General features: G+C 40.2%; 4 protein-coding genes, 2 long non-coding RNA genes, 2 other non-coding genes and 2 pseudogenes across 22 annotated transcripts; 5 read left to right on the forward strand and 5 right to left on the reverse strand.

Annotated features, from left to right (window-relative positions):
- Window positions 1-78,982: 78,982 nt before the first annotated feature.
- AIG1 (androgen induced 1) lies at window positions 78,983-323,796 on the forward strand. 13 transcript variants are annotated; one of them, XM_060616819.3, is made up of 7 exons: window positions 79,070-79,340; window positions 136,173-136,328; window positions 163,610-163,711; window positions 278,633-278,748; window positions 317,047-317,210; window positions 322,702-322,742; window positions 323,110-323,796. In XM_060616819.3, exons 1-6 carry the CDS (start codon window positions 79,200-79,202, stop codon window positions 322,713-322,715), a joined length of 693 nt encoding a protein of 230 aa, XP_060472802.1. In that variant the 5' UTR covers window positions 79,070-79,199; the 3' UTR covers window positions 322,716-322,742; window positions 323,110-323,796. The 13 variants fall into 13 exon arrangements, with proteins under 13 accessions (XP_060472797.1, XP_060472812.1, XP_060472803.1 ...); XM_060616821.3 differs by lacking the exon at window positions 278,633-278,748 and having other exon boundaries at window positions 79,020-79,340; XM_060616815.3 differs by lacking the exons at window positions 322,702-322,742; window positions 323,110-323,796 and adding an exon at window positions 321,206-321,374 and having other exon boundaries at window positions 79,065-79,340.
- Window positions 214,917-215,000, reverse strand: TRNAQ-UUG (transfer RNA glutamine (anticodon UUG)). The gene has a single exon. It is a non-coding gene; the product is annotated as a tRNA-Gln (tRNA).
- LOC132667719 (uncharacterized) lies at window positions 319,651-367,960 on the reverse strand. The gene is made up of 4 exons (XR_013555787.2): window positions 367,841-367,960; window positions 366,746-366,833; window positions 325,136-325,195; window positions 319,651-320,067 (listed from the first exon to the last, which is right to left on the reverse strand). It is a non-coding gene; the product is annotated as an uncharacterized LOC132667719 (long non-coding RNA).
- Window positions 367,961-421,434: 53,474 nt separating this feature from the next.
- Window positions 421,435-450,998, reverse strand: ADAT2 (adenosine deaminase tRNA specific 2). Its single transcript, XM_060616837.3, has 6 exons — window positions 450,798-450,998; window positions 432,036-432,140; window positions 428,643-428,793; window positions 427,078-427,184; window positions 422,316-422,388; window positions 421,435-422,174 (listed from the first exon to the last, which is right to left on the reverse strand). The coding sequence occupies exons 1-6, from the start codon at window positions 450,894-450,896 to the stop codon at window positions 422,131-422,133; spliced, it is 579 nt and encodes a 192-aa protein (XP_060472820.1). The 5' UTR covers window positions 450,897-450,998; the 3' UTR covers window positions 421,435-422,130.
- On the forward strand, window positions 449,230-449,534 carry LOC132666537 (small ribosomal subunit protein eS21 pseudogene; annotated as a pseudogene).
- Window positions 450,999-451,106: 108 nt separating the features above from the next.
- PEX3 (peroxisomal biogenesis factor 3) lies at window positions 451,107-485,267 on the forward strand. 3 transcript variants are annotated; one of them, XR_009605324.3, is made up of 13 exons: window positions 451,107-451,370; window positions 457,377-457,508; window positions 461,743-461,824; window positions 468,223-468,266; window positions 469,789-469,913; window positions 470,307-470,373; window positions 470,475-470,529; window positions 471,112-471,280; window positions 473,944-474,014; window positions 476,016-476,138; window positions 481,081-481,177; window positions 483,521-483,682; window positions 484,884-485,267. XR_009605324.3 is itself a non-coding variant. In XM_060616832.2 (12 exons), exons 1-12 carry the CDS (start codon window positions 451,298-451,300, stop codon window positions 483,602-483,604), a joined length of 1,122 nt encoding a protein of 373 aa, XP_060472815.1. In that variant the 5' UTR covers window positions 451,107-451,297; the 3' UTR covers window positions 483,605-484,352. The 3 variants fall into 3 exon arrangements, 1 of the variants encoding a protein (XP_060472815.1); XR_009605323.3 differs by having other exon boundaries at window positions 484,881-484,904; XM_060616832.2 differs by lacking the exon at window positions 484,884-485,267 and having other exon boundaries at window positions 483,521-484,352.
- A 3,390-nt stretch (window positions 485,268-488,657) lies between these two features.
- FUCA2 (alpha-L-fucosidase 2) lies at window positions 488,658-508,312 on the reverse strand. The gene is made up of 7 exons (XM_060616830.3): window positions 507,980-508,312; window positions 504,217-504,404; window positions 500,621-500,960; window positions 498,301-498,511; window positions 497,869-498,056; window positions 491,420-491,528; window positions 488,658-489,427 (listed from the first exon to the last, which is right to left on the reverse strand). Exons 1-7 carry the CDS (start codon window positions 508,210-508,212, stop codon window positions 489,287-489,289), a joined length of 1,410 nt encoding a protein of 469 aa, XP_060472813.2. The 5' UTR covers window positions 508,213-508,312; the 3' UTR covers window positions 488,658-489,286.
- Window positions 501,661-502,430, forward strand: LOC132666538 (ceramide glucosyltransferase pseudogene; annotated as a pseudogene).
- Window positions 504,852-504,977, reverse strand: LOC132668148 (U6atac minor spliceosomal RNA). Its single transcript, XR_009605507.2, has one exon. It is a non-coding gene; the product is annotated as a U6atac minor spliceosomal RNA (small nuclear RNA).
- A 1,069-nt stretch (window positions 508,313-509,381) lies between the features above and the next one.
- On the forward strand, window positions 509,382-519,273 carry LOC132667724 (uncharacterized). Its single transcript, XR_009605325.3, has 3 exons — window positions 509,382-513,309; window positions 513,597-517,019; window positions 519,181-519,273. It is a non-coding gene; the product is annotated as an uncharacterized LOC132667724 (long non-coding RNA).
- The last annotated feature ends 2,456 nt before the right edge of the window (window positions 519,274-521,729 follow it).

Here is a 521,729-nt window from a genome sequence, read left to right on the forward strand (position 1 = left end):
GCGCCGGGAGCGCCTCCTCCGGGTGGTCCCCCGCCCGGCCGGGACCGCGCGCGGCCCCTCCTGGGCGCCCGAGCACCCGCGCCGAGCTGAGCGGAGCCTAGTGCCCCGGGCACCGCGGGCCCGAGCGGCCTCCCCACCCCCCCGGCCGCGCCGCCGCCCTGCCCCGGGCGGAGTAAACAAGAGACGCGCAAGATTTGACCTGGCGCGACCCGGATTTCTGGCCGGGGTTCCCCCTGAGCAGGTGACTCCGTGGGAGGGGTGGAAATTAGTCTCTGGAATTCCGGGCCAAAGACATTCAGTGTGGTTCTGCTTTTAAGGCAGGTATTTCACCAACAACTGCGGAATGTTTTGCGTCTCAAGTTTCAGATTTCGCGGAAAGGGACCAAGTGTCAGGATATATCAAATACTCCCTTCCCTTTTCATTAAAAACGAATACATTAAAAGGGAGGACAGCCCCCTGAATGACTTCGACAACAGCACTGCTGGTTTCGGTTTTGGTTTGTTTTGTTTTTCATTTCGACCTATAATCAGTGTATTTCTGAGGTCCCCGTGCAGTGGCGACACTGCTTTGAAGGACAACTCTGCAGAATAAAGTGGCGATACCCTTTTTGATGGGGATTTTTTTCAAAGGAGAAAAATCTGAACGATTTGGAATAAATTTCACTGTGTCCTTTTAGGTTGATCTAATTTAAATTCAGGGCCTACTTCCACTAAAGCGGCTTCTCCTGTCATTGTATAAGTTCTTTAATATTCAGACTTTCTTGACTTGAAGCACTTAATAAAAACTCCCCAAATCATCATTTTCTCTTAAGTGTATGCCGTTGCATTTTTAAACATCCATTTTAAACGCAAAACATGATTTTCGAAATGTTTTTTCACTTCCAAACCCGCCTGCTACACACTCTGAGAGCCTATTTTATTTAATTGCTTAATAGACAAGATTAAGCAGTTTCTTTAAGAATCCAATTTCCCTTCAGCACACACAGCAGCAGCTGCCCAAACTTCCAGAAACTGAGCAGGGAAAGTAGCAGGCAGCATTTTGCTTCACTAGAATGGATGTTAGTTGAAAGCTTAAATGTCTCTTTAAAACATTAGATTAAGTGGCATAATGTGAATATTAGGTACTCAGCTAATTGAGCAGTTAAAATATTTTTTTTTTAAAAAGTCAAATATACATCAGTTTTGATGACCTGATCCCACCACTAAAGGCTAATGTTTAGTCCAACGTGGGTTCTTGTTACCTTGTTCCAAAATCGTCAGGTTCTGAAGAAGGTAGCCTGAGTTGAGTGGAAGCAGAATATGTGAATATGTGTAAAAAAAAAAAAAAAATCACTGTCTCTAAGTACATGCATCCCTATGTCCAGCTGCTAATGCAGCAACGTGTCTGTTCAGTTGCTTATAAGCAAGTGTGATGTGGTAACAGAAAAGCTTCTCTTCCCAGAAGACCTCCAGAGTCTAAATCAGCAACGGTCAACTGTGTACTTGGCCCTTCGAAGCTCTAAGGAAAGTGAGCCTCGGTGGCGTATAGGTGACCCAGACTGGGCACCCATATGCAGCATCAGCAATGAGGAAGGAACTTTCTTCTCATTATTTTTCTTACCGCTTCTCGATTTCAAAGGAAAAGAAATCCTGGCAATCTGGATTAAGAAGTATTAAGAAAGTAAAATAATGAATGTCCACATGGCACTATGGCATTTTTTGAGAGTCAGAAATCACCTTGAACTGAAAGCACTTTCACTCAAAAAATATTTATTGCTTGCCAACTGTGTGCCGAAGATACTTTGGATGCCTCAGTGAACAAATGAAAGATGCCCACTTTCCTGAAGTGGGGAGGAAGGGAGATGGAGGGGGAAGGAGATAGAAAATAAACAAGAAGTAAGTGCTGTAGAACTAGGGAAGGTAAAAAGAGTTACAGGGGAAAATTATAAAATAGGGTAAGGGATATGGGTGGGGTGAGGGGTGTTGCGTTGTTGTATTAAATAGGGAGATCAGAATTGGACAGGTCACTCCTCAAAAGTGACATTTCTGCCAGTAAGTAAAAGGAACGGTTTTGCCGTAGCTGTATCTGGAGTAAAGAGCTTTTCAGGTAGAAGGAACAGTGAAGATAAAGCTCTACGAGCAGAGCAAGTCTGGCATGTTTGTTGACCTCAAGGGAAACAGTGTGACTGGAGCAGAAGGTGACAGCCAGTGAACATAACAGCCTCCTAAGTCACTCTAAGGACTTTTCCCACTCAGGAAAAACCTGGATAAGGGACAGGTTTCTGGCCTTTGCCACCCAGTCTCACCAAACTTGAATTTTTGTGGTCCTCGGAATCTGCATTTTTAGCAGATAATGCAGTTTGTGCTTAGGCATTCTAAAACTCAACCCTTCCTTCCTGCCACAGAGCATGGAGACTGATATACCCAGGCAGGAGAACGGAGTATCAGGACACATGGTACATAAAGCTGCAGAACCAGGCATGTCCATGTTACAACTCAGTTACAAGTTTGAGTCCTCAACTCACACTAGTTTATGAATGAAAGGGACTTCATTGACTCCCACAACTAGAAAAGAAGAACCAGGCTAAATGCAATTTAGCCTGCTCCTGGGGCTTAAATGATCTCACCCTGGTCAATTCTCCCTGTCTCAGCTTTTCCTACCTCTGCTTGATTTTGCTCTTCAGACAAACATTCTGCAGGATGGTGGTAGCAGTCCCAGATTATCCTTTTCCCATTTTGCAACCCCAGTGGGAAAAGACCTTCTTCCCAGACAGTTCAAGGCAGCCTTAGTCAGGTCCTTGCCTTGGACCAATCACTGGGTTTGGGCGGTAGGGTGATCTGATTGGTCATACCTAGACCTGGAGTGGGGGGTGGTCCTCATGGAAAAGCAGTCCCCAAAAGAAAGAAGAGGGGTCCTAGTGGGAAGGGAGAGTCCACTATATCCCTTAAGTTTCTGACCTTGGTTTCTCTATTTTTAGAGTTAGGGAATTGGTCAAGATGATGTGCCTAATTCCTTCTGGCTGTAAATTCGAAAAAGGCACTGTAGTAAATCCCTCCATAAAACTGTGTAAAATGAATTAACTAGCATGCCATTCCCTCAGATAAATTTATAGTACTATAAATAAAACTCTAAAGGGGTTACCTGCTATGGAGTTCTGATGAGTAAGTGGAATACAGCCTTGGGTCTTAGTAAAGTGCAATGATTTAGAACTACCTTTTTGATGGTCCCCCTACTTTCTAGTCACCCGTTTTACTTGGTACATGGAGAAGAATTAAGCAGTTGCATGATTTGTGGTGAGAATAAAACTTAGGACTCCAAATATTAGTTGACGAAAAGAATTTTGAGGGAGAAATCTGTTTGTTGAATTGTTAAAGTAGACCAGTCTCTTTATCCCATTATAACCTCCTTTGTGGGTTGGAGGGTGGGGATGTTAACTAAGGGCCAATCAGCTGGAGCCATACTTACTGAGCCCGAAGTAGACATCTGTTAGGATTGAAGGATAAAGCGTTCATCCTCCTGCCTCTCATAGGATAGGCAGATCTCATAGACTTGCAACCAACCATGTGTCACCCCATACTCCAGAGTTTCTCTAGGTATATTCCAAAGACCACAAGAAACATTTCTTTGAAATACTTTTTTAAAAAGTCTGGGCTGCCCCCTAAATTTGTAAAATTAGAATCCTCACAATTCTGGGAAACTCCAGGGCCTGGAAAACTCCATGGTACATAAGGAGCATCTCCCCACCTGGGACTCCTATTCTCATTCAAGCTAGAGTGCTTTACACTTTGCAAAAGTGCTTTACGCTTTGCTCCTCAGATTGAAATGGGGCTAGCTGGCTGCCTGAGAACCTCCTCCTCCCCTCTTTATCACATTCCTCAAGTTTCATGTGATCCCTTATGACAAGCTGGCCCTTTTTATTTTTCAAAGATATTCTTGTGGCTCTTACTTGAACCAGATTTCATCTGTGTAAACATACGTTAGGAACCAAAAGGCCCCAGTGAATGAACCAGCCCTGGGGATGAGAAGAGTGAAGACAGGGCGAAGGTTTATTGGGCACAGAATTCGGAATGCACAGAGGAGAGAAGGGTGAGAGAGAGGTGAGGTGGTAGGGATGAGCAGAATATAAATAAACTTTGATGACTTTCTGGTTTAGTTTAGGACCAGCCATGCCCACAGTTTATGGAAGGGTTCTGCACATTTCAGCTGTCTAAGTAGCCAGTAAACTAGCTTCTTACCTTCTAGAGAGTGCTCAAGGGCTGCCCACATCAGATCTTTATCCTAAGGAAGATGAGTTCTGAGGTCTGTCATGGAAAACCAGAAGACTAGAGAACAAAAAGATTAGTAAACAGTCACCAGCAAGAATAAGACGGTCCAGGATAAGTAACGCCTGAAGTGCCTACCCGCTTAGATATAGGGGAATGTAGGCTTATGGGGCATCATTAGCAATCTAAGAGCATCACGCTAGCCCTCCCCCATCGTACTGTCTTCCATCACCCTCCCCCACTCCAAAATGGGCTGTAGTTGAAATTCTTCCACCTTAACAGTCACCGCTTGGGTTTAAGGCTTTGCATCTATAAAAATCATCCATTACAAGCCAAATACAAGTAGCAAACTCTTAATATCCTAAGCTCTTATTAAGTCATTAACTTCTTATGAGAGATTAATTTATTAGATTGCCTTTCCAGAGTGACAGCTAGCTTTGGACTCAAACTGATTTATCTCGACAAAGCATAGAATGGGGAGGTGGGGTTGGGGTTGAGACAGAGAGGCCTGAAGTTTGGGCAGGGGTGCTGTAGGGCAACAACAGAGGTCTAGGAATAGGACACGGACTGAAGGGGAAAGGGTGTGGAAGTATGAAGTGACAGAGAGGCAAAGAGGAAGCTAGGTCTTTGGTGCCCACCAAGAAAGGCTCTGCCCAGGACCTGTGGAGAGGGTGCCAAGATGACATAGGCTTCTTAGGCAAGAGCAAAGCAGTGGCCTCTGCTTCCTCATCCAGGGGTGTCCCTTATAGTCACAGATTCTAAAATCGGAACTGCTGACAACTCAGGGTGAGAAAAAAAAGGAAGAAGAGGAAGAGAGGAGAGCAGAAAGGGGAAGAATAGGGCACAGAGCTTATTGAGGACTTTCACATTCCTCCCAAGCTCTCGTGGTGGTTTCTTAGGGCAAAACATCAATTTCCAGTTCCAAAGAAATTGATGTATATGGGAGAGTGGATAAATAATGGGTAGGGATGAGGAGATAGAGATTTTGGCTTAAACTTATGCCATAGAATATAAACTTATGCCATATAGTATATAAATTTGATATAATATATGCTCAGAAACAAGAAGAGTTATTTCTCATTATCAGCTTTAAAACATTTTGGGGGAAAATGCATTTTTCTTGAATTTAGCCAATGATGTTTTTTCATTTTTTTAATGTTTTATTTATTTTTGAGAGAGAGAGAGAAAGAGAGACCGAGCACAAGCAGGGGAGGGACAGAGAGAGAGAGAGAGGCAGACACAAAATCTGAAGCAGGCTCCAGGCTCCGAGCTGTCAGCACAGAGCCCAATGCGGGGCTCAAATGCAGGAACCGTGCGTGAGATCATGACCTGAGCTGAAGTCGGATGCTCAACTGACTGTGCCACCTAGGTGCCCCTGAAGTTTATGATTGGTCCCTCAGCCCTTAAACCTTTAGGATTTCTGAGAATAGTGACTTGATCTACTTCCATTCTATCTGTTGGTGAGACCTCTGGTAGATTTGGCCCTTTTTTTAGGGTTAAACAGTTTTTAAGGTAGCTTTGAACCTTGAGTTATGAGGAGAAAAAACAAACAAACAAAAACAAAGTCCAATAGTCGTCACAAAGCTTGTGCAATGATTCAGGCCCTTACCTAGAAATTTTATGTAAAATAAGGTAGTAAAATTAAAGCATTACATTAAATGCTACTAGAGGACATTATTGCAGACCCAGTGGAGAATGTTCTCTCCCAGGAAAGAGCTACTGAAAGTACATGGATAAGCAGCGGGGTAAGTTCATCTAGTTATTACTAGGTTAACAACACATTAACTGCTGAGATAGTCCCATGCAACCATCAACATGCATGCTGAACCCAAACCATGGAGAGAGGAGTGTTTCACAAGAATACCTTTTGTGAGAAGGAAGAAATTCATGACTCTTGAGAAAGATTTCAACAATAGAAAATTCAAATCATTTCAAAAATACTTTTTACTCAAGAGGGTTAAGATTCAATTCCTTAAACAATCCGTGTACATAAACAAGACCATTCTCATTGACTTTCATGGAGTGTAACAGTATTAGAAAGTTAATTATGTGTCTTATACCTTTTTAAAGGAAGTTTCTATAAAGGAACAGCTTATTCAGTATGCCACTTCCCATTGACATCCTTGCGTATATAGAATATTGTATGGTTTTGCATATAGAACCTTCTGTCTAGCAAACTGATAAACTCCATGTCCTTGAGTATCTTCTAGTTGTATCCATCATTGTTTTATAATCATTTCTTCTGATCTAGATTGTGGAATCCTCAACTAGCAAGGACTGGGCCAATGATAAATTGTGGTGAACAAGGACTCTAAGTTCTAAAGTTAATATTTTATTCCTGCCTTCTTATCTTTTCCTAGACCCTGTGTAAAAGCCATGAGACACCCTTAGCTAAAAAAAGGCTTATATAATGACATAGGTAGGACAGATGCACATTAAAAGAACATGTGGTTTTGGAAAGACATCCTGTTGTGTTGTTGATCTTAGATCTGTCCTCTAAGGCGACAATTATTTTCCAACAATCAAAGGTCTTACTCTGGACATTTATTTTTTTGATGCATTTATTTAAATTTGATATGCTAGACATTTAGAGATGCCCGACCCAGGCTCCCGTGGTACCAAGCTTACCAACTATCATGCATATAGTCTAGTCCCTGATGGACTAACACAACAGTTTAAATACTTTCTTAATTTATGTATACAAAATTAGTCATAAATGTACAGCTATATTAATTTTTGCATATGTTTGTGCATGTGTTTGTATAACCATTATTCTGATCAAGATGGAAAATATTTTTAACCTTCCAGAATGCTCCCTTGTGCCCCTTCCCAGCTAATATACCCCTGAAGTAATCAATATTATAATTTCTATCTCCATACATTAGTTTTTGAGTGAAGACGTCTATTATCTACTTATTGATCGACTGACTGATCAATTCTATGTCTTTATTTGTTCCAAAAATAGTGTATCAACTGCCTATGTTCTGGGCACCATTTGGTCGCTAGAGATACAGGGGTGAACAAAACAGATGAGGCCTCTGGACTTTGTGGTGAAATCATGAAAAATAACATTAAAGATAAAATGAGGTAGTTGGGAGTAAGTCTGTAGGGTGGAATAATACTGATTGAGGGGATACCTGCAGCATTGACATCTGGGCTGACTGAGGAAAAGCAGGGAAAGAGTGGCCCAGGAAGAGAGAACTGAAAGTGTAAAATCCCTAAGACAACAAGCAGTTCATGCCATAAGGAAGTGAAAGGCCAGTGTGGCTAGACAGGGGAGGTGAGGCGTGGGGGAGAAAGTCGTAAGAGATGATGTAAGAGATGACACAAGGAGCCAGAGGAAAATTCCTTTATGGGGTAGGTGATTTGTAAAAAGGGGATAGACATTGGAGATTTAAAAAAAAAAAAAGCAACAACCATATACATATATATATATATATATATATATATATGTATGTGTATATATATGTGTGTGTGTATATATATATATATATATATATATATATATATACGATATATTCCTTTAATTAATTTTAAAAACTTTTCCCAAAAAGAACCTTCAGTAAATAAGTAGTGGCTGCTGGATATGGCTTGCAACTGGGTGGCAGGTCAGCAAGAAAAGAATTCCAAAGCAGAGGGCTTTCTGAAAGCATAATTATACATATTGAACATAACAAAAGGAAAAGAGTTTTTAAGGTAGCAAATCCTTAAGAGAATTTGGATAATGTGGGTGCTATTCTTCACATTTTTCTATGGCTAATTAGAGAGAACTGGGAAACACACAATGCGGCCCACAGCCCTGCCAACCCATTATGGGCACTTCTAATTTCAGATAAATGAAGCCCTTAGTTACCACCCCCAGCTTGTCTTAGAACTCGCATTGTATTATCAGAGTAGATGAGTAAAAATAATAGCCTTCTGAATATCTACAAAGGGTACCTTTCTCTTATTAGCAAATACTTAACAAGTTCAAATCACATCTCCATGTGAATGAAGCCACTCCCAAATTTACTTGGCTCTTGAAAATCTAATTTTTCAGCCTTTTCCCCTTTATACAGAAAATGTGATGTTTGGCTGGGCAGCTTAAAGCACACACAGTTTCATGAGTATGTAACTAGAAAAAATTAATGGTTATGTAAAATCTCAGATATATAGACATATACCTTCTGATTAGGAAATAAAGTGTGTGTATTTCTCATTTTAAAAAGCATTCATGAAAAAACATTCATAATAATATTTATTGATCCAAACATATATAAACTTAAATATATGCTAAAAAAAAATCACCAGTTGTCCCCTTTGTAAAACTCTTTATTAAATAAAACTATGATGTTAATTAAAAAAAAAAAAAAAGATGTACACGATGGGAAATATTAAATTTCATGATCAGTGTGAAATTTGAGGAAGGAAAAACTCAAGACCATTACATTTGAGTTTAAGATCTCATTAAGAGATTTCATCACTAGGTTTACTGCATTTATATAAATATAATGACAACGTTTGCAAAATGCCCCCAAGAAACCTAAAGGAAAGTGAAAATGGAGAAAAGTGTGATTTTAAACATCAGACCTGAAAGCATAAAGATATATTGTTACGGTTTCCATTATCACTGACATTTGATTTTCTGTCGGACAAACTTAAAGGCTCCTATTAGTTGTGATGCTTCAGAACTTAGCAAAGGAGGTGCCATTCATTTTCTCTCACTTCTTAATCACTCCAGGATTCCACGAACTGTCTCCTGCCCAGTGAGAACTACCAAGGCCAGAGATTAAAATGCAGCTGTTTATAGCCTAGGTAGGAGGCCAACCGGATCAGATGAAAGCCGGCATAGAGGAGAGAAAGGTGGTCCTATTGGAGAGGCAGCGTATTGATACTACTAAGACCTCTAGGGAGAAGGCTGGGATCCAAATCCCAGCACCGGCATTTACCGGAGGGTGATTTGCCCAAGTACCTTAACATCTCCAAGAGCCAATGTTTTTGTTTGTTTGTTTGTTTGTTTTTTATTTTTGTGGGGTTTCTTGTTGTTGTTGTTGCAAAATTGAGACAGTAGTATTTATTTCATAGTGTTATTGTAAGGGTTAATTGGCATAGAGTAAGCACTTAATGTATGCTAGTTGTTTAAATATTTGTGACTCAGCTACTAACTTTTTATGTAACTCTGAGCAAGACATGAACCTCTGGGCCTTTTATAAACTCATTTATAAACTGAGAGTTGAAAAAAGTGAGCCCTACGTTTCCCTCAAACTTGGATACTCTGTGATTCTTACTGAGTGACCTCAGTTTCATCATCTTTATAATGGGCATAATCACACTAACTTCATAAAGTTTTTGAGAGGATACAGTGAATTAAGACCAGTAGAAATTCTTAGAACAGTGCTGTTCTAAGTTCTTAATACACCTTCACCATGATGCTACTGCTGAAGAAAGATGATGAGTATTACTTCATTGGTAAATAGTGGGTAGATGTAAAACATCCAGTATCAGATTGATTATATTATCTCTCCTTTCCCAGTCAGTGCCAGAATTACCAATATTTTATCTTCTAAACATTCTTCAAGACTAAACACATTCAAGGGGAGCCTGGGTGGTTCAGTTGGTTTAGCACCTGGCTCTTGATTTCAGCTCAGGTCTTGATTTCAGGGTCGGTCGTGGGCATGAAACCTGCTTTAAAAAAAAAAAAAAAAAAAGATTAAACACATTCATTTCTCACTAAGAAATATGTAGAAACTTCCCAGCATAGATACCCCAGGGTGCAAATACCTTCGTTTTCACTTTTGGTATTAATGTTTTAAGAATTAACTGACTCATTTATGGCGACCCTCTCTCTTTGAGAGCCTGGATATGAGCACTTTTGGTGAGCGATCTCATTCTTAAAAAAAGTATAGCACTCAAATCCCACACGTGGCAAGCTCATTAAATTTACCTGGAGTGTCTTCTGCTTCAAATTATTTTAAATAAGACATAATTTCATCAAGTAACTCAAACATGCTAACATTTAATCGACACATGAAGAAAAATTTTGATTTATCCAGAACTGTGATTTGCATAGGTCATTTCCTACGTTTTTATAAAATGCTGCACAGAATTAAATAAGCCAGTCGAGTCAAATGAAGCGGTGAGTGTGTTATAAATAGCCACCAGAATTATACTTCAGATGTTAACTGGTTTGTCCTGATTTAATAATGAATTACATCATTTGACAAATGAGATAAGACCTTCACCTTTAGCTTTCTGATCCAAACTTCTAATAGTTGAAATGTATTATTACCATCTGGTGTCTGGCCTCTGAAATGCTCCGGTGATGTCTGCCTCATTTCAAGTAGTCAGGGCTTGTCTGCCAAAAAAGCACTCTCCTAAGCATCTTGATTGGCAGGCCCAGAGAGAAGGCTAAGAACCCACTGAACCATGGAGATACAGCGAGAGCTCTGTAGAAGTTTCCTCTGGTTCAAGGCAGACTCATTTTCTTAGTTTGTGCTACAAAGACCTCGTCACTACCAAAGTTGTTCTTATTTTGGATCTGAATCCTGAAGGATGCAGTTCCTACCCTTTGAACGTATGTTTGAACCTCCTTTAAGCCATTTGGTCCCCTTTACAAAACGTTACCTTTAATCTTCAGGTAAAATAATTTGAGAATGAAGCCAAGAGTGCTATGTAGCCTGGAGTTTTAACTCAGTGAAGCCACGTGAATCTGGCAATTGTTTAGCACTATTATTCTAGGTTCTGGGGAAAGTCAAGGTGAGTCCTATGGCTTTCAAGAAACTTACCGCAAGGTAGGAAGGACGGAATCAACACACACAAAACCATAGCCAATGCCAAAGATGAAGGTGAAAGTCAGTGCCAAAACAGAGTGGCACAGACTTTAGGTGCCATCAGTTTTCATGGTACATATAAAAGAAAATTTCAGAGTGAAATTTAGGAAAACAGTTAGAAATGAAATGCAAATAACAAGATGGAGAGTGATTTAGAGTAGAAAAATATCTGTGTCTTACTAGATTTGAATGACTTAGAAATGCCAAACCCAGGCAAAACAGAAGTTTCCAATAATAATGGCTGCACCAGGACAAGACCTATCCAAAAGATACTTAATATTAAGTCCCTGTTTGTCTATGGGGAGGCTGAGAGGGAGAGAATTTAAATAATCTACCTATAATCACTCAGCCAGCAAGCGGTAGAGCAGAGATTCAAGTCCAGGCTTGAGGGTTCTAGAGACTCCTCACAGCTCTACTTAGTAACCATTTCCCACTTTGGTTGACTCTACTAAGGTCATCACACATTTGAGAGTGAAAGGCAAAGCTATAAATAAGTCTACTTGGGCAATGGGCAGGAGCCAAGACAATCTAGAGCCACCTGGAATGTATGGTCACCCTCTCTCTACACATCTCCATTCTCAGCCATCTACCAGATACTCAAAGCTTCCAGCCGGTTGCTTATTTCTTGGAGCAAATTGATTAACATCTTATAATTGTCAGAAGTTCTTCTGTTTTAGAAGAGCCCACAAGGGAGGCGCCTGGGTGGCTCAGTCGGTTAAGCGTCCGACTTCAGCTCAGGTCACGATTTCGCGGTCCGTGAGTTCGAGCCCCGCGTCGGGCTCTGGGCTGACGGCTCAGAGCCTGGAGCCTGCTTCCGATTCTGTGTCTCGCTCTCTCTCTGCCCCTCCCCCGTTCATGCTCTGTCTCTCTGTCTCAAAAATAAATAAACGTTTAAAAAAAATTAAAAATAAAAGAGCCCACAAGGAAACAGGTCCAATGAAATGAATCACTAAGAGCGAAATTTCAAGTAGTCAGGTACCTGATAATGAGAACTATTTCAAAGCAGCACTATTTTCCTTACACCTGTCAGATCCCACCTCTCATAGAAGACATGGCCCGCTGAGTATTGAAGCATTAGTGATCAGCTACATAGGTGTATCGATGGATTCACAGGCAAACACTGAATTAATGAGGCAGAAATAAAACGTGTTCTGCCCAAGATGTTCAACACTACCCTAGATCTCTATTAGAATATCATATCCAATTCAGAACTCAACTTAAGGAAAAATATGGAAATTTAGAAGGCTTTCAAAAGAGACTAAAGATTAAAACAAAATTATAAGTACTTTCAAATGTTTAAAGATAACACAATATATGTTTTTCAATCAAAGAATGTATGTCTTCGGGGCGCCTGGGTGGCTCAGTCGGTTAAGTGTCCGACTTCGGCTCAGGTCATGATCTCGCGGTCCGTGAGTTCGAGCCCCACGTCGGGCTCTGTGCTGACAGCTCAGAGCCTGGAGCCTGTTTCAGATTCTGTGTCTCCCTCTCTCTGACCCTCCCCCATTCATGCTCTGTCTCTCTCTGTCTCAAAAATAAATAAACGTTAAAAAAAAAAATTAAAAAAAAAAAAGAATGTATGTCTTCAACCCACCCAAGTTCACAAATCTCTAACAGATGCAGATAGGGACAGATTATCAAATCCCTTTGTACTGTTTATTTAAAATTTAGACTCAAACTCCTTTCTACCTCATGTAGGTATGAGATGTCCACAAGCAAAATTAATGGGGAAAAAGAGGCATAAGGGTGAGAGGATAGAATTAATACTAAAATAGGAAACAGGAAGGGTGCCTGGGTGGCTCAGCCAGTTGAGCGTCTGACTTCTGATTTCAGCTCAAGTCATGATCTCATGGTTATAAGGCGGAGCCCCTCATCGGGCGTCGTGCTGAGCGTGAAGCCTGCTTAAGGTTCTCTCTCTCCCTCTGCCCCTCTCCCCAACTGGCACTCTCCCTCTCTGAAATAATTTTTAAAAAGTTAAAATAGGAAACAGGAACAAGGAAAAACACCAGGCCAGAAATATATAAAAGTACTGTAGCCAGGCTCAGAGGCCCAGCATCCCTGACAGAATTGTTAGGATCCCAACGGGTTGCTAAGAAAGGTGAGGGAATCTCCCTTCCCCAGAAGCCTTTAAAAATAGGATCACATCTGTTGGGATGGGATAACGGTGGCGCTGCCTGACAAGACAGCTGCTTGAGCAAGCTTACAGCCTGCTAATGCTACCGCTTCTATTTTCGATTGTGAAAAGAGACGGATAACTTCAGTTCACCTAGCAAACTGGGACTGACGACGCCTATCATTTTCAGCTTGTTATAAAACTATTTTCATTGGGTTTTGCTATGCAGAGCTAGGTGACTAAGTTACGGAGGATATAGGTGAATTTACAGCAGAGGCTCAAACCTCACCTACCCATTTGTAATCGCTCCCCTATTATATCATATATAGCATATATATATATATATGTGTGTGTGTGTGTGTGTGTGTGTGTGTGTGTGTATGCTATATATGATATAATATTATAAAACCAGAAAGTACTGAGTGTATGTCCTTCCTTATAAGAAAGTTACAGATAAAGCAATGTATATAATTCTACTTCTTAATTTTAACTGAGTAGTACTTGTATCCTGGGGATTGAGGTTACAGGAGAGCTGGATTGCATGAACCTTATTAAAAATTAGGCTCTGTCAGACCAGTATCCCAGAAAAAGAATATTTATCCTCTGGAGAGAATGTAGGCTTTGATTTGGTGTATCCACACTGCTCTCTCCATCACTGACATTTTGCTTTATGCTAAGCTATCAAGCTATTTGCTCCCACTCCATTTAATTGCACATATATTTGTCAAGCTCCTATTTTTTGCCAGGCACCGTGCCAGTAATACAAAGAGAAAAAGGTCACAATCTCTGACCTTGAAGAATGTGAATCTAAAAAAAGAAGCAAGCAGGTGGGTCCAGGTGTGGGGGACTTTACAATAATGTAATTTTGGAGATGCATTGTAAGAAAAAGAATACAGAATTACGAATTTGAAATTAAGAGTAGAAGTAAACATTTATTATAGAAAGAAAAGAAATCACAACAAATTATCAGTTTTAAAATTCTGACAAATTCCAGGGACATCATAAAATCTAGGGGGAAAACTATTTTTTTTATTAAGTGCCTGGTTCACATCTGTAATTTTATCTGTCCTACCTTTTGATGCATATTAGTGACCCTGGCAAGAATTTGTCATATCATTCTCTGTAGAAAGAATAAAATGATAATTCAGTCATTCCTCTGTATGCTTGATCAAAATGTATTTTCTTTCTGGTTCACAACTCATTCATACTTATAGAAGCAAATTTTCAGGATTGTTGTCAAGTACAGAAAAACCTCAATCAAAGTTCTTTCATATGTGAAGTGTAAGAGCTGTGAGATTTCAGGGCATTGCAAATTTCCTTGTGTGTGAATAATTTTAAATAGTCTTTCAATTAGTGATACTTATGAATCAGTTTGTCACTGGTGTGCTTTGTGAAGGTATATTGTGAACATGATTTTCATCTCGTCAGTGTCAGTATTATATATTCAATTTGAAAGAAATTTAAATATTTTCCCAATATGTTCTTGTGATTTACTCTTTGTTAATTAGATTATCAAAGAATAAATAGCGTACTCAGTACTTTTATTCAAAATTTGTCTCTTCCTCTTAATGAATTATTGCTCTTTGTCTTATCTGAAAACTATTTTTATTACAATTTACTGCTTGATGTTAAAATAACTTCTATTGATTTTGTCACTCAATTTTCTTTCATATTCCATTAATTTTTATCTGTCTTTAGCCTCGATGCTTTTTTTAAAATGTTTTATTACTTATTTTTGAGAGAAAGAGACACAGAACATGAGCGGGGGAGGGGCAGAGAGAGAGGGAGACACAGAATCCGAAGCAGGCTCCAGGCTCTGAGCTGTCAGCACAGAGCCTGACGTGGGGCTTGAACCCATGAACCGTGAGATCATGACCTGAGCCAAAGTCAGAGGTTTAACCAGCTGAGCCACGCAGGGGCCCCTGGTCTCAGTGCTTTAATAAATTAATTCATAGGTGTGAAAAGAAGTAATCTTTATATGTGTCCATATCAGAAGTTATTGATTTCTCAGGATATCTTCAATCTAAAATTTCTAAAGCATCTATCCAAATTGCAGTTAAAATAAAGTATTTTTGCTTTATCATCTTTTTGAATAAACTTTCCACATCTTGTTTGTGTTTATGTTTCTCTTTCACATGTTTGAAAACATATTTTAGAATCATTATACTGCCCTTCTCCCATCACCCTGACACTCAGAGCAACAGTTTTCTGATTTCTTTTACCGTAATGCATTTTTGCCTATCCTTGGACTTCATATAAATGGGTCATACAGTGTGTGATCTGTGTCTGTCTTATTTTGCTCAACCTAATGATTTTGAGGACCAACCACGTTGTTGATATTGGTAGTGTGTCTTCGTAGTTTGTTCTGCTTTGTTACTGAGTATTGTTGCATTATACACATATACAACAATTTGTTTGTTTATCCTCCCATTGATGGACATTTGGGTTCTTTCCAGTTTGGGGCTATGATGAACATGGCTGCTTTAAACATTCTTGTACAAGTCTTTGTGTGGACATTGTATGCTTTCCTTTCTCTTGGGTAAATACCTGAAAATAGGGTTGCTGGGTCACAGGGTAAAAGCACGTTTAACTTTATGGGAGACATGGCATGTGTATTTAAAATACTCCATCTGTAAGGAAAACACAAAAACAAGGCATGTAACTGTGGCACAGCACTAAAATGCCAATGGATTTGGGTTTTGTAAAGGCAACTCTTCCTCCACCTGTCCTGTTCACCTATGGCTTCTCGTCCACCTTCATTCACTGATCCAGCCATGCACAATGACTTGCTGTTCCCTGAGCATGTGACTTAGTCTCTTCCCTTATAAGTCTCCCTACAAAGTACTTCCTCTGACTGGCTGCTCTTCTACTCTCCTTTATCTGCCTTCGCTATCCTTTAAGACTCAACATAGTCACTTTTTTTTCTATTTTGGGAGGGCTTTAAAACAACTTCCTTCAACCCCTCATCACCGCGATCAAGACTGAATGAAGGATCTCTCCTCGGTGATTCCATAGAAACTCATGTTTTGTCCTAGAAATGTTTGGTTATTTGTCTGTCTTCACCACAAGACCAGAAGCTCCCTAACGGTGAAGTCCTGATCACTGTTAGAATCTAAGGCTTGCCAAAGTCTTGGCCCAAAGTAGGTGCTCAACAAATATTAGTTGAATAAATGAATAAATACTTGGATAGGCTTGATGTTGCCATTGGAAGTGGAGAGTTTTTTTTTTTTTTTATACCTGTGTGATATTAGAGTGGAAATAAGCAGTTGGAATATAGGCCTTGAGTGTGAGTACTGGGCTTATGGTATGGGCAGGTGTACAGATATAGGAACATTCCTTACTCCTGGTCATACTGTATATAGGTATGAGTTGAAAGTTTGAGATTGGATGAAATAACCTCGGAAAAGTTACCATTCTTAAAAAATAATTAAAAGTTACAGGAGGGAACCAAACTGCAGTAGATTATGGGATAAGTGGGAAGAGAAGGAAGAAAAGCAAACTGTATGGACAACTAATTCAAGAAGTATGGTGCCTTGATGTCAAGTAGGCAATTAAGATGACATCTTAGGGGCGCTTGGGTGGCTTAGTCAGTTAAGTGTCCGGCTCTTCATATTGCCTCATGTCATGATCTCATAGTCATGAGATGAAGCCCCCGTGTGAGGCTCCACGCTGGGCATGGAACCTGTTTAAGATCCTCTCTGTCCCTCTCCTTTGGCCCCTCCACCCCTCGCATGTGCGCTCTACACTATTTTCACTTTTATTTTTATTAATTCAAGAAAAAAGTTAACTGAGTCTATTCTCAAAGTGAGGGAGCAGAGTCATTGGAGAGATGATATTATTTTAAAATATGACAGCCAAATGAGACAGTCTTTGTTTATACAGAGTTTTTTATGATGTCTCACCCCATTAAATCATGATTTCTTTTTAACCACCCTTAATGACCATATTTTCATTTCAAGGCATTGATTGGGATTGGAAGTCAGAAGTATTTAGGTGGCTCAGAGAAGAAGCCTTTATCCATAATGAGCAGAACTGAGTGAAGGGCTGTCTGAGAGGCTTGGATATCCACCAGGGACTCCATGTGCTTCCTCCACTTCTTGTATTGGAGATCTAATAATACTAAGAGAGACCATCTCATAATGGATTCTAGATAATGACATTTTAGAACTGGAAATAAGCTTAGAGACCATGTTGTTCAGTATCTCCCAGACTTTATTTCGTGGTCAGGACACAGCTTAGACATCATCACTTCTGGGAATCCTTCCTCGGGAGGTGAATAAGTACATCTTTAAAAAAAAAAAAAAAGTCACAGGCAAATGTTATGTCCTCCTCTTAGAGTTTCATAATACTTACTGTTAAAATACACATGTAGGGGTGCCTGGGTGGCTCAGTCGGTTAAGCATCTGACTTCAGCTCAGGTCACGATCTCACGGTCCGTGAGTTCGAGCCCCGCGTCGGGCTCTGGGCTGATGGCTCAGAGCCTGGAGCCTGCTTCCGATTCTGTGTCTCCCTCTCTCTCTGCCCCTCCCCCGTTCATGCTCTGTCTCTGTCTCAAAAATAAATAAACGTTAAAAAAAATTTTAAAAAATAAAAGACACATGTTAAGACCTCTGAGAAGCTCCTCAGTAAATAAATCTATTTAATCTTGGTTCACAAAATGGTTTCCAACCTTGACTGAACAGAAAACGCTGATCCTCTTGTTTTATGAACATCTATCTCCATCTTACAGAACCTGCTTTGAGAGTCACAACTCTAATCCTTTCTTTCATTCAAAGGTCTCATTCAATGTTCTTATCTCCTTGTTTGAGCTATCCAAACTCAGTAGCTTAAAACAGCTTTACCATCTCTGTTGACTGGGATCATCTGGGCAGTTGTTCTATTCCACCTAATGTTAGTGGAGTCTGCAGTTATCTGTAGCTTGACTTGTCCAGAATATTCAGGACGGTCCACTCTGATGCCTCCATGGCTGAAAGGCTGAGCTTAGCTCTGGATGCTGGTATTGCTGGACTTCTCTCTGTCCATGACTTCTCTGGGACTCTAGCTCTTCACATGAATTTCCCACATGATCTCCCTTTAGGGTCTCTTCATAGAGTAAGCAGATGACTTATGTACTGGTTCAGGGCTCCCAAAAGTACAAAATCAGAGGCTTCTAATACCTTTATAAGGTGCAGGTGCAGAACTGGCACAGCATCATTTTCATGAGTTCTATTGGTTGACTCAGTCACAAGACCAGCCCAGATCCAAGGAGAAGAAAACAAACTCCATCGCTCCATGGTGAGACAAAAAATTTGCAGTCATATTCAATCCATCACACTTCTTACAGGCTTTTGGCATCTTGTGAGAGAAAAGAACCTACTTACTGACACTGGAAAAGTCCCGAGATAGCTTTAAGTACCCAGGCTTCTTGGCACCACAGAGATGGTTGAGATCCCTTGATGTCCTCCCTGGGATCAGGAATCAATGGCTTTGGCAAATGGCCAATAGGACCCAGATCCAATGTAGCAAGTAGAGGGAAGGTTGAAAGGCAGACACCAGTTCTAACAGTCTAGACCAGAGTTTGGCAAACTACATCCTATGGACTAAATCCACCCACTGTCTGTTTTTGTAAATAGAGTTTTGTCGAAGCAATGTCCCACCCATTTGTTTGTGTATTGTCTATGGCTGCTTTTGTCTATGGCCATATTGTTTATGGCTGCTTTTGTGCTACAAGGTCAGAATCGAGTATTTGTGACAGAGACCATGTGGCTGCTAAGCTTGAAATATTTACTATCTGACCCTTTACATAAAATGTTTACCAACTGTTGCTGTAGACTTCTATAAGCATTACAAGATGGCAGTCACCTTATTCTGACATGACTCTCTCCATATATGTTAGTCGGTTCAGACTGCTGTAACAAAAATACCATTGACGGGGTGGCTTACACTATAGAAATGTATTCTCACAGTTTTGGAGGCTGGGAAGCCCAAGAAAAACATGCTGCCTGATTTGGTTCCTGGCTCATCCTCTTCCTGGTTTGCAGAAGGATGCTTTTTTACCCTCTCTTTACATGATGGAGAGAGAGACATCATCTCTCTTATGTCTCTGCTTTTAAAAGTACTAATCCCATTCATGAGGGCTCTCCCTTCATAACCTAATTACTTCCCTAAGGCCCCACCTCCTAATACCATCACGTTGGGAATTAGGGCTTCAACATTTGAATTTGGGGAGGACACAAACATTTGGTTCATGGTGCCATACAATAGGAAATGTAGAATATTGGCAAGCTGTAAAGTACTTTCCACAGAGACAAAGAACTGTTTTATGCTGTTGTATGCATAAAATCTTTCATTATTTGTCATTGCTGATTATATTCCATTTTTTATCTATTCACCTGTAGATGGACATTTTAAGTTGTTTGCAGTTTTTGACCATCGCAAATAAAACTTCTATAAACATTCATGCACAGGTCTCTGAATGGATATATGCTTCTAATTTTCTTGGGTAGAGATATAAAACAATGGCTGGTTGCCGGCATGCAATATATGTTTAACTTCTTAAGGAACCGCTAAGATGTCTTCCAAACATTTTACATTCACACCAGCAGTTTACGGCTATTCTTGTTCCGCTATATCCTTGCCAAACCTTGGTATCATTAGTCCTTAAATTTCAACCATTGTAATAGTTGTTAGTGGTATCCGACTGTGGTTTTTACTTAAATTTCTCTAATGACTCATGATGTTGAGCGTCTTTTCACATGCTTATTAGCTCTGTATATCTCCTTTGGTAAACTGCTCGTTGAAAACCTTGGTCCATTTTCAAAAATTGAGGTGTTTATTCCATATTATTGAGTTTTGAGAGTTCTTTAAGTACTCTTGATAGAAGTTCTTTATCAGATATCTAATTTGCAAATATCTGCCCCCAGCCTATGGCCTGTCTTTCATTTTCTTTAGACGAAATCTAATATATCCATTTTTTTCTTTTATGGATAATGCTTCTGGTGTCATATCTAACAAATCTTAGCCTAATCTAAAGTCACAAAGGATTTCTGCATATGTGTTCTTCTAGAAATGTAACTGTTTTAGGTTTTACATTTAGATCTATAATCCATTTTGAGTTAATTTTTTAATAAGATGCAAGATGTGGCCCCGAGTTCATTTTCTTTTTTGGCATAAGGATGTTCAATTGTTCCAGCAATATTTATGAAAAAGATGATTCTTTCTCCACTAAAATGCATTTGCCCCTTTGTCAAAGATCAGTTGTCTGTATTTGTGCCAGTCTATTTCTGGACTCTCTGTTCTATTCCATTGATTGTGGCCTTCTCTCCTCACACTACTGTCATGCTCCAATATAGCTGATGAAACTGAGAGTTCAAAATTAAAACCCGAATATAAGCTAGTGTGAATATATTTGGTGAGATGGAAGGGTAGAATATATTTTATTTAACAGTCTGTGAGTTCAATTAATAACTTTTAGATATTTAGACATATAGCGAATGGGCCTTTTTCTCTGGGCCCACAAATGTGATAGGCCTGGAAGACACATAGAATGAAGAGACCAAAGACGCAGATAACTTACTTTCAATATTCTTGAATCTGTCAGTTTAACAAAAATACCATCTTGGAAGTTCAGATACTTAAGAATTATTCACAGTAATAATTCATTGGACTATAAGAGTTGGGGGAAATGGCAAGAGTTAATCCTCAGAGGGAAACAAAAGCCAGACCAGAGAGTATTGTAAGCCATACTAAGGAGTTGGGAGTATCTTAGTCATATAGAGATACTGAAGGATTTTCAGTAGGAGGCTAACACAATCAGACTGGCCTTTTCGAAAAAGATTTATCTAGGTGCAAAGTAAATTTAGGATAACGGGCAGACTGGGATAAGAACAAGTAATTTTGGTAATTACTTATCTCAGTAATCTAAGTGAAAGATGAAGATGGTTTGGACTAGATCAGTGATGATGAGAATGGAGAGGAATATGTATCAGTAAGGTCCACAGGACCTAGTAGAAGAGACATAAGAATTACGAATTCAGTTCCTCAAGCTCTGGCCTGGACAGTTGGGTAGATTGCAATGTCATTCAGTGGCATAGGGAATCAAGGTGGAGGTTTGCATGATATAAATAAAATAAAATTAAATAAATAAATAAATAAATAAATAAATAAAGGAGCCAAACTTGCTAATTGCTTTTTTCAACTATCTTCATCCTGAAGGTGAAAAACATAAGGAGAACTTCCTCTGAGGTCTAGGGAAGCCTGAATCAATTGCTGCTCTCATTAATCCATGTAGTTCTGTGTAGATTTGTCTGGAAATGAAGCAACGCTATTATTAGGGAAATTTTATTTTGTTCTAGACTTGCTTATTGTATGTGACCAGTCATAATAAACAACTGCAAAATCAGAGACTCATTACAGTAAAAGTTTACTCACTTCTCTACCGTTTCAACGTGGGTTTGGTGGTTCCCCTTTGCAGATTTCCTGCTAGCTCAGGGATTCAAGCTTCTAATATTAATGTCATCCAATATTATCTAACCTAACCCCATCCTTAAAGATGTGATTTCTGAAGGCATCACATTAGATAATAGGACTAAAAGATAACCCAAAATATTTTAAGGGCGAGTCCTAGAAGCAGCTTATGTCATCACTGCCCACATTCAATTGAGCAGGCAAAGTCACATGGTCTTAACCCAGTGTAAAGGAGCTGGCAAATCCAGACCCCACATGTGCACAGAAACAGGAACTAGGCTCGATGGCCATCTAGCCAGTCTCTACAACACTTGAAAATCAAAGAACTATTTTTCAGATAAGTATTCACATAACAAATATACATTACCAAGAGTCAAAAATTGTGTTCCCATCCAAACTTACTGTTCCAAGAATTTATCATTTGTTTTATAATGGCAAAAGAAGATCATACTATTCTCTTCTACTCACATAACACATTTTCCATTTGGATGTCAAAGGTTTAATTGCTTAATTCTTGCTTAATTCTTTTAGAGGAATTCACACCCTTATGCTGAAGATAATACTTGGTCATGGTTTTTTTTCTCTTGCAATCAGTTCTATGGGAATTTGCTAACATAACTACAGTGAAGAATTTGATAAACTAAAATGGAGACCTCCAAAAATGTATAACACAGATGCTCCAAGTTGCAAAATCTCTAACGTCATTACTGAAAAAAGTAAGGTCTTTTTTCAAGATATTTTAATTAGGGGCACCTGGGTGGCTCAGTGGGGTAAGCATCCAATTCTTCATTTCAGCTCTGGTCATGATCACATGGTTTCATGAGTTCAAGCCCCATGTCGGACTCTGTGCTGACAGTGCAGAGCCTGCTTGGGATTCTCTCTCTCTCCCTCTCTCTGCCTCTCCCCCACATGTGCTATCTCTGTTTCTCTCACAAATGAAAAAAAATTTTTTTAAGATATTCTAATTAAATAACACTGGGCATAATAATGAAATCCTTTGTTTTATGTACTATCTTATGTATACATACTACCTTATTTGATTATCACAACCACTCTATATATTCTCTCTATTTGTCATAACAGTACCCAGATTTTCTATGGGAAGCTCACCTACTCTCAAATTCCTACCATTCGAGTGGAGCCAACTCTATCTTCAATTTATGGGATGGGCATTTGGACTAACGAGGCCAATCAAACTTCACAACTGCCTGATTTCAAGGAATGATTCAGAGATAAACACAACATCCAAGTCATGCTAATTGGGAGTCATTGCCAGCCAATGATTGGACTACTGTTATAACAGTTGAGAAACAGATCTTTTTTTTGAAGTTAGCTGGGTATAGGCTGGAGTTGTTGGAGGCCATCTTCCCCAGGAGGATAGCCTGCCTAAGAGTTGGGTCTAATAGAAAAAAGCAAAGCAGAGGCACAGAAACGGACTTTTTTAGTCTGTTCAAGCTGCTATAACAAAATACCATGAACTGGGTGGCTTGTAAACAACAGAAACTGATTTCTCTCACCTCTGGAAGCTGCAAAGTCCAAGATCAAGGTACTGGCAAATGATCAAAGTGCTGGCAGATTTGGTGTCTGGTGAGGACCCATTTCCCAATTCATAGGTGCCATTTTCTCTCTGTGTTCTTCCATGGCAGAGGGATGAGGGTGCTCTCTGGGGCCTTTTCCATAAGGGCACTAATTACATTTATGAGGTTTCTACCATCATGACCCAATCACAAAGGCTCCCCCCCTCCTCCAAATACCATCACATTGGAGATTAGGTTTCAACATTGCAATTTCAGGGGAACACAAACATTCAGTCCACAGCAGCGACTACATCCTAACAATATTGTTTGAACCAGGACCCAGTGACACTGATGCAAGGTCTACTCCCGAACTTCTTACGTACAAGAGTCAATACTTTCTTTTTCGTTCCTTTTGCTATTTTAAGTTAGGTATCTCTTATTTTCAGCCAAAGGAGTTCTATGTTCTTGGTCAGGCTGTTAACATTTTCCCTGTTTTATAGGAAAACAAACTAAGGTTTAGAGTGCTTAAGCAACCCACTATAACTTAGCCCAAACTTAGTAGGGCAAACCAGAAAGAAAAACTGACTTAAAAGGCAGTCCTTTAATTATACTTTATTTAATTACTCTATTTAAGATTCTTTTTACATTTTAAAACACTATTTCTTTTCTATTAAGACTGAAGAAAAGTCTTGTCAGAATAGAATAATTACTGCACTGTATCTAGAAAGTTCAGGCTTTCCAACATTTATTGGCAGTTGTTGTGTAGATTGTATTATAATAAATATGAATGCCGAGACATTCTCAAGAAACAAATAGTAAATTTAAGCACTTTAGGAGCCTATGATGGATGCCTCTGCTTCTGTTCTGTTCCGTGCTGAAAATGAAATTTGTTCTGCAGTTGAGCTGCAGGTCTGATCTAAAATCAACAGAGAAGGTTTGAAATACTCACATATGTGCCTCCTTTGAAATCTAGTGGTTTCAGGGGGGGGGAAAAACCATGTATGTACTGTATACTTCAAAATAACTAACTAACAGTATTCTTAATGGGAAAAAAAATCCCATTTTTTTCCTGGAACTGAGAATGGAAAACTCAACTGCATACCATTCCAATTCAAGGATCTGTAATCTTAGACCATTGAAGAGTTCCTCTTTCCAAGGAATGTTTCTCTATGTGGTTTCTAAGCCTCCTGACTTTTTGCAAAAATTGAGCATACTCTGGGAAGCTTAAGAGAAATAACAATGTAGGAATATCATAAGCCTTCTTAGGTTTTCCTGTCTGACACATACTTCTTCTATTTTTATCTATCATATTTAGTCTCACTCCTTTCTTCATTTGATTTAATTTCATTGTCAGAACAAAACAAAGAGCTATAAGGTACTGATAAGGATTTCCTCTTTCACAACAAACTGAGAACAAAATCTGCTTGGACTCAGTTACAGATACTACAAAAACCTGTGGACAGCCAAGTTGTCAGAATTCCCATGTTCTTTTAAATATTAATAATTTTAGTGTTCATCAAATTCTATGGCATTCCATATGGTGTATACCTTAATAAGATTATCTACTAATTGCCTGCCTGTTCCTGATGCCCTCTGACCAACTTAAGTGAGCAAATAGCTCAAATAGTGTAGAGAAGGAAGTTGTCCTCCCCTTTCTGCAGCGTTGAGAGAATAATCTTGAAGCACAACAGAAGGATGTCCCAACACTGGTGCCCAGAATTTTGGCTCAGAGGTGAGCACTGTCCTTGCATTTAGCCAGCCTAATCACTGACCCTCTCAGAGCCTCAGTTTCTTTATCTGTAAAATAGAAATACTAATGCCTTCTTCAGGGAATATGTGGAGATTGAAATGTTAAATGTTCTCTTAAACTTAACTTCAGTAAAAAAAAAAATAGTGCTGTAAATCTCTATATGAATATAAAATATTGAAGATAATCGAGGACCAGTTTTTTAACTCCTCCCTGACATACTGATTATGGCAAAATGTATTCAAAATATATTCAAAATCCAAGAACTGAAACAAATGCAGTCATCACATGTGTAAAAATAACCTGGGACACATTAAAGTCAAGTTACCAACTGTAGAGTTCAATTGCTTCAGCTGCTATAATTATACACATATACATGCACACATATACACAATTTCAATGTAAGTTTAGCCACATGGAGAAACCAGATCTGAGGAAAAATTCTTCTCCCTTAGGTGAGGACGTTCGAAGTTATTTCCATGGCAGTAGTCTGATGATTCATCTCTCAACTACCATGGTTTCTTAATTAATTTGAGACATTTTAATTAGATTCTTCCTTATTTTCACTTCAGCCCAGCATCTCTGGGTGGGATCAACTTCCCCTCCCTCACTCTCAGCACCTCCCACTTCAGCCCTGGGAACTGCCAGCTAAATTGTCACCAGGAAAAGCACTTCATCGGCTAACCACAGGAGAGTCAAGGGGCAATAGGATGTAAATAAAATTTGTCTTTGTTGCCCACCATTTTACCTCAGTTTCTTGGTTCTCATTATCCTCGTTTTCCTAACCCTTTCCTTACCCTTACCCAGAGCCGCACCTGCCCTGCTTCCGGGAATCTGGTGTCTTCATGCTGGCACCTAGCTCAGCTTTCCTCTCTGAAGGCTCTCCAGTTCCAAAATGGTCACTACCTTTCTTCTTCAGCTTCCTCATCCTTCAAACTCACATCATCTCAAACCTGCTGATCTCAAAGAGGTATAAACAGAAAAACCAACTAATCAAGCCTAAAGGGTAAATAACTGCTTTTTCTTTTCTGGGATGTTGAATCTTAAGCATGTTAACTCCTATTCATCTACAATTAGTGGAATCCCAAAGAATTGAAATGAAATTGAAGTTACAGGGTGGAGATATCTACGGGCAACAGACTTCTCTTCATTCTGTTCATTTTCAACTTACATGAAGCCTTCCTTCCCTTTTGATTAGGGTCAATCTCTAGACACTCTGCATTTATTTCCCAAGAAGAGTTACTGCTTAGGGATTAGCAGTCACTTCTGGCTGCCATCGTGAGTTTATTATCAAGAATGCAGCTTTGTTCATGAAGCATGAAAGCAGCTTGCAGAATCCTGCTGATCGGCATAAACCCACGAGGAAATAGTTTTTCATTCATGTGCAAGCACGCGCGCACACACACACTCACACACACACTCACACAGTAGCACCTTTTCCTCATTCATAGGCAAACACAATTCCATTGCATTGGTCGCTTTTTCATCTTTCTACAAGCATAGGGAAGTACAGGTATGACGGACTTGATTAAATCCTGAATTTAATGTGACATGAGTAGATGCTACAAACTTCAAGTTTGGCCTCTGATTAACTTATTTTCTGGAGGTCACAGAGAATCTTGGGAAGAATGAGTACTTTGTGCAAGTTTTATTTATTTATTTAATCATTTTCACCAAATATGTGAATGTACAGGCATTCTTTTTAGGGCAGTGTTCACGAACTGTTGCAATGTACTATTTTTGTTAATTGCACTGTATAAACCTACATATGATTTATTGGTAGAAATAAATTGCATTTATGCTTTATTTGAGTTTTTGCACCTATTTCCTGGGGTTGAACCAGGAACCAGGAAGATCAAAGTGTTCTAAGCACATGGAACTCCGTGTTCCTCAGCCTGAGCATAGAACCATGAAGATAGCAAGACGTGTACATTGGGTTCTCAAGAGCGAAAAGTAAGAAGGAACTTACCAAACCATTTATGAAAAAAAAAAAAAAAAAAAAAAAAAAAAAAAAAAAAAAAAAAACCAAACAAACAAATAAATACGAGGCAGGCCTTAATAGAATAGCCTCAACTTTCTTCAACATGTATAATCCACCTTTTGCCTATACAATACTGCTAAAACAATTCATAGACTGATTCATCAGTTAACTTCTAGTTATTTTTAAGCCTTCATATTTTAAGCCTTCATTTTACTCCTTATATTATGCAGTTGGTACACTCTCTCATTGAACCTTAAATGTTGGGGTTCCCAGTTCCATCCATTGTCTTGTGTTCTCACTCCTCTTCAAAGTTCTCCTAGTGGAAGCCCACAAACCAGTAAAGTCCACTCATGGATACAATTTGGGCTCAACAGTATTGCAGGAAAATTTAAGAAACAAACTATCTTTTTGCTTATTAATTTGGATTTTCCAAGTTTTGAACAATGGAAAAATCTGACAATAATAGACCAATATTTATGCACGCCAGTAATTAGTTGGAAATAAATAGAAACTGCTCCATGGAGATTGAACATTTGGTCTCCGATGCCATAGTCCTGACTTCTCCTCACTGCCTTAAATCCCCGATTTACACCTTTAACTCATTCACATAGGTGAGCATTTGCAACTACTTCTCATATACTCACCCACCCTATGTAATTTCATCCTTTCTTATGGTTTAAACAGTCTGGTTTTAAAATTAGAACCCAGGACACATTTGTAAACACTAAACAGTATCTCAGTGCCCCCTAGATGTACTATAGATTCTTCATTCTCAATGTCCAAAACCAAACACATTCTTTTTCTCGTAAGCCACCATATTTGCTTCATCCTGGTTCCCTGTCAGTTAATAGTATCACCATCTGTTATGGTTAGTTTTATGTGTCAACCTGCTGAGGCTGTATTACCTAGTTATTCAAATAAACACTTTTGCCAAGAAGATATTTTGTAGATGTGATTAGCATTTGCAACCCATTGACTTTAAGTAAAAAAGATCATCTTTGATAATCTGAGTGGGCCTCGTTTGATTAATTTCAAAGCCTTCAGAGCAAAACTGAGACTTGAACTTCGGCCTCAAAACAGCAGCATCAGGTCCTGCTTAAGGGTTTCCAGCCTATTGGCCTGCCTTACATAAATCAGACTTGCCAACACCCACAGTCCCCCTGCTTCTGTTTCGCTGGAGAGCACTGACCTAAGGTTCTAGGTAGTTTTGCCAAAGACACCTTTGCCGCAAGCACTTTACTGCAAAACAAATTGGTCGTAAGGCAAATCTGCCATAAAAGATAAAATCATAAAAAAATAAAAGAGGGATTTAATGCCCTTTTTAATAAAAGACATAAAACATGAAAAATTCATACAAATAATTGCTAATTTCTTCCTGCACTAAAAAAAAAAAAAAAAAGTATCAGTTTTCCAAATACTAGGATGTATGTTCGTTACTGAGCTTTGCACTGCTCTGTGAAAGCCCTTCTACATCGTTGTTTGTTCTTGGCATGTTCTTCACATGATCGCTGATAGACATTCCAAAGTTCCATTGGAATGTGGAAGAAATACTAACACCATAATGTCTTTGTCACTGAGCTTTATCACTGTAGTTGATATGTTATCATTTTCCTGTATAGTGTGTAATCTAGCTTTACACACTTATTTCACACTTTCAGGAAGTTTCATCACCGCACTTTCTTATTAAGCTGATGTATCTAGTTGTTAACTATATTTTAAGACCATCATGTCTACTTGTCACCGTATAGGCCATTATGAGGGCTGCTAAGTTTTATATCATATAAAAAATGGGAACTTTGTCAACGGAGAAGTGAAAAACCAAACCAACAACGAGCTTCAATCCATTAAGTCTGCTGAAGATGGTTGATTCATCAATGGAGAAATGAAACCAAACTGTCAACCCATGATTTTATCTTTTACGGCAAAACTGCCTTAGGGCCAATTAGTTATGTGGTCAAAATGTTTGCAGTGAAAATGCTTGTGGCAAAGATATCTTCTGCAAAGATACTAACAGCAAAAATGCCAGACGCACCCGACTGATACCCCATCCACCTAGATAAGCGTGCTAAAAATCTAAGAGTCTTCCTCAACACTTTCTTCTCCTTAAGGCTTTCATCAGTCATACCCCTTTCAAATTATTCTTTAAAATACTGATCAGATAAGATCTTATAATTCTATAACTCAAATGTTTTCCCTATTGCTTAGAGATCAAAATCTAGACTCCTGAGTAGGGCACACATAGCTGTTCATTTTCTGGTCCCTGCCTACTTCTCTAGACTCATCTCTTCACTGAGCTATATACTTCCCTCGTCCCTACCATCTAAATGGAAATGCTTCCAGATGTTTTAAAAGTACCTTTATATTTTATTCCTCTATGCCTAAGCTGCTCCCACAACCTCAAATATCCTTCATTATAGAGCACCTGGCAAAAATCTACTCAACTTTCAAGACTTAGCTGTAATATTTTCTCCTCTGTGAAACCTCCTCATCCCCCTTTTCCCAGCAGAATTGATCAGCTCTTCCTTTGTACCCCAGCCTCCTCTTGCATACTTCACCCAAGTACAGCCATAATATAGGAATGCATTTCATTTGTCTTTTCATATGTTTGCCTTCCTGGGTTAAACTGTAAGGCCTGGTTCATTACCTAGTTTAGGAGACCCTTGTGGCAACAACTGCTAATGACCCAACAATGCCCATTCTCCTCTTCTTCTGCAATAATAGAGCTAAGAGCTAAGCACATGGCCACCTGGAGCAAAGGCTATATTCTCAGTCTTCTCTACACCTTAGTGTGGCTATGTCACTGAGTTCTAACCAATGAAATCTGACTGAAAGTGTCCCATGCCGACATCCAAGAACCGTAGAGGCAGTTGTCACCAACTCTTTGCCCCTTATTCCTTCCTTTTTCCAACCTATGCTTGGAACATGGATGTGTCATCTTGGTTCTTGGGGAAAAAAAAGTTTTTCTTGGCCTGGTCAAAGAGAAAGCTGCAGGAGGCTGGGTCCCTGAGGACTTTGTATAGCAAAGCTACTATACCAGCCCTAGATTACTCACCTCTGCACTTTACCCAGGAGAAAAACGGATTTTCACCATATTTCAGCTGTTCTTTCAGACAAAGCAGTTCTAGCACTCACAGCCAAATATAATTCTAACTAATATATGAATAGTTACAGCAATGTCTTCCATTAACATTATTTAACTTAAGCTTTTAAATTAGCTAAGATGCATAAAGATTTGTTACTGGGTCCGAGTTAGAGAGGGGTTAATCATCTCAGAAGAGAGCTGGCTGGGTTTGCATTTTAAAGGTTGGGTCCAGGTTTGGATACAGTCTTCCTGTTGTTTGCGCAGGGTATCTTCTGTATTTCAACCCGTGGACTGGACTTAGTTTGAGCTCCGCTCCCTGGGGAACCCAACCTTTGATGTCTTCTCCTCCACTCGGCCAGTATCCGCCTGACCAAGCCAGCACCATCTCCTACAAGTAAGCAAATCAAATGAGGGGGGAGGGTGGCTAGCTGAGAGCCAAGATCGAGGTGAGTTCAGAGGCTGTAAGCTGAGTGACGTGCCAGCAGCATGGCAAAGAATTTGAGCCCAGAGTTGGTGCAGGAGGAAGGAAGACCAGGAGAAAAATACACCAGACTATTGCTAGGGTGATCTGATTTACCCTTTCAAAGACCTGTTTATGCCCAGATGAATTATGATATATCCTGACCCCATTTCCAACAAAGGTGTGGGAAATAGTCTCAAATACTCTGTGGGAGTACAAATTGGAAAAAAATTTGACAAACCCCTTAAATATCTTAAATGTGCATTAACTAGGAGCCAAAAATTTTTTAAAAGAGAGGAAGGGGCTCAGAAGAAACACAGGAAACCCGTGTCTTTATAATTTAATATGGTTCGAAATGTCTTACTTACACAGTAAGACAAACAGACCCATATTCACATGTATACTCTATTCCCAACAGCAGTAACAAGAACTAAATTTAGCAAGAAATAAATAAAACCCATATGAAGAAAACTGTACAATTTAACTGGAGTTTCTATGAAGGCTAAAACTCTCTTTGATGATGCTATTATTCTGATATATAGAAAGCAAAGAGAAATAACTGAATAACACTAGAGTTCAGTAAAATGGGTAGAAGAAAAGGAAATACATAGAATTAATTACACATCAGCAATAATAATTAAAAAATATAATAGGGGAAAAGCAGAATTTAAAGCAGTGAATTACGGGTTGATTAATCAATGAAGAGTTTTGGGACATTTTGAGAGCCAAAATGGGAAAATAAGATTATATCTTTTCCTTACATAACATACAGGCAATCTAGATGATTTAAATATGCAAATAAAGAATATATAGTATAAAATATGGGAACACTAACACAAATATAGGAGACTATTTCTGGGATGAAAGGTCTTTGAGACCCTCAGTAAAAAGTTAAAAAACTAAAAAAGAAAAGCTGGACAGTTGATCAATGTGTGTTTGTTTCTTCTGCCTATAAGTATGCTCTACCCCACACCAGTGTTTCTGTTTTCTTATTTTCTGGATTTCTCTGGATACGGCAGGCAAAATCTGCCTGGCTCTTCCTGACATTTGTATGCATCTGAATTTATTGGATGAGATTACATCTGGCTTCATAGAGAAGTGGGCGGGGGGGAGGCAGAAAGAGAGATAGAGTCAGAGAGATAGATGGAGAGACAGAGAGAGTGAAGGAAAGATGGCAATGATTCAAAGGGTGGTGAGGGTTGCAGGGTAGGAGCCCCTTGGGGCAGACCTCGGACGAATCAAGTCACCAGCTCTAAGTTCACCACTCTTTAAAGATCCCCAAGTGTGGCATGGAAAGAGCAGAATCATCAGACACCAAGGGGACCACGAAGCCTTGGAAATCAAGTGTCTCTATAGCAGCTCAGTGGACAGAAGGCTGGAGCTTTCTGCTGCCCTGGGGTAGTTGAGTAAGTTTTAAGAAGCCCCAGGGACTTAGCAAGACCTTGCGTCTTGGCCTAGGAGACAAATTTTGGGGAGATCCCCAATTATGGGTGTAATTTAATCGTCTCTTCTCCATCAACAGGATGGGCCTCTGAGTCTAAATTTGTTTTAAATAAATAGGGAAAGAACCTTTCTTGCATACCCAGGTTTCAAGTGAGTCAGTTGCAACATTGTTAATCAGCATGGGGAGAAATGGGCAGCACCAGAAAATAAGCATAACTGTGCAGGAGGACTGTTTGGCAATACGTGTCAACATGTAAAATGAGCGTGCTTTTTCACTAGCAATCCTAATCCTAGGCCTTTCCACTGAAGAACTTTCCTTATTGAGTAAAGTAAATAGATATGCTGCAAAATTGCTTAGACGAGCAAAAAGATTTTGGAAAACTCTGCATGCCTTTTAGTAGGGAACTGCTTAAAGAAGTTATGAAACAGATCACGGTACATGCATACAAGGGAATATTCTGAAGCGTTAAAAGTGGTTCTATGCTCAAAATCATTAGTCATATCTCTCCTGTCTTCCAGGACATCAAAATTCCTGGCTCTCAGGCCTTTAGACTCCCGGACTCACACCAGCAGACCCAAGTTCTCAGGCATTTGGCCTCTCAGATGGGGAGATTCACCACTGGTTTTCCTGGTTCTCAGATCTTCAGATTCATATTAAATTATACCACTAGCTTCCCTAGCTCTTCAGCTTGCAGACAGAAGATTGTGGGATTCCTGGCCTCTATCATTGCACGAGCCAATGCCTATAATAAATCTGCTTTTACCGATATCTAATATATCCTATTGATTCTGTTTCTCTGGAGAAACTTGACTAATACAAGTACTGATACTGATACCTTTCTCCAAATAAGTCACAGGTTCCCAGTGGACATATCTCTTGTGTGTGTGTAGCGGGGTGGGGGGGGGGGGGCACCGATCACCACCCTACAGAAATGCAGCAAAATATTTCAGTGGAAATTCTCGAAGGCTATGATTTCAAGAGATTATTGCATTTTTCATATCCTGCACTGTATTTTAAAATAAGTAACAGGCATTTTTCCCCAAAACCAATAGAAAGAAAAAGGAATGTTTACAACTAGAGCTTGCTGGGGTGTAGACAATTGAGAGCTTCATGTACCATTGGTATAATTGAAAATTGGTAGAGCCTCTTAGAAGGCAATTTGACAATTCAATTTCCAGGAATGTATCCTGTGGGAGTATTTGTACCCTTGAGCAAAGATATATGCCCAATGACGCCCATTATAGCATTGTTTGTGATGGCAGAAATGAAAAAAATAATCACTTTCTGTGGTTTATTTCCTCTAGGCAAAGCCTCCTTATTACACAACCATTAAAACAGGGGAGAGGGATCGTTTCCTATAGGTTGACAAGGATAGCAAGTTATAATATATCGTTATTTTACAATATTAAGTTAAGGAGCACCTGTGTGGCTCAATTGGTTAGGCATCCGACTCTTGACTTCGGCTCAGGTCTTGATCCTACGGTTCTTGAGTTTGAGCCTGTGTGGGGCTCTACACTGACAGTGCGGAGCCTGCTTGGGCTTCTCTCTCTCCCTCTCTCTCTGCCTCTCTCCCACTAATGCTCTCTCTCTCTCAAAATAAATAAATAAACTTCAAAAAATAGTAGGTTACAAACAGTATGTATAGTGTGATCTCGTTTAACATTACTACAGGCATACCTCATTTTATTACACTTCCCTTTGTTGTGCTTTGCAGATGATTTGTGTTTTAGAAACCGATTCGTGGCAACCTTGCCTCAAGCAAGTCTATCAGCACCATTTTCCCGACAGCATTTACTCCATGTGTCTGTCACATTTTGGTAATTTTTACATTATTTCAAAACTTATTATTGTTATGATCCTTATGGTGATCTGTGATCAGTGATAACGACTCACTGAAAGTTAAGGTGGGATGGTTAGCAGTTTTTAAGAATAAAGTAGTTTTAAATTAAGGTATGTATATATTTTTTAGACATAATGCTATTACACACTTCATAGACTACAGTATAGTGTAAACACAACTTTTAGATGCACTGGAAAAACAAAAAAGTCATTTGACTCACTTTATTGTGCTATTCCCTTTATTGCCGTGGTCTGGAACCAAATCTTCAGTATCTCTGAGATAGCTCCATATTTTTATATGCTCAGGGGAAAAATCCCCAAGAATATATACCAATCGGTTAGCAACAATTACCTCTGATGAATGGGATTACAGAATATTCACTTCCCATTTTTTACATTTGTACATTGTAGGAACATTTTACAGTGAGCACCTATTATTCCTATTATAAGAGGGGGAAACAATGACTTAAAAAGAAGAAGAAGAAGAAGAAAAGAAAAATCCCACGGAGAGTGGCACCGTTCGAGAGCTGGGTCTTGGGCTGAGATTTAGACTCTGCTGCACAGTGGTGGGACAGGACCTCACTCAGCTGGAGCTGGGGAAATAGCTTGATTGGCAGTCTCTTCCTGGCCTGCCCTTTTATTCAGCTGGCATGGCTCAGCTGGGAACCCCCTTGAAATTTCCACGAAGGGGCTCCGTCCTGCTGTGGGTGCACTTCGGCCATTTCTTAGTTTTCTGTACATCCAGAGAGCCAAGAATGCTACCAACTATGGGATCAAGCTCTACTCAGCTCATTACTAGCTGTGTAAACTTGGGTAACTTATTTAACCTCTGATTTTGAAGATGAAGCTAAAAAGTATGTAAAATTCCCTCCCAGACATTGCAGACAGTATGTAACGCACGTCAATTCACACCCCCACTATCTCTGCCAACTTCCTCTCTGTCCACATTCCATGACAGATGGGTAGTTTAGAGCAGGGGTTCTCAATGGGGGTTCTACCATTTTCTCGGTGTCCTTTTATAAATGGGGGAGGGGTTGCATTTTTGGGTTACCACCACGATGAAGAAGCTTTGACCTGATCCAGGAATGCCAGATGCCCTAACAAGACAGGAGACAGTCCAGACAATAATAATTATCTTGCATCTAACATAACTTGTCAATGTCCCAGAAGGTATTTGTATAAGTTAAAAACCTATTTATATTACCTGGGTCTAGAAGCTAATTCCATTTTATAGAGCAACACTACATTTCCCAGGAAGAAGACTGTGTTTTGTTTTCTTTGGACTTTATCACTGTTTCTTCAAAATTACATTCTGACAGTAGTTCCACTTCTATGCTGTTTGAGTGTCCGGATAAAACACACCTCTAACTGTCTGCCTTTGTAGACAGTTATCTACAGTTATCTTCAGTATCTCTGAAGATACAAGTTGGTTTGGTCCACAGATACAACCATCAGACTACATCTGACTATTAAGTCTTCTAGAGTGCTCATTCCTAACTAAACATTTACACAATGAAATCTGTACTAGTCTCATAAATAATTTTTCTAGGGATGCCTGGGTGGCTCAGTCGGTTAAGTGTCCGACTTCAGTTCAGGTCATGATCTCACGGCCTGTGAGTTCGAGCACCTCATCGGGCTCTGTGCTGACAGCTCAGAGCCTGGAGCCTGCTTCAGTTTCTGTGTGTGTGTCCCTCTCTCTCTGCCCCTCCCCCACTTGCACTCTGTGTGTGTCTCTGTCTCTCTCTCTCTCACTCTCTTTCTCTCTCAAAAATAAACATTAAAACATTTTAAAATAATTTTTCTATTATATCTTTTATATTAGTTTGCATATTATATTGATTTTTTGAATCTATGTGTATGTAGGTGGTATTTTTTTATGACTTTTATTTTGGAATTATAAAAGTAGCATTACCAGACAGTTACTATTTTTCAAAAAGACATGACAGTGTCTAGAAGAGCGCGAGGTTTTTCAATTGCATCACAAATCTTAGGGAAGAACACCTCTCCTGAAAACTGGGGTGGGTTCAGGAACTGCATGCTTTCAAGCGTAGAATAGTGGCATTGACTAAAGTTCAAGCATCTCACCCTTCCCATTTCCACAAGGATTACACGTTCGGGATAACAACCGGCATTGGTCTCTCTGGAGCCAGATCCAAGGAGGCAACAGGACCCAGAATAAGTCTTATGTCCAGTTGGAGAAACTGAATAACCTTGCTGTCCTTTCTTGTTTGTTAACCCAGAAAGCAAGAGATATACCATGAGCCTGTAGATGAAGTGAAAGGCAAAAAGCTAGAGATGCAAGTACGTGGAGGAGGGGCAGGGATGGGACACTTGTTGGTGGAGGATGAACGAGTAAACTGGATAGGGAGTAGGACGAAGAATGTTGAGCCATTGGAGTCACAGCACGTCCTTATTATGTGGGCTAGGCTAGACTTGCATGCTTCTACTGAACATTGAATACTTGTCGCATAGTTTATCGAAGGTGTCATCCAGCATTTTGAAAGATAAGGTATTAAGACATCTGACTTCCTCAAGTTTCTAGGCTAATCGGCCAGAAGATTGATGAAAATCAGCAAAAATGGCCAATAAGTATATTGTTATTTATATTTTGGAGTACTCTGCTATTTTTATATTAGTTTATTTCTGCTGGCAACTGAATGTCTTCCTTCACAAACTCACTGAGAACCTCAACACAAGAATGACCCATGGGAACCATGGTCTAGTTTTCACACTTTTCCTAATTATGAGGAAGAAAATGAGTTCCAAGCCCTCCTATTGGGCTTCAGGCTACGGAGAGCTTGCAGGAGTGAAATTAGTAATAATAATAATATCAACAACAAGAATAGAAGGCGGAAAAATTATGTAAAGATATCAGTGTGATAGAGTAGTTTACTTGAAATCATAAAACAAATGTGAAAGCAAGATTTGCTGAGGATAGTATGTAAAATGGATGTCTTAAGTCCCAAGAAAAATACACTAATTCTGTCAAAGTGAGGAACACTATTAGGAGGAGACTAGTATGAAAAATAATTCTGAAGGCGGAAGTCAGAAGGGAGTCAGCAAGGGGCAGCTGGGTGGCTCAGTTGGTTAAGCGACTGACTTCGGCTCAGGTCATGATCTCACAGTTTGTGAGTTCGAGCCCCGTGTCGGGCTCTGTGTCAACAGCTCAGAGCCTGGAGCCTGTTTCAGATTCTGTGTCTCCCCCTCTCTCTGCCCCTCCCCTGCTCACACTCTGTGTCTCTCTGTCTCTCAATAATAAATAAGCGTTAAAAAAAAAAAAAGAAAGGAGTCAGGAAGACATTTTATGCAGATGAGAAGTGAAAGTTTATCAAGGATCCAATTTGTAAGGCAGGATATGTTAGGTGGCTTTTTGAAATATTCGGTCTGTGACATATTTTGACAATCCAGCCTGTCGCTCATCCTATCCGTCATCTTATTTTGTACATATTCACGTATATGTATATTCACACACATACTGATATATTACAAAGAGAGATACAACTGGGATACAAGCCAGGCACAGCCCTGCACTTCCACAATTAATCAAGTGAGGGATTCGCCTGATAACTTGGAAATAACACAGATCAATGCTGGAGAAGCATGGTAGCTACAAGGGAATCTCTGGAGGGCACCTGTCCTAGTCCTGAAGGGTCACAGAGAGTGTCCCAGGAAAAAAATATGTTTAAGCTGAGATCCAAGAATGAGTTGAAATTTGCTGGGAAATGAGAGCGGCTGAGGAACAGGCAGATTATGGACTACTGGTGCGTCTGGGTGCCTCAGTCAGTTAAGCGTCCAACTCTTGATTTGGGCTCAGGTAATAATCTCACAATTCATGCGTACGAGCCCCACATCAAGCTCTGCACTGACAGCACAGAGCCTGTTTGGGATTCTCTCTCTCCCCCGTCGCTGCCCCTCTCCCTCTCGCATTCTCACTCTCTCTCAAAAATAAATAAACATTAAAAAAAAAAAGATTATGTCCTACAGAGGCAATAGCATCTAGAAAGGCACAGAGAGAATAAAGACTCTTCAAAAAATAACATGAGGAGATGAGTGGAGTGGAGAAATGAGGCTACAAAGGTAAATTGGACCCAGAGCATGAAAAGAACTTTTAAGAATTTACACGTCCTAAGAGCAAAGGCAAGACTTTAAAGGCTTAAGCAGGGAAGCAGCATCAGCAAATGAAAGATCACTCTGGCTGCAGCGTGAAGAATAGAGTAAAAGGAAATAAAACACAAGTGTATCATTTTAATGTATTTATCCATTCCGTTAACATCTGTTGCTCACTTAGCATTTCCTACTTTTCTTTTTTTTAAGTTTATTTATTCATTTTTGAGAGAGAGCAAGAGAAGGGGAGAGAGACGGAGGGAGGGAGGGAGAGAGAATCTCAAGCAGGCTCCATACGGTCAGCGTGGAGCCCCACGTGGGGCTTGAACCCACGAACCATGAGAGCATGGCTTGAACCAAAACCAAGAGCTGAGCCACCTAGGCACCCCACCATTCCCTACTTTCTAACTCCCAGCTCTCAACTGGCCAACGTGAACCCAATGTACCATGGTACTTCAACCTTTTTTTTCCCCCAAAAGATATGCCTGATTAACATTTCAGGGAAGAATGAAACAAGAGCTACAGAAAATAAAGTGAGAAGATTATAATTGATGGAGTCTCTCAATGAGAGAACAATTTTAAGTGCAAGATAAAGGGCTAGCTTCGCTGGTAGATCTAGAGCCTTACAAAGTCTTGCATTTAAAACACAGATAGCAAAACATTCTACTTCAGATCAACCAATAAAATACTGGGACGGCTTCATGGAGAAGGTGGAATTTTGTCTGGATTCTTTTTCAAGGATAGATAGGGGTTCAATAAACTGAGATTGGGAAGCAGGGTAGGAGGAAAGTAGTCAAATGTTTCAAGGGGAAGGACCCTCTTGAAAAAAGAGGCAAAAGACCCAATAAGGATAAAGTGTAAGTTTTGCTTGGAACTGTGGGTGTAATGCTGGACCACTGCAGATCCCTGACTGTCCCCACTCATGATATCCTGAATAGAAAAGCACTGAAGTCTTGGAGCAGTAGGTGGAAAGACTCCAAATTCTTCTCTGGGAAATCTCATCTCGCTGTGACGGGTGGATGGATTAATGTCAGGCAGGACTGAGGGCAGGGAGACCAAGCTGCTGAACAACTGAACCAACTGAGGAGCATGGAAAGTTTCTGAACAAGAGAGCAAGAATTAAAATGGGATTTTGACGTATAATTATAGTTACTGTTATAAGGTAAACGAGGGAGGGAAAGACCAGAAAGCTCTATGGGAGCTTCCAGGAAGAAAGCCTCTGTTTTAGTCTGTTTGGCTGTTATAACAAATTACTACAAAATACCACAGTCTGAGTAGCTTATAAGCCACAGAAATTTATTGCTCACAGTTTTGGAGGCTGGAGTCCGAGGTCAGCGTGGTAGGGTGAGGGCCCTCTTCCAGGCATCAGACTTGTTGTTTCCTCATATGGCAAAAGGAGTTCATCTTTTCCTGCCTTCAGACATCCAAGCTCCTGGCTCTCCAGGACTTATACAATGACCCCCTGTTCTCAGGTCTTGGGACTCAGACTGAATTACACCACTAGATTTTCTGTTCTTCAGTTTGCAGATGGCAGATTGAGGGACTTCTTGGCCTCCATATTCACAGTAGCCAGTTTCCATCATAAATCTCCTCCTCTGAATATCTCTCTATACCCTATTGGTCCCGTTTCTCTGGAGATCCTTGACTAATACAACATTATAGCAAATCAAATGGAAAAAAGGTGGAGTTTCAGATTTTTTTTTTTTCTTTTTTAGTGCCTGGAAAAAAGGGGGAGAAAAAAAGTTTGCGAAAGATGTTTCCAATCAAGAGGTACAATAATTTACAGCTACACCGTGTATGAGATGGGAGGCGTAAGAGATGGGAAGAAACAGGTGCCAGCACAGAACAGATGAAACAGCAAGACCAGTAATGAGTGCTAATACCAGAATGGGGCAACTAAATTTAGAGATGCCAGGCCACTGCACTTAATCAGAAGAAATCACTGTTAATTGCAAATGGAGGACAGTCCAAGGGAAAAGAGGCATTCAAGGAAAGTAAAGGAATAGTGAGGCTATGAGAGATATGAGGATAGGGAAACAAAAGAAGAGAGCAACAAAATATGGCTGGAACTTACAAGACACTCAGAGTATGGAGATGTGGGGTGCCTGGGTGGCTCAGTTGGTTAAGTGTCTGACTCTTGATCTCAGCTCAGGTCATGATCTCGTGGTTTCACGGGTTCGAGCCCCACGTGGGGCTCGCGCGTGGTACTGCACAGAGCCTGCTTAGGATTCTCTGTTTCCATTTCTCTCTGCCCCTCCCCTGCTCATGGCCTCTCTGCCTCTCTCGAGATAAATAAATAAGCTTAAAAAAAAAAAAAGAACTATGTAGATGAAAGATAAATCAAATTTGTAAAGTATGAGAAAAGGCCAGAATCTCTTGCTGTTTTAGAACTCCTGCTACTTTCATTGCGCTATGAAGTATGACTTGTGGAGCCTGGGGATTGTTTTTGAACATAGCATACTAGACGGGGGGAGTGCATACCCTCAGCACACAGCACCTCTGTCCTGTCGTCAACCCATAAGAAGGACAAAGGCAGTGCCACGGATGCCGGGGAGGAGGAAAGCTGATGGATGAGAGACATCACAGGAAAGACGGATATAGTAATGGGAATAATGATTAAAGAAACAGAGGAAATAAGTGTGGGAGGGAATAAACGTTTGTTTCCTAATATGAACCAGATGCTCTAAATACATTATCTCATTCAACCTTCACCGGAGCCCTGAGGAGCACACATCACCATATCGCCTCTTTACAGTTGAAGGAACAAGAGGTTAAGTAATTTTTCCAAGACCACAGAGCTACACTGAACCTGAGACTGTATTCAGAACCAAATATCACAACATCCATCTTCTCAGTATGAGAAAATAGCATTTGTAGGATAGAAGAAACAAAAGGAAAAAAAAAAACTAAGGTGGAATTATGAAATAGAAGCAATCCTGGCAATATAATGGTAAAACATATGATAAGCCACCCACGGTCAAAGTCAAGGGTGTTATTGGACTGCTGTGGGAAAGGCCCCTGGACCACTAAGGAAATGGTAACTATTTAAGAAACCTTCATTTTCAAGGATGGAACGGTGAGAAGAGTCTTGTATTAATCAACTGAGACATAGTATGAAAATTGTAACTAATGAGGCAAATGGCATGTCTTCTCTGGCATAAAAATAGGGCCAGATTGTGGCAACAGTACAAGAATTGTATGAAGGAGACCCCCCCTGGAGAAGAGCTATCTCCCCCCTCCTCGTCCTTCTATCCGCCAGACTTTCCTCAGCAACTCTGGTTTGGGGGAATAAAAACGGCAGGAAATTCAGCATTTGCTCTTGGCAAAACTTCCTTTCTTTTGAGGCCACCCCCCCCCCACATTTCCCATTCCATCTATCTATTGTATTATGTATCCACACCCCAGATCCTCAATAGATACGTTCAAATAAAAAACTAGTAGCTATTAGTATAAAAATATCTCCCTCACAAGTGATTTTCTTAAGCACAGTCCCCAAAGAACAAATAAATCAATAAAATGTAAAATGTGTCGTCCCTGGACAAAACACTTCTGAAAACTGTTTATTTCATGAGAAATGCATGACAGATGGTATGAGTAGTGGTGAGGCATTCAAAACAGTACAAAGTTTCCTACTGTTCTGTCAGATGTTTCCACTCTCTGTTCCATCCATTAAATGCTGACTTATTTTTCCTCCATAAACTTCAGTTTGGCTTTTTAAAGATAACTAATGCTTTGGGCATTCACTTAAGATTTTCTTATACTATTACTGGAAATCTCAATCTGAAACGGAACTTTCACGTGACACAGAATAAGGGGTTGGAAGCATCTACTGTCACATAAGTGACACAACACTTGAGAGTATGGTGCTCATTGGTCAAAGAGCATTACTTAAATTACCTACGATCATTGAAATTATTAAATTCAGTGTGTCGATCGGTGCATAAGTAATAGGTAAATACATTTAGTTAAAGAAAACTACTATAAAATTCTAAATGCCCTGTTATTAATGATTTTTAAAAACAATACCCGTAGAAAATTATATTACCTCAGGGTAATTCTATTAGGCTTATCCTATTCTACTGGGTAAACAGCGAATAGCAGTCTCACTGAGGCCCAGTCCGTTTTATGGCTGCGAATTGACAAATGCATGAAATTGGGGGAGGCGCGCGCTCGGGTGCATTCGTGGGCACACATGCACAACGTTCAACAAGATATTGTTTCAATACGATCCTACATGACCCAGATGTGCCAAGCCCACTCCATACTGCTGGGCCACAGTGTGTGCTATTTCCCCTTTTTGAATCTTTCGAAGAATAATCTTCAACAGAAGAAAACTTGTAAGCATGTGGACGGTGATGTTTTCGACGGGCACTTTAGATGGCAACTGTGTCATAGGTTTCCTCTTCCTGCTGACTCTGATCATTTACAGAATTGAGTGATGTAACATGTGCTGATCTACGATAGAAACTGAGATTTATGTCACTTTATCAAAAAGATTGTAATCTCTAATAAGACACAAGAAAAAGGCAAGATATTTAAACGAAAGACCCCAACTGAAGGCCAACCACTTTTCAGCAAAACCATATCTGCAGAAAATTAGAACATTTTCAAGGTTATTCTGGAAGTAAATTGACTTTATTTGGCAACCTTCAACAAATGGAAGCTTTTTCTGCCAGTTTTCTTGTGTGCAACTGACCAATGCTAAATAAGAAACAAACCTCAAACTCCTTGGCTTTAATTTTTTTGTCTGACCAGCAAACCAACCTAATGAATTATTTTATTTTTATAGAAGAGATTTGTAAAATAGATTGCCATCTGTAATTGTTTTTTTTTAACCCAGCACTCAGTAGTGTAATTGGCTAAAATTTTGTTGTTGATGGAATCCTAATGGTAATTACAAACGGAAGAGAAAAACTGAGAGATTGAAATCTGAGTAATTTGAAGCAGCATTTTTAAAGCGGTAGTAGAATAATTCCATGATGCAGACTTGCCTTCTAGGTTCCTTTGCTCCCAGAATTCAGATTTGTGACAAGCACAGGTTGGTACTTCAGCTTTGTAGATTTAATGTTCATTATAGGATTAACGAGGAGGGAGTTTGGGAGAAGAGGGAGAGGAGAGAGAAAGAGAGGGGGGTGGGAGGGAGTTTGGGAGAAGAGGGAGAGGGAGAGAGAAAGAGAGGGGGGTGGGAGGGAGTTTGGGAGAAGAGGGAGAGGGAGAGAGAAAGAGAGGGGGGTGGGAGGGAGTTTGGGAGAAGAGGGAGAGGGAGAGAGAAAGAGAGGGGGCGGGGAGCCAGCTAGCAATTGAAGCCTGCTGCATGGGGCCACTAGCTCAGAGAAGACATCTAAGTCACGTTGTTCTGACTTCCATGGTATGCACTAAGCTCTTAGGAGAAGAAAGATAATGTGATTTCTTTTTTTTTCCTGAAACTACCTACCTACTTTCATACATCCACTTAAGAAATATGTATCAGGTATTTAATGCCAATAATTACAAAGTTATTAGCCTGAAACAGCAATTTCATTACCAGTGGTGAAGAGTGTCATTAAAGAAGGGCATTCTTAGGTTCTGACCCTTTGTTCTGATATAAGGATTAAGATAGATTTTGCTGAGACTCACTGTTGTCTTGGAGTAAGGTAGATAGGACTATCATTAATTACATTTTACCACTTACTTTGGTCACATATGCTAGTTAGCATCAAGATTTAGCTCAGCCATTCCATTCCCATCCCAACCAGATGTTCAGCTCAAGTTGCAAAATGTTGATAAATTAAGATGGAATCCTTACGTATTTTCCATTAGATTCATCTCACTCGTCTTAACTCATACTCTACTTCCCCACTATTCTCCAACCACAATGGTCTTATTAGTTTTCCCATAACATTCTAAGTTATTTTATTTTATTTTATTTCATTTTTTATTTTTTTATGTTTAAATTTTATTTCTATACTTGCTGTTCCTTCTATCTGAAATAGTCTCAATTCAATCTTCATGGCTCGGGTCCAATGTTATTTCCTCAGAAACTTTCCCCGAGAACCTTCCCTTGAGACCTTCCCTGACCTTTTTACTTACCAGTGCCTCACCCTGCTTTATTTTCTTCATAGCACTTATCTTTATTTGAAAACTCTTGCCTTTCTGGTTTACTTACTTGTTTATTGTCTATCTTCTGTTGCTAAAATGGGAAAAACATGAAAGCACGAACCTCATTTCTCTTTCCCATTGCTATGCCTCTTGTGCTTATGACAGTGCGCGGCACCTATTCGATGAATAAGAGGATATTAAGACATAATCCCTGATTGAGATCTCTGTTCATGGTTATTGGAGCATTGTACCTTTTTTTTTTTTTCCGAGAGAAAGCAAGCATGAACAGAGGAGGGGCAGAGAGAGAGAGAGAGAGAGAGAGTCCCAGGCAGGCTTTATGGCATCAGCACAGAGCCCAATGCGGGGCTCAAACTCAGGAAACCTGAGATCATGACCTGAGCTGAAACCAAGAGTCAGAAGCTTCACCGAATGAGCCACCCAGGATCCCCTGGAGCATCATATCTATTCTCTGTTTTTCATGTCCTGCCAGTTTAAGTCACTCAGTTCTTAGCTATATCTCCAGATTTGGGCATCGATCTCGCTCCAACTTCTGGTGCTTACAGTCCTCCTACCTTCGCTCATGTACTTGGCACATGTCCTGGGGCTGACTTTAGCCCTCTCTCTCCCAGATCCTCTGAGATGGACCCAAATGTACCAACTTAATTTCTTGCCATGGCTTCTAATGCCCAAGGTAGCTACAGGATGATAGACGAAGAAGAAGAAAAAAAGCCTAGATTTGAGTCTGATTCTCATGCCATTCTTTGACCTTTGGGCAAATCATTCAGAACATTAAACCTTTCTGAAGCAATGTTTCCTGAGAGGCCGGAGGTGGATGTAAGAGTGGGAAGGAGACTCCCAGGTGTTTGACCTGAGTAAATCGAGCTCTATTGACTAGAGTGGAGGTAAATGCTGGAGCAGGAGTCCTTGCTGGGGGAAAGGCTGCATTTTGGAGGCGTTGCTTTCAAAACATCAATTAGACATGCAAACCTAGAGGTCATGAAGGCAGCTGCTACGTAAGTCCAGATATTAGGAAAGAGGTCTGGGTGAGAGGTATAATTTAGAACTTTTAATATATTGGAAGTATTTAATGCCTCAAGACTGCATGAGATCTTCCTACTGTCACCTACAACATCAGAGGAAAAGAAAGGTGGTCCAAAGTCTGAGGCCTGGGCATGCAACATTTAGAAGCTGGTGCACTGAACAGCAACCAGCAGATGAAGGGCCAATGAGGGTGAAGAAAATCGCAGAGAATGCAAAGAAATGATATGTTTTCTCTACAATTTATTTTATATACAAGTTTAAAAATATTTAGGAAGTATATAATCAGTTCAAGTCACTTCAGGGTAGCAAAATGAATCAGACCTGTCAGGACTCCTACCTTCAAGGTAACAGTAGTTTGGTAGATGGATAAATGTCTACATATTATTCAAATGCAAGATAAAAAACGATAAACGAGTCACAACTAACAACGTAAGATTTAAAAGGTGTGGCTACTGGGGCGCCTGGGTGGCTCAGTCGGTTGAGCGTCCGACTTTGGCTCAGGTCACGATCTCGCGGTCCGTGAGTTCGAGCCCCGCGTCGGGCTCTGGGCTGACGGCTCAGAGCCTGGAGCCTGCTTCCGGTTCTGTGTCTCCCTCTCTCTCTGCCCCTCCCCCGTTCATGCTTTGTCTCTCTCTGTCTCAAAAATAAACAAACGTTAAAAAAAAAAAATTAAAAAAAAAAAAAAAGTGTGGCTACTAAATGCAATGTAGTATCCTGGGTTGGATTCTGAAACAGAAAAGGATGTTAGTGGAAAAACCAGTGGAAACTGAATCAAGTCTGTAATTTAGTGAATAGTATTATAACTTTGTTAATTTCTTAGTTTGGACAAATATGCCACCGTTATTTAAGAGTTAATCTTCAGGGACACTGAGAGACAGGCATGCAGGCATTCTCTATAATGTCTTTGTGACTTTTCTGAAAACTTAAAATCATTTTCTTAAAAACTTGATTACAGAGTGCAGACATTTAGGTAAGAAAGACCCGGGCAGAGGATGGCTGTATAGGGAAAACCTCATGGAGCAAGCATAATTTGTATTGAGTGGGTAGCATTAACACACAAAACTAAAGAGGAGGTATATTCTAAGCAGGGTGAAAACATTTACAAAGGCAAAGAGGTACAGTTCTGACTAACCGGAAAATACCAAACAGCAGTAGCTCTTCCACGAAATGGTTCTAAGTGTCGTTTATATCCATTTCCCTGTCAGTAATTGGGGGGACCAATTACTATATCTAGGTTTTGCATCATGTCCCAAATTTCTCGTCTATCACTCAACCCAGTTCCCGCAGAGACTGCCTGTCCTCATCTAGTGGATCTTGTTTTCTTCCTTGACCGACGATGGGGACACATAGCATATTGTGAACAGCCACTTTGACCCAGCTCTTTTGACATGGGACTATTTTGACATCATCTTACTCATATTACAATTTCAATTCAAATGCCACTTACAAAAACGAAGTCTTTCTTTCTTTCTCAGGGACTCTTGAGCATTTTGTTAGAGGAGTCTCTTAGTACTTGCCCTTTCTGCCTTGAAGTAAAGCAGTGCGTGAGAAAGGACGCAGTGCTGCTGTGCTGAGGCACTCAGGGTCTGGAGTCGCTATTCCATGACCTGCTGTTTGTGTAAGGTGTGACTATAGTCCTCCTCTTTGACTTTTCCGAATGGCTTCTGCGTCCTTGTCATGTTAGTAACTTAACCACTGTGTTGCTGTAAACATGTAAGGAAGTGAAGTGATGTAGTCCAGGGCCTGGAGTAAAAGAAGTGCCTAACGATAGGGGTCTTATGCTCCAGAAGTTTCTTTGAGAGGAGAGGCTGTGTCTTAGTCATCTTGGAACCTCCCCCTACGTAACGCAGTGCTTTATGCCTGTTGAGTTGAATACAGGCATAGATAGTTGAGATAGTTTTCAATCACACTTGAGAGTTGTACTGAATGGCTAGTCAGTGTATAGAAATTGTAACGCTTTGCATTGCAGCTATCTTAGCATGAAGGGCTCTCGTCGTATAAATTTTACATAAAGGAATTAAAGATCAAAGAGGTTAAGTGATTTGCTCAAGAGTAGACAAGCTGGCTCTTGGTCCTGTTAGTCTTATATTTCCCATTTCACAAAGGTAAGCCAACATATGTGAAGTATCTACTCCATGTCAGTCATTATCATGAATGCTTTCAGATAAAGATTTTAAATCAGCACAGACAGAGAATTCTTCAATACGATCTTGGTATTTGGATGTTACTTCCTGCATTTCACTGATTTCAGCCCTGACTACTGAATTGTACATGGATTGTGAGCAGTTATAATTGAATGCCCCGACCTTAGAATGGATAATGGCCCAGTTTAGCTTGCTGACTAATCTAATTAAGTTCCTAAGGTCATGTGACAAGTTTCAGATTACCTTTCTTACCATAATTCTCTCTTTTCCTCATACCTGCATTCTCTGCTACTCATGACCAAGAAACTCAACATAAGAACACATGGTCAATAAGGGGTGCCTGGGTGGTTCAGTCGGTTAAGCATCCAACTCTTGACTTTGGCTCTGGCCATGATCTCAAGGGGTTCATGAGATTGAGCCTCAAGTGGGGCTCTGAGCTGACAGCCCAGAGCCTGTTTGGGATTCTTTCTTTCCCCCACTCCACTTTTCTCTCTGTCCCTCCCCTCCCCCATGCACTCTCCTTCTCTTTAAAAAAATAAAGGAAAACAGGAAAAAAAAAAAAAAGAAATGGAAACAACCTAAGTGTGTATCAATGGATGAATGGATTAAAAAGCTGTGAGATACACACACACACACACACACACACACACACAGTGGAATATAAGTCCACAACAAAAAAGAAGGAAATCCTGTCATTTGTGACAACATGGATGGACCTTGAGGACATTAGGCCAAGTGAAATAAATCAGAGAAAGACAAAACCTATATGTTCTCACTTACACATGGAATCTAAAAGTGCTGAAATAATAGAAATAGAGAGTGAAATGGCAGTTGCCATGTACTGGGGTGGGTGGAGGAAGTGGGGAGTTGGTAGTCAAGGTGTACAAACTCCTTAGCCATAAGATGAATGAGTTTTGGGGATCCGGTGCCCAGCGTGGTGCCTGCAATGAACGATAGTGCATTATATATTTGAAAGTTGCTGAGAGAGTAGAACTTAAATATTATCACCACACACACACAAAACAGTAGTTATGTGAGGGGATGGAGGTTTAACTAAGCTTGCTGTGGTAATCATTTTGTAATACATACAGGTATGAAATCATGACACTGTATACCTTAAACTTACATATAGTATATGTCAGTAATCTCTCCATAAACTTGGAAAGAAAAAAGAGTAGTGTCTAGGAGAATAGAATTCAGCCAGATACTAAAATATCCCAACCGTCTTGAGGACATGGGAGGATCTTAAAAGGTTTTTAAGCATGGATTGAAATAAACGCACTTAACATCATAATTACCTCTACAGGATATATATTATTTTCTTTTTTCTGATACAGAATGTTAGTGCGTTGATTATTTAATTTGGCTACTGTTATCTTAGATATGACTTTACTGATGTTAGAAGTCTTAGTAGTCAAAAATGGTCCAGAACCATTTCTTGTTTAATTAACTCTTTCCTTCCAAATGCTTAGAGAGTACTCATAAAATTCTGCATGAGAGGAAAGAATTCCCTTTTTGGACAACAGTTTGGTTACCGGGCCATCAAGATGCAGCTCATCTTTGGGGTGCCTGGGTGGCTCAGTCAGTTAAGCACCTGACTCTTGATTTGGGCTCAGATCATGATCTCTCGATTTGTGAGTTCAAACCCTGCACTGTACCTTGCACTGACAGTGCAGAGCCTGCTTGGGATTCTCTCCCTCTCTCTCTGTCCCTCCCCTGCTCTCTCTCTCTCTCCCAAAATAAATTATAAACTAAAAACATTTTTAATAAAAAAAAAGATGCAGCCCATCTTTATGCTTATGTAATGCCACCTTGACCTTGAGAGCACTTCAATGTTTTATTCATTATTTATTTCACAAGCTTGTTTAGGTCCTACTGTAAGAAATTGAATCATAAAAGGGAAGCAGAAAGCCCTGTGCAGCCTATAAAACACAGGTCAATCTGGTGAAAAAATGGGTTTAGGAACAGTGAGTTTGTGAAACATAATTTATCAAGTCAAAAGAAATAGAGGAGACTTTAATCTATAGCCTTGATGAAAGACCAGAACTCGGATTTATACTTCCACCATAAACAGCTGGAACAATGGACAAAATACCTAAAACAACTGCGTTTCGATGTTTGACAATAGGCATTGTGTATCTGTGACCTCTGATAAATAATATTTTGGTCATACCCAGAGAAAGCCAGCAATGGGCTTTCCCACAGGCAGGAGTTTAATTCATAGCCAAGGCTGAGGGTAGCTCCTGACCCCTCTCCAGTGGGCAAGCCTATCCGGGAAACTGAGAGTGGCCTGGAGCATCTCCTCTGGCCCAGACAAGGGGGCTGAGACACAGCCCCACCTACTGTAGAGGCTTCCAGCCCCATCTAACCACAAGGGCCAATGTAAACACCTGGAAGCTGTGCAGCCCAGTGGTCCTCCAGCCAAAACAAGGGTAGACAGAACCGATAGTTTATACAGAGCAAAACTAGCGGCCCTGTTTGGCCAGGAAACTTGCGTTGTAGGCTGGATTGAGTTAACATAAGAAACCATGGAGCTTTACTGGTTTTAGAGCTGCTTCTTCTCCCACTGCACCTGAGCAGGGAATCTAATCTGTAAACCCGTTTACCACTGAATACAGCAATACGACCTTTGACCTGTCCAACCAGGGAACCTAACCAGAGCATATGGGAAGCTGGACACCCATCCAACAGCCCTATACCCAGTCGCACTTGAACGGAGAGCAGCACCCATGGCTTCCCTTGTCTGTAGATCAAAACTAGTGGCCTCACCCAACTGGGGACTTCAGCCCTGCCCTCAGGCCACCGAACAATGAGCTGTCTTAGGTCCCAGACCCGGGCCTGCTGCCCTGCCAGGGCAGGGAAGCTAATGCCTAGTCCGAGCCACTACTGACTATACTATTGATTGATTGATTGATTGCATGAATTGTCCCATATTTGGCCATTGGGATTTCCTTCAAATTGACTCCAGTATCCTTTTGACATATTCCCATCATTTTTGAGTACCTCCTTATTTTCTGGTACCACAAAATATTCCAGATCTATCGTGTACTTTTTTTTTTTTTTTTTTTTTTTTTTTGGTTTCAGTCTTGGAATCAACCATGTCTCTATGGAGCTCTGGTTTCTTTTATTAGGGATTAGTTTAATGTATAGTGAATGAAAATGAGAGCTCATATTCCACCACTTTAAGTCAATCCTAAAATATTAGTCTAGCAAACGGTATGAATAGTAGATGGTAGTAGAAAGATGAGAAAAGACATGTGGAAGTGTGGGTTTTCATCAAGTGATCGGCTTTAAAACAAAAATTGCTGTTGGCTTTCAGTTTTACCAGCTGAAACATATCTTGGTATTTTAGACACTATTAAACTTTTACTGGAGTCAGAAAGTGATGATGGGGGGGGGGGGTGGTGGTGTTAAACTGCCCTGTGGGATCTTGCTGGGCTGCACAGAGTTTCAGACATGGGTCATAAGCTGGACCACAGAGCTAATGTTTGAGTCATCATAAAATTCTGGGCTCGGAGCACGGTGCACAGAAAGTTAGAGTCAATGCATGAGACACCTTATGCCCCAAATGACTTGGTAGTGAGGGATTTGCTCATAACAATGCCCAGGTGAGCTCTGGCTGAAGTTCAACCACCTCTGAGAGGGAATCCAGAAGGGAACTTCAGAGTCTTTTGCACTGAGAAATGGGATTGAGAAACTAGACGACGTTTTCCCTCGCAATTTCTGCAAAAAGAGGAAGTTCAGTCACAATTTTAAAGAAATGAGTATCATTTGGCCCATTTCATTTGGTAAACTCAATTCTCAGAATGACTCTCCTGAATTTTTAATCAGTCTTCAAACATCATGTTGTATCTTTTCAACACAAGTGTGAAAATTGATATGATTAGCATGTAACTAGAATCATAATACTTGCCTAGTGCCCAAATCCTGAAGCTACTTGGGTAAAATGCCAGGATTTTTTTTAAAAATGAAAAAGCCCTCAGAAAGTGTGTACATTTTCCCACCCAAGTTGGCATTAAGGGGGGTGGGGGTGTGCAGAGAGAATGCACAGTCCTGACATTTTTCAGGAGTACACTGTATCCATTTCTACATTTCTATACCTTTTCTCTAGTCTGTGCTTTTCTGCAACTACTTTTAAAAAAGAGAGAGAGAGACAGAACTGGAAAGAATCTCCTCTCCTTCCATCCCAGTTAGCCTTGGATGTTAAATTCGTTGGAGCTAAAAGGCGCCTGGGTAGTTCAGTCGGTTGAGGTTCTGACTCTTGATTTAGACTCAGGTCATGATCCCAGGACTGTAGGATCAAGCCTTGTGTCAGGGTCTGTGAGGAGCATGGAGCCTGCTTGAGATTCTCTCTCTTTCCCTCTGCCCTCTCCCACTCTCACATGCACACACTCTTTTGCTCTCTAAAAAAAAAAGAAAGAAAGAAAGAAAAGAAAAGTTAGCTGGAGTTAAGTTAGACTTGCAGTGGATAAAGAACTCACCAGGCCCAAGAATTGTGCTGATGGTGACTCCTTTTTCAGTGGGAAAGCCTAGAAATCTATCAGGGGAAGAAAAAGGTGTTAATACAGGTCTCTTCTTGGGTTTTTCTCTATGTGGCATGTCATTCCTACCCTATAAAGAAGTCATGTGCGCTGCAGCCTTTCATCCCACCCTAGAAGTTGGCCTTGAATTGCCTTGAGAAGTCAGGCAGCGGAGGAGTTCCCTCTCTGGAATGTTGAGGAAGCACATTTTTACCTGATACTATAACCCTGGATTCATCCTTGCTTCTGAAAGCTTCTCCTCCCACGTGGTCTGCAAATCCACTTACCTCATCCCAATTCCCCCCTTTCGTTCTGCCGCTTCATCTGACAGCTGTTTGTAACGGTAACATCTGTTGCTTATCTGCCTTTTACGGAGTTGTGGAGGTGAGCAAGGTAATGTGTGTTCAAATGAAAGGAGAGCACTTCAGCTGTACCCTCTGCCAGGGGCATAGTGTCACCGAACACATCATCTTGCCAGACTGCCTCATGATTTAATAACACAGGGGATCCTGTTACATATGGGAAAATATAATTGCCAAAGAGCGAAGAGATTTAGTGGGAACGCAATAGACGATGTAAATAATCCAGATTTAAATCCCAATGCCCGGATTCCGAGGGCTATGCTTAAAACACCACTGTCTTGGGGCACCTGCGTGGCTCAGTCGGTTGGGCCTCTGACTTCGCTCAGGTAATGATCTCACATCTCGTTCGGGCCCCGCATGGGTCTCTGGTGCTGACAGTTCAAAGCCTGGAGCCTGCTTCGGATTCTCTCTCTCTATCTCTCTCTCTCTCTTTCCTCTCTTTCTCTCTGCCCCTCCCCTGCTAGCACTCTGTCTCTCTCTCTCTCTCTCTCAAAAATACAAAAATAAACATTAAAAAAATTTTTTAAACACCACTGTCTTTCTACTCCATGGAGTGTGCAAGAAAGTTGTATTAACATGTACAAGACCCAACTTTATAGTTACACAAAACTGCAGTTTTCTAGACTCTAAAACACAAGGAAGACTAAGTCTTCCCACAGGAGAATGCATTTAACTAACAATAAGGCTATGTCAAACTACTTAAAAATAACTTTATCCCTGTTGACTTTACATTCATATTAAAGTCTAGTTCTAAGCATGGTTTAAAAATTTTTAAACAATATTAATTTTTTTCTGGCTTAAAAAGGAATATGGGATCAATGTAAACTTCTTTGGAAATGCAGAAAAATGTAATACCAAAAAACGTGAAACATAATATAAGTGTAATATAAAAAATTAAGATTAAAGATTATAATTTGGGTTAGTAGAACCTCCAAAATTTCTGTTCCAATTAGTATAATTACATATTTTTTGCATTTTTATTTAGATATTAGTGACATATAACATGTTAGTTTCAAATATACAACACAATGACCTATATATATGTATATATTGTGAAATGATAATACAGTAAGTCAAGTCTAGTTACCATCCAACACCATGCATAGTTATACATTTTCGTATGTGATGAGCACTTTGGGATCTACTCTCTTAGCAACATTAAATACACAATACATATTGTTGACTCCAGCAGTTACTATGCTGTACATCACATTCCCGTGACTTAGACATTTCACAACTAGAAGCTGGTGTCTTTTGACCACTTTCACTCATCTCACCCACCCTCTGCTTCTGACATGACAACCAGCAATCTGTTCTCTGTATATGTGAGTCCAGCTTTTTGTTTATTGATTATAGGGCTTTTGGGGTTTTTTGGGTTTTTTTAGACTCCACGTATCAGTGAGATCATATGGTATTTGCCTTTCTCTGTCTGACTTATTTCATTTAGCATAATACCCTCAAGGTCCATCCATGATATCACAAACGGCAAGATCTCATTCTTTTTTACGGCTGAATAATATTCCATTATATACATAAACCACATCTTCTTTATGTGTTCATCCACCAATGAACACTTAGGCTGTTTCCATACTAACTATTGTAAGTAATGCAAATAATGCTGCAGTGAACATGGAGTGTAGAAATATTTTCAAGTTAGTGATTTCGTTTCCTTCAGTTAAATACCCAGTAGTGGAATCAGTGGATCATACGGTATTTCTATTCTTTATTTTTTGAGAAACCTTTATACTGGTTTCCATAGTAGCTGCACCAATTTACAGTCCCACCAGCAGTGCACAAGCGCTCCATTTTCTCTGCATCTTTACCAATATTTATTTCTTGTCTTGTATATTTTTAGATTACATAATTACATTTATAATTTATAATTACATAAGTTATGTCTGTTATATAACATAATGACATCTATTATATTAATATTTATTATGCCAGTATATTTTATATGTCTATTCATATTTATTAACATTTTATATTAATAAATCCATCATTAAAATATTAAATGGTTCCTACTTCTTTGAAAAACTTCCTTCTTACACTCATTATAAAACTTCTCCTGTGGATTTACACAACCTGAGTTTTAATGACCGTTAGGTATTCTATTAGATGATTAGTCATAATTTATGTAAATATTATATAATAATTATGTAAATAACACATTGTTGGGACATGAAGGAGTCTTTTTTTTTTTTATGTTATTAACAGTGGTCATGGGGCATCTGGGTGACTCAGTCAGTTTGAGCATCCAACTTTGGCTCCCATCATGATGTCGCAGTTCAAGCCCCACATCGGGCTCTGTGCTGACAGTGAGGAGCCTGCTTGGGATATTCTCTCTCTCTCTCTCTCTCTCTCTCTTCCCTCTCTCTGCCCCTTCCCCACTCATGCTTTCTCTTTCAAAACAAATAAATAAAATCTTTAAAATTTTTTTAAAAATATGAAAGATTTTAAAAAGTGGTCCAATTTATATTCATATTCTTGAATCTTTATGCACATCCATAACTTTTTCCTTAGAATAAATACATATAGGTGAGATATATGCATATGAAATTCAAAAGATTTTATCACATATTGCTATATTGCCTCGCCCCACATTATACTCTTCAAGCACTATCCGTTTTCTTGTCTCTTTGTTGTAATCATTAGGATTGCATCTGGCTTATAGGAAACAGAAAAAATCTGATCACAGCCATTTAAAAAAGATGTCTATTTGTCTAGGCCACAAAAACAAAACAACACAAACAAACCAACCAACCAAGGGTCAGAGCCAACCTGATACCGGTGCTCAACATCATTGGAGAGCCCGTCTTCTGATTTTCAGCTTTGCCAAGCAGCAATTGGCTTACATTCTGGGTGTTGCAAAATCCCCAGGGCACTCACCCATACGGTGTTGATATTGTGGGTCCAAAGCAGGAGAATAGCCCCCTAACTTTCTTCCTGTGAGACTTCATCATTTGTTTGGGAAGGCCCTTCCCAGGGACATATTTCACGGTCTATATTTGATGGTAGCACAGCTCTCATTACCAGGGAGCTGGGAGGGTGGTTATTTTACCCTTCCAGATTCTATAATAGGAAAAGGCAGGAAGAGGACTTTGGATGTCTTTGGGGTAGTCATCCTCAGGGCTCACAACACAGGCTATCCCTACTTGAAGGTTTTTTAAAAACATAATTCCAGAACACATGGGCCAGCTGCCCTGTGTACGGCAGCCCTATACTTTGGTGTTAATTAAAAAACTATTTTCAAATGTACCTCCTTTACCATTATTTTTTTTTTTTTTTGCCCAGTTATATTCTTTGCTCATAGTTCTAAGTGGGTATTTGTGATACATTTGGGGTTAACATTATACATACAATTTTGTATTATCTTTTTCACTCAATATATTATTTCACATGCATTTTCCCACGCCATTACACATTTTGAAAATTGACATCAAATAGCTACCTAATACTATATCATATGATTATATGATCAGTTTATTTTTATCTTCCCCCAATTTTCCCTAACTTTGTGCTCTCTTGATTAATTCTGTTTTGAACAGCTCTGTGTTTGATTTTTAGTCTGCATCTTGGATTATCAGGGTTCTATGAATGTTGACTTCTATCTACGTTGATGCCGTGATCTAATACCTTTTTAAAAGTTTTGTAAATGTTTTTAAAAACTCTTTTTCAATGCTAGTTTCATTCTGGAATCGATTCGGATTTTTAGGAATGTTGTCAAGATAGCGCAGAAGGTTCCCATAAATGCCGTACCCAATTTCTCCAATTGTTAACACCTGACATTAGTAGCATACATTTGTCACAACTAACAAGTACATACCGATATATTATTATTCCCTACAGTCTGAACTTTATTGAGACATCCTTAGATTTTACCTGTTGTCCTTTTTTCTGCTCCAGATTCCCATCTGGGATGTCAGTTAATCATCATGTCTCCTTAGGGACCTGCAGAGCATGGCAGTTTCTCGGCCTTCTGTTGTTTTTGATGACCTTGACAGTTTTGAGGAATACCGGTCAAGTATTTTGTAAAATCTTAATTCATACTTGTATGTTTTCCTCATGACTGGACAGAGGTTATGAATTTGGGAGAGGTAGAATATCATTTGCTGCCAACATGACCTACCACCGATGCTGTTAAGCTTGATCACTTGGCAGAGGGAGTGTGTGAAGGTTTCTGCTTCGTGAAGTTACTCTTCCCACTTCTTTCCATATTGTACTTTTTGGAACCAAGTCACTATGAGCAGCCCAGACATAAAGGGCGGAAGTTATTCTCTTTCCTTGAGGGGGCAGTATATTTACAAAGTATTTGGAATTGTTCTGTATGAGTTATTTATTCAATCATTTATTGATGTCACTATGAACTCATGGATATTTGTTACATACTTTGAGTAATAATTCAACACTATGTTATATTTCTTCTTGTTCAAATTGTTTCAGCTTTGTCCACTGAGAACTCTTCTATTGATTCCTGTGTCCCTTTGGCATGCTTTCATCTTTGGTTTTGTATGGTGGTGTTTGAGGGGTTTTGTTGTTGTTACTCTGGTTTTTGTTTTGTTTTTTAGCACTTTTTTTCTTTTTTTTTTTTTTTTACTTTATGATACTACAAAGTTCTCGAGGCTTATCTTGTGTATTTCTTGCCCCGGTCCTGGAATCAGCCATACGGCGATGGAGTCTGGTTCCTTTTACCGGAGAATAGCATTAGAAACCAAGATGTGGACACTGGGTTTATTTAGTATTTATACCTTGTATTCATGGACATATTTTCTACAATTTTTAATTTCTACAATTTTAATCTAGTTTTTTTTATTTATTTATTTATTTATTTTTTTTTATTTAAAAAAAATTTTTTTTTCAACGTTTTTTATTTATTTTTGGGACAGAGAGAGACAGAGCATGAACAGGGGAGGGGCAGAGAGAGAGGGAGACACAGAATCGGAAACAGGCTCCAGGCTCCGAGCCATCAGCCCAGAGCCTGACGCGGGGCTCGAACTCACAGACCGCGAGATCGTGACCTGGCTGAAGTCGGACGCTTAACCGACTGCGCCACCCAGGCGCCCCAAGTTTTAATTGCAACTATATATATATATATATATACACACACACACACAGAATATATAATTAATATATATACATATATATACACATATATTAATTATATATTCTGTGTATGATATCTTCAATTTAAACCTCTTCTTTGTGTCCTGCTCTTGATAGGAATAAAGCAAGGATGTTTTCAAGCATACATGACGTTTCTTTTAATATTAATGTGAATAAAGGTGATGCATGGGTATTTGCTTAATGGGGAGAGACCTTTCACCCTTCCTGGGGTTACCTGAAATTCGCAGCCTCGGCCACGGCCACCCTTTACAAGCTCTGTGAACCTGCACAGGAGGAACCAGAAGCCCCACGGCATCAGTTTGCATCACTTCGGCACACCCGGCCATGAAAAGAGTACTTTTTTGTAAGTTTATCTTCCTTTTTATTTCCCACTAAATAGCCCCAAGATTCTGCCTCTGAAAAATTTTACATAGCAAAGTAGTAACAGAGTAAAATATATCCTGATTTGAACCTCCATTTTATATCCTCCCATGTTAACACCATTTTTGTGAAATGAGGAAACAAAAAGAACAAATTTCAGAAATATGAAGAGCCCTGTTCATTTTTTATGCAGGCACCGTAGGCATTGGACAATGACAGAGATCATTGGCATCAGAGCTAAAATAAGAACAGAGAAGTAATGCAATGGGGAATCTATAAATCACATTAACAGCAAATGGCACACGAATCATTTATCTATTATTTATCATACAAATAAGTGCATCCTGTCTAGACTGCAGAAGTGCTTAAATACAAAGGTGTCAATAATTATGAATAGAGAATAACTTTATTAAATAATAATAAACATTAATTCTAAGTTAAAATGAATGGAATATAAGGAAAACCCCTTCTAGGTTGTATTTATCAACATAACCTATTCTAGGAAAATTGTTATAAGGATTATGGCTTATGTCGGCTACTAAATCGGATTCAGGGAACTGGGTAAAAAAAATACACGTTCAGATTTTCAAATTAAAACAAAATTCATGCTAGATAGAAAAGATCCCTAAATGAATAGAATTTTATATTTACATAACTGATGGTTTTAGTATTTCCAAATATTTTTTATTTCATTTTCCAATGTTTATTAATAAATTTCATGTCCAAGAAAAAAAGCTACAGCAAGTAGCTTCCCTCGACTACGTTTCCAATCATGACTTCTGTAGCCTTAAACAAGGAAAGATCGCTGTCAAAGACGATCGCCATTATAATTTTGGCTAAATCACAAAATGTAGTGTGGAATTCACCACCTAGTTAGATAAAGCCTGAAAGCGTCCGTGAATGTTCCTAAATTTTGTGTCATTCCAAGACCAAATTTCCCCCCTTTCGATGAGTTGTTTATTTAAAAGAGTATTTCATTAGCAGCCTGGCCAGTGACTCACAGTGACACAGGGCAGTGAGTCAGGTGCCAGGACTGGCAGAAGGGCCGTCTCCGTCCCTTGGGAAAGCTGACCCAGGTCCTAAGGCTGACAGCTGGGCTCAGGCTCACGGGCATTTACTCAGAGAAAATTGACTGAGGACACCCTCCGTGCCAGGAACCATGGGGGCCCCTGGCGATCATGATCGTCGTCTAGGGGGTCCTTGGCACACATGTCAGAGGGCTGGGGTCACAGAGGAGACCCATGACACAAAGTCAGCATCTCAGTGGGTGGTGGGTCCTACCCACGGGAGTCCCAGGTGTCCCTGGGGAAGCAAGGCCTTAACTAGTGGACCAGATTTCAGGGACAAGATTCCAATATCACAGGGATTTGCCCAGAAAATAACAAGCTGCTAGCTTCCTGAGGAGAACCAGGCAGGTTATTTAACAAATATCTTGAATTGGATTAAGGCAGAAGCCCAAATTTAGAATGACAGGCATGTAGCAAAGGGTGGGTTTGGGAACAAGACCACTTTTTGAGAATATGGCACAGAAGTGAGACTGTGATTAGGGCATGAATGCAGAAATCAAAGGTCAGCAGGAGATATTTTATTTCTAAATCAAATAAAAAGCAAAGGGATCTTGTGTCAGAAAATCTGTTTTTGGAACAGAGCACCATGGAAAGAAAACCTGTACCTCAGGACAGATTTGCTGCCTTAGCAGGACCCTTTGATATGAGCCCAACTTAATAAAGACAGGACTCAGTCAAAGGCTTCTGCCTGTAGGACTGGAGCAGCTTAAGGCAGGGACCGGACTGTGGGCAAGGGGGCAGTACAGAGGCTCAAATCAGCAGCCCTGATAGCTCACCAGAACGTGGGGCCCTGAATGGGATCCTAGGTCAGAAGAAGGTCACTGGGTAAAAACTACGGGTATCTGAATAAAGTATGGACTTCAGTGAATTAGAATGTATCATTTGTGTACTCTTTGTTACAAATGTATCATACAATGTCAGGTGATAACAATAGGAAATCAGGGTATAGGGTATCTGGCAATCCTCTGTACTACCCTTGAAACTTTTCTATAAATCTAAGACTTCAAAAGTGAAAGCTTGGGGTTCCTGGGTGGCTCAGTCGGTTGAGCATCTGATTTCGGCTTGGGTCATGATCTCCTGGTTCATGGTACGAGCCCCACGTCGGGCTCTGTGCTGACAGCTCAGAGCCTGGAGCCTGCTGTAGTTTTTGTGTCTCCCTCTCTCTCTCTGCCTCTCACCCACTCACGCTCTCTGTCTCTCTCTCAAAAATGAATAAACATGAAAAAAAAATGAAAGCTTAGTTAAAAAGAAATAGACTTCTTGCCAGTTCTCTCTTCTTTATCCTCTTTTTCTTGTAAACCCTTCCCCTGTTCAATGAGAAAACGGCAATTCTAATTCATTTGATCTGGGTGTTTCTGCTATTATACAACTCAAAATGTCTTTCCAGTAATATAACATTTCTGCATATATTTTATGTACATCATACGCAAAAACTGACCCATTTGTCTACATACTGCTCCCTTTGTATTGTTTTAAGAAGGAAGAACAACGCATACTATGACTTCAAATACAATAACTAATTTGAAAGAAATGCTTTTTATCAACTTGCAAAAGTACATTTTAAAAACAATTTCAATGATGATTAAAAAAACAGAATCAGTTTACTCTTGACAATACAGATTAGCTTTCAGATTAAAACTTGAAGTCATGCTACATTTAGGTTACTTCCTCACTTCTTTTACTTTTCTTCGTCTCTCCCTTTCCTTTCTCTCTCCCCTCATCTCCTTCTTCTGTTCTGTCTTCCCATCATTCCCATTTTCCTTATTTTACACTTTAATAGATTTGAAGTCCTTACTTAGATAGGTCTTCTTTGGATTCTTCCACATTCCAATGTCGTTTAACTCCCTGTGAATAAGTAATCTGAGTATGTATTTGTATCCAATAGTATTTTGTTGAAAATCTGCAGTTGCATTTGATAACTGTAGATATCTAGCTCAATCTCATATTTTGATAAAGACATTGAGGTTTAGGGTTTGGAAAGGCTGCCCAGGATGAGCTATGCTATTCCATGTGTTAATAAATAGCACCACTGGGCCTAAATCCAGTAGTCTACCTCAGCCAAATGCACATTTTACTGCAGTCTTGCCTTCACTCCATAAAAATTACTTTGTTTTCAGAGTTACTCTTGAAATTTCCTTTCCTATAAAAAGAAAGACAAGTTTGTGCCAATAACTATTTGCCTGAACTTTATCATCTATTGTTCCAGCAGGATGTTGTGAATCCTTTTACAGCCTGACTATATTATCTCTTTAAAAGGCGATGCTGGGGAAAAATTCACGATTCTCTTACTTACATGAAAATGCCAGCTAGTTAATAATTTATAAAATAACTTTACTACCATATGGATTTCTCTCCCATCTAATCCCATTTTGCAAGTACGTATATGCGCTAAAATTTTAATAGTGTAAACAGTGGTGTTGTTTTTTAAAATCGTCTCTCTGAAGAGTTATAAAGCCATAAAGGAAAGGAAATTTGTTAGCCTTGAAGGAGATGCTGTAAGAATATACAGTTACTTGTAGGAACAGCCATGCTCGTTCGTATGTTCTGGACTGTTCTTTATTTTGTGGCTGTGGTCTATTTGCTGCAATTTTCTCTAAGGGAATTTCTGCCTCTATCACAGGTGATCTGTGTTCCAAAAAAGCTACCCAAGTTAATTTCTAATGACTTTCCATTCCCTGTAAGTCAATGTCCTGCTACGTTAAACCTATCTTTTCACATCCTTAGAGCATCTGTTCTGCTCAACCTGGCAGCTGCCTCAGGTGGTTTTCCCTGATGGGGACTCCTATCATCTTATTTGGCTTTCAGTGATGGTTCAGGAAACAATGGAAGACTATTTAGAGATGATTGGAGATGGCTCACTAGATCAGTCTGTTGCTTTGGCAGGCATGAGTTCCTGGTTTTGTTGACTAGGGGACCCTACCCTGCAGTGTTTGGTTTGTCACTCGGTGACTCCGGCATTCTGGTCATAGGCAGAGCCCTTTGGGCTCTCCATCAGTCAGTGCAGTAGACAATCCTAGAGAAATCAGTGGAAAAGGCAAAGCAAAAATCTCGGTGAGACCTATTCCACATATTTAAGACTAGCTTGTTATTCAAAATTTCTTCTCTTCTGGCATTTAAATCAGAGCTAGACACAAGTTTAACTTCGAATTCCCGTTTATACCATATATTCTTAATTTTCATTTTTCTTTGTTTTATATTTTCTAATATAATAGCATAGGCATCATGAAAAAACCATTCAGAAGGGAATACAATAATGAAAAGATCCACCCTTTCCCTCATTTGATTGCATTTGGCGTCTATCCTTCCAGTTTTTTTGCTGTGTTTATGCAAAAACGCGTGTAAACAGACTACCAAAACTGCATCATACAATGCATGTGTGTGTCTGTGTGGGTGATATGCACCTGCTCTTTTGCTTACCTTGAACGTTCGGCATCTTTCCATATCAGTGCGTGCAGTCATGCCAGTCTCTCTCATGACTGTGTAGTAGGCCATTCCATTATATGAAGGTATCGTTACTCATTTGACCAGTCCTTCAATCACGGGCATTTGGATCATGTTTGTTTTCGCTGAAGGTAACATTATCATACATATATCTATGATTACTTGAGGCAATATTTCTGCAGAGTAAATTCCCAGAAGAAAAATTACTAGGACAAAGAATTATTTCAATTTATATTTTCCCCAGGAACGTATGAAAAATCTCTATTTCCCTACAGTCCTACATCATGTTGTCAATTTTTTATCCCTTTTAGTCTTTACCAGTGTTAAGCAAAATTTACCTTTATTTAATTATAAGTGAGATTGAGCATATTTTTAAAATCATGTTTAATGATTATCTGTAGTTCTTTTGTAAATTTTATGTTAGTATTTTTTGTGTATTTTCTGTACTGGTGTTTCCCTTTATCTCACACATTTGTTTTAGAATTTAACACATTGACTGTTAAATCTCCCTCTTTTTGTTGTTTGTCTTTTATCTGTTTATACTGTCCCTTCTATTCATCTTTTTCTTCATGGTTTCTATCATGATACTATTTAACAAGGTGTTCCCCACATAAACTTTATTTTCTCATCATACATTTATTATTTTTGCATTGTGTTCTAACAAATTACACGTCTAGACTTCACTAATCTTTTTAATATTTTTCTTTATTGATCTTATTTATTGATTTTCAAATGAAATTTAAAATTAATGTTCAGGGGCTACTGGGTGGCTCAGTTGGTTAAGTGTCTGACTCTTGGTTTCAGCTCAGGTCATGACCTCATGGTTTTATGAGTTCGAGCCTCGCATTGGGCTCTGTGCTGACAGTGCGGAGCCTGCTTGGGATCTCTCTCTCTCCCTCTCTCTACCCCTCCCCTGCTCATGTTGTCTCTGTCTCTCTCAAAATAAATAAATAAACTCAAAAAAATTTTTTTTAAATTTTTTTTAGAAAACCCATAGGGCCTAGAGCCATTTTGTCGGAGTTTTGATAAAATGTTCAGGATTTCTATGAATATTGATCTATTTAGGCTTACTAGATTTTAGTCAGTCTAATTCAGTGGTTTGTGTCTTCCAAGAAAAATACCTATTTTAAGCTTTTATTTATAAGAAAGTGTACAAACTTTATTTTAAAATTATTATTTTCTTTTTTATATCCCTTTTCTCTTTGTTAATATTATGTTTGTATTTTCTTCGGTTTTATTTTGGCTAGACTTACAGGGGTTGATTATTTGCTTTGTCCATTTTGTTTTGTTTTTACAGTTTTTAAAATAATAGCTCACTTTTTTATCAATAAACTCTAATATTTGGCTTTCTCATTTTTATTTATTTTTTATTTTTATTTATTTATTTATTTATTTATTTATTTAATGCTTATTTTTGACAGAGAGAAAGACAGAGCATGAGCGGGGGGAGGGACAGAGAGAGAGGGAGACACAGAATCCAAAGCAGGCTCCAGGCTCCAAGATGTCAGCACAGTACCCCCAACGTGGGGCTCGAACTCACGAACTGGAAGATCGTGACCTGAGCTGAAGTCAGACGCTCAACCTACTGAGCCACCCAGGCACCCCTTGGCTTTCTCATTTTTCAATCATTCTTTTCAGATTCTCCTCTTTCTTTTGATTTGGTTTACTCTTTTTAACTTTACCGAGTTACGTATTGAAAAGATTTTAAGTAAAATTTCTTCTAAGGCATAATTTAGCTACTTCTCATACAATAATATTATATTATCAGGTTTCTTTCATCTTTGTTACAGGAGTTATCTAGAAGATGGTATTTTTATTTTCACCTTATATTAAAAATTGACTGTTTTTGATGTTAAGGTTTACGTTTATTGCCTTGAGTCAAGACATATTTCTTATATGAATTATTAATTTTTGAATACATAAACTTTTAAATTACACAAGTAGCATAGGAATACATTATGATTGTGAAAGATTCATGTACTGTATGTAAAGCAATTTCCTCCAGTCCCATCTCTGGTGGCAACTTTAGTTATTGGTTTGTTGTATATTCCTTCAACCTCTCTTCTCTTCATTTGTATGCTATCGCTAGTGACTTGTATCCTACTACACGTATTGTATGTGAGCTTGTCTTCTATAGGAGCTGCATTTTCTAGGGATCCATAACCTCCTGTAGGGACTTCTCCAGGGTTGGAGATTTTAAGTGCTTGAGGGATAGAATCAAGACTCCTGGCACTAGATTTCTTGCATAAAGCAGAGAGCAGGAAACCCCTGATACATCTGTGAATAGGAACCTGAAATTCTCCACCCCTGAGCTGGAGTTTGAGAATGAATCAAGATACCTGCCTTAGGCTTAGGACAAAATACATTCACATAGCTTCAGAAACCTAGAGTCAGAAAATCAAGCACGGATTCCTTCAAAATTATTGGATCCACAGAGCCAGGGCAGAAGCAACACAAAACTGCTCAATACTAGGGCCCAAAAGTATGTGATGAACTCTTTAAAGATATTAAGTAGCTAATCATCATGGAAGATAAACTGCAGACCAGGAAATGGAAAGTTAATTTCTGAAAAAATAAAAATATTATACCCACTGGAAAGGTATTTGAATATTAATATGTTTAAATCATTCAAGTAAAGAAAGTATTTGGTCCACAAAAGGAAAGAAATGTCTGTAAATCAAGAATAAGTGAATATGGGAAAGAACCCAATTAAAATCCTAAAAATGAAAAATACGTGGTTGTTGATATAAGAAAAACAGTACAGAAGTTAATAGTAGATTAGATGCAACATAAGAATAAACAAGTAAATTGAACGACAGATTTAAGGAGATAACTGAATTCAGCTAACAAGGATAAAGAGATAGAAAATATGAAAGTGAATTTAGGGGGCTTGAAGGGTCAATGGAGGAGTTTTCCTATAGGAGCTTCTAAAGAAGAGAATAAAGAAAATGAAGGAAATAGTCAACAAGTTATGTAAATAGTACGTGAACATTTTTTAGAATTTAATAAGTGCTGAAAATGCACACATATTTAAGTATACAATCTACATCTAGATACATTCATGCAAAACATAAATTATAAAAAAGCAAAACCAAAAAAATCCTGCAAGCCACCAAAGGGAAGGTCTAGGCTGCCCATAAGGAGTGAAAAGCAGACTGACTACAGATTTTTCATTGGCTTCAATTAATTCCAGAAGACAATGGTAAAATGCATTTAAAATACTAAAGAAAATTTACCTTCAGTTTATAATTTAATCCCAATATATATTATTCAAGATTTGTCACAAAACATATTCCCTGAGACATCTAAAAATGAAGTTTATTCTCACCCTGTGCTCATTTAAAGAATTATTTTAAAATATAATTCAGCAGGAGCGCCTGGGTGGCTCAGTCAGTTAAGCGTCCAACTTCAGCTCAGGTCATGATCTCGCAGTCCGTGAGTTTCAGCCCCGCATCCGGCTCTGTGCTGAGCTCGGAGCCTGGAGCCTGCTTCGGATTCTGTGTCTCCCTCTCTTCTGCCCCTCCCATGCTCATGCTCTCTCTCTCTCTCTCAAAAATAAACATTTTTTTTAAAAAAAGAAAAGGTCGGGCACCTGGGTGGCTCAGTCGGTTGAGTGTCCAACTTTGGCTCAGGTCATGATCTCACAGTCTATGAGTTTGAGCCCACATTGGGCTCTGTGCCAACAGCTCCGACCCTGGAGCCTGGAGCCTGTTTCAGATTCTGTGTCTCCCTCTCTGCCCCTCTCACGCTCATGCTCTGTCTCTCTCTGTCTCTCAATAATAAATAAATGTTAAAAATTTTTTTTTAAATATAATTCAGCAAAAAGTATCAATACTGAAAGAAGGAATATGATGCAAGAAATAACAGAGTATACAAGAATCAGAAAAATAGATTAACAAATCTAAATCATCATTCACTAAATAATAATAGAATTAGCTTTATGTTAAAAACAAGATGGAAATAAAATGCCAATTGTGTCATGAAACATGGAAGGAAGATCAAAGGGAAGCTAAAGGCTGTTAAGGTCCTTGAGCTTCTCAAAACCAAAATGGTTTTATACTTTTATGCTTTATTTTATACTTTATGAGAAAATTAAAATAATAGATATGTATCCTATACACAGCCTAGGTGGCTCAGTTGGTTAAGTGTCCAACTCTTGATTTCAGCTCAGGTCATGATCTCACATTTCATAAGATCAAGTCCCAGGTTGGGCTCTGTGCTGATAACATGGAGCCTACTTGGGATTCTCTCTCTCCCTCTCTCTCTGCCCCTCCCTTTCTCATCCCCCCCCCACCAAAATAAATAAATAAACATTAAAAAATAGATATGTATATTAAATTTCACATGTAAACACTCAGACATTAAAAATAAAACATACATATTTGAAAATGGTCAAAAAATAAAGAGGACTATCAGGAAACAAAATCAAACGGAAAACTTGATTCATTTTTATCACATACATGCGGCAATGTGTATAAGTAACAGAATAAATAGAACTACTCACATTTACAAACAGAGACACGCATTTGATTTTTTTCAAGGTTTATGTGAACGTTGGAAAAAGCAATTAATAAGCATTATCCAATTTATTTGTATAGAATCCTTCTCTTAGATGAATAAAAAATTCTTCTCAACCATATATTGAACATTTACCAAACTTCGTATGTCACCAAAGAAATGGCATCAAATCATAAGAATCATCATTACAGAAACCATGGCAACTGCCCACCATGCATGGAAATTAGAAATCTACATACCAAATCATGTAGGATATAGCTAAAAGCAAAGAAAATTTTATTTAAAAATACAAACTATTGGAAATGAATTAGGTAAATGCAAATGCTCAACTCGAACAGTTATAAAAGAAAACAATACACGTAAGGTTGCAGAACTAAGAAAATGATAAATGTAAATATACAAAAAATAGATAAAAACTATTAGATTTTGAAAATATCAGTAAGTAAGATAAACTTCCAGTAGGGCTGATCAAGAAGAAAAAGGAAGTCATAATGACATAATATTAGAAATAATATATAAGCACAGATTTGGTAGACACTTAATAAATCATAAGCTAATATATCAATAACTTTATGGTAATGATTTTGAGAAATTAAGTGAGCAACTGTATTTGAAATGTAATTCATGAAATTGACCCAAATGGGAATACACAATATGAACAATTATTTAAAAAATTGAACGTCTAGTCACAATAATCTTTAATCACCCATTGCACAAGAGGTTCTATTCCCAGTTTTGCAAGTTTTTAACAAGCCATCAAGAAATAGATAATTTTTATTTTAGACCAAATATATAAAAAAAAGTTAGAAAACTATCCAGCTCACTTTATAATCTTAATATTAAATTTGAACAATCACAGGATTGAAAATGCAAAGTGAGGCCAGGCGCACTTATGCACATGGAAACCCAAAGTTTAAAATAAATACTAGCATATTTTGCCAGACTGTAGGTACTGTTACCAGTCTTTTTAAACTTTTCAAACAATACTATTTGGTTTTTCCTTTTTCTTTTTTTTCTTTATTACTAGGTTGAAAGTTTATTTTAAATCTTTCTTTCCTAATACATGCATTTAAGGATAAACATCTTCTTCTGAGTACTCAGAATACTCAGAGTACCTGAGAATGGGGTTTCCATATCTAAAGTACACTGGCCCATGCAGCCAGGCGCTGCTCCCAGCTGTAGGCTGCTGCCTGCTCTGGGGGTACCGGGGGCATACAGAGGGGTTGACTCACCTGGTTGCTCTTGCTGAGTTACCCCAACTAATCACCCAGTCCATTACTTTTGTTGCTTTTCTAACTACTGCATCTACATACACAGGACATGAAGAACTCTTTTCTGTATGCATTTTGACCATATATTTCTTATTCAATTGACTTTGTTTTCCACCTTTCAGTTATTCGATATAGCTTCTGATCCACTGAGGCCCCTTTTTAAATCTTCCAGGAAGGTTCTAGATTTACTCATTAATTTTATATTTTTAGGGAACTTCTAAGGATTTGGGACGGTAGGAAAAACTATAACATTAAGTATGCTTTATATTTTGTGATAAACTTTATTTGTATCTAGTGATAAGTTTTATAGTCTTGCATTTTACATTTAGGTAGATGTTCTATTTTGAGTTAATTTTTGTGAAAGGTGTAAGATCTGTGCCTAGGTTCATTTATTTTTTTTCCCCCACATGGACATCAAGGATTTCCAGCATCAGTTGTTGAAAAGACTATCCTTTCTCCATTGAATTGCTTTTACTCCTTTGTCAAGACCAGTTGACTGTATTTGTTATTTTGTTTATTTTTTAATTTTTTTATGTTTTATTTTATATTTGGGAGAGAGAGAGAGAGAGAGAGGGACAGTGCACGATCAGGGAGGGGCAGAGAGACAGAGACAGAATCCGAAGCAGGCTCCAAGCTCCAAGCTGTCAGCACAGAGCCTGATGCAGGGCTCAAATTCACAAGCAGTAAAATGATGACCCACACCCAAGTCAGATCCCCAACCTACTGAGCCACCCAGGCATCCCTGTTATTGTGTGTGTGTGTGTGTGTGTGTGTGTGTGTGTGTGTGTGTTTAAGCTTATTTATTTATTTTGAGAGGGAAATAGAATGAGCAGGAGAGGGGCAGAGAGAAAGGGAGAGAGAGAATCGCAAGCAGTTTCCCCAATGCAGGGCTTGAACTCAAGAACCTTGAAATCATGACCTGAGCCTAATTTAAGAATCAACCAATTAACTGACAGCCATGCAGTCACCCCCAGTTGACTGTATTTGTTTAGGTTTATTTTGCTCCATTGCTTTACATGTCTTTTTTTTTTTTTTAATGTTTTTATTTATTTTTGCAACAGAGAGAGACAGAGCATGAGCAGGGGAGGGGCAGAGAGAGAGGGAGACACAGAATTGGAAGCAGGCTCCAGGCTCTGAGCTGTCAGCACACAGCCCGATGCGGGGTTTGAACCCACAGACTGTGAGATCATGACCTGAGCCAAAGTCGGACGCTTAACCGACTGAGCCACCCAGGCGCCCCTACATGTCTATTCTTCCTCCAATACCACACTGATGACTATAGCTTCATAGTAAGTCTTGAAGTCAGGTGGTATCAGTCCTCCAAATTTGTTTGGTTTATGTTGGTTATTCTGGGCCTTTGGTCTTTCCATAAAAACTTTAAATTAGCTTTCCAAAATAACTTGCTGATATTTGACTGGGATTGCATTGAATAGACATATAACATAGGGAAGAATTTACATCTTAACAATATTGAGTCTTCCTACACATAAGCATGGAATACCCATTTATTTAGATAATTTTTTTATTTCTTTCATCAGAATTTTGCAATTTTTCTCATATGGATCTTGCACATATTTTGTTAGATTTATACCTAAGTATTTCATTTTTGGTACTAGTTTAAATGATATTTCTTTTTGACTTTCAAACTCCAACCTTCATTGCTGTTGTACAGAAAAAGAATAAGCTTTTGCATATTAACCTTGCATTTTGAAAATTTGTTATAATCATTTATTAGTTCCAGGAATTTTTTAATTCATTCCTTGGGATTTTCTACATAAACAATTCATATCACCTATGAACAAAGACAGCTTCATTTCTTCTTTCCTGGTCTATATACTTTTATTTCCTTTTCTTGTCTTAGTGCGTTAGCAAGGAATTTTACTACAATGTTGAATAGGATTGAAGAGAGAGAACATCCTTGTCTTGGTCTCGATCTGAAGGAGAAGGCATCTAGTTTCTTGCCATTACATATAATGCTAACTGAAGGTTGTTTTTTTTTTTAATGTTCTTTAGTATATGGAGGAAATTCCCCTATATTCCTAGTTTGCTAAGATTCTTTAGCATGAATGGGTGTTAGATTTTGTCAAATGCTTTTTCTTGCATCTGTTGACATGATGATATGATTTATGTCCTTTAGCCTATCGATATGACGGATTACATTGAGTTTTGAATGCTGAACAAAACTTGCATACTTAGCACAAATCCCACATGGTCATGTTGTATAATTTTTTATATATTATCAAATTTGATTTGCTAATATTTTGTTGAGGATTTTTACATCTGAATTAGTGAGAGATACTAGTCTGTATTTTTCCTAACCTAACTATAAACTTTAATCAGTAATAATGATTAATTTTAACAAATGTCCATGCTAATGCAAGATATTAATAATAGGGGAAACTATGTGTGGCAGGGTGAACAGAAGTGTTCAGGGACTCTCTGTACTTTCTGTTCAATTTTTCTATACACCTAAAACTGTTTAAAAAAATAACATCTATTAATTTTACAAAATAAAAAAAATGCTCTAAGAAAAGTTTTAGATCCAGTTCTGCCAGTAATTAACTTTAGGCAAGTCACTTAACTTTCTGAGCCTGTTTCACCATCTCTAAAATAAAGGACCTGGATTAGTTGATGTTAAAGTTTTCCTCCAAATAGAAGAGTCTATCATTCTGTGGCTATCAACATAAAGATGTCTGGCCTCCAATAAATATTAAGGTCGAAGAGAAGAGTATTTTGAAAGAAAATAATTCATCAATTTAAGCAAAACTTGAACATCATTACACAATTCTGGAAAATAAATTACACTGAATATAATTATTGGATGAATCTGGTAATCACATGTAGTTTATGTGAAAGGAATAGCAAAGAAATGGAGCATAGGTAGGTATTGACAAGCATTCATTTAAAGAAGATAGAGTTCAAGTTCTTAAAAGAACTTCAGATGCCTCCGGTGCTGTGAAATTAAATGACATGGTCAAATGATTAAAAAAAAAAAAAAGATTGTCAATAATGGAAGTTTCATGAAAGTTATTATAAAGTGATGTGTGGGCTTGTGGAACTCTTATCTCATATTTTCTCATCCTTATGAATCAAACAATGAAGGCTACACGATGCTGAAATACAGATGTTGTGTCTGACTGATATGTTTCTGTCAGTATCAATGTGGGTTCAGCAGGCAGCTGCTTGTGAGGGGGGTGTCAGAACTGTAAAATATGAGAAAACACAACCCAAATCATATGGCTCATCAGTAGCAGAAAGGGAATTAGAACCTGGGATGGGATATGCACAGATTGGCCTCATCAGACAGCATGATGCAATGATTAAGAACCCAAAAACCTGGTTTTGTATCCCAGCTCTGCCATTTACAGGCTGTGTGATCTTGGGAAGTTTGTCTAATTTTTTTTACGTCTCCATAAGCTCTTAGGTACAATGCAGATAATAGTGACTATCCTTCATGAGGATGGAATGAGTTAATATTTATAAAGTGCTAGGATCAGAGCCTGGCCCACAGTAAGTGTTATATGAGTGTTTATTAAATTAAAAATATATAAATTTGAACGCTGGTCTTAGGACTAGCCTACTCTCCTGTGATTCAGCACATTTTAAAGCATGCCAAGAAATAAACCCAATTACCTCTCTGTGCCATGATTTGGCTGCATGTAACGTATCACCCTCCTACATTGCTTTAAACGAATAGGGGGTTATTTTTCTCACATCACAGGAAGTCTGAAAGGAGCATGCTGCTGGCATTGGTTCAACAGGTTATGAATGTCACGGCCAATATCTCTGGTTATTTTCCTCATACAGACAAGATGACTACTAAGGCTCTAATCATCGTATACTTGGTGAAACAGGAAAAATAGGACTAGGGAAAGGCTGTGCTGGCGAAATATTTCTTAGAAGTCCTTCCAGCCGTTTCCAATTTTACTTAAAATCATGGCTTGGACTAATCAGATCATTGTACTCACAGGTAACCTTCCAAACGTCTTTATGGGTCCACTATATTCTCCTGTGGGCAGAGTCCAGCGGTCAGTGATGTGAACGATTCACCTGCTAATTCTGACACCGGAATTTTTGAGAGGAATGGAAAATGGATGCTGTGCTCCTGTGGGGGCGAGGTGTCAGAGCCGGCCTTGGCTCCAGCTGGCCTGCTTGGCTACCAAGGGTTTCCCTTAGGACAAGGGAAGTGAGAGTTCTCTTGAGTTCTCTCGGCTCTCGGTTGGCCAGCTTCACACATAATTTAATTGGCTTCTGGCACTTGGCAGGATGGCTTGATGCTACCATCTCCCGTGGCAAATCACAAGTTTTCTGAAAACAAAATGATGGTGTTTGGTTTAATTTTGTCAAACTCCTCTTTTGCACTGGATGTTTATCATACTCGTTTCTAAAATGGACTTTTAACTAGCTCTGAGGATAACTAACACAAAGGGCCAATAAATGCAGACATTTTAGCTGCCCTTAATTCTGGGGAAAAGTTGCTTTATATGGTAAGAAGTAGCAACCCATCCCACCATCCATGCATTCCACATTTCTGTAGTATTGCTTGACTGCAGAGGCTACCCGTTCCCCCAAAGTCTTGCCTTTTATGGACAAAGAGTCTGGGACCCAAGGGGATAGTTTAATTAGCTGCCTCACGTAATCTCAAATTATTGAGAAATCTGCTTTCCATCTTACAAAAGAGAGAATGTTCTCTGACAACTGCATCCCCAGTGAATTGTCTACTTCAGTGTGAAGGGCATCTCAGGGCAATCCCTTGCCAGGAGGGTGACGGTAGTTGTCCCAGCAATGCTCCTGGGCTGCCCCATCAAAAGATGCTACGGTTGCCATTTAGTATAATTAAAGAGCTTCCCAGTTGGCAAGTATTTGCAAGTCCGTGCATTAGAAAATTTCTGTCAGAGCTGGGCCTTGAGACACGACTAGAATTTTGACAGACGGAGAAAGTGATATGAATCATTGGTACCCGAGGGGCATAGAAGAGTAAAAATAAATGTTGAGTTTTAGGGGAAAATAAGTCTTCTTATGATAATAGAATACATCATATTTAAATTTTTTTTAAGCTTTTTTTATTTTTGAGAGAAAGAGCACGCATAGGAGAGGGGCAGAGAGAGAGGGAGACACAGAATCCGAAGCAGACTCCAGGCTCTGAGCCATCAGCCCAGAGCCCGACGCGGGGCTCAAACTCAGGGACTGTGAGATCATGACCTGAGCTGAAGTCGGACGCTTAACTGACTGAGCCACCCAGGCTCCCCAAATATATCATATTTTAAAAGGTACAGTAATATAAATTGTAACACTGAGTTAAGGCCAGATAAACCATGAAAGACGTTGAACACCATTATAAGAAAGTAGATCTCCTATAGGCTATGGGGAAATCACGATTTTTGATGAAAGGAGTGATATAATCTGACTTATGGTTTCAGGGAGATAATTCTAGTGGCAGCGATAAGGGTGGTGTGGAGATGCAAGGATAGAGGCAAAAGTTACAGAGTTTATCCACTAAGGGAACGGCAATAGAAATAGAAATGAAGGCTCAGGGCTCAGATTTGACAAATGTTGCAGAAAAACAAACATGACCGCAATTTCACTTTTGGTTGGATGTTGTGGTAGAAACTTAGTGGTCTCCCAATATCTGGTTGCTTCCCTGTATTCGACTCCTAGCAATGCCAGGAGCTGTGCCACACTGGATGGCTTACACAGCAGAAATGTGTCGTCCCATATTTCTGGAGGCTAGAAATCGAGCTGCCAGCCAGGTTGGTTTCTTCTAAGGCCTGTGAGGGAGAACCTGTTCCAAGCCTTGTCTAGCTTCTGGGGACAATTTGCGATCCTTGGTATGTCTTGGCTTGTCGTGACTCTAATCTCTGCCTCCATCTTCACACGGCATTCTTACTGTGTAACTCTGTCGTATTACAAGGACACTGGTTGTAATGGCTTAAGGATCTACCTTATGCCAGTATGACATCATCTTGACTGATTACATCTGCGATGATCCGATCTCCAAATGAGACAGTTTCCTGAGGTTCGGGGGATTTGGACTTCAACGTGTCTTTTTGGGGGACACAACTCAACCTATCACATCCCTCTTCTGCACAAATGGAGCCCTGATTTGGGGCTGGGAACTGGCCCCCCAGAATGCAGGCTGCTTCTCCTAGCTGTGGCCATGTGGAAGAGGGAAGGCTGACGAGGTGAAGGTAGAATTGTGTGGCAGCTTCTACAAGCCTTCCTTAAGGGACAGGGTCCGTGCGCTCTTTTCACCTATCTTCATGTTTCCTCCATCTGGCTTCAAGGAATAGAGTTGTCAAGTGCAGCCAAAGTAGTCTTTTAACTTTCATAGATGTTGAGGAGGAAGGATCGACAGAGGTTTTGTTTGTATGTTTGTTTGTTTTTGGACACCCTGGGTAAAATGTTAAATAACATGGTACTCCTTCAAAATGATAATTCAAAAGTCCCTACCTATAGCTGACTTCAGCACACAGGTGTGTGTGTGTGTGTGTGTGTGTGTGTGTGTGTGTGTGTTTTGGCTGACACAATTTTTTAATTTTATTTTGAAGGACAGAGTGGGCAGGGGAGGGTCAGAGAGAGAGGGAGAGAGAGAGGATCCCAGGCAGGCTCTACGCTGTCAGTGCAGAGCCAGACACGGGGCTCAAGCTCACAAACGGTGAGGTCATGACCTGACCTGAAATCCAGAGTTGGACGCTTAACTGACTGAGCCACCCAGGCGCCCCTCGGCTGACACAATTTTTAAGATTTTGAATTGCGATGCATTTAGACAGGCATTTACTCTAGTTTTTAGATAGACCAAATTACAAATATGACTTCACAATCAGCTTTACTTAATTATGGTACATTCCTGGACTCTGAAAGATTTGAGTTTAAGACATCTGAGATATTTTTAAATATCTGGTTAACATTTATTTAGACTAGAGGCTGAAGGTTATGAGGAAGAAAGCCCCTCTCACCTCTACAACCCAGAGCAATCGAGTTCTAGTCCCAAACTCTTACATATAGTTCATTCAGCAACCCAAAAGCTATGCAATTACCCTGACACCCACTGGGGAGAAGAAATTTAGCAATAATTCACTGTTATCCTAGAATGCCGTAAGTGTCTCTCACCTGTTCCCCTCTCTACCAAAGTTGTTTTCTGAAAATGTCTCTTCTCACAACACACAGTCCCCTCCCTGAGAATTGTGGTGAGTGAATTACCTTCAACTTGCCATCCCCCCAGAGATATGTTAGCACCATTAAGAGACTGGCATATCCTGACATTTCTGATATCGCGTGCTGGTGCTGTGTCCAGAGAATAAGAACACTGCAGACGGGGTAGGTTTTGAGAAGGAAATACTGGGTACAATTAGTACATGGAGAGTTTGAATCACCAGTACGTCATCCATGTGAATGGTTTACAGCAGGAAGACCACATCCTGTGTCCTGAGGAGGGACAAAGTGGATTCATGCCAAGTCCTGCTGGGTGTGCTGGATCTGGATATATGCACCCAAAGACACGTTCCGAGCAGGATGAACATCACTGACAAATGCACGAACAGACTTCAGGGAGCAAGGGGGATGCTTCAGATCTGTATGTGATCTAGCTGGTGACTTGTGTGTCACCTCAACACTACTTTTTCTAAAGCTTTCCATGATTTTGGAAAATAATAGAATGACACCATCCTTGGAGTTTCTCAATCTCATAATGTAGTAGGGTTCTCCGTAGCAAACACAGCCCATTTTTAAATCTTTGGAAACCGAGGCAACCAGCAATGTCAGCACAGCCGCTAATAGCTGCTGCTCATTTAATGTGTAAGTAACAACTTTTCCTGGTTAAAGGCAAAAACATCTGACCAATGAAACGCATTGGCACTGGATTTCATATCTAAGGTAATTTTAAAAATCTACAGTGAGCATCAATTGTTGGAAAAAGAGTGATTTTTTACTTACTCCTTTTACTTAGATCTTAATCTTTCCCAACTGCCCTCTAGGGCAAAAGAACGCTCCTTTGCACCTCAGTTCATATGAACATGCGTAAAGAAACATACACATTAGATTAGAAAAGGGTGGTTTCTTAAGTGGTTTTGAGCTGTAAATAATCATTAAAAAGTGACTTTCTCAATTCAAAATGCAGATGTTACACTGTATTTATAGTGACAAAAAAACCCAAAAAACTGGAAACAACGTAAATATCCAAAACCAGACAAAAGTTTTAAAAAATTTGATATGTTCCTATTATGTTATGCTATGCGAGCTTATTAAACATGATTTTACAAGGAGTTTTAAATAGTAAGAGAATATTCGTATGAAATAAAAGTCTGTGCAATGCAAATTGTTACATAGTATGTCACAAGTAGCTAAGGATGTATTGCAGAACGATTGGCAGCTATGTGCTGAAATGTTTGCAGTGTTTTCTCTGGTTGATGAGAGGAGGGGTGATTTATTTTTTAATTTTCCTCTTTCAATATCATACCTATGCTACTCTTATAATGAGGAAAAAATAAGCAACCCAAAGGTGTCTCTTCTACAAAGCCAAGGAGGTTTTTTATCCCCATGCCCAAGAAACACATCCCAACTTCTAACCTTGGGTGCAGACAAATATGAAAGGGGAAAAAGGATTTTCTCAAGTATACTGATATTGTTGGGAAATGCTTATCTAATGCAAACACGGAACCAAAGGAAATGCATAAACATTGACTATTATAAGGATATGCATGTATACAATCCTTCCTCCTGAAGTTTTAAGCAAAGACTCACAGCTACGTGAAGTTGGCTACTTGGAATACAATGTAATGGAGACACAGGGCAGGGGTCCCTGTCATTTCCAAGATTAGCAAGGATTATCATCACCAATATGTCAAACCCCTCTCCTTCCAAAAAATTTTTAAAAAAGAATGAAGAGTCTGTACCAGTTTTTACAAGTTCTTAAGGAAGAGTATCTCCAGCCCATACAGTATAGACTAAAAGTCCATTACAATAATCAAGGAACACCACTAAGGTAACTAGAAATTAACACAGGGTCTTGAAATGTTCCCTTGGGAAACATGTTTTTTGCAACTCAACTGGATAAAGCTATTCTCCTTCATCACTACTAATTGTGTGGTAAAATTAAAAGGCTAAACAAGTGACATGCAGGAATTTCTTCTATACAATGAAAAACAGTATTCTCTAATTCAAACACAGAATCACCATTTAAAACTTATCGATGAATAATGGTATTACAGTTCATAAAAAGGGATTTCCTTTATTGAGTGAACTTTTAAGAGCAATACCCCGTTGTATTATTTACACTGTAAAAACACAATCTGTGTGTAAAGTAAATTTTCCTCACAAAGAATACCTTTTTTTTTTTTTGTATTTATTTATTTCTTGGGAGACAGAGAGACAGAGTGCAAGCAGGGGAGGGGCAGAGAGAGAGGGAGACACAGAATCTGAAGCAGGTTCCAGGCTCTGAGCTGTCAGCACAGACAGGTCAAACTCAAGGACCGTGAGATCATGACCTGGGCAGAAGTCGGACGCTTAACCAATTGAGCCGCCCAAGCGCCCCACAAAGGATACCTTTAAAACATAACTAAGATTATTAAATACGGTATAAAAAAGTTAAAATAACAACCTGAATATGCTAATAGTTAATAAGAAGTTCCAAAACTTGTGCACTGACACTCTCATAAAATATTTGAGTGTTTACGCAGATGTTTCATTAAAAAAAATGAAAAACTATTTAATGATGATTAGTAAATCCAAAATAGCAAAAGCAAACCCATTAGAATAGGTTCAAAACATTTAAGTGTTATCATTACTTACTGAAAAAGAAACTGACCATAGAATTAAATCTTAAATGGCTTTATGAAAATGTTATATTTTGTAATGATGGGGATGAGAATCTTATTCATAGTTTTCTAAAATGCACAGCAGGAAGGGTATATCAAGCTTTTGGAATATCATATTAACTTGTAAAACTTTACAAAGGACTTAGTAAGATCTTCAGTGGATCCACTTTTTAATTTTTCCATCTTATGAACGTGACAACTAAAACGAAATAGACCCAACTTTTACATAGACATAAAACTACAAATTGTCCATAATGAACAGTTTTATGCTGGTAGAATCTTCCTGGAATTACCTTGATTTTTATGACATCAGTTTCTTGTTAGCATAATCATAAGGACAATTAAAAAAAAATCTACCAGGTTTCTCTATTTTGGTTTAGAGTTTGATTGGAAAAATTCAGGAAAACATTCATGAGTTGCTACTTTATCTCTAACACTCTTCTTTCCCTGCCCCCCAATTCCATGTTCTGTGACTCAGAGACTATTTGGAGAGGACACCTGTTTTAAATGGACCCACAGGAAATACCTATGTTGTCTTTTCATAATCTGACCCTGCATCTGGTTGGCTGAAATGTGATCACGATTTAAAAAAAAAAAAAAAAAAAAGGAATGCTGCCCACAGACTGAGCAACTTCACTGTGACAACATTTACTGGAAGGCAGAGGGAATCCAGTTTATAGTTATTTTCCTTCCATTAAGCCTTGCTATTGTACGGTAGGAAAAAATAAGTAAAAGGGCAATACCAGTTTAACCCTCAAAAGATTAGTATTGAATTACACACCCGGGGTTTGCTTCCCAACTCCGACCTATTTGTTTTGAAGCTGAAAGCAATCTCGAACCAGAAACCATTATCTGACACCGCTTTCTCTACAACCTTTTATTTATAAACCTCTCGTCCAAAGTTCATAGTCAGTCCTGTTGTATCATACATTGACACGCTATTTATAAACCTCCTGGGAAAAAGCACGGGGCAGGCCATCCGCTGGAACAGAATTCATAAGGGAATCTCACAGCGATTAACAGTGGTCTATCACTAAAAATCCAGTTGGGTTCAAAACTAAGTCACTCGGGAGCCACCGGCGCGCGGGCTCACACCCCACGGCCGGGCCTCCACCGGTCCCTCCGCGCTGAGCACCCGCCTTGGCCAGCAGGAACCCCCTCCGGCGCAGTCCCCTCGGCGGCGACGTCTGTCCACACTGGGGTCCCCTCCGTCAGGGCAGGTTTCCCGCCCGCCCGCCCGCTCTCTGCGGACCACGCTCCCTCTCCGGCCGGCAGAGGCCACCCGCCGCGGCCCCGGAGAGCGGCGCGCGCTTCCCGAGCCCTGGTCGCACTCGGAGGCCGCCCACCCACCCGTGGGACGCCTAGGGGGCGCCCGGGCCGGGTCTCCCGGGGCCCCTAGAACGCGGGAGCAGAATGACGGAGATGACGAAGGAGCTGACGCCACGCCGCCCGGCCGCGGCAGCAGCTAGTGTCCGCCGACGCCGCCCCGCCCGCGCAGGTCGCCGGGCGCTAGCGGTCGCCGGTCCCGCGGGGCGCGCCCGCCGCAGACCCCGCCCCGCTCCGCCCCGCCCCGCCCCGCCCCGCGGCCGGCCGCTCCAGGGTTCCCCCGGCACCCGCCCCCGCGCGCCCTGCGCTCCCGCCCTTCCTCGTCGCCGCCCAGCCTGCCAGGCCTTTTGCGAACATGGCGCTTGTCCCGTGCCAGGTGCTGCGGGTGGCGATCCTGCTGTCCTACTGTTCTATCCTGTGCAACTACAAGGCCATCGAGATGCCCTCGCATCAGACCTACGGCGGGAGCTGGAAATTCCTGACGTTCATTGATCTGGTAAGGCCTTCCGCTCCCCTCCCCCGTCCGCCCTGCACCCCGAGTCCGTGTGTGTGTGCGTGCGTGGGTGCGCCGGCACCTGCGCGCGCCTCCAGCCTCCACCCGTGTCCTCGCCTCTCCCCCAGTGATTGCGTCTAAAGGCCTGGCTGCCCCCCGCAGCAGCACCTCTGAACCACCCGTTACCTGGTAGCTGGGGCACGAATGGAGGTGGGCACAGCCAGGTGGTGGGGCTGTTTGGAGGGGAACCCAGACCAGCTTCTAAGAGGTGACACGGAAAGAGTCTCAACAAATGGATCAGACGACCTTGGTCATGAGTGGCCTCAGACCCATTCGCCCTCAGCGTGCTTCCCAGAGCACCCACCGTGGGATCAAGTTGCAGCAACAGAAGGAAACCTGGGTATTGTCGAATTACTTGGAGCTTCCTCAGAGAGAACCAAAATCCTCATTAAAGAAGAGAAAGCGCCTAATAAAGTTGTCTTCTTCGCATCTGTTTTCTTACCCATTGTCAGTAATTTACTTCTAACCTTTCTCCCAGAAACATTAGGAGAGAGGCTTTCAAAATACATTACCAGTAAGACTTTACACTCCTTATCTTTCCCCCTAAAGTCTGCAGTGGTTTGCATAAACAGTTCTGATGACACAACAGCATAACCTTGGCAGCTGCACTTGGTTTTGGGTTGTTGTTGTTGTTTTTTTTTTTTTTTTTTTTTGGTTGTTTTTATTTTTTTGAAATAAAGCTTATCCACTTCTGGCACTGAAAAGGCCAGAGCATCAGAACATGAGCATAAGGCCCAATAATGACACGGGGTGAAATCTAGGAGTTTAGGGGTGAAAGGTGACTAATTTAGGCTGTGTGGTTACACTAAACAATGACCAAATATGGGTAGAGGGTTAGAACAAATCAAGGAGTTCCAAAGACTAGAGAAAATGTAGAAGCAATTCCTAGGATGCCAGAACTGCCCATCCAAGATTATATATGAGATTGGCTGCACAAGCAAGATTATAATCTTTTATTGTTGACCCTCCATTTTGATGAAGAGAATGTGATACGTGTTCTAAGATATTTCCAAGGCTTAGGATCCCTCAAAGAAATGCAGTGGAGGGCTTTTTGTTTAGAAATACCGTTTTAAATTTGTTTCACTTTCCAAGAAGAATTTAAGTATCTTTTCGCAGCAGTTTCCAAACTATGCACATGCCCTTGGGCAACAAGACTTCTCAGGGCATAGAGTGTTTCAACGGTTTCAGTTTTCAGATCCTCAACTTCCATCTTTTTCTTGAAACTGATCTGCCTCTGAGCATGGATAATGTCTGCTAGTTCTTCTTTCTTCCTCCTCATTCATGCAAGAGATGAGCACATGACAAGGCTCTGTGCTGGTTCCTTTTAGCATTCTGAATATGGATTGTCACCAAGACTCTCTTCACATTTGATTGAAAAACGAAGTCAGACTTGTTTGGACAGAAAGTTTTATTGGGTTGATTGGCTTGTCAATGAGGATTGGCTATGCCAATTATGTTATAGAGCAGACATTTTCTGTAGATTGAATGAGTGAAATCTGCAGCCCTGAGGTTCTGATAAATATGTATCAGAGCATTCAAAATCATGTTCCTTTTTCAAGTGTTTAAACTTACGTTAAAAATGTTTAGATGTTATTTAAAAATATGTGCATAGATTTTCGGAATTCTTTTAGGGGCTGCGTGAATAAAATTCCTCTTGGATCACTACCTTATCGCATTCCTTAATCAGATCGCACTAAGAGCTGGCCCACTTGTGTGTTGCCAAGGAGCGGTGATGAGTTGAAATACTGATGGAGACCCTACCAGGGCCATGGAAACTATGAACAGTTCTCAGAAGTACCTTTGCATTAAGAACAGTTTGGGGAGGTAAGGAAGGGGGTCAGCAGGTGAGGGGGGTAAAATTTGAGAGTGTCAGCCCGTGAGAGAGGACTACTTCTCATGTTGGCATTGCTTACGTGTGTTACAAAATAAGGCTCTCAGGAAACAGTATACCTCTCACAACCTTTCTGTGACATGATACCAGAGTAGAGCCAATTTGGCTGTACTTGAACTGCCCTGCAATTTATATTTAAGCGTTTGATGATTGGACATGCCTGTTTTCAATATATAATCACCACAAACATACTCTTACCTACTAGAATTCTGGCAAGGAATTCAAATTTGATTCTGTTTGTTTCATATTTAGATTCAGTTTGTATAGTGCCTTCAAGCCAGTTGTTCAGACATTTTACTTTCTGTGACTTCTGATTGAGATAGAATAATTATCTTTAATCAAGAGTTCCTAGGGCGCCTGGGTGGTGCAGTCGGTTAAGCGTCCGACTTCAGCTCTGGTCATGATCTCACGGTTTGTGAGTTCGAGCCCCACGTCGGGCTCTGTGCTGACAGCGCAGAGCCTGGAGCCTGCTTTGGATTCTGTGTCTCCCTCTCTCTCTGTGCCCCTCCCCCACTCACACTCTGTCTCTCTCTCTCTCTCTCAAAAATAAAGATAAAAAAATTAAAAAAAAAAGAGTTCCTGTGAGGAAGTATGTCTAGAATATATTCATAAAAACATTGGTGCAAAGTATTATTTTTTTAATTATTAGAGACTTAGTGTCTTCAGAATTTAAGCACGGTATGCTGTTGAAACAGACAAACTGTCAGTCCTTAGTAATGGCATGAAGAGATCAGGCTACTCTAATTTACCCATTTGACTTTTCATTTTTTTGCATGTTTAAAACAAACTATAGGGGCACCTGGGTGGCTCAGTTGGTTGAGCGTCTGACTTCAGCCCAGGTCACGATCCCGTGCTTCGTGGGTTTGAGCCCCGTGTTGGGCTCTGTGCTGATGGCTCAGAGCCTGGAGCCTGCTTCAGATTCTTTATTTCCCTCTCTCTCTGCCCCTCCCCCACTCTCTCTGTCTCCCAAAAATAAATAATCATTAAAAAAATTTTTTTTAAAACAAACTATAAACTTTATTACCTTAGGGCCTTGGACAATTTTAATGATTCTAAACTCATTAGAGCAATTTTGGAGGCGGGATTCGCTTCTAAAACTTTAACGAGAAGGCCCTTTTTCTAACCAACTTGGATTGCAGAGCCAGGATGTTATCCTGGTGGCCACAGTCTGATTCTATGTTCCACAGCATCAGTTTACTAGAACGTAAGTCAGGAAGGACTCTCAGGCTGCGTGTATCCTGAAGCAGATAACCGGTTATGTGGTATTGGCCATTCCAGCTATATCCCTATCTTCCTTTGAGTGTTAGAGTCATCCCAGTAGAATCAGAGCTCATGCTTCAAAACAAGCACAAGTTACTGCTATCGGTAATCCTACAGTGTTCTTCCCCAAGAACTTCTTTTCCTAGCATTGAAAAACTATAAGAGAACTAGAGTGTTTCAGAAATTCAAGTCAGTAAATAGAAATGGAATACTGGCTTGGTGTGGTAGGCAGACTAACGAGTCCTCTGTGACGTCCACATCTTCATCCCTAGAACCCATGGGTATGTTCGGGTACACGGCAAAGGGAAATTAAGGTTGCTAGTTGGCTGACATCAAAATAGGGAGGCTATCCCAGATTATCCATGTGATCCAGTGTAATCACAAAGGTTCTTAAAATGGAAGGAGGCAGAAGGGAAGAATCAGTTGGAAGAAGATGTGTCTGTGGAAGAAAGTCACAGAGAGACGCAACACTGCTGGGTTGGAAGGTGGAGGAAGGGGCCAAGAGCCAAGAAATGTGGGAGGTGTCTAGAAGCTGAAGACAGCAAGGAAATAAATTCTTCTCTAGAGCCTTGAGAAGAAACACAGTCCTGCTGACACCTTGATTTTTAGTCCAGTGAGACCCACTTTTGGACTTCTGACCTCCAGAACTATAAAATAATAAATTTGTGCTGTTCATGGCACTAAAATTATGGTAATTTGTTACAGCAGCAATAGAAAACTAGTACACTTGGCTTTAAATCCTCTGACCCAGAAAAAAACTTAAATGCTATTGTACTTATACAGTGACTCAACTAGTTCTTTATGTGTATTAGGTAACTGGTTAATTTTAGCTTCAACCAAAATACAGATTTTTGCCTACTGCATCGGATATGAAACTAACAACAGGCACTATGAGAGTCTATAAAAACTGAACAAGATTGGAAAAACTAGGTCTTTTCTTCTCTGTGACGTTATGCAACATCTCATGCTAGGAGCACGAACACTCTCTGAACTGGAAATGAGCTAGAAAGAAAGAAAATTGAAATGAACCAATGTTGAAGTATTTCCTTAACCAGCATCACAGCTGATTAATTTTCTTGAAATGATGCAGATTCATTCACTTACTGGAGGATTAAAGGATAATTCTCCAAGTTATACAGGAATTGCTCCCCAAGATGGTAAAAATGAAGAATTAGAATACAACCAGAATAAATAAATTAAAAGAAAAAGGCAATTGTATGTTGAGGCTTCAAAGTAGTGGTGGAGTATAATAAACATTTGTAAATGTAAACATTTGAATAAATGGAAACTTTCCAAATATCCAATGAGTTTTCCTGTCCTATTTCCCCCTAAAACATTGAGAGTAACAGGGATTTTTGAAACATATCAACCAAAATTTTATTCAGATGTATATGGTAGAATGTATAACACGTGAGTCAGAATCAACTTCTTTGAAAAACATGAACTGGACATTTGTTATATAAAAAATTAATACTGATCTTGAATATGTGACATTTTGATTTAAAAATTTTTTTTTAATGTTTATTTTCGAGACACAGAGAGATAGAGTGCAAGGGGTGGAGGGGCAGAGAGAGGGGGAGACACAGAATCCAAAGCAGGCTCCAGGCTCTGAGCTGTCAGCACAGAACCTGACTTGGGGCTCACACTTAGGAACCACGAGGTCATGACCTGAGCCCAAGTCGGTCGCTCAACTGACTCAGCCACCCAGGTGGCCCGAGACATTTTGATTTTTAAAGACTGACACAGAAATAGGCTATTCCATTTGCTCTGATTTGTAGTGTTCACCATTTTGAGGGTTCTAGTTTCTTAGGGTTCCATTTTATTCGTTGTTTCTCTTGTGCTGACTTTTCATTCATGCATTACCAGGACATTTGTTTAGACCCGGCCTCCCCAAAGTGTGGTCTGAGGACCAGCAGGAATGATCTTACCTGGGAGCCCATTAGAAATGTGGAACTTCAGGCTCCACTCCCAACCTTCTGAATAGAATCCAACGTTTGTTTTGTTTGGTTTTGTCTTCTTTTGTTTTTTTAAGTAGGCTGAACGCCCAGCGCAGAGCCCAGTGCGGGGCTTGAGATATCAAGACCTGAGCTGAGATCAACTGTTCAGAGGCTTAACTGACTGAGCCTCTCAGGCACCCCTGAATATAAATAATCCAGACTTCTAATAAGACCATTACGTGACTCCTGTGCGTGTTCTAGCTTGATACATACTGCTCTAGGCCAAACTGTTTTTGTTTTGTGGTTTAACATGGAATAGCTTATAGGATGCAGCCTCAATATATTAGTTCTGCCTACTGTATTTAAAACATACTTAAACATAGTTCAGAACATATTTCAGGTGACTCTTATTGTGACATAATTAAAAACAGGATGTAAAAAAAATTACAACTTTAAAGTAAAAGAAAGGGACAAATGTGTATGTCTCAGACACCAGGGATGGGTTACTTATTGCAGTTGAAAACCAAATTTAGCCGATCTTCAGGGCAACCAAGGCAAAAAAGAATACAGTTTTGATCCTAGCATTGGATGAAAGAAGCGTAGCAATTTATCAGGAAAAATATAGTTCTTTCCAGGCATTGGTTTTTCAAGGGTATTTCTCTCTCAGAGTGAGAGTAATTCTTGCTACTTTGCAAATTCAAGCAATTTCATGTAAAGGACATTGTCCTGTAATGTAATGGACATGTCATGTCCGTTGTCATGTAAAGGACATTGGGTATGGGGCACCTGGGTGGATCAGTCTGTTAAAGGAAGGACTTTGGCTCAGGTCATGATATCGTGACCCGTGAATTTGGCCCATGTCCGGCTCTGTGCTGACAGCTCAGAGCCTGGAGCCTGCTTCGGATTCTGTCTTCCTCTCTCTCTGCCCCTCCTCCGCTCCTGCTCTGTCTGTCTCTCTGTCTCAAAAATAAATAAACATTAAAAAAACCAACAAATTTTAAAGGACATTGGGCAGCATAGTGGATGAATAATGCCTTTGATTTTTAGCAGAATACATAGAAATATTTTTATAATTGGTGTTTCTTATATCAAGATTTTATGAAAGCCAAAAACATGGTCTTATATTTTGACTGGGTAAAGGCATTTTTGTAGAGGTTTAAAGTAATATAATCTAGGTATTTATTTTTGTTATCTAAATCCTTATTGCAAAAGAATTTAAGAAAACCACAGAGGGAGCAGGATAAATAAGGGCTCAGATGTTGAAAAGCTTGGGGTGTTCAAAGAGCAGGAAATGGTCAAGTATACCTAGGGGATGCATTTTTTTGCGTTTAGACATGCTAAGAATTTTGGACATTAAAAAAATACTAAAAATAAATTGCATAAGTATACTAATGCATTTAAGTTTGTCTTATATTTTCTTATGTACTTATAATAAAATAGTCTTGACTCTAGTTCATGGCTTGATTTTAAATAGGAAATAAAATATCTTGAGAAGAGATTCTGTGTATCATTATGTAACTATGGTACTTAGTTTTGCCAGTCAAAACCACAAAGTGCCATGTAAAGGCCAGTAGTTCATTGAGTACTCAGTGAACAAAATTAGGTGGGGTTTTGTTTGTTTGTTTGTTGTGTTTTGTTTGGATATTACACAAAGAGGGTGAAACAGCACTTTTTTTTTTTTTTTCAGTAGAATTGGACTTGACCCTAAAATGTGCCCATAAATTTTAAGGAAATCATGCTTTTTCCTAACCTGGGGGAAGAATTGCAAGTATAATGCTTCACACAGAATCCACTTCACCCTCTTTGAAAAATGTTTCTTTTGGATTAGACATAAAATAGGGGCCTGGTTTTGTCAGAGTGGGGGAAATAGTTGATGATATAATCACCCATTCCCCTTTCTTAGTTGCAAATGTTATTGAAATTACAGAAAGTCATCTGACCACTGGTTGAGGTCACTTTTTTCCCCGTCCCCGCCATCCTTCATGTCTGGTATAACATTTAGCAAAATTGGTAGCTGCTCTTGAGGGTTTTCATTTGTTTCTCTGCGTTGCCCTGAAATGTCATATGTTTCTGTGGAAGTGTGAACAATAGTACAATTTTCCATATTGAATCAGATGTTCCTGTGATCCAAGCATATTTGGAAAAACCTTACTGCTTCAGTAACAACATAGCTTTCTTTTGTGTCTGGCAGTCTGTAGCTAGGCAGTTAAAGGGCCCATTTCTCACCTGCAGAGTAGTCCTGCCCCAGTCTGGTGAGCAGGGAGCTCTCTTTGAATGTGAAAGGCCCCTTGATCAGGTCCGTTGTGGAGTGGAATGTAGCTTTGATAAGCTTGATCAAGATATGCTAATCAAGAATAACCAGAGAAATTGTTTGAATTTGCAAAGTAGCAAGAATTACTCTCATTCTCAATCTTGAGAAAATGGAATGTGTTCATTACAGTGCTTTAGAAGCCTGGGATTCTAAAAAGTCAGACAATGATCTAGCCCCTTTGCATTGACTTAGACCTGTCAGACTGGGTTATAATTTAAAATTTTGATATCGGGGCGCCTGGGTGGCTCAGTCGGTTAAGCGTCCGACTTCGGCTCAGGTCATGATCTCGTGGTCCATGAGTTCGAGCCTCATGTCGGGCTCTGTGCTGACAGCTCAGAGCCTGGAGCCTGCTTCGGATTCTGTGTCTCCCTCTCTGACCCTCCCCCCGTTCATGCTCTGTCTCACTCTGTCTCAAAAATAAATAAACGTTAAAAAAAATATATCCCTTTAAAAAAATTTTTAAAAATAAAATTTTGATATCAAAAATAATACGTAGACGGGCACCTGGCTGGCTCAGTCGGTTAAGCATCCGACTTCTGCTCAGCTCATGATCTCGCAGTTCATGAATTTGAGCCCCAACTGGGCTCTGGCTGGCAGCTCAGAGCCTGGAACCTGCTTCAGATTCTTTGTCTCTTTCTGCCCCTCCCCCACTCACATACACTCTCTCTTTCTCTCTCTCTCTCTCAAATAAACATTAAAAAATTAAAAAAAAAATAATATGTAGAATTATCGAAAATTTGTGCAATACAGAAGGCTACAGGAAAGAGTATATTCCATCTTAATGATCCCTAATTTTCTGTACATCTTAGCATTTTAGTGCTTCAAGATGGTATTTCAGAACTTCACACACAGAAGCATTCATAGAGAATCAGACTGCAGATATATAAGTACATGTATACATGCATATAGAGTCAGATTTCACAAAAAATTACATTCTTTGTAAAAAGTTATGTTTTTGAGTTATACAGAACAATATTTATTACTCAGAGATACCAATGTTAGTATTTTGGTATTTGCCTTTTGAGCTGTTTTTATATATATATATATATATATATATATATATATATATATACATACTTGTCTTTAAAACACAAGTTCAGTGTATACATATGATTTGTGTGCATTCATTTTTAAGATTAACATACACCAGGGGGGCCTGGGTGTCTCCCTCAGTTAAGTGTCTGACTTGGGCTCAGGTCATGATCTCGCAGTTTGTGAGTTCGAGCCCCGTATCGGGTTCTGTGCTGACAGCTCAGAGCCTGGAACCTGCTTCACTTTCTGTGTCTCCCTCTCTCTCTGCCCCTCTCCTGCTTGTGCTCTGTCTGTCTCTCTCTGTCTCTCAAAAATAAATAAACATTAAAAAATTTTTTTAAATATGTAAAACTAAATAAAATTAACATACACCAAATTTCACTTTTTGGTGCACAGTTCAGTGATTTTTGACAGATGCATAGAGTCATGTAGCCATGATCACCTAAAAATATCATTTTATGCTGACTCCTTATAGTCAAATCCTTCCCTGGGACCACAGATTTGTTCTCTATTCCTATAGTTTTGCCTTTCTAGAAAAATATATAAGGCATACCATATGTAGTTTTTGAGTCTGGCTCTTTTCATTTAGCATAATGCATTTCAGATCCCTCCACGTTGTATACAATAATAGTTTGTTCCATTTTATTGCTGAGTAGTATTCCGTGGCGTTGATGTATCATTTTGTTGATTATTCATAAGTTAGAGTAGTTTGAGTTTTTTCTAGTTTGAGGTGATTATGAAAAAAGCTGCTATAAACATTTACATACAAGTTTTTATATGAACATGAGTTTTCATTTTGGAGGGTAGTGGAATTGGTTGGTTATACGGCAAATATATGTTTGACTTGATAAGAGACCACCAGCCTGTTTTCCAGAACGCAGGCGCCATGTTGCATTGCCATTAGCGACGCTTGAGAGTTCCAGTTGCTCTGTGTCCTCATCAGTGTGTGGCATTGTCAGTCTTTCTTCTAGTGTAATGATTCCTGCGGCTGTGTCGTCGTATCTCATCGTAGTTTTAATTTGAGTTTCCCTCATGCCTAATGATGTTAAGCATCTTTTACTGCGCATTGTTTGTCATACGTGTATCGTCTTTGAAATGTCCGTTCAAATCTTTTGCTCATTAAAAAAATAGATTGTTTTCTTATTGTTAGGATTTGAGAGCGTTTGTGTTTGCCAAATAACAGTTCTCTGCCAAATATGTGATTTGTAAACTTTTTTTCCTGGGGTATCTTGGCATTTTATTAGCAGTGCCTTTTGCGGAGCCGAAGTTTATCCTTTTGATGACATCCAGTTAAGTACGTTTTTTTCTTTTATGGAACATACTTTTGATGTTTATTTAAGAACTCTTTACTTAACCCAAGCTCACGAAGAGTTTCTCCTCTAATTCTGTCTAGAAGTTGTATAGTTTTAGATTCTACATTTAGGCCTATGATCTATTTTGACTTTGTTTTTTGGGTATGGTGTGAGGTAAATGTTGAATCCGCCCCCCCCCCCCCAACCCCCACCTTGTTTTTTTGCATATGGGTGTACAATTGTTCCAGGACCATTTCTTGAAAAGGCTGTCCTTTCATTTTTGTCCAAAATCAATTTGACTACATTGTAGGTCTGTTTCTGTTGTACGTGTTTGTCTGTTCACAAGAACCACACTGTGTTCATTCCTGCAGCTTTACTCTAATGAGTCTTCAAAGCAGGTAGTGGGGGTCTTCCAACTTTCTTCTTTTTCAAGATTTGTTGAGGCTAGTCTAATTACTTTGTAGAACACCCTTGTCAGTATCTATAAATAATCCTGCTGGGAGTTTTTGAGAGAGATTCATTGAATCTGTAGAACAATTTAAAGAAAATTGACGACAATATTTACTCATCCAATTCATGCACATAATATACTTCTCCATTTATTGAGATCTTCAGTTTCTTTCATCGGAGTTTAGTAGTTCTCAGCCTATGGCTCCTACAACATATTTTATTAGATTTATACCTGTGTGTTTTATTTTTATTAGTACTATTATAAACGGTACTTGAAAAATTATTCTTTTATCAAATTTTTTCAAGTATAATTAATGTACGGTGTTATATTAGTCTCAGGTGTACCATTTAATGATTCAACAATTCAATTCATTTCTTAGTGCTCATCACGGTAAGTGTACTCTTGGTCCACTTTATCTGTTTTCCCCCTCCCCCCCCTCCCCCCTGGAAACTACCAGTTCTCTATATTTAAGAGTATGTTTTTTTGTCTCTTTTTTTCTTAGTTTGTTCATCTGTTTCTCAAATTCCACATATGAGTGAAAGCATATGGTATTTGTCTTTCTCTGACTGTCTTACTTCACTTAGCATGATACTCTCTAGGCCCATCCATGTTGTTGGAAATGGCAAGTAAATCTTTTATATTTAAATGACATTTTTATTGAGACAGTTGTAGATTCGTGTCAGTTGTAAGATACAACACAGAGAGATCAGTGTAGGCTTTACTTAGTTTCCCCCTGTAGTGACGTCTTGTACAACTTTAGTATATCACAACCAGGATATTGACATTTAAACAGTCAAGATATGAAACAGTTCCCTTACCACAAGGACCCCTCATGTAACCTTTTTATGGATGCATGCACCTTCTTCCTCTACCTCATCCCTGCCCCCTGGCAACCATTAATTTATTTCCCATTTCTATGACTTTGTCATTTCAAGAATCTTATATAAATGAATTGATATACACATAACTTCTTAGAATTGGCTTTTTTCACTCAGAATAATCCTCTGGAGATTCACCCAAGTTGTTATATGTGTCAATAGTTTGTTCCTTTTTATTGCTGAGTAGTATTTCATGGTATGAATGTACCACAGTTTAGTCACCCATTAAAGGACATCTGGATTGTTCCAAATTTTGAGCTATTTGAATGAATAAAACTGCTATGAACCTTCATGCACAGGTTTTCGTGTCAACATAAGTTTTCCTTTCTGTGGCAGAAAAATTAAGAAGGCAATTGCCGGGTTGTGTGGCAGTTGCAGACTTAGTTTATTATTATTATTATTATTATTTTATTATTTCATTTGATTTTTTTTTCATTTTTAAATATTTTATGTAAATTCTTTTTTTAATTTTGCAAACTTTGTTTTAAAAGAAATTTCCCAGGACAACAGAGTGGCTGTACCATTTTTCATTTCCACCAGCAATGTGTGAGCAATGCAGTTTCTCCTCATTCTTGCCAGTTAGTTGATGTTATTTGTCATTTTAGCCATTTGATTGGGGTGTAGTGGCATCTCATTGTGGTTATAATTTGTATTTCTCAAATGGCTAATAATATTCCACATATTTTCATGTGCTTGCTTGCCATGTGTATATTCTCCTCAGTGAAACGTAGTATTGTTTTGTTTATTGTTAATATATAGTATATAGAGATGCTAAATTCACTTATTCATTCTAAGAACTTTGCCATAGATTCCATGGGATTTTCTTTTTTATATATATATAGTCATGTCATCTACTAATATAGACAGTTTTTTTTTCCCCCAATCTTCATGGCTTTTATTTCTTTTGCATGTTTTATTGCATTGGTTAAGACTTCTAGTACAATACTGGACAGAAGTTGTGAGAGTGGATATCCTTGCCTTATTTCTTTTTCAGGAGTAAAACTCTTTTTCAGTTCATTATGATGTTAGCTATAAATCGTGTTGCAAATAATCTATCAATTTGAGTATCTTCCCTTCTTTTCCTAGTTTGCTGAGAGTTACCTTTTTCAGCTCTTCTCTCTCCATGATTTCTCCCATACTTTTCAATTCTCAGATGCTCCTTTTCTTGGTTCCTCTGGCCAGAAAATGGAATGCTTTCAGAATTTTAGCCTCCCATACTGTCATGTAGTCCTACACAATTGTGGCTGCCTTCACAGGGACGCAGCAAGAGATGAAAACCCATAACCCTCCAATACTCTCTGTACACGAGGGCTTCCTTTTCCCAATTCCTCTGGCTAGAGAGATGGGTTTTCCACTGTGCTATTGCCAGTGTAGCTCTGTAGCTGAGAGGAAAATAAAAGAGGGAAAAGTAGAGGGCGGGGAAAGGTCTCCCTCATGATCTCTAAAATGTGGGAATCTTTTCCTCAGTCTTCTGGCTATTTTTCCTAGAATTTGTGCTGTCAGTGCTAGCTGCATGATCCCAAGACTCAGCTCACCCTCAGGTCAAATTTAGGGAAGAAAGGAAAAATAAAATCCACCAACCTCACCCCTTATGCATCCTTATTCAAGTTTTTACGTTAGTTCCCAATCCATCTGCTATGTGTACTTATCAACATCCTCAGGTAGTTGATTTTTGTGTTTTTTTTTTTTCAGGGTTATTAGTTGTAATTAGTGAGAATGATAGTCTATAGTCAGTTTTCTCCATCTTGGCTGGCACCAGAAGTAGCTTACATATAATGTTAATTCCTTTTTTTTCCCGCTTAGCATATTTTGTAAACATTTGCCTCTGCCATTATACATTCTTCCATAACCTCATTTTAATGACTGCATATTCCTTAATATGGATGCTCATATTGATTGTCGTGGGGAACAGATAAATCTTTACACACATTTGTGATTATTTTCTTCAGATAAATTCTTAGAGGCAGAATTATTATAATAAAGTCTTCAAAAGATTATCTTCAATCAAGAGACGATCTTAAATCAATCTAAATACACACTGTCACATATTTGGAGTACTTATGTCTCTATATTCTAGTTGACACTATGAATAGAAAACTACTTTCACTGATCACTCAAGATGCTTAAACTTAACAATTTTCTGTCCAGGAGATGCCCTGCAAATATTTCATTACGTATCTCATAAGTATGAAAGATTAGCTGTCTTTGACTCTGTGTTTACAAAAACCAGTGCTATTAAGCACATTTAGTTTGGGCTCATACGTATTTGAGCCAAACATAAGTCTTCAATTGCCTACAACATCCTAATTAGGACAGAATTGACATGGATAAAGTGAGCAAGAATAATTTGCAGTGCACGATGATCATGGGTTTTCTTGTACATTCCATTCGTCTTGCATGAAAATTATACTTTAGCTGAGTCAGGAATGATTGACTAGAGCCAATCTGAAAGGCTACATCAAGAGTCTGAAGAAGGTATGTTAGCTATAACATTACACATCATTTTCTTTGTAATTATAGTGATACGTCTTTGCTATTTTTTTAAAGAGACGTATGAACATTAAGAATGCATGTAGAGGGGCGCCTGGGTGGCTCGGTCCGTTAAGCATCCGACTTCGGCTCAGGTCATGATCTCACGGTCCATGAGTTCGAGCCCCGTGTCAGGCTCTGTGCTGACTGCTCAGAGCCTGGAGCCTGTTTCGGATTCTGTGTCTCCCTCTCTCTCTGCCCCTCCCCTGTTCACGCTCTCTCTCTGTCTCAAAAATAAATAAAAACGTTAAAAAAAAAAAATTAAAAAAAAAAAAAAAAGAATGCATGTAGAATGGGGAAATATCCCCTTCTAAAATATGAAAGCATGTGTTCTATGTGAGAACAGATCACTTCTATGATCTGTCAGAGAAGAAAGATGGCACATAAATTGGGCAATTTGAGTGAGTTTAATGAAGGAATGGTTTACAAGTGTGGACAGAGTAAATAGAGAAGTCATAAGATACAATACAAAACCTGCAGGCTAATAACAGGGGGGCAGGTTACCACTGCTAGACCTGAGCAGTGACTTTGGTGCTCATGCAGCATGCAGGGACCTTTCAGGAACTGAGTAAGTAAAACAAATACCCCAAGTTTCCTTTCCTTCCTCTGTCTGATTTCCTGACAGTATTCCTCATTGACTAAATCCTACAAAAAGTCAGAGGGTAAGAAAGCCTCTTCATGTACTGCACAAAGATCTACCAAAGTGAATATAGGAAAAATTGTTGAACTTAAATCCCTGACTACAAATACATTAAGAAGTCTTTGGTTATTTTGCAACTATTTGTATATGATGAAAGAACATTTATGTTTCACAAGGTATTTGTTTATAATTCAATAATATATAAAATGATAATGATAATGCTTAACATGTAACTTGTAGTAAAATATACTTTCAGTTTATTGGAGAATTATATACAACATGTTGTATGCCTGTTATATAGAGGCTTTATAGCATAAGACGTGAGCACTTAGGTTCAGGAATCAGACTGAATTTGAATCCCAGCCTTCCCATCTACCAGTGATCTGACTCTGGGTAAATTTATTATCTTCTCTAAGGCCTATTTTTTTTTATTTGCTAAATGGTAATAATGATAGTATCTCTCACAGAGAGGAGTGAGAATTAAATGAGGTAATTGCATAGCTTAATGCCTAGCATGTATCAGATACTTAATAGGTGTTATCTGTTATTATTATAATTGTTACATATATACCTATAATCAGGGACAAGAACCACAGTTTAAGAGAACCGTGGTCATTTTAAGATGAAAGTGATTACTTCTCTAAGTATAGTGTTCACAAAGGATAGAGTTCAGTGATTAAGTACACAGACTCTTGAGTAAAACCTCTGCTTTGTGCCGTAGTTTCTTCATCTGAATATTAGGGATCACAGAAATATATGTGTGTGTATGTATATATATAGACATATATATAGATATAGATATATGGAAAGGATGAACATTCACAATAATTTTAAAAATTTAAAATTTATAGCCAGATTTATTCTCCAGAATCTGAGAGAATAGTCCATGAAAGCCAGGGCTCATAAAGTTGTTTTCAGATATGTAATTGATAACCCCTCGTATCTGCTGTTCTAAAAGCTGAGATGATGGTTCTGTCAGGGATAAAGTATTTGGAAAGACTCATTTTTATCCATGAGGTAGATCTGGAAGGCAGTCAAAGTGTTGTCTGACTGGTTTCTATAAAACCCAGAAAACAAGAGGGCAGGAAGGAAGTTGGAAGAAGACTAATTGCATTGCACTCTGGGAGATGTCTTATACACAAAGTGTTGGCAGTTCCTGCTAATAAGAAGACACCTGTTGGTAGTAGTGTACTCTGGGATTTACAGTTTCTTTTTCATGTGCTCCCTTACTTCAGTGTGACAGAGAACCAACCTATGAGTCGGGGGAAATGCCATCTCAATAGAGCAGAGGTTATCTACATGGAAGCTTAGGAAATACTATACAGACCTAGTAAGACCAAATATTTCCTAGCAGAGATAAACATCAATGAGTACATAAGAACAACTGTATGGTAAATAATCTTTGACAAAGCAGGAAAGAATATGCAATGGAAAAAAAAGACAATCTCTTCAACAAATGGTGTTGGGAAAACTGGACCAGTTTCTTACACCATACACAAAAATAAATTCAAAATGGATTGAAGACCTAAGTGTGAGACAGGAAACCACCAACATCCTAGAGGAGAACACAAGCAGTAACCTCTTTGACCTCGGCTGCAGCAACTTCTCACTCAACGTGTCTCCAGAGGCAAGGGAAACAAAAGCAAAATTGAACCACTGGGACTTCATCAAGATAAAAGGCTTCTGCACAGTGAAGGAAACAATCAGCAAAACTAAAAGGCAACCTATGGAATGGGAGAAGGTATTTGCAAATGACATTATCTGATAAAGGGTTAGTGTCTAAGATCTATAAGGAACTTATCAAACTCAACACCCAAGAAACAAATAATCCAGTTAAGGAATGGGCAGAAGACATGAATAGATATTTATAATTAGTAAATAGACATAATAGATATTTATAATTAGTAACTGAAAGTACTAAGCTGAGCAGTGTTGCTTTTTGCTGCTTTCATTGCAATTTACATGAAAGCATATAAATTGTTGTGCCTAAACTAGGGCTAAATTATCTTTTCTAAACCATTAGTATGCTTTTATCATTGATCAGTCTAAAGGGCAATTCCAGCCAGGCCTATCTAGTATGAGAATGACTAAGATATTTTAAAGGCCTCATCCAATCAGACTGTCCCCCTCTTTGTTCTTAAATTGCAATTTCAAATAACATAGAATTTTTAAAAAGAAGAAGAACCTTGTGTTATTGTCACTGTAGCCTTGATACCTCACAATGTGAATTTCCTTGGGTTAAGATTTCACTTATGTTTATGTGCACATACTGCTATGTTGATATGGTCAATCAATGCTACATGACAGTAACTGATAAGCAATTTTCCTAGTGACTTCTCTGTCTTTGAAAAAGTAATTTCAAAAAAAGAATAAATATACCTTTCAATCAAAACATGGATCTCGTGGCGCTTGGGTGGCTCAGTCGGTTAAGCTTCTAAATTTGACTCAGGTCATGATCTCATGGCTCGTGAGTTCGAGCCCCGTATCGGATCTGACAGCTCAGAGCCTGGAGCCTGGAGCCTGGAGCCTGGAGCCTGGAGCCTGGAGCCTGGAGCCTGCTTCAGATTCTGTGTCTCCTCTCTCTTTCCCCCTCCCCTACTCATGCTCTGTCTCTCTTTCTTAAAAATAATAAACATTAAAAAAAATTTAAAAAAAAACATAGATCTCTATCAAACATAAGTTAGAAGTAAATAGGAGTGTATCATAGATACTATAATACAATTGCAATTGCTTTGTTTCTACTTTATACTTGTACTGGAGGGCATCCTAGCATTATAATTTAGAATGAATTTCTTCTCATAATATTTAAACTTTTTCCATATATTAACACCAGTTAAAGTCATAATGTGACTCTAATAAACATATCTGAGCCAATTTCTGTTTGCCACAGAAAAGCCATTATGATGTGACCTAATTTACCATTTAAAAAATTGGCATTAGTGACCTTAGGCCCAAATAGAAAGGTAGCAGCATTGTACCAGAAGATCTAAATCATAAAAGAAAAGAGATTTTTTTTCCTAGGAGAATGCCTGTCAGATGTACCCTTGCTCTTTGCTGAAACGGGGCCTGCTGTTATTTTGTAGTTGGGAGAATTTCTCAAATATTCTGCTGCAGTACCTTTCCCAGCCATTATATCCACTCGTTTTTTTTTCTTCTTGCATAACTTCTGTGGTCTGATATTATAAGCACACCCTTACAAATCATCAACTATGCTATCCCTTTTTGCCTTCAGTCTTATTTGTCTAGAATATGTGTAATTCGGGTTAAACCCAACCACTTGCCTGTTCATGCTTGTGCCTGAGCAGCTGAGCATGATTAAAAAAATTCACGGAAGCATGATGTTTGATCCTGCTTGATATTTATGACCACAAATACGTAGTGGACCCTCAGCACTGCCCAACACCGTACTACATTTCCCTAGTCATTTTAATCTCCTATTCTCACAGTGCCTCTTGTGCCTATTTTCTTTGTCCTGGAATCTTGGTCATTCCCTCCCCGATCCTCTCTCTTAGATCTCTTTCTCACTCCAAGAACAGACTTCATACTGGCTGGAGAGTGTAATGAACTTGTGGTTTGTTTCAATATGAAAGTCAAAGCAGTCAGAAGAAACTTCTACATTCTCCCGCCATCAGATTTGCCGATCTCCCTTCATCTGAATCTGAATTCCAGTCCCCTTCTGTTACAATGGATGAACTGTTAGTACTTCCCAGGGCAACTCCTCCACCTGTACCTGGACTACACAACCTCTTGCCTACTTGAGCATTCCCTTTCTGGAAGTCTGTCCTCTCTCCCCTACATTTTCCATTTTGAGTGCTTCATTTCCATCAATCTACAAACATACTGTGTTATCTCTCAACATAAGCAAAACAAAGTAAAATTTATCGTGGTCTTGACTCTTTTAGTGCCACCTTATTTCTCTTGTTCTGTTTGCAGCAAAGCTCCTTGAAAGAACTGTCTACACTTTTATTTATTTTTTTTTAATTTTTTTTTTCAACGTTTTTTTTTATTTATTTTTGGGACAGAGAGAGACAGAGCATGAATGGGGGAGGGGCAGAGAGAGAGGGAGACACAGAATCGGAAACAGGCTCCAAGCTCCGAGCCATCAGCCCAGAGCCTGACGCAGGGCTCGAACTCACGGACCGCGAGATCGTGACCTGGCTGAAGTCGGACGCTTAACCGACTGCGCCACCCAGGCGCCCCAGAACTGTCTACACTTTTAGTTTCCACTTCCTCTTTTCGCATTCTTTCTTAAACCCATCCCGCTCTGCTGAAAAGTCTCTAATTAAGGTCATCAGTGGCCACCACGTTGCCAAATGTAATGGTCAATTCTGACTCTTCATTTAACTGAAGCTCTCAGGAATGCTTGATCCAGTCCTATACCTTTCTTTCTTGAAACACTTTCTTAAAACTTGGTTTCAGGCAAACATACTCTCCTGACTTTCTTCCTACTTTTCTGGCTATTTCTTCTTAGTCTCCTTTGCTGGTTTCTCTTCCTTTTTTTAGCCTTTCAGTGTTGAATGCTCCAGAAATCAGTCCTAACCTCTCTTCACTGTACAGTCTACAGTGTAGACTTCACTTCTTTGGGCATCTTACCCACATTATGGCTTTAAATACCTCCTATGGGAGGATGATCCTCCATATTTGTATCTTGAGTCCCAATCTCTCTGAGTTCCATATTCCTATATCTAACTTCCTGCTTTCTGTCTCCGCTTAGAGGATTAATATGCATTTCAAACTTAAGCTCAGAAACAATTTTTGGTTTCACCTCCCAAAACTATTTTACGTCATTGTATTCTATCTCAGTAAATAGCACCATCATCCAGGACTATGATGTTGGACACATCCAGAGTGCATTATTTTTATGGGTTAATTGAATTTTTATTTGTATTTTCTGTGGATTTTCCCAAAGGATATCTCATTTATTCCAAATGGACCTGAAAATGTAAATGATTTGGCAACCATATCTGGCTCTTGAAATTTGCAACCTACCTGCACAGCTTCTATAGTGATTACATGATGAAAATGATCAACTAATATCCCTTTGTGTGAGAAATTGTGAAAATCAGAGAATAACTTTAATATTGGTCAAAGCACATAATGCCAAAAAAAAAAAAACAAAACCTTTCAACCAGTTTTAAATGTTGGACAGATTTTAACAAAAGGTTTTTGATTAAAAAAAATTTTTTTTATTTGGCATTTAGGGGAGTAACCACACATTTTTTTTTTATTTTGCAAAGATGGCCATATTTGTTTTTAATTAAAAAAGTGGTAACTTTATGTAGGAAATTGAAAGAATTGGCCAAAAAATACTATTGGAACTAACGATTATAGCAAGATTGCAGGATACACTTTCCTATATACTAGTAAAGAACACATAGAATTTGAAATTAAAAACACAATACCATTTACATTAGGACCCCCAACACTGAAATGCTTAGGTATAAATCTAACATAATATGTACAAAATCTATATAGGAAAACTACGAAACTCTGATGGCTAGAACCAAAGAAGAACTGAGTAAATGGAGAGATATTCTATATTTATGGATAGAAAGACTCAATATTGTCAAGATGTTAGTTCTTCCTCACTTGATCTGTAGATTCAATCTTATCCCAATCTGAATCCCAGCAAGTATTTTGTTGAGTATCAACATACTGATTCTAAAGTTTGTATGGAGAGGGAGAAGACTCAGATTAGTCAACACAATACTGAAGGAGAACAAAGTTGGAGGACTGATACTACCTGACTTCAAGACTTAATGAAAGCTATCGTACTGCAGGCAGTGTGGTATTGGAAAAAGAACAGCAAAATGGGTCAATGGAACAAAATAGGAGAGACTACAAATAGACCCATATAAATACAGACAACTGATCTTTGACAAAAAAGCAAAGATAGTCTTTGCTGGAGTTAGACATCCACATGCAAAAAATGAATCTAGACACAGACCTTGCACCCTTCACAAAAATTAACTCAAAATGGATCACAGACCTAAATGTAAAATGCCAAACTATAAAACTCCTAGAAGTTAATATAGGAGAAAACCTAGATGACTCTGGGTATGGTGATGACTTTTTAGATACTACACCAAAAGCATGATCCAGGAAAGAGATCTTTGATAAGCTGGACTTCATTAAAATAACAAACTTACGCTTTGTGAAAGATGAGAAAAGGAGAAGACAAGCCACAGACTGGGAGAAAATATTTGCAAAAGTCATGTCTAATAAAGAACTGCTGTCCAAAATGTACAAAAAACTCTTAAACTTTGGGGTGTCTGGGTGGCTCAGTCAGTTGAGCATCTAACTCTTGATTTTGGCTCAGGTCATGATCTCACAGTTCATGAGATTGAACCCTGCTTCAGGCTGTGTGCTGACAACATGGAGCCTGCTAGGGATCCTCTCTCCCTCTCTCTCTGTCCCTACCCTACTCATGCTTTCTCTCTTTTAAACTTAAATTTTTAAAATAAATAAATAATAAACAATTAAATAAGGAGGAGGAGGAGAACTCCTAAACCTCAACAGTAAGAAAACAATCTGATTAAAAAATAAGCCAATGTCCTTAAGAGACACCTCAGCAAAGAAAATATACAGATGACAAATAAACATATGAAAAGATTCTCCATATCATATATCATCAGGGAAATAAAAATCAAGACAACAGTGAACTACCACTACATACCTACTAGAATGGCTAAAATCTGGAACATTGACAACACCAAATGCTGGCAAGGACGTGAAGCAACAGGAACTCTCATTCATTACTGGAAAAGGTACAGCCATGTTGGGAGAAAGTTTGGCTATTTCTTGCAAAACTAAATATGCTCGTACCATATGATCCAGCAGTCATGCTCTTTGGTAATTTACCCAACGTAGTTGAAAACTTATATCCATGAAAGAACCTGCACATGGATGTTTATAGTGGCTTTATTTGTAATTGCCCAAACTTGGAAACAACCAAGATATTTTTAAGTCGGTGAATGAATAAACTGTGGTACATTAGACAGTGGAATATTATTCACCACTAAAAACAAAATTAACCATCTGGCCATGAAAAGACATGGAGGAATTTTATATGCATGTGAAGCCAATGTGAATTGGCTACATACAGTATGACTCCTACATATGACATTCTGGAAAAGGTAAAACTATAGCTACAATAAAAGCATCATTGGTTGCCAAGAGTTGGTGGGAGGAGGGATGAATAGGCAGAGCATAGAGGATTTTTAGGGCAGTGAAAATACTGTGTGATACTGTAATGATGGATACATGCTGTTACAAATTTGTTCAAACCAATAGAACACACAACACCAAGAGTGAACTCTGGGGTAAACTATGGACTTTGGGTGACAATGATATGTCCATGTAGGTTCATCAGTTGTAACAAATGTACTGTTCTGGCAAGGGAGTGTTGATGATGGGGGAGGCTGTGGACGAGGGGCAAGAGTGTACGTGAAATCTCTGTACCATTCCCTCGGTTTTGCTGTGGACCTAAAAGTGCTTTTAAAAAAAAAGTCTTATTTTTTTAAAAAGTAAGTATTCAATATCAAAGTAAAAGCACATCATTAGCTCTTTTTATATGTTGCTGCTACTGAAGAAAACTTCACATGCTTTTCAGCCAGAAATGTTGCAAAGATCAAAGAGCTTTCAAAGGAACTTCTAACTAACAATAAATATGGGTACTCTCTCTGCATAATCCAGGCTTGCTATGCTCTATTACATAGAGTTCTCTGTATTCTAAATAAGACAAAAACTTTTCCAAAGCCAGTCGTGGAACAAATGATAAATATAAAGCAATATAATAGACCGGCGTATAAGTTATTAAGTATAATTATAAAATTGAGCTTATTACTCCTGTTCCTTTCCATATCATGTTCCTTTCCCATCCTATATTTTTGCCTTCTGCCTAGCAGTAGGTGCCGTCCTGAATTTTGTGTGTATCATTGCCCTTTTTAAAAAAGTAGTATGTATTTCTAGGCCATCTATTGTGTTGGTTAGTTTTGCTTGGTTGGGCCTTTATAAAAATGGTATCATCATGGAAGCTTTCTTTATCCAAATAGAAATCGCATGTTTAAGGAGGGTAAACTTCTTGCTTCTCGGCCTTTTGGCAAGATCAAGTGTAGGAGGGTAAATCTGACACTACAATGAACCATTGTGATATTGTTTACATGCCTGTGTTTGACATTGCCTTGCGTACTATGTAATTCAGTCTTGCAACTGATTAGACAATTAGGAATTGGAAGGGTGATATGTAAATGTTACCATCTAACTGACAGAATGATTTATTGGAAGCATATATTTGTGGAATTCACCTGCTTTGTTGTTTGGGAGGCCCAATGCCAAACCAAAACATATGTGTTAATGGCAGACCTGTGGCCAGCTTTTTAAGAAAATTCAGCCAAAGGTGAATTCCATTCAAGTGCAGTTGTATTTGTTTGCCAGTGGTGTCAATACTGATTTTAAACTGTATTTACTTTTTCTATAGCTTTGATCGGCATTGTTGAAACTATCGACACACATGGATCAGTCTCAGGGGCCTTGGTGCCACCCACTACTAGACTAGCTTATTTTTTGCCTCTGCTTGTGCTAGTACCTTCTATTCTTCCGATGTCAGCTGCCAAGTGGATCCTCTGAACCATAAGATTTACATGAAGAGGCCTTCCCTTTGCTCTTAGAAAACTCCAAGTACTACTCATTGACCTTGGTTATTTACTTTGGTCTCAGAGATGGTTGGGGTTGGTTTTCATTAAAATCATTCTTTTGACTTCGGCATTTTGTCTCAACGTGATTTGGATAGAAAATGCTATCAATTATTTTTGTAAGGGAAACAGAAACAGAAGAAACGGACATTTGGCCGTAACTTGAATCCACAAAATAAAAAAAGCCTTCATTTACTTTAGGGAATAATAGAGGAGTTCATATTATGAAAATGTGTTTGTTAAAGCTACCTGATTGTAAAAGTGCTGTCTTAATATTCTGATCTATCTATATTCCCTTTGTTTTAAAAGACAAGTGATACATACATACCCCTCATGAAGATTTTATTAGATGCTAATGGAGAATAGAATAATATGGTCATACTTAAAGTTTATGGCCTTAAATAATTGATTTAAACTCACTGTTATAAAAGTTTGAATTTTACTTTGTATCATCTTTGTATGCATATTTGAGAAGCTTTGGTTTTCCTTATTAACTCTTTTTACTTACACTGCTGTTAAACTGCTTTGAGTAGCAGACATAGGTAAGTTAATAAAAATGAGATGTCAGACTGCTGGCTTTTATTCTTTAAATTTCTACTTTAGAGGAATAAGGTGAGAAAATGTGATAGTGAGACGGCACATGCAGAGGCATCTGGGAGATCACTAAAGCCAATGATCAAAAAATCCTGGAGAGAACTTTCCATCAATTAAAGTACAAGTAGCCTGAAAGAGTGGTACATATCAATTATTCACACCATTGTGTGAATTACTCTAATTAGGTAATCACATTGTTTTCCTTCTACCATTTTAGCCTAATTTCTTGGGAATTATTGGTTAGAAGAAAGAGGAGTCACTTGGAAGGGTTGGAGAGGAAGATCATGCTTGAGGGCATGAATTCCTTCTAGAATAGAGCTTGGAGCTGGTGCAGAGAGGCTGGAAGCTTTTGGAGGACAGCATGAAAGGTAGGGCCCTGAAAATCGGAAAGATGAGAGTCCAGAAACGTTTCTCAGATGTAATCACCATAGAAACCATCTCCTGTGACTCCTGAATTAATGTCTGGGCAAACATTTTCAGTCAGAAGAATGACTTAAAACATCCAGGAGATGTTATATGGAAATGTCATTATTTCAGGACTCCGCAGATACTTTTTAAAGACTGTGGACACAGCATCCTCAATGGGAGATTATGATAATTTCTCATTGTTGCATTCATTGTAGCCTTCTGAACCCTGAAGAGTTACAGTCCTAGATAAAATAATAGTGGCCAATAATATTTTTCATCGCCATCATACAGCTTTATTTTTTGTTCTAGTTAACAGATACCTGACTTAATAAAATGCAGAGGTGAGTTATAAGCCAAGACAGATGTAGCCATGTCAAAGTAGTCATTTAGTTTTTCATCGAAACCAAACTAAATGAAAAAAATAAAACTCCATTCATTGGATTGCTGTTTTACTTTCTTTTTTATGTTATGCCAGACTCCTGAAGATTTGTGTATACTTCAGGCACAGATATCTAACATACATCTATATGTTGGGCCATTGCCAGTGAAAGTGTTCTTGTGGGAAGTGTCACTGGATCATACGTTTAAAATCAGCATGAAGGCAATGAATATAGCCACTTTTATTAGCTGACTTGTCTACTCAGCACTTTCTGAATACCTACGATGTGCCACTCTGCTAGATTATGGTAATACAGTGGCAAGTAATATACAGGTATACGGTCCCTGCCTTCAGAACTGTTGCAATCTAAGGAAGGAGTCGGGTCCAAACACTTAGAAAACAATGGGGAAGTGTAGGGAGAGAGACATGCCAGATCTTATGAATGATTGAAAAGTCTACTCCTGACCATCATTGCTGGATTCTAAGGTAACATTGATTAGCTACATCACGTCCACCCACATACAGAACCGCACCACTTGGTAGAATGTATATATCCATTCTGCCTTTGCCTGGTGAAGTGTATGGCTGTATTTAGGAGTTCACTGTTTTAGCTCTTGGAGGTTTCATTTATAGCATTGACAGGGTAGATGTGATAAATATAGACGTTTGCTAAAATGAGCTAGTGAGTGTCCGTCTTCCTGATAAGCCCTAACCCAAAATTGTTCACTAAAGGAGAATTACTGGGGCCTTGGAAGAGGCTTGGTCACTAGCCAGGATTCTTACGAGTATCTGAGTGAAAAGTACTTGCCCATCAAAATATTTTTGCCTTTATTTTCTGCCCTAAATGGAAGGAATTGACAGTCTTTCTGATGTGCTGCAGCTGCTGCTGCGAGAGATGCTGAGGATAATGGAAAGAGATTTCTGTTTTTATTTTGATGAACCCCAGAGGTGTTCCCCAGAAGCCATGTGATAAGCAAATATAGAGCTAAGAGTTGGTCTATGCTGGTTTCTGAGAATCCTCTTTGTTACCTTTCTAGTGCCTCCTTAGGACTTTCTTTCTTTCTTTCTTTCTTTCTTTCTTAGGACTTTCTTTCTTTCTTTCTTTCTTTCTTTCTTTCTTTCTTTCTTTCTTTCCTTCCTCCCTTCCTTAAGAGTTTTATGGTTTATCATTCAATTCCATAGTAACAGACGAGGTACTGAAATAAAATATAGAAACATTGAAAAGCTGAAGTGCTTACAGCCCTGTTATATTAAGGCTTTAGCCTTATATTCCTCTAATCCCTTTACAGTAGTAAGGGGAGGACTCTGGCCTTTCTTTTCATTCTGAGAGTGGTACTTCCTCCTGGCCTCATTTTAGTGGAGGGATTCTTTTCTTCAGGAGGAACCCTCTTTCTATCCTGAGGATGCCATCTGTGCAGAAGGACAGTGGTCCTCTGTCTCAACTGGGCACTTTGTGGATCTAGAGACCCCTGAGTAGATGACATTTGGTTCACTAAAGACCTCTTGGTCTTTCCCACGTGTGAGCTCTTCTGTTTTTCTTTTTCTTTTTCAGTTCGGAAACCAAGAAACCTCAAAAGTCATAGAATATCCTGAATGGGTCCCAGGGCTATAACTATTGAGCTTGGAACTAAACCCCAGAAATGGGGATGTCTGTTTTGAGCAGAAAATGGCATATTAGCAATTGAGTTCAGTTAAGATAAGATCCTCACTGTGCATCTCAGCTCATTGCCACATTTCTATATTTTTACCAAATTCTGTTTGAAATCATAGCAACATGGCCCAGGCCAGTGAGAACATAGCAGGATACTGAGAACGTGGTCGAGCTAGGGTCACATAGTGGTTAATGAAGCCTCTCTAGCCAAGAAAGCCCAATAAACCAAAGGGAGTTTACCTAAGAGGGAAGATACAAGACAACACTAAGAACCGGGGCGGCATGTGAGGGGAAAAGGCAAAGCCGTGCATGGCATTCAGAAGGGGGAGGTGTGAGTAATTTTTAAAATGAGGCTACTGATGAACCCACTGGGGCTGAGCAAACAGAGCATTGACCTTCAGGGGAAAAAAATCAGGAAGTTCAGGAATCTGCCGTGTATTGTAATTTTAACATTACATACATCCTTAAGTTTAAAATATTTTCCTAGGAGTATGATCGCTGGAATGCTTCCTCAAGTTGACTATAAACACTGCGAAGTGTAGATTTTAGTGAGAAAAAAGTGTCAAACGATATCAATATTTTCCCACAGCTCCAGAAAAAAAAATGTGTCCACAAGCAAAATTCTATCCTTGAATTGGCAACACCAGTGAAGTGGTTCATTTTCTGTAGGGGAATGTATTAGTGAGCTGTTTGTTTTGTTTTGTTTTTTCTTGGAATTTCAGTGGTCTGAGTTCTGATGTAGGGCTTTGCTTTGGAAGTTAAGTAGAAGGCAAGGACCTTCACACAGCTCTCTGCATGCTCACTTGCAGTAGCTCCCATTCCTTGAGATTCTGGCTCTAGGGGCAGCCAACCTCCAAATGGGGCAGTTGGTAGGGTTAGAAATGGGCTGTGCAGGGGCGCCTGGGTGGCGCAGTCGGTTAAGCGTCCGACTTCAGCCAGGCCACGATCTCGCGGTCTGTGAGTTCGAGCCCCGCGTCAGGCTCTGGGCTGATGGCTCGGAGCCTGGAGCCTGTTTCCGATTCTGTGTCTCCCTCTCTCTCTGACCCTCCCCCGTTCATGCTCTGTCTCTCTCTGTCCCAAAAATAAAATTAAAAAAAAAAAAAAAAAAAAAAAAAAAAGAAATGGGCTGTGCAAAGAGGTGGTAGGATTGGAGGCCATTATGGGTATGGTGGCTTCTCTATAAGGATTCCTCAAAAGTCTGGTGAGTGAATACAGTGAGGTTGCAGGTCTTTCTTCCTATGCTGTTATGGCTTGAACTGTGTCTCCTCCAAATTCCTATGTCAAAATCCTAATTCCTGGTGCCTCAGAATGTAACTTTGTTTAGAACAGGGTGGTTTCGGGTCATAAAGGCATAGAGTGGGCCCCTAATCCAACATGACTGGTGTCCTTATCAAAAAGGGAAATTAACACGGACACACACAGGAAGAACACCATGTGAACATGAAGGCAGATATTGGAATGATGCTTCTACAAGCCAAGGAGCGCCAATAATTGCCAGGAAACCAGCAGAAGCTAGGGGAGAGGCATGGTACAGATTTCCCCTCACAGCCTTCAGAAGAAACCAATCTCTTGACAGCTTGATCTCAGACTTCTAGCTTCTAGAACTGTGAGATGATGTATTTCTGTTGTTTAAGCCATTCAGTCTGTGGTACTGGAAAACAAATATGTGCATTAGAAAACAAATATTTGTATTATCTATGTTTCTTATCTGTTTCCTGCAATTCACTCTGCACTCATTGAGGTCGAGGCTGCACCCTGGACATTTCCAAATCTTCGTCACAAAGAACATGTCTAGCACACCTTACCCCCCAATATTTATTGAATAAATAAGTAAATATTTTTGGTCTCTACCCCCCCACCCCCCAAATTCGGATCTCTCTCAAGTAGGAGCATGTATTCTATTCTCTCAGTTTTCAAACGTCTTCCAATTTACTAATTTTGACGCTGGATTAGATTCAGGATGGCTTCCCTTGATTAATTCTCCCCAGATCCTTCTACTAACCTTCACTGAGGCATGTCTGCATTCATAAAGTTAAACATAACAATTTTCATAGTATCTACAGATAAGTGAAATTTTTAATACCACTGTTCTAAAAAAGCCTTCATTTACATTAACATTCGTAGAGGTTGTATCGAACATTTGGCTCAGATTTCCTTGAGGAGGGAGAAGCAATTTTTTTATTGATGGACAAATGAAATCAAGGATTCATTTTAATGTAAAAATGCCTCCTTCTTGCAAAGCAGTGTTCCCGAGTAAATAAAGAACATAAGTGGACAATTTATTTAGACAGAGCCAAGTGATAGCTTTTCTAAAATATGTCGAGAGATGTAGACATTTACCATCTAGATTGTGGAAACCTGCTATACAGAATTGCCATTGATATGTGCGTGAACTAAGACAGGTTGGAACTGTAAGTGAAAATGTAGGTTGTTAAAAGGCAACTGGAAGACATTCCCCCATAAATGCAAGCAATGAAAATATGCCAACTGGCCATATGTGGAAGCCTAGCATCTGTTTACTTGAGTTTTAACTTTTGTACCAAGTGGTTGGAAAGCAGAGGGGAAGGAAATTTCTAGGGACTCTGAGAGGATGAGGTGACCCAGGACACAGAGAAAAGGAGAGGAATTCTGGGTCAGAGGCGGAAGGAGGAATGTGTCCTCTGTAATAGTTCTTGGAACCCCTCAGCCGTCTCGAAAGCTTGGTGATCAACTAGAATACCTTTACGCTGTGATAACCTCGAAACACTTTTAACTTAATTTATCTTTTGTGTTTCAGTTCTTGTAGTTCTTTCTGTTCATTTGGTTGTGTTTCTTCTTAAAGAGGGAAATGAAGAACAAATACTTTGATGACGTTTTTGGTGCAGTTAAGTGGATGAAGGACAGCATGGTGTTACATAAAATTTCCATCTGAAAACCCATTTGCTTGAATTATGGTTGTCTTAACTAGAGTTATAGGTTTTGCTTAAATGTTTAGATTTTGCAAAATGGCTACACCACAGCTTTTATGCTGAATTACATCTCTCAATCTGCAGTTAAGTAAAAAGTATTTACAGAGTACAGGGATGGTCATCTCCTCTGTGGTCAGTGGAGACTGAGCAATGGCTTGTCTCTATGGTGTTTGCTGTGTAAGATTTCTACAATGCTAGGGCTAATCAGGGGGACCAGACTTAAATCTGTTTTTAAAACATTCTAGATTTATTCTACTTAAAATGGTGAACTGCAATTTTTCTTTAAGATTTTTTGCTTACTACATTAGCATTTAAGAAGAAGTCCACTCAATTTAAGACAGTATCTTGAGAAACCTAAAACCAAGCAAAAAGACTTGGAAGGAAAACGTCTTATGACTGTGATGGTCAAATGTTTGTGGTGTCTATTTGGTAGTGCAACAAGAGAAACAGAACTCCTTGCTTTTCCTTTTCCCTGATCTAACCTCTGTTTCTAGGAATAAGGAACAGAAGGGCAGTTTGCAGCTCAGAGAATTCTCACTTAACAACTTCAGCTGGATGGGGCCCAAAATCTGGCTCTGGTGTATAAAATTACACTTTTAACTGTATGTGAGGACATTAACACTTGCCTTTGCCAGTTTCAAAAAGATGCATATATATAGCATACACATAGGTATTGAACTTTCTAGGGTATTTATTGTCAGAAACATTTTTTAAACCCTTGGACTATAGGTATATTAGTGTGGAATACCATAATTCCATACACTTGACTCTATCTTACTGTCTTTTATTTATTTATTTATTTATTTATTTATTTATTTATTTTTTGTTTGTTTGTTTGTTTTCTAAGCATGATACACCTATTGAGAAGCGCACAGTCTTACAGTAGTTTGAAAAACTTTTTCAAAAGGGAACATATCTGTGTAAACATCACTCAGAACAAGATATCAAATATGACAGGCACCCTAGAAACCATCCTGTGTCCCCTCTATGTTCTCATCCCCTCAGAAGTAACCATTATTCTGACCTCTATCACTGTAGGTTAGTGCTACCTGTTCTTGATTTCTTTACAAATGGAATCATGCAACGTGTACTGTTTTGTTTTTTTTTTCTATAGCTTCTTTTTGTTCAGTATTGTGTCTGTGAAGCTCGTTGCTACATATGGTTGCAAGTAGCAGTAATGTGTTCTTTCTCACTGCTGTGTAGGATTCCATTTGTATATTTTAAAATTTATTTTCCATTCTACTGATGCACTTGTGAGTTATTTCCAGTTTTTAGCTATTATGGATAATGCGTCTATGAACATGTCTATATAAATGTTTGGGACAACTATATGTGCATGTGTGTCTAGAAATAGAGTTGCTGGGTTTTAGGATAAACGTGTGTTCAGTTTCATGGACACTGCCAAACAGTTTTCCAGAATGACTTTAAAAATATACATTCTTGCCAGCGGTGTTTAAGAATTCTGGTTGTTCTGTATCCGCACCAACACTTTATAGCATCAGTGGTTTTATTTATTTATTTATTTATTTATTTATTTATTTATTTAATTTTATTTAGCTATTTGGGGGTATGTAGTAATGCTCCTTTGTGGTTTCAAGTTGTATTTCTCTGGTCACTAATAATGTTAATTTTTTAAATTTGCCTACTGGCCACTTGAGTAGCCTCTTTTATGAAGTGCCTGTTGAAGTCTTTTGCCATTTTAAAAAGTTGGGTACTCTCCCTTTTACTTTCTGATTTGCAGGAGGCTTTAAAAAAAAGAGTCCTTTTTCATATATATGTGTGTATATATATAACAAACACGTTTCCTTCTCTATAGGTTATCTTCACTCTTTATGGTATTTTTTGATCAATGGAAGTTCTTTCAGTGAGCTCAACTTATCAATCTGTTGCATTATTTTCTATTGTCCTTTTAAGAAATACTTACATAATCCAAGGTTATGAAGATGTTCTCCTATGCTGCATTCTAGAAGTTTTGTCATTTTACCTTTCACATTTTATGATCCAGCTGGCAGTGATTTTTGTGTGTGGTGTCAGGTAGGAGTGAAAGATCATTTTTTTCTCACGTGGCTATCCGTTCTTTTGCCCAAAAGATAACAGTGGCAGCTGTGCTGTAAATCAAGTGGCTGATTGTGAGTCTGTGTCTAGATTCTGTTCTGCTCATTTGGTCTATTTTTCTATCCTTACGCTGATGCCGCACTCTTTTAATTACCGTAACTGTAAATTGAATCTTTGTATCTGGTAGTGTAAGGCCTCCATTTTGTTCTTCCATACTATTTTTACTCTTCCTGGCCTTTTGCATTTTCATTTAATTTTCGAATCTGCTTGACAAATTGTATACAGAACGTTTTAGGTTATTAATTGGAATAACATTGACTCTATAATCAATTTAGGGAGAATTCACATTTTACAATATTGTGCCTTCGAGAACATAGTATTTTTCTCCATTTCTTTAGGTCTTTATTAACCTTATCTCAGTAAAGTTTTGTGGTTCTTCTTTGCTGCAATCTTGTACATCTTTTATTTAGCTTTATTATGAGGTATGTACCCTCTTTTTAGTTGAAAGCTACTTCTGGTTTGTGTAGAAGCAAAATCTTCCTTTAGACTCACACCCTTAAACAAAATATTGCAGAGAAACTCTATTTCGAAACTGAAGAGAGGAAGTGCCCTTGTGCCTTGAGGAGGAGGTGTGGGGTTTTTTTGTTGTTGTTGTTGTTGGTTTGAGGTAGGTGAGAGGTAGTATGTCTTGTCCAGATGGAATCTTTGGAATATCCTTAAAAGCAGCAGATGTGTGTGGGAAGAATAACAGAGTATATTGAGAAGCAGACTGACTTACTGCCTTGGGTAATTGCATATTGAATGAAGAAGCCAAAGCATACTTTAAGTATCTGAAGCACATTTACTGATGTGAAATGAATGCCCATTCCAAACCAATAGATTTTATCCTGGACCAACTTTCCGAAATCTTTGACTTACCTTCACCAGTCACTAGAGGTTAAAAGTTGTGAAGTTAGTGATCAAAATATTACCAAGGTGTCTGAGTAAGGAGTACGTATGTTGGACTTACCATCGAGCGTATTTCCCATTAAATTTTAAAAATCTTCAAAATTTAATAAATCATGCATGAGTCAGTGAAAGCCTACTGTTTCAGAGTTGAAGTCTCTTGGAATTCTAAGTACTCGCATTATTTTTCTTCCCTTTTTGTAGTCATGCTTTGGGAAAGATTCTTTCTTACTGACTTCGGTGTCTCAGCTCTAATTCACTTTTCACATTAGCTCATATCTCCAGAAGTCCTTTGAAATGCCCTCATCGTGAGGACAAAGACTGCCTCCTCCTCAGATTCAGTGAAAAAGTTTGCACGTCTCCAATTTCTTTTCAACATCTGAGATTACTGAAATATTCCTTCTCCATGGAACCATTCTTCCATGGCTCCCTTGATATTCGTTATCCTCTCCTGGTCTTCCTGCAACCTCTCTGACATTCTTTCTCAAGCAATTTTCAGGCTGTCTTCATCCCATAAATGTTGGCGTTGCAGGTGGTTGCCTTCAGGCTCATTGTTTTCTCATCGTGAACTCTCATCCTGGTGGAACTCATTCACTCTCATGGCTTCAGCAACAAATCAATATTCTGATGTTTTTGAAGGCTATTCATGAAATACCCTACACTAGAAACACCTGTTCTCACTGCTTATTGGACTTCTCCCTTTAAGTGCCCCTGTGACACCTTAAACTTAATATGTCAGAGGAGGAACCTTTTTAACGTGGTCTGCATCTTGGTGAATGGCACCCTTCCAAGTAGGTCTGGAACCTGGAAATGCTTGTTGACTCTTCTTTCTCCTTTCTCCACCACCCCCTGCCGTAACCAGTGGCAACATCCTAGCTATGCTCCAGTCTAGGTCTTCCTTTCTATTTCCACTGCTTTTTGGCTGTTCTCACACCTGGCTTACATAAATAGCCTCCTTCCTAGCCTCTCTGCCTTCAGTATTGTCACTCTCCAAACCATTATCGGTTCTCGGGGTGATCTCTCCAGAATGTGCTATTCCTCTGCTTCCAACGCTACAGTAGTTCTATTTTTCCTTTAACATAAAAGCAAACTTCTTAATATGGCTTTCAAAAGCTAGTCCTATCCAAGTTCCTCTGTTCATCCGGTCTCATCTCTTGATATTACCCTCTTTCACATGACATCCTACTTGCCATTCCTGCCATCACTCTGCCTTCCCTTCTGAAGTGCTGCTCCTTCTGCCTAGAACAGGTACACTGTCTTCCTTATCCATCACCCTCCTTTGGGGACTGCCTCTTACTCGTTCTCCAAAACTCAATTCAGAAAAGACACCCTAGGGGAAACTTTTTCCCATCCTTCCCCACCAATCTGAATAATATTATATCACATTACAAGTATTTTTTTTTTTATCACCCACTCTGAACTTCTTGAGGGAAAGGAACACATCTTTCATGTTTATATCTTCTCTCTGTGGCTGCTGTAATAAATGGGCACTCTGTTGGGCTCCGGGGATGCAACAATTAAGACATCATTTCTTCCCATGGGGCTCTCACAATATAGAAGGTGAAACAGAAACATGAACAGATAAGTACTGTGTAATTTGATGAATGCCACATTACAGGTATTTTTAAAACATGGAAGAAGGAGCACCTGATTCTGGGTCTGAGCAAGTTCTATTTAAATATACACAAGGGATCTCTGCAGAAATGACATGTGGAGAAATTACCTTCCAAGTAAAGATTATCTCCAGGAAAATTCCTGGAAGATTCATAGCCAGTTTTACCAGTTGCTGTCCAGAGATTGTTCACTCAAATCTCCAGATGCACAGAACTGCAGGGGAGCTAAAATATTTGCCAGTGATACCTGAACATGTAAATAAACATTAGGTGGTTTCGCTGCAGAGACATATGCATTCAGCTTAGTTGAGACTGGAAAGAATCAGCATCTTATTCTGTGTGCCTGGAGCTCTCTGACAAAAATTCTAACCCTAATTAAAAAAAAGTCCATGCTCGCTTTGTAAATGTTTGCATTTATGATGAATAGAAGAACCTAAAAGCCTGAATGGCCCAACCTACTTTTTTTTTTTTTTTTTGAGATATAATGTGAAATCCCAAAATCAATCCAACAAAGTGAGATCTTTACATTTTGGTTTTTGTCCGTCATATCCCAGAAGACACCGCATGGCCAACAGCCATTTCATAGGCAGGTTACCAGGCCTGAAGGGTAATGACCTCATGCACTTTAGGATGAGCTGACACTGTAGCAGTCAGAGAAGGAAGCCAAATTCGTGTGGCCTCAGTTATCTAGTCTTTATACAGGATTGTTTACAGTAGGGACTCCTACTGATACCTGTAGAGTTGAGGGACCAGGACTCAACTTCAGGGAGTTCGGAGAGTCCCTAAAATTCCACACAAAATTGAGCACGTGCCTATGGGGAGAAGGACCATGATCTTCATCAACTCCTTAAAGTTCTTGTAACTCAAAGAACCACTGATGTACACACTTTAGTTTATATTTATTTTATTTACTTATTGTGTAGTCATCTATTGAGGATTTAGCTATCAGTCATTTTGCTCAGTGCTTATTTACTGTTGAGATATGTGTTGTAGGGATGCATGGGATGATTCCGATTCAGTGAGTTAGTATTGAGAAGCTGCGTTCCAGGTGCTTCCACATACAGGATCTTACTTAATCTTCACAGTAAATCTGTGCAGTAATACACTTAGGACCACTTTACACAAGAGGAAACTGAAGTTCAGAGTATAAAAAGAACTCGCCTAAGGGCAACTGAGTACTCGAGTGAGTAAAGAATATAAAGACAAATAGAACATTTGGCTCCTCCTTATGAAGTTCATAGTCTTCTAGGGTAGACAGAAACAAACACCTAAATATACTGACGTGCATGCAAAGATAGAGGAATGTGCAACATAAAATCTTAGCACCAAGGCATATATGGTCACTTCAGCTGTCAGGGGGAGAGATGAGCTGGATCTCCAAGGATGAGGAATAGGAGACAAGTGGACTGGAATTGGAAAAGTGTGCCAGGAGGAGGTAAAAGCATTTGTACAACCAGGCATGTGGACTAGCCTTCTCCTTGGGAAAAAATGATAGTGGTTAGAAATGGGGAACAAATGAATGAATGAATAAATAAATAATCAATCAATCAATCAATCAGAGCACTGCAAGAGATAAGTTGGAGAACCAGGTTCTGCCCTATGTGTTTCTGAGTAGGTTAACATGATCTACACTTCCCTTCCAGAAACTAATCCAGGCTATACGGGTAGCCACAATTTAAAATAATATTTTAGATTTTTTTTCCCCAAAGCTGACTGAGTAGGTGTGCCCCTCACACTACGAGAAGTACTGGAATGAAATTTTGATTCTGTGAGTTCTCTTAGGACAGAGAAGTACTGTAAACATTTTCTTAACCTAATTTGATTACAAACAAGATCCCAAAGCTAACAACGAACCGAAACACTTAGGTAACTGCTTCAACCATATCATGGCCCCGAAGAGCAGGAAAGTTAGAAGAAAAATGTATTTTCAAGCTAAGCTATCAAAACATACCTGTTTTCAAAAATCTTATAAGGATAATAAATTTAATGTCTGAGTTTTTTTTTTCCTCCCGAAAAATAGCATAACTATTTTAAAACACTAGATAATTCCTAAGGGAAAATGCTGCAAGAACCTTTGACATAATTAGTTTATGCTTTAGTTTGCTGTTTTAGTTACACATTTGCAACAAGTTCTCGGAAATATGAATGGAAAAACTTCTCTGATTCCACTTTCAATAGTGGGAAAGAAAATGTGCAAATGTGGGAGTGATAACAAGGAGAGAGAGAATATGAGCAAATATGAGGCCAGCACTATTTTTATTTCATTAACAATTAGACATAGTGAGTTATAATTTGAGTAAAATATTCCGGTTTTAAGTGTGTATTTTTCCACTTATAGTTAAGTTTATGAAACGACAATCAAATTCTCAATGTCACCTTTACAGGTAACTCGACCACTATATGATTATCAACTCGTTTAAAGTATCTTGGCTTAAGCTTTATTTTTAGATCGTGATTTCTTTGTATAAATACTTTGCACTGAGGGCGCCTCGGTGGCTCAGTCGGTTAGGCGTCCGACTTCAGCTCAGGTCATGATCTCACCGTTTCTGTGTTCGAGCCCCACATTGGGTTCTGTGCTGACAGCTCAGAGCCTGGAACCTGTTTCAGATTCTGTGTCTCCCTCTCTCTCTGCCCCTCCCCCAGTTGCACTCTGTCTCTCTCAAAAATAAGTAAACAATAACAAAATTAAAAAAAAAATACTTTACCTAGATTTGAGATCATACTATACATAAAATGCTTTCTGTGCCTGTATTTCTTTGTATGTAAAACCAGGATTATTGGAGTCCCCAGCTCATAAAGATTAAATGAGACCAGTTAGTAAGGTACCCAGCACAGCGCCTGGCACTCACTTAGCATTCAGGTCTAATATGAGTTGTTGCTGTTGTGGTTCTGGTTACTTTTGTTATTTTTTTTGATACTTGATTATCTATCTTAAGCATCTTTTCAGGTTGTTAAACTGTTGTTCAAAGACATGGTTTCGTGGATTTGTAACATTCCACTATTCCCTCAAGATTTAAGTAATGTCATTTTGATCAATTTAGCAATTTCCAAATTGTTAACAGTATAAACTCACTGAAAGAAACTCTCATCCATAAGTCTTTGTGACGAAGATGCATTTCTAAAAGTATATTAAAGACTTTTGATTCGTATGTCCAGATTACATCTCTGAAAGTTGCTACCCATTCTGAAGTGCCCACTTGTATGACAGCATTTAAGTAAGAATTAAGTAAATGCAGAAGAATGTGGGGAAATGTACGAGAAGGCTGTAAGTTTTAGAGCCAAAATATTTGCATTTATTTATACCATAGGCGGCAAGACAAATATATTGTGATGTTTATTATTTTTCGTGTTTAAAAGAAGCATTTGTCTGATGAAATAAAAACACTGCACTGAAGTCAAGAGGCCTGATTCCTGTGCTGACTGACAGAAGATTATATATAAGCTTGAGGAAGTCACTCTACTTCTTACAGCCACACACTCACAATTTGTAACATGGTGATAAATATGTATCTTAGAAGACTTTTGCGGCAGTTAAGTAAGATTGTGCATAAAAAGCTACATGCAAGGGTCCTGGCACCTGGCAAGCACCTGGGGTTGACCACAGGTTTATTGACCAAGAGTACATTTTTTTGGTCGAAGAGCAAGATTTCATCTTCCTCAGTGTATTGCATCTGTAAATTTATACAGTAGTCGAGTTCCCATTAGATGTCCTGGCTGCTCCACGAAAGAGCAGAGGGCACAGCTCCATGGCCTTTTAGCTGTACTGTCAACATGTTTGATTATCCTGGTCAGGGTTAGCTTGATGTAGTTCCGGTCCTTGACTGAACATACATTTGGCTTCTGCCTTGTTCCCGGCACTGAGCCAAGCGTCTGGTGACACAGGAATGAATAAAATGTAACTTTGCCCTGCATAGGTTCACAATCTAGACAGAAAGTGGGGTTACCATTGTTTTCTGGGTGAAATTCTTCTTCTCCTTATATTTAGTGAACATTTTTATACCTTTCATTTGAGCCGTGTCCTAATAGGTATTTGGGGTTGAAAGTAAGCAATAATAGGGGCGCTTGGGTGGCTGTATCGGTTAAGTGTCCAACTTCGGCTCAGGTCATATCACAGTTTGTGAGTTTGAGCCCTGCGTTGGGCTCTGTGCTGACACCTCAGAGCGTGGAGTCTGCTTCAGATTCTGTGTCTCCCTCTCTCTGCCTCTCCCCTGCTTGTGCTCTGCCTCTCTCTCAAAAATAAATATTTTTAAAAAGACGAAGTAAGTAATGGTAAAACCAGGCTCAGCCTCTGAGATGGTAGGAATGTTGTATGCACATTAACTGGCATGCTTTGGTAGAAAGAGTATGGGCTTTCATTTAAAAGACCTGGGTTCACATTTAGGCTTCAAAACGTTCTTGTGGAATGACTCTGAGCAAGGCTAGCCCCTGTGTTTAGGGCGAGAAAATGAAAAGAAATAAAACTCAATTTTTCATTCATTCATTCTGCAGGTATTTATTGAGTGCTAGGGATTCAGCACTTAGTAGCATATACAGCAAGTCCCTGCCCTCAGGTTCCAGTAGGGAAGGGAGAGTGTAAAAAGTGCCCCCCTGAAGAGAGAAGTAAAGGCAGCTTGAGAGTGTCGTCATCAGTGAGGAGGGGTTGCAGTTTTACAGAGTTGCAGGGAAGGCCTCACTACCAGCTGATGTTTGAAGGAAGGAAGTGAGCGGGTGGTTTAAAGGAACAGCAGGTGCAAAGACCCCAACGGGAGACCAGCGGAACTTGGAGCAGAGTGAGTGGGGGGAGAAGTGGCAAGAGTCGGTGAAGGGCTTCATGAGACGTGTTGTTAAGGACCTTGGCTTCTACCGGACCTGAGACGGGAAACCTTTGAAAGGGCTTGAACAGAGTGACATGATCAGACTTGAAACAGCCTCATTCTCTACATTCTGGCTGCTGTAGAGAATAGAGTGGAGAAGACCAGAAAAGCAGGGTGCTCAGGTGGGAGGCTTTGCCAACAAGCTGAGGTTACTGGTGGTAACTCAGACTGTGAGACAGCAGGAGAAGCGGTGCACGGTGTCGAATTCTGGAGATGATTTTTTTAAGGTAAAGCCGACAGGATTTGCAATGAAGTGCATTCACCAGGCTTGGGGCCTATGTAACTATCAAGTCAGATTCGCCATCGATTCAGACGAGGAGGGCTTTAGAAAAAGCAGACTTGCCAGGGACATAAAGAGTTCATCTTTGGACTTGTGAAGTTTGAGTTGCCTATTTGGCATTCATTCAAATGTAGATGTCAAATAGATAGTTGGAGTTCAAGGGAGAGGTTCCAGCTAGAAATGTAAGTGTGGGAGTCATTATCAGAGAGATGGTATTCAAAGTGAGGAGACTGATTCAGATTTCTGCAGCTGGAAAAGACAAGAGGTCCAGTGACTGAGCCCTGGGGTCCACCAGAGTTTGGAGGTGGAGAGGATAAGAAGGAAAAAGCAAAGAGACAAAGGAGTGTCCACTGGAAAAGAAGAAAAGGCCACCTTGCAGAACAACCTATGTGAAAGCACATTCCATGTCATAACCTACCATAGAGGTGATCACTGGGCAGCTGTTAGACACTTTTGGGAAAATGCAGTTATCATGCTTTTTAGTGCAAGATTTGATTGGGGTATTTCTCATGAATAGCCTTTCCCTTGTTCACTGTGGTCATTGCCAAAAACCTATCTTTTATGAAACGATGCCCTGATGTCCTCATGATCTGAAAGATTGAAAGCGTTTCTATCAGGGATGGATTCAAGCCCAAGGGTGTTTGGTCCCCACTGGAGCTGGCTCCATGTGGCCCCGGGCAGCATGCTTCATGAGAATGTGCAGGCAGCAATAGTGGCCTCAGCCCTACGCCTGCTATGTAAAAACACTGGTTCAGAAAAGCACGAAAGGAATTTAGGTGCACAAAGATGAGAGTGTTACTAAAATGGAGGTGTTACATTATTTACAGCATGCTTTCAACATCAAGGGAAGACGTACTGTTGGATTTAAGACATGGGCCACGTTTTCAACACTGAAGACACATTCCAGAAAATCGATTGTGTCCACATGCGTTGTCACCTTGTGTGTGGAGAGAGCTTTTCCAAATGTCAACTATATTCATTCAGTTGACAGAAATCTGTTTGTTTATTTACTTATTTTTGAGAGAGAGAGGGAGGGAGAGAGAGAGAGAGAGAGAGAGAGAGAGAGAGAGAAAATGAACGAATGGGGGAGGGGCAGAGAGAGAGGGAGACACAGAATCCGAAGCAGGCTTCAGGCTCTGAGCTGTCAGCACAGAGCCCGATGTGGGGCTCGAACTCACAGACCGTGAGATCATGACTTGAGCTGAAGTCAGACATTTAACCGACTGAGCCACCCAGACACCCCAATAGAAATTAGTTTAGTATCAGGAGGACATTATGCTACATGAAATAAGCCAGTCACAGAAAGGTAAACACTACTACTTGATTCACTTCTGTGAGGTATCTAAAATAAACTCATAGCAACAGAGTGGATGAGTGGTTGCCACAGGCTGGGGAGAGCGAAATGAGGAGTTGCCGATCAATGGGTATAAAGTTTCGTTTGTGCAAGATGAATAAATTCTAGGGACCTGGTGCACAACTTTGTGCCTATAGTTAACAATAGTGTATGGTACACTCAAAAAATCTGTTAAGAGGGTATATCTCGGGGTGCCTGGGTAGCTGTCGGTTAAGCGTCCAAATTTGGCTCAGGTCATGATCTCACAGTTTGTGAGTTCGAGCCCCACGTAGGGCTCTGTGCTGACAGCTCAGAGCCTGGAGCCTGCTTCGGATTCTGTGTCTCCTTCTCTCTCTGCCCCTCCCCCACTTGTGCTCTGTCTCTCTCTGTCTCTCAAAAATAATTAAATGTAAAAAAAAATTTTAAGAGGGTTCATCTCATGTTAAGTATTATTACCACGATAAAAATAAAAATGAATTTAAAGAGAAATTTAGTAACAAAATCCCAAAACTTATCATTTATGGTGCCTTATGATTGATAGCATTAATAAGTAACTGAATTGTAAGATCTTATGAAGAGCTTTTTGTTTTAAAGCTTACTATTTATTGTGTGTGTGAGAGAGATAATGGGAGAAGGAGCAGAAAGAGAGGGAGAGAGAGAGAATTCCAAGCAGGCTCTGTGCTGTCAGCATGAAGCTCTATGCGGGGCTTGAACTCATGAAACCCGAGATCATGACCTGAACTGAAATCAAGAGTCGGACGCTTAACTGACTGAGCCACCCAGGCGCCCCAAAGATCCTATGAAGAGCTTTACAACAAAGAGGAATTTGAGAGACCTAAAAAACAAAACAAAACATTACCAAAGCCACTCCTATACAGAGCTTCTGGAGAATGTCCCAAAGAAAGAGTACTTTGTGGTTGTCACTTACCAACAAATTTCTAGCATGTCTGGGAAAACTATGGCTACTAGAGAGGATCCTAGCTTTTTGCCCAGGTCTGCTCAATTTAAATATCAAATATCGGGGCGCCTGGGTGGCTCAGTCGGTTAAGCATCCGACTTCAGCTCAGGTCATGATCTCACAGCTTGTGAGTTCAAGCCCCGCGTCAGGCTCTGTGCTGACTGCTCAGAGCTTGGAGCCTGTTTCAGATTCTGTGTCTCCCTCTCTCTCTGACCCTCCCCCGTTCATGCTTTGTCTCTCTCTGTCTCAAAAATAAATAAACGTTAAAAAAAATTTAAATATCAAATATCATAAACTTCGCAACACAGATCTTTAAATTAGAGGTTATGAAAGGCTAAGCAATTTGAAAGTATGTAACAATTTTCATAGGCTGCTGCCTTCTTGAGAGATGTCCATCAAACGGGCAATATTTGGGTGAATGGAGTAAAATCCATCTCCAAGTAGTGGGTAATAAACACTAGTCCAAAAGTGCGGAGGCGGCTGGTCCCGATGGCCATCAGAGCACCCTGTGGAAAGGAGTGGAGCTGAAGCCCTGGGGCTTTCTGTATTTCAAGGGGCAGGGCGAGCTTACAAAACTGTGTAAGCTAAGATGAAGAGAACTGGTATGTGTTTGCAGTGGCTCCTGAACACTTTGGGCTTAGTTATCTAAGTGACGTATCCCTCCTTTATCCATCCTTTGGAATTTGGGGCTTCTGCCTGGCCAAGGAGCCTTGGACAGAAGCATTCATCCGTACCTGCAAACCCTATTCCGTGCACTGATGGGCGTGCGTATCGAAATCACAACATAGCCAGGAAAAATAATGCCACTGAAAGAAAGATTTTTCTGATTCTACATTTGGGGAGATTTCACTCAGGATATTTTGAAGCCACGAAAGGAAAGTTGGGCTTTTGTAATGTTGATGAAATATTCTGTCCCCGGCTCAGCATCAATACTGGATTTTTAAAAAGGTAACTGAGGCAGATGTTACATATGCTCTGTGTAAGCGTCTTCACGGACAGTCTGTAAATTTGACATAATTCATTGAATACCTTTAGGTGATATTTTCAATTCAACTCTCATGTCCAGTGTCAGTTATGCTCGGAAAGATGGATAGATTAGCTCTTAATTGTCCACCAGATTCTCTAGCATTTACCAGTTTGAAACATCAACATTCCACTGCTGCATTCTGATCAAGAGAGCTATTGATTAAAGTGAACATCTTGTGTTATGTTAAGAATGAGGTATATATATTTTTCAGAGTGTCTGAGCATTTTACAACTTTATATGTGCTTTATTTTGAATGTTTGTGTACCCTCCCCCGTTCGTGGGTTGCATCCTGACTCTCAGGGTGATGGATGGTATCAGCAGGTGGGGCTTTGGGGAGGCGATTAAGTCATGAGGCTGGGTGGATGAGAGGAATCGCCCTTGTGAAAGAGGCTGCAGAGAGAGGGGAGGTTACTGTGAAAAGATGGCCATCTGGGAGTGAGATTCTCACCAGCACCTTGATCTTGGACTTCCCACCCTCCAGAACCGTGAGAAATAAATTTTTGTAGTTTCCAAGCCAAGTAGCATATGGTATTTCTATCATAGCAGCCCTAACAGACTAAGACAAAGTTACATAAAGCTTTTCCTCCAAACCTCTTCCTTTCCCTTTTCCCCGCCTCCCTCCTTTTCCTTCCAAACCCCCCTCGTTCCCCCTTCCGTCATTACCTACCGGCAATATTGCCATAAACATGTCACTGTTAGCTATTTGGAGAAATTGTGAAAACCACTTGTTAGGAGCAATTTCACTGTGGTTGTCGACTAAGACTTTATCACGGGCAAGCAGGGGAAGGCTGCTCTGTACAAGTGCGAACTCTCATGAGCCATAAGTAAGCATTTGATTTTCTACCGGTAAAACCATGTGGTAATTATTTCAAATAATATTGTTCATGGTTCTGATTTCAACAAAAAAGCCCTTCTCAGAAAAATCTTTATTCAGAACCCCTTAGAAACTTAAAAACAGTTTTTTCCTAAATTTAGTACGCCCAGAACAAGACAGTTTTCCATAAGGTTGTTTTTCTTAGCTGTCTTTAAAATTTAGTACAAATTTATACTTTCCAGTGTCTAAGAAACAGCTGATTATTTTCATTTGTTATTCTAGCGAGGAAATTATCACTCGTTTTCAAAATTAACGTACTTCATGATGCAACTATTTTCATTTGTTATTCTAGTGAGGAAATTATCACTCTTTCAAAACTAACGTACTTTATGAAGCAACATAAAATATGCATTTTCTGTGTCCTGAGTTCTTAGAGCTCTTTATTTCTTCTTGAATTTATACTTTTTAATTTCATTTGACTTCCTGATATGTGGTATTGAATTAACTTCTCTCAGGAGCAGTTTCTGGATGAATACTCTTTTTAGAAGCAATGTATATTTTTATTCACACCTGTTGGAACTTCTCCAGAGGGCTTTGGATTTTCCTGCTTTTTTCCATCTGTAACAAAAGTGATGAGACTAGCTTTATCCCCTTGTGGGGGTGTAAATCAGATTTGTTTATCAAACTGATACATACTCATCAATTTTTGTATTGTTCTATCCATGTACAGTTTTGGCTATTGATGTTTCCCTCTATTTATTACCATTTATTTTTTTTTATGTTTTTCTTTATTTTTAAAGGAGAGAGAGAGACAGAGCATGAATGGGGGAGGAGCAGAGGAGAGAGGGAGACACAGAATCAGAAAGAGGCTCCAGGCTGTAAGCTGTCAGCGCAGAGCCTGATGCGGGGCTCAAACCCACAAACTGTGAGATCATGGCCTGAGCCAAAGCCGGACGCTCAACCGACTGAGCCACCCAGGCACCCCTATTTATTAGCATTTAAACACACACTTTGTTTCTGAGAACACAAATGTGGCAAGGTCAAAAGAAAATGTGTTACTTTAATGTAATTGAAAGGAAAATGCAATTGCTTCTATTGCAAGATGCAAGACACTCAGTTACTATTCATTGTTTCATAAATGTATTTTATATTGATATACTTCATTGATAGATTTCTGAAATGTCTCTGATATTTCTTAGGATCAATTGTTTCTTTGTATTTTGACTCCAGTTTCTTTTAACTGTTGTTGGGGCGGGGTGCCATAAATTTGCAATAACATAATTGGTGCCTGAAATTCACTCCTCACACAATATATCTTGTCCTCAACTCTTCTGACTTTTGTCTCGTTCATCCTGGAGCTTGGCACCACAGCCACCCTTGGATCTCATTGTCATCAAGGACAGCTGGACCTCAAACCACAGTCTCCCATCTTTCATTTTGTTCCCTTGCACCAGACATGCGACCACCCCCACCCAGCGAAGGACTCACCCTCTCTGTCTCTCTCTTGACTTCATGTTTTTCTCTGGCCAGTCTACACCCTGGGATCTGTCTTTCATTACTCATCTCCTGATGCCCTCACTGCCCTAGTGTCTAGCTGAGCTTGCCTTGCAGACCCTCAAACCCATGAGGTCCCATTTGTATGCCCTGTAACCTGGGCACTGAGCACAATTGCAAACAGGTAACACGGCGGTGCACGACAGTGGCAATAGAGCTCTGCCGGCTCCTTTCTCACAGGAAGGTGCTCCTTCCTCAGCACCTGCTAGCCATCCTTCCACCAGTTCCAGGTCAGGCTCCCTGCCACCCTGTTTGGCTGTCTTCACCACTCTCATTAATTTGGTAATTGGCAAGTGGGTATTAATGCTACACCCCACACGTCATGCCAATCTCAAGGGATGCAATATCAAATTAAAGCCAAACCCTACCCTCATTGGCCCACCACAGAGTCAGGCATCTATAAAACAGCGACGCTATTGATGATTTCATTATACTTGAATCAGGTGGTAAAGAAACCAAGATAAGAGGTGACCTGAGCTGTTTCCTGGGAGGTGGGGAGGGAGGTCTAACTCAGCTCTGGATGGCATTTTATTATCATTGTCTTCTCCTTGTGGCTTTACTGCATGTGCATTTCTGGGCTACTATTGTGGATTTTTATTCAGTTCTTTTAGGACTTTATTTAAGTAATAACATACGTTTTCCGTCTTTTCCGGCTTACTTTTATTGTTAGATGTTATGCTTGAGCGATTCACCTATGTTGATACAGGTAAGTCTAGGTAAATTATTTTCACTGCCCTGTATTATTATTCTTTTAATACCTCTATTTATGTAAGGTTGAGTTTATGCACATTTGGGTTGTTTTCTTTTCTTTCTTTCTTTTCTTTCCTTTTTCTTTTTTTGTCACTACAAACAATTCTGAAATGAACAGGAAGATCATGACAATGATTGGGTTAAATTTCAACATATATATAAAATTTCACTTTGGCCATTCACTTCAGCCTTCTCTGTCTAACACAAGTATCAGAAATTAGTAGCAAAATAGACCACCTTGAATGTTCTACCATATTTGAAATGTTAAGATAATATATTCATTGGTTTGCCTGATTTACTCTCTATAAAAGATGACATAAAACAATTAAATGGCCCCAAGCCAGGAGATAAGACTCACATTGCCAGTCTGAATAATTAAAAGCAAATGTTCTTCCGATTCTCTTGCATTTCATTAGAATAAATGAAACAGTGTTCTCAGTGCTATTAAATATCAATGAAGTCGTGGGGAATTAAATGAGATATGTATTGTTTCTCAGCTCCCGATTCACCCTGTAATACCTGCTCTTCCATAACAGACTAAACTTTTTAAGCATTTCTCCTTCACAGTGAGGATGATGTTAATTAGCGGGTGCTGAAGAGTTATTGCAGGAGGAAGGGGCTTCGCTCACTGGTTCCAGCTGCTGCCCCATTGATCAGCCACATGGGTAGGAGGACGTCTAATATTGCTTCTCCCCAGCCACAGGCAGGGATGTGCAGGCCCTTGGTGACCATGTCCCTGCAGCCCTCCTAAGGAGGGCACCACATGCTCCAGATCTCCTGCCCCCAGTGGTTGCTTAGCTCCTTCTGTGCACCTGCTCATCAGCTCATCTGCACCTGGGAAGGCTGCTTCCTCTGTACCCAGTGACCGTGGCCAGATCTTGCCCCGGCAACCCAGAGAGCTTTTCCACCATCCAGCAGGCTGCAAACACACCTCCCGCAGTGAGGTCTGAAGCCCATCCTTGGAGAAGAGGCTTCTTCTAAGTTCTTCTTTCCTTAGATAGTATCTCTGAGGCACAGCATACCTTTTAGAGTTCTTGTTACATCTTGTAGTTACTCTCCTATGATAGCTCAAATATTCTTTATGTTAAACTTCTGCCAGTTTTTAAGAAATGAATGAATTCAATTCTAAAACCTAACATAAACTTACAGTTCCAGTTTTCACAGAGCCCGATGCAGGGCTGGATTTCATGAACCATGAGATCGTGACCTGAGCCAATATCAAGAATCCAACGTTTAACTGGCTGAGCCACCCAGGCGCCCCAAGAATAGTTCGTCTTATACACATTAGGCTCTGTACCAGTAAACTTCAAAATGATATAGTAAGCCAGTGAATAGGGTAGAACAATGGCCAAGTTGAGCAATACTGGCTGGGGAGTGAGATCTCTCAAAGCCCCTCAGAAACTTTTGTCTGGAAGATCTGTTTCTGAAGGCAGAAATCAGTATCTAGAAACAGGGATCCACCTTCATAACTACGTTAACCATTCAGTTCCCTGCCAAGTAGTTATCTACAACTGCATAGACATTGCCTTTATGTAGACTCAGTGTTAGATCAAAATCAATAGATAAATCAATATTTAAAATAGAAACTTCTAAGGACAGGGGCCATGTCTTTCTTAGGACAGGACCATGTCTTTCTAATTGGTTTAATTAACACGACTTCACCTGTGTGTATATATGTTCTAAAAATAAATCATTCATTTTATTATATACAGATTATGCACAGGTTTTGTATGATTATCTGATTCTGTATCGTCTAATCAATTAAGATCTAATTTGATCTTAATTCAGGTCAAGGTCCTTTCTAATTTAGCTTTCAAACTTATCTAGTCTTTAGTGATTATGCGTGGCACTTAAATCATCTTCTGCCGAAATGAGTTAGTGGGATAAAATACATTTTACAATGCTAGAAAATTTAATGCACTACAGAACAGATTTGTGTTAAGACACACCATTTTTAAATAATTGTTTATTGCTATTATTGTGCTTAAATCTAGATATCACGTGTTTAGCAAGTGTGGATTCCACCAAGTTAGAGGTTAGACACTAAGCACATTCTCATTTGAAGTGAGACGTACATTTGGTAGTCTGCATTTCTGCATTAGTAGTTCACTAAGTGCTTTGTACGTAGTAGTTAATCAATAAATATTTGCTAAATAAATCAATGGTGTGTTTAATTCAGGATTCAAAAGGGATTCATGCTAATATTAATAGCTTAAAAAATCTGTAAGCCTACAGAAGTTTTGCGTAGTACATGGGATCAGTGAAGCGCAATGAGAACCCCAAGGGGAATTTTCTGTCATTATTTGCAGATTAGAATAGAGTCTCTGGAAAGGTCCCTGCTGTACTTTTAACGGGTTGTCACTGGAACATGGTATGATTGTACCCATTACTTTGTGAAGCATATCCAAATGCCTTCTTCAGACGACTGTTCTCCCTGCTTCTTATATATTGAAAGCAATTATGTGATATTGTAATGCATTTTGTTGACAAGCTTTCCTTTCCGAAGCTGCTTATCTAAGTGCATTATTTCTGACTGAAAAACTTATTTTTCTTTCTTTGTGTCTGAATGGATTGCTTGCCAGTGGTGACTTATGGCCTAGTTCATCGATTTTCAGTAATGAGATAGAGCAGTATGAGGTAAATGTCTGTGTACATGGGCATGGGTTCTAAATCACATTCAGAAAACCACAGGCGTGATGATGCAGTGAGTCCGACTCCTCAAAAATGTTTGTGGTGAAGATTTCTTGAAAAACCTTGGGCTTACAGCACATCACTTAAATGGCAGATCTAGACAAATAGACTTACAGTCACCAGAGTGTGAAAGCCATGCTGGTTTGTTCAGGGCAGTAGAGGAAAACTCACCAGCCAGTGCATCTGGTGGGCAGTCTCAGTGGATGAGGGAGGCAGAGAGAGCCTGTGGGAGTTTTAAATGCATTGATTTCTCCACAGTGGAGCATCCAAACATGTAACTGAGTGCAGCCTCCGTGTAGCTGATGGACTCCCGGGGCTATAGAATTGCTACAGATATTCACATGTCTGAGGCAAGGAAAGCACTGGAAACAAATGCAAAGGAGATCCTTGCAGAATTCACTCATCTGATTTCATAGTGAGTCACAGTCTCATGGTGCTGAAATATGCTTGGCGATCCCTCTTGATCTTAATAACAAGAAGATGGAATTATAAACCATTAAAAACTAAGATATTGGGACACCTGGCTGGTTCAGTTGGTTGAGTGTCTGACTCTTGATTTTGGCTCAGGTCGTGATTTCGTGGTCATGGGATGGAGCCCCCAGCCCCAGGCTCCATGCTGGGCATGAAGCCTGCTTGAGATCTCTCTCTCTCTCTCTCTCTCTCTCTCTCTCTCCCACTCTCCCTGCCCCTGTCCCACGCACACCCCCCCTCAAAAAAAATTAAAAGTAAGATATTTGTGGAATAGAGAGGGAATCCCTTGAATGTTGTGTTTTGTAGCACTGTAATTTTATGGCCCTTATATCCTTTCCACATATCTCATATCTCCAGACAAATTCACTCTTCACTGAACACAGATATTTACAGGAATTCTTTCTTCTTTTATCTAAATCTCCCGTTGATTAGTGCTCTCATCCTCATACATGGGACTCCTCCAGACCCTCCCTTATGACACCTCTAAATCTTCCTGCCTTCTTTCCATCTGTTCTTTCTAGTTTTCTTTCATTCCATGATCCACATCACTCAGGTGTCCATTGCTACCCCTCCGAGTTCTGTTGTCTTATTTCTTCTGTAGACCAAGTCTAAATTAACCCTAACATAAGTGGAATCTTCAAACATTATTGTATTCTTTATGTTAACCTTATGAGAATATAGTACAATCAAAACGTGGTACGCGCCACATGCATGTCATTAGAAATCTTACTCCCAATGATCAAGACAGTCGTTCTGTGGTCTTTTAAAATTCATATAAACAAAGATTTGCATTTCTTACTTAAAATGCTGCTTTTCCTACTTGGGTGCATTCTTTGTTTTTGCCTGAGGTTGGCCTGTAAAAATTAGCAACTCATAGTAATGACATAACTTGATATACAGACTAAAGCTTTGGTATAATTACATATAATTGAGGACCTTGAAGATGATCTAATGAAATGAAATAAAACGTATTCTAGATAAACCATATCTACTATGTTTGGGAATAAATGGCAGAAGTATAACAAGCTTGCCCTATGCTAGAAACAGAATTGTAGTGGTTTAGTGCATTCCAGGAAAAAAAAAAAGAAAATAATATTAAGTTCATTTAATGAATACCACTCATGGGTAAGAAAAGATAAGAATAGGGGCGCCTGGGTGGCTCAGGCGGTTGAGTGGCCGACTTCGGCTCAGGTCATGATCTCACAGTCTGTGAGTTCAAGCCCCACGTCAGGCTCTGTGCTGACCGCTCAGAGCCTGGAACCTGTTTCAGATTCTGTGTCTCCCTCTTTCTCTGACTCTCCCCTGTTCATGCTCTGTCTCTCTCTGTCTCAAAAATAAATAAATGTTAAAAAAAAATTAAAAAAAAAAAAGAAGATAAGAATATGAATGGAATTGGGGTACATTTCCATACTTGTGGAAGTGAATCCTGAACCTAAAATGACTCAGTAAATAATCTATTATTTCCTGACAGGGAGAGTTGAGGGGGTGGAGAGAAGATGTAGAAGGAATTATTCAACAGTAGAGAACATTCTAGAGGAACAAATACTAGAGTGAGTTCAAAATATCCTGGGCTTTTTTTTTTTTCATTCTGATAAATCTCTATTTATATTTCTTGGAGAGATGTGGTACATTTGACCACTTCATTTCTACACGTGACACAAAATAATAAGAGCAGCCAGCCTGCTAAGAACTCAAAGCCAGATGGTGTATATGTGTGTCATGCTGAGTTGATGGTTTGGAAATGCCAGCCCTGCAGAATGGCTGGAGCCAAATAACGCTTCAAGGTAATCGTAATCCTACTTAAAATTCACTTGTGCATCTCCATACAACTTTCACATTCTTAAGTTTATTTAATGAATTTTAAGTTGCAACGGACAACGTGATATGTACAGGCAATAGAGCAAAATGTGTCTGATGTGATTTGTTGGCTGTCAGCTCCAATCAAATTCTAATAAAGTAGCAGAAATCTGAAGTGTTAGTTTAACAGTATTGTCTGACTGCTTCTTAAATGAGCAAATAACCAAAAGTCAGGCCATGCTTCTCCCTAGGGAGCGGTGAGCTGTTCTATAATCTTTAGGGATTATCTTTTAAAAATTAGTCAGTGTAAGTTGAAAACAAAACAAAACTGACAAAACCCAACAATTTCCTGTCTGTCTCCTGATGTATGGAAATGAGGAGAAAAGCATTTTGTGGTACCTCTTTTCCCTGACCTCCGCAGGCTCACTTGGGAGAAGTCTTCCATAGCAACCCAGGTGAGGCAGGGGGCATAGTGTGATCGCAAGCCGGGGAGAGCCCCTGGCAAGGTCTACAGACAGTGACAGGCTAGCAACCAGGCAGCAGTGAGGCGACTGCTGTGTTAGATGATCCCACTGGAGAAGAAGATGAATTGACTGTAGGAGGATGTAAGACTTCATAACACCACTAACTTATGAGTTTGACAAACTGTTGTTTTATTTTTACATTTATATTTGCAGAATTGCTGTTGTTTTTCTCCTGTAGAACATGAGCTTCTGTTTCTTCCCTCCTTTTTTTTTTTTTTTGCTTTTTTAAGGTTTCCCCTCACCTTTTCTTTTATATCTTCATAAAAGCATCTGTTTCCCAAGAATCATGAGTTATTTGTTATTAAAATATTATTGAACATTAATTGAGTAACTTAGCCCCATAGTAAATCAATTTTTGCTTTTTAAGATGTTATACTTTTTAAATGAATTGACCCTTTTGTCATTATGAAATGTTTCTCTTTATTTTTGGTAGCATTCTTTATCTTGAAAGCTACTTTTTTTTTAAGTGTATTTATTTATTTCGAGAGAGACATAGAGAGGGAGCGTGCATGTGAGCAGGGGAGTGGCAGAGAGAGGTAGAGAGAGAATTCCAAGCAGGCTCCATGCTGTCAGCGTGGAACCTGACTCGGGGCTCGTTGCTACAAACTGTGAGTTCATGACCTGAGCCAAAATCAAGAGTCTGACGCATAACCAACTGAACCACCCAGGTGCCCTAAAACCTACTTTTTGTATTGATATAGCTATTCCAGCTTTCTTACAATTAGAGTTTGCATCCATTTTCCTTTAACAAATCTATACATACTTATAGTGCCTTTTCTTTGTGTTTTAAATATAGTCTGTCAATCTCTGGTATTAATTGGGAGAGTTTAAACCATTTGTATTTAATGTAATTATAGGTATTATTGGGTTAAAGTCTGAGATCTTACTGTTTTTTTTTTGTCTGATCTATTCTTTGTTTCTTTTTCCTAATTTTTTACTTCTTTTGGATTACCCTAATGTACTGTTAATGTTCCATTTTATTTCTAATATGTGCTTTTTAGCTGTAATGGACAGAATTTCTAAGTTGGCCCCCAAAGATGCCCCACTCTAACCCTGAGAACCTGTGAATAAATGACATAGAACTTCTCTGATTATGATGTATGGCACAGTTGACCTTAAGAAAAGGACATTACTCATGTGGACTTAATCTTACCACATGAGCCCTTAAAGGCGAAAAGATTTTTCAGATGGACGACAGAAGAGAGAAAAAGAAGGGAAAGTCAGGGAGATCTGAAGCACAAGAAGAATCTGATATTCTGTTCCTGGACTTGAAGACTGGTGGGCAGGGGGGTGAGGGCGCGGGGTGAGAGCAGGTGCAAGGGTTGGAGAGCAGATCCAAGGAGCTGAGAGTGCCTGGCCATCAGTTAACAAGGAAGCATGAACCTCAGTCTTACAGTCAAAAGGGACTGGATTGTACCAACAACCAGAATGATCTTGAAGCTCCTTTCCTTGAGCCTCCAGATAAGAATGCTCCTTAGCCAGAACCTTGATTTTGATGGCATAGGGCCAGACTAACCCACTCGGACTTCTGACCTACAGAATGTGAACAAGTAAACTGATGTTGTTTTAAGCTGCTAAATTTGTGGTAATTTGTTACGTAGCACAGACAACTAATGCATTAGCTGAAGGTCTCCGTTTCACTGTCTTAGTGGTTCCTCTAGGGTTTACGGTAGGCATCTTTAACTTATCACCGTCTGCCACCAGATAATATGCCACTTCATATATAACTAAAAACGTAACAACCTACGCCTTCCATTTCTTCTTTCCCTTGTGCTATGTCATAATTGTATTTCTAAATATGTTTAAATCCTCACAGTTTGTTCTCATATTTCTGCTTTAACTAGTTATTTATTTTTAAAAGATTAAATAAAACAAAAAATAAATCTTTTGTATTTATCCACATATTTATAATTTTTAGCAGTTGTCATTGATTGCTTCATATAGATTTGAAGTTATATCTGGTATCACGTTTCCCATTTTGTTCACATTTCTTGTAGTGAAAGGCTATTGACGATAACTTCTCTCAGTTTCTGTTTGTCTGAAAAAGTCTTTCACCTTTGAGAGTTTTTCCTCCTTGTAGGACTTTAAGGTCCCTGTTTTCTGGCTTGTGTTGTTTTACATGAGAAACCTGTGAAATTTCTTATCTTTATTTTTCTGTATGTGATGTCTTTTCCACAGATTTTTCAGCATTTGATTACACTGTACCTTGATGTGGTTTTCTTTGTTTATACTCCATTTGTTTCATTTCTTGGATCTGCACGTTTATAGTTTTCATGAAAACTTCATGAAGTTTTGAAGAACTTCAGCCATTGTTTCTTCTAATGCTTTTTCTTTTCTTTTCTAATATTTCTTCTACATGCCTCTCTTTCCTGCTTCTTTGCAGCTCCAATACACTTATGTTAGACTGCTTAATATTTTCTCACAATTCACTGATATTCTGTTGATTTTTAAAATCTTTTTCTTTCTCAGATTCATTTTGAATGGTTTATATTGCTATGTACTCAATTTTTAAATTTTTCTTCTGCAGTGTCGAGTTTGCTATTATTTCCACCTAGTGACTTTTAAGTTTCAGGCAATGTCTTTAATTTTTAGATGTTCGGTTTGGTTCTTTTTTAATGTCTTTTTTTTTTTTTTGGCTCATTATTTCATTTAACTTCTTGAACTTATGTTCTTGTCTGCTAGTTCCAATATTTATGTCATTTCTATACCTGTTTTTTTTATGTTTATTTATTTTGAGAGAGAAAGCTTGAGCAGGGGAGGGGGAGAGACAGAAAGGGAGAGAAAGAATCCCAAGCAGGCTACTCACTGTCAGTGCAGAACCTACTGCGGGGTTTGAACACACAAACCATGAGATCATGAGCTGAGCTGAAATCAAGAGTCAGATGCTTAACCAACTGAGCCACCGAGGCATCCCATATATCTGTTTTTATCTAATTAGTTTCCTCTTGATTAAGGATTTTTTTACTTCTTGGAAAGTCCAGTGACTTTTGATTGGATGTTGATAGTGTAATGTTGGATATTGCTGAATGTCTAGATTTTGCTATATTCCTTTAAAAATTGTAGAATTTTGTTTTTGCAGGTATTTAAGATACTGTATATTGGCTTGCTTTCTTCTGTGATGATTGTTTTTAAGTACTAGTGGGTGGATATAAAGTAGCCTTTATTCCAAGGCTATTTTAACATCACTAATTAGGTAATAAACTTCTTAGGTCTCTACTGAATTCTTGTTGTAGTCAATAAGGCCTCTCTGGTCAGAACTTGAATACCTCTCCATTCTGAGTGTTCTCTAAAAATTGTTTAACCTACAGCTTGTGGCAGGTAAAATGAGAAAATGACTCTCAGTGACATTCAACATTGTATAATCTCCTTCCTTGGGTTTTTGGAAGATTCTGTGAATACAATCAATCCTGCAGTTACATTACTTTATGTGGCAAAAGGACAATTATTCAAAGTGGGCCTGACCTCATCAGGTGAGCCATTTTTTAAAAATGAGAGTTTTCTTTGGCTGATTGCAGAGGAAAAAGTTCAATATATGAAAAAGCTGATTTATATATATAGTCCAAATGTCTAGCTGTTTATGGTGGGAAGGCAGCACTGGTAGTAGTTACTTGATCATGGAATTTTAAAATTCACTTAACTCACTTAATTTGGAGATTTTAGTAAATCCTGCTATTACAAGCCAATTTTTAAAAAGAAAGGAAACTGAGTTAGAAGGAAAACAACGGAAAGAGATTCACCAGCTACAGCCCAAAAATATGAAAACCACTCTTTTATACCTTTTATTTTTAAGTTCTTTGGAAATATTTCATAATAGTGAAGTACACAGAGAATAATACAATAAACTTCTATATACCCAAATAATCAACTTAAGATATAAAATATTACTGATACAGTTGAGGTCCTTCCCCAGTCTTATCCTCCTTGGAGAGGTAGCTGAATTCCATGCTATTAATTCCATGCATTTCTTCATATTTTACTTCATATACATGCATCCTTAAAATTATCTTTGCACTTTTTTGAAATTTATTTTGATGCTGTCAAAATGTAGCATTTTTTTGGTTTCCTTTTTTTTGTTTAATGTTTTGTTGTGAGAATGAAAAATTGATATGTACTTAGAACTCCACTATATGGATATAGCACAGTTTGTTTATCCAGTCAAATTGAAACATTAAATCCAAATTTTTGAAGCAATGAATGCATAAATTAACCTTCACATGCACATGACTAGAACACACGTATGGCAGCTTCTTTAGCCAATACCCTCGATAATGAAGTCATTGGATAATAGAGAATGTACATCTTTAAATCACTAGACATTGACAAGTATTCTTCAAAGGGGTTGTTCCAGTTTGCATTCCTACCATAGGGTTTCTGATGGTTCTACATCCTTATAAACAGTAGTATTGTCAGAATTAAATTGTGAAAATTATATGGTTGAAAAATGCTATCTCATTGGGGTCTACATTTGTGTTTCCTTAGTAATTGATCATGTAGGGCCCCTTTTAATATGTCCACAGGCCAAATTGGCATGGAGATTATTATTCCCCAGCCTGGCCACTCCAATTTCTCAAAACCCCTTAGGGTCGACATAAAGATCAAACATCTCCAGCGATAAGATATGTTATGGAAAGTTTTCCTAAGTGTGAAATTATTCCCTGAGTCATTAAAATTATTTCTGGTCATCACAACATGATTCTTGCCAACATGCTCAGTTATGGCCATCTCAGCTTCTCCTCCTCTGCTTTTTCTTGTTGTAGAAAGCATAACAATAAACCTTAAGTCATTGAAGCTGAAAGGCAGGCTAAGTTATGAGAAGGAATAGAACTTTAGCTAACATTGGCAAATAATGGCAGGATTTGGTCAACTTGGAAGAACATGGTAATTGTATTATACGTGAAAATACTGCAGGGTTTTTGTTTATTTGACTAAGGTCAGCAATGGAATCTCCATTATTTGGAATTTTCAAAATGGCTTAGATAAGAATTTGAACAGAGTGATTTGACAATCCAAGTGTGTCAGCGCTATGCTAAATGGAAGCTGGTAATTTTGAGGGTCCTTCTTCCCTTTGTTTTGTGCCTCAATGAGGAACTCATCCACAGAGCTTTCACAGATCCTTTCCACTGCCAAGATGGAAATTTACCAAAAATTTTTTGCTGTTTTCTAAAGAGGTAGTGAATAAAATTGTATCTTTTGCAAATCTGTCATCAGTGAATTATTTCTGGTAGAGGACACCAGAAAACTTACCCTGAATCTACTCTTGGTGCTAAATGGGTTTGATTTTTGAGCCCAGGGAATATATTTTCTGCCCTTTCCATAATTTGAATGATCATTTGCCAAGCTATATTACAGTATGCTTCCTGCCTCCACCCACAGCTCTGGATCATCGATACTTTTGCTCCCACATTAGGAATTTCACAGATTATTGAATTGTAGTATTTCAATGTCCTCCCCTGAGATAGCCCAAGTTACACGTAGCCGATGTAAGTAATTTAATTTGTCATTTATTTGGGAATGTACAACTGAAAACTTTTTTGGGGAATATGGTATGGGTATCTATGTTTGTATTACTTTGGAAAGATTTTATTTTAGAAGAACAGAAAATCTGAGAAGGAGGTCCTGTCGTTCAGGTTTGACAACAGAAAATCATTCTGTACCAGTTTTGATTACTGCATTCAGTTGATTTCTCTGTGACTCAAGGACTAGAAGCTTTCTACCACTTCCTTTGGTGGAGAACTTTCCAAATCTAGGAGATTAGAACATTGGAAGTTTTCTTTACATTCAGACAAAAGTGTCTCATTTATTACTCAGGCTACCTTGATTCTTTTCTTTGCACTTCTTAGATGTTTGTTAAACCCTACTAGTCAATGTAATGACCCCACAGATGTGATATTTTAAAATAATAGACATGTCGCTATGATGTTTGATATTTGACACTGCTTCGTATTGGGCCTCTTTAGACATGTACGTGCATGCAGAGTTTGCATTTGTCCCAAGGTGAGCAAAAACGGAAGCAGTGTTTTTAGGATGAATTTTCTCACCTATGATAGCAAGTTGCAAATATCTTATTCTTTTTTTATTTGTAGGGCCAGCTCTGTAAATATGCTTCTGATCATCTCTTATCCTGTGTCATGTTGCAAAGTTGTAGCTTGTTTGCTGTCCTGCAGCTGGGGTCTCTTTAGATCTTATGGACTAACACCAGCTGTTGTCTCCCTCCAGGTTATCCAGGCTGTCTTTTTTGGTATTTGCGTGCTGACTGATCTTTCCAGTCTTCTGACTAGAGGAAGTGGGAACCAAGAACAAGAAAGGCAGCTCAAGAAGCTTATCTCGCTCCGGGACTGGATGTTAGCCGTACTGGCCTTTCCTGTCGGGGTTGTGAGTATGATGTACAATGCATTTAACCATAAAAGAAACTTAAAGGGTCTTATTTCAGACTTCTAAGAGAAAAAAAAGGGCTCACTTCTAAGAGAAAAAAAAAAAAGGGCTCTAGCAGGTGTCTGTATTAGTCTGCTTAGGGCTGCCATTACAAAGCACCACAGACTGGCGGGGGGGCGGGGGGAGAGGGCGGCGCTTAACCAACAGAATTTATTTTCTCACAATTCTAAAGACTAGAAGTCTGAAATCAAGGTGTTCACAGTGTTGACTTTTTTTTTTTTTCCTGAGACCTCTCTCCTTGGCTCGTACATGGCCTCCTCTCCCTGTGTCCTCACCTGTGTATCCATGTCCTAATCTCCTCTTCCTATAAGGACATCAGCCAGACCAGAGTAGAGCCCATCAATGACCTCATTTGGTCTTAATTGCCTCTCTAAAGGCCATTCCTCCAAATATAGTCACTTCTGAGGTACTAGGGGTTAGGACTTGAACATATAAATTCTAGGGAGACACAGTTCAACCCATAACAGCTTCTCTAGCAGCCCAAATTTGAAATGTATGGTCCTTGGGTCTATGACCATTCTAGTGTTTTTGAACTTGAGAGAGGAAGTCAATATTAGCTCATACTGCTTCATTCACCCAACTGTGCCATTAGCTAATATCATTTAAGTACATGCTGCTTGATGTTTGGGTCTGTTCTGGCTTCATTGATTTTCATTATTTTCAGTTAGGTGCCCTCCACTGCTTGACTTCCTTCACAGGTCTGTTAATCGTCCATTGTCTATACATAAACCATGTTTCTTTAAAAGGCCAGGGCCCCATGAGATTCTATAGATTGTAACCTGTGGAGAGGCATGAAAAGAGGGAGAAAACTCTTACAGATCGCAAATTGTGAAAATAAGGAAGAGTGTGTTACCTAATTCAAATTCAGACCTTTCATTTGACAACAACACAAGGAGATTATTATAATCTGGTCACACTCCTCTGCTCGTTCCCTCATCTTTTTCCTTTGAAAACCTAAATGGGTGCTCAGATTGAAACCATCTCACAAATCTCTCAAATTCTGTTACTTAACCCGACAGAATTAGATGCCTTACCTATTGTTTAGTATTTCCTTCTTTGGACTTGACATAGAAAATTCAAATGCTTTCTATCAGAATAGTCATCTAAGAGAAAATTTCCATTGGCACAAAGTATAAAGATTTGTACTCGGTGCATGAAAGAATTATCTGGAATATCCAAGTCTGTGAATTTTTTTGTTTCTTTTTACTGGATTGTTCCCTTGGAATTTCTCTAGGTATGTCATTACCTCTGGAAGTCTTCCTTGGCTAAGAGGAACACAGTAACACAATACAAAAGTAAATAGGAATACAGTATTAACATTTTCTCTTAGCTCTGCCTCTCTCCCTCCGTTGTGTGGTGCCCAACTGTGTTTCTGGGGCTTAAATTGTGCCTCTTGCCACTCTCATCAAAGGCACATTGCATATGCCCTTTAGACATTTTTGACATTACTTTGGCCAGAAACTTTTTTCACCTGCTTAGGACTTGAGATGTTTCTCAGCTTTCAGTGTCCTTCCTGAAGTTAGTCGCATATGCTTCATGGTTTGTGACAAGAATGGGAGACTTTGTGCTTGCTTATTTGTTTGGTTACATTTGCTGTGTTCCTCTGTTTTCACTAACTTTGTGGTTTTCTCTGTGTTTTGAAAAAGGGAAGAGAAGTAATAATACCTTAAATTTCATACCTCCTTTTAAACTGAGAAGTCATATCACATTCCGTTGCATTTGTATACACCTTCCCAGGTGGGAAGCTTCACAGAAGAATAATGAATCAGGTGAACAGCTTCACTTATTTTTTTAACTCTTATTTTTTGCTGATATTTTATAGTCCATTTTTTACATTTTTTATAATCTTCCCTGCTAATATATGAGTCACTTTCCTTTTTAGAGCCACTAGCCTTTTCTCTTAACTGAACTTTTGAAGTCCCTCTGTTATATTTCCCTCTGTCTCTCCCTCCCTTTCTCTCTCTCTCTGTGTCTCTCTGGTATTAGGAAGAGTTTTGAGCAATGTTCTCCAGAAATCTCCAGATGTTTCCCGCTGTTTCTTACTCTATCATTTGAGTTTTTGCATCCAGTTTCCTGGTTTCTCAAACTAATACACAGAAATGCATCCTGAGGAAAAAAAACAAACCAAAAAACACAAAAAGACAAACCAAACCCTGGTAACTAGCTGTTTCCCAGACTCCACTAATTTTGTAGCAAAGTCATATTTACAAAGGACATGAATTTGTCTCTTTATTTGCATTTTAATGCAAACTGGTTTTTTTTCATTAAAACAAAATTTTATGGTTTTTCACCTTTCTTTCCCCAACTTTGTTTCCCAGCTTTCCTTTCCAGTGTGCCCTTACCTTTGCTGTGGCTTCACAGGTTTTCCCTTGCCCCTTCTGTGTCTCTCCCATACCCCGTTTGCTCAGTAGGGTCTGGAATTTCAGTGTGGTTTTATCACTGAACTTTTCTCCCTTGTTAAAATGTGAACCCTCCCTGGAGCAGCGCCACTAGGAATCACTTGAAAAGGTGTCATTTTTACTCTTTCTGTGGCTTCTGGCCTGGGAGGGAGGTGCCCAGCCCAGTGGGTTCATTTCATTGGAAGGATGGGAACAGCACTAATGCCTGGAACCTGATTGACATACATGTCCTTATACCCGTAGGCATCTATAGTGTGAGAATGCTTATCATGTGTGAAAACGATTAATGATAACATTTGTAATTAAACACCTTTTGCCATATTGACTGACACAGAATCCTAAAGGGCAAAGCACCCACGCACTCACCTGTGCCTGGAGAGCCTTGGGCATGGCTCGAGCTTCTAGGCAGCAAGGTGCTCAGCCTCAGCTTAGAACCTGCATGTGGTCCCCCGAGGCCTCCAGGCTCTGGCTGCCAGGTGATTGCCAGCCTCACAGAATTCCACTCCCTCGTGGCTCCTTCGGACCCCCACCTTTTGTTTGTCAGCCAGAAGTTTGCAGAGAAAGTAAAGTTATTTTTGCTTCCCGGTGCAGGGCAGAAAGGCAAGGGGCATGATAAGGAGGCAGAGTGGCACCCTCTACTCCGATTTTCCTTAAGAGACCTCTTAGCCCCAAGCTTTTCCTGTTGCTCCCATTATCTCTCTTTCCTTCTCTCTCTCTCTCACCTCAACTGCAACTGTGGCAGCAAGAAAGACATGGGTAGGTTATCTAGGATTCGTATTGTCTCCACTAATGCTTCCTCCAATAACGAGGTTAATTGAGAGCTGACAGTAATTGCTTGATGTGGGCATGAAGCAATAAATACGATTTTTGTGACCCATGGACCTAATGCATCTACTTCATGGACTCTTTCTCTCGGATATATAAAAATAATGAAGCATTCCAATCAAAGATAGTTGGCGTAAAGTTTTGTTTGAGCATAACCTTGAAGAAATGAGGCAGTTGCTTGAGTGAGCCTAGCCTGTATCATCCTGATTTGTGCAGATTCCCATAAATGCAAAGCTGGCCTTGATTAGTAACGCTAATGGCCGGAAACCACCACCACTCCCAAAGCCTTGCAACTCATTTTGCAGGGATAACCCATGGGAGGCTCTTCTTACCATGTGCAGTTTATTTCTGAACCCTGTCACCCTTTTAAAGAAGCATTACAAATAACTCTATGACATTATGTGGTCTGGAAGCACTGAAGTTTATTAGGAGCAATCAAACCAAGAATGTCTTTTGTCTCCTGTGAGTTTGTTGACTTTCGTGCTGGCAGATACTCTTCTAGTTAAGAGGATAGGCTAAGGCTTTCAACCAACCAACCACAAACAAACAAACATACAAACAAGCAAACAAAAAGATAAAGAGGAAGAGGAGCAAGAAAATGAGTATGATGGGTATGAAATGGTTTCTCTCAAAAATTCTAAGTGTGTCTCCAACTGCTATCCAAAGCAGCCCATTTAATGGCAAAGAACCATCATACATTTCCCATTCATTCAGGTGCGTGCATCCCATTTATTTGCAGCTTCTTAGCTTCTATGGAGCATGGAATCAAATCTCACCACCTCCCCAGTACCTCTTTGTCCCTTCTGTCACTTGACAGAAGGTAGGCTGTCACTAAACTGACCTTGACTGATTGATGGGTAAAGATGAGGATGTCCCTGTCTGTATAGAGGGGGCGTGGGTCCAAGCAGGACCTAGAAATTTGGGTTGTTCTAACCAGGGATGGGCATCCAGGGTATCCCCAAGCAAACCAGCATGTGCCAAGATACGTTCTTCTAGAATTTGGGCTTTTTACCTGAGTTTAGCCTCAGTTACTTGTTCAGTAACCATTTCTGGTGTTATAAGTATATTCTTGTAAAGACTTGGTGAAGATTTTATATGTACCAACCTAGTCTAGACTCCTTTAAAACTTGTTTTTGCTTGTGATGGGGACTGTGTGGTACCTGCTCCCTTAGGAAATATGAAAAACATAATTTGAAATCTCAAATGCAAACGTAAAGAAAAAGTATCTAGCAGTTATTTTCAAAAAGTGAGTCTTTATTTATTGACATACTAGCTAACTCTGAGCCATTCTTCAGAAAAATTTTGTGAAGCATACAAATTTAGATCATCATATCCCTACAATTTAAAAAAACAGGGGCGCCTGGGTGGCTCAGTCGGTTGAGCATCCGACTTCGGCTCAGGTCATGACCTCACGGTCCGTGAGTTCGAGCCCCGCATCGGGCTCTGTGCTGACAGCTCAGAGCCTGGAGCCTGCTTCGGATTCTGTGTCTCCCTCTCTCTCTGCCCCTTCCCTGCTCATGCTCTGTCTCTCTCTGTCTCAGAAATAAAATAAAACATTAAAAAAAAAAATTAAAAAACAAAACAAAACATTATTTGCCTTTCTGATTTTCAAGTAAGAGATTGGCTTACATGGAAAGCAAACAATTAATATTAATTACTAATATTAATATCTGTTAATGTAACATATAAAGGAAGGGAATTTGATTCTATTTGAGACTGTATGAAGCCAATGCCTTTTCTTCTGTTTTGATATTAAGGGAAAAAATTTTTAAAGCGCATTATTTACTTTATTCTACAAACTCTGGATTTAATATAAAAATACACTTAATATCCGCTGATCCTCTCTTTATTAAATTTTCACACAGGTCCCTAAAACCAAACTCTTTCCTGTTTTGTTTTGTTTTTTTTTTCAAGATTTCATTGATGTTTTAAGTTTCTTCAAATGCCCTTTTCCTTTCTCCTCACCTTTGAAGTTAAAAATATAATATTTGCTAGATCATATTTTATGGTAAAACCCAGTTCATCTGGAGTTGAGGAAATCATGTGCCTTCTGCCTGCACTGAAATGAGTGTGAGTTGGGTTTCCAAAGAGGGAAGATTCACAGATGAGGATTCATTCAAGATCAATAAGCAAGATTAAGTTTTCCCTCCCCTACCAGGAGAAATACTCAGGAGACTATAATCACCTAACCTAGGTGAGTGGTCTTACCTCATGTTTTGGATTGCCTTCTCCAAAGACCAAAGACATAATGTGATTAGACAGATGTATGAGAGGGAACCAGGTTGCTTCTCAACCATCTTAGCTATATTTTTTCTCCTCAGTGGAAACCAAAGATTTTTCTGCCTAAGCGACCTATTTGATTTGTACGCATTCATGCCAACTCACAGCAGCCAGCTTTCTCAATGCTTGCAAGATAAATTTCTTCCACACAAAAAATAATCACTCTTTAACAATATTTTCTATAGGTGCCCACTTTTAATCACACTACAGTGGAAACCACACATTTATATCCAGAACATTCAAAGGACAGCAGTTCTAGTCAAGTCAATAATGATTTGTGGGTAATGGAGCTTACTAGGTAAGCAGATAGTGCTAAGAGCCAAGATAGCAGTAAGGATGGATCTTGTCCTTCAAGAGTCTCACAGCCTAGAGAAGGTGACTTTACAAGCTATATCAACAAGTAAATTAAAAGAAGGCATGGTGTGTATAAGAGTGCATGGGTCTAAGGTGCAGAAGTAGTCCAGAAGAGGAAGGGATTGATTTTAGGGAGTGGGAGGTCCTGGAAGTCTTCCCAGAAATGATGGTATCGGAGCTCTGTTTTGAAGAATGACTACAGACTTATTGGATGTATGAGTTAATGATGCTTTCAGCTGCAAGTAACGGAATACCCACGGCTCTCCACCTGGCTTACTCTTTCAATTCATTCAAGTCTCTGTTCAAATGATTACCTCTCAGAAAAGCTTCCATGAATAATCAATATAATTAGCCTTCCATTACTCTCAGTCTCTTTGCCTTGCTTTATAGTCTCCATAATGATTACCACTACCTGGCACGTTATATGTGTATCCTTTCATTTCTGTAGCATATGTCTCCTCTGACTTGGTACATACCTTATGAGGCCAGGGAGGTTGTGTGTTTGATTTACTGCTGTAACCCAACCATCAGGAGTGATGCCTAAATAATTCAGTATTTATTGAGTGAACATCCATCCATCCAGTTGTGGCTTAAGCAATAAAGATATTTAATATCTTACAAAAGTAGAAACCTGTAAGCAGGTAGTTTCGGGATGGCATTGCTCAGTGTTATCATTTGAGACTTAAGCATTTTTTATTGTTCACTTTTTTATCTCCAGAATGTTGGCTTTTTGTCCTTGGACTTGCCACCTACAGTCTCAAGAGGGTTGGCAAAGCCCCAAACATCACCTCCTTCGGAGCCATGTTCAAGGCAGGATGTGGAAGAAGCTCTTGAGGGAGCTCTCTGCATATGTTTGTCTCTTCATCAGACTAATGAATATTTCCTATAGGCCCCGTCAGCAGACCTCCCCATAGGTTTTGTTGGTTAGAACAGTCACATGGGTGGAACCAGTGGCATGGGAGGCTGGGAAAGCAGGTAGAAGAAGGGAATTCACTTACCATGAGGGCTTAAACTAATTCAGATTGATCTTTATAGGTCGGGCACATTGCTGCCCAAACAAAACCAGTAGTTTCAAGAAATACGATAAGTAACAAATATTGAGAATGACTATGAAATGTAAACTAAGTAAAAACCAACAGGATTTTAAGTAATTTGTTGTTCATCTATGTATGTTTTTATGAAAAATAGATACAGTCAAACTGATGAGACTAATCATGGACATTTTCTGTCTTAGTCAAGAAAAGCATTTTTTCCCCATTCATTCTCTGCCAGCACCATTTTTTGTACATTCTCATTAGTATTATTATAAACGACTATCAAAATCTGATATTTGAAGAAGTTGTTCTCAAAGAAAGTCCCATATGTAACACAATTGACTAAATCGTTTCTGTTCAGTTTCTGAAAGTCCATAGATATGTACGAGGTGGCCCTACATCAGACCAGCAACCCATATATGCAGAAAACCAGGTTCAATGAGTAAAATCTTCCTTTAATAGTCCCGTAGAAATTGTAGAGAATGATCATGCACTGGGTGTCATTTCACCAAGTTCCCACTCTTTCTGGGCCAAAGGGCCACAAAAGTATCTCAGGAAATGAAAATACCTTTTTTCCATATGTATATCCATAAGTAAAAAATATATTGGAAGTATATGATTGAGAAAAGGTAGAATTGATCTCTGGTAACATTAATAATGTGATGCATATAAAATAGGCATACAATTCCTATTCTCAAAAATAAGACCCCCCTGCAAATCAGACTCTTTGTAGGCCCTTGTTTCGAGAACCAGGAACAAGTTTCAATATTAGATGCTGATTTAAAAAGAAAAGGAGAAAGGGACACCATTCATTTTTCTTCTTCCTTCTCTACATATCATTCTTCCTCCTGATCTCTTTCTGTCTTACCTTTCTCCCTCATCCCTCTACCCCAAACCCATCTCCCTCTTTGTAGAAAAAGAAACAAAGATTTGCTGTGTGGGTGTTCTGAAATTACTACAGTCCCTGTGGGCGTTTTGAGGTAACTCTTACCTGTTTTAGCTGGATCAAAATGTGCTGTGTCACATCAGCCGACATCAGAAGGAACATTTCCCCCCAAGGAAGGAGCTAGTGGACTTTCCACCCACGCAAGGTTTATTAACTTTTAGTTGTGCCTGTGCGATGACCATGCTAATGATTCGCTTATCTTACCGCAAGTAGCCAGTCCTGGATAGGACTTTCATTCATCATGCCTTTTTCTAGCTCTCTTAGGAACAAGAGGTGAGGCATAATTCTGACTTCGGGGCATGTGTCGGGGGACAGGTGGGAAGGTGGGAAGGTGGGAAGACGAGGAGCTGGGGGTCAATGAGGGGAGAGCTTGTGCGGAGCCATAGCTCACAGGTAGCCCTGTGGCCCCACTCACTGTCTCCCACACTCCTCCGAAGAGCAATTCCCAAGCGGTTTCCCTCTTCAGAATGTCCCTTATTCTGTAGGTTACGTCTGTGCTCCATTCACACAAAGGAACACACACTGGGTGTTGGGCTGCACTGCCAGTTTGGTGGACGGGAGGAACATGAAGGGAGCGTGTCCCAGAAGGAACAAGAAGGAGTTCTTCCTTCCCAATCTGCTTTTGTGCACCTCTGGGTGCCCTGCCACTCTGTTCATCATTCACCAGTGGGAGACAGGGGAGGGGTGTAAAATGAGAAGATTCGGAAAATACGTGGTGGCGTGCCCACGTGGGATGGCATGAACGGAGATGAGCTTGCTGTGCCCATTTGTTTGGATCACCTCACCACTTAATCTGAAGGAGGACCCGTCCCCTCTCTTCACCTTAAAAATCTACACTGGGGGGGTGGGGTGGGGCGCCTGGGTGGCTCAGTCGGTTGAGCGTCCGACTTCGGCTCAGGTCACGATCTCGCAGTTTGTGGGTTGGAGCCCCACATCGGGCTCTGTGCTGACAGCTCAGAGCCTGGAGCCTGCCTCGGATTCTGTGTCTCCCTCTCTCTCTGCCCCTCCCCTGCTCGCGCTCTGTCTCTTTCTCTCTGAAAAATAAATTTAAAAAAATAAAAAATTTAAAAAATACAAAAGAATGACCTAGTTCACACAAGCACAAATAACTAAACAGGAAGAAGCCTCAGCACTCCCGTGCCCAGAAAATAATACAAGCACGCACATGCCGTGGGGATGCTGTCAAAATTAGCATGGAGTGAACAAAGAAAAACAGCCCCTAGATTCATTAATATAGTAACATTTTTGTCTGAATATTCAGAAATGCTACCTGTACCTCCTTCCTGCTGTGATTACCTTGGAGTTTTAAAGAAGACACATACCCAGAGGCGTTTGCTATTGCCTTTCTTTTTTGTTTCCAGCCTGTGAAAGAGCAGTTCCATTTGCACCTACTGACACTTCTCATCATCTCCCTTCCCATAGAGGCAAAACCCACAAACAACTCAAGAGGCTGGAAGAAATCTCATAATGAGCACCAACTTATGCTGCATGCTACTGGGGGACAGACTCAGTGCTAAGGGCTTTACTTTAATGTGTATTGAATCCTCATAGCCCCCAAAGGTAGAAATTACCATCATTCCTACTTCACAGAAGATGCTTGTGTTTTACAGTTTTACAGATGGGGTTTCCCGCTTTACAGTTGCTTGCCTGAGGTCCACGGTTAGTCAGTGGTGCAACCAGGACTTCAATCCCAACACTGACAAATGGGGTGCTTGCTCTTAGCAAGTGCTCTAAACTTTTTGACAAGCCAGACCTAACTTTGCTTTTCATCATTTGCCTAATAGGTATTTTTAGCTATGTACATAAGCTCCGAGCTGACCACAATTTCTAATTTAGGAGAATGCATCAGAATAAGAAAGGGAGTTATGCAGAATCTGGATCAAAAGCCACTGTTTATCATTTTCCTTGAGGCTATTGAACAAAAGCTGTTCATTTGTGCGTATTATTGTTCCCGTTTCATGTATTATTTCACACCATGGATCAATGGTTTTATATAGTTTTACAGGCCAGTTTGCAAAGTACAGATTTGGGCCCAAACAAGAACATCTTTCCTGCCTTGTCTTCTTGTTTCAGCCGCTGAGTACAGATTTAAGCTACCACACTTATCCAATGTGCTTGTTTTTAATATGTGAAAGTCAGGTTTTATCGACATAATTAGCTATGTTTTTAGAAATGGTTACCAAATGTATCCAGTGTCATCTGTAAATCATCTCTGGGCTTCCAAGAAAGCACAGTTCGTAGCTACACAATATTTTTGGCAAGAAATGATCCAGCACATTCTGTATGGGTATCCTAACAAATGAACTGTGCCTACCCAGCAAATATTCTACTAAGAATTCCTGAAAGCTGTTTTGTTCTGCTTTATCAAGAGAGGGTTTTCAGTCAAACCTGCTTTTCTTTTTAAATTTATAATTTATACCTCTACCTGCTTTCAACAAGGATTTGAGGTGGTCTAAGTCAAATCAGTTCATCAATGTGATCCAGTCTCCTGGGCCTCAGCATCGTTCAGCCGAGGCCGCCTGTTAATAATCTTGCCTTCTTGGATAAGTGTCTTCTCTATTTTGTTGCAGGATACACAGAATAACTTTTTTGTACATTTTATCTTGCAAAGCCAGGCAAGCTAGGAAAATAGGGAGAAATCTTCAAAAGGCTTTCTGGAAAATTTATTGAGTGCCATGCACCAGTCACTAGGTTAAATGCTCTCACACAATTTTACTTACTCTCAAAGGGGATCTTACAAAAACAAGAGGCAGTAGGAAGCTTACTCATCCCTGAGGCTGTGATACCAGCACAGAACGGGCTCCCTGAGGGCAGGCAAAATGTTGCCACACCCTCCGGCCGTAGGTTCTTGCTTTGTTCAGCCCTACCGGCCATAATGGACCTGGTCAGTAATGTTTGATGAATGCTTTGTGCTTGAAGAGTCTCCAGCAAAAACCGGTAATGAGGAAGGAAAAAGAAAGAAAGCACTAGGGAAAAAGAATCATCCACAGGAAGTAGATTTTCTTCAGTTCTCCTGGCTACTTTTGCAGGTCAGCATCAGAACACATGTTTCTCCCCTATTTGACACCTTCTTGAAGGGCTGATCATCAAAGTAATTAGTTTACTATAACCTCCTGGCTCTTAATTGACAAGAAGTGGTCCTCAACCAAAAAAATAAAAGTAAAAATCCATAATTGATCAGCAATTCTAGAGGGGCTTAAGCAGACGACAAAAAAATCAGGTGGATGAAATGCCAGAACAATGTGCTGTTGGTCCTGATGTGCTGTTGGTCAGACCAAGGGCTGACGCTCAGGCTGCATATATGCCTCTTGGAGCCATTTTGGTTCCAAAGATGAACTTTTGTTTGTTGACTCCTTGCACTTTATTTACACAGCATAAATCATCATAGAATAGTGTAAAGGGCAAAAACAAAAGTCCACACAGATTTTCACAATGAACATTTATTACTTTCATAATAAGAAAATCTCACATGTATTCTCATTTGCAAATGTATTATCATTTACAGATATTTATGCTCCATATTTAAAACTTAAATTGTTCATAGAGGAAGAGATAAGATTGATACCTAGTTCATCTGATGCTAAAATGCAAATGCACCAACCTTTCTAAAAGTTCTTTCTGCATTGCAAACTGCACAGAAATGTCACGTATTTTCCTACTTGGTTTGTGCGTACAATCTAAACTAAACAAAACACGGGAAACCTTAGGCATTTTCCTATCTCCATAGCAATTCAGAGAGAGGGAAGCGGCCATTTGTGGGTGTCCCAGTATGCTGGGACTGTACTCAAAGGTCACTGTAGCCCAAGACCAAAGACCCAGACACACAATTTTGTCAGTCTATTTAAGGTAATCCTTCTCTCAGAAAATGAATTCATGCTAACTAATTGATTGCAGACTAAAGTTTAGCTCAGAAAGATAATCGAGTAATTTATAATTACCAAGAAAAATTGTCAGACTAGAATCTGCATAAATTCTCTCCAAACCAGAACAATTTGCAGAAGACAAAGGGTAGCCAGATTTCTAGGTGAACTCAAATTCAAAGCAAGACACAGTAATTGGATGATATTAGTTGCAGCTGGTCAAGTTACTATAGTCTGATGTGTCCTTTTGCACCAGAGGGACTGACTTGCTGGGTAGACTGGAATGCTATCCTGGGTGGCCAGAGTTGTGCTTGTCCTCCACACAAAGCTGGAGACCCATTCTTGCTCTTTTATATCCATCAACCGAACCCACTATGATGATCACTTTACCCTTGTTCACATATGCTTCTTGGGCAGCCTGTAATTCATTTAATCAGGCTTCAAATTCCACTGTTATAATAGTATTCTGGTCAGGCCATTGTGATACTATACCCAAGGCGCTGAGTATAAGCCGTCGTTGATCCATAGCCACCTAACACAGGATGCTTCTACAAAAGGATGTTCTAATTACTTAATTAACTTCTATTAAATTAGATTTTTCTTAATTTTATTCTCAGGTGGTAACTTTAAGTTGTAGCTGGATGTCTCTCCTGTGTACTTATAGCTGCCTTGTGGATATTCATTTTAATGTAATCGCATCTAATAACAGACTACAGTTCCCTTTTATTAAAAAAGCAAGAGAGATACAGAGAGCAAGAGTTTGATTATTCAATGATTTTATGATGACAAGAGGTCTAAATAGTTCTTTGAAAAAGAAATTGCTATCAATGCTAATTGATTAGCAGTGTTTCTCTAACATAATAAAAATAGTCTTGTGCGAGGTTTATGGATATGTTTAGCTATATCGTTTGATGTCACTTGACAAAGGGAAAGGCCTCCTGCTCAGTTTATTTGGAATGGAATTCAATTTAAAATGGATAGATTTAGGGGCACCTGGGTGGCTCAGTCACTTAAGTGCCCGACTCTTGATTTCAGCTCAGCTCATGATCTCACAGCTCATGAGTTCGAACCCCACATCAGGCTCTGCGCTGACAGCATGGAGCCTACTTGGGATTCTCTTTCTCTCTGTGTCCCTCCTCTGCTCTCTCTCTCTCAACATAAATAAATCAACTTAAAAAAAATTTTTTAAATGGATCAATTTAAAACTTTGAATCGATAAAAGGAAGGTTAGTTATGAGAATGCAAAAATGACCCACCTTGTGCGGTGATCTCACCTGTGTGAGGTATAAGGTGATCAGATGTCGTCAAAAGAGCATGAGCCTTGGAGACAGACCTGGATTTTAATTCTGGATCCACCACTTTCTAATGCATATTTTGTAGGTTCCCAAAATCTTGGTTGTCTAACATGAAGAGTGGGCTCAACAACACCTAACTCACTTGGGTTATTGTGAAGGACAATGAAAGACACAGAGTATCTAGAACAGTGTCTAGCAGGATGACACATAAACAGCATCAGTTTCCTTGCATTTGCCCTAAAAATGGCCTCATATCGCAGAGAATGTCCTGTGAGATGAGAGCATCTTTTAACAAAGTAGTATGCTGCCCCATCGCAAACACTCATTCGAAAGGTTAGAGACTACAAGTTCTTGAAATTCCAAGAGTATGTTTGGAGGTGCCATCCAAAATCCCAGAAGGAGCTCTTATGGTTCATGAAGGCAGCAGAAGGTAGAGGGAAAGAGTCAAATATTGGTAAAAGGCTTCAGGGGAAAATAATGTACTGCTGGTGGGGTTTATGTCATAAGTTAGAAATGAGTCTGCTCACCCACAGTTTCCAACACAGTTCACCTGGAAATTGTGTAGGGGCTGGATACACATTTTCTGGTGAGAATCAGTAACTAGAGAATCAGTAACTACTGAACCAGAGGGTTGAAATTTGCACAAAAGAGGAAAAAATTGATCTCTTATAAGATCTTCCATGTCCTTAAAATTTTCACCAGATAAAGTTGTCTGTGTTATTATTAATGAATATTCAGTTTGTTTCCAATTTTTTAGCAGTTCTGGGCAATACTGCCCTGAACATTCTTGTACATTCTCCTGTTCCACATGTGTAAGAGATTCTCCAGGAAAAAAAAAAAAACAAAACCAAACTTCCTAAACGGGATGCTGCGATGAAATACAGGTGTGCCAAGATGCATTGATCCCCTCCACCCAGGAGAATCTGAGCATGGTCTGGGGTGCCATACTCCCTAACAAGGAGTATTCTTATTACTATTTGCTGAGAATTCTTATCAAGAATGATTGCCACATTTTATCAGGTTTTTCCCCCTGCACCTGTAAAGGTGCTTCACTGATCCTTTCTTGTATGTTTGTTTTCTATTTCATTAATCATCTGGCTATTCTTTGCTGCCTTCTGAAGATGTATACCTCACTCATTAATTTTTATGCATTTTTCTTTTCTCCTATAAGTATAGAAGCCTCCAAATTTCCCTCAGTTAACATGTTAACTACATCCCACAAGAATTGTATCTGCCATTTTTATTACTGTTTGTCTATAATATTTGCTACAGTCCATTCTGATTTTGTGTTCTATCCCTAAGTTTTTAAAGTATGTTTTCATATTTCTAAATATATACGCATTTTTATGTTTCTATTATTGATTTCAGACTCAAATGCATTTTGACCAGAAGCTATGATCAGTAAGATGCCAATACTCTGAAATTTTTTGAACTTGCTTTTTGGTTTAAATGGTGGCATATTTTGATATTCCTAATGAACTTAAAAAGAACACACGTTTCAGATCGCTACATCTTCCCGAAAGCCCATATCAGTCCACAAACCTACATGATTGCCATCTTAAGGTTCTGATGGCTATCTTATGGTTATGAATTTTCAGGGTAATTTTTCTTTCTCTTTCTTCTCAACACAGAGCTAAGATTCTAGCAGGCATGTTTTCTTTTCTTTTTTTTTTTTTTTAATGTTTATTTCTGAGGTAGAGAGAGACAGAGCATGAGTGTGGGAGGGGCAGAGAGAGAGGGAGACACAGAATCCGAAGCAGGCTCCAGACTCTGAGCTGTCAGCACAGAGCCTGACGCGGGGCTCAAACTCACAGATTGTGAGATCTTGACCTAAGCTGAAGTCGGTCACTCAACCAACTGAGCTACCCAGGCGCCCCAAGGCATGTTTTCTTATTACCCTGTTCTCTGCTGAGTTGAGGGTCACCCTTTCACTGAAGGAGTAACCCTCTGGGGTACCAGCTTTAGGCAGAGGAGTGGGTCCCCCACCTTGGGCAGTCTTTATCTCCTATCTCCTGAATTCCACAGGGCATCAAGAGATAAGCTCAGGGTCACTGTGGTTTGACAGATACTTCTGGAGGATAGCTGGCCTCTGTGCTTGCTGATCTCTTGGGATTCTCACTCACTTTATTTTGACATCTACAGTTTCATTACTTTTTGTGACATAGTGGTTTATTTTGAAAGGTGCTTCATGCTTCCTGGGTATGTTATGAAACAACAAAATCAAGGTTATATAGTATGATATGTATATTTAAGAAAGGGAGACACACATACACAAATGAACATATGGGAATTTATATGTGTGGATGTATACCTGTTGTCTGGTATTTGCAGAAAGAAACATTGAAAGGATGAAAGAGAAACAATACCTTGTCACCTGAATATGTTATGAAGCTTTTTTTTTTTTTTTTTGATGGTGGCAGTTTTCATTGGGAGAGTAAGTTCAGAGCATTTATTCCACCAGCTGGATATATAAGTAAGTTCTGATTCCCTTTTTACACATGTCTTATCTAGAGAATGGGCTCACCTGTGGCTCCTACTGAATCTCCTTTATATCAGTGTCTCAATAATGGAAGTTATCTCACCTTGAAGTTTCTTTTCAAGAAGTGGTTGTGCCAGATATCTCAGGGTTAACCGCTACCATTGTGGAGATAAAGAACATCAACTGTTTCCATGTGTTTATTAGCTCCAGATCCATTGCTATGCATTTTACTGGAGTACTTGATTGTCTTTTTCATCCCATCTGTGCAGTTGGCTATAATCTTTGGAGTTGCCCATCTGAGTCTCAACTATTCCTGATTCGTGCTTATCATATCAGTTGGACCTTAGTAGTTCTTTTCCCCTATTTCATCCATTGATGGGTGACCAGAAAGTAGAATAGACAGTTTCCCCCTTAGGGGCTCATCTTCCCTACACCCTCCCCCCTCACAGTGCATACCACCTTCCTAACCAGGCCCCCCCCTGCCAGGACACTCTCAATGCAGTATGAAAAACATTTTCAAAAGAAGGCTGCTACCACCGGAAGCCATCCCCGGGCAATTTGGGTTCACTTAATGGGAAACAGAAGTGAACGAAAAAGTGATCATTTCCATTTCCATGTTTCAGTCATTGTTGAAACAGATCAAACAGAGATGCCTGAGAACTGAAAAGAGACAGAACCAGAAGAATGTGGCCTGATTGGTGTGGTTTCAGCCTGGAGGCACAGGGATGACACAGGGCATGACCCTGGGCGAAAGAGTCTGAGGATGTCAGGTCAGAGGCACCCCGCCCCATAAGCTGGTATGCTGGGGGAAGACTCACATCCCAAAGATGACATGAGAGTAATTAGACGGGAGCTTATTAAGTAAGCTTTGAGGAAGGAAGAAGGGTGCATGGCTCCAAGGTGCAAGACAAGACCTGAATATCAGTTAGGACCAGCAAATAGTCTACTTCTCTATCCTGTGAATACGAATTTGCCAGAGGGAAGACGTACTTGGCCAAATAATTGTTGTTGAGATGCTTGAGATTCCACTAATGCATTTATTACTAGCGAAGACAAGAATGCTTCTCCTGATTTGTTCTGCATCCCATGCTACTGTCCTATGGCTTTGTATGTCATGGCTGATCCAGAAGAGCAACTTGGAGATTTTTCTCCACATGTCACCATCTTTCTTTTTCTTTTGATTTTTCTAGAATGATTAACCAAACATTTTACTCGACCAAACATTCATTGAATTCCTGCTGTATGCAGGCCTTGCTAGTGGACTTAGAAATGAAATTGTCTTTGACACTTAATCATTCATTCATTCAACTATTAATTCCTTCAAAGGAGTATGCTATTATGTGTAATAAGTATTAAGAAAGGTTAAAAGCATTGTCTCTGGGGTCTTCATTGTCTGGCCTCACATTCTGGCTTGGCCACTTTTTGACCCTGGAAAAGTTACTAAAATTCTCTGAAGCTAATTTCTTCATCCATAAAACCATAAAAATAACAGTAGCTGCCTCAGGGTAGTTGTAACTCTTAAATAATATTTTGCTTGTGAAGCCCCTGACCTATACATAGTACAAACTAAAAAAGTATAAGCCAGAATATATAATATTCTCAAAATGTTAAAATATATTGACAGAGAACAGATCCATAGGTGGCTGGGGTCAAGGTTGGGGAAGGGTGTGACTCTTAAGGGGGTAGCATTAGGGACTTTGTGGTAATGGAACTCTTCCGAATCCTGATTGCGGTAGAGGTTCCAGAAATGTGTCCATGTGGTAAAATGCATGGTACAACACACCCCTCAAAAAATGAGTGGCTGGAAAAACTGGTGAAATCTGAATAGGTCTGTAGGTCTATAGTTTCGTTAATAGTACTGTGCCAATGTCAGTTTTCTGGTTTGAAAATGGACCATACTTGTGTAAGATGTTATCCTTGGGGAAAGCTGGGTGAAGGATACACAGGAACTCTCTGTATTATTTTTCAACTTCTTGCGAGTCTTTGATTATTTCAAAATAAAGAGCCAGGAAATAAACATAGAACGCGCCAAGGGAGATGTGAGGATGCAACAGAGAGGAAATCAACTGGTCCTTGCTCTCTCATCAAGTTCACATCCCACTGGGAAGAGAAACCAGTAATTACACAGTCACTTATTTCATCACGATTATGCCTAGCTTTATGAAGGAAAAACATAACGCGCTATGAGAGCACATGCAAGAAAAAGGGACAACTCAGGGGAGGCTTCTTGGAGCTTATGCTATTTCTGATCCCTTCTACATGGTAAGGATGAGTGGGGAGGGGTGGTGGGAGGCATTCCAGGCAGACGGGGCAGTGAATGAGGGGCCTGGAGAGTAGACGGAGCCTTCGGCAGCTTAGAGGGGCCAGCAAGCGAAAGGACACATAGGAGATAGTTAAATGGGCTCATGTTATAAGCAGAGGCCTGAAGTGGGTCAGGGAAAAAAGTAATTACTTTTGACGAGAAATTGTAGGGTTTTTTTTTAGGTGGTGGGGACAGCTGCACAACTGATATCTAACATTTGATAGAGCTTGGATTTTGGAAAAAAATGTAGTGCATTTCAAGCTGCTATTACAAAAAGCAGAAAGGAATGGATACTTGGAAGTATGTGGTAAGTTTGGGAAACTATACATATTCTGTTGACTGGGTTCCTGGAAGAAGCTGGAAGGGAACTGGAAAGAGAATTTGGGACCAGATCACAAAGGGAGTTTTTATTTTATTCTGCAAGCAAGGGGGAGCCATTGGAAGTTTTAAACTGAGAAGTTCTTAAATGTTTTTAGTAAGATAACTCTGAGGCCAAGATAAAGCGTGGATAGAATTTAAAGGAAACTGATGCCAGTGGCTCTAGCCAAGGGGCTACGGCAATAGTCCAGGACAGGGACAGCGTGGCCTGGAACCGGGGTAAAGGCAGTAGGCACTGGGAGCAGGGAATGACAGAGGAGCCTTTGTGAAAGTCAGCTCAAAAGGCAATGGTGACCTCAGATCCAGGAGCTTCACTTCTAGTAACTTATTCCTCTGAGGTTCTCATGATTTGGGTGCATGAAAACACACACATCACAAAGCATTGCAACATTATTGGAAATTGTGCTATTTGTAATGAATATACATATGCATTAGTGAGTGCTTGAGTAATTATAGTGCATAATCATACAGTGTGGCACTATGAAGTGCTTAAGAAAACTGGGATATCACCTTAAAACTTTCTTAAGTTAAAAAACCGCAGAAGATAGGAGCACGAGGGTGGCTCAGCCAGTTAAGTGTCTGACTCTTGGTTTCAGCTCAGGTCATGGCCTCATGATTTGTGAGCCCCACACTGGGCTCTGTCCTGACAGAACAGGGCCTTCTTGGAATTCTCTCTCTCCCTCTCTCTTTCCTTCCCTCTCTAAATAAACTTAAAAAAAATTTCAGGAGACTAATCAAAGTATGATCTAATTTTCTAAAATAATGAATGGAATGCACTTTACATGCATAGGAAAAGACTTTTTAAGGGATTACGTATCCTTTTGACAATGACTGTCTATACAGGGCGAGATTACAAATAATTTTTACTTTTTATGCATTTCTCTATAGTGATGTATTACGAATGTTTTCATGCTTAAATATGTCTGTCTGTTGTGCTTATCCATGCATGGCCTGGTCTTAGATTGGGCTTCCTATGAACAGGCTCAGGGTTGGAGAGCACATGCAGAAGGGGGTTCTTGGGAGAAACACCTGTTCTGAAGTGAGGAAGACAGTAACGGGTAGAAGGGGAGGATGGTCCACACTGCAGTTGTAACAGGCATCCTGGGACCTTAAAGTTTCCCTGAGTGGAGACAGAGGGGCTGGGAGCTTGTTTCCTTGCATCAGTCAGTCATTGGATTCAGACTTCCCCTGGGGAAGGGGCCTGACTTCGCGCAAGGCGGTTCCCAATGAGGGGGATGCAGCTCAAGAGTGGCCAAAAACCAATATTCCCAACATCTGGGGGCTGGACGCATGGACCCTGAAGAGGGGATCAGGGAGAGGCACTACAGTATCCACCACAGTTACTTGATATGGGCATAAAAGCTGTTCTCTGACTTTGCAGTCGTTGTGAATAACCACACTCAGCTTACATGAATCAAAGATGAAGGACGAAAAATGGTGATCTCGGAGTGGCACAAAATTCAGTGAAATGAAATGTTTTTGACTTTAAAAAAAATCTTAGCAATTCGGACTAGAAAGCAATATATCCAGCCTGCTGAAGGCACTTTCTCTAGCCTGCCCTTTCACTGAAGCTCTGACCCCTCAGGGCCCGCTCCACCAATCTGCGTGGGCCCGAGGCCCGGCTCATCCATGCCCGTGGCCACCATGCAGGGAGCACTCTGATTCTAGTAGGGCCATCTGCCCCCAGGGCAGCCCCAGTTTCTGTGTTTGCTACTGTTCTGGTTTTGTCTCTGTTCTGTTCTTGTCCGTATGGGTCTTTTTCCCCCCCGACTAACTCCCAGTGACTTCCCTTCCTTTCCTGTCTGCTCAGCAATACATTTGAAGGTATATTTGTTGTAATTTATTTAGCACCTAGTGTTTCCCAGTGGGAGGGTTTTTCGGTGTATCTAGTCCACAGCACTGCAGAAAGCTGACCCCCAACCATCTTAACCAAAAGCAGGTTTTCCTTTTGCTGCTTATAATGTGACTTTCAGTTTTATGTGGCTTTATATTTTTATACTTTATTTCTTAAACTCTCCCCTCTTATCTTGTCTGTCTTCTTTATTTAATCTCAAATTTTCATCTTTGACCTCTTTTCTTTAATGGAGAATCATTTGATCATTAATTAATAACTTTTCCGGTTTGTCTTGTTCAGGTGCCTTTTGCCGGGGGAGGTCATAGTCCCCTTCTCTCTCTCTCTCTCTCTCTCTCTCTCTCTCTCTCTCTCCCTTTTGTGGTATTTATGAATACATTCCATGCTATTTCTTTTCTTATGATTACTCATCCTCAAATGGGTGTGTTCTTTCTGAGCCAGCTCTTTGTGCAAGGACAGAAGTGAGCTAGGGCAGCTTGAATTTCTGCCTACTTTCCACCACCACCTCCTCTGGAGAGTGGCTACACTCATCTCTCTCTCCTTGACTCGTTTTGATCACAACCATTTTATATGGTGACGGGAAGCTTTGTGTTGGTCAGGTGAGCGTGTGGGCTGGCCACCGCAGATCCTTTCTTGTTTACCTAACATCCCCACATCCTGCTTCTCCAGAGATGATACGCTGGCCTGTTCCCACATTTAGCATCACCACTGCTGACACCTGAAGCCACGCAGGGATTGGAACGTCTCCCTGGTGCTCCCATGCATCTCAGACCTCCTCCTGTTCCCAGCAAGGGTCATTCAGTGTCCCTTAGAGTATGCCGCCTGTAGCGATCTCTCTGTTCTGCTCGCTTGACCAGAGAACCCTTGGATCTTGTTTCTTCCATCAGAGTCTTGTCTCATCCCGGCTCAATTTTCCCAGTTCTTAGCAACCTGTCGAAAAGACTGATATTTGGATTATCAGTGTTTCCTACTGCATTGGCTTCACTTTGTTTCTCATTCTCCTTGTGTTTGGTTGATTTGGGGAACGAGAGCTTTTACTACTTCCATCGTGATCCAGAAGTCCAGAGAAGGATTATTTCAGGGTGATAGAAGATTAATACAGGTGAAGGAGGGGCCAGCAGGTAGAAAGTCTGAGAAGAGATGGGCTGGAAGAATGACCCTGGAAAGAAGGGCTTCTCTTCCACAGAGACAGGAGGACAAAAAAACATGGAGAACATAAAAAAGGAATTTTAGGTCATTAGGAAGCAAATTGAAGGCTTGAAAGGGTACTTTCCCCTATGGGAGATGTGGAGCCTGACAGACATACAGGAAGCAGCAACACATCTTTATTCATTTACTCCGGGAAGTTTCATCCCAAACATGCTATGTGCGAGGCAGTGGGGAAAAGGCTGCGAACAAGACAGACAAGTTCCTGTTTTTTGACACTTCACCTCCTCTTAAAGAGCCAGATAATGAACAAGGGAACAACAACAACAGCTTACTTTCTCTCAGGGTCTGTGATGGAAAATAACTTGCAGTGGAGTCAATGGCAAGGTCTCCCCCAAGGCCTGAAGGGACAGAGAATCCAGCCAGGTGAAAATGGGGTAAGAGAATTCCTGGCATTAAGAGTAGGAAATGCAAAGACCCTGAGGCAGGAAAGAGTTTAATGAGTTTTAGGGATGAATTGCCAGTCGGAGCCTAGGGAGCCAGAGAGAATGTGGTACAAGTGGAGGTCAGAGAGAAAGGCGGGCGTCAAATCACATGGGCACCATGAGAGCTGGGTTTTTTTATTCTCACGTTATTTACTCAGTCGGAAGAGATAATTAAGGACTTAAATGTAGGTAAATATGGATATTTTTATTTACCTTAAATGGATAGGTAAATATAGTTGAAGGCTGTGAAACAAGGCAGTGATGTGTGTTTTAGGAACACTCTAAATGCAGATTCTGGTTTTAAGGTAATATGAGCATGATGTACAGAGTGAAAAATGTAACGGTGCTCGTAGCCTCATAATTACAAGTAGAGGCATCTGGGTCACGGTTCCAGGAATGGATACTGGAGACTAACTGTACCCTGGAACAGAAGTTACTCTAACGTTCCAGAGGGGTCTGTGCTTCACTGAGCATTGCTGCATTTGAGGGTGTGGGCGGAGGGAGGTCAGCCAGGAAAGCACATAAGGACTTGGGATCTCCTAGACCTGGAGGGTGGGAAGACAGGGGCCTTGTCAAAATGAGACAGTCTCTCTCTGTGTGGGGACCATCAGAGACAAAGCCAGCTAGCACCCCGAACACACAGCTTATTCTCGCGCTTTGTGTGTTTGGAAGGAGAAATCGCAACTGGAAATACGTCTACACATTACCTCGCAGCACGTATTCCCAGAGAAAGAAGTGATGGGAAAGCAAATCATAACAAAGCAAATCTGGAGGCAAAGTAATAGAGCCCAAAACAGAATTAATTTTTTTTTTTTTTCCCAATTGGTATTTGGTCAAGTCTGAGTACTAATAGATTAGCTTTTAAAGGAAACACACTTTCATAGGATCCTTTCCTGTTGAAGCTAAAGACTTTAAAGATGTATTCGTGTATTTCCTCCTTCCTTCCTTCAACAGTGGATGTTTGAGATCATGGCCTCTATAGACCAATCTGTAGATAAGTGACTTTTCTCTTTGGCCTCCTTCATGGTAAATTTCTCTGCAACAGCCTTTGTGCTCTAATCGGTTTTACTGAATTCCCAAGAATTTCCCACTGATCAGTAAAGCTTCTTCTTAGAAGTGGACTAAAGCTGATTAACTTCGGCTTCTACTGATACCATATAAGAGACTCCTTATAGAAGGAGGTGAAGTGTGGATCGAGTTTTCTTTCGCATTCATTGCTAATTGTTCCAGGGGTTCAAACGAGGCCTCAACGACCAGCTGTAACACAAGTACTTTGTCTGGGAAGTTTGAAGGACTAGAAAGTGCCTGAGCTCCTTCCACTCTCAGTTCAAGTACAGTATTCTGGTCCTGGCAGCGGGGAAGCAGCAGGTGCACGCGGAGGAATCGCTGGCCACAACAGTGGAACGTTTCAGTAGCACTTGGCCTGTCCCAGAGAACCTATTTTTGTTTCATATTCATGCCCCGGTAGTAGAGTTCAAACTTATTTTGGGTTTGCTGATGGCCATACTGTCAAGAGGATATCAGCGCATGGAGCCAAGAAGCTGCCATCTGTGCCATGTTTCTATCTCAAGAATTATTTAGAAGGCTGATCGCTCAGTTAGCTGGGCCTCCTGACCTTCTAGTGTGACGCTAAGAAAGGTGACGCATACTTTCTTGAAAGTCACTTCACTTGTAATGATCCATGCAGTCCCCTTAATATATGGTAGGGGTTAAAGGACTGATCCGATTGCACTGGTAAGTATTGACCCCACGATGCTTTCCCCGTGGTCGGGACACCATGAATGATCATTTGTGGCGAACAGAAAGTAGCTCTCAGCAGTGGTGTGCTAGTAAGTAATTAACAACGGGCTCTCCAGGGAAAAAAATACGTGATTTGTAGCATTCGCTGATTTCCATGGCGGAATATTGAGGACACTTCATAAATTCAAAACCTTCAATGAGATGGGAAAATTCCACAAAAGGCAAAAATGACTAAAAGTAACTCAAGAGAACACAGAAAGCCTGGAAACTCTATATGTATTAAAGAAATTGAATTCATTATTAAATCTTCTCGTAAGAAAACTTAGAAGTCCAGAAAGCTCCCCTAGAGAAGCATATCAAATAAGTAAGGAAGACAGAATACTAATCTTGCAGAGTCCCTCAGAAAATAGAGGAGGGAGCTTTTCCCGCTTCGTGTTTTGAAGTCACCGTTGTCCTGGCACCAAAATTAGAAAAAGACATTATGAGGGCCACCCAGGTGGCTCAGTTGGTTAAGCATCCGACTCTCAATTTCAGCTCAGGTCACGATCTCACTGTGGTGAGATTGAGCCCCGCATCCGGCTCCATGCTGACAGTGTGGAGCCTGCTTGGGATTCCCTCTCTCCCTCTCTGCCCCTCCCCTTCTCATGCTGTCTCTCTCTCTCTCAAAAATAAATAAGTAAACTTAAAAAAAAAAGACACTGTGAGAAAATAAACCTAATTACAGATTGATACACTTAATAAAGACAAGAGAAAAATTCTTAACACAATGTCATTAAGTCAAATCCAGCAATATATAAAAATGATAATACCTGATGACCAGGTATTAAAGGTTGGTTTAACATTAAAAATCTATATAATTCATCATATCAACAAAATAAAGGAGAAGAGCTATCTGATCACCTGAGGCTTTACAGCAATATTATCTGAAAAAAATCAGTACTTGCTCATTACATACATAAATGTAGGATGGGAGAGATTTTCCTCAACATGATAAAAGGCATCTAAGAAAAACATGCAGCTAATAGCAAACGCACATGTTGAAAGGCTGAACACTTTCCTAAGATAGGGAAAAAAGCAAGGGTGTTCACTGTTCATCACTTCTAGGTAACATTGCGCTAAAGGTCATAGTGCAGTAAGAAAACAAAAAGAAGTAAAAGGCATCCAAATTGTAAAGGAAGAAGAAAAGCTATCTTTATTTGCAGATCATGTACATATAAAAATCTAGAATGATTTGTGAAAGAACTACTCAAACTATGTGAATTTAGCAAAGATAGAGGATATGGTGTCAATATACAAAAGTCATTTGTACCTTTTATATACTAGCAACAAAGAATGTAAAAACAAATTTAATAATATCTACAATAACATAAAAGCACATGAAATGTGATAGATCGATTTAGTGATAGATTAGTGATAGATTTTTTAAAAAATATGTACAAGATCCTTTTCACTGAAAACTACAAACTGAGAAACCAAAGATCTAAATAAATGGGGACGTAAATTATGTTCCTGGGACAGAAGACTCAATATTGTTAGGATATCATTTCTCCCCAAATTGAACATATTGATTCAGTATAGTTGTAATCAGAATTCTAGGAGGATATTTTTGTAGAAATTAGCAAGCTGAGATTCTGAAATTTAAATGGAAATGCAAAGGACTGAAAATAGCCAAAACAATTTGGAAAAGAAGAGTGGAAGCATACGCTAAGCAGAATTCTAAGTTGGCCCCAAGATTGCATCGCCTGTGGAGCAAGTATATAATCCCCTCCCCTTGAATGTGGGAGGGCACCTGTGACTGTGATGAAGATGTGCCCTATTGTCAGGTGACATTATATGGAAGAGGTGAAGGGATATCCACATATGGCTCTTTCCAGGATTGAAATAGCTTCATGCTTATATGTGGACTCCAGACCAAATGTAAAACTGGTTCTCACCCTTCAGAAGCAGATATGTCTTAACCACCTCTCAGGTCAGGGGCTATCCCCATTTATTGTGCGGTCAGTCCTCCAGATCAGACCCAGGAAGGAGGCCCACACAGGCCCTGAAGCACACTTTTGTCTTCTGGGGCAGGAAATTCTAGGATCATAGTTTCCCAGGTCTGGAAAAGGAGAGCAGAGGCTCTAGATAGACCAGCCACTTGGCTCTGTGACTACCTCGTTCCATGGTGGGGGGAGGAGGCTCAAGGTGGCTGGAGTAGTGTCCAAAGTATGACATCTCAGGCTTTAATGTGGATATGAATGACCCCAGGGTCTTATTAAAATGCAGAATCAGAATATATTAAGACAGGACCTGGCATTCAATGTATCTAGCAAGCTCTTGGGTAATATGGGGGCTGCTGATCCATGGGACCACATTTTGAGTAGCAGTGCTACTTAAGTAGCAATCTTGGGGCTTAGATCTGAGAGCAGGTAACACTAATATTGAGTACATTTGGAGTATACAGTGGAATGAATAAACCAAAGTTGTGAATAATTTAAAAATTACTCATTGTGCTTGGAAAGATCATAATGATAGTTAACATTAATGGCTTGAGTTTTGTTTTTTTCTTTTCCATCTTGTGCATTTATCAACTAAGTGAAAATAGTTGACCCAAAAGCAGGATAAACAACTAGGGACCCCAATCTGGTATTGAAACTATGTGTGTAATCTATGGTTGCCTATTATAATTATCTTTCAATGTGTTTTATGAAGCAAGAAATGTTCATAACATCTTAGGTTTTAAGGGTGAACTTTTTTAAAAGGCTACTATTACCCATGTTGTAACTGACATACTTGGAAAAGAATTTTGGAACCTTTCTGATGACTAGCTTGTGGTATAACCACTGGGAGTTTTACGAAAAGTGGCATTAAAATATTTACTACTTTTATTAATAAAATGTGGGGGTGGAGATGACTTATAAGAAATGAGATAAAAAGCATTTCTTTTTAATATTTATCTGCATTTTATCATACTGTAGCATTTACTTTGAGATGTAACAACTCTGCAGAGACTTTGAGCCCTCCCTCTGGGATTGTTTCCTTTTCCATGCTACATTTATTGACTGTGTACAAAAGCATTTGTGTTTTCTCTAAAATTCTAAGTTGAAGGTTAAGACCTTGGACCATTCATTTCTTCATTTAATCTGAACTTCTCTCACCATTAGTTTGAAGAAAGATAAGAGAATAAATTGAGTAGTCTACTCTCTTTTGATGTCTATGTTGCCGATGGGTCAAAATAAATCTCAGGAACCCAGATGAGCATGTAAATTATTCCAAGAGAATTAGGATTCTTGTGTTCCATACACTTTGCTCTCAGTGCAGCCAAAGCCCCTGCTTAGGCTATATAAATTAATACATTTGCAGGAAATGTGACTTTGGGACATTTTATATAGCAGTGATTTTAATGCTGTTAGTGGTGAAATGGAAACTTGAGAATGTGAAGATTAATTTAAACCACATGATGGGTTCAAGGAAAATACACTACAGTTTCTTGAATGTGTGCTGACTCTGTACAGTGGGGAAAGGGATCCAAAAAACCACCAGTGAACTTTTAAACTCTCTTGAGAGGATTCAAACCAACCCAATTAGCCCTAGAAGAGAGCTGTTCCAGATGACAGACACGATTTATCTTTCCCTCGAAAATAGATCCCTTTGCCTGAGAGAACACAATAGGGAGATCAAGGAAGGAAGAAGGACCCCACGCATTACCACTAATGGAATGAAGTTAGATCTCTCTTTCCAGTCATTAGCTGGTTTACTGATTCGCCTTTCACTGTAGACTACAGTTCTGTTGGGTTCTTTGAACAATGGATAACCAACAAATTGTATGTTGTGAATTTGAAATAAAGGATTTCTTTTCCCTTCCAGTTCGTTGTAGCGGTGTTCTGGATCATTTATGCCTATGACAGAGAGATGATTTACCCGAAGTTGCTTGATAATTTTATCCCAGGGTGGCTGAATCACGGAATGGTGAGTGGACTAAAACAAATAATTTCCTTTCATTAAAAAAAAATCTATTAGGGAGCTATTTTCTAATTTAGGCTTTCCATAGAATCTACCTAAATGGCAGTGAAATGATGGGGATTATGAGAGATTATAATTAGAGAAGAATGCTGAATGTAAATAAAAAACAACTTCCATGAAATTGAGTCACTATTAAAACTATGTAGAAGATGAACCCACAGTTTATAAGTTGTTGGTTTTGTTGGATAATACAACTAGCTTATTCCAGGATGAATTTAATTTCTGTGCCATTCAAAGACTTATCCCCTATTGGAGCCTGAGGATCTTTTCCAACCTATACAACTATCGAGGGCCATTGTTCCCCACGTGAGTGGAATTGTGTTGGAAGCAACAATTCTCCTTGGAGAATTTCCCCAGGAGGAGCAGCAAGACTATTATTTTCCCTGGGAGATCTGCCGCAGGCATGGAGGCGGCCTTAGCAGTGGGTGCTGCCATGGCAGGCTGTCCCCACTGGAGCGCGTTTGCCTGGGACTGTTGGGTCTTTTCCTTCTCCTCAGTCTGATTCTTTCTGAAGCTTTAGCCATGGTGTCGTCTTCACATGTTTCAGATCAAATCTTTTGGATGGTTTGCACATCACCTTATAAGATCTGAGGGTATGTTTTCTTCAGAGAAATTTTGTCGTTGTCTTCTCGTTCTGCCTCTGGAATTGAGCGGTTTTGTTATTAACTAAGAAGCCTGCATTTTTTTGGTTACAGCAGTTTTTAGAATATGTCACTGGGTGCTCCTGGTGAAAAGGGCAACCCATCACAGAAATTATAGGGGAAAGAGGAGCTAGAAATCACACGTCATAGGTCCAAAATAACAGTTTCCTTTCTGCCCCCAATTTTGGTATATTTTGAGAAAAGTGGTGTGTACTAACAAACATTGCTGCGGGACTTTGATTAATCCTTTCCTAAGACAACTCATCACAAGTGGCACAACTGGGAAAACTGGCATTTTCTTTGAATCCAATTAGAGCCACACTATTGAAGGATTAATGTGGCATCTCTGATTCAGTTCCAAATGAATAAGCTGGGTCTTGTCAGCTTCATGTAACCATCTAATGGACTTGATGTGGTTACTCTATGCCTCTCCACCTTTTGACTTTTCTTGAATGTGCAAAGCCTTTCGTAACCCCATGTCTTTGCAATCCTCTGCCCCAAATGCTCTTTCCATTCTTTCCTGGGGAATCCCTTCTCATCCTGCTCACTTCTATAACATCTCTCAGAAGCCTGTCCTCACCCCCATAGGCCAGATTAGCTCCCCTGTCAGTTACATTTGCAAAGGACCTTCAAGTCTCCATTAGACATGTCTGTATCCCCCCCTCACTAAGTGTTCCTTCCCAGTGTAAAGCCTCCAGCCGCAAGCACTCTGCCCACCCACCTGGCATGCAGTAGGATCAAGACATGTTTGTTGGATTGATGAGTGAATTTAGTATATAGTCGTCCTCCCCCTTATCCAAGAGGGATCTGTTCCAAGATCCCCAGTGGATGCCTGAAACCACAGATAGTACCATACTGTGTTTTTTCCTATACATACATACATACCTATGATAAAGCTTAACTTATAAGTTAGGCACAGTAAGAAATGAACAATGATCACAGAATAGAACATACAACTACACAGTAATATACAGTAATAAAACTGTGAATGCTATTTCTCTCTCTTCATAATATCCTACTGTACTGTACTCACACTTCTTGTGAAGATGTGAGGTGATAAAATGCCTACACGATGAGATGACATGGGGTAAATGAGGCAGGCATTGTGATGTAGCCTCAGGCTACTACTGATCTTCTGGCATCTGTTTCCAGGCTATGGTTTTCCTGAGTAACTGAAACTGTGAATAAGGGTACGGGGGGGCTACTGTAGCCAGTTTCCATAATTGTTCGCCAGTCAGTAATAATAGCTGTTATTTTTTTGAGAACCTACCGTGTGCTAGGTATTCTACAGTGGTTATACCATTTAATTTTCATAGTGGTGCTATGAACAAGAAATCGGTATCCCTTTCAGAAATGAAGAAACCAAGGCTCAAAGTTTCTGACACAAGGAGGGCCTTAACTGAGAACCAGTGGTTGCATCCTGTGCTATAGAAGCACAGTCCTTAACTATTAGGCCTATTGTCTACACCCCTCAAATGCACAATATTACCTTTAGGCCAGAGAATAAATCACAACCCTTGCAGATCCAAGTGCTAGTTAATGTTTCAAATGAATGGTTCTAAAGTACTGATGCAGTCATTAGAGGTATAACTGAACTCTCATCATTTCCCCTTGAGTCACTTTGATGGGTTGAATTCTCACTCTTGGAGACAAACACTACTTAGAAATTCAAGGAGAACTTGAGTGATATGAATATTTCGGAAACAGAAAAGATAAATGAATCGACATGTCAAATCCTCGAAGATAATAAGAGCTCCATAGAGTCTCTCCTCGTGAGTTTTGTACTTTAGTAGGGATGAATGACCATTTCTCTGGTTTTCTTCATGTTCCAGTTCATGGTCTCAAAATTACTAACAAAGAAGTTGCCTGTATGGGGCTGAGGAATATTTTGCAATATTAATTGACATTACTCTAACTTTGTATAGATGTAACTTTAAGCAGGATACTGATTCCTTCGATTGGCTCTTAAAATATGAACATAAACTGCTGGAATCATGAATAATTTAATTTTTATAAAAATGTGTAAAAAATTTATGAAATACCAAAAACTCAAATAGACATTTTCAACTTTATTTAAATTTTATGTAAAAGTTTAATAATAATTGTCATGTGTATTTTATTTCAAAATAGATAATTTTAAATATTTTATTTTAAAAGTATGAAAATAATTCAATTAAATTTTTTTACATCCATTTGAATGTTTACATTTTTATGAAGACATTCAAATTGTGTGTACTTGGATTATAATTACATTGTTTCTAATTAATGCATTACATTAGTAATATCAATAGAGCTTAAATTTTGTGAGTGTCCATTATAACAACGTATTCGGTGAATTTGCTGAAATGAAGGCAAGGAATGAAAATTTTAGAATATTTATATTTATATTATATTAAATAATATAATTTTTGTAATTTGCCACTCATACGTTTGTAATTTATAATTCTATAAGCCTTTATTTTTCTACTCATCCAATCACATAATTTTTATTTTGCTTTATGAAATATATATCTAACAATGTAGAAGGATAGAACATATTTTATTTAATATTTTGCTAGCTTAATTTATAACTTTTAAATATTTATGCAGATGGTGTATGGTCCTTTAGGCTTTTGGTATTGTCTACCTAGAGTTTTATAACTACAAGAATTCCAAGAGACAGTGTACCCTGTTCTTACATGTAGAATCACACTCATTGCTTGAAGAGTGTCAGCATCAGCTCTTAGGATCCAGAGCCCTGAACCGCAAAACTGAAATGCAGTTTGTAAGTCTGTCACAGCACCATTTCAGAAGACGTCACCAAGTCAGCCTTGAATTTATAACACTCAACTGCCCAGCACAAAATCAGTTAGAAAACAGACTCACAAGATCTAAAATTCAAAGGACTTTCCTTTTGATTTACACCAAAATACCCAAAAGTTTGACACAATTGGAACTAAAGGAAAGTATCCTGTCTCTTCTTTTCTATTGTCTACTTCTTTTCTCTCAGCAAGCAATCTTAGATTTTTTTTTTTTTTGAAGAGAAGAGGAAACGGATAAATAGATGAGTTGCAACAGTAATACAACCTCACTAGTGTAACCACTAGCTTATCTCAGGGCTCCATTAAAATAGCACATGCACACACACAAAATTTTAATTTATTACAATTAAAAATGTAAATCTATAAAATATAACACATTTAGCTGGAGTCACTTCAGTAGCCAAAATCAAAAACTGTTCTATCCTTGCAGCCCTATTTCTTTTTGAATTTCCAGCAATTCGAGCAGCACATGATGCCCACTAGGCATTCACTAAGTATTGGTGATAAAAAGGGTATTTGTGTGTTTGCTTTTGAAACTTGGAAGAATGTCATGCTTACATTTATATCCTCCTACCACCTTTCTTTCCCTCAGTCCACTGATGAGCAGACAACAGAAAACTAGAGGTGATTTCAGCAAAATGAATCCATTTTAAAAATGTAATTTGAACAGTCATTGACAATTGAGGTTGGGTTCTGTGTGGATACAACCTGTGGGAGCTGAGCTTTGATTTAATTCAATCTAGCAAACATTTATTGAAAACCCACGAGATGCAAAGAAGCCTGCTAGGTAATGTGTGGTTACAGGAGAAAAATATTTACACTTTTAAAGTATAGAAATGGCATGTTTGAGGTGGAAGAAGATGAGTGGGGAAACAGTTCCACCAGCCAACAGAGTGGTCCCCAGGAGGCTGTGTTCACTCTGACAAGGAGAAGCACTATTGTTATTCTGGCCTCTTCCTTGGTTGCAAAAACAGATCCCTGAACCTTTCTCTTCTGCTGATTACAAGTTTAAAGCATTGTCAATGGAGTAAATATACATTAAAGCAATAAATAAATAAATATTTAAACTCTAGAAAGATTGCAGATTCTCAGCAATGCTATAAGAGGAAGAACCAACCATGAGACAGTGTCTGTGCTTAGTGAAGACCTAATTAATGTTTATAAAATGCTTTGAGAATGCCAAGCACTGCAGAAGTTTGGGTATTATTATTGTTATTATCACGGATCTTTAAGCATACATGACCTAGATATTCTCATAATCACAGCAGTTGTTCATTCTCCGTATAATTAATAAGGAGATACGAAAATAAACCCCACCTCTCTTCATGCTTGATTTGTCAGTTTTTCTTATTGTATGTCACTGATCCTCAAGAGAACTTTAATTTAGGTAACTATTTATTCCGTTCGATATTATTTTGACATTTGGTAATTACTAAAGTTTTTGTACATCTGTCTCCGAAGAGAAGGCGTTGAATACTGCTTGGATGATCATTGGTTTTGCAGGAACTCAGATTAGATGTTATTCTTTTGTTAAATAACACAACTCTGTGCCACCCTGATATGGGATATTTCATAAAATAAGCTGTTGGTCAAAAGAAGACTATCTCCTTTTTCATATGAATAAAGCTGACCTTTCTCATTTTCCCAATATATTCTAAAGTAACTGGAAGATATTTGTAAATTTTCAAAATAAAAGTAAGACTGGAGCAGAGGTCAGAAATTTCTTGGGAACCACTTTCTAAAACTCTCAATGGACCTCCCAAAGAAAACAAATAAGACCCCAAAGACCCAGGAACAAGAAAGAGTTCCATCCACAGTGAGGCAGATGCTTTCACAGTTATTGCATACGGTTCTCATGTGTAAGCTTTTTCATGTCCAGTTTTACCAATCATAGCTTTCTCCTTGTGAATTTTCATTGGCTCAATCTCACCTTCTCAGTAAAGCCTACTCTGAGCAGCCTATTAGGTATTGCCAACTACTCCCATATCCCCAGAGTCCCCTCGCTGTCCCTGCTCTCTGTCCCCCTCCTGGCACTTACTATCCTTGACATATTATATGGCTTTACTTTTATGTTGTACTTATGGCTTATTGTCCGTCCTCTCCTGCTGGAATATAATTTTCATAAGAGCAGGGATCTTTGTTTCAGTTACTCATTTATTCCAAGCGCCTCAAACAGTGCCTCTACATAATGGAAAACAATGAGTATTTGCTGTATGAAATGAATGAATTTTATCAATATTCTATGTCCATGTTTTCTCTTGTTCTCTTCTCCCCTTCTTGGTCTTTTCCTTTTCATGGTAGTTGATGGAATACAACCTCAAACCATTCACTTCTTTCCTAGCTTGTATTTTACATCACTCTCCCATCTCAGCTGCACTGCAGCAAAATCTTAGACATGACTTGCTATCCCCCCTGGGGGTCTTGTCGGTTGGTACGTATCATATTGCTGCTACTGCCTGAGAAGGCCTGAAATGATGTCCAAAAAACACACCATGGTCCCTGGAACATCTGAGAGTTACAGACCAGGCAAATCATATCCTGGGTCACATTTACTGAAAAGTTCTTCCCTATATTATTTTGTCTGGGTATTAGTTGTTTTTTTTCTCTAGGGTAATAGACCATGGCTTTTTAAAGCAATTTTCTGACATCACAAATTCCTGTGTAAAACTAATTTTCCACGTAAGGGTAGAATTCAAGGCTAATATCATTTGGCATACACTCTGCCCTTTTTCTTGCTCCACTGAAGAGATGAGCAGGCCCAGCAGTCGTTTGAGTTCATCATAAGGTCTATAAATTATATGCAGATATTTTGGGGTCAGCAAAACCCAAAGTGTGGTTTACTCAAGCTCTTTTACCCTTAATCCTTAAATCCATAGATATTTCAAAGTAAACTTCATTCATATGTTTCCCATTCATTTGCCCTTAGTTGTTCATAGCTGGGGGAGAGGAGGGGCCAGGCCCGAAGGTGTTGTCTTAGGAACTGGCTTCCTTCTTCATTACCACAAACAGATCATTCATTAGCCACAGACCCAACTCGTTGGCAGAAGTCCATCCCTATATCCTTTCCAGTTTCCTTTTAATTGAAGCTCCAACCTTGGCAAGCATCAGCGATAGCTGCCAAAGAAAGTGAAGTAGAAGTACAAAGCTGCATTTTCTATCATAGAGGCATCATCTCTCAACTTGGGAAGTGGTTCTAAAGATCAGCGGGTCCATACGCCATGTGGCACCTAAATGACCTGAACAGTATCTTTGCAGATTCTCTTTCAGTCTCTGCTGGGCATCTCCGATGATGGGACTTCAACAGTGGACCGAGACCATGGAGTCTTCAGCTTAGGAAAGACTCTCATAAGGAACTGAGCCTTCTGTTCTTTCCTCCAGCCCAAATTGGCCCAGTCCATTCATCCATTCCACAGGATTCAAATACCAGTTGTCATTGTTTTCCTCATGTTCTCTTCCAAGAGGATCTCGCTCTTCCCCATAACTTCAGTCTCTCTTAAATGTTGGTCATTCCAAGTTGGTTCTTCCTGTTCCATCTTCTAAGGGGCATCACGCTCAGCATTTGACACAAGGACCTTGAGATGAACATACTGTAACAAATTCACTACGTTAACCCCTCACCTCATTACCTTAACCCCTTCCCTCAGTCTTGTTACTCATCCCATGTTGCCACTTGAATAATGACTGAAGCATCTAAAAGCTCCTCTTTCTACCACATCCCTCACAGTTAGTCGGCACGTCCTATTAGATGTATGTCCAAAGTAGCTGCCAAAGCTGCCCCGGCCCCCTTTTCTCCACCATCCCGGCTTTAGTTCAAGGCTTCATCATCTCTCAACTGAACAGAGGCAATAGGCTCATCTCTTATCTTCCTGCCTCCGAGCTATCTCCTCACCAGGACTTTCCCCGCACTGCTGCCTCGGTAACCTTTCTAGAAGATCTGAAGTTCTGATGGTTCCTTGCCACATTCCCTTCCCAGACACCACCTGTGAATGAAGTGGTCCCGAGTCTCCTAGGCATCTGAGTGGGTCGCTTCTCCCTGCCCTCAGAACACTGTTCTGACACCTATGATTTCACTTATCACATTATTTGATTAGTATTTATTTACTTGTTTATTCCCCTAATGGGCTATGAGGCCATAAGGGGTAGCAACTGTTGTTTTTTTTTCTCCCATCTTTTCCTCCAGAACCTAGCATATTCTCTGACATTACTGCACACACAGTAAATGTTTACTGAAAAAACGGAATACAGGTCCTTTACTGTCATGCTCAGTCTCCCCTGACTAGGCTTCAGCTTGTCTAGATTCGTTTTTATAGTTTCATATGATTTGGCAAGAGCACAGGAGAGCAATTTAGCCATCGTCTTGGCCTATTAGTGCTGTCCAAGCTCCATTAACTCTTTTTGGTAGTTTCATTATACAATACACTGAAACTTCCACATCATTTTTACCCGACCAGTGGGTAGTTTAGCTAACATTTGAAATTGTTATTTTGGTATTTTATAGACAAAATGTAGGACCTCTAGGTGTATTTGTAGTGTATTCCACCTTGTTAAACTCAACTAGAATACAGCATGAGCTCTGGGGAAGCCACAGTACTAAGGTTTTGAGGGTCATTAAATATATGTTGGAATTTAATAATATGATTGATTTCTAAAACGCTGTTTTGAATTGAGATGCCTAAGTTTATGCCACTGAATTGAAGCTCCTTTGGAGGCTACTGCTGTGAGTAAAGTCAGTAACAAAATAAGTGATTATTCAGAGCAATAAATTTTAACCATCTTGTAATTGTGCTTGGAGAAGATGGTTGATTCCTCTAGACAAGACAGGTACTTAGATAAAAACTACATATGTGGTGGCAGAAGAGATTGGCTACTGAAGATTATCACTATGTCCAGGGATAATAGAGAAACAGGAAACTAATGGAATACGTCTAGTGGAGAGAGAGTGCTCAGACAAGGGGTCTGGTGAGGAAAAGTGTTATAAGATGGTATTGGCACCAAGTGGATGGTAGACTGGGGACAAAACTCACCTTCGAAGGATAGGTGTTGATTTTTTCCAAGTTGGCTGGGAAGTCTAGATATCTAGAGATCCCAAGGGGTCATTGTGTTGGTCACATTTAGGTAAAGTGGGAAAAGAAGCCTTCCTGAGGGTCCAGAATCATTGTCCAAAATCCTTACGTTGGCACCAGATCATGAAGACAGCACAAATCCTCATCTCATCTCATGCTTCTTTATCCAAATCAGGTTGAAAAATGATCAAAGAAAAGCAAAGAAAGACTGTGACAACACACTAGAAAATGTTCAACCCAACTTTTTTTTTTCTGTTTGAATCCGAACCTAAACTACCAAATTTGTCCACAAAATGCCTGGTCTTTTAGAAATACTGGGTAACTTCCCTGAGCCTATTTATACCTCTTGTCAAGGTGAAGCTTTTCCAGGGAGTCTCCAGTGTTCCCCTCTGCTAAACTGTAGCCAATACAGAATGGCAATGAAACCTGCCCTCCAGGACATTCCAGGACTGAGTGTGCACCCAGCCCTCATCTCCCAGTCAAAACCCTCTTTTTGCTCCAAGTCCTCTCATGCATCAACTCTCCCTTATAGAGCTGATCACCCCTTCTTTATGAACCTCTACCCCACATGTGCCTCTATTATAGCATCCATTGTGCTTTACTTGTAGTATATTGTTACATTAGTCTGGAACTGGATGTTCAATAAGAGCAGGCACATGCTCTTAGCTCCCTCCCATAGCCCCATCTTCTGGATCAGTGCATGGCACATAGTGGGTCTCAGAAAATATTTTTGAAGGAATGAATGAACAGTGATGGAGGGAGTGCATTTCTATCGTATTTCCTTACTCTCCCAGACTGGTAACACTTTCTGAAAAGGAAATAAGATTATTTTCTCCAAGTGAGCTCAGGCCAGTATGTAGGATCACCATGTAATTCTCTATGTTTCATACCCTAGTCCTTCAGTGACCCATTTTACCGCATCCTTGTCAAGCTCACTGGCTTACAATTTTCGAAATCAGTCTTCCCCTTTTCCACAGAAGAACTGTCTGTATCTGCTGGCCTTCAAGCGTCCAGTATAATACCTTGCCCAGGCTCACACAGCTAGCCAGCTCCCTGGCTGGAAGGAGAATGCTGAGCTGACTGACCCATCATGCTTATTGTATCCAGGGCCTCTCTCTGTGGAGCTTTGTTAACATCTAGTGAAGAGATGCCTTTCAACGTGAAATGTCATTATATTTCGCAAACATATTTCTTCAAGACACTGATAAATATTCCTGGCATTTTAGATTATTTTCCTTTTCATCTAAGCAAGGGTGACTTTTTCCTATTTTCTTACCATATCCATATCCAGAGAATGAGCATGCCCTTAATGATCTAATTAATATATGTTTTAACCTAGTTGCAAGGATTAGCTTTGATGGGTGGAAATGTTTCCCTTAAGGCGGCCCCTTTCATCCTTATCAAATACATTAATCCGTGTGACCTGGGAATATATCAAATTGTCTTCTATGTCCAAGTGCCACTCCTCACATGCTACTATCTATATGTGTTAGGATACAAAGGTTGAAGTTAGTAAACATCCTTTTCTCTGTCTACCCTGCTACCGTGCACATCACAGAGCGTCTTTTTTGTTCGATTCTCTTTCTCTGACCGGGGTAACCCCAAAAGCCACTCCATTTCTCTCTGCAGCTCTTCTAATAGGTGCAGACACGTGACAAAGGGGAACTGAATCAAATGACCTCTCGAGTTTTCTGTTTTATTCTCATTCTGTGAAAACGGTTTAGTCTAAGTGATTTGAGAGGTTAGTCAGAATAGAATTCGCTGTTCAACGGTCTTTTTAAATTTCCCTACTGAATCCCACTAGTGGGGAGCTTACAGCCTGTTGTGGAAATTCCTGAGATTGGCGTGGAAGCAAATAGTACAATGCCGGCCACTTGATAGGCTGGATAGATGTCAGTTCCATCAAATAGGATATGACAGGAATCTTATGGAGAAGCTAAAATTTCCCTAGAGCTAATGACTCCCTTACTGTCATATACAAAGTTACAAGCTAGCGTCACACCTTGTCTAAAGCTGCAAGGAAAAATGCTCTGGTGGAAATCTTGTATTTTTAGCAACACCAAACTTGTATATACTTCTAGCATAAAAGTTAATGAAATTCCTTTAAAGTTTATATAAAAGTTCAGATATTTATCCTTGGACGTAGAATTCGCATCTCCCTTATTATTTTTAAGCATTTCCCCTCACTTGCACCTTTTGTAAAGAACTTTGCTTCAACTCAGAATTTGACTGCTGATATTCACACATATGGCAAATATGAACTAATCGGACCACAGATATTTTGCTGCATTCCACGGTGTCTCATTTATTTGTTTAATTTGCAGCCATAGCAACTAGATTCCACTACTTCAGGCTTTTACACAGACCTGCAGTCTGATCAGCCTGGTTGAAGTCTGGCACTCAGTGCTCTGCTCAATTGAAGACATATGCGCAAACTCACTTACCACGTTTTTTAACCTGGTTTTCACACTGGGCAGATATTAATATTTGCGTAAAGTATGAAAAGCCACCTTCTGCAAGGAGAGTAGGCAATTAGAAGATGTTGTGACCTTCTTTTCTGAAACATTTCAAATCTGAAAGTTTTCCTGGCATGCTTTTCAGAAGCCCATCTGACTTTGAAGCAGGCTGCCTCTCCACAGAAGGCTCACTCCAGCAATGACTAATGGATTGACCTGGTGCCATGCTAGCACTGCTCCACGCATGCTGCTCTGCACAAGACGAGCATTTGGAAATGACCTTGAAAGGGAGTCTTGCCAAGCTAATGAAATATGGGCCTTCAAGGAGTGCCATTTCACAAGCGGTTTCCAGAAGGGTATTCACAGCATTGTCGAAACTGGGCTCCTTAACTTGGTATTGGTTTACCACGAGTGTTTAACATACACAAGGAATGATGCTCCTTCTTGATTTTATGAGTTGTGCTTTGTTACAGGTTGGAAAAATTAGGTAATGGTGAAAACTGGCATCCCAGTGTTGTTCCTCTTAAGGTGTTTTTGTTTCAAACATTTGCTGGAGGAAAGGAGGATGCTCAAAGGGTCCAAGTGTAAATAAGGAGATGGGAATTTAAAATGAAGGGTAAGCTGCAAATGGGGGTCAAGGTGGTGTTCGTGGGTAAACATGGTAGGAAGAGGTACCTCTCTGTACGCAGTTTACTGCCCAGTTGATAGGATTCCAACTCACCAGATTTCGGTTCTAGGAGGACAGTGTTCCTTCATCTCAGTATGCACGCCGAGAGTGCATAGTCTGTGGTAGTTGTTTAAAAATGTTCATCGCCATTGACATCAGTTGTTGCTATATGGCTTTCCATTTTAGTGAGTGATGTATTTCTGTTGGTGCACAGAGTCTTTTTTTTGATTGCGCTTCTCATGCTGGTGAAGTTGGCTGACATTTCAGGATCTGTGAATGAAGCTGTGCTTTAACCTTATTTGGAAGTCAGAGATCAGGCTCCTGGATTCATATGATTTGGAAAGGTCCCCCTCAGGTTCTCCTCCTGTGACCTCGCTTCTATAATCATGGGTAGCAGAGACAGTCCAAGGTCAGGGCAGTCAGGTGGGATGTTAGAAGAACAATGGGGAACAAGTCATATTCTCTTAATTCGTTCTTAATTAATTATCTTCATTCTTCGTTAGTTTGCTGAAGCCAGCTCTCAGATTTTTATACAAAATTAGATTGGATACTTCTTTTAAAAAAAAATTTAGCCCCTCTAGAACTCTCTGATGAGATTGCTAAAGACCTCTGGCCCTTCTTATTTCTAAAATACTGATAAATCTCACTAAGTAATCTTGGGAAACAAACATCTATAAGATCAGGGCAGCATACTGTCAATGGCAACTTCCCAGAACATTCCTTTTTACTTCATCTGGGATTTTTCAATAAGTAATTTGATATTTCTGTAAGTTTAAACTGGAATCACTAAAATGAAGGCATTTTTCCCTTATAAGCTCAAGCCTTCCAGACTCATCATTTTGTAGAGTTACATAAGTAAGCCATGCAACTAAGCTCAAAGTCTAAATTATAGAATATAGTTGTTGTAAAACTGTTCACGTTTTATGCAGCAACTTACATTAAAACCAGTAACATATTTGCAAAACAGGTTTTGTAAGCAACAATTTATATTGAAATCCAGCTTGGTGATTTTTCATTAGAGTTTGCTGAGGGTTATATGCTATATTATTCACTTGTGAAATTTTTTCTTTCTCAGTTGCTTATGTTTGGTAAGTTTGCTTGAAAAGTCTGGCATAGGAATAGCTCAGAATGATGCCATTATCTTGCCCTGTTTTCTTTATCTGTCTGTATTTGGGTGATTTGCTTTAAATTTCAGTTCCATACCTTTTTTCACTTTTAAATATTTCTGTTGGAGAACACATTTTCCTAAATAGTCCTGATCCCTAGTTTAGAGCCTCATCATATTAATATGACATTTTTATAATATTTCCTAAAACATTTATCAACTGCTTAAATAAAGAAAATATGAAAGAGGGAGAGAGAGACCAAAGAAGGGTGAGAAAAAGAGGAAAAGGCAGCAGGGCACATCAACCAGAAAGAACATCATGACTTCTGGTACGTAATATCGTAGATCACAGCTCACAGGAACCAAGAGATGGACTAAAAACACAAGGTCCAGGCAATGAGTTTTTGATGCCCTGAGAATCCTCGTGTCCTTGTGTCCTACTGACTTGGGCACTCAGCACTGCCTTTCTCTTCCTGATAATGCTTTTTCTTTTATCTTTTCAGTAAACATTTTAGATGTGAAGAAATACGGGAGCTTATCATTATTCAATACAGAAAATACCTTCACCTTTAAACTATATTCACAGTCTCACCATCCTATGTTTTAGAATCATACGAGATGATTTGTGTGTAGGTAAATAGAATGTAAAATATTTTCTTTTTTTATCATTTATTTACTTATTTTAATATTAAATTTATTGTCAGATTGGTTTCCATACAACACCCAGTGCTCATCCAAACGGTGCCCTCCTCAATGCCCATCACCCACTTTCCCCTCCCTCCCATCCCCTATCAATCCTCAGTTTATTCTCAGTTTTTAAGAGTCTCTTATGGTTTGGTTCCCTCCCTCTCTCAAAAAATTAACAATAAAGTATTTTCTTATGAATAACTTCACTCTGCACCCATGCGCAGCTCCTCCCGATTGAACAGGAGCCTTCTTTCCAAAGCCCCAGGTAGAGACTTGCTCAACCTTTATTCTAACACTGATGGCATGTTGTCCTCTGCTTCCTTGTCTAATTGTTGTAAAAGATATCTCAAACATCGTCTGTGTACCTTATATATATTTCTACTAGTACACATAAGTGAAAGAAATATGACCCTGTATTAGTCAGGGCTCTCCAAAGAGACAGAATCAGGAGTGTGTGTGTGTGTGTGTGTGTGTGTGTGTGTACATATAGGGAACTGGCTCACATGATTATAGAGCCTGAGAAGTCCCAAGATCTACAGTCAACAAGCTGGAGACCCAGGAGAACCAATGGTACAGTTTCAGTCCAAAGGCCTAAGGAGCAGGAAAGCTGATGGCCCAGGTTCAAGTCCAAGTTTGAGTCCAAAGGCAGGAGAAGACCCATGTCCTAGATTGAAGGCGGTCAGGAAGAGAGAGCAAATTCTCCTTTCTTCATCCTGTTATTCTAATTAGACCTTCAGTGAATTACATGACTCCCACCCCCGTTGGGGAGGACAGTCTGCTTTGCCCAGCCTATTGATTCAAGTGTTCATCTCATCCAGAAACATCCGCACAGACACATCCAGAATAATGTTTAACCAAATACCTGAGGGCCCTGTGGCCCAGTCAGGTTGACACATAAAATTGACCTTTCCAGATCCCCATCAAAAACTCCTCTCTTCCTTTAAATGTCAACTCCATTTGTTAAAGGTCTGAATAATGCTGTCCTGTTTCCATGCCATTAAAGTTACACTAAAGTTGGTCAATGCTGGTCGGCCCAAGTCTCACGCTCAGAGGTTCTTAGGATTCGGTTCGGGATGGGGCCCGTGCGCCATCTATATTCTTTGTAATGTGTTCTGAAGCACAGCCAAGTTTGAGAATCCTTGAATTCGTTATTCTCTAAGCTTCCTTGGGATTTAGTGAAAGTGGTTAATGGAAGAACACAAAGAGGGAAGTCACCCTGGCAGTGCCTGGAGCTGAGCTGAATGGAGGGCATGGTAAAGAGACGGACTTCGTTAGACGTGCATAACCAGGCTGACTTAACCATTAAGGCGTTGGTTATAAGGTGGCATCTCTGCCTCTTTTTCGACTGGGATAAAATACTGGCACCATCCCAAGATTCTAGGAAAAATGAATCAATATTAACATTTCTTAAAAGATTAAAAGCATAGCACATGTGTCAATTATCATTAATCCTTGAAAATATTTATGGAGTTAAATGGTCTGTAACTAATTAGAGGTGGCAGTTAACAGGGGATATGGGTTTCCTCTGAGTTATATGAAACAAAATATAAATCTTTTTATATAACCCTATTTCCTACAGAAAGGATTTTTGCTTATCAGTGGGATTTTTAAAGTTTTATTTTATTTTCTTGGATTTCATTCCTTTTCCATAAATTCTATAAGCAGAATTACAATGAGGTGAGTCACAGTCTTAACACTTTTTTGGAGCTTCTTCTGCCAATGCAGCTTGGAATATAGGGGATTTTTTTTTAAAGTGTGTTTGGGAAACTTGGGGAGGGGAGAGGCAGGGAGGGAGGAAAGAAGGAAGGAAAAACAGAGACAAGGTATTTTACTTTAGACTAAATTTTTTTAAATTAATGACATTGTAAGTCTTCCATAGTAGTTCATCAGTGTGTTGTACAAAACCCTGAAGTCCAAATGGTTTGGGTTTTTAAAGTTCATTCATGAGCTAGTCATTTGGAACTGAGAACACATTTTACCACAAAAATTCTGTTATATAAGCGGTAATTAATTTTTGAGGCTAGCTCATAATCTGTCCTCATTCTGTTTTGAAACTGAATGGCTGTGCCTTTACAGTGATAAATAGACTATGCGATTGAAAATTTGTAGATCAAAAGAACATTAAAGCAAGAACATCAATTTTTGAGTCACTTACAGCTTTTCACTTGAATGCTGGTGCTGGAGGGAAAAGCAGATTTAATCTGAAGAGCCCACAGACGTGCAGAACGTCTAATGTCGATATTCAAGAACGCCAGCCAACCATCCTCTTCCGAGAGTCTCTGAAGCCACACGTGTGCTTCGGGCTGGTCACCAAAAAGCAACACGCTTAGACCATATTAATAAGTCCTCGCTGAAAAAATGTCTTCTTTCTTTCCTGCAACAAATACAGATGTCACATGTACCATAAGTGATATGCTCCTCATCACTTACACTGGAAGGACACAGGAAGAACATCTCTCTGTGGAGCTTATGATGTAGTGGGCGAAGTAATCAAATAATAGTGCAAGTAGATGACCTACGATTCATCCATGTTTATGAAATATTATAATATGAGCATTAAAGTAATACATCTGTACAAGGAGGAATGAAGATTTGTACAAGCTATACATGGGGATGGGAAGGCAAACCTTTGCTAAATACCTGCCAATGGCCAGCCACTTACTTACATTATCTCATTTTCTCTTCAGCGTGACCCTGAGTGGTAGGGACTATTACCACTATTTCACACATGAGCAGCTGAGACTCAGAAGTTAAAAATGTGTCCAAGATGGTCTAACACTCTGCACAGGGCCTGTGTACAAATCAAGCCTCCAGGACTCCAGGCACTTTCTGCCAGTCTGAACTGTCTGTTTTGCAAAATCACTCTGGAGATATTTCCTATTAGTTTACTCAGTATTTTTTTTATAAGTATCTATGCAGTAATCTCCTAGAATTTAAGAGTGGAAACAATGTTGTATATCCTGATGCTGACATGCTCCTTTTTGTTAATGTGAGCTGTTTCCACTTCTCTGATGCCACGTTTAATGTTCCCATGCGCTACATAGATCCTCACCAGAAGGAGGGGGCATCAATCTGAAATGCAGAAAATTTTTCTGAAGCAGCACTTCATTCGAATACACATGTAAATTTAAACCCATCTTTTTCAGACCTAAATGTGAGACCTAAAACCATAAAAATCCTAGAAGAGAACACAGGCAGTAACCTCTTCGGCATTAGCCTTAGCAACTTTTTCTAAGTATGTCTCCTGAGGCAAGGGAAACAAAAGCAAAAATAAACTATTGAGATTTCATCAAATAAAAAGCTTCTGCACAGCAAAGGAAACAATAAAAAAAAAAAAACCTAAAAGACAGCCTATGGAATGGGAGAAGATATTTGCAAATGACATATACAAGAAAGGGTTAGCATCCAAACTATATAAAGAATTTACAAAACTTAACACCTAAAAAACAAATAATCCAATAAAAGTGGGCAGAAGGCATGAACAGATATTTCTCCAAAGAAGACATCTGGATGGCCAACAGACACATGAAAAGATGTTCATCACTTACCATCAGGGAAATGCAAATCAAAACTAAATGCGATCTCACCTCACACCTGTCAGAATGGCTAAAAGTAACAGGGATGTGGTGAATAAGAAATACTCACGCATTGTTGGTGGGAATGCAAACTTGTGCAACCACTGTGGAAAACAGTATGGTGGTTTGTCAAAAAGTTAAAAATAGAGCTACCCTATGACCCAGCAATCGCATTGCTAGGTATTTATTTAAAGAATACAAAAACTAATCCAATGGGATACATGCACACTTGTGTTTTAGCAGCATTATTTGCGATAGCCAGGGTATGGAAGCAGCCTAAGTGTCCATCAATTGATGAAGAGATCAAGAAGAAGTAGTATATGTATACAATGGAATATTATTCAGCCATAAAAAAGAATGAAATCTTGCCGTTCGCAACGACATGGAAGGATCTAGAGGGTATAATGCTAAGTCAAATAAGTCAGTCAGAGGAAGACAAATACCGTATGATTTCACTCATGTGGAATTTAAGAAACAAAACAAACAAGCAAAGGAGGAAAAAAAAGAGAGAGAGAGGCAAATCAAGAAGCCAAGTCTTAATTATAGAGAACAAACTGATGAATACCAGAGGGGAAGTGGGTGAGGGATGGGTAAAATAGATGGGGATTAAAAGGACTGTGTTAAGTACTTGTGATGAGCACAGGGTGATGTATGGGAGTGTTGCATCACTATATTGTATACCTGAAACAAATAAGACAGTATATTTTAACTAACTGGAATAAAAACTTAAAAATAAACCCATCTTTTTTTTTTTTTTTTTTTTTTTTTTTTTTTTTTTTGCTTTTCAATTTTAGGAAAGGGATTCATCTCCAGGCTAGCCCATCTTCACAGGCCATCTTTCTGTTGTTAATTGTGATGTGCTTTTTCATATGTGGCTTTCTCCAGAGTGCTCAGTAAAACATTTTGGAACCTCACGCAGGCAATGTCTCCTTTCTGTGAGGTTTATACTATCACTTATTTGAAAACTCCATCTGTGGGATTTTTAGACATTTGTGGATGTCAGGATATCTATTCTCACTTGGCCAGGCCTCCCTGGACACTCCTGTTCCCTGTGTGGGGAGGGACCAAGCCAGGCTGGATGTGGTCACTCTCATGGCATGCCAGTGTTGCTGTGACAGAGTGTCTCTTGAATTGTTTGGTTAAACAGAGACTTCTGGTCTCTGCCAGAGCATAAACCCTGTCACAGCTGGATGAGGGGCAGATGTCAGCTAAGACCCAGGACAGGTCTGGGCAGCTCCCCTCTCTCCTGGAGCCAGGTACCTCTATGCTCTGTGACTGCCTGTGTGGCCCACGGCCTGCATCAGGCAGAACCAGGACCCTCCATTTCTAGGCTAAGAGACAGCCAAGGATGCTTGAGCTGAATCGAATGCTGTTCGATTCTTCGGTTCTTTGGGCATTTCTACCATAACATTGGAATTGAGCACATTGGCCGAATAAAGTTGAAATAATAAAAAAAAAGGCAGCTCATTTGCAGCTTCCAACACAGTTTTCTCTCCTTTTCGAAACACCATACTTTTTTGGTCCGATTCTTCATTTTCTCTTGATTTCCACTTACGCTGAGCATTTTACTACAAGCTGCTGTGTCCTTTTAAGGAATAGCTAGAATACACATTATAGAAGAAATAGAAAAGAAATAGATATGACTTCTAGAGTGTCAATTCCTCAAAGCTCTCTTTGTGTTCTCCACATGTCTTAGTATTGATTGATGGTTGGTTAACTTAGTTTACTGGTTCTGGTTACTTCATTTAATTAATTAATTAATTAATTAATTAATTAATTTTGAGAAAGAGAGAGAGTTGGGGGAGAGGCAGAGAGTGAGGGGGAGAGAGAGAAAATCCCAAGCAGGCTCCACATCAGCACAGAGCCCAATGCAGGGCCCGAACTCACGAACCGTGAGATCATGACCTGAGTGGAAATCAAGAGTTGGATGCTTAACTGACTGAGCTACCGAGGCACCTCCATTCTGGTTATTTTAGAGAGGACAAAGAAGTTGATGGTTCTGGCTTTATATGTTAATTGCACCATAAGACTTACCACTTTTCTTTTCCTTAATGGGGATTTATCTCTTGCATTTTCTTCTGTTTATCACTCCTAAATGGAATATAAAGGACCATGATCACAGCAGACATGCACCACGCTCCTCTCTCTTGCTGTGCTAAGCACTTTTAGATATTGTCTACTTAATTCTCACAACTCTATTATCATTCCCATCTCACAGAAGTAGAAACTGAGGGTTAGAGAATTTAAGCAGTAAAGGGAAAAGCAAGGAAATAATGTTTCTCTTGGTAAGTGGGCAAGAAATGGCAGAACAAAGTAGGGGAAGAGAAAGAATTCCGTAAGAGAAATCAATTGCTTCAAGAATGACCAGTAACATGCAGAAGAGGACTGGGAAGAATCACATTTGATTTATAAGGGAATTACGCTTCCTGCTCTTTTGACCAGGAGGGAGGAGTCACATGCAAATGGCTGTTTTTATACACTAGGTATTCTTTCATTGGACATCATAATTTTAGTGGAGGGCGGTTGGGGGGGGGGGGGTGCTGCACTTAGAAATCTCTTTAATCCACATAAATATTTGGATAATTTCAATTATACAGTTTAATATATGGACAGAAACCTAAAGGTCTTTATCCTTCTGGGCCCGCCCTTGCCCTGCCCCCACTCTACAGAAACCCCCAGACCCACGGAGGGTTGGAAATGTGCTTGACCCCTCTATGTCTTGGCAGGTGACCCCCAGCATCTCCCAGTCAATACGGCTTCCAGGAGCAGCACCCAAGGCTCTCTAGGCACATCAGAGCAGAAAGACAAAGAAACAGGGTCCTCTCTGTCCTTCAAGGTTGGCTCCATTGTGACCATACTCTTCAGCCTCCCCCCAGGGAATGAGGAAGAGTCACAGTAAGAGATTAACCCTTTCCTGGGTATTTGTTCTACAGATATTTGCTTATTCCTCTTGTGCCTGGAACCATTCTAGGCACTAATGTTGTTCCTCTAAAGAAAGAACAGTCAGTCAGGGGCGCTTGGGTGGCTCAGTCGGTTGAGCGTCCGACTTCGGCTCAGGTCATGATCCTGTGGTCCATGAGTTCGAGCCCCGCATTGGGCTCTATGCTGACAGCTCAGAGCCTGGAGCCTGCTTCAGATTCTGTGTCTCCCTCTCTCTGCCCTTCCCTGACTCATGCTCTCTCTCTTTCTCTCTCTCTCTCTGCCAAAAATAAATAAACTTTAAAAAAGAAAGAAAGAACAGCCAGTCAAAGGAGAGACATTAAAGCTCCAAGAAGGGGTTAAGAGGGAAAGAGCTCCAGGGACCACTTTTGGGGAGCTGAAATTGGAAGTTTAGAGCAGATGTGAGGATTTGGGGAAGAACTTCCATTCGTGCTGAGTTTAGGGACTCAACAGACCTGGCTTACCTGGGAGTGGAGTCATAGATGGGGCATAGCTAGAGGTGGAGTGAGAGAAGGAAGCAGGGGCTGAGATCTTGGAGAGCCCTACATACCAAAAACTAGTTTAGGCTTTCTCTTTCGGAAACAATAAAGCATGGGAAAGGTTTGCATGAGGAAGAGGATCCGATTTATATATTAGAGAGACGGGAAAAGGAAGGAAAGGCAGCCCAGGTGGAGGAACAGCAGAAGCAGAGGCGGGAAACACCACCATATGTCTGACAAACTTGCATAAAGTGTGACCCCACCACAGAAGAGGTGCCTGGAGGCAGTGACACTTGGCCATGACTCGGGGCCAAGCCAGAAGCTCTCGGTGCCCCGGCCAAGGAGACAGAAGGCGATACTGCTAGCTTTGGGGGGTTGTTGAAGGATTTTAACCAGAGGTGAAGTGGGGTCAGAGCAGCATTTTAGAAGGCTTCCTGCCTTGGGGGTGAGGGGGAAGAAATGACAGGGACAGCCTGGGTTTAAGAGGGAGGAGAAGGCTGGGAATGGAGGCTTGGTCACTGCCCACCTTGCAGGGAGAAGACTGAGAAGGACGTCATGAGTGTGGGACACTAGCCCGGGGAGAAAGCAGGTGGAGGAGCCCAGAGGAAAGCACTTTGGGAAGAAGGAACGTACTGGGCCACACGTTGGTGCCATCAGACAAGGACAGGGACTGGCACGGGTACCAAGGAGCAGCAAAGTGACTACAAGGCAACAAGCCATAGGGAAAGAAGAGCCTGCCTGAACAGCAAGAAGCACTAACAAAACCTCCTGAATGTGGCAGTTTTGAGGTGGAGGAAGATGGACCAGTTCATCTTTCCCTTGAGTCACAAACAAGGGTAGATTGAGTGTTGCAATTGAGGGGTAGGCAATTTTCCTTGTGAACCTCATTTTCTCCCAGGGACAGAGGCACTATTTCTGACATACACCCTTAGCAGGGTCAGAAGCTTCCCCAGCTACACAAGAATGGCTTCTGGTGTTCTGCCACTTAATGTACTGTCACCTGGAATAAGTTTCCTATATTGATCTGAACGTTAATCTGTACATAATATGGGCAGATCATAGGGGAATATGCAGAAAGATGGATTAAAAAAAGAAGTAACTTGTTTGTGCACTTAAAAACATTTTTTTTAATATTTATTTTTGAGAGAGAGACACACAGAGTGTGAGCAGGGGGAGGGGCAGAGAGAGAGGGAGCCACAGAATCTGAAGCAGGCTCCAGGCTCTGAGCTGTCAGCACAGAGCCCGATGCGGGACTCGAACCCACGAACCGCGAGATCATGACCTGAGCCGAAGTCAATCACTTAACCAACTGAGCCACCCAGCTGCCCCTGTGTACTTCTTGAAAGAGGAGGAAGACAACCTTTAAAATAATCCTTCCCATTCGTGACTTCTGATTTGTCAGCACAACAAAAGCAAAACAAAAACAAAAAAACATGATTAATTGAAAGCCTGCATAATTTAGATTATGTCTTTGTTTAAAATGTCCTAAGAGACACCAGCTGGCTCGGTCGGTAGAGTGTGCGACTCGTGATCTCAGGGTTGTGAGTTCAAGCCCCGTGTTGGGTGTAGAGATTACTTAAAAATAAAATCTTTAAAAAAGAAAATAGATAAAATGTTCTAAAATCTGATTGAGATATTTAGGAAGCTTTGGAAATTTCTGTAGACATGTATTAGAACCATTTGCTCTGGCGAAAATTCTACTTTAGAAAACAAATGAAATTGGACTTGACTTGGGGAACTAGTTCTCTGACCAGATATCATTCAAAGACACTGAACTGCGGGCTCCAGTCTGTGACCATCTTTCAAGATAAATGCATGTGGGAACCTGGGCGGGGGGGGGGGGGGGGGGGGGGGGGTGTTTCCAGAGGCTGCTGCGAAGTCAATATGATCATGAACCGAGCGCGCGGTGACATCTTTGCAAGTGTGAGGGTACTAGATGAGACAGTGCTTCTCAGCTCCTTCTCGGAATTTCTCTAATCTTTCTGGCAATTAAAAAAAAAAAAATGAGAAAGAGAAAAAAACTCTTGAGGTGTATAAAATGTTATTAAATTTGCAGCAGTTGTCATGGTTACCCTGAGAATTTTATTGCTTTATTAATGTGTAATTCCCTTTATTTCTGGAAATATCATTATAATGAAACACAATCGTCTGCAGCCTCTTTACAGGTTTTGCCCCGTGTCTCAGAGACTCTCACCAGGGCTGTGACCAATGTGTGGTTTCTGGGCCACCTGTGTGCTGTTAGTCCAGGAACTAGGACACCATTGTTTAGGAAAAGACAACGTGAAGTTAATGACTCTTGAGAATCCCTTAGAAGTTCAGATCCTTCCCTAATCAAAAGTGCTTTTTTTTTTTTTTCCTAGAGGAAAATGATCCAACGCTTGAGTCTTTTCCTAGCTAAAATAATTTGGGTTTTCTGCCATTAAAACATTTTTTTAAGTGATTGTTTCTACTTACTGACGTCGCTTTGGAGCATTCGGGAGATATGTGTCTGGTCAATTCTTTAAAAACTTATCTTCCCTAAATTCATTTCTTGTATCATACAAGGATTTTTGAGAGACATCGCTAATAGAGGTTTTGGCCCAGTGTTTCTAAGTCTACTCTCCCCGTACTCAAGTTGAAGCTAAATAAAATAGTTCAGTAAAGTCTTTTAGGATAACTGCTTTTGGCAGACGCTGCTAGCCAATCCCCACATTTCTTTCTCTCCTTCCTGGGTGCTCACCAGACCATATTTGCCAGCATCCCTCGCAGTTAGGTCTCAACATTAGACTCGTGGACAGTGGAATGTGAATGGAAGTTATGAAATCACTTCCTGGCCTGGCCTGTAAACACCGCCCACATAATCCTCCCATCCCATGTTTTCAGGCTGGTCAGTGACTCTGCCAGTCTGGACCCTTAGCTAACTGGATGGAGCAGAGCCTCATGCTCTAGGAACCTCTGTTGTCTGAGATGAGAGAGTAGTGTGCTCTATCGGCTAGTGTTACCCTCGCTAAGGCACCGCTTATCAACATCCTTTCTAAGCAGCCATATAATCCTTGGGAGAAGGTTTTCATTCGCCAGTGTTTTCTACGGTTTCTCTCACAACCTTTAAGAAGAGACCGGCATTATAAATCCCAGGGCTCCTACGCAGTGTCCAATAAATTTTGCTGGTTCCGACAAGTGCCGGAGACCTGAACGGCTATAGCAGTAGTAGCTTATCAGAAAATATCAGACCCTTGTGACTTACGTATACAGGGAACCAAAGGAAACGAAATTAACCTTTTCTGGATACTTCTTTGTGCCAAGTACTGTGTTCGCTCCTCTGATACACACAAACTTATTTATTCTCCCTAATTAATCTTCTAAGGAGCTCTGTTATTCCCATTTTACAGGTATTTAAAGTGTCTGTGGTTAAAGTGTCGTGTGGTTCTAGTAACTTCTTCATAGCTAGGGAGTGGCAAGGGAGGATTCAAATAAGTTTGCCTGGAACCAAATCTAGCCAGTCTTTCCACTTTGCTGCTTGCCGTGGTATACAATCAGTTAACTAAGGTCGGTTGATTATCATGCTCCAAGACAGAATGATAGCTAGTAATAACTGGAAACATATGCAGAGAACATTTGACTGTGATGTAGGAAACAGAAACTCTCATTAGATTTTTAGAAAACTTCCGTTCGATTTATAATACGGACATTGTTGAGTTTTACCTTCTAACGTAATTAAGATATCAGAACAGCTGTTGTAACAGATACCAAAATAACAGTAGTTTAAAACTGGTGGTCTGCAGGTTGGCAGGCCAACTCTTCTTGATGAGGTCAACCAGGGCCCCAGGCTCTTTCATTTGGTTGCTTCTGCATCCTCTAAGGTTGTTCATCATCTGTGGGGTGGCAGATGGCTTACCACACCACATCTGCATTTAAGCCATGACAAAGGGGGTGTAAGAGAGGAGACAACACACATCTTTCCAGTGAAAGGCATGACCCAGAAATTCCACACAATCACTTTTGCTCAAAAAGTCGCATGGTCTTGTGGCTATCTAACTGCAAGAGGGTCTAGGAAATAATCGTCTTTAGCCTTGTGCCGATACTGTATTCTTCTAGAGAAGGGAGACAAAAGATATGGGGGGACAAATAGACAGTAGCCTCTGTCACCCTTTCTTTTCCTTCTCATGTTTTCGTAAACATGAGAATGAAAAAGATCCAAAGCAGCAGTAGCTGAAGAGGAAAGGAAATGAATCAAGGAAACTAAGTAATTCAAAAATTGAGTATCTCCTTTTTCCTTAACCTCTTCCAGCACATATGCTAAAAGAATCAAGAGTTAATGCTTACCACTAAATTGCCTTAAAATGGGCTATAAGTATTAAATTAAGCATTCTCTGAATAAAATGATTGCAACAAATTGAGGACATATGAACAAAAAACTAGATATTAAATCATATTAAGTAATTAGAATTCATTTCATTAGGTCTGACATGTGGTTAAATTATAAAACAAAACTTCATCTGGTAGAGATATTTGCTGAGGGGTATGTAAGTGAAATGATATGATGTCTGGAGTTTGCTTTAAAACACTCCAGGAAAAAAAAATGGGACGGGGTTGATAAATAGACAAAATTAGATTGGGAAAATATTGTGAGTTTTTGTAACTGGCTAATAATTCATGGGGGTTCATAATGCTATTCTTTCTACTTTTAGGTATATTTGAAATATTCCATACCATAATAAAAAGTTACATAAATACTTGTTCCAGGAAAGAAAAGCGATTTTTGGCAGTGCTCTGATGTTCATATGAACTCATTTCTGTCCTCCAGTTGAGTGCATTCTTAAGTTTCCAGCATATTATTTATTCGCATGCATACAACTGGAAATAACTCATTTCATCTAAAGAATTCATTAATTTACTTTTAAGCCAGTTCAGCAAAACCTTGCTGAGTGCCTGTTGCATCTGGGGATGCAAGCAATGCAAAAATGAGTAAGATAAGGCCCCTGCTCATGAAGTTTAAAGTCTAATCAGGCAGATAAGACAATCAATCCCTCAAGTAAATCTAATTGAAGAGAGGTACACAAGAAGGCTTCACTGTCGGGAAGATCCCACCAAATTGGAAGCATCGGCAGAATTTTCTGGCTCACATATAAGCTTTAAAGGATGGGTAGGTTTTTGACAGATGGAAGTGGTGAGGAAGGTGATCTGGGCAGGTGACCACCAAGACAAAGTCTCCAAGCCAGGGAATATGAGGCAGTTTCCCGATGACTGAAAAGGAAAATAGGGTTTTGAGAGTGAGTGTCTGGATGTCCCATGAAAGGAAATAGGGGAGCAAAGAGGACCTGGCGGAGAAAATGCCCGCTCTTTACAGGAACATGTTGTTTTTGAGACACTGCTGAGATGCCACATGAGATGCCCGTGTCCGGATGTGGTGTTGGAGCACAGAGACATCAGTGTGGGTAGTCAGCTGCATAAATTCCTAGTTGAAGCGCAGATAAGATGATGAATTCACTGCTGAGGAGAATAGAGAAAACACTTTTTAAAGGCCGGTTTTATTAGAGTAGAGGATCATGACAACAACATCAGTGTGAAAATGGCAGGATGGTTTCAGGTGATGTTAAAGACGACATGAGTCCCTGATATGACAACATCCGTCTCCCTGTCCCTGCCCGTCTACTGAATTCTCGGCACTCCGTACGATCGCAGAGCTTCTTATCTCTGCTTTCTCTCTCCTCCTCCTTCAGCCTGAGCTTCTCCAGAGTTGTCTATACAGATTGTCTCCACTGCCTGACCCTTCTTCACTCTGTAACTTACTCTGAATCAGAATCCTGCCTCACCCCTCCACTGAAACTGCTTTCAGTTCAACATGAGGGTTTGCACTCACCTCCCATTGACCAAGTCCATGGCCACATTTGATTCCTCACTTTCCTCAACTCTCTGAGCAGTATTTTACCCAGCTAGCCACTTGTACTTCCTTGGCACTCTCTCTTCTTGGCCTCTGGTTTTCTCCTGGCTGCTGCTTCTCATTTTCTCCGCAGGCTCCTCCTCTCCTCAATGTTTACATATTGTGGTGTCTTGGGACCAATACTGGATTTTCTTTTCTTCCTACAATCTCTCCTGGAGGCATTTTTCCTGTTCTTTGCTTTCTCCTAACAAAAGTCAACGAAACTCCTATATTTATATCTCATTTGACTTCTAGACCTGCCTAAGGCCTCCACTCACATTTCTCCTACGTATTTTGTATGTAACACATCCAAAACTGAAATTTGGACTACTCCTACCTTCCTCCCTGTTCTCCATCTCAGTAAATGTCACAACCATCCACCTTGCTACTCCAGCCCATAAAGTGAATCATTTTATTTGCAAAAGGTCCACAGGACAATTCCACTAAGAAGCCCAAGCAAATACTGCTTCATTATGAAATGTCTTTTGGTCCTTAGACTGTTCCCTCAAGTAACTGAAGTGTGTTAGCCATAAAAATAAAGCTTTCCCACATAACTTCATTGCAATGGAGCAGTTTGATTTAGGCACCACTGCAAACCGTAAATTTAAATATGTGGTTGACTTTAAGCTATATATTATAAAGGATTTTGTGAGCCGGTTATAGTCAGGACTAGCCCCAGAGGCTCCATAAGTAGAGGGGACCCCACACATCACTTGAGAGATGCGGATGCTGCTTTTCTCTCAATCCGAATAGAAATCCATCAGCTGTGGACCTCTCCCCCACCCTCTGCTTTGCCTGGAGTGCTGAAAACCGGTAACCTTACTTCTCCTCTTTGGTGAGGAGCTGGGGACACTTTCCATCCCACTAGGTTTCAAAAGGATGTAATTAAAGAGGGTTTGCATTTTATCCATGTCTTGGGAGTCTAGGCTCTCCACGGACAGGCGTAATGATTTGGAGGAAGGGGAACATGCTTCTAGTTCCAGCTCAGGACTAACAAGTTAGTTGTAAATCTGACCAGTAGAGTTGTCTTTCCCTCTGTTCTATACCTCTCTCCACATCCAACACAGGACAGTAACTAATGCTACTTAATTATCTACTTTGTGCCAGACGCCGCCTTAATGTTCTCCACGAATGAACTCTTGTGATCCTCGTAACATCCTATGAGTTCATTGTTATTACTATCAGTATTTAACAGACGAGGGGCTGAGGTGTAGGAAGTTAGTAAATTGCTCTAGGACATCTAGGATTTAAATCTAGGTTACTCATTTCTGGCTTGTGCCCTCTTCACCACTCCATCATACCAAGTTGCATAGAAACTACCTCTGAATTACTTCCTCCCCTCACTCCTATTGTGCCACTCATGTAAGATGTACCATCGACTTAATTTAATTACAGCTTTCAGGAACAAAGTAAGCACTACCAAATCAAGTGTAGTTATCATGGGACTGACTTTTAAAATGCTATGTTTTCTCTGTCTTGGTAATTTTTTTTTTACCTCAGATCTCTGAGGTTTTTAGCTAAAGGGACAAACTAATTGCAGAAAGCAAAGAGGCAAATTTTTGGCTATTGACTGCTACACTTGGGCCACATGACTCCAAACAGCTCATCTGGAGCCACGGTTGGTTTTTATTTTCTTCTGTTCTGTTTTGTTAATTACAAGACAGAATTTTTAAAAATATAAAACTTTAAAAACTGGCTTCAAAGTTTGCTTTGCCTATCAAGAGCCAAAGCCTGATAATTTAATATAATTGAAGAGAAGGAAGGGTGAGGTCTGAGATGCATCTTGTTCCCCAAGAGAGGACATTTTAGCTTCTGGCAGGAGAAGGATCTGCAGTCGAGATGCCAAAGTACCCTGAGAAGGTATGGCGTGCCCTGGCGCCTGGAGATGGGAAGGAACAGAAACCCCAGAACCGTTTGGGGAAATCCCAGAGGACCAGGATTTGAGTCCAGTCGTCGCTCCGGTAGAAGCCACGCCTAATAGGGAAATCTTGTAGCAGCATGATGGTGGGTTGGAAAAGCAGCAATGACTGGTTGAGATATCCAGGGCACGTGGAAAACATCTTAAAATTCCCTGTGTCCCCAGAGGCTGCCCCGGGAGGGACGCCCAAAGGCCTTGGTGTCCTGCAGAAGGGACACCATCAGCATATGTGATGTGGATTCCATGTGCTGGAGGCTGTGGAAACAGAAGCAACGTCGGCAGCAAAAGCGGTGTGGGTCCCCAGGAGGGTCAGCAGGAATTGGGGCTAACAGACTAGATGGCTTTTCCTGATGCCATGACACATATGGGCCTTCTTAGAATTTAGACGGTACCCCAGGAAAAAGAGAAGGAAGGGCAGAACCCTAATTTGATTGTTTGAGTTCTGAGTTTGACTATGAAATAACTGAACATGAATGAGTTTCCCCGAAAGTGGCTGGAGTTTTCGTAGCTGAGTCACTCAAGGTCACATAGCCAGAGAATACTGCAGCCAGTCTGACCTCACAGTCCATACTCTAAGCCACCATTTATGCTTTATCATTGTGTCTCCACTGTCTCCACATTTCCCTTAACTAAATAGAAGGCAGCTCAAGACTTAAGTTAAATTACACTGTAGAAAGATAAAAGGTGACTGTAAGGTTCACCCTGTGACTTCACACATCCATTTTAAGATGCATCCAGATTTCAGTAACACTAAAATGTCTTCAGCTTGAATAAATGTCAGATACATTCTCTCCTCTCCGGGTCCACTGCCACCACCTAATCCATGTCCTACCTGGATGCTTTTAAGTGTCTCCATATTGGAGAGGTTAGGCTTTTTCTATAAAATTAGGAGCAAGAAAACTAGGACTGATGGATAGAAAATTTACAGAGACAGAATTCTGTGCAGAATCAGAGAGAACTTCCTCATAATCTCAGATATCCAAAGATAGAATGAGCATCCTTGGGTGGCACCAAGTGCTACATTCCTTGAGTTGTTAGAGCATCGTCAAGACGCCTACTACCAAGAAGGAACCTTATGGAGGGGAATTTAGGAGTGAACATATGGCTGGATGAGGCGGCCTTTCAGGTCCCTTCCAACATTGAAATCCTGCCATTTTAGAATGGAGCTTGTGAACACCAGATTGCTGTGTGTTTAAAGAGTGGGAAATGAGGACACGGAAGCAGTGGTAGAGACTAGTCTTTTGAAGATGGTTACCATTGAGGAAAGCAGAGCTTTATTGTATTACATGGTGGGATTGAGGGGAGATTTTAACACTGGGAAGAACTGAGCAGATTTTGTAGGTAGAAGATGAAGAATTGATTTTTTTTTTAAAGGAAAAATTAAAAAAGAGGGAGTTCTGTTCCAGCATCGATTGCTGCATGACATCCTGCCCCAACACTTGGTGACTTTCAAGAACAACAACTGTACCGTATCAGGATTTTGTAGATCTGAAATTGAGGCAGTGCTTAGCTGGGTGACTTTTCCACGTGGTATCAATAGAGTGGTCTTTACTCTGTGAAGTGAAGTGCTCTACTGCTCAGTGGTCTTTAGCCAACATGTCTTGTGCCTCAATAGGGATGGCTGGACAGTAGTATTGAGCTGGAGCAGTTGACCAGAGCACCTGTTTTTGGCCTCACCAATCTCTTCAGGTAGTCCAGCTTCTTATATGGCCACTCATAGCTCCCAAAGAAGTGTTCCAGGAAGTCCGGGCAAAATTGCAAGACTTCTTAAGGCCTAGCTTCAAAAACCCAGAGCGTCACTTCCCTCTGCATACTATCAGTCAATCGAGTCCATAAGGCAAGGTCAGATTCAAGGGGAAGGGACCTTGCTTCCATCTCTCAGTAAGAGGAACAACAAAGAATTTATAGCCATCTTTAATCTCCCATAGAAACAGTGGATGGAACAAGATTCTGAACAATGTGGGGAGTCCAAGTTGAGAGCAAGGGTGAAGGATTCCTTAGAATGGTGAAGAAACATGTCTGCCCTGGAGATAAGAACAAAGAAAAAGGGTTCCAGAGAGAGGAGATAGACTTTAAGGTGAAAACAAGAGAAAGCGGAAGGCGTTATTTTCAGAGAGTTCAAGTAATCCAAGGCTGTCTAGTGGAAGGAGAACCTCACATAATGAAAATTAGGCTGCCCACCCACTGTCCATATATTTTACCTCTGAGTTGCTTCCTCATTCCAACAGTGTATCTTCACTGCCTTCACGCGAGGCATGCCTCACACAGACTTTAGTCCGAAGTCACTGCAAGATCTTTGGTTCAGAGTTTCAGTGCTTTTCATGTGCCCCGTGAACCAGTGTCCTAGTCTCCAGAGCCATGGGGCAGGTAGATTGGTCTCCTTGGAAAATGAGCTCACGTGTAACTTCATTCCTGGTCCACGCTTAAAGGATTGAGCAGACCAGCCATGAACCCGAGCCTGCGTGGCAAGATGTGAAATCCGCTTGCTACAAATGATCCAGATAATCTCCTTCAAGCCTCTTGTGGATAAAAACACAGAGCCACATAAGGGTGACATTCTGGCAGGTATTCAAAGCTGTAGTGGTTGTGGCTTGGCTCCTGTTGTATGCACAGAGCTGTTGGATTGGCTTGATCGACACAGGTCTCCCTGGATTATCCTTTTGATAAGTATCTTTAGAAGCTTACTAATTAACTTTAAAGGAATGTTTTTCTTTGGCACTATGTCTCATTCTTTTTGCATTATCTATTCCGGTGATAAATGATGGATGCATAAATACCTTACCTTTGCTCAATCAGTGTTTTCTGTTGTTGACGTAAAGTGTACAAATTGGATTTATTTCAGGATGGCTGAACTCGGAATGTGACGTTTTGCCAAGTCAGAATCTCACTTGCCCAGACAACACACATGTGGATTTTGTAGTTGTCTTCTTTTTAAAATAGTATATATGTCTGTAGTGCCATTGATTAATGTAATGTTGCATTAATGTGCTGTTATAACACCCCAGGGCATGCATGCATTCTTCTGCCAGCAGCAAAAAAATTCCCCAAACTAAAGTTTTTAATAAACTACAGATTCCAGGGCAAAAAAAAAGAAAAAAAAAAACATCAACCATGAGAATTTATGGATAGCGAAAGTACTTGAAGAACCAACTTTTGATAAGCTTGCCAATGGAAATACACTGTAATTGTTCTATAATTTCATTCCTGTAAATCATTAGTCATTGTCTATATCTCTTCATTTATTGAATCTTTTCAATGACCCAGATATCTGACTGTGTTGTGCCACAACGTTGCCTTTTATTTTTGTTTCTTAACAGTCCAGTGTTGATTCAGTCAGATTGTCAGATCCAGACTTCAGGGAAAGCTGACATAGACACATATGTGACATGGCTCAAGCTGCAAAAATTAAAATTGAATTCTTCACCATCCATTGTAAATAGGACTTTCTTCAGCACGGCGCTGATGTAAGTCTGGCACAGGGTCATTCTGGACCTATTTTAAGTAACAACTATTTTTTTCCCTTTCTCAAGGTAGTTTTCAATCTTTAACTGTCATATTTTCCCTCTTACAAAAATCTGGAATCCTCTTTTGCTAAATCAATTAGCCGAGGTAAAATTTAATGGAATAAAAACAATCTTGATAGAATATATCCAACTTTGTAAATGAAGACGCGACTTCAGCCTGCTATCAGAGGGCATGAATCCTGTTCTCCTCTTCCCCAGTTTCCAGGGGAATTGTTGTTGGCAAATATCTATTTGATAAGAGAAACCCAGGCAAGTTTTTGCTTTTTAAGTGTAAACTTCTCTTAGCCTTACAGTGGATTTAAAATATAGAAAGTGACATTTCTCTTTATAACCCCCTAAAACTTTTAAGATCCAGAAGAAAGCAAAAGATATAAAGACAAAAAATAAATAAAAATTCAGTGCTCCTTAAAGGGAAGAAAATTTTTCTATAATCCAGTTTTAGGAATCAACATTTTGATGTAAGTAATTTATAGTTATAGTCATAAGATCACTAAGTTCAAGCATGCAGAAAACCATTCCATTGTCTTTGCTAATAGAGGCCAATTTAAATGAGCTGGACCGATCTTAGTAAGATGCCTTCAAATCCAACTGGTGTTGATGTTCACAGTTGAAATAAAGAAGAGGGTATTTCTTTTAGATTTCAATACTTTTAGATTTGGACATTTTTTCATGGATTCTGCAAAACCAATATCAATTAAGATTAACAATTAACGAGTTAAGGGATAGTATCTCTGCAGTAGGTGGTTATCTGCGTTAAAAAATTCTGTGCTGGGGCACCTGGGTGGCTCAGTCAGTTGAGCATCAGACTCTTGATTTCAGCTCAGGTCATGATCTCCCAGTTCATGAGATCGAGCCCCATGTCGGGCTCTACCCTGGCAGCATGGGGCCTGCTTGGGATTCTCTCTCTCCCTCTCCCTCTCTTTCTCTCTCTCTGCCCCCCCCCCCCCACTCATGCACACACACACGCACACTCTCTCTCTGAAAATAAATAAATAAACTTTAAAAACTGTATGCTAAAGGGACAAGGCGCATGAGGTCATAAGCACTATAAACTCAGGAGGTGTTAGGGTGAGCACCCCGTACCCCATAAGGGTAATACGAAGGGGCGTGTGGTGGAACAAGTTGGGGAAGCTGTCACTCCCTCCCAGACATCATCTCTTTTGTGAATGCAGATTTTTTTTTTCTTTTTTGACCAAGTTGTAATGACCTAAGACTTAGATTCCATCCCATGACTGCCCTTGCTCTAAAACTGCCAGATAGCATACCTCCCATGTCCCAATTATGCAGTCCTCTTGTGTTTTTCTGGTGTTTGTATTCCCATAGTTGCAAATAAAAAGTATATTTTTAGTTTTAGAATTTTCCTTTCCATTAAAAAAAAAAAAAATCCCTGAAGATTTGTGGCACCAGTGTTATTTCTGTTAATGTCATTGCTTCCATAGCAGCAAGCTGAGACTTTGTAAGAAACTATGTTTACAAAAAAGCAATTATCTAAGTGAACATTATAGCTACATGTAGCAAAGTTTCAATTTAGATTTCCTGTAACCATTACAACACACACACACACACACACACACACACACACAAGCACTTCCAATCTGTGTTATAAACACAGTGTAATTGGCCAAGGAGCTGTCGGTAAAGCTGAGGTGTGACCGGTTTTTTGGACTTCTCCAGCAGAATAAAAACTCACACAGTTCACCTTCTGAGCCGTAGAAGGTAGGATCTTCCCTCCTCTCAAATCCCAAAGGGAGCAGAGCATACAATCAATGAGATCGTGCTGTTATTCAATCCTTAGGATGGGTTTCATGAAAAAATAGAGAGGAAACAGAAAATAAATTTCCAGTTTTTCACAGCTCCTCTTGCTAAGCATAAATGTAACGTTTTTATTTTACCCAGAAGATTCTTCCCTCTTGGAACTGCAGTTGGTAGAGGCATGTCTTTAATTTAAGATATTTCAGATTTGCTTTAACCATCTAGGTCAGAGATTTCAGTGGCCGTTCTATAAAGAAATCAAGATGCCTGTGCGAATGGTAATTTCTAATTAGATCTAAGTCGGTATAGTGTGAGATGAGAATGACATCTGGAGAAAGCATGCTGAGGAAGACACTGCCCAGCTTTTTACCTTCATGTGAGTAGGGCTGACCTTCTCAAGTGCTCAAATGTGGCTTGGCATTAGCAATCTTCTCTGCAAATCGAATTCCCAAACCTTTCTGGTGGGCCTGGCCTATGTTGGGTTGTGCGGGTAAAAGCTAGCTAGGAAATAAAATTAATATTTTTCTGCAGCCTTTTCAAGCAACACCCTTCATGAAGATAATCAAATTCGGGAACTCTCGGCCACAGAACTTTGTAGCCATTGTGCAGAAGTACAAGCGAAATAAGAGCTGTGGGCCACGTCCCCCCTTCATGCTGAGAGCTCTCAGTTGCACGGAGAACACAGCCATGAATCCAGAGTAAAATAGATGGATACAGACAGAAGAAGCAAAGTGACACATAAGCAGCCAACTGTGTTATATAATCGGGGGTCGGAAGGGCCAGTGATGCAAGGTCTTGTTAGACTGTCAAGGCTTAATTCTTAGGACACATTTTGAGGAACAGAAGGCTGTAATTTAGTGAGGAGGAAGAACAGTGTGCTTCGGTTGCATCCAGCAAAATAGTGGCATCATAAACCCGAGCAACACTGCAGAAATTAAAAATTAAACTCTCCATATTCATACTGCATGAAAGCAGCCCCATAAAACTCTGATCTCTCATTCACCAATCAAAAAACCTTCTCAACCATTTCAGATATTTCCCCCAGCTATTCTGAAATTCAGTTTCTTTATTCTAGGGTCCTAAAACAAACAAACAAACAAACAAAACAACAACAACAACAACAACAAAAAACCCTCCATTTTATAATTCAAGAAGACTGCTGCAGCCAACAGAAATCAAGGTGGTGGAGCCCTCAGGAAGCCACGGGCAGAGGCACTGCTAAGGAGGAGGGACGGTCACCCCCATGGTCCTGCGCTAGTGATCCAGCCAAAGCCAGTCCCAAAGGAGAAGCCAGTGAAATGCAGGGAGCTTCTCCTCCAGGGCCTCGTGTGGCATGGGCCCTGAGCCTCTCCCTGCATTGAGATAACTTTGTGTTTACCTGGAAGGTTGGCTGAAACCACTCCACCCCTCACTGATTCTTCAGTAAAGAAAACACAGCTCTTGCTGTAATGATTTAATAAGAAGTAAATGTTATAATTCTGATGTGTTTCCTAAATATTGAATTTATTAAACATCTATGTAGGTAGCGAACAGGATGCTAAAATTATAGTACCTCTTAGATCATTGTGGTAGACAGGCAGATGGCTCCCAGAGAAGTCTACACCCTAATCCCTGAAACTGATGAATATGTTATGTTACACAGCAGAGGGGCGGAGTTAAGAATGTAGCTGGACTGCACATTGAGAATCCACTGATCTTCAGGTAAGGAGATTATCCAGGTGTATCCATTTAGACCCAGTGTGATCACAAGGTCCTTTAAATGTGGAAGAGGGAGGCAGAAGAGTCAATGTCAGAGCGATGAGATATAAGGAACGCTCCATAGGGAGTGCTCCTGGGTGGCTCGGTCAGTTAAGTGTCCAACTCTTGATTTTGGCTCAGGACATGATCTCACCATTTGTAGGTTTGAGCCCCGCATCAGGCTGTGTGCTGACAGTGCAGAGCCTGCTTGGGATCTGTCTCTCTCCCTCTTTCTCTGCCCCTCCCTTGCTCACACTTTCTATATCAAAATAAAGAAACTTGAAAAAAAAAGAAAAGAAAAGAAAGACTCAACAGGTCACTGCTGGCTCTGAAGATGGAGGAAAGGGCCATGAGCCAAGGAGTACAGCTTCTGTAGATTCTGGAAAAGGCAAGAAAATATATTCTTCTTTAGAGTATTAGGAAGGACTGTAGACCTGACAACATCATGATTTTAGCCCAGTGAGACCCATGGCAGACACCTGATCTCCAGAAACTGTTCAAGGAATTTGTGTTGTTTTAAGCTCCCATGTTTGTGGTAGTTTGTTATAGCAAGGACCCACAAACATATGGCCAACTAATCTTTGACAAACCAGGAAAGAATATCCAATGGAATAAAGGCAGTTTCTTCAGCAGATGGGGTTGAGAAAACTGGACAGCCACATGCCGAAAAATGAACCTGGACCACTTCCCTAGACCATACACAAAAATAAACTCAAAATGGGTGAAAGACCTAAACTTAAGACAGGAAGCCATCAAAATCCTCAAAGAGAAAGCAGGCAAAAACCTCTTTGATCTTGGCCACAGCAACTTCTTACTCAACATGTCTCCAGAGGCAAGGGAAACAAAAGCAAAAATGAACTACTGGGACCTCATCAAAATAAAAGCTTCTGCACAGCGAAGGAAACAATCAGCAAAACTAAAAGGTAACCGATGGAATGGGAGAAGACATTTGCAAATGACATATCTGATAAAGGGATAATATCCAAAATCTATAAAGAACTTACCAAACTCAACACCCAAGACAAATAATCCAGTGACAAAATGGGCAAAAGACATGAATAGACACTTTTCCAAAGAAGACATCCAGATGGCTCCAACGAACATGTGAAAAAATTCTCAACATCCCTCATCATCGGGGAAATACAAATCAAACCCATAATGAGACACCACCTTACACCTGTCGAAATCGCTAATGTTAACAACTCGGGCAACAACAGATGTTGACAAGGATGCAGAGAAAGAGGATCTCTTTTGCCTTGCTGGTGGAATGCAAACTTGTGCAGCCACTCTGGAAAACAGTACGGAGGTTCCTCAAAAAATTAAAAATAGAACTACCTTATGACCCAGCAATTGCACTGCTAGTTATTTATCCAAAGGATATAGGTGTGCTGTTTCGAAGGGGCACATGCACCCCAATGTTTATAGCAGCACTATCAACAATAGCCAAAGTATGGAAAGAGTCCAAATGTCCATCAATGGATGAATGGATAAAGAAGATACCTATATCTATATCTATATCTATATCTATATCTATATCTATATCTACACAATGCAATATTACTTGGCAATTAAAGAATGAAATCTTGCCATTTGCAACAACATGGTTGGAACTAGAGTGTATTATACTAAGCAAAATTAGTCAGAGAAAGACAAATATCACATAACTTCACTCATATGTGGACTTTAAGATACAAAACAGATTAACATAAAGGAAGGGAAGCAAAAATATTAAAACAAGGAGGGGGACAAAACATAAGAGACTCTTAAATACAGAGAACAAACTGAGGGTTGCTGGAGGGGTGTTGGGTGGGGGGATGAGCTAAATGGGAGAGGGGCATCCAGGAGGACGCTTGTTGGGATGAGCACTGGGTGTTATACATAGGGGATGAATCACTGGATTCTACTCCTGAAATCATTATTGCCCTATATGCTGACTAACTTGGATATAAATTAAAAAGACAAAGAAGGAAGGAAGGAAGGAAGGAAGGAAGGAAGGAAGGAAGGGAGGGAGGAAGGGAGGGAGGAAGGGAGGAAAGGAGGAAGGGAGGGAAGGAGGGAGGAAGGGAGGTTAAAAAAAAACCAATGGTGTGATTTCCTTCACATGTGTCAGAAATTACCTTGTTCATTTGCTTCATTTTCTTATGGTCTCCCTTTGAACTCAGGAATACCTGCTCTGGGCCGGTTGGGGGCGGGGGGGGGGGGTACCCTGCCTGTGTGTTCACTGCTCATCCTGGAAGTTGGGAGCAGAGTTTGGAATACACTGGTGCTCAATAATTACTTCTTGAATGTCAAGTGAATAATTGTGTGCGTAAGTAAATGATTAGAAATAAATCTTCTCTCTGGAGCTTCTGCAAGATATATACATAGAAAATCACCAAGGGAAGGTGGAGGGTAGTAAAGGATCAGAGACCCACAGGGAGAGTAGATCTAAAGAGTACAGTAAAGTTTCAGAATGTATCAGTTACAGAACAATTAAGATTTAAACCCTCTGTGTGTTTGAAAGAGCCTAGGAAGCAGAAGAATGTAAGACTGCAGAAAGAAGTTAACTTTGATACAGGAAGAATAGTGGGTGTTCAACCACAGAAAACTGTTAAATGCCTTTTTTAGATTGACTTACCATAGTGCTTTAAATCAGTTTTTATCGGAAGACAATAAAAAAATGAAATTAACCTATAGCAAAATATATAGTGAGAAACTGGACCTAGCAGAGAAACTGGGTAGAGCATCAATTGTGAAGCAAAATCAATATGGAAAAAAATGTGTATCCTGCTAAGGCTTTCACTGTGCCTGTAAATATTAACAGGCAGCTTTCCACATTTGTTACATCACAAAGAAGGGAAAGATTACATTTAGAAACTCCCACAAAGTAAAAGCCAGGTGTTTTATGTGTTTCTCTTTGTTCATTTTCTGCATTGCTGGTTTGCAGGCAGATGTTTAACCCTATCTTTGCTTTTTGACGCTTCACTCATCATCAAATGTTCCTTAAGCACTCTGCACATAATAACTTGTTTGATTCTACCTATGAGGCAGGTGCCATATACACCATTTTTATAGATGAGGAAACTGAGCCTTTGCAAAAGTTATGGTGACTGCCTGAGGTTGCACCGTGACTTAGTGGTAGAGTGCGAAGTTAAGCCCAGGCAGTTTGTGGACACCACAAAGTGTCCACTCTCTTAGCTGCCCCCCAGGCCCTGCATACACCAGATGCTGGGTTGGGTCCTGGGATAGATCGGACCCAGTTCCTGGCCTCATGAGGCTCACACTCTTGTAGGAGAGCCATACTGGAAATGAGAATGGCACAAATGTCTATGGTGACTGGTGCCATGAAGGAGACACACAGCATAGGATTCTGAGAAAGTGAATAAATACCAGGGTGGGATTAATTCAGTTCTGGGAACCAGAGGCCAGTCACGTTGCAGGTCTCCTACTTTTATTCTGTGCCAAGAGCAAAAGAATACTTCTATGTGAAAATGTGTATCCATATAAATGCCTCATATGCAAACATTAGGTGAGGGGAGGTTGATGAGATGTCATCTGAATGAGTTTTTAAAATTGCAACAGTAAGTTAATTTCTACTTTTTTTTTTTCTTTCTTATAGTATGACACCTGGTCTGATTATCTTTTATCTCAGTCCGGCATTTCTCATCCTCAGCAGTATTGAATATTTGGGCCAGATAATTCTTTGTTGTGGGGGAGGGGAGTCCATTGTAGAATGTTTAGCAACATTGCTGGCCTCCTCCCACTAGTAATAACCCTTCCCCACCCCAAAGTGTGACAACCAAAAATGCCTCCAGGAATTGCTGGATGTCCCCTGGAGAGCAAAATCAGCCCGGGTTGAGAAGCAGTGGTAAGCCACCAATAATTCAAATTCCACCTATGTCTGAAGTCCAATTACCTTGCCTAATGCTTCCAACCCATTCATGTCTCCAACTTTTCTTCTTGGCAACACTGAAGTCTTTGAAGCTCAGCAGTTATATTTCTTAATTCAGACACAAACACACACAACACACACATACACACAACACACAACACACACACACACCCATCTGAGGCTGGCTACCTTAGGACGGGAAGGAACATGTACAGGAAGGAAGAAAATCAGCCCTTAGCTCCCCACTGCTCTGCACAGGGTTTGATTTGAGTTTTGTACCTCACTCTGCTGCATAGGAAGAAAAGAAAGGTCAGGGTGGAAAGAACCATCTAGCACTATAGATTGGCTGAGGGCATGGAAATAAACAATTCTGAAAGATGGCAATCCTGAGCAAAGGACCTACCAGATGATGACGTTTGATCTTCTGGGGAAAATGTCTCATTACTTTATAGTTACACCTATCCCAGCCTTAAGACTGAGTCATGAAATGTAAATGTGGTACCATATGGTGTTGCACTCCTGAAGAAAGAAGGTAAGATGTGTGAGTGTAGGAGAGCTTTGAGTGGCTGTGCCTGAGACAAGAGGTCCCTTGAGGTTAGTTCCCATTCAGACAAAAACTTAGAAGGTCCCAAAGGTGAGGTAGCAGCATGAAGAACAGTCAAACAATAGAAATTAAAGTGAATTTTAAAGGCTTGCATGGCCAGCATCTGTTCTCGTAAGACAGCAACTCAACAAAACAGAAAGACTTTCTGCTTTTAAACCAAGAAAGGCAGACTTAATCTGTAAAGCCTGTGCTTTGCGTGGGAGATGTGATGGAGGGGAAAAAATGGAACCACGAAGCAGCCATCTCTGGATCAACTTCTTAAAAAGCATCGTGATCCTAAGTCTTAACAAATGTCAAAATGAAGCCTTAAATAGCCCCACTGAATTCTACATCCCTGAAGTTGTTCCTAGAGCTTTTTGATTTTTTGCAGTAAAATTATAGAAAAGGTAGATTTTTTAATGTGCTAAATATTCTTACAGTACCATTTTAAATGTAATTATGTATGTTTAGTTATATTGTTGCTGCATTTTATTAATGAATCCAGAAACAATTATCGTGGGCTATCAAATGCCGGTTAGTGGGCCTGGAGATACAAATACATACTTTGTTGCTGACTTCAAGGATCTTATTATCTGGTGGAGAAAAAAAAAGATGAGGAAACTATCACAATGCAGGCTTTCAAATGTTTTGACAGAGTATAGGATGGCATAATAAATAAGGGGCAGCCTCCCGCTCAAACATGGAGGTCATGAGAAGAGAGCAAGTATCTGGAAAGTTTTTTCTGAGAAGACAAAAATCTGTGTGAGCAATTAAAAAAATAAAAATATTACTTAATTTAGTCGATTTGAGACTTTAAACAAGTCCATTTTGAATAAGTCTATTCTTATTACTCCTCTCATAAATGATGAAACGTGGACTATAATCAAATAGAAAGTTGGAATTATAGAGAAACATAGATCTTTCGTGAGTGTTTGAATAATTGCCACAGCACTGAACAAAAGAATAATAAAATATATGGTTGATTTTTCCTATTAAGAGTATTTGCCAAAGCCTAATAAAATTCTCTTGATATCTTGCTTCATAAAGTGACTGAAGGGAAATGCCTCCGTGTTTTCCTACATTTAAAGCCACTAAGATATGTTACTGCCAAGATATGCAAATAGTGCTGCCTGGACTGGATGTAGGGGTGACAGGTTGAGTCTGGAATGCTTGTTGCTCTCAACATGCAGTTTTAAAGAGCACTGGACTTGGGATCAGAAAACCTTAACGCAAACCCTACTCTACCGTTTAGTCAGCTGTGAGATTTTAGGCAAGCCACCTCACCTTTCTCAGCCTCACTTACCTCCTGTGTAAGATGGGGTTCCACAGAATGACTGCAAAGATTAAATGAAATACAGGAAAGCCATGGGGGAGGGGAAGAAAAAAAAAGAGGTTAGAGTGGAAGAGAGCCAAAGCATAAGAGACTCTTAAAAAACTGAGAACAAACTGAGGGTTGATGGGGGGTGGGAGGGAGGGGAGGGTGGGTGATGGGTATTGAGTAGGGCACCTTTTGGGATGAGCACTGGGTGTTGTATGGAAACCAATTTGACAATAAACTTCATATATTGAAAAAAAATAATAAAAATTAAAAAAATAAATTAAAAAAATAAAAAATAAAGTAAGCTCTATGCCCAACATGGGGCTTGAACTCATAAAAAAAAAGAAAGAAAGAAAAGAAAGAAAAAAGAAAAGGAAAAGAAAAGAAATACAGGAAAGCCTTGTTTTGCAAGCATAATTCATTCCTGAAACACACTCGTAATCCAAAGCACTTGCGTATCAAAGTGATTTTCCCCTTAAGTAATAATGGAAACTCAGATGATTCATTCCACAACCCAAAAATATTCATATAAAAATGATTAAGATACTGTAATATGACACAAAATAATAAAATACAAAATATAAAGAAAAACAAATTCACCTGCACCTACCTTTGAAAACCTTCATGGCTGGTGTGAGGGAGACAAGAGAGGGGGGGGTTATTGTGTAGGACGACTTTCACTGTCACTAATGGAATCACTGCTATCTATTGGCTTAATGGAATCCTTTTCGTGCAAGTTTAACAAGGAACCTATCCAATGACACTCGTTTTTGCCTCCTTTTGAGGATTTTGCAGGAATGTGACATTGCATTGATGATCACCCACAATCCCGGAGCGAGACAGAGAGAGACAGAGACAGAGAGAGAGAGACAGAAACCATTGGCTCAGTTGTGATCATGTGACATTCAGTGTCATGTAATACTCGTATTGGAAGACATTGCTCATTTATCAAGTTAAAATTTATTAGAAATGTTTGGTCCTCTTGCAGAACACTCCCAGAAGAAGGAACTCACAATCCAAGGTTTTACTGTATAGGTTAATTTTATCCATTATATTCCCTTAGTAAGTAGCCATTGCCTGAATGGATATTCTCTTACAACAATACAAGATCATACTTTAACTTAAACATAATTGCAAAATATGTGACAAGGAGTAAATGGAAGGCTCCTGCTGTCTTCCTACTTCCTGCCCCACCCCAGTCTGTCCTCACTATGACCAGAATGATCTTTATGAAACACAGATTGATCGTGTCCCTCTCCTAAGTGGTATCCTTCAGTGCCTACTCATCACTGTCCAGAGGAAACTCAATGCCTTTTATGCAGAGGTCCCTTCTGTTCTGGGGGTGATCTGTGCCCACCTCTCCAGATAATCTCCTGTGCCTCCTGGCACACCCTGTGCTCAGCCAGGCTACATGTACCACCCTCTCTTCTCCTCATGTCTTTGCACACACTCCTTCCTCATATTGGAATGCCCTTGATCCCAGTCCTTCACCCTGCAAAATACTTCTAGCTAGTTCTTGCATGTTCAGCGCAAGTCTCAAGACCTTCCTGTGTGCTTTCCATAGTGTGCCGATATCTGCTTCCCCAGGAAACTTCTCTCCCTGAAACGCCATTGTCCATGTGCTTGCTTCTCTCCCCTGTTGACTCAGACTCCTTGAGGGCAGGAACTCGGGGTCATTGCACTTTGCCTTTGCCTCACCCTGTGCCTGGAACAGTGTCGGTCCTCAGTAAGTCTTGTTGTATGCGTCAATCAATCAATCACTGCGATGGACTGAATGTGTCCCCCCCCAAATCCATATGTTGAAATCTTAACCCAAAAGGCAATGGTGACAAGAGGTGCAATCTTTGGGAGGTGATAAGGTTATGAGAGTGGAGCCCCCATGAATGGGTTTAGTGCCCTTAAAAAAAGAGATCCAAGAGAGCTCTCTCACTCTCTTTCTACCAATGTTAGGCCCAGTGAGAAGAAAGCTGCCTATAAACCCGAAACTGGGTCCTCAACAGACACATCAATCTGCTGGCACCTTGACCTTGGACTCCAGAACTGTAAGAAATAAGTGTTTGTTGTTTAAGCCTCCCAGTGCGTGATAGTTTTGATATTTGTATTAAAAGAGCCCAAATGGACTAAGTCACTGATATTAATTGACGTACCAAGTGATTAAACATAAGACATACGCATACCAAATGATTAAGACACAAGACAAAAGAAGTATAATTTGTAATGCCAGAATACAAATTCTTCATTCTTCAGAAACTTCCATCCCCAAATGAAACAAGGTATCAGTTATCAGTAAATCTGCTATGCATGATTTCACTAAATACTCTTTGGTAGCCAAGACTGCCACCTGCTAACTCAGCATACATTGTTTCTTTTCTCCAAAGTAATACACTTATTTTGAGTGGGGCACATGGTTACCAATTTTTTTTTAATCTTTATTTCCCAGTCTGCTTTGCAGCTAGATATGGCAAATGGATAAGTTCTGGCAAATAAAATGTAAATGGAAGTGTTTTTGCGGGACTTCAGGAAAGCTACTTAATCAGGGCTCATCAGGAAGGCAATCCCCCCTCTCCAGCCTTCCTTCTTCTGCTTTTCCTCTTTCTTCTAGCTTGCTTTTTAGAAATGGTAATAAGAGTCTCAGAAGCCATTCTGGACCATGAAACCGTGGGGTCATCTTGATGAGGAAAGCCATGTGCTAGGATGTCAAAGCAGAAAGACAGAGGGAGTCCTTTCCCTGATGACGCTATTAACTCCTGTGTTGCTGGCCTCTGGACTTACTTATGAGAGGGAACTACATTGATACTCGAAGGCAGCAGTTAACAACTTACAAACTTACAAGTTACAAACCAACAAGTTACAAACTTGTTTAGTAAAGAGCCAGCTAATAAACCTTTTAGGCTCTGGAGGCCACATAGATCTCTGTCACAACTGTGCAGCTTTACTGGTGGATTACAGAGGCAGCCACAGACAACACATACACACAGGAGTGACTGTGTTCAAATAAAATTTCAATATACAAAAATAGGCAGCAGGCTGGATTGAGTCCATGGGCTGGCACCTGTTATTCCCTGCTCCAAGACACCGTGACGTCGAGTCTCTGTGGTATCTGTAGCCAAAACTAACCCTGACCAATGCATCGTATTTGGTGAGATGAGCCTTCTAAGTTGGGAGAATCGTCAAGACTCCTGTTTCATTTTTGAAAATAGTTTTTCTTTCAGTAGACTGCTTCTCCCCTACTTTGTCCTGATTGAAATTTACAAAGTCCTGACATTTCTGTTTCCAGACTCTTTTGATTATGGAGACCAAGTGAATCGGATCCAGGGCTTTTCTAGGTTTCCCTCAGTTCCATTATGTTTAGTTTGGAGGGTTCCAGCAGAATATAAATGGGACAGTCATCAGGTGTGTGGACAAGGAGAATGGAGGACAAAAAACAAGGCCTTTAAGAATGGAGTGAAGGACACCATACCGAGAGCCCCTGAAGCGTGTTTGAGTTATAAGATGAAACTTCCAGGCTGACTGGATGGTACCTTATTGTACGGTGTTACCAGGGAGATTTTACAAGCTGAACTGATGTTTAGCAGCAGGGCACAAGCTGGTCTTGAAGATTCTTTTCAGCAAAGACTTTTCCTGATGCTCTTTGGATGTCTTGGCTCTTCTGGTTTAGCTCATCCTGTGAAAACAGAACAAGTACAGAGAGAGAATGGCAAATTGATTTCCCATTCCGTGCAGATTCCAGCCGACGGCTAGTAGCTGTCTGGAGCTCTGTGTTGAGAAGGATTCTGTGGCTGCATTGGGGTTTTAACAGAAGTGGTCTGTGCTTCCCTAGCTGTGTTCTTCCCAGGGGCAGGGGCGCAGGAGAGAAGAGGTCTCAGACAGGTCCTCGCTGTTGGTATAGACTCAAGGAACATGAAAGCTAGAAGGAAGCCATAGTTTAAACAGGCTCTAAACTGGTTCTTTTTACATAGGGTGTTATTAAGGCTCAGAATGCAAAATGCAAGGTTATACAACTAGTGGTAAAATCACAATTAAAAGTCAGTGGTGGAGGGGGCATCTAGGTGGCTCAGTTGATTAAGCATCCAACTTCGGCTCAAGTCATGACCTCACAGTTTGTGAGTTCAAGCCCCGCATCCGGTTCTGTGCTGACAGCTTAGAACCTGGGGCCTGCTTCAGATTCTGTGTCTCCCTCTCTCTCTGCCCCTCCCCTGCTCACACTCTATCTCTCTCTCTCTCAAAAATGAATAAACATAAAAAAAATTTTTTTTAAGTCAATGGCAGATATTTTGATTACACATACTACACATATATAAATAAGATCTTTTTACGCCTTTTACTACTTTTTGTAATTTCTCCCTAACAGAACTGGAACCAGCTTGTAAGATCAACCAACACTTTCAGAGCTCCTGTTCCTGGCACTTTATGAACCTGATCCTTCAGACTCTGTTTAGTTCTATGAGCCCCCAGTACCCTTTCAAAAATTAGGGGTGGGGTGGGGGTGGAGTTGTTGTCAGGTTAATTATCATCAGATCAGTTTCAATTGCCTGCAATCAAGAACTATGGTTGATATGGAAATTGATCCCAGGAGTGGGTTTCAGGAAACAGACTCTCCAGGAAATATGAAGAAATTGGGAATTGATTCTCTAACCTAGATTAGGTAGATTGCAAAGTCCTATTTAATATCCAGAAGGTGATTCCAACAGCTCATGGCACCCAGTGGTCAATGACTTAATTAAATGCATCTGTGCTCATCTTGCATCAACCACTCATGGAGGGAAGGAAAGGTTTTGGATTACCACTGCCATGGAAGACGGGAAAAGATATGAGAGATCCGAGGCCCCTAAGGTGAGATGTAGAATGAGGAGCTCCAAACCACACCTGCTTGGACCAAGGTACAAGAAAAATCCAAGAACCTTCAATGGTCATGTAAAAAAAAAAAAAAAAAAAAAAAAAGTCCTTTATGTATGTGGCCTCCAAACAGAGGTATTTTAGTAAAAAATTAAATCCCACAAAGTTTAATCCCATGGGATTTTAAACCATAATGTTAGCTGAACACACAGTATCTTCCAGTGTCCTGGGAAGAGCAGGGCCCAGGGAATTGGAGCAGTTAATTTGGGGGACTCAGAATACCTAGAAATCCCTGCCGCTAAGGGCCTCCCTTGCCCTTCGATGAGGCTTCTCCTCCTTGCTGAAGAGGTTATTCTGCTGCATTACCTGCAGGAAGGTCCGTGCTAGGAAGAGCCACTTTTGGGACCCCAGAATCTTCTCTGTTCTTCAAGCCCAAACTTTTGCAGTAAATTTTTGCCTATCATTTTTAGATAGCAGCATTTCCTAAATTCCTGCTTCCAAGTAATTTATTTATGTGAGATTCTGAAGGTCTCCATGAGTGAGGTTCAATAAATCTCTGTTTTAGAACCCTCACAATTTTTCTACTAAAATAAAACAGTTTAGTAAATTGACAAGTCCTTAGTACTAATCAATTACTACAGATATACAATTAAAAGCAATTTTTAAATGAATAAAAATTCTTAAGTGTACTTGGGACTTTCCTCATTGATCTTCTTCTTTTATTCAATCACCGCTTTATTTTTCTCTGTTTCTCTACTCCATTTTATTATTGTTCTTTATTTTAAAGGTAATAAAACCATTAGAGAAAAATTAAGATAAAGAAAACATGACCCATGATTCTGTCATTGGTACCCTTTTGGTTTATTTCCTTCAGGGCTTTTTCATTTTCTTTTTTCCCTCTGAACATTATGATAAATATAATGTTTGTGCTTCTTAAACTTAATATATTGCACACATTTTAATCTCTTCGTGTCTCCATAACCTTCTTTCCAAAGGGTGCCTAATACTGAAAAGAGTATAGGCATTAAGCTGTGATTATTAATTATTGAGGAAAGGAACTCTCCTTTATTATACCCAGCTACTGGTGGGTATTCAATTACCATTCGCTGAATTGAATTGAAATTCCTTGCCCATTCTAACTTTGTAATATTTTAAACATTCTTCCAACATCTTTATGGTTATAGCTTTTCACATATTTTTATTTAAGATAGAGTCTGACAAGTGGGGTCACTGGTCATGTGGTATGACCGTGTTTATAGCTCAATATGTGTTGCCAAATTGCTTTCTTTCTGGAAGGGCTGTATCGATTTACGCCGCTCTCCGGCAATGCATGAGGTCACCAACCTCACTGCCCCCTTGTCAGCTCTCATGCAATAGGAGGGGGTACAGCATCTCATTGTGATTTTAGTGTGAATGTTTCCTCATTTGTGTATTTACTAATTGCATTTTCTCATTTGTGAATTTGCTTACTTTGCGTTAGCAATTTGAATGAAGTCTATCTAGAGCGAAGATAGTCATTTATACTTACTGCAAGTATTGGCCTCATTTGGGTCTTTTTATTTTCCATTTAGTTGTAGGAGTTTTTGGAACAGCTTTACTCTCAGTTGAAGAGAAAACTATTAGCCTTCTTCTGAGAGTCCCTTGAGCTCGGAAGATTTGCAACCTAGTGAAAATGCTCCTGTCCCTTTGCTTTAGTTGCTGGCATTAATTGACCAAAAGGGAGACAACTTATTCTTAACTGCTGTCAGCTAATCCAGGAAACACTTGAAATTACCTCGTCCTACAAGGCAGTAGTGCTTGGATGGTCAAAAACAGAATAAAGTACCAAAGGCTGCCCGTTGTTACTATCCCTTTCCAACTAGGAAATTTGCCTCCATTTGATCAAACCCTCCTGCCCAACTTCTTGTCCCTGAAGCAGGTGTTTGACATATGTCTTCACAAATATTTGCAGATTTCTCTCTTCTTCCAAACCTGCTTCTCATGGAGTAGCCATGTGGCCCCCACTTCTCCACGAGAAATTGAGTCTAAACAGAACAAAAACAGTTGCCACTATCAAAGGTAGTGATTCCTAGAATTGGGTATCCTTGTTCATTCTCAGCATCGTGCAAATCATATCTTTTGTTCTTTTCCTAAACCTCTGCCACTTTCTGACCCCCAACTCCATAGTTTATTCTAGTAAACTACACCTGTTTTTTCTAACAAAATACACCAATTGGTGTAGTTCACCAATTTTTAACTTTAGTTTTCCCTTAGGGGAGGAAAGAAAGACTAATTCAACTTCTAAAACTTTTTTTTTTTTTCAGAAATTTCTGCCTTAATCCTATTCCCTCACATTTTACTCCTAGACTCTAACTGAAACATCTTTTCTTTCTGAGGAAACCTCTGTGAACTGCAAGACACTGAAAACAGGATCTGTATTTGTCGTTTCAAAATTAATTAAATAGAAGTGATATCTTCCAAAGCATCAGAACTCAGATATACATTTGTACTAAAGGTAATTGGTTAACACAAAGTTGCACAGAAACAAATTCCATACCTATACGGGGGGTGTATGTGTTTTATTTAACAAAACATAGGGAGAAATTATTAAATCAGAGGTCAGGAGATGGGTCCTAGTTCCAGTTGGCCAATTATCAGCTAAATGGCCTTGAGTGTGTCATTTAACTTCTTTGAGGCTCAATTTCCTTACCCACAAAACTGGACTTTCAAGCTTTAGGGTTGTCTTTAGCGAAACAACTCAGTTTTCAAGTGAAAAATAAAAAAATAAAACAGACACTTGTAGAATTCTTCCGGTTGAAGTAATAGCAGGAGGCCTAGGGTCCCATCCTCTTAACCACCCCAATCTTCTGTTTCTCAGGGCTTCAGAGGCTGCTCCAAGGAACCCTAAGATTACCCATTATCATGATGTCTTAATTCATGTTTGGAACGACCAAGTTCTCCTCTAGCTCTGAAATGCTGTACTTTCCAGTGGTTAAAATTCAGATCATGCTAGGATTGGATTGGGTATTTGCAGGGTGGTGAGACCCGGGCATTTGGGGGTATCCAGGAATAGAGAAGTGATGCCTCTGTCTGCCGTCTACACAAGCGCATCGATGTGTCATGAAATTTTTTTAGTAGGAATAACACAAGTGCTTTCTGTGCACCGTGAACTGTAAGGCAGATCATCCTATATTACCTCCTTTAATCCTCTCCATCAACTTCATCTGAAACTACTCACCCCACCCCACTCCAAACACAGTAGTCCAGCTCAGGTCATAGGGCCCTTTCTCTTATTTTAGGTTCCAACGTATATGTCACATTCTAAGAGAAGTCTTCTTTGGCCATCCTAACTAAAGATATCCTGGACATCGTATCTTGTTTGATTCACAACATTTATTACTACCTGCATAAGTATTTAATCAGCTTATTAGTTTGTTATATTTATTTTTACTTGTATAGTTTCTGACTCTCTCCACATACTCTGAAATGGGGACCCCATGGAGAATAAAGATGTTGTCTATTTTGTTCATCACCAAATCCTCAACACCGAGAAAAGTGCCTTGCCCACAGTAGATGCCTTGTAAGTATCGGGTGAATGAATAAATGAACAAGAGAGGTACTTATTGTAATCTCTGTTGCACAGATGAGGAAACTGAGGCTTAGAGAGGTTTAATTACCAGCTGTAAATCATATAACTGGTAAATGATAGAACCTTCATTCAAAGTCAAGTTTGACCTAAAATCAACTGGCCTCTCTTGGTGGAACCATTTTCAACACTAATCAATGCCCATATCTGCCTGGTGGAATGCTAATAAGATAATGATTACAATGATAATGAAAATTATGATACCCATAATTGCATACCGAATGTGTGTTCCTGGGGCTTCTCCTTGATCACCTACAGAGCACGCATCACCTTAGCTAGCAGCACATTCATCACTGGGTCATCTAATTTTTGAAAAGTGTTCTCTCGAGCCAAAAATCTACCTTCATGAGTCTTCCACTCACTGATCCTACTTTATCCCTCCGTAACAAAACAGAACAAATCCTTTCTGGCTGCCAGATAGGAGAGGAGGTGAGCAGCAGCAGGGTGGACTCTGTCTGGATTTCCTGAGTTTCTTGCCGGTGTGCAAGTACCTGGTAAGCCAAACATTCCCAAGTGGTCAATTTACAAGGCAGTTTACCTGCCTTGGGTACTTTAATGAGTAGTAGTGTTGTTGTTTCATCTTAATTAACGGTGATATTCTTTTCCTTCACCAGTAGATCCGTGCATTCTTGTTAAGGAAATTGGGTCCTCACCCCCTGGCTTTGAGTGATCAGTTTTGCTTTTGCAGACTGCCTTCATATGAAAGCCATCTTCGTACAATATTCACTTTCCCCTCTAACTTGGGTGTGATGAAGGCCGACAAGAAGTCTGGTAAACCCTCTGAGCTCCTTGAAACCAAGGCCCAGTAAAAACTTGTTTAATTCAGTTCTTTTGTGGTCTCTGGCTTTAGCCTTTGGCCTTTGAGTGCATTTTCATCCAAGTTCCACTGTGGTCTCTGTGGTCTCCGCTGGTGGCAGCTGGTTCCCAAGGATATTACCTGTGTTTGAATCTAACATGGCTCATAACTTTTATCTAGATCAGTTGCTTTGGTCTGTTCCACCTGAAGAAACAGAGAAAAATGTGATAATAACAGCTAGTATGTAGTAAGCTCTGTGAGCCAAGAGCTGTTTTAAACCCTTTACTTATATTATCACATTTAACTGACAATAACATGTCCTGGGAAAATAGCACAGGCCTCATGAGTGCTTCACATTCATTACTTAATTTCATCTTTAATTTCCATGTCCTGCCTTACAGTATTCTATCTTCCTCAGTGATATGATGGATTAAATGCATAGTCCATGGAAAGAGCTTAGAACAGTGCCTAGCATAGAGTTAGCACTCACGAAATGTTAGCCATTGAGGCTCCTGGGTGGCTCAGTCAGTTAAGCATCCAACTTCAGCTCAGGTCATGACCTCACAGTTCATGGGTTTGAGCCCCGCGTCAGGCTCTGTGCTGACAGCTCAGAGCCTGGAGCCTGCTTCAGATTCTGTGTCTCCTTCTCTGCCCCTCCCCCACTCGCACTCTGTCTCAAAAATAAAATTTAAAAAAAACACAAAAAAAGAAATGTTAGCTATTATTATTACCATATTTCTTTCTTTAAAATTTTTTTAACATTTATTTATTTATTTATTTTTGAGAGACCAAGAGAGACAGAGCATGAGCAGGGGAGGGGCAAAGAGAGGGAGACACAGAATCTGAAACAGGCTCCCGACTCTGAGGTGTCAACACAGAGCCCGATGTGGGGCTCGAACCCACGAACATGAGATCATGACCTGAACCAAAGTCAGATGCTCAACCAACTGAGCCACCCAGGCACCCTTGTCATATTTCTTTCTGAAAGCTGAATAGATTCAGTATTGTTGGATCTAGACTCACAGTAGAGCATGCATTTTTCTGGCTTAAATCAACATACTGTAGTACAGTAGACAGGATGATAAGGTCCAAGTGGTAACATGCTACAGGATAAGAGACCTGTGATCAGGCATGAGCTCTGCCACTGAATAGATTGAACACCCAGCAAGTTCCTGGGCTCCTAAGACCCTCAGTTTCCTCATCCATACATGAGACGTGTGAACCTAATGATCTCTAAGACCCTTTGCCCTTCTAAGTCCTCCCCACATATTTCTTTGTCAAAATGTGGGACTTATCTTTCTTACCATGAGGTTTGTGTCTGTACCATCTCCACCCACCCATCACGTTAAAAACCCAAATCACTATAATGGAAAATGATTCGGGAAATGCCTAGCAAGGAAGACGAGAAAAGCCCCCTCCAGGACCTCTCCTGTCTGCTCCCCAGCACTGTCGCTGGTATGCAAAGCCAACCATACCCGAGTGGCTTAGGGGGGAAAGCACAGCATGAAATACACTACTGGTAGGATTTGGTTTTTTTTTTTTGTTTTTCAAATGGGTCTCTTAGTTTTCTGCTGCATGGAAGGTGGCGTGTCATGGTAAGAAAAGTGCTGACCCAGGAGCCAAGAGCTTTTGAGCTTAACTCCAGCTCCAGCTCTGCCACTGTCTGGTCCTCGGGCAAATGACTTACCTTCCTTGAGCCTTAGTTGTTTTAATTGTCACAAAGGAATTGTTCAAGATCTTCCGATTCTAAAACTCTCTGCTACTAAGTTCTTTATGTGAGAACAATGCTCTGATGAAATCCTATGGACAGAAAAGCATTTTTTTCACTTCTTTCTCTTTTCTTTGCCAAGCGTAATGAGAGTTGGTGTGGAAAAAAAAAAGTGCTGTGAAAAGGTTCATTCAGCCTTTTCTTAATAGATCGAGTGGTTGGTATTTCTGCTGGCTTCTGAAATACATTACAAATCACAATCTGGAAAAAGTTCCAAAGCAGCTCCAAGCTTTCCTGCTGAATTTGGATACATCTTTAGGTCTTACTCTGCAGCTCATCCTTAACAACTGACAAAATATTTACTTTGCTCGGTACAGAAAAGGGTAACATTTTCCAAAATATTAAACTAGGTTGGATTCAGAACACAGACAATGAGGCAAAAAGTTGGACCTCTTTTCCAAGCCATGTCGTTGAATCATTTTCCAGAGTGCCATGAGAAACAGGGCCTTAGTGGATGTTTATGCTCCACGGTAATTCTGAAAAAGACAGAAGCCAGCCAGCCCCTGTCTAGCATGCCCACTGGTGTGTAGAACACAGGTTCTCAAAGTGTGGTCCCCGGACCAGGAGCATCACCATTGCTAGGGAACTGCTTAAATATACAAACTCTCACAACCTATCCCAGAACGATGGAATCAGAACATCCTGAGAGGTGGCCCGGCAATCTGTGTTGTAATGAGTCCTCCAGTAAAGAAGTCCAAGTAAATCTCACACTGGTAAAAGTTTGAGAACCACTGGTGTAGGGCCATGAAGGCTACAGGAACTTCTTACCTTTGAATGGAAAGTGTGAAACAATGGCAAGACTAGTAGCTTTTTCTCATAAATAATTTTTTTTCTAACATAAATAAGTTGGTATGTAAGTTTGAAACTTGAGCATATTGTTTTTCAAAATGCTGTCCCCCTCCATCCCCCAGCTTCCTCTACCCTGCCCCCTAATCCCGCCCTCACCTACGTGCTCATGGCAATGGTGTCTGAGTTATTTGGCCATTGTTTAGGACAGTAAAAATGCACTGCAATTTGTTTTAACATACTTGCACATAGCTGGTGGTTCTGATCAGAACTAGTTGTACTTTTAAAAAATTTTCACTTGAGATCTCTCCTAGGGGAAAATAAGGAGACAAAAATGAATGCCTATAATTTATAATTTTGTTATATTAATTAGTCTTATCATTAACAAAATAACTATTTTTATAAATAAATTGTGATTTTTAATTTTTTTTAAGTGTATTTATTTTTTTTTTTTTTGAAAGAGAGAGAAGCAGAGAGACGGGGAGAGAGAGAATCACACTCAGGCTCCACAATCAGCACAGAGCCTGAAACAGGGTTTGATCCCATGATCTGGGATCATGACCTGAGCCAAAATTAAGAGTCGGACATTTAACCAACTGAGCCACCCAGCCGCCCCAATAAACTGTGATTTTTTTAAATACAGGAAATTACTCTAGTTGCCAGCTTTAATTAAGAAATAGACTACCATTTAAATGACTATATTGTGTCTATCCAAAATTGCAAATAATTCCTGAGAGGAATGAAGATAATCCTCACAAACACCTCCTCATGCCACTCCAAAATGTCTCACACCTGCCCACTCATGTGTGTGACCGGCCCAGCCACTGCAGGCATCTGAGCTGTGACCTTTGTCCTGCAGTCTCAAGCTTGGCCACGACATTCAGCCCCAGCGTCCCCCATCTGTCGATTTGGAAGGCTCACAAACCTGTAACTACAGTGATTTCACTCCCAGGTTCCAGCCAGTATTCCAGCTACTTCTATATCTTTCCAGCACCTTAGAGACCTGACAAGAGATCACACATGCAAACCAGAACCCGTCAACATGTACCCTAACCTGATTCTCTCTGACATTCCTTTTCTGATAATGAATGTCCCCCTCTCTGCCCTCTACCATCTGCCATAATTTGGGGACAGGAGAGCAGATATAGTAGAAATCATACCTGTTTTGGAACTCTATAGATCTGGATTCAAATCCAGGCTCTTCCACCTACTGGCCACACGCCATGAGGCGACTCCTCAGATGTTCAGCGTCTTCAGGTGCACACTGGAAGATGGCAAACGGGAGGAAGCAAAGATGAAAAGTATATAAAAACAGGATGGTGTACCGCATTGTCCGAACCAGAACACATGGAGAATGAAAGGAGCCATTGTTAATAATTATCTCACGATCAAAGAAAACAATAGAAAAGAGAAAAAAGAAAAGAAGGCATAAACAGATTGTGGCAAGAAAAGGACATTTGTTTATCCTATATATCTAGTGTTCTGAGTAACAGGTAGTATGTCCTCAATAAATACTAGTTCCCTTTGCCTTTCTTCCTGCCATTCCAATGTTTGCCTTCAGTGTTTTCTGAATCTACCTTTTGTTTTCATTCCTCCTGTCCCCAAAGCTGTCCTCAATCCCTGTCACTTGGAGGATAGTAATGTTCTCTTGGTTGAGCTCCTCGCCTTCCATTTCTCCCCTCTAATATATCCTGTGGGCTCATGTCAGTTAATCTTCCGAAACTACATCTCTTAAACCATTCTCTGCCTCAAGACCCTTTAATGACTTCCCATTGTCCACTTAATAAAGTTCGAACTCTCTAGCTTGGCATTTAAAGTCTTCTTTTTGGGGTTCAATCTATTTTTCCAGACTTAATTCCAAGCGTTGCCCTTTATCTATAGCAAGTTCTTAACAAACTCCACGATTTCCTCACTGCCATGTCTTCCCTCGTGCCTTTGCTTATACGCTCTCGCTCAACTGTTGCATCCTTCTTTTCTGTCTCCACTGTTGAAATCCACTTTTCTTTCATGCTGACATGTGACATCTTCCACAAAGCCCTCCCCAATCTGCCCGGGGAGAAGCTCTCCCTTTGCCCCTTGAATCTACTAACGATGTTGCTTGCATATCCTACAGCACAAGATGTTCTCTGTTGTGTATTATAATCAGGTTTATGTTTCACACATCCCGCAAGGAGGACATACACCTGCTTTATGCTTCTGCCTCAGATACTTCGCACATAAGAGGAGCTCAGTAAGTGTTTACTGAATGAATAAATGACTGAATGAAAGTCACTCTTGCCCTGCCAATAACTAAATACTGTTATGGCTTCCTCAATCAGCCATAAGTTCCCAAACATATATGGCAATGATTCTCATCTATTTTGCTTCTTTGCAGAAGTACGAGATTAAACCATCAAGTCAGTGATAGTAAATTTCTAAAACTATACATAACTTTCCCCTGAATCTTCACATTGATGCGATTAGCCTGATTTGCCCCAAAGGACAAGATAATTTAACAATTTTTTTTTAAAAAAATTGTTGGTCAAAGAAGCAAATTTGACACATGCCTACAGTGAAAATCAGACATCCAGAAAATACTTACAGTCCGCTGTCTTGACTGCCTCTCTCCAAACTCCAAAATGTGTGCAACAAATTTGTCTCACTTTTTCCTTGCTTCTGTCCCTATTTGAGTTGCAATTTGTGTGTATTCTAGGGTAATGTGGCTCTCCTATCTCTTTTGGTATATTTGTGTGTGTCACTGTTTTATAGTCAATGAGACATACAGATTCTTTTAAGAGAACATCTGTGGTTAAAGTGCTCAGAATGTTTTTAAGAGAAAGCTCCTTGTTTGCAAAGAGATCATTTGGAATGGTGGTAACAGAGGAACTCAGTCATAATTTTCTGACTTCTGTTTTGGTATTTATGCACTTGTTTGACTTACAAATGTGCTCTGGGACAGTGAAAAAAGTCACACCTGTGCAATCTTGCCTTAAAATGACAGTTCTCAAGCTCGTTCTCTGTAACTTTTTAATTCAGGAGATCATTTCCTTTACATTAAATAATTGCTCAAATAATTCTGCCAACTGCTGTGAATATTTTTACCTAAGACTTTTATCTCAGTGTGAGTTTTCAAAAATGAAAATATACACCGTTAACTTTCATTGAATTTGAAACACTTAGGCCTCAGAATTTGCATATGAAAATTATGTAGAAACTACTTAACTTAGGTGACCATTAAAAAATTAATGGAATTACAGAAGGGCAGTTATTTCACAAGTTCTCAAGGAACTTGGGATGTCAGGACAAGCCACCAAGCATCCTATTTCCATAAATAACCTAGCCTAAAGAAGGATAATTAACTGTCTGAATTTCTGTCACTGAGTTACAACTCTTGAGCAAAGACTTCTCAGCAGTAGGGAGGTTGTCCCAGAAGGCAAGAATCTTACCTATAGCCAGTTGGTCAGCCTGTCAATAAATGCTTACTCACTGCCTGCTGTATACTAGGCACTGAGCTAAGTGGGGCTGGGTACAGTGATGACCGCTGCAGGTGCTGTGTGTGTGGGAGGCACATTACTCCATGTCTAGTGCATTGTGGGGGGGGGGGGGGGGGGCGAGGAAATGTTGTGGATGCCGGACTGAGAGAGTATATGGAGAGGCAGAAGCATCACACAGCCATAGGCCACCAGGAAGGAGGGAACAGCTGAGGAGCAGCAAAGAGAAGCTAAGCAGCCTCTGTGGGGACCTGAACCTCCTTTACTTACATGGACTCAGGGGACTGAGGGAAGCTTAAAACCAATAAAGAAGTGATTGTCACCAAAGTGATGGGTGTGGCCTGGAGAATAGGGAAACCAAGGTAACCTTCCTCTGCCTCTTCATGTAGGTGTGGAGCTAGCTAGCTTTTGAAAAATGTGTTCTTTCCACTTTCAAGATGTCAATTGTAAAACGCCAACTCACTTTCAATTTCAGGGTTCAATCCTTATTCCTGGGAAAAGGCAAAAGTTACTTTTGTGGCCACATGAGACATTGCTTTGATGTGTGCCTGGCCAAGATGTGCTTGGCAGTGTTGGGTCTCACCAGCACCATGGTAGAAACCCAGATTGGGGGCCAATAGGAGGAACTGTGATGTTCCCAGCCAGAAGAAGCAGAGTATGGCCCTCGGTGGGTCCTGTGCCTCCAGCGGAGGGAAGGCTTGGCTCCAGGAGTGCCTTTGGACCTGGTGATAAGGCGCTATGAAGAGAGCAGCTCTGTTTCCTGCAATTTGAACAAAGCACATAAAACTTTTTGTGCTTACATTTGAAGACCTTTGCCTGCAAAAAGGAATTAGTCTGAAGAGACTCACGTTATAACTGTGGTGCTGACATCAGCTCATTGTGTAACTGAGTTCCCCTAGCTTCGCCTCCTGGCTTCTCCTTCTGTGAAAGCAGTATTCTACAGCTAATATTGCCCAAGTCAGGAGTCCCAGCAAAGCCTTCACACAACCCCGTTGTCAATTCTCTTCCATTGTCTCTGGAGCTCTCTCACAAACCAATAAATGTAGCTTGCTCAGAATTGGGGGGAAAAGAGACATTTTATCACGTAATATTCATTTTCACATTGCAATGTAATGCTTTAAAATCCACCAGAACATATAGATGATCATTAAAACTACAACTCCTGCATTACAGGGAGATCGTAGCATGTTATTGATGATGTCTCTCACATGAGTTTCGCCAGCGTGACATTGCCAACTTACCATTCTTATTTCAGCAGATAACACTGTCTCCACAAACCACCCTCCACAAAAAAATGATCAGGCCAATGCCATTTAATTGTTTTTTTCTTGATTCTAATAATTTTATGATTCGGGCGCTTCTGGTATTTGGACTTTCAGAAACATGATCTTTGACCACAGCCAAGAAAGTATTTTGCTGGTTTATATGGCACTGTTTCATGTGCAATCTGCTTCATTCAGAGGTAGGAGATGACATTACATCAGACTCCACATGACACTTCATGATCTTAGTGTCTCTTTTACTTAAAGGTAATTAAAAATGTGGTTCCAAGTTCACATGAACTTCTCTTGACTTACTATTGACTGGAGTTGCCATCTCATCACCTTCCTTCCTTTCTTTCAGATTAGGAGCTTGGCTTCTAGAAGTCTAAAATGTCAACCTCATTATGTCACTTCCAAGTTTAAAATCCTTTAATGGATTCCTAATGTCCATTGCAGTTTCCCAGTGGGTAGTATTGATATTCCTAGTGGGGGACAAAATGATTTTATGAGCATACTGGCGAATGTTCTTACTACTTATGTATTTATTTTACTATTTATTAAGAAAAATATGTATGTTGAAAGATAAACTGAATCATATTAAAATATTAAGAATTTCTGTGAGCAAAGGTCAACTTGAACTGGGCAACGCCAAACCAGAAGTGGTTAGGAGCGTTCTACAAACAGGAACTAAGGGCAGTACTTTAGCAGAGAAGACACAGAAGCAAATCAAGGAGATTATTTGATGGGCTATAGCTCAAGGAGTTGCTTTATTTGGGAAAGTCTCTTTAATTGTCTATGATTGCTTGTCTTCAGGTTTCAATTTCTTAATCTTGAGGCATTTATAGACTTGAGTTTTGGTTTGCTTCTATAAGCTGATAAGGCATTAGAACCGACTCAATCTAATGGCCTCCTTGTTTAATTAATTTAATGTATATTAAAGTAAAGCTATAATATACAACATATTCCATCTTAATTATTATATGTTAGGAATATATTACACATTAATAAGAATAGTATACTATCATGTTATTGTGTTTTAGTAATAGTATATATATATCAAACCATTGATGTTACTACTTTGGATGAAAAGTAAAGTAAGTGAGTCAATATGGAATCCATTTTAAAAATACTGAGGAAATAATAGTCCGGGTTGCTCTTGGATGTGGCAAAGCTCATAAAGATTGTAGGGACTGGCTAAAATTTGAAGAATGTTGGCCGACTGGACACAGTTTGACTCCAACACATCTCTGGCTTTGTGTCTTAACATCCTTTATTTCAGCCACTCAGAACTATTTGTTGCTTCTTGAATATGGAGTTAACTGTCAGACCTCCCATTATTGAGTTCTAATGTTGCATGACTTTGGGAAAGTCACTTAAACTCTTTGGGCCTTAGTTTCCTCATCTGAAAAAGGAATATAAATAAGTGGCCTGCCCCTGATAAAGGTTTTTGAAAAAGGAACTGGAAATGCTAGTACTTTGTAAACTGCGATGTTGTACAAATAGAAGGGATTATATTATCTTTATTTCTCTCCCAGTGCATTGCAAGTGCTCATTAAATATGTGTTAGGGGATAAATGAGTGAATCCCACTGATGTTCAAGTTTGAAGTGACCTTTATTTAATTAATCAAGCATTCATAGGATGGCAGTGCTTCCTGCAGAAATAATGGAGAAAGCATTTTCACCTTCAAGGAGTCAATCTAAGGAGACTAATACCTAAAAAGGTGACTACAATATACGTGTTATGTGAATGTTTTTATAATGGAGATATGAGGAGCATGAATTCAACTAGGCAAGCTTCTCCAGGAGATATGATGCTGCGCTGAGTCTTAATAGGATGGGGAGTAGCTATCTGGGTAGATTAAGTGAGGAAGGACCTCTTGCGGAGGGAGCTTGGGCATAACCGTGGACCAGTGCTGCCTGATGGAAACATCACGTAAACCACAAATGTGAACCATATTAAACAAAAATTCAAAGCAGCAGGTGAAATCTACTGTAATAGTATACTTTATTTAATTCAACAAATCCTATTATCATTTAAAAGGTAACCAGTATTTATGGGGCACCTGGGTGCCTCAGTCGATTAAGCATCCAACTGTTGATTTTGGCTCAGATCATGGACTCACAGTTCATGAGTTCAAGCCCTGCATTGGACTCTGAGCTGAGCAGAGCCTGGTTGGGATTTTCTTTCTTCCCCTCTCTCTGCCCCTACCCTCCCCCCTCTCAAAATCAATAAATAAACTTAAAAAAATTCACTCATAATTTTAAAAAATAATAAAAGTTAACCAATATTTTTAAATTATTAGTGAGATATTTGTGCTAAGTCTTTGAAATTTGGTGTTTATTTACACCCGTAGCATGGGTTAATTTGAACTAATCGTATTCTAAACAATCAGTAGCCATCTGTGTCTGGTGGCTAGTGTATTTGACAGCACAGGCACAAATGACAGAGGAAAAGTCTGGAACACTAAATAAACTGAGTTCTTTGATATGCCTGTAGCATAGGCTGTATGTGAATGACTGGTAGGAGATTAAAGAGATGTAGTCAGACACTAGACCACGAAGGCCTTAGATGCCAAGTTAGGGGAGTCTCAGTTTAATCATGAAGGCATTCAGGAGCCTTTGACGCCTTTGAGAGATTTTATGTAGATCACATTTGAGGTCTTGAAAGATTATGCTGACAACTGTATGAAGGATTGATTGGGGAGTCTCAGTGCAAAGAACATTGGCGATGTTTCTCAATCTGTTGTGGTTCTCTGCGATTAATGAAACTTTCATATAAACTCAATTAGTGAACAGCTGTTGTCAATTTTTAGCGTTTTATCAGTTTGTATCATTCAGGGAGCCTTTATGAAAATTTTAAAGGTACGGTGGGAGAGGAACAAAGAATATCAGTTTGCAACGGAGAAAATGTTGGGTGTGGACACCATTCGGCTTAGGCTGAGCAGCTCCTGGTGAGGAACTCTTTGGTCAAATAGACCTTGTCCTCCACCAACCCACTTTGTACAGGCATCATTCCATTGTTAAATGCATGTGTACAGGCCACCTGTCCTTCATGGCAAGGTGCACGCATACCCTGAAATTCTAGATGATGTGGATGTAGCTTTCCTTTGAGGTAAAAAGTGCTTTTCCTAGGCATCTTGTCTAAAAAGACAAAAGTCTTAAGTCAGTTACTTATTTTATCACTATAACCTGCTTATAATTGAGTGCTTTGTTTTGCTTTTCCCTTTGTGGAAGGAAACAAGCCACCTAGATTCATTTTTTTCTCAAGATTGCCATTTTATGGGGTCCTTTCTTCTTCTTCCCATCTGCTCTTCCGCCATTTTTCTCCACAGCTCCCTTTTGGTTCCATTGGTTTCTACTCAAAACGACAGCATACCGATAAATTTTTATGTATTAGGATAGAGCAAATGAACATAGAAATGTAAAATGGTGTTCTTTCAAAGTAATATGCTGTTCATGCTACCTCTTTCTTATGCTCTGGGAGCTCCCATCCTATGCTAATCCCCCTGTTAGTAACTTCAGTGTATATGGAGAGGCCGATGAGATTGGAGGCCATGAGCAGAGGGAGGTGTTGATTGATGGAGTCTCACATCTGGCCCGACTCCAGGCACCATCCCACCCACTTGTCCCCAAAGCCCAACAAGTGGTTGAAGCATGAAGTGATTTGATGATGATCATCCCCTCAGGGCATGGACGTTAGGGGTGGCTCTGCCTGGCACTGCAGCCATTTCTTAAATCTTACGTTTGAAACTAAATTTAAAATCTACAGTTTCTTTTTTTTTATTTTTTTAATGTTTATTTATTTTTGAGAGGGAAAGAGCGTGAGCGGCAGAGGGACAGAGAGAGAGGGAGACACAGAATTTGAAGCAGGTCCAAGCTCCAAGCTGTCAGCACAGACCCTGATGTGGGGCTCGAACCCACGAACTGTGAGACCATGACCTGAGCTGAAGTCGGATGCTCAACCGACTGAGCCACCTAGGCACCCCTAAAATCTACAGTTTCTTACATTTTAAAACCATGTACTCAGATTACATGACATTGGTTAATTCGTTTTGCTCTGATTATACTTTAGGAAATTCAGGAATGAGTGGTGGTTTGATGAGATAATAAAGACGAAGGGGAAATGAACCTTGTTCATGTAGTTGAGGAACCATCAAGATGTGAATAACTGCTGCTTTTTCTCTACCATGTCCATAGTTTACCAACTTAGTAAAATCATTAGGAAAGCCTATTTTTTTTACTTAAAAAAAGTATATCTGTTGTTTATTTATTTGTTTGTTTATTATTTTTCTTCAAATTTTTATTTAAATTCTAGTTTTAAAAAAGTATCTGCATTTTGAGTGAGGTACTTCTGGGAGGCTAAATCCAGTGCCTGTCTGGCATCTGTCCATGGTACTTGAGCGCCAGTGAGGATGTTCTGAAAACTACCAAATCCCCCCCAAAAAAACACACCTCTGCCCAGCCTTGTGGGAGTGGGGCCAGCGAGTGGGGAGGGAGTGTGGACCACACCACTGACAGGAGAGGAAGACCTGGACTTTAACAGTTTTTCCCACTGTGCAATTAAAACACCAGGCAATTTGCCTTTTCAAAGGTAAAAGATTTCCTTTCATGATCTCTACACACAATGTGCTCACTCATAAAAAAAGAAAAAGTAATTATGCTCTGGAAAACTGCATGAGGTCAATTCCTGTTTCTTTTGTCAATTTTCCTCTTTCAAAAGTCGATTAAAGTGATTAATAGTAAGAAGATGAGTTATCCCCATGGCAGTTTCCCAAAGAAAAGAGAAAATCCTTGCCATTGCCCCACCTGGTTGGGACCATCACATGCCTTTCAGGAGTTTTGTCTCAAAAGAGAAGAAGATTTTGATGGAGCACTGAGTAGGCTTTGTCTTTACATGGAAAAAAAAAAAATTTCTGGGGAAATAAAGTAGGAAGAAAAAAAAAATCTATCCAGCCTGTGTCACTTTGCTGGGTCCTCCTTTTCCTTAACCTAGATTTCCAAATGTTCTTTGGGCAAGGGGGTGAGTGAGGATTCCACAGACAGGCTCTGATTAGGATCCTTTTATCAGGGAAGAAGGGATACAAATTAGATTTAAGAACGTAATCTAACAGCATCGATAACAGGGTGGAACAGAAATACTTAGACTTTCATTTAGAAAGTGGCCTTTCACAATTGGTGGTAAATATTCTATGATGTGTAACATGAGGAAAAACCAACTCGGAGATGAGGATGAGATGAACTTAAACCAGATTGGCTGAGAATGTGGCAAAGGGATTATTCCATGCTGAGCTCAAATGCACTTCCTTTCCTGGAAAGAAGAAAAACAACTAATAAGTACTCCATAGCCTTGTATGCATGCATTTATTCATCCATCAGTCATTAATTGAGGGCCTACTAAATGTTAGGTAGATGGTGTCAGGGGGTTAAGAATAAATGATCTATACATAAAAGAAGGGAAGCAAAAAATATATAAAACAGGGAGGGAGACAAGCCATAAGAGACTCTTAAATACAGAGAACAAACTGAGGGTTGCTGGAGGAGTTTTGGGGGGCGGGGGGGGGATGAGCTAAATGGATGATGGGTATTAAAGAGGGCACTTGGGATGAGCACTGGGTGTTTAATGCGTAAGTGATGAAATCACTAAATTCTATTCCTGAAATCATTATTACACTATATGTTAATTAACTTGGGTATAAATTTTCAAAAATAATAACTAAACAAAAAATAATAATCTATGATGCTGACTCAGGGGACCTCAAATTCTCGTGGCAGAAGTGGGATCGGGAATGGTTACATCCAAAGTGAAAGGGTAGAATATGTGCAAGGTGCCACAGAACCCCAGAAGCCAGGCTTTTCCTCGAGTGGAATGCTATGAGGACTTTATTCCATGGGAGGCTTTTCTTTTTAATAGAATTTAGTATTTTTTTTCATTATTGCATGTGTTACATGTGATGCTTTTGCACGAGATTTTGCAAGTGGCTCTATTTTATAAAATAATGGCAGGGAAAACGTGGGAAACGTACATCATCGACAGTACTTTTCTGATTTAAAGCTAAACCTGTGTGTGAGAAAAGAAATGTATCAAATCAGCCCATGGAATGGAGAATGGTGGCCTTTTTCTGCTAAATACCTCACCCAGGCTCTGCATATTACTCCCTGCCCCCAACACATTTTCATTTTCTTGCAACCAGTAGCCCAAAAGGAAGTGTGACGTTTTCCCTGATGAGGATATTTTGGTTTATTTGATCCTGGGAAGCCTCTGTGGGCTTTAAGGGTTGTGCCAGCTCTCAGGAGTAAAGCGCGTGCGGCTGGTGCCCCTCCTGGTGACCTTCGCGGCCATCTGGGCCGGGGCCTGCTTCTGCCCGCTAGCCCAGCAGGGCAGGGCCTCTGCCGTGAGTTTGCAGATGCTTTGCTCGGACCCCGCTTCTGTGACTCACGCCATCTGTTGGTAATTTGTCGTTATTCTGGAGTAAGGGTTTTTCAAAGGCCTCAATCTCTGGAGTCCCTCCGTGAGATGCACTGTCTGACCCCAGTTTTCTGACACCAGCCTCCCATCTGGGCCAGGCCCCAGCACTGAGTCAAGCTGCCATGAATGTAATGATAATGTTCTTTGCACATTAGAGAGCTTCACACCAAGTTCCTGCCCCCTCTTGAGCGAGTTACGCTCTTTGTGGGACTTGTTTGAAGTTCAGCCAAGCTGGCAGCCATGGGGTTCCATTTTTACAAGCTCTAGCAGCAGTAGGCTGTCCTTTGTGTCACCATGCCATCTGCTTAGCTTTTTCCCTCTTCCAACTGTAAGCAAAATGAGCCACCTAAACCAAAAATGCACGCCCCCCATGAAAACACATTTGCATCAAGTCAACCTAAATGATACTGTTTTGTCTGTTCTAAACCACATTCCCTTCTCGTACCTCCTTAAGAAATCTTACTTTCTCCAAAAATGTAGACAATAATAATGAATATATATTAACTTTTTTCTACATACCAGGCACTGTGCTATATGTTTTATGCTCTCATGATTTCATGTTATCCTCACAAAAACCCAATGCAGGAGGCACTGTTCCTATTGTATATAAGGAAATTGAAACTCAGAGGAGTAAAATGACTTACCCATGACCATGCCACTGGTGAAACCAAAGTCTCAAGTCCACTGCCTGATTCCTGAGTGCAAGAGTTTAGCTTTTTGTGTGTCCTTCTCCCATCTTGATATTAATTGCCCAATGCTTTCAGTTTCAGTGCCTTTGACTAATTAATTCCTCAGGTCTCAAAAATAGCATCACACATCTATTGGTAATTCCCAGTCATTAGTCCACCCCCCAAAAAATATTTATTGAGAACCTATTTTGTGCCATGCACCACATGGAGACCTGAGTAGCCAGTTAGGAAGAAGTCTTATTTCATGGAGCTTATAGCATTATTTATTTCACAAACTTCTATCAGCAATAGTGTACTGTCACTGTGCTAGAGACTGGGGCTATAAAGTCAAAAACAGCACCATCCCTTAACTGTGTTATATTCGCGGTTAATCTTTCTAGTATGTCAGGACTCTCAGGAGTCACAGTTCCCGGATTGGGAATCAGAAGAGCTGGAGGCCAGCACCAGTATTCATTGTGTATGTTCTGGCCAAATCTTTGAACTTATCATTCATTTGGTTTCTTCATTTATTGAACATGTGAGGTTACCTCCAGCTCTGGGAAAATCATTTCTACTCTAACTGAACTAAACTTTGGAGAACGTTAGGGTTTAGAACTGTGGGGAAAGAGAAAAGCAGTAAGTCTCAATTCATAAGAAAAGCAGGAAAAACTTCAAGAATTATATTAAGCAGAAAGCTTTTGGCTTCAAATAATAGAAAACAGTGACTTAAAAAATTAGGAACTTTTTTTCTCACATAAAAAGCAGTCAGAGGATAAGTGTTTCTTCTCTAATTGCCTGGTTGACCCACTCATTCGTTAGTAGGGTGTTCTTTAACCTCCATGCTTTTGGAGGTTTTCCAGACTTTTTCCTGTGGTTGATTTCAAGCTTCATAGCATTGTGGTCTGAAAGTATGCATGGTATAATTTCAATTCTTGTAAACTTATGAAGGGCTGTTTTGTGACCCAGTATATGATCTATCTTGGAGAATGTTCCATGTGCACTCGAGAAGAAAGTATATTCTGTTGCTTTGGGATGCAGAGTTCTAAATATATCTGTCAAGTCCATCTGATCCAATGTATCATTCAGGGCCCTTGTTTCTTTATTGACTGTGTGTCTAGATGATCTATCCATTTCTGTAAGTGGGGTGTTAAAGTCCCCTGCAATGACCACATTCTTATCAATGAGGTTGCTTATGTTTATGAGTAATTGTTTTATATATCTGGGGGCTCGGGTATTTGGCGCATAGACATTTATAATAGTTAGCTCTTCCTGGTGGATAGACCCTGTGATTATTATATAATGCCCTTCTTCATCTCTTGTTACAGCCTTTAATTTAAAGTCTAGTTTGTCTGATATAAGTATGGCTACTCCAGCTTTCTTTTGGCTTCCAGGAGCATGATAAATAGTTCTCCATCCCCTCACTCTCAATCTAAAGGTGTCCTCAGATCTAAAATGAGTCTCTTGTAGACAGCAAATAGATGGGTCTTGTTTTTTTATCCATTCTGATACCCTATGTCTTTTAGTTGGCGCATTTAATCCATTTACATTCAGTGTTATTATAGAAAGATACGGGTTTAGAGTCATTGTGATGTCTGTATGTTTTATGCTTGTAGTGATGTCTCTGGTACTTTGTCTCACAGGATCCCCCTTAGGATCTCTTGTAGGGCTGGTTTCGTGGTGACAAATTCCTTCAGTTTTTGTTTGTTTGGGAAGACCTTTATCTCTCCTTCTATTCTAAATGACAGACTTGCTGGATAAAGGATTCTCGGCTGCATATTTTTTCTGTTTAGCACACTGTAGATATCGTGCCAAGCCTTTCTGGCCTGCCAAGTTTCAAAGGAGAGATCAGTCACGAGTCTTATAGGTCTCCCTTTATATGTGAGGGCACGTTTATCCCTTGCTGCTTTCAGAATTTTCTCTTTATCCTTGTATTTTGCCAGTTTCACTATGATATGTCGTGCAGAAGATCGATTCAAGTTACGTCTGAAGGGAGTTCTCTGTGCCTCTTGGATTTCAATGCCTTTTTCCTTCCCCAGTTCAGGGAAGTTCTCAGCTATAATTTGTTCAAGTACCCCTTCAGCACCCTTCCCTCTCTCTTCCTCCTCTGGGATACCAATTATGCGTATATTATTTTTTTTTAGTGTATCACTTAGTTCTCTAATTTTCCCCTCATACTCCTGGATTTTTTTATCTCTCTTTCTTTCAGCTTCCTCTTTCTCCATAACTTTATCTTCTAGTTCACCTATTCTCTCCTCTGCCTCTTCAAGCCGAGCCATCGTGGATTCCATTTTGTTTTGCAATTCGTTTAAAGCGTTTTTCAACTCCTCGTGACTGTTCCTTAGTCCCTCGATCTTTGTGGCAAGAGATTCTCTGCTGTCCTGTATACTGTTTTCAAGCCCAGCGATTAATTTTATGACTATTATTCTAAATTCACTTTCTGTTATATTATTTAAATCCTTTTTGATCAGTTCATTAGCTGTTGTTATTTCCTGGAGATTCTTCTGAGGGGAATTCTTCCGTTTGGTCATTTTGGAGAGTCCCTGGCGTGGTGAGGACCTGCAGGGCACTTCCCCTGTGCTGTGGTGTATAACTGGAGTTAGTGGGCGGGGCCGCAGTCCGACCCGATGTCTGCCCCCAGCCCACTGCTGGGGCCACAGTCAGACTGGTGTGTGCCTTCTCTTCCCCTCTCCTAGGGGCGGGATTCACTGTGGGGTGGCGTGGCCCATCTGGGCTACTTGCACACTGCCAGGCTTGTGTTGCTGGGGATCTGGCGTATTAGCTGGGGTGGGTAGGCAAGGTGCACGGGGGCTGGAGGGGCAGGCTTAGCTCGCTTCTCCTTAGGTGATCCACTTCAGGAGGGGCCCTGTGGCAGCGGGAGGGAGTCAGATCCACTGCCGGAGGTTTGGCTCCGCAGAAGCACAGAGTTGGGTGTTTGCGCGGAGCGAGCAAGTTCCCTGGCAGGAACCGGTTCCCTTTGGGATTTTGGCTGGGGGATGGGCGGGGGAGATGGCGCTGGCGCCTTTGTTCCCCGCCAAGCTGAGCTCTGCCGTCCGGGGGCTCAGCAGCTCTCCCTCCCTTTGTCCTCCAGCCTTCCCGCTTTCCGAGCAGAGCTGTTCACTTATGACCTCCCAGACGCTAAGTCGCGCTTGCTGTCGGAACACAGTCTGTCCGGCCCCTCCGCTTTTGCCAGCCAGACTCGGGCGCTCTGCTTGGCCGGAGAGCCGCCCCTCCGCCCCGGCTCCCTCCCGCCAGTCCGTGGAGCGCGCACCGCCTCGCCGCCCTTCCTACCCTCTTCCGTGGGCCTCTCGTCTGCGCTTGACTCCGGAGACTCCCTTCTGCTAATCCTCTGGCGGTTTTCTGGGTTCTTTAGGCAGGTGTAGGTGGAATCTAAGTGATCGGCAGGACGCGCTGTGAGCCCCGCGTCCTCCTACGCCGCCATCTTCCGGCACTCATCCGAGGATAAGTGTTTCTGATGTTATTTTAGTTGTTCAACAATGGACCTAGTTACTTTCTAGGTTTCCAATCTGTCACCCTTAGTATGGTGGCCTTTTATCCTCAAAGTTATCGCCTTGTGATTACAAGATGGTTCCCTTTGTTTGCAGAATTATTTTCTTGTAATGATATCCAATGCAAAAAGAAGCTTAAGAGAAAAAGCCTTTCTCCCTGCTGTGGCATCTTTGTTGTTTCTGTTGTGTGTTTTTTGCTTTTTGCTTTTCACTCTGGAAAAGGAGCCAGTCTCCAGCTGAATTTTCCTTTTTATCTCACTGGCTAGAACATTGGTAATATGTCAAGCCCTAAACCAATCGTAATCAATCCTTTGGATTTGAAGAGGGGGCTTCTGCTTTTTCTGAAGTCGTGGGATCCCCACTAGCTACAATATCTGGGTTGATTTATAAGGAAGAAAGTGATTTATAAGGGAAAAAAGGGTGTCTGTCATAGAGAGTTGGGTGGAAGCAGACACCATAGCAGTGGTCATTTAGCCCTAGAAAAGCCAGGAACATTTGAAGAAACTGCAACAACTGGGAATACTCAAGAGGTTAATGCTAAGAAGACAGATACTAAAGAAAAGCTTTTCTGTCCAAAAAGATCTTGTTACCAGAGGATATGGTCCATAAAAAACAAAGGTAGGGGACGAAATTGCTACTGAGAGATAGGAACTCCTCATGACCAGCTTGTATTTGGAATGGAGAAGGACCAGCTACAACTTCTCTTCATCTTAAATTTGGACACTGTTGAAGTAATTAACAAGGCAGACTGAGATTCAGTGGAGCAGCCTGAAAGACCCTCAGCCTTCTCAAAGTTTTTATCGAACCGGGTACCAGGATACAAAAAGAACAAAATATAGCCCACTCGCAAGCACAAAAAATTTATATTTTTATACATTTTAAATTTAAATTGTAGAACAATGAATGCTTTGCTAGAGGTATGCACAGAATACAGATGGACCACTGAGAAGGGATTGGCCAATTCTTTGAATGGGACAAATGAGGATTTGGGGAGGTAGACTGGAAATCACATTTAAGCTGTACTCTGAAGGGGGAAAAAAAAGAGGCATTCAGAGTTGAAACATAGAAGGAGACTGAAACAGAGTTGTCAGTCTCGTCCAAGGGAATCTGACAACAGAAGTTAAAGTCCTCTGAATGTTTTTTAGCAGATATTTAATAGTAACACTTTCAGGACCCAAAGAACCAACGACACTTACATCCACTACTTGGAAAACCTGTACTCTTTTTCTTTGTTGAGATACACTGCGGCTGTAGCTTCAGAATGTTGAGGTGGTGGATGTTTGACTGTGTCTGCTTGCTGATGAGCTGAGAAGCCTCCATGGCCGGTACAGTGGGCAAGGAGTCCCAAATGAATGGAGGAGATATCATGTGTTCAATTCCCCACCTCTGTCACCACAAGATCTTGTTTCCCTCACATCTTCACACTTCCACGTCCATATTTATGAGCCCATCTTACCCAGTAAACTTCACCTCCTTAACAGTGGGGTGTGTGTCATTACATCTTTGCTTTCCCTGTGCTTTTGCACAAGACTGGACACACTATCAGTGTTCAAAACATGGACGTGGAACAAATGGATGATTGAATAATGAAGTGAGAAGTGACCTTTATGTTGGCCATGTGGGCAATTGGAACTTATCAAGTAGTCTCCTGGCTTCACTCTATTAACCATATCTGGCTCAGGATGTTTTACCTGAGTAGAACTTGTAAAATGTGTCAGTAGATGGGAGAGTAAAAGCAGATCTCCCTATAATTAGATAAGTGTAACACATGGGGGTCTAGATAGAACCAGACTACCACCTAAGCCCACTTAAAATGGGCGAAGAGATGAAATAAGCAAGGAGCAAACATTTATTCAAACTGGTCATGAAAAGAATCATGATATAGGGGGTTAAATTATAGACTCCGGCCCGCCCTCATGGATTTGAATCCCAGCTTCATTGCTTCCTGGTTGTATGACTTTGGGCAAATCACTTAATCCCTCTAGGCCTCAGTTTTATCATCTACAAAATAGGAATGAAAATAGTAACTACCTCAGAGGGTCGTTGTGAGGAGTAAATGAATATATGTATGTTGTTTCATATCACCACGTGCCTGGCAAATAGTGGACACTATACAAGTGTTAACTACTTGAACTTCAAAGCAACCTTAGGAAATAAAAACTACTTTACAGCTTAGAGAAGTTAAATGAGGATCTGGATCGTCTAGATCAAGTAAGTAGCAAGTGACAGAATCAGATTCAAAATTCAGATCTGACACTTGAACCCCTGTTGTAAGAAATTTGAATGACCACAGATTACTCTGTTAGTGGCAATCTGTTGACCTTAACAAGGCTGTCTAGTAGCTGAGGCTTCCATAGGGATTTTTTTCTTTAATGAACCTGATGTTTCTACATAAAACACATAAACCACAGACACCTCTTTCTGCCTGGGATCATGAAATTATGGAATCACAAATTTGAGCCATCGGTCAATCATGGCTCCTCACCTCTGGACCAACAGCTGGTAGAAATTTCCTAACATTTAAAACTATCTGGGGTGAAGGAGCATTTTTTTAGATTTCCAATCTACTATAAAACTGAATTTTTATAAAATACAATAAAAAAATTGATTACTAGAAAGAGGAAACAGAAAACAAACAACATTGAAACTCCAAATCTTGTATTACGTTCAATGAGCAAATTGCTGCAGAAGTTTCTACATGGTTATTTTCAGTTCCTGTACTTATCTTTCCATGGATCTATACCAACCGCCAGTCACTGGTCCACAGACCACACTCTGGGTATCTGATCGAAAGGACTTTCATGAGGAGTTAGTCACTCCCGAGGCAGAAATTTTACACATTCTTATTTGCTCTTTGCTTATAAGGAAATTACTCCTACTCCTATAGATTTTCCTATTCAAACATTGACCTGATGTTTGCAAGGCGCCCTGAAGAATTTCAGTCCATCGTCAGAGGGCATTAGAAGAATGCTCTAAAGAAAATTAAAAGCAAACAAAAAATCACAGCTTTGGCAGTTGATCTTTTGCTGGACACAAGATAGATATTAAAGTCACTTTTAACAAAGGGTTGAGGGAGCTCTTGAAAGACAGAACACACTTCAGAAACACTATTTTAGCACAGAACTAGTCCAAATCCCTAAGGGGAATCCCTGGACCTCATGAATGAGATGGATCCATTTTTGAGTCATGTGGAGGTTTTTACCCCTTAGCCTATATTCCTGACTCACACCAAACTTTCCTGACAACTTTTCCCTCAAATCCAAACTCAGATTTGGACTGCCACCATCTTCCCACATCTGGGATGAGACATTGAAGGACAGGATGAAAGAAGCCAGGCAAAGAGAGTTTATTCCCATGCAACCTTGCTGTTACATTTCCTATCAAAGCTCCACTTGATATTTCGTTTCCTTTTATTTTTATTTAGCAAATATTTCCACTGTGCTTATTGTGTATTGGGTACTATTTGAACTCGCTTAATCCTCATGATGACCCTATGAGAGAGGTTCTATTATTCTCCTCATTTTATAGATGAAGAAACTAAGGTACAGAGCATCTAAGCAATATCCCAAGGTCACACAGCTGGGTTTTTATCTGTGTCAATATATCTCCTCCTCTGGGGTTAAAAGGAAAGGTAAAGGGAAGGGCTTAGAATGAGCAGGAGTAATAGAAGCCTGAGGAGAACCGAGAAATTCTCAAGATTCCCGGCATGAGAAAACATCCAATCTCAGAAATAACAAAAGGGGACTTGAGTCACAGTAAGGGAAGACAGATTTAAGTGAGTGGTAGGATTGGTACGTAATATGAGAAAAGAGAACCAAAATCACATATACATCATAACAAACACATCAAAGGACATAATAAATATATCTGTAACAACAATAATAAAATTCCTGTACTTTTTTGAATGTCTACTATATAGCAGCTTATATGTGTACCTTTGTTTAATCCTTCACAACCCAGAGAGAAAGACAGTATTATCCCCATTTTTCAGATGAAAAAGTTAAAGATACAAAGGGGTATAATAACTTGCTCAGAGTCCTATAGCTACTAATTGGCAGAGCCAAAATTTCTATCAAGTTCCATCTTGACTCCAAATCACAGGCCATTCTTACTCACCATACAATCAACTAGTGACCCTGTGCCATTGAGGAATGGGTTAAGAACATCTTAAATCTGTTTGTCAAGTCAATATGTGCCCAAGAAGTGTCAGAATTGTGGCACCTACAGATAAAACTAAACTAGTTATTTGTTGTTTTCAATTGGGAAAACCCATGAAAGATAAAACTAGCTACCCATTAACTAGATACAGAACACTTCCATTTCATGTAAGTGGTAATGTCATATGCACCTTGCAGGAAGAATATGTGACACAATGGCTGAGAATATGACCTCACTGAAACCCCTGGGGTATCTGTCTCTCTTACACCAGGTTGCATGTGGTCTGTGGAAGATGAAATGTTACTGAGCCTGACTCCTATCTGATGCCCTGGATGGATGACCCACTAGGGTTATTGGGTTCTGCCAACATTATTTCCATCCTAGATCTACATAAAGTTTGTTGCCAGATAGAGTTGGTTCCTGAGACCAGACCAGAGGGTGTTTTTATTACTCCACGGGGCTTGTATCAATTCATGCCCGCCCTTTTACAATAAGCTTTGGTCCAGCTTTTTTTTTTCAGCTCTTGGTAACAATCAGTTGATTGTGTGGGAATGTTTGCAGTTGCATATGTAGATGTTAAGCCTTAATGAGTGCAGAATTGGAATTCTATCTAGGATATTCACAGTTTATCTAAAGCATTTCAAGAAGATAATAAAAGCCAAATAAGTCCAGGATGGGTCATAAAGAGCGATACTCTTGGAATGCGAAGTGAAATTGTGAAAATAGCATTGGTCGGAGTTTAAAAAAAGGAAAAGGAAGCCCCATACATTCTTAGAATTGGCAAGTTACTTCCCCATAATTACATACTTGCTTGGAACCCTAGTCTTATCTCTCTTTGAATGACCTCCCAGTTAAAAATAACCAGATAAAGTATCTTAGATTCCAAAATGCCAGGAATCTTTTGACCAGGTGAAGTCTCATCTTTCCAGATACCTGATGTTTAGTTACCTGAGATGAACATGTACATTTTATTTGGTAAGACAGTGGTAACATGGGTGTTGTTAAAGTATTGCTGTAAGAGAGGCACCTGGGTGGCTCAGTCAGTTAAGCATCCAACTTTGGCTCAGGTCATGATCTCATGGTTCATGAGTTCGAGCCCGGCATAGGGCTCTGTGCTGACTGCTCAGAGCCTAGTATCTGCTTCTCTCTCTCTGCCCCTCCCCCACTCATGCTCGCGCGCGCTCTCTCTCTCTCTCTCAAAAATAAATAAACATTAAAACAATTTTTTTAAAGTATTGCTGTAAGATAGTAGAGGAAGGAAACTTTCTGTAACTTGCTTAAGAGGAGAAATTATTCTAAATTGCCAGCTGGCTATGGTTCAGAAGTGTTGCCCTGGACCACTGCCTTACTGTTTCTGAGGGTGCAGTAAGAAAAGAAATCACCTGTAGTGTGGAGAGAAAGCAGGATTAAATAGATGGAGATTTCATGGAGAGAGTTGAGGTTAAAGGGGGATAAAACAGCAACAAGCACTTATAATGTGTGCTTGCCTCTGTGACTAGATGTCCATTCAGTTTGGACCAGAAAGTATACTCCATGCACACAACAGGCATTATCAAGCTTCCATCGCTGTTGGAATATGCACATGTGACAGTCGTGTCTTAGCTCTCCAATTCTGCTCTCAACACAGACATAGCTAATCAATCACAGCACTCCTTTCTGCCGTACCAGGATTTGGCACCAAAATCCTTCTCACCCGAGTGCTCCAGAGATCTTCTCAAACTGTGACAATTGGCACATAAATTAAAACCTGTTTGTCTTCTCTGGCCACCACTGATAATGCAAAGATGAATAAAACAGCACCTGACCTCAAACAGTTCTCAGACTGTTGCGGGAAGCAGACCTAGCAACGGTGGCTTACAATATTGCACAATGAAATAGCAGAATTATACATTCAGTGGTGTGGGAACACAGAAGGAAGAGTAGCTGTCTATTCTTGAAGGAGTACTTCCTGGAGGAAATGAATATGAATGAGATTAGGAGGAGGAGAGAGTTCACTCCTCAGTCGATGTGGGATAGGCACGGGAGCTCTAAATAGCATGCCTGTGAAGGTGCTTTCTCAGCCTAGGCTCTGAGTCGGGAAATGGCAAGGATGAAAGGAGTGGAGGTGGGAGGCAGGACCCAGGTCAAGAGCTGCCCCTCCTTCATTGCCAGATAAGATCTTAAGGACTTTTTTTTTTTTGGTAGAAAAATTCCCAGTCTGAGGCATATAAGACCCCTTGGGAGCCATGATATTATTACAATGACTTCATGAATTCAGCACACACTGAGTAGCCCTTGATAACACGGTAAATGTCTCACATGTGTGTGTACTTCTATAATGTCACTGCTAAGAACTCACCACGCACTTGGAGCAGAAGGTTAAGCAAAAAGAAGGCTTTCCCCCTCAACAGTTTAACCTGAAGTGCCACAAACAAAACACTATGGGCTTAAAGGTACCAGATGGAGAATTTATTTAATTGTGAAAATTCCCATGCAAGCTGGGAAAAGGTGGGGAGTTTGGATGAGTTCTGGCATCTGAACATCTACTCAGGGGGCTTTTATAATTCATTGCGTATGTTACATAACCAGGTTACTTCTTTTTTTGAAAACTGTATAAATTTAGTTTGGGTTCACAAGCTCATGGCATGTGTTACCACCATAGCCTTTTCCTGACAACCCAGGGTATTTGAACTTAGGTTCCTTCTCTGAGAGGTCATGATATTTAAATAAATACTCAACAAAGGAAATATGCTCAGCCATTGATCTGACCAATAGTTCAACCTTGGAAGAAGGTCTGGAACACTGTTATCACTAAAGTAGCATCATTAAGGATCAGCGACCATTCTCACTTTTAGTTGGGGGTAGCATCGCTCAAAGCCCCCGGAATAAGCAACACTTCTGGATTTATTCTTCAAAACATTGAACATTAGCTAGTCCTCACCTCATTACCCGAGTTAATATTACAACAATCTCTTATATTTGTACAGGACAGTTGGCAAAACACTTTCTCTCAAGTACATTATCTCATTTGGTGCTCGTAATAACCATTCAGTGTAGATGGAAAGGTACTGTTAAACCTATTTTAGTGGTAAGTATTGCCATTATCCTGAATCTGGATTTATTTTTTTAACACATACCCGAAAACAACAACAACAACAACAAAAACACACGACCAAATACCTATACAAACAGAACGAAACAGAAAATTGAATCATTATCTGCAGTGAGAATTTGTGGACAATCAAGCGTTTTAGCCCTTTCCCATCCCATGCCAGTTAAGTCATAGAGAGATTACACAGGGTTTATGAGAAGCCTGTAATACTTTGCAAGGTGAGTTGACACCCCAGCGATGAATCGAGCGAACCTAATAACAAACCGGGTCCCATGGCAACCAGGCGGCATGCAATTTGAGGAATTATCCCAATTTGAAACATTGCTATTAATAGCACATGTTCATAAGTACAAAATGTACCAAAAAGCATGAAGAGTGAAGTCAAATTTGTAAGAAACTGAAGAAAAGGGAAGGAGGTTGAAATGAATAAGGCCAGGGAGGAGAAAGGAAAGAGGTGCTAGTTGCCAGGGAGAGGTGAATTAGTGGACGCGTCATTAGTCCAGTCCACCAAAAGAGAGAAATTGCAGGAATTGTTGTCAGTTCTTTTTCTAGACAACATTTTGATAGATGCAGCAGCAAAGTGTACCAAAATGACATCTATTTGTACAAAAGTAGTAAAAAATAAACCCAAAAAACAACAACAACAAAAACACAGCTTCTATAGAAGATTTTAGGTGTGTAGAGTTTCATGGTGATTTGATTTTTACCAAGGGCTCTGCACTAAATTTACTGCTTCTTTCATTTTATTGATACTATAATGGAATTTGATACACTCTAATTCAGAAACTAAAATGTTTATTCATTTCATATGCCAGTACAAAACCCAATCAAGAATAAATATTGCCCCTCCCAAAGCTACACTCATACAGAATGATAATTGCTTTGAAAAGGAATAAACAAGTTTGAAATGAGGATGCTATTCTTTGCTATCAGCCAGTGAAGCAGTTTTTGAAATGGGGCTCTTTATCCAGATTTTTCTTATAGAATTGTTTGGGTGTTTCTATCCTGCAAGGAAAAACACTGCGGACTTGGTAACTGTCGTTCCCATCTATTGATCAGTTTGCACGAGTGCTTGAAAACATCATCTGTAATCTTTATAAGGGTGTAGCAATGAATAGTTTCAACAGAGATATTTTATGGGGCAGTCTAGCTTAACAGCTAGAAGCATAGGCTTTGAAGAAATATGGGTCTGTGTTCAGGTCACAAAGAACACAGTTTAGGTCCTGGCTTCTGTTTACTAACTGAGATGATGTAGGTAAGTTATTGAACCCCTGTAAGCTTCTTCTCATTTATTCTTAGAATTTATTGGGAATTCACATGATCCATTTGAGCCATTCAGCATAGAAATGGTCATGTAGTCAGTGTTCATTTAAAAAATCATTTGTAGGGGCGCCTGTGTGCCTCAGTCAGTTAAGCATCCAACTCTCGTTCGGCTCAGGTCATGATCTTACAGTCGTGGAATCGAAGCCCACACTGGGTGTGAAGCCTGCTAAAGAGTCTCTCTCTCCCTCTCTCTTTCTCTGCCCCTCCCCCACTCTCTCTCTTTCTCTCTCTCTCAAAATAAATAAACATTTTAAAATAAATAAAAATAAAAAATTATTTGGGGTGCCTGGGTGGCTCAGTCAGCTAAACACCTGACTCTTGGTTTCACCTCAGGTCATGATCTTGTGGTTTGTGGGTTCGAGCCCTACATTGGGCTCCACGCTGGCAGTGTGGAGCCTCCTTGGGATTCTCTCTCTCCCTCTCTGTCTGTCCCTCCCTTGTTCACTCTCTCCATCTCTCTCTCTCTCTCTCTCTCTCTCGAAAATAAATAAATAAACTTAAACCAAATAAAAATAAAAAACGATTTGTACATGTTTGTGTATGACATTCATGAAGCAGTAGCCAACATTTACTGTGCAACTTATACACCATGCACTGTTCTACATGTTTTACACGTCAAAGTTCGTAATCCTCCCAACAACTACATGAGAGAATGGCAGAGTTTCGGCCACAGTGAGAGTTAACCCCACTGTTAGAGGGAATAGTATTCACACAAGACCATCCTCACTCCTGACACCGTTTATAAGTTTGGGGGCTCTCAAAACCCTCCTCTGGTTCAAAAACATGCTGAAAGTGTTCGCAAAACTCACTTAATATTGTCATATCCGTGGTTGTGGGTTTTTTTTTTTTTTTTAATTTTTTTTTTTAACGTTTATTTATTTTTGAGACAGAGAGAGACAGAGCATGAACGGGGGAGGGGCAGAGAGAGAGGGAGACACAGAATCGGAAGCAGGCTTCAGGCTCTGAGCCATCAGCCCAGAGCCCGACGCGGGGCTCGAACTCACGGACCGCGAGATCGCAACCTGAGCTGAAGTCGGACGCTTAACCGACGGAGCCACCCAGGCGCCCCGGTTTTTTTTTTTTTAACAAGAAAAGAATACAGATTAAAGTAAATCAAGGGAATAGGCATACGGACCAGCATCCAGATGGATCCAAATGTAGAGTTTCCCGGTGTCCTCTCCCCATGACTGATGGATGGCACCAATTCCTCTCTGTGAGGATGTGTGACATTGCATATGGAGTATGTTTAACCAGATGTTCACCTGAGCCTTTAGTGTCCAGAGTTTTCACTGAGGCTCAGTCACATTCTGCTGAGTGTGACCGTTAGTCTCCAGGTTTTGTGGAGGCAAAACTGCTACCATGTGGCCCAAAGCCCCCATCATAAAATCACATTGTTAGACTGTCTGGTGGCCAAAGCTCCTAGGCAAACAAGGACACTCCTGTCAAGCAGAATATTCCAGAAGCATAGAGAACAGCTCCTAATAGCTGAGAGCAAAGGCAAGATCTCTCTTTGAGGAGGTTAATTCTTTTTTTCTTTTTTTTTTCATGTTTATTTTTGAGAGGAGAGAGAGAGAGTACACACTCGCACACAAGCAGGGCAGAGGCAGAGAGAGAGAGGGAGGACCCACGCTGACAGCAGAGAGCCCCATGCGGGGCTCAAACTCACAAACTGTGAAGTCATGATCTGAGCTGTAGTCGGACGTTTAACTGACTGAACCACCCAGGCGCCCCATCTTTGAGTAGGTTAATTCTCCACTACTGGTAAGCCCATTTTATAGATGAAATAACTGAAATGCAGAGAGGTTAAGAAACTTGCCTCCGAACTCCTAGCTGGTAAACAAGAGAGCCAGGGTTCAGATCCAGGCTGTCTTCCTCTGGGATCTATAAACATCCTCCTTGCTGTCTACAGATATGTTCATTGACTCTCCTGAAATCAGACTGCTCATCTGTGGTAGGACCTGCATTTGAACTAGGGTGGATCTGATTCAAGAGTTCTTGGTCTTTCTGTGTTCCTCTGGCATTTCCTTGCAAAACCAGGAGAACCCCACGGACCACTGTCTAAAGAGCTCTTGCTTCTTCCACCCCTGAAATAAGTGAAGTTGATAATAACCCTCACAGAGCTCTCCCTCTCGCACATTTAGCCATCTGAGCATCAGTGTCTCTCAAAAGGAAAATGTTCCATGGGGCGCCTGGGTGGCGCAGTCGGTTAAGCGTCCGACTTCAGCCAGGTCACGATCTCACGGTCCATGAGTTCGAGCCCCGCGTCAGGCTCTGGGCTGATGGCTCAGAGCCTGGAGCCTGTTTCTGATTCTGTGTCTCCCTCTCTCTCTGCCCCTCCCCCGTTCATGCTATGTCTCTCTCTGTCCCAAAAATAAATAAAAAACGTTGAAAAAAAATTAAAAAAAAAAAAAAAAAAGGAAAATGTTCCTTTGTGATCTCCTGTAAGTGACTATTAAGAGTCAATGGAGTTTTTATGAGCCTTGAAAATAGTGTTATCTATGAAGCTGGTAGTTCTGTATTATTTCTTCATGGAAAAAAAAAAGTGCTACCAGGACTTAGCAATATATGCACGTAAGTGTAAAGCCAAGGAAAGGTATTGATGGTCATGTATGTGCCTTAAGTGTCTTTATGAAAGCAGTGTGAGAGCCACGTGTTTGCACACAGTACATCACAACAGCATGCGTAAGAGCAATGCGTCCTCACTTATTTTGAAGGCACAGTTTTATGTCTTGGGAGGCTGGCTCCAGTACCCTGAAATTTAAGATGTAACTACAGGCACGGGTTACAGCTTGTTCCTTTATAAACCCTATCTTTGTTGCTTGTCAGGCCTGGACGGCTGTGAGGGGGAAAGTGGCAGGAGACCCGCACCACCCCCCCACTCCACCTCATGAAGAACTTTTCTGAGTAACCACTGCAAACAGAGAAGGATCATTGATGAAAACCAAAGGGGTGGGTGGTATCTCCCACCCACAGATCAGCCATGCTGGTTTCCAGGGCCAGCTCATCACCCAGCCAGGAGTCAAGCTGTGTGAGTTTGATCAACTGAACTTGAATCAAGGCAAACAATAGGCATATCCTTCCTCCACTTCCTACAGTCTCCTTCCTCGTTATTCAGAATATCCCAAATAAGGCAAAAGCAACTATATATATTTTTTATATATATAAATATATATATTTTAAGTTCCACAGAGATTCTGAGGCACAGCAAATGTCAAGAACATAATTGATCTGAAATTATGCCACCACAGAAAAACTTAAATTTGTGGGGCTCCCAGGTGGCTCAGTCAGTTACATGGCCAACTCTTGATCTCGGCTCAGGTCATGATCTCACAGTCGTGAGTTCCAGCACCACATCGGGCTCTGTGCTGCCTGGGATTCTCTGTCTCTGTCTCTCTCTCTCAAAATAAATAAACATTTAAAAAAGTAAAATAAAATAATAAAAAATAAAACCTGTGCTAGGTTATTAAAAAAGAAAGAAAGAAAAACTTAAATTTATGAAATGTGTGGAAAGGACAACCTATCATCTCTATTCATTTTCAGCATCTAGGCCAAGCTCGTTCCCTTGAAGGAAAACGAAATGACCAATCCCCACTTTTTTATTTTTGGTTTGTAAGAGGGGCTGTTAGCGTTAATTGCAAGTTAAGCACATAATTACATGGTATGCATATTTTTAAAATTAGGGCTCATTTACCACAACATAATTTAATTATCATTTATCTAAAAGTACATTGCAGGTTTTGAAGTGTCTTTGCACTGTGTGTTAACGGCCACAACTGAGGGACATCATAAAGCCACTTCCAGGGATGGAGATGTCCTTGGACCGGTGTTTCCTCTGTGGGGACAAATGGTAGGTTTGAAGCTCTTTCACATCACGCTGGGTTTCAAGTTCTTCTCCGTCGTGAGAAGAAACAAGGGATGGGTTACTAAAGCTCACGTGGATGTTGTAGGAGGACACGTGGTGTCCTACCCTTCCAAGTAAGGGAAGACAGAAAACCAGCTGCAGCCTCACAGGCAGGCGTCACAGAGAAGGCGACAGGGGGCATTGTTACAGCCAGGACTGGGCAGAAGCTCCTTTCCTCTGACACTAGGTCTGGAAACCCGACAGCAGCTCTGATAGCCTCCCAAGTTCAATACTCAGCTCTTCTGTGTCTGCTTCTCTACCAGGTTGCACTTCCTTTTCTGTTTTTTTAATATATGTTTTAAGTTTATTTATTCTGAGAGAGAAAGGGCGAGAGAGAGGGAGAGGAAGAGAGAGAATCCCAAGCAGGCTCTGTGCTGGTGGCACAGAGCCCAACGTAGGGCTCCATCTCACGATCATGAGATCATGACCTGAACCAAAATCAAGAGTTGGGATGCTTAACTGACTGAGACACCCAAGTACCCAGGACCTTCTCTCCTACTACCAGCTCATGGTTTCTGCTGCTGTGACAGGCTACCTTTCCACTTCAGAGCTTCTGTTTACCCAGACTTTCTAGTATGTAATGGCCTCTGCTTCCTGCCTTCTTGTTGTGTCTTTTGCTTCAGCCCACCCTACTGTTTGCTGATGCTGTCTGTGTGTCTGCCATTTAAAAACTCCAAGAAAAAGACTGGGGTCAGCAGTCATGATCCCTTGTTATGCAGCTCCATTGGGCATGTATTGCAAGGAGGATCACCATAAGGGCCATAGCCTGCCTACAGAAAGCTGTCTTTGGATCAAGCACTGGTGCCTTACCCAACTGGCTTCAACCAGGAAAGTCAAGTCATGGGATATACAGCATGACAAGCCATGCATAAGAAAGCCCTTAGAGAAAGGAAACTGAGCATGGCAGGCACCGTGGGGCTTCTCCAAGAGCACCATGGCCTTTCTAGAAAAAGCACCCCATACCGGCACCCCTGCTAGCTGAACCCCAGACCCGGCCCCCTTTCTGCCCCAGCTCCCATGTGCCCTGTGCACAGAACCTGGGGTTCAGCCTCTCTTTTCCATAAATGGGATCACCTGTGTCTTCTTTCCCCATCAAGGTGGACTCTGGAATAGGAAGCAGCTCTCTATACTCTCACCTGAAATAACTCATGGGTTTTCTGTTTTAAATGTTTTCTTGCAAAATACTGTGGTTTGAGTATGGGCTAACTAGAATGTCAAACATTGGGGAGGTTCTAAATGTCCAAAGCATTCCATGAGTAACTTTATCTTGAAATGTAAGAATTTTTTGACAGAAAATATGTCCACATCTTAATCTCCAGAACCTGTGAATATTACCCATTATGGCAAAAGAATGATTATTAACTTCTGTGCTGTGATTGGTTAAGGATCTGGGAGGGAGGGGCTTATCTTGGATCCCCAGTGTCCTTGTCTGGGGAAGGCAGCAGGAGACCAGGCAGACACGCAGAGCAGACAGAGCTCAGAGCGCGACCACAGAGATGGAGATTGGAGTGAGGCAGCCCCAAGCCAAGGCCTGCGGCAGCTTCCACACACTGCAAGAGGCAGGGAAGGATGCTGTCCTGGAGCCTCTGGAGGGACTGCCTCCCTGCCTGCCTTACTTCCCGATTTCTAGCCTCCAGGACTGTGAAAGAATAAATTCTTCTTGCTTTAAACTACCCAATTTATGGTAATCTTTATAGAAGCCCTAGGAAATTAATACATACATTACCATAAATGTTCCATGGAAGTCTCCAAAATTCTTATCTTGAGAATCAGCCTATCTGATGCTTTTTTTTTGGGGGGGGGGGGCACACTAGAGTGGATTTCGGCCTGAGGCCGGTTCAGGATTGCCCTGTGGCAAGCTCTCCCCAGGAGCCCACACTGCAGGCTCCATGGGAGTGAAACTGTACTGAACATTACGATGCTTCCTACTATTTGCTGAATGGATGAATGAGTTCTCTGGCTTCCTCCTGATCGTTTTTTGTCTGGTTCTATGCACCCAAGTGACCCCTCTGGCCCCAGATCACATTCCACTTTAAAGCTGCAGCTTTTCTGCTCTCCCTCCCCACCCCCCGCCCTCCATCCTGGCCCCGTCCCCGGCCTTTTACAGCTCTTTCCACTGTTCTTCCTTCCACCACCTACATACACACTCCGGATGAGAAAGGCAGTCAGCCCTCCCTTTTGTTCCCTTTACACTAAGCAAACTGTTGTTTCTGAAATAAACCCCATCACAGCTTCTTTCCATTTTTATTCTCCATTTCTGCATCTCTAAAACTTAATCAAACTGCTTCCTGACAGAACTTTCTTCTCCTCTTTGGAACTCTCCTGCCACCTTATCCCTTTCCTGGATCATTTATTTCTCTCTTGAAAACCAGCTTTTTATGTGAATACCATCCCTTCTGCCAGACTTAAGAGTGTCCTACCATCAAGTTCATCGTTCTCTAAATGTGCACTATGGCACAGCTGACAGTGTGGGAACCCAAGAAATACCAGATCACTGAATAGGTAGAAAATGGGGGTAAATGGCGAGTTTCAACAAGAGTAGAGAAATTTTGTGATAAAATCCTTAACGTGCTAGGAAGCTAATAAGGTAAATAAAATTGTTTTGAAACAACATTGAAGGCCCAGTAGAAATGGTAGTAGGCTGGTCTGAATTTGTCTGGGAAAGGTCAGAATGTTTAGATGCATCTATACTTGATTTCTTAGTTTTGTGTTTTTTTTTTTCTATTGCTCTGTTAACAAGTTGCCAGAAACTTAGGAGCTTAAAACAACATACAATTATCATCTCACAGTTTCTATACGTCAGGAGTCCAAACATGGCTTAGCTGGGTCTTTTGCTATAGGGCCTCTTACAGGATGCAGTGACTATGTCAGCCAGGGTCGGGGCCTTATTTGAAGGGTTGAGTGGGGAAGGACCCCCTCCTAAGTTCACATGGCCATTGACAGGATTTAGATCTTCCAGGGCTGTTGGACCGAGGGCTTCAGTTTCTACATGGCTCTTGGCCAGAGGACACCCCCTCAGTTCTTGCCATGTGGGCCTCCCCAATATAACTACTTGCCTTATCAAAGCCAGCAAGGGAAGTTGGCTTCTAGCAAAACAGAAGCCCAGTCATAGAAGTGACGTCTCATCAGCTTTGCCATATATTTCAGTTAGAAGCAAGCCAGTGAGCCAGCCTATACTCAAACAAAGGTGTGAATACCAGGAAGCTGGGATCATGGAAAACACATCTTAGAATTGTCTACCACATCTGGTAACTACCATAGGCATTCTTATGTATTTCTAAGTATTTTGAATGAGTCATATTCCAAAAATTTATTTCTTGTTCAGTTGGAATATAGAATTTAATATGATTTTCTTATATAATGTAATTAGATTCCTGGACTTAAACCACTGGGTAAGGGCTATCTTACCCAGAATATACCCAGGTATCAGGCTAACCAAATTAAGCAACATTTATCTTATTTATTATAAAAAATTTTTTTAATAGATTAAGTCTACTTTAAGTATATTTATCAACATTTATTATAATAACACCCATTGTCATTCTATGAGAATATGCTTTCCAAATGTCAAGTTGAGACTCTGGGACAAATTCTCTGGTGAACAGATCTTCACCAAAGCCATGTAGGGAAGTTACGAGTTCTGGACTTTTGCCATCAGGAGCTCATTAACTATTTCACACTAAGTATATGAACAGATTATCCCCAAGCAAAATATTTATCCACAAGTTGATGTTTATCAAAGATGCATTTACTGTGCTCGGTTCGGCAGCACATATACAAAGATGCATTTACTGTGTCGTTATTCTATGAAGTCCTCGATATTTGCATTGAAAATCTAAATGTTTCAACAGGGAGAGTAAATCATTTTCAAAATCCTTCATAATGTGTGATTCCAGGAACCATTTCAAATCATTTTTAAATTCTTAAGACTAAACAAAACTTCCACTGCAGCAATACCGAATCCCCTGTGCTAAAAAGTTCCTGGTCCTGGTTTGTTTACGCTAAATCTCCTGGGTTAGTAATGACGCCACCCCCTCTCCTCTCCCTACAGCTCAATGTGGAAGAATCTCCCTGGTAGGCTAGCAGAAGAAATTCTTTTGAATTTTTAGATTCATCAAAGACAGGCCCTTTTCCTTTTTGAAGTCTTCCCTTGCTTCCTAGCCATTGGGGAGTGCTTTGAACTCAGCTCCCACTGCCCCTGTTTCCTCTTCAAAGGCTTCTTCCCTTCCGCGCAGGGAGAAACTGCCTTTTGAAAGTGGTGGGTTCCTGCCTCACATGGGTCCGTTGCAGTGAGCAGCAATAAACAACAACAATAACAAGCAGCAGTAGTAGGCCTTGGTCATTACAGAGAGATCTGGAGAAAATGTGGAAATCAAAGGAAAATTACTTTGCAATGTTACTTGGAAGAGAGGGTGTTAACTTGCCTTATTCTCAGTTGTGTGGCAGCTTCGGTAACTTACATGAAGCAGGGAGCGACACCTAAAGTGGCCCATCCGTAGGTGGAAATTTTGGACCTGGCGGACATCCTGGAGACATTATACATGGGAAAGTCCAAGCTTAAAACAGCTTATTTAAGTGGGAATCTTCCCCAGGCACCTTAACAGTTAGACCGTGTCATGAGGCAAAGTCCTAGCCATCCTGGTGATGTGCCTGTGTGTTTGTTTCATCTGTAAACACAACCTGAAGCTGAAAATTCCTGAGGATTTTTCTTTTTCTTAGATATTGACTTATAGACTCATAGACTAGTTATGGATTGATTTAGTTGAGCTTTTTTTTTTTCCCCAAATTAAGTCACTGACTTAGATATGTAGCAATTTTAGCTATAATGAAGTATATTTTTATTTTCTAAGGAAGATGCTAACAGACTTAGGATACCTATAAGGCAATTAAAAGTAGGGCCTTCCCAGTCTAGAAGTCTCTGATTCTGTGATCTCAAGTAAACTATCAGGTACAAGCATTAGCCACTGATCAGGTATAGAACAACAGTGATCTACAGTTAGCAACATCAATCAGACCACACTTTCTTTTATATATAATAATGGTTTTTTCAGTCATGAGTATATTAATTTTCTGGGGCTGCCATAACAAAATAGCACAGACTGGGTGGCTTGAACAACAAAAATTTATTACTCACAGCTCTGGAGGCTAGATGTCCAAGATCAAGGTGTCAGCAAGGTCGTTTTCTCCTGAGGCCTCTCTCCTTGGCTTGCAGATGGCCATCTTCTGACTGTGTCCTCACATGGCCTTTCTCTTTGTGAGCATGCCCTTGGTGTCTCTTCCTCTACTTGTAAAGACACTAGTCCTACTGGATTAGGACCCCACCTTATGATCTCATTTAATCTCAGCTACTTATTTCAAGGTGCTGTCTTTAAATAGTCACGTTCAACATGTGAATTTAGGGGAGAACAATTCAGTACATACCATAAGGTTACCAACAATACCCATGGATGGATTGGAGGTCACAACCCATTTGTGAAAATGTGTGTGTGTGTGTGTGTGTGTGTGTGTGTGTGTGTGTGTTTCTGGAGAGAGAGTTCATGCCTTTCATGCGAATTTCAAAGAATGCTAATATAGAGGACACACTTTTATACCAAGTTTTCTAATTTTTCGAGGTGTGATGACATATGCTAATCCTTCATACAGACTATGATTCTATGAACTCCATTGATCCATCCTCTCTACATTTTGAGATACTTTGTTTGACTACAAATCACCATTCTCTCTAAAGATTAGGGAATCATTGGAAGACACAGTTTTTTATCCTGCTAAGATGATTAACATGATAATGTTGTATTTTTCATTACCGTATAGTTTTAGAGTCCCTTGCTTTGGAAATGGTGGTTTATGTGATTAAGAAAGATACAGTTTTATAAATCAAATAAATGCCTGAGATAGGTAAGAAGAATAGCAACTAAAAAGCAATTATGAAAATAGGACATAGTAATAGTTTTGTAGAAAGAAAGAAAGAAAGAAAGAAAGAAAGAAAGTTAGTTGAGCTTCCCAATTTTAGGCAGTGTTGTTTATACCTCTATAATGTACAGAGGAATGCATTGAAAACAAATGGTGGGGAGATAGGCCCTCTGGTAAAAACTAAAGAAATTAGAATTTTTTAAATGGACAATAGAGGGGAACTGATACTCGAAAAATTACCCCTACCCTTTCTCCATGTCTTCTAGGTGTGTACCTTTATATGGGTCCTCTTATATGCTCTTCTCTGGGGCTACTATTTTTATTGCATATTTGTGCCTTTGGCTTTTTTAAACTAAACTTTAGATTTTCATTGGCCATTAATAAATTTGATTTTAGTATATTTAGACATTTTTCTTGACCAACAATTTCCAAAATGTTTGGTTTTTTTTTTAGTTATGGATCTATTAAATCCAGACAAAATCTTTCATGGATGTCGAGTGAATAAACCTGGAAGCTATAGTTGAAATAGGGTCAGAAAGCGTTCTGCTGAGAAAAACAAAACAAAACATTATCAATATGGTATTTCCCTAATCCAAAGAATATTCTCTATGGAATTCCCAGGTCTATCAGTAGTTCTTAGAATATACTGCTTTCTTTGTTTAGCACTGTCTATATATTGAGATATCAGAAGAGAAAAAGAAAATCATGTTCCAAGTTTTTTTGGTTTTTGATAAAGGTATTTTTTAAAAATATTTATTTCCTCTGACTGCAGCCTCTTGTTAACATGTCAGTAGTGGATGGGAAAATGAAGACAATGCTCACTTCCTTTTCCTCATTTTAGGACAATGATGGCAGGAGGGGACTGGAAATCTTAAATCATCTAATTGGCTTTGGAAATATTTTCAACCCTTTGGTCTCATTTGCCCCCATAGCATGCAGCTGGAGTCACAGAACCTAAATATTTAAGACAACCTATGACTTTCTGGCGAACGGCTATTTTAGAAAGAATCATTTTAAAGCCACCATGTCATTTTTGCTGGTCACTGTGTCAGTTCCAAAGACAGCTGGCAGCTCACTGCCTTGATCCAGACCTGATAGCTTTTACAGAGTGTTCCAAGATCCTGGGGTCCCAGCCATTTTGCCCCTTCTCAATAGCACTGGAGTGACTAAAATAAAGTTTGAAATGTAACTGTGTACTATTTGGAGAAAATTTGAAGAATATCTTCAGGTAGCATAACTTTGTTAAAGAAAAAAAAAACCAACACTTTATTCACTGACCTCTGCAAAGAATTGAGGAACTCCTTCAAAAACAAAATTAAACTTCTGAATTAGTACAAATGCATTACTGAGAGTCTTTGGGGTTTTCAGTGGAAACATATAACTGAGTTTCTGCATGCATGTATGGGTTAAACTATTAGAGTTAAGCATTTATATTTTTATAAAAGTTATGCCTGCTTTTTTAGTTTTTGGTTTAGTTTGGTTTGGTTCTCACAACATTTTGGCTCTAACTGGCTCCGCAAAGAACTAAAATTGCGATGTTTTGTGTAATTTGCCCCAGGTCATGCAGAGTTTGTGTCAAAGCCAAGTTGAGATTGTTTCTTTCAAGCCAGGCTTTTTTAATCTGTTGCGTTAACTAGCCAATACATCATCCTATGTTTCTTGGGTTGTCTGGTAGGTTCTCACTACTGTACTAAGGGATGTGGAGACAAACATATAAATCATGGTCCCTTTCCTCACACATATGCACTCTGTCTTGACTCTATGAGCTCAATCTGTCCAACAGGTCAGGATAGCCATTTCATGAGCTCTAAATCTTTTTTTTTTTTTAATGTTTATTTAGTTTTGAGACAGCACAAATGGGGGAGGGGCAACGAGGGGGGACAGAGGATCGGAAGCAGGCTCTGTGCTGACAGCAGAGCCCAATGTGGGGCTTGAACTCATGAGCCACGAAATCATGACCTGAGTCAAAGTCAGATGCTCAACCAACTGAGCCACCCAGGCTCCCCCACGAGCTCTAATTCTTGCTTGCGTCCAATAATGTCTGTGGAAGACAGAGACTTAGTTCCGAATGGACGTACTTTGGTGAGAGGTTGAGTTCCCCTCACCGTTCCTCACATCCTGCCAGGCCTCAAGGTGAAGCATATCCAAATGCAGCTGGTGGTACTTTTTCTTTTGGGATTTTGAAATTTTTAAAAAGGATGGAAAGGAAAAGAAACTAATACCTGTTGAATGCCTGTTTATGCCCAGCTGTGGGCTTATATAATTTGATCCTCATGACAACCCCGTGTAAATATTATTATCCCCATTTAACAGATGAGGAAACTGAGAACCAGAAAAGCCAAATAAGTGTCCTCCAACTTAATCGCTCATGTAAGCAATATTTGAATCTAGGTTTCTCCAAAGACAAAGGCCAGACGCTTCCTACTAGACAACCTTTTCTATCCAAATGCTAGAGAGCGCAAGCCCGCACTTCCCTCATCAACGAAATAAAGACAAAAGTCTTCCATGTTGTTTAATCTATCATAAAATGGGAGAGTATTGAACATGCTGAACAAATTCAAAGGAGCTTGTGCTCATTCAGCCTCTTCATGAATTGTGAACAACCAACTTGACGTTATGACTCAAATCATCAACGGAATTAATGTCTGCACTGACTCAGCAATGCTGAATTACATGTCGTCCCAGTGCAGATTTCTTCTTAATTGTTGCTAACATTAAAGAGAGTAATATTTTCTGTTCTCACCCACACCCTTTTGCAAAACTCAGAAAACTTTTGCTTAAAGATTTTTCTTCTCTCACATGCTTCTTACCCAGCAGCCTCTGCCAGCTAATGAAGGTATTTCATGGATTTAATTGGCAGAGAAAATCAGAGGGACATGTGAATCGAATGGAGAAAGAAATCAGTAGGAGGAATGGCATAGCTGAGGCAAACGGCCACTTTGGAGATTATAAATGAAAGCTTAAATTGAAAACAACTTGAGGAACAATTAAGAAAAGGTCTTAAATTCTAGGCCCAAGAGTTTAGATTGGATAATATTGGCTAGTGGGATCGACTGTGCTGTTGCCTTCTGTCTCCATCAACTACTGGTGTGGGTTTTACCAAGGCCTCTGTTGACCTACATTTGCCAGAACATCAATAGACATTTTTCAGCCTTCTCAGTAGCATTAAATGTTATTGACTGTTCTCTCCTTGTATCTTCCTTCTCTTGGTTCCTTAATACAACATTTTCTGGCTATCCTTTCATCTCTCTGACTACTCCCTCTACTGTGCATTACAGGCTCATTTTCTGCCATCCAGCACAGAACATGGAGTTCTCCAAGGCTTGTTCTTAAGCCCTCTTCTGATCTTAATATATACTTTTCTCCTAAAGTCAGATTATCTACACTCAAGGCTTCATTTACCATGTATCTGAAGATTCTTTCCAAGCTGCAGACCTACATGTACTTGATCATCACAAAGCTTCTTCATGTCTAACATGCTCATAGCCAAAGTCAGGAATGTGCCCCCCCCATGCCCCCTCCAAACAAACAAACAAACAAACAAACCCTGGTCTGTTCCCAGTGTTTTCTATCCAGTTTTACCAAACAGAAATCCAAAGGGAAGTCAGAATGATTTTCAATGTCTTATTTGAGCACTTGTTTGGATAATGGTTAGGGAATACTAGAAGAACAATAACGTGAAATGATGACTGGTGATGAATTTAGTTTTGAACTCACTGCATGTAAACTACCTAAAGCTTTCAGTACAGTAAGATTTGGATAGTAACCGGGAGGCCAACTAAACAATTTCTGTAGAGTATATGGGCCAAAGTTGTATTGGAGAAAGGGGTAAATGAAGACAGTGAGCGTCTTCTACTCTTAAAGACATCCCTCCCCACCTCACTACATCAAGTCAATATACATAGTTGTACTCAGTGTTTATTAAATAGTTGGAATTTACTTCTATCCTCTGATTGTCTTTAAAAGCCAGTAGACTTCATCCATTCATTCATTCATTCATGGTCATATTTTCCCTGCATGAGCCAGTTAAGGTCATTCTATTCCAAGTTGACTTAAAAACCTTTGGGGTACTGTGGTCACAAGGAAGAATCAAGGAGATTGCAGCTGGAATAATAAAATGATGATAACCCAAACACTTTTTGAGCATTTACTCTGTGCCATATACTATGATGAATGCTTTATATACACTGTCTGATTTATTCCTGTACACCATGAGGTAGTTACTATATGTAACCCCATTTTATGGATGTACGAACTGAGGCTTAAATCAGCTGACTGTCTTCCCCAAAGCTTGTAAGTACAAAGCTAAAATTCCACCCAAATCTAACTCGAGAGCCCTTCCCTTAACCAGCGTGCTTCTGATCTCACACGTGCAAAAGCTCCCTATTCATTATCAGTATATTTTGCATCAAGAAAGCCCACGGTTGGCCTCATTCTTCCCTTTGCTCATTAAAATTAGCAAACAAAATAAGCATGGCTTTCTCTTTATCTGCAGAGAAAGGGGAGAAACTTAAAAATGAGAGTCCCAGAGTTTCAAACACAAGCAAAGAGCCTGAGGATGACCTGGGAACCTCACTGTAATCCATGCACAGCTGATGTTCCAGAGGACTGGGGAAGGAAGAAGGAAAGCATTGGTTGCTCTTCAATGTCGGTTCCTTGCAACCCCTGCAAAGCTGGATTGGTGTGTGGCGTGTGAATATTGGTGGCCTTGACCTAAGCAGGAAGGTTTCCCCTGAAACGTATCTGTGGTTAAATGTCAGAATCTATGGGGGCAAGGGATATAAAGCTATTACAAAAACACATAGAAATTATAAGACTTACCTTGCTTCCACATAAAAGTGCTTTAAAGGCTTGAGACTGAAGTTTTTCAACACACCTAGAGAAACAGAATCACCTCTAAACTAACCTTACATTTTTTTGAGTTCATAAAAATGAAAGGTTAAAGGAAACCTCATTAACTTAGAGTTATCATTGCCTCAGGAAAAGAAAAGAAATCTAGTTAAGGACACCTCCAATGAGAGCAATGAGCTAAGCAAACACCTCTAACCTTGGAATGACTTAAGGAACTTCTTGAAGGTCTTTTCCTTCCTTGATGTTAGTGCATTAAATTTAAATTGCCTGGTAATCCTTGGACTCTGGGAAAAGCAAATGGTTAGTTTATGGTCAATTTCTCTCAATGATTATCTTTCAGCAAACATGTGAGTTATGAGAGAGAGAGAGAGAGAAAGTATCTAACCTATTCCACTGTCGAAGAAGAGAATTGGATGGCACATTCAAGGCGCTGCTGCTAAGAGGCTTTGCACAATTGCTGCAGCCCAGCCATGGATGTTGCAGTGAAATAAATAACAGGAGGCAGTCTGAGAATTTGCAAGAGGAAGTGTTTTCATAATATAGCTTAGCGAGAAACATCTCTATATTAAATCTCCTTGCAAATTTGAACTGTACCAGGGGAAGGTAAATGGGTTTATATAATCCAAGTAGCATAGGAAATATTAAATACTTCATGTTAAGACAGGGTGACATCATTGCCCAGATACTTTTTCTCTAGGAAATTGAAGGCTCCATGCACAAGTGAGAGGTAGGAAGAATTATTTACTGTGGGAAAAACTCTAACATACTCACAGGTCTGCCTGATGTTTATGGTGCCACTGAAAAACAAGAACTACCCTATTTTAACTCGTTGTATTTCAAGCTGCAAATTAAAGAGGGAAGCAGAGGTAGGGAAAATAAGGAAATTCTGGGAAGCCATGGCCTTCAACTGAAGGAAACTACCGCCAGAAATCCCACTAACTTTCTACTTGATCATATATGGATTTTACGAAGTAGAAATTCTGAAGGTTTCCAGAATGAAGGAAGGGATTTTACACAGGATTAGAAAAAGATGGAGTCAGCCAACATACATCAAACAGAACTAAAAATTGAAGACTTGTTTTTTTTTAAAAAAGGTTTATAATCTAGCAGGTGGAAGATCTTAGAAAGACATAGAACAATTATACTTTCCCCTAGAGTTCCCCAGAGGGCCAGAGACAGAAAATCATTAGGGGACCCCACACGAAAATCATACAGTTCACACATTTCTGCCTAAATTTTGTCAATTTTTCAGAAATTTTCAACGTGTATTACTATTGCAATCCTTTATCATTTTCTCCCCTTTGCATTTCTCCGCAAACAAATCTGATTAACCTGAAATATACATAAGATTACCAGTGGAGATAAGCAGAAAGTAAACCAGTTGATAGAGGAAAGTCATAAGGAATGTGTTGTTAGGGTACTTATGTCCCAAAGGACTGACTTGAAAACTTGAAACCGAAAACACCAAGATTTCTGGACATGATGGTGGACAAGGAAAATCAGATTAGTACCTTACCTCCGCTCAGGCCAACTGTCTCTGACTTTACTGTCTGTAAGTCACATGGCCGTGCCCTGGCACTACTTATGGTGACCAAGCATTTTTAAATGTCCTCGAGCAAAGCTACTGTGATCCAATATTCAGCTGTACAACTTTCACTTGATAGCACTTCCTTTTCATTTTCTACATCCAGATGTTTTACCTGGTTTTCTTCCTTTTCTCTCACTGACTTAAGTTTCTCCCTCCTCCTCTCTCCATTTTATTTGCATATCTGGAACTTACTCATTTGCCCTTTTTTCTGCTCATCTTCTCAACTTACATTATAAGCTGAGCTCTGTTACTTCATATTTCTGTGTTTTCTTGAAGACATTCGAGTATTTTCCTATACATAGACAATAGTTTCTTTAGTGCATTCTTTAAAATTGTTCTTGGGGCGCCTGGGTGGCTCAGTCGGTTAAGCGTCCGACTTCAGCTCAGGTCACGATCTCGCTGTCCGTGAGTTCGAGCGCTGCGTCGGGCTCTGGGCTGATGGCTCAGAGCCTGGAGCCTGCTTCCGATTCTGTCTCTCCCTCTCTCTCTGCCCCTCCCCCGTTCATGCTCTGTCTCTCTGTCTCAAAAATAAATAAAACGTTAAAAAAAATTTTTTTTTAAATAAAAAATAAAATTGTTCTTGAATTTACCTTGAATAATAAAGTAATACATACAAATTAAAGAGCATTTGAAAAATATAAAAATGTAGAAACAAGAAAGATGGTCACTCATGGTCCTTTAGACAAAGGAAATCATTGTTGACATTCTCATGTCTTCTTTTTAGGAACAAAAAACAAGACTTTTAAAAGTACATATGATAGAGTAAGTAGTCTTTGATGTTCTTTGATGTCTAAATATGATAATATAAATATTTTTCTTAACATCTGTTAATGGCTATGTAATATTCTGTTGAGTGGATATATCTTAGTTTAAAAACTGTTTCTTCCTTATAGATCATTAAGATAATTTTAAATTATTTTGCTGTTGTAAATAGTGTTAGGAAAAATACCCTTGTTTATTAAGCTGAGGAAGGGTATGTTTTTGTCTTGTATGTGGTTGTTTTTTAGGCTGATTATTATTTCTTTAGCATAGACCCAGAAGTTCAATTACAGTATTTGAGAAAGGGTTCAGGACCCTTGATGAGAGGCTCAACTTCCTTCCAAGACAGCAGTTGCCGTGTATTCTTTGTCCAGCATTCAGGAGTATGCAGTTTTCACCTCCTTCTTGCAATATTGAGTATTCTTATTTTAAAAGAAAGACTTGCTAAATTAACATGTGAAAATAGTTTTTCACTTGAATGTAACTGCTTATTAGTCAGGGTGCATGTAGTTCCGTGAATTTGTTGATTATTATCCCTTACTCATTTGGTCTCTCACCCCTTGTCTACCTTTCGATTACCTTGTGCCCCACACTGCCAACTTCCTGCACTTTTCTTCATTCCCTTCTGCTAGCTTTTCCTCCCCCCACCGCAAAGTTAGTTTTAAAATTCTTTTTTGTCTCATATCCAGTAACTTGAGGGGCAATGGGACCCAAATTGCATTTTAAGATCATTTTTATGAGTCGTTCTCAGCAGGCATCTTCAAGGCCCCAAGTTCTTTTTTTGTCCCCCACTGTGAAAAACTGATTGGCAGCTGGTGACAGGCAGGGCACTGGCGCTTGGCACTCACTGGAAGCCCCGCAGGAGGTGCCCAGAGCCGTGGCGGAGGAAGTGTGGCCAAGCCAGCACAAGGTGGGGGACCAGATGTCGCCCGATTATGTTCCATTGAAATCCAAACAAAGCCCCAGATTCAGGATCATTTCCTTGAGACTCCCCAGTTGGAAACTGGCGCCCATCCAGCATCTCACAACAGCTGGTCTCCCCATGCTAGGATTTATGTGTCTTGCAGAAGACTTTACCTGTGTGTTATTGATTGGTTTCTGTAAAGCATTCAAACAAGATCTTGAAGACCCAAAGCATACTGCTCTCTGCTGAACACAAAAAGAGACCATATATCACTGAAACGCCAGCCGTCTTATTACAGTCTTGGGAACTCTGAGAAGGATGCATTTTCCTTGTTATTTACGCCGCCCATGTTAACCCTGAGGCTGTATACTGACATTTGCAGCTTTGCAGGGACAATGCTCCACTCTTGTTAGGAGACTAAGCCCACCCTATGGAAATAAATTACATTACAAAATAAGCTTTTGGGGACACCAGCAGATGAGAAATCACGCTCATGTTTCTCATCATCCAGTTCATGTTGAGAAGTCAGAGAGTCTTTTCCAAAAGCTCGTTACTTGTTATCGCCCAGGTCATTTGCATTTATGCCTTCCACTTTCCTCTGAAGCGAGGTGAACTGTACGCTTGGCCGTTCCGTTTTCTGAATATCAAGGAGGAAAACAAAACAAACAAACAAAAACCAACCCCCCCCCCCCACACACACACACACAAAGGATATTGTGTTTGGTTGTGCTGAGCAGCAGAGGAAGGTTTTAATTTTAAAACAAAACAAGCACTTCTAAGAAAAACTAAATATTGTGAAAGCACATCAATTCATATCATATTTAGCTAACTATGTGTTCCTGCCCTAAATCCAGGAACTATAGTTTATGCATTGGCTTTGTAACTGGCTGCTCTTGCTGTCTCAATCACCTGATGAGGTCGCCGTGACTGCTCTCCTCGTTCTCCCTTTCTCTCTCCCTCTCTCCCTCTCCCGCTCCCTCTGGCTGCCTGGCGGTCCTCAACCCAGATTCTCAGACCTCACAGTGAGATTTTGGAGCAAACCCTCTCCATTAGAAACAAACAAAATAAATTGTTTCCATTCCCCTAAGGAATGTGCTAAAGCCCTTTTTCCTCTTTAACATGGATGCAATTTAAGTTTGGCAAGAGCTGAACACAATATACCTCACTGGAAGGAGAGAGCTTTGTGAGAGAGACCCTTATAGAAAGACTGGCTCATCCTCCCTGTGAACTTAACATGACAGAAAGGGACCCAGTCATGCCTTCAGCATCCACAGTGTTTCTGCAGAACACTCACCAATCCCTCCATTGCACAAGAATGTATAAAGCACCTACTATCTGAAGATCCTTTGTGCACGTTCCTTCCTCGCTGTCCCTGCAAGGTGTGAAGTCAGTGCATCTAACGATATGCATTTCATTTGCTTAATCTCTAGCCCTTTCCACACCAGCAGCGACCAGATATCATTCAGTGACATTTCTCTTCATTACTCACTTAGAATCCTTCTTATCTGTAATGCTCCATAGAAGATGAATTAAAAGGAATTAAGGATAAGACTGTGGCCCGTTCCCTGCAGGTATTAAATGGAAATCACCTGAGATGATCTGTCCAGAATCGATCAAAGACAGTAATGTGATCAAGGGCCAACTTAGGCAGACCCAGAGAGTGTGCACATGACTCAGAAAAGCAACCCTGGCCTTTGCCTGTCTCTCCTTCCCTTTCCTGTACCTCATCAACTTTTGTAAAAAATCTACTGCTCGTGCATCTGCCGGATTCCAACATCTTTGCTCAAATACTGGAAACCATCATGTTTCTTCTGGACTGAAACAATCAGACCCAAATCAGTGAGGCCCGGAGGAAAGGTTCTTCCGAGGCCACATTGGAGAAGGATTTATTTGAGTTTCCTTAAATGTAGGATGCTAGATATTCCTTATGCACCCTTGCTTTCCCTACTAATCTTTTATTTATTGGTCATATTCACAAATTTAGCAAAACAGTTATTGAATCAATTTACATTTTTGGTGTCTTCCACTTCCCTAACCCCTAAGGTGCCCATCCTTGTAGAGCATAGCACATAGCTTTGTTATTACCCTTAGCTCACTTTAGTCCTAGCCTCAGCATTCTGGAACTGGCTGCTATATCTAGTTCACACACCCATAATGATCCTCATTTCATACCATCGAATAGTCTTTCTCCCATCCTTTCTCTCACATCCTCTCTGCTTCTGAGAGTCAGAAGATTCTCAGGTCTTCAAGTGAACTCTGACCTCATCCTGCTTCCTTCCTTAGTGGCTCCCATAAAGCTTTGATTCATGACTATCAGAGCAAGAGGAATACTGAGCCAGGGAGATACATTGGCTGGAGCAATGGGTTGACCTAAACACAAAAGCTGATTAACAGCCCTTGGAGGTCCAAAAGCCACTAGTGAGGAGGACTCTCAGTGAAGAGACACAAATTCCATTCATCACTATTTACACTGGGGCTTTTTCTATTTACCCTAGATATCTGCACAATGGGGACCTGACTCCTAAGGGGTCAACAAAAATAGGTGTGGAGAACAATGCACGAGCTGTGTTTAAACCTACAAAAATGCATCTCTACCCTTGATTAGGCTGCAGAGGCTAATGAAAATGTTAGGTTTCTTTGATTTGGCTGAACTCTGTGAGCTGTGTAGTAATACTGTTGATCTCATACTGACCCGAATCTGGCCCAAATGTGTGTCTTTGATTAATTATATTAAAATGGGGAGGATTGAGTTGATATATATGGTTTGGGAAATAAAGTTGTTTAAAATATTGGTCTGTGGGTGCAAATAACAAAGCATAGGCCATAAGGAAAAATAAAACCAAAGGTCATTTGTTAAGATATAAATCTGGAGCCTGAAGCATATTTCTTCCTCCAGAAACCCCTCCCATATGCACTGTCTCACAAGAGAATACATTGTCTGCATGACGGGCATGTTTCCTAGAATCCCAAATCCATGATCACCAAAACTAGATGGTCTAGCCTATGCCTGATTCAGCTGAATAAATCTAGCATATGCCTTTTTCAACTGAAGAAATTGTTGAATAGCTACAAATTGATAGCAAGTTATAAAGAGCATTAGGTGCCAACTGCGCCCTAGTTAATAAGAACCCAGTTACACGTCACGGAGGCTTATTGGTCATGCCTGAGACCATTTATACAATTACAGTAGCAGACTTTATAACCCCCAAATGAAGTGGTCATGAGGAATTTTGCCATTTACTGACCAGTTTCTTGCTTCCTAAAAACACGACATTCACATAAACGGCAATGGTAGCGCATTCATAGCCTTGCAGTGCAGTTGTGAATTGTCAGGCTCTCGTCATGGTAGATATTCCCTCCATGAACTTCACAAATAGAGGTTTGCGCTAGCTGCGCTGCTGATTGTACGGCCAAGACATGGGATGTGCTGGCAAACACAGCTTGAACGAAGACCATCCGTGTTCAGTGGACGCTGTGATGTGCCACACAGGTCCCCTTTGGAACAAAGGACTTACTTCCCCAGCAGCCAGGGATGCTGCCCTCTTCAGCCCGTCCTGTAAATCGTCTCAGGGGACTATCCTGAGGAGAACTGTCTTGCTAAAAGGTCAGGTTCCTTCCCTGTTTCAGCCCGCAACCCATAACCAGTCCATGAGGACATAAAGACCAGGCCCACCTACTCCGGTTCCTGGCAGTTCCGAAGGGCATGGCTGGCTGCAGAGCTCTTGATGGGTCAGCCATGCTGAGACCGCATTGCGGGCTGGTTTCTCCCTCTGCTGCACTGCTCATCCTTCTTCTCCCCTGACAGGCGCTGATGCTCAGAAACTCCCTAAGAGACCTACTGCATGCTGGTTTCCATCTCAGAATCTGCTCCCCAGGGAACCTGACCTGCAACACTGTGGCAGCCTGGGCCCCCTAGGTCTCAAGGTGATATAAGTTAGAAATGCAACACTGTCATTTAAAGGGCAAGCATGAGAATGACTGAAATGAAACAGACACTATCAAGGCTGACAAAGATGTGGAACCAGTGGGATTCTATATGCCAATGATGGGAGTGTAAATTGGTACATTCACTCTGGAAAACTCTTTGGAGTTATCTACTACAGCTGAACACCCAGAAGTGTGCCCTGCAGCTCCTCTCCTCAGTATATAGTCAACAAAAATGCAAACACGTGTTCCCCAAAAGAAGAAATCCAGGAATACTCATAGCAGCATGGTTTCGTGATGGACCAAACTGGAAAGAGCCATGGTGTCATCAACAGGAGAATAAATGAATCAGTCGTGTTGTGTTCACACAGTGGAGTACTATACAGCTGTGATAATGGAAGCCCACAACTCTACACTTCAGCATGGATGAGTCTCACAGATGGAATATTGAGCAAAACCAGCCAGGCACCCCCCCCCCGAAAAAAAAAAAAACACATACTGCATTTCATTCACATAAATCTTAACAATGAAACAAAATTACTTTGGTGTTCAGACTCAGAGTAGTGGTGACCTTGGGGGGATTAGCTGTGACAAGAAGGGGTAGGAGGAGGATATTTTGGGGGACTTATAATGCTCAGTAGCTTGGTGTGGGTGCTGGTTACTAGAGTGAGTTCACTTTGTGAACATTCATCTCCTGGACACTTATTATTTGTGCACTTTTCTGTATATGTGTCACAGTTAAGATGAAAGTTTACACAATAAAGAAAGAAGGAAGGGCAGATAAAAACACTAGGTGCAGAAATGTATAATCAAGGATGTAGACATGAATTCTCAGGACTTGAACAGGATCCCTGCTGTCCACTGCTGCGGACTCTTACAGATGAGGGGCCTGGGATCCAGAAGGGCTCGAGGCCATGTAGCCAGCTAACAGTGAATGGCTTGCTGGCCCTGTTTTCTCTTCACACCCCTTCAGAGAGAAGAGCTTATGCAGACACTACAGTCTCCATTCTTCTGTACTCAGTGCTAGCCATACAATCATTGAGGCAGCCTAATAAGCAAGACATACAATGTGCACGGAAATATGGCTTGAAAACGGACATGGAAGGGACATTGAGCCTAACATACTATGCCCAGAAGAACAGAGATGCTATCCATTTCCTAGAGGCCTCTTTCCACCCAGGAACTACTATTGGGCCATCCACACTCCTATAACCATCAACATAACTTTGTGTAGAAAGTGTGTCCTTATCTGTTTGCAAAACCAAATTAAGAGTCTGCAGAGAAAAAGTTTTGAGGCGTGAGCTAAATTACCACTTTCTCCTTGACTTTCCCCTATAATCTTTGGGAAGAGTGAAAGTTTGACTTGCTCCTTGCCGATTTGGATGCCTTTTATTTCTTTGTGTTGTCTGATGGCTGAGGCTAGGACTTCCAACACTATGTTGAATAACAGTGGCGAGAGTGGACATCCCTGTCATGTTCCTGACCTTAGCGGGGAAAGCTCTGTTTTCCCTCAGTGGGGAGAATGGTGGGTCTTTTGTATACGGCTTTTATGACTTTGAGGTATGATCCTTCTATCACTACTTTCTTGAGGGTTTTTACCAAAAAAACGATGTATTTCATCAAATGCTTTCTCTGCATCTATTGAGAGGATCATGTGGTTCTTGCCCTTTCTTTTATTAATGTGATGTATCACATTGATTGATTTGCAGATATTGAACCAGCCCTGCATCCCATAAATAAATCCCACTTGATCATGGTGGATAATTCTTTTAATGCATTGTTGGACCCAGTTGGCTAGTATCTTGTTGGGAATTTTTGCATCCATGTTCATCAGGGAAACTGTACCCTATAGTCTTTGGGAGAATATTAGAATACTCTACTCTAAGGACTTCTTCTGACACAATTACCTTCTATCATGGAATCACTGTAGTAAAAAAGAGCTAAGTTATGACTACTTTGTATGTGTTTAAAATAATGTTTCTTTTTCATAATTTTTAACATTTCTGTATTATTTTTGAGAGACAGAAAGAGACGGAGCTCAAGCAGGGGAGGGGCGGAGAGAGAGGCAGACACAGAATGTGAAGCAGGCTCCAGGCTCTGAGCTGTCAGCACAGAGCCCGACACGGGGCTTGAACCCACAGAACTGTGAGATCATGACGTGAGCCGAAGTCATACCTTTAAATGACTGAGCCACCCAGGCACCCCAACATGTTTCTTTAAGACTCAAATTTAGTTTAATAGATAATAGAGGCAAGCTTCGATATTAAAAGTGAAATCTGCCCCATTCCTTAAGTATGCTGTGTGTGTGTGTGTATGCTTGTATGTGTATGCATGGTCATGTGCATGCGCGCTTGTATGTGCGTGCACGGGTGTGTGTTTGCATGGGTGTAACTTGTATATGTGTAGATGCACATGCACAGCCTCTATTAATATGACACTGTTTACTAGGTGCATGTCACTGTGTGGAGACTCACAGCTCTCTGCTTTCGATTACACTCAGACTAGTCCAAAACCCCTCTGAACTAACCCTAATCAACTTGGAAGCCACCAGGCTCAGGCATGAAGCTGTCAAATGTGAGTGTTTGCAGATGTCAGTGCAGGATGGCAGGCGTCCAGGAGGACGGATCAAGGCTTAGTCACTGAAACATTCATGCCAGCGCATCCCAGTCCCAGAGCACCATCGCAGCCGTAAGGAAAATGTGTCGTGACAGTAAATCAATAACCTCTTGGAGACGATTCGTTTCTGAAATATCCCTGATTAATTATGCCAGCACACGCTTGGCAACACTACTTTGCTCCAGCATTAACCTAATGCTTTTTGCATGAAGCAGGATTATAACTGTTTCTCATAAGTCAAATTTGACATTTCAAATCGGGCTTTAAAGGTTTGGGTTATAGATTTTATAATGTCTTCATGTCAAACATAATTGTTCTTATTGCTGCTGGTAGACATTTGCCGATCAATCAGCATAACATTTATCGTAAACAAGGGTAAATGAAAACCACTTGAAATCATTGTATTTGGAGACTCAGTTGAGGAAGTTTCTTTAGGATTACAGAAATCTGCTCATACACTGTGATAGAGGAGTGTGATGAAATTATAAAGGTCACTGGGAACATATTACTGTCTCTCGCTTCAAAAAATTAATAACTCTATATATTTTGTGAATATGCAGCTTTAGTTTGGTGACTTAGTCCCATGTGAATATTGTTTGAGGCAAAGTAGCCCCCTTCTTCTGTAATAGTGAATTATAGTTTTCGTGCTTTCAAGATGAATGTATTATTTAAAATTTACTTATATATTGCATCCAGGAACTTATTTTTTATTCCTCTTAAACTGCTGGGTTTTAAAATAATAAAACTAAGGAGAGAATAGGGTTTACTTAAGAGAAAGTCTTACTATCTGTCTTTGAACAAAAGTTTACTGAGACCCTACTAAGTTTTCTGTGCAGTACAGAGAGCTGAACCTACAATGGTCAGTAAGATCTGTTCCTTCTCCTTAAAGAACTGTTCCCACTGCGTTGGGGTCTCCGTCCTTCATGTTAACTGTAGCATTATGAGCTATGTTAATATACTATATATTCACTCCAGCTTGAAAATGCATTAGCCTAGAAGCTCCCACGTAACTTCTTTTAATAATAGGCCATGAGCAGAACTAGGCAGTGTGCCCTCCCCTAACTGTGGAGGTGCAGAGGAATGATTCTTTAGTAAGCAGAAAATGACCCTGTCTTATGTATATACTACAGAGAAGGTCCCAAACATCCGGGGGTTGCAGTCAGAGAAAAGAGCACGAACAAAGGCATAAACACATAAGGCCTTTTGGGGGAACAGTGACAGCTGCCCGTATAGAATGGTCTGAGGTTAATCTAGAAACATAGGTTAAAACAATGGTATGAGCCTTTGAAGGCAATGCTAAGAAATTTGGACTTTGTTCTGAAGATCATGAGAAGGCTTTAGAGAAGGAAACCAAATGGTCAGAATTGTGTTTTTAGAGGAATACCCTAACATTGGAGGATGCTGACATATATGGATAAGTGGATTTGTTGAGCTGAAAATAAGTTTTAAGAAGCACGCCAATAACATTAAAATCCTAGTTTCTTCTTTTTGAAGTTTCTTTGTTAATTTCAGAGTGCTCCTAACAGTAGGTTTTGTGTTCTATATTTGTTCCCTAAACTTGTCAGTGCATCACAATCCTTGAGAGGGCTTTAGGTTGTATCAGCTGTGGAAACCCCTGATTACGTTTTCTCTCCCCTCACCTCCCACCTGTACCATATCCCCCATGGCTCTCCCTTCTGCCATTTTTCAACCCACCTCCTAGAATGCTTTTCAAAACTTCAAAACATTTTTGGGACACCTGGGTGGCTCAGTTGGTTAATCGTCTGACTATGGCTCAGGTCATGATCTCATAGTTTGTGGGCTCGAGCGCCATGTTGGGCTCTGTGCTGACAGCTCAGAGCCTGGAGCCCACTTTGGATTCTGTGTCTCCCTCTCTCTCTCTGCCCTTCCCCAGCTCACACTCGGTCTCTCTTTCGCAGAAATAAATAAACATTAAAAAATTTAAAAAAAAACTTCAAAACATTTTTAAGGAGAGTAGAGCAAGGAAAAGACAAAAAAGGTAGCATGAATAGCATCCCAGAAAGAGAGTGTTGTTCCATGTCAGCGGATTGGGGCTATTCTCACCTCTGCCCCTTTACCAAGCTGAGGCCCTCAGTACCCATGGGATTTACCCCCAAGCATGAACAGAAAGTCTGGCCTCATGGTCTTCTTTGTAAACCTGAGCATACAGCCATTCATCCCGCAGCCCCTGGAATCTTACCGAAGTGAATGGGGGTTGAGAGGAGGCAGGTTCCTTCTCTCAGGCACAGCCATAAAACCCACCCTTCTCCAATACCTGTTCTTCCACTAGCAATTTCCCTATCGTCGGGTCTTTCCCAGATACTCCAGAGGCAACGTGGCCCCATGGCTCAAAGGGTGGCGCCGAAGCCAAACTGTCCACGCCACCTTATGGTTGGCAACCTTGAGCAACTTTCTTTACTTGTCTGTGCCTCAGTTTTTGTAAAATGATTGGCAACAATATACGCTTCAAAGGATCATTGTGAGATGTAAATGAGTTTTAGTCCATGTGAAGTACTTAGTGGGATTCCTGGCACACAGTAAATTTTAGACAGTATTATGTGGCAACATGGGAGATCTCAAGTGGGAGAGCTCACAGAATAACTTCAATTATTTCTTGCATGTACCATGCAAGCCCCTCTTACTATAGGATCTCATATAATCCTCATACAACCCTAATGAATTTGGTCTTTTCTGAGGTGAGAGACTTTAAATTTGTATGAGCCTAATTGAAATGCATTCCCAAGAACGATAACCTACGGGGATTGAAAATCTCTGCTCTGTCCTGAGATATATTTGAAGAACCTGGAATCATGAGGGACACATAGAGTGCCGTTAGTATTTGCTGAGTGAACGAACAGACATCAAGCATGGGAAACAGTGTGTCTGTCTCCATAAAAGCACGGGTTTTAGAGTCAGGTAGGTCTGAGGTCTAAGGCTGGCTGCACCATTTACTAGAGGTACATGACCTCTGACAAGTTAATCCTTCTCTTCTTCCATTTCCTCACTTATAAAATGAAGATGAAAATAGCTATTGCTTTAGAGTTGCTGTGGGAACTAAAATATGATACTGGTGGACAGTGTCCAGCATAAAACTGAGCATATGTTAGGAGCTCAGTGAATGATAGCTATTCTTGTGGCTGTGTATTCAGTATGTATGCACATAAATTAATAATGGGGGAAGTAACATAAAACACAGCAATCACGTTTATGTGTTTACTCGTCAAATACGTATTTGCCAAAATTAAAGACTAGCTTTGTTTTTGTTCTTGTCCCTCTGTTGTCTTCAGCATCACAGTACTTTAGTGCTAAAATGGAAGAGAAAACAAGAGTGGAAGGGGGGCCCATAGGCGAGGGGGCTGCAAAGAGGTAGAGGCTGAGGAAACCCTAGAAGGAAGTCAGGGAAAGAATAAAGTCCATTCCACAAGAAGAGGCAAGTCAGGTAGAAGGAAAGAAGGGCAGGGGAGCAAGTTGGTAGAGGAATCTCTCCTCTCTCCAATCCGCCCTCTCCCCTGCCGCCGGCTTGCTCTGTCTCCTGTTAATACCCCAGTATGTTTCTTCTACTTCTATATTAAACTCCATGGAAGGAGTTGGAGCGTCTGGAGGTATCTCTGCTTCCTACAGGACAGAGTCCATATAAAGCACTCCATGATTTGGTTTATGCCCACCTAACCTGTCCAAACTGACTTCTTCCTTCTCCTTCATGTCCTGCAGTGGTGACAGACATATCAGTGATGTGTGCTGTGCCTTTACACACTTCTTAGCTTTGTGAATGAACTTCCTCCTTGAAGCCCTAGACACACTTAACGACCCAGTTCAAGTGTCTCCTGCTGCATAGAGTTTCCCCGTGTCCTGCCTGAGCAGATCGGATCACCGGCCATTGTACCATCACAGGTCTGCATGCTTGCGTGTGTCTCATCATATTATGATCATTTGACTGCCTGAGGACAGTCACGAGAGGTGTTGTTCTCTGAGAACCACAAACACTAATTGTACAATGTTCATGGAAGAAGTGAATATAGGGCCCTTTAAAGTTGCTTTTACAGCACCGATCAACTCTGGGGTCACATTTACAAAAAGAATTCTTTTTGGTGGCCCACTGGCTGCTGGGTCCACAGTACAACTCCCTAACTGTGCCACAGCCCCTGTGGATGCCTTCCTTGGGAAGATTCAGCAGGAGATATTAACTGGCCTCAAGTCATGTTAAAAATGCTTTTTAAGGGGTGCCTGGGTGGCTCAGTCAGTTGAGCATCTGACTCCTGATTTTGACTCAGGTCATGGTTCCAGGGTCATGGGATCGAGCCCTGTGTCGGTCAGGTTCCACGCGGAGTATAGAGCCTGCTTAGGATTTTCTCTCTCTCTCCTTCTGCCCCTCTTCCCCACTTGCACACTCTCTCTCTCTTACTTTCTAAAAGGAAATAATTACAATAAATAAAAAATTAAAATGCTTTATAAATGCAGAGATAATAACTCAGTAAAACAGTGCCACTGTCCCACTGTAATTATTTCTGTGATGCACCGTTTGCTCTTAATTGCAAAGATCTGCATGTCTTGGTTTAACGCGTGGCACTCTTTTGTTTATTTGGCCTAATTATTAAAACCATATCCTAACGGTTGTCAGGGCTAATGTTAGGACTGGGTGAGTCCCACATTCAGTACTGACCTCATGAAGAGTTTTGGAAGTGCCTGGAACATACTGGCACTCGATAAATACTGGTTCCATCTGAATCTGAGTTTCTGACCCTGGGTCCCATTTCTAACCTGATTCTGAGATGCCTGTGTAGACCAGCCGGAACAGGTACCTGATACCACAGCAGAGAGGGGCCATCAAAACCACTCTGGCAGTTTCCAGAGAAATTCTGTGCCATTATTGTACAAGCATTGCCACACTAAATGCGGCGCCCGGGCCCTCGAGAGCGGGAGGCTCGGTCTGACATGTGGAGAAGTGGTCAAGACGGGCAGTTCCCTATCATTCCAAACACTGAAATATCTCTACTGTGAAGCAAGTGAGGGAGGATGGCACATTTTGAGCTGACCCATTAGTAAAATCAGCAAAGACCATTTCTGGCAGCAGGATAAAACTCAGCAGGTTTTCCAAGTTAAAAATTTAGGTGTTTTAGAGCCTGTATCGGCTTTGTTTCCATGGTGCCTGGGATGTCATTGCAGATCCTCCCCTCCTCCCCACCCCCACCCTCACCCTCCCACTCCCCCCCTCAGCCCCCGCTGATTCTGGATTTACAGTCGCCCCAAGGGAAGACCCACCCAGTTCTGTGCAAGTCCCCACCCAGCTCTGCTTCTCCCTGAATTCATCAAACATTTGACTTATTTGGAGAGCCCAGAAGCTTTGCAAAGTTCGGATCAGTCAGCATTTTGTGATTTTTGCCAGACTTCCCTAATGTCACCTTTTCTTATGTTTTAGATCACATTTTGCGAATACAGTGGGCTTTACTTCAAACTTGGAAATCCCTTCTTGCTTTATGGAAGAATAAGATTTCTCTCTTTTAATAGCACCTTTTATTCTATATAAGTGGGGGGGGGGTGGAAAGCAAGCAAACAAAATATTGAAGTTACAGAGGCGCCTTGGGTGGCTCAGTCAGTTAAGCGTCCGACTCTTGATTTCGACCTAGGTCATGATCTCACAGTTCGTGAGATCGAGCCCCGTGCAGGGCTGTGTGCAGTAACAGCGAGGAGGCTGCTTGGGATTCTCTCTCTCTCTCTCTCTCTCTCTCTCTCAATAAATAGATAAGTAACACATATAAAAAATATTCAAGTTACAATATGGAGTGTACAACTTCCTGTATCCTAGATCAGTTTTCTAGTTGAAGAGTTTTATTTATGATATACCTATAAATTGTTAGGACACCAAAGGGACTCTCCCTTGCCCTGTCCTGCTAGGAAAGTCTGGTCATTTCTCTAGCCCTGCCTGCAGCCTGGATCGCCCCGATAATGCAGGTGCATGATGACACCCGTGCACACACATACAACCATCCTTCAACTTTTTATTTGTGGTCAAAAGTGGTCACAGGGATATAAGAAACTCTAGATATGCTGACAAACATGAAGGCGAGAACCACCGTGAGCTCTACTCTGCATCCAATAAACCAGACACCCTGGAAGCAAGGCCCAGCAATCTCATTTCTAACAAGCTCACCAGGTGATGTGATGTACACATTACTTTGAGAACACTCCCAGAGGTCTGCCTGTGTCCTGCAGATGCACACGGGCAGACATGGGATTACCAGCTCTCTTATTACCAGCTGAGCAGGGAATGGTCTGGTACCTCACATTCAAAGGCTGATTTTGCCCCCAAGGAGGAAACAGTTTTTGTCTGATGTTCACATGGTATGGGAGCAGTACTGTCCTATTAAAAAATATTTTGGAGATGGGCGCTTGGGTGGCTCAGTCGGTTAAGCATTTGACTTTGGCTCAGGTCATGAGCTCATGGTTCATGAGTTTGAGCCCTGCATCGGGCTCTGCGCTGACAGCTCAGAGCCTGGAGCTTGCTTCGGATTCTGTGTCTCCCTCTCTCTCTGCCCCTCCCCCGCTCGTTCTCTGTCTCTGTCTCTGTCTCTCTCTCTCTCAAAAATAAACATTAAAAATTTTTAATTAAAAAAAAAATATATATATATATATATATGCATATTGGAGAGAAGGGGAAAGACCAGAGATATGACAGTTGAACATACTCTTCAGATCTTGTCTATTGTTTTTTGTATTGTATTTTGTATCGTACACTCATATGGCAATTCTAGATTCCAGAGCTCTAAAATAACCCTGAGCCGTTCCCTAATTCATTCATTCTGCTTGCCTGAATTCACGCCATCACACAGCATAGTTTACATCCTTCTATTTATTCCACAATAAAGTTTATTCTAAGACTTCCCTGGAGTTTGTAGGCTACTGATTGCCATCACAGACACTCAAAATGTCTATCCTGGTGGCACGTCCGGATACTTCTTGTGCATTGTAAGCCTATTTCCTTAATCCTGTTAAAACCCTTAGATTCCTCCATCAGTACCTCCACTTCCTACTCATCTTCTCTCCATTCTTCTGGCAAAAGAACATCTGCTCAGAAAGCAAATAAGTTAGCTCCAAAAGGGTACAGCTATGACGGATAGGTCATCTGTTCCGGTGCATCGAGAGTGTAGCTCTGATGATAGATAATTGACATGGTGCAGGGACCTGGTGTTAAGCAATATTGACTCGCATAGTGAAAAGGTAATTTCTTCTCCATTACCTTTCAATCCCTCTGATTTCCTCTAGAGAAGTCTCTGTTTCACGCTAGTGTGTCTTTAATGCCCATCCGATGCCGACTGACTTCCCTACTGAGCACATACAGAACAGGTCTCAGAATAAGAGCCATCAACCAGACCAACCTATCTAGCCAACATGTAATAATATCAATTAATTTCCATTGTTCTTGTTTTTGTAATTATCTTCTATGTATGGAAAGTGATATTCTATTCATCAGAGTTTATAAGTCTCTTAAGTTTCCCTTTAAATACATGTAGTTTTTAATGTGAATTCGATAAGAAAATAATTTTTTTATTTAAAAATTTTTTAAATTTATTTTTATTTTTTAATTTTGTTGAAGCCCAAGTTAGTTAGCATATAGTGTAATAATGGTTTCAGGAGTAGAATTTAGTGATTCATCACGTACATGTAACACCCAGTACTCATCCCACAAGTGCCCTCCTTAATGCCCATCACCCATTTTTTTCCTAATTTATTATTTTTAATTTTTTTAATTTAATTTATTTTTTAATTTACCTCCAAGTTAGTTAGCATATAGTGCAATAATGATTTCAGGAGTAGATTCCTTAATGCCCCTTACCCATTTAGCCCATTGCCCCTCCCACAACTCCTCCAGTAACCCTCTGTTTGTTCTCCATATTTAAGAGTCTCTTATGTTTTGTCCCATTCCTGTTTTTATATTAGTTTTGCTTCCCTTCCCTTATGTTCATCTGTTTTGTCTCTTAAGGTCCTCATACGAGTGAAGTCATATGATTTTTGTCTTTCTCTGACTGACTAATATCACTCAGCATAATACCCTCCAGTTCCATCCACATAGTTGCAAATGGCAAGCTTTCATTCTTTTTGATTGCTGAGTCATATTCCATTGTGTGTGTGTGTGTGTGTGTGTGTGTGTGTGTGTGTATACCACATCTTCTTTATCCATTCATCTGTTGATGGACGTTTGGGCTCTTTCCATACTTTGTCTATTGTTGATAGTGCTGCTATAAACATGGGGGTGCATGTGTCCCTTTGAAACAGCACAACCTGTATCCGTGGATAAATGCGTAGTAGTGCAATTGCTGGGTTGTAGGGTACTTCTATTTTTAGTTTCTTGAGGAACCTCCATACTGTTTTCCAGAGTGGCTGCACCAGCTTGCATTCCCAAAGAAAATATATTTTTTTAAAAAATCAGGTTGCATGTAACAGGGCTGCATTATGATTTTTTACTGTTTTATGCCCTAGGCACTTTGCATTTCTGGGTCTTTTCCAACATTTATTCAGATATATATACAGATATATATACACTTACATATTCAGATATATATACACTTACACATATAAATATATATTGTATGTTTTATATAGTGTACATATGTGTATATATGTATTTATATATTATATATATAACATTTTATGACTGTATTAGCATAAAAATGAATATAATCTTCAACTCTAAAAGTTCATTTTTTTCTTCTGATTGTAAAAGAAATTAAAACACTTCCATGGGCCTTGGACACTGTGTCTACTATGCCTAATGCCTCGGTGAGCCCTCGTATGTGATATAGCAAAGCTTAAAATGCTAGCTCATCATGACTGAAGTTTGTGGTGCACTAGTTTAATGCAACCTTCTCATTTTACCCAAAAAAATATATACATACATATACTGAGCTTCACAAATGTACAAGAACCTGCTTGAAGTCTTATAGTGTGGTAAGACACAATCAGGATCCTCTCTGCAGGCTGACCTTTACCTTGGGGGGCTGGTCAGTTCATGGTGATAATCACCGTTCCATAAAGAGAACCCATCTGAACCCCATTTGAAAAAAACACAAGGGATGCAAAAACCCAAGATAGATTTAGACTTCCCTTTCTGGACACAATTTTCTGATCACAGTCTCATCAAAATTAGCAGCAATGGAAACTTGCGCTTGGGATAGGATAACTACTTACATAATAGAGCAGTGCTTTCCAGGATAGAGTTTATAGATCAGATCAAAGGTTTATTTCTTGTGCTGTCAACTCTTCATCTTACATAGTGCTTTACAAAAGCAAAAAAAAAAAAGAAAGAAAGAAAGGAATAAAGAAAGAAGAAAAAGAAGAAAGAAAGAAAGAAAGAAAGAAAGAAAAAGAAGAAAGAAAGAAAAAGGAAGGAAGGAAGGAAGGGAGGGAGGAAGGAGTCAAATCTCAGCAACTCAGCTGCGGGCAATTGTTCTGTTGACAATGCACTATAGAAAAACAGTCCAATACAATTCTTAAGAGCCACTGCTGGCAACCAGACTTTATCTCTTTCTTTGTTTATCCAGTGTGTGTCTATACCTGAGAAAACTTTAAAAGGTATTTGTTCTTGAGAAATAGAAACAGATCATTCCTGAGAATACTCTTTTTTTTTTTTTTTTTTCAGTTGTCAAATGATCCTTTATTGAAATATTTTCCTTTGTACTTCTTAAGTAGCTGGGCATTCCACTGTACCACTGTTAGTATCATCTATGATGTCATGAAAATGATGGCCATCAGCACTGCATCCCACACACTGAGAAGTCCCCAGGTTCTCTTTACTGGCTCTAGAGAGCTCTCTGACTATAAAGATCGGTACTGCATCTGTCAGGCAATGTTGGCCATCTCATCAAAGTGATACTTCCACTGTGCTTGATGGGCTTTTGCTTCTGTCTCTGGTTCCTGGGGGCCTTTGACACTGGGGGGAGAGGCAGAAGGTACTACTTAATCTGGGTCTGTCTATTCAGTATGGTCAGTTTCACTGTCATTCTTAGACCCTTCCAGTCACCTGTTGCCTTGGGATGTCATCATCCCATCATTGCCTTTTTGGGTGACAGACCCAGGGTCCAGTCTTGGCAGCTGGGGCAGACGTGGCATCGACTTCCCGGCTCATGCACTTAAGGTCTGTGACTTTGATCCCATTGGGGTGGAGTTTCGGAGACGTGGTGGAGGCAGCAGGTACCAGATCAACCCAGAGTGGGATAACCAAGAAAGTTGCACCTTGACCTCTTCTAGGCCAAAAGACGAAAGAGCTGCCTCCGGCCATCTTTATCATCACACCACTGAAAATTCCTGACTTTATGCCAGCTGGTTTTATTATTATTATTCAGAATGCTTATATACCACAGGAAAGAATACATTTGGCAAAATATATTCCTTATAGTGAAGACCTCTTTATTTTGGGGCTCAACTAAAAAAGAGTTCTGGCCAGTTGAATTGCAACATAAGTGATCTTCAATCATGCACTCCCACAGGTTTATTGAGTCAAAGATTACGTAACTATATCTTTTAAAAATATAATTCTAATATAGAAAATGGAGCCTAGGATTTGGAGACAGGACTGGTCTTGAACCCTTTCTCCAGCTCTGTGATCTTGGGCAAGAGAATTACCTTTTCTGAGTCTTTGTTACCTCATCTGCAAAATGAAGTTAATAAAACCCATTTAAGATGTTGTGTCAAAGATTAAATTATCTCTACAAATATTTATTGAGCACCTCCTATATGTCAAGCTCTTTCCTACAAATATCGTGGTGAACAAAACATAGGATTATCATTCTTGTACAGCAAGCGGTCTTGGATGGACTTGAATATTTGAATATTTCCTTCCTAGTTCTTAAGTCATTCAAGCAGAGTACTGCATGGAATTGGATTAGAACTGGATTTCTTGTACCTGTAGTTCTAAAATAATTATCCCTCTGGCTGCCCCAGATTTGGGGTAACAATTGGGCTGCTAAAGGTTACTTAGAGATTCAGCAAGCCCATTTACAGATTTTTCCCCTTTTTTTTAGTTTATAAAACCTTACCAACCCGCAGAGCAACGTCTGTATTTGCTAAAAATATTTTGTACTACTTTTGTTAATATATACTGTTTTTGTTAATATATACTTTTGTTAATATGTACTTTTGTTAATATATACTGTTTAACAGTAAATATAATTTGCATTATAGACTTTTAGAGAGGGAGATATATATTCTTTAGTGCCTGAAAATTCTGAATAAGTTGTTACCCTGAGATTTGCCCCTGGCGCAATTGGCACAGGCACAGCTGGCCTCAAAAAGATCTTCTGTTATTGATGATGTCATTGATGGAAAAAGTAGCTCCTTTTTAGCGGTGATGATGCCATTAATGAAGTGATCTAGAAAGATCTTCACTTTTCAAAGAGATTTTCTGACTGGCATCATCAGAGTACAGCCTAACCCTTCCAGGTGTGACATCTGATAATCAGCAAGTAGGCTAGGTAAAATAATGACAACCAGATAAGTAAGAATACTCAGATTAGTTATTTGAACTTATATAATATAGAAATGTGGATGATTTTATACTCAGTTTGGAACAATGGATGAAGAGGTAGAATTTAAACACTTTTTAATATTCACAAGTCAAAAATAATATATTGTCGCCATTCTATAACCCACACAGGCCATCCGAGTCAGCAATATCTTCGGTGTAAATGTTTGATTTGCAGGGATTTTTTTTTTTTTTCTGTGTGAGATTTGACAAGACTTGGCCTTGTTATTAGCTATACATTTGAATTTTACACATGAATGCACCATAGTAAAACTAGTTTTGGTGTTTCAAATCAGTGAAACTTCAGGCCAATGTCATCTGAGGTGACTGGATTATAGTGAAAAAAAAAACAATAAAATAGATCTTTAAAATACATACTGTTTCTGTATCAACACACATGTACATTTTGCATGGTTCCCTTCAGTGCTAATTATACTGTTTTAAAACAACAATAGAGAAGCAGAGAGTAAAAAAGTATAAAGTTACCCAACTGTGGAATCACCCACCCGACATTCTAGGAATACTATTCTCTAATTACTAATATATTGTCAGAACAGTTACCTAGAGGAGGACACTTAAAGCAAAGAATTTCTACTATCAGTATTTCTTTTAAAATCCTGTATTTCTGGGGCGCCTGCTCAGTCGGTTAAGCGGCCGACTTCGGCTCAGGTCACGATCTCGCGGTCCGTGAGTTCGAGCCCCACGTCGGGCTCTGTGCTGACAGCTCAGAGCCTGGAGCCTGTTTCCGATTCTGTGTCTCCCTCTCTCTCTGCCCCTCCCCTGTTCATGCTCTGTCTCTCTCTGTCTCAAAAATAAATAAACGTTAAAAAAAAAATTAAAATCCTGTATTTCTGTTTTCTCTATAAATATAAACAATATGTTGCTTCAAAGATGTTCACTTTGATATCACCACCATGTCTTTTCCTGCCACCTGGTTCCATTTTGCCATGACACTTATTAAATTTTGAAAATTATAACATTCAATTCCCTGCATTTTCTTTGAATATGCAAACAATACAGCAAGAGAGGAGCAAAGATTCTTTCATGGCCCTTAGGAGGTACTAAACAGAATTCAAACTTACTGGTGGTTCAGTTCTCAGTTCTGCCATCTTCTTACTCGAGAAACTCCCGTTTTGAAAGGCAAATCTATACCCTAACCCAATTTTACCTAAGATCTTTGTCCCTTATACCTGGCTATCAAATTTCAATACCAAGACAAGCTGATTTTCCTTTCTTGTCACCAAATTTCATCCACATCTTGGCCCACTAAACTGAGCATCCGAGTGGCCACTGCATCCAAACAACAAATGGGAAGGTCCTACCAAGCTTCTTTGGAGTCTGACTTCAAACATCATATCTAAATACATGTACTGCTGTTACAAACCAGTACATCCTTTCTGGAAGCTAATTTGGCTTCGTTTCCTAACCTGCTGCTGGTACACACATAATTTGGCATTATGTATCAACAGTCCTAAAATCTTCATAGACTTTAACCATAAGAAAATAATTTAACATTCAGACATTCAGACAAAGAATTCTACAAAAGATATTCATCATGACATTTTTCATAAATGAAAAATTGAAGATCTTATACTACTTAATGTCCAAGAACAGGAATTGGTCAAATAAATTTTAGTATATCCACAAAATGGAGTTTTAAGCAGCTATGGTCAAGGTTGATATTCTAGGAGGATTTCTAAAGTGGCATATCAAAAATTCTCATGCTACAGTCCAAAACAAGATTGTGTGCACAGTACAATGTTAACTATGTATAAATAATATGAACAAGGAGAGGGCAAAAAAGGACATCTACCAAAATACTAAAGTAGTTATTTTTATTCCTTTCTTATGTTCTAATACATCCTTCAATATTATTGAAATTTCCTATAACAATCATAATAAAATAAAATTTTAAAAATTCAAACACAGGAGAAAAATGCCAATGGAGTGATCAATGCACCACTTGCTTTCTCGTCCCTCCTACCTCTTAGGTGAGCCATACCCAGCTGCTGTCTGCTGTGGTGCTTTTGCTAGGAATTTGCACTATCCATTCTCCTACTAGAGACAAAACAACTATTGAGGGGCGATGATACGAATCTGTGTCACCTGTTCTCTGTTCTTTTTCAGCACACAACAGTTTTGCCCTTTATATTAATCGAGATGAGGACATCACACCATGCGTATCCCAGCAGGAACAGCGGACTCGCCGCCATATGTACCTTCTCTGTTGGCTATATATTATGGTAAGGACAGTGCCTGCTGGGCTTTCGTATTGTATTAGATTTTGCACTGCTAAATTTGGGCACATATTTCATTATGGATATAATCACTAACAGATTCACACTGCGTGCCTCATTTGGTCCAGGACCTGGGCTTTGTCTCATTTCCCCAGATGCTTATATTTTTAGAAAGTATATGCCAAACCTCACACAACAGGAATTTGTTGAACAATCCCATGTAAGCAATGGTTCTTCCAAGGCTACATTTTTCAACTCTTTTTCAAACTAAATGTTTTTCTTGGACAGCGATTTTATTGCTTAAGGGCTTTTTGCTTGGGATTTTTTTTGTTGTTGCTGTTGTTGGTGAGCAAATGCAAATGAGAACAGAAGAAATGGCCTCTTTAGAGGAGTGACCTTAAACTTCAGAGGAAACGAGGGAAAATGGACATTTTCCTGAGTCAGTTTAGAACCTGTCTTGCAATTAGTGATTATACATAGCATGCATTGAAGGGTTTTTTTTTTTTTTTCAAATTGGGATAAATAAATCACAAGAAATCTCCACTTGGCCTCTGGGGCACGAATAGGTCCCAAGTGGGTGGTGCCACATTAATCTGATAACAGTACAGTTGCCTGTTAAGTTTACTTCACATTAATTTCAGTTCTTATCATGTTTTAATGTTTCAAAATTATTCCTTTTAAGACAGAGAATTTCTCACTTCTCTTTCGAATTCCAAGTCCTCTTTGATATATTAGTGTACACAGAAGAGGTCCCTCCTGCCAGCATTTCTGCCTCTTGGGACTCTCTTCCTGAGTTCTGGGTCACCATCCTCTCCTTTAAGCCTGAAGGACTGAACAAGTTCTCCCAAACACCCCAGAACTGTACTTAATCCCTCCAAAATCCCTGAGCGCTTTGGGAGGCCCAGGCAACCATGGAGCGCTTTGCTCCAGCCAACTCAGAAATACAAAATAAAGGGCAGCACAGTGCTTCACATACTTTGCATGAATGACCACATAACGCCCCAGATCTGACCAGAAGGGGAATTTGTTTCTAGGAAGTCCTACCTGGTGGCTGGATCTAAGGGGACATCCAGACAACAGACCCCAGGACAAACATGCAATAACATTCACTCCATCTGCCATTTCATTGACTAGTCAAAGACTGGGGAATGTTTGTTTTCCTAGTCACTTCCTAGATCTTTTGTTTCCACCCAAAGTGTTAAGTATTGATTTTCTCTGACAGAACAGGTCCAGATGATCAGGGCTCACAGGTGAAGTGTGACTGAAATTGTGTCTTAACACTAAATATATGTACTTTATATGTATTAACTTGATATTTAAATGACTCTTATCTTTCACAAGAGTCATGTAGGGAAGCATGAATTATTCTAAGGATACGTTCATTTAAAAATCAAAAATCATTAAGAATCAAAAACCCCCTTAGCCTTCCCAAATATGATCTCATTACAGTTTACTCATATACGCTTACCTCTGGGAAGGGAAGATTTTTATTCTGAGATCTCTGAATGTATTTCTGTGAATTCATTTGTATGCAATTAAATTATCTGAATCTGGGAGCACCTGGGTGGCTCAGTCGGTTGAGTGTCCAACTTTGGTTCAGGTCATGATCTCACAGTTTGCGGGTTCCAGCCCAACATGGGGATCTGTGCTCACAGCTCAGAACCTGGAGCCTACTTCAGGTTCTATGTCTCCCTCTCTCTCTGCCCCTCCCCCACTCATGCTCTGTCTCTCAAAAAATGAATAAATGTTAGCAAAGTTTCTTTTTAATTATCTGAATCTTATAGAGCCCCAGAGGTTTCGGGAAATATATACTTTCCAATAGCTTTTCTTCCACTGTGGGTACATTCAGTGCACGTTTCAAAGAGACACATGGGAAATACCACATACCCTTCATTATAGACCCCCAAGATCCCTCATTAAAATGAAGCATTACTCACGCTCTTCATGCCAAGTGACGCTTGCCAGCTCTGTGTACTCCCTACGTAAACCAGTACTTGTTTGGACATGTATTTGCATTAACCAGCAAATTCCCTAAGATATGTTCTGAGAGAGCTTTCAAAGTAGACTTTTTCCTTTGGTCTTCTGCCCTCGGTATTCAGAGCTATGCCAAGTGCTAAACAATGCCCCTAACATCATGTCATAGGATATAAATCCAAGGAGTTTCACTGTTATCAAAAAGGTACTGGTTTTTGCTTCCTACCAGACTATCCCACAAGCCGCCGTACCAGTGACACAATAGTAGAAGGTTCAGGATACAAAATCTTTTGATAGCATACCAGGATTGTGACTGTACATTCCAGAACCTCGTGCCAAAATGGAAGAAAGCATTCCTCTTATCATGTGCTAATTATAAAACACATAGATCTCCCCTGCAGTCGTCTGCACGGTAGAGCTGAACCTGGACCTCTGCGGCTGCTGGCCAGGCTGTCCGTGCTCTGCTCTGATTCTCGCTTGCTGTCCATTCTCACACGTCTCCCTCCCCCATGTGAACTTGTTCTATTCCTAGATTTGGATAGCCAAAGTAGAGAAAGCAAGGGATATGGGAGCTTTCCCTCAGAGACTGGAGCCCACTGAGCTGCCACCCTGAGTGGCTCCATTTCCCAGCCTCCCTCAGTCCTCCTAAGCTGAGCATCAGAAGTCATCCTGGACTCCTTCCCTGTCTTCTTCTGCCACCACCATACTTCTCTCCACTTACCCAGGTGCCTAGGACACAAGCATCTCCCTATACACTTATGGTGGGCTGTTAACTCCTTCTCTGCACACCTCCCCTCCATCATCGTCCCCCCACACATTCTCTGCACCCTAGTTGGGGGATTTCCCCTAAAAAATGAGATGACCCATATTAGCTTATGCAGAATACAACACAGAGGTCTTCTTGGTTTCTAATGCAACAGTAATTGTCAGCAAGTGTAATGACTACCATTCTTTTGACTTCGGTACCAAGTGCTTTTCAAATATTATGTTATTTAGTTCCTCAAATAACCTTTTGAGATAGGTATTCTCTGGCCTATTACACAGATAAGGAAACTAATCTTAGTTTAGAGATTATATGAGCTTAGAAAGTATATGATTTGCCCAAGGAAAAGCCACTTATTCTTATTGTTGCCAGAGCTGGAGTGTGGCTGCAGTCTGTACAGTTCACCATGCTCTCCACTGCCTTCTTCTGGATGAAGAGTGCGTCTGTGGGTGAACAGATTAAGTGCATGTTATAGTTTTGGTTTTGTCTCGAAGCAATATATCGGAATGTCTAATAGTTAGACATGTCTAATAGTTAAGGCCACTTCCTAGGTTAGAATTCTGAGCCCTTCACTTTATTTCTGAGCTCTCACTTACTCAGATATAAAATAGGGTTAAGGACCTCAAAGGGCAGTTGTGAGGACTGAGTTACATGTAGAAGCCATGGAACAATGCCTGGTACACAGTAAAAAATTTCTATATTTTCTATTGTTAGTAGTAGTAGTGGTGGTGTTAATATTAGTATTTCTATATTTGCTATTCTGAGAACAGTAAATAGTAGCAGAGCACATAGTGTTTTCTTATCAAGGGTTTGAGACTTTTAGTTACAATGCTATAAGCCCTTTCTTTTCCTTTTACTCTTTCTCGCTCACTCATACACTCTTCACTTTAAAAAACCAAAATAGCCCTAAAGTATATGAAAGTATCTTTTTTTTTTTTGCTTTTTAAGTTTAGAAGGACTATAAGGAAATCTTAACGGGGGACTGAGTAAAACAGAGAGCTTTAAGATCATGGAATATTGACTGTGGTCACCCTCTAGTTAACAAATTCTGTAAGAGAAGACATCCTTACTCCACCTGATGCAGGACTCCTGGTACCAGTCTTTTCCTTGGCTGTGGCCCCACACCACCTCACATCTTTGTCTCCCTGGAGTACTGGTGCTGCTCACTGCTGTGCTTTAAAATCTGAAGGACATAGGAAGAGGAAACTACCCAAAATCTAGGAAATGTATATCCCAACGTTTCAGCAAGGGGTCTTCTTTGGCCTGAGAAGGCTTCTTCCAGCCCCTGTCCATTCCCCCCTCCCATCGTGGTTCTCATTCAGTAGAGTCCACATGAGATCTCAGCGCCCATGCATAACACATGTTAACACTAAATTCAAGGCATAGTCAGGAGCAAGGAGGCATCACAGAAGGAGAGAAAGTAAGTCCTAGGAGTTTCTTCTTATGGGTAGACATTTCTTATCACTACGGTGAACTTATTTAAAGCAGAACAAAGATTTCTGTTGTCTCTGGGCTCTACTGGTTTTTGATAAATTTCATATTCCAAATCTCATTACCCCAGATGGGTCCATTGTGCAGTTCTCAAAACAGAAAACAAAACAAAGTAAAATCTTTCTTTTATGATATAATCTTAAGCTGCCCTAAATCAGAGTTCTATCTCCACCAAACTGATATCCCTCAGCTATGCAACTGCAGATTATTTTTTGTTTTCTTATTGAAACTTTTCTTTATTTCCTCAAGTAAGTGCTGGAGACAAATGTTTTTTACTTTTTATTGTTTGTTTGTTTGTTTATTTAGAGAGGGAGTGAGAGCACAAGCAGGGGAGAGGGACATAGGAAGAAAGAGAGAGCATCTTAAGCAGGCTCCAACTTGGCATAGAATCCAATGCAGGGCTCAATCCCATGATCCTGGGATCATGACCTGAGCCAAAATCAAGAGTTGAATGCTCAACTGACAGAGCCCCCCCGGGTACCACAACAAGCATTGTTTTTTAAAACAGAGGGAAAAAATACTAAAAATAAGAGTGTACTCAAATTGGAGGGGCGTCTGGGTGTCTCAGTTAAGCGTCTGACTTTGGCTCAGGTCATGATCTTGGGGTTTGTGGGTTCAGGCCCCACATCGGGCTCTGTGCTGACAGCTCAGAGCCTGGAGCCTGCTTGGGATTCTGGGTCTCCCTCTCTCTCTGCCCCTCCCCCACTAGTGTTTTGTCTCTCTCCCTCTCTCTCAAAAATAAACATTAAAAATTTTTTAAATAAAAAATAAGAGTCTTAAAAATAATTTTTAGACATGAATGAGTGAAATTTTATGGTTCGTGAGTTTAAGCCCCACCCTAGGCTATGCTCTGACAGTGCAGAGCCTGCTTGGCATTCTCTCTCTCTCTCTCTCTCTCTCTCTGTCCCCCCCCCCATTCTCTCTCTCCTTCTCTCTCTCTCTCTCAAAATAAATAAATAAACTTTAAAAGATAATTTCTACAAAAATAGTTAAAAATTTTTAATTTAATTTAAAAAATTTTTAAATGAAATTTTAGACCCCTACTAAAGTGAAATTTAAAGTTCCCCTACTTAATTGGATGCTTCTTCACCAATTAAGCCAATCTGGCCAACATGTAGTTGTTCTCTAACTAGCAGATGACGTTTTCCTCTGTTCAACTGGAACCTTTCGCTCCATCATAACTGCGTATCCTGATGACTTTTACATCGGTCATGGTGTGTGGAAGTTTTCCTGATTTCCTGGCAGTAGAGTATGAGGAGTAAGAAAGAGTAAGGTGCTGAAAAAATAAGGTAGCAAGTACTTGGCATTCTGAAGAGAGGTGCCTTTCTTGGATCTTATGCTCTCATAAGCCCAAGCACTTTGTTCCCTTACGCATCACCAAAGCCATCCACATTCTTTGCTGTGCTCATCTTCCCCACCTTCCTTCCTCAACCTGGCTTGGGAGAAGGAGGGTGTCTTTACAGCCTCAAGTTTGGGGTCTAGAGGAGCCACTGGGGAAAGAAGTGCCTCCCCACACTCACCAAAGCCAAGTGTAAGAGGTTCTAAGAGAATCCCTGGTAAATACCAGGTGTGAGACAGGAATCTCACTTGGAAAGCAGACTTGTTAACTTTCCTTTGTCTCCTGCCTGAGCAAGGAAGAGCATTGGAGGGATATGGCAGGGTGGAGGGAGAGACAGCTATAGAGCTGTCTCTGTATAGCATATGACCTCATAGGTCATATCATTGCATGTGGCAAAGATGGGTGAGTTTCTTGTGGATCTGGTTTGACACTGAGAGAGGGCACTGGGCCCACCCAAGAAGGCCAGACCCTGGACAAGGGTTTCCAAGCAGCAAGAAACTGGAATATACTACCATGAATAGAAGCCAGTCCATCCCCCACATACAGAACTTGTGCAGTGAAGAAGCCCTTACAAACATGCATGTGTACCCCATGCAAAAGTGAATATCTGACCATCAGCCTCACAGCATTTATGAGTAGGAAGTTGGTATTACCAGAGGGAAAAGGGAAACCACTTGCACAGCCATGAGCAGTGAAGTCAGCAGATGTTCATCCTCCTCCCACTTCCCCTCCAGATCCCCAGCTAACAAAGAAGCATCCCAGAACCAGGCTATGCCCTCCCATTCTACTTCAGGGTACTGGGGGAGGAGGCAGAGCCCCTTCTGCAAAAATGCAGAGCCCCTTCCCACTTATGGCTCCGGCAATAATCCTGGTGTGTCAGTGCAGGCAAAAGGCCAGTGTGTTGGAGCAAGGTGAGGGAAGAGTCACTGGAGACCCCTGGATTGGAGGGAGGATTATGTAGGCCTCGTAAGCCATGTAAGGACCGTGTCCTTAATTCAGACGGAAATTAAGAGTTACTGGAAGCTTTTGAACAGAAAACTGACATGATCTGAGACGCTTTTTAAAAATGTTTTTATGTTCATTCATTTTTGAAAGACAGAGAGAGACAGAGCACAAGCAGGGGTGGGGCGGAGAGAGAGGGGGACAGAGAATCCGAAGCAGGCTCCAGGCTCTGAGCTGTCAGCACAGAGCCCGATGCGGGGCTCGAACTCACGAACCGCAAGATCATGAGCTGAGCCGAAGTTGGATGCTCAACCAACTGAGCCACCCAGATGCCCTGATCTGAGACATTTTTAAAGGATCACTTTGGCTACTATGTTAAGAATGGACTGGGGGCAAGGATGGAGCAGGAGAACGATTACGAGGCTGTAGAAGTAATCCCCTCTAGTAGGCGATGGCATGGCTTGGACCAAGTTAGTAGAAATGGCAGTGGGAGAACTAGAGGATTCTGGATATATTCTGAAGATAGAGCCAGTAGGATTTCCTACTTAATTTAGACCAAATCTAAATTAAATTCTGGGCTCAGCCCTTCAATACTTTTTTAACTTGATGTGATGTGCAGAATAATGGCCCCAGAAATGTCCACATCCTAATCTCCAGAATTTGTGAATATACCACCTCAACATGAAAAAAAAGGATTTTGCAGATGTGATTACATTAAAGACCTTGAGGTGGGGAGATTATCCAAGTGGGCCCAAATCTGGTTTTCCTGCTGTGTTTAGAGAGGGGCAAGACTGTGGGAAAACAGTCAGATGGATATTATAGGAAAAAGACCCAAATAATCCTACCAGCTTTGAAGATAGAGGAAAGGGACCAGGATCCAAAGAATGTGGGCCACCTCTAGCAGCTAGAAGTCAAGGCAATGGATCCAGAAAGGGACAGAGCCCTGCCGGCGTCTTGATTATGGCCTTGTGAGACCTGTGTTAAGACTGCTAACCTACAGAATTGTAAGATAAGCATGTGTTGCTTTCGCTACAAAGTTTGTAGTAATGTGTTATAGCAGCAGTAGAAAACTCACATACCTGGGCAAATCATTTAGTCTCTATGGGCCTCAGTTTCCCCATCTGAAAAAAAAGAGGGTGATGATACGTAGGCAGGATTGCTCTGAGAGTCGGAAAAACGCCTGCCATATAATTGGCCCTTAGTACAGTAGCCATTGTTGCTGTTCTATTTATACACTAAGAATACTCGGGGTAGGTGATGGGCATTGAAGAGGGCATCTTTTGGGATGAGCACTGGGTGTTGTATGGAAACTAATTTGACAATAAATTTCATATAATAAAAAAAAAAAAAGAATACTTGGACCTAAAATAGCCTAAACCCAGCCCCTTTCTGTATGTTTCTTCCTTCATTAACCTGTGGTGCCCATTCTGGGAGCTGGAAGTCCAGCTCCTTAAAGTCAAACCGTCTTTTGTTCAGTTTCCCTCTTCCCTTGCTTTGGGCAAATCACTTATCCTCTCTTAGCCTCCTTTTACCACCTTTAAAATGGGAGTAATGCCTGCACCACAGAATTGCTATAGGGATCAACAAGTACATGGGGCCCTCGGGAAATGATCACATCTTTCCTTCCTCCCACCACAAAAATCCAGAATGTCTGAGGAGTGTATGGGAAAGTCCTATTTCTTTCTCACTCTCTTCCCCACCACCCTTTATTGTCATTGTATCCTCTGGTCTTCTTATGGAGTCTGGTCCTGCTTCATGGGTTTTGTGTCCCCTTACAACCTATTAAGAATGCTAAAGGGCTTTCTGAACATTTCTTATGGTTCGTACCATAAGTTGTTTCCCAAGCTCTGCTTTTCCCCTGAGAGTGGAGAATGTCATTGCTTTCCCATTATTCTGGTCTGCTTGTTTTTACAAACACGTTGTTGAGAGGAGTTTTTCTCTCGTCTTCTAAGGAGAAGTCTATCTGGACAATGGAGGCCTTGCCAACTGAGAGTAGGGCTTGCACTCGGCCCCTCAGAGTGCTCACTTGGGTGTTGAGTGAATCAGTTTCTTAGATCTGCATCTGGACAGAAGAGGCTTGTGTGTATAATTCATCTCCGTTCCCAGTATTTATTATTCTGAGTTTCGTCTTCTCCTACCCCCAACAGCTGGTTCTCAGACTTGCTGGGAGCACATAAAGAACTCGAATTCCCCATATGCTGTTAACCATGCCCCCTGCCCAAAAATCATTTTCTATGTGATTATGACCCTACCCATACTTCCCAGCACTGCAGCTATACCAACACAACTGTTTCTTTTCCCTGTAGTTTTCTGGAATCACCAGTTTGATGCCTCTTGTGTCCTCGATATTACTTCGCAGTTTTACTTTGCATTTCTTCTACCAGCTCTGCCCCCCTCCCTCTACCCCACCTCACATTCCCCAGTCCTCTCTCAGAAAATGGCCCAACCTTGCCTTTCACAGAGACTGAATGCAAGAAAGGCATTTCTTCCCTCAGACTTCCTTACTGTACTCACTCTCTTCTTGCCTCCTGTGACAATAGGGGAAGAATTTCTACAACTTCCAACAGGTGACCATCCCTCTGTGCTCTGGCTCCTCCCCCCTCCAGCTCTTCATCCATCCTCATTTCATTCTCCTGCAACTTCAGTCCCACTGACAGGTCCTTCCTTTTTTTTTTCTTTTTTTAATGTTTATTTTTGAGAGAGAGACAGAGCACAAGTGGGGGCGGGGGCAGAAAGAGAGGGAGCCACAGAATCTGAAGCAGGCTCTAGGCTCTGAGCTGTCAGCACAGAGCCCGACGTGGGGCTCAAACTCCCAAACTGTGAGATTATGACTTAAGCTGAAGTCGGACACTTAACCCACTGAGCCACCCAGGCGCCCCCTGACAGGTCCTTCTAATGAATACTGGAACACTCTCCATCCATGTCCTATCTTAAACATAAATTACCCTTCTGGGACCACCCCCTTTTACATCTAGCTACTGTACGGACTCCCTATTCACAGCCAAGCTTCTCTGAAGAGTTGTCTACAGTCTCTAGTCCTCTTTACACACTTAACAGCCAGGGCAGGCTAGCCACTAAGAAAATGGATTTGTGACCTGAATTGCCTGAGCTTGGATCCTGCTTCTACCATATGACTTTGGGCAAGACACTCAACCTCTCTGTGCCTTTGTTTCCTCACCTACAGAATGGTGTAATAAGAGTACCTGCCTCATAGGGCTGTTGTGGTGATTAAAGTAGGATTAATCTTTAGTGTCTGTAAAGCCAGAGGAGATTGTGTGCTTTTTATTTATTTTTCATTATTTATCACTTATCACTTATTATTTATTTATCATTATTAACCCACTCCAAAGGGAGTTAAGCTGCATTACTTTAGCAAAGCCTTGGTCGACGTCACCAGTGACTTCTATTTTGCTAAATTATTCGAGTGCTTCATAGACCTCTTCTCCGTTGATATTTCAGCAGTTCTGATACTCAGTTATGTCCCTTCTTGAGTTACTCTCTTCTCAGACTTGGACGATGTAACAGTCTCCCAGTTTTCCTTCCAGTTCTCAAAATGATCCCTCGCAGCATCGTCTGCAGGCTCCTCCCGCCGCTCCACCCAAACCCCAGTGCTGGAGTTCTTTGGAGCCCAGCGGTCGGTCTTCTTCTTTTATTTATTAACTTTCAAATTTTATTGTGATAAGAATACTCAACCTGAGATCTACCTTCTTAACCGAGGTCCTCTTCTTCTTACTCCCTACTGTCCCTAAGTAAACCCATCCACTCCGTGTTTGTGATTTCTTCCATCTAGGATCCCCAGCTCAGAACTCTCTTCTCACACCTACTCATAAGCTCCTCATGCTTGCAATTCCACACCAAGCTCATGCAGTACTCACTTTCCCAACTGCACCCCAAACCTGTGTTCCTTGGGCATTGCCCTCCACCCAAGTTTTTGTGCCAGAAATCTATGAGACACCCACAACCCAGCTTCTGAGGTCTTTTACAGATAGTCATTCAACAAGTTCTGGCTTCTAGGCCTCCAGGAAACTTCTAGAATCTTTGCACTTTGCTCCCTCTCCACTGTCAATACCATGGTCCCAGCTTCCGTCATCTCTCTCCTGAACCACTGCACAGAACTGGCATTCCCTGTCTACCCACAGGGTCCTTGGGTGATCCTTTAAAAGCATACATGACGAGGGGCACTGGGATGACTCAGTCAGTTGAGCGTCCGACTTCGGCTCAGGTCATGATCTCACAGTTCATGGATTTGAGACCCGCATCAGGCTCAGTGCTGACAATTCAGAGCCTAGAGCTTGCTTTGGATTCTGTGTCTTTCTCTCTCTCTCTCTCTCTCTCTCTCTCTCTCTTCCCCTCTCCCACTTGTGCTCTGTCTCTCTCTCTCTCAAAAATAAACATTAAAAATTTTTTTTATAAAAAAAGCACGCATGACGAGGCACCTGGGTGGCTCAGTTGGTTAAGCATCTGACCTTTTTTTTTTTTTAATTATTTTTAAGTTTTTGTAAATTTACATCCAAATTAGTTAGCATATAGTGCAATGATGATTTCAGGAGTAGATTCCTTAATGCCCCTTACCCATTTAGCCCACCCCCCTTCCACAACCCCTCCAGCAACCCTCTGTTCTCCATATTTAAGGGTCTCTTATGGTTTGTTCCCCTCCCTGCTTTAATATAGCTTTTATTTTTGCTTCCCTTCCCTTATGTTATTCTGTTCTGTGTCTTCAAGTCCTCATATGAGTGAAGTCATATGATATTTGTCTTTCTCTAATTTCACTTAGCATAATATCCTCTAGTTCCATCCAGTAGTTGTAATGGCAAGATTTTATTATTTTTTTAATTGCTGAGTAATACTCCATTGTATATATATACCATATCTTTTTTTATCCATTCATCCATCAGTGGACATTTGGGCTCTTTCCATACTTTGGCTATTGTCAATAGTGCTACCCTAAATATTGGGGTGCATGTGCCCCTTCGAAACAGCATACCTGTATCCCTTGGATAAATATCTAGTAGTGCAGTTGCTGGGTCTTAGGGTAGTTCTATTTTCAATTTTTTGAGGAACCTCCATACTGTTTTCCAGAGTGGCTGCACCAGTTTGCATTCCCACCAGCAGTGCAAAAGAGATCCTCTTTCTCTGCATCCTCGCCAAGATCTGTTGTTGCCTGAGTTGTTAATGTTAGCCATTCTGACAGGTGTGAGGTGGCATCTTATTGTGGTTTTAATTTGTATTTCTCTGATGATAAGTGATGTTGAGCATTTTTTCATGTGTTGGTTGGCCATCTGGATGTCTTCTTTGGAGAAGTGTCTATTCATTTCTTTTCCTCATTTTTCACTGGATTATTTTTTTGTGTGTTGAGTTTGGTAAGTTTTTTATAGATTTTGGATATTATCCCTTTATCGGATGTGTCATTTGCAAATATCTTCTCCCATTCCGTCGGTTGCCTTTTAGTTTTGCTAATTGTTTCCCTCGCTGTGCAGAAGCTTTTTATATTGATGAGGTCCCAGTAGTTCATTTTTGCTTTTGTTTCCCTTTCCTCTGGAGATGTGTTGAGTAAGAAGTTGCTGCGGCCAAGATCAAAGAGGTTTTTTCCTGCTTTCTCCTTGAGGATTTTGATGGCTTCCTGCCTAACATTTAGGTCTTTCATCCATTTTGAGTTTATTTTTGTGTCTGGTGTAAGAAAGTGGTCCAGGTTCATTTTTCTGCATACCACTGTCCAGTTTTCCCAGCACCACTTGCAGAAGAGACTGTCTTTATTCCACTGAATATTCTTTCCTGCTTTGTCAAAGATTAGTTGGCCATACGTTTGTGGGTCCATTTCTAGGTTCTCTATTCTGTTCCATTGATCTGAGTGTCTGTTTCTTGTGCCAGTACCATACTGTCTTGATGATTACAGCTTTGTAATACAGCTTGAAGTTCGGGATTGTGATGCCTCCTGCTTTGGTTTTCTTTTTCAAGATTGCTTTGGTTCTTCGGGGTCTTTTCTGGTTCCATAAGCATCTGACTCTTGATTTTGGCCCAGGTCATGATCTCATGGTTCATGAGATCACGCCCTGCATCAGGCTCTGCACTGACAGTGTGGAGCCTGCTTGGCATTCTCTCTCTCTCTCTCTCTCTCTCTCTCTCAAAGTAAATAAATAAACATTAAAATAAAAACACACATGACCTTGTCACTCCCTTGTTCAGAAAGTATGGATGACTTCCCATTGCTTCTAGGAATAAATCCAAAGTTCCTTTTCATGGCTTAGGGGACCTGCATTATGTGACCCCACTGACCTCTCCCACCTCTTCCTCCTCCTCTGCCCTCTTCATTTGCTAGCTCCAGCCACATTGATAGTCAAGGGCAATCTAAGTTTCTTCTAAGTTAAAACTTTCACCTTCTTCATACCTCCACTCAACCCCCACAAGTCATGTCCCCACAACTATTCATCCTAAATCCTACTCATTTTGTAGGTCTCTGCTCAACTATGTCTTAGGGAAGCCTTCTCTGATTCCCAAGACTTGGTTCAGCTTCTCCATGCTACACACTGCTTTAGCGCCCTGCTCATTTCCATCTAAGGAGTTAAAAAACAGTTGTAGTTATGAGGTTATTTGGTTAATTTTTTTCAAAGTCTGCACCCCAGATCCCCTCCCTTCACTATCTAGAGCAAGAGATAGATCTGTAGTTGAACTTGTCTTAAGGAAAATAAAGAGAGCTTCCCTGTCTACAGTTTTCTCAGGGTTAATACAAACACACTTCCTTCAGACATCACATCAATCAAAATGTCAGGAAATATTCTTAAGATAGATTGTTTAATAAGAGAAATTGTGACAGTGTCTGAGTTTTAAATGCAAGCAGATAAAGTAGGGAAAATTTAAATTATATATATATATACATACACACACACCTACCTTACACTTAGCTCAGTGGTAGCTATATAAAGTGGTTTACAATATTCCTACCACCGATTTATCTAATACTGAATTTCAGCGTGGCTTTTCTCCCATCAGCCTGATTCATGTAAATAGCCAACTGACACTGATAGACTTGTAGAAAAAACCACACAGACTGCACTCCTTGCCAGAGTGACATCCTATATGGGAGGTAACCCAGTTCAGGCAATAAAAACATTTCAAGTAGAGGAAAGATTCATTTATTAGCCAAATTATAGCCTCTTCATTTCCTGGAGGTGAACCTTCTCAGTGTCTAAGAGACTATGGGAGCATTTTGAAGGTTCAGAACATATCCTCTGGTGGCGGCAGGAGGGGATGATGTGAACATCCTCACAGTGACCCTCAGCCCTGCCCAGTGTCACCTTCAGCAGACGATTTCCACAGCCTGCAATAACCAGGAGAAAAAAGAGTTCCCAGGCATGTGTTTCCCACAACACCCAACATCGCTGCTCTCCCCAGAGGCACAGAATAAAAATTGATTGAAAATAAACACTTCAGATGAGGAGATATCTGTACTAGATTTGAGCTTATGCCGCAAGAGTGAAAAGAAATTTACAGCCAAAATGACCTTTTGTTTGAGATCTAATGGAAATGGCAAGAGAAACTTGGTCTAAAATAACCATGAGAAACTTTGACCTTATACATGTAAGTAGACCCATTTCCCTAGTAATTTTCAAAGAGAAAGAACTAGCTGGCTATTATTACCATATTTAATTCTTCCTTAATCTGAAAGGTCTACATCAATGTTGACTCAGGACAAGGTTCATTAACTCTCTCAAACAAGCGTTTATTGTGTCCCTGGCACGTGTCCAGCATTGTGCTAGGCGCAGAGGGTAAACAATATATTAAGCTTCAGCCCGACCCTCAAGGAACCAACGGTCTATTGAAGGATACAGAAAAATAAAAAAGCAATTACCCTACAGTTGATGAGGGCTGTTTATAATAGTGGAAATACAGGAGGCTCTGAAAGCTTAGAGGAACATTCCCTAACCCAGACTTACAGGGTCATGGGTTAGGCCTCTGAAAGAAGTGACATATAAGCTGGTCCTTGAGGGTAAGTGTTAGCCAGATGAAGGTCCAGTAAAAGTGGGATAAAAGTGCCCAAGGCAGAGAAAGGAGATGGTCTGGAAGCAAGAGAGGGAAAATCATCGTCAAAGAAGTCCAGTGCACTTGGAGCAGGCCACATGTTGCCCTCCTCCAATCAGGACGAGCTAAATCCTATCTTTCGTCTTCCCACCAGAACTGCTTTAATTTCACCTCTGTACGACGTACTTCTTTGACCTGTTTTGCGCATGTTTCTTTGGTTGGTTGGTTGATTGGTTGGTCTGCCCATTCCCATGATGCCAGGCTCTCTCTGGCACCCTCCTCCTCGTTCTCCTCGGCAGGCCCTGTTGGTCTTGTCCCACTCATGCTCATACCCTCTTGGCTCACTTTCTCATGCTGTCTCCCGTCCACCCTCCACCTCTTGGCCAGAGTGTTTTAAAATGCAAATCTGATCATGTCAACCCTCCTACTTTAAAACCCTTGTTTGTTTTGTCCTGTTTGGGTTTTTTTTTTTTTTTTATTTTTATTTTTGGTAGCACTTTTATTTTTCCTTATGCCATGACGTATCCTTGGGCTGTGATATTCTCACATGGAAATAGAAAAATAAGACGTGTAAGTTAGCCTTAAAAGCTGAGAAATACGTACCAAAATCTTACATAAATTAAGACAGTGCATAAATTAACAGGTACAAATACACAAATTGTTTTGCCACTATAGTGAGTAGTTTAAACCCTGTGCTTTTCTGCTGAAAAAACATTGGATGAGAAATAAAATGGAGTCCAAAGGCTTGGATTAGCTGTGTTTCCTAGCTCTGCTGGAAGACTGCAAGAAAGAAGTGACAGTTCATTCATAAAGTCTTGCCAGCCTCTAGAGATATCTAGGAATTGCCATTAGTACTCTGTTCAGATCTAATCAAGCCCCAGAGGAGTGAATAGCTCACATGAAATTGTCAGCCAGCCAAAGCCCTCACATCAGGCCAAGTCCCTTCCATAACCACATTACCCTTAGCTTCCCCATGTCACACAGAATGCCCAACCGAATGTGTAAACTTTAAACCCAACGTACATACAGAATTTCAGAAAATGTATTATAAAGAAACAGTTAATGAGGACAGTGCTGAACAGTGCTATTTGCCTTCCTGTCAGACTAGGAGAAGTGTCTTTTTAAAAAGACATACTCCAGGTAGACAAGTCTAACAGAAGATGTATACCTCTGTCAGGGCAAACCTGTACTTGTGGACGGACTCGTACAGAAAACTGTGTATCTGCCAGCAGTTCATTTAAAAGTATTTGCAATGGCAAACACACAGGCCAAACTCACTGGCACTCTACCTGCTAATCCACACCTGCTGGAAGGTTAAAGTTGTAGCCTGACACCATAATTGCACTCAAAGGAGTGGTAACCTTAATTTTCATTGTAGTTGGCTCCAGAGCTGTGACATCTGTGTCCTGAAGTGAGTACCACCGGGTTCCTTGGTAATACCACCAGCCACGCAATGCACATTGGGTTGGCATCTAGGCTCTTACCACTATAAGCTTCACATCTTATGGTTGCATTAGAGGCCTTCTCACGAATGCCATGATTTCATGCCAAAGAAGGATGGCTACAAAGAGCTTCTCAGTCTAAGAACCTCTCATTTTCAGAGAACCTCAGCTAACTTCAAGGAGCTCAGTTCTATTCTCCAGAGAGGACACTAAGCGGCGGTACCTCCTGTTTGACATCCAGAATAGGATGGCACCACTTCTCCTCCATGTCATGTACAATTTCCTTCACTTCTGTGGGGGTGAAGCTCTAACATCTTATTCTCGCAGTCTTTGGAAATATTCTTCCAAGTCTCAACAAGCTGGATTCAGAAATAAGATAACGGGACCAGGTGTAACCTTCATGAATGGGCATTGACCCAAGTCTGTACACCCAGCAGCGTCTGACCAGAGGCATGCTGGAACAGCACAGTCAGAATAGCAAAATGTATAGCTGGGCTACAGTTATAAACAAGACCCGTGACAGGTGGCCTTGAGGTTCAAGGGAGCTTCACTTAAGAAGGGAGTAGGAATAGCAATAGGAATCACTGCAGAAGGCAGAGTGTCAGATTCCCCATCCCACCCAGTAGGAGTAGAGCCACACGCGATAGCATTCTTTGATGACAGATACCCCTCTTGTTCTGGGTTCATCATCCATATGTTCTCCCTCTGCCCCATACCTACCATGACATCCTGTTGTTTGGGGCAATAAATAACAGAAGGCAACCAGGCACACTGATTGTCATCCTTAGCAGAGACATCTTTGCTCATGCTGAGGGAAAGACAAGTGACTTCTCCATTCTTCTTGATACTTTCATTTCCTGCCTACACAGATGAAAAAGAACTGCCGTGGGGCACCCGGGTGGCTCAGTTAGTTAAGCATCCAACTCTTGATTTCGGCTCAGGTCATGATCTCGTGGTTTGTGAGATCAAGCCCCACATCAGCAGGCTGTCAGCACAGTGCACAGCCTCCTTGGGATTCTCTCTCTCCCTCTTCTGCCCCTCCCCCAACTTGCTCTCTCTCTCTCTCTCTCTCTCTCTCTCTCTCTGTCTCAAAATAAACTTAAAAGAACTGCTCTTGAAGAAGTGACAGCATCTGAAGAGGCTTTGATTACTTAAACTCTTTAGTGGCCTCAAAGGCCCTGTCTGACCTCACCCCTGCCTACCTGCACCACCTCGTCTGCTTCCCTTGCCTGCTCACCCTCTATCCTTCAGTCACACTTGACTTCTTTCCATCCTCAGACACACTGGGCTCTCTCTTGCCTCAAGACATTCACACATGTCCTTCCCTCACTACTCAATCTATTGCCTGGCTTTCCTCCAGCTGGCGAAGTCCTGAGTGTGGGGGCTACGCCTCTTGTGTTCATTGCAGTATCCCCACCTCCTAGCAAAACGTTTGGCTCAAAGCGTGTGTCAAACACAGGGGTGAGTGAATAAGAAGAGGCTGTAAGCAAACATTAAGGTTTGGTGACAACAAGCTGAGTGAGTGGTTATCTCTGGGCTTCTATTTTCTTTGTGACATGACATTATCTAAATGCAAGGAGGAAGGTGAGAAACATGGAAGGGGTTTTTTGGCTTGCTTGTTTTGTTGTTTTAAGAGGGAATGATACAACAAACCCCTACTACCCATCACCTAACTGCAATAATTATCAATATGTTGCCAAACTTGTTTCATCTACACCTATTGTTGGATTTTTGTAGGCATATAATTTACATACCATCCAGTGGTTTTAAGACGATTCATGAAGTTGTTCAACCATCACTATTATTAATTCCAGAACATTTCTGTCACCCCAAAAAGAATCCCTCTACCCTTTAAGTAGTCGCTCCCCATTCTCCCCTCCTCCAGCCTCCGGAAATAACTACCCTACTTTCTGTCTCTATGGATTTGCCTATCCTGGATACTTCATATAAATGGAACCATACAATATGTGGCCTTTTGTGTCTGGCATCTTTCACTCATCATGATTTTTTTTAAGATTCATCCATGTCGTAGCATTTATTACCACTGCATTTCTTTTTATAGCCAAATAATATTCCACAGACATAGCACAATTTGTTTATCCATTCATGGACAAACATTTGGGTTGATGGACATTTTTGGATTATTTCCAGCTTTTTGGCTAAAGATGGAAGGGTAATGAATAAAGTATCCACATAGTTGGGGGGTTTTTAGCTGTTTATTTTACTCAATAAGTAGTTTAATACTTAGATACAGATCCATAATGGAATTTTTTTTCTTTTTTTCTTTTATTTAAATCCAAGTTAGTTAACATATGGTGTAGTAATGGTTTCAGGAGTAGAATTTAGCAATTCACACATATAACACCCAACGCTCATTCCAACAAGTGTCCTCCTTAATGCCCATCACCCATTTAGCCCATCCCCCCATCCAACACCCCTGCTGCAACCCTCATTTTGTTCTCTGTATTTAAGAGTCTTGTACAGTTCGCCTCCCTCTCTGTTTTTATATTATTTTTCCTTTCCTTCTCTTATGTTCATCTGTTTTGTTTCTTAAATTCCACATACGAATGAAATCATATGATATTTGTCTTTCTGTGACTGACTTATTTTGCTTAGTATAATGCATTCTAGTTCCATTCACATTGCTGCATATGGCAAGATTTCATTCTTTTTGATCTCCAAGTAATATTCCAGTGTGTGTGTGTGTGTGTGTGTGTGTGGTGAATATATATATATATATATATATATATATATATATATTCACATGTTTATCCATTCATTCAGTTGATTAAAATATCCATGTAGTTAAAGGGAGAAAGAGCGTACAGGAAAGCATATTTCAGGCCATAAGGATACCTGGTTGAATTTGAGGCCATAAAATAATGCTGCACTATCATATACTTTAATGGCACACAAAACCCTCTGAAGTGAGCTCTGCCTCTTCCCCATAACTGCATTCACCAGTTCTACTAAACTTCTTGCAGTTTCTTGAACTTTATTTCACTCAGCTCTAGTGTTGGCAATGTCTTTCTCTCTGTGGGGACCATTTTCTTCCAGGATTTACCTCCTTTTGCCATCTATCTTTGGAGTCTCAGATCAGACATCAATTCCCCCAAGACATTATCCCTGACACTCTGGTTGGTGTTAGGTGCCCCTTCAAGTGTCCCCTGGTATCCCTAATCACTCCATCACAGCACTTACAGCACTACTTTGAAACCTCACCCCTGCACTACCACTGGACTATAAGCTTGAAAGGGGAAAAAAAAAAAAAGTTAGACAGGGATGGAGGCAAACCATAAGAGACTCTTAAAAACTGAGAATAAACTGAGGGTTGATGTGGGGTGGGAGGGAGGGGAAAGTGGGTGATGGGCACTGAAGAGAGCACCTGTTTGGATGAGCACTAGGTGTTGTATGGAACCAATTTGACAATAAATTTCATATAAAAATAAATAAATAATTTACTGTTAACCCCCCAAAATAAAATAAAATAAATTTTTCAGAAATATTAGCTTATCAATTCTCCCATTGTTTTTCTTTGTCCACATTTGCTGTTCCATTCTTGAATGAGGATGTCTAGAACAAAACTGGAAAGTGACAAGAGGCTACTCTCTCAGGTGGACACATGTAGAAAAGAATAGAGTCCTAGCCAGAATTTAAAATATAATCTAGCATTAATGATAGCATCTTAATTGACATTGAAGAGGGTCAAAGTGCTTTTTCAGAAGAAAGAAAACTTAGTAATATGCTTTCCCCATTACCATCAATTTTGTTAACTTAACTTTTTATTCCTGTTTGTTAATTAAAATTTTGGCTGTGCATACTCCTCAAAATCATTAAACTACGGAATATCTGGATTTTTAATAGCATACTGCGTTAATAGGGATATTGCCTGAACTTGACCAAATAAGTCCTTCTTTAAAATAACCACACAGAAAATATAGCTACATTTAAAACACTGTATGCTCCAAGACTTTGAATGAATTTTCTTCCGAGGAAGGCACTGTGTAGAGGAAGAAATATCTGACACATACAAATTAAGTGAAGTTGATCTATTGAAATGTAGCTGGCAACAGTCCAGCTTCTTAGTTTGCTTTTAATAGTTTATTTCTAAGTGCATGCATCTTTAAACTAGTTATATAGCTTATTTTTACAAGAGACAAATAGTGAGAGATGGCCTTAAATTGGCTCTTGCTATGCAATCCAAAGTATGTCTTAATGCAAGTTCCCCTGTGCTTATCTAATAATGAGGTTGGACAAGAATAATGCTGCCTTGGATTGCAATGTTCAAGGCATTCATTAAAGTTAATAATCAGTGCTCTTGCATAGAAGCTTTATGCCTAACGTTGATCGGCTCTTTGTTGTGGGGAGTTTGCTTGCATTCAAGTAGCAAGGAGCTCACCACAAAGGCCATCAGGTAGGTTTCCATGGTAGCAGCCCTTCTTTTGTTATTCTCGTTTGTAACATAGACAGTATCCAAATACTCACTGTGTCACTGCTTAATGAAAAGAAATAGAATATTAATAATACCAGGATAGTCAGGAAGCTAGTCTTTGAGTGTGACAATAATGGAGGGAATGCTGTCTCCTCAGGTTTGCTTTACAGCAGCCATCCACCAAGTGTGACTGGTGACCCTTTGATCTCATTACCTTGTGTCCTATTAATGACCTTCAGAGGTCTCATCTTATTACTCTAGGAACAAGTAATGATGGGTAGAATCGTTTCATCAGTGCTGAACCTGATAAAATACGAGTTTGCAACTGTACACTAATAAGAGTGTTATGTAAACCTGGAAGAAATCAACTTTTTTAAGATACAATGATAACACTGAAGAATGAAAATAGCTTTGAATTTTTGTTGTGTTTGTGTATATATTCATTTTTCTTTAGTGACTCAACACCTGGATTTCTCGTTGTCTTTGTCTAAAAAAAATACATTCTGGTAAGTGTCACTTCCCTTTGGTTGTGACTCAATTATTTGAGCCCGTAGCAGCACATGGGAGCTTTATTATGCGGCCGTGTCTTGTTCTAACAGAGATCACCAGAGAAGTCACCTGGTGTGCATTCATTCAAATAAAAAGAAGAATTTACTAAGGCTTAGCATCGTCCTTCTATTTGGCTCTGCTAAAACATCATTTTTGCCACTTACTCAGGAGAGTAAAAAGTATAACTCTAATTTAATTTAATTTAATTTTCTCCTTCCCCCAGGCTAGATCTGAAAACATTTGTGAACTGGTAGGATTTTAGTGCTTCAGTTTTAGCTACTTTAATTTATGAGATTTCCACAGGGCATTGTATGGCTTTCCTGAGTTGTTGTAGCCTTCATTATAAATGACCCTAAGTAGGTGTAACATGCATGGAAGTATGTAAAAATTCTACCATATATTAAATACATTTTAAAATACTTAAAAAAAAAAAAACTTCAGTGAGATGGAGAACAGGAATAGGAAATTAGAGGGATGCCTGGGTGGCTCAGTCAGTTAAGCGCCCAACTTTGGCTCAGGTAATGATCTCACAGTTCATGAGTTTGAGCCCCGCATCAGGCTCTGTGTTGACAGCTTGGAGTCTGGAGCCTGCTTTGGATTCTTTGTCTCTCTCTCTCTCTCTCTCTCTGCCCCTCTCCCATCTCTCTCTCTCTCTCTCTCTCTCTCTCAGAAATAAGTAAACATTAAACAAAATTTTAAATAGGAAATTAGATATGAATTTGGCCAGTGATGCAGAAATGGAAAGGACCCAGGATTGACATGGAAGAAATTTAAACTGAATCAAAGTTTGAAGGTTTCCAGCTTGAAGCTGTTAAGAAGCATCCATTCACCTTTCAGGTGGGGTGGATAAGAGGGGGAATGTGGGCTTTCCCAGTGGACTGACAAAAATGAAATCAGGGCAAAGGATAGATTCAAGGTCAGCAGGCCCAGAAACTACTATTCAAGGTCAGCAGGCCCAAGAAAAAGGAGATACAGTGGGACAGGAAGTGAGCAGGAAGGAGTGGAAGCAGAGCCTCTGGAGCCAGACAGGAGGAAGGGCTAGACTGATAGAATTCTGGCAAAAATCAACATTTTTGCCTCTGTTTAATAGATATAAATTTAATGGATAAACAATTTCAAGACGTGTAATATACCAGAATTGGAATCCAGAAGGTGAAGAGTGTACAGAGTGGAAGAAATATTTAAAGTAGTAATGGCCAAGAATTTCCCAAAATTAATGACAGACACCACACCACAGATCCAGATCCAGGAAGTTCAGAGAATACCAAGCAGGATAAGTACCAAAAGCATCTACAAATACTGTATTCACACTGCAAAAAACCAAAAACAAAATCTTGAATGAAGCTGGAACAGGGTTGGAGAAGTGGAGGAGGATACCTTTTACTTATAAAATAATGAGGATAGAATTTATAGCATACTTCTCATCAGAAATCACTGCAAGCAAGAAAAGAGTGGTGTAAAATATTTAAAGCACTGAAAGAAAACAAAAACCTCAAAGTCTACACTGAAGAAAATTATTCTTTAAAAGTGAAGGAGGGATGCCTGGCTGGCTGAGTCAGTAGAGCATGTGACTCTTGATCTCAGAGTTGTGAGTTCAAGCCCCACATTGGGCGTAGAGTTTACTTAAAAAAAATAAAAAGTGAAGGAGTAATAAAGATTTTTCTGAGGCAACAAAAAACTGAGAGAATTCATTGCCCACAGACCTGCCCTAGAAGAAATGTTAAAAGATGTTTTTAAGGGGCATCTGAGTGGCTCAGTCAGTCAGCCAAGCATCCAGCTCTTGATTTCAGCTCAGATCATGATTTCACGGTTCATGAGATCAAGCTCCACATCAGACTGTGTGCTGACAGCATGGAATCTGCTTAGAATTCTCTCTCTCCCTCTCTCTCTCTGCCTCTCCCCTTCTCTTGCTCTCGCCCTGTCTCTCTCAAAATAAATAAACTTTTTTTTTTAAGATGTTCTTAAAGGAGAAGGAAAATCAGGTCAGAAACTTGGATCTACAGAAACTTGTATGGGTGATTATCGTATGTGGATAAGTGAAATGAGTTAACAATAAAGTTATAAGGGATGGAAGGGAGAAATTGAGAATACTTTATTATTAGGTATTTTTACTGTCTATGAATCGATACTTGAAAGTTGATTTACATTTGTTGTAAATGTGTATTGCAGCCCTAGGGAAATGCTAGAAAAAAAAATTGCAAAAAAAGAGGCATAATTGACATTCTAAGAGAGAAGAGAAAATGAAAGCATATAAAATTAATTAAAGCATAGAAAAACAGAAAAGAGGGAGAAGAAAAACAAGAAACAAGTACAAATAATAGAAAAACAAACAAGGCAGTTATTAATCCAACTGTATCAATAGTTATTTTAAAGGCGAATGGTGTAAATATAGGAATTTAAAGACAAAGAGTGTCAGAATAGATAAAATAACAGTACCAAATATGTGTTACCTATAAGGAACCTACTTAAAATGTAAAGGCATAGATTAGCATAAAGGGATAGAGGAATCCATAACATAATAATGCCAGTCAAAATAAAGATGGTGTAGCTGTATTTATTTCAGACAAAACACACTTCAGAACAAACAAAATTATCATGGACAAAGAGAAGCATTACATGATAAAGGGATGAATTTTCCAAGAAGACATAATAATCTTAATGTGTATGCCTCTAACAACTGGTAAAACTAATATAACTGCAAGAAGACATATACAAATCCACTAGTACAGTTAGAACTTCAACATCTCTTTCAGTAATTGATAGATTAAGCAGGCAAAAAAAAAAAAAAATTGCAAGGATATAGTTGACCTGAACAATACCATCTATCAGCTCAATCTAATTGACATGTATAGGATACTATATTCAGCAAGAGCAGAGTACACATTCTACTGAAGCTCACATACAGATACACAGGACCATAAAACACACCTGAACAAATTTAAAAGAATAGAAATCATACAAAGTATGTTCATGGTCCACAGTGGGGTTAAACTACAAATCAATAACAGAAAGATAGCTAGAGCTAGAAAATCTCAAAATATTTGGAGATTAAGTAACACATTAATAAATAACACATGTGCCAAAGAATAAATGTCAAAAGAAATTTAAGATATTGTGAACTGAAAAAAATATGAAAATGTAAGTTATCAAAATGTGTAGGATTCAGAGAAAGCAGTGCTTAGAGGTTAATTTAGAACATTGGATGCATATATTAGAAGAGAAATAGATAGGGGCACCTGGGTGGCTTGGTTGGTTAAGCATCTGACTTTGGCTCAGGTCATGATTTCGCAGTTCATGATTTCAAGACCCATGTCAGGCTCTGAGCTTTCAGCTCAGAGCCTGGAGCCTGCTTTGGATTCTGTGTCTCCTTTTCTCTCTGCCCCTCCCCAACTCATGTGTTTTTTTTCTCTCTCTCTCTCTCTCTTTCTCTCTCTTTCTCTTTCCTTCTCTCTCTCTCTCTCTCTCTCTCTCTCTTTCAAAAATAAATAAACATTTTTAAATGTTTTTAAGAAGAAAGAAAAGAAATAGGTCTAAAACCAATAATCTTAAGTTTCCACTTTAGGAGGCTAGAGAAAAAAGAGCAATTTAAGTTAAAAGCAAACAGAAGAAAGGAAATAATAAAAATCAGAGCAAAAATCAGTGAAATTTAACACAGTAAATAAACAAAACCAAAAGTAATTCTTTGTGAAGATCAGTAAAATTTATTAAGCTTTAGTTAGGCTAATTAAGAACAGAGAAGACACAAATTACTAACAGAAATTGAAGAGGAGTCTCACTGCTAATCCCAATGACATTAAAAAAATAAAGGAAAATTGTAAACAACTCTATGCCCACAAATTTGATAATCTAGATGAAATGAACCATTCTACAAAAACTCACTCAAGGGGAGATAGATCATATGAATATGCCTAAACTAGTAGAGAGATTGAATCAATTATTAATAACCTTCCAAAACAGAAAGCATCAGGCCCAGATGGTTTCACTGGTGAATTCTACCAAACATTTAGAGGAAGAAATGATACTAAGTATCCACAATCTTTTTCAGAATATAGTAGCAGAAGGAACAACTTCTAACTGATTCTATGAAGCCAGCATTATCCTAATATCAAAATTAGAAACATTGCAAGAAAGGAAACCTACAGACACGTATTTCTCATGAACATAGATACAAAAATCCTCAACAATATTAGCAAATATAATCCAACAATGTATAAAAGGAATTGTTCACAAAGATCAGGTGGAATTTATTCCAGGTATGCAAAGCCAGTCAACATTCCAAAAATCAATTAATATAATCTGCCACATTAATAGGCTAAAGAGGAAAAATAATATGATCATATTAATAGATGCAGAAAAAGAATGTGACAAAGCCCAACACCTATTCATGATTTTTAAAAAAAGAAAAACTCAGCAAAAGTATCAATTGAGGAGGACTTCCTCAAATTGGTAAAGAACCATCTATTTAAAAACCTATAGCTAACATCACACGTAACGGAAAAAAAAAAAAAAAAAAAAAACACCAAAAAATTGGATGCTTTCTCCTTAAGACTGGGAATAAGGCAAGAATATCTTCTCACCACTTCTTTTCAATAACCAGTGCAATAAGACAAGAAAGGAAAGGAAAGTTATGTAGAGATTAAGAGGAAAGAATAAAACTCTTTGTTCACAGATCACATGATTATCTATGCAGAAAATTCCAAATAATTAACAGAAGGCCTCCTGGAACTAATTAGTCACTGGATACAAGGTTCATATACTAAAATGAATTGATTTCCTATATACTAGCAATGAACAGTTAGTCTTTCAAATTGAAAACAGTATCATTTACAATAGCACCAAAAAATGAAATTCTTAGATATAAGTCGAACAAAATATGTACAAGATCTATATGCAAAAATTAGAGAACCCTGATGAGAGAAATAAATAACAGGTAAGTAAATGGAGAAAGAGTCTATATTCTTGAATTGGAAGACCCAATATTATTGAGATGTCAATTCTTATCAGCTTGATCTATAGATTCAACATAGGTCCAATCAAAATCCCAGCAAGTTATTTTGTGGATCTTGACAAACCAATTCTAAGGCTTATGTGGAATGACAAAGAACCCAAAATAGCCAACTGAATGTTGAAGAAAAAGAAAACTGGAGAACTGATACTACCTGACATCAAGACTTACTATAAAGCTACAGTAATCAACACAATGTGGCCCTAGTGAAAAAAATAGACACAAGGGTTAATATAACTGAATAAAATAGATCCACATAAGTATAGTCAACTGATACTTGACAAAGACACAAAGGCAATTCAATAGATAAAGGATATCTTTTCAACAAATAGTACTGGAACAATTGGAAGTTCATATGAAAACAAAATCTCAATCTGGATACAAACCTTAAACCTTTTATGAAACAAACTCAAAATGCATCATAAATCTAAATGTCAAGCTTAATACTGTAAACTTCCAGAAGAAAACATAAGGAATTTGGGTTTGGTGGAATTTTTAGACACAACACCAAAAGCATAAGGAAAATAATTAAATACAGAAGACTGATTTAGCCTGCCTAAATATGATAGAAATATATTTGGTGGATGAAAGATAAGAAAAAAGGAGGGAAGGAGTTATAAGATGGCTGAACCCATATCTTCCATATTAGTAATCAGAAGATACTGTCTAAAGTTGACAAATCAAGAATATGTGCAATATATGGCTATTGTTAAGAAACACAGATATAAGGGTGCCTGGGTGGATCAGTCAGTTAAGCTTCCAACTCTTGATTTCAGCTCAGCTCATGATCTCATGATTTTGGAGTTCAAGCCCTGTGTTGGGCTCTGTGCTGGCAGTGCAGAGCCTGCTTGGGATTCTCTCTCCTTCCCTCTCTCTTTGTACCTCCCTGACTTGCTCTCTCTCTCTCTCTCTCTCTCAAAATAAATAAATTTTTTTTTAAAAAAGAGATATAGACATAAACACTAAAAAAAAAAAACAGCTAACATTGTTGAATAAGGCCTTCACTGGGGATCAGGACAAGGCATAGCAAGGAGACTAAGGGCTCCAGTTGGGTATGGCAGGGACTTTGTTTTTAATATAAACTTTCTAGAGCTTTTGATGGTTTAGTTCTGATAAAATCAAAATGAAGTTGAAAAACAAACAGTACAACTCAACTTGAAAAATAATAATTGATTCTACCACCCCTGCCTTGCAGTAGCAAGGGCATAACACCATGGTGTCATCTAATGTCTATATTTCTGTTAATATTGGGAACCCCGTCATAAGAGTAGGACCACATTTACCTTACCTACTGTTCCATTTATGTGTCTGACACATTCTAGACACTGGTCCATATTTATTGAATGGAAAAAGAAACATTTAACAGTTCTAGAAGCAGCACACAGAGGACAGGTGTGACAAATAATGCAGAGTTGGCCTCACTGTGATTTGAGACTGGGCACTGGCACAAAGCAAGAGCTCAAGAAATGTCTGGAAATTTGCTGTTTATTAAAGAAAGCTGGCAATTAGAGAGAGAGGGAGAGAGAGAGATTGTTAGTTCAGGGAGGCAGCAGGTTCAGGGAAGCTGTATTCATGGCAGGGATAACCAGAACATTAGAGTCCTAAAAATAAGAATCTATGAGAGGGAGAAGCACAAAATGTGCTAGGGAGTCATTAGAGATCATTTTTGCAAAATATGGAAAATTATGATTTTCTGATGTGGGATTGAGGATGTTCCTCTTCCCCTTGCAGAGCTATAGTGGTTAAGTGCATGGACTTCTCACTATCACAGCCAATTCTGATGATTGCTCAGGCCGTAAGAGTCCCTTGCTGACCACACTCCCTACCTCCTCCTAGTAAGAACACATGTTTCCTACAATGTTCAATGTGTCAACTTGATGTTTGGCATCTGTATACTTTAAGAAGATCCAAATGATTAAAGTTAAGCAAAACCGGTCATGAAGTTTATTAAGGGAAATTCAAATTGAGTTCTCTCCGGGAAACATCACCATAAGACCAGGTAGGATGTAGAAAGCAAGACTCAAAGGAAGCAATCACTTGCAACCAGTTTAGACATGTGCCAGGACATGTGTTGGAAGAAAATATTCTGAAGTAGCTTATTGGCCTGTCTGTGCGGATAAATTACTCTGATATTTGTGATCTAGAATCAGGAAGAAAACACATTCCCTGATTACCTCATTACAGGAATTCATTCTGGGAGGCATGCACAATTTGCGTTTTTCCCCAAGGATGGGTGGAGGGACTTATAACCTTGAAAATATCTTTGTGTGTGAGAAGTACAGAAAAAAATATTATATATTTCTGCATAAGGAGAAGCAGCGGGGAGATTTTGCTGCTTTGTTCTGTTCGCTTGTTTTGTTTTGTTTTTTTTAATCTAACCTAAGTTCACTGTGCTAATAACTTCACGTTATCTGCTGAGTACCTTCCTAAGATAGTAATGTTTATACACCTTTAACAGAGGGAAACTGAGGTTCTCAAAGTGAAATAATATTCAAGGTGACCTACTATGTGGATGAGCTGGAAGTTGATCCAGAGTATAGGAGGCACAGCTACGTAGTCAGGACCAGCTGATAATTGTGGGGGCCAGTGCAAAATAAAAATATGGAGCCCCTTGTTCAACAATGATTACAAATTTTAAGATAGGGAAGCAGAGCATTAAACCAAATGTGGGGCCCTTCTGAGCCCAGGGCCACATGTGACCGCCCAGGGTGCACAGTCGTAACGTTGGCCACTGGCCGCATGTATAGATACCTCCCAAGTAGGTAAATTTGGGCTAGCTCCAATGAGAAAATTGGAAAGACGCCGATAAATGATAAATTATGATTATGCCTTAAAAGATTATCTCGAATACTCTTTTAAACCCACAGTAAATGAACAGTTACATAATTATATCTGTGACTTCTAAAATTACTTCTGTAACTGAGCTAGAGAATATTTCAACACTGCCTCAGATGGGATCCCTCTAGGTGGTAATTGCCTATGAATTGATGCATTAATTCTCTAGCACTACTGCACATATCACCACGGAGAATGTTTTGAGACCTGTTTCCAGAGCCCCGTTCCCATCTAGGCAGATATCCTTTGTCATATTCGCTGGAACCTACAGCCATTTCAGTGGGAACCCTGGCAGCCCTCTGCAACATGACCTCCTCAAGGGCACACCTTTACGTCCTTGCTGCTGCTCACCCCACCTGGCACATAGAAGGGATTCGAGAAGTGTTTGCTGAATAAATGAATGAGCACACAAACTCCAGAAAAATCCAGCAGAATTCTAGATTCTCAAAAATGTAGCAAGAACCAGGCTCCTTGCAATACTCAGGAGATGGTCCAAGCAGCCTTCAGAATTGCTCTAAATTGAGATGATTAGGTCTAAAAAAGAGGGCCAGGGGTAAAGCCAGCATTTGAATCAAAACTTACAACTTCCCTTGACAAGTCCTTCAGAAGCATCAGGTTGGAGGTACCATCTGAGACAGACCGAGACCCACTGGGCAGGAAGCTGATGCATCGCACATCCCGGATCTTGCCCCACCCTGGAGCACACACTCACTGCCAGCCAAGCAGTGTAGTAAATTCTAGTAGACTAAACGCACATATGAGGCGACTCTTTCTTAAGAGGTAAGTCAGTGCCTCTGCTCAAGGAAGTGTTTACTACTTTCTCCCTGCAGTGGTTTCCCTCCCTTCGGGAGGAGTTGTAAAACCTGACCCCCGAGTTTTATAAGAGACTCAATCTTGTGTTAAAACTTCACCAAAACTGATTTATCTTACATTTTGCAGCATTTCCATATCTCACAGATTTTCTATAACTTTTATAGTCAGTGGGGAATAAAGAAAAAAATTTACACAGAGATTTCATACTTGGATCACTTTTTGGTTCTGAGCACATTAAAAGCTGGCCAGAGCCCTGTTCCCATCCATCCATTGCTTCCTATTCCTCAGAGCACTGGAGGAGGCTGGTGTACAGGCTGAGAGCCAGACTGCTGAAATGTGTATCCTTGCTTCTCCACTTACTGAACCTCTCGGGGCCCCGGTGTCCTCATCTACAAAATGGTAATAATATGACACCTCTCCAAAGAGTTGCTCATATAAAACATTTAATGTAGTGCCTATCATGAAGAGTTCAATGTTGCTAGCCATTAGCTGTTATTGCATGAGTCTGTGTCCTGTGAGTCTTATGAGCAATAGCCCAGCTGTCAAATAGCCTAGCTCCTTATCTAAATGTGACTAATAAAAGCGGTTTTTAAATCCTTTTAAAAATAAACTAATCTTAAGAATTGGAAGGTCATCAGTGGTAAGATAGGTACATGTGTCTCTTCAGGATAAATGAGGGTGACAGAATCAGAAAAGGGGAGGGTGATATGCCTTCTTCACTACAGCTCCTCAAGGGTTCCAGTGACCACCACAAGTCATGACTGATGGGGGTAGGATGAAATTTTTCTATGTGGCATAAGAGCTACTGAGCTTAACAAGGTCAATTTTTCTTTACTTAACTATTTATCATTTATACCTGGCCAAAATCCAAAACAGATTTGAATGAGACACATACCACTTGGAACATGAAAGTTTCTTGCTTTTACTTTGTGGGAGGAAAGTCAGTTTTCTAATTAGTCTCAATTCTCAAATATATTGCGCTACTAGATGTTGTCTAGTTTTTCCTTTTCCCACTTGTCCCCTGCCTGCCAGACATTATACTTCTCTGTCTTCTTTCCCTGTCGCTAGCGCCTTTTTTTTTTTTTTTTTCCTTTTGGTCTGCTTTCTAGCTTCATTCTCCTCGAACTACCCCTTAGATCTTGATCTTTTCCAGGGCCCTCTCATGGATGCTTCATGCCTCATACTCTACCTGGGTGATCTCAATTTGTTCTGATAGCTCCAACCACCTTCTTTTGGCCAATGAACCCTCTCTCTGTATTGCCACATCAGTCCTTTCTCTACAGTCCAAACCCATGTAACTGCCTTCAGGAAATCTCCTCTTGGATCTCTTACAGACACTTCAAATTCAACATGTCCAAACTGAACTCATCATCCCCTCAAACGGGCTCCCTTATGGCATTCCCTATCTCAGGAAATGGCAGCACTCTCCACCCAGTTAATCAAGCCAGGAATCTATGATTCATCCTTAGCTCATCTCACTTCCCTCACTGCCTAAATCCAATCAATCACCAAGTTCTCTTAATTCTATTTTCTAAATCATTGTCTTTCACATTTATTTTACTGTGAGTAAAAGAAACATCTTTTGCATCATGACCCAGCCAGCATGCATTAGCCTGTGCGCACGCACACACACACACACACACACACACAAAAGTGGAACACAAGTTTCACAAAGCAATTTTTATCATCACTTTACGCAAAGTTTTCTGACGTTTCTACTATGTTTTCTTCTTTTGTTGCTTTTTAAAATGCTAGTAACTAATGGGTTACTGGCAAATGTTTAGCAACCATCTCTTCTGGAGGGAAGGGAGGGGGAACCTGATGTGTAGCATTTGAGTCTGTGGTGTAAATATACCCACCATGGATGAATCTAAGCTACCAACCAAAGAGCTTGCAAACATCCCCGAAATCCAAAAACCAGCTCTCCTGACCATCTCCAGCATGCCACTGCTTACGACCTACAGTTTGATAGACACTGGTCTAAATATTTCTTGAATCTACCTGCTAATTTTCATTCCTAATGCTACCGCTCCAATCTGGGCTACCACCATTTCTGATATCATTGGTTTCCAGGTCAACTGATATGTTTCACACTTAGTCATTACTGTTCAAAGACTTCCTGTTGTCCCCAGGAGAATACAGTCTGTAATTCTTACCAGGGCTTAAAAAGCCACCTACAGTTTGGCATCTGCCTGCCCCCTCATGCCCTCTCTCCCTTGATCTCAACAAAAATGTTTTCTTCGTGAATATCTGGGAACTTTCCCTTGTTTTCAGGTCTTTGGACACGTATTCCATCTTTGTTCAACTCTCACGCATCCTTTCTATCACAGCTTAAATGCTACAAATTCATTCATTCACTCTCCCACTATGTGACAGACATTATGATAAGTGCTGGTGATACAATAAGTAAAAATAGACACAGCCCCTCACCTCAAAGAATACTCTAGGCAGGGAGACATATTCAAATAAAGATATCATTCAAATGTAGTGCTAATAAAAGAAGAGCTTAAAAATAGATTCAGTGCTCTGTATGAGCTAATCTGACCTAATCTAATAGATTGAGGAAAATTCTGCTAAGTGATGACTGATAAATTACATTGATTGAGCTAAGATATAAAGGAGAAGTATGTCTAAGGGATGGGAAACTAACAGCATAGGCAGAAGGAGGAACTTGTAAAAATTTACATGGCACAAAGGAATATGGTAAAATCAAGGAACCAAATGAAAATACGAGCCATGTATGAGAGGGAGTATGAGACAGGTAGAAGCCACTCTATGATGACCACTCTGGACTTCGTTAAAAATTTAGGTCTTTAACCATAAAGCAGTGAGAGGCCATTGATATATTTGAAGCAGGAATATAATGCATTCAGATTTCTGGCTCAAAAAGATTACTCTGGCACTTGTGAGGATGGATCAGAAGGAGACAAAAGTAGATGTGGAGACGACTAGAAACTATTCCAGTACTCCAAACAGAGATGATCACAACACAAATTAAGATGCTGGTGATGGAGACGGAAAAAAAAATCAACACAGTGGAGAGATGTGTGTGTGAGATAACCTTGACGGGATAAGATAATGGGTTGAATATATGTGATGCAAAAGAGAGAGAAGCAGCAAAGATGACTCCCAGATGTGAGCTGCAAAACTGAATGAGTGGTAGTACCGTGTGCAGATAGAAGGAATGCCAGAGGAAGACCACATTTGAGGGAGAACAGCATGACTTTGGCTTTAGATGTATGGATTTTGAGGTATGCTTAAGGTGTTTTAAGGACCGTTTGATAGACTTCTCTGAAACAGAGGAGAGGTCTGGATTAGGACACAGTTTTGTGAAATATCTACGTATGGGGTTATAGACATGAAGCAGTGGACATAAATGAATTCATTAACTGAGAATGCACACCATGAGAAGAAGACTTCAAAACCAAACTCTAAAGAAATTCAACATTTCCTGGTTGGGTAGTGGAGGGTGAACTTACAAAGAGAACCAAGAAGAGTGACCAAAGAGACAAGAAGAAAACCAGGAGAAATTGATGTCAATGAGCTGCTTTGTTTTGGTAGAGTATCAAGACAGAAGCCAGACTGTTGTGGGAGGAATGAGTTCAAAGTACAGATATGGAGTCAACGAGTGCAGATTCCCTGGAGAAATTTGCCTTTGAAGAGATCAAGAACAGTATTTACGAATTTGATGGAAACTTTTTGGTTGTGCTGTAACGAAAGACACCTGTGTAGCACAGCACTTAGATAGGAGGCATTAATAGATGTCATTTTTTTTAATTGCACATTAAAGTGAACTAAAATGGAGGTATATTTAATAAATAGATAGTCTCAGAAGTATCCTGATACTAGAACACCGGCATATCTGCATATGCACATGTGCATACACATACACACATGCATCAAATTTTTAGGCTAAAATTAAAATTGGTGTCATTACCTTAAGAATAAGCTATTTGGGGGGCGCCTGGGTGGCTCAGTCGGTTAAGTGGCTGACTTCGGCTCAGGTCATGATCTCGCGGTCCGTGAGTTGGAGCCCCTCGTCGGGCTCTGTGCTGACAGCTCGGAGCCTGGAGCCTGTTTCAGATTCTGTGTCTCCCTCTCTCTGACCCTCCCCTGTTCATGCTCTGTCTCTCCCTGTCTCAAAAATAAATAAATGTTAAAAAAAAAAAAAAAAGAATATTTGGGCACGAAGACAGGAAGGCTTTAGAACAAGATAGAAATTGAAAGTCAACCAAGAACTGGGAACTCTCCACAGATAGATGAGCAAGGCCATGAGTCATTTTTGTGCCGGAAATTGAGCCCTGATCTTATCAAGGAAACAAATGGCGAAAGCACAACTTGTCAGAACAAGTAGGTGCATCATTCACACGGATCCAGTGAAACCCACATAACACAACTTCTGTGTCTGAGGTGCAGTGAAGACAACATTTGTTAAAAAGAAAAGCCTCACTTCATTTTGGAGACTATAGTAAAATCCTCATTTAGGGAACCAAGTCCACAAAGCAGAAAAGAAGTCAGTTCTGCATCATTCCTTTCCCAGGCTTGCTGTTTTTCCTGCACATTCTTTAGTCCAGTCTCAGCTTCTTTACCTGTAAAATGGGGATCGTACCTCATACAGTGGTTGAATAAGGTGAAGGAGATTACACACCATATCAAAGCACCACACTTAGAATGGTTTTCCACTCCCCTGCCCTGAGAATTTTACATTTCCACTGTTTTTTTTTGTTTTTTGTGGGTTTTTTTTGGAACACAACCTCACTCTTTTGTTCACATACTGTCTGTAGCTACTTTTGCACTAAATGGCAGAATTGAGAGTTGTGACAGAGACCATATGGCCTCCAAACTGAGAATATTTACTATCTAGTTCTCTACAGAAAAGCTTTGCTGATGACCAAACGCATAGAGATGGGGGAGGTGGGAGATTTTTTAAATTATTTTTTTAAAGTTATTGTCAAAGTGCCTGTCATATAGTAAAGGCTTATGTTGTTGTTGTTGGTATTTCTTTATTCAGTTATTAATTCAATAAATAAGTATTGAGTGCATCCTGTGTGCCAGACACTGTTCCAAGGGCCACAGAATCTAGCAATGAACTTAACAGATAAAAATATAAAAATGCTTATGCTCATAGGACAGATGATAAACAGATAAGTAAAAATAAATACAGTAAATTAACTGGCTGGGGAGAAAAATAAAGAGATGGAGAATAGAAAGATTGAGGACAAAGGCTGCAACTTTTAGATGCAGTGGCCTGGGAAGACCTAATTGAGAAGGTATCCTTTGAGTGAAAACCAAAGGACAAAAGGGAACATTGGACATACTGTAGGGGAGATAGGGGTAAGAAGTAATGTGCCAATCACAGGAACACATAAAATGTGCTCAATGTTCTTAAGGAAGGCCAGGGAGTCAGTGTGGCCGGAGTGGAGTGAGCAAGAAGAAGAGGAAAAGTCAGAAAAGTGCCTGGTAGTCAGAAAAGCCTAGGTAGTTCCCTGAAGAACGACCTGGGGTCTCTGGCTTTTAGTCTAAGTGAGAGGGGAAGCAAGAGTTTTGAGCAAAGTAGTGCCACAACCTGATTTGCATGTAATCTAGATCAGTCTGGCTGCTCCAATGAGAATGGCCTACTGAACAGACAATAGCAAGGGTAGAAACAAAGACATAGGAAGCTCTTGCAGTAGTTCCAGTGAGAGATGACGATGGCTTGAACCCAGATAGTAGTGGTGGCCATGGTGAGAAGTAGATGTCTTGGGTCTATTTGGAAAATAGAGCCAATGGGATCCAAGGATGGATTGGGTGTGGGTTGTGAGAAAAAGAAAATTCAGAAATGACTCCACATTTTCTGCCCCAAACTACTGCTGCAATAATGTAGTAATCACTGATGTGAGAAGTGAAAGATGTGGAAGACGCATGTTCGCTATTAGATGGCGGGGAGACACATGCAGGAATTAGGATGCAGGGATGATGAGGACATCATGGAAGTGTTGGGTTGGAGGTGCATCCTCCCATGGAGATGTGTGGTGGGCACCTGAGTATCGAACTCTGGAAATCAGGGGGAGGTCAAGACTAGAGATGTAAATGTAGGAGTCATCTACAGATAGATGGGATATGGTTGTGGTTGTTATATCTCTTCAGTAGTATGAGATGGTTCCATTCAGACCAAAAGTACACTGCAAACAGTGTCTGAGGAGCAGAGGCCTGCATAAGACACATTACCAAAAGCTGCCAGTGAAAGGTTCGTGCTACCAGAAGCAAGTAGAAAGCCAGGAACAGGTAGAAAAAATGTAACTAGCATTCATAATTTGAATTGCTCCTAATTTGCCTAATTAAGGAAACAGTTTCGCGGTGAGTCAGATTATAATTTTATAAGTTGATTTGCAAAGTCAATTATAGCTTTATAGTATTACATTTTGGGGATATTGCATATTATCTCAATGGAAATTAATAAGCCACTTGATGAGCACACAACATTCCTTACACCAGTGAAGAAAAGATTAGGAAGAGAAAACTGCCTCTAATTTATGGACAAACACAATATGATGCATCAGAATCCCATAGGGTAGTTCTAAAAATTTAATATCTGCTGATTCTCACAAATCCTTCAACCTTTTTAAGAAAGAAAACTCTTGACTTGCTTGGCTTCCTCTCTTGGTAAAAAGCCTTTAGTTTGAACAGTTATTCAAGCTGACCTGGATGCATCTAATGACCATTTCTTCCCACTAAGACCATGTTTCTCCACCTTTCTTTCCTTATTGAACACCCCACCAAGGGACCTTTCTAGGTAATTTTCGTTCCCAATCTCCAACCCATAAAAATGTTGTATTGTGGTAAAATATACACAGCGTATTTATCCTTTTAACCATTTAGAATTGTACAACTCAGTGTCATTAAATACACTCACAATGTCACGTAACCGTCACCATCATCTTTATCCAAAACATGTTCATTTTCTCCGACATAAACTCTGTACTCCTTATACTTTAACTCCCTATTCCCCACTCCCCCCAGCCCTCCCCCCTCTATTATACTTCCTGTCTCTGAATTTGCCTGTTCTAGTATCTCATATAGGTGGAATCATACACTATTTGTCCTTTTGCGTCTGGCTTCTTTCACTTAGTATGTTTTCAGGGTCCGTCATGTTGTAGCATGTATCATAGTGTCGTTCTTCTTCATGGCTGAAAAATATTACGTTGTATGGCTAGACCAGTCTTGTGTATCCATCCATCCTAGATGTACACCTGCACCGTTTCCACACCTTTTGGCTATTGTGAATGGTGCTGCTGTGAACATTGGGGTACAAATATCTGTTTATGTTCCTGCTTTCAATTCAGTTCTTTTGGATTTATACCGATGTGGACTAGCTGGGCCCATGAAATGTCAACACCACAGATGTACTGTGTACCTGTTTATGTTCTGTGTGTGTATGTGTCTGTGCTTAACACATAAAAACAGTAAGATTTCTTCACCACCCTGTCAGAACCAATTTTCACCTCTTTGAGGGGGAGTGGTATCACCCTCACTGAGACAGCAAGCTCTAAGATAAATATCCCCAGGGTTCTCGCGTCAGTGCGGTAAATATATAGGTAATAGATACACAAGGTGCTTAACAATGAGTGAAGCCGTGGGTGATAAGGAAGATGACCCCAAAACACATAAGTATCAAAAGTAATACTTATTCCTCCTGCAATAATATTATTTATATTATAATTAGTCTTCAAAATCGACAGCAGTTGATCAAGTGATGAACCCAAGAATGTTTCGGAAAATTGCTTTTTACAGTTGTGTCGAGACCAAACCAGGTGAGTAAAAATTCTAACTAAACTTTTGAAAACAGTGGAGATTAATGATGTTGTATTCCCACTGAACCCAAAATATCTCCGGAACACAAATAGAATGATTACAAGCAAGTATTACGTGCACTAGGGGAAAACAAGGAAAGAAACAAATACAGGAGCCAACGATCCAGGTGGTAGGAAGCCAAGTGCCGGTGAGGTCACAGGATGGCTCTGTCGGTATAGACACACTGCAGGTTGCGCTGAGAACACTGCTGAGTACGCACTGGTATCTGGTTGGAAGGCAGTATGGAAGACACCTGCACATACTCGCCTAGGTTGGATTACAGTGTGGCTGCCTGATGCTATAGTGTCTCAGTATGTAAGGAAGAAATGAAGATTATATAAGAGTCTTGAGAGAAACACGTTTCAAATACCTGACCAGAACCCATCAAATGTCAGGAAAGACAAGGAGAAACCAAAGAACTGCCAGATTGGAGGAGACTAAGATGGGACTAAGAGGAGACACGTGGGACCCTGGACCAGAAAAAGGGCATTCGTGGGGAAATGGGAATTCCGAAAAAAGTCTGCAGTCCAGTTAGAAATGTTGTACAAATGCGAATGGCTTCGCCTTAGTTAATTGTGCCATGGTTATACAAGTCGTTAACATTCAGGGAAGCTGAGGTGAAGGGCTTACTGGAACTCTCTGTACCATATTTGCAACTCTTCTGTGAGTCTAAAATTATTTTAGAATAAAAAGTATAAGAAAACAAACAAACAACAACAAACTTCCTGGTAACTCCTGAGTGTCAGAAGCGAAGTTGTGACACACATTGCCGAAGAGTGGTGTGAGTGGAGGGTCCATATTCACAATAACAGGAGTTTGAAATCTGACATGAGAGGAACTCCTGTCTTTGTCTCCTTTCCAATTCTATTGCAGGGTGTGCTGGGTGCATCACGTAACAGGGATGTGGGTGTATCCTTTCCTGGAACACATTGGCCCAGGAGCCAGAATCATCTTCTTTGGGTCTACAACCATCTTAATGAACTTTTTGTACCTGCTGGGAGAAGTTCTGAACAGCTATATCTGGGATACACAGAGAAGTAAGTATTGTTTAGGGGAGCATAAAGCAGGAGAACTGCTGTCTAAAAGAGTGTGTGCTGACACTGAAGGAAAATTCCATTGTAGCCAAGGATCACTTATGAAGAGTTTCATTTTTATAACTACACAGTGTTAATTTAAGAGCCGCTGGCAGTTACCTGAAAGGTTTATTACTCACTTTGTCTTATTAGCTAGTAAAACATCCAAATCTCAGAGAAAAGAAGCATGTCTATAAAATTTTATAGGGAGAAATGTAGTGTTAACAACAACAACAAAAATTTAGGAAGTTCACTCTGATCAGAAAATACTGCTTTAGCTAAAGGGACCTCCCCCAATTAAATAGATAAAATATTAAATGTAACCAAATAGTCTCATTAAAAGCCACCCAGACCTCCGCTTCTTACACCATCCCTTGTGTGGGTGCAGTAGCTTCAGAGAGGTCTCCCCCACTGTTCTGCTAGAACCCCAAGCAGCTCAGACTACCTGTGGCCACTGTGATTCACCAGTGACTGTCATATTCAAGGGCTGGAGGTGACAAAGAGGTACAAGCAGTAAAGGTAATAATACTTCATTGCTGTAGAAACTCTCTTAACCTATGACTTGATTTATCTTTTGTTTCTGTTTACGGCAGCGCCTCTATCTTGGCAAGGCACGTAATCTTACCCAAGCTGTGCAAACCCCTGTCCAAAGCGTATGTAAGATAACATAACAAATGGGAAGGTGGAAAAAGCAACAGCACCGTATGTAGTGGTTTGAGTCCTGCATGAAAGTGTTTCCAAAGGCAAAATGGCTTGGGAATTTTGGAGAGTTCTGGGCATCTCCGCCAATAGAATCACAACATTCTAGACATCCCTCGCAAATGATCTCTGTTCCACAAACACTGAGCACCCTACGTTGTGCCAGACACTGTGCCAGGAACCGGATCTTATTAGACAAATAAAACACAGTCGTTGCATGGTTACCAAATTGGACTTTTTTGTGTGTGGACCTTCTAAGATTGTGTGTCAAGGCATTGGCCAATGGTAAGTGGCCAGGAGGAATTTAAGGATTTCTTTTCTCGGCAGCTGGCTTAATTTTAATAAGTTGTCTATTAGAAAAAGTGTCAAAATGTTTCATTCAGTTCAGGCCACAGCTTGGGAAACCAGAAATTAATCTTTTAATAATTCCTTCTCTGTTTAATGGGAATAGTAATCTTTATTAGTTAACTTATGAAAGTATTTAGCTAACTTGCAGAAATATTTTGAGAACAAAATGTAAACATTTCTCAGCTTCTTGGGAGAAAGGCCATATTTAAATGTAGGCTAATATGCTTTCTATATGTTATTCAGGAAGTATTTATGACTCTTTCCCCTTGATTTAGCTTGATTCCAATGGTCATTTGGCCATTGTTCTGCTACTCCTAAGAGAAGATGGCCTGAAGACCAGGAAAGAGAAAAATCCGGTATGGATTCATAGAATACTGCTCTTTAGCAGCTCTAAGTGAGAAGTTAAAAATGAATAGTGAAACTCAGGGTTTTTTTAATGATCTGTTCAATTTAATTTGGGCCATTCTCTTAAGTAAGGTTGACTCATATTCCATAACTCATTTTAGGTATGGAGATTAATTTTATCTACATGGGACCATCTAGTTAATTCCACAAAGGCAGATGTTTCATGTCAAGTGGACACATTTTTCTCATCTATGAGAAGGATTGCAAACTGATGGCCTCCCCCCAAATTTACTTGCCAAAAGTTTTGTTAGACCTACGTGGTGGGATTTTTCTTTTTGAACCAACATTTAAAAATTGGGAGATTATACATACAGGCCAGATTCACCAGCTTATCAGATACTTTTTTAAGATCTGGCAACACCAGGCCCACCAAGCCCACTTATGGCAACAATGGATCAGTTGCCCCCTAGAGCTGGCTCCTTAAGTGTTCCTAGTTTTCACCTGGCCACTTTGCTCCACTACATTAGCTGCCTGTTTCCATACATGGTTAAATTCGAAAGTGCTGATTAAAAGCAGTATGTGCCGTATGTGTGTGTGTGTTTGCGTGTGTTGCAATGAACTGAATACAGTCAGGGAGAGTGTTAGAATCCTGAGTACATCTACTACGTCCAAAACAAAATCCCCCAAGAAGCAGGGATATCACACGGAGCCCCCTTCCGTGTATCCATAATGATTTTTAATGGCTTCACTTCCTCCACTTGGTGATGCAATGTTGACTTCAACTTCGAGACAAAATCACATTATTAGAGAATCATTGAACAGAAAAGGATATTAGAAACCCAGAAAAGCTGGCTTTTTTACTAAGAAGTAGCTGAGCCTGGAAATTCTAGGTGACCCACCAATATAGGTGGTGGCAGAGCCAACACCTTCTGCATAATGTCCGGTCCAGTGTTACTTTTACTGAGCCATCAGATTGTCACCATTGGAAATCCAGACCCATGAGAGGCTAGAAACCTCACTAAGACCCATGGACCTAGTTCATAAAATAACAAAATAGACCAACTTGATAATAACAATGAACAAAAAGCCCTTAAATAGGCTAAATTTATATGTAAGCATTTGCTGTTTTTAAAGAAAAGTAACTCTAGGTGGAGTTGTGACTCTTGTAATGGTTTGCTAGGGCTGCTACAGCAAAGTACGGGGTGACTTAAACCCAGAAAAAGCTGGGTGACTTAAACAATAGAAATGCAATGTCTCACAGCTCTGGAGGCCAGAAGACCAAAATGAAGGTATTGGCAGGAAAGGTTCCTTCTGAGAACCATGAGGGAGGGATCTCTTCCAGGCCTCTCTCCTTAGCTTGTAGATGACCATCTTCATGTTCACATGACAGTTGTCCCTGTGTGTGAGGCTGTCTCCAAATTTACCCTTTCTATAAAGACAATGGCCATATTTGATTAGGGTCCACCCCAATAACTTCATTTTTACTTGGTAAAGACCTTATCTCCAAATACAATCACATTCTGAGGTACTGGGGGTTAGGTGTGTGGAGACACAATTCCACCCACAACACTCTGCCTTCTGACCCCAAAATTCATGCCCTTCATTCATACAAAATACATTCCCAACAGCCCCAAAAGTCTTTCCAGCATCAACTCTTAGGTCTAAAATCTCATCTTAAATATCATCTAAATCAGGTCTGGTTAAGACTTGGGGTATAATTCATCTTGAAGCACAATTGCTTTTCAGTTGTGAACCTGTGAAGCCAGACAGAAAGTTATCTGCTTCCCAAACATAATAGTGAGACAGGCACAGAATATACACACCCTTTCCAAAAAGGAGAAATCACAGCGGGCAAGGGCGTCACAGATCCCAACCAAGTGTGAAATGTAACAGGGCAAATTCTATTAGATTTAAAGGCTTGAGAATGATCGTCTTTGGCTGAATACTCCATCCTCGGGCCACTTCCCCTTGCCCCTGGGTGGAAGCCTTACCCTCTGGAGAAGACTAGCCCCTGAACCACCTTAGAAGTCATTCTTCTTTCATTTCATGCTGCCTCTGTCCCTTTTAGTTCAGGCTGGCAGGGTTCCTGCTGGCACAAAATTCTCAAAAACCTTTTTGGCTTCCCATGCAATCCACAGAGGTCCACATCATCAGACAAGAAGGTCCCCCACAAGTCTCTCCTGGCTGCTGCTGAAATGGTTAATTGGATCCACGAATGGCATGCCCTCATATCTTTAGCAAATGGTCGTCCTGCCACCCCCCTTGGCCTTCTCTCTGAGGTTAGGCTCTGAGGTTAGGACTTCAACATATGAATTTGGGGGCACGGTGGTGGGAGGACACAATTCAACCTGTAACAGCTGAGATATTTCTGTACTTAAGCTAAGAATTTATTCCAATTCCAGTGTGCCTAACTGGGGTGACCAATCTTATTAAAGTAAAACTTAATACGACCAGAAATGAGTGTCCAAAAGTGAAAGGTTGGGGTGAGGAGAGAGACGAGCAAAAGAGAAAGGAGGTTGGAGCCAGATCTTTATGACAGAAACCCTCTTTCTTTTTTCCTCCCGCAGCTGCCCATCCAGCTCATGGCCCACCCAGGCCCACCCAGGCCTGCAGTGTCCCAGCACTGCCCTCTGGTTGAGCCCTTCTCCCAGCCTAGGGGAATCACATGTGACTAACTCTCTCAGGGTCAATCAGCTCTTCCTCCAGGTTCCCAAAAGCACGTCCTGCCTTAGCTTTGTGACAGGTTTCTTTCTGCTATTTGTGTGGAAATTATACCTCTGGTTCTTCCAAATATTATTTACAGCTGTCTAATTTTTTCCCTCTACCTCAAAGCTGCCAAACTAAAGTAGGTGGGGAGCCATTTTTCCTGTCTGGGTCAATGAACACCCCCTGTTCTCCACCCCCGCTTTTGAAGATTCCACTGTCGCTGCCAAGTCAACCCATCTGCAGGAGAACACTTAGGAGGAAACAGACTTTAAGGAAAAGCAAGCAGTTATTAGTTCCTGAGAGCTTCTCCACAGGAGAGGGAACATGGGACAAAGTTGGGACCCAAGTCATGTGTGCTGCTTGAAAGGAATCCCTGTTGTGTTTTTCTGCCTTTGCCTTGGTTACCAACAACTAAGGCATCTCCTGGCCTTCTCCCCCTTAACCCTATTCCTCCTCCCTTCAGATGTCCTTACTCCTCAATCTGAAGTTTTCCTTAATATGATTTCTGAGAAGCACTTTGGAAGACGTGTTACAGATCTGTGCCAGTTCCTTAGTCATGAAAACCAAACCTGAAAGACTGTCTAAGGACACCTGTTCAGAGCATGTTACCCACATTCCCACCACCACCGCCCTGGCCCCACAAAACAAATACCGGGAGCTGGGTGCTGAGGGGAAGGGGAATCCTCCCTAATGTGAGCCCTGTGAGAGTAACCCTCTGGGATGAGGCTTTACATTTTTTTATATTGTGAAGTTCCTTATTTTATTCTGCTTTCCCACTAGCATAGCCTTCTGAGGCCTTCCTCGTATTCATTGCTTATCAACTGATTCCATAATGATTAAATGAGCTCCTACTGTCAGTCAGGCACTGTGTTAGGTGCTAGGGATATTATCAGAAACAAAACAGTTAAGGGCTCTGCCTTCAGAGAGCTTACGACTTGTAAAAGAATACCAATAAAAGCTGCAAAGCAATATGTGGAGTTCTTTTGTTTCGAGCAAAAAGTCTGAGAATTTGGTTTCAGATGAATAATATTTAGCAAGAAGCAAAAGAAAGAAGCGGGGAGCATTTACCAGTTTAATTTGAATGCATGACAATGACTTCAACATTTTCATCTCCAGGAAAACGAAACATCATTAACTAACTATTCACTACAGACCACAGGCAGAGGTCTTACTGGTCCAGTACATATGAGTCTCTCAGGAGGTAAAACATAGTTCTCCCAGAAGTGGGGTGAATAGAGGGAGAACTTGAGTTTAAGTACACAAAGGTATGGAAATAAACAGTTCTTGTGCCTAACTGCCTAACAAGCTCTCGGTGAGTTAAAACAAAAATTTTTTTTCTTCACTTTTGAAAATCCAGAGTCCTTGCCTTGAGAAGAAACAGGACCAAAATCAAAATAAGTAAGGTCTGTTTGAGACTCATCAGCTGCACACCTTCCAATGTTAGAAGCTGGTTACAAAGCGGTCTGCTGGGGGTTTCTGTACAGACTCAATGAGTCAAGAATTGACTTGCATCCCTCACTCCCAGATGCCATAAGACCTGGGTGTGTCCTGATGTCAAGGTAAAGGGTGGGGACAGAGGTCACTAAAGAAGTTTCAGGAGAAAGTTGGAAAGGATTTTCCTTCTTAGCTAGGAGAAAGGGAGTGGGTACAACAGAGTGGATGGGGAGACATGTGCGGAGAGGAGAGGGGTTTTTTGAGCAGCCTTGGTGAAGCTGCTCACAGTTTAATCTGATGTTAAAATAAAGTACTTTGCCTGAATTTCTAGGTATGGAAGAAGAGAAAGAGAAGCCTAAATTGGAATGAGAGCTAAGTCTAAATGAAAGAGCTGGATTGAGCCACCATTGAGGACTCTTACCCCCTGGGCATTGGCAATACAGGAGAGGAAGCGGCAAAGAAAGCAGTGGATGGAATTCACCTTGGCCTCCCTGCCCCGGGGGGGGGGGGGGGGGGGCACCTTTATAGAGACGCTTATATAAGAATAGGATACAGTTATTTCCAAAATAACTTGCCCTCATTATGTTTTAAAGAAGACTTTCCAAAGTCATTACTGATAATAACATCTTTTTTTTTCCTCTTCTAGTTTTTAAAACTAAAATTGGTCATTGGATTTTAATTTTTGCAATTGTGATTCCATTTAATTGAGGAAGAATACAACTCGGTTGTGTTTCTTGTTGAGAAATACGTGAAAATCAAAGGGATAGATGTAAAGCAAGGCATTTGCGTATTGAGTCCTGCAGGTGGCTGGATAAGGACCCTGGACCACAGGGCAAGTCTGGAGGAAATATGCTGGATGGTCTGTATTGCAATAATGTCACCATTGCTTCAAACAGGCAATGTTAGTAATAATCACATGAAGTTAGTCAAAGCCTAAGTGTATCTGGATCTCATGACTTAATCTTGTGAAACTTTTCATATATGCAAACAAACTTTAATAAAGACCAAGTAACCCCAATCTGATGCATGGTGTATTGAACATTGGTGTCTCCTCTCTTATTTTGTTTCTATTACCTCTTGAAAATGGGTTTACTGAACATAGGTCTTAATAATTTTCTGATTTTAAAAATGTGTATCTTTTAAAAAAATTTTTTTTAATATTTATTTATTTTTGAAGGGGGCGGGAAGAGAGAGGGAGACACAGAATCCAAAGCAGGCTCCAGGCTCTGAGCTGTCAGCACAGAGCCTGACGTGGGGCTCAAACTCACGAACCATGAGATCCACAACCCGAGCTGAAGCCAGACACTTAGCCAGCTGAGACACCAGGGTACCCCCAAAATGTGTATCTTTTTGATAAACCTAAAAAGAATAATTTTTTAAATTTAATTTACAAAGTCTTTGACCATAATTATTTTAAAATAATACTAATGCAGAACATGGAGTAGAGAACACATAAAAATAAATCTTAGAGAAATGTAAGGAAAAACTAATCAAAATAAAAGCAGAAATTAAGTAAGACAGCAGGAAAATAACAGTGGAATTGATACATAAGTAAATTGATTAATAGAGTATTTCATCTATACAAATATCATTAAAATATGCACACTAGAGAGAGAAACACAAATACTTGGCAATATAAACAGTATGAAACAGATTAATTATAAAAATAAACTTTATAGCTCTATGGCAACAAATTCTTAGAACCCAATGAAATGTGCAATTTTCAAGTAAATGGATTCAATAAGAACTGGAAAGCTGTAATAGACTGATATTCATGGGAGACTTTTTTTTAAATGTTCAAATAACTATCTCCAAAAAAGGAGTTGGGTCCAGAGTGTTTTATGAGCAAGTCCTTGAAAACTTTCAAGTAACAACCCTCATGTTATTTAAACTGTTCCAAGATTACAGAATGATGAAACACTTCCCAAATTATTTATCAAAGTTAATATAATCGTCAAAATAAAGCCAATGTAGCAAAATAAAAATTTTCATTCGCTTTAACTAAGGTATCCGCAACATAAATCCAGTCCTATATAAATAATTTTTCAAAACTGAATAAGATTTACTCTTAAAATTTAAGGATGGCTTAATACTAAGATTTTTATTCAAAAACATTCTCAATAAAATCATCCCCCCTCATCTGCAGGGGCTACCTTCCAGGACCCCCAGTGGGTGCCCAAAGCTATACATAGTACCAAACTGTATATATACTATGTTTTTTCCTCCACATATATGCCTATGATAAAGTTTAAATTTATAAATTAGGCACAAGAGATTAACAGCAATAATAATAAAATAAAACAATTATAACAATATACTGACATACAAGTTACGTGAAATCTTCTTACTGTACTCACCCCTTCTCCTGATGGATGTGAGAGCATGAGGTGAGGTGAATAACACATGACTGTGGGTAACTGAAATATGGAAAGTACAACGATGAATAGTGAAAACTCAGATAAGTGGGGGACCACTCTAATGCACAAAAGAAAAAAAAAATTACATGATTCTCTCCATAGTTGCCCCAAACCATTTGGGAAATTTTAAGTTATTTCTGATAATAACATTAATAATATAAAAACATGCCATATCATGAGATATTCCCTTTTAAGGTCAGAAATAAGATAATGAGAGCTGTGGCCAATATGGTGGAGAAGTAGGGGGAATCCATACTTCCCGTGTCTCTCAAACAAAGACGTGTAGAAGCCAAAGGACTTTGAACACCAGAGCCTGGGTGGAAAAGAGACTTGAATCCACTAGGAAGAAAATGGGGAAGCTGGAAAAAAGATAGGTGGGTAACTGCCAACTGGGGGAGATAAAAAAAGGCCCTGTGGGCACGGAGGGGAGGGACCCCCTTCTGCGGAGAGACAAAGGGAAGAGAAAGAGCGGGTAGGGAAGTGCAGGACCGTAGCTGGACAGGAGAAAGACCTCGGATTGAGACTGAGAGGCATCTGATCTCTAACTGCGGGGCTTTCTCTGGACTGGGGCGGGCTCCCTATTCGCACACCTGGAGAGGAGGGGCGCCAGCCCTGGGCACCGTGGTAGGTCAGGGCTCAGTCCGCATGCTGGAGAAAGTGGTGCCCTCCCTGGAGGGCTGCGCGATAGCACAGAACCTGCCTGCGTCCGCCACCCCGGGCGCAGTGGCTGGGCCGAGGGCTCAGTCTGCAGGAGGAAAAGGTGGCCGTTTCCCTGGAGTGCCGTGGGAAAAGACAAAGCCTGCCTGCGTCCGCCCCCCGGGGGCTCCCGGGGAGGGCAGCGGCTCAGTCCACAGTAGGAGAAGGCGGTCCTCCCCGACGTGCGGGGGACACAGACAAAACCAGCCGAGACCACATATCACCACACTGAGAGGCGCTTCCCCAGCGCCAGAATGCGCAGAGCGGGACTTTGAATCCTAGCCAAGAGCAGGGTCAGGGGAGTTGGCGGAGCAAGAAAGAACCACCTCGTCTGGGCCCGCCGAGTGAAGACGACTCAAACTGAGACCACCGGGTGGACTCCGTGGAGAAGAGACTGAGGGATCACCATCCCCCTGCCCCAACCAAGGCGGGGCCTCAGGGATCACTCCCCTGCCCATAGCGGAGGTGGGTCCACATTAGCCAAACCACGCCCCCTTGTGCTGGGTAACTGCGTAGCCACCAGATCGGAACAGACCCTGCAGACAGCTACTCCTGACAAGTGATGCAGCATTGCCTGGATTAACTCTAGGTCAACTCTGGTTATACAAATATATTCTACTCCCCGTTTCTCCTCCTTATCTCTTCTCTCCCCTAGGCTGGTTACTCTGGTTATTGGTCTCTCTAAACAGATATATTTAATCCATTGTCTTGATAACATGTTCTCCACCTCCTTCTTTACACTCCTTTCTCTCTGGAATAATCAAGCCAAATAATTTCTCTGTCTGGGTAACTTTATCTTCGTTTCATTTTCCCCACCTCCTTCTTTAATTTCCCTTCTCTCTCTCCGGATTAAGCCTTTTAGTCTCTCTGCCTAAATCAATGTTTATTTTTTCTACCCCCCCTCCATGCATTTCTCTCCTTGTATGTGCTCATTCATCAGCACCGCCTCCACCCTCTTTACTTGTAGTTGGTGTTTTTGGGTTTTTCGTTTCTAGTCTTTAGTTTTTTCTTTGTGTTTATTTGTTTGTGTTATTCGTGTGTTTGCGTGTTTTTGTCTCCTGTTTGTCTACCTGTTTTCCTTTACAGGGCTACTCCAAGGAACAAATCAAAGCACACCTGGTGGAGGGTCAAAAATATCACTATGAGTAGAGTAATAAAAGAACCAAAGTCACAACAACAGAGAGCAAGTAACAATCTCTGAAAAAACACCTCCTGAAGGGCCAGGCTCTGGACAGTGTATGACCCTCTTTCAATAGAGCGGTGCTCACAGGTGCGGAGCACACAAACTTTTAAAATGCATAAGGGAAAGAAAACTAGACAAAATGACAAAACAGAAGAATTCTCAAAAGAAATTCCAGGAAGTAGCGACAGCTAACGAATTGATCAAAACCGATTTCAGCAACATAACAGAACAAGAATTTAGAATAATAGTCATAAAATTAATCGCTGGGCTTGAAAAAAGCATAGAGGACAGCAAAGAATCTATTGCTACAGAGATCAAGGGACTAAAAAATAGTCATGATGAATTTTAAAATGCTATAAATGAGGTGCAAAATAAATGGAGGTGGCCACTGCACAGATTGAAGAGACAGAGGAGAGAAAAGGTGAATTAGAAGACAACATTATGGGAAAAAAGGAAGCTGAGAAAAAGATTTTAAAAATCCAGGAGTGCGAGGGGAGATTTAGAGAACTAAGTGATGGAATCAAACAGAACAATATCTGTATCATAGGAATTCCAGAAGAAGAAGAGAGAGAGAAAGGGGCTGAAGGTGTACTTGAACAAATCATAGCTGAGAACTTCTCTGATCTGGGGAAGGAAATAGGCATTGAAATCCAAGAGGCACAGAGAACTCCCTTCAGACATAACTTGAATCGATCTTCTGCATGACATATCATAGTGAAACTGGCAAAATGCAAGGATAAAGAGAGAATTCTGAAAGCAGCTAGAAATAAATGGGCCTTAACATACAAAGGTAGACACATAAGGGTAGTAGCAGACCTATCTACTGAAACTTGGCAGGCCAGAAAGGAATGGCAGGAAATCTTCAATGTGATGAACAGAAAAAAATTATGCAGCCGAAAATCCTTTACCCAGCAAGTCTGTCATTCAGATAGAAGGAGAGATAAAGGTTTTCCAAAACAAGCAAAAACTGAAGGAATTCATCACCACTAAACCAGCCCTACAAGAGATCCTAAGGGGGAATCTGTGAGTGAAATGTTGCTGGGATCACAAAGTACCAAAGACACCAGTACAAGCATGAAACCTACAGGTAACACAATGACTCTAAACCCGTATCTTTCAATAATAACACTGAATGTAAATGGACTAAAGGCTCCAACCAAAAGACATAGGGTATCAGAATGGATAAAAAAAAAAAACCAAGACCCATCTATTTGCTGTCTACAAGAGACTCATTTTAGACCTGAGGACACCTTCAGATTGAAAGTGAGGGGATGGAGAACTATCTATCATGCTACTGGAAGTCAAAAGAAAGCTGGAGTAGCCATACTTATATCAGACAAACTAGACTTTAAATTAAAGGCTGTAACAAGAGATGAAGAAGGGCATTATATGATAATTACAGGGTCTTTCCATCAGGAAGAGCTAACAATTATAAATGTCTATGCACTGAATTCAAAAGCACCCAAATATATAAAACAAGTAATCACAACCATAAGCAACCTTATTGATAAGAATGTGGTAATTGCAGGAGACTTTAACACTCCACTTACAACAATGGACAGAATATCTAGACAGAGAATTGATAAAGAAACAAGGGCCCTGAATGATATATTGGATCAGATGGACTTGACAGATATATTTAGAACTCTGTATCCCAAAGCAACAGAATATACCTCGTTCTCGAGTGCACATGGAACATTCTCCAAGATAGATCACATACTGGGTCACAAAACAGCCCTTAATAAGTATAAAACAATTGAGCTCATACCATGCACACTTTCAGATCATAATGCTATGAAACTTGATATCAACCACAGGAAAAAGTCTGGAAAACCTCCAAAAGCATGGAGGTTAAAGAACATCCTACTAAAGAATGAATGGGTCAACCAGGCAATTAGAGAAGAAATTTAAAAATATATGGAAACGAATGAAAATTAAAATACAACAATCCAAATGCTTTGGGATGCAGTGAAGACAGTCCTGAGAGGAAAATATATTGCAATCCAGGCCTATCTCAAGAAACAAGAAAAATCCCGAATACAAAATCTAACAGCACACCTAAAGGAAACAGAAGCAAAGACACCCCAAACCCAGCAGAAGAAGAGAAATAATAAAGACCAGAGAAGAAATAAACAATATGGAATCTAAAAAAACAGTAGAGCAAATCAATGAAACCAAGAGTTGGTTTTTTGAAAAAATAAACAAAATTGATAAACCTCTAGCCAGGCTTCTCCAAAAGAAAAGGGAGATGGCCCAAATAGAAAAAATCATGAATGAAAATGGACTTATTACAACCAATCCCTCATAAATACAAGCAATTATCATGGAATACTATGAAAAACTATATGCCAACAAATTGGACAACCTGGAAGAAATGGACAAATTCCTAAACACCCACACACTCCCAAAACTCAAACAGGAAGAAATAGAAAATTTGAACAGACCCACAACCAGTGAAGAAACTGAATCGGTTATCAAAAATCTCCCAACAAATAAGAGTCCAGGACCAGATTGCTTCCCTGGGGAATTCTACCAGACATTTAAAGCAGAGATAACACCTATCCTTCTCAAACTGTTCCAAAAAGTAGAAAGGGAAGGAAAACTTCCAGACTCATTCTATGAAGCCAGCATTACTTTGATTCCTAAACCAGACAGCGACCCAGCAAAAAAAGAGAACTACAAGCCAATATCCCTGATGACTATGGATGCAAAAATTCTCAACAAGATACTAGCAAATCGAATGGAACAGCATATAAAATTATTCACCATGATCAAGTGGGATTCATTCTGGGCTGCAGGGCTAGTTCAATATTCACAAATCAATCAATGTGATACATCACATTAATAAAAGAAAAGATAAGAACCATATGATCCTGTCAATCGATGCAGAAAAAGGATTTGACAAAATTCAGCATCCTTTCTTAATAAAAGCCCTCAAGAAAGTCAGGATAGAAGGAACATACTTCAACGTCATAAAAGCCATTTATGAAAAGCCCACAGCTAATATCATCCTCAATGGGGAAAAACTGAGAGCTTTCCCCCTGAGATCAGGAGGACAACAGGGGTGTCACTCTCACCGCTGTTGTTTAACATAGTGTTGGAAGTGCTAGCATCAGCAATCAGACAACAAAATGAAGTCAAAGGCATTGAAATTGGCAAAGATGAAGTCAAGCTTTCACTTTTTGCAGATGACATGATACTATACATGGAAAACCCAATAGACTCCACCAAAAGTCTGCTAGAACTGATACATGAATTCAGCAGTCGTATGATACAAAATTAATGTACAGAAATCAGTTGCATTCTTATACACTAATAATGAAGCAACAGAAAGACAAATAAAGAAACTGATCCCATTCACAATTGCACCAAGAAGCATAAAATACCTAGGAATAAACCCAACCAAAGATGTAAAAGATATGTATGCTGAAAACTATAGAAACCTTATGAAGGAAATTGAAGAAGATACAAAGAAGTGGAAAAACATTCCGTGCTCATGGATTGCAAGAATAAATATTGTTAAAATGTCAATACTACCCAAAGCTATCTACACATTCAATGCAATCCCCATCAAAATTGCACCAGCATTCTTCTCGAAGCTAGAACAAGCAATCCTCAAATTTGTATGGAACCACAAAAGACCCTGAATAGCCAAAGTAATACTGAAGAAGAAAACCAAAGTGGGAAGCATCATAATCCTAGACTTTAGCCTCTACTACAAAGCTGTAATCATCAAGACAGCATGGTATTGGCACAAAAACAGACACATAGACCAATGGAATAGAATTGAGACTCCAGAATTGGACCCACAAATGTATGGCCAACTAATCTTTGACAAAGCAGGAAAGAATATCCAATGGAAAAAAGACAGTCTCTTTAACAAATGGTGCTGGGAGAACTGGACAGCAACATGCAGAAGAATGAAACTAGACCACTTTCTTACACCATTCACAAAAATAAACTCAAAATTGATGAAGGACCTGAATGTGAGACAGGAAACCATCAAAACCCTAGAGGAGAAAGCAGGAAAAAACCTCTCTGACCTCAGCCGCAGCAATTTCTTACTTGACACATCTCCAAAGGCAAGGGAATTAAAAGCAAAAATGAACTATTGGGACCTCATGAAGATAAAAAGCTTCTGCACTGCAAAAGAAACAACAAAACTAAAAGGCAACCGATAGAATGGGGAAAGATATTTGTAAATGACATAACGGATAAAGGGCTAGTATCCAAAATCTATAAAGAACTCACCAAACTCCACACCCGAAGAACAAATAATCCAGTGAAGAAATGGGCAGAAGACATGAGTAGACACTTCTCTAAAGAAGACATCCAGGGGGCGTCTGGGTGGCTCAGTCGGTTAAGCGTCCGACTTCAGCTCAGGTCACGATCTCACACTCCGTGAGTTCGAGCCCCGCGTCAGGCTCTGGGCCGATGGCTCAGAGCCTGGAGCCTGCTTCCGATTCTATGTCTCCCTCTCTCTCTGCCCCTCCCCCATTCATGCTCTGTCTCTCTCTGTCTCAAAAATAAATAAACATTAAAAAAAAATTAAAAAAAGAAGACATCCAGATGGCCAACAGGCACATTAAAAAGATGCTCAACATCACTCCTCATCAGGGAAATACAAATCAAAACCACACTGAGATACACCTCACGCTGATCAGAGTGGCTAAAATGAACAAATCAGGAGACTATAGATGCTGGAGAGGATGTGGAGAAACGGGAACCCTCTTGCACTGCTGGTGGGAATGCAAACTGCTGCAACCACTCTGGAAAATAGTGTGGAGGTTCCTCAAAAAATTAAAAATGGATCTACTCTATGACCCAGCAATAGCAGTGCTAGGAATTTACCCAAGGGATACAGGAGTGCTGATGCATAGGGGCACTTGTACCCCAATGTTTACAGCAACACTTTCAACAATAGCCAAATTTTTTTATGGAAAGAGCCTAAATGTCCATCAACTGATGAATGGGTAAAGAAGATGTGGTTTCTATATACAATGGAATACTACTTGGCAATGAGAAAGAATGAAATCTGGCCATTTGTAGCAACATGGATGGAACTGGAGAGTATTATGCTAAGTGAAATAAGTCAGGCAGAGAAAGACAGATACCATGTTTTCACTCATATGTGGATCCTGAGAAACTCAACAGAAGACCAGGGGGGAGCGGAAGGCGAAAAAAAAAAAGTTACAGAGAGGGAAGGAGGCAAACCATAAGAGACTCTTAAATACTGAGAACAAACTGAGGTTTGATGGGTGGTAGGGGAGAGGGGAAGGTGGGTGATGGGCATTGAGGAGGGCACCTGTTGGGATGAGCACTGGGTGTTGTATGGAAACCAACTTGACAATAAATTACATTTAAAAAAAAGAAAGAAGATAATGACATCCATGACACTGTCACTATTACTCTTCTGAGGTCTTGGAGAATGTTACGTCTGGCATCAAATAAGTTCTAATTGACCTGGAGTGAAAAAGATCTATGTTAAAGTTTTATGTAACTATAGAATTGATATTATTAATGGAAAAGAAAATTGAATGTTTTAAGAAAAAGCAGAAAATGGGGAAAGCCACCATTTTTTTAAGTGTTTATTTTGTTTTTGAGAGATTGAGACAGAGCATGAGTGAGGGAGGGGCGGAGAGAGAGGGAGACACAGAATCCGAAACAGGCTCCAGGCTCTGAGCTGTCAGCAACGAGCCCAAGGCAGGGCCCAACGAACTGTGAGATCATGACCTGAGCCGAAGTTGAATACTTAACCAACTGAGCCACCCAGGTGCCCTGAAAGCCACGTTTAAAAGGAAACTATTTCTCCAGATGACTCTCAGGAGAGTAAACCTGAAGGAGTGGAATATTTTTTAGGACTCTTTGGGACAATTCCTCTGGTGACCATGTGACTATCCCTCTGGTCTAGCAGATAACACTTTCACTTTAGTTACCAAAATGACACCCAAAGAAGTTGATGCCTGTGGTCTTCAGATATAAAGCTAATTTGACTTAAGTACCTTGCCACCGTCTTGGATTTATGCATCACTGCTATGTTTGAAATACAATTATGTGATCGTATTTGGGGTTGGGTTTGGTTTACTTGTGATGGATCATTTCTGCTTTAGGAACCCCAGCCCCTGAACCCTGGCCAAGCTTCTACAGGATGCCCAGGGCTGTCTCTGCAGATGCAAGGAACACGCTGAGACATGCCTACCCCCGGTAATGTACCCCCTGACCCATCACAGAAACTCCGTTTACCCTGGAGCAGAATCCATCGCGATGAGTCTACTGCCCGCCATGTAATCACAGAGTGATGAGAAAGAAGTTAGAGATTTCTCCCTTTGGCTTGCAACCTCCCACTTTCTCCCACCCGTTCTCAGGAGGATGCTTGTGCTTTACTCTCTTCTCTGTGTATGTCGGTGAAGACTGATCTACCATCCACCATATCAGGGGGGAATGTGCTTTGAGCTCCAATTTTGGAACAAGAAAATTAATAATTAACTAATGCAAATTAACAGAGGAACATTTTAAAAAGACAAATTGTACCAAAGAAGCAGAACAATGGAAAGCTTTTCAACTTATTTTACTTAATATACCCCTCAAAATAAAGCCAAAAGAGCACCAAATTTCACTTATGGTAGATAAAATACTGGCACCATAAATCTAATACTATAAGAAAATTACAATTTTTCATGACCAAATAATGTATACTTTTCTCTTGAGAGACTTCTTAAAAAGACAAAATGGAAAGATATACTAAATTGTGAAAAAGAAAATTCTATTCTTAAAGATGCCATTCCTTCCTCCAAATAATTAATAAGTACTATATAACTCCATTCTAAAATTGCTAACTTTTTTTTAACTTAACAGAAAAATAAATCAGTAAAAGTAACAGAAAAATCTTGAGAACACATAATTAAAGCATACTTGCATCACTAAAACATGTTATAAGGAAGCCTGGGTGGCTTAGTTGGTTAAGGGTCCAACCAAAGCTTGATCTCAGCTCATGATCTCACGGTTCATATTTTTGAGCCCCACTAGGGATTCTGCGCTGTCAGTGCAGAGCCTGCTTGGGATTCTGTCTCTGCCTCTCCCTCACTCTGCTCTCTCTCTCTCTCTCTCTCCCTCTCTCTCTCAAAATAAATAAACAAAATTTTTAAAAAAACTTTAAAAAACATATTATAAAATATTATAATTAAATAATAACTAAAATAATGTGGTATAGCTCAACAATGGAAAGAAAAATCAGCAAAATATATATATACATATATATATTTAGGAATTAATAAAATGACATTTCAAATCAGTAAGAGCATAGTAAATGATTGAATGAAAATGAATACTAGTTGGTAAAAACGAAAAAGCTGCATTTCTTCCTTAAAACTCACACACATAAAACACACACACATACAATTTCAGATAGATTAAAGGATGAAATATAAGAAAAATGTATGAAATCAAAACCACACTCAGATATCACCTCACGCCAGTCAGAGTGGCCAAAATGAACAAATCAGGAGACTATAGATGCTGGAGAGGATGTGGAGAAACGGGAACCCTCTTGCACTGTTGGTGGGAATGCAAATTGGTGCAGCCGCTCTGGAAAACAGTGTGGAGGTTCCTCAGAAAATTAAAAATAGACCTACCCTATGACCCAGCAATAGCACTGCTAGGAATTTACCCAAGGGATACAGGAGTACTGATGCATAGGGGCACTTGTACCCCAATGTTTATAGCAGCACTCTCAACAATAGCCAAATTATGGAAAGAGCCTAAATGTCCATCAACTGATGAATGGATAAAGAAATTGTGGTTTATATACACAATGGAATACTACGTGGCAATGAGAAAGAATGAAATACGGCCTTTTGTAGCAACGTGGATGGAACTGGAGAGTGTGATGCTAAGTGAAATAAGCCATACAGAGAAAGACAGATACCATATGGTTTCACTTTTATGTGGATCCTGAGAAACTTAACAGAAACCCATGGGGGAGGGGAAGGAAAAAAAAAAAAAAAAAAAAAAAAGAGGTTAGAGTGGGAGAGAGCCAAAGCATAAGAGACTGTTAAAAACTGAGAACAAACTGAGGGTTGATGGGGGGTGGGAGGGAGGGGAGGGTGGGTGATGGGTATTGAGGAGGGCACCTTTTGGGATGAGCACTGGGTGTTGTATGGAAACCAATTTGACAATAAATTTCATATATTAAAAAAAAAAAAAAGAAAGAAAGAAAAAGGTATGAGAGGGGCGCCTGGGTGGCTCAGTTGTTTAAGTGTCTGACTTCAGCTCAGGTCATAATCTTGCGGTCTGAAGTTTGAGCCCCACGTCGGGCTCTGTGCTGACAGCTCAGATCCTGGAGCCTGCTTCAGATTCTGTGTCTCCCTCTCTCTCTGCCTCTCCCCGACTCGCATTCTGTCTATCTCTCAAAAAATAGGGGCGCCTGGGTGGCTCAGTCGGTTGAGCATCCGACTTCAGCTCAGGTCATGATCTCACATTCCATGAGTTCAAGCCCCGCGTCGGGCTCTGCGCTGACAGCTCGGAGCCTGGAGCCTGCTTCAGATTCTGTGTCTTCCTCTATCTCTGCCCCTCCCCTGCTCATGCTCTGTCTCTCTCTGCCTCAAAGATAAATAAAAACATTTAAAAATTTTTTTTAAATAAATAAACGTTAAAAAAATTACAAAGAAAAAAGTATGAGAAATGAAGGAAAATACAGATGAATATCTGAGATCCTACATTAGAGACACATAGAAAAAAGTACCTACATATTATACATAAATATATATTAGGAAATTTAATATTATATACAGTTGACCCTGAACAACCCAGGTTTGAGCTGCATAGGTCCACTTAGATATGGGTTTTCTTCAGTAAATACAGTACCGTACTACAAATATATTTTCTCTTCCTTATGATTTCCTTAGAACATTTTCTCTTCTCTAGCTTACTTTATTTTAAGACTACAGTATATAATACATGCAACATATAAAATATTTTACTTGACTGTTTATATTTTCGGTAAGGCTTCCAGTCAACAGTAGGCTATTAACAGTGAAGTTTTAGGGGAGTCAAAAGTTATACATGGATTTTCTATGGTGTGAGAGGTCAGCACCCCTAACCTGACGTTGTTTAAGAGTCAATTCTATAATATATGTGAGGAAATGAAATATAAATATATATTAGGAAATTGAATATTATATATAATGTATATGAGAAAATGAAATGTAATATATATTAGGGAATTGAATCTGGTCTGGCAGCTGATATCCTGTGAAGTTATTGAGAGAAAACTATCTAAGGTGTGTTCAAGACAATGATAGCATCATTTCTTTAAATAAGAAAACTGGAGGAGAACCAGGCTGGGGTGGGGTTTGATGATGAACTTGACTTTGGATTTTTACAATGTAGATCAGGGGCTATTTCAATGAAATTGTAGGGACAGAATCTAGATTCCAGAGAATTGAGGAATTATTGGCATTAGTGGATGGTAAAGCAGTAGCGAGAGCAGTCACAGATGACTACTTGAAAAACAAAACTTACACAGTAGCACACAGGCTCCATGGGGAATGTGAACCCAATGTGGATATTGTTGGTTTGTGACTCTTCTGTGTTAGCCTTAGGAGGGAACACCTCTCCCACTGTCACAGGAAACAAACTGAAAGAGACAAATGTCCTCGGAAGTGCGTTTGCTGGACAAAAGACAAAGTTTACAGACTTCTTTTTGATGGTTTCAGTGGCTGCAATTTTCCCCTCCAAGAATTGCCTGAAGAGAGAAAGAAAGAACAGAGGATGGGGTTCGAGCTTGTAATTTACCTTGAGAAGAGCGGCAAAGACTGTGAAAACACGGAAGGTTTTCTAGCCCACACTGACGGCCCAAGAGAGGGTTGAAGATCACAAATTTACCTTGATGATAACAAGGCCCATTGTGGGATTTCCTCCAAGAAAACTCAAGAGGCCAGGCAGAGTAAAGAAGCTCAAAGTATAGGTGCCACAGGGGCACTGGGTGCCTCAGTTGGGTGAGCGTCTGACTCTTGATTTTGGCTCCAGTCATGATCTCACGTTTCGTGAGTCCATGCCCTGCATCAGGCTTGCTGCTGTCAGCACAGAGCCTGCTTCAGATCTTCTGTCCCCCTCTCTCTGCCTCTCCCCTGCTCACACTCTCTCTCTCTCAAAAATAAAAAAATAATAATAATAATAAAAATAAAGAAGTATAAGTGCCACAAAAGGACAAGCAGGTGACAGTCAGGGTATTGGCAAGAGTGGTTGGAAAGATGAATCATGGGGTCTAGAAGGAACTGAAGAGGAAAGAAGTAGGACAGACAATGGGACACAATAAAAGGGTCCAGAAATTGGCAATCTCCGTAAAGTTGGAGAAAAGATCTATCAAGGAAATGAAGGCAATAGACAGACAGGAAGTCATGATCAGAAACTAACTCTTGGTGCGCGCCTGGGTGGCTTAGTTGGAAAGCCCTCTGACTTCTGCTCAGGTCATGATCTCACTGTTCATAAGTTCAAGTCCCACATCAGGTGAGCTTGAGCCCTGCTTCAGGTGAGCCTTGTTTTTCTCTCTCTTTCTCTCTCTCTCTCTCTCTCTGCCCATCAGTCTCTTGCACCCTCTCCCTAAAAATAAATAAACAAACAAACTGTTGGAGTTTAACATTTTAGAGGTACGTGAAATTACACTATTTCTTGCTTTTTTCATTAATATAATGTGGTAGTAAGGGCCCCAAAGGATGTCCACATCCTAATCACCAGAGCCTTTGAATATGTTACCTTTCACAGCAAAAGGGACTTTAAGGTGTGATTAAGTTAAGGGTTTTGAGATGTGAGGGTTACCTTGGATTATCCAGTGTACCCAATATAATTACAAGGGCCCTTATAAGAGGGAAGCAGGAAGTCCCACTGAGAGAAAGAAACGTGACCATGGTTGCAGCAGTTGGAGTGAAGAAGGGCAAAGATTGTAGAAGCTCAAACAGGCAAGGAAATGGATTCTTCTCCTGGAGTCTCAAAGAGAATTCCACCCTACTGATACCCTGACATTAGGACTTCTGACCTCCACAGCTGTTTGGTAATAAATGTGCCACTAAATGTGTGGTGATTTTTTTTTAACAACAGCAATAGGAAACAAATACATATATTATCATTAAGCACTTTTACATATTTATATGGGCTATTTTGCATTATGCTAACACACACACACACACACACACACACACACACACACACACACACACAGGAATAGCCACAAAGTAATATCCAAAACTCCTTTTTGTGACTCTCCAATAATTGAGTGACCAACACTTATCTCACTAAGCCAAACCACTTACCCTATGCTGACAAGCCAGTCAAAGTCATTCACACTCATCTGATTTATTGATATAGAAGGGCTGAAGATGATTGAAGAAGTCCCCATGGAAACCCTCAAAGACATTTGGACACTTTCATGCCGACTCATCAGCTGGGCAATGAAATTTTTGAGACAGATGACCTTAATTTCAAGTACGATTCAAAGTATTTGGAACTAAAAACAAATGCCTACACTTGCCACAGGGAGATTTGCCAGGAGGAGAGGTGGAGAGGTGGGCATCTTATGGCCAAGCTTTATTGAAAAAACAAACAAACAAAAAAACCACAAATATATATATATATATATATATTTTTTTTTTTTTCAGTTTATTCATTTACTGTGAGAGAGTGAGAGCACAAGCAGAGGAGGACAGAGAAACAGGGACAGAGAGAATCCCAAGCCGGCTCTGCACTGTCAGTGCACAGCCTGACACGGGGCTGGAACCTACAAACTGTGAGATCATGACCTGAGCTGAAACCAGGAGTCGACACTTAACCAATTGAGCCACCCAGGTGCCCTGAAGAAATACATTTTTAAAGCCTCAGCCAAATCAATCCTTGCAGTAAAATTTTCTCAAGGGATGGGGCGCCTGGGTGGCTCAGTCGGTTGGGTAGCCAACTACAGCTCAGGTCATGATCTCATGGTCTGTGAGTTTGAGCCCCGCATTAGGCTCTGTGCTGACAGCTCAGAGCCTGGAGCCTGCTTTGGATTCTGTGTCTCCCTCTCTCTCTGCCCCTTCCCTTCTTGCTCTCTGTCTCTCTCTCTCTCAAAAATAATAAACATTAAAAAAAATTGTTTTAATAAAAAAAATTTCTCAAGGGATATTTGCAAGCTGTAAAATCAAACACAATAAAAGCTTTTTTTTTAACGCTATCTCTGGTTTTACATACATGCACAAGCATATTGATCCATCTGGTAGAGTAGTCTCAACATAGATACGTGCCAAGAAAAATTCATTTACTTTCAAGCAACTCTAAATGTTCTGGGTTCTCAAACCTACATCCTGCGTAGGCCAGACCTCTTACTTCTACATCGCATTCAGGTTTAATATTTAATCCCATGATTTTTGAAATCCAAACTGTCAAAACTCCCTCTACCTCTCTGTCTTCCTTGCGCCTGGAGAAGAGGGGGGAATGATCTATGCTTACACAGCAAATGACATCAAAGCTGGCAAGTCCCTCCTCTGCCTCCCAGCCCAACACCAAGGGGCTGGAATCAAGTATTTGAGTGGGGATGAAATTGTCAGCTCATCAGGCAGCTCCACGGGGCCCACCCTTATGCAGTTTCCCTGTCCTCTTCTCCCCTATTACCAAGGCAACACCTAATCCACCCAAAAGTCTCTGCTTCTGGCAAGGCCCAGCTACCTTTCATGGCAAGCACTCATCAACCCTTGCCAAGCCAAGGGTGGGAACACAGGCTGCCCTGGGGCAGGCTCTCTCACTGCTCCATCAGCAACACCAAATGCTCTGTCAGCTCAGCGGCACACAACCCTACCCCCACCCCCACACAGTTCTTACTGAGGGTGGAGGAAACTTGGGAAACGCTGATTTCAACACAAGAGGGTGGAACAAATAGAAACTTCCCTGCTCCCTGCTTCCCAGGCTCTCCAACAAGGAAAGGGAGGGAGAAGGTATTGTTACTACTTCAACAACCTTCCTTCAAAGGTTTAATATCCTTGCCCGCTCTGTGTCCTTTATTCTATAAAGACGGAAGGAATGAGGGTTAAGAAACTGGTTCTGCTGGATGTCTTCTGTTAGCAAATCTCACAGTGTGGGACTGGCATCCGGAAGACATTCCTCTGAACTTAAAAGGTGAGACACTTGGCAAGATTTATCCTGAAACATGGATTCTAGTTGGCAGTTTCAGGGAAGCACAAATGTCCCTCATCATCCCTTTACACTGTTTCTATATATATAAATGTTGTATTCCAGTCATCATTAATTTTGGAAATTTTTATATTACAAAGTGTTTTTCCAAAAACAGATCCCCAATGATGTGCCTCTGAGAAATGAGTTTTCCATTTAACCTGGCTCAGTTTGAAACTATAATCTTGGCACTAGTTAAGTTATAATTCAGGAGGTCAGTATATTGATTTCAACAGCCCAGTTGAAACTCGGGGCTAAACTCTGAGAACTAAGCATAGAAGAGATAAGGGGAGAAAGCCCCAGAATAAATAGAATTTGCATTTGTAATAAATAAATAGAAATAAATAGAAATCTGCAACATTTATTCTGTAGTCAGAGCAGAATAAGCAAAACTGAAAGAAAGGGTACTGTGTCTAGGGAGTTTCTGCCTCCTGTCATGAAGAAGTGATAGGGTCTGGAATTATCTCCCTCCACAACTGTAAACTAGAAATGATTGGTAAAATAAAAACACTCGTTTTCAGACTTTGGTCAACAGAAATGCTTAGGACTATGATCCCTGAAGAAAGGGAAATAAACTCTGTGTGCCCTATGATCACCCTGGCTTTCTGCCTAGAGGCAATTTCCAGATCATCACACTGGGAGGGAAGGCCCAAACAAAGCCCAGTGGCCTCACTGACTTAAGGAGCCCAAAGTTCAGGGAGACTGAGGTGACCAGAGTTTGTGGAGTAGAGCACTGGACACACACAAGGGAGTTAAGAAGCGAAGGAGCTCCAAAAGTCGGCACGGAGTCCCCTCAGTCTTCGGCTGAATATCAATCTTCACATGAATAAGGTGAAGCTTTACAGTTTGGGATAAAGAACAATTACTGAACGGCTATAATCTGAATAAATCCAAGAGCTCACATAAAACCGGGAATCATTCATATTCCCACTGGCCAAAGTGAAGAGGCCTCATTGAATAGACAGGGCGTTCAGAAGGGTCAAGGGATAGTCACAGTTTCTGAGTAAAGGCTACTCAAGACCCACTCTTTAAAAGCTTTCTGAAACGCTTCAAAATTATTAAACTGATCCTCAGGAGCTTAAGTGGTCACCAGAATAAACCACAACACTCTGTAAGGAAGAGAAAAAAAAATCTTGCACAAACACTCTATAGAGGAAGGAAGAATATACTAGGAGGCCAACATTACCCTGATATCCAGTACTGACTGCCTTTAGACTCAAGCAAGCAGGGGCCTTGCTCTGGCATGTTATGCCCCAGGGAGCCCCATACTTCAGAGTGCCCTCCCCAAGATATTCTAATTCCCCCTCTGGTGACTGGGATTGGTTGAAACTAGCAATGCCATCTGGGTAGGGTGCCTTGATCTTAGACTAGTACCTCTCCGTCATGGTCCCATAATATCCCTTCTCTGACCCTCTACCCTTCACCTAGTATCAACCATATGCCCCAATTTTCTCAGGGATTCATACCTATGGGTATTCAACCCAGTACCCCATTGTAAGGTTCTAGTTCCAGGACAGATGCCTGGCAAGCAGATTGCTGGCACAATACAGTTTTTGTGGGATCATGATAGATTGGGCCTCCAGAATGGTACTGACATGCTGATTTTGAGCCTCTCTCACTTATGACAGACATGTAGCAAGTTTAGGTTTCTGGGCTACTAAGAGTTCACTGCCAACTCTTGGGTTCAAGCTGCATATTGGGGCCTCTACCTCGACTCCTACCCATCTCCATTCTGACTGCAGTGCTGCCCATAATCACAGCACCTGAAGGCAGCAGGTGTCTGTCACCTGTAATGGTGAGAATGCTCTACCCTATGCACTTCCCACAGCCATGTTGATCACCCAATCCCCTCTGTTGGCTCTGCAGACACGTCAGCAGTCCTCGGAAGTGGTTGTACGTGTCTCCTCTGGGAGCTTTTGAGATCCTTGCTCTGCAATACCCGTTGCCCTCCAGATTGATGTTCTCTCTCGCCTCTAATTGGTGTGGTCATCCTACCACAAGATGGCTGTAGGTCACCAGATGATCGGTGGACATTTCATGTACGAATGGGACTGCCCTTCTTGCTCTACCTGTCGTTTTCTTCACATTATGCCCCCTGCCAGTGGCAGTGTGTGGAAAGCAGAAGTGTGGTCAACGTTGAGAAAGATCACGTTCTAGAAATGCACCTATTAGAGTCTAAAGACTTCTACATTTATGCTATAAAGTTCCAAACAGTAAGTTTAATATGACCAGAGAATGAAATATCATTCACATTTCCCTGCACAATTTGGGTAAGACCTGCATTTGCGGTCATCATCAACAAAGTATAGTAATAACTTTGACCGTGTCTCTTTGGAAGCTAGTATTCATGGGTGGTAGATGGACAATGTGGCATCATGAGTAATGATGTAATCAACATTAAGTAAGTGGCAGGACAGAATTTCAGAGGTAAGATGATCTATGTTGTTCCCATAGAAACAGGTTCCGGCTTTATGAGTGATAATAGCATTGCTACATTTTCTCTAGAAGGGAGATAGGAAATAAGCCAGAAGCAATACCTTTGATGATAAAGAACTGAAAGAAATGGGTTTTGGTCCTAAATAGGAAGAGGTGGACACTGCAAAGAAACTTCCTGAGCACTGATTAAACAATAAAAAAAATGCTTGAGTACCTCTTTTTATTTCTTCGTTATACCTCACAGAGTCCCATGGACTTTATGGTACATTGGTAATCAAATTGTTTATATAGACAAAGGCCTGGCCAAAAATATTGTCTGCAGCCCCACACACCCTAGCGACATTGCAGCTGATGTCAAAAGCAAACACAACAAACAGAATAGAAATCTGCAGACCAGTATCCCTCGAGATCATAAACGCAAAATGTCCTAGCAAAACATCAGTAAGTTGAATCCAGCAACATGTAAAAAGCATAATACACAACAAATAAGTGGAGTTTATCCCAGTTACACAAACTTCGTTTAATATTATAGAAAGTGACATCCGGAAGGCGGTGCCACAAAGCTTGGGGTTGAAAGGAATAACAAAACATGCTATTAATCATCATCCTCTTCCAAAGCAGCTGGATGAGATTTCTTGTACCAATGACAGTCATGAAAAAGATGCAAGTTCCCAAAGTGAGTCTGACATCACACAAAAATCATCTTTTACATCAGCTGACACTGGGAATTCAAGATCTGCTTTTCCAAGTTACACAGGCACTCAGACTTCTCCTGGGGGTATGGAACTTGATCCAAAGGCCACTGAAAAAGTCCAGGCAATGTTGACAGCCATTGACGAGCTCTTGTACGAGCAGAAGTTGAGTGTGCATACTAAGAGTCAAAGGAAGAGTGTCAACAATGGACATGTAGCTTTCCTCACCTCAGGATTCTGGGTAGGCAGATAGTCACTCCAAGGGAAGGGTATGGACTGTATCCTAGATCCCCTTCTGTTGTTTCAGTTTCACATGAGACAACACTTTCTCAAGAAAGAGATTTTACTATATTTGGTATTAGGGGAAAGAAGTTACATTTTGCATCTTCTTATGCTCATAAAGCATCTTCCATTGCCAAATCCCCTAGTGTGTATTCTATGGAAAAAGAAGACTGTATAATCTCCTCTGACGGAATAATAGAGGAACACCTAGCATTCGACCACACTAACATGGAAGAGGGGTTCCAAGGAAAGAAATTACAAGCATCTCCAGAGAAACAGAAATTAGGGTACCCTCCCATTGCTTCATTTTACTGCATGAAAGAGGACGTCCTTGCTTATGTGTTTGACTACGTGTGGAGCAAGGTTCTGAGCTGTATGGAGCAGTTGACACATAGCCATTGGGAGGGATTTGCTTCTGGGGCCACAGAAGGAGAGAGAGAGAGAGAAGATGGTAGAAAACTTATTTGAAGAAATAATAGCCAAACTTCTCGGGACCAAGACGTCCAGGCCCAGAAATCACAGAGAACCTCAAACATGATGAACTTAAGGAAGTCCACACAATAATTAAAAGGCAAAAACGAAAGCAGCAAATATGATATCATATACATAAAACATGAAGGAGTAGAAATCTAGTGCTGTTAGAATATGTTCAAACTTGGGGCGCCTGGATGGCTCAGTCGGTTGAGCGTCCGACTTCGGCTCAGGTCATGATCTCGCAGTTCCTGAGTTCAAGCCCTGCATCGGGCTCTGTGCTGACAGCTCAGAGCCTGGAGCCTGCTTCAGATTCTGTGTCTTCTTCTCTCTCTGCCCCTTCCCCGCTCATACTCTGTCTCTCTCTGTCTCTCAAAAATGAATAAACGTTAAAAAAAAATTAAAAAAAAAAAGAATGTGTTCAAACTTAGGCAACCATCAACTTTATATAGACTACTGTATATACGGGGATGTTATAGATGAACCTTATGGTAACCACACTGACAACCTATGACAGATTCACACACACAAAAGAGAAAGGAATCCAAAAATAACAATAATGGAAGTCATCAAACCACAAGGGAAGACAGAAAAAAAAGAAGGAACAGGGAAGGATGCAAACAAACATAACCAGAAAACAATTAACAAAATGGCCATAAGTACATACCTATCAATAGTTACTTTAAGTAAATGAACTAAATGAGCCAATCAAAAGAAATTTGGTGACTAGGGGTTACTGGTGGCTCAGTCGGTTAAGTGTCCAACTTCAGCTCAGGTTGTGGTCTCACAGTTCGTGAGTTTGAGCCCGGCATCAGGCTCAATGTTGTCAGCACAGAGTCTGCTTCAGATCTTCTGTCCCTCTCTGTCTCTGCCCCTCCTCTACTGGTGCTCTCTCTCAAAAATAAATACATAAATAAAAGGAAAAAAATTACAGAAATCAAACACAATTTTAGCAGGATAGAAGAGAAAAACTACACAATAATCTAAATCAATGCAGGAAAAATATCTGACAAACTTAAATATCTACACATGAAAGCCTTTGATACCTGGCAGAGGGGCCTTTCTGATCCTGGTAGTGGGCTGGTTCATGATGGCGCACTTACTATGCATCATTCCTGAACAGGCGGGTGACAGTGGCTGAGGGAAGATTGGAGACATCGTAAAGGGCCCACCAGTGGTCAGTGGCAGTGCTACAACGCAAATGTTGTCCTGTCTGTCTCTAGACAACATCTCTTTCCCCACGCCACAGTGTCTCCTATAAAGAATGGTTAACTTCACTGAAGGAAACTTACATTTAGTACTGGTAGAGAAAAATAAGGCAAAAATTAATCACAATCTTTGCTAACAACAAAATTATATTTGTTTTGTATATTGAGTGTATTTTTAATTCCTGAGTATATTTTCAAGACATGGATTCAACGTGCACACATTGCTATTCTTTTTTTTTTTTTTTTTTTTTCTATAACGGAATCAGAAGCAATAGAGTTCTGTGGGACAGCAGATTAAACAATTTTGAAGACCTTCTTTAAGAAAGAGAATTAGCGGGGGGCGCCTGGGTGGTTCAGTCAGTTAAGCGCCCGACTTCGGCTCAGGTCATGATCTCACGGTCCGTGAGTTCAAGCCCACGTCGGGCTCTGTGCTGATAGCTCAGAGCCAGGAGCCTGTTTCAAATTCTGTGCCTCCCTCTCTCTCTGACCCTCCCCCATTCATGCTCTGTCTCTCTCTGTCTCAAAAATAAATAAATGTTAAAAAAAAATTAGAAAAGAAAAAAAAGAAAGAAAGAAATTAGGGGCACCTGGGTGGCTCAGCCAGTTGAGTGTCTGGCTCTTGCTTTCAGCTTAGGTCATGATCTCATGGTTCATGAGATGGAGTCCCTCATCAGGCCCCATGCTCACAGCACAGAACCCGCTTGGGATTCTCTCTCTCCCTCTCTCTGCCCCTCCTCCACTTGCACTCTCTCTAAAAATGAGTAAATAAATTTTAAAAAAAAAGAGAGAATTAATATACATGAAAAATTAGATACAAACATGAACATTTAATCCCAACAAATCACTAATTTTACAAAGCTGACAAATACCACAAATAGAAAATCCAGAAAAGTAACAAATATGACTATTCATTAACTGCCCACCTCAACTCTATGCTACTTTGGCCTTTTTTAGCTCGTACTGTTTGTTTTTGTGACATGGTCTTCAATGGAGAAAATAGAAAGATAATTTACTTTTTCCTCTAGCATCATCAAATGAGCTTATTATTAATGAAGATGAATAAAACATGTAACTTCACACACAGATGAACTGTGGTCTGTATGGCCTGTGCCCTATGAACACAGAGATCCTTATAAATTCTATTTCCCCAATTCCCATTAAAAAGGAAAACAAATGGTGTGTCTATATTTTTATGCACTGCATTATTGATCATATTGATTATATTCCTGTAAGAGAGCATTCCAAACCAAAAGCAAGGCATGGTGGCCTCTACTTGAGCAACATCCAAATTATGTGATATTTCTCTCATCTTCTTCTATCCCCTTCCCCCATGACTTGCTTCAATGTGGGGAGGGGGCTGCAAGGTCCCCTGCTGTGGAATCTAACTCAGTTCTTCTCCAGCTTAGAGACTCCTCACCTGCTCGTGACAGGGACCAGGGATGCCCAACTACATCCTCTCCCAAACAGTTCCTGTCACATGTTTGGACAGAGGATTTTTGCATAGTGTTATGCCCAGAATTCGTGATCCCCAAAGACCACTAGGGAGCCGAGTCCGATGCAAAAGCAAAAGAGCCTTTATTCGAGCTAGCTCGAGCTCAATCCCCTACCTGCACCGACGCAGCGGTGAGATACCAGGGAGAGAGAGCGAGTTTCAAAAGCACAAAGGTTTTATTGGGGCCTAGGGGCAGCTGGTGAGGTAATGGCTGTGGCCTCAGCCGATGGGCTGGGGAAGGGTCGGAGTCCTGTTACGCAGGTCGCTGGGCGTGTTTTGATCAGGAAGTTTGAACGGGTGAGCGGGAGGTTACTCAAGGGGAGGAGGCGCGGTCTGAGGTTTCTGCGATTTTCCCGGAAAAGGGGTCATGTCGGGAACATAGTCACTCAGGGTGGAGGACACAGAACAAGATGGAGTCAGCCGGCGTAGGCCCGCCCTTTCACATAGAATATCAAATTCTTGTCCTCAGCTCCCTGTGCCCCTCCATCCTTGTTATCTGGGCTTGGGCAGAGTCCCAGAGAACACAGGAAGATATTCAATAAATAGAAGCTGGAAACACTTGGATTGTCATCCATGAAGTGTCACCATCCAGTGGGACCAAATCTTAGTCAGGCTTCTCTTCAAGTAGATGACTCCAAATGCACTTTAAAGTTTTAGAGTTGTTTAATTTTTTGCAGGTCATGTTCCCTGAATTAATTTCTTGCTATACAATCTAATTCTTTTTTTTTTTATTTTTTTAAAATGTTTTATTTATTCTTGAGGGAGAGAGAGATAGAGCATGAGTGGGGACGGGGCACAGAGAGAGGGAGACACAGAATCCGAAGCAGGCTCCAGGCTCTGAGCTGTCAGCACAGAGCCTGACGCGGGGCTTGAACCCACGAACCGTGAGATCATGACCTGAGCCGAAGTCGGATGCTCAACCGACTGAGCCACCCAGGCGCCCCTATACAATCTAATTCTTAACGAAAGAGTTATTTGGGACTCACAGTGTTCTATTATTGTAACATCAGTTAAGACTATGACCAGGAGAAAACAGCATTTCTCTGCAGGAAGGCCTGAGCGTCAGGCTCTCCCCAAGCTAGCTGTGTAGGCATGTAGATGTGAGCCCTGTAAACTGGGGAGAGCTGTTCACGTCCCTAAAAGTAGTTGTTTTTTAATCTGCAATATACTCTTTCAAGTAGTAAAGGGGAAAATTATCAAATCCATATTCCAGGTACCTCTCCTTCTTGCCTTCTTACCCAGGACTAGAATCTGCTTTACTTACTGTGTGCTTTCTCTTGATTTATTTAGGCATGAAATTCTAATGGCTTAAAAGTAACATGGGATATATACATACTCTTTTGTATGTATCAAAAGTTACATTTAAAAAGACAATACAGAGGCCCCCGGGTAGCTCAGTCAGAGGACTCTTGATTTTCACTCAGGTCATGATCCCAGGGTCATGGGATTGAACACCACATCGGGCTCATGCTAAGCATGGAGACTGCTTGAGATTCTTTCTCTCTCCCTCTCTCTCTGCCCCTCCCCCTCATTCTCTCTCTCTCTCTCTCTCTCTCTCTCAAATAAAAACAGTAAACTTAAATAAATTTTTTAAAATTAAAAAAATAAAAAGATAATACAGGAAAAATAACTGGGGGATGGCCCTGGCATGGATTCGTGTATTAAAAGTGGCTGTGCACTATTCACTTCTCTCCGTGGGCCCCCTCTCCTCATGCCCCACCCCTATTCTCCACAGGAACCCCTTTCCTCCCTTTCATAGATTTCTGGCCATTTTCTAGCAAGTCGGTTTCTTAACTCATTATTTTTGCCCATGTATCAGCCTTCAGCCCCTTCTCTTTATTTCTGTCTCCTTCCCCACCCCCCTCAACAATCTTCATTCTGTCTCCTTTGAAACAGTAGGTTTCATAACCTCAATGGGGAGTGGTGAACACTCCCCACCACTGAGAGGCTTGATCCCTTTTATGCAGAGAAATGACAGGCGAGGAGGCTTGAGACAAGGGTGTAGGCATGGGGACAGAGTGGAGCTGGGATTCTGCCAGGCCCCCTGCTGACCTCGAACACTGTTCTTTTGTGCCCGCCTTCATAGGGGGAATAGAAATGGAAAGTACCAGTCCCAGGATACTGGAGGTATTACTGTTAAATTGTTTGATGATTGTTAGGAGATTAACATATTGATTGTTGCCACAGACCCCCAAACTCTGGATCTCCCCAAGATCCTTCAGCATTCCCTCATTCCTGTCACTGTCCCAGCCATGGCCCTTCATGTGGTGAAAAGGAACAATCATGATAGAAAGCAGAAACAAGAAAAGGCAGAATCGAACAGAATAACAATGTTCATGGCCTCTGTGACAACTTCCCAAGTTAACCTTCCTAAAGCTGAAAGAAAACTATTCTGTCTGAAGCAAAAAGGGAATGAATAGCAGGCTCAAATAGCATAGTGCTTAAGATGTCAAGCTGCATAATCAGACAGGCACGGCATGGACCCCCAGTTCTGCCTTTCATTGGCTGAGACACCTCATCATTAACCCCTCTAAGCCTCAGTGTTCTCTTCTGGAAAGTGGAGATGATAACTTCCCCTTCCTCGTAGACACGAGGCATGCACAGATGTGCCACAGATATGCAATGAGACAGCTATAAAGCGCTTGACCTGGCCCAGAAATAAGAATAAGAGGTAGAAACTGGTACTACTCTTTCAATACAATGTGGTAACCCAAAGGGCAAATTAGAACTAGAAGATATTTGCCACGCTTCAAGAACTTACAATCTAATCAAGAAACAAAATTCAAAGAAAAGATAAATAACAATACAATTCAGGAAAAAGTCAGTGTGATTATAGACCGTAGCCATTGTAGGAGACCAGAAATTTGCAAACCTTGAGGAAGGGTGTCAAAATGCTACAAAAGGCACAGAGCTTTCATTTAACTTTAAGTAATCAGTAATTTGGGGGCCCTAAGTGGCTCAGTTGGTTAAACGTCTGACCTCAGCTCAGGTCATGATCTCACAGTTCGTGGGTTTGAGCCCCAAGTTGGGTTCTGCACTGACAGTGTGGATCTTGCTTGGGATTCTCTCTCTCCCTCTCTCTCTCTCTCTTTCTGCCCCTCCTTTCTCCCATCTCTCTCTCTCTCTCTCTCTCTCTCTAAATTAAACATTAGAAAGAAAAGAAATCAGTAATTTTTAATATAAAAGCAATTCCTATACTATCTTCATCATCCTCAAAGTCCAGAGATGGTGGGAAATTACACAAGATTTTGGAGGACACAGTCTGACTACACATATTGAAGTCGGCCTGAGTCTTAGTCCTTTGCCCTAATGGCCACGGCTGTCCTATCCAAAGGGAACACTGAAATAAGCTCTCAATAAGATCATTGTGGAGAGGGCCATGAAGTTGCCTCTGCCTCATGATCTTAGGCATCTTTCAGGGACAGTCAACCACTGGTCACAACAGCTCCTATTACCTATATTTTTTAGGTGGTCTTCAGTCTAATCATCCACAGGTCAAGGCCACCTTTCTGATACTCCCATATAACCATGTCCCCCACTCATTTTGCCCACAAGGACTAATCAAGACCCAAGGATGAAAACAATCTTTTTCCATCAAACAAATATTTAATTGTTAATAATTTAACATGTTAACATATTAAAAATCTGATTAAGAAAAAAAAAAGAGCAGCAGAAAGCACAAACGTATCTGTGTAATGAAAAAGCCAATTACACTGCAGTGTAAAAAGAAAGCTCAACATTCTAGGTCATAGGTGTCAGTTTCCTTGAGCAATTATAAGAGGCCCTTATGTGGCTTTCAGCAAGCAAGACCATATGGCTCTGGAAAAATGAGGCTCTCCATACTCAGGGCATCTGGCAGAGATCTAGTGTAGACAGACACTGGGGTTGCTCTGTATTCTCTGCTTCTATCATAGCCAATCTCTGTACCTCAGAAGTAAGTCAAAGTAGAGGAATAAGAATCCTCAGCTGACGGAAGGAAAAGAAGGAACTCATCAGTACATGGTTTAGACAAGCCTAGTACAGATCAGAATTCGTGCAGGGACACTCTGGCATTGTCAGGTTAAACATATAGACAATGGCCAGAAGTGGCATGGTGATGGCCATTCAACATGCCTGTCTCCTGAATCACACTGGCTGCCCCCTTGCCTGGTGTACCAAGATTCCTCCCATCTTTCTTCAGTGATGGATCTGCTTTTTGTTCTACCATATCTCATGGTTCTTCGTTTTTGGTTTGTTCTCATTCTGTACTTGGTATATTTCCTAGTAGCATCCTAAGGAATGCTAAATGGAAATTTTCTGAGATCTTGTTTGTCTGAAAGCAGAAAATTTATTTTATCTCCACAGGTCAGTGAATACTTTGAGCCAGCATAGAATTCTGGGTCAGAAAGTATTTTCCTTCAGAATCCTGTTATCTTCTGGCTTTATATCATTTAGCCTCAGTGTTGCTTTGAGAAGTCAAAAATCATTCTGACTCCTGATATTTTGAATGTGTCTGATACATATCAGAGATTCTCTGTTTGTAGAATCTTCTTTTCATCCCCAACGTTACTAAATTCCATGATGATATGCATTGGAATGTATCATTTTCATTTATATTGTTGGACAGAGATTCTTTTCAAACCCCTTTTAATTAAGAGACCTGTGTCTTTCAGGCCTAGGAAATATCTTGAATTACTTATTGTTAATTTCTTTCCTTCACTTTTCTCTGTTCTTTTTGTCTGAAGATCCTGTTATTCAGATACTAGGTAACCCGAACCAGTCTTCTTAATTCTTCAGTCTTCCCTCTAATCCTTTATGTCTTGCTTTTTGGCTCTGCTTTTTTAGAAATTTCCTTATTTTCTTTTCTAATCCTTCATTTGAGTTTTTCAACTGCTAATGTGTTTTTAATTTCCAAAACCTCTTTTTATGTTTCCTGAATATTCCCATTTTATAACATCCTGTTCTTATTTTCTGGATGCAATCTCTTCACTTCTTTCTTGATGCCATTGATAACATTTTTAATATATCCTTCTTTTCTGTATAATTTTTGCTTACCGCAGTTGGTTTTGCTGCTTGCTTATATGGGTGACTCTATTTTAGAGACTATTCTCAGAAGTGAGAGAGTTCTTGGTTCTCCATTCATGTTTCAAAGAGGGAGACTAAAAACTCAATTGGGATCTTTAAGCAAGTGGGAGGGACTGTCCATCAAACATTTCACATTGTTTATCTGGACAGTTTGATGCTGTCCAATTTCACTATCTGTGGGTATTTATTTATTTATCAAATACCCTGAGAAGGCACTTTCAAATTCATGCCTAAAGATCTAGAGAGTCCACAGTCTAATTGCCAGTGCTCTGGGAGTCAAATAGGGAAGGGGAATGGTGGAAAGAGGTGTCAGCATTCCAGGTTTAGTGTGTGTGTGTGTGTGTGTGTGTGTGTGTGTGTGTGTGTGTGTGTTATACATAAATACACTGTTTTAGTCAGCTCAGGCTGCTATAACCAATACCATAGACTGGGTGGCTTAACCCACAAACATTTATTTATCATATTCTGGAAGCTGGGAAGTCTAAGATTAAGGTGCCGACAGATCAGTATCTGGTCAGAGCCCTCTTCTTGGCTCACAGAAGGCCACCTTCTCATTGCATCATCATATAGTAGGGGGCAGAGAGAGGAAGCTGTCATGTCTCTTCCTGTCAGGGCACTATCCCATTCATGAGGGCCCCACCCATGATAGATTAGATGGGTAGACAGATAGACAGACATATTCCACACACACATATACCTATATAATCACCTGACTTGAAACCTGAGTTTAAGAAATGGTGAAGTGCTTGGTCAAGAACAAGAGAAACTAAAACTATATTGAATTTTTTGTCTCTGAGGGGATTCAAATATACAACTTACGACAATCAAAGAAATTTAGGTTTAAAGCCTTAAAAAAACTTTCATTAAAAATATGGTTATATTATATTTTAAACTAGGTCTGAAGAGAGAAAATACAGTCTGTATTCCAAAATGTCATCAATGAGGATGATATAAAAGATACATACTTCCTACTCTATAATCAGATATTATACCTTCTTTTTTAGGTCCACATAGGATACTGATAGAAATGGCTATATATTAACCCACAAAGAAAATCTCAATAAATCTCTAAAATAAATAGGCTATGGGGCAAAAGATAGTATCCACTTAATTGTCCAACTGAGTAGGAAGAATTCACAGATAAGATCAGATTTTCAATGTAAAAATCTAAGCAGGTAGAGATATACCTGGTAGAGATGTAAGCAGAGAGCTTTCTGGACAAAAGAAGTGAATTAACCAATATTTTGGGGGGTTTGCATGTTTTTGTTTCATTTTGTTTTATGAACATTTTTTATTTAAATTTTAGTTTGTTAATATACAGTGAAATATTGGTTTCAGGAGTAGAATTCATCACTTATATACAACACCTAGTGCTCATCACAACAAGTGCCCTCCTTAATACCCATCACCCATCTAGCGCATCTCCCACCCACCTCCCTCCATCAACCCTCAGTTTGTTCTCTATGTTGAGTCTTTCGAGGTGCCTGGATTGCTCAGTCAGTTAAGCTTCTGACTTTGATTTCAGCTCAGGTCATGATCTCACGGTTCGTGAGTTCTAGCCCCCCTTCGGGCTCTGTGCTGACAACACAGAAACTGCTTAGGATTTTCTCTCTCCCTCTCTCTCTGCCCCTTCCCTGCTTTCTCTCTCTCTCTCTCAAAATAAACATTAAATTTTTTTTTAAAGAGTCTCTTGTGCTTTGTTCCCCTCTCTTGTATTTTTCCCTCCTTCCCATATGTTCATCTGTTTTGTTTCTTAAATTCTACATATGAGTTAAATCATATGGTATTTGTCTTTCTCTGATTGACTATTTCACTTGGCATAATACATTCTAGCTCCATCTACATCATTGAAAATGGCAAGATTTCGGGGCGCCTGGCTGGCTCAGTCGGTTAAGCTGCCGACTTCGGCTCAGGTCATGATCTCGCAGTCCGTGGGTTCGAGCCCCGTGTCGGGCTCTGTGCTGACAGCACAGAGCCTGGAGCCTGTTTCAGATTCTGTGTCTCCCTCTCTCTGACCCTCCCCTGTTCATGCTCTGTCTCTCCCTGTCTCAAAAATAAATAAAACGTTAAAAATTAAAAAAAGAAAGAAAGAAAGAAAGAAAATGGCAAGATTTCATTCTTTTTGATGGCCAAGTAATATTCCATTATATATATATATATATATATATATATATATATATATATATATATACCACAACTTATTTATCCATTTATCAGTCAGTGGACATTTGGGCTTTCTCCAGAGTTTGGCTATTGTTGATAATGCTGCTATAAACATTGGGGTCCATGTACTCCTTCGAATCAGTGTTTTTGTATCCTTTGGGTAAATACCTAATGGTATAATTGCTGGATCATAGGGTAGTTCTATTTTTAGTTTTTTGAGGAACCTCCATACTGTTCTCCAGAGTGGCTGCACCAGTTTGCATTCTCACCAGCAGTGCAAGAGAGTTCACCTTTCTCCACATTCTTGCCAACACCTGTTGTTTCTTGTGTTGTTAATTTTAGCCATTCTGACAGGTTTGAGCTGATATCTCATCATGGTTTTGATTTGTATTTCCCTGATGATGAGTCATGTTGAGCATCTTTTCATACATCTGTTAGCCATCTGGATGTCTTCTTTGGAAAACTGTCTATTCGTGTCTCCTGCCCATTTCTTAACTGGGTTCTTTGTTTTTTGGGTGTTGATTTTGATAAATTCTTTATAGATTTTGGATACTAACCCTTTATCTTCTCCCATTCTGTAGGCTGCATTTTAGTTTTGTTGATCATTTCCTTTGGTGTGCAGAAGCCTTTTATCTAATACATGAATTCATCAAAGTGGCAGGATATAAAACCAATGTGCAGAAATTTGTTGTGTTTCTATACACCAATAACAAAGCAGCAGAAAAAGAAATCAAGGAATCAATCCCATTGCACCAAAAACAATAAAATATCTAGGAATAACCTAAGAAAAGAGATAAAGAAACCTAAGAAAACCTAAGATCTCTAAGAAAAGAGATCTGTACTCTGAAAACTACAGAAGACTTCTGGAAGATATTGAAGAGGACACAAAGAAATGGAAAAGCATTCCATGTTCATGAACTGGAAGAATAAACATCGTTTAAATGTCTATACTACCCAAAGCAATGTATACGTTTAATACAATCCCTAATAAAATAACCCCAGCATTCTTCACAGAACTAGAACAAACAATCTTAAAATTTGTGTGGAACCACAAAATACCCCAAATAGCCAAAACAATCCTGAAAAAGAAAAAAAAAATTGGAGGCATCACAATTATGGATTTCAAGCTATATTACAAAGCTGTAATCATCAAGACACTATGGTACTGGCACAAAAACAGACACATAGATCAATGGAACAGAATAGAAAACCAATGGACTGACAACTATGTAGTCAAGTAATTTTTGACAAAGCAGGAAAGAATATCCAGTGGAAAAAATACAATCTCTTCAACAAATCGTGTTGAGAAAACTGGATGGTGACAAGCAGAAGAATGAAACTGGACGAGTTTCTTACACCATACACAAAAATAAATTCAAAATAGATGAAAACCTAAATATGAGACAGGAAACCATCAAAATCCTAGAGGAGAACACAGGCACACAGGCAGCAACCTCTTTGACCTCAGCTGGAGCAACTTCTTACTAGACACGTCACCAAAGGCAAGGGAAACAAAAGCAAACATGAACTATAGGGACTTCATCAAGGTGAACCAATGTTTCTAGAGAACAAGTGCACAGAGAACAAAGGAGAGGGAGAAGGCAGGAAAGGAGGACAGGGAGGTCTTTCCATGGTTTCTACTTGTAAGAGTTTGGATTTCATCTGGTGGGGGATGGAGGTGGATTTTGAGCAGGAGAGTGATAAGCAAATTTGCATTTTAGAAAAATTGCTCTAGTTTCTATGCAGAGGCAGAAAGCAGGAGACCTCTGCTTTGATAAGAGGCATTCAGTAATGTGAGGCATGGAAATAAGAATAAGCAAATGAGGAATTATTTACAACAATGCTATCCAATAGAACTTTCTGCAATGATGGCAATGTTCTATGTCTGCACTGTCCAGCATGGGGGTCACCAGCCACATGTGACTATTGAACACTTGAACTGTGTCTAGGGCAACTAAGGAACTGAATTTCTAATTTTCTTTAATTTCAATTAATGTAGATAGCTGCAGGAGTTTATTGGGCATTGGAGCTTTAGAAGGTAGAACTGTGTGTGTGTGTGCATTTTTAAGTTTCTAAAAATACCTTTATTGAGGTATAATTGGCAAAAAAAAATAAATTACACATGTTTAAAGTGCACATTTTGATGTTTTGATATATGCATATACCATAAACTATGACACAGTTAAGAGAGTGAGCAAATCCATCACTCTGAAAGTTATATATAAAATTAATACACCTGAAACACCGATGCTGGATAAACATTAAAGGACAGGAAATTTTGTTAGCTGTTTCTTTGTTTGGTTAGTATAAGCACAGACCAAAAAAGGACCTGATGCCTTTTTTTTGGCTTTGTTTCTTTCAGGGTTTTTTTTCAAATTTCAAAACTATATAAAGTATCTTACAGCTAAGGCAAATGTTCTGGAATGGGATGGAGGTAAGAAATAGGTTCAAACATATGATTTGGGCACAGAAAAGCACAAGGTAGTTTCTGCACCAGGGTTCTTCAGTTGCCTCAGGGAGGAGCCATCAATCATTACCAGAATATTTTTTGCATGAAATTTGGGCTACTTTCTTCTCCTTTTTTTTTTTAAATATAATTTATTGTCCAGTTAGCTAACATACAGTGTATACAGTGTACTCTTGGTTTCGGGGGTAGATTCCTGTGATTCATCGCTTACATATAACATCCAGTGCTCATCCCAACAAATGCTCTCTTCAATGCCAATCACTCAGTTTCCCCTCTCCCACCCAGGCACCATCAACCCTCAGTTTGTTCTCTGCGTTTATGAGTTTCTTATGGGTTTCTTATGCCTACAGTTAGAGAATTCTATTGTACCCAGAAAACTCACTCTGAGATTTAAGATTTTCTGGATATACTGTTTTTGTGTGTGTGTGTGTGTGTGTGTGTGTGTGTGTGTGTGTGTGTGTGTGTTTCATCTTATAAGTTTTACCACTTAAACATTTGCAGAACATAGGATTTCTGTCAGGAACATATATGTGCTGATAAGGGGTGTTATTTCCAACATTTCCAGGAAACAGAAAGAAAACAATTGGAAAGAAAGTGAACAGGAAGCATTTTCATGTTTTCAAATGAGAAATGTTTAAATTTAATTAATTAATCAAAACATGTTAATCTTAAGATGTGTTCCTCTTTTGGTCTTGGCTTGGAGGCTCCCAGAGCATGCTAGGATAGGCTCCCCAGGTGCTGCTTCTCACGGCATCTGCCCTGGGACTGCTGTGCTACTGGCAATCTCTCCCGCTCCTGAAGTATATTTTTTTTAATTTATTTTATTTTTTTAATATGAAATTTATTGTCAAATTGGTTTCCATACAACACCCAGTGCTCATCCCAAAAGGTGCCCTCCTCAATACCCATCACCCACCCTCCCCTCCCTCCCACCCCCCATCAACCCTCAGTTTGTTCTCAGTTTTTAAGAGTCTCTTATGCTTTGGCTCTCTCCCACTCTAACCTCTTTTTTTTTTTTTTTTCCTTCCCCTCCCCCATGGGTTTCTGTTAAGTTTCTCAGGATCCACATAAGAGTGAAAACATATGGTATCTGTCTTTCTCTGTATGGCTTATTTCACTTAGCATCACACTCTCCAGTTCCATCCATGTTGTTACAAAAGGCCGTATTTCATTCTTTCTCATTGCCACGTAGTATTCCATTGTGTATATAAACCACAATTTCTTTATCCATTCATCAGTTGATGGACATTTAGGCTCTTTCCATAATTTGGCTATTGTTGAGAGTGCTGCTGTAAACATTGGGGTACAAGTGTCTCTATGCATCAGCACTCCTGTATCCCTTGGGTAAATTCCTAGCAGTGCTATTGCTGGGTCATAGGGGAGGTCTATTTTTACTTTTTTGAGGAACCTCCACACTGTTTTCCAGAGTGGTTGCAGCAGTTCGCATTCCCACCAGCAGTGCAAGAGGGTTCCCGTTTCTCCACATCCTCTCCAGCATCTATAGTCTCCTGATTTGTTCATTTTGGCCACTCTGACTGGCGTGAGGTGACATCTGAGTGTGGTTTTGATTTGTATTTCCCTGATGAGGAGCGATGTTGAGCATCTTTTCATGTGCCTGTTGGCCATCTGGATGTCTTCTTTAGAGAAGTGTCTATTCATGTTTTCTGCCCATTTCTTCACTGGATTATTTGTTTTTCGGGTGTGGAGTTTGGTGAGTTCTTTACAGATTCTGGATACTAAACCTTTGTCTGATATATCATTTGCAAATATCTTTCCCCATTCTGTGGGTTGCCTTTTAGTTTTGTTGATTGTTTCCTTTGCTGTGCAGAAGCTATTTATCTTCATGAAGTCCCAATAGTTCATTTTTGCTTTTAATTCCCTTGCCTTTGGAGATGTGTCAAGTAAGAAATTGCTGCGGCTGAGGTCAGAGAGGTCTTTTCCTGCTTTCTCCTCTAGGGTTTTGATGGTTTCCTGTCTCACATTCAGGTCCTTCATCCATTTTGAGTTTATTTTTGTGACTGGTGTAAGAAAGTGGTCTAGTTTCATTCTTCTGCATGTTGCTGTCCAGTTCTCCCAACACCATTTGTTAAAGAGACTGTCTTTTTTCCATTGGATATTCTTTCCTGCTTTGTCAAAGATTAGTTGGCCATACGTTTGTGGGTCTAGTTCTGGGGTTTCTATTCTACTCCATTGGTCTATGTGTCCTGAAGTATATTTAAAGCAAATTATTATAACTTTTTAAAAACGAGTCACAGTGACTTACGAATTCTCGTTGGAGGCTGATATGGGCTTCTTCATTGAATGGTAAAGATGAGACAATGCTTTTTATTAAAAAATAAATTTGTAATTGGGGCGCCTGGGTGGCTCAGTCAGTTAAGTGTCTGGCTCTTGATTTCAGTCCAGGTTATGATCTCACAGTACATGGGATCAAGTCTGTGTCAGGCTCTGTGCTGACAATGCAGAGACTGCTTGGGTTTTCTCTCTCTCTCTCTCTCTCTCTTGCTCTCTCTCTCTCTCTCTGCCCCTCCCCTTCTCTTTCTCTCTCTCTAAATAAACACTTTTAAAAATTAATTTTAGTCAATCAAGCATCTGACCTCGGTCATGATCTCATGGTCCATGAGTTCGAGCCAGGCATGGAGCTCTGTGCTGACAGCTCGGAGCCTGGAGCCTGCGTCAGATTCTGTGTCTCCCTCTCTCTCTGCCCCTCCCCACCCCCACCCATGCTCTGTCTCTGTCTCTTTCTGTCTCAAAAATAAACATTAAAAAAATTTTTTTAATAATAAATAAATAAATGGTGATAAATCCAGTCACTCAACTTAACACTGGCCTTCCATTTTCCTTCATCTCATAAACCCCTTCCAGCTTCAGATAGAGCAATGGTGCTTCATATGTGTATGCATGCATCCAGTTATTTCATTCAGTAAATATTCATTGGAATCTTCCTATGTGTCAGACACTTTTGTAAGGACTAGATCTACAACAGTGAACAACAACAAAAAAATCCAACTGTTATCCTAGCTCACAGAGGTAAGACAGAAAATTAGAAATGACAGCAGTAAATATACAGTAGGCAATATAAGAATAAGAACCATAGAGAAAATAAAACAGAATAAGGCAATAAGAATTGACAGAGCAATGAGAGTTGCTACTTTATATAATTTTGTCCAGAAAGTCACTGACAAATTGAGAATTGATCAGATTCCTGCAGCTAATCGGGGAGTGAGCCATATAGTTATCTGAGGAAAAGGCTCTGAGACAAGATTGTCCTTGGTATGTCTGCAGCTGGCTGGGGTAGAGCAAGCCAGAGGTCAGGGAGCATGAAGAGGGTCAGACAATGTAAAGCATAAGAAATACTATTATAAGGACTTTAACTGAGAGCAGAAGTTGACAGATTTCAAGCAGAGCTGTGATGTTATCTGATAAATGTTTCTAATTGACCATTTTGATGGCTAATGTTGTAAGGATAGACTTGACATGGTGTGGTAGGTAGAAAAGCATCCATGTCCTAATCCCTGGATCCTCTGAATATGCTTGTCATGTGGCAAAGGGGAATTAAGTTTGCAAATAGAATTAAGATTGATCACTAATCAGATGGAGAGAGAGAAGGATATTATCCTGAATTCTCTGGGTGGGCCCAATATAATCACAAAGGTCCTTATAAGTGAAAAAGTGGGGCAGGAGAGTCAGAGTCAGAGTAATGCAGTGTGAAAGATTTGACCATCACTGCTGTCTTTGAAGATGGAAGGGGGCCAGGAGTCAAGAAATGTGGGCAACCTCTAGAAGCTGGAAAAGACAAGGAAATAGATTCTCCCCAGAGAATGCAGCTAATACATTTTAAGACTTCTTATCTCCAGAAATCTAAGATAATAAACTTGCTTTGTTTGAAGCCACTAAGCCTGTGCTAATTTGTTATAGCAGCAATAGGAACTAACACAGATAGAGTGCAAAGGTGGAAGCAGAGCTCAGTCAGGTTAAGCATCCGACTTCAGCTCAGGTCATGATCTCGCAGTTCATGGGTTCAAGCCCCGTGTCGGGCTCTGTGCTGACAGCTCAGAGCCTGAAGCCTGCTTTGGATTCTGTGTCTCCCCCTCTCTCTGCCCTTCTCCCGCTCACACTGTGTCTCTCTCTGTCTCTCAAAGATAAATAAACATTAAAAAATTTTTTAAAAATAAAGAGAAATACAGTTTCTATCATCAAAGAGCACATAGTCTAAAAGAGAGAGTCATATAAACAGGTAATTGTGGGACAGAGTAAAAACTGCAACACATATGTACATGTAATGTTCATCCTATCACAAAGGGAGAAGTTATCAGTCCCCTTCCTCTCTTTGGGAATTAGGAAAATGCTCCATAAAGGATATAGATGAATGGTGAGGAAGAAAAAAAGACTGGGCATGCCAGATCATAGGATCAGGACATGCAAAGGCACAGCGATATGTAATAGGGTGGCATGGTCCAGAACCATAGTTTGGAGAGTCACCAGTTTGGTAGAGTGGAAGAAGATGAACTGTGATGATCATGAAGTGTTTTCCAAACTAAGAACTGTAGACAGTGGGAATCATTGCAGGTGGCTAATCAGGGATTTAGTCTCTTTTGCAAAGGTCATTTCAGGGGCAGTGTGGAGCATATATTGGATAAGGATGAAACTGCAGGCCATGATTGGAAACATAAGGCTTAAGAGAAGAGAGAAAGATACCAAAGTAGTAGATTCAATAGAACTTGATGACTGATTGGATATGGGTCTTGGAAGAGAGGGAATAGTCTAGCATTACTCTAGGATTTGGGTTTGGCTGATTCATCAGTGAGAATTAGGTTTGGCTATGAGTAACAAGGACAAAACATAGCAAAGGCTAGAGAAGACTGATGCTTAATTTCTTGTGTGTAAATCCAGAAGTTGCCAATGTAGGATGAATGGCTCTGCTCCACGAAGCCCTCAGAGAGCCAGGCTCCTTCCCGCATATAATTCAGTGTTCCCAACGTGTGGCTCTCAGTCATGTGGTCCAAGATGGCTACTCAAGTGCCTGTCATCACATTCACATTCCAGGCATCAGGATGGAGAAAGGCACAAAGAAAATAAGGGCAAAAGAAAGATGCTAGCAATATTTTAAAGGTTTTCAAAAGCCACCATATGACTCATCTATTTGCATTCCTTTGGCTAAAATATAGCCACAGGGAGATTGGAGAAGTAACCTTTATTCTGAGTGGTCATTAATCCAGCTACAACCATTAAATTGCATTACTATGGAAGGATAGGAGAACAGATACTGAGAGACAACATCATCTCTGCCCCAGCTGATTGTTGGAGGATGTTATTATTGAACCAGATAGAGAGTAAAGAAGGAAAAGGTAAAGACAAAGAGAAAGAACTTGATGTGTGTCATGCTGAGTTTTAGGGGTTTAGAGATTGTAAAAATGGAGCTGTCCAATGGTTGTTAGAAAAACAGATCCAAAGATCAGGATCAAGAAATATCCTCACAGTAAATATTTGGAAATCATTGTAAGAGAAGAGTAAAGGCGAGTTCATTCAAATGGAATCTAGAGAATACCAAAAGAAAACAATTAAAAAGATTCTTAGCAATGCCAACATTTATAGGAAACACAGGGGAAAAAAGGATACAGCAAAGACACACAGAGAGAGAACCACAGGAAAGTGGCATCCTGGAAGACAAAGAAGGAACGAGTTTTGAAAATGTGTAAATATCAGTGTTGAACCTTAGAAAGGATAAGGAAGACCAGTTAGAGAAGGAAACATACAAGTTAGTCATTAAGAGATCATTGTGAAGTTGGCAAGATGATTTCAGGGTGTGATGAAGGTAGAAACCAGACTGAAGAGAGTTGAGAAGTAAGTAGATTTTTTTAATAAGTGGAATGAGAATATGTACCTTTTAAAGGTGAAAATTTTTAGCAAAAGAGAAGCACAGGGTGACAGAAGAAACTTCTACACAGAGAGACTTGGATATATGTAGAAGATGAGTTCATTTACCCTAAATTTCCTTTTGAATCAAGTGATGGAGACCATGCTCACAGGGGGAAGGAGAGGCAACCTGGAATTCTGCAGCAGCTGCTCTCCCACTGCGACAGCAAACCAGACTCCATGTTCACCCACAAGCACTGAACACTGGGATGGATACCCAAAGAGCTCATTTTGGCCTCTAGCTTTATTTTATATTTATTCTCTCTAATCAGATCTCTCTCTACACCACCAACTGCTGCTCCCTCACTGACCTCCCCTACTGCAAAAACCTTAACTTTTTGTTTGTTTGTTTGTTTAATAGCATCTTGCTTTTTAATTTCTAGAACCGGAAGGATGTGAATATGAACCAGCCATATTTTTACATGTTTTTACTACATGTAGAAAGCCTGTAAGAAGTAGGAGAAAATTAAACCAATCCAGAGAAAGAGAAGAGAAAAGAGAAGTGGGAAGGGGAAGACAGGAGGAATGTGATGGTTACTGAACCCCTGGTTCTGGGCCTGACAGCCCTCCAGCCAATCAGACTCCTGGCCTACACAGTTCCTCTTCCCCTCCATGAGGTACCCCATGAATGTCCGATAATTTCCCCTTTTTGGTTAGACTAAGTTCAGGAGTGATTACTCTGAATACACATGAAGACTTATGTAATCCCCCACACCTGGAAGTATACTCAGATGGGAAGAAATAGAATAATCATGTAGGTCTGGGCAGCCAAGCAACCAGAACAAATATGCATGGCTTCATTGTGGTCAAAAACTCCAGACAAATGAGCACACAATACCCAGCAACTGTTTTGGAGAAATGATGGCAAATCCCTCTGAAGGTCAAAGTTCAGCTGTTTGGGAACTTAGAGAACTTTGGAATAGAGAAGTACAGGAAGATACAGAAGTATACAAAGACACAGAAGTTAGGAAGAAATATGAGCATGAAGAAAATAAGGCAGATACAGAGTTCTACTGGAATTAGGAAAACTAAAAGTAAGGGCACCTGAGTGGCTCAGTCAGTTAAGCTCCCAACTCTTGGTCTTTTTTTTTTTTTTTTTTCAATTATTTTTTTATTCAAGTATAATTAACACACAATGTTATATTAGTTTCAGGTGTACAATATAATGATTCAATAATTCTACACATTTTTCAGTGCTCATCATGATAAGAATCCTTTTAATCCCCTTTATCTATTTCACCCAGCCCCCTAGCCACCTCCCCTCTGGTAACCATGATTTTGTTCTCTATTTAGAACGATACTTTTCTGTTTGTCTCTTTTTTCTCTTTTTCATTTGTTTTTCCCAACTCTTGGTCTTGGCTCAGGTCATAGTCTCACAGTTCAAGAGATGGAGCCCCAAGTCGGGCTGTGGGCTGACAGGGTGGAGTCTGCTTGGGATTCTCTCTCTCCCTCTCTCTCTGCCCCTCCACTGCTCATGCTCTCTCTCTCTCAAAATAAATAAACTTAAAAAAAGAAAGAAAACTAAAAATGAATTGCTTGAGAATAACTGAATGAATTAATTACTTTACCAAATGGAGTAATGCACTGAGGCTCAGGGATTGCTTTGGGTAAATACAGATTGTCAAGATGACCCAAGGACACTAATTTTAATACCAAACAGCTTGTTAATAAAAGAAAGGATAAGAACCATGTGATCCTCTCAATAGCTGCTGAAAAAGTATTTGACAAAATACAGCATCCTTTCTTGATTAAAAACTCTCAAAAAAGCAGGGATACAACGATCATACCTCAAGATCATAAAGGCCATATACAAAAGACCCACTGCTAATATCATCCTCCATGGGGAAAAACTGAGAGCTTTTCCCCCTAAGGTCAGAAACATGACAAGGATGTCCACTCTCATCACTGTTATTCAACATCATGGGTTGGAAGTCCTCACATCGGCAATCAGACAACACAAAGAAATAAAGGCATCCGAATCAGCAAGGAGGAAGCCAAACTTTCACTCTTCGCAGATGATATGATACTCTATGTGGAAAACCCAAAAGCCTCCACCAAAAAACTGCTAGAACTGATACATGAATTCAGCTAAGTCGTAGGATATAAAATCAATGTACAGAAATAGGTTGCATTTCTATGCACCAATAATGAAGCAGCAAAAAGAGAAATCAAGGAATGAATCCCATTTACAATTGCACCAAAAACCATAAAATACCTAGGAATAAACTTAACCAAAGAGGTGAAAAACCTATACACTGAAACCCATAGAAAGCTTATGAAAAGAATTGAAGAAAACATTAAAAAATCAAAAAACATTCCATGCTCATGGATTGGAAGAACAAATATTGTTAAAATGTCAGTACTTCCCAGAGCAATCTACATATTCAATGCAATAACTATCAAAATAACACCAGCATTCTTCACAGAGCTAGAACAAACAATCCTAAAATTTTTATGGAACCAGAAAAGACCCTGAATAGCCAAAGCAATCCTAAAAAAGAAAACCAAAGCTGGAGGCATCACAATTACAAACTTCAAGCTGTATTACAAGCTGTAATCATCAAGACAGTATGGTAATGGCACAAAAACAGACACATAGATCAATGGAACAGAATAGAGAATCCAGAAATGGACCCACAAACGTATGGCCAACTAATCTTTGACAAAGCCAGAAAGAATATGCAATGGTGTAAAGACAGTCTCTTCAGCAAGTGGTGCTAGGAAAACTGAACAGCAACATGCAGAAGAATGAACCTGGATCACTTTCTTACACCAGACACAAAAATAAACTCAAAATGGATGAAAGACCTCAACGTAAGACAGGCAGCCATCAAAATCCTAGTGGAAAAGGCAGGCAAAAACCTCTGAGCTCAGCCACAGCAACTTCTTACTTGACATGTCTCTGGAAGCAAGGGAAACAAAAGCAAAAATGAACTATTGGGACCTCATCAAGATAAAAACTTCTGCAGAGCAGAGGAAACAATCAGCAAAACTAAAAGGCAACCAAAAGAATGGGAGAAGATATTTGCAAATGATACATCAGTTAGTATCCAAAATCTATAAAGAACTTATCAAACTCAACACCCAAAAAACAAATAGTCCAGGGAAGAAATGGGCCGAAGACATGAATAGACACTTTTCTAAAGAAGACATCCAGATGGCTAACAGACACATGAAAAAATGCTCAACATCACTTGTCATCAGGGAAATTCAAAACAAAACCACGATGAGATACCACCTCACACCTGTCAGAATGGCTAAAATTAATAACTCGGGCAACGACAGATGTTGGCGAGGATGCAGAGAAAGAGAAACCCATTTGCATGGCTGGTGGGAATGGAAACTGGTGCAGCCACTCTGGGAAACAGGATGGAGACTCCTCAATAAATTACAAATAGAACTACCCTAGGACCCAGCAATTGCTAGGTATTTATCCAAAGGACACAGGAGAGCTGATCTGGAGGGGCACATGCACCCCAATGTTTATAGCAGCACTATTGACAATTGCCAAAGTACGGAAAGAGCGCAAATGTCCATGGACTGATGAACAGATAAAGAAGTTATATATATATATATATATATATATATATATATATATATATATATATATATACATACACACACACACACACACAATGGAGTATTACTCGGCAATCAAAAAGAATTAAATCTTGCCATTTGCAACAATGTGGATGGAACTACAGTGTATTGTACTAAGCTAAATAAGTCAGTCAGAGAAAGACAAATATCATATGATTCCACTCATATGTGGAATTTAAGATACAAAACAGATGAACATATGGTAAGATATACAAAAATAATATAAAAAAACAGAGAGGGAGACAACCTATAAGAGACTCTTAAATACAGAGAACAAACTGAGGGTTGCTGGTGGGATGTTTGGTGGGGGAAAGGCTAGATGGGTGATGGGCAATAAGGAGGACACTTGTTGGGATGAGCACCAGGTGTTATGTGTAAGTGATGAGTCATTAAATTCTATCCCTGAAATTATTATTACACTATATGTTAACTTAGATTTAAAAAGAAAAAAAAGTTCGTGGTGTGAGGAGAAAAAAGAAAATACCAAACTGTTTGGCATTAGTAATTGCCATCCCATCAAATACTAAAAGTTAATTTCACTTAAGCAAGTATTTACTGAACACCTATTAGGGACACAGATAGAAGAATTCAAAATAAACTGAGGCACAGCTCTAACCTCAAAAGTTCAAATGTTATGGGGAAGACAAGACAACATCCATGAAATAAAAAGACGCCAATATGTAATATTTTACCTCAAGATTTCAGTAACATAGGAGGAATTGAAGGCTTTGCCTCTCCCCTTATGACACTAGAGGATTCCACTTCCTAAATTGGACCAGCCTAGAAAGGAAAATGTAGAACCTTGAGAATTACCAACACTTTTTGCCCACTGAAAACTCAAAATATTAAACCAGAAACATATGGAAGAAAACTAAGCTTGGCCAACTGGTAAGCAGTGGAGGGCTTGAAATATATCTGTATCCCCCCCACTAGGTACACTCATGTGAAGCTGAACATAAAGAGAATGTCTGAGGATGTTGAATTATATCTTACCCACAGTATGGACTTGAGGTCATAAAAATGACAGCAAACAAGGAGAAAACAAGGAGAAAAAATATAAAAATATTAAAACTTGTGCTGTCCAAAAAAATTAAGAAGAGAGAGAGATGTTTGCTTTAAATTTCACAAATACTTCCATAAGCGTTATTGTTATTATAATCCTCAGAATCTAAAGATGAGAGTAAAATTGGGATCACGTAAATAATCCATTAACAAAGCAAACTCAACCACAAGTAAAAGTGCTGAGTGAAAGTCTGAATGAACAAAGGTTACATTAAATGATCCTAGGGCTATTTTTATTATTCACATGTCTCTAGGGAAGAAGGAAACTGTTTAATCATACAATTGCTCAGATTTTACTGCAATGCAAGTTTCAATTCTCTGTATCTCCATAAAATTGCAATTTTTAAAAATATATGCCTTTACAGGAAAAAAAAAAAAAAACAAAAAACAGTCCTAATACAATCCAGCAGTATTTTCCAGGCCAACGCTTACTTTCACACTCATGGAGTGAAAATGTTTAACTGACTTGAAACACATAAAAACATGCTTATTATTTTATGCACCCATACTCATTTTGGATTCTTCATATTACTCTCCCCAGGCGTTCCGATGAGTTCTGAGAAAAACTCTGCTGGGATTATATTTCGTCCACACTATTAAAAGAAGGAAGATTTGGCAGTCTTGTAATTTGGTGGTGGTTTTTAACTCAAATTCCAGATTAAAGAGGTTTAAATTACTGCAATCACAGTTCTTTAGAACAGATCAGTGAATCTCCAGAGACTTACCTTTCTTAGAAATTATACAAATGAAAAATGAAAGAAATGACATCTTCTTTAGTCCTTTTGCAGATCCATCCTCTAGATGTTATAGACACCCTTCATCTTAATTCTAACCCATTTAAAATATCTGAGGAGAGTGCAGCCACTCTGGAAAGCAGTGTGGAGGTTCCTCAGAAAATTAAAAATAGACCTACCCTATGACCCAGCAATAGCACTGCTAGGAATTTACCCAAGGGATACAGGAGTACTGATGCATAGGGGCACTTGTACCCCAATGTTTATAGCAGCACTCTCAACAATAGCCAAATTATGGAAAGAGCCTAAATGTCCATCAACTGATGAATGGATAAAGAAATTGTGGTTTATATACACAATGGAGTACTACATGGCAACGAGAAAGAACGAAATATGGCCCTTTGTAGAAACGTGGATGGAACTGGAGAGTGTGATGCTAAGTGAAATAAGCCATACAGAGGAAGACAGATACCATATGTTTTCACTCTTATGTGGATCCTGAGAAACTTAACAGAAATCCATGGGGGAGGGGAAGGAAAAAAAAAAAAAAAAAGAGGTTAGAGTGGGAGAGAGCCAAAGCATAAGAGACTCTTAAAAACTGAGAACAAACTGAGGGTTGATGGGGGGTGGGAGGGAGGGGAGGGTGGGTGATGGGTATTGAGGAGGGCACCTTTTGGGATGAGCACTGGGTGTTGTATGGAAACCGATTTGACAATAAATTTCATATATTGAAAAAAAAATAAAAAATAAAATAAAATAAAATAAAATAAAATAAAATAAAATAAAATAAAATAAAATAAAATAAAATAAAATATCTGAGACAAAGGTAAAAGGATCCTATAACAACTTTGGGTAAGCTTTCCATTAACTACTATTTTCATGGACCATGGCACTTCCTGAGGTTAATGGTTAACTCCACCTGATGGCCTGCAAGGTAGGTGGTGAATTCAGCTCAATGAGTCTCAAGGGATCTTGAGACCATTTAAATCCATATCTCTGCCTTTAGAAAGAACTACTGGGGAGGGGCACCTGGTTGGCTCAGTTGTTTGAGCATCCGACTCTTGATTTTGGCTCAGATCAAGATCTCATGGTTCGTGAGACAGAGCCACGCGTAGTGCTCTGCACTGGCAGTGCGAAGCCTGCTTGGGATTCTCTCTCCCTCTCTCTCTGCCCCTCCCCTGCTCATGCCTGCTCTCTCTCTCTCTCTAAATAAATAAACTTAAAAACAATAAATAACTGCTGGGGAAATATATACGAGATGGCATCAAATTTTTGAAGACTTTCAAGAAAGTGGATTCCAGAACACAAGAACAGTAACTCCAAAAAAATCTTCAGTGTCTAGCAACCCTCATCATCAATTTTCATTGTCACTGTCAAGATATTTTAATCTGGAGCCTGGAAAATAGATGCATGACACAACTAATCTCTGAATGTTAACTCATCTGCCAATGGTGTGTGCACGTAACTCACATCTGCACTTTAAGAAAGAAGAGTTCAGAGCCCTCCTCATTTCTAAAGATTCTAAGCCAGAATGACTTCCATTCTCTTTAGAATAAAATATTGATTCCAGGAGGATGAAGCAAACACCTGTCCCATTTCTATTTACCAGAAGTAGTCAGGATATGAGTTTTTCAAATTTTATTGTTCTCTTTGATTCTTCTGTGTGAAATTTGTTTTTACATTGGAAACATGAATGTGAACATGTGCTTTAAGGACTTAAAAGGAAACACACTCTTTAAATGCTAAGTGTGTCTATAATTATTTAGCATCTGCTTAAATAAAGGTAAGAATTGCTCCAAAGAAAGACTGTTACTTATTTTTGTTGATCATAAGATCCTGGAGAAGAAGGTGGGATTTTGCTAGGGAAGAAAACAATGCCCAAAGAGTATAACAAGGAGAAACTAGGTAAAAATTATGATTGTTACGAGTTGAAAATGTCCGAGGCCAAAGACTATTTTCTTTTTCTTTTTCTTTCTTTCTTTCTTTCTTTCTTTCTTTCTTTCTTTCTTTCTTTCTTTCTTTCTTTTTTTAATCACATCAAATCTCAATTCATATTACAGACTACATCATGCTGTGGAGTTTGTTGCTCTGTCAAATAGCAACCAAGAACTCGGGTAGCATTATGTTCTTAACCATAATGTGGCTTGAAGAACAAATTGAGGAGACAGAACATAAGATGGTTACAGATTTGCAAGTCAGGACACAAAGAATAGATCTGTGAGTATTCCAAAACCAATGTTTATGGAAAGAAGTGCCCAACCATTTCCAAGGAAAGAATAAAACAAAGTAAAGAAGTAGAAGGAGAACTTGGAAACATTATAAGAAGAGGTAGAGAGAAGAGTAGAAATAAAAGCAAAGGGAAAAGATGAAAGTATCAGCTTGCATACAATAATGATCATGACTATGAGAGAAGCTGAATGCTTATCCACATGTATATACATGCATGGATTCAAAAGACTTGTATTTTGCACCCAGATTTAGACCTCAATGGTGACATGACCATAGCACACGCATTGGTTTGCTAGGGCTGCCAAAATAACGTACCACAGATCCAGTGGTGTAACCAACAAACATTGATTTTCTCACAGTTCTGGAGGCTAGAAGTCAGAGATCAAAATGTGGGCAGGATTGGAAGCCTTGTTGATGACCATTCTTTTTTTCTCTGTCCTCACATGGTCTTCCTTGTTTTCCTGTCTATATCCTGACTTCCTCTACTTATAAAGACACCAGTCATACTGGGCTAGGATCCACCTAATGACCTCTCTTTAACTTACTTACCTTGTTAAAGGCTGTGTCTCTAAATACAGTCACATTGTGAGGTGCTGGGGGTTAGTACTTCAACATATGAAGAGAGGGCACATACTCGGCCCATAACAGCACATTATGTAATCTTTTCAAGGTTCCTTTGATTAAAAAGAGGACGATAATGAGAAGTAACTCATAACATTATTATAATGACTAAATGAAATAATACATTTTTTGAAGTAATACATTTTAAAAGTTAAATGCCAACAATAGGAAAATAGCTAATTACACAATATCCATACAACTGAATATTAAGCAAAAAAAAAAAAATAGGAAAAGGTTATAATCACATAAAATAATACCTATTATATTAAGTATCCTTTAAAAAGAATCTTTTTTGAGAGGTATGTGAATATACATAAATATATTTAGTTTTGTTTTTGGGGGGGGTTTCTGGTATTTGTTTGTTTGTTTATATATTTATTTATTTATTTATTAGAGAGACAGAGAGAAAGCATGCCCAGAGGGGCAGCAGGAAAAGGATAGAGAGGCTCTTAAGCAGGCTCTGCACCCAGCCCAGAGCCTGACCCTGGGCTCCTTCTCACCACCATGAGAACATGACCTGAGCTGAAATCAAGAGTTAGATGCTTAACTGACTGAGCCACCCAGGTGCCCCAAGTTTTTAACAAAAATATTTATTGGAGGAAAACAGATTGAAATGTTAATTATAGCTAAATTTGGGTGGTGAAATTTTCAGATACAATCTTCATTCTTCCTATATTAATTTTTATTTTGTAAGTTATCTACAATGTGCATGCATTTGTTTTATTTTATTTTGCATCAGGACAATACTCAAATTAAATATTGAAAGTCAAGTGTACTGTCAGCCTCCAACCCTCCCCATCCCCAAGCCCTGCTACACGAATGGCTACTTTCAGCTCCTTTCCCTGTATCTTCTGATACTTACCTCCATGTTTCTAACACAGGTTTTAACCTTTTTTTTTCTTTTTTGTTAAGCTTATTTATCGATTTTGAGAGAGAGGGTGTCCCTAACCATTGTTTCTTGATATTCCCACTTTTTCTATTGACTTCCTACCATGGTAATGAGGCATTAGGCCTCTCACACTTACAATTCCTCACCTATAGGCATTTTCCCTCTCCTAACATCCTCATATAGTTGTATTAAACTGTTATTAAATACGTATTCTGAGTTTACATTTTATAACAAATGAAATCTCTTTCTTAGTTCTAAAAAGTGACATTTGTCATCGATTGTCATCTCTTCTCCCAAAAGTCAGTCTTTTATATGGAAAGGAAAAAGGTTATATTTTAGTTAAAACCATTCTTAAAAATAAAATAACATAATGGGGCACCTGGGTAGCTCAGTCAGTTAAGCACTGGACTCTTAATTTTGGCTCAGGTCATGACTTCACGATTTGTGAGATTGAGCCCCATGTCAGGCTCTGTGCTGACAGTGGGGAGCCTCTCAAAATAAATAAATAAACAGAAAGAAAGAAAGAAAGAAAGAAAGAAAGAAAGAAAGAAAGAAAGAAAGAAAAAAGAAACAAAGACAATAATGTGAGAATGATTTATCATGTAATTTACATGACAGAAGTAAATATATACATATGATAGCTTTAATGTATACATCTATGCTTAAATTTTGGCTTTGTCATTTACTAGCTGCGGTGGTTTGGGAAAAGATACTTAACCCCTCCTAGGCTGATGTAGGTGTGGAGGTCAGTGGGAATGTCCACGCTGACTGGAGGAAGAAAGGAAGGGAGAGGACATTCCAGGCGGCAGGGATGGCAGCAAAATAGCAAGAGCAGGAAAGCACATGATTGGTGGTGAGGGTCAGACAGGGGTTGCTGCAGCATAAAATACTGAGTAGGGCAGAGTATTTGCTATGGCTGCTGTAACACATTACCACAAACATGGTGGCTTAAAACAACGTAAATCTGCAAACTGAATATAGCAATTCATTAAAACTCCAAACCGAAATGCACTTGGAAAATTCTAGCACCCTAGATTTGGAAAGTTATGACCTAGTAGGAGAGAAAATCCAGTCTCTTGCTTCTCTTGCTGTTGGTTTGCAATTCTCTTGGGAGCTTCTCCGGTATAATCTGAAATTGAAGCCCACATTCAGAAGGCAGAGAGAGACCAAAATAAAGAGGCAGGCCACTCCAGGTTGGTAAGCAGTAGTTTTACTAAGCAAAGGGAACTTACAGATGGAGCTTGTCTTGGGTGATAGCAAGACGAATGGATCCCTGTACCCACCTTCCAAATGTTAATAGTTTGCAGAGACAGAGAAAGGCCTTTGCTGGGTTTAGGCAAGTATCCTGTGCAGGTGTGCTCAATACCACATCATTATCTCAAGGTCATGTCCTTGGAGCAGCCTCTGGGAGCAGAAAAGGCAGGCTGAACCCACATCCCAAGGACAGGGGAGGGAATGAGGAGCCATGGATCACCTGGGTCTAGCTTATGGGTCAACCAGCAGTCACATCTTTTTGATGACCTTCCCCAACACTTGCCCCTCTGTTTATTTATTAATCCATCTAACAAATATTGAGTGAGTGCCTACTACATATCAGGTAATGTTGCAAGCAATCAAGATATAGCTACGAACAAGACACAAACCCTTTATTCTAGTAAGACTTAAAAACTATGTGGGCAAGAGGCACCTGGATGGCTCAGTCAGTTAGGCATCTGACTCTTGATTTCTGCTCAGGCCATGATCACGCTGTTTGTGAGTTCAAGCCCTGCCTTGGGCTCTGCCCTGACAGTGCAGAGCCTTCATAGGATTCTCTCTTTCTCAAAAATAAATAAACTTTTTTTTAATGTGGGCAAGAAAGACAATTAAAGAAAAATAAGGAAAATAAATAAATAAACTCCCAGTAATGGTAACTGCAATGAATAACAATAATAAGGGAGAACTGAGGATAGGGAGATAGGAGGAGGGAAGGGAAGGAAGGTAGGGAAGGAGTAAAGGAGGAAGGGCAGAAAAGTGAGAGAAGCTCTTTTACCCAGAGTGGCCTGAGAAGACCTCTTCAAAAAGATGCTTGAATGTAGTGAAGGAGCGAGCCAGGCAAAGATCCAGAGAAGAGCTTTGCAAGCAGAAGGAACAGGAATGCAAGGACCTGAAGACCAGTATAGCCAGAGAAAAGTGACGAGAGAATGGTGGGAGACATAGGCAGGGACTAGATCCTGTCTGAGCACGTAGACCATACTGAGGCATTGTCATGTCTTTCTCTTTGTCTATTTGTTTGTTGCTGTTTTCAAAATGATGACAAATTGTTGGAGTATTCTGAGGGGCATGACAGGACCTCTTTTCAGCAGCCAGCACTTTTGTGTTTGTACATTTCTTAGCACTTCCCCCAGAATGGGTTCTCTGTAAATTCTGTACATTGTTTGAAGTGATTCTAGACACTTCCATCCCAGCTCCCCACCTGATGCAGGTAAGGACTTCCTTCAGAAGTGGCCATTAGACTTTCCAATGAGAACACAGAAAGTTGTAGGGGGTGGGGAATGTTCACAATGACAGTGGGGCTAGAATGGCAGTGAGGGAGCCCATCTTAGCCTGGTCACCCATGACCATGGGGTGACTGCTAGAGAGTAATGTTCACATCTGTTCATATTAGTGGCATTTCCTCCATGAGGAAGGAAGGCCAGGATTAAGGCCAGGATTGCCTAACCGCAAAGTCTGAACCCTCGTCTTCTACCATGCTGCCCCCAAACAGGTCAAATGACCAGAAAATAAGATTTAATTGTCATTGTAGATTGTTCCTACCAGTTTATTTTATGTAAAATTCCACATGGGTCAAATTTCATAATAGAAGTCAAGAGAACCTCTGTGTCCTAGGGCAGCAGCCTTGGAATTTTTACCATAACTTGTTTTATTAGATATTTTTTGAAATAGGTAGACCTTAATTGAAAATTAGAAGAATTTTGTCGTACATAATTTTTAAATAAATAATTTCATTTAATGAATTTTTTAGGACCTGAAATTGCTCTTCTCCAAATAAATCTTATTTAAACAAAGACTATAGCTAAAGTGCAGACAACAGAGCATTAGCTGAGTGTTATTTATTATTATTGGTAATTTTTTGTTGCTATTTTTCTCCTAACAGACTGACTCAAGACTGCCTCATTTTCACCTCTCTGCCCTTGGTTTTGTGAATTGTATGTCTTTCAACTCTACTTCTAAGAATACACTCACTCTTCTTCTGTCTCTCTGTCTCTCTGTCTCTCCTTCTGTCTCTCTGTCTCTCTATCTCTCTCTCTCTCACACACACACACACACACACACACACACACACACACACTCACACTCACACTCACATATACATTCATGTCTTCTATAGAGAAATTAACTTGAAGATTTCAGGGACAGAATAAAATGCATTTTGCCCAAACCAACATAACAGAGATGGGGAAACTACCGGACTGGATTTGGTGTCTCACTAACTCCCTTATGTACATCAAATGCTGGAATAATATTGCCCAGATAAAAATCTGGCCTGGGTGGCTATGGCTGTGACCCTGATTAAACTAGTCTTCATATACTATGAGCACTGGATGATAGGCCTAGAACATTAAACACAGAAGGGACTTTGAAGATATCCTCATTCAATTTACATAATAAATAGATGAAGAAACCAAGGTCTTGTTCAAGGGTTGTCAGACAATTAGGCAGCAAAATGAGACTAGAACTCACATCCTCTTACCTTTAGAGAAAGTGCCCTTCTTCAACCTATCATGCTTTATTCTGAATTCATGATCAACAGAAACTATGCATTCTTCTAAAACCTAAGTAAGGAAGAACACATCTATATGAAAATCTTGTCCTCTGATACCAATACACTATGATTTCCCTGGATGGAGCCCATCGCTCTTTTCCCATCTTCCCAACCCAGTGACTGTAACTTCTTTCTTCCAAAATGCCATGATGCTTGTGAACACTCTCTAGTAGGGACTTCAGAATTCAGAACAAATCCTTGTTGAACACGAAAGGAGATTGAGGGAACATTGCCTCTTCCAGTGTAGAAATTTTATGGTATTTCTCCCAAGTGTATAATATGTGTGTGGTTGTATTTTATGAAACTTTTATGAGAGTACTTCATTTTGGTTCTTTTCCTTTTATGGTGGGCCTGCTCCTATTATTTTTCTGTAACTGAGCTTTTATTTTTAAATATTAAATTGCGATTATGAAAAGAGGTCCTTTATTCCCAGAGCTGCACTCATGTATATGTAACTTTTTCTGACTTATGTGGCAGCAACTCCCACATCAGAGCTTCAGCCCTGGGTCCATAATTTGCAAGCATCAAATGGAGCCTCATATTGCAATGCAAATTATAGTGCCCAGGGATTGGCAGTATAATCGCCCAGTTACAAAGAAGGTAAAGAGGAAAAGAAATTACCATAATGGGCCACAAAATATACGCAAGAGAATGCTCAGAGGCCTATATGGCAGGTTTCACCACGCTTCTAAAGCTGGGCTTGCTTTCCTCTGAAAACGTGCTCTCCTTTGCAGAAAAAGATGTTGGCTCCATCTTGGAGGAACTTGATCTTCAGTTGCTTTTATGATAGTGATGGATTGGGCTGATTTACTCACATCCTCTCATCTGAACTGCGAAATGGCCAATGAGGATTTGGGATAGCTTTATAAGCTGAACTTCAGTGGATGGGAATGTTGAAAACATGGAAATTGAGAGAGAACAGCATCCTAGGAGGAGGAAAAGAAGTGAGCAAAGGTGTCAGGACAGAAAGACCTGTCTGAGGAGAAGCACAGTCCAGTTAGGCTAAACTGTTGGGTCAGACATTTCTGGGACATAGAGATTTGAACTTAAGCATGCATTACCCAATAGAGCTTAGAGTCTGGACCCCTAGACCCTGGTGAATGAGTTTGTCTGAGGGGAAAGCTTCCTCTGATACACTAAACATCTATCACTGAGCCAGGATTCCAGAAAACCATCTCAATGGGGGATGAAAGAAACCCAGAACTCTTCCATTTTGATTCTTAGGATCTCTCCAATTGGCAGCAAATCACAATTTCTTCTAGGATGATACATAATACAATACTGAACATAAGCAGTTCTTCCTCAAATCACTTGGAAATGGGCAAGGAATAGCCCAATGTTTCTTATTCAAGAAATATTTATTAATTAAGTTATTTAAAAAAATTTTTAATTCAATAGTTATCAAGTGCCTACTCAATATGGAGATAGAAAAAAAAAAGACACTGTCCCTCCACACAGTCCCTTCTTGGACTGTTGGAGATGACAATCAGACAATTTTGGTAAACTATTGTCAAGGAAATGCTAGAGAAATGTATATGGGATCATGGGAGCCAGAGGAAGGGTACTGATCCCTCCTAGGTGGATGTAGGTGTAGAGATCAGTGGGAAAGTCCAAGCTGAGTCAGATGGACAAATAGGATTTGACCAAGCAAATGGGGGCTGGAGGGAGAAAGGAAGATGGTGAGAAGGGCATTCCAAGCAGCAGGGATGGCAGAAAAATAGCAGAAGCACGAAAAAGCATGACTGGTGGTGAGAGTCAGACAGACAGGGATTGCTGGAGCACAAAGTACTGAGTAGGGCATAGTAATTCCCATGGCTTCTGTAACATATTACCACAAACATGGTGGCTTAAAACAACATAAATCTATTTTCTTTACAGTCCTGGAGGTCAGAAATCCACACTCAGTCTTACTGAGCTAAAGTCAAGGTGTCAGCCGTGTTGGCTCCTTCCAGAGGCTCCGAGGGAAGAATCTGTTTCCTTGCCTTCGTCTTCTACTGTGGGTCTGCATCTCTTGCCTTGTGGCTCCTTCCTTCATCTTCAAAGCAAATGTCTCCAATTTCTCCTTTTGTCATCATATCACCTTTTCCTGTGACTCTGACTTCCCTCCCATTTCCTTTTTCCTCACTGACCTGCTTGCCTCCCTCTTGAAAGGACCACTGTAATTACCTGAGACTCACACAGGTAATTTTAGGATAATTTCCCCATCTCAAGATCCTTAATTTAATCACATCTGCCAAGTCCCTTTGTATAAGGTAATATTCAAAGGTACTAAGGATTGGGACGTGGACATATTTGGCAGGGGGGGTGGGGCAGGGACTACGATTCACTCTATCACATAAGGAATGGCAGGAAATGAGTTTAGGAAGCAAAAGGGGATCCAGTAAAAGAGGGCACTATAAGCCACATAAGGAGCTTGGATAGATCCTGCGGTCACTGGGGAACAATTATAGGGTCATAAGCAGGAGAGAAGACAGCACAGTAGAAGCTGGACTGAGGGAGACATGTTGGAAGCAGAAAGACCACTTGGGAGGGTACTGTGAAAACTCATGAGAAATGCTGTTTTTGCCCAAAGGTGAAATAGTGGCCCCCACCCACACAGGTCCCTCAGAAAAAGCAGAGGGACATCATATCTGAATCTTTATAAATTCTTATTAAGGGAGTTCTCTCACTTACTTTAGTTGGTACAACACACTGGTACTTGATGATATGATTAATTATCTGAACTGGTTTTATTGACAATTACACAGGGATAACATGTTAAACTAGGACTGTCCCGGGCCAACTGGGCATATAGCTGCCCTCTGTTTGGAGAAGGCACATTGGCCTGAAATGACTTGAATCAATGCTAGTCTGGGTTCTTAGAGAAGTCTTCTAACTCAGTTGAAAAAAATTTTAAAGGCAAAGTCAATTAATAGAGAGGCAGTAATTTTTCCTGGGATTATGACTCACAATTCCAAGTGTTAGATGGTGTTACAAAAAAGCAGCTGAAAGGTTACTTTAAAACAAATGTATTAAGTGATTACATAGAGAGGATTACAATACACAGTTGAAAAAACCAGCTGTTTCATGAGTTCTTGTGATATTTAGGAAATGTTTTCAGAGACAGAATCACATCTGGATTCTAAAAATGCCATGTCTCCAACACCACAGAACTGACCATGATTTGCTCTAGAAAACCATATTAATTACACAAGTGGCTCCAGCACCACAAAAAGCTTGATGTTAAAATTATGCATGAAGAGTTTAAATAAAACTTTAATGAAATATGTGTGAGGATATTAATTTCTAAAGTAATATCTGGTATTTTATGTGTTATTTTTTAATTTTTTTTAATGTTTATTTACTTTTGACAGAGAGAGAGACAGAGCATGAGCAGGGTAGGGGCAGAGAGAGAGGGAGACACAGAATCCGAAGCAGGCTCCAGGCTCTGAGCTGTCAGCACAGAGCTCGACATGGGGCTCGAACTCACAGACCGCGAGATCATGACCTGAGCTGAAGTCGGACGCTCAGCCGACTGAGCCACCCAGGTGCCCCTTATGTGTTATTTTAAATATGCATGTGTAACTAATAATTAAAATATAGACAGACATTTGACTACATATCAATTAAATTAGCCACCCTCAAGAAAAATGGTTGAGTTTTGGCAGGGGATGATCTTCTAATTGAAAAAACCAGGGGGCTCTATTCTAAATGCTTATTCCTTCTATTCTAATACATGCAGTATTTTGAGAGTAAATCCTAGACGACTTGATAGATAGGATGTTGAATGAAACAAAAGGATAATTCAGTTGGATTGGTGGTGGTGTTACCAACTGAACTAGTCAATGGCAGAGACATAGGTTTGTAGGGGGTAGATTGGGCAAGGGGATATTAAAGGTCCATCGTTAACCATGTTGAATTTGCGATGTCCCTGGAGGCCTGCAGAAGATTTTGGGATATGGGACTGGTTAAGGAAATAGGGAAGTTTATTTGCATTGGAACTACAGAAGAAAGACAGCAGCAGAAAACTAGAATAAAAGGGAAGAAGCATACAGACAGAGCATGATGATATAGGAGAGGTCATATGACTATAGGGTTTTATGTTTGGGGAAGGGGAGGTCAACAAAGATACCTAAAATGTATGGCACAGTACCATCAAGTAGCTTCGGGATTTCTAACAGCACCAATCTAAAGGAATTCATGGAAGACATGAGCTAAGACTCCACTAATGTCAAAACCTGATATGGCCAGCACAGGTTACCTGGTAGGCTGGGGCAGAATGAGGCCAAAAGACAGCAGGGGCCCTATCTGTAGGTGTAGGGGATAAGGTGTGCTCAGGCATCTCTGACTTCTCAGTTCTCAAAACAGGTGTGACAAAAGAAATGGGTAGCACACTCACATGCACACACACACACACACATTTGACAACAAGTTTGATTATTGTTATAGACAGAATGTTTGCACCCCCCCCCCACCACCAAATTCATATGTTGAAACCCAGGCCCCCAATATGACTGTATCAGGAGGCAGAACCTTTCAGAAGTGATTAGGTTTAGATGAGATCATGAGCCCCCATGATGGGATTAGTGCCCTTAGAGGAAGAGACACCGGAGGCTCCTCTCATTACCATGTAAGGATACACTGAACAGGCAAAAGTGGACATTTACAAGCCAGGAAGAGGGCCCTCCCCAAGAAACAAATCTGTCAGCACTTTGATCTTGGACTTTCCAACTTCCAGAACTGTGAGAAATAAATGTTGTTTACACCACCCAACCTTTAGTGTTTTGTCATGGCAGCACAAGATAAGACAACTGTCCTTCAGAGGAATTGTTTGATGAGAGGGATTTCCACTGGCATTCTCAGTGTGTTGAAGCATCCCAGTTGCTAAAGAATGGGGCCAGAAGCTTGTGGTTGTCAGGAGCAAATATAGGTCCACGCCCATCCTCACACCTCTCCACTTCACCATCTGTGAGGCTCAGTGTGATTGATCATTGGGGTGCCCCCCTCCCAGCTCCTCCCCTCCTACCCAGAGTTGGGGGAGATCTTGCCCTTGCTGGCTGGTCAGAATCATACAAGCACCAAGACCTGGTTATGGAACTGATTCTCCCTGAGCACTGTCCTGAGGTCACTGGCCCTCCAGACAGGCACAAGCATCTTCTCTTTCCACAAACATCTGTCCTGTTGGGCCTCCAAGTGGGAGGGTGGGCACTTGGTGGCTGCCTGGCTTGGAAAGTACCCATTATGAGCAGTGGGTCATCTTGCATTCCATTAAGCATGTGATTACAGCCAGATGCTGTGGTGATGGGCAGACAACAACTCCCTATAATAACCGTAATTATGATCCTAGTGTTTCTTTAGCTCAACATACTCTGAACTTCTTAAGTCAGAAGAAATTTGGAAGAATTGCTTATTAGAGGCTGCAATCAAATGAAGACTTTTTTTTTTTTTTTTTTTTTTTTGAGAAGGGGGGAAATTCCTCCCTGACACCTTGGCTTCTGACCAGGCTGCACTGACATCCTGTGGTGTGGTTCTGGAGTCCAAAATGGACTCGGCTCTGGCTCCACACTCCTGCTCTTGTTTCTCTTCCCTGTGCTTTGCTCTGCCCCACTCCCCACTCCCACCCCCTGGTTCCTTCTCAGCTGCTTCTCCTGGCAGGGAGAGAAAAAACAAACACCTGCTTGCCCATCATCTCACATTCCCCCTGCTGTGGGGGCTTGCTGAGAGGGGCACCTCCCCTGCCCACTTGGGTGAAGTTCTTGGAATACCCAGGGAGAGGGGGTCATTCGAAGCTAAAATTGGCTGCTTGCTGTGATGACTAACAGCCACCTGGGCCTGCCATTCTCATGGATCCATCTATTTGTGGAATATGGAGCTGTTTAGGGTGTATTTGTGTACATGCGAAGTCTTTACTTATAGGAGCACATTTAAAAGAGCTGGAAACCCAGTCTGGGAAATGAAAAAATATGTTATATTCATTTTCTAGAGCTGCCATAACAAAAAAAAAAAAACCACACACCGGATGGCTTAAACAAAAGAAATACTCACCTCACAGTTATGGAGGTTAGAAGTCTGAGATCAAGGTGGGGGGTTGGTGGGGCTGGTTCCTGCCCAGGGCTAAGAGGGAAGAATCTGTTCTAGGCCTCTGTCCTTGGATCGTAGACAACTGCCTTCTCCTGTGTATCCTCACATTATCTTCCCTCTGCGTATGTCTTTCTCTTCACATGGCCTTCTTTTTATAATGATATCTGCCATATTGGAGTAGGGGCCCGCTCTGCTCCACTATGACCTCACCTTCAACTTAACTAATTACATCTACAACAACCCTATGTCCAAATAAGGTCAGATTCTGAGGTACTGCAGATTAAGTCTTCAACAAATGAATTTAAGGGGAGACATAGTTCAACCCGTAGTAGGTGTTGTGAGCTTACCACATGCCAAGCCTTGTGATGAATTCTGGGGACACACTCTTGAACACGAAAGGCAGTTTCTACCCTCCCAGAGCTTGGTCGAGATTACAAAGAGTAAGAAGGAAAACTACGCAATCAGTAAACGATGCTGCAATAGGGCCCCAGGAGGGACTGTGGGAGAACACAGAGGAGCACTAAACCCAGCCACGGGACCCAGGGACGCTGCGCCACGGAAGCAAGGTAGAGGCGGAAGCCTGAAGGACAACAGGAGCCGGCCAGGGAAAAGGTGGAGTGGAGCCTGTGGATATTCCAGGTGGAGAGGACAAAAAGAGGAAAGTCCCAGAGGGGAGAAAGACCGTGGCCAGCAGGGAGAACTAAGAGAATTTCCTCGGGGTTCGAGGATGGCGTGTGAGGGTACATCCTGAGTGTTATGCAGAGGAGGAAAGTGAGTGAAGGCAGAGATGACGCTGGCAGGGGAATGATGCAGGGCCTTGCAAGGCTGCTGAGGAGTCTGGACAGAAACCTGAGGGTACTTGGGAGCCGCTGAAGAATGCCATAGAGGAAAGGACACAATCACACTCTAAGATTTAGAAAAACCCCGTTGGCTGCAGTCTGAAAAGGAGGGGTACAGGGAGGAAGACCACTTACAGGGACATCTCTGTGGTCCAGATGAGAGGTGACCATGAGAGTGGCAAGAGATGGAGGCCCTGGGTCATGATGCTTGCTCATCCTTCACATCCCAGCCAGGCTTTACAGACCTCGCAGGCCCCTGCCTCCTCCCAGGGGTCACTTCCCATGTTCGTGTGAATGCTAAATGTCCATCTTCTCAAACAACTTACACGATTACATGGTATTTACCACGTGCCAGGAACTGAATTAGACATATCAACCCATTTATGTATCAACAAATAACTGGGGGGGCACCTGGGTGGCTCAGTCGGTTGAGTGTCTGACTTCAGCTCAGGTCATGATCTCATGGTCCGTGGGTTCGAGCCCCACGTCAGGCTCTGTGCTGACAGCGTGGAGCCTGGAGCCTGTTTCAGATTCTGTCTCTTTCTCTCTGCCCCGATCCTGCTTGTGCTCTCTCTGTCTCTAAAATAAATAAACGTTAAAAAGATTTTTTTTAATAAAAAAAATAATAACTGTGAAGCAAGTGTCATTATTATCCCTGTTGTACATAGGGAGACAAGAAGGTCTTGCCCAAGGTCCCCAAGCTAATAGCTAATGGGTGGGAGAGCCATCGTGTAACCCCTGGCTTCAGAGTCCACGCTCTTACTCATGACTTTCTAATCTCTCTTACAAGCAGGCTTCCATGTTATCATCACACTCAGTAAAGTGCCTGGCATATAATAGTCCCTCAGTAAATTTGTGTTAAATGAGATATATGCACCCCTATGAGACATATACACCCCTACATTTATTGCAGCATTATTTACAATGGCCAGGATATGGAAGCAACATAAGTGTCCATCAATAAATGAATGGATAAAGAAGATGTGGTAGACGAATATCATGGAATATTACTCAGCCAAAAAAAAAAAAAAAAAGAGTAAAATCTTCCCTTTCACAACAACATGGATGGACCTAGAGGGTATTATGATAAGTGAAATAAATCAGACATTAAAAAAAAAACACCACTGTATGATTTCACTTATATGAGGAATCTGAAAACAGAATAACAGAACAAACAAAACAGACTCACTAATACAGAGAACAAAGCAGTGGTTGCCAGAGGGCAGCTGGGCAAAATAAGTGAAGGGAATAAGGAGGTACAAACTCCCAATTATAAAAATAACTCCGTCACGGGGATGAAAAGTACAGTATAGAAGATAGTCAATATTGCAATAATTTTGTGTGGTGACAGATCTGACGATACTTGTGGTGGTGAGCACTGTATAATGAGTAATACTGTCTAATCGCTATATTGTGCACCTAAATGTACCATTGCAACTATACTTCGATTTAGTAGAAAGTTCTTGTTGAACGTATGTTGGCGATGATCAGGTGTATATGGTGAAAATGGCAGGTGGTGGAGGTGAGGGGTGGGAAGTGAAGCCCTTCATTGAGTTAAGGATCCCAAAGGGGAAGCTGTGACCAGGCACTGCAGAGAGAATGAACTAAGAAAATCTCCACCAGAGACCTCCACGTGGTGGGGCAATTGGAGCGGCCCGATGGGACACATCTGTTCCCAATCCTCCAGCATCTGGAGCCTCAGCTACCCCTCGGTAGCTCCATGCCACCCGCTGCCCAGGTAAGAATAATAGCAATCTGAAGCTTTTCAGGCCTTACCCCATAACAGCTATTAGCTTTGGACTCTAGGCATTTTTATGAGATCTTAGTTCCAGGCCTTGAGGTTTGGCAAAAAGAGCATATTATTCACACACAAAACAACTGCATTAAAATAGCATTAAGAGTCTGGCTTCCATTGACAAAACCTAGGAAATTCAGAAATGGTGCAAAGCCTGTCCTGAATTCACCCCCACCACCAGGCCTGGGGTTGCTCTTGTTGCCAAACCATTAAGGGCAGAGAGAATGGTCCCCAGTGAGCAGAAGGAGACATGCTGGGGAAATGCAAGGCAGCCCAGGTGAGCAGGGGAAGAGGGAGGAGGAGGACTTGGAGGAAAGGCCATTACAGCAGAGGCCAAGGTCCCTGGGCCAGGCCCATGTCAGGGAGCCTGTATGGTGATGCGGCCACAGACCCTGGCCCCAGAGGCTACTCCTCTGATCCCAGGGTCAGACAAAACTTGTAAGGAGCAGCCTCTGGCTTTTCTAGTCTCGAGACCTCCTTTCTACACACTGCTGCTGCTGAGACATACCCCCCTTTGCCCCATGGAGCAGAAAGCCTCATTGAAATTTCTATCCCTCTATTCATCTTGGACTCAGAGACAGCTAACAGGCAGATACTTTGCTCCTCACTTAATTCCTGGTTTTTTAAGGAATTGAGGAGAAAGGAGCTCGGTCATGGGTGAATAAGCATTAGGAGATCACTGTTAAGAAAATTTGGGAATTTAAATAATTTTGATTTGGGGTTGCATTGACAGGGAGAGAGATGAGGAAAAGAAATTTTCTCCTCTTGGCCAAAAAAGATCTTTCCTCATTTCAGATGAGGTAGAACCATTTATTCTCCCCCCACCCCCGCCTTATAGAGGTATAATTGACAAATGAAATTGTAAGATTATTAGAGTGCAGGGCGTGATGATTTGACGTACATATATATTGTGAAACGGTCTCCTCCAATGAATTGATTAACACAGCCATCACCTCACATATTTACCTTTTTTTTCTCCTTTTTTTTTTTTGTGAGAATGTTTTAGTTCTACTCCCAGCAAATTTCAATTACATAATACAGTGTTATCAATTATAGTCATGGTGTTATATATTAGATCCGCACCCCTTATTTACCTTCAATCTAACAGTTTATAGAACTGGTTCTTCAGGTGTGGTTTGGGAAGAAATTTCTGTAAAGTAATCCTAGAATTTCTAGGGCATTTTCAGTAAGAACTTCCCCCAAGCATTGAAAAATAGTTAAGTGCAATCCAAGAACTCAAAAATGGACCCAGTTTGTTGTAAATATGGTGAACATAATATAACATCATGGCTTTACTTATCATTCTGATCCAGAATGATGTTAAATTAGTTGACCGAGTTCACACATACAAGTGGTGCAGCTGGAATTGGAACTTTACCTGTTCCGTTTCAGAGGCTGCCCTCCTAACCACCTCTTGAATTCTGCACCCACCACCACCATATTTGTTTAAGCCAGGCTTAGCCATGATCCCACCCCAGACCTGAACCGTCTGTTAAGTCAACTGGGAGGTATCCAGAGCCACAGAGCTCATGATTTTTCTAGAAGTCCTTATCTTAGTTCCAAAAACCCAATTCCCTTATTATGAGGGACAGAAAAAGTCATTGTGTTCATTTCTAAATTGTTCACAATGACTCTAAAAACCATGTCTTTTTGAAAGCACATTCAAGGTTGATTCCATTTACCTCTCTTCTTAAATGTGAAAATTGAGAGGGTTCTATTCTCCCAGGTCAACAGGTGAGCTGGTGACAAAATTCAGTCTTTAGAAAGTGACCTGGAAATCACTTTTCTAATGTGCTATAAAATGTTAACAATTCTGGGTAACCTGACTAAAAATGCTTTGAAACAGCTGGCAGTTGAGAGAAAGTCCTTTCTGTGCCCCTCCTAAACTGTCATTTACCAAAGCAAGAACAACTCTGGCTCTGTCACGGAGTGCTACTATTTAGATGTCACAGCCATGGTTCTGTGACACTCCATCAGAGGGCACTAGTGATACCTCCCTCTTTTTTGTTTGAAAGAGACACATGAGAAATCAGTCAAATAAAACGACTGAGGGTGGAGGGGTGGAGAGGCAGTGTAAACAGGGGCTATAACAAGTTCAGAAGAACACTCAGGACACGGTGACATCAGCAGAACCAGTGACAGACAGCACATGGCAGATTTCTTGCAGAGCTCTAGATAATTCTAGTCTGGCTGCAATCTTTATTTAGCAGTCTTGATGAGCACGTTAAATGTGACTTAACTCTAAGTTTGAATGAAAAGCACAAGTATTCAACATGTTTCTTGGCAACACCGTTTGAAAAAATCATGCATTTGTCTCTAGTTTTGTACTAGAGTTTCTTGGTGGGGACTCTCTTGAATTAAAGCATCCTCTTTACAGGTAGAATTTTAAGTCTTGTTCTTATTCTCCCCATCCCATGGGCCTCCACTCTGAGCACACGTGCATGCACACACACACACACACACACACACACACACACACACGTGAGTGCATAGACCCTTCAATCCCAGGTGAGGGTTTTTCTCAGCCTGGGTGTGTGCTGCTGGCCTGAAATCACTGTATTCCCAGCAGACTGAAGCAGTGAAGCCCCATGGGGACAAAGACAGGAGGTGTGAACCCATCTATGTCCCTCTCCCAGTGAATGTTTTCCTTTGATCATGCCCATTGATTCTTTTCCTTGTCTGTTCTCTCCTTGAGCTGTGAGGTCTCAGTGAGGAGAAAATGGTAGAATGAGAGACGCTTGGGTTGCAGAAATAGGGGTGCTGAGAAATAAAAATGATTTATAAGCGTTCACTAGCCTCTGCTCTTTCTCTTTCTCTCCCTCTTGTAGTTCAAAATCCCACAAGTGTGAACACAGTGAAATATGTACCCTTGTCTTATCATTTAATTAGATACAACACCTCAGTTTGAGTCTGGTTGAGTTAGAAAACCTAAGGTTCAGAAATTCAGTTGAGGATGTGGGGGAAAAGCCTGCTGTATAAAGTCACCAGATTCATCCTCCTGGCACTAGAGAAGGAGGACGTCACCTCATGACCAGCTTCTCCTGAAGATTACTAAACCCACACAAACATTTCAGTTCCATGGAAACAGCAGGAATGTGGGTTGGTCTCTGAGCCTGGGAGAGAGAACTGAGCATCCCCCGTTGGTCTGGCCCCACAACCGACTTCCTGTGTTGTCACTTCATACCACAGTCACCACACCACGGGTTCTGCCTTGGGAAACACCGGAGAGAGTGTGTGTATCTTGTAAAAGTTCTCTACTTGACTACAGTGGGTTCGCTGTGTTGCTGCTCAGAGACAGGGGACAGGACGAGATGACTAACCCTGAGATCCTCTGATTGTGTCACACCAGCTGAGTGGCTTCACTCAGGGTCTCTCCTGGGTGGGAGGCTGGCAGAGAAGACCTCCAAAGTCCTTCAACCCTGTGATTCACAGGACTCAGAGTCCTGCATGATATTCCACTGTCAAGGACCATGGAATTGCACGTTTTTATTACTGGAAAGGATGAGACCACTGACGAATGCACTCATGGGGTGTTTTAAATTTTAGGCAGTAGACAAACATGACTTTGTTGTTTCTCTCAGGCAACAAGCTACCTTTCTCAAGATGACAGCAGACCCAGTTAACAGAAGACCCAGATGGCCTCTTCCATCAGAGTAAGAAAACTTCTGGAAAAAAAAAAGCACAAAGCTTTCCTTTCAAATACCTGAAAATCCGATTGCAAAGTTCTCTTGCCTGTCCCCTCCCCACCGCTGCACACCTGGCTGAATAAAGTAACTCTTCTAGGGAAGGGCATAAGCCAATGCCATTTGACACAACAGATGCCATCGGAAGTGGGAAGGGAGGCGGAGGGCCAGGCTGCTGAGAAGGGGGGGCGCTCTGGATCCAGCACCTTCTGGGGGGCACTCTGGATCCGGCATGAGAGGAGCCGGGGAGGCTGGCAAGCAGAAAGGGAGCTCCAAAGGGACAGGATGGAAGCCATGGATGCGGGAATGTCTACAGGATAATAGAATTACTTTTTTCTCTCTCCAAAAGCAAAGTGATATGAATCTACCAGGAAACGCAGATTTACAACACGGTAGGGACAACTGTTCAGAAGAATTTTTCTCATTTGTCGTAGATTAGTTTGTTGTTCTGACCCTCAAGACATAAAGCTCACTTCGCAGCTAGCACGTGTATGGTCACTGAGTCCACAGTGTGTGTCCAGCCACTCCTCCGTGCCTCTTCCAGGAGCCGGCCTAGGGCCTGGAACAACACCAGCATTGTTCCTGCCGCCATGGAACTCACACTCTCCACTCACACTCTGCTCACGCTCTGCTCACACTCTGGCAGATGGGCAGCTATCAAGTCAATCAACAGAGGTCAGTCCTCAGAGTGATACATGTCTCAAGAAAAATCAATCATTCGTGTGATGAAGTGATGGGTACGGGGTAGTATTTGATAGGGCAGTTAGTAAAGGCCCCTCCACAGTTATGACATTTGTGCAGAGACATGAGTGAAAAGCAGCCGACCTTGAAGAGTAAGATGTGCATTCCAGGCAGAGGGAACAGAAAGCGCAAAGGCCATGAGGAAAGGAGGTTGGTGTGTGCCAGGAACAGAAGGAAGGCCAGGGCAGCCAGTGGAGGAGAGTGATAGGGAAGGAGAAGGAGAGGAGAGGAGATAGGAGATGTGGCAGGGGCCAGATCACAGTAATTCATAGCAAGGAATGTGGCTTTACTGTTATATGTAATAGGAAAGCAAGGGGGGTGGGATTTAGGTAGAATAGGCTTATAATTAAACATGTAAACATAGTGTACAAATTAGGTCTTAGCAGGCAATCCCAGAAGCTGTCCGTGTACCTGGGACATGCGTGAATGGTTGCCTAACTGGGGATCACATGTGTACCTGCGATCTCTAGGATGGGCAGATCCACACAGGATTTTTTTGGATCTTGTACGAGACTCCTGTCCTTACAGAGAGGAACTTTCACAACTATACACATTGAACCATGAGTATTCAAATAACATATGTATACTCCATTTCCTAAACATGCGTGTGGTCCTGAATGATATCCAACTTTAAAATACAATGAATTCCAAGTATTGCATACAGTGTTGTCAGTGGCTCTTCTAATCCTTGTCTGGTGAGCATGCCGCGAACACAGCCTGAAAGGGAGACAAGGAAACCTTAGGTCTCACTCCAGACCAGCCCCCATTGTCAGGAGGCCCCCAGGACCCTTGGGAAGAACCAATCTGCCTGCTCTCATCACTGTGACAGAATCACGGGTTATCAGTCATCATTTCAGGACCAGGATTTTGGTCTCCAGACTGTACCTCGCTCATCTCTGACAACATGTTGAAAGTAAAGCGTGCCTCCCTGTCCTCCTCCTGACTTTTAAAACTCACGAAGTTTGCAGTTTGGTTAGGAGCAAAAGTTGCTCAAGATTTTAGGAAGGAGATATTCCTTCACACAGCGGCATGCAGATGGCAAGATCTAAAGGGGCAGAAAAAATATTAAACAGAGATCATCATGGAACATACAGAATGAGATTTAACCTTTTTGGATCAAGAGGATTATAAAATTCAGACAGCACAGCAAACGCCAACCAGAGCCCAACTGGCCAGGACTGTGCCATAGCTGTTCGTATTATTCAATTTTGATGGGTCCTGGGCCCCAGGAGACACACCACCTCTTGCTCTATTGATTAACAGATGCTGGTTAAAAGGTTACTATGCAGAAAAGTTGGTCCCATCTCTAATCTTGTCTGCCTTGTTCCATCAAGTCAGGGTTGAGGAGAGAGGGCCAGGTAGTTTGCTCTGTCACCTTATCCTGATACCTGATCTCAGGATAGCATTCGATCTGGTATTTGCTATTTGGCTATCTGTCATGAGTCCTGCATCTTAAAGGACTTTAAAGAGAAATACACACACACACACACACACACACACACACACACACTCACCTAAAAATGTTAAGCTAGAAGAATCTTACTTTCTGTTTTAAATCTTTCAATTTACAGTTAAGGAAATACATCCAGGGTGAATAGTTAATTTTCCGAGGTAGCAACAGAACCAGAATAGGAAGTCACGTTTTCTTCTGCCAAATTCCCCCAAAGCTACCCAAACTGGCTGTGTTATACAGTCCCCCAAGTGTCCAGGCTTGGCGATAGCTGTCCTAATGCTCAGCCACTTGGCATTAAAGCAGGATAGGGATGCCCCCTTAGCGGTCAGAGTAGAACACAAACTCCAAATACAATATTGCCTTTGCCATATTCATCTCATTCCTTCAAATTATGATGATTCCTAATCTATCTTAAGTTAAATTACACAAAACCCTCATCTACACGAAACAGCTCAAGATCAGGAAGTCAGCAAAAGGGCATCTCTAAGGCAAAAATAGCGCCCCTTGTGGCCTACAGTAAAGATGTTGGTGAGTCCCCATGGGCCATTGTTGGTGAATTGGACTCCAGTTTAATAACTTTAACAAGCTTGTCTGAAGGTTTTTCAAGCTCCCAGAAGACTGGGAACAGCAAGCAGATAAAGAGAAAAGAAGCTTCGATGGGCCAGGAGCCACAGGCCAGACCCTGGTAGTTCTAAGGTGCCCCGGAGAGCAAAGCCTGAAACACCACCAAGAAAGCAGACACACTATTCAGAAGGATGATCTCTGGGCTCTCTCCCAAACCTCCTGGGGCCCTGGTACAAATTGTGCCAACGGCTCAGTGCAGCCATTAATGCTTTTTAAAGTTATCCCTGATTGAAACATCAAGAAAGGTTTTATTTTGTTCATCATGCTTTGAGGAAACAGCAAAGTGTGACCCATCTTAGCAAGACTGGCAAGGCTCTTATTTAATGTGGCAAGAACTGTTAAGACCATATTGTTTAAAGGGTGTGAACACACAAAGCTCCTCAGCTGTGTAAAATCCCCAGAGGTTTCGTGTGGCTGGGTGCTCCTGACGCTTGATTCTCTTCTCCTTAGCCTCCCCTGAATATCCAGCCCCAGCTGGCCAAGGAGATTGTGTGCTGACTCCTCTATTTTTACAGTAAGGAATGTCGATAACTTGAGAAAACAGCTTCAATTACACTTCACTGAAATTTACAAACGACCTGGACCGTGAGCATGTTCGAGGCAATGCTCATCACAGCTCTGGCTCTATCTGTGGCATTCAGCAAAACCCTGATGGGCAGGCTGATCCTTGCACGGTTTCCATTTAAACCACATACCTTCTGTACACACCATTCTCAACCCCTTCACCCTGAAGAGTGCTTTGTTTGGCACTGAGATTTTTTTTTTTTTCTTTTCCCAATGTCCGGGACCATACGGTTGGGCTAAAGCATTGTCACAGCTGTTTTGTTAAAGTATGCATCGCTCTCAGGCTCCCTTTACCCACTCCTCCTCACAAATGAATATGTTTTTTATGGTTTCTCCTCATAAAATGTAACTTGGACACCAAAAGAATATTATTTTTAAAATAAAGCCTCTTTAAAAGAAAACACTTTCTCCTGAGGAAATCGTTGCTCTCCACCAAAGTTACAAAACAGCAAAAAGTGGCTCAATGTAACCCTGGGGAGACTGAGGTACTTTTGTTTGTTTGTTTGTTTGTTTGTTTGTTTGAAGCTATTTACAAGCAGGGCTGTTGTTCAAACCCTGGTGTCTGGGTCACAAAATCTAAGTGTGTAGGAAAAGCTTCTGTGCCCAAGAGGAGTCTGGCCTGCAACAAGAACGCATCAGCAATTGTTCTAAGGTGGAAGACAGCCTCCAGGGAAGAATGGTGTTGAAGAGCTCTCTTCACTATGGCTGTCTCCAAACAAAACCAGTTGCCCAAGATGGCAATCTGTAAGATATCAGAATAAAATAGAAAAAATATGGCACGAACTAATTTGGATTTCCGCATTCAACTCTTTACTTATCTAGCCAAATGTAAACTGGTCTTTTTCCCATCAGAGTGAACAATCTAGTAAAAGAAAAATGTAAAACAAGCAGGGAAAAAAAAAGCCTTCAACAGAATTGGCCTTTCGTTAGGGACTAGTGTCTTCTTTCCCCCTGCCTCTCGCCGAGATGGACACACAAGCAGCCACAACCTAACTGAAACCCTTCCACCAATCCTGCCACCAGCCGAGAGTTTAGCTAAAATGCTCATCCCAGTCAACTGGAATTCTGAACAAGTAATGCATGGTTTGGTGCTGTTTACTGGAAATGGGTGAATTATTCCATGATCTAAGTGTTGACCCCTTTAGTTTGCTTTTCCAGCAGCTGTGTTCTTGAGAAAATTGAAAAAAAAAAAAAATACCAGTACAGGAACTGAAGGCGACTGGGAAACACTGTGAGGCACAAAAGTCAAGGGAAAAGTGTTTTTGAACAGTATTGTGTCACTGCAGCAATCTCAGAACCTGCTCTCTCGGTGGAGATTATTATGACTAACGGAAGCCAATCATGCGTGAGTGAGTGAGTGAGCGAGTGATCACCGCAAGGAAGTGTACAATGAAAGACAATTTCAAGTAAGTCATGATGTTATGCTTCCGAAATTAAACTTCCAGTTAAACATGGTGGAGGAAGGAGGGATTTCATTTTACCTCCTCTCTTAAAACTCACTGAAACAGAGAAATGACCAGGCTTCAAACAAAACTACAGAAGCCCCTGCCAAACAGCTCTAAAGCCCAGACTGAGGTGGCAAAGGAGGCTGAGGGCCATACCCTAGGGCTCAGGCAAAATGCCAATTTGCCAAGTGACAGACCCGAAAGACAAATCCGGCATCCTCGACAGGGCTTCGGGTAAGCTTGTGTGGGCAGTGCCCTGCGAAAGGATGCCTGGCCCAGGGGGTGACTGGAGGGAGCTGGAATCAAGTTCTCACTCTATTCCACAAACAGAGATCAACTCTTTTCCAAAATCACACAAAGACAACATCTGCTCACCAAGTACTGGCCAATGGGGTTACTCTCATCCAAAGTGATGCCTTCTTGGAATTCACACAGGGCCCCGGGTGGGCTAGTGACAGCCCTGTGTCCAGTTAGAGACTGAAGATCCAGGAGTCCGACAGGCCATGGATAAAGGGGAGAATGTCTGAGAAGAACCTGATTCCATCTCCTAGAATGACATTCCAGCCCTGGGGGGGGGGGGGGGGGGGAGAAGGGGGTCTCCCTCTAACTGCTAATTCCTTTCCTTGGAAATATATCTTATTTATTTTCAGGCTCCAAGAAGGAGGGTGGCTCTCAGCCAAGTCCCTGAAATAAAAAATAACCAGTTTGTAGATGCTTCTCTCTCTCTAGGCCAGTAAGCATAAAAAGGACACAGGGAAAGCAGGTGAAGAGCATACATCACAAGAATGCTCTCCTAAGGAAACAAATTCCAACTAGCAAGATTTCTAAAGATAAAAACAAAAAAGGAAGCTCTCTCTTTGCCCCTCCCATGCTCATGTTCTGTCTCTCTCTGTCTCTCAATAATAAATAGACATTAAAAAAAAATTTTTTTTTAAAAGGGGTGCCTTGGTGGCTCAGTCGGTTAAGCATCCGACTTCAGCTCGGGTCATGATCTCGCGGTTTGTGGGTTCGAGCCCCACGTCAGGTTCTGTGCTGACAGCTCAGAGCCTGGAGCCTACTTCAGATTCCATCTCTCCCACTCTCTCTACCCCTCCCCTGCTCATGCTCTGTCTCTCTCTGTCTCTCAATAATAAATAGACATTTTTAAAAAATTTAAAAAAACAAAAAGAAAAAAGGAAGCAAGTGTGATGGTTAATTTTATGTGCCAATGTGACTGGGCTAAGAGATGCCCAGATGGCTGGTAAAACATTATTTCTGGGTGTGTCCGTGAGAGTATTTCCGGGAAAGATTAGCATTTGAATACGTAGACAGGAAGATCCACCCTTACCAGTGTGGGTGGGCATCACCCAGTCTGCTGGGGGCCTGTATAGAACAAAAAGGAGGAGGAAGGAAAAATTTGCTGGTTTTGCTTGAGCTGGGTCATCTATCTTCTCCTGCCCTTGGACATCAGATCTCCTGGTTCTCGGGCCTTCAGACTGACCAGGAGTTACGTCTCTGGCCCCCTGATCCTTGGGGCTTTCGCTCTCAGACTGAATCACCCACTGGCTTTGCTGGCTCCCAACCCTACAGATGGCAGAAAGTGGGACTTCTTGGCCACCATGGGTCCGTTGGTTCCTGTAATAAATCTCATATAGATCTAGATATCTAGATATAGGTACAATCTCTTATTGATCTGTTTCTCTGGAGAACCCCAACCAATACAGAAAGAAAGAAAAGATTTCAAAAATCGTTAGAAAATCATTACCAAAAGTGAACTAAGTAAATAAGCGCATGTCAAATTTTGACCAACGTTCTTACTTGGACATCCAAAGATGTTCATCAATATTCACTCTCATCAAAATGTAGATCCTCCCACATCCATGCTGCCTTTGGATGTTTTCAATCTTCTGAATTGTGGTCATCAGTCGGATGGGGGAAGAAAATGGCTTCTCAATTTTAATTAGCACTTCTCTGATGATTTGTGAAGTCAGGCATGTTTACATATATTCACTGGTCATTTATATTTGGCTGCCCCTCGAAGTATACTCCTGTGCTGGGAAGAATCCTCAGAAGAAATGTGAATGACATTCTCAATTAGGAAAAAACAGACTCAGTGTTTTTGAGGTCAGACTTTGCTGGAATTTTAGCTGTAGAGTCAGCTTGGTCCTTAGGGACAGACTTACTTTTGAGAAAATCTAGAGGGCCAAATTATGTTATGAGGTTTTCTAAATTTGGGGTCAGCCAAAGGCACAGAAAAGAGAAGAAACAGAATCAAAGAAGTCAGAGAAATCTTACTCAGGGTCAGACAAGACAGTCTGCTAAGCTCAGTGATTGGGATAAAGGGATAAAACCAAAAAAAACCCCTTCATCTACCAAAGTATCCTTGCTAGTGCCTGAAACTTTGAAAGTTATGATTTGGGGGTTATGCTTTGAATCTCTGAAAGTCCACGATCAACCACAAGGTTTTTAAGTACCTACTATGCACTGAACACTGTCCTAGGCTTTGAGAAAATCAAAAGGCACCATAATTCAGCATGGGTTCTGGATCAAACAAAGGTGAGAACATAGCAGGACTTTTGCTCAGAGTCATGACACCAAGGCTTTTCTTTTCAGAAGCAACTTTATTCTTGCCGGCACCACTCAGTTGGGTTCATACCTGAAGAACTGAGCCCCGAATGCCACGTGGCTTAGTTTCTTATGTATTTTTTACTTCTTTGTCTCCCATATATGGTAACACACCAACATGCAGTTTGATTAAGTGGTTTCATGTTACAAGGTTGTGAGGGATGTTGTCAGGTATGCGTATGGCCAGGTTGCCTCCACGTGTTTTTGTTTTTGTTTTTCTTTTCTTTTCTTAGGGAGAGGACACAACCACAAGAGAAAATCCTGGCTCAACTAATGACACAGTGAAAAATGATGGTAAAAATGCCCCGTTCAAAAAAAATTGTTTTGAAGAAAGAAAAAGAAACCTTTCCTTACCAACTACTTAGTTGCTTGGAATCGTTTGTACAAAGGCAGGATAAACGATCTCTTCTTTTTATTTGCTAGCTTGTAAAAAATAAAAATAACTACTCAGCCCATAGGAAGCTAGGATAAGTAGAAGAAACAAGGTATTTAAACAGTTTTTGCTTTGGACAAAGTCGATGCTCTGCACATATTAATCCAAGGTACCACACTCAAGACTATTTAAGGAAAGGAACCCTTTGCCATCTCCACAAACTCTGAAATAGCCCCAAGTGTGAGGATTTGCATCAGCTCTTGCTGTTATGCAAATCAGAGAGCGGCTGGTAGGGTGGCCCTGTTTATTTTCGTAAATGTGTGGGTAGGGGAGGGAAAGTGGCTGTTTAAAATTCATTTAAAACTTTTAGTTTCAAATTATCGAACTCTGAAAGAAGGGACTTAGATTTCCCCGGAACAAAATAAAACAAAGTTTACTTCTGAAATATGTCAGGCATAAATACACTTAAACAAAACTCTTTAAAGCCACATTTTTGACTGTTTGAATAAGAGAGTTGAGAATTTTCCTACCAAATGGATAATGTAAGTTCAATTCATCTGCAGACTCAGAACTTATAGGCTCCCATATCAAACCTGCTAGCTCTTTGCCACCACTGTAAAAAGTCATGATTCCCTGACCTCTTCTGGGCCTGACCACTGCTTCTGGAGTTCATATCTGATGCTCTAGGCAACTGTGACTTCCAGAATGGAGTCTTACCTAGGGTTTGTCTCCCACATCTATGACATTCCTCATCCCATCTAGGGTCTAATACCTAGTACTCAATCTTCTTCCAGGGCCCAGGTCACTGCCGAAGGCTCCCATTGGCTGAATTATTAACTGTTAATGCAGATGTACCTCTGAGCCTCTAAATTGCTTCCTCAATGTGTTAGGATCACATAATCGAATCATATTAACTGTCAAGGACTAGTCGTTATGAATGTTAGTATGGAAAAATAAACATACAAGAAGAGCTGAGAAATCAATTAAAAAGCACAACTGTAGGGGCATGTGGGTGGCTCAGTCAGATGAGCATCTGACTTCAGCTCAGGTCATGATCTCAGGGTTCATGAGTTCGAGCCCCACCTCGGGCTTGCTGCTGTCAGCCTGTCAACCTGTCAGTACAGAGCCCACTTCGGATCCTCTGTCTCCCTCCCTCTGCCCCTAGAGAGAGAGGGAGAGAGAGAGAGGAGAGAGAGAGAGAGCGAGAGTCCTGCTTGCACTCTCGCAAAAACAGTAAAACATTAAAAAAAAAAAAAGAAGCATGACTGGGGGAAACTACCTCTACCAGACTATATGGTGCTCTACAGCCTGTCTATCTAAAACGGTCTGGAACTGGCACAGGATTAGGCAAACAGACCAGTGGGGTAGAATAAAAAGTCCCCAAAGAGACCTAAGTACATACGGAAGCTTAGTGTGTGATGAAGGAGGCATCTCAAATTGCTGGAGCAAAGAGAGAGAAAACTGGGCACTTAGTGAAAAGAGATAAAAATCTGTATCTCACATCATACATAAGAAAAAACTTGAAAAGGATCAGGAATCCAAATGTAAGCATTTAAATTATATAAATACTAGAGGGCGCCTGGATGACTCAGTCGGTTAAGCATCTGACTCTTGATTTCAGCTCAGGTCATGATCTCATTGTTCATGAGCTGGAGCCCCACACTGGGCTCTGCACCAACAGCACAGAGCCTGTCTGGGCTCTCTCTCTCTCCCTCTCTCTCTCTCTGTCTCTCCTCTGCTCACACTCTCAATCTCTCTCAAAATAAATAACTAAAACATTAATAAATGAATAAATAAATGATATAAATATGAGGAAAAAACATGGGTGAATTCCTCTTTGATCTTGGTACAAGGAAAGTCTTTCTAACCACAACTTACAATCCAGACAAAATGAAAGAATAGATCAATACATGTGACTACATAAAAATATAAAAACATTTGCATGGCAAAAGCACCATATATACAAAGTCAAAAGACAACCGACACACTGAGAAAAATGTGTGTAACTTATACCATAGACACAGTGCTATACCCTCAATATTTAAAGAATTCTCAGAAAGGAGGGAAATAACCAAAATCAACAGAAGAATGGGAAAAAGACAGGAACAGAAAATTCACTTAAACACATATAGATGGCATTTAAACATGTGAAAAGATATTCAAATAGCTCATAATTAAAGAAACACAAGTTAGAACTACACCATTTCTCACCTATCAGATAAGCAACAATTTTAAAGTATGACAACACATCCTGTTGGCAAGGCTGGGGAAAACAGGCACCGTCATGCATGGCTGGTGGGAATACAAATTGGCACAGCCCTTTGAAAGGGGAACTTGGCAATGACTAACAAAGCAATCCATGGACTTACTTTTCAACTGAGCAATCCCACTTCTAGGAATCTACCCTGAAGATACATCCCCAAAAATACAAAAATACATATGCACAGATTATTCACTGCAGCATTCTGCAGAAAGAGCTTATGTACCCATCCTCTGGACAACAGTTGTATAAACGATAGTACACTCAGGCCATGGAGTATTATGCAGCTATAAAAAGAATGAAAAGGTTCCTATGAACTGGTGTGGTATGCTTACTAGGATATATTGTTAAGTGAAAAAAAAGCAAAATATAAGAGTATCAGTAGGATGCTTCCCTTTGTGGACAAGGAAATAAGAAATTATGCAGGTGTCTTCTCAATAGTGCAGAGAAGAACTAGTGAGATAGAAACAAGGAGTAGGTGGAATGAGTTGGAAAGGATGGGGGAATGAGAACAGGATAGAATGGATGGTAAGGACAGGGGAGTGGCTTTTCTTAGTAAGTCTTTTTATATAGTTTGGACTTTTGGCGACCAGAGTAGTGATTCACTTACTCAGGATATGTAGATAAATAAAATCAGCAAGGATGGGAAAGAGAATCCAATATGGAGTGTGTATCAGTCAGGGTCAAATCAGGAAGTAGAAATCATGCAGTGATTTGAACAGGGAAGTTTAATATAAACTCCAACTGTAAAGGTGTAAAGAGAACTCTGAAGAATGCTCTAAGGCGGAGACAGCCTGAGGAATGAACAAACTTGGAAGGGGCCTCTCCCCAAGGGTGAATGAGATTCAGATCTCACTGGAGAGGGTGTGGTAGATGGAGACATTCAGTGAATGCTAAAAATTAGTGGGTTGCCTGGGCCAGAGCAGCTCCACAGTCACCAAGCAAGCAGGAAATACCCTTCTGGGGTGCAGGCAGGCCGAAGCTGGCAGGAAGGAATTGCAGCCAGGGCCGACAAGCCAAAAGCACTCCCCTGGGGTAGATGTGGCCAGGACAACAGACAGGCACACAGAAGGTGTTGGGCTACTGGAAGCCTACTCACCAGAAGAACAGCATGAGGCCCAGGGTGATGTCCATGTTGGGAGCGCCACAGTGAGGTGGTCACTGGACTGGGGCCAAGGCTGTGAGCTCACCCAGTGACTATGTGGTCTGGACAAGTAGCTGGGGCAGAGCAGCACTGGATTTTTCCACATGCTGCTGGCAGCCACGTGGTAGGAGTGAGGAGATAACAAAACAGCAGCACAGTAGAGCCGGGAGGAGAAGCACCTTTCACCTATAATGTCCCTCCAGTGCCCTTACCTGGGAAATCATAACATCATGCTCTCTGTGAAGGAGAAATGCTTAATTTCCAGCTCCATCATTGCAGCGTAGGTAACAAAGGGTGAATTTAGGTAAGGGACAATATATTCAACGTTTTTTTTTTTTTTTTTATTTATTTTTGGGACAGAGAGAGACAGAGCATGAAGGGGGGAGGGGCAGAGAGAGAGGGAGACACAGAATCGGAAACAGGCTCCAGGCTCCGAGCCATCAGCCCAGAGCCTGACGCGGGGCTCGAACTCACGGACCGCGAGATCGTGACCTGGCTGAAGTCGGACGCTTAACCGACTGCGCCACCCAGGCGCCCCAGGGACAATATATTAATAACTGGCAAAGAACACAAACAATAAACCTGACTTCACAGTAACAAATTCCAAGCAATGAGTGCACCTGGTGCCCAGATCTGGGTCTCTGAATACCATTCTCCAACAAAAGGAACCAAGGCTTGGTCATGCCATGGCAGAGCAGAGAATGTACAAGATGAGCCTAGAACATCTTGGGGTGCCAGAAAGTAAGTGTTTTAAAACAAATGATGGGAAACATGTCAAAAGGATCGCAGCCAAACTTGAAGGGGCTCTTTTGGCCAAATAGGGGACAATATGAACAAACAAAATAACCAATGATGTGAATACACCCCACAGAATACAGTAGATATCCATGAGTCCATGCCTATATAAATAAATAATTGGGTAAACAGGGAAGAAGAGAAAGCTATTCTTTACAATGAAAGTCTAACTAATACATGTATAAGTAATGATGGAAAAAGAATGCCACCGTTTTAAAATACTATAGTAATGACAGTTTTCGGCAGGAATTATCGATGAGTGGTAAAAATTCATGGCGAAAGTATTATTATTAGAAAGTATTATTTATTAGAAACAGGATATTTACATAGTTGCAAAGTAGTCCCCTAGAAAATACTTACTAATTAAAGAGGAAAATAGTTACTTCATAGTAGGGAAATCTAGCAGATACCACCTTAACCAAATGATCACAGTTAATACCACCAGTCATGTGACAAATCATGTGCCTCTTGGTCTGACCCACAGAGAAGAACACAATATAACTTCCATCGTATTCTTACCAAAAATGCACAACCCCAATTTACTTATGAAGAAACATCGGACAAACCCAAATGAGGGACATTCTGCAAAAATAACTGACTAGTACTTTATTTTAAAGTGTTGAGGTTATGAAAGATGAAAAAAGACTAAGGAATTGTTCTAGATTGAAGGGATGAATCAAGCAAAGTGGCCAGGATGCCAAATGGGAAGAGATGTTCCTCTCAGGGTCGTATGAGTACAGGGCTGGCCGCGAAGGAGACCGAGGAGACAGGACAACTGAATACAGCATGTCAGCCTGGGTTAGATCCTGGACATTTATGGAGAAATTGGTGAAATTCACGTAAGGTCTATGGATTATGTAATAGAATTGTATCAATGTTAATGTCCTGATTTGGGTCATTGTGCTGTGGTTATGTAAGTTTTCACATTTGAGGACTCTGGATATACAGGAAATTTTTTGTACTGTTTGTGCAACACTTTTAAGCTTAAAATTAATTTAAAATAAAAAGTTTAAATGTTTTTAATTAAAAAATATTAAAGGGGTGCCTGGGTGGCTCAGTCGGTTAAGAGTCCGACTTCAGCTCAGGTCATGATCTCGTGGTTCGTGAGTTCAAGTCCCACGTCGGGCTCTGTGCTGATAGCTCGGAGCCTGGAGCCTGCTTTGGATTCTGTGTCTCCCTCTCTCTCTTCCCCTCCCCCACTCACATTCTGCCTCTCTGTCTCTCAAAACTAAATAAAACATTTTAAAAAATATATTAAAGACAGAGGTACCTGGGTAGCTCAGTAGGTTGAGCAACCAACACTTGATTTCAGCTGAGGTCATGATCCCAGGGTCATGGGATTGAACCTTGCATTGGGCTCCTCACAGAGCACGGAATCTCTCTCTCTCTCTTTTTTTTTCCTGCCCCTCACCCCCACTCACATTCTCTCTCTCTTCCTAAAAAGAAAGAAGAAAGAAAGAAAGAAAGAAAGAAAGAAAGAAAGAAAGAAAGAAAGAAAGAAAGAGAAAGAGAGAGAGAGGGAGGGAGGGAGGAAGAAAGGAAGGAGGGAAGGAAGGAAGGAAGGAAGGAAGGAAGGAAGGAAGGAAGGAAAGAAAAACTTAAAGGAACCAACAAGGAAGGGTGCAGGCTGCTGGTGAAGAGAGCCTAGCATAATGTCACATATGGGAGTACTTAATAAATCAGGAAATGATAATGTGCGGTAAAAGCATGGGCTTTGGAACCATCCACATGTGAGCTCAGTTCTGACCTTGTTACTTATTAGTTGTGTGATGTCCTAATCTTCCTAAATCTCAGTTTACTCATATGTAAAGTAGGCTGCCATAATAATACCTACTCTATATGATTGCTTTTGATTATCTACATTCCTATCTCTATTATGATTATATTCAATAAACAATATTTGTAGAGAACTTACCTTATAGAATTCTCAGTAGTTGTTAGTGAGGTTATGATCAGCCCCACCAACAACTAGATTATTCCTTGTGAGCAACTAAATGCTGCACCTAAAGGTCCCCTTTAAGACGACTCAGATACCCCATAGACAGTGTCTATAAGGTTTTGATGTACCTCACTGTAAGTAAATCCAATACACGAAATGTTAAACTTATAAAATGGATACATAATAAGTGACTATTTTTATGAAGACATGATTCACAGGGCCTTTTTTTTTTTGGAGCAAATAGCATTTGGTTTACTTTTAATTTTGTAGAAGCAGGTCTATGACATAAAGCAGTTATTTGTACACTGCCTTAAGCAAACTGAGAAAGGGCCACTGCTGAATGGCTTACGGGTGGGGAGAATCTGGCTCACTAATAAGCCTTAAAGGTTGACTCTTTCAAAGGGGTAAAGAGAAGCCAAACTCCCCAGCTTGTCTTTTCTAAGCAGATTCTGAACTACTTAAATGTGATGACATAAATCAAATATTTGAGGTTAAGGATTGCTTGTAGATTCATGCTTTCTCCTTGAATCCATTTTTGAGGTAACTCCAGCATAAATACTGGAGAAGCACAGAAGAAGGTTGAAAATGGCTAAACGTACTCTATTCAGGGCTATTTCAGTGCTAAGTCAAACACTGAAACGTCTGGTGTTTCTAGTAATACATTTATTTTATGAAAAGGATATAAGATCAAGACGCTTCTGTGGCAACTGCTCCATAAGTAAATAAGGGGTGCAAATCATCATGAGGTATGCCAATCTGCTGTCTTCCAAGTATTTCCAATAATCCTTTAAGTCTAGGAACAAAAGTTAAATTCCTGAATAAATTCTCTTATCTTTAAAATCTGCTCCAAAGTTTCAGAAACCCTAGCTTTTGAATATTAACCAAAAGGAGTTTCCATCCAGTCATCTGGAAACTTTTGCTCAAATTCATGCTAACTTTAACCAAGTTGTTGTAATTGTTCACTGACCCCTTGTTAATTCCTAAGCACTGTGGCCGGGGCCACACTGGTTGCTCTAAAGCGTCTTCATCTCTGAGTCTCATCCAACAGTGCTCCCTTCACTACCTTATGTTGCTAAGATCTAGTATATTTAGAACAAGTGTCATCGAAACCCTTATGCTGGTGTCTCCACCCCCATCCAGTCCCCACCCTGTCCTTCAGCCTTTGTACAAATACTCTCTCCTTCAAGATTCTCCCCTTCACTTGGATGCTCAATCTCATACCCTGATAAGTAAATGTACCATTTACTTTTCTGGTCTTCTTTCAAAATAACATAGGCCTCCCTTATGCTTTCCCTGAATATTTTCTGTACAATTAGCTCTACACTTACTGTTTCCCTGCCTGAATCACTGGCTTATTGTTTAAACCTGCTATCTATCCTCACATCTCCACAGAAATAGCTAGGTTATTAACATCTGTCTTCTCTGTCTCCGTCACTTCTGCCTTTGGTGAACACATCAGGCTCAATCCTAACTCGAAAACTTTACTCCTCTTGTGGCCCCACCCGACGTCTTTCCTCTTCTTCATTTATCTCACTCCTACCCATCTTTAAAATTTTTTTCAAGTTTAATTTTGAGAGAGACAGAGAGAGCGAGCAAGGGAGGGGCAGACAGAGAGGAAGGGAGAGAGGGAGAGAGAGAACCCAAAGCAGGCTCCGTGCTGTCAGCACAGAGTCCGATGCGGGGCTCAAACTCACGAACCACAAGATCATGTCCTGAGCTGAAACCAAGAGTCAGATGCTTAACCGACTGAGCCACCCAAGCACCCCTACTCCTACCCATCTTTAAAGGTCCAGCTTGAGCCCCTTTGCATCTGTGAAGTCTCACCAGAATCTCTCTTCTCTGAATTCTTGTAATACTGTCAATAGAACCCATTGCATCCCAGAGGTGCACCTGAATTGTGCTTCGGGGAGCTACACAGTCCGCACCACATGCAGTCTTGCCTAGCTGTTCTTTCTTGGCCAAGGTGTGAGTATGTATGCTTCATCATGCCCCTTGGACTCTGTCTCCCAGGAATGCAAATCTGGAATGGAGTGACTGAAGGAGAAAATGGATGGAACTAAACCAATCAGGCTCTAGAGTCCTGGTAAGCCTGTGTCCTAGTGCACCCCCTGGATCCTGGGAGGTACAAGATTTGGATGGACTTGGCTCTTCACATTTCCTTCGTTTCTGTGAGCTGCACATTTTTCCCCCTTAAGCTGGCCAGAGTAAATATTTCTCCCTTACATCCAAATAAATTCTCCTGTTGCCTTTTATTACTGTTTAATTTGAGGAGAAAGGGGCTAAGTAAGTCTTGTGAACCAATGAGAGAGAAAGTTTCTTAAGGACAGAAACACTGTCTTATGACTCTATGTATCTTACATAAATATTTAACAACTCAACTGCATGGCAATAATATATGAAAATCCTCATCTATAAACAAAGAAACAGGAATACCCCCTGAGATCATCTGCATGACTCCATGTTGCAGTTGAAGATCATGCATTCACTCCATAAGCACATTCTGAGTACCAACTATTAACCAAGCACTAAGTTAGGGACAGGAGTCGTGTGCAAGATGAAAAAGACAAAAGACAGGGCACCTTCCCCGGCTCTTCCACTTTGCAGTTTAACTTGTGTCTTATACAATGATACTACTTATTATTAATTTGTACTTCTGAAGCATTTTCAAATACAACACATCATTTGTTATTCCGATTAGATCCGTGGGAAAGCTACTGTTTGGTCATGTGACCAAGATCAAAACCAGGGCTACAATGAGAAGACAAGTCCCTTGTTTTACAGTGATATTCCTTCCCTCTCCCCCACAATGAGAAACATTTCCTTCAGGACACAATTAAATGCTGGTACGATATTTTATTTAATTCCCACATTACATCCAACTCATAGGTTATTCCTTTGTTGTACAAGATAAAGGTAGTTTCTGAGTTTTTGCTAGAGGAAAACAACAAAAGTACTAGCTGACTAGCAAATATTTCTGTAGTGGACACCAGTGCATTGCATCAGGCTATCCTGTGATAACACCAGTCAAGACACACACAGTTCCTGCCCTCACTGGGTTTATGGTCTTGTGGGAGAACAGGTAAGTTCTATATATGGGATAGGTGACAGGATGAGAATACAGCACATACTGAAGTTCCTAAACTTTTTATGTTCACAAAGAATCTGAACTGAATTTCTCAGTCTTTGTCAATCATTTGTATCTTGACTGAAACTGATCAGCCTTGGTTGTTCCCTTATTTCAGAGCCAATGTCCCTTCATCTACACAGTATCGCCTCTCTCCAATTTTTCCCCTTTCTTATTTATGGTCTGCCTTCCAAATTCTGAATTTCTAAAGAGATCCCCAACACCTTTCTGACCCATGGGGCATTCATAAAGATCTTGATGGACTGTCAGCAGTCCTCAGAGCTCCATAGAAGATTTGCTTTCAACTTTTTGAAAGCAGAAAGTTGTCTCTGTTATATTGTCAATGCTCTAGGACAGGACTAGGGGGTCAAGAGTCAAAGGGTACACCATGGAATTTCTTATTTAGGAATGCATTTTTGGCAAGCAGCATTTCTGAATATGCCCACCTGCTGTTTTGCTTCTAGGGTCAACAGAAGTATATTAAAGTTTTCAACTTTCTTCAAAACGCTTGCCATGAAATTGACTTAATGAAAGGAATAACAATAGTAGCAGCAAGTTACAAAGCAAAACTAGGCTAGGACAGGTCTATTGAAAGAGTAGTTGATGGGATGCCTGGGTGGCTCAGTCAGTTGAGCATCCGACTTCGGCTCAGGTCATGATCTCACAGTCTGTGAGTTCGAGCCCCGCGTCGGGCTCTGTGCTGACAGCTCGGAGCCTGGAGCCTGCTTCGGATTCTGTGTCTCCCTCTGTCTCTGACCCTCCCCTCCTCATGCTCTGTCTCTCTCTCTCAAAAATAAATAAACCTTTAAAAAAATGTTTAAAAAAGAAAGGGCAGTTGATACAAAGACTGGATTTTCTACCAGTTGAGAGTCCACATTTGCCAATTACTAAGATGTACAACTTTCTGGACAATCTTAAAGATGCTACTGTCAACTATGATTTTTGAAAAAGCAATCTGTACAGGGTGTCATCTTCATGTACAGTTACTGCGAATGTAGGCCGACTGGGGCACTGCTAGGATGGTTTGCGAGGGAGAGGAGTAAGAGCATTAAGAGATTCTACACTCAGTACATTCCCAAACTGGCAGGTGAGAGAGATCTGAAAGACTACAAAATGTAGAATGAGGTCAAGCACTGATTTAAAAGTCTATGTATTTCTTTGATCATAATACCTAGCACTTGTTCAGAGAATTTGCTCATGTTAATTACTCCTCACAGCCTCATTCTATAATAGCAACAGCTGCATATTGTCTTCATTGGTGAAGATGCATTAAAAGGGAGTGAAAAAATTGTTCATATCTGTAAAGGAAGTGGAGGCAGAACTGGTTTCTAAATCTTAGACCATTACTGAAAGCTCCAGCTATGAGAAAAGATAAACCCAGGTTCAAATTCAAGCTCTGTCATTTAACAGCTATGTGACCCTAGGTAAGCCACTTACTTCCCATGTCTCAGGCTCTTCGTCTGTTAAAAAAGAGTATGTGGGGGCACCTGGGTGGCTCAGTCAGTTGAGCATCTGACTTCAGCTCAGGTCATGACCTCGTGGTTTGAGGGTTTGAGCCCCACATTGGGCTCTGTGCTGACAGCTCAGAGCCTGGACCCTGCTTCAGATTCTGTGTGCCCCTCTCTCTCTGCCCCTTCCTCGCTCATACTCTGTCTCTCTCTCTCTCTCTCAAAAATAAATAAACATTAATTTTTTTTTAAAATATGTGATTGATTGCAAAAATGGGCCCAACTGTGCAGCACTGCCTATACCCATGCCTTTTGCCATGATGTTTTCCAGTGCTTCCCCCCCTCCAAGGGATGGGGTGCAGAATTCCGCGTCCTTACATTCAGCTACATGACTTGCTTTGACCAATGAGATATTAACAGACGCACTGCAGACAGAAGGTTGAAATGGATTTATGCAATCAGGCTTGTTCAGAGCTTGCAGCTCTGTAATCACCACCAGAACATGCCCAGCCCAGCCCACTGGAGGATAAGAGACAAATGGAGGAGCTGCATTGCCCCATTCATCTGAGCCAGGGCCAGGCGGGATCAGTCTTCAGTCAGCCAAACGCTATGGGTCACGAGCCAGTGCACCAAGATTGGCAGATCTGTTTAGCCAATCGCTCTAGATGTATAAACAATAAACAGTTATTTTTGTATGCCACTGAGCTTTCGTGGGTTTTTGTGATGGAGCATTGCTGTGATAGTAGGTACGTGATATATGATGGCAAAACCTATCACATATGTATTAATTTGAGAAAACACATGTAAATCACTTAGCACAATATCTGGTGATAATAATAACAACAGTAGTGAAAACGTGTGCTATTATTTTGAAGAAACAATACAGAATATGCAAAGGTATTGGCAGTTCATCTGTGGATCCTTCACAGGACGTGTCTCATTGAAATTTTTTTACAAAATCATGCAATTTTACTTCCAGTTTTTGTAAAGAACAAAGCTAATGGTCCAATTATATTTTTTAATCTTATAAGTACCCTAGGATCTATTCTCACAAGAAAAACAGTTCTTTTCCTTCGAGAAGATTCACTTTGTTAAAAAAAATTTTTTAAATACAAAACAAACACATACACACAGGGTAGAAAAAGACACGCAAATTCACTACCTACTGAAAAATGCCAAAGGCTGGCCTCATGAATAAACCCAAGTTTTAGTATTTTGTTCCAGTGAAGGGATGAGCTGGGAACAACAATCACCATCCTTCTGGTTCTTTTCCTACTTGGAATTTAAACCAGAGTTTAAATTCTGCTTCTGCCCCTGACTAGCTCTGTGATCTTGAGCACATTAAACCTTATGAACCTCTATTAATTCACTCCTTACGTGGGAAAAAGAACAGTAACGTCCGAAGTTTGCTGCGAGGATCACGTAACAGGTGCAAAGCCTTTACAGCTGTGCCCGGCATGCAAGAAAGACTCAATGAATATTAGCCATTACTGGTTAGTCTAACAAACGAGCAGGTGTTCTGTCAGCTTCATTTCTAACTAGGCTAGACCATACAGAACACTATCTAAGGAAGGTGAGCTTCCAGGCCTTGATTCAAAACAGCCCTTTGGTATTGAACTACACATATCCAACCTCAGTGTAAATCAAAAACTGAATCTCAGATGTTCCATTCCAATGTGAGGAAAAGTCACTTATGAGAGAGAGGACACGGGGTTCGGACAAATGCCAAGAGCGGTGTTTCTCAGCTGCTTCCAAGCCATCTTCCCCAGCTTCTTATGAGACTCCAAAGCGCCTTCTAACTTCACAGTGTAGTTTTGTCCATTAGCACAGACACACATCAATGCTCTTCACTTAACTAATGAATAGCATAAATAGAGAAGTGACTCGCCCTCCCTTAGACACCAAAACTCCTCCCTTTTTTTCTATTTCTCTTATTAATCTGGTAAAATTAATCATCAGAGCCACAGTGATGCTGTCTTCATCAGGAAGGGAGAATGGGAGAGAACCTTCTCCTTCATGGAGCTACTTTCTCCATACTTTCTCTTACCTTCTCTTTCCCCATATTTTCCTGGTGTCAAAGAGATGGCTACTTCATCCCCTCTGGGCTTTTATGAATGCCTCTCTATTGTGGCCTCCAGAATGGGCTGAAACAGGTCAGGACATTACTTACATTAGCCCCAATGCCACAGTCAGTCAGCCTCACCTCTCTTTCTCATCTTGGACCCTGCTCAGCTATGCTATCCAACCAAGCAGGATGAAGAATGAGCACCAGATGAAAATATGGGCCGAATAATATGCCAGTCCTATAAAATTCATGAAATTTACTGGGCCACCTTATAAAAGTTAACAATACAAACTTTCTCCCATTATCAATTCAATCTGTTGCTCCCACAGAGAAATTTCAGTCCAAAATGCTGCCCTACCCTATTTCCTTTTACTGACTCAGTTCCAGACAGAAGAGGTGGTATTTGGGCCTTCGGGTGGAATCTGGGATTCTTCATCAGCAGCTGCACCCTGGGCCGTCTGCCAGTATAATCGGAGTAGAGCCTTACTTAGCACCTCCAAAGTTTGATTATTTCAACCCTGAGACTCTCATTTCCCTCTTTTTAAGAAATACCTAAGGGTCAACAGAACACATGAGAATATCACAGCACCAGCCTTAATCCCACAGAATTCAGAAGCACAAACAAATTCCCAGTAATAATCTAAACATCAGTTTCCATCTGAGGGCAGTTCCCAAGCAGTAGATTGCATTTCCCAGAGCCCAACACGTTATACGCCAGATGCTTGTTGCTCGTGCCAGCTAGAGACCATTGTAAAGATTTGGTGTTAACCAGGTCTGCAAGGGAGCAAAAGAAGAAAAAGACCTCTTCCTTTTGATTTCAGGATGCCAGTGAATTCGTAGCAAGTCCTAGAATTCAGGTCTTGGGAAGTCAGGTTCACAGGGAAAGAGAAATCCTGTATCAAGACATGAATTGTGCCACCGTGTGCTCATTGCCGTGTTTTGCCCGCACAATGGAGCCTGTATACACAAACGGCAAATAAAAAGATGAAGGATGTTCTACGCACCCATTGAGCCCTGCTGTTGCCAAGAGTAATCAGCAGTGAAACGATAAAGCCATCAGTATTTGAATTTAAATGTTAAAATAATAATAAATCTTATGGTCTCCCTAAGGTTAGTTTATAATAAAAATAACTTCTTGATCCTGGAAAACTTATCTGGTTTCTTTCTTCCTTTCATTCCCCACTTAATGACTGAAGTTACTATTTCCATGGTGGTCTCCAAACCACACTCGGTTTCTCTGCAGATTGGCATGTCACTTCCAACAATTTCACCAGCTGCTTTTTCCTCTCAAGGGGATATGATTAAAATATTAATCCAGTTTCTGGACTAATCTAGCAAGAAAGTTCTATAAATCAATCTCCACACAGCATTTCAGTTGCTCTGAAATATGCAACGTGTCCTCTCTTTTATTTGTTATGCCTCCACAAGAAAGTTAGGTCCTAGCAAAGCACATACAAAATTTCTACCTCTGCCCCTCTACTGCTTCCTGATTTCTCAAACCTGAAAATGGGAAATCGCAAAGCCCACGTCCAAAACGTAAGTTTCCAAATGAGAAGAGATGAGCTGGAGGAAAACATAGGGGCTCAAAGTCATGCTTCCCTTGGCTGCCGGGCTATCTGGCAGTGACGGCCCTGGCCCTGGCAAAAGGGCCTGTAGACTGAGGTCTGTACGGTTCAGGAAGCCCAGACAGCGTTCTCTTGGTAGCGCTAATTCGCCCGTTTGTCCTGCTGACTGGAAACCATCCAGAACCGCAAAGCCATCACGAAACCACCTCTGGGCCTAGCATTGGGCTAAATCCTCGCTCTGGAGGAGCTTATGATCTAATTACTATAATTAGAGACCAATTGAGATTAAACTATGTGACACTAAGTAGGAGTTTGAAGAAAACGATCGTTGTGGGCTGGAGGAGTTGGAAAAGGTTTCATGGAGAATGCAGGACTTTGAAGGGAAGAGTAAAATAATGCTTGAGGCTTATGAAGTAGATAAGATGTGCTTAGGATAAAAGAACACAGCGCAGTGTAGTGGGCTTACCTAAGAAGATCCTTCAAAGCAGCGAGCCGCGTTCCCCTTGGCTTCCTGCCAGCATAGCTTCTCACTAAGAAGATGGGATTTCTCTCAGGTCAAGAAGAAATTTAATCTTTCCTGAAATTGTTTAGCATTTGAATCAGGATGGTGACATTGACCATATAAAAACCCAGCTGACATCCTTAACTTATTTAGCCCTCCAATATAGAAATGTCATTGAGAGAAATGACTTTCTATCAATGCCAGTACAGGCTAGATTAAAAGCTAAAAAAAAAAAACAAAAAAATAAAAGCTGAAAGCACTTTCATGTGGAGTCAGGCTTACTGGTGGAGTGATAGGGCTTTTTCCAAAGGGTATGCAAAGCCGAGAAAGATCATCGGCAATACTTTCTGGGATTAGGATTACAACAAGCAGTAGAATTCCAATTGTTCCATTAATCTAAAAAAAACATACTGTGGGTTCCGGTCCAAGTAGTTAATAAAAATGGCGATACTCTGTTTTATTATTTTCCCTTAATTATTAACTTGGCATTCATCTGCGTATTTTAATTGAACTACGTCCATTAAATGACAAAAGTGTCTCTGGAGGAACAAATGGGTTTATCCAGCTCTCCCCAAGATGAACAACAGAACAGGTGGACAGGGGTGCAAGCATTTTTCAACATGGCAAACCTGATTTTACCAAAAGAAAAACTGTCAAGGTCCATTTTCTCCCTCATGTTTAACTAAATTGCTGATCGAAGCAACTAGCATGGTGGGTTAATTCTGAAATCTTAACTGTAATTATTATGTAAAACTGAAATGTACCTTTATTTCAGTTTCTCTTTTGGGGGAAGATTTTTTTTTTTTTTTTAATGGAAGAACAACAATCTTATATCATTCCAAGTATCATTTGCAGATCGGGTTTTCCATAAAGTGCAGAGAGGTCTTGCTTAAACCGATCTTACTTATTTATTTGTTTGTTTGTTTAGAGTGCACGTGCGCATGAGCAGGAAAGGGGCAGAGAGACAGGGAGAATCTCAAGCAGGCTTTATGCTGTCAGCACAGAGCCTGACACGGGGCTTGATCTCATGAACCGTGAGATCATGACCTGAGATGAAACCAAGGGCCCAACGCTTAACCAACTGAGACACCCAGGCACCCCTAAACCGATGTTTCTGAATTGTTTGTCTATACTTCAGCCTAGGAACCGAAAGCAAAGGGGGCTGTGGTAGGAACAAGAGTGGGTGGAAGGTCAGAGGAAGTGTATAACCCAGTCCACTGTGCTCCTTTTAGAGACGCTAGCGTAAGCCTGGAATCTACCACTCACTCCTCCAGTTCTCAATTGTTTATGATCCATCAGAAGTTCCCAGTTAGGCGGACAGGACGTAGTCGCAAAGAAGCTGCTTCTGAGCCACCACCATCTGGGAGTGTGTTTGTTATGCTGACCACAAGCCTAGGACACTTCCAGGGCGGCCACTCCAGTGCTTTCCGGCAAACATACATGATGAATGGTGTGCATGTGCAGACACACACCCATGGGCGTTCCCAGGATCATGCACAATTCCCTGAATGCTGGCTTTAACCACACCCCTTGTCCAAAACAAGAAAGCATGGCAGAATATTCGATGAGAGAGTTAAGACGGAAAGGCTTGATTCTGCACTAAGGTGTGCTTTGAACAAAAAGAAATAATTCATAGACGTCAGCAAATTATTAAGAAAAAAACGAATTAAAACATTTTCAGAGTTGCAACATCATGTTGACAACTGCTGCCTTTGACACTAAGCTGCCTGGGACACCCAGCATCGGTGTCACACGAGTCAACTGCAACTGATCAGTCTCAAGGGCTGCTCTGACTGGTGGCCACCAAGTATGGCAGGTGCCATCATGCTGTCCTTTCTCGGTAGAGAGGGGACCAACATCTAGGACATACGGTATGATGACTAGGAGCACACACTCTGGGGACAGCCTGTCTGAAATCGAGTCCTGGCTTCACATTTTCTGCTCTTCGCTGAGATTATTCACAAATATTTCAATTCTCCTCCTCCTGAGGTAGCTGGTAGATTACATCTCCTGCCACCTTGACATCAGGCATAGCTATGTGCCTTACGTCAGCAGAAATGACGTGTCACTTCTGGGCAAAAGCCAGTCAGACTCCTTACTCAAGAGTGGTCCCAGGTCCTGCAGTGTAGGAATCACCTGGGGGCTTGCTAGAAATGCCAGCCCAGACCTCCTGAATAATAATGTGCATTTAACGAGTTCCTTGGGTCATTCATATGCGCATCAAGTTGGCGAAGCCCTGACTGAACACATAGAGCATTATTCACTATCTTCTCCTCTCCCACCGCAGTGACTGAGGGCGTTCAACGACATTCCAGATGGTACAGTATAACCTAGACCCCTGGCCTGACTGGAGACAGACAAGTGAAGCATAAAAGAAGTGAAACTTTGTTCTAAGGCACTAAAACCCTGAGGGGTATTACCTTGGCATAACCTAGCCCATTCCAACTGACATCATCACTTAGTACTCTGTGACCCTGGGCAAGTTACATAATATCCCTGTGCCTCAGTTTCCTTGATGTAAAGCAGAGATGATAACCGTACTGACTCAGAGGGTTGTTACAAGGATTAATAAGGGAACAGATGAATAGAACCTGGCAAGTTCTAAGTGAATATTATCTTCTATTATTGACACACTCCGTCCCCCTAGCTCAAATCTGGTCTAGTGATGTAATTTGTCTCCTTACCTCAGTGACCATAGTGTCAAGACGTTTGTCGCCGGCAATGCCCCACCCCAAAACACACACACTCCGGGAACAGGTATGAAATCACACATCAAAAAGAAAGGAAAAATTACCCCCTTCTCAGAGGAAAGTGGATCTTACTCATGATAACTCAGCCCAAGCATCCCTTCCCTGTGTCTTCACATGATTGTCATCTTCTATTCTAACACTGCATATCCTGCCCCTCACCCTCCCACCTACTTTCCAAACCCCACCAGCCTCTCTGGGCCCAGCCTCTCCTCCTTCTCCACGGTCTCCTCCAAATCCTGCTTTCCTATGCAACGTAGAATTTACACATAGTATTTGTCTGTTACATGAAAGGCTTTGTCCTGAGCTCAATGGTGAGTAAAAAACCAAAATTCCTATTAAGTGTTTATTTTTTGTCTTTTCTTCAAACTCAATGTATGTAATTCTAGTACCAAAGGGTTACCAAGCCTGTTACAGAGAAAACCGGGGAAGGCACAGTGATGGGAACGGTATGAAGATAGTTTCTATTTGAGTCTTGGTTTTTTTAAAGGGTCCGGGGTGGGGCGCCTGGGTGGCGCAGTCGGTTAAGCGTTCGACTTCAGCTCAGGTCACGATCTCGCGGTCCGTGAGTTCGAGCCCCGCGTCGGGCTCTGGGCTGATGGCTCAGAGCCTGGAGCCTGCTTCCGATTCTGTTGTCTCCTTCTCTCTCTGCCCCTCCCCACTTCATGCTCTGTCTCTCTCTGTCTCAAAAATAAATAAACGTTAAAGAAAAAATTTAAAAAAATAAATAAATAAAGGGTCCGGGGTGCCTGGGTGGCTCAGTTGGTTAAGCATCCGACTCTTGGCTTCAGCTCAGGTCATGACCTCACGGTTTGTGAGATCAAGCCCTGAATCAGGCTCTGTGCTGACAGTGCAGAATCTGCTTGAGTGTCTCTCTCTCTCTCTCTCTCTCTCTTTCTGCCTTCTCGTCCCACTTGAGCTCTCTTTCTCTCAAAAATAAATACTTAAAAGGGTCCAATAGATTTCTGCCATTAGAGTAACTCCTTACAGATAAGTATTTGGTAATATTTTTAATATCACAATCATAAATAAAATATATATTCTTACCCCACAAAATTGATAAATTGTCTTTTCTCCTTGCCATTCTCTTAAAGTATATGTAAGGAAACAAAATATTCTAAGTCAAGGGCGCCTGGGTGGCTCAGTCAGTTAAGTGTTAGACTTCTGCTTAGTTCATGATCTCATGGTTCATGAGTTCCAGTCCCACGTCAGACTCCACACTGACAGTGTGGAACCTGCCTGGGATTCTCTCTCTCCCTCTCTGCCCCTGCTCCATTTGCACTTTCTCTAACTAAAAATAAATAAACTAAACACACACACACACACACACACACACACACACACACACACACACAATATCCTAAGTCAAGTAAGTATTTTAGGATCTTGGATTTCTCTTTCATATTTATAAACTGACTTTTTCAAAAAATCATGGTACTAACTTTCTTACAGCATACACAAAAACACCTCAAAATGGATGAAAAACCTAAACGTAAGACAAGAAGCCATCAAAATCCTCAAGGAGAAAGCAGGCAAAAACTTCTTTGACCTTGGCCACAGCAACTTCTTACTCAACACATCTCCAGAGGAAAGGGAAACAAAAGCAAAAATGAACTATTGGGACCTCATCAAAATAAAAAGCTTCTGCACAGTGAAGGAAACAATCAGCAAAACTAAAAGGCAACCAACAGAATGGGAGAAGATATTTCCAAATGACGTATCAGATAAAGGGTTAGTATCCAAAATCTATAAAGAACTTATCAAACTCAACATCCAAAAAAACAAATAGTCCAGTGAAGAACTGAACAAAAGACATGAACAGACACTTCTCCAAAGAAGACATCCAGATGGCCAACCGACACATGGAAAAATGCTCCACATCACTCATCACCAGGGAAATACAAATCAAAACCACAATGAGATACTACCTCACACCTGTCAGAATGGCTAACATTAACAACTAAGACAACAACAGATCTTGGCAAGGATGCAGAGAAAGAGGATCTCTTTCGCACTGCTGGAGGGAATGCAAACTGGTGCAGCCACTCTGGAAAACAGTATGGAGGTTCCTCAAAAAATTGAAAATAGAACTGCCCTATGACCCAGCAATTGCACTACTAGGCATTTACCCACGGGATACAGGAATGCTGTTTCGAAGGGGCACACGCACCCCAATGTTTATAGCAGCACTATTAACAATACCCAAAGTATGGAAAGAACCCAAATGTGCACTGATGGATAAGTGGATAAAGAAGATGTGGTATATATATGCAATGGAGTATTACTTGGCAATCAAAAAGAATGAAATCTTGCCACTTGCAAGATTGATGGAACTAGAGGGTATTATGTTAAGCGAAATTAGTCAGAGAAAGACAAGTATCATATGACTTCACTCATATGAGGACTTTAAGACACAGAACAGATGAACATAAGGGAAGGGAAGCAAAAATAATATAAAAACAGGGAGGGAGACAAACTATAAGAGACTCTTAAATACAGAGAACAAACTGAGGGTTGCTGGAGGGATTGTGGGAGGGTGGATGGGCTAAATGGGTAAGGGGCATTAAGGAATCTACTCCTGAAATCATTGTTGCACTACATGCTAACTTGGATGTAAATTAAAAAATAAATAAATAATTTTTAAAAAATGGTACTAAAGCAATTAACCACCACTACACAATGAGCCACATTATTCAGTTCCAAAGTCAGAGAACTGTAACAAGCACCTTAGAGAATGAACCTCAACGTTTTATATCCTCTAGACCAGGGGTACCAAACATTTTCCTAAAGAGCCAGACATATTTAAATGCTTTAGGCTTTGGGAGCCATAGGCGTCTATCACCACCACTCAGCTCTGCAATGTAGCACAGAGGCAGCTTCAAACAACACGAAAACAAAAGGGCATGACTGTGTTCTAATAAAACTTAATTTGTGGACACTAAAATTTGAATTTCATACGATGTTCACAGGTCACTACATTCTTCTTTTGATTTCCCCCCCAACCATTTCAAAACATAAAACCATTTTTAACTTGTTAGTGGTACCAAAAGAGGCAGCAGGCTGGGCTTGACCCACGGGCCATATTTTGCTGACTCCTGTTCTAGACTCATAAGTTCATGCTTCTTCAACCACACAACAAATCTCCCTAATAATCATCAACAAGTGGTGTTTAGCTCAATATTCACTTAAAAATAAGGTGTGAAACAATCCCAGGAGCCTGTTTTTATTAGCTCAACCTGAAAAAACATAAGATCCAAAAGATGTCAAACTTTCACCAGAACTTAATGTCACCCCTTTCTTCACCACACACAATTAACAATTTACGGAATAAGAAAATAGTTGGCAGTTGTCTTCCTAGAAGTCAGTGTAGTCTCACTCCTTTGCCAAAAGGCAGAGAAACCAGTTCTTGATGCCTCTTTTCCCCAAGGCTATTCAAGGCCAGTTGATGCAGAATGACTGAGGACAAGCTTTGGCTTCCACGTGGATTTTTAAGCAGGAACTTTACTACTTTAAAATTTTTTTAATGATTTTTTTAAGAGCCTTGGTTTTTGCTATTTTTAACGACACCCATTTTTAAAGCAGCAGTGCTTAAAACATTTTAAGTCTAGATGTCTCTATGGAAACCCAAGAGAATTCTGCTTAAGGCCAATGACTACCTACCTAGATTATACATCCTATTGGATCACTACAGGTAATCCTTGAAACCAGAAACATCTCAGACCTGTTTTTCCAGAAATCTCTCTTATCAGATATAATTAAATTGATCTAAGTATTAGTTTTACTGAGATCAGGAGAGAAAGAAGTTATTTATTTGAGGCTTCCTTTTAATTTTTAGTAAGACATCCTCATTTAAAATATTCCTGGGGTGCTTAGTTGGCTCCGTCAGAGCATGTGACTCTTGATCTTGGAGTCATGAGTTCAAGCCCCATGTTGGGTATAAATAAATAAATAAATAAATAAAGCTTTAAAAAATAATAAAACATTCTTATTACAAAAAGAATTTTGTGAATTTCAGCAGACATAATAAAAAAGAAAGATTGCAATCATATAACCTAACAGTTGCTTTGCAATTGAGATCACTGATTTCATCTCCTTCTTTCCACTAATGTCAAATGCATTTTCTTTTACAAATTTAAGTTTCTCAGGGCACCTGGGTGGCTCAGTCGGTTAAGTGCCCAACTTCTCTCAGGTCATGATCTCGCAGTTCATGGGTTCGAGCTCCGTGTCAGGCTCTGTGCTGGCAGGTCAGAGCTTGGAGCCTGCTTTGGATTCTGTATCTCCCTTTCTCTGCCCCTCACCCACTCACGCTCTGTCTCTCTCTCTCCCTCTCTCAAAAATAAACATAAAAAAAAAAATTTTAAGTTTCTCTCCTTGGACTGCTTATTCATTGCAAGGGAGGAAAAAAAAATATTATATAGTGTAGAAATCAGGTAATCAAAACTATCCAGGTGACCAAAATTAACATCACCAGTGAGGACTTCATGGCCTTTGGGTGTCTTCAGATGTGATATTCTGAGAATATAACATCACCTAAAACACATAACCTGAATCCAATCATGAGAAAACACCATTATTAAAAAAAGAGAAAGGGCGCCTAGGTGGGTCAGTCGGTTAAGCGTCCGATTTCAGCTCAGGTCATGATCTCACAGTCTGTGGGTTCGAGCCCCGCATTAAGTTCTGTGCTGGAGCTTGGAGCCTGCTAAGGATTCTGTATATCCTTCTCTCTCTGTCCCTCCCCAGCTTGTGCTCCCTCTCTGTCTCTCAAAAGTAAATAAATAAACATTAAAAAAAAATTTTTTTTAAAGAGAAAAGTTGATAGGGGCAGGGCAGAATGATTTTTAAAATGTCAGTGTCATAAAAGGCCAAGAGAAGCCATGGAAGTGTTCTAGATTCAAATAAGCTGAAGATACATGGCAATTAAATAAGATATCTGACCCTAGAATCTTCCAATATGGCAGGAGAGATGGGGAAAATTCTCTAAAGGACACTATAGGGTCAACTGACAATATTAGAATACAAGCAGTATATTAGATAAAAGTATTATATTAATGTTAAAAAATAGAACTATCCTATGACCCAGCAATCGCACTACTAGGTACTTATCCAAGGGATACAGGTATGCTGTTCTGAAGAGGCACATGCACCCCAATGTTTATAGCAGTGCTATCGACAATAGTCAAAGTATTGAAAGGGCCCAAATGTCTATCAACAGATGAATGGATAAATAAGATGTGGTATATACACATACACACATACATACAATGGAGTATTACTCAGCAATCAGAAAGAGTGAAATCTTGCCATTTGCAACAACATGGATGGAACTAGAAGGCATTATGCTAAGCGAAATTAGAGAAAGACAAGTATCATATAACGTCACTCATATGTGGAATTTAAGATACAAAACAGATGAACATAAGGGAAGAGAAGCAAAAATAATATAAAAACAGGGAGGAGGACAAAACATAAGAGACTTTTAAGTATAGAGAACAAACTGAGGGTTACTGGAGGGGTTGTGGGTGGGGGGTTGGGCTAAATGGTTAAGGGACATAAGGAAGACACTGGTTGGGATGAGCACTGAGTGTTTACATAAGGGATTAATCACTGGAATCTACTCCTGAAAGCATTACTGCACTATATGCTAACTAACTTGGATGTAAATTAAAAAAAAAAAAAGTATTGTATTAATGTTAAATATGCTGAAGCCAATAACTATACTATGATTATATAAGAGAATATCCTATGCTTAGGAAATACAGAAACATTTCAGGGCAAAGGGTCATGATGTGTGATGTAACTTTCTACCAAATGGCTCAGAAGAACAATTATATACATTCATACATACATATAGATAGATAAATAGATTAGGAAAGAGCGAGAATAAACACAGCCAATGATAAAGCTAAAGGTATAAATTGTTAAATTATTAGTTGGTAAGTTTGAGATTATTTGCAAATAGAAAACTTAAAGAAAAATTAACAGTTCTTGCCTACGCCTAAGTTGGCATTCTTGGCTATCTGTTTTCCCTCCATAATATTCCAAATGCAACACAGGAAGAGATGCTTTTGCCAAGTAACAAGAAAGTGGAAAGATATTTTAACATAATTTTTTATCAGTGATTGAAGCTTGCCAAAGCATTACACGCCATCCGTTCTCCGCCGAGTCCATTGCAAAGACCAGCAAACACTGGCTACTCTAGCAACTTAGATGCAATCATTTCCTACTAATTCCTCCAAACAGGGCCTTGATTCTAAAACCTTCTCATATCCTACGACTTCCAGAATCATCCCATGCACAGAACAAGTCTCTCAGCTAGTCTTTTAGACAGGCACTAATGTCAATCAATTGGATTCAATCTTTTGAACTGGACCATCCCAATATTTTAAGCCATGTCTAAGTAGCTGGAGATGTGGAACTCAGGAGGCAGCATTACGTCATCATATATCCACAACTCTCCACCAATTTGAAACTGCCATCAGAATCCCATAGTCTCAATGTCCATGACCTCACAATGTTCCTATATCAGCACTGGAGGTGCTGACCTCCAACCCGCAATGTGCCATCTAAAATGATTGCTTCCCCAAAAGCAGTAGAGGGAACTATGCCTAAGACCAAAAATATAGGAAAGACTTTTCTATAAGGCCATCACTGGAGACAGAATCAAAAAGGTTATAACCAAAATTAAAATTTCCAGCCATGCTTAGGAATTAGGAAATAACCATTCTCCAAAACATAGTAGAGACAAAATATACATATATTGGTGAGTCTTTTCTATCCTTCCTGGTCCCATTTTATTACTTTCTTGGAATTTTTAGTATTGACTATCTGTAAGTTAAGATACCCATATACTAGTTTTAGATTTGACTTTTTATCCTAGATATTTCCCTTATTATTCATTTTTCTCCAAATTTCAATCAATAAAGTTATTTAACAAATATTTACCAAGAACCTACTTGATAGCCAGACTTACTGGTACTTACTGGTACCAGAGGAAAGATTCCAGGTTTTTTGTCTACAAATAATCCCTGAGAAAACGATGATATGAAGACAGTAAGTGCAATCAAGTTTGCTTGCAGAAAAGCCTAAGAAGCCAGAAATGAACCATGACCAACTGCAAAAAGGAATAAACTAGTCAAAGCACTAAAGTTTAATGAGAAGATAATTTTTAAAGTAGGTGAAATTGAAGAGAAGTTACACGTAACATTATTATAAATTTAAAAATCATGCATATTCTTCTCCATCAAATTTCTCAAATGCATTTAAAAACACACACGTACAAAACCAAACAATTATAAATCTTCGGAAGCATGTAACTGTGATTAGCTGCTACTCTCAGCAATATAAAAATACTTTCACCACAATTACATTCCAGCCTGTAATGTAATTCAAAACAAACAAGTCAGACATCGCTCAAATGGCAGAACCAACAAATACAGATGCTTTGCATCAAGGAAATGAATCCACTGAAGAAATGCAACAGGAGCCTGGAGCTGGACTTCTGGTGGAACGGTGAGGCCCCCTTCTGGGCAGACGCAGAGCACCCCAGTGTGGTTCTACAGAGCTGTTTTTCCATGGGTGCCAACCCTTAGTGCGGTCAGAAAGTATTGAGTGTCTGGGACTTCCGGCTGGGGAGACCCTTCCCAGGGTTGTGTGCCCATTTTTCTTTTTTTTTTAAATTTTTTTTTTTTTTCAACGTTTTTAATTTATTTTTGGGACAGAGAGAGACAGAGCATGAACGGGGGAGGGGCAGAGAGAGAGGGAGACACAGAATCGGAAACAGGCTCCAGGCTCCGAGCCATCAGCCCAGAGCCTGACGCGGGGCTCGAACTCACGGACCGCGAGATCGTGACCTGGCTGAAGTCGGACGCTTAACCGACTGCGCCACCCAGGCGCCCCCTGTGTGCCCATTTTTCAATTTTAGGTTTTAAATTCTAAGTCTGGACTTTTATAAAAAGAAATAACAATTTGATTTCAGAGTAAATAAAGCCATTCTATTTAATCATGCAACCAGCAGTCCCAACACCAAATGGCACACCCATCCCCTGTTCTCTTCTTGTTGCCATGACCCTTAAGACCCTCTAACGTACTATATAATCTATCAGGCATATTATCTGTCTCCCCCTGCTAGAATATCAGCTCCATGAGGGCAGGATTCATCGTTTTGCTCACTGATTTGATGAACAAATGGAGCTTGGCATAGTGTAGCTGCTTGCTAATAAAGAAGGAATTGTCTCATTTCTGCTTTTATCTTTTAAGAAAATATTCATCTTCATCTTCAAAGAAGGCGTAAGTAAGGTTTTATTATAGCAATATGCTATAATTTAAAAATGACACGTACTTGTTTTTAAAACTATGCATTTTCTCGAACTGCTTTATAAAAGCAAAAAGAAATCAGTTCTGAGGCACACACAATCATAATCTATATGTATACAACTCATAGACAAATTCCAAGAAAGTCATGGGCCCTTATCGCTTCTTGGCCTTTTGGCTAAGATCAAGTGTAGAGAGTCACGGGCCCTCAACACCCTGGGAGGACACAGTGGCTGCAAAGAATGAAGGACCCGATTCTGAAAAGCCAGGCCGAAAGCAGGTGTCCACAGTGTGGCACACTCCAGTCCGGACACATGCCAGGTAACTGGGTCTGGATACACATTCACTGAAACTCAGGACTTTCCTGGCCCAGGCACAATGATTTTGGCAGGAAGAGCATGCACTGCTTACTAATTTCTAAAATTTCAATCTTTATTTTTACCCCCTTCTTACAATGTTCTTTAAGCTTATGGAAAAGCTAACCATTGTCTACAACTGTCAGACTTTTAAAAAGTGCTAATTTGTTCCCTGAACACAGCAAATAATAGGAGATAATTTTCCCAGGGGTTGAGGGCACATATGAGCGTATGATTCAATGATGTCAACAACTTTCAGTCCAAGAATGTCGTCAAGGGGCATCAGCCTTCCCTCAGAACAAGTTCAAGGTTTCTGACATTCCTTTTTCCGAACTTTTGATTTTGGTGCTGTGAAAAGAATAGCAAAAAAAAAAAAAAAAAAAAAAAAAGAGAGAGAGAGAAAATGAAGAGGAGGGCCCATGTCAGACTCTCTTCACACAGCTTTGTCTTAAGTGAGGTTACATCATGTACAGCAAAGGGAAAACTGACCATTTGGATTTTCCTGTTTGTAGAAGGTCTTCAACATTTCCACTGCTTCCTCGGCCCGATATCCAGGAATGCACTGTTGAAATGAGAAGATTGAGGATGAGTATTGCCCAATGAAACTGTGGCCTGTATCCCATATAAACAGCAATTGGCAGACAGCAGTGATCCAGGTAAGGAAGTACATTTCCAAGAGAATCGAGTACAGACTCAAACCGCGCTCCAGTCAACTATTATTTCTCAATCAACTACTATCGAAGTTACTAGCTATGTGATCTTGTGTACTGTGCCTCAGCTGCCTCATGCGTACAGTGTAGGAAATTACAGAACTTACCTCAGAAGGGTTTCATGAAGAGTAAATAAGATTACATAAAATAACACCTGTTAAATACCTGACACATCATAAGTGTTTGTTAAGCATCTGCTATGTTTTTCGACCCTTATTCACTGTTGGCCCATCAAGCGTTTGATGCTATAGAGCTACAGTTGGTAGTCCGCAGCTAAAAATGATCAACTAAGTATGATTTTTATATTTTTAAAGGGTTGTAAAAAATTTAAAAAAGAAGAAGAAGAAGGAGGAGGAGGAGGAGGAGGAGGAGATGTGACACAGACGTGAGTGGCTCACAAAGGCTAACATATTTACTATTAGGCTCTTTACAGAAAAAAAAGTGTTGATCTTTACTGTAGTGGATGTTTTCAAAAGGATTTAATTGGATCTATCTTTGGTATCTAACTAGAAAGAAAAGATCGATTAAGTGAAAGAATAAGAAATTACGATAATGGTAAGGAGTGAAATTATGTATAAAACACTACATGAGGATGAAACTTGAACTTGTCTTAAAGACAGCAATTATTTAAAGAGGCTGAACACAGCATTTCAGGGAAAGAGTAATAATGAGCTTGGGTTGTGTGAGGAATCCAACTAATGGGGGGTAGGGGGCCTATAGGTAAAGAAATTCAAGAGAGAAAATGAGGTCAAAATATACAGGGCTTTGAAGGTGTGTTACACGAGTTTGAACTCGATATGCTGCATCCTTCTAAGATGCACGAAATGAAAAAATGAACAGAGACTCCATGGAGGCGTACCCGGAAGCAGCCACTGGAGGGGAAGCAGCTAGTGAGTGCCAGCACAAGGGCCTGGCGAGCATGGTCTGCTGCTCAGAATGAACCTCCTTTTCCCTTCTGCCTTCAGTCAGCTCTTACCTGGACCTATGAAGCCTGAATAAACCTTCCCCATCAGAAGAAAACCTTTACGAGTTTAATGTTTTTAGATTGCACATATAAGAAGGATCGTCAGGGGCACCTGGGCTAAGCGTCCAACTCTTGACTTTGTCTCAGATCATGATCTCATGGTTTGTGAATTCAAGCCCCTCGTTGGGCTCTGTGCAGACAATATAGAGCTTGCGTGGGATTCCCTCTCTCCCTCTCTCTCTGCCCCTCCTACTTGTACACACACACACCCTCTCTCTCTCAAAATAAATAAATAAACTTAAAAAAGATCATATAGTATTTGTCTTTCTCTGTTTGATTTCTTTCACTTGGCATAATGCCCTCAAGGTCCATTCATGTTGTCCTAAATGGCAGGATTTCCTTCTTTTTTACGGCTGAATAATATTCTATTGCATATGTATTAAAATATATATATATATATATATATATTATATATTTATTATATATTATATGTGTGTGTGTGTGTATACACACACACACACACACACACACACACACACACACATATATACAGAGAGAGAGAGAGAGAACATTCTAATTATAGAAGCAAAGAATAGAATGGTAGTTGCCAGGGGTGGAGGGGTGGGGGTTGTGGGGAATGAAGAGACAGTGCAAAGGGTACAAACTTTCAACTATAAGGTAAGTTCTATAAGGTGAGGATCTAAGGAACAGCACAGTGACTATAGTTAACAACACTGTATTGTGTACTTAAAAGCTGTGAAGAGAATAGAGCTTAAACGTTCTGACCATAACAACAAAATGGTAATTATGTGAGGTGAATGGTGTGTTAACTAACTTTATTGTGGTAAACATTTCACAATCTATACGTCTAACAAATCATCTCACTGTACACCTTAAACTTTACACAATGTTATATGTCAATTACATCTCAGTAAAGCTGGGGGGGGGGGGGGGGAATATCCCAATAACCTTCCTTTGACCCTGCCCCTCAAGCAAGCTACTACCCTGCTACTACCCTGCTGCTCCCACAGACTCCTGGCCGTCGCTTGTGTGGCTCTCATTTCCTCTTCAATCTCATCCATGCTGGCTTGTGCTCCCAGATCTCCCAAGGGCCCCTACTGACCAAAACACTGGTTTCCTTTCCATTGTCCTCAACTCTCTGCAATGGAAGAGACTACTGAGCATTCTCGCTTCTTTTTAGAGCTCTCTCCTCCTTTGGCTTCTCTGTTCTCACAACCTTCTCAGACCATTCTAACCATGGTGGGTCAGTCCCATTCTCCTCACGCTACACTGTTTGTGCTCCTCAGAGCTCCCACCTCTCCTCATGTTCTCATGAGCACCAAACAAGCACAAAGCACTCTCCCCTCCTGTGAGGTCAAAGCAGTGGTCCTCCACCTTGGCTGCTCAGTGGAATCGACTGGGAACTCTCTTAAGAAAATACTAATATTCCACCTCCTCCACCCTCTCACCTTATACAGTTGGTCTGGGGCAGGGACCTCCCACAGGCACACTTAAAAAGCTCTACAATATGCAGTCTGGGATGAGACTCACTGAGTTACAGATGGAGAAGGAAATTGCATCACTCTAAGATACCAACACAGTATTTTCAACTATTCATTATAGCAATAAATTGTGACTTTAATAAAAAGCACACATTCTTATTAAAATAAACTTTTAAAAATGGAGCAGGTACGTATTATAAACAATCACTATCTTCTCTGAAAAGAATAGTTCTGTAGGTCTCCTCTATGAGCTTAATTCAGCTTATAATATAGCATTAAAGGATCTATGATTCTGCAATACAAAAATAGTATCCCACCTCCCACACCCGCCCCCCTACCTGAACCAACCAAATAAAGGAAGAAAACACAGGATCCAGAAGCCTAGGGTGTCAATGCTTCTTTAGAATTTCAAACACTTAAAAACAAAAACAACATAATTTGGCATCAGACCTGGAGATACGGCTTCAAATAATGGTCACTCCTTTCACTGGGACCAGTTAGTCCAAGTACACACACTATGATCTTATTCTTTGGTTCAGAGAGATCAACTCTGTGCAGAGACGTGTAAGAGAGGACTGTTTGGGCACTCAGCGTCACTGACGTGTTGGAGAGAAATTTTCTGCCTATGTCTGATATCCAAGGGCTCATCCTTGTTCTGCCCAGGAGCTTTGAGAAATTCTTTAGATCTTTTTCATAAATGAAGTACAGGGTCAGCAATTTACTTGCAAAGAGTTATGTAAATAAAATCTGAGCTACTAACAGAAGTGATTGGGAAAAATCAAATCACTTTGCACATTATTTTTTATTTTATTTATTTATTTGAGAGAGAGAGAGGATGCAAGTGAGCGAGGGCAGAGAGAGAGAGAGAGAGAGAAGCTGTGCTCATGCTCACCCGAAGTGGGGCCTGTGCTCCCCCAAAGCAGGGCACGAACTCCCCCGAAGTGGGACTCGAGCTCACCCCATGCGGGGCTTGAACTCACGGGCCGTGAGGTCATGACCTGAGCCGAAACTGAGCCACCCAGGCACCCTGAAGATTTTTTTAATGGTCAAGCTGATAGTATTATTTATTCTCTGTTGTTCGATTATAATTTCTTTTCCAATGTGATGTTAAAAGTTATCTATTCTCAAATATACAGAAGTCGTTAGGAAAGCTAATGTTCAGCTGGAAAAACTCAAAATAGAATGTTTTCCAAAACTTGTTCTCAGTGGGATTCAGCCAAATTTAGCCCTTCATAGGTACTTGGTATTCTCCTAAGAATATCTGAGGTCTTGTAAGAATATCTGAGGTCTTTGAAGTTAACTGCCCACCATGTCAAGCCTTTGTTAAATACTTTTCATTTTAAAACATAATACTTCAGGATTAACTTTGGAGAAAAAAAAAACACATCACACTGGTTTATGAAAAACGATATGTATCTACAGGCCAAACTCTGAAATACAAATTCCCACTGCTCATAGCCTTAAACATAAAAACTTGGGGAGAGGTGGCAAGATTAAAGGGAAAGTAGAATTTTTAAAGGAAAACAAAACAATGTGGATCCTAGGGCCTGGGGGAAATTTCAGTACTGAAAAGGCAGGGGGAACAAATAATGAAAACACAGGTATTAATTGCTACACACCAAAAATAGTACATAGTGATAAAGCAAAATGATTGGCTAAGTGCAAAAATATTGTGTGTGCACTGTAAATAGCACGTACTGTTACTGACAGAGTCCAAGCTTCTCCTAAACTTGGTACAGCACAGAGCTGGGGACACGCAGAGTGAAAATGCCAACAGTGACCACATCTCCAAACATCCCTGAAGGTGTTGGTAAAGACTGTCAGGAGAGACACCCTGGAAGGTTGGGGACTTTCCTTCTGGAAAGGTTCTGTTAATTAAGGGAGCCAAGCACTTACCTGGAAATGATTACCTGTCATCTTATACTGAGGCATAAATGAACTTGACTAGTGGTCCCAGAGTCTGCCTGGTCCTAGCATGGCTCTTTGGTATACTGACCACACTTGAACAATTCCCAAGCCCATACAGAAATCAAAGGAATGAGAAAGAAAGAGGAAACATTAGCAGGTCATATTACCTGAAATGGTCTCCCAGTATTTGGTAAATCAGCAGAGGCAATATTTAGAACGGAGCCACAACCACCAAATCGTTCGTTCTGACAGCCATATACCACCAGCGGAATTTATGGGAAAGAATTAAGGTCCCGAAGCAAATGTGCAGTTCAAGTACGTACAGTGACAAGACCAGGGTAGGTTTATACCAGCCAGCCGGGAGAGAAGAAGTTCAGGCTACTTTTAAAAAGTCAAGCGTAGGCTTAGTCTTAAAAATCAGACAATTCAGTTACACAAAAGAAGGAGGTCTAAAGGATTTAGAAACTAACATCTCACAACTGCAAATCATAAAAACCGAATACATGGCTACTAAACATTCACAGTTTGGTATTCTCTCTAGTCTTTCTTAACCTACTTTCTGTGAATCATTAGGGAACTGGAGCCAGAAAGGAAGTAGGAATTTAATCCAGGGATTTGCACCTTTTAAAAATAGGATTGTTGGTGGCACCTGGGTGGCTCAGTCAGTTGAGCATCCGACTTCGGCTCAGGTCATGATCTCACAGTCCGTGAGTTCCGGCCCCACATCAGGCTCTGTGCTGACAGCTCGGAGCCTGGAGCCTGCTTCGGATTCTGTGTCTCCCTCTCTCTCTGCCCCTCCCCCACTCATGCTCTGCTCTCTCTGTCTCTCAAAAACTAATAAATGTTAAAAATTTTTAAAAATAATAATAAAAATAAATAAATACATAAAAATAGGATTGTCCCCTATTCTTTCCCCAAATAAAATACAACATGTGCCCCAATATAAAACAGACTAAGGCTGAGCCGCGACATAAGGCAGGTTGGGGAGAGGGGCTAAGTTGACTCTAACTCCCCTTTTACAAAGTAAAGACTGTACATACATGTTATCATACTCAAAACCCTCTGTTATTTTTAAAGTGATGAATTTTTTCACACATACATAGCAAAGTAAGTACATAAAAATGTGCATGTATGAAATTAAGTTTTTGAACTAGCAAATAATTTTTTAAAGATCTTAGAGACAAACTTGCTACACTCAGTATTTGTGTTGCTTACTATGAAAGACACAATTCAAAGAGTTTTTCATTCCCCATTTATTTATAATTATATTATCGTAAGTGATGTGTTTTTTTACCTGGTATTTACTCTGACTTAATACTTTTCATACATTGTAACAGGTACTCATGGCAAAAATAAACAAAAACATATAAACAGAAAGAAAAAATTTAAATCACCTATAATCTATTATCCAAAGGTGCATATTCTTCAGATCTTTCTCTGCACACAGTTCTATAATCTACTTTAATTTGTGATTTATCCTCCCACAGCAGTTTGTTAGCTCTTAGTTTCTTTCTCTAGTTCATTTGGTTAACAGTTTTACGTCTATTGACATAGAATGAAGTAATTTTGTTATTTAAAAATCTTTCCTAAATATTTTTTGGCCAAGGAGCACAATATTTTATAACTTGTTTCATAAGTCTGCCTTCACATATTAGAAAGCAGGTTATGTGTCCGGCCATTTTCAAGTTTATAGGAAGGGCCCAAGACATGAACTCACAAAGTCAAAGGATACTCATCAGGCGGAGAGCAGCTGCACACATAATACACGGCTCCACAGTGACATACAGCACGGTGTGTTCAAATACTTCAGAAGGACTCTTGCCACTTTGGTGGCACCAGTCCAGGGCCTGATCGATGGCCACCATTTCTGCATGTCGAGTAGCCTGGAAAAAGAGAGGTGCTTGCATCAACACGTAACTGTGTTTTACAAACACTCAAAAATAAGTACCCAAAATGGGCCTAATGTTTCTGCCAATGTTTTAATGAGTAAGGGTTTCAGGGACACTCTTAGCAGTTGACAATGTATTCCCCGGTTCAAGTACCATAGCTTCACCAATGCAAGACAGCGAATCTGAGATGCCATGTGATTTATGCTATATTTTTATTTAAGTACCTAAGAACTTCAGGGGACGCTCTTTCAATTAAATGCCACGGAGAACAGAAGTCTCAAAACAAAACAAAACAAAAAAAGAGTCCAGGGTTTGTGAATACTCTAGGGGAAGCCTGAAGTCTTCACAAGCACGTGCTCCAATTTCAGATATTTTAAAGGCCACCCCTCACCTAACTCTAAGCGAATCCATATTTAGTTTACTGGAATGTCATCACTTCTATTTTCTTTGGGATGAGATTTAATATTCTGGCAGACTTTAGAGAAAACCAGAGATTTGGTATGAGTCTTGGATACCTCATGGGTGGTAGGAGAATGCAGGGGAAATCACACAGCATTTGGAAATACCCATACTTAACTCTGAATCCTGACTGTGGCCTCACTCATTATGTGGCCTTGGGCAAGTTACATAACTTCTCTAAGCCTTGGGTCCACCATGTGTAAAACAATGTATGCTGGCATGTAAACCTCATAAAACACTGAATTACGTGAAGCAGATGTTGCACGCTATATATGTACTCTGCTATGCAGTAATTATTAATAACATTCAAGATGATCACACTTGTCAATAAATTTACGCTGATTGCTAAGAACAAGTCATTGTGCTAAATCCTATGTGAGGTTAAAGAGTCTGTCCTGGGGCACCTGGGTGGCTCAGTCGGTTAAGCGTCCGACTTCAGCTCAGGTCACGATCTCGCGGTCCGTGGGTTCGAGCCCCGCGTCAGGCTCTGGGCTGATGGCTCAGAGCCTGGAGCCTGCTTCCGATTCTGTGTCTCCCTCTCTCTCTGCCCCTCCCCTGTTCATGCTCTGTCTCTCTCTGTCTCAAAAATAAATAAACGTTAAAAAAAATTAAAAAAAAAAAAAAAAAAAAAAAAGAGAGTCTGTCCTCAACAAGTATAAAATCTGGTGAGGCAAACAGTTGCTAACCTGTGACACAGAGTAGGGTGTGGAAAATGGTGGCACAGTGGCCCAAGGTGCCGTGGAAGCTGGACGCAGGTGGAAGCTATGCTGGTCCAGAATTATGAACTCAGAGCTGTAAGGTACTTTAGAGAACTGGTTCCCAAACCTGCCTGCATACCAGACCTAACTGGGGAGCTTAAAAAGTTTCCCCAACTCCAGTGCTTTTCCAAAAATCAAATTCAGGGGTGCCTGGGTGGCTCAGTCGGTTGAGCGCCCGACTTCGGCTCAGGTCATGATCTCACGGTTTGTGAGTTCGAGCCCCGTGTCGGGCTCTGTGCTGACAGCTCAGAGCCTGGAACCTGCTTCGGATTCTGTGTCTCCCTCTCTCTCTGCCCCTCCCCCACTCATGCTCCGTCTCTCTCTCTCTCTCTCTCTGTCAAAAATAAATAAACATTAAAAAAAAATTTTTTTTTAACTCAAATTCAGAATTACTGAATCAAGTCTCCCCAGAATTCTCTGTAAGTAGCCATTAAACTGAATCACTGCAATCAACCTCTCTGTTAGTGTGCGGAGCCAGAAGCTAAGTCAGGACAAGTAGAAAACACACCGCTGGAAGAGGTGATGGCAGTGAAAGGCGTGGTGGTAGTATCAGAGCCAAAAGTAGGGCTCGGGTCTCCTCACTGGGGGTCAAGAGTTTTTCTATGCTGCTTTATAGGGTAATCTTCTATAGGACACCGAGTACCAAGATAAATGCAGGCTAATTTCAAGATACAGAAGAAACCCAGGTCATCGGAGGGATAGATGGATGATGTTAGGGCATTCAAAGTTCTCATGTAAAGATACCATACTGAAGCACAAAATGTAATTAGGGAGATAGGACAATCATTTAAAATACAGAATTCTACTCCCAGACAAGTATCTGTATATTCACTAATTGCTACATTATGCTTATTACTTCTCTTACAAATGTTTTGATAGCCACATAATAATTGCTTTGATGAATCTGGGTTCCTAGTTTGCATGTGCTCTTTTTTGTTTTATTTTTTTTTTATGGATATGATGGATAAACTTTAAATTTCCCACAGCACCATTACCAACATCAGCTTGTTCTCTAACTCCCAAGATCAAATAATAAGATCAAAGTCTGTGTGAGTGATGTTATGGTTATAACCTGTCCATGAGTCCAGCTAGTACTTCTTGTCGTCATAAAATTATGACAGGGGCACCTGGGTGGCTCAGTCGGTTAAGCGTCCAACTTCGGCTCAGGTCATGATCTCACAGTCCATGAGTCCGAGCCCCGCATCAGGCTCTGTGCTGACAGCTCAGAGCCTGGAGCCTGCTTCAGATTCTGTGTCTCCCTCTCTCTCTGCCCCTCCCCTGCTCAGGCTCTGTCTCTCTCTGTCTCAAAAATAAATAAAAACATTTAAAATTTTTTTTGTTTTAATCATAAAATTATGACACACTGTTGTGATATCAAGAAGTATTGCCTCAATTCATGAACTCCTCAACCTAAGCACAATAATATAAAGGCACACAAGTTATTAAAGTGTACATGTAGGTTTAGAGACATCAGGTGGTAGACTTTATCCCATGAATTCTCTAATACACAGTTTCCTTTATACAGTCCTTTTATACCTCCAAAGATATAAACTGAAGGTGATTGTTTAATTTACCAGGAGGAATACATTATTTCAAGGTACTAAAAAATGTGATACGAGTTAAATTGATATGTTTTGTAAAGTGGAATTTCCATATATTAGATTTGCTTAAGATGGAGATTAGAGTCATTTCTTTAGTATTGAAGCTCCAATGTAATAAAAGCCCCTCTTGAGTTTCACTCAAGTGTTTGAGTGAACTCCATGACATAGAAAATTAACTGCAAAGATTCTACTGCTCCATTAAGTTTTTCTGAATTTTCCAAATTTTAAAAAACCAACATGTATTACTTTCATAATCAGGAAAAAAAGGCATTCAAAAAAAGAAATGTTAAGAGAAACTACCCTTCGGTTGATACCTACAAGTCTCTACACAGACCCATCTTCTCACCAACTGTGATGAAGTTCAGGGCACTCCTACCTTTACCTGGATGTTTGCAATTATACTATTCAATTGACATACGTTTTTGGTTTGATTAACTTCATTTCGTCCCTTCCCCACAACTTCATTGTTGTAGACCATGAGACAGCCAACGGGAACTTCAGTATTTTCTAGGGCTTCTTTGGCCTAAAAGACAAAGTGGAAAATTTAAGATGTAATGCTCAATGCTTGAAAAGACTACAGGAAAGAAATAGATGCAACGTGAACACACACATATAAGCACTGAACAAAGAAATACCACAGAGTTCTCCCTCTCCTCAAATTCAGTTCAGTACTTAGTGCCTTTGTTCTCTATTCTTTCCATATTAAAGGAGACTCAAGAACAAACTCCCTTTACAGGTTCTGAGCCCCCTGGTTTTTTTTCTTCTCATTGGAAGCAGAAGTGAGCAAAAGACTATTATTGACTCTTGTTCTTAAACTGGCAGGGTCTCTGCAATTTTTCAGAGATCATATGTGTCTGTGTGTGTGTGTGTGTGTGTGTGTGTGTGTGTGTGTGTGTATTTGCAAATGGAAAGAATAACATGTATAAATAATAACATCCATTTCTTGTTGAAATTCTACTTGCTTAATTTTTTTGTTTCTCTAAATAGTATAGAAAATATCCTCTTGAGTTCTAATAGCATAAAAGTAACCAGACTGGATGCCTCTCTGTGCTCACAATTTCTGTTTCAACACAAGAAAAGCCTAAGAGTGCTTTGTGTTAAAATAGCACAACCACTTTGGAGAACACTTTGGAAATTTCTTTAAAAAGTAAACATGCATAGAGCCTATGAACAAATTCCACTCCTAAGTATTTATTTAAGAGAAGGGAATATATGTCCAAAAAAAAAAAAAAAAAGTTGTAAAAGAAGGCTCAGGAGGAGCCAAGATGGCAGAACAGCATGGAAGCTTTCTGTGTGTCTCGCATCCATGAAATACAACCAGATCAACACTGAACCATCCTACAAACCTAGAAAACTGATTGGAGGATTAACACAACAATCTGCACAACCTGAACCACAGAATTCAGCAGGTACGCGGCGTGGAGAGCTGAACTTGGGGAGCAAGAAAACCTGAAAGGTAGGGAACTGCTTTTGTGGGCGGAGAGAGGACGGAGACATGGGAGGGGGGGAGAATATGGGAAAATCACCCTTCCCCAAAAGCAGCGGGAGAGAAAGTGGAAAACTGGAAACAGCCGCAGGGACTAAACTAAAAAGGGAGAAAGGAGAAAGGAGAGGGTTTAAATTCCATTAAGACTGTAACAAGGGGAGCGCAAAGGCTGCAACTCCGCAGCTCCATACCTGGAGGTGCTCTGGTGGGAAGGGCGAATCCCCAGGAACAAGTGGGGTCCAGGAGGTTCTCGGGGCACACAGGGAAAAGCAGTTCCACTGCTGGAAGGACATTTGGTAGAGACTGTTGAAGCCACCTGGTCCCAGAAGACCCCAGAAGGTGGCCACATTCACTGGTGCTGGGGCAAGGTTGTTAAGGGTGAAGCCTGGTGCCAGATGTGTGTTGTGATTTTCCATAATCCCTGAGATGCTGCTGCTACACAGTCTCACAAACATCTTCTGGGATGGGCTGGCACCTGGCTGCAGTCTCGGGGCACTGGCAACAACAGAGTCCAGTGGGCGTACCTGTGTACAGCCGATATTTGGCCATTGCTCATTCGGCCATTGCTCGATGAGACCCTCCTGCAGTGGGGCGGAACGGGCCAAAGCCTCAATCCCTCAGAAGTAGGGGGCCAGGGAAAATGGCCACATCTGAGACAAGGCTTGGGAGACAGATGCCGCCTGGGGACTGGTCACAGAGAGTGAAGAACTGGGGAGTGGACGAGAGCTGAAGACGGAGGACGGGTGCGCGACTGCTGATCCGGGAGAACAGACTGCTAGCTGGTGGCGCCATTTTCACTGCTCCCTCGCATGCACATATGCACCTACCAGCCTCGCAACAATCCACCCCAGTAGGCTAGCAGCGCCATCTAGTGGAGAGCGGAGCTGTTACACTAAGCCCCACTCAACTGGGCCAACATCACTCTTCAAGAACACAAGCCTCACTGCCTACTTAATTTATGGACTATAAAGAGCTACATTGGCTTCTAGAGGCAAACGAAGCAATTTTAGTCCTACTTCAATCTGTGAGCAGGTTCATCTATTCAATTTTCTTTCTTTTTTTTTTTCCTTTTTCTCTTTTACAATTCTTTTCTTTTTCTTGAATACAGAAAGAGAAAAAATTCATTTCTATTTTCAATTTTTATTAAAAATATCTTTCTTTAATTTTGGTTACTATACTTTTTACTTTTGTGTAAATTTTTTCAAATTCTACTTTACTTCCATCATTTTATTTTAGTCTACTTCAGTGTACTCACCTTTTCAAATTCCCAAACAATTTCCTTTTTTTTCTTTCTTTTTCTTTTTTCCTCTTTTTCATTTCTTTCCTTTTCTTGAATGCAGAAAAACTTCATTTTTACTTTCAATTTCTATTAAAAATATTTTTATTTAATTTTTATTACTATATTTTTTGCTATTAGGTAAGTTTTTTCAAATTCTATTTTACTTCCATCACTTTATTTTGGTCTACTACAGTGTATTCACTTTTTCAAATTTTCAAACGATTTTTTTTCTTTTCTTTTTTTATCTTCTTTCTCTTTTTCATTTCTTTTCTTTTTTCTTAAATACAGAAAATGAAAAAATTCATATTTATTTTTAATTTTTATTAAAAATATTTTTCGTTAATTTTTTCTACTACATTCTTTACTTTTGTGTATATTTTTTCAAATTCTACTTTACCCCCATCATCTCATTTTAGTTTACTTCAGTGTATTTATTTTTTTCAAATTCTCAAACAATTTCCTTCCCCCTCTTTTTTTCTCTAATCTGTCAAACCACTTCCAAACCCCAACCAAAACACACCTAGGATCTAGCATCATCTATTCGATTTTTGCGTGTGTGTGTTTTTAATTTTTAATTTCAATATTTAATTTTAATTTATTTCAATTTTTCTACCTCATTAATTCCTTTTCTCCCTTCAAAATGACAAAACAAAGGAATTCACCCCCAAAAAAAGAGCACGAAGAAACGACAGCCAGGGATTTAACCAACACAGATACAAGCAAGATGTCTGAACCAGAATCTAGAATCACGATAATAAGAATACTAGCTGGAGTCGAAAATACATTAGAATCCCTTTCTGCAGAGATAAAAGAAGTAAAAAATAGCCAGAATGAAATTAAAAATGATATAACTGAGCTGCAATCACGGATGGATGCAGCAGCAGCAAGGATGGACGAGGCAGAACAGAGAATCAGCGATATAGAGGACAAACTTATGGAGAATAAGGAAGCAGAAAAACAGAGGGAGATTAAGGCAAAAGAGCACGATTTAAGAATTAGAGAAATCAGTGACTCGTTAAAAAGGAACAACGTAAGAATCATAGGGGTCCCAGAAGAGGAAGAGAGAGAAACAGGGATAGAGGGGTTATGTGAGCAAATGATAGCGGAAAACTTTCCTAACCTGGGGAAAGACACAGATATCAAAATCCAGGAAGCACAGAGGACCCACATTAGGTTCAACAAAAACCGACCATCAACAAGGCATATCATACTCAAATTCACAAAATACTCAGGCAAGGAGAGAATTATGAAAGCAGCAAGGGAAAAAAAGTCCCTAGCCTACAAGGGAAGACAGATCAGGTTTGCAGCAGACCTATCCACAGAAACTTGGCAGGCCAGAAGGGAGTGGTGGGATATATTCAGTGTATTGAATCAGAAAAATATGCAGCCATGAATTCTTTATCCAGCAAGGCTGTCATTCAAAATAGAAGGAAAGATGAAAGGTTTCCCAGACAAACAAAAATTAAAGGAGTTTGTGACCACTAAACCAGCCCTGCAAGAAATTTTATGGGGGACTTTCTGAGGGGAGAAGAGATGAAAATATATATATATATACCAAAAGCAACAAAAGATTAGAAAGGACCGGAGAACATCACCAGAAATTCCAATTTCACAAGCATCATAATGGCAATAAATTCATATCTTTCAGTACTCACTCTAAACGTCAATGGGCTCAATGCTCCAATCAAAAGACATAGGGTAACAGAATGGATAAGACAACAAGATCCATTTATACACTGTTTACAAGAGACCCACTTTACCTAAAGACACCTTCAGATTGAAAATAAGGGGATGGAGAACCATCTATCATGCCAATCGTCAACAAAAGAAAACCAGAGTAGCCATACTTTTATCAGACAATCTAGACTTTAAAAATAAAGACTGTATCAAGGGATGCAGAAGGGCATTATATCATAATCAAGGGATCCATAGACCAAGAAGACCTAACAATTGTAAACATTTATGCACCAAATGTGGGAGAACCCAAGTATACAAATCAATTAATGACAAACATAAAGAAACTCATCAACAGTAATACTATAATAGTAGGAGACTTCAACACCCCACTCACAGCAATGGACAGATCATCTAATCAAAAAATCAACAAGGAAACAATGGCTTTGAATGACACACTGGACCAGATGGACTTAACAGATATATTCACAACATTTCATGCTAAAGCAGCAGAATATACATTCTTCTCCAGTGCACATGGAACGTTCTCCAGAAAAGATCATATCATGGGACACAAATCAGCCCTAAGTTAAGTACAAAAAGATCGAGATCATACCGTGCATATTTTCAGACCACAACGCTATGAAACTCGAGATCAACCACAAGAAAAAATTTGGAAAGGTAACAAATACTTGGAGACTGAAGAACATTCTACTAAAGAATGAATGGGCTAACCAAGCAGTTAAAGAGGAAATTAAAATGTATAACGAAGTCAATGAAAATGATAACACCACAACCCAAAACCTCTGGGACGTAGCAAAGGCGGTCATAAGAGGAAAGTATATAGCAACCCAAGTTTTCCTAAAGAAGGAAGAAAGGTCTCAGATACACAACCTAACCTTACACCTTAAAGAGCTGGAAAAAGAACAGCAAATAAAACCCAAAAACAGCAGAAGACAGGAAATAATAAAGATTAGAAGAGAAATTAATGCTATCGAAACCAAAAAAAAACAAAAAAACAGTAGAACAGATCAATGAAACCAGAAGCTAGTTCTTTGAAAGAATTAACAAAATTGATAAACCACTAGCCAGTTTGATCAAAAAGAAAAAGGAAAGGACCCAAATAAATAAAATCAAGAATGAAAGAGGAGAGATCACAACCAACACAACAGAAATAAAAACAATAAGAGAATATTAAGAGCCATTATATACCAATAAAATGGTAATCTGGAAGAAATGGACAAATCCCTAGAAACATATACACTACCAAAGCTGAAACAGGTAGATATAGAAAATTTGAACAGACCCATAACCAGTAAGGAAATCAAATGAGTAATCTGCCAAAAAACAAGAGTCCAGGGCCAGATGGCTTTCCAGGGGAATTCTACCAAACATGTAAGGAAGAGTTCGCACCTATTCTCTTGAAACTGTTCCAAAAAATAGAAGTGGAAGGAAAACTTCCAAACTCTTTCTATGAAGCCAGCATTACCTTGATTCCAAAACCAGACAGAGACCCCACTAAAAAGGAGAACTACAGACCAATTTCCCTGATGAACATGGATGCAAATATCCTCAACAAGATATTAGTCAACCGGATCCAACAATACATTAAAAAAATTATTCACCATGACCAAGTGGGATTTATACCTGGGATGCAGTGCTGGTTTAATATCTGAAAAACAATTAACGCGATTCATCACATCAATAAAAGAAAGGACAAGAACCATATGATCCTCTCAATAGATGCAGAGAAAGCATTTGACAAAATACAGCATCCTTTTTTGATAAAAACCCCCAAGAAAGTAGGGATAGAAGGATCATACCTCGAGATCATAAAAGCCATATGTGAACAACCCAACACTAATATCATCCTCAATGGGGAAAAACTGAGAGCTTTCCCCCTAAGGTTAGGAACAAGACAGGGATGTCCACTCTCGCCACTGTTATTCAACATAGTATTGGAAGTCTTAGCCTCTGCAATCAGACTACTCAAAGAAATAAAAGGCATCCAAATCGGCCAGGAGGAGGTCAAACCTTCACTCTTCGCAGATGACACAATACTCTATATGGAAAACCCAAAAGATTCCACAAAAAAACTGCTAGAACTGATCCATGAATTCACCAAAGTTGCAGGATATAAAATCAACACACAGAAATCGGTTTCATTCCTATACACCAACAATGAAGCGACAGAAAGAGAAATCAAGGAATCGATCCCATTTACAGTTGCACAAAAAACCATAAAATACCTAGGAATAAACCTAACCAAAGAGGTAGAAAATCTATACACTGAAAACTACAGAAAGTTTATGAAAGAAATTGAAGAAGATACAAAAAAAATGGAAAAACATTTCATGCTCGTGGATTGGAAGAACAAATATTGTTAAAATGTTGATACTACCCAAAGCAATCTACATATTCAACGCAATCCCTATCAAAGTAACACCAGCATTCTTCACAGAGCTAGAACAAATAATCCTAAATTTGTATGGAACCAGAAAAGACCCTAATAGCCAAAGCAATCTTGAAAAAGAAAACCAAAGCAGGAGACATCACAATCCCGGACCCCAAGCTATATTATAAAGCTGTAATCATCAAGACAGTATGGTACTGGCACAAGAACAGACACTCTGATCAATGGAACAGAATAGAGAACCCGGAAATGGACCCACGAATATATGGCCAACTAATCTTTGACAAAGCAGGAAAGAATATCCAATGGAATAAAGACAGTCTCTTCAGCAAGTGGTGCTGGGAAAACTGGCCAGCGACATGCAGAAGAATGAACCTGGACCACTTCCTTACACCAGACACAAAAATAAACTCAAAATGGATGAAAGACCTCAATGTAAGACAGAAAGCCATCAAAATCCTCGAGAAGAAAGCAGGCAAAAACCTCTTTCATCTTGGCTGCAGCAACTTCTTACTCAACACATCTCCGGAGGCAAGGGAAACAAAAGCAAAAATGAACTACTGGGACCTCATCAAAATAAAAAGCTTCTGCACAGCGAAGGAAACAATCAGCAAAACTAAAAGGCAACCAACAGAATGGGAGAAGATATTTGCAAATGACATATCAGATCAAGGGTTAGTATCCAAAATCTATAAAGAACTTATCAAATCCAACACCCAAAAAAACAAATAATCCGTGAAGAAATGGGCAGAAGACATGAACAGACATATCTCCAAGGAAGACATACAGATGGCCAACTGACACATGAAAAAATGCCCCACATCACTCATCATCAGGAAAATACAAATCAAAACCACCATGAGATACCACCGCACATCTGTCAGAATGGCTAACTTTAACAACTCAGGCAACAACAAGTGTTGGTGAGGATGTGGAGAAAGAGGATCTCTTTTGCACTGTTGGTGGCAATGCAAGCTGGTGCAGCCACTCTGGAAAACAGTATGGAGGTTCCCCAAAAAACTAAAAATAGAACTACCCTATGACCCAGCAATTTCACTACTAGGCATTTATCCAAGGGATACAGGTGTGCTGTTTCGAAGGGGCACATGCACCCCCATGTTTATAGCAGCACTATCAACAATAGCCAAAGTATGGAAAGAGCCCAAATGTCCATCGATGGATGAATGATGAATGGATAAAGAAAATGTGATATATATATATATATATATATATATATATATATATATATATATATATATATATATAATGGAGTATTACTTGGCCATCAAAAATAATGAAATCTTGCCATTTGCAACTACGTGGATGGAACTGCAGGGTATTATGCTAAGTGAATTTAGTCAGTCAGAGAAAGACAAAAATCATATGACTTCACTCGTATGAGGACTTTAAGAGACAAAACAGATGAACATAAGGGAAGGGAAACAAAAATAATATAAAAACAGGGAGGGGGACAAAACAGAACAGACTCATAAATATGGAGAACAAACTGAGGGTTGCTGGAGGGGTTGTGGGAGGGGAGATGGGCTAAATGGGTCAGGGGCATCAAGGAATCTAGTCCTGAAATCATTGTTTCACTATATGCTAACTAATTTGGATGCAAATTTTAAAAAATTAAAAATTAAAAAAAAGAATGTTCATAATAGCTTGATTCATAATACCCAAATCTCGAAACAGCACAGGTGTCCTTCAACAAAAGAATGGATAAACAAACTGTGCCATAATAACACTATGGAATACTATTGAGCAATGAAAACAAAATGCTAGGGATATACACAACAACATGGGTGAATCTCAGATTCACTGAGTAAAAGAAGCTGAGTAAAAGAAGCATACATGCTGTCTGATTCCCTTCGGGTTTAGTACTAGAACAGACAAAACTAAACACCAGTGAGAGCAATTTCTGCACAGGAGGGCATGTGTAGATTGATTGGAAAGGGACACAAGGAACTTTCCCAGGGTGTTCAAAACTATCTTGAAAAGGGTGTGGGTTACATAGATGTTTGCATCAGTCAAAACAGAATAGACCATGCATTTAAGGCCTGTGCATTTTATTTTACATAAGGTACACCTCAATTGAAAAACATAAATTAGAAAAATAAGCTTAAGAATATTTCCACCACCACCATGCTGGAAATGGCAAACCAATGGTTATATTCGCAAAGTCTGCCCCATCACAGGCTTTTTTTTTTTTTTTTCCTGTCACTGATTGAACCAGTTGGGGCCCAAGACAGTTAAAGAGTACTTTTTTGGACAGAGAACAGAAGCAAGCAAGTCATATCTGAGTACTCCCTGATCCTGCCGCTGATAGAGAACAGAGGAAGAACACAACCCTTGAACCTAGAGTACAAGCATTTCCATGTACTGCAGTCAAGAAAATCCAAGTATGGCTGTTTCTAAAAAGGCATGGCATTTATTTTGGCAGGTCTGAAGACACCTTGGAAGACTAGATTACCAATTAAGTGTAGGTATTCACACACAGCATAAAGGATATGTGGTGCAAAGTTGAAGACATTGCTTTAAGACAGCAATGTTCTATCTCCTGCACTACCCCCCTATTCCGGCTCTGCTTAATTTAGAGTAGCAATAACTTCCCATCATAATGCCAATATGGGTTCCTTAGACACTTCAACCATGCTCAACTGACCCTTACCTTTTCATTGGGTCAATAAAGGTGAAAGGAGAGGCCCACGGGGGTAGGAAACTGTCCCTCTCCTTCCTCCTTCAGGGTGGTGGGATAGAGCCAGAGCCTGCATAGATGTAAGGGCACAGTGTTTGAAGCAGGAAGACTGCATTCTTCAGAACTGTGTCATGAACCACCCACGGGCTGGTTCTGTCTAGTTCTGTAACAATGGTTAAAGCATGCCCAGTTTATGCAAAGTTTTAAAGTCTGAAGAGTTCCAAGGTTTGGTGAATATATACAAATAAATATACAAATGCACCACTGGCTACCAGGGAAAGGAAAGCCAGGGGAGGACTGACAGCTAGGGAAGATGGAGATCCTGACTACCCATGCAGTTAAGGCAATCAGCACACAAAGAATGTTATTTAAAGTAAGATTGGGGGTAGGGGGCACCTCCGAGGCTCAGTTGGTTGAGCATCTGATTCTTGATTTTGGCTCAGGTCATGATCTCACGGTTCTCAGGGGTTCCCAGGATGGAGCCCCACATCTGGGCTCTGTGCTGACAATACAGAGTCTGTTTGGGATTCTCTCTCTTCCCCCTCTCTCCCCTCCCCCACTCACGCTCCCTCTCTCTCACAAACTAAATAATTAAACATTAAAAAAATAAATAAACATTTTTTTAAAAAGAAAAAATAAATAAGATTACAAGGCTCCTCGCTGGCTCAGTCAGAAGAACATTAGACTCTTGATCTCAGGGTCATGAGTTCAAGCCCGATGTCGAGTGCAGAGATTACTTAAAATAAAAACTTAAAAAAAAAAAAAAAGGATTAAGAGTACACATAACCTCAGGTACACATGAGAGAGAAATCATTTAATCATCTAACAAACATTTGTTGAAGACCTTGATAGGGAAATTATTTTGGATTATTCAGGTGGCTGTAAATGCAATCACAAGTGTCCTTACAAGAATTAGGCAGAAAGATTTACACTGTTGGCTTTGAAGATGGACGGACAGACGAAGGGGCCATGAACCAAGCAAGGAATGTTGCTCCAAAAGCTGGAAAAGGTAAGAAACATATTCTTCTCTAGAGCCTCCAGAGGGCACAGAGCCCTGCTGACACATTGTGGTTTTAGCCCGATGAAATGAATTTAAAACCAACACCTGGCGTCCAGAACTCTAAGAGAATAAACTTGTGGTGTTTTAAGTTACCAAGTTTGCAGTACTTTGTTACAGAAGCCACAGGAAACTAATACACTCTGTTAAGAAGAAAAGACAGGCTAAAACTGGAAGAAAATATTTGCAAACCACATATCCAACAAAGGTCTATTATCAAGACTATCTAAAGAACTCTCAAAGTTCAATGGTAAAAAAAAAGAAAAAAGAAAAAAGAAATTCAAACAAAATCCCACTAGAGAATGGGCAAAAATCATCAACAGACACTTCACCAAAGAGGGCGTACAGATTGCAAATAAGCACATGAAAAGATACTCCTATCATTAGCCATTAGGGAGATGTAAATTATAACCACAATGAGTTATCACTACCCACCTATCAGGCTGGCTAAAATAAAAAGTAAAAACACCAAATGCTGGCAAGTCTGAGGAGGAACAGGATCACTTATAGACTGCTGGTAGGACTGTAAAATGGTACAGCCACTCTGGAAACTAGTTTGGCAGTTTCTTAAAAAGCAAAACCTGCAGCTAACATATGACCCCGCAATGGCACTCTTAGGCATTCTCCCAAGTAACTGGAAGCACATATAGTCATATAGAGACACAAATGTTCACAGGAGTTTTATTCGTAATAGGCAAAAACTGAAAATGACCCAAATGTCCTTCAAAGGATGAACAGTGAAGCAAACGTGTGATATATCCATCCCATGGAATACTACACAGCAATATAAGGAATAAACTACTGATTCACTCAACCCTTGGATGGACCTCAAGGAAATCATGCTGAATGAAAACAACCAAACCCCAGAAGGTTACATAGTCACATATATAAATTCCTGAATGCAAAATCACGGTACAAAGAACAGATTGTGCCTGCCAGGGTTTAAGGGCTTGAGAGGGAATGGTGGTTATAGAGGGTAGCATGAGGGAGCCTAGTGGTGACTGAGCAGTTCTGGTGGCAGGGCAACAAAACGAAACTTGATATAATGTGCACAGAACTACACGTGTACACACAGAGCTGATGAAATCAGAATATGCTCTGCAGATTGCATCAATGTCATTTTCCTTGTTTCAATATTGCACTCAAGGTATGTAAGATGTTATCACTGAGGAAAGCTGGGTGAAGGGTACATGAGCCTCCCTCCTATACTTTTTGCAACTGCCTGTGAATCTATACTTATTTCAAAAGGAGAAGTTAAAAAAGTAATAATAAAGGTGGAGTAAACTAGAAATAGCTTGTGATGGAGATTAAGAAGAAACGCCTAGTAAGACAGGAGGAAAACCAGGAGTGTCTGGTGTTAAGGAAGATTCCAGAAAAAAACGCACCAAGGACAAAGGTAGGTGACACAGAGGCAATTTTGGTGGAATGATGGAAATGGAAACCAGTGGCTTGAAGAGTGATCTATCTGTGGGTTAAATTTCTAGCTTCTAACTATTATAACAGACTGTTACATCTACATAACAAGTGTTCTGATTCTGAGCTTGCAAATGCTAAGAGCTTACAATTTGTTGAAACACTTACTTTGAACCAGAACTATTTTAAGCACTTTATAAGTATTAACACATTTAGTTCACAACTCAGAGACAGATTCAGTGAGCCTCTCCATGTTATAGATGAGTAAACAGAGACATGGGCTAATTAGGGAATTTGTTCATGTGAGAGCCTGGGACCAGGATCCAGGCGGTCTCTTCCATGCATTCATTTCTGCAACAAATATTTATGGAACACCTACCAGGTATCAGGTTTCTGGCCATTAAGCTTCAAATTTCTACTCTAGTCACCACCAATCAGTTACTTTATCACTTTTGGGGTTCCAAATAGGTCTAGTTCAAGGGATAGAAGGAGAAGGAACCCTTAAGAGAGTGAGACATAGAAAGTTTAAGGATAAAAAAACTGCAAGAGAATAAATGATGGAGGGGGCCGTGTGACCAAGATTTTCTGTAAAACTATCTTCTGAAGAATTCTATGTGTGGCCGTGTAGCTATTTCAAGCATGTAGAAGAGAGTTCGAGACCAAGTGGAGAAGAAGCAGTGGCAGAATACAGAGAGAACCTATGTTTCCCAACGGGGTTCCAAGTCCTGTTCACCTGGAAGGATGCCCGACCGCCGCAGGAGTAGCTGCACAGAGCTGTCCTTCCCTCCACTCAGGCCTCCAGGTGACTGGGCTGTGCCTTTCATTCCTTCCTTCAGCGTTTCTTTTTCCTGTTCCAGCAAACTTACCTCCTTTACTCCATGTCCTACCTCTCAATGTTATCTTCCTATTTGCTTACAGTAATGTGTATTTTGTGAAAAGTCTCCAATTACTGTGCAAATGAGAGAGAAAAACATGAGTGGTGGGAATATTTAAAAGGGGAAATCACGTTATTGATGAGGAATAGCCCAGCCCACCATAATGAGGGCGAGTAAGTGAGCAGTTGAGAAGGGTGGGTTAAGGAGAAGGTGGTGAGAATAACCCAAAAACCCCACAGAAATGAGTTTAGGTGAAATGTTTTTCGATAAAATACATATTTGCTTTGCTGTCAAGTTCAAAACAGACTTAATTCACATAATCTTCAATCCATCCCATCTCCTACTTTCGAACTCTCCCATCAACTCTTCTGTCAAGCCCAATCATTTCTTTACAAATTTGCTTTGTTACTTTTTACCTTGTCCTTTTAACATGCAAAAGTTTTTAATATTTATGTAATTAAAACACATCAATTTTTCTCTTCTGTTTTCTCCCTTTGGTGGTATAAAGAACCATCTTCATTCCAAGTCTTCCAGATTTTCTCCTAACAAACACCAACATTTATTTACCAGTGGCTCCTTTCTGGTTTTAGTCTTCTTATGCTATCTCTTCAATTAGACTTTTACATTTTAACTTACAAAGCACAGTAATAAGCTAACCAATCTTTGACAAAGCAGGAAAGAATATCCAATGGAATAAAGACAGTCTCTTCAGCGAGTGGTGCTGGGAAAACTGGACAGCTACATGCAGAAGAATGAACCTGAACCACTTTCTTACACCAGACACAAAAATAAACTCAAAATGGATGAAAGACCTCAACGTAAGACAGGAAGCCATCAAAATCTTCGAGAAGAAAGCAGGTAAAGACCTCTTTGATCTTGGCCGCAGTAACTTCTTACTCAACACGTCTCCGGAGGCAAGGGAAACAAAAGCAAAAATGAACTACTGGGACCTCATCAAAATAAATAGCTTCTGCACAGCGAAGGAAACAATCAGCAAAACTAAAAGGCAACCGACAGAATGGGAGAAGATATTTGCAAACAACATATCAGATAAAGGGTTTGTATCCAAGATCTATAAAGAACTTATCAAACTCAACACCCAAAAAACAAATAATCCAGTGAAGAAATGGGCAAAAGACATGAATAGACACTTCTCCAAAGAAGACATCCAGATGGCCAACTGACACATGAAAAAATGCTCAACATCACTCATCATCAGGGAAATACAAACCAAAACCACCATGAGATACCACCCCACACCTGTCCGAATGGCTAACATTAACAACTCAGGCAACAGATGTTGGCGAGGACGTGGAGAAAGAGGATCTCTTTTGCACTGCTGGTGGGAAGGCAAACTGGGGCAGCCACTCTGGAAAACAGTACAGAGGTTCCTCAAAAAACTAAAAGTAGAACTACCCTACGACCCAGCAATTGCACAACTAGGCATTTATCCAAGGGATACAGGTGTGCTGTTTCGAAGGGACACATGCACCCCCATGTTTATAGCAGCACTATCAATAATAGCCAAAGTATGGAAAGAGCCCGAATGTCCATCGATGGATGAATAGATAAAGAAGATGTGGTATATATATACAATGGAGTATTATTTGGCAACCAAAAAGAATGAAATCTTGCCATTTGCAACTACGTGGATGGAACTGGAGGGTATTATGCTAAGTGAAATTAGTCAGTCAGAGAAAGACAAATATACAACTTCACTCATATGAGGTCTTCAAGACACAGAACAGATGAACATAAGGGAAGGGAAACAAAAATTATATAAAAACAGGGAAGGGGACAAAACATAAGAGACTTAAATATGGAGAACAAACAGAGGGTTACTGGAGGGGTTGTGGGAGGGGGGTTGGGCTAAATGGGTAAGGGGCATTAAGGAATCTACTCCTGAAATCATTGTTGCACTATATGCTAACTAATTTGGATGTAAATTTAAAAAATAAAATTTTTAAAAAGTAAATAAAAAATAAATAAACAAAAGCATAGTATTGAATTTCTTTAAAATGACCCAAATCTTTGGGATGCCTGGGTGGCTCAGTTAGTCTGAAGCCTGCTTGGGATCTTCTCTCTCTCTCCCTCTGCCCCTGACCCCCACTTGTGCTCTCTGTCTAAAAAAACACACACACACACACACAAAAAAAAGCAAAACAAAAAAACATATCTTTACCATGTTAACTAATTATTTGTGTGTGTTCTCCTTTAGTCTTTGTTTATTTGATGAAAAAAAAGCTTTTATTTATTGAGGATAATATGTCAGGGCTTTACAAACATGATCTCTTTTAATCTACACAACTCTGTGAGCTAGATACTATATACCCATTTTATAGAAGAGGCCTCTGTGGCTGAAAGGATAAGAACCTGTCAAAGTTAGTTGGCTGTCAGTAGCCACTCTGGGGTTTGAACATATGCCTATCCAAACTTTAAACATACCCATATAATATAAAATAATTTGTATTTCTGTTTGCCTAATGTTGAATATCACATGTAGCTGTGATAGTTAATGTCATGTTTGTACCTAGTATTCATAATCGTTTCAATAACAGCACATTATTCAACACAGTCATATACCACAATTTAACCATTTCCCTTCATTGGAAGTTTTAAATGCTTCCTAGTCTTCCCTATTACATAGAACCCTGAAATGACAAGGATTGCTTTTATGCTTCCAAACTATTTCCTTAAGATAAATGCCACACAACTGTATTACAAGGTCAAATGATATGAACATTTATTTTTTGAGGCTGCTAATTACATTATGCCAGCTTGCCTTCCAAAAATGTTGTAATGATTAGACTGGTAGGGTTGTATTGATTTTTGTACAAACTCACTAATTTTAGATGACATTTTTTAAAAAATACATTTTTAAGCTCTCTCAAAACCATTTTCCCTTCTTTTATAACCCAGGCTTATGTTGGTATATTAAAATCACAAACTAGGATAGAAATTTCCTAGTGCAAACACTTTATTTTAAACATGAAGAGAGTAAGACCAAGATCGTCAGAGCCAGACATTCTAGCTATCTGTATTGGCCATATAAATATGTCTACTCTGTACAAAAGTTATGCAAATGCTAGTATCCTACCTATTACATGAATACGGCATATTGCACTTTCAAATTCCTCAGAGCTTAACAGATTTGGCCCTAGATACGTTTCTGGTTTCATCTTAAACGCTTCTCATAAGTACGTAGTGTACTTTGAATCACCTTATCTTCGAAGTGATTTAAGATTTGAAGTTTCCGTAGTGGGGAGGGGATGATTGGACAAAGAACAAGATTTATGACAAGCACTTCTTCCCCTTTGTTTAAGGCCTGCAAGAACACGTACCGGCCCAAACCACAAGGGCCTCCTTGACCCTGTGTAGGAATAGGTAAACTAGGCAATCCCATCCCCAAGTGCTTATAATCCAATTAAGAAGGCCAGAGAGATCTTGGAAACTATTTGGATCCATCTCCTTCTATAGAGTAGGAAGGGAAACCCCAGGGGGAGGCAGCAAAAGGTAGTAAAAGGACTTAAGTGTTTAGGCCAGAAGTCTAGAGAATAGTGCAGAGGTATGTGAATGAAATGTCCCAATATATTATGAACAAACGACACTTAAAGGTTAAAGGAAAATAAAGACCCAAAAAATGAAAGGATGAAAAAAAAAAAAAAAAAAAAAAAACACAGCTCGGATACAGGAGTGGGAATGCTCAATGACTTATTAAAGTCTGCTGTTTCTGAAAACCTCCATTCAGTCCTCCATGGTAGCATCTCGGAAAATCTCCAGACATAAATAGTTTGAAGAGAGCTCAGGAAGCAAATGAAAGTAGACAAAAGGGCCCGCAAATTCTGACTTCCTAGCATTCAGGCATCATCTGCCCTCCAGAGCTCTCACCTACGGAAGGATGAGGGCTTACTTTAAGATATTTTAGCTTCCTGTGTATATATTATCATCCTCCCCCATAAGAAGCTGCCTAAGATATTATTGAAATGATTTGGGGAAGAGTGAAATTTTGATATGGTGAGAAGTAAAGGAGATGGTTCATTTTCAGAAATACTAAATGAAAGCTGGGCTGTCCAGTTAACCTAATAGGTCTACAACCTACTGGAAATATGTGCAACCCTCACCCCCACCCCCACCCCCTACAATGGAGTCCCAAACCCTTAGACACTTCGCTTCCTGGTTCTTCTTCCGCTCTCTGTCTGGTGGACTTATTTTCACAGGTTTTGCAATGAACATGTGCCATAGAATAAAGGGAGGAGGGAATGAAAGTCTCTGCCTCACTGCAGGGAATAGGTTTGTCCCAATCAGACTACCTTTTGCCTTACATGGGCATAGGCAACCTCCGGGAAAGGCTGTAACCTCTGTAGTACTCAGCCAATGAGAAATCAGGGGAGGGACCTGTGTGCTAGGAGATAAATTGCCTGCTGTGACCGTCACCAATGTGCCTGTTCATCAGACACCCACGCTTGGTTGATTAAAGCCTTGCTTCACTGTGCTCCGAGTCTTGGCCTCTTTCCTTTGATCAGGTCAGTGGGCTTATTTCTCATAGATGTCAAGTGAAAACTCCTTGTCTCCAACTTAGAGTAATTAGTAACATAAAAGAAGTTCAGGACAAACATCCATATTACAAGTTACAAATTAATTTTTAAATGTGTATGTGAACAATAATCAAAGTATCAGAATGCTATGTATCTTGTAAGTTTAATGGAGGAAATAAATCATGAAATGTGTTCAAAGAATAGGTCCTAAAATCAAGTCAGTGGATCAGGACCAGCAGTACCACATCAGCCAATTTGTGGATGTGGATGTGACATGGAAATGCTCTACCAGCAAGGGCATCATCTGGGCCAAGAGGACCATGTGCCCATCCAGATGAACCTGGCTGAGGTTGACCAGGTGACAAGTAGGTTCAACAACCAGTTTAAAACCTACACTATCTGTGGACCAGTTAACAGGATGGGGGAGTCAGATGACTCCATCCTCCTACTAGCCAAGGCCAACAGCATCATTTCAGAGAACTTCTGACTGGAGAGGCTCACAGATGGAACATTTGTCATAAATAGCAACCCCCGCAAAAAAAAAAAAAAAAAAAAAACAAAAAACTCAATGAAATTGAAGTACCAGGAAAACTGTACATAGGAAGGTTAAATACTGTTCTGTGAAACTTTTATTTCAGTTATAGTTATGTGTGAGTTTATTGCGTTGTAATATAAAGTAGACTTTTTTTATTGTGAGTCACTTCCAAAAAAGTATGAGAAACAAGTTTAAAAGAACATTATGTAACAGAAACAAATGGAGAGATGCTGTAATACATCATGGCTTAGAGAAAAATATTTGGTTGTAATAGAGAATGAATGCAGGGGTAATAGTATGAGTAGAGAACAAAGAATGTACCAAAATCAGCTGCAGTACTAAATTTCCAATGCCAAGCATAGTGTACTCAATAAACATGTATGGAGTGAATTAATAATTATGGAACTAATTAACTATTGGAGACCAGAAGCCACTAAGGATAGGAATATGAAAAAAAAAAAAAAAGAATATAATCAAAAGCATGTATGAAAAAAGATTTTACAGCAGCCTTAGAGAAATGTAAAACTCAAGGGCATTTTACACATGTATATGTGTGCACGTGCATATATTTATATACATATACGTATATAAGCCAACACACACTTTTATCCCTATTAAAGAGCTCACTGGTCCTCGTAAGTATGGGTAAAGCTTAGATTATACACAAATCTGATTAGAGCTCTTCTTAATCAGCAGTCCTGAACGGAGCGAGAGAGGGAAGTGAAAAAAAAAAACAGGGCAGTAGCATGGAAGGATGAATGAATGAATGGTAGATCTGACTGTACAGGGACTTGTTTTTACCCTGCTCTCTATCAGACACATCCTCAGGGTCCTTTCTCCTACTAGACAGGTTCAAGAGGTCATAAATACACAATAATGTAACTTTCCGGATTTGCGAGTGTGTCTTCGGGGAAAGAAGGGGACGCAGCACGTACATACCAGCAGCAGCTGAATGGGGGTGTTTGGTTCATACTTGATACCAGTGAAAAAAGAAATGATTTTTGTATTTCCTCTCCTCCTTCCCCCACAGCACTGTGCGAATGGACTAAAGAAAACTTCAGGGGAGTAAAGCCAGCAGTTCACCCAGAAATGTGACCGCCATCGAGATTATGGTGACGAGAAAGCACACGCAGGACGTTTGCTTAAATGCCCGGGTCGGGAAGAGGGACCAAAGAAAAGTTCCCACCCACGGCACGCACCGCCTGGGCTCCTCACCATTTGCATCGCTTCCTCCATCCACTTTTCGGTTTCCTCCGCCGTCACCGAGCACCCGGCGCCGCCAGTAGCCGGCGTGGAGGCCGCTTTTGCCTCCATCCTGCACCCGGGCCGTGGCGCTCAGCGCCCGAGGCTGAAGCAACAGCAGCGGAGCGCCGGCAACGGAACGCGGCGGACGCGAGCCGCGGTTTCCAGGGAAGTCGAACGGCGATGCACTCGGGAGCGAATTCTAGACGGACCCGGGGGGCCCGGACCAGTGAGCGGCGACGGCGGCGCGGCGGCAGCAGCAGAAAGCGCAGCTGCTCGCCTGTAGTCCACGCCCCCTCCCCGCCCCGGTGACAGTCTCTGCGGAAAGTCGCGTTTGTGATTTCTGGAGAGCACCGAGCGGGACTACGGAGGTGCTGCCTGGTCGTTGGGGCCAAGTGACGAGGAAACGCTTTCCTGGCGAACAGCCCCTCCCCACCCCCGCCGCCCTTAGCCCGCACCTTCAGGGTCTGAAGATGCTGAGCTCTATGTGGAATTTTCTAAAACGTCACAAAAAGAAATGCATCTTCCTGGGCACAGTGCTCGGAGGTGGGTGACAGCGTCCTCGGAAAGGGACATTGGGAGAAGGGGGCGGAAGAGAGGTGACTGTCTTGGAAAATAGAGGCCGGGCGACCATAGTCCCGGATATGTGGAGGGGCTTTCGCTCGCCGGTCGGACGGGGCGCTGGGTGACGAACCCGTAAGGGTCTTCCCGTCTCTGCGGTTGTGGGATTTGTATCTTTTGTCCTGAAGCTGCCCCTTACTCTGTTTCTCTCCTCCCCTTTCTTCTCGCGGACCTTGGGAGAACCCACCACAATTAAGTTTCTGTTTCAAGATAATCATTCTCTTACCGACACATATTTCAAATTGTTTTCCTGGGAGATTCTTCGTTTCTCTTTGGCACTCTCCGTATTTTATTTGGCTTTCATCCTTCGCAGAAGTTTCATAATGTTCTAGGAGAGTTACCTAAAGCCTGCCCTTCCAGCGTTGTTTAAAGTTAGGGGCGCCTGGGCGGCTTAGTGAGTGAGCCTGGAGCCTGCTTGGGATTCTCCCTCTCTCTCTCCGTCTATCCCCCCTCCTCCTCCCTTCCTCTGCCCCTCTCCCCAGCTCGCTTGCGCGGGCTCTCTCTCTGTCTCAATAAAAAAAAAAAAAATTAATTTGAATTTTTGAAAACTGCACAGTTATTCTAAATGACTGGGAGGTATATACTAGACAAACACAAATCAGTGTTTTAGTTCTGTTTCTGCTTCTTTAGAATACAAATTATGCAGTAGGAAATGTTTGAGAGATGTTGTGCCGTCTTCCTGGGGATCTTCAAGGTTGGGATCAGTGCCCATCCAGCTGGTGTAACTGAGTTGCACAGGCTGAGAGGCGATTTGGAAACAAGGAAGATAATCCTGAGAGCCTTTTGCCCCATAGGACAGTCATGCCATAATATGCAGGGACTTGAAGGAGAGAATAAAAAGCCATGTGAGATATAGGAGAAGGAAGCATAGGAATGTTAAGAGGGAATTTTTAGAATTTGACTTTTTGAGCAATTATCACTAACTACATGCTTGGGTTACAGAAGTACTTAAAAACAAGAACAGCAGTTTTCCAAACAATTTGATTGCCTCTCTCTTACTATTAGATTATATTCTATTGCCCCCAAACAATGTGAAATTAACAATACTTTTAACATCAATAACTCAGATCCGTTGATTCTTGAAAGCTTGAAATCAGCTTGTTGATGGTGAGGAGAGTCTTTTCCTGATCTCTGAGGTGTATCACAAATCACTAAGTTTTTAGGTAAACTTTTACAGCATTCTTTGAGAAATCCTTTACCAATAAGGTATATTTTCCAGTATCTTCAGCCATTAACATCTAATGTACAGAGCTCCCTCAACTTACAATGGGGTTATGACCCAATAAACTCATCGTAAGTCAAAAGTACATTTAATACAACTAACCTACCAAACATCATAGCTTAGCCTAGTCTATCTGAAGAACACTTAACTTTAGGTGACAGTTGGGCAAAAGCCTGTTTTATAATGAAGTGTCAATACCTCATGTAACTTATTGAATACTGTACTGAAAGTGAAAAACAGAATGGTTGAATGAGTTCTGAATGATCGTAAGAGTTGTTTACTCTCAGTGATGGAATGGCTGACTGGGAGTGGGGCTCACTGCCACCCAGCATCACCAGAGAATATTGTACCACATATTTGCTAGCCCAGGAAAAGATCAAAATTCAAAGTATGGATTCTACTGAATGCGTATTACTTTTGTATCATCACGAAGTTGAAATTTTCATAATTCAGGGACTGTATATTTCTCTTATGCCAAGACTACTAAATCTATCTTATTTGTAGAAGTTAAAGACATATGTATGATGGAAGAACTATAAATAAAATATTTTTTGGCACTACTGAAGGAAGGAAAATAATCTCTCTTTAGCAATCTCAGAATAGCGTACCCCTTCAGATTTATGGAATAACCTAATGGTAGATTAGATGTAATGGAACAAGGAGCAAAAGAGTATACTTAAGAGATAGTTATAAATTTTTTGAAAAATCTATTGAGAGCTTTATAATTACAGATTAAGAAGAATGAGAAAGGGTGGGGGAAGTCCACAGGGATAGAAAGAGAAAATAATCCTAGTGTTTTGTATCTTCAAGGGAAAGGTTCTACAACATGTTACATTTCAGTTAACATAAGACATAGTTATCAAGTGCCTGTAGTGTTGAAGGTGATATGATTAGAAATACAAGAGTTACAGATTTTTAATAGTAATAGCTACCATTTGTTGGGTGCCCAGTGGGCACTGTGCTAAGCTCTTCTAGTCAGTGGGCATGACGAGTAGTTATTTTTTTTAAGCTTCTTTGTTTCGAGAGGGAGAGAAAGAGAGAGTAAGCTTGAATGGGAGAAGGGCAGAGAGAGGGAGAGAGAGAGAGAGAGAGAGAGAGAGAGAGAGAGAATCCCAAGCAGGATCCACGTTGTCAGCATGGAGCCCAACTCCAGATGAGATCATGACCTGAGCAGAAATCAAGAGTCAGACACTTAACTGACTAAGCCACCCAGGCACCCCAAAACTGAATTTATGATGTGGGAAGACTAGAAGATACTTTGCTTTACCAGGAGTGTTCTGAAAGGAAACCTCAAAACATTTATATTTAGTTTTGAGGTATTTCATGAATGTTTTCATTATTCATAAATAAAACCATAGCACAGAAGAAATTTTTAAAGCACCTTATAAACCCAGTCTTTCATTTTATGGATGAAAAAATCTAGACACAGAGAGAGGAAGAGTCTTGCTCAAAATTACCTGCCTAGTTGGTGCCACAACCATCAATACCTACTGTCTTCAGGTCAGATTCAGGCAGCCAATCGAGTATATAGATGATCCTGAGCCCCATATTTTAGCTAATGAATTCTCTGTCTTCATTTTTATTTTCCTAGGGAAAAAAAAATCAGAATATGTTAATTTTAGGAATGAGACCCTGGCTAAATTTTACCATTTATGGGAACTGACTTCAATGCTAACTCAAAATAATAATAATAATAGGATAACAAATATCCTAATTCTATGTATTCGTTTGCTGGTGTTGCCATAACTAAGTACGACAAACTGAGTGGCTTAAGCAACAGAAATGTATTGTCTCGTAGTTCTGGAGGCCAGAAACCCAAGATCAATGTGTTGGCAGGATTTGTTTCTTCTGAGAGTCATAAGAGAAGGATCTTTTGCAGACCTGTATCCTCCCCATGTGTGCTCCCTGTATCCTCCCCATGTGTGCTCACTTCATTTGTTTAATTTAAACGAGCCTTTCTCCTTGTCTGTACCAGGTGGGCCGGTGGGGTGGGCTGGGGTGGGGTGGGTGGCTTTTGTTTTGTGTGTTTTCTTTCTTTAGGGCATCCGTAGGCCTCAAAGGACCTCTCCTTTAGGTCATATTCCTCAGAACGTCTTCATTCTAATTTGTTTTGTTTTGTTTTGTTTTTCTTAAAGAATATTTTTAAAGCTTAAATTTGTATATTAATTTAGGACTTTATTTAGAAGTATAGGCTGTCATTGGCGGCAGCAGTATATTCTGAAATGTCTCATAGATATATATTTTTGAATAAAGATGGTGTTGTTGAACGACAAAATGGTCATCTACAAAATGTTGTAGATGATCATCTCCTCTGTGTCTTTACATCATCTTCCTTCAACACATGTCTGTGTCCAAGTTTCCTCTTTTCAGAATACCAGTCGAGTTCGATTAGAGCCCACCCTAATGACCTTCTTTTAACTTGATTACCTCTATAAAGACCTTATCTCCAAATAACGTCATATTCTGAAGTAAGGGGACTTCAATATATGAATTGGGAAGGATAGGTGTGATACAGTTCAATCCACAACAATTCATGTTCTTTTAGCTTTCGTTAGAATATACTACACTTATCAAACAAACATGGTAAGTAGCTCCTGAAAAATTTTTATCAGATACTGTTGAGAATCTTATGAAAGCAGTGTACCTTTTCTCCCAGAAAAACACATATGCTAGTCATTTACTGTTATTCCAGAAAATTCTTAGCTACACAGAGGGCATCATTGCAGTGTTTCATTTTACATCATTACTATTATTTGAGAAATAATAGTAATTTTACACATAACTTTAAGCAATCTGTTGTGCAAATAAAATACAATTCATTGAGAATTAGTTGTTACGTAAGAATTGCCTGTCAAAGAGTTAGTGAAGCATAAGCCAGTTTCTTCATTCTGTTGGTATTATGGCACTATCATCAGTTTATTGAGAAAGGATTACAAGAAAAGTAGTTATGAAGCCACTTATGACATTTATTTGCTCTTTAAACATAATTACAATACATTTATTTGCATACAAACATAACAGTCATACTTTATTTCTCATTATTTGCAGGACATACTTTTTACTGAACTATTATTTTTTAGAATATATATGTTATCAGTTTATCTATAATGCTTATATTAGTGAAAATATTTCAGGCTATGTGCTTGCTTTGCAGTTCTTAAAGGGCTGCCTTATCCCCACTTGTGACAAATAGACCAAATCCAATGATTTAGGTCTTGCAAAGTTCTTAGGTTCTTTTTGGCAGATATTGGGGGCCACAGACAGTTGGAGATAGGTGACGATTAGTTACTCCCTTACAAATTTGTTGCCAGGTTATAATGAAACAAGTTCTAACACACATAAAAGCAATCTATTAGCCAGGATAAATAAAACAGTATCCTAACTACGTTTTATGAGCTTATTGAAGTTCGTGTCCTCTTTCGGTACCGCAACAGAACCGCGCATGAAAGATTAGCCTGAAGCAAATGCAGCAGTATTCCAGTGGTAGGATTCTGTTGGCCATTTGGTTAGCAACTTTGACATTTGGTTAACTCCTTTCACTAAGAAGAATCCACTTAACTAGCAGTTGAGGTTTCAAGGCTAAACCATTCCTAGGGAAGAAGGACTTGGCTAGATTCCTTATATTCTTGCTCAAGTGAGTATTACTAAAATAGTTTTAGCTAATCCAGTATCTTAAACACCACTGATTTAATCTATGAAAATCCATTTGATATTCATTATGCTAGATAAAAGTTAGGTGAAGTACTTAAACCTTGGAGTGTGGCTTTTGGTCAAATGCTAACTAACCACTCTGGAGTGTTCACATTCACAGTTAGGACAATTGACTGCCCCTGGGGCATAGAATAAAATGTGCACATTTGTATCATACTGTCTGTGTTGAAATGTGCTCAGCAAAATTATAGACCTCATGATCCCACCTATATTTTTAGCCTGTAGTGTTGTAATTTAGGAATTTCTGTATCTTCCATCTCTCTTTTCCACTGAAGTTACTATTTCTAGATGTCTGCCTGACAACCTACCTTTCTTGAATTCTTTAAAATTTTTATCTATAAATAAATACATAAATATTTTATCTTAAGTTTAAAAAAATATGTTGACTGAAGAAAATATGGAAAATACCAAGAAGCAAATAGAAGAAAGAGATCAGCTGCTATCCCACTATTCAATAATGATCATTGTTTATTATATGTTAAAACCCATCTGTTTTTCTATGTATCTACTTATGTTAAAAAGGGAAACATCCAGGATCTTATTTTATAAATCTAGCAATATAATATGAATATTTCCTTGGATTATTAACTATTTTAGCAATGTGGTTTTTAATGGCTACCTAAGATTTCATAAGACTATTGTATGTATAGACTATAATCTATTTAAACAATCCCCTGTTGCTGGACACTTAAAATATCTCCAGTTCACTATTAAAGGCACTGCTAGACTTTGTACATTTAATTTGTTTCTGTTTCTTCAGGCCTAGTCCTTATTGGCCATCCGTCCATCATTGGCTGTTAAATGTCAGTCTCCTTTTCCTTCTATTTAGGTCACAATTCTTACACAAGTTTTTTAACTTAGGTTTTTAAACGTTACGATTTTTAGCTTTTCATTGCTATAAGCCTTATAGCAATGAAGCAGGTTTAAAATACTATTTGGAATTTTTAACAGTCTAATTAGATTAATATACTTGCTTGTTTTAAAAAAAATAATTTTAGGAGTATATATCCTGGGAAAATATGGACAGAAGAAAATCAGAGAAATACAAGAAAGAGAGGCTGCAGAATACATTGCTCAAGCACGACGACAGTATCATTTTGAAAGTAACCAGAGGACTTGCAATATGACCGGTAAGGCAAAGAGAAACATTTCTACATGTGTAAAGTTCCTTGATGATTTATACTAATTTGCATACCTCTAGGACCAAAGTTAGAGGAAAAGGCAAAAGAAGAACGATAAGTCTAGCAAATATTTATATGATTTAACTGCAATACATCATTTAACGTGGATTTTAAAAATCAATATAAATGAATACAATATACAGTAAAGGTTCATTGATTTCACTTATTTTTTCATCAAATACTTGAGGTACCCAGTACTGGGAAAACAAAAGGTGAACAATAAAAAACAAAAAAAAATCCCTGACCTTTAGAATTTATATGCTAGTGAGAGTAACAAACGATAATAAAACAAATAAATAACTTCAGGTAGTGATAGCTCCTATAAGGAGAATAAAGCTGTGTGAGAGGTGGGGATTTAAGAAATGGCAATCAGGAGAGTCAGGCCTCCTTGAGAACTAAATGATACAGTGGAGGGAGCAAAATGCTATGGTGGCAAATGAGTTTGGCACATTCAAGAAATAGCAAAAGGGCTAAGTAGCTAGAGCGGAATGAGCAGTGGGAAGTAAGTCTACAAGGATAGGCCTGATTTCATGGGGCCTCCTATGCTGTAGTAAAGAGTCCTAAGTGTGTTAAATGCACAGTAGGCAACTACAGACCCGTGAGTGTAGCACAGTAGTATATACTACTCAACATGAATTAATGGTAATAATTTAACCCGGAAGCCTACTGGGAGAATGCTGTAACACAGTCAACTGCCCACATTTGAAGAGAACAAGTGTTCTAACTGGCATAACCCTTCAAGAATTAGTTCTCAAATCCATGTCAAACCTCTTTCTTTCTTTTTGTTTTTTTTTAATGTTTTGAGAGAGAGAGAGAGAGAGAGAGCAAGAGCAGGGGATGGGCAGAGAGAGAGAGAGGGAAACATGGAATCTGAGGCAGGCTCCAGGCTCTGAGTTGTCAGCACAGAGCCCGATGCAGGGCTCAAACCCACAAACCGCGAGATCATGACCTGAACCGAAGTCAGACGCTCAACCAACTGAGCCACCCAGGTGCTCCCCTGTTTCTTTTTTATTGGTTAAAACTTTTTCTCTAACACTTCTTTCAAGAACAGCTAATTTAGAAAGAATTTATAAAGGTAGATTCTCTTTGTTTAGTTTTGAAAGTAAAATTTTTTTCCTGCGTTTAAAGGTTATTTTTAGTATAATGCTAATACTTCATTCTATAAAGCAAACAGTAATCATAAACACTGTGTGTGATGACAACTCGGATAAAGCACAATGAGTCCGGTTGCCAGTTTTTCCTTGTGATGTCTGTGTCTTTGGGCAACTCTAAATCTCCGTTCTCTTTTCTGTAAAATAATCATCATAAAACCCACTTCATAAATGTTTTGTAGAATGTGATGAAATAATGCATGTAAAGTGCTTGGTGCTTAATAAATACTCTGTAAATAAAATAACTTTTTAAAAATTACATAATTCTTTAAATTGAATAAGGTAGTCTGGAGTCTCAAAATATATTTCAATTTGACATGGACCCTTGTGTCTGTTTGGGTCCTCTGGGAAACAGATGCTAACATGGGATTAGCTATCAAGAGATATATTAGGGGAAACAGCTGTGAAGGATAAAGGAGTGAGAGCAGAAGGAGGCAAGGAAAGCCTTTAGACCATAGTGCAGGTCTTTCATGTGAATGGAAGGGAGAAGGAAGATTGGGTAAAAAAGTCTCAAGTCTACAGCACAGTTTCAAGAAAGTTTTAGCAGGCCAGTGGGAAGTCCTTAAGCCCAAGTTCCCTGGTAGACAAGACCTACAGGAATGGATCTGTGTTAGTATCTCCATGGAGCACTCTCATTGTCTGGGAGTGGTGCGGATCTGGTAATGGACCCAAGAGGGGTGGCAGCAGGGGCTGCCAGCCCACCACGCTCCTCCTAGCAGATTTGGATTTGGTGGCACATTTCCATGATCATCACAACCCTCAGATGAATAAATAGCTGCTTAGGTAATTAAAAATAGAATAGGATAGGAGCCAAATATAGGTCCACTGAAAAACTTTCCAAATTAGCTTTCTGGTGTGCATTGATAATGGGGTTGCAAATCATATGATTAAGTTTTTATCCTTCTGAATAATATGTAATGGGTATACTAGAAAAATTTAGTACTTTCAGGTAAATATAGCTGGGTTTTTTTTACCCAAAAAGTTGGCCCCAACTTGACAGATAGCATCTAATGAAATGCTTCTCTGTGTTCTGCCCAGTGGCTTTATCTTCATGATTTTACTAAAGATTTAGGAGAGATGCTTATGAAATTTATACATGACACAGTGCTAGGCTGGGATAAATGAATTGTTCTGCATTAAAAGTCTGTTGTACAGATACAGAATTGTCTAAGTTTGCTTGCAAGCAAGATACATGAATAAAGGTTGGGAATTCTAGTTGAACATAAGCTTGTTATAAACAGTTTGATATGACTTCTAGAAATACTAAATTAATCTTAGACTACAGTAATAAAATTGTGGTTCAGATCAAAGGTAGTTACAGTACACATGCTCTGGAGTAGTTGGAGTACAGGTCCATTTCTGACTCTCACATGTTAAGAATATACAAACTGTAATGTGCCAGAAGAGGCCAAATAAGGATAATAATAAGAGCTAACACTTACCAAGCATTCTCATGTGCAAAGAAGCACTGTTCTAAATCCTTTATATGTCTCAATCAGTCCTTACAACAATTCTATAAGGTAGATCCAATGTTATCCTGAGTTTACAGAGAAAACTGAAGCACTGAGAGGTTAAATAACTTCTTCAGGGTCACACAGACTCATAACTGGTGAAGGGTTGTTTTGTGATTTGTGGTTGGACTGAGGGGTGTTTATCATGGAGACCGGATGGCTAAAGAAAAACATGAATGCTGTATTCAACTAGATACAGAAATATATTTGTTCACTGTTAAAAAAAAAAAAAAAAATGCCTGGAAGAGAAGAATTGAATAGGCTTAAAGGGAAAGTAAAAGGCTCTTATCAGGAGAATTGGTGAAGAGACTCTTCTTAAATCATGTTGTTTTACCACATAATCTTTAAACTAGTTCCCTATTAACTCTGTTTTCTGAATGTAGGACTCTAGCCTTGATTTTTCTTGGTAAGGTAGCATCTCGCATTTGAGCTAGGTATATATCAACTACACTAAGAGATAAGCCACCTTTTATGTTGGCTCTGAGCTGCGACTTTAGTTAATGGTCTAAATGACTTAGGCGATTCAATCATACAACTTGAGGAAATATGCTAAAGCTACATAGAGTAGCACTGGAATAAATGTCTAGAGTAGACTAACAGCTAAATTTTCTATAGAAAAAAATAATAATGCATTTTATAATTAACATGTCTTACCTAGTCAAGAAATAAAAATTATACACTGAAGTTTTCCCTTTTAGAATGTGGTATTTGTGATCTCTTGATATTTTTTCATTTTGTTATCATTACTTATTTAGTGTTAGAAACTAATTTTTAATTTGTATATGTGCATTTCTCCAGTATTTCTTACACCATACATAGAGCCATAAATAAACTCTTATAAATTACATGAAGTCTTTTTTCCATGGAGTACTGTCTCTTCACGCAACTCCTTGGGAGTTACAGGCAATAACCATTGGTAAAACCAAAACTACAACTTAGCAGCTCTTAATTCCCGGCCTGACACACTTTTGTCTTGGCTACAATAAGTGCTTATTGCTTTGCAATATTTAATAAATAAACTTTTCTAGAATTACAAATAAAATATGAAACAAAAATATAGCTAAAGATAAAAATGTTTTTGATCATTTTATTATATCAGAAATAAATTCATTGTAAAAAACATTTGGAGAGTACAGAAAAGAAGAGGAAAAAGAGACGATTGTTAATAATCCATAGCCCAAAGATCACCACTGTTAACATCTCAGAATAATTCTTCCCATTCTTTCTTGTATGTGTACTTGTTTACATTGCTATGATCATGATATATATATATATATATATATATATATATATATAAAATATATATAATCCTGTTCACTTAACATAAGCAGATAAATGATTTATTAGTATATAATCAGTTTTTATTATTCAAAATAATAACAATTTGAAAACTCTAGCCTTGACATTCCCTCCCAACCCCTGCTAGTCACTAGTCCTATCGTATAGCCTAAAACAATGTGCATTTCTCATGAAGGCAGTCCTATCACCTGGAACCTGTTTTATCTCCTGTTTGCATTACAGTGCTGTCCATGCTTCCAACCCTGAGAGAGGCCTTAATGCAGCAACTCAATTCCGAGAGCCTCACGGCTCTGCTAAAAAACAGGTAAGTGCAAGTTAACATCATTTTTTGTTTATATGGGGGCACTTAAATCTGTAGAATACAGTAAAATATTTTTAAAACATCTTTGTTTCCTTATTTTTCTAATTAAAGCTCATAATATATAGACTTGTTTAGAAAAATATTCAGTAACTGTCATTGAATTCATCCTATTTTGTCCTCTACTTTGATGCACAAAGTATTTAGGTCAACAATATTTGCGTGTATTTTGGTTTCCATTTAAATAGATCTTATATCACTTTGACCTTATTCAGAAATTTAATTACTGAGTGCTTATGGAACGTGTTCCTGAACTAGATGTTGTGAAGCTGCTTGAAGAGTTGGTGGTATAATAGGTAAAGCATGTGGACATACATTTTGAACAAGGCATATGAATTTACATTTTATATTATTAACAAAATAAAGTGCAAATATAACATAAGCATACAATAATGATAATTGACCTCACCATGACAGTTTACTGAGCACAAAGCACTTATTTGGAGAGAGAGAGAGATAGAGAGCAAGTGGGGGAGGGGCAGAGAGAGAGGGAGAGAGAGAATCCCAAGCAGGCTCTGTGCTGTCAGTGCAGAGCCCTACAGGGGCTTGAACTCATGAGCCATGAGATCAGGACCTGAGACGAGATCAGGACCTGAGACGAGATCAGGAGTCGGATGCTTAACGGACTGAGCCACCCAGGTGCCCCAGAGAAATAGGTTTTAATTGCCTTAAGTTTTGGTTTTATTGGGGAAGTAAGACAAATGAAATAAGCAAAAAGCACTTTTTATAAAAGCAACATAGTAACAGACACAATAAATATAGTAGCATTCTTCCTTCTTGGTTACCGTTTGCTGCAAGACCCTGAATTCCCTATGTTTTAGAGGATTCTGGATAATTAAGATAAGATTTCTTTCCCTTTAAGACTTTGCCACCCAAAGAAGGAGTATATGATATAAATTCAAGACATATTGTATTTAGTCTATGGTAAAAAGTAAAAGCAAAATCTGGGAAACCAGAGAATAAAGGGGTTTATTTTTCTGGATAGCCCTGGACAGCTTTCAAGATGAGGTGTCATTCCTCTCTTCTTACTCAGTATAGAGAGAATTTCTTCAGTTCCTAAGGGTTTGTGATAGTTCTCCTTACTCGCTGTTTCCTCTTTTAAGTATCTCAGTGTATTTTTTCTTGGCCTTTCTTTTGATTTGAATTACTGTTTGCAATTTTGGGGGGAAAATGTCCATTTGAAAAATATTTGGATAAACGGGTTGAGCCCTTACAAAGTGTGTTTAAATAAGGCCTCCAATCTTATGACTGCTTTTGTATTGGTTTTCAGACAACTTTGGTCTTATAGAAGCCTGTCAGGCAAGTTAAGTTTCTCTTTGAACTAATTATGATAATAATTAACCAGAAATAAGTGATTTGATAATCTTATTCTGTCAGTTTTATAAATCGCAAGTAAACATCCATCAGTGTTTTCAACACTTGGCATTATTATTGAAGATTGATAATGGCCATGACGTTTCATCAGGAAAGAATCTTGGGGTTTTTTTTGGTTTTTTTGGTTTTTTTTTTTGTTTTTTTTTAAGACAGAAAGAGCAGGGGAGGAGCAGAAAAAGAGGTCTCTCTCTCAAATCTTAACCAGCACAGGCTTGACCTTAGGACTGTAAGATCATGACCTGAGTTGAAACCAAGAGTCAGACCCTTAACGAGCCACCCAGGTGCCCCAGGATTGGTTTAATTCTCTTTTTTTTTTAAGTTTATTTTTATTTATTTATTTTGAGAGAGAGAGAGAGAAGAGCAGAGAGAGAGACAGAACCCCAAGGAGGCTCCACACTATCAGCACAGAGCCTGGACAAGGGGCTCAAACTCATGAATCTTGAGATCATGACCTGAGCTGACATCAAGAGTTGGATGCTTAGCCTACTGAGCACCCCTGGTTTAATTCTTAAACAGATGTTTTAGTGACATTAAAGAGTCTCATATTTAATTTAGGGATGATTTTTATCAAACAACTCATTTGAAAGGAATCATTGCATAAAAAGTACTTTATTCTACATAGATTTGGAATTGGAATCTTTAAAAAAGATAATGTGAAAAAAATTTTTGTTTCATTTTTTGAAAATGCATACATTGTGAAATGGTTACCACTGTAGAGGCACCTGGGTGACTCAGTCAGTTAAGCATCTGACTTCGGCTCAGGTCACAATCTCACAGTTTGTGGGTTCGAGCCTCATGACAGACTCTGTCCTGACCGCTCAGAGCCTGGAGCCTGCTTCAGATTCTGTGTCTCCCTCTCTCTCTGCCCCTCCCCCACTTGCACTCTGTCTCTCCCTCTCAGAAATAAATAAACATTAAAAAAAAATTTTTTTTTAAGAAAGAAAAGAAAGGGCAGCCAAGGGAACCTAACCTGTAGTCTTATGGAGATGGTTAATAGAACATGGCATCTGGAGGGACGAAATAGATCGGGTAGCCAACAAGGGTAATGCTTTATACATGATCAAAAGAGAGCAAGAAAAGATAAGCAGGGGGCTGAGATCTCCCCTTCCCCACAACTGTAATCCCATGCCCAGTTTCCAGAGTTGAGCCTCTTTTTCAGACCCAAGACTCACTGACTGAAAAGATGGTTGGGTTCCCAGGGAAAAGATCCCTGCAATATTTCAGCAAGTGTGCGCAGTAATGAGTCCCCCGATATTTTTCTAAAGGGACCTGTGTGCATTTACTCAGAGGGATGTACATTGGAGAAAGAGAAATACCCAGATATGTCTCCCACTTGTGCATGCGCACTCTCTCTCTCTCAAAAATAAATAAGTAAACATTAAAAAAAAAAAATGGTTACCACAGTCAAGCTAATTAACATATCCATCACCTCACCTAGTTACCATTTTCTTTTTTGTAGTGAGAACTCTAAAGATATACTCTTAGCAATTTCAAGCATACAATGCAATATTATTAACTGTACTCCCCATGCTCTCCAGTAGCTCTCCAGAACTTACTCATCTGATAACTCTAAGTTTAAATCTACTTTTGACATCTAGTGATGGTGATGTCAACATGAAGAAATGTCCTGGGTGACTATAACTCTTCCCCATCTCACCTCAGTCCCCCCAGATAAATATAGTTTGAAGACACATACCTAATTTGCCCCACCACTAAGTACTTCCTATGTTGAAACTTTTGGAACTGCCGTTTTCTTATGTTGTTTTATTTAGATTTCTTTTTTTTTTTTTTAATTTTTTTTTTTTTAACGTTTATTTATTTTTGAGACAGAGAGAGACAGAGCATGAACAGGGAAGGGGCAGAGAGAGGGGGAGACACAGAACCGGAAGCAGGCTCCAGGCTCCGAGCCATCAGCCCAGAGCCCGACGTAGGGCTCGAACTCACGGACGGTGAGATCGTGACCCGAGCTGAAGTCGGAGGCTTAACCGACTGAGCCACCCAGGCGCCCCTATTTAGATTTCTATAAAAAGCACTTTGAAATTTTTTTGAAGTGACATTCAAAAGAAAAAGTGGTTTATTTGCATTAAAATACCTGACCTTTGAATTTTGTTTAATTTCCAATTTATTCAGAATATATTCCACCACAAGTCTTGAACATTAGTTTCAGGTTGCAGCGGTACCTTGTACCGCTTGATTTACACCATATGTCTTTTCTCTCTTTTTTTTTTTTTTTTTTAAACTCATTTATCTTTGCTGTTCTTTTTTTAAATTTTTTTTTTTAACGTTTATTTATTTTTGAGACAGAGAGAGACAGAGCATGAATGGGGGAGGGTCAGAGAGAGGGAGACACAGAATCCGAAACTGGCTCCAGGCTCTGAGCTGTCAGCACAGAGCCTGACGCGGGGCTTGAACTCACAGACCACGAGATCATGACCTGAGCCAAAGTCGGCTGCTTAACCGACTGAGCCACCCCGGCGCCCCTACACCATATGTCTTGAACTTGTGTCGTCTAGGGAGGAGATAACTAAAGCTCTAAGGTCAGTTCAGTGGCAAAGAAAGATAAGAAGCTAGTAATATCCCACAATTGTATTGGTAGCTCAACTTATTGAAATGTAAATTTATGTCTGAAATAGTAATAAAGAATATGGGTTTGTAGTTTGTATGTCTTTGTGGGTTTTTTTTAAATTTTATTTTCCTCAGAATTTATTTTTATTGTATTTTACAAAAGTATCAGTCTGTGATAGATTGGAAACAGGAAAGAAAAATAAAACTGGTCCTTCCATATAGGTGGTTTGAGAAGCACTGAACTCCATCTACGTGATAGCTCCACACAGTGGAACACTATGCCAAGGTTAAAAACGGAGAAGAAGAAAATAAAAGAGAGATGGCTATTATTTGTGTACTTCAGTGGAATGATTTCCAGGATTTGATGGGATTTGATGGTATATAGATATATATTTTTTAACAGTAAAGACAAAGGTGTATACTATGTTATTTATCTAAGGGGGCAGATAGGAATCTTTATGCATATTTGCTTATATAAAGCAAAACAACGGTGGGGCACCTGGGTGGCTCAGTCAGTTAAGCATCTAGCTCATGGTTTCGGCTCAGGCCATGATCTCACGGTTCATGGGTTTGAGCCCCATGTTGGGCTCTCTGCTGACAGTATGGAGCCTGCTTGGGATTCTCTCTCTCTCCTTCTCTTTTCTTCCCCAGCCCCATTTGTGCACATGCTCACGTGCTCTCTCTCAAAATAAATAAACTTAAAGCAAAACAATGGTAAGTTAAATTTTTTTAACAGTTGCCTGTGAAGGGGGAGAATAAAGAGGAATAGGAACAGACTTCTTTGAAGGTACATTGCTGTGTGAATTTGACTTTGGAACCATGCAGATATTTTACATATTTATAAAACTGTATTTAGTGTTTGCAAAGCAATGTCAAAAAAGAGATCGTAAAATAAATCAAATTCACCTAAATATGTAGTTGGTGTTCTAACCGCAAAGGGAAATTATGCCAGGTGAACAAACCCTTAAAACTCTTCAATGTTGCTATTGGTATTCTGAGACTCTTGTGCATAGAGTGAGGGATGAAGCAAATTGGTAATTACATTGGTGTCACTGATTGCTAGTGTGGGGGAAAAAAATACAGATGTAAGATCAAGGAGATGAAGTTAAAAATCCTGTCATCCTAATTTTGAATTGGACGTATCATTATGGTGGCTCAGTCAGTTAAGCATCCAGCATCCACCTCTTGATTTCGGCTTAGGTCATGATCTTGCAGTTCGTGAGTTCAAGTCCCACGTCAGGCTCTGCATGAGTGCAGAGCCTGCTTGGATTCTTTGTCTCTCTCCTCCTTTCTCTGTTGCCCTACAGCACTTGCTCTCTCTCTCAAAATAAATAAATAAACATTTAAAAAAAAGTATCAGTACAAATTCATGACATTTTATCTCTTTGAATATATGTACATGCAAATAAATACATATTTACTAGCTTACTCTACCAGAAAGGCTTAGAAACAGTGATGTCTCCAGTAGCAATGAATATCCTTTTCTTTTTTTTTTTTAATTTTTTAAATTTATTTTTGAGAGAGAGGGGGCAGACAGAGAATCCCATGCAGGTTCTGCACTGTCAGCACGGAACCTGAAGCAGGGCTCGAGCTCACCCGAAGCGGGACTCAAGCTCATCTGAAGTGGGGCTCGAGCTCACCCGATGTCGGGCTTGAACTCATGAACCCTGAGATCATGACCTGAGCTGAAACTGGATGCTTAACCAACTGAGCCACCCAGGTGCCCCAGCAATGAATATCCTTAATCGAAGATTCCAGTCACAGACTACCATTCTCTGCTGTAAGGAACCAGGACTCTTGGAGAAATGGGTGATGTCAGGTCCATAGCAAGAATTGAACAAGATGAACCCAGAACAGCTTTTCTTGTCAGTAAGCAAGGAAGCTATCAAAGACTAATAGGGTGATGTTAGAAGGATTCAGGAACCAACTTGGATAGTATCCCCAATGGTCAAAGATGGGCAATTTGAACATTAATAAGAATAATAGCTACAGTGGGCTGAAACATCAAATATATATTTACTATATTTAAAGTAACGATACTTTAAAACAAAAAGTTCTTCATTATTTACCTTTGAAGAATTACTGATGTGCTTCGTTATTTGTAAAATGGTAAATAAAGGAAAGAAATAAACGTTATTCTTGATTTTCCTGTATAACTCCACAATACATATATGCATATGCTCAGAAGGAAGATAAAGACTGAAAGGATATATACCAACATACTAGTGAAATGGTTGTTATCTTTGGTTACTGGAATTACAATTGTTCTTTTATTATATTTCATGGGGTTTGTTTCCTGTACTTATCCTGTAATAAAATATAATTAAATATAAAGCTATGAAGTTTTAAGTTTTCCTTTAGATTACCTGATTACTGTTTTCATATTTTCTGATTTACTTCTTTAGGCCTTCAAACAAGTTAGAAATATGGGAGGATCTAAAGATAATAAGTAAGTCTACCTACTCTATGTGACAGCACATTATTAATATATTTACAAAGGAAATATTTATACTCTATTACATGGATGACTCTTGTTTACCCCACAGAGTTGTTGCCCATATTAAATAATTCTCCCAAAGCGAGTTGATCAATATTTGGTCATAGAAAGTATTCAGTAAACGTTAGTGGTGGTGGTAATATTACTGTTGATATTGTTATGGTACGTAAACCTGTCCTAGACTGCATATGCCTACATTAGGTACTGGTGGATGTACTATTACGGTTTGTTTGATACGAAATTTATTGTCAGACTGGTTTCCATACAACACCCAGTGCTCATCCTAACAGATGCCCTCCTCAATGCCCACCACCCACTTTCCCCTCTCCCCCAGCCCCCACCAACCCTCAGTTCTCAGTTTTTAAGAGTCTCTTATGGTTTGGCTCCCTCCCTCTCTAACTTTTTTTCCCCCCTTCCCTTCCCCCCATGGTCTTCTGTTAAGTTTCTTAGGATCCATATAAGAGTGAAAACATATGTTTTAAGGGAAGTTTTTACTCTCATCCAGATAGTAACTTTACTTTGACATTGTATGCAAAATTTCATTAGTGATGAAACTTTGAAACAAAGAGCTGCCCTGGGGCCTCTACTTACATATGTGTATATATATATGTACATATACATATATATATATATACACACACACACATCTCAGAACTTTATGCCACCAGTTATTCTTACATTTTCCCATCTATTCATCTAATCCTTCTCGACTGAATCATGCTTAAGCTTTACCTATTTAAAAATAAATTAGACCTTTATTCAGCCACCCCTTATATACTACCAAAGACTTCTACATTCCCTTTTCTTCACTCCCACTCATTTTTCCTCCACTCATTGTTTGACACACTACAGCCCGGCGCCCACTTCTGTGTCTCCACCCAAACAGATCTCACAAGCATCAGCGGTAACTTCTGTGTTACTAAATCCACTGGACACTTTCCTCCTTCTAGACCTCTTGGCAACAGCCAATAAACTTATTCTTTCCTCTGTTTCCAACACTCTGTCCTAGGCTGCTGTGAAGCCTAGTCTCTGGGTATCCCCCATCTATACCTTTTTCCAGCCCTTAAATGGGCTCATCCTCCTTTACCTGCATTGCAGTCTGGAGTTCTTCCATACACAGCCCTCTTCTCTTACTCTCAGCTAGCTCCCGGGACCACTCAGAGCTTTGAGGCTGCAACTCTTAGTGTTTCCCAGTCCTTCCTTGTTCTCCTTTCTAAGCTAACAACATATATATAACCTTTCACTTAATATATTGGTTATTGTTTCAATTAAGGGATCATATCTAATTTACATTAAGCAACCAAGTTGTAAGGAAATTATGAATATTTTGAATTGATATATTTTTGTCCTTAAAACATTTACAAATCTATTTTTAAAGTCATGTTGTGAGAAAATAACCATAGAGTTAGTTTGTCATTTTACACATTTGTTTGTTTTCATAATAGTACCCAATGGTTTTCTTTTCTCTGTGAAGGTTTCACAAGAAGTATCGTAGCAGTATACAGTACTTGTATGCTGGTTGTTCTTTTGCGAGTCCAGTTAAACATAATTGGTGGATATATTTACCTGGATAATGCAGCAGTTGGCAAAAATGGCACTGTAAGTTTAATAGACCTTCATAGATACTGCCCTTTTTCCCAAGAGGTTCAGAATTTAACTGAATATTACTTATCTTGATAATTTGTATAAAATATATTTTTTCTTTTTTAAACAGTTTATTTATTTATTTTGGAGGGAGAGGGGCAGAGAGAGAGGGAAAGATGGAATCCCAAGCAGGCCCCACACTCAGCCCAGTGGACCCTAAAGCAGGGCTGTATCTCACGACAGCGAGAGTATGACCTGAGCCAACATCAAGAGTCAGACACTTGACTGACTGAACCACCCAGGCTCCCCTCTAAAATACATATCTTATATTTCATGTGATCGTAAACTTTTATATTATTTATTTACTAGTAATATTGGGTGATTTAACCTTATTTCTGTTTTGTACAGACAGTTCTTGCTCCCCCAGATGTCCAACAGCAGTATTTATCAAGTATTCAACACCTCCTTGGAGATGGTAAGATTCTTATTTGTGACCTGGAAACTAATTTTAATTTGTTCATTTGTGTTTTTGAGGAATTCAAAAAGTGAACAAGCCTTTTGTTTTTCTTTTAATAGGCCTGACAGAATTGATCACTGTCATTAAACAAGCTGTGCAGAAGATTTTAGGAAGGTAAGGCATTTTGCTGTGGCTTCTCTAACTTCCTGATTCTGGTGAATAAAAGACAAATTAGAATTGTTCTAGTGAAGCTGGTGATTTGACAAATGGTGGTTTGTGAAATTCTTTGTAACCTAATACAGACACAGCCCTGGGATACTGCGTTGTGAATCCATTTTCTTTGTTAGTGTCAATCTTTTGATACTAAGGGGAAAGTTTTAATGTTTCATTGTTTATTGATTGACTTCCAAACAAACCAGAAACATTTGGGTCAGAGATAAAAGACCTACTTTCAAATCTGCCTCTGAGCCTGTTGTCTTCCATTTATATCAGCAGTATCTATAATTACAGTGGGCTGAAACATCAAATACATATTAAAATATATTCAAAGTGATGATACTTTAAAGATTCTTATGAAATCTGCCACAAGATTTGATGTGGCTCTGAGATAATGACACTGAACTGATGGCTGATTTTGTAATATACGGTAGTGATTTCAGTCAGCGCTTTCAGGTTTGACTAGATCTCAGAGAGCAACCTGTTAAGAAAAGAGTGTATAGCTTCAGTTTATCCTATTTCCCTTTTCTCTGTTTCTAGTGTTTCTCTTAAACATTCTTTGTCCCTCTTGGACTTGGAGCAAAAACTAAAAGAAATCCGAGATCTCGTGGAGCAGCATAAATCTTCTTCTTGGGTTAATAAAGACGGATCCAAATCTTTGTTATGCCATTATATGATGCCAGATGAAGAAACTCCATTAGCAGTTCAGGTGATTAATTCATAACCATGTAACTAAACCAGTTACTCTGAATTTTTAAAAATTTTGTACTATCCCTTGAAATTTAGAATTCTGAGGCTCTTGAAATGTAATTGATTTAAAACCATGTATTTCAGGGGCACCTGGGTGGCTCAGTCAGTTAAGTGTTTACCTCTTAGTTTAGGCTCCGGTCATGATCTCACAGTTGTGTGGGTTTGAGCCCCGCATGGGGCTCTGTGCTGACAGCACAGAGCCTAGTTGGGATTCTCTCTCCTCTCTCTGCCCTTCCCCTACTAGCGCTATCTGTCTCTCTCAAAATAAACAAATAAACTTTAAAAGATAAATAAGTAAAGCCCTGTATCTCATTTACTTCAAACTTCATTAATTTAGAAAACAAACAGCAATTATGACTAATTTCTACTTAGAAACATAATTTTAGATTAGATATTCAGCAGATTTTTATTGAGTATTAGTTATGTGATAGACACCATGATGGATGATTCATATATAAAATGAACAAGACACATATGTTCATTATATTTGGGGAATACAGGAGACAAATTCAGTTCATGTGGCTAAACCATATTTATAAGAGATGCAGTAACGGAGGATATAGCTGATAGCTGGGGCAAGATCATGAAGAGCTTTGTATGCCAAGATGAAGAGTCCAAACTTCAGTTTATAGACAAAGATCCATTTTAATCAGGCCACTACCACAATTACACAATCTGCTTTTTAAAATGAAGCAGTGATGGCAGTATCAAAATAGACAGAAGGGAGTTCTCGTCATCCAACTGAGAAACAAAGAAGACCTACTCTGACAGTTACCATTTATGGTGTTGCTGCACACTGGTGTGTCCTGGGAAGTTGTGATTTAAATTACTTATAGACGAAGAGGAAGAAAGAGGTGCCTGGGTGGCTCAGTCGCTTGAGCATCTGACTCTTGATTTTCCTCCCAGGTCATGATATGCGCTGGGCATGCAGCTTGCTTGGGCTTCTCTCTCTGCTTCTCCCTCTGCCCCTCCCCAGCTTGTGTGCAAAATAAACAAACAAGAAAAATGTCAAAGATTGCAGGTTATAATATCTCGTTTTTTAATAATTATTGGGTTTTTTTTCATATGTAATTGGGTTATACCCATTCTTTACAGTTAAGAGAAGGATATCTTATTTGACAAACCAGAGAGGCTCCTAAGCCATGCCTTAACCTAGAGACTCCATTAGAACAAATATTGCCATGGTTTTCCTTGCCTGCTGTTTTTCCCTCCCCTAGATACCCCAAAGGTAGAACTGTTCGGGTGCTCAGAGACCCTACCTTCATGAGTAGGCCAAATAAAGGTTGCTGCCATTTGAGGGAACCCTGTGACCTACAGGATAGAGGCTAAACTGAACAAACAGAATGGATAGAACAGAATTAATGAAAGAAATAGGAGAAAACTTACTTACAAATTAGAATCTCAAGGACATGCAATGAGAGTATTAAAAAAACTTTCTGGAATGATAAAACAGTTTCCAAATTTTAAAATTCAACAGTGGAGCTAAAAAAAAAAAAAAAAAAAAAGATTCAAAAGAATAGTTGAAGAAAGGAATGACAGACCAGATCTTACCTGCACTGAATTAAACCCTGAAACTTTAGATCAAAAGGGCACACAGAGCTCCAGACTAGACTAGACTTGATGAAAAAAGACACACATTTTAATAAAATGTTTTACCAATAAAAGAAAAAAAAAAAATGCCAGGCCTCTGCAACCTGAAAAGACAATCGTTTTCATTGTAAATATATTCTAGAAATGTGTTCAAGAGGGGCCAGATAAACAAGGATCTTATAAAGTATAATTTTACTTTGACTCATTTTTTTAGTACAGTTGACACACAATGTTACATTAGTTTCACATGTACAGCATAGAGATTCCACAAATTTATACGTTATGCTGTGTTCACCAGAAGGGTAACTACCTTCTGTCCCCATATATCCCTATGGGAGCATCATTGACTATATTCTTTATGCTGTGCTTTTTATTCCCGTGACCTACTTATTCCGTAACTGGAAGCCTATATCTCACACTGACCTTCACCCATCTTGCCCAACCCCTCACCACCCTCCCCTCTGGCAACCATCAGTTTGTTCCCTATATGGTCTCAGTTTATGTCAGTTTTTTCTCTATAAAGGTCTGATTGTGCTTTTTATTTATTCATTTTTTTATATTCCACATGTGAGGGAAATTATATGGTATTTGTCTTTCTTAGTCTGACTTATTTGACCTAACATAATACCCTCTAGATCCATCTGTGTTGTCTCAGGTGTCACAGTCTCATCCTTTTATGGCTGTGTAATATTCCATTGTGTGTATGTATAGAAATATTGTATGAGCAAATAATTCTATTGGGTATTTACCCAAAGAAAATAAAAACACTAATTTGAAAAGATAATATGCACCCCTATGTTCATTGCAACATTATTTACAAAAACTAAGATACTAACTCATGTTTTAAATAGTACTTACCTGTACACATGAACTTATACAGTTGTTTTTTTTTTCTTAGTTTAACATTTCTTCATTGTTGATAGAACATAGACTTGTAGATTTTCTGAACTCTTGAGGTTTATTAATATGATTACTGTCATCATACCTGTATTAATATTTGAAACCCTAAAGTATGGCATTTTAATTTCACAGGCCTGTGGGCTTTCTCCTAGAGATGTCACCACTATTAAACTACTCAATGAAACCAGAGACATGTTGGAAAGGTATGTATACTACTTGTAACAGAAAACATGTGTTTCTATTTGAATGTACTTATGACCGTTTTTTTAGTTTTTCCTGAACAACATATGCAACATGGTATCTTGTGAAAATTACATTTTGAATCTATTCTCCTGCATTTAGGTAGGATTTCCTAATTCTTTTATTAAGGTAATGAGAAAAATGGATTTGTTTCAAGATGCCCATGCCTTCCTCACCCACTTCCTTAGGCTAGAGAATCTGAAATACTAGTTGAGGGACTGGAAGATAGTTAGCATTTATATTTTGAAAAAAAGCTTTCAGAGGTGATTCTGGTAGACCCAGTATGTAAGGAAATGTTTAACAACTAGCATTTAAAAACAAAACAGAACAGAAACTGAAATTGTAGCTGCAGCCGTTCTGACTACCAACTTGAAATCACTTGATACTGACTTGAGGAGTTGGGGAGTTGGGGAGAAATGCACTTGTGAGCTGGAGGTAGCCAGCTCCAGCTAATCCTCATGGTACCACATGTGTACATGTGCTGATCTATGTACACTTCCCCCCCCCCCCCCCGCCACACACGCACACTTTGAGTGATAAAAATCTCACATCTTCCCTAAATTGAGTATTACTATTTTTAAGTCACCCAGAACACAGCCAGGGTGTTAACAATGGAGAAAGCACCAGACTATGCATTAGGAGACTGGAAGACCTAGATTGAAGATGGACTTTCCTGTTTGTTAGCTATTCAGCCTCGGTGGAGCCACTTAACTCTTCGAGGTGGTTTTATCACTGGAGAATCTGGAAATTTCTTTTATCCTAAGGATAATTTAAGACCACTTTCTCCAGTTCTGTTTCCTGAGGAAATTATATCCTCTGCTTCTAAGATATTTTCATAATGTGCTGAAAATCAACAAATTTAAAGGTTAACTCAGACTTTCTACGATCGCCTTCTCCACATTTTTTCTTTTTTCTTTCTTCTTTTTTTCACATTTTTTCTTACTCAGGTTTTCACCACCTCACTCCACGAAGTTTTAGAAAAGGTCATCAGTGATCTTTTGCCAAAACTGATCAACCTGTGATGTTCACCTTTTTTAACTTTTCTCTGATGATTAACACTGTTGATTAAGCCTTTCTTGAAATTCTTTTCTCGTGTGGCTTCCATAAGTGTCATTTCCTGATTTCTCTCCCTGTATTCAGATTATTTCTTCTAGTTTCCTCTATGTCCGTCTTTCTTGTAAACATTCATTTTCCAAGGTATTTGTTCTTATTTCATCCTCAGCTGCCCTAAGCAATTTCATACACGGCTTTAACTACTGTCTGTATGCTGATAATTCCCAGATGGATAGCCCCTAGCCCACCACTCCCATGAGCTGGTCTGGTTTAAGATTTCTGCATTTCAAAGATCAAACTAATCTGTTGAAGTAGGCATTTTCTAACTTTAATAGCATATGTATATTATTCTTTATATCAAAGAGGTTTTGTGAGATACTAACGTAGCATAACAAAAAGAGCTTGAACTTTAAAAACAGAAAGGCCTGGGTTCAAATTCTAGCTCCCCACTTACTAATTATATATACCTTTGGACAAATTTCTTCATCCCTAAGTATCCAGTTTCTCACCTGTACATGATGCCAAAATTTTCTGAGATGTCATGATAGAATATGTGAAGCAAACCAGTATCTGTGACTATAAGATGATTCTTCTTCAGGAGTTCCTTGAAGAGAAGTAATACTGTTACTGAAATTCTTGAAAACACATTGTACAAAGTGCTGAATAATAAAAGAAAATCTGGCAAAATGGATGCAAATTCTCGTTTTGTTGTGCTAAATAATAAACTTCCTTTTTATGCTTAATTTTTAAAGATTAACCCCTTGATATATTCTTAACAGCATTTTAGGCTATAAAAAGTAGGTTGTGACTAGAAATGTTGGTGGCTGTCAAAGATAACAACATACTTATTGAATTTATTTCCTTTTCCACTGAGAATCTAAAACGCAAGCTATCCTTCTTTTTTTGTGTAGTCCAGATTTTAGTACAGTTTTGAATACATGTTTAAACCGAGGTTTTAGCAGACTGCTAGACAACATGGCTGAGTTCTTTCGACCTACTGAACAGGAACTGCAACGTAGCAACTCCATGAGTAGGTAAGATGACATAAAATGTTGTGAGTAATGAAGGCTCTAACAAAGGAGTGCTTTGGATGTGTTTTTGTTCCAGGTAATAAAAAAATCATAGAGGATAAATTTGATTGATCACTTTCAACAAATTAAACTCCCTTAAACTAATGACTCCTTCATTAGTAGAAACTCCTTCTGAATTCAGTATTAAAAACCTCATTTCTTCCCAAAATTTTGCCACCATATAGAAATACTTAGGTTGTCAAGCTGTCTTTCTGCAGGCCAAATCCCAATTCTTAAGATTGTTGGGGTTTTTTTTTTTTTTTAACTCTTTAGAATATAAAACTGAAAACATATTTAAGTACTGCAAGCCATAATTGGCCTACGTAATTCAGTAGTTTGGCCATTATGATAAGCAGGCATTCTTGTTATAGATTCCTATTTCATGAATTATCTCCTACTTTTACAACAACATAATGTATTCATTTTTAGCTCTTCTTGTAAGATTGGGAGTATTTAGTGTAATTGTTAGTAATTTTAATCATAATTATTTCTAAGTCATGCATTCATTCTGCTAAAATGTATCATATGGTTTTATTATATCCTTATCTCAGCATGAGTACCTTGGCTCTCCTATTAGAATTTATACTCTTTAATAACCTGCTTTGAAGTTTTTTATATTAAACTCAGAAAATAATAGCTACTAAATCAATGTTAACTGACTATAAATTGGTCCATTAAAATTAAGATAAACAGTAAGTGATATGAAGTATGTATGTGCAATATCCAATTCAATTCTTAAATACATAGGGCAAGAAATTATTCATTTCTTTGGAACTCTTCTTTATTGTATAAAAAGAATAATTTCCAATTAGCATTGAGGATTTGGAATGCTTACAGCCATAAAATGTATTTTCTGAGACAACTTAAATATCACCCTAAAATCTTTTTTAGGAACTCTTTTAAGTGATACAAAAATAAATTTCAGCCCCTATATACTTCCCTAAATCAAGGTGCTCTGATTAATAAAACTTCACTATAATCTCTACCTAGCAAGGTATTAGTTATTTCCTGAGTAGTGATAAAGAATTATAACAGTTGTTTTACACAAGTACTTGATTTTATACACTGAAGAGTTATAAAAAATGTGTTATAACCACATAGCCATTGTAGTCTTCTTGTTTGAACTCCCTATAGTACTCACTACTGTACTTGCCTGTACAACCTACATTTTTCACCTAGAACGGGAATTGTATTCCTCAGTTATATTTTAAGCCTCCTCACAAAGTCAGAAACTATTTTATGCCCTTTCATATTTTGTTACATACTCTAAGTATTCAGTAGATATTTCCTAGCTTAAGTTTTTTTTCTTTTCTATATCGATAACCTACTTTTATACTCCATGACTTAATACTAGAAATATTTTCATTATGCCTACTGTTATTCCTATTGTTTAACATGTTGTGAAAGTTCTAGCCATTACAATAAGCCAAGAAAAAATATTTCCAATTATCAGTAAAGAGACAAAATATCATTAATTATGTGTACTCCAATTAATGATGCAGAACCCTCAGTTGATTCAAGAGAATCAACTGAAAAGTGATGCTAACTAACAAAAACAAATTATATATGGGTGTATGTATTATATATGTGTATACAGTAAAACCCTGGATTGCAAGTAACTTGTTCTGAGAATGTTCCACAAGATGAGCAAACATTTCTAATAAATTTTAACTTGATAAACGAGAGATGGTACGTGACACTGAATGTCACATGATCACAGCTGAGCCAATGGTTCTTGAAATTCATTTTGATATATGAGTGCTTTGGATTACAAGCATGTTTCCGGAACAAATTATGCTTGCAAACTAAGGTTTTACTGTATTCTTGTATATACTACATATACTATATGCACATAATATATTCAAGAAATGATTAGAAAAGTAAGCGATAAGTATACTTTCCCTATAAAATATATAAGGTGCAATTATTAGAATAATCTGTTATTCATAATAGATAAACCATTGAGACAGGATGTAAAATCCAGAAACAGTCTCAAAAATATACAGGAGGATATTAGTACATGATGAAAGTGAGGAAGACGTGTTATTTAGCAAATGATAGTAAGACAGATTAGTCATTTTACAACGACTGATGTAAATTAATAATAATAATAATAAAGTTAGACTCTTTGGTACCACACAGATAGCCAAAAAAAATTCAAGAGGTTTAAACAATAAAAACATAAATGAATATGGAGCACCTGGGTGGTTCAGTTGGTTAAGTGTCTTACTTCAGCTCAGATCATGATCTCACGGTTCATGAATTCGAGCCCCACCTTGGGCTCTGTGCTGACAGCTGGGGCCTGGAGTCTGCTTCAGATTCTTTGTCTCCCTCTCTATCTGTCCCTCCCCTGGTTTCTCTCTCTCAAAAATAAATAAACATAAAAAACATAAATGAACAGATGAATATTTGTCAGAGCTCAAGATGGAGAAAGCTCTTCTAAGAATGAAAGTAAAGAACTTTACAAAAGAAAATGATAGGTGTGGCTGTAAAACTTTAAACTTACAGATCAAACAGGTTTTATTAGTTTTATACTGCTATTGAATGCAAATGATATGTTGGTGGAAATGTTTGCAAACTGTGTGTATTATACAAAGAGGTTAATAGCATTGTGGACATATCAGTTAAGGAAAGAAACACACAAAGAAGAAATGGCCATAGACATGAACTCAGAAGAGAGGAGACAGAGATGCCAGTTTGTCCATTCATCTGGCATCTATTTGTTAAACAACTACTATGTATCAAGCACTGAACTAGGTCTCTGTCCTCATGGATCTTACAGTCTAGTAGGAGAAATAGACAAACAGGTGTACAAACTATGATAAGTATTAGAAGGAAAAGAACATTGAACATGTAATAAAAGTATTTGAACAAACATGGAATGTCATGCAGTTCCCCTGAGGAAATAATTTGAACTGAGAATTAAAAGATGAGCATTAAATATGGCCTTGGACTAGAGCGAGGCAGTTGACATTTAGGGCAGAAGCCACAGGGCAAAGACTTTGAAAAGTGGAGGACCAAGGTTCACTTGAGGACCTGGAAGAAGCTGGTGTGGTAGCTGAACAGATGGAACTAGGAGAAGGGTGATGTGAGACCAAGTTGGAGAATTCAGCACATACAGATTATGGTTGTCAGCTTGAGAATGCTGGGAAGCCACTAGAGAAGTGGCAGGAGAGTGATATGATGGGACTTACATTATAGAATCACTTAGATTGCTTTATGGAGAAGGAAACTTTACCAAGTGCTGGGATAAAATACAGTTAGTAAAATAGCCACTGTACCTAACCTCACAGACCTTGTACGGTAGTGGTGTCTTCAGTTTCTAATGAAGAAAAAGTAATATACAAAGAGAGACATCAAACATGTAAACAAAAACATGACATTCTGAAAAATGCTACCAAGAAGGAGAATAATGCCTAATTTTCTCAGGAATACATAAATCTCTGCACTCCTGTTTTCTTTTTATCCATTGCCTCAAATCTCAGCATAGAACACTGGTTAGATTAGCATATGGTTACACAGCATAGCTTCAGCATTTTCATGATGTTTGAAAGGAAATTTCTGGGGTAGCCTGAGGTGTGAAGTATTATGTTTAACATAATAAACCTGAGTATAACTCACATAAAAATTATTTCATATTTGTTTCCAAAGTGTTTCATCATTTAACAGTCATTGTATCACACATAATCACACCAACATTTATTCATTTATTCACCCAACTTATTGTAAGTGATTGTTGAGCACTTACAAGTTAGGTCACTGCTATAGTCCATACCAAAGAAACTGCTTAGCCTTGACTAGGTTTGACAATGGGGAGAAGTAGACACACTTAAGAAATTTTAGGATGGGGTGCCTGAGTGGCTCAGTCGGCTAAGCATCCGACTTCAGCTCAGGTCATGATCTCACGGCTCGTGAATTTGAGCCCTGCGTCGGGCTCTGTGCTGACAGCTCAGAGCCTGGAGGCTGCTTCAGATTCTGTGTCTCCCTCTCTCTCTGCCCCTTTCCCACTCACACTCTGTCTCTTTCTCTCAAAAATAAATAAACATTGAAAAAAAAATTTTTTAAAGAAATTTTAGGATAGTCTGGGGTGCCTGGGTGGCTCAGTTGGTTAAGCATCTGACTTGGTTTTGGCTCAGGTCATGATCTCACAGTTGTGAGATTGAACCCCGTGTCAGGCTCTGCACTGACAGTGAGCAGCCTGCTTGGGATTCTCTGTATCCTTCTCTCTGCCCCTCCCCCACTTGTGTTTGTTTTCTCTCTCCCTCTCTCTCTCTCTTTCAAAAATAAACATTAAAAATTTTTTAATAAGTGAATAAATAAATTGTCACAGCTAGAGGATGAATTACTTTTTATAATCATTAAAAAGTAGATTAAAACTTTGGTGAAGAACTTTTAATAAGATGGAAAATGTTCATAACTTTAATAGAAATACAAAACAATATTGCTGGGAAGTTAGAGTCTTGTGTTTAAAAAAACAAACAAAAGGGGACCCCGTGTGGCTCAGTCAGTTGAGCGACTCTAGATTTCAGCTCAGGTCATGATCTCACAGTTCCCAGGATCGAGTCCCACGTCCGGGCTCTGCACTGACAGCATGGAGTCTGCTTGGGATTCTCTCTCTCCCTCTCTTTGTCCCTCCCATACTAAGGCACATGTTCAGTCTCGCTCTGTCTCAAAAATAAATAAGCTTTTTTTAAAAAGCACAGATATGTATAAAAATTACTGGAAGAAGTTAACCATGATGTCGGTTGCAGTTGTTATTTCTAAGGGGTAGAATTGTGCATGGTTTTTATTTTCTTCTTAATACATTTTGTGAATACTCTTCAGTTACTATATTGTGTTATAATTAAAATGTTAAGATCCTGTAAGATAATTTCAGAAAATAATTATTACTATGATGATTTTTCAGTCTTTCCAGTGTCAGCCTGCCATTAGCTAAGATAATTCCAATAGTAAATGGACAGATCCATTCAGTTTGCAGTGAAACACCTAGTCATTTTGTTCAGGTAAGAAGAAAGCTTGGAGGTATTATTTAAAAACATTGTATTTTTGGTTGTGGTTATATTGGTCTGACATAAAATTACATTTCTCTCCTGTGGTATTTGTTCAAAGAAACCAAAACTTAAATCACATGTAGAGTGTGGTAGAATGCCCCATGAGAACAAAAATATAGCAAATTTATGAGGTTGGGAATACCTTTCCCCATATTCTAGTCCAACACCAGTTGGACTACATTTTACATACATTCTGGTTGGCATGAAACTATGTTAGTAATAAGATTGAGTTATGAGACCGTGATCTAGTTCCTCAAATTTTGAGAAAAACTAAAAAATTGTCTTGGAGAAGTAAAGCATTTTAGTATTAATCAATATGACTATTAAGAATGCACCAATAATCTGCTCATGAAAAGTTCTGTAGACAGTACTACCTAAAACTCAATCCTTCCTTAGAAAACCATTTTGGAATGCATTAAGTAAGGCAAATATTATTGAAATAAGAACTCTGGACCCACACAGTTTTTCTGGGTCCCTGCAACCAAGTTGCAATACTTTTAGAAGACTAAAACTTGTATTAGAATTAGAAACTTGTTTGCAATACACCTCAATTCCAAACTACTGCAGAAATGTACAGGGAGGAGACTGCAGGCTAAGCGTAAAGCTGGCATCTTCTTGGTACCATGTGTCTCAGACAAGTTAGATTATCTTCTGTGGACTTTCTGCTTGGCAACATGAAAAGAACTAAGACTACAGATTGTTTCTTTCTCTATATGGTGTCGTTACTGTGTCCTTTACATGCTTATTTTGCCTCACTGTTCTCTTCAGTTGTCTTTGTCATCTCTGTCACCCATGACAGGCATTCATATTGCAGAAGGAAGAGGGAGTAAGGCTAATCTCATTTCGCTTAACTTAAGCTCAGATTTTATTAAAAACTTAGTTTAAAATTTTTAATTTCATATTAAATTAATTTTCACATGTATATCAGTGTGAGAAAAAAGTTTGTGACTTTTGGCACTTAAACCTTAACTTCACCTTTCTCCAGTTTCGTAAGAGTCTGGCTTCATCTGTAGGCTATTCATCTTGGCAGGCCAGTGGGAAATACAACCAGGCAAAATACACCACCTGCAGCTTGAAGGCTTAAGTAATTTATGTACCACAGTAATTAAAATCTGTGTAATTGATAATGAAAGCAAAAGAGTTTAATCTAATAAAAATACCATTGATATTAATGTTCAAAGATTTTTAGTGTGACTGAATGTAGGTTATATACTACACTATTGATTGACGAGTTCTTTTAAGCATAATCTCTATGTTAACTCATATTTAACTATAAAATGCCAAGTTGTCTTTAGAGACTTTAACCATGAATTTGTTGAGGTCAAGACTGGTCTAAAGTTCACTTGAGTTTTCTGATACTTAAGAAACAGAGAACACAAAGGATAGATTCATTTTTCATTTACTGTTTCTCTGATGCCCAGAGAGGCACTTAAATGTTTCTGTGTCATAGATCTTTTCACAATCTGGTGAAGCCTATGGACCCCTTCTCAGAATAATGTGTGTAAATGCATATCATAAAATACACAGGTTTTAAAGAAAGCCAATTAATTACATACAGTTTTCAAAATACTTTTTAAAATCAAATTTATGAAGTAGCAGTATTGCCTCTTTGTTCATGCATTAAATAACAAGATGTAATGGCAGTTTGTGTATCTTCCACAATTATCATATGATGTGACAATGTCTTATTTCCACTGAAGACAAATGCATAGCATGTTCCTGCTGTCACAGTTGTCAATTTCATAATTGAAAGAAATGCTAGATTTTAAAGGTTAATGAAAATAAAAATGTAATTCTTGTTTTTACATTCACAAATCCGTTAAGAACCCTTGTTCTGAAGTATGTGTATGTAGTTTATGTTTGTGTACGCAGAACCCATGACATGCTACATACATTCTAGGTTAGATCTTCTAAAAAGTAACATACCTTACAACCATGTTATGTCAGCTTCCAGCCAAGGTACCTTGACACTTGTATCGTTAGTACTGTAATCATTTATGGAACAAATACTTACCCAGCACATGGCATACACAAGTCCGTTTGAAGACTCTTCTGGGTCGTCTTCTCGGAGTCACACTGAATACTTACCACACCCACCATTCCTCATACAAGAACCTAAGCAAGAAGTATCTCCTAGAATTTCTTATGCGGAAAAATATTCCTTGCATTAAGTGATTTTCTTTTTGGCCTTACTGCCACAAAACTTAAAGCTAAATTTATTGCTTGATTGCAGAAATGGATTTAAATTATCCACACTTGTTACAAACTGTCATGTTTTATTGTCATCTTTGCTAGGATCTGTTGATGATGGAGCAAGTGAAAGACTTTGCTGCTAATGTGTATGAAGCTTTTAGCACTCCTCAACAACTGGAGAAATGATTTCTTATCCTTCAAGAAAAACTGCAATGGAATTCATTTACTTTTAAAAATACACTGAATGAATCAACTATATATAGGGTAATGACTTGTTACCGAAATGCCTAATAAAAATATATTCTTAATCAAAGTCTTCATTTCGTAATAAAATAGATTTATTTGGCATCTTAATCTATTTTTTTAAAGTCATCAACAGACTAGTTTTTGTGAGCATATCTGAGTATACACAGTGCAGACATCAGAATTGTTAATACTTTGTTACACCATGGATATTAGTTCCAAACTGACAAAAAACTAATGTAGATACTTTTTTTATATATATATAATATGAAATGTAGTATACATTGACATTTATACAGAGGAAACATCTGTTTGAGAAATAGCTGTGAAGTTTAGAAAATGTACTATTTAATCATAAAGTTCACTGGACTATAATATACATGAATGAATCAGACTTTTCTGTTACTCTTCAAAGGAATAAGTTATTTACATTAGATAAACCTGATGAAGGACATTTCTTTTTATGGAAACCAGTGAATTTAACAACCATGATCAGTAATTTTTCGTTACCATTGTTAACAATCCTTAGAAAATTACGTATTTGATTTAGAGGCTGAAATTGTGCTGTTGTTGTTACTCAGCGGCTATTTTTAGCTATAGTTTCAGCATTTGTATGTAAATAATTTTAACTTACTTTGTATTGATTTTGAGCACAGTAAATATCTTATTGCAATAAAATATTTTAGTAAAATATGGTTTTGTTGAGTTAATACTTTACAGCCATTAATTTATTTGTCCTATAGCATTTTTGCTGTTACTTTGGGAGAATATGCTAGTTTTCAAGTTTTATTTTAACTAGTAATATAATTGATGCTTTAGTTTTTCTGTTTAGAAAAAATGAATAGCATTCCCTTCTGAAGAGAAACAATTCATCGTCTCTAGTAAATCTATATTCTGTATTTATAATTAAGGGTAATTAGGCAGAAATAAATGAATTGTTGCATATCATTAGTGTATTAGATATATTTTCGGTAACATAAGAATATTGTCAGTGACATCGCTTTATGTTCCTCCAACGGAGGAACAATGTTTAAAAAAATGTAATGTCTACGATGTTTAAAAAAAGAAAGAAACAGATGTAAAAGTGTTGCAGATAGCAAATATTTCTCTTCCAAATTTGACAGAAAATAGTGATGTTATTTTCTAATAGGGTGGAGGAAAAACTGCATTTTGGAAAATTAGTGAATGTGTATGTAATAGGGCCTGCATCTCTTGGCAGCAGTATTAACCCAGGATTTCATCCAAGGAATATCTGAGACTGAACAGGTGTGGCCTTGTAAAAAAAAAAAAAAAAAAAAAAAAAAAGGATCGTATTCTGATCAGCTGACAATTTTCACCTGGAGTCACCTGCGTCTGTGGCGCCGTGGCAGTTGAAGAGATGATCAGGTAAAACCCACATGCATTTGAAGCTAACTGGCCTTAGATATTACAAATGTGTCTTCACCTAGTACAATAGGACCCCTCTTGTCTGGGACCAATAGTTTGGTTAATCCAAAGGTCACTTAAATAAAGCAGGGTATCTATCACACACAAAAAAACTTATTCTTAGATATTTTAACTTAAAATATAAATATTCTTTAGTTGCCACTTATTTAATCTAGGGACCAGGTCTTTTCTACCTTTTTCATACGGGTCTGCTTTGAGGCACCCTCTAACTCCTTCTTGTGCAGATCACATGCACTACATTCCATTATATAATTGTGAGCCACCGATACAGAATCCTTGTAGCTTTTTGCTAGATTTTCCTCCAATCTTTTAGAACTGTTTTGCCCACAATTAGCCAATATCTTTAAATTTTAAAACAGCAACACACTTTTTTTTTTTTTTAAGATTTTATTTTTAAGTAGTCCCTACCCCCAACATGGGGCTCACGCTCACAACCCTGAGATCAGAAGTCTCATGCTCCACCAACTGAGCCAGCCAGGCGCCCCTAAAAAAACAACACTTTTATCGAGTCTTTTCAAAGTTCAGCTTAGTTTTCACAGAAACTACAGCTCTTCGCACTCACGTCATCAGTTTATATACTCATGATAACAAGTTCAACTGGCATAATCAGTTTGGTAACTATTAATTTCTTAGAGCCGATGTAACAAATTATTGCTAATTGGGTGACTTAACAGAAATTTCTCTTCTCACCATTCTTGATTTTGGACGTCCAAAATCAAGGTATCAGCAGGGCCATGCTCCCTCTGAAGGCTCTAGGGAAGACTGTTCAATCCTTTCTTGACTCTCCCAGCCTCTGGTGGCCCAGGTGTCCCTTAGCTTGTAGCAGCAAACTTAGTCTCTGCCTCTGTCTTCACATGGCCTTCTCTGTGTGTCTGTGCTCTTTCTCTCATAAGAATACTCTCACTTAGGACCCACCCACGTACAGTATGACCTTGTCTCAATACTTAACTTTCGTTACATCTGCAAAGACGCCATTTCCAAGTAAGATCACCTTCTAAGCTTCTAGGCAGACGTGAATTGTCAAAGAATACTCTTCAGCCCCTATAGTAACAAACTCTACGCAACTTGGTAAACGCAGATTGCAGCAAGTGGAAATCAAAGCGAAGGGTGCACCAGATAGACGCCTACTAACTGAAAGCCTGCAGCCTGCCCTAGGCACCTCCTTTTCTGAGGAGATGAAGACCATCAGTTTATCCCGTGAATTGGTTACATGGAGATTACTTAAAACTGCTTCTATTTTTTCTCCTTCAAACTTGTATAAATGTGTCTGTTACTGTGTATATATAAAAATTTTACATGAGCACTTATTTTATTTGCTTGGAAGATTTTATCTAACCAGATCTTTCACTTGCAAAATTGAACAGAAGATAAAACATCGGTCTCGTCTTCTGTTGTCCTGATTCATATTTATTTGAATAGCCTGAACTTTTACAGTAATTGTGTTGCTTGTATATGACACCGATGAGAAAATGAGATAGAATCTTACTAAAGTGATATCCATATTTAAAATATCAACATCTAGAGGCACCTGGGCAGCTCAGTTGGTGAAGCATCTGACTTCAGCTCAGGTCATGATCTCACCGTTCATGAGTTCGAGCCCCACATCAGGTTCGGTGCTGACGGTGTGGAACCTGGAGCCTGCTTTGAATTCCCCTCTCTCTGCCCCTCCCCTGCTCACAAACACTCTCTCTCTCTGTCTCTCAAAAATAAACATTAAAAAATTTTGTTTTAATATCAATATCTAGACTATTGAGTCTAGTAACCTAGTTTGGTTTGCCTTCAATATTTCTCCAGTCATTAAAGGAAAATCAGAGGTTACGGAAATTCAATTCAGGGCATTTTGTACCTATTTAATAATGCTGGGAAAAGGATTATTTGATTGGAGGATAAAAACTATTGGCTTAAAATAGTTAATGAGAGATCTGATTTTTAATTATCCTTACTATAATTCTTGCCCTCATACTACAGATAATTCCAAGAATTTGCTGGAATAGTTTTAAATCCTTGTTATGAAACCCCATTGTAGTACATTTTACACATAAGCAAGATATGCCTTAAATAAATTTAAATTTGGGGTCATATTTTTTCTTAGAGTTGGGTTAAAAGCATTTTATCAGCACCTTAGAATGCTGAACTGTATTTTGTCATGTAGCTCCTTCATAGCTACTGAGTCACCAAACCCTATAATTTGCTTAAATATTTGTTTTTCCCCTTTCGTATCAATTTGTAAAGGTAAAGATGGACAGGATAGGAATTTAAGTGGTTGACAGGCTTCAGTCTCAGAATTACTTTCTTCAAACAAACAAATGACCCTACTTTTATGATAAGATTCTTGTAACACTGTTTCCTTGGCTTTGGTTGGGGCCTGGGTGGCTCAGTTGGTTAAGCATCTGGCTTCAGCTCAGGTCATGATCCCACAGTCCATGGGTTTGAGCCCCGCATCGGGCTCTGTGCTGACAGCTCAAGAGCCTTGAGCCTGCTTCAGATTCTGTGTCTCCCTCTCTCCGCCCCTCCCCGACTCATGCTCTGTCTCTTTCTCTCTCAAAAATAAATAAACATTAAAAAAAATTTTATTTTTTTTAAATTTTTTTAATGTTTATTTACCTTTGAGAGAGACAGAGACAGAATGCAAGTGGGTTAGGGGCAGAGAGAGAGGGAGACAGATCTGAAGCAGGATCCAGGCTCCAAGCTGTCAGCACAGAGCCCAACGCGGGGCTCAAACTCGAGCTGTGAGATCATGACCTGAGCTGAAGTCAGCCACTCAACCGACTGAGCCACTTAAGCGCCCAAAACATATATGTTAATTTAAATTGGAGCTCATATGAGCTCACCTACAAAAATTGGCCCATAGGTCCAATCCCACACCCCCTCAAAAAACCTGAAAGACTATGTACTAAAATCGTAATAATGGTGATCTAAACAATGACTTTAATTTTTTTTTAATGTTGATTTATTTTTGAGACAGAGACAGAGTGGGGAGGGGCAGAAAGAGAGAGGGAGACACAGAATCCAAAACAGGCTCCAGGCTCTGAACTGTCAGCACAGAGCCCAACACGGGGCTTGAAGTGCAAGATTATGACCTGAGCTGAGGTCGGCAGCTTAACCGTCTGAGCCACCCAGGCGCCCCTTGTATGTTTTAAAATACCTACAGTAAACCTATATCAGTTTTATTACCAAGAGGGAAAAAAAACTTTTTTTTTTTTTTTATTTTTTTATTTTAACGTTTTATTTTTGAGACAGGGAGAGACAGAGCATGAACAGGGGAGGGTCAGAGAGAGAGGGAGACACAGAATCTGAAACAGGCTCCAGGCTCTGAGCTGTCAGCACAGAGCCTGACGCGGGGCTCGAACTCACGGACTGCGAGATCATGACCTGAGCCGAAGTTGGCCGCTTAACCAACTGAGCCACCCAGGCACCCCGAAAAAAAAAACTTTTTTATGAAAAGACAATTACTATGAGCACTGAAAGTATGTATTAGGCCAAATTTATTATATCTCTGCCACCTGTATTAGTCTGCTAGGGCCACCATAACAAAATACTACAGACTGGGTGTCTTAAAGCACAGTAATTTATTTTCTTACAATCCTGAAAGCTGAGAGCCCAGTGTGTCTGCAGGTTGGGTTTGTCTCAAGGCCTCTCTCCTTGGCTGGCCGATGGTGCTTCTCCCTGTGTCCTCACATGGCCTTTCCTCTGTGTGCTTGCATCAGTGGCATCTCTTTCTCTTCTCATAAAGACGCCAGTCGTATAGATTAGGCTCTTACTCTTACGACTTTATTTAACCTTAGTTACCTCTTCAAAGGCTCTGTCTTCAAATACAGTCACATTGAGGGCTAGGGCTTCAACATAGGAATTTGAGACACACTTCAGGAGACATAATGCAGTCCTTACCACCACCAGTTCCTAGCTACCATAAAACAAAAATTTCCACCTCTTAATCACACATGGAAATAAATTCAATGTGAAGAGACTTCAATGGCAAAGTACACTGGAGAGGTAAAACAATTACATGGGTAATTTAGGAACAAACATAAGCAGTAAGAGGGGAAAGGGCCTGAATTGCCTAAATATTTGACTTTCCTTGACCAATTTTACATTTGCTTTCTCCATATGCTACAATTATAGAAACCTGATATTTTCTAGTCTTCGATGTACCCGCAGCATGAACTACTCTGCTGAAAATTAGATCACATTAGTTAGTGCTAGAGCCCAGCCCCATTTACAGGGCATCTGATCAAAGGTTAGACGTGGCAGTTCTACCAGTATGCCATTTGGCTTCAAAGACGTCCAGTTAAGTGGCTGTCCGTGTCCCAGTAGTTTAATCTGAAATTAAAAACATACACAGAAATGTCTTCACATGTATCTCTTTGACTCACCCACTTTATTGTGAAAGAGTGGCTGGTATTTCTTTAAAACACTGTAGACAAGAAACTCAGCTTTTGCTTTTATTTAGTGGTTCACAAGTTATTTTAACCTTTGGTCCAAATGAGTGCATACATGCATCTTACTCCTACATTCCTGTCAAGTAAAAGTGTCCAAGAGTTGGAAGAGAAGAACTGTAAAGGCTGAATAGTGTTAGAGTAGGGAAAACACTGAAGAGAGGACCAGGGAAAATGACTCTGGACCAATGTGCCCAATGTAAGACTTGCATAGTTCTTGCATAGAATGTCCCTTATCTAGGAAGCTACCCTTTCTCCCCAGGTTTTCCAGTAACTGATCAACAATACATAAGTCTGATCAATTACTACTGTAATTATTTTATATCCTTACTCTTATACTAAATGGGTTTAAATAGGTTTTCTACATGTCTATGGTTATTTTGAACGAGAAAACTTTGCCTATCATGTGGAACAACACAAAAACAAAACCCATGAACTTTTAAGATTACAGTATTAATGGGGCCAGACAAAATACAGATAAAATAAAAAGATGATGTCATACCCAGGCCACTAAGCTGTAATTAAACATCAAATGTGAACTCCCATCTTCCTTTCTGCCAGATCAACCACAGTGTTAGAAATGAAATGTGGACAGGGCGCCTGGGTGGCTCAGTCAGTTAAGCGGCCAACTTCAGCTCAGGTCATGATCTCGCGGTCTGTGAGTTCGAGCCCCGCGTCGGGCTCTGTGCTGACAGTTCAGAGCCTGGAGCCTGTTTCAGATTCTGTGTCTCCCTCTCTCTGACCCTCCCCTGTTCATGCTCTGTCTCTCTCTGTCTCAAAAATAAAATAAACGTTAAAAAAAAAAAGAAATGAAATGTGGAAAGATGATACAAGGAGAAGCATACAATCTACGTCCAAGGAAATTGTTTCTTAAAAACAAGCTATAAAATACGTCAAAATGAACTCAATGCCAGATCTGTTGCCTACAACTGTTAGATTAACTTCCTCCAGATTTTTTTAATGACCTTAAAATAGTACGACTACAACATCTTACTTTTATTCTGATGTATTCTGGGATGGGATGTCTGGGAAAGAACCTGAGTTTGCTTTACTCATTTATTTATTTATAAATTCCAGAATCATTTTGGATGCTTCCAGAACTTGAACAACATAAAATAACTGTAAAAAAGAATATCTATTTTACATTGATACGCATGGAGATAGCTGTATTTTAAGTTTAGTTTTCTGGGAAATGAAAGAAAATTTTCAAAGGTTTGGCCAAACATTGCCATTGATGAAGTTCATTTTAAAATTACAGGTATCCCCTACAGTCAGTGTTATGCCATTTCACTTTTATAAAAGGCCTAGAGTAGTACCTATTTTGTAACTGAAAGAAATCTAAAGAGGACTTTCACTTTTACAAAAAAAAAAAAAAAAAGTGAAAAGTAAAAATAGCATTTAGTGTTTGTTTTGCAGAGAGCCCTTTTAGAGGCAGTGCACACCCCAACAGCAGCGAGTGGTAACTCCAAGTTCCTTCCTATACTCAGCATTTCAGCATCAAGCCGCCATAGCTTTGAACTGAGTCTGTGAGCATCTGTGCTTTGTCTCCATTCAATTTGTGCATCCGTTAGCAAGATGTGTTCTAAGGGATCAGAAGAGCTCTTCTAAGAGAGGTTATTGTGGGGGTCTAGGACTGTTCAAACAAATTTCCACATAAATTAATGGTAATTGCTTCTTTGCTTTACACCATTTCAGCTTATGAAAGATTTCATAGGAATGCTCTGCTTTCAAATGTAGTGGGAGAAAACCCATACTCTCATGAGGTATAAATGGAACATACATAAGGCTCTCCTTGAAGTTAAAAGTTTCATTCTGTTTTTCCCTAGGATATGCTAGTTAGCAATTTAAAGACTTAATAAAGATAAAATCTCCTTACCTCTGTTGCCCCCAGGGTAGCGATGGGTTGGCCAAGAAACAGATGTCCTGATGTGGGCCATTTAAGATATATGGCGTAGACCAACTTTTGTTTAGGTTTGGATGTGTACCTGGTTAAAAGGAGGAAAAGAGCATAGTGGTATTCCTCATGTGTTAGGTTTGGGATTATTTTTACAGAGATACTTTCATGCAGTAAATATTTACCCATGTCTTCGTTAATAGAAGGAAAAAATAGCTCCATGGTAGAGTAAAAAGCACCCAAAGAGGGTTCCCAATTCCAGTGTGTCTTTGGGGGGCTGGAGAGGGGGCTCCTCACCCCCAACAAGCAATTCTCCAACACCAGCTGGGTGTCCTACAATTCAACTTAATTCTGACACTATCTACGTGGAGATGGTGTCAGATTCCACAGGTCAAGGATTCAGTCCTACAAGACTGCTTGCCTGCACTACTCAACTTCAGACACCAATCACAAGTCCAAGGTATCACCTGGTCTTCTAACCCACCAGCTATAGATGGGAGGTTCCAACAACCTTTTCCCTGGGTTCAATTAATTTTCTACAGCAGCTCACAAAACTCACACAAACATTTTACTTACTGGCATACCAGTCTATTATAACAGGATAAAACTCAGGAACAGCCGAAGGGAAGAGACGCATAGGGCAAGGTATGGGGAAAGGGCATGGAGCTTCCATGAACTTTCCAGGCACACCCCTCTCCCAACAACGCTGAAGCTCTCCAAACCCCATGCTTTTGGGTTTTATGGAGGCTTCATTACATGGTTATGATTGATTAAATCACTAGTCATTGGTGACTGATTCAACCTTCAGCCTCTCTCCTCCTGGAGGGAGGGACTGAAAGTCTCCAGGCAACCAGCCTCACCCTTGGTGAAGTGGAAAAGTCACCTCATTAACATAACAAAAAACATCTGTATAGTTCTCATCACTCAGGAGATTCCAAGAGTTTAAGGAGTTCTGTGCCAGAAATGGAGACAAGACCAAATATATACTTGTTATCATAAATCATAATATCATAGCACCTCCCTCCCCCACTTCCCCTATACCAAAAAGAACACAGACTTCTCTTTTTTTTTTTTTTAACGTTTATTTATTTTTGAGACAGAGACAGAGCATGAACGGGGGAGGGGCAGAGAGAGAAGGAGACACAGAATCGGAAGCAGACTCCAGGCTCTGAGCCATCAGCCCAGAGCCAGACGCGGGGCTCAAACTCACGGACCGCGAGATCGTGACCTGAGCTGAAGTCGGATGCTTAATCGACTGAGCCACCCAGGCGCCCCAGAGACTTTTCTAATATTACTCTTCATCAGACTGTTCCCATGGAGTTGGAAATAGGAGGGAATTATGAGCAAAGAAGGTAAGACGCAGGAGTAAATGGCTTTCCACCTGCTGATTCAAATCTTCATACTCCCTTATCAAAAAGTCTGTATGTGTCAATGCTGGGCCAAGTACTGATGCTGGTGTTAGGGATACAACAGAAAGCAAGACACTTAATTCTTATTCTTATGGAACTTAGACTAGAGTGACGAAGACTCTATTCAATAATCACACAAATAATGTCAAAGTGTGAGTTTTGATAAGCACAATGAAAGAACAGTAAATTGAAAGGTTATAACAAAGGGACCTCTTAGATTAGACCATCAGCGGGGTGCCTGTGTGGCTCGGTCAGTAATGCCTCCAACTCTTGACTTCAGCTCTGTAAGAAATAAGCCCACTGACCGAATCAAAGGACGGGCACAGAGACTCTGAGCACAGTGAAGTGAGGCTTTAATCAACATTCTTGCAAGAGCGGGTGTCTGATGGACAGGCACACCCGGAGCAGTTACAGCAGGCAATTTATCTCCTAGCGTGAAGTCCCTCCCCTGATTCCTCATTTGGCTGAGTACTACAGAGGTTACAGCCTTACCCAGAAGTCAGCGATGCCCACGTAAGGCAAAAACTAGTCTTTTTGTACAAACGTACATTCCTTGAGGTGACGCAGAGACTTCAGTTCTTTGGCACATGCCCATTACAAAACCCGTGAAGACTAAGTCCGCAAAATGGCGAGGGGAAGAAGAATCAGGAAGTGAAGTGAAGTTTGGGACTCCATTGGGGGGGGTACATATTTCCAATAGGTTGTAAACCTATTGGTAACTCTATAGCGCAGCTTTTATTTGGTATTTCTCAAAACAAATCATTTCATTTACTTCTCATAGGCTCAGGCCATGACCTCACAGTGGTTTTGTAGGTTTGAGCCTTACATTGGGCTCCGTGCTAACAGCGCAGAGCCTGCTTGGAATTCTCTCCCTCTCTCTCTCTGCGCCCTCCCTCACTCGCACTCTATCTTTCTCTCTCAAAATAAATATTTTTAAAAAATGTTTTAAATTAAAAAAAGATTAGACCATGAGCAGAAGCCTAAGAAAATGACATTTCATCTGAGACTTAAAGGATGAATGAGAAAAAAGGAGAAAAGGTAAGAGTAAGCTCTACACAAAACAGAACTCACTCATTCTTAGTTTTTCAACGTTTATTGAAATCTTAAAATGCTAATCACTGTTTTAGAGCTGGAGACGCAGCATTGAACACAGTCCCCGTCCTTATGGAGCTTATGTGGTGGTGGAAAAAATTAGAATAAGCACGTGATGATTAAGTCCTATGGGGAAAACTGAAGCCAGGTGAGGACAGAGCATGCAAGGTTGGCAAGGAGGGATGTGGTTGTTATTTTAAATCTAATAGTCCACCTTTGAGGAGGTGGCATTGAGGAGACCTGAAGAATGTGAGGAAGAGCATGTTGAGTATCCAGAGGAAGAGAGAACAGCAAGCAGGAGTATGCTTGGCCTGCTGACATGGCAACAAGAAGGGCAGGAGAGAAAGTGAGGGAAAGCATGATGGCGGATAAGATCAGAGACAGCAAGGAGCCAGTTTTTATAGGACCTTAGAAGCCTCTACAAGATCTGGCTCGTTCTCTGAGACCGGAAGCCATTGGAGGAATTTGAGCGTAGTAGTGACATAACCTGGCTTTATTATTTCAAAGGTTTTGTGGCAGAAAGATGAAAGGGGCAAGGATGGATGTAAACAGATCAGTCAAAGAAGTTTATAATCCAGGGGAGACACAATAGAGACTAAAAGAATGAGACATGGTCAGATTCTAGATATACTTCCAAGAGAAAAATGATACTTGCTGACGGATTGGCCGTGAAATATAAAAGGAGAGTGGAAGACTCCCAAGATTTTTGGCCTCACAACCACCTAAAAGGATGAAGCTGTCATTAATTGAGTTTGTGTAGACTGCTTGGAGCTAGTTTAGAGCAAAATTTTAAAATTAGGACCTCAGTTTTAGACATAACAGGTTTAAGGTATTTATACTTCCAAATGGAGATGTTGACCAGGAAAGCGAATGTAAGTCTGGAGCTCAAGAAAAGGTCGGCACTGAAGAGGTCATCGGTATGGCATCTAAGGCTGTGAAAATGGATGTGACTGCCTGGGGAATAAAGATAAAGAGGAGGAACAGAAGCCCAAGGACTAAGCCCCAGGCACTTCAGGGTATAATGGTTGGGAACTGGGGGTGGAATCAGCAAAAGACACTAGGAAGGAGCAGCCAACAAGCAGAGATGGCGTCAACAGAGTCACATGCTGCCATAAACTCAGAAAACGGACCACGAAGTCACTCTGGATTTGGTGAAGGACGGGTTATGGAGGGCTTGGATAACAGCGATTTTCTGAAGTGTGGGGGCGGAAGCCTGACCAGAGTGGGTGCAGGAGAAAACTGGAGCAAGATATTGAAGATAGCCAGTTTAAAAAAAAAACTTTTAACATGTTTTACTATCAAAGAAATGAGAGAAACAGGGAGGTGGCTGGAAATCTAAGGGTCAAAAGAGTACTTTTTTAGGATGAAAGAAATAACACGTTTGAATGCTGGCAGGAAGGGTCTAATAAAGAGGGAAAGTTGAAGATAAGGAGCAAAGGAGAGAACTGCTAGAAAAATATCCTCGAGTGGATAATTTGGGATGGGACCCAGGACACAAGGGTTGACCTTAAAGCCAAAAGAAAAATAATCTGGTATTGTGTGTGTATGTGTGTCTGTGTATTTCTAGTCACATTTTAGCTACCCATGGGCAGGCATGGAATGAGCAGAGCTAAATTTAACCAGAGTTGAGTTTTTAATCAAAGTCAAGTGAGTATGACAGAGAAAGAGTGTATGTCATGGAGTGACAAGCCACAGAATCTGACCTGGATAAGGAAAAGGGCTGAGGAACAGAAAAAAAGTGAGGGGGTCACAGATTGGTATCATCAGTGGATTACAGATCCTTTCAGAAGCCGAAGTGCTATGTGGAATGAGCTGAAATTTAAAAGGTGGTTGGGAGTGGCTCAGTCGGTTGAGCGTTGGACTTCGGCTCAGGTCATGATCTCACAGTCTGTGAGTTCGAGCCCCGTGTCGGGCTCTGTGCTGACAGCTCAGAGCCTGGAGCCTGCTTCGGATTCTATGTCTCCCTCTCTCTCTGCCCCTCCCCCACTCATGCTCTGTCTCAAAAATAAATAAAAACATTAAAAAAAATTTGCTTTAAAAAGGTGTTTGGGAGACAGCATAATGCTTCAAACTGAGATCATGGAATAAGTGCAATTATTGGTAATACAGGATCTAAGGCATGACCCCGAAAGGAGGTAGCAAAGGTAGAACACACAAGATGCTCAGAAGAGAGAGTACAAGAACTCAGGGGGCGGCAAATTTTTAAAAATGTGAATATAGGTATTCAAATCACTAAGAGTGATGTTAAGAGTAGTTCTGGGGACAGTGATCACGAGCTAGGGCTGAAATCCTGAAGGATTCTAAGGACCTGGGAGTCTACAGATGACTGGGGCAAGGACAGCAGCATGCCTGGTAGGCTGAAGAACTCCTGCTGTGAGGGGGGAGCAGGGCCACATGGGGTTTGGGGTTGGTGCGGTCAGCAGGAGCCAGACAAGGGGGCTTCACGGACCTTATTAAATATTTTGGCTGTTATTTTTATTTATTGAGATAAAATTTCATGGAATAATAGTTGATGATTGTGAAATCCATGACCAGACCCCCTTGTCAAATATATGCCCAGATGCAAATCCCAAAACCAGATTTAAACTAGTCTCTGTAAAATGAAGGACTGGTACTGGGTTCCAACTATGGCTTCTCCCACACATTCTAAAATTCTACAATGAGTTGCTTCTGTCTAGATTGCTTTACTTTATTTTCTTCGATGAGTTGACAATTAGTTTTAAGTCATAAGTAAAGTCAAAGAAGATTTAGTCTAATTTTTGGTTTATACTTGATCAGGTTGTATTCACCTGGTGACAACAACGGGTGAATTTTTAGAGCTTCCCTATACTACTCTTATTTATATGCGTTAAGACCCAACATCAGGAACCATCATATTTGCAGAATGTGATTCAGATACTCATTGGCATGTGGTACCTTCCAACGTGCAGACATAAGCAAAGCTTTTTAAGAAGATTCTAGTTAAGAGAAAAATAAGCAAGTTAAAATAATTAAATTTTTTTTTTTCAGTTTGTTTATTTGAGAGAGACAGAGGCAGCATGAGTGCGGGAGGGACAGAGAGAGGACAGAGAGAAAAATCCCAAGCAGGCTCCCCGTGGACAGCACAGAGCCTGATGCGGGCTCGAACTCATGAAACCGCGAGATCATGACCTGTGCCAAAACCAAGAGTCAGACGCTGAACTGACTGAGCCACCCAGGTGCCTCTAAAATAATTAATTATAAAGAAACTTCAGGTTTAGGGGAACCTGGGTGGCTCGGTCGATTAGTCATCTGACTTCGGCCCAGGTCATGATCTCACACTTCGTGAGTTGGAGGCCCACATCGGGTAGCAGGCTATCAACACAGTGCCTGCTTCGGATCCTCTGTCTCCCTCTCTCTTTGCCCCTCCCCTGCTCGTGCTCTCTCTTCCTCAAAAATAAGTAAACATTTTTTTAAAAACTTAAAAAAAAACTTCAGGTTTAGATTTATTAGAATAATATGAACATATTATCAGTTTTTTATCAATTAAAATAATGCTGTTATTTGGGCTGATTTTAAATTTTGGGGGGGGGGGCACCTCTTCCTTGCTAATTTCATATGATGGAACATCTGCAGAAATAAGAATTAAATGACTAAATCAAAGTCTTCCTTTCGGATTAACCACTCAGCATCTTTCATTTTTCTGAATGGCTTATGATTTTTATAAGAGCTGACTATTTTTCACTAAAATTTGCCCACTCTTAGGAAGTTTCTAGATAGGATTTAAGCTTGACTGGATAAACAATAAGTGTTCAAACACATGCTGATTTCTTCTAGAGTAAATAACTTGGAAAGTGCTTTGTATAACAGGCATGCATCCAATTTCCTTTTAATCCTACTTTTCTCTTTGTATCTCAGAAATTTTAAATGCTTTCCCCCATCAAATAGTACTTGGTAACAAGAATAACTTACCACACGTCTGGGGTGACGTCACTCTGGGACCTCCAAGGGTAGGTTTCATAAATAGCTTCTCCATTGACTTTTAGCCAGGTCCCCATTTGCCTCAGTCGCTCCTCAAAAATTACAGGAATTGTGCCATCATATGTGGGCCCAATATTCATCAAAAGATTTCCTCCACATGAAACGGTCTCTACAAGTTCCTAAAAAATTAAGAATAAAGTTCTTAGGGAGATGAAACGATTCCATTGCCAATGTGTTAATAATATGTTGTATTTGTGTGCTTACACACTCATATGTAACCACTGTCCAGAAGAACAAACACAGCAAATAGAATAATGTCCTGTGTTTACAGGCCCCTGAGCTCTACAAATTATACAAAGTAATCCTCACACATCCACACAATTGAGAATATTACCTTAATAGTCACCTAACATTTTACTGTACCTTCACTAGTTCTTCGATTGTAAGATAGTCACTGAGTCTGGCATCTCTCCTGTAACCCCAGGAAAACTTGTCTATTGTCATGCAATTTTCCCATTTATGAGGCAGAAGATGTCCTGGGTGGTAACGATCACTGCAGGTGTAATAGCCGCCATGCTTACAGATGGTACCGAATCCCCAACGGTCATTGGTGACGACTGTGTCCCGAACGGGGCTGAAATATAATTTTTTTTAATAAAAAATAAAACATTTTACATAAAAGGAAATGTCCCTGAAAAGAAGTCTAACTGAAATCCACTCCTGAAAAATCATCATAGCATACTAGCATAATGCAAAGCCCATAGTTTTGAAGTCAGACCTGGGTTGGTTGCAATCCTGGCTCGGTTACTTTCTAAGCTCCCCGCCCCAGAGTCAGTGACCTAACTCCTCTGAATAATCTCCTCCTCTGTTATTAGATCAGAAATAATTTATGTAGGGGTGCTGGGGTGGCTCAGTCAGTCAAGTGTCCGACTTTGGCTCAGATCATGGTCTGGCAGTTTGTGGGTTTGAGGCCCACATCAGCTCACAGTCTGGAGCCTGCTTCAGATCCTGTGTCTCCCTCTCTCTCTACCCCTCCCCCACTCATGCTCTCTGTCTCTCAAAAATGAATAAACGTTAAAAAAATTTTTTTAAAGAGAGAATTTATGTAAAACACCTAGTCCTATCCCAGTACCCAGCACATACAGCACTGAAAAGAGTATCACACTGTTATTTGAAGCTCCTTCTCCCATGTATTATGAATGATAGCCATAATTGAGTTTACACTCAAAAAAAATAAAAAAGGGGGGGGACTTCCGGGTGGCTCAGTTGGTTGAGCATCCGACTTTGGCTCAAGTCACCATCTCACGGCTCGTGGGAACGAGCCCTGCGTCGGGCTCTGTGCTGACAGCTCAGAGCCTGGAGCCTGCTTCAGATACTATCTCCCTCTCTCTGTTCCTCCCCAGCTCACACTCTCTCTCTCTCTCAAAAATAAACATTAAAAAAATTTTTTTAAAAACATTCTTCTCACCTATAACTGAATATAGCCTTTCTATTACAATTGTGCCTGATGTTGAAAATCTCTGGGAAGTTAACTTGCCATCACTGTGGCATGAAATAATCCCCACCATGATATTATCATGATTTACAAATTGAAGTGGATGGTTCCCAGTCTTTCCCCTTGGACATACCTGGGCAGACTGCTGCCTTAAGTATCAAGAGCTCTCCAGAGTATCTGTATGCACACCCCTTGTGTGTCCAGGGAACACAAGTACAACACTCCCTGATTTCATACCACAACACCGAGTATTTTCTAGTTACAAATATAAATTTGGTCACAAGGTTCAAGCCTAACAGGAGCTCAGCCAGAACCCCCTGTTCTAATGGGGCAGTCTGGAACATGCTAAAAAGCAACAGGTGGTGCTGATGCGGGAAAAGAGGAGGCAGACAAGGGTGACAGTGACTGAGCAGCAAAGATATCAAAGGAGAAGATGAAAAGAAGCAATTAGAGGAATTGACAAGCACATAATCACAAACAGTGATGAACTGTTGTCTCAGAAGGGGAAAGGGGGGACCCACAAATTAACATCTTCAAAGTTCTTGATTCTGTGATTTTATCTTTTTTTTTCAGTGATTTCAAATTTTTAGTGGTTTTTAGTGATTTCAAAATCAGATTTGAGTTGTATTTGGCTCCTGATTTGTAAGTCTTGATTACTGACTGATTACTTTGAGTAAAAATTGATATATCTAGGGGCACCTGGATAGCTCAGTCAGTTAAGTATCTGACTTCGGCTTAGGTCATGATCTCATGGTTTGTGAGTTTGAGCCCCACATTGGGCTCTCTGCTGTCAGCACAGAGCCCACTTCAGATCCTCTGTCCCCCTCTCTCTGCCTCTCTCTTTCTCTCAAAAATAAACATTAAAAAGACCTGGGGCGCCTGGGTGGCTCAGTCGGTTAAGCATCCGACTTCAGCTCAGGTCACGATCTCGCGGTCCGTGAGTTCGAGCCCCGCATCGGGCTCTGGGCTGATGGCTCAGAGCCTGGAGCCTGCTTCTGATTCTGTGTCTCCCTCTCTCTCTGCCCCTCCCCCGTTCATGCCCTGTCTCTCTCTGTCTCAAAAATAAATAAAACGTCAAGAAAAAATTAAAAAAAAACAAAAACCTGATATATCTAATAAGCGTTATTTACAATGATTTCCCCCTGCCTCACACCATAGATAAGCCCAAAAGGGAATATTTCACAAAGCAAGGGAACACATGTATGAGGGACATTTTGGGTCACCATGGCGATCTAATAGCACATACACCTTTGGTTATACAGCCAGGCTAAGAAGACCGTGCTGTTCCAGTAGTCATCAGGGGCATCTCCATCACCATCCGACCACAGGACCTCCGGCTGATACTTGTTCACTAGCTCGTAGAGTTCTGGCAGCGTCTTAGAAACTGGAAATTGTTGCTGATGGAATGACCTGGACTTATCCTCAAGGAAGAGTGGATGAAACCATTCAAAGAGGGAATAGTACAGTCCAAAGCGAAGGTCAGTCCTGTTCCTAATAGCTGCCTCAAGCTCCTTGACAAGGTCCCTCTTGGGCCCCACATCCACCGCATTCCAGTTCCATGAATGCTTTGAGCCCCACAAGGTAAAACCTGCACAATTATAGTAAGAGTCTTTGTAAGAATGTGAATCTGCTTTAGGACATTTCCACCTATACAAATACCAAAAGAGTGCATGTGACATACAAAAACTTCTACAACAACTGCTTTGTGGAACTTTTTTTCATGGCACATATTCTGCTTTTATATGAGAAACAAATGAGAATCTAAACCAGGTGGAACCAAGGTTTTTTTAAGTAACGTTCTGGGTACCCCTGAAGTCTCCATAATCTCATCTAGCTCCTATATTTTTCCTCTTAGAATATAAGCTTCTTGGGGTGGCTCAGTCGGGTAAGAGTCCATCTCTTGATTTCAGCTCGGGTCATGATCTCACAATTCGTAAGACTGAGCCCCACATCAGGATTCACATCTGGATTCCCTCTCTCCCTCTCTCTCTCTCTCTCTCACTCTCTCTACCTCTCCCCAACTCATGCTTGCTCTCTCTGTCTCAAAATAAATTAATGAATTTTAAAAAAGCTTCTAAAACTGTTCACTCTTGTCAAAGGTGTTTGTGGTAAGCTTCAAAGCAGCAATATTTAAAGTCCTATTCAAAATGTTTCAAATCGACAGGCTCTAACACCAAACAGTACTGAAACCACATGGATCTTCATCACCACCTAAGCTCACATAAAGATCTTCCTGCCTAAGCAACCTCAGTGGGACTTTTTCCAAAAAGCAATGAAAACATCTGAAAATGGGAGTCCTAGAAAGTTTACAAATGTCGGCTTCAGTATCTGTCCTCACAGTATGATTAAAAGTATTTTGTTTTGCCCTGTGTAGCAGACAGACAGGGCTTTGCTGCCACATCAGAACAGGTATATTTTGGAACTTCCCATACAAGGTGCTATGTCTCTGCCAATGTGACTGGCTTCAAATGTGCAACAGGAATGTCTTGTTCAATGAGAAAGGATGTGTTAGATCAAGCAGAAGGGCTTATAGCTTTTCCTCAATACATTGCTGAAGATTACTTGATGGCCAAAGCCATAGCTGACCGAGGTTGGAAGTTTGCAAAGTCCACTCAGGTTGCAATGCAAAACTCTGGCTCTCGCTCAATTTCCCAGTTTCAATCCAGAATGATCAGATGGACCAAACTGCAAACTAACGTGCTTCCTGCTACAGTAATTCGTGAGCCAATTTCGGAGTGTTTTGTTGCCAGTTTAATTATTGGATGGGCAGCCCACCATGTATTCAGGTGGGATATTATGGTGTTTTCAAGTGTCATTGCCTGGCATGGTTTATATCTGACTACATTCAACTCAGGGCTGTCCAGGGTGGCACACAGTGTTTTTCAAAACTCGATTATGCAGTAGCCTGGTTCATCTGTGAATCCATGACAATATACATTTTTTTTTTTTTTTTTGTCGGCATTATGGGACCCTACTATAAGATGGAGAACTGATTGCTACAGATTGCACCGTAGAGGCACAGCAGAGGAGTTTCTAGATGTGTAACTATAGCTTTGTGACTGTACATAAAGGAAAAAAGAGAAGTATTATAAATTATGTTTATATAAATGCTTTGAAAGACCTAAAAAAGACGCTATTTTTGTTTTGTTTTTAAAACAAAATGTTTTAAAATAAAATGCACACTATGTAATTCTTTGTGCCATACGGCCTAGAGGGTTCCTAGACATCAGGAAATCAACAACATGTTCACAAGCAAATACACTTTCTAAATACCCACCTCCGTAGGAGAAACATCTATAGGAGAAAATCATTAAGCCACCTGAATGTGGCCAAAGGGAAAAGTATTCTAAGATAATTACAGATTTTTGGTTTTGGTTCTTCCCTCTTATTTCCCTCCCCACCCCTGTGGAAAATACTGAGGCATAATTTCTTATGCCAAGGCAAAAATGGTCATAGCAAAGGCAATCATCAAATGAATTAACATGTGGTTGCGACAGTAACAATTTGTTGACGCTTCCTTGATCTTTTGGATACTGGAATGGTAATGGGTGGAAACTATCCTCTTAATGTAAGACCACTGTGACGGATAATTTTATGTGTCAACTTGACTGGACCACAGGGTCATGACCTGAGACAAAATCAAGAGTTGTACACTTAGCAGACTGAGCCACACAGGTACCCCGAGATTAACATCTAAATAGGTAGACTGATTTAAAAAATTAATTAAAAAAAAAAATAGGGGCGCCCTCATGGCTCAGTCATTTGAGTGTCTAACTTCAGCTCAGGTCATGATTTCATGGTTCATGGGTTCAAGTCCTACGTCCAGCTCTGTGCTGACAGCTCAGAGCCTGGAGCCTGCTTTGGATTCTGTGTCTCCCTCTCTCTCTGCCCCTGCCCTGATTGCATTCTCAATCTCTCTCTCTCAAAATAAAATAAAATATTAATAAAAAATGTAAATAGATAGACTGAGTAAAGCAGATTGCTCTCCCCAGTGTGGGTGGGCCTCAGCCAATCCATTAAAGACCTAAACAGAATAAGAGGCTAGGTAAGAATTCCCTCTCAGCCTGTCTGAGCTCACACCTTCTCCTGCCTTTGGACTCAGACTACAACTATACCACCGGCTCTCCTGGGTCCAGACTTTTCAGCCTCCGTAACTAGAGGAGCCAGTTCCTTCTAACAAATCTCTTTTTATATATCAGACTTCCAATTGGTTCTGTTTCTCTGAAGAACCTTGACTCATACACCGTGTTTCCTTTCAGGTGTTCTTCCACCATCTCTGTCATTTATGGGCACCATTACAGTTCCATAATCCTTTTCCCTCCAGGTGACCTGTGTCGCTTTCGTCACCAACAAATTGCCCACCATTTGGCTATCTAGGGGTTGGCCAAAAGTGCAGCAAGGTGTTGGTAATGACACAAGACTACAGCAGTACAATCCCCATGGTGGTGGAGCATTCCCAGAATGCATTACAGAGGTGCGGTGAAAGGGAAGAAGGCAAATTTAATCAAAAACTTTGTGCTGCGACGCACATCTCACTTCAAATAGCTTCAAAAGACATCTTGGAAATACTTTTAAATATGCACATAACAAAATACGATCATTTTCCTTTCTTTGTGTGGTTTTTATGTGTGTGTGTGTGGGCGGGGGGGATGATCTTTCTATAAACCCAATGCCTCTCAACTGGATGAAATATATGGTCCCTTAAATTACAGGCAAATGTCAGTAGCCACTTGACTACTGCTCCTAAAACTGATTTGATGTGTTTTAGTTTCTTCTTCCAAAAGAACTACTTACTCTACATTTCATAACTATCGCCAGTGTTTGTAAATGTTACACTTCTTTACCTTCATGATGTTTGGAAGTTAAGACAGTGTATTTGGCACCAGAAGCCTGAAAAACATCTGCCCAGTAGCTCGCATTAAAAAACCGTGCTGTAAATAGTGGTCCAAAATCCTCATATTTGAAATCAGGACGGTAATTATCTTCCATAAACTTCACGTACATCGGTATCTTTTTCTCTTGCCAATACCACCTAAAGGAAGGAGGAGAGAACACATAAATAGCATACGCATAAACCCAGCTCCCTTTACGGATTCCCCCTTACTCGAGTGTTACCCAGATTCTTTCTCCCTTCCCCATCAGTTTGACTTTGCCTTAAAGAAAGCTTATGTAAACTTTCTGCATTTTTCACCTGCCCCTCTGTGAAATCCCCTCGGGTCATAAATTAGAACATTCTAGACAACCCGGCCACCTATTTGCTCTTAATTCTTCATTATTTATTTATTTATTTATTTATAGACAGGAAGCAGGATTTATTGGTGGGCATGAATGGGAAAGGGCAGTGCTGAGGTTCTCATGAGTGCAGAGCCTGCCATTTGTCCAAGGGGCCACGATTAGGGATGTATTTGACCCCACAGCCATCTGGGATGAGCCGCTTTTCAGCCACCATGTCTTCAAATTTGTCCGCATTAAACTTAGTAAGAAACGCTGGTTAGATGCCACGAAGTAGGTGGCAATGCCTTAACCGTATGCGTGTTGTCAGGCCCGAGGGCCTCTTCCATCCTTGTCAAGGGGAGTGCTAACCTTCTCTCCTTTCATACAACACTTAATTCTTCATTTTTAAATCACAAGGTGTAGTCTGTACCTGTAGATAGTTAGTCCTTTGCAACACAAGTGCCAGCCTTCAAGAGGAAGACCACATGCCTAAAACAACATGAATCTTTTGTATTCACCAGCAAAGAACAAGTGGGGGAGTTGGCAACGGTAAAATTAAGAAGATGCTATTATTTTAATATATTGACTCAGCCTTTAAGGATTCCTTGTATGCATTCATTCTGAGCAAGGCCTTCCTGCCTTTGGACAAGGTTGTGTGAAGCAATGCCTGGCTGCCATCCGGTGACATGAAGGGACAAGTCAACAGGCTGAGGACCACAGAAATAGGTTTGTTCTTTGATTGTATCAATGAGACAACTGCCTCTAAGTTTCTCATTATTTGGTGTAATGAGCCCCTATTATTACATCATGTATTTGGGGTTTCTGTACCTTGAAGTGAAAGCTTCCTAACCGATCCATGATGAATTTTTGCTTTTTTTTTTAATTTTTGCCTTTTAAATTGAACTATAAAAGACAAACTGGGACAGTCAGAAAGTTGAACATAGATAAGAGATTTCTACTTTCTCCCAGCACTGTTTAATTTGAGCCTGCATTCTCTACTATAGTCTCGAGTTACTTTTCAAATTTCATACTAATAGAAGTGAAAAGAGGCACTTACTGTAAAGAGTCCATCATTTATATCTGGATTTGAATTGCCATTAAGGACAGTCAGATATATTCATCTCTACCATTGACTGTCCCGAGTCAAATTGGAGGGCAGAGCAGAGGTTTAGAGGGAACACAAAGGGAAACCATAGGTAATTAAAGAATCTTCTACAGGCTTAACGTACTTCCAGACCATCCGAAATATATTCTAGTTAGGTTTCTTTTTTTTGTTTTTAATGTTTATTCATTTTTGAGACAGAGCACAAGCGGGGGAGGGGCAGGGAGAGAGGGAGACACAGAACCTGCAGCCTGAGCCGTCAGCACAGAGCCTGACACAGGGCTCGAACTCACACACCATGAGATCATGACCTGAGCTGAAGTTGGTCCTTTAACCGACTGAGCCATCCAGGTGCCCCACATTCTGGTTAGTTTTATATGAGCAGTATCTTTATTCTTCTAAGTCAAAACAAACAATTCTGTGTGTGTTTGTAGAAAATGAAAAGTTAACCACTGCAAAGAGCAATATGACTCAAAACTAGGTATTTTTGGTAGAGCATCAAATCCTCTTCCAGCACCAGATATATATTTACCAAACACTCCTGGGTGAACAAAATGATAAAGTATAAATTATTACATCTTAATATGAGAGGAAGAAAATCGGTTAGTTTATACTAATCTGAAACATTTCAAAAATAAACTCAAAATGTCTTACAGCACAAAACTTACAAAGATATATAATATCCTGAAGTAAATGTATCTGGTAATACACAATATGGGGAAAAGGAGTCCCTTGTGTTACCAGCAGATTTCAAAAGAGTATATGAATAGCACTCTGTAGCTTACAATGTTCTTTTACATCAATCGGCCTAACTTAATAAGAAAGGTTACTGCTTGGGGCGCCTGGTGGCTCAGTCGGTTAAGCCTCTGGCTCTTGATTTCAGCTCAGGTTATGATCTCAGGGTTCATGAGATCAAGCCCCAAGCTGGACTCCGCACTTGCAGGGGGGAGGCTGCTTGGGATTCTGTCTCTCTCTCTTTCTCTCTCTGTCTCTCTCTGCTCTCCATCTCTCTCTAAGTACACGGAGTAGCACTTAATGCATACTTGTTGAAGTCCTTCAATGAACCGGGGTTCTAATTATTGAGCATTATGAAAAAGCAGCAAAGGAAAAGACTAATAAATAAATAAATAATAAAAGAAAGAAATAAACTGGGGCGCCTGGGTGGCTTGGTCGGTTAAGCGTCCGACTTCGGCTCAGGTCATGATCTCACAGTCCGTGGGTTCGAGCCCCGCGTCGGGCTCTGGGCTGATGGCTCAGAGCCTGGAGCCTGCTTCTGATTCTGTGTCTCCCTCTCTCTGTGACCCTCCCCCGTTCATGCTCTGTCTCTCTCTGTCTCAAAAATAAATAAACGTTAAAAAAAAAAAAAAAAAAAAGAAATAAACTTAAAAAGTCAAGCTCTTTGTTGAAAGTGGTACAATGTTAATATAATATATAGTTTATACTCTACTGTACTACATATTGTATATATTAAATTTGATGCATACTAGGTATACAGTATAAAATAGAGGTAAATACTCATTTATTCTCTTATGGAATACATTATATATGTGTGCAGCACTTTATGTGTATGTATTTGACAACACTTCTATCTTGAAGAACTTAACACCGAAGTACTTACTCAGGAAAGGTATGTGAAACAGTTCAAAGTTGTAAGAGAGTTGTAAGAGAGTTGTAAGACATGCACATTTTTACATAGATCTCAAGGTAAAATCTAAAGAGCAATTTTTTTTGTGCAGCACTTTTTACAGAATAGTCTATTAATAATAAGGGAGTTTTTTTAGGGTAACATTCTGGAACTTTTTTTTTAAATTCCTAGAGCCACACAGGGTAACATTTTAACATTAAAGGGCCAGTGCCTGTCCGAATGAACGTAACTTTCACATACGCACAATGTGTGTTTTAACCGTGCTGTAGGGCAGAACCGTGTTGGGACCTCGAGTGGGTCTCCACCGACACCACTTTAGGCCCAAGACCCACACAACTGCACGAGGATCTGCCGCTTGAGCGGCTCGGCGGTTAGAACGTGATCATTAGGGCTGGGGCCCTGCGACCGCCGAGAAGCGGAGCGGCCGGCGCTGCCCGACGACTCCCGCGGCCGCACGGAGGAAAAGTCCACGTTAGTCCAAGCAGACACAGCGAATTACACAGTCAACACCCGGAAGTGCCGCTGCAACGGCGGCGGGCGAAGGGGACCCGGGACCAGGCAAGCAGGCAGGGGCCGCGGGCTGGGCGGCGGCTGCAGGCCGGGGGCCGAAGGCGGAGTCGGGGCCGACGGAGGGGGGCGCGCTCACCAGAACCACTCGCTCCCGAAACTGGGCACGGAGAACACCCCCCAGTGGACGAAGATGCCGAACTTGGCCTGGTCGAACCAGGCGGGCAGCGGCCGGGCGTCCAGGGACTTCCAGGTGGGGTCGAAGCGCGGCGCGCGGTAGGCGGCGCGGGGTGCGGGCGGCAGCAGCAACAGCAGGAGCAGCGGGAGCGCCAGCCCGAGCGCGGGGAGCGCGGGAGGCGCCGGGGGGCGCATGTCCGCGCGCCGCCCTCCGCCCCGTCGGCCGCTCTGCGCGCTCGTTCTTCCGCGGCTCCCGCTAAGTAAGCGCGGCCTCTGTCACCTGACCTCGCTGTCTGGAAGAAGGCGCCCTCCCCACTAGGCGTGGGAGTGGCTGCGGTCCCGGGCGGTCCGCACACCCCAGGAGGGCTGCATCGTTCCAGTGCGAAACTCACGTGGCCAGAAGTAGCCCTCAGCCGGCCCCGAGGCTGCTTAGCTAAGGCTCCTTGGGGGGCAAAGGAGTCAAGCTCAGGGACCTGTGGGATCGCCTATTTGCTGGAAAAGCTCAACCCCCACGGACTTTCCGTGACCGTCCCTGTGGAACCCTGCACGCGGAGGCCGAGGCAGGAGCCTCGACAGGGTCATCCAGTGCCTTCCAGGTCCAACCACCAGAAACAATCCGGATCATTCTCAGCCTCTGATCCACCCCCCAAACTTCTGAGTGTGTTACGGCTGTGGCTGTCAACCTGGAGCCTGTGTCACGTGAAATCCCAACAGTTTCCAGTTCAGTTAGGGGCCCCAGAATTTGCATTTCTAACCCAGTCCTAGATGTTACTGATGTTGCTGGCCCGGATCACCAAATTTTGGGAACCACTGCATCCGAGAACAAGGCGCCAGTGGCATGAACGTTTAAGAAATCTGCAGGCTTGGGAAAAGCAGCCCAAAACTTGGAATGATTAATCAAGGGACAACATCACAAGGGATAACATCTTCCTTCCGTAAATGATTTTAGAATAAAACCAGAATCCTTTCTCCTCCTACCCCTCTTAACCATGAATGGGCCAGTTCAAAGGTCATCTCCTCCCAGCTTTCTGTCACCACCTCCCCTCCCAAATGTTTTACTACTTCCTGTGTGTTAACGTCTTACTCCAACCACTACTATAGGATTCCGTTGATCATTTTGTAATTAGGAGGACACAGATATTCCCCATTAGGCCTTGAGCTTCCAGAGGATGGTTGTGGCAACCATTTCTGTAGTCCTTGAATTTAAAGCAAAGCCCGGGGGCACCTGGGGCGATCAGTGGATTAAGCCTCCAACTTCAGCTCAGGTCACAATCTCATGTGTTAGAGCCCCACATCCGGCTCTGTGCTGACAGCTCAGAGCCTGGAGCCTGCTTCAGATTCTGTCTCCCTCTCTCTGCCCCTCCCCCCAAAAATAAATAAACATTAAAATAAATAAATAAATAAATAAATAAATAAATAAATAAAATAAAGCAACGCCTGGCATGGAGCAGCCTTAACGCATACTTCTTGAGGTCCTTCAATGAACTGGGGTTCTAATTATTGAGCATTATGAAAAAACAGAAGGAAATGATACTAACCTATCTCTGCAAAGACACGGGAGCAGCACCCCAGGGAAAAGGGCAGTGAGCCTCTTGGTGCCGTGTTAATGGCTCCCCAGGATCACAGCTTCCCCATGAGGGCCCCCAGTCTTCCCAGGGTGAAGGGCTCCTGGAAGAGAGGGTTCAGGGAACCTGCTGCATATGCACTACCAGTTACAATAACCTCAGTTAGTGATAAAGTAGGGTGATAATTTCTATTATTCCAGGGGCAGAGGGCAGACTTCCTCAAGATGGGCCACTGTGGCCCGAAGATTATTCTGAGTTGAAGGCAATAGAGACCCTAGGGGACTCGAGAGAAACTTTTGCCCCTCCCTAAACTACATAATTGGGGATCTTTCTCAGAATAAGGGTTATTAGCTGAGATAAACGTTATCTGAGTGACCCATCTGTCTGGCAGGTCAGACTTCTAATTACCAAACAGATGCTTCTTACTGCCCTGTGAAGAAGTGCGCTTCTTTCCTCTAAAGTCCCAGACCACTGCCCCCTTCTCCTTGGTACAGAATGACATATATGCTTAATTTCGCCTGACTCTGGAATTTCCGTGTCTGTGTGGATTCTCCATACAAACACTATTAAACTCAGTTTTCTGCTATTAACCTGTCTGTCAATCTGCTCCTTGGTCCAGTTAGACGCACCTTGAGGGGACAGGAATTCTTGCTCCCTGACCTCTGGCATAGTCAGTAGGACACTTTAACTCGCTGGGCATAGCTCACCCTGATACTGCTGCAGCTGAGGGACCCTGGGGCATCTGACATAGAGCCAGCAGAAGGTAAGATTTCTTACCGTGTCAGCCTCCCAGAACCTCTATCTATGGAGGGCAATGGAGCAAGATGGTCAGAGTCCTTTTTCGAAGTCTAGATTAGCAGGAGAAAATATTTGTGGAACCAGTCTCTTGGGTCTGGCGACTCTTTGGTTAAATTTGCTAGAATACTGTTTGGTTACTGGTCCACTTCCTCCCAGAGATGGTCTTTGTTTTCCTTTGTTGTGTCTTTTATCTTGCTTGTCATCTGTTGCTAAGGGACATCTTGGAAGTTAAAGCTGCAAAATTAGTGGGCATAGATTGAACACTTAAAAGCTGTTAGAGCACTCGCCACCTCAAGAAGACTCCCGTGGTAGGATATATTGGCCACAGAATGACACTAGATCTATATTGACACTAGATCACCCGCCAACTTCAAGAAAACTTCCATCCAATGAGGTCCATGATAAAGCAACATATAATCCCAACCATGTGGCATATCCCTCCTAGGTATTAGTTTGGATCCAAGGTATTAGTTTGGATCCAAGGCTTAGCTAAAGCCGTTAGACTTTTCCATTAGTCTTGTTCTATGTCCTGAGAGCTTGGCTTTGTGACCAGCAAGAATATTCTCTTTGGTCTCTGCTATCTGGAGAGTGTACTTACCCACAGGTACTTACCAGGGTGTACCTTCATGGCTAGTTGAATAGACTGGGGATCCAAGAATATCTCTCTCTCTCTCTCTCTCTCTCTCTGGCTGTGCCAGCTCTTAGGGGTGTTTATCATAAGAGATTCTAGCTCATAGGAACTTTTGTCGCCTCAACCTTTGTTGCTTGGTAGTGCTAGAAAGTCTCATTCTACAAGAATCTGTATGGTTGTTGTAGACTCTGGGTCTAAAGTTCTCTCTTGTCCAGCAAGAGAGTGGGCACAGAATTAAAATGCAAGAGATGGCTAATGTCTGGGAAAAGACAAGAGCCCTGTATAAGGGTCCTTGCTCCATATTTATTAAGATCAGAAGGCTTACAAACGTGATGGGCATGTACAAAGAGACAATGAATCTGTGAACATTAACCCGTGGGCATGAGGGAAAGGGGGTTTTGAAGATATATGGTGTTAGGGGTTTGGGTCAATATAAACCAAAATCCTGGCACCGGGCAGATGGATGTTAACAGCAGACATGAGGCTCCACTTCTGTGCATCTTAGCCAGCCTGAGGGATAAGACAGATAAAGCCTGTAACTGCAGGGGTGCCCGGGTGGCTCAGTCGGTTGAGCGTCCGACTTCGGCTCAGGTCACGATCTCACAGTCCGTGAGTTCGAGCCCCGCGTCGGGCTCTGGGCTGACAGCTCAGAGCCTGGAGCCTGCTTCAGATTCTGTGTCTCCCTCTCTCTCTGCCCCTCCCCAACTCATGCTCTGTCTCTCTCTGTCTCAGAAATAAATAAACATTAAAAAAAAAAAAAAAAGCCTGTAACTGCAGGGTCACCAAGGCATCTTTCTTTTGCTAATTAGCTCCACTCTGGGCAGCTTCACCCTGCAGTGACCTATAGCCCTATTTACCTGTTTTACCTAATTTGGCCCTTCGTTCCTGTGAAAGCAGCTTTCTTCTATAGCACTAAATTGGAGGGTGTTTTCTACCTGAATACCTAATCTTGCTTACCTCATATACCTTTGTATTGGGGCCTTTACCCCCGCTTCTATCCTGGGGGCCTTTGCCCCCCCATCCACTCTATCCTTATTTGCCTAATCTTGTTCACCCAAGTTTGGGTGTGAGCATCCTATGACTTTGTGATTCTTTATGCCTTGTTAACCCATCAGTGCAGGCTCAAGGAATTCCTAAACTTATTCCCCACATACGGTGTCACAGATTAATGGGTCTGAGGCTGGAGGCATCTCACATTTTCGTGGGAGACCAAAGACACCATTTTCAGTAGATCATCCTCACTGCCTATGCAGTGAAGGCCTTTGCTTTCTTAAAATAAACTTTTGGATCATGAGGCCCTCTTTGGACACCTCTTGCATATCTTGTTTAGCCATTAAGAGCCTCATTGGTTTGAGTTGCTATTAATAGATGCTATTTGCCAATGGCTGGCTGATGGATCATTTAAATTGGCGCTCTCTCTCTCTCTCTCTCTCTATATATATATATATATATATGATTTTTTATACATATCACCTGCCTATTTTAACTTCCTTTTCCTATAAAATTTACAAAGATTACTCTGGCCTAATCTCTAGATTCTAAGCATATAAGTTGCTCACATAAATGTTGAAAGCCAGAAAATAACTTTAACAAAAGCATCCAAGACTGGCAATAAGGCTTGCTTTGCTCTTACCTTCCAGGATTCTATAATCAGGCTCTGCCTGCTTTAGACATTCCTACACGATGTCAGTTACCAGTGTATCCTAGACCCCCCGACCCCACCACCATGAAAAAAATCTGTGTCTCCTGGACTGCAGCAGATCTTTTAAATTATAAAGCCATTTTACCTCTACTTTCAAAAGATCACACCAAATTAGAGACTAATTAGAGAGATTATTTTACTATATTCACAACCTTCCCTTCACTGAGGAAATAGATGACCAAAATTTCTCCAAGGTCCTCCTAAACATGGTCTGCAATATTCAGGGGCTATTAGAAGCCAAGGTTAAATTGTGTGCCCAGAAAAAAAGGCTTTTGTTAAAAATGCTTTATACAGATTTTACAGAGGCATAAATATTTTGGTTCCCATCGTAGTTAAAATTCTCCCTGATATAAAGAAGCAAATTCAGTTAAAAAAAGATGGGCCAATCCCTTGATAGTCAGGCTGTAATCCAGGTCTTTGGGGAATTAGGAACAGCTGTCTTTATTTTACAACTCTATAAAACCAGAAAAACAACTCTAGAAACAAGTTAAAGCCCACCTATCTTTACCAATCTCAAACCTTGCCTATTCTTCTCAAAACGTTTGTGGATATTATAAAAGATGAGGCTATTGGAACAAAATTGTTCTGTACTTTAAGTCGTTTTTTGTTTTTTGTTGTTGTTGTTGTTGTTTTAATTTTTTTTAATGTTTATTTATTTATTTTTTTGAGACAGAGAGAGACAGAGCATGAATGGGGGAGGGTCAGAGAGAGGGAGACACAGAATCAGAAACAGGCTCCAGGCTCTGAGCTGTCAGCACAGAGCCCGACTCGGGGCTCAAACTCACAGACTGTGAGATCATGACCTGAGCTGAAGTCGGCTGCTTAACCGACTGAGCCACCCAGGCGCCCCAAAATTGTTCTGTACTTTAAAAAACAAAAAAAGTAAATTTTAAATAACAATTACCTAGAAACTCAAGAAAAAAGTTTTTACATTCTTTCTCTGTCCCTTGGAATGATAATTCGTTATCATGTCTTTGAAATGTAAATACAGCCCACAGTCTCTTGAGACTGAAGAAAAAAAACAGAGAAAAGTATTTTAAAATTGGGCCTGCAATGTCTTCTCCACAAATATTAGTAGAAACAAAATTAAGATCTTGTATACATCTTGTCTGTGTATTGTGTGTGTGTGTGTGTGTCCACGTATGCTGTAAACATACGTAAAAAACGTGAGATATTTTTTCTACCTCTGGATGGTATTGCTAAAATTAATTTGTAAAACAGCTTTATTTAGTTGGTTTCAAGGCACACACTTGTAAGGATTGAGCATTCTAAAACTCAGAAAGATAGAAACTAACCCAAATGTCTTTCGAGTTCACATGATCCGTGAAAATATTCAATATTAAAGCTAATTTAAGGTTGTTGGTTTAATTAAAATAGACATATCTTTAGAGTTATCAGCATTAAATATAAAAGTTTTATTCTGCTCTTGTTTATTAAAAGTCACATAAGTTCAGGGCACCTGGGTGACTCAGTGGGTTAAGGGTCCAACTCTTGGTTTCTGCCTAGGTCATGATCTCACGGTTTGTGAGATCAGCCCCGAGTCAGGCACCTCGCTGACAGCATGTAGCCTGCTTAGCATTCCCTCTCTCCTTCTCTCTCTCTGTCCCTCCCTGACGTGCATGCATGCACACACACTCTCTCTCAACATAAACTTTTTTTTTTTAAAGTCACATAAGTTCATAGTATCTCTGTTGCAAAATTTGTCCAAAAAACAAAACAAAACAAAACAAAACAAAACAATATAATGGTTGACTTTGTCTAATGCCTCATGAAGTTTCATAGGTGGTCTAAACATAGTTGCAAGTAAATTGAAAATGTAAAAAAGATAAAATAATGAATATATGTTTATCTATTTTTGTCTTATAAAGAAACTAAAGACAAATTTGAGTCTGTTGGTAAATGTGTTTTATGCTTTATTGAAAGATTGTACTGGGGCACGTGAGCCTTGTGTCGGGCCCTGCATGGATAGTCTGGAGCCTGCTTGGGATTCCCTCTCTCCCTCTCTCTTTCCCCCTCCCCAGCTCACATGCACACGTGCTCTTTCTCTCTCTCTCTCTAAATAATCAACATTAAAAAAAAAGATGGTTCTATAAAAACGTTTCTAAAAATTATGAAATGTATTAATAAATTTGTCAATCTAAAGAATTCTGCTCACAGTTCACAGTTGCTTATTACATAGTTTTCACTAGCTATTAAGGTTGCTAAGCATTAAGAATTCTAATAAATGTAATTATGACTACTAGAAATAATAAGGGAAACAACTCTATGCAAGAAAAGTAAGATACATGTTTTTGGTAAGAAAAAGTATGAGGAATAAAAATATATATTTGTTGAGGGGGAAAAAATAGTTTTGTCCTAAAGTAAGGCTGGTTATTTTAAAGAGGGAAAATTTAGGACAAAATCTAAATGTATTTAAAAAAATTGTTGTAGGTTTATGGAGAAAGAATCTTTGGAAAGAAATGTTATGTGTGCTCAGTACTGGCTAAGATTAGGATAATTTAAGGGAACCTGGGTGACTAGTCCGTTAAGCATCTCTTTTTTTTTTAATCTTTATTTATTTTTGAGAGACAGGGCATGAGCGGGCGAGGGGCAGATAGAGAGGGAGACACAGAATCTGAAGCAGGCTCCAGGCTCTGAGCTGTCAACAGAGCCCAATGTGGGGCTAGAACCCATGAACGACAAATTCATGACCTGAGTTAAAGTCTGACGCTTAAAGGACTGTACCACCCAGGCACCCCAAGCATCTGACTCTTGATTTAAACTCAGGATTCTGTCTGCCCTCCCCCACAACCACCTCCCTACTCCAAAATAAGTAAATAAACTTAAAAAAAAGATTAGGATAATTTAAGTGAGTAAATGAGTTTTAACATCAAAAGTACACTGGTACAAAGTTTTGTTTTCTCTTTGTTATATGTACAGAATTTTCTTGAACCACTGGTCTGCTCTTCATAAAAAATTGTAAACAAAAGTTTTTCTTTACCATTTAAGGATTTTTTTTTAGGCAGACAGTGATTCTACATTTGCCAAAATAATTCCTATATTTATTAGCTCTTTGATTACTTAGTTTTTTTCTTTAAATCCTTTCATATATATAATATTTTATTTATTTATTTAATGTTTTATTTATTTTTGAGAGATAGAAACAGAGTGTGAGCAGGGGAGGGGCAGAAAGAGAGGGAGACACAGAATCTGAGGCAGGCTCCAGCCTCCGAGCTGTCAGCACAGAGCCCGATGCAGGACTTGAACTCATGGAGCTGTGAGACCATGACCTGAGCTGAAGCTGGATGCTCAACCAACTGAGCCACCCAGGTGCTCCTGCTCTTTGATTACTTAAGAATATTAGCCTTAATATTAAAGGAACTAAATTTTGCTCACAACTATGTGACCTTTGCCTTTGAAATCTTTCCTTGTCACTTTGGTTAAATAGATAATTAAATATTGTTTCATAATGATCCGTAATCTCATTTAATCAAATGTTCAAACCTTTTGATATTTTTTTATATATATGTCCCAAAATCAAATTCTAACATGGAGTCTGTTAACCACAATCTAGCTGAAACTTTCCAGCGAGCCCCTGGAACATTCCAAAAAAAAATTTTTATGAGAAATTAAACTAATGAGACTTATTTGGTATGTTAAATTACATGGGAAATATTGTCAAATACGTGATATTAGACTCTCTTTTATAATATTCATATAGATATGTTATTGAAATAAGTTTCAAAAAATTATATGAAACATCTAGAAATCTGATGTCCTGCTTGTGTTATTATCTTGAAGTGCTGTATGTCACAGAAATAACCAAATTTCCTTGTCAACTGCATCGTAATGAACTCTAATGAGATCTTTAACCATGGCCATTTTTAAGTCTTCTATCATTTACAGTTATACTTTCACTAAGATGCCTTTGTAAGTTTCCTGCAAATGTGCTTCATCTTCAGTGAGACTCGTGAAAAAGCAAAATAAAACCTTTGCATACAGGTTTCTGATAATCTTAGATCATAAAACTGAACTAGGTAAAAATTTCCAGAACTAGTAGAAAAACCGGATTCAATCAGAACAAGAATTAATAACATGGGGTGGGGGAGGGGCAAATAAATTGAGGCAGATAATCTTACTTTTTATGACTTCTTATTTGAAACATTGCTGACATTTTTTTAAGTGTTTTTGTTTTTTCCAGATTTAAGAAAAAATTTCATCTTAAGCTAACTGATTTACAGCAATTAGATAAAATATACCTTTGTGGACAAATGGAAACATTTATCTTTTCTCTCTACCTGAACCCTCCAGAATTCAGAAACTCTCAGTGAGTATTCTTATATTTTTGTGGCAATCTATTTATTTACATAAGTCCAGTTAAGAATTTGTTCTCTTTATGACAGGACACAATTGGAAACACTGGTTATATTACCAGGGCTTTGACTGGAATGTTCTATTTGAGAAAGACATGCATAGACTCAGATCTGACCAGACAACTTTAGGTAGCTAATGTTGACTTTATGGAGCCAATAAAGCCTCTTGGAAATATCAGCCTGATACTTTGCTTACAGAGTTCCCAGCAGCCTTACCAAGTGAGTAGAGATCACTTCCAGGCAGGAGCAGGAATCCCATGTTTGGCGGACCTTAAGTAGAGAGGAATTCAGGGGCGCCTGGGTGGCTGGCTCAGTCAGTTAAGTGTCTGACTTCGACTCAGGTCTTGATCTTGCAGTTCATGGATTTGAGCCCCGCATCGGGCTCTGTGCTGACAACTCAGAGCCTGGAGCCTGCTTCAGATTCTGTGTCTCCTTCTGTCTCTGCCCCTCCTCCACTTGCACTCTGTCTCTGTCTCTCTCTCTCTCTCAAAAATAAATAAGAACATTAAAAACCAATTTTTTTTTTTAAAGAAGAGAGGAATTCATCCCCATTCAAAGATCTTACGACAAGATCTGATAGCAAGTGTTTGGCTTGGCTTCTAGTTTCAAGAGACTATTAAAAGTTCAATCTAGAGATCTAATGAAAAGTTCCAGCAAAGCAGGCTTTTATTATTATTTTTTTTATTTGAGAGAGAGAGAGAGAGTATGCAAGCAGGGGAGACAGAGAGAGAGAGAATCTTAAGCAGGCATCACATTCAACATGGAGCCCAACCCCACAACCCCAGGATCATGACTTGAGCCAAGAGTCAGGCACTCAACCGACTGAGCCACCCAGATGCTCCAGGCAAAGCAGGTTTTAAACAGTCTGTATGGTCAACCATTATTCTTGCTGTATGTATGTAAGGAATCAGGCCAAGTTCTTTCTTAAAACTAAAATTATTTTGCAAACAAATTATTGATAATTTGACTATTTTGGTGAAAAATGATAAAAATGATTATAGAGAAAAAAGTGTTTCAAAAACACATCCTTGTAGATATTCCATTTTAATACTACTCAGTATAAACTAGACTAGAAATCCTAGATTTCTTCTAGTGTCCTCCAATGGCTGGCTACAACTCTCCAAACTAGCATTCGGCTTTTTTTCCCACCTTTCTGACTTGGAATCATTTGAAAACTAAAACTGCCCTTTTCCCAAAAGCCCTACAAACTAAATATAAATGACATGATGTAAACTTCCGAGAAATTGCCATAACAGCTCATGAATAGACAATCTTCATGCCTGTTGCTCAAAGAACATTAGAGACATTTGATCTACAAACCAGCTCTGTCGGATTGCCAGCACCTGCCCTCACTCTATCTGAAGATCCTTGAATCTGACACTTACAAGCTTCCTCCACTGGTTCCCCTAACAACTCAGAAACTGGCTTAACAGTTGATCCAGCCATTAGCCGGTGTTTTTCTTTTGTTTCCATAGAAATGCCTCTTACTTAACATGTGATTATTGAACCATAGGCCTAACTTTGAGAATACACCTGAAATGAGTTTGACCAAACTAACCTACTGCCAGGACTAGCAGACTAGTCCAATGCGATGAAACAACCTACCGGCTCAAATTTTAATGTGTGAAACTTTAGGGAAGTTACAGTTCAGAAACCGTAGAGGCCGCAGCCAGGTGGCCCCAAGATGAATCACTGTGGCATGAAGATTATTCTGAGCTGAAGGCAACTGAGATCCTGCAGGCTCAAGACGCACTTTTGCCCCTCCCTTAACTGCCTAGAAAAATCTAAATTGAGGGGCTGCTGTGCTCCGCTGAGCCTATGTCTCTGAGCTGTCTGCTGCAATGAGCTTCCTCAAAAGTTTACCGCATCCCTGGGGTGCCAGGGGGGGCTCAGTCAGTCTGTTGAGCATCTGACTTCGGCTCAGGTCATGATCTCACCGTTGGTGAGTTGGAGCCCCGCGCTGGGCTCTGTGCAGACAGCTCAGAGCCTGAAACCTGCTTCAGATTCTGTCTCTCCCTCACTCTCTCTGCCCCTCCCCTGCTCATGCTCTGTCTCTCTCCCCCTCAAAAATAAATAACATTAAAAACATTTTTTTTTTTTTTTTTTTTTTTTCAGTTTACTGAAGCCCCGGTCAGCAGAGGGGCTCCAGCAGCAATAGTCAGATTCCTCAGGCTGGGGAAGAGCCTCTCCATTAGCACCCCTGACAACTTAGGTGGCTCTGATTAGGATTCTCACTGGAATACTCCACCGTTAGTGTGCATGTGGTATCCAGGGACCTAAAAGTCTATCCACCATGAGCATTTGTATGTTACAGTGAATGCCAAATTGGGAGAAGAATCAAAAGAATCTGTTGCTGATGAAGAAGAAGACAGTGATGAGGACACTGAACCTATTGCTGAATTTAGATTTGTGCCTCATGATAAACCGGGTTGGAGGCAGCGTTCACTGCAATGTGTGAATGCCAGGCTTCGTGTCCAGATCCTGAGGATGAAGATTCAGGTGATTATGAGGAAGAATATAATGTAGAAGCACATGAGCAAGGGCAGGGGACATCCCTACATTTTATATCTATGAAGGAGGATTATCCCAGGAGCACCCGGTGGCTCAGTCAGTTGGGCATCCGACTTCGGCTCAGGTCATGATCTCACAGTTTGTGAGTTCGAGCCCCAAGTCGGGCTCTGTGCTGACAGTTCAGAGCCTGGAGCCTGCTTCAGATTCTGTGTCTCTCCCTCTCTCTGCTCCTGCTCATGCTCTGTCTCTCTCTGTCTCTCAATAATAAATAAATATGTGTTAAAAAAAAAAAAAAAAGATTATCCCATATAACAGCAGAAGGCCAAGCTACATTGGAGAGATTAGAAGGAAGTCTTTCTCAGTCTGTGCAGCCCATATAACATGGCTGGAGCATGGACAGAAGATTCAATAAGAGATTATAAAGATGGGATGGAGGTAGATACTACACCAACAGTTGTTGGCCTGTTTGGAGATGCAAATACTCATCACTGAAAATGATTTATGCTGCTTTGGAATTGTCATAAATATAGAAGAAAACTTGGTGCCTCTTCCACTGTGGAGTGGATGTTGATGAAAGTCTTTTTCCTTCTCTAAAACTTACCTGAACCCGTCCTTTTTTTTTTTGAAACAGACCATACTGAGACAACAAGTTGTCACCAGCAGAAGAAACTATGACCTTTATTTTAAAAGGTGCATTAGTTTAACCAAGAGGGTATTTGTAGATTTCCATTTGCCACCCTCCCCCCCCCAAACTTTCTGGATATGGGGACCCTCTGTTCAGGCCTGCAGTTCCTGCCTTCACTATATGCATCTTCTGTAAGCTTGCAGGTGGATGTGATGACAGCACGCAGGTGCTTGAAGGTACAGGAACACTGGAGGAAAAGGGGAGGGGCTGAGTCTAAATTCTACCCCTTGAGGGGCTAAAAATACCTAAGACACTCTTTAAAATGAAAGAGATCTCCGAGAAATCCTGGCATTTGCTCATTCTCCACAGGGGCAAGTGTCTTTTTTACTAACTTGGGACCAAGATTAATTCACTCACATATCTTTAGGGAGCCTGTTGGGAAACATCCTAGCCACACATATAACTACTAACACAAGTACTTCTGACTAGTTTTACTCCTTCCACCATGTTTCACCAATCTGTTCCTTTATAACCTCTTGGGTTATATCCTTGAATTTCTAATGTCTTAGGTCAGTTTCTGTAACAGAACAAGTGAAATCGAGATGAAGTCCTCAAAGTACTTCAGATGATAACTGTTTTTTATCTTTGTAATCATTTAACAAAAAAAAATTTAGGTTTTCTCCCCCCCCCAAAAAAAAAATCTAAATTGGGGATCTTGTTCAGAATAAGAGTTATTACCAGAGATACATGTTATCTGAGTGACCCATCTGTGTGGCAAGGCAAACATCTAATTTCCAAACCTTTGTTCTTCTTATTGGCCTGTGAATTGCCCTCTGCACTTTTGAATCCCTAGGTCCCTCTCCCATTCCTTTGCTTAGGGTGGCATGTACCTCATTTTACCTTTCTGTCTTTGAATCTCTCGTGTGTAGGTTCCTGTACATACAAAATTAAGTTAGATTTTCTCCAGTTAATATGTCTCCTGTCAATTTCACTCTTAAACCAGCCAGAAGAAACTTCAAAGGGTGAAGGAAAAATTTTTCTTGTCAACTGTGTTGGCAAGGGAGCTCTCTTGCTCAACTACAGACCACAACAGTTAAAACCAGAAATAGACAAGACCACTTAACTCATGCTCTAACTGAAACCCATTGTGTTTATTTCTCACCACACTTTCTTGAGGCATTGAAGACGTTTTCCAACCACCACACCAGAAAAGCCCTGATAGCAATGGAATGCCTAGAAGACTATATCCATAATAATGGACTGAACACATACTGAGCCTCACCCATGATCACTGAACTCTCTGCCTGACCTCTTGCCTGTCCCCCCATCCCAACCTCTTCTTATAATACTCTAGGTGTCCCTCTTGCCCGTAGAGAGGTCAGTTGTTAAGGCTTGAGCCTGTCACAGCTGACGACACCCAAAATAAATTTCTTCCTTTCTCTTTTCCAAACCCTTGTCTCTTGAGTTAGTGGCTGCTCTTGTGATGAGTGTATCCAAGTTTTCTGGGCAGCAGTGTTGGCAAACCCAG

The sequence above is a fragment of the Panthera onca genome, chromosome B2, assembly GCF_046562875.1.
Source record: "Panthera onca isolate mPanOnc1 chromosome B2, mPanOnc1 haplotype 2, whole genome shotgun sequence".
Taxonomy (NCBI): domain Eukaryota; kingdom Metazoa; phylum Chordata; class Mammalia; order Carnivora; family Felidae; genus Panthera; species Panthera onca.

Bases quoted from the DNA above. Each gene is read 5' to 3' on its own strand.
- AIG1 (XM_060616814.3), top strand. From the start codon at position 79,200: ATGGCGCTTGTCCCGTGCCAGGTGCTGCGGGTGGCGATCCTGCTGTCC. The intron at 79,341-136,172 runs GTAAGGCCTTCC...GTCTCCCTCCAG, and splicing joins TCCTGACGTTCATTGATCTG to GTTATCCAGGCTGTCTTTTT. The intron at 163,712-317,046 runs GTGAGTGGACTA...ATTCTATTGCAG, and splicing joins GGTGGCTGAATCACGGAATG to GGTGTGCTGGGTGCATCACG.
- ADAT2 (XM_060616837.3), bottom strand. From the start codon at position 450,896: ATGGAGGCAAAAGCGGCCTCCACGCCGGCTACTGGCGGCGCCGGGTGC. The intron at 428,794-432,035 runs GTATGTCAATTG...CTCTTTTTCCAG, and splicing joins AAGTTAATCAAACCAAAAAC to GCTACTCGACATGCAGAAAT. The intron at 422,389-427,077 runs GTAATATGACCT...TCATTTCAACAG, and splicing joins ATACTGGGAGACCATTTCAG to TGCATTCCTGGATATCGGGC.
- PEX3 (XM_060616832.2), top strand. From the start codon at position 451,298: ATGCTGAGCTCTATGTGGAATTTTCTAAAACGTCACAAAAAGAAATGC. The intron at 451,371-457,376 runs GTGGGTGACAGC...AAATAATTTTAG, and splicing joins CCTGGGCACAGTGCTCGGAG to GAGTATATATCCTGGGAAAA. The intron at 457,509-461,742 runs GTAAGGCAAAGA...TTTGCATTACAG, and splicing joins GAGGACTTGCAATATGACCG to TGCTGTCCATGCTTCCAACC.
- FUCA2 (XM_060616830.3), bottom strand. From the start codon at position 508,212: ATGCGCCCCCCGGCGCCTCCCGCGCTCCCCGCGCTCGGGCTGGCGCTC. The intron at 504,405-507,979 runs GTGAGCGCGCCC...TCCTTCCTTTAG, and splicing joins TTCGGGAGCGAGTGGTTCTG to GTGGTATTGGCAAGAGAAAA. The intron at 498,057-498,300 runs GTACAGTAAAAT...TTAATTTTTTAG, and splicing joins CAATCGAAGAACTAGTGAAG to GAACTTGTAGAGACCGTTTC.